This window comes from Lithobates pipiens, unplaced genomic scaffold (assembly GCF_037356315.1).
Source record: "Lithobates pipiens isolate NorthernLeopardFrog02 unplaced genomic scaffold, aLitPip1_a1.2 Scaffold_30, whole genome shotgun sequence".
Classification (NCBI taxonomy): domain Eukaryota; kingdom Metazoa; phylum Chordata; class Amphibia; order Anura; family Ranidae; genus Lithobates; species Lithobates pipiens.
The window spans coordinates 103444754-104021469 of NW_027507791.1; the positions used below are offsets into that span (position 1 = coordinate 103444754).

General features: G+C 43.6%; 3 protein-coding genes across 7 annotated transcripts; all 3 read right to left on the minus strand.

Moving 5' to 3' along the window:
* Positions 1 to 909: 909 nt before the first annotated feature.
* Positions 910 to 38267, minus strand: LOC143943144 (serine/arginine-rich splicing factor 5-like). 3 transcript variants are annotated; one of them, XM_077464717.1, is made up of 8 exons: positions 38128 to 38267; positions 25401 to 25531; positions 24492 to 24562; positions 24162 to 24281; positions 18252 to 18321; positions 14799 to 14872; positions 10366 to 10476; positions 910 to 1693 (listed from the first exon to the last, which is right to left on the minus strand). In XM_077464717.1, exons 2-8 carry the CDS (start codon positions 25524 to 25526, stop codon positions 1498 to 1500), a joined length of 768 nt encoding a protein of 255 aa, XP_077320843.1. In that variant the 5' UTR covers positions 25527 to 25531; positions 38128 to 38267; the 3' UTR covers positions 910 to 1497. The 3 variants fall into 3 exon arrangements, with proteins under 3 accessions (XP_077320843.1, XP_077320844.1, XP_077320842.1); XM_077464718.1 differs by having other exon boundaries at positions 38169 to 38199; XM_077464716.1 differs by lacking the exon at positions 38128 to 38267 and adding an exon at positions 25758 to 25890.
* A 29734-nt stretch (positions 38268 to 68001) lies between these two features.
* On the minus strand, positions 68002 to 288815 carry ACTN1 (actinin alpha 1). 3 transcript variants are annotated; one of them, XM_077464719.1, is made up of 22 exons: positions 288613 to 288815; positions 202105 to 202219; positions 193061 to 193180; positions 188555 to 188641; positions 186191 to 186278; positions 183140 to 183218; positions 182916 to 182997; positions 178644 to 178729; positions 150314 to 150406; positions 149908 to 150138; positions 149122 to 149269; positions 138494 to 138644; positions 129241 to 129349; positions 100775 to 100915; positions 95831 to 96013; positions 91624 to 91758; positions 90494 to 90673; positions 84664 to 84810; positions 80238 to 80318; positions 79795 to 79860; positions 71365 to 71523; positions 68002 to 68880 (listed from the first exon to the last, which is right to left on the minus strand). In XM_077464719.1, exons 1-22 carry the CDS (start codon positions 288730 to 288732, stop codon positions 68722 to 68724), a joined length of 2760 nt encoding a protein of 919 aa, XP_077320845.1. In that variant the 5' UTR covers positions 288733 to 288815; the 3' UTR covers positions 68002 to 68721. The 3 variants fall into 3 exon arrangements, with proteins under 3 accessions (XP_077320845.1, XP_077320847.1, XP_077320846.1); XM_077464721.1 differs by lacking the exon at positions 80238 to 80318 and having other exon boundaries at positions 288613 to 288814; XM_077464720.1 differs by lacking the exon at positions 79795 to 79860 and having other exon boundaries at positions 288613 to 288813.
* Positions 288816 to 417091: 128276 nt separating this feature from the next.
* On the minus strand, positions 417092 to 488641 carry DCAF5 (DDB1 and CUL4 associated factor 5). The gene is made up of 9 exons (XM_077464722.1): positions 488310 to 488641; positions 464674 to 464817; positions 463383 to 463419; positions 463155 to 463294; positions 455914 to 456043; positions 437965 to 438178; positions 426758 to 426824; positions 422812 to 422939; positions 417092 to 419255 (listed from the first exon to the last, which is right to left on the minus strand). Exons 1-9 carry the CDS (start codon positions 488569 to 488571, stop codon positions 417540 to 417542), a joined length of 2838 nt encoding a protein of 945 aa, XP_077320848.1. The 5' UTR covers positions 488572 to 488641; the 3' UTR covers positions 417092 to 417539.
* Between the last annotated feature and the right edge of the window lie 88075 nt (positions 488642 to 576716).

Here is a 576716-nt window from a genome sequence, read left to right on the forward strand (position 1 = left end):
ACTCTCCTGGAGTAACCTTTTAAGTAGCTGCCATATGAGGAGAGACGGGGAATACTAAAAAGAGAGTTGAATGGTAGACAGCGCTGAGTCTGCCGACATCACATTGAAGATGGCAGAAACCAGCAGCAGTCCCAGGGCTTTTGAAGGTCCACATAAGGGAGGCTTTTACAGGTAAAAAACCCACATAACACGTTAAATGCAAATATAATTATTATAGGAAGATTATTGTTCTAATTTGTCCAGCAATGTGGTTTCTTTAAAGTGCACCTCAAGCTTTTTAAAAAAAAAAAAAAAAAAAAAGTTATGAACTTCAGCGGCACTCTGCAATAGTGTACAGTGAGCCAAGGCCAACATGATGAAGCAACCCCAGGGGGTGTTAATGACCGCCCAAGCCCACAGGAAACAGTCAATGATGTTGTCCATCACTTAATCTAGAAGAGGACCAGTGCCGGACAAAAAGGTGAGTAAAGCACTGAAAAGATGAGGTTTTATTTTTAATCCTAATAGGCCGTTTATTTGTTTCTTTTCATTTAAACATGTTGTTCTGCTTAAACACTTGTTTACCTTTTTAAAAAATAGCAATATTTAAATAAATGAAGTCCATAGAGTGCAGGGAACATAAATATATTTGCACAAGCTTAGGTTTACCAGAATATTAAAAATAATCAAAAAAGCAGGAAGGGAAAAAATAAAAATAAAAAAATTGTCAAAAATCAGCAGAGGATCACTTGCTGAGGCTTTACTTTCCCTGATGCACACTTACTGGTACTCGGTACAAAAGCAAACAAAAAAAATGTACCCACAACATACAATGAACTAAACAATGAAGGCAGCCACTGCACATTGTTCAGCTGATTTACTGGGGGGGGGGTTCTAGGACAATTACAAATAGAGAAGACTCTGTAAGGATAAGGGTTCTGCATTCATTTAATTGAAGTATCATCCATCACACACAACACCTACTAAAGCCAGTATGACAGAACATACACACAACATAAGTTTTGGTATGAATATATGAACAGATGGATACTTGCTTTTAACTTACTTTAAGTAGTTTAATGTTTTTAAATTCTTGAATATGTTCATTGAAATAGAAAATCTTCTGGCATTTCAACACAGAAGAGAATTAGGGGCAGTATTCAATTTAAAAGAAAATATGACCAGCTTAGACTACACTAACTTATAAACAAAAAAAAAAAAAAAAAAAAGAATTAAATGAACAAGTATCCAAAACAGCTTCCTCTAATCTATGCAGTGAAAAGCAAAGTCATCTCAAATGGGTTCTACTTGCTGGATTAAGTAACTGCCTTCATATGCTCTAGGCAGAAGGGTTTGATCACATATTTACAAAAACAAAGCATCAGGCCACCACTTCGAGCCTTAATAAACAGGCGCTTTGGTTACATAAAATTGTGAACGCCACCTCTCACATCACCATTGTCTCCTAGGGCACAATCTTCATTCACCATTTACACACAATAGAAGATCAAAGATTTCTCAATCACGGCTTTCGGGGGAAGTGGAACGAGACTGCCGCTTAGGAGAGCTCTGGGATGGTTCTCCGCTTCCAGATTTTTGACTGTATTTCTTTTCAGGTGTGCGACTGGGAGATCTGGATCTGCTGGCGGAACGAGAAGAGCCACGAGATTTTGACTTGCTTCGGGATCTGGAGTAGCTTCTTGACCTGGACCTGCTGCTGGGTAAAAAACATTGGTCAGTAAATACTACATAAGAGGGCATCTAAGCCCCCACATTTAGAGATGACATCAACGTAGAGTAGTCTACTGGAATAACATGCAGGGGGGCGATTCTACATGTCATCACTTCTGCAGTTCTGACAAGTGACAAGCTTGGATACCAAGTATCTGAACATTTTTGTAACTCACCCTATTTGACTTATGCTATAAGATGGTACTAAGTGCAAGGGGCTAACTACAAACTGCCATACCTGTAGCAACCATCATGAGCCCCTCTGTACCGGTAAATCACGATTTGCTAATGTTGATTACTAGATCCTGCACAAATTATTGACCATATATAGCAAAATATGTATATGTATTTTTGTTTATTTATAATTTCTAACACACACACACACACACACCATTCTCTACTTAGCAACAGAAAGATGCCGGCTTATTGGTAATTTTTATACCCAAATAAGTATTTTTATATCTGCAAGTTCCTTGTGAATCCTTTGTTCATTAAGGCCTGGTTCACACTGGATGCAGTGCATGAAATGCATTGCGTACCTATTCAAATTAATTCTGTATGGCTCAAATCGCACCACGTCTAAACTGAAATCTTGGAGGACCCTTTTTGCAGTGTCAGAATTGGATTTTGCAAATTGCACTGCGTAACATACGCACCTACAATGGTTTGTATGAACAGGGCGTAATTTTGATGTGGTGTGGGAACAGAATTTGCTGTGAATTCTGCACTGCATCAGTGTGAACAGGGCCTAAAGCTCCCCCACCTTTTCCTTTGACTGACAGCAGCATGGGCCTATGGCACCCAATGCTTTTGGAGTCTCCCAAGACAAGGCAAAGGGAAGATTGGGGGTTTCAGACAGGACATCGCTGGCATGTGAGATAAGTGTATACGGAATGTATTAAAGTGGTTGTAAACCCTCACATGTACCCAGTGAAGTGACTAGCATTAGGCGTTACACAGATTTACAAATCCTTCTACATGTTGTAGCTGTGGATATGCAGCCATTTCTTTTGTAGATCATTCTGTGAAAGGATCTCTCTTTAGATCTAGGAGTAGGGGATGGGGATCTGAAGTCTCCACACAGCCAACAGCTCTGAGCCCTGATTGGAGGGAAGAGAAGGGAAGGGATACCCCCCTTCACACAGTATGGACAACAAGCACAGCTCTGAATACGAGTCTGACTCACTGCTGCAGCTCCTTCCCCATCACCATTTTAACGCTTGAGGTCTGAAGTGACTTATGCGGTTATCAGAGGGACCAGGCATCAGGGGAAATTACACTCAGAGCTTTGGAGAGAGACAAGTACACGGTATAGAAAGAGCTTTTTTCATATTTTATGTATGAGGTTTACAACCACTTAAGGACTGAGCCTCTGAGATTTCTTGTTTACAAAAAAACATTTTTTTTTTGCTAGAAAATTACTTGGAACCCCCAAACATAAAAATAAATAAAAATTCCAACACCCTAGAGCAGTGGTCATCAACCCTGTCTTCAGGGCCCACTACCAGGCCAGGCTTGCAAGATAACTGAAATACATCACAGGTGATATCATTTGCTGCTCAGTGATTGCAGTATTATAATCTGCATCTCACCAAGGGGTAATACATAAAACCTGGCCTATTAGAGGGCCCTGAGGACCCGATTGATGACCACTGCCCTAGAGAATAAAATAGCAGTCGTTGCAATACTTTGTCACACCGTATATGCGCAGCGGTCTTACGTGTGGTTTAAACACCATTTTCTTCTGCGCGCAAGCTTCGCGGGATGGACCGTGTTTAAGAAAAAAAAAAATGTTTTTTCTTATTTATTTTACACAGTTCTTTTTTGTCTTCCCTTGTAATAGAAAAAAAAAAAAAAAGCATGGGCCCCTTAAATATGAGATCTGGGGTCAAAAATAACTCAGACCTCATATTTACACTAAAGTACAAAAAAAAAAAAAAAAAAAAAAAAAAAGCCCTATAAGAGCTATGGGCAGAAGTGACGTTTTGACATCGCTTCCGCCCTGCAATGATTTGGAGACGGGTGGGGGCCATCTGCCTCTCACTCGTATCCACGTCAGGAAAGAGAAAGGATCAGATTGCCTCCGCCACTACCGATGGCTCCGGTAAGTGGCGGAGGGCACCTGAGTGCGGCGGGGACCTTCTCCCGCCGCCGAAAAAAAGTGATCTTACGGCAAATCCACCGTAGAGACCACTTTTATCTTGAAGCGGACCGCCCCCTGAAGAAAATACCGGGGTTATGGCAGCTAGCTGACAACGATATTACTCTTCAAAGAACCGACGTATCACGATAGTGGGCGGTCCGGAAGTGCTTAAGGTAAAATAAAAAAAAAAAACTGACTACAGAATAGAAGATTTCAGTTTGATTTGAATCTAGGCCTGCTTGGTCCTCATTATGTTTTTTTTATTGTGATGGACTGGAGTAGGCCCAGATGAAGTTACCATTTACTTTTGTAGGTCCAGGACAACATTTCAAAGTAAGGTAACATCAGTGCAAATACCCCATATACCTGCCATTACAACTTGAATCCCCAAAAATGAGATGCTCTGTAAGATTTACATAAAAACAGAATGCAATGATTTGCAAATATCAAACCCATATTTTATTTACAATAGAATACATATCAAAATGTTTAAACTGAGAAAATGTACCATTTAAAAAAAAAAAAAAAAAAAAAGGGTACATTTAAAATTGATGGCAGTAAAAGGTCTCAAAAACAGTTGGGACGGGGCAACAAAAAGCTGTCAAAGTAAGTGGTACTAACAAGGAAGAGCTGGAATAACATTTTGCAACTAATTAGGTTAATAGGCAACTGATCAGTAACATGACTGGGTATAAAAAGGTGAGTCTCAGAAGCTGGGCAGAGGTTCACTAGCCTGTGAAAAGCTAAAAATTGAACAATTTAAGAATAATGTTCCACATAAAATTCCAAAGACTTTAAACATATCATCTACAGCAGCCCTCAAATTTTCCACTTGCCTACTCGCATTTTGTGAGTGGAAAATGAGGGCTGGCAAGGAGCTGGGCTGCCTGTGGGGGGGCGAGCGCCGCCAGCAGGTGGGGGTTGATCGGGAGCTGTTCTCCCGGTGGAAGAGTACCATGGAGTTAGAGGAGAGCCGCGGGATCACCGAGTGGTAAAACATGCTGTAACAGCTTACATTGAGACTGTCTCTGCTCCCTCTCACACAGACCCGACTCCTCCTAACCCCACGTCTGTGATAGAGGGATGCATTCTCTCTATCACAGGTGCAGGGTTAGGAGGAGGCGGGGCTGTGTGAGAGTGAGCAGAGCGGAGACAGTTTCAATGTCAGCTGTTACAGCGTGTTTTACCGCTCTGCGATCCCGGCTCTCCTCTAACTCATCATGATCCGGAGGGCCTCTCACCTTCTCCGCCCCGGCAAGGATGTAATGGGGGCAGAGGTCACGCTGCAATGATGGGGCACAAGTCACGCTGCCTTGAGAGGCTGTGCTGAGGGGAACTGATAAAGTTGTTGTTAAATATAGGGAGATGGTCAATGCCAAACAGTCTAGGTTTTCAACCTCTAGAGAACCAATTGTACAAGAGTCGGGTTCCCTGCTCACCATGGTGCCTATGACCCGCGGAGTCTTGGAGCCAAAGCTCATTTAAAGTGAAATACGATTGTGTGGTCAGATGAAAATTTGACATTTTTGGCAATTATGGGAGCCGCATCCTTTGGACTAAAGGGGAGAGGGACCTTCTGCATTGTTATCAGCGTTCATCTCAAAAGCCTGCATCTGATGGTATAGGGGTGCATTAATGCTTATGGCATGGGCAAGCTTTCATATCTGGAAAGGCACCATCAATACTTATTGATCTACAGATATATTCAGGTTTTTGAGCAGCATATGCTCCCAACTGGCCTGCCTGCAGTCCAGACCTTTCATCAATTGAAAATATTTGGTGCATCTTGAAACGAAAAAAAAAAAAAATAGGATTTTTCTTGCCGTAAAATCCTTTTCTCCGAAGTTCATTGACAGACGCATCATCTTCATCTTGACCTTAGGGTTATATTGCCCCTTTAGGAGAGGACTAGGCAGAACATGTTAAAAACAGCAAAACTACACAGTACCGCCCAGGGGGTGGTCCTACTGGCTATAACCCCTCACACCGCATCCAGCAGCTCAGTTCGTCAAAAGCAGTACAAACAGAAATAGGAGGGGTGGGTGCTGTGTCCGTCAAACTTCCGAGAAAAGGATTTTACGGCAAGTACAAAAATCATATTTTCCCTTTCGTTCATTGATGGACACAGCATCTTTATCTTGACCTTAGGGATGTCCCCAAGCAGTGTCAAAAAAACGAGGTGTGGGAACAGCAAGAAAATAACCCCACCCATAACAACCAGAGCTCCTCAGAGGAGTTGCAAACTTAAACAGCCGCCTGCAAAAACTTGCGGCCCGAAGCAAGCATCCGAAGATGCGCTCACATCAACCTTGTAAAATTTAGTGAAAGTGTGAACAGACGACCAGGTCGCCGCCTTACACACCTAAGAAACAGATGCTTGATGTCGGAAATCCCAAGAGGCACCAATTGCCCTAATAGAATGTGCCACCCTCTTATGGCATAAGCCTGAACCACAATCTGTCTGATCCACTGAGAAATGGTGGCCAACAAAACTGCCAGGCCCTTCTTCCGACCAGCCACCGATACAAACAGTGGATCTGACCTCCTAAAAGGAGCCGTAGCAGACAGATACACCCGTAGAGCCCGGACCAAATCCAAGGAATGCAAAGCAACCTCTTTGGGTGTGACGGCCAAGGACATAAGGACAGAAGCACAATGTCTTCATTTAGATGAAAAGCTGAAACAACCTTCGGAAGAAACGAGGGCTGCGGGCGCAGCACTGCCTTATCCTTGTGGAGGACCAAGTAGGGAGACTTGCATGACAAGGCCGCCAACTCCGAAAACGCTCCTGGCAGATGTAATAGCCGCTAGAAAGACTACTTTCCGAGAGTGTCATTAAGGGGAATCTAACTTATGTTTTCAAGCGGTGGTTTCTGAAGCACCGAGAGAACCAGGATTCAAATCCCACGGAAGCAGTGGTGGTCAAACCGGAGGGGCCACATGTTGAACCCCCTGAACAAAATGTACTTACCAATGAGTCGCAAAGGGTTGCTGAGAAAAGACAGCCAAAGCTGATATCTGCCCCTTAAATGGTGCTTAAGGCAAGTTTCTGATTCACTCATCGCTGCAAAAACAGCAGGATTCTGGAAACTGAGTATGTGCACAGACGCCACCCCATCTCCTCACACATGGAGATGTAGGTCTTCCACGTACAATGATAAATCTTCCGTGAAGATGACTTCTGTGCCCTCAGCATAGTGGAGATTACTGAATCCAACAGACCTCAGTCCCTTAGCACCTGTCTTTCAACAGCCATGCCGTTAAAGCAGGATAAAGAATTGGGCCGTGCGACAGAAAGTCCTCTTGCATCAGCAGCCGCCACCATTTGTACTATGTCCGTGCACCACGGACGTGGGGCCAAACAATGGAATCTCCTCAGTCTCCAGTCTGCATAGCAGACGCGGTAGAAGTTTGGGGGGGGCGCATAAATAAGCCCATGGAGCTCCCAACACGGATGCCACTTCTGCCCAGGGATCTTTTGACCTGGCCACAAACCTCTGTACCTTACGATTGAGTCGAGAGGCCAGGAGATCCACATCTGGCGTACCCCACCTTAGGCAAAGGAGCTGAAATGCATCTGGATGCAGTGACCATTCCCCTTAATCCAGCATTGGATGACTTTGCCAGTCCGCTTGCCAGTTTTCTACGCCTGGAATGTACACTGGCCGACAGAGCCGGCATGCGCCGCTCTGCCCACTACAGGATGCGAGCGACTTCCAGTGCTGCAGCCGACCTCCTTGATGTGATGATTGACATACGCCACCGCCGTGGCTTTGTCCAACTGGATTCTGACCAGACACCCCTGCAGCCTCTGACCATGTGGAGAGGCACTGCCTGATTGCCCAAAGCTCCAGCACGTTGATCGGCAGGCGGCATTCTTCCTGCATCCAGCGACCCTGGGCTGACTGTATGCCCCAAACTCCCCCCCCCCCCCCCACCTGGTCAGGCTGACGTCCATTGTGATCAACGTCCAAAGAGGAAGGAAAGAGTTCCCGGTCCGAAGGGCCGGGGACCTCAGCCACCAGAGCAGGCAATCCCTGACTAGCTGGCTCACCCGAATTTGACAATCCAGGGACAACGGAGATTTGTCCCATTTGCCTCTCTTTTGAGAGTGTGGAATTGAGCATACAGTACCGCCTCAAAAGTGGCTACCATGTGACCCAGGACTCGCATGCAAAAATGCAGCAACGGCCACCTGCGGGACACCAACAACTTCACCGCAGCTTGTCCAAAGGGAGAAAGACTCTTGCCTCTGAGGAGTCCAGCAGGCCCAGGTACTCCAGGCGTTGAGTCGGCACCAACACAGACTTCTGAAGGTTCAGTACCCAACCAAACTCCCCAAACTCCCAAAGAGTTTGCATGATGATTAACACATCCTCCCTTAATTCTGAGATTAAAGATGCTCTCAGAAGGAGGTCATCCAGGTAACCCACGATTGCGATTCCTCGCTGCCTTAGCAAAGCCAGAATTGGGGCAAGCACCTTGGTGAAGACCCTCGGTGCAGATGCCAGGCCAAAAGGGGGAGCTAAATATTGGTAGTGCTTGTCCCTGACCGCAAATCGCAGAAACCTCTGATGCTTGATGCATATGGGGACATGCAAGTACGTGTCCTTGATGTCCAGGGACGCCAGAAAATCCCCCTGATGGAGCGCAGTGACCACTGAGTGAACTGATTCCATCCTGAACCTTTGTACTTTCACAAAGCTGTTGAGGGCCTTGAGATCCAGGACCAGACGGACCCCTTCCTTCTTTGGGACCACAAACAGATTGTGGTAGAATCCCTGAAACCTTTCCGTCGTCGTTACAGACACTATCACCCCGCACAGCAGCAGGTCCTGTACTGTATTCCCCCGAACAGGGCTTCCCGACGAGCCGGAAGATGAAGGTTGGAGGGGGAAAAAATAAAAAAAATCTGTTTGGCTGACAAGAAAGAAACCATCTTGTATCCTAATGAAACCAGTTTACAGATCCACTTGTCGGAAAGTAGGGAGGTCCACCGAGCTGCAAACTCTCGAAGGTGGTCATAAAATGGCCCTCTTGCCACAGAGGGACCCGAGTCTGAATCAGAGCTTTCCCCAGAAGACGGAGGGGAGGGGGCATTTAACCCCCCTTGCGCCCGCACGCCGCTTCCAACCTGGCAACAAAGGCCTCCAGAAAATGTCCGAAAGGAAAAAACTGACTGTGGCTACAGGAAAATGGCCACGGTCCGCGCGGTAGCCTCCCCACATAGTGTACACACACCGAAAGACCCCACCATGGCCCAGAAAGAGGAGGAGCGGACCCCCAACACCCAGCGCAGCTCCCTGCCAGGCATCCCCCCCCCCCGGAGGTCCCCCCATGTGCCCAGTCATACAGCGCTCCATAGCATGGGGAGGAGGGAAAAGACGGGGAGAGAAGCGAGAGACCCCCTAGTTGTCCTCCCAAGGGAATGCCCAGCTGCTCCATCCTACCTAAACAGGTGGAACCAATACTTACCCCTCCTGAGCAGTACGGGGTGGCTGTCGGCCATGGCACACTGACACGGACAGCAGTAGCCCAGTCGTGTGCCTCGGAGCATATAAGCTCACCAGCTGCCCCTGGATCAGACCGGGCATGTCATGGCCAACCCAGCGCGTAGCTAAGGTCTGCTCACGCTCGATGGCCAGGCTGGCGAGACTACCAGGATCTATATTAAACCAGCCTGTCACCCAGCCCGGCTGTTGATTGTAGATCACAGGAATCAAAAATGCAGAGCCAGTAGGATCAACCCCTGGGCGGTACTGTGCGGTTTTGCTGTCAACATGTTCTGCCTAGTCCTCTCCTAAAGGGGCGATATAACCCTAAGGTCAAGATGAAGATGCTGTGTCCGTCAATGAACAAAAGAGAAAAATATGACAAAGATGACTCTCGAGGAATCCTTAGGTAAGAATGGGACATTTCCCAGACTTTTACAGAGTGAGGTTAACCACCTCAATACAGTGCACTTAAACACATATGCATATGACGCCCTCCCAGAATGAGAGCCGCGCCGCCTGGGCGGCACGCAGTTAAAATAAGAGGGGATACTACACTGTGGTAAACATGGCCTATTCTTTTTTTTTGAGACGTTGCTGCCATCAATTATACTTACCTGCTGTGCAATTTTTGCAGAGCAGCCCTGATATTCCTTTTCTCAGGTCCCCTACCGGTGCCCCTGGCTGCCCCCAGAGCAAGCAGCTTGCAATGAGGGCTTCTGAGCCATGGGTCTGCGTGTCCATTCACTCACATTGGCTGTGATTGACAGCAGCGGGAGCCAATGGCTCCCGCTGTTATCTTAGCCTAAGAGGGAGGGTCCCGGGACAGCCGAGGCTCCCATGCACATCGCTGGAGGAAGATTGGGCTCAGATAAGTATTAGGAGGGCTACACGGAAGAATGCCTGAAGTTAAAAAAAAAACCTTTTAGCCTTTATAAACACTTTAACTGCCCCCATGGCTATTGAGAACACCAATCCTGAATATCCCCAACCACAAAAGAAAAGGAAGATTAAATTTACCTGTGTTTCTTGCGATCTTCAGTAAGCTTTATTTTACGACCACTGAGCTCCGTACCATCCAATTTGTCTATAGCATTCTTCATATCGTTATAGGATGCAAATTCCACAACCCTAACAATGGAAACATTTTGAGTCAACTGAACAATAAAGCAAAAGATCACAGCAAACCATAACTAAATCTTGCTTGTATGAAAAAATTAAAAAAGAGGAACACAAAACACAGAACTGGGGACTGGCTGCAGCTCAAAAAGCCACTTGAAGGAAATCATGTCCAAAGCTAACATCATATGAGGCCTGAACACACACCTGCTAAAATCTTAAAGTGATTGTAAAAGGTTTTTTTTTGGTTAACCACTTCCCGACCAGCGCACGACGATGTACGTCGACAGAATGGCACGGGCAGGCATATTGGCGTACATGTACGTCCAATATTCGTTGCCGCCGTGCCATCGGGAGCGCGCCGCCGGCGGCGCGCTCCCGCGCTGGTCGGGACCCCCGTGAGTCCGGTCGCGGGACCCGCGGACTCGATCGCCGCGGGCATCCCCGCGATCGTCTCACGGAGCGGCCGAATGGAGGAAATGCTGTATAAACAACATTTTCCCATTCTGCCTAGCAACTAGTGACGCTGATCTCTGCTCCATGTGATTGGAGCAGAGATCAGTGTACACTAAATGACAGCCCAACCCCCCCACAGTTAGTAACACACCCCTAGGAACACTTAACCCCTACACTGCCACCCACTGGTTAACCCTTTCACTGCCAGTGTCATTTACACAGGAATCACTGCATTTATATAGCAGTGATTACTGTATAAATGACAATGGTCCCAAAAATGTGTCAAAAATGTCCGATGGGTCCCCCACAATGTCGCAGTCACAATAAAAATCGCAGATCGCCGCCATTACTAGTTAAAAAAAAAAAAAAAAAAAAAAAAAAAAAAATTATTAATAAAAATGCTATAAAACTATCCCTATTTTGTAAACGCTATAACTTTTGCGCAAACCAATCAATAAATCGCTTATTGCGATTTTTTTTACCAAAAATATGTAGAAGAATACGTATCGGCCTAAACTGAGGGAAAAAATTTTTTTTTATATATATTTTTGGGGGATATTTATTATTACAAAAAGTAAAAAATAATGCGTTTTTTTCAAAATTATCGCTCTATTTTTGTTTATAGTGCAAAAAATAAAAACCGCAGGGGTGATCAAATAGCACCAAAAGAAAGCTCTATTTGTGGGAAAAAAAAGACGTTAATTTTGTTTGGGAGCCACGTCGCACGACCGCACAATTGTCAGTTAAAGCGACGCAGTGCCGAATCGCAAAAAGTGGTCTGGTCTTTGACCAGCAAATTGGTCCGGTCTGAAAGTGGTTAAACAACATGTTACACTTACATCCTCTCTGTGCAGGGGTTTTGCACAGAGCAGACCCAATTCTCCTCTTCTGGTGTCCCCCGGCTGCGCTCCTGCTTCGTACTGAGTGCCCCCACAGAGAGTCACTTTCCATAGGGGCACTCATGTGGGCATGTTCCCCAGTCCTGCTGCTGCATCCATTGACACAGACAGCAGGACTTGGGCTCCGCCCCTGGCTCCCATGTCACTGGATTTGATTGACATCAGCGGGAGCCAATGGCTCCTGATGCTATCAATCTATCCAATGAGGACCGGAGACAGCGGTTGGAGTAAAAGAGGGTCTCTGAGGGGCAGGTTTTTCACCTTAATGCATTAAGGTGAAAAACCGCAAGACTTTATAACTCCTTTAATTTCTACTACATGGTGCAGCTGTTGATGCTGGGAGGCGTTTTGACTGAGCTGGGAGCAAAACCGATCAGAGGAACTTGACAGCTCTGGATCTAAAATGCTGCCTGCCTTGCTTTCATTAAAGCGAGTCTGTTGGCGAGTGGCTTTCCAATTGTTGGTGAAGGTCTCTTCAACGGAACCTGTGTGAAGATCGTAGTTTTGGAATAAAAATAAAAAAAAAAAATGTATTGGGACTATTCATTGCTTACGCGTTTTAAACTAAACTGGATGTTATTGTCTCTCTTCTCCTAAAGTATGTAAGTGACATCTTAGATTGTGATTTATAGGTTATCATATGGCATTACTTCACTTCTATTTATCACATAGCGCTTCTTTTGATTTGGATATCACTGGATCGTTTATTTGAGAACAGAAGACGAGGTGGCAGTCTGGCAAAATTTGGGAAACCCTTTCTGAAAAGCCCAAGAAGTGCTCACAGATCATGTAGATTGCTCTTTGGATGATAGTTACTGACAGATAGTGAAATAAAATGCAATTTTCCTTTTATAAAAATCGATCAGAAATGACGGTCAGACTCTCTAATGGAGAGAGTGGCTGCAAATAGGCAAAATCATACACATACTACATCCAGAGAAAGGAGATGGACCTTCTAATGAACAACCAATACAGAGGGACTGAAAAATGGATGTCCACAGGTTTCGGTTTAAAGGCCGAAATTATTTTAAAAAGAGGAAAGTACTGGGCCTGTGTAGTTAGGAAACTGAACAGTCTCAGGAATGTAAAGACACGGGGCCACACAATGAGATTGAAGCAGTTGAACCTTAATCTGCGTAGGGTTTTTTTTTTTTGTTTTTTTTTTGTTTTTTTTACTGTCAGGGCAGTAAGAACTCTCTTCCACAATCAGTGGTGTCAACAGGAAGTATGTACAGTTTCAAAAGACTCTTGAACGTGCATCTTATCGAACACAATGTACAGGGATATGTGAAATTACCTATACAACCACACACACACACACACACACACACACACACACACACACACACACACACACACACACACACACACACCATAGGTGGAACTGGATGGACTATTGTCTTTAGTCAACCTTAACAACAACTATATGTAGCACCACCTTGTCCTCGTGTAAGCCCAGAACAGGATTTAAGTAGCCAGCTCAAACACTTGAGCCTTGCAGAGGTGATGGCAAGCAGAAAGTCAACCTTATGAGGGAAAGTTGAACATCCCTGGCCATATCAAATGTTGTGATGTAGAGGTCTGTAGTGAAAAAAAAAAGAGTCTGGTAACTCTAGGACTCTGAGCCTGGGAGCAGAGAGAAAGTTTCTCCGGGGCGAAAAAAATAAAAAAAAATAAAAAAGGAGCAAAAATAAAATAAACAAACACACAACTATGGCTTGAACTGTGCCTAGGATAAGGCTCAGATAATTCAAGTGATGACTCAGTTCCAGCACTGAGATTTTGGGCTCAGTGCTGAGCATCTGCAGTCTGGGCATTCCAGGCTATATTGCCTGTTCACGCAAATACCCAGGGTGCAAAAGAGGCTGAACAGCAGGGCCATAAACTGGAAGTGCTGGGGACACAGCAAAGCCCAAAAAAAAAAAAAAATAAATAAATAAAAAGGGAAGAGGACATGCAAGTATGTTTCCTCAATGTCCACAGACAAGAAAGTCTTGCTGTAATTCTGAAAGTCTTTAGTTCAAAGCAGGCATTGAACTCCAAATGCTCTTTATTTAAGGATCAACTGCCATATAGATCACATCTCTTCTAATTGCCTTCACCTTAGTCTGACAATCCTTGCTGACTAGGTTAAGACCAAAACAGGTTACAGTACAAGGCCTGCTAGTGAACAAAGTTCACAACCCATGGGGGACAGAAATATATTGGCCAGTGAAACTCTGCATGCCAACTAGGCATGCGCAGTCGCTGTCCCGAAAAGGCACAGCGTGCGCTGGACCCATCAATAGGGTAGTCAAAGCCATGCATGCCCAGTGTAGTGAGAGAACCCGAGAGGCCACCCCGGGAAGGTGTCCCGGAGAGAGAAAAGGCCATAAATTGGGAGGCCGAATGTATGGCCTTTCCTGGAGTAGACAAATGTAACATATGCTTACGTCTATGCGGTGGATGAGTTACGTTATTAAGGGATTTTGAGAATCCATACCGTTCATGCTTTTATTATTCTGTCTCATGATTTAATATGACCAAATTGATGTTGGGTTGAGTCCAGTATAAAACTTTTTCTTATACAAAATTTGGTGTCTGCTTCCTTGCTGCTCTTAGCGGAGATCTTAGCTCCTCCTCTTCTCCACGTGCCCCTGTAGCAAGCTGCCTGCTATGGGGGCACAAGTGTGCAAGGGTGGTTTGGTCAAATCCCCCCCCCCCACTTTCTCTTCACAGCATTTGATTGGCTCCTGCAGCTGGCTAAATCCCTGTGTAATGAGGACGAAAGAGATGCAGCCATGCACAGGGCTGGATCGAATAAGGACTCAGGTAAGTATTTAGGGATAACAGCAAGCTTTAAAACGTTCATCATAATGCAGAGAATGCACGAAGGGGGAAAAAAAAAAAAAAAAAAAAAAGTATTGACTTTAGAACCACCTTAATGCAAAATAAACATACACTTCAGAATAAGTCAGGTTACAGAACTCCGGTACATACCCTTCATTCCTGTTACCCCTGTGCGCATCAACATAAGTCACCTCTCCCGCTTTTCTCATAAAATCCTTTAGATCCTGTAACAATTGGAACACATTAGCCTAAATCAAGGTAATTATCTATCTTACATAATAGAAACAATATGAAAATATTGATAATGAAGTGACGGGAGCTTGTTTTAACTAAAAGATCCTAAAATAAATCAGTGTTAGTGTCATGTGGGAAAGAGCTACAATGTATATTATACTGATGCATTAAGTGTCTGCAGTGTAAGCTCAGCATAGCATGTTAAACATTCTGATAAAACAGACTTTACTAAGGTAATGTTACATGAGAAATACAAACATATGGAAATATAATAAACTGTAGCTCTTTTGTATAACAAGCTGATAGATACATATACTTAACTAGTGTCCGAATTTAAAATTTGGTATTATATTATTTCAAACCCAATTTACTTACCACAGCACACAATCAGTGGTCGGAGGTACCTTAAGCAAATGGTCGCTTGTCCATAACCTAGATGACCTTGTGAGCAACTCACTTACAATGAGAAGGGTGGAAGGCAGCAGGAGAGCACCAGAGTCTCAGTAAGTGAGTGGAGTTAACCCTGAAACCACTGGATGCCATTACTGGAAGTGGCTAGAGAACCTGAAGCTGACCTGAGCTAGCCACTCTTGCACAACCTGGGAAAACCAAGATCTAGACCGGCAAAGCGGAAGGGTGATAGGAACCAAAAGGAAACTTCAGAACAGGCCCAGCCCTAGAATTTCAGCCATTAGCAAACCAAAAAATTCTTGGGCTCTCCTCCACACAAGAGAAACGTGGCTTAACCCAAAGAAAGGCTGTTAAAAGAGGTTCAAAATGCACTTGGTTAGATATATGATTGTGGAAAAAAATATTTACTACAACATAGGATGGATCAATATCAATTTATTATATTTATTATGGGTATAAACAAAAAGGAAGATGTGTAACTTTATGAAAAACACTATTAAAAACGTGTTAATATCTTTGCGTGGTTTTGGAAACTGAGCCATCCTCAGAACAGAAATCATTTGTTAAGCACTTCAACATTTGTAAAACAGATTTTACAACTGACTGCCAAAAGAACTGGGAGATCTGAACTCCAATCCAAACAGAACAATTTAGCTCTTGGCAGAGAGTGGTTATGAAGCCAATTTGTTAAAATAGACCTATAGAAAAAGAAAAGAAAAAAAAACCACCACCAAATTTTCTTAATGTCAACGGTTTCACAGATTCAATTACTGGGGGTTTAAATATTAACTTTTTTTTTTCTTTTTAGGTATAGGTCCACTTTAAAGTGATTCTGAGAGGACAGATATATGGAAGTAGTCAATGATGACTTGCTTTTAAACAACAATTTCCAGGACTGTTATCTGTATTCTGACCTGGAACAAGGATGCAGTCATTGGAGTTTGAATTGCTCTGCTCCATACCTATTCCAGATCAGCAGTTGATCTATGATCAGTATAACAACCCCAGAGCTTGGATCAGAAATTGCAGCTACTGTACTTCTATGTGCACAGGTTACCTTTAAGTTACTTACCTACTCCATTGGGAATATCCACACGTACCCACTTTACTACTCCCACAAATGGAAGAGTTTGTTGGGAGTTTCCTTATTGAAGTCACTGCTAAGCTTTCCCAAACTAGCAGAGACCTCCACCTATTAAGCAATCCAATTTGCAACAGATGTGGCAATTCGCTGTGATGGCCAAATCTTACAGATTTAATTGGTACAGAATTGTGCTGAACTGTACAAAGTTTGGAGGACAACAGAAATAACTGACAGTGGCATAAATGTGCCATTGTAGATTTCATCCTTGTTGGCTGTCAAATATGCAAGGAGGTATCTCTTGGTTTTGCTAGTCAGGGCATTGCACATACTAGCAGATTATATGATGAGAAAGTTTAAAAATGACATCTTTCTACAGGCTCTGGAGTTTTCTTAAAGCAGAACTTGCAATAAAATGCAAGGTCCACTTATCTGAGTAACCTCTACTTGTACAAATTGCTATTATACGTGCAAAAGTGTACCTGTACCAAAAAAAAGCATTTACCATATCCCATCTTCAGCATTGTAGGTTGTGCCATCACCATTCTTCCCACAAGAGATTCCAGTGGAATGATAAGCACCCTAAATCTCAAAAAAACAAAAACAAAAAAACAATCCAGCCCAGTGCAAGAATGTCTTCTCACAAGATTTGGAATGCTCTTCATCCTCAGGATCTCGAAGGAAGAATCATGATCTCACCCTTATCTAGAAGCCATAAGCAGAAGGGGTAAAATAAAATAAAAAAGTATTTTCCTGTTCAGATACATTTCTGCCCTTCTAACATAGCGATTTATAAAGGGAGAGGGGGCCTAGATCTAAAAGGTGGACCTTGTATTTTACTGCAAGGTCACCTTTAATCACCTCTTTAGACCAAGGTTTAAAACAAAATGTGATCTTAATTAAGGGAAATATTTAAATCATGGTTTTATCTAATGTAAAAAGTAATTAGGTGTAATTTTAACAATGTTTGTCTTTTTATTCTGTTACAGAAGGGCAATTTTGTGTAAAGGAAGAGTCGTTATTACAGGGTCTAAAAAGAAGCTTGAACATGACCCATTTAACAACCGAGACTTATTCCCTTTAGAAGTTAAGGCTTGTACTAGGCATCAAAGAAGTGACAATGCCTCAACAGTGAGTACATGCACCTACTAGAAAATTATATATACAAAAACTACGATATGCTTTGTTGTCCAACATTACAGATTGCTTCCAAGAGTTAGGGAATTCAGTGTTTCTCAGAAGATTCTGTAAATGTATTAGCCAACATGATCGGTTTGCTAAACAGTGGCACCAAAATGTCTGCACTGATGTAAGAAAATACAACATAAAACAGGAAAAAGATTGTAATTACATGAAGGTAAATGCAGACAACACACATTCACAAAGAATAGGAGAAACAGATGTTTAATCACACAAGACATTTTTCACTTTGGTTGCAGCTAGGCCTAACACCGATGAATGGGACAATAGGTATAATGTTTTTTAAAGTGTTGCATTGAAAACTCAAGTTATGAATCTCTTATACGGGAAAGTATTATGGAGTCCACAGAAACTGTACATTATGATTAGCTGTAGAACCAGAGAAGTATTTTCAGTTGGAGAAAAACTGTATGGCGAAATGCATTTAAGCTAATAAAGTTAATTAAGCTAGTAGGCAAAAGGTAGTTAAGGGCTTAGAAATTATCATGCAATTGCGCAACTGTGCCAAAAAACATAACAGGCTAAGATACATGACCAGAAGGGAAATGCAATTTTCTTGAATAATAAAAAGGTGTTTCTCCATGCAATGTGAATATGTGCCTATTACATTAACCTTTAAAAGTATAACATTTCTTTCATGGACATTTCAGTTTTAAAAAGGTTAGAATTATGCTCACCTGCCAGCTGACACGGGAAGAAAGATTCTCTACAATTATCCTGTGCTCTGTACGAACTGGGGGTCCATACCTAAAGAATAATTATAAATAACGAAATGTTACACTGTAGATCTAATATTTTGTTACTAGAACATAAAGCAGCCATATTACCACTTGCTGTCCCGCCCACAGTATTTATACTGTGGGTTGACGTCAAAGCCAGGCACAATCACACATGTCAACTGTGGCGGCCAGGGTATCAAGTGATCGCTATGTGATCACATGACCACAACAAATACAACTGTTATGGATGGGTTTCATCCATAACAGCTGTGCTTAGTATTGTGATGCTGTGATTGGCCCACAGCTATCACATGGTATACAAGTGTAAAAAAACTAAATAAAATACACCTGCTTTGTATCTATCTGCAAGTACTGAAAAAGAAAGAAAAAAGAAAGTATCGGTATTCGTAAAATAAATGGTATTAGTGCAATATATATATATATATATATATATATATATATATATATATATATATATATATATACACATATATACATATATATATATATACACATATATATACATATATACATATATACATATACACACACACACACACACACATACATACATACACACAGCCTTGCGAAAGTATTCGGCCCCCTTGAACTTTTCAACCTTTTGCCACATTTCAGGCTTCAAAACATAAAGATATAAAAATGTTATTTTTTGTGAAGAATCACCAAGTGGGACACAATTGTGAAGTAGAACGAAATCTATTGGATTTTTGAAACTTTTTTTTAACTAATAAAAAAATGAAAAGTGGGGCGTGCAAAATTATTCGGCCCCCTTGCGTCAATACTTTGTAGAGCCACCTTTTGCTGCGATTACAGCTGCAAGTCGCTTGGGGTATGTCTCTATCAGTTTTGCACATCGAGAGACTGAAATTCTTGCCCATTCTTCCTTGCAAAACAGCTCGAGCTCAGTGAGGTTGGATGGAGAGCGTTTGTGAACAGCAGTTTTCAGCTCTTTCCACAGATTCTCGATTGGATTCATGTCTGGACTTTGACTTGGCCATTCTAACACCTGGATACGTTTATTTGTGAACCATTCCTTTGTAGATTTTGCTGTATGTTTGGGATCATTGTCTTGTTGGAAGATAAATCTCCGTCCCAGTTTCAGGTCTTTGGCTGCATCCATCTTCCGCTCAATTTTAACCATCTTCCCTGTCCCTGCTGAAGAAAAGCAGGCCCAAACCATGATGCTGCCACCACCATGTTTGACAGTGGGGATGGTGTGTTGAGGGTGATGAGCTGTGTTGCTTTTACGCCAAACATATCGTTTTGCATTGTGGGCAAAAAGTTCGATTTTGGTTTCATCTGACCAGAGCACCTTCTTCCACATGTTTGGTGTGTCTCCCAGGTGGCTTGTGGCAAACTTTAGACAAGACTTTTTATGGATATCTTTGAGAAATGGCTTTCTTCTTGCCACTCTTCCATAAAGGCCAGATTTGTGCAGTGTACAACTGATTGTTGTCCTATGGACAGACTCTCCCACCTCAGCTGTAGTTCTCTGCAGTTAATGCAGAGTGATCATGGGCCTCTTGGCTGCATCTCTGATCAATCTTCTCCTTGTCTGAGTTGAAAGTTTAGAGGGACGGCCAGGTCTTGGTAGATTTGCAGTGGTCTGATACTCCTTCCATTTCAAAATGATCGCTTGCACAGTGCTCCTTGGGATGTTTAAAGCTTGGCAAATCTTTTTGTATCCAAATCCGGCTTTAAACTTCTCCACAACAGTATTACGGACCTGCCTGGTGTGTTCCTTGGTCTTCATGATGCTCTCTGAGCTTTTCAACAGAACCCTGAGACTATCACAGAGCAGGTGCATTTATACAGAGACTTGATTACACACAGGTGGTTCTATTTATCACCATCAGTCATTTAGGACAACATGGGATCATTCAGAGATCCTCGCTGAACTTCTGGAGTGAGTTTGCTGCACTGAAAGTAAAAGGGGCCGAATAATTTTGCACACACCACTTTTCAGTTTTTTATTTGTTAAAAAAGTTTAAATTATCCAATAGATTTCGTTCCACTTCACAATTGTGTCCCACTTGTTGGTGATTCTTTACAAAAAATAAAAATTTTATATCTTTATGTTTGAAGCCTGAAATGTGGCAAAAGGTTGAAAAGTTCAAGGGGGCCGAATACTTATATATATATATATAAGTTTGTACACGTTCTAACTTTCACACAAACCAATTAATAAATATACACTCACTGGGGATTTTTTTTGTGTGGAAAAAAAAGGATATAAATTACATTTGCGTACAGTGTGGCCTGGTCATGAAGGAGATGCAGAGGGATCCATCCTGTTCTCCAAGACCCTTTTCACACTGGGGCCGGCAAAATGCTGCTCGTTTTAGTGTCGCTTTTAGGCCGCTAGCGGGGAGCTTTTAACCCCAGAGAAGGGGTTAAAACCTTCCTTGTTGCGGCGCGTCTGAAGTGCTGCCCATTCATTCCAATGGACAGGGTGTTTTGGGAGCGCTAAATACAGTGCTCCCAACAAGCCCCAAAGATACTGCTTGCAGGACTTTTCGGAAAATCCCGCAAGCATACCGCCCGAGTGTAAAAAGTCACACTATAATGAATGGGAGGCGATTTTCAGGCGCTTAGCAAAGGTTATTTCCCATGCTAAAGCGCCTGAAGCGTGAAAGAGGTCCAAGTGTTGCCACAGCCTCTAATGCGTCTCGCTTCTTTCACCAGCCGCCTAGCATTCCTCTATTCACACCTTGAGACTGGAATCATCGTCTAGAGCACCCGTTGATTACATCATTCCAGCTGAAAAAGGACACCTCACCCCTTCCTCTGTGCCAGCTTGAAACGCAGGAGCCCTGCCCCTTTCACCCAAGACCGGGAATTGCTGCTTTAGGCTTACTACCCACATGGCTAGCCACGCTGTCGGCGGGGATGCTTTAACCCCGGCTCCAGAATTTGTGGATCGGGGCCCTCGAGCTCCGCAGACGTTCCAATGGTTCTGGCCTTCCCCAGGCACAGAAAACAGGGGATCTAGCAGCCACCTCCAATCCTCCAGGCTGAGGTTTCGCTTCTGGACAGGTGGAGAAGGTCAGTACAGTGTACGTAGTCCCATAGGACAGACCATGAGACCCAGGGATTCAGGTTCCAGGAACATGTTAACATCCCTTTCCGGAGTAACCGCCAATACTGAAGGTGGGGCCTAGAGGACCGCATTTTATCTGGTGGGGTTAACGCGTTTCCTGTCTCGGTAGGAGGAGCCCTAGGTCTCATGAGCTGTCCTGAAAGATGAGGGAAAAAAAAAAAAAGAAAAAACCACACACACACACACCTGAGGTCCGAGCTGCTGTACTAACAGCGATCTCCTCTGCTGTGCCATTGTGCTCGGACCCCCCCCCCCCCCCCCCGCCAGAACACTCCAGTCAGTGCATTTAGCTACTGGCTGAGAGAGCGGATGGGTAGACCGTTTGCAGTCATGACTCTTCGACAGAAGCTGGTCAAATAGCCGGCTGCCATACACACAGGCTGAATGTTGCCCGTCATTGAGCCTGTGTGTACTAGGCTTTTTTCAATTTACCTTACCGCCAACTATAAAGTTCAAGAACCTGCCTGATGGTATGCAAATTGAAAGTGTTAAAGTTTGTCCTCATATTACATGGTTTTGGTAAATCTAAAATGGTATAAATGTATGGCCAGCCTAAAGCCTCATACACACGATCGGACTTTGTACAAACTTTCCCATGGATTTCTGTACAAAGGGCGCTGACTGTGAACTTGTTAAGCATACACACGATCTGACTTTTTCAGCCAACTTTCACCAAATCACATGGTTTTTCTGCTCTTTACTGCCACTTTTGGTCAACTTCTGTATTGTCGTCTTATCTTTTGCATTGGTTCTGAGGATGCGTGTTTGTAAAGTCAGATGATTTTCTGTACACACAATCGGACTTTGCTCCACTGGACTTATGTTGTCGAAAAGTTTGTCCGTTTGCACAGCCAACAAAAGTCTGATGAAAAGCGAAAAAGTTTGTCCGATGGAGGATCTTGCCTTAAAACAGCTAATTTGCATGTTTGTCAAAAAGTCAGATCGTGTGTACAGGCCTTAACAGCTACTGTAGCTTTGCCACACAAAGTAAAATTAGTATAAAAAAAAAAAAAAAAAAAAAAAAAAAAAAAGTGCTTAAAGTGGAATTCCAGGCTTTTTATCTTTATTAAAAGTCAGCAGCTACAAAAAGTGTAGTTGCTGACTTAATAAACAGACAATTACCTGTTCAACGGTCCAACGAGGCGGCCGAATGGATCGCCGCGCCTCTCCCCCTACTCGCAGCCGGTGCCCTCCATTGCCATTCTGGGCACCCGGCCGTGACAGCTTTCGGCTTCATGGCTGGGCATGCACGGCACATGCGCGAGTCGCACTGCGCTCCCGGAGTGGACAGGCGATCTCCTGGGACCTGTCACGTGTCCCAGGAGATTGGCTAGAGGGAGAGGCCGCCTAAGGTGAAAGGAGGAGTCGCCTTGGCGGTCCCTGGGCAGAAAGAGGGAGGTGGGACAGGAAGTCCGCCTCCTAACAAAGCCCCCACTCCCCCCCCCCCCCCCCCAAAAAAATGACATGTCAAATGTGGCATGTAAGGCAGCGAGGACTGCTTAAAGCGGAAGTTCCATTTTTGGGTGGAACTCCACTTTAAGACAATATATGCTGAAAATGTGTGAAAGCCAAGCTAGTGAATATAAAAAACTGAAAAAAAAAATACCATTTACCAAAAATGATACAACACTGCAGTACTAAAACCTCAGGTCTACAAATTCATTGGCCGCATTTCCACAGTAATAAAATGGTAAAATATATTAACCAGCGATTTGTTACTGTAGATTGGCAATTTATTACCAATAATGCCATTTGATTTTTATCTACTTTACAGGTACACCTAAATGTTGGTACTGACAAGTTAAATCTCTAGTTGGCCTTGTTTTCAGCAGTCAAGAGAATCCAGTGATGAGATTTAACTCCATTTGTCTGTGTATATTGCAGCTAAACATTTTATTCAACAATAGTGAGACTCCATAGGACCTTGGCATAATCAATTGGCTTTATAATTGAGGAACCTGACACAGAACTGGTAACTCTTATAGGGCTGAAACAACTAATCGATTAATCGACAACTAATCGATTATGAAATTAATCGATTACTATTTTCATAATCGATTAATCGGCCAGTAACAAAATGGGGTTAAAGTTAGAGTCTGTTGATATTTACCAGATTGACCCTTTAATAGTATATCTCTCCTCTAATAGTATATGCAGTATATATCCTCTAATAGTATATATACTATATATCCTCTAATGGTATATACACACACTCTCTCCTCTAATGGTACATACAGTATATCTCCTCTAATAGTATATACAGTATATCTCTCCTCTAATGGTATATACAGTACATCTTTCCTCTAATGGTATATACAGTACATCTCTCCTCTAATGGTATATGCAGTATATCCCCTGTAATATATACAGTATATCTCTTCTGTCTGTTATTCTCAGAGTGGATTAGATATTTTGCTCCCTAACCATATAGTTGGTTATTTATATTCACCACTGCATATAGAGATATTTAAGAATAAATTGCTTTTTTTTTTTAAACTTTACATATTAACTAAATTATACACCACACTTTTTTTTAAGGTTATTAACCGATTAATCGAAACAATAATCGGCCAACTAATCGATTATGAAAATAATCGTTAGTTGCAGCCCAAAACTCTTAACTAAAATCTTTGAGAGGTATAAGAAGCCACCATGTGATTTTTTTTTTTGGCAGACGGCTATAGAAAATGAAAATTAAAATATTAGCTTTTGGACGGAGTAAGTTTGAAGCTGAACAGCTATCTTACCTGGGTCCACCACTATTAGACTGACGATAGCCAAAGCGCATAGGGTACCGCCCTCCACCTCCACCACCACCCATCATGCCTCCTCTTCCTCTACGATTTCTGGCATGTTCAATTGTGACTCTTGAATGGTGGAAAAAAAACAAAAACAAAAAAAACTGCATAAAAATTCTCTTAGAATGCATAGTAATGAAGCAACGAAGCTAGTTAAGACAATGCTCAATCTGCACAGAGAATAGGACAACTGAGCCCATTTTGTCTGTGCAGGTTATGCGAAATCAAACTTGAAAATCTTTGATGCCTCTGCTGATTTAACAGCAAATCTGATTATACCTTTCACTGCACAGTTCTTTTCCATTCAGTTCGTACACAGCATCATCTGCATCTCTGTGATCTTCAAACTCCTACAATAAATAAAACGGCAGATATAGCATCACAATTTTTATTTTATTTTTATGTTAAACAGTCTTTCAGTGCAGACAAAAATACTGAGCAGAAGTGGTCCATAAGACCTCAGGTGTGTGAAACCCCGGCAACAGCTGTTGCAAAGCAACATCTCTCCATAAAGAGCATCATGGGAAAATAACATGCAAGCAGGGAAGCTGTGTTTAAAAATAGAAGGCGGCGAGTAATTTTTCTACAAGTGAAAAATTTAAGAAAATTAAATCTGCCTCCAATTTTGCCAATGCCAGTTTGTAGCGTTGTTCTTAAGTCCACCAAATACCATAAATTGGGAATATCGTCACTTGTTTCCTTATAAGAAATAAGGGGGGGGGGGGAGAATGTAACCTGGTAGGAGGGGCACAATTTTCCCCTGCTAATCTTTAAATTACAGATATTTTCCCTAGTGTCCCCTGAGGGTGTGGTCTGTTATCAGGGCAATTTCACAATTCTTATTTAGAGAGATTAAAGCAGAAGTATTTTCTTTAAGGCTCGGTTCACACCTATGCAGTTTGCTTTAGATATGTTTCCGCAGTGCTTTTAGGGGTGCGTTTTTGCACACACATTTTTTGATGTGTTTTGCATTTTTGGGCCAATTTGATAGTGAGCAAAAAAAAAAAAAAAACACATAAAAAAATGAATTTCTGCAGTTTCTCTTCAGACGTCTATTGAACCAAACAGTATAAACAGTAACAGTGTTTAAAAAAGTCACTGACCCTTTCCAAAACCATGCAGAATGAACTTTAGTGCATTTTTGCAAAAAGCACCAAGAAACGCATAAGTGTGTCAGGTAAAACTTACCACAAATCCAAATCCACTCTTCAGGTTTATCTCCCGGATACGTCCATATCCTTTGAAAAACTTCTCCACGTCTCTCTCACGGGCATGAGGACTAAGCCTCCCTATAAAAACTCTGCAGCCACTCATATTACCTAGAAAACAGGAGGGGGAAAAAAAAAAAAAACAGCTCGGTCAAGGACAGAATTTTTTTTTTTGTTTTGGTCAGTTTCTGCCTACCTTCTGGGATTTACCCAGCCCTGATTTAGTATAGAAGCCTAGATGATGAAAAATTTCCACTTTACAAAACAACCCAATTGTTCTGCAGATACTATAAGATGATGTGTTCTGTATTGCAGTATAAAATTCAATCTTTGTAACCTCGGAATCTAGCAGGAGTCCCACGCCAGGCAGAATAATACATGTTGCTTCCTTTCAGTAAAGACAAAGAATACTGCAGGTGTATAAAAATCTTTGCCACAATGGGGCTTGTCAAGGAAGGAGGAGACACCCAACTCCCTGTGGATTTGGTACGGTGTGCATCTTTTAAAGACAAGTTGGAAAAAAGAAGTAGATGTTAAACACTTTAATACCGGGCACTTTCACTCCCTTCCTGCCAGGGCCAATTTTCAGCGCTATTGCACTTTGAATTGGGCAGTCACACTGTACCCATATGAAATTTGTTTCTGTTATAAAATTTTGCAAAAAAAAGTCTATTTACAGGTGATCAGCTCACAGAACATGTTCGATGCATGTTGCAGGCTACTAGGATGATGTCCTCCCAGAACCCAGAACTGTTTACAGAGGTTAAACCCTGCCTGACTGTTACATGCCAAAAATAAAATTTTTATAATATATATATTTTTTTTTTTTATTATAAAAATGTAATTTATTAGATCGGCCGGTCTGGCAGTGATGTTTTCTCAACTTTAGAATATGCCGTCAGTGCTCTCCCAGAAGACTGGGGGTATCCTGGGAGTGCAGGGAGGCTTTATAATGAAAGGAGTCCGTGTGCTGTGCAAAGCTTTTTTTCCTGAAATTTCCCTCTTAAAGTTAGGGTGCGTGTTATACGGTATATCAACACTTCTTTCACAGGTGACCTATTGGCTAAAAGTGACCCTGTGCCAATAGTCACTTATATGGATAGAGATAGATTAGATTATAGATTATATATATATATATATATATATATATATATATATATATATATATATATATATATATATATATATATATATATATATATATATATATATATATATATATATATATATATATATAAAATCTATCTCTATAAAAAAGATTTTAGCAGACACCCTAGAGAATAAAATGGTGGCTGTTGTAATATTTTACGTCACACTGTATTTGCGCAGCGGTCTTTCAAATACAATTTTTTTACTTTAAATTAAAAAAAAACCTAGGGTATAATGTGAAAGATTTAACGTCGCGAGAATCGTCATCTTTTTATTCTAAGCGAGAAAAAAAAATTGAGATTCTCATTTTGGCCAGAATCGTGCAGCTCTACCTGAGACTGGACAGTGAAACAGTACGGCGTTAAGATTTCTCAATTATCGGACGTTTTTTCCTTTCGGCAAATTGCCGAAAAGGGCATTTTTGGCCGATATGTTTCAGCGGCCGAAATTTCGGTGCACCCCTAATGCATACATGTGGGTCTCCACCACACAGCACGCTCCCAGCACAGAGACCAAGCTCTCACCGACACCCCCAAGTGTGGTACTAACGATCAGGAACCAGGAGTCTGGATTCCCAATTTCCGAGATTAGCCTCCGATTGGCTATCACAGGAATCAGTCACTATACAGCCCACCCCATGTTCTTTCTCCTCTTGAATGAAGAAAATGATGCAGTGGGGGATATTTACTAAAACCGGTGTGCTCAGAATCTGGTGCAGCTAGCTGTTCATGGGTAGCTAATAAGCTTCTAATTTCAACTTTTTCAATTAAAGAGGAAGTAAACCCTGATGAGTTTACTTCCTCTTTCATTCCCTGCAAAGGCAAAGCATAATGGACTACTATGCATCGCATAGTAGTCCATTATGTGTCACTTACCTGACACAGGAGCCAGCGATGTCACCGCTGTCCCCTGTAGTCCGGCGCATCCATCTTTTCGGTGGGGTCTCGCAGCTCCGCCGCTGTCATTCAGCGGAACCGCGATTACGTCACTCCCGCGCATGCGCACGGGAGCCGACACGCGCGGCAGCTCCATTGTTGAAAATGCCGCGCTCAGTGCGCATGCCTGTCTTCGGGCAAATATCTCCTAAACCGTATAGGTTTAGGAGATATTTCTTGGACCTACAGGTAAGCCTTAATCTAGGCTTACCTGTAGGTCAAAAGTGGTTTGTAAGGGTTTACAACCACTTTAAGCTTTAGTAATAAAACCTGGTAGCTGATTGGTTTCTATGCAGAGCTACACCAGATTTTGACACTGCAATTTTTGTAAATACCCTTCATTGTATCTTTCTCTCCTTCCTAGAAGGGAAAACTATAAAGGCCTGGCTGGTTCACACTATTGTGGTTATGTGGTTTGTGTGCCCATTCATTTAAATAGGCTGCCATGCCTGCATTTCTCACATAAAAAAGTTCATGTAATTATGTTTTTTTTTGTGACAGTTTTCTTTTGACAATATTACAAAAATCAGGAGATATCCCTTACCATTTACCACAAAATGAAAGCTTAATCGGCCTTAAAAAAACAAAACACCCACCCCAAAATGTAGAATTCACCGGACACACTATGTAGTTGGGATGTTTTACCAACACGTCACAGTTGCAAAAAAGTTTTCAGACAATAAGGCCCCTTCCACACTTGTACGACTTGTCCTGCGACTTGGGACTGCAAAGTCACATGACAAGTTGTAACCCACAATTGCCAATGGGTACCGTTAATATCTGTGCAACTTCAAAGCAGTCCCTGCACTACCTTTGATGCGACTTCCATAGACCTCAAGATTAGACAGGCATTGCTTCAAGTCACGTCAAAGTTGGGCAAATTTGAGGTTGCAGAAGTGTGAAAGGGGCCTTAGATTTCTCTGTACAATGAGAAAGCCAAATACGTAGAGAAGCACATTATGGGGCCCTCTTGAGGTTTGAAATAGACATCTCGAATCCTGAACTAACCAAAGTGTAGCTGCAGGTGGCCCTGTTGGCACCACACAGCTCTACAAAAGTTGATTTTTTAATAGACTTGTCAAAGGAGCTGGATGGAAAATTGTTGGCCGAACAATGATCACATCCAGTCACTGTTCGGGTATTCAGAAAGACACAGGTTTTGCGGTTGCCTGAATACGATAGCCAGCAGAAAGATTCCTCCAGTCACAATGTTTAGCTTGGATGGAAGTATCTGTGTATAAAAGCCTTAAAGAAATGTTGGGTATAGAGAAACTGTAAAGACAACTAGTAGCTAAATGAAGGCATACGCAAGAACATTTGTATGTCTGCTATATGAAAACTCAAGCAAATTAAGAGATTTGTTTTGTGGACATGTACTAACTAGAGATGGAGTAGTCAGTGCAATGTGGAGAGCTGTACTCAAGAGAAGTATGGGGTTTGGCTTTTTTCTGAATTACAAACACTGATGATCACTCTTTTTTCAGGGCTCCTTGAGCAGAGAGCTGCAGGCTGTCAGTCACCGCTGTCTGCTCTGCCCCCACACGCTCACTGGAATGCTGGGGTGGAGCGGCCGGCTCAGGCTCTCAACCAGCCGGCCCAGGGATGCGAGTGGATCCCGACATCATCATGATCTTGCCCGAGTCTGGACCGAGAAAGGGCCCCCCCCCCCCCATCGTATCGTGTCCGCCCTGTACTGCGCAGGAGCAGCGCTTGTGCAGTACGGAGGACAAACGAGACACCGAAAGCGTCCAAAGATTACCAGCTGTTCATCAGCTCTGCAAGGCGCCTGCCCACTTAATACTACATTGTGCCACACGCTCCCGATGCTTATGGGGGTGGATTTGGGGGCCATGTTTACAGAACTGAAGAGTGGTTTTAGCAATGTTCATGGGCGGGTTGGTAGATTGTAACACTGAACTACCCGCCCTCATCACTGCCCCATCTTTGACCATTGTGTAGGCACACCGCCCCTTGCAGAGTTGTAGGAGCATCAAGCGCTTGACAGAATGTAGTATTAAGTGCGCAGGCGCTGTGTAGAGCTGATGAACACCCGATAATCTTCGTAGACTTTCAGCGTCTTGTTTGTCCTCCGTACTGCGCAATATAGTACAGGGCGGACACTATCGGATGGGGTAAATTTCTCCACAGAAACCACAGGGTGCAAGTGCAGTGGAGTATTTAACCAAACGCAAAAAGGGCAAATATTTGCAACAGCCAGAAAGAAACAAAGCGGCTATGTTTCAGCAAAAGGGGAGCTGGATAGTATAGAACCTGATCTTCTACAAGGCGTTCTTTTTAGTGCAATTTACCCTGTAGTGACACAATCACCTTAAAATGATACCACTGAGTGTTCTTTTGCTGCTTGAGCAACCCCTCCATCCCAACTACTACAACATAAGTTGTCCAATGCTGTACAGTTCATTTTCATTCTATAGCAGCCACAGTCTGACTAAAAATGTATATTTCCTGCCAGTGACTGCTGAGTGGGTGGGACCCTTGTTTTGTGGAAGAAGTGGTCTCGCTTCAGAGATCTGACACACCCCCTTGCTGAGTCATGCCAGAGCTCTCCAATAAACAAGGAGCATGAACCCCAGCAGAGCTACAGGCCCCCAGCAGGGGGTTTATCAGACCTTTACAGAGGGAGCACTGGTTTATCTACAGAAAAACAAGGGCACCACTCTGCAGCTGCTGGCAGGGGACAGGCTGTTTTCAGGTTGTGGCTGCTTTTGAAAGAAAATGAAGTGTACAACAATAAACATCCATTGTTTTGATGCCCCTGTAAGATATTTCGTCAATTTAGGGCCAGTTCACAGCACAATCCCCATGGTTAGTGTGCATTTCCATGCGCTTTTAACCACTTCAGCCCCGGAAGTATTTACCCCCTTAATAGGGACTTTATTTTTTTTATTGATTTTATTAATAATGGTGGGGATCAGCGATTTTTAGCGGGACTGACATTGTGGCAGAAAAATCTGACCCCAAGTGACACTTTTTGGTGACCAGTGACACAAAAATGCACTGATCACTGTATAAATGGGACGGGCAGAGAAGAGGTTAACACTAGGGGTGATCAAAGTGTTAAGTGTTCCCTAGGGCGAGCACCTGTGGTGGGCATGCCTGCTGTATCTAACAGGTACGTTGGTTCCCACAGCCGGGCCGACCTGCCGCAATATATGTGCGTGGGCAGTCCGGAAGTGATTAATGTGTTTCAGTGTGGTTTTCTTCCACTTGAATCTTCAAAGTGCTAAGGATTCCATTTATTGTTTATGAGTATTTGGTTGCAAAAAAAAAAAAAAAAAACACGCATGAGCACCTGGAACTGAATGCAGCAGAGTGAATTGGGTGATTGGAAAACATTGATTTTACTGTGCATGTGTCCAAGGTGTGTTTAACCTCTTCCAGTCCAAGCCTTTTCTGGCACTTTTGGTTTACATGTAACAATGAGTATTTTTTTTCTAGAAAAATTACTTAGAACCCACAAACGTATTTTTTTTAAAGCAGAGGCCCAAGATTTTTTGTCACATGGTATTTCACAGCAGTGTTTTAAAACGCAGTATTTTTTTTTTAATACACCATTTTGAATGTCAAATGCAAAAAAATATAATACATAATACAAATTTTTTATAAAATATAAAAGACGACGTTACACCGAGTAAACAGATACAATCATTTCACGCTTTAAAACTACGTACACCCATGCACTGACAACAAACTACATAAATGTTAATATCCATAGGTAATGCTTTAAAAGCCTTTACAGGTTACCACTTTAGATTTACAGAGGAGGTCTAGTGCTAGAATTAATGCCCATGATCTGACGTCCACGGCAATACCTCACATATGGGACAACCACAGCTTGCATGCTTCGCCTTTGTATGAGAGCCAGTGTTGATTTTGGCAACAAATTTTGATTATGGCATTTTAGTTTTAGTCCCATTTTAGTCTGCTGCAATTGTTTTAGTCGACTAAATCCAATTTTAGTCTGGACTTAATTAAATTGTAATGCATTAGTTAACCCTTCTCTACAAATTTCCAAACTCACTATATACTGCTGGAGTGAAAAATCTAATGTTATTTATGGTACTGAGGTATGAACACACACTACATTCAGACCAGTGTTCATTTTGAAGTCAAATTTCAATTTAGTCATAGTATTTTGACTAAAATGCCATTTTAGTGTTAGGCGTATTTTAGTCATCTCAATAGTTTTGTGAGCACAGTTGGACAGGGCAGGTTAATAATTAAAATTTTTACACTGTTGCTTTAAATGTTTGTGTTTTTTATCACTTTTATTGCTGTCACAAGGAAATGTAAACATCCTTGTGACAACAATAGGCACGTGGCAGGTACTCTTTATGGAGTGATCACCTCTGCTCTGTAAAGCATTCAAAACACAAAGATCAGCATTTTCAAATGTTTATTTTGTAAAAATGGCACTGTTGACATCCACGTAAATCGGAAGTGATGTCAGTTCATTGCTCGCGGGTTAGCTCGAGAAAACCGCGGGGGTGGGGGGGGTTAATGCCCCCCATCATATATGTGCAAATGTTTATTAAAACAAATTTTGCTGAAAACACATCAGAATCATTCTTGGCAGATACAAACAGCAAAATTTACAAAAAGTCATTCAACATAACAAAAGGTAAACCTGTGCTGAGTTAATAAATACTTATACATTTTAAATTGCGCCTTTTTGTGAAATGGTGAAAGTCAAAAATGCGCAAAACTGTGAATAAACAAACTTCTCTAAAAATATAGAGGTTTTTATTTTTCACCTACAGCTTTCACAGTTTGTAAAAGACCCCCTAATTTATACATTTTCTGACAGCAGATGACCTATAGAATATAAAGAAGGCAATACAAAATTTTAAGGCCCCGTGTTATTTGTGCAAACGCTGATCAAATTGCTATTTTTACTCAAAAAAAATCCTTATTTGCATAAACACAACATAACTTACAAAGGCCTCAAACACATGGGGTGTACTAAAGCAAACCCCCATGGAAGGCCATGTTTACCCATACGGGGATGTACGGGTGTTTTGTGCATTACGTGCAGGTCCATTCAGGTCAACTGGGATGCAGTGGGCTCCAGGACAGAACCTCTGTCCCAAACGCAGACAGTGTGAGTCCAGGGACATGCACCCACATGGATGCCAAGTTGGGAGCAGTGACTGTGCCAATTCAGACGCTGAGTCCCAAATGACATAATTGGGACTACCTGCACAGGAATGCATGGAACGCCTGTTCATTCCTGTACAGCTGCTGTGTCCCAATTGACATCAATAGGACTGCCTGCATGGAACGCCTGAGCAGTTAAACACGACCTTGCTGTAGTATTATGCTCTGGCTCGTTTAGACTTGCAGATGGGGAGTGGCGAAAACGCACTGTTGAGATTAGAGCTTCACGATTCTGCCTAAAATGAGAATCACAAATTTTTTGCTTATAATAAAAGATCACGATACCATCTTTCACATTATACAAAAAAAAAAAAAATTTTTTTTTTTTTTTTATTCATTCATCGAAGAGTATTTTTTCCCTAAAAATTGCCTTTGAAAGACCACTGCGCAAATACAGTGCGACATAAAATATTGCAACAAACCTGCCATTTTATTCTCTAGGGCAGTGATGGCAAACCTTGACACTCCAGATGTTTTGGAACTACATTTCCCATGATGCTCATGTACTTTGCAGTGTAGTTGAGCATCATGGGAAATGTAGCTCCAAAACATCTGGGGTGCCAAGGTTTGCCATCACCGCTCTAGGGTCTCTGCTAAAAAAAAAAAAAAATTTATATATATATATATATATATATATATATATATATATATACACACACACACACACACATATACATTTTTTTTTTTGAGAGTTCATAGTAATTTTTTTAGCAAAAAATACTGATTTTAACTTGTAAGCAACAAGTGTCAGAAAAAGGCTAAAGGCTCGTACATACTAGGAAAATCAGGCGAACATTTTCATATAGTGTGTACACAACTTTTGACAGCCGATTCCAAATTTTCATACGAGAACAGAATGAACGATTTTCATTTAATATGTACCATTTTTGTACAAGAAAAATCAGAAAAGACTGCGCATGTTTAGAAAAAACAAAAAGCCTTTGTCATACGAGAATTTTCATTCATCGGCTCCGATTTGCTGTAAAACAAGGAAAATTGGACGATCGTTCGCTCGATTTTCTTATCGTGTGTACCCCATTTTAGCTTTTCAGTGGTTAAACTGACCTCATTTGCAGACCAAAGTTCACCCCTTTGATCTAAAATAACCAAATGATACAATGGGGATTATTTAATAAAGGCAAATCCACTTTGCACTACAAGTGCACTTGAAAGTGGAATCTCTGTAGAGCCGAGGGGGACATGCAAGGGAAAAAAAAACTGCATTTCAACTTGCACATGATTGGATGATAAAATCAGCAGAGCTTCCCCTCATTTCAGATCTACAGCGACAGCACTTCCAAGTGCACTTTCAGTGCAAAGTGGATTCGCCTTTAGTGACTTAACCCCAGTGTGTCTTTTTATCTCAGCACTGAGCAATGTTGTGATCAAAAAACAAAAGAAGGGGGACAGACAACAAAATTTGACAGCCCTGAGCAGAGAACTGCTCTGCAGTGTTTATGTCTAGGCCCCTTTCACACTTGGGTGCTTTTCAGGCGCTTTTGGGATAAAAAAAAATAGCGCCTGTAAAGCACCTCCACCTGTATGAACCACTCCACCACTGCAATGAATGGGCAGTGCTGCCAAATCACCCGCAAATCGCTTCAGCGACAACGCTTTACGGGCACATCTAACCCTTTCTTTTGCCGCTAGCAGGGATTAAAAGCACCTCGCTAGTGACAGAAACGTGCAGCTAAAACAACGGTAAAGTGCCGCTAGCAGAGGGGGCTCTTAATGTACACAGGACATTTTACAACCTCTCCTGAATGATCTAACGTAACGACAGATGGAAACCGACATTTAAAAACGCAAGTTTTACTGCGTTTACAAGCATTTTTTTTTTTTCAAATAGTCAAAAATTAAAACTACCTGTAAATGAAACACGGCTAAATGTGAGTTACTGCAATTACAAGCTGTTACAAACACCTCTGAACATCTGTCCTGAACGCATTTTTTTGCTTTCCAAAAAATGCTTCTGAACTCAACTGCCTAGAAAGAACTGTAAACGAGCCGTGTACATGTACTGATAAGAAGAGTACCAGCAGCAGTGTACATGAAGCCTTACATGAATTGTGGAAATGCTGGATTAAGAGGGGGGTTGAATCGAGATTGCGATTTTTTTTTTTAACGATTAATCATGCAGCTCTAGTTGAGACGTTTTTGGTTTTTTTTGCTGCCCGCCAACTGCCCCCCTTAAAGAGGAAGTAAATCCTGATGAGTTTACTTCCTCTTTCATTCCCTGCAAAGGTAAAGCATAATGGACTACTATGCATCGCATAGTAGGCCATTATGTGTCACTTACCTGACACAGGAACCAGAGATGTCACTGCTGTCCCCTGTAGTCCGCCGCATCCAACTTCTCGGTGGGTCTCGCTGTTCCGCCGCTGTCATTCGGCGAAGCCGCGACTACGTCACTCCCGCGCAGGGAGCCGCCATGCGTGGCATATCGCTGTTGACGGCGGCGCGCTTAGTGCGCCGCTGTCTACGGCGCCGTAGACAGCGGTGCCTGTCTTTTGGCAAATATCTCCTAAACCGTATAGGTTTAGGAGATATTTCTTGGACCTACAGGTAAGCCTTAATCTAGGCTTACCTGTAGGTCAAAGTGTGTTGTAAGGGTTTACAACCACTTTAAGCTGCAATAGACAGTGTTTACATGCTGCGGCCGCGATGCTTCACTTTACATCCACAGCGAAATTGACAAGACTTGTAGTGATTGGTGGACCGCAAGCCAGCCGAACGCTCCACATTCAAGTGAATGCACACAGTTGTGCCACATTTGTTGGCAAAGATGAGATTACAACACCCAGCGAGGAGGAGTTGGATCGCTTCCTCACTGCCTGTCGGTAGCCTCTGGAGTGTAGATCAGGCTTTAGAGGCAAGGGAGATTTTTATACTTTTTTTTTTATATAAACAGGTACAATTTTATTTGTAATATTTTTCTTGCTGCGGGGGTGGGGGGGCTTAACATACCTCTGAGACAAAGAAAGGGACCGAAGATAGTCCCTTTTTCTTCAGCCTGAGCTGTACTGTGGATAAATGAATAGGAGCCTGTATAAGAAACTCCTACTCATTCACAAACTGAAGCATAGTAAACACTCCATGTTTCAGTGATGAACGATCGCTGACTGTATTTATTCAGGCAAGCAGTGGGGCTGGTAAACAATTTACCAGCCCCCATAGACCCCCCGCTCCTCCATCCTAACAGCAATCTCCTACCCCAGCCGGCAGGAGAAGAGAAAGCCAGCACCTGCAGGGAGGGGGCGTTGAGGGATCAGTGAGGGGATCATCTATTTAGACAGGTATATCCCTGTGACTGCCTTGCAGCACTCAAAGCCGTCGGGTGGGCAGAGGGAAGCTTCAGGGTAACCACAAGGGGATTGCAGTTTGCAGGAGGTTGGGGGGGGGGGTACAGGAGACGCAGGGCAGAGAAGCAACAAAAAGCATCCGAACAAATCACAACAGCTCAGCGGGGGGAGATTACTGTACTAACATCAGAAGGTTAGTACAGCAGCTTAGACCCGATTTGTATACTAGGCTTAACCACTTGCCGACCGCCGCATGTAGATTTACATCGGCAGAACGACATGGCTGGGCAAATGCCCAAATTAATTTGCTGCCATGTGATCACGTGCATGCGACCCTGCCGGGAGCTCCGGGAGTAGAATCGCGGGTCCTGTAGACTCAATGTCCGCAGGGATACCCGCGATCATCTCACGGAGCTGAAGAACGGGGAGATGCTAATGTAAACAAGCATTTCCCCATTCTGCCTAGTGACAGTGTCACGGATCACAGCTCCCTGTGATTGGGAGCAGAGATCAGTGATGTGTCACATACAGCCCCTCCCCCTAACAGTTAGAATCACTCCCTAGGACACACTTAACCTCTTTCTAACCAGCTAGTGGTTAACCCCTTCACTGCGAGAGACATTTTTACAGCAGTCAGTGCAATGTTATAGCACTGATCGCTGTAAAAACGACAATGGTCCCAAAAATGTGTCAAAATTGTCCGCCATAATGACGCAGTCCCGATAAAAATCGCAGATCACCATTACTAGTAAAAAAATAATAATAAAAATGTCATAAAACTAATACTTATTTTGTAGATGCTATAACTTTTGCGCAAACCAATCAATAAACGCTTATTGTGATTTTATTTTACCAAACATATGTAGAAGAATATGTATCAGCCTAAACTGAGGGGGGGGGGGGGGGAAACTTTTTTTATATATTTTTTGGGGATATTATAGCAAAAAGTAAAAAAGAATGCGTTTTTCAAAATTGTCGCTCTATTTTTGTTTAGAGCACAAAAAATGAAAAACTGCAGAGGTGATCAAATACCACCAAAAGAAAGCTCTATTTTTAGGTAAAAAAGGACGCCAATTTTGTTTAGGAGCCACATCGCACGACTGCGCAATTGTCAGTTAAAGCAAATCGCAAAATGTGCTCTGGTCTTTGGCCAGCAAAATGGCCTGGGGCTTAAGTGGTTAAGGGGATACTATATCTAGTGACACCTTGGGACTCTCACTGTGGAGGGATTTCTTCTCACCTCCTGTTTTGGCTGTGGGGCAGGAAGTGAAGAGAAAGCCCCCTTAATCAGTCAGAGATGACTAAAAAATTAAATATTGCGGGCGCAACGCTCCGCAGGCTCCTGTGGGACAAAATGCGTGTTTTTTAACTGCAAAAACATGTAGGATGTTACTTTTCCCCTATAAGTGAAGCACTTTTAGAGACATTTTCTGAAAATTCTCTGTGTGCAACTCCATAGGCCCTGCATAAGACATGCCAGCGCATCCCACCATTACACAGGCCACTGTGGGTGTAATGGGGGCTCACCAGAACAACCGCTGGGCCCCTCCATATTGCTGTTTGCAGGACACTTGTGTTGTGGCCCCCTCGCAGCCGCTGTAACTGCGCACGTGTGCGCTCTCTCCTGCTAGAACTGCGCTCAGCCTGATTGGCTGCACAATTGTAGCATCCAGCTGGTCAGAGGAAGGGGCTTGAGCCCTAAACACAGAGAAGGTGCCAGGCCCTCCTCCACATGGCAGGCCTTTCGCCAGGCCCGAGTCCTGCCATGTGCAGGGTGTGCCTAGGCTCAGGGGAAGAGCATGTGAGGGGGGTGGGTGGTGGGGGAGAGATGGGCACAGGACCCTGAGTAGGGGGGGACTATTCTATTATATAATATATACACAGTGTATACTGTACAGCACCGGGCCTACTGTCCTTTCCACAGCGTGCACCGACCACCCATGACCCATCATGTACCATTACACCGTACAGGGCCCATATAACAGCTGGGAGACCTCACCCAGCGCAATCCCGCCTTCCCATCACTCTCCTAAGGAGACCCCCGCAATGCTCCCTCTCCGTTTCCCAAGATTCTGCTCTCTGATCCTCCGGGGAAATGCCCCCCCCCCGTACCGATCCAGACAGACCGAGTCCTCCCGCTCACCTCTACCGCCACACCGAGCTCCGCTTCCTGTTTACACTCACCCCTCTCCTCCGCTTCTTCCCGACAATGAAATGGCGACCGCGACGCTCCGGATGTGACTCTGAACAAGATGGCGGACCAGGGGAGGGGGGTGTTGCTATGGAGACATGGCAGCCTGAGGGAGCTCAGCATGCCGAGTTCTCACCTTTTTTTTTTTGTCATGCAGGTCACTAAATTGGCTCAATTCATTCATGACCCCCTGGCCGAAAACCTCCCTAATAGCAATAGAAACCTGACAGGGGTTCTAATCCCCCTCCACTTTGTCCAAAACAAAAAAAAAGTTTTGCCCTTAGTGACACTTTATAGTAGAAAAAGAGGCATTTTTTTAAAAATTTTTGCTTTTCGTGGTGCTCTTAAAGTGGTTGTAAACCCTTACAACACACTTTGACCTACAGGTAAGCCTAGATTAAGGCTTACCTGTAGGTCCAAGAAATATCTCCTAAACCTATACGGTTTAGGAGATATTCGCCCGAAGACAGGCACCGCTGTCTACGGCGCATGCGCCGTAGACAGCGGCGCGCAGATGCACTGAGAGCGGCATTTCCAAGAACGGAGCTGCCGCGCGTGTCGGCTCCCGTGCGCATGCGCGGGAGTGACGTCATCGCGGCTTCGCCGAATGACAGCGGCGGAGCTGCGAGACCCCACCGACAACATGGATGCGCCGGACTACAGGGGACAGCGGCGACTTCGCTGGCTCCTGTGTCAGGTAAGTGACACATAATGGACTACTATGCGATGCATAGTAGTCCATTATGCTTTGCCTTTGCAGGGAATGAAAGAGGAAGTAAACTCATCAGGGTTTACTTCCTCTTTAACCACAAAGAAGAGGTTAGAAATGCCCCACCATCCAAGCGGACATTGGGTTGTGAAAATTAGAGGGCCCCCTCGCGGGCGAGCTTTGCTCGCCATGCTTCGGGCTCGGCCTCACTGCTCTCGGCTCTTTTTTTATTCCTACTCTATGTCCACTTGGAGGGTGGGGCTAGAACCTGGACTCACGGCGCAGGCGCCGTTCATCCTCGGCTATTTTCGGAATCTGTGTTGCTGTGTACTGCGCATGCGCAGTACACAGCGGACACTATCTGATGGGGGACCTTATATGATGGGACACAGGCAATACAGAAATGTTAAAAAAATGACGTGGGGGTCCACCCCAATCCATACCAGGCCATTCAGGTCTGATATGGATTTTAAGGGGAACCCCACTGCAAAATGTAAAAAGAAAACAAAAAAAACAGCTTTGGGCTCTCCAAAATACATTCCAGACTCTTATCTGAGCATTCAGCCTTGCAGGTCAGGAAAGGGGGGGGGGGGACAAGTGAGCGCCCCCACACCTGAACCATACAAGGCCCCCCACCCCAAAGCACTTTGTCCCTATGTTGATGGGGACAAGGGCCTCTTTTCGAACAACCCTGGCTGGTGGCTGTGGGGATCTGCAGGCGGGGGGCTTATTGGAATCTGGAAGCCTCCTTTAGGGGACCCTCAGATCCCACCCCCCCCCCCCCCATGTGAATGAGTATGGGGTACATTGTACCCCTACCCATTCACCCAAAAAAGTGTAAAAAATTAATAAAGACAGGCAGTTTTTGACAATTCCTTTATTAACCTCTTGCTGACCGCGCTATAGCCGAACGATGGCTGCAGCACAGTCGGATAACTCTGGGAGGCCGCTGATATCGACCGTTTACCATGTGATCGCTCCATCAAATGACGGAACGATCACTAGTAAACAAACCGGTGCCACGTCCGGTTCCTCTCTCCCCGTTACCTATTGGTACAGTGTGAGGGGAGAGGGCAGAGATCGGTGGCAGCAGCACTGTGGGCTGGATGGGTAGTGTCCACAGCGCTGATTTGTGCCCATTGCAGCCTCATCCAGCCATCCATGGCAGCATACTCATCCATACTCAGCATACTCATTCATCCATCCATGCTCAGCCATCCATACTCAGCATACTCATCCATCCATACTCAGCATACTCATCCATCCATGCTCAGCTATCCATACAATTCATACTCATCCATCCATCCATGCTCAGCCATCCATACTCAGCATACTCATCCATCCATCCTCATCCATACTCAGCATACTCATCCACCCATCCTCATCCATACTCAGAATACTGATCCATCCATCCATGCTCACCCATCCATACTCAGCATACTCATCCATCCATCCATGCTCAGCCATCCATACTAAGCATACTCATCCATACTCAGCATACTCATCCATCCATCCATGCTCAGCCATCCATACTCAGCATATTCATCCATCCATCCATGCTCTCAGCTTTCCATGCTCAGCATACTCATCCATCCATCCATACTCAGCATACTCAGCCATCCATACTCGGCATACCCATCCATACTCAGCATACTCATCCATACATCCATGCTCAGCCATCCAAACTCAGCATACTCATCTATCCATCCATGCTCAACCACCCAACCATCCTCAGCAATACTCATCCATCCTCAACCATTCCATCCAGCCCCACCTATAATTAGCCATACTCAGCCATACCCAGCCATACTCAGCCATACCATCTATACCCAGCCATATTCAGCCATACCCATCCATACTCAGCCGTACCCATCTGTACTCAGCCATACTCATTCATGCTCAGCCATCCCCATCCATGGCTCATCCATCCCCATTCCTGCTCATCCATGCCACATCAGTTATCATCCATGCCACTACAGTGCCTCACAAAAGTGTAATAGGTAGTCAAATTAGGATGAAAATAAAGCTTCTAGAACACCTGACAGTGCTCCCTGCATGTTGGTCCTCTGTATGTGGCCACGCTGTGGAAAAGGAGGAGTAGGAGAATCTATTTCGGGGTGTCATTTTTGCCATGTACATGCTATTGTGTTAGAAACATTGTGTAAATGGACAACGTTTTGTAAAAAAAAAAGAGTTTTCATTTTCTTTACACATTTTCCAAAAACTTGTAGGAAAAAATGACATGTTCAAAAGACTCATTATGCCTCATAGATTATACATTGGGTTGTTTTCTTTCCAAAATGGGGTAATTTTTTGGAGCATTTCCATTATCCTGGTGCTCCAGGGCCTTCAAAAGTGTAAGGCCGCGTACACACGCGCGGACTGTTCGCCCAACTTTGTCCGTCCAACAGTTTCGGCAAACAGTCCGCTCAAACTTAGCATGGACGGACATGGCCACACACGACGGACGAACAGTTTGCTGAAACCGTGCGCGATGACGTTTCGGCACGCACGACGGATCGAAAATTTCGACGTCCAATACACTGCAATGCAACCTTCCGACGTGGAAATCCTTTCTGAGCATGCGCGAGACTTAGTTGGCCGAACAAGCCTACACACGAGCGAACAGTCCGCTGAAACCTTGTTTCAGCGGACAGTTTTTCGGAATTTCCGTAAGACCTTGTTCGTCCAACTGTCCGCTGAAACTGTCCGCTGAAGCCCCACACACGAGCGGACTGTCCGCCCAAACACTGTTCAGCGGACAAGGTTGGGCGAACAGTCCGCCCGTGTGTACGCGGCCTAATGCCGCGTACACACAACCAGACTTTTTGACAGCAAAGGTCCGACGGAACAAGTCTGTCGGACAATTCGATCGTGTTCGGGCTCCATTGGACCTTTGCTTGTCAAATAAAAGGTGGACTTTAGAAATAGAACATGTTTTAAATTTTCCCGCCAGAACTCCGCCAGACCAAGAAATACATTCGTGTGTATGCTAATCCGACGGACAAAAACCATCGCTAGGGCAGCTATTTGCTACTGAACTTCCTTATTCTAGTTTGGTCGTACGTCATCACGTTCAAATCCATCGGACTTTGGTGTGATTGTGTGTGTCCAAGTCCGTTCATTCATAAAGTCCGCCGAAAGTCCATCGGGAAGACTGTCGGACCTAGTCCGTCGAAAAGTCCGGTCGTGTGTACACAGCATTAGAGGTAGTCAAGAAATTATATGTGTAATTTATGCTCCAATAACGCTTGATGGCGCTCCCTGCATGTTGAGCCTTTGTATGTGGGCACGCTGTGTAAAAGTCTCAAATAGTACAATGTGTTTTGGGGTGTAATTTGTGCTACGCATATGCTGTGTGTGAGAAATAACCTGCTAATATAATGAGAAATAACCCGCTAATATAACAATTTTATGAAAAATAATAAAAATCTCGATTTTTCAAAGAATTGTGGGATACCTTGGAATGTCTACTTTACAAAAAGGGGTCATTTGGGGGGATAGTTGAACTTTCCTGGCTTGTTAGAGCCGGTTCACACAGGGGCAACACGACTTCCAGCCTGACTTTTGGAGGCAACTTGAACACGACTTGAGTATGAATAACAGCGTGACTTGGGGCGACTGCAACACAACTTGGGGCGACAACATGACTTTAAGTCGCCCCCCGGCCAGGCAACATGGGGGAATTCCACACCAAATTTTAAATAAAAAAACGGCAGGGGTTCCCCTCCAAGAGCATAAAGGCCCTTAGGTCTGGTATGGATTTTAAGGGGAACTCCTAAGCCGAAAAAACAACGCAGGGGTCCCCGCAAAATCCATACCAGACAGTTATCCGAGCATGCAGCCCAGCTGGTCAGGAAAGGAGGTGGGGATGAGCGAGCGCCCCCTCCCTCCTGAACCATAGCACCCCCCCACCCCACCCCAAAGCACCTTGTCCCCATGTTGATGAGGACAAGGGCCTCTTCCCGACAACCCTGGCCATTGGTTGTCGAGGTCTGCGGGTGGGGGGCTTATCAGGATCTGGGAGCCCACTTTAATAAGGGGGCCCCCAGATCCCGGCCCCCTACCCTATGTGAATGAGTATGGGCTACATCGTACCCCTACCCATTCACCTAGGTAAAAAAAGTGTCAATAAAAAAACACACTACAGGTTTTTAAAGTAATTTATTAGTCAGCTCCTGGGTCCTCTTCCGACTCCACCGCTCTTTGTGGCCTCTTCTCCCGGTCTCCGGCCTCTTCTCCCGCTCTCCGGTTCTTCTGCCAGCTCCTCCGCTATCTTCTTCCAGCTCTTTTGCTAGTGGTGGCCCGGGCTTCTCCATCAGGAGTTCATGGGGGGGGGGGGCGCTCGTTTGACCCCTTTTCCTGACCAGCTGGGCTCTGTGCTCGGATAAGGGTCTGGTATGGATTTTGTGGGGACCCCACGCCATTTTTTCGGAATAGGGGGTTCCCCTTAAAATCCATACCAGACCTAAGGGCCTGGTTTGCCCTTGGAGGGGGAACCTATGCTGGTTTTTAATATTAGAGAGGCGACATTATCGCTTCAGTGCAGATGGAGATCTGACTTGGAGGCGACTTCCATTGAAATCAATGGGTACAAGTCGCCTAGAAGTTGGTTGGAAGTCATACAGGAACCTTTTTTGAAGTCAGAGCGACTGCTGTAGCGTACAATAAGATGGCTCCATTCACTACCATTGATTTTCTCAACCACGCGACTTGGGGCGACCTGCAGTCGGATCCCGGGTTGCCCCTATGTGAACCGGCTCTTAGGGTCTCAAGAAATGAGGCCATCAGTACTTCAGGTGTGATAAATTTTCAGACATTGGCACCATAGCTTGTGGACTCTATAACTTTCACAAAAACCAAATAATATACACAGATTTGGGTTATTTTTTATCAATGTTATGTAGCAGTATACATTTTGGCCAAAATATATGAAGAAAAATTACTAATTTGCAAAATTTTATAACAGAAACGAAGAAAAATTCATTTTTTTTTTCAGAATTTTCTGTCTTTTTTCTTTTATAGCACAAAAAATAAAACACAGATTAAATACCACCAAATGAAAGCACTATTTATGTGAAAAAGGACAAAAATTTCATATAGGTACAGTGTTACATGACTGAGTAATTTTCATTCAAAATATGAGAGCATCGAAAGCTGAAAATTGGTCGGGTTAGGAAGGGGGTTTAAGTGCCCAGTGGTCAAGTGGTTAAAAAAAAAAAAACAATGTCCCCCGATGTAGATCCACATCGGAGGACATTGTTTTTTTTAATCTTTCTTTTTATTAAATGAATTGTCAAAAGCTGTCTTCTGTCTTTATTTATTCATGACACTTTTTTTGGGTGACTGAGTAGGGGTACAATGTACCCCTCACTCATTCACATAGGAGGGGGCAGGATCTGGGGGCCAGCTTGTTAAAGGGGGCTTCCAGATTCTGATAAGACCCCTGCTCGCAGACCCCCATAGCCCAGGGTTGTTGGAAAGAGGTCCTTGTCCCCATCACCATTACTCAGATGTCACAGCTAATGGAGATGATGACTGGGTCATTGGATGTCTAGTCTGAGGTAGTCGAACTGAAGATGAAGATATCCCATATGACAAAAATGATGAACATGTTGGCTGCAAAACTTACTGATTTGTCCGGAGAGGGGGTTGAAAGGCCTAATGCACATCCGGCTCCATTTACAGCGCCTGGTAAGAGGTCAATGAATCCAGACGTCTGACTAAATTGTGGAGGTGTAGGTCAACACCAGCGAGAATGTCCTAGTCCGCTTAGGTGGACAGAAGACTGGCGTGAACCACAGAGAGGTGACTCAAGTATAGAGAGAAGGACTGGGCCTTCAAGAAGAACCATCACTGAATCTTCAAGGTCACACAAACCTGCTATTTCTAATGCTTCCATAAAACCTCCTGCCAAGTTAGTAGGCCCTTTGTCTGTAGTGCCTGTCTTGGTGGAAGGAATTTACACAAGAGCCCTTCTTGATTCAGGGGCTCAGGTTACTTTGTTGAGCAGAAACCTTTATGAGAGGCATTTATCGTACATAACCCTGCAAAAGTTGGAAGATATAGAGATCCAGGGTATTCAAATGGAAAGTTACCCTTACGATGGATATCTGCGGATCAAGTTGTCATGATCCATTGAGGGCTGGGAAGCCTCAGAACTTTGACAGACTGGCCATTGTGTGTCCTCGATTGTCAGGGTCCACAGGAAGTTTGTTAATTGTAGGGACCAACACACATCTGGTGAAGCGGCTGTTAGCCCTGGTTGTCCCCATATGTGATCCATTACCCTCCCTGCCAGCAGGAGGACCAGAAGTGTCTCTCTCTTCCACAGTGGATGAAGAAGGACCCAAAGCAAAAGTGAAAGAAACAGTCAAACAGGGAAAAGAGGCTAGTGAGCCTACCATGCCAGAGCCAGTAGAAGAGGGGAAACCAAGAGTCATTCTCCATTTCAAGAGACCGACATGTGGCATGTTGGGTGAGAGCTCTGGAAAAGTTGTCCTCACCTCTTAAGGGACTCTTGACATGCCTGAACTGTGCACTGACGATTTGGAGAAGAGCCACCCTGACTCATCCCCTGGCACAACTGGTATGGTCATCTCTATAAAAGGTGGCCTCTTAGTGGGACAACCTTCCTTCCTATGTTAATTGGTGGGAGGTTCCTCTGCCAGGTTCTTATGCAAATGAGAAGTGTTTGTTTTCCTGTGTACATTAACCTATTTCCTTCCAAATGTACTTTAAAAGCATGTACCAGGTCAAGGACTGTTACTTCCTTTGGAGGACCAAAGGTTCTTTGGTGGGGGGAGTGTATAACGGGTGCCATGCCAAGCTGACCAAGGCTCAGATCTCCCACAGCCATGCCAAGCTCAGAGAGGCTGTCACTGAAGGGAGAGCATGTCTGTCAGCCCCTACAGGGGATTTGTCCCCCCTCCCTCTTCTCACTGACCCTCTTCTCACTGACTTCTCACTGACACTGACTCACATGGCCTTGTATGGGAACAGGACTACACAGCCCAGGATTTACTGGCAAGGAAAGAATCAGGAACACCATCTTGTTTGCTTGAGGGGAGGCAGTCACCACGAGGCTGGAGAAGAGACTGGACCCACCATAGTCAATACACCATTTTCCAGGTATCCACAGCCGGTCGGGACATCCAGCCCGAGAGGGGGGATCCCAGGTGCATATCCAGGCGCACCTGCCGAAGGCATGAGGCATTCTAGTGTGAGGTGACCAGGGTTTGGTCACACTATATGGTTATATAGTGCTAAGCCCACTTACTGCGTCAAAGTACTCTGAATTAGTGGGTCCTACCCTAGTAATAGAATGAAAGATCCTGCGTCTCAACCATGGGAGCCAAACTCCTCTATGTGGGAGAACTGAAGGGATTCCTCCTATGCACTGGTGGCCACTAAATAAGAGGTAATGAAGAGGGGGAGGGGTGCTCCAGCCCAAAAAAAATGGTCAGGGTCTATTACAATATACAAAAAACATATTTGGGGGGCACACCCTAATGCGTTACAATTCAAGATGGTGTTGCTATAAAACCAACAAAGAGGGGGAGGGGTACCATGCAGGTACGTTCCAGGGGTTGTTCTGCCTCCCTCGCAGACTTTGAGTCATCCCTACACAGCCCCCACAGCTTCTCACAAGCCTTACTGTGCTCCAGCAATGGCTGGGATATGGAGTCACAGCTGTGATCCCTGCATGCATACATGCGCTCCTTGCCCACGAAAAATGACTTTGAACATTATGTCTCCCGCATTGAGAAGACTTACAGGTAGGAGATAACTGAACTCAAAAAAGATCTGGGTGTTTGCATGGAAGACATCAAGAACACTACTGATGACATTTGTAATACTTAACAGTCTCATAAGGAGACCCTGAACTCCCACACTGTTTTGCTGCAGCAGCTCATGTATCAGCAGGACAAGATCGAGAACAGTAAGAGACGGAACAATATTAGAATCCGTGGCATCCCTGAAACAGTGGAGCACAAGGACCTGGCAGGAGCAGTCACAGGTATTTTTAATCAGCTACTCCAGCAGCCTAAAGATGCTCGTATTGAATTGGACAGAGTTGACAGGACCTCGGGCCCGAGGAATCCTGAATCTTCCTTTGTCCGCAATACGCTATGCAGGGTCCACTTCTACAAGGTTAAGAAGGAAATAATGCGGGCCGCCAGCACACAAGATTCCATCTGACTGAATGATACCCCTGTCATGTTACTTCCAGATCTCTCACGCCAAACCCTAGCCATGAGATGCTCTCTCAAGCCACTCACTTTTCTCCTCCAGGAGAAACACATCAAACACCAGTGGAGGTTCCCATTCCAGCTGCGGGTCCACCATGAAGGCAAAACAGCCCTATATTGCACCTTCAGAGATTTGCCGCAGTTCCTGAGTACCCTGGAGCTGCCTCAGGTCTCCTTGCCGGACTGGCCCCTCTCTCCTATTACCCCAGGTCTCCCATTAATTCCACAATGGCAGAAATACAGCAAGAAGCGCCCCAGATCTTCCTCCCAGATGCTCCCGGATGATTGAACCCACACTAGTTCCTGTTATTTCTACACCTTTGTTTCGGAGCCGTCTTTGCTTGACTTTGTTATGGCCCAGGGCATGCACCCTACATCCGTGACCCATTAGGGTCCACTCCCTGGATTTTTTCTTGGACAGTCTGTGCATCAGTTACGTTTTTTTTTTTTGCTTTTTTTTGCACTATCTTTACTTTTTTTGTTTCCAGACGTCCAGAGGCCTTCTACCACAATGTATCTTGCCTGTATGATTATGACGATTTAAGTTACCTCACCTCCTACCACTGCTCACATTTTATCCCCCACAATGTCCCCCAGATTCCCCTATACCTAACCAATGACAATATGGAGGACTATATGTCTTATCATATGTTCCAGTTCCTTATAGACCCTATTAAAGAGGAAGTAAACCCTGATGAGTTTACTTCCTCTTTCATTCCCTGCAAAGGCAAAGCATAATGGACTACTATGCATCGCATAGTAGTCCATTATGTGTCACTTACCTGACACAGGAGCCAGCGATGTCACCGCTGTCCCCTGTAGTCCGGCGCATCCATCTTCTTGGTGGGGTCTCGCTGCTCCACCAGTGTCATTCGGCGAAGCCGCGATGACGTCACTCCGGCGCATGCGCACGGGAGCTGACACGCGCGGTATCTTTGTCGTTGACGGTGCCGCGCTCAGTGCGCCTGTCTATGGCGCATGCACCGTAGACAGCGGTGCCTGTCTTTCGCCAAATATCTCCTAAACCGTGTAGGTTTAGGAGATATTTCTTGGACCTACAGGTAAGCTTTAATCTAGGCTTACCTGTAGGTCAAAGTGTGTTGTAAGGGTTTACAACCACTTTAATTTATAATGCTTGGTATCTTTTGTTTAGCATATGTTTACTCTACCCCTGTGGGCCCCCGGGAAAGGGAGGCACTCTGTGTGCTTACCATGTCTACCCTCCTTAGGACCGACAGTGCATGTATATGCGCTGTACAATTTCTAGACAGTTATACATTTTAAAAATTATATTTTACTTATTGAATGGTTATTGCTGCCACCTAGTGGCCTGTTATTTTTAAGTCAATGGTGGATTCCTTCTTCTACTGTTCTAATTCTTATTTCCCTCAACTGGAGATGGATCCCGCCCACCCTCCTTACTCTTACCTCCTCACCCCTTTCTATTCTGCTCTCTCTGCCTCCCTCTCACCCCCCCCCCCTTAAATCTCTCCTGTTACTTTCTATTGAGCAAACCCTGTTACGAATCCAGTCCGGTGTTAGTTATTTTGTGGAAAATCAGTGTCCCCCTTTCTTTTTACTATTACCATGATGTCACATGCTCATATAACATTATCATCCTTTAACTGCAGGGGTTTCAATATTCTGGAGAAGAGAAGCCAGATATTATACCACTTCCACAAAGCCGGGACTCAAATTTTACTTTTGCAGGAGACCCACTTAAGGGGCACAGCCGTCCCACCCCTTAATAACTGTTACTATCATTAGTGGCATCATAGTACAAATCCGCATGCCAAATCAAAAGGTGTGCCTTTCATAAATCTTTCCACCTGGAGGTTCTAGACTCCCTCATTGATCCCTTCGGCTGTTTCCTTTTCCTCAATTTAAAATCAAACTCCTCTGTTTTTACAGTGGCTAATATGTATGGACCCAACCAAGACCAGGGGAGCTTCCTGTCCATGGTTCTGAACAAATTACTCTCCTTTGGCGGTCCCTGTTTCATTCTAGGTGGAGACCTCAATGTGACCCTTTCCCCGGCCTTGGACACTTCCTTGGGTAAGTCTTCCATCCCCCACTCCACTCTCACACATATCAAATCGCTCTTGCATTCCACTCAACTGGTGGATGTCTGGTGAGTGTAGCACCCATTTGAAAGAGATTACAACTGTTACTCAGTAGCCCACAACTCTTATAGTCGTATCGACTACTTCCTTATCTCCCAATCCTTGTTTGATATTCCACTTAAGACATCCCTGGGTAATATACTTTGGTCTGACCATGCCCCCATACACACCCCCCTAAGTCCCATAAGACATTTTCATGACGCTTGAACGACAATTTATTGAAAGACAGCCCATGTGTAGCAGCAATTGAACAGACTTTTGTGACTTTATCCAGGATCACCAGTCTGACGAAAGTACCCCCTTATTAAATGGGAAGCCTTAAAATGCATGCTTCGGGGGACATTCATTTAACACAGCTCCCACTTAAAGAAGGCCAGATACGCTGATATAGCCCGACTCCTGTCCACTATAGCTATACTCAAACTCGCACATAAACAGGACCCAGACCCTATAACATATGTAGACCTCTCTATGCCCATCGAGAATTGCTCCATATACTAGATTCCCACTCCCTCAAAGCTAGAGACAGGGGACGTAACTACCATTACACTTTAGCCAACAAATGTTGGCAACACCTAGCGAGGGTCTTCCACCCGCGCCCACCGCGTTGACCCATCCAACACATCTGCACCGCCAACCAGCAAAAGATTAGCAACACTCAGGTTATATTAGATGCCTTTTGACACTACTACTACTCTCTCTGTATAACTTGCCCTCGCAACCTAAAACCCATACAGGGGACGCACATCTCTCCAGTATGGAGGATTACATTTTAGAGACGGCCCTGCCACAGATAGATGCCAAGGAGTCTGCTGAGCTAGATAACCCTCTATCGGAAGGGGAGTTCCTAGGTGCCATCAAAGGCCTGAAATCTGGAAAGTACCCAGGCACAGACTGGTTTTCAATTAGGTTTTGCAAGTCATTTGCCCAGTCCCTCACCCCGCTGCTCTCAGCAGCATTCAATTCCATAGATGACTCCCACCTACCATCTAAAGACCTTTTAACCACTAACATCTCTGTCCTCCCCAAACCATGCAAGGAACCCTCTCAGTGTAGCAGTTATTGGCTGATTTCGCTCCTCAACTTAGACGTTAAACTTTTCGCAAAAGTTCTAGCGAACCGCTTATCACCCCTTTTACCCTCAGTCATTCATAAGGACCAGGTGGGTTTTGTCCCTGGACAGGAGGCCAGGGACAATACCACTAAAACCATTCACCTAATTTCTTATATCCAGAAACACAACTTAAAGGCATGCCTTCTATTCTTTGAAGGCACTTGACCAGGTCAACTAGCAGTTCCTGTGTCTCTCCGTGGAACAGATAGGCCTCAGTAACACCTTTGTATCCAAGGCTATGTCACTATACTCCCAGCCCTCAGCGTCTGCTATGGTTAATGGCTCCTTGTCCACCCCATTAATATTTCTAACGGTACCCACCAGGGATGCCCCCTTTACTCTTTGTTCTGGTAATAGAACACCTGGCTAGGGCAATTAGGCAAAACAATTCGATAGTGGGGATTCAGAAACCTTCCTCCAACCGCAAACTTTCACTTTATGCAGCTGACCTCCCGGTCTACATCCAGCAACCACATACGTCCCTGCCCTCCTTGATGGATGAATTCCACAGGTTTGGGGAATTTAGTAACTTCAAATTAAACATGTCTAAGACAGAAGCCCTTAACATTTCTTTATTGTCCACTACCCTCGCCCAAGAACGGGCTAACTTTCTGTTCCAATGGAGCTCCAGAGGCATCTCCTATTTAGGGATAACGATTCCCTCCAACTTATCGGACCTTTATGCCCTTAATTATCTTCCCTTACTGACCAGTCTTAGGAAAGAATTAGATACATGGAACTCGTCCTCACTACCTTGGTTTGGTCACAGCAATACACTCAAAATGGACACCCTCCCTAAGCTACTTTATTTCAGAAGATACCTATAACTGATACCTACAACTACCACCCCCCTTTGTCTTTGTGGTTCTCAATAGTCAATGACATCATGCGTATGGAAGAGATATTATCCCTATACAGTGACTCTTATGAAAAATGTAAGGTCCTATGGCTCATTTGGATTGACTTTTCTACCTCAGACTCTCTGAAAAATATGCTGGCGCCTCATGGCCAACATGGAAACACTTCCTTATTCCATCACACAGATTTGCTTCACCAAGGTTTGCTCAATTCCCCTCTGATTCTCTCTACTCTTGCTCTATATCTGAACTTTTCCCCCTTTCTTCTTTCTTTTTTCTCCCCCTTTCTCCCCTCTTTCTTCTTTCTATTGTTATGTCTCCTCACCCCAAATCTGAATGTTCTATTCCCCAACACTAATATGTTTTACGTCAAGATGTACTTTACTTAGGTTTATGTTTCAACACGCATTGGATAAGTGACTTACATTGTACAATTTTCTGTAATGAACAATTTGTATGGTATAAGTTATTGTATCACATATTGTGATTTATTGTTATTAGAGTATTCACCTCTGTTCTTGGGGTTATTCGCAGTTGCGGAATCCCCTGAAAGCAGCCTGATATAATGTATTGAGTTATATTGCTCTTGATCTCAGTTATTGCTCTCTAGTTAAATTACTTGAAAATATACTGTTAATGTCCGTTTCCCTTTTCCACAGAAATATTGCAGTAAAGACAATTTCTGTGTTTTATCATAATGTGTGTTTTTTTCATTGGTCCTTGTACTTACACTATTGCCAGGTGTGCCAGAGATGATGGGACTATTCCTGGGGTTGAGAGGCAGAGTATGGAGCCAAACATACTCAAGCGGCTCCTCTGGGGCTAGTGCTACACTCCCATTCTCCTGTAAATCTCCAAATTTTGTTCCATGTTATGAGTTGACTTTCTGTTACTTCATTCTCCAATCCTCCATGGTCGTAATGTATGTGAGAACGTAGCTACCCTCCCTTGCTTGCTCCAAGATGCACTATGGATTATGGGATGTGTAGTGTGCATAGAGCATAGAGTACATGATCACAGCTATTGTGCACTGCTCGGCCCAAACACATAGAAGTGAAGGGGAAAAGTCCCATTCACATCTCCATGTCTTGTGAATGTGTGTGTTTTCATATTACATCCATTTATTTGGCAGGGCTTCCCTATGTACCACAAACGCACCAAAGAAGCTACTGGACCTGCATGTTATTTTATCTCACGAAAATGCATGCCTGCTGGCTGCGTTTTGGGGGCCATTAACAATGAATGGAATTCAATCGTGATATGCTTTTTTTCCGCATGAACACAGATGAATATGTGCACTTTTACTCGCATTCACGGAGTGTGCAGATGTGAATGGAGCTAAAAGGAGAGGTTCGGGAGCTTAAGGGCTATGACATATGGGAGCAGTGTATATAGGCAATTGGCACAGGTTCTGATTAACCACTTGCCGACCACTTTATAACCAAAGGACAGCTATAGCGCAGTCGTCCACTTCTGCGTGGGGGTAAAGAGACGTCCTCCTAAAACAGTGATGGGCAACCTTTTTGGCGTGGTGTGTCAAAAATCGGCAAAAAATCGAGCATAACTCGCGTGGTGTGTCACTTCGACAAAAAAACATAATTTTGCGCAATTTATAGTTTAAACTACAAAAATGTATAATTGCAATATATAATTGTATTTAATAAACCAAAAACAAATTATTTAACATACCTGCTTAGTAACTTCTTTGTTCATCAGTCGATTTCGTATGTTGCCCTTGATATTATTGAACTTGTTTGGGGTGCCGTGAACCAGGGCTGTGGAGTTTAAGGATGGAGTTAGATTGGCTCTTATAAAGGTGTAGCTTCCTGGAAATGTATTCCCTCCTTTCATCCTCACTTTTTTCCAAGAGCTGGGAATGATTAGTTTCAAAATGTCTATTTATATTCCACGTTCTGCTTACTAACGTTTCAGTACATAGAACGCAAAATGATCTGCAATTTTTTTCTATAATGCCATACATCTCGCTCCATGTCTCTTGAAAGGGTCGGCCACTGCTACTACCACTCCCTTTACTTAACCTTTGTTTTTTATTTTTTGGGTGCTCCATCAGTGGGCCAGTGACAGCAGATAGAATTATAGATAGCTTGTTAGGCTAGTTAACCCCTAATTGGCTAACACAACCTCCCCCTCACTTGTCTCAGTTATTGTGGGCAATTACAAGTCCATGGCACCCCAATAGTTGCTGCTAATGGCGCTCACAGTTCCCGTTGGCACTCCGCTGTTCCCTGCTGTGGTGCGGTCGTAACCGACAGTCCCAGGAGTAGACTCTCTGTGCCAGCCTGACTGGAGAGAGGCGCGCACTGTTCCCGCGCTCCTCTCCTGCCGGTCCTCCCTCGCTGATGACGTGTGTGCGCACGGCACGCACGCCTTACCAGCAGCCCCTGCGCTCAGAAAGGGGCGGCGGCGATACAGTAAGTGAGTGTGGGTGGGGGAGATCACACGTCCCGCCCCCCCATTCCTCCAGCACAGATTCTTTCATCCTCGGCGGCCGTGCAGGAGCCGAGGATGAATCGCATGAAATCCTGTGCGTGTCACCCCAAATGGCTACGCGTGTCAGCACTGACACGCGTGTCATAGGTTCGCCATCACTGTCCTAAAACATGCCCCCTGCACACCTCTTGCAGCGCCCATTGGGCACGCTCTGTGACTTCGGACACAGTTGATCACAGATCGGGGTAAAGGGCCAATCACAGCGCCCCTTTACCATGTGATAATAAGGTTGTGCCAAAGAATTGTAGAGGGGGAGTTGCTGCCCAAATCCCTAATTTTATAAAGTACAAAAAAGATTCCTCTATGGGAATTTGAGAGGCAGAAATGCCTTAGTAATTACACAGTATTGAAAACATATTCATATTTTATTTGTAAAGTTAAAATCATGAAATATAACATGATAAAATTTAAATTGGATGCATATTCAGCTGCGGTGCAATAGCAAAACATTATACAAACAACCTCTGTCGGTATGTAGATGAGACAGAGAATGTCCAATGCGTTTCAAGTTTGTGACAATGAACCTCTTCTTCAGGGAATAGTGGTTTCAGTAAAAAACATAAGTTGTCTGTATTACACCCTATTTAAAAGCACAGGGAGGACGGGGGGGCTTTGCTGCCAAGTGTCGCCCCCGTTTGGCTGGGCGTGGGTGACACTTGTGTTCAGTTTTCCAGACAGATTCCATAGCAGCCTACATGTGGTAAATAACTAGCCAAACCTCACGGGCAGGTATGCTGTTCAAAAAGAACATTTTAATTTACCCATCACAAACAGGATAACAGATGATAAAGCAGGTTCTATTCAACAGTGAGACATGAATGTATGGAGGCCCACAAAGGCGCTTTACAGATGCTATCTGGAGCCACATGTCGGCCTGCTGCCCAAAAAGCCGCCATGCCTCTGGTGGAATGTGCCGTCACAGTCTCTGGAGGAGCCAAGTCCTTAGCCCTTTAAGCCTGCTGGATGGACTGGACACTCCAGGCCGTGATCGTTCTGGTCGAAAGCTTGCTTCCCCTTGTTATTCCTGGAGTGTAGGATAAACAGGTAGTCTTATCGTCTAAAGGAGGAAGTCATTTGTGGGTATTGCTTCAGTATTTCCCCTACATCCAGTGGGTGATCCTCCATGAACCCTGAGGCCCTGAAGGTAGGACAATTTCTTGGTTCTCATGGAACATTGACATAACTTTCGGGTTTGAGCTGAGCATAGGGATGAGGACCACCCGGACCGGAAAGAAAAACAGGAATGGTTCTTTATGACCTAAGGACCCGATCTCAGAAATTCTCATAACCGAAGTGATGGCCAGTAGGAAAGCGACTTTTGCAGAAAGGCCCTTAATACAGACCAGAATGATTCCTGTGGTACTGAGTCCAGCCAGTGAGTCGAGAACAAGGGGAAGATCCCACTTGGGGAATCTTGGCTTCCTTTGGGGCCGAGTCTTCCGCCCCTCGGAATAACTATCAGATTAAAGGGTGAACGGCCCATGAGGTTCCAGAGAAGGCCGGTGGAGACTTGGACCCTGAGGGAGCTGATGGACAGAGACAGATCTAGACCAGATTGTAGGAATTCCAGGTTGTCTTGGATACCCAGATCTCTGAACAATCTTCCTCTAGACTCTAGAGGGTGAGCATTCAATGAATTTGGCCCATTTTTTTCCATAGACCTTATTAGTGCTTGCCTTTCTCAAGCTCATGAGGGTGGGGATTACCCCTGACACACATCTGAGGGTTTCCAGCCTCTCCCTCTCAAGAACCAGACCATCAGTCTTAACAGTGCCGGGCAAGGGTGCAGAACTGCCCCTTGAAAAAGAAGGTCCAGCCTGAGGGGAAAAGGAACCGGGTCCTGGAAGCTGAGCTGGGTCAGGAGGGGAAACCATGGCCTGTTTGGCCAGTAAGGAGCTATCACCACCATTTTGACTGCTTCTGCTCGGGGTCTGTGCAGAAACCCGAGGATGACAGAGAAAAGGGGGAAGTCATATGCCCTGCTGAAGCTCCACTGATCTGTCAGAGCATCTACTCCGAAGGCCTGGCTGCAACGGCTCCAAGTGTAATACTTCCTGATCTTGAAGTTGCAGGGGGATACAAATAGTTCTACTTTTGGATCGACTCCCAGGGACAGGATCCACTTGAACGTCTCCACATGAAGGGACCATTCGTTGTCTAACTACGCGAGACAGGAAGTCCGCCTGGACATTCTGGACTCCAGGAACGAAGACTGCTGAGATATTGGCCAGGTTTTTCTGGGCCCATGACATGGTGGGCTCAACTTCTTGGAGCAAGGGGGAGCTCTGAATGCCCACATAGGAGACTGCTGTGGTGTCCATTTTTAATGACACTGATTCCTGTTTCAGGAGATAACTGAAGGCTTGAAGGGAACACCAGGCTGCCTGCAGTTCCAAGACATTCAAGTCCGGATTGTGGACACAAGCATCCCACCCGCCTTGTGCAAGCTCTGAACTGCAAAGGGCTCCTCTGGCATCGGTCATGACCGTGACCCATGAGACGGGGCAATGGAGTGGCACATGAGCAGATTCCTGCATTGAAGCCACCAGAAGAGGCTGTTCCTCATTACTGTTGTTATGTAAATGGATTGGTTGCTGTCTCCTAAGTTCCGTTGCTGGAGAAACCCTATCTGGAAAGGACATAGTCGCCACAGAGACCATTTGACCATGGAGGTCATAGAGACCATCGTGCTTATAATTTTCAGGCACTGTGAGGCCCTCAGACATGAGGAGGTTAGGGCTTGTGACACTCTCTCGAAAGTTTGGGATCTTCTTCACTGGCAGAGAGATGGTACATTCCACAGTGTCGAACTGGGCCCCAAGGTATACCAGGCGCTGTGCTGGATCCAGATGGCTATTCTCTAATTTTAGGAGCCAACCAAACTCGAGCAGTGTGGTGATAACCTGAGTTCTGTGGATCAGCAGCTGTTCTTTGTCTTGGGGCAGTAACAGGAGGTCGTCGAGATAGTAGTACAACCTTATCCCTTTTGTTCTGATGGGGGCCACCACGGTCCAGAGAACTTTCGAGAAAACTTGAGGTGAGGTTGTCAGTCGGAAGGAAAGGCAGGTCAACTGTAGATGTTTTTGCCTGACCATGAAACTGAGGTATTTGCAAAGATCTTCTGCTATAGGCACGTGGAAATAGGCATCCTTTAGGTCAATTGAAACTAGTCAATCACCTGGCTGCGTGGCTTGCTGAATGGTGGACAGAGTCTCCATTTTGAATCTTTTGTATTTTATAAACTTGTTTAAATAAGTTAGGTCTATCACAGGGCACCATGAACCATTTCTCTTCAGCACTAGGAAGAGAGGGGAATATACCCCTTGAAAATTTTCGTCCTTCGGGACAGGCACCATGGCTCCCTGTACCATGAGCAAATCAACATAGGACAGTAACACCCGCTTCTTTTCTTCTGACCGTGGTAGCAGGATAGAAACAAACCCGTGGGGGAGCAATGGTGAAGGACCATGTGTGGCCTATGGAGACTGTCCTGATGGTCCAGTAGTCTGAGATTGAGGCCACCCAGATGTGCCAGCTCGGGCTATAGCGCTATCCAGCCTGTTGCCAAACAATGAGGGCCCTTCAAAGGGGATCCTACACCAGGTTTGTTTAGATGCTGGATCAGTGAGCCAAGGGCATAACCATAAGGCCCGCTTAGCCATGACCGAGGACAGCATAGTCCAGGCCAGCAGGCAGATCAGGTTGGTGAAAAACAATAATACACACTTCCGCCCTCACACGTGTGTATCACCACTGCGCTTACACTAAAAAACAAAACAACAAAAAAAATATATCAAACAAAACAACAAAAACACTTGCTGCCACGCTAAATAAATAATAATGTGCAAAAATCCTACCAAGCAGTGTAGAATGAGCGGCGCTAAATACTAAGTGAATATGCGAATAATACACAATCTCAACTCAAATGTATCCAATAAAGTATACACATAACATAAATAACATTGATTGTTACCACTTTAAACTATAATAGCAACACCCTGTGAAGTGCATAGTTGCAATAGATTCTATGAATAAGTAAATAAATAAAGTGTCCAGTTTTAAAACACAAAGAGTCCAACGTTCATTAGCTAGTGACCAGTGAATCAATTCTAATTCTAATTCATAAAGACTTCCAGAAACACTCCTCCACCACACCGCCGTGACTTCAATCCCCTTATGTGCACACACTCACCGGCTGATTATGCCTCACACTGCTGTGTTTGGCTATAGACTCTTAAACCCTCTTTTCACAGGGATGAAGAGTGACAGATCTTGCACAGCTCCCAATTAATCCTCTTTAAACACTCCACATATAAATGAAAAAAACACAGCCTCCAGTGTAAAACCTTCACACACTTTAATCTCATAAAATTTCACTTGTTTGCATTCACATGTGGAATATCAAAGGCACACCATAAACAAATTGCACAGCACTCCAAGACCAATGTAGCTGGATAAAGGATGGCCACAGCAGACCCAGGGCTTACGAGATAGCAAGATAGCAGCTGTAAGGCTCACCACTCCTCATCCCAGCCCCCGTCAGTAGCCAATCAGTGTATGTTGGTCATCGTTCCATGACTACCTCAATGATCGCACTGTAGCCATACGCCCGACATGTTTCGTCATAGAATTTACTTAATCATGGGATTGATCAGGTTGATGGACGCTTTCCCCAGGAAGGTCGCTGCCAGCTTCAGTTCTTGGATGGCCGAGTCCCTGGCCAGTTCTTCTGAAATGCCCTTAAGCATGGAATCCACATCTTCTGTCCAGACTTCCATAGCCTTGGACATGGCCGTGAGGGCCAAGGCGGGTTTGCAAGCCATACTGGCTAACCTGTATATCCTCTTGAGGTCCTGATCTATTCTCCTCTCAAGCCCATCCTTGAAGGATACAGTATCCTCAAGAGGAAGAGTGACGTGCTTCGCCAGTCACATCAGTGCTGCGTCTACCAAAGGAGCGTTTTCCAGATGCTTCACTTCCTCTGCCTTGAAGGGGTAAAATCTGGATGTTTTACTTGACAAAGAGGTCTTCTTGTCTACTCTGCTCCACTCCTCATCAATAATATCTTTCAATTCTGAAAGGAGTGGAAAATTGGAGTGCACCCTTCCCCATGTGCTTAAAAAATTTCCTTTGCTGAGCCAGGGGAGTTGAAGGCCTCTTTGACCGCTTAAATCAGTGGTGAGACTAGGACGAATTCAAAGCCTCCAATAAATTCATCTCCCTCTACTTCGCTGTCTGAAGACCCGGGAGATGCATCATGAGGCTGGGATAGGCCAGGATCCTCTTGGGCCTTGTCAGCCAGGAAGCCTGACAGAGTGGTGGACTGGCTCCACGTGGGGGTCGTACCCCACTCCTTCAGGGATTGCTGCACCACACGCTTAACGAAAGACTCCATATTTTGGTTTTTAGTGTCTTTTTCCCCGACCGCCTGGGTATAGCATGAGTCGCATAAAGATTTGCCCTCTGGGAATCGTGTCCCACATATCCAGCATGCTCTGCTATCAGAGTGCCTGTTATGGTGGTGGGTGCAATGTCTGGAGGAGGAATGGAAACATCTCCTCTGTTGATGGGGCCTAGATGGAGAGTCACGTCTGGACCTGGAAGAAGAATGTTGATGTTGCGGTCTCTGTCGTCCCATACAAGTTGATGATCTGACCTAGAAGTCCTGAACAGAAGAAAGGGGGAGTAGGGAAAAACAGAGGCATGTCGTTAGGACACCTGTCCATTCACGAACAATCCTGTCCCCTCCTCCCTCATGTACCTTGAGCATGAGGGCTGGCCACATGAAGGCGGTGACCTGTCCATGGCACCTCAGAGGAAGACCAGGCTAATGTCCTACAGATTGTAGGGAGCACCGAACAGTCCTGGGACAGGGAGGAAGAGAGATAAATTGTGACCGAAAAAGGATGCTACTGTCTCTTTAAGAGCCACTGTTGTCCCATGAAGCACAGAACTGAGCTAGCGCTTACCTCTTGCTAGATGCCCAGGGCTTGAGGAAGCTGCCGCACACTGCCCGCAGGAAATCCCACAGAAGCAGTGACTGACAGGCTATTTAAATTCCCCGTCCAGCTGACGTCACCGATGTGTCCCTCACTCACGCCTGTGCAATAATGACTCGATGTCAGGCGCCTGAGCGGCTGCCAGGTCTTCTGCCGAGCTGTGCATGCGCGAACCAAGCCTTGGAATCACCTGAGGCTTTGTGAATAAGCTCGCTGTGGCCCAGAAGAAAGATGGTGCTTTGGAATGCAGAAGCGCTCCAGGAGCCATGAGAGCCCAGAACAGAGCCTGGGGAAGGAAAGGGGGAAGAGGGAGTTGTGGACGTATTAAACAAGCAAACACAAACACCGCTATGGAGATGTACTGCTCCTGACCTTGCCAGCCGTGCTGAACGTCTCCTCCTGGGCATACTATGCAGGCTGCCCCCCCACTGGGGCATACATGCCTGAAGCTGCTCACCCTCTCGTGGCTGGGCTTTGGGTTCTGCACACTGCTCTGTTGGTATGCCTGACATCCGCCCCAGGAACTGGGAGACTAGTCAGGATCGAGCTAAAGATTAAAGGAGCAATGTACAGAGACATCCTTAATGAAAACCTGCTCCAGTGTACTCTGGACCTCAGACTGGGGGGGAAGGTTCATCTTCCAACAGGACAATGATCCTAAGCACACAGCCAAGATAACAAAGGAATGGCTATAGGACAACTCTGTGAATGTCCTTGAGTGGCCCAGCCAAAGCAAAGACTTGAACATCTCTGGTGAGATTTGTAAATGGCTGTGCGCCGACGTTCCTTATCCAACCTGATGGTGCTTGAGAGGTCCTGCAAAGAATGGGGAAGCCCAAAAATAGGTGTGCCAAGCTTGTAGCCTCATACTCAAAAATTCTTGAAGCTGTAATTGGTGCCAAAGGTGCTTCAACAAAGTACTGAGCAAAGGCTGTGAATATTTATGTACATAGGATTTTTTTTTTTTTTTAAATACATTTGCGAAGATTTCAAACAAACTTCTTTCACTCTGTCATTATGGGGTATTGTTTGTAGAATTTTGAGGAAAATAATCAATTTAATCCATTTTGGAATAAGGCTGTAACATAACAAAATGTGGAAAAAGTGAAGTGCTGTGCATACTTTCCGGATGCACTGTATAAGAGGTTGCAGAGCAGGGAGGAGACTACAATGCAAAAATGAATTGAATGTATTAGGCCATGCTGAATTGAATGAAACAGAACTGAAGGTTTTAGATAAAGGTTTAAAATACGCACCATAAAAGAATATTAATAACATGTAACATATATAAAGATATATGCGGAAACTGAACATAAAAAAAACATTTTATCACAAATAAAGCATCTGGTATTGATACAAATAGACATTATATGAGTAATGGATTGGCTATCAAATCTATATTTAACCCCCAATTAAGTTCTTACCAACATCTTGAGGTTTTTTAATATATGGTAGAAAATGTTGCTATGGAAACAAAAAATTGTAAACAAAGTAAGGATATCACTTTGGGTAAGACATCTAGAGAGGAGAATAGATGAAGTAGTTAATCTGGCTGATTGTGTTAAATAAAAGTGATTAGGATAAAAAAAAAAAAAAAGAAACATCTTCTTATGCTGCGTACACACAATCGGAATTCTGGCCAGAAAAAGACAGATGAGAGCTTTTCATCTGAAAATGCGACCGTGTGTATGCTCCATCGGAATTTATCTGTCCGAATTTCCGCCAGCAAAAAATTCATAGCATGTTCTCAATTTTCCCGACGGAAAAACTTTTTATCGGTAATTCTGATCATGTGTATGCAATTCCGACATGCCAAAAATCACACATGCTCAGATTCAACTACGAGACAGAAGCTATTGGCTACTGGCTATCGAACATCCTTTTTCTAGTCCCGTCGTACATCACTGCATTATAAATGATCGGAATTTGATGTGACCGCATGTAGGCAAGACAGCTTGAGCTGAATTCCGACGGAATTACGTCGGGAAAACCATCAGAGCTTTTTCCGACAAGAATTCCGATCGTATGTACGCGGCATTAGGCTGACCATACATTATACAATTTTCCTTTGGCTTTACCAAAACCATATACCGTATATACTCGAGTATAGGTCGATCCGAATATAAGCCGAGGCCCCTAATTTACCACAAAAAAAATGGGAAAACTTATTGACTCGTGTATAAGCCGAGGGTGAGACATGCCTGTCCATCCCTGTGTCCATCCCTGTGTCCAGCCTACCTGTGTCCTGTGCCTCTTTGTCCTTCTGCAGCCTGTGTCCTTCTGCAGCGATCTGCATGTAAAAACATACGGCGGCCATGCCAGGATTGCCGCACCTCTTCTCCTCGTCTGTGACAGACGGCGGCCATTCCACTGTTCAAAAGCCACGCCTCCGTCTGTGATAGGCGGAACACTCAATTTCCCAGCAGTCAGTGTTCTGCCTATCACGGACATCCTCTCATCCTCGTCCGTAGTATGAGGATGAGCGGATGTCCGTGATAGGCGGACCACTGACTGCTGGGAAATTGAGTGTTGCGCCTATCACAGACAGGGAGGCGCGGCTTTTGAATAGTGGAATGGCCGCCGTCTGTCTGCACGACACGCTGATCGGGTAGGCAGACGGCGGTGACTCGAGTATAAGCCGAGGGGGGCACTTTCAGCCTAAAAAAAGGGGCTGAAAATCTCGGTTTATACTCGAGTATATACGGTAATATGAGGTCAAACATAAACATTTACAATTTGTATGCAGTCAGGCAGGCCCTTGCACTAAATAATTGAAGGTAAATTTAAAGGAAACTGAATAAGAAAATTATAATTGTATGGCCATCTTAAGAGATAGTAACATATAATTTGTTTTTATGGGAGACAAAACTAAAAGGCAACTTTGTACCCAGCGCTGCACTTGCTGTCAACTATACATAATTGTATACAATTAAATTGTGTGTGGAAGATACATTCAAATACAATGCGGATTGGTGCCTTTCTTTCCCCATCTTGGTTTTAAGGGAGATCCTACAATAACATTTAATAGGCGATTCAAATTATTGGTTAAAAGTGAACAGGGCATTAAAGGAAGCCAAGTATCTGGTACCTTCACATAAAGAAATTCCAGTGATTTACTATCTCCCCAACGTCCATAAGGATATTATTATTCCACCAGATAGCCCGAGTACATGGAGTGAAGCTGCTAATTACACAGTCGGGGGAATACGTTACAAAATTAGAAGTGTATCTTGGAGATATGAAGCATCCGTTACAAATTTGTGGAGAATGTTACACTTTTAGAGAATTGTAAATTAGCCACTGCCAATGTATCTTCTTTATATACAATATTTCAACTGGGCAAAGAAGCAGTGGGAGAGACACTAGCAAAGAAAACCCACATTTCTTGGGCACAAAAAGTTTATTTTGGAATGTCCAGAATGTCACATCATTATTTCTTGTGCGATGGTCAATTTGTTTTGCAAAAACTTGGAACAGGGATGGTAGCAAAGTTCTCACTGAGCTTCATTATTATTTTTATGGATAGTTAGGAAACAGAGTGTATAAATAAGGGCAAATGGCCTTAATTTTAAAATGACAGGTAGAAACTCTTATATTCTTTAGTTATCACCCCCCCTTGCTGACTGCCAATTATCCACAGGAGATAAATAATTAGGATCACACAGAATTGCAGGGAATTGATTACTTTTTTGAACAACCCAATATGTTGAAAGAAAGGTTTGTGAGTAAAGAATAAAATAAAGAATGACTGGATCAAGAGATACATAGAGAAAATGTTATGAAGCGAGAAGAGATGATTAAACATAGGGTTAAACAGGGAGAGGTAAATTATGGAGATTTTAATTTCATTAGTAGTTATAATGCTCATTGACCACTTGCCTGCTGGGAACTTTCAGCCCCTTCAACCCCCTTTCAGCACGGTCACACTTTGAATGACAACTTCACGGTCACACAACACTGTACCCATATAAATTTTTTATCATTTTTTTCACACAAATTAGAGCTTTCTTTTGGTGGTATTTAACCACTTCAGCCCTGGAAGGATTTACCCCCTTCCTGAGTGGGCTATTTTTTGCGATACAGCACTGCGTTGCTTTAACTGACAATTGCACAGTGTGTAGCACTGTATCCAAACAAAATTGATGTCCTTTTTTCACCCCACAAATAGAGCTTTCTTTTGGTGGTATTTGATCACCTCTGCATTTTAAATTTTTTGCGCTATAAACAAAAAAAGAGCAACAATTTTGAAAAAAAAACAAACAATTTTTTACTTTTTGCTATAATAAATATCCAGATTTTTTTTTAAATTGTGACATAATGCGTTTGAAGATGGAGGTACATTATGCACATCAGTTTCTCTGTGCTTTTTTATCTTGATCCAGTCTGATGGTGCATGAGTTCGGAGTCCAAATGGGAGCATAGTTCAAGCATCAACCTTGTTTTCTGGCAATTGTCCCTGTGCATATACAGTAGGTGGTGAAATCACAAGATATTTGATGTTAACACCAAGCGTGACACAACAAATGGCTAAATATTATCAACCTTAAATAAATCCTAACACGGGAGACTTTGTGATGAATGGATTGAATATGCATTGACATCACAGCACTTTGGAAAAACAATTTATTGGGGCTTTTTTTTAGGTCACATTATTTAAACACTTCAGCCCCAGAAGATTTGGCTGCTCAATGACCACAGGACTTTTTGCGATACGGCACTGCGTCTCTTTAACTGACAATTGCGCAGTCGTGCGACGCTGTACCCAAACAAAATTGACATCCTTTTTTTCCCACAAATAAAGCTTTCTTTTGGTGTTATTTTATAATCTCTGTGGTTTTTATTTTTTGCGCCACCTTCTGTTTGAGGATGCCCCACAGATGCTCAATAGGGTTTAGGTCTGGAGACATGCTTGGCCAGTCCATCACCTTTACCCTCAGCTTCTTTAGCAAGGCAGTGGTCATCTTGGAGGTGTGTTTGGGGTCGTTATGTTGGAATACTGCCCTGCAGCCCAGTCTCCAAAGGGAGGGGATCATGCTCGGCTTCAATATGTCACAGTACATGTTGGCATTCATGGTCCTCATAATGAATTGTAGCTCCCTAGTGCCGGAAGCACACATGCAGCCCCAGACCATGACACTACCACCACCATGCTTGACTGTAGGCAAGACACACTCGTCTTTGTACTCCTCACCTGGTTGCTGCCGACACATGCTTGACACCATCTGAACCAAATAAAGTTAATCTTGGTCTCATCAGACCACAGGACACGGTTCCAGTAATGTCTTTAGTCTGCTTGTCTTCAGCAATTTTATGGCTTTCTTGTGCATCATCTTTAGAAGAGGCCCTTTAACCTCTGCAGCAATGCTGGCAGTGCTCATATGTCTATTTCCCAAAGACAACCTCTGGATATGACGTTGAGCACGTGCACTCAACTTTTGGTCGACCACGGTGAGGCCTCTTCTGAGTGCAACCTGTCCTGTTAAAACACTGGTCTTGGTCACCATGCTCCAACTCACTTTCAGAGTCTTGGCAAGCTTCTTATAGCCTAGGCCAGTGATGGCGAACCTAGGCACCCCAGATGTTTTGGAACTACATTTCCCATGATGCTCATGCACTCTGCAGTGTAGTTGAGCATCATGGGAAATGTAGTTCTAAAACATCTGGGATGCCAAGGTACACCATCACTGGCCTAAGCCATCTTTATGTAGAGCAACAATTCTTTTTTTCAGATCCTCAGAGAGTTCTTTGCCATGAGGCGCCGTGTTGAACTTACAGTTACCAGTATGAGAGCGATAATACCAAATTGAACACACCTGCTCCCCATTCACACCTGGGACCTTGTAACACAGAGTCACATGACACCGGCGAGGGAAAATGGCTAATTGAGCCCAATTTGGACATTTTCACTTAGGGGTGTACTCACTTTTGTTGCCATCGGTTTAGATATTAATGGCTGTATGTCGAGTTATTTTGAGGGACAGCAAATTTACACTGTTAAAAGCTGTACACTCACTACTTTACATTGTAGCAAAGTGTAATTTCTTCAGTGTTGTCACATGAAGAGATATAATAAAATATTTACAAAAATGTGAGGGGTGTACTCTTGTGAGATACTGTACCGTATATTATATATATGATCTTGCTACATGTTTATTTTATAGTATGCTGTATCAAGTGGTTTGTATAGAACAGTAATACAGATGGTTAGACGGAGATCAGGCCCCGATTTCCTTTTCCACCATTAGGTAGTTTGATTTCTAGCTGTAACACAATATGAGAATGGGGGAGAGAATCCTGACTAGGCAGATTCTCCCCCATCTTCAAAATGTCAGAAATGGCAGCTACTATATTACTTTTCTGACAGGAGCTCTTTAAATCCCTTCCCGATGTAAATTTAATGTACTGTGGATCAGGAATACCAGTGTACTGTCTCCCATAGCAAACAAACCACCTCTCCCCCCCCCCGTGGGTTGTACAGATCTCCCTGTACAACCTCTCTGGTGTTGGCAGCGATGCAGAGATCACTCCAATGAGGATGGTGGTGGCTATTTCCTGGAAATCCTAGTAAATCATCCCCCGCTACCGGCCAATATAGTCGCTTCACTTCTTTGCCAATTGGGTCTCAGGACCCGCTTCCCGATTGCCCAGAAAGAGAAGCAGGAAGACGGTTGCAAATATTAATTCGCTATTGGCCCACAACTGGGTGGGTTCAGGGTGCAGTGCTCTGTGACCCAAGGCCACCCTTTTTTAAAGACAATTGGCTCCCCAGGCTCGGATTATGTGCTAAACCTCCCCCCCCCAAAAAAAAACACCCTATTGAAATCCATGCGACTAGCGCCCTGCATGAAGATTAGGGGGGCCGGGAACATGGGTTAGGGGGCAGCATCTGTGTCCCTAATGGACAGGCTGCCACTGGATACAGGGCTATTATTTTGATAGGCACTGCTATTTACTGACCATCTATAGGGAGCACATTAAAGCACTTCTATGCTGACAGCTATATGTACAATACAGTCTCTGCAGCCAAAATTGTCCAAATGCAATTTACAATGTGCGCTGTAGCATGCTTTATTTCTGTGTTTTATTATTTTGATGAAAAGTTGACATGTTTAGGGCAGTGTTTCTCAACACTAGTCCTCAAGGCACGCAAACAGTTCATGTTTTCAGGATGTCCTCAGATGAAATGGCTTTTGGTAATTACTAAGATAGTGAAACTGATCAAATCAAATGTGCAAAATAATAGAGCCTGAAAATGTGACCTGTTGGGGCACCTTGAGGACTGGAGTTGAGAAACATTGGTTTAGAGTATTTACCGTATGGTGGGGCTCATTAATATTATATTACATGGCCAAAGGTTTGTTGACACCTGACCATCACACCTATTATAAGCCTTGTGGCTATCCAGTTCCAAAATCATGGGCATTAATATAGAGCGTTACCCTTCATCTTTCATTGCCTATAAAAACCTCCACTATTCTGGGAAGGCTTTATTATATTCCGGGAGTGTCTGTTGAAATATGCATCCATTCAGCCAAAACAGATACTAATGTTGAATGAAAAGATCAGGCTTGCTATCAAGTGTTCCAGTTCATCCCAAAGGTGTTCAGTAGGACTTTGGTCAAACCTCTGTGCAGGTCACTTGGGTTCCTCTACACCAAACTTGTCAAACCATGTCTTTTTTGGAGCCGTCTGTGCACCTGAACTCAAACATTTGGAGGGTTGTCCATATACTTTAGTATATGGGTGGCACAGTGTAGTAGGTAACACTCTAGCAGGAAAAAGGGTCACTGGTTCGAATCCCAACCATGACACTACCTGCCTGGAGTTTGCATGTTCTCCCTGTGCCTGCATGGGCTTCCTCTGGGTACTCCGGTTTCCTCCCACACTCCAAAGACATGCTGGTAGGTTAATTGGCGTCTTTCTAAATTGCCCCTAATATACGAATGTGAGTTAAGGACCTTAGATTGTAAGCTCCTTGAGGGTAGGGACTGATGTGAATGTACAATGTATATGTAAAAGCGCTGCATAAATTGACGGCACTATTTAAGTACCATAAATAATAATAATAAATAATAATAATACAGTGCCCCATTTATATCCTGCAGTTTCTCTTGACCTATCCCAGGTCAGACTCCTCTGGGTAGCCTCAGACACAAATCTTTTACTGACAAAGATAAAAGAATTCCATGTACACACAACATATTGTTTAAACAGTATTATGAAATGTAATTTATTGGAAAGTAACCAATAACACAAAAAGATTAAAATTTAAACAGGAACTTCTTTAATAAGGTCTGTGACAAGCAGATATTGAGAACAAATGATTGAAGCTTCATATCTCAAAACAAACCATGGTAGCAACATTAAAAAGAAGTTGTTGAGCTGGTAAGAGAATGCTGCATTATATATCTTACATTAAATATTGAAAACATAGGGAATGTTTCTGCTTAAAAAAATATGGATAATTTCAATACGTTCCTTCTGCACCTTGAAATGGTTTACATTGCCGCAGTTTGAAAGAGATTGTATTTGGAGGATGAAAAAGAATGAATCATGCCTATTCATAACTAGTTAACAGTCACTGCTCCCTCAAGTGGTAGCAAAAAAGAAGACAGGCAAGGAGCTCAACATTACAACTATTGATGTCCAACAAACCACAAAAAGGTTATTTTCACTTTTGGCAGAAAAATACATTTCACCTTTTATTCCTCTCATAATAAAATAAGCTTTTTTTTTTTAAAGGTCTTTAGTAAAAATTTTATTTGTAAACTGTTACTGTAAGGACAAAAACAGATATTAACATGCCCTGCAATGCCAGAAAGACAAAAAGCTCTGAGCACCGCAGGAGCAAAATCGTGATTTTTTCGTTTTTTATTTTGTGAGCTATGGAGACAAAAAAAGGCGTGAAAGCTGAAACACCATTGCATACAGGAGCGGTGGACAATCAGCGCTGCAGTGACATCGAGGTGAGCAATGGTGGGTTAAAGGTCACTTTCACCATACAGCGCCGTTGAAAAAGACATATAGTCCAGAGCCCCTGGGACTGCATCATGCCCAATGTACGGTGCCATCCTAGCAATGCAATACTCTGCTTGATCTGGAGGAAGTTCACGGCGAAGTTCATCTGCAGTGATGTAATTCTGAAAAATAAAAAAATACATTATACAAACCTAGCTATTTTTGGTTACAGAGCCATTATGCCCCACACCTGTACCTGTGTGAGTGTGATGAGGTCAGATGAGAATATTATCTCAAGAAACATGGTGGGAGACAGAAGGTATATGTACCCAATGAGCTTGTTTAAAAGGCAGCAGTAAAAAATGCCACATGTTTTTATATCTATAAGGCATAGCCATGGGCTTTCCAAATATGCACTGCGTTCTACCAGCTTTGGAATTCTAAAGTCAGTGGAGCACAATGACAATTAATGGCCAGTCACAAAGCTTTTTCTGCTTTCATAAGCAGAGAAAATCTCTGGAGCTCCACCAGCATTTCATGACACGATACATGTAACCCTGCAATGTATAAATAGAGAGCCAATAGAAATATCTAATCTTGGTTATAAATAAGCACCTAGGATCCACGGATTTAAAGCGGTTCTGCACCTAAAAAAAAAAAAATATTAAAAGCCAGCAGCTACTAATATTGCAGCTGCTGACTTTTAATAAAATCACACTTACCTGTCCCAGGGTCCAGCAATGTCGGCGGCAGATGACGAGCGATCGCTCATCTCGCTGCTGCCACCGCCATCCTCTGTTAGGGAATTGGGAAGTGAAGCATCGCGGCTTCACTGCCCGGTTCCCTACTGCGCATGCGCGGGTCGCGCTGCGCGTCTCTTCTGGTCCCCCGCTGTGTCCTGGGAACTGTGTGTTTCCCAGAACACAACGGGGGGCGGGGCGTCTGCGGGGGTCTGCCCGGAAGTGGGTGCAGATACCTGGATAATCCAGGTAACTGCACCCCCCCTCCCCCCTGAAAGGTGCCGATTGTGGCACCGGAGGGGGGGAGGGATCAGATTAGCGGAACTTCCCCTTTAGGGTGAAGAACCGCTTTAAAGTCGTTGTGAAGGCTGAAGGTTTTTTACCTTCATTAATGTGTGCAGTTCTCCCGTAATATTTACCCAAGTCCAATCTCGATCCAGTGATGTGCACAAGATCTAAGGCTCTCCCGGGTCTCTCCCTCCTGATTGGCTGAGATGCAGGAGCCATTGGCACTCAAAAAAGGGAAGGGGCCCAGAGCGCCAGCGGGGGGACCCGAGAAGAGTTGGATCGGGCTGTTCAGTGCGAAACCACTGCACAGAGCAAGTATAATAGGTTTGTTATTATTTATTTTTTTTTATTTTTTTTAAATAAAACATTTTTATTTACAATCACTTTAAATTCAAATCAACCAATACAATTCAACCCTGGAAGTCGCATGGAAATACCAACAGTTCCATGTAGTGACATTCTGGGTAATTAAAAGGACATTAAAAGACAGATTAAAAAGGCACAGAACCGGATCCTCTACTTGGGATTCCCCCTCTGGCGCTCCTGGCCCCTCCCTCCTACCGTCTGCCCCCCATAGCAAGCAGCTTGCTCCCAAGCCACTGCTCCGTATGGCCATTCACACACAGTGCGACTCAACCCTACTCTCTCTTCATTGACTGTAATTGACATTAGCAGGAGCCAATGGCTCCCACTACTGTCTTAGCCAATGAGGAGAAAGAGACCCAGGAGAGCCACTGCTCTTGTGCACATCACTGGATCGGGCTCAGGTAAGTATAAAAGGAGAGGAGTAGGGAGGGAGGGGGGGTTGTAAAAAGGAAAAAAAAAAAAACAGTACAGTAGGAGTTCTAACACTAAAGAGAGACACAAACTGATATAATGTATGTAGATATAAAACCCTTTAACATACACTGAACACACTTCAAGTTCTTTAGAGATAAACTTTTTGCCTGCAAGCAAAAAGGGCAGACAATACTTTAAAAGTGTTTGTTAGGGTCAAAAATGTTCTTCTATAGTACCCTCTGGTATACAACACTAAGCTCCCCAGTGGATGTCATTTTTAAAAATATGCGGTATAATAGCTTCAGATCGCTGTTCGGCACTCGGCTGACTGCCCGCCAGTTTCCTGTCCCAATCTGATAGCTGCTGAGGGAGGTGCTGGGAAACCCCCACTGACGTCAGCCGAGATGAGGAGAGGATACCAATTGGCAGTCACGTGAGCGCCGAATGACGCTTGTAAGCTATTATACCGCATATTTTTCAAAATTACATCTACTTGGGAGCTTATTATATAATAGACAGCACTATAGAAGAAAAACACTTTTTTTTTTAGAGCGGGGGGGATTGGAGAGCTGACAAGATGGGAGGGGGGAAGGTCAAAAGAGGAGACACAGACACACAGAGCAGGGCTGTGGCTGACAGAAGCACATATGCGACAACGATGTCAGCAGCCCTGATTATCGTGGTCAGCATACAGAGGGTGGGGCAGAAACTGGCAGGATCAGCCAGGTGATACAAGGGAGCAATTTACACACCACAAGTACTGTGCTGTACAACATGCTTTAGGGAAACAAGATGAATACATTTTTTTGGGTTAACAAACACTAATATTTAATGCCATAAAAATGACCATACACATACCTTATCACCAGCCAGGACCTTAAAAGAAGACATAACTTGGTCTGCGGTGTCTGTGTCTGCAGTTTCCCGAGACATGAAGTCAATGAAGGCTTGAAATGTTACCACTCCTAGTCGGTTAGGATCCACAATACTCATAATGCGGGCAAATTCTGCTTCACCCTACAAAGGAAACATATTAGAATATTGGTATTCTAATGTGACAATACCTCTCCCTGCAGATAGTTTATGGAAATACACCCATGTGCTGCTTCTAGGACAGCTTTTGGACCACCTGACAGCTACCCATTACTTCATCTGTTGGCAACTACAATATATTAGAAAAACATAAAAAAACTGTGCAAATGAGAACTTGTTGCTCAGCCTAGGATTCCTTATAAACTCAACATCTTATCCAATATATATATTAGTTTTACCTTTTAATATCTCCTCGCTAACCCTGCCCAATGCAACAGCGAGGTTCCCAATTTTGACAGTAATCTGGCTAGTGTTCAATGGTGCTCATGATCACACAGGAACTTTCAATAGTTCATGCAATCACCTAGTATTCAGCTTCTTTATCTTTTGATCATTGCCTATTTTCCTTTTTATTTTGGTACATCACCATTGCACCAGGTTTCCCGTTTTATGGTGGCTCCCTTCTCTTGCAGCATCCTATGGAACCACCCCTGACCTGTGATGGACTACTGACTGCACTATCCATTGTCAACTGATTCCTGTGAAGACAAGAAGTTCAGGGTGGCAGAGAGCAGCACTGAAAGGTTGTAAACTGCAAGTGCTAGGGAAAGTTTTTTTTTATTGTGTTCAATGTATTAAGCTAATCATGTTGGGAATTTAATGCAACTTTAGCCTGTCACTCATGGACAACTCTCTCTGCACAGGGAATTTTCACTTTGATTAGCGAATGAGGCGAAGCTTTGGTGACTTCAATCATTCAATTGTGTTAAGCAAAAATCCTGTTTTTGCTTTTTTTTTTTTTTTTTTAAACTGCCTGCTGTCTGGGGAAATTTTTAATTTTTCACATACATGTTAAAATCATTTTTTTATTAGAAACCTAAACATCACATATTTTATAAACAGTATTTTTTTATATACTTTTTTTCCATTTTAACTTTATTACTAACACAAAGGGGCCAAACAAGCCTCCTTGTGATAGCTTTGGGCAACAACAGGTACTCTTTAGACGCCTTTCACACTGGTGCGGTTTTCAGACGCTGGAAATAGCCTCTGCTAAGTGCCTGAAAATCGCCTCCCATTCACTCTAGTGTGACTTTTCACACTCGGACAGTGCACTTGTGGGACTGTCTGAAAAATCCTGAGAGCAGCATCTTTGGGGCGGGTTGGGAGCAGTGTATTAAGTGCTCCCAAAACACCCTGCCCATTGGAATGAATGAGCAGCACTTTCAAAGCACTATAAAAGCATGACAAAACGGGAGTATTTAACCCTGAAAAGCGCCACTCAAACATTGCTAAAGCGCCGCTAAAACAACCACCGCTTTAGCGCGAAGGGGCAGCACTTTCAGTATGAAAGCAGCTTTATGGAGATATCAGGGGTCTATTAGACCCCTGATATCTTTCCTGCTCTATATTGCATTTGATCTTGTTTGATCAGATGCTCCCCTGGCTGTAATGGCCAGGGAAAGACAACACTGAATACTTGACAAAATCCTTGTTGTTTCCAAGTTCATTTGTCACAAAGGATATGGGGGGATGGATGTTTTTCCCTCACCAATGTGAGCAGCCGACCCAACTGCTTACGGTGGTACCAGGCTCGCTGGGGGGAACAGGAGAGTCTGGGAACAGTAGCAGGCAGGGTGAAGGGCTCTGCAGCACTGTAAAAGTGATTACCACCTGGATCGCCTTTTACATGAAAGCTGATCACCAGCGCAAAACAAACAAAAAACAAAGATACCAGGGTCATGGCTGCAGCTATAGTCCTGTTATGACCACGTGCTGTTCTGGCCGTTTATATGCATATGCTGGGCGACAAGAAGGTAATTTTCTTTCCACGTGTTTTATTTAGTGCCGCTTTACCGATGTTTTAGCGGCGCTATTCGGCCGCTAATGGGGTGGTTTTAACCCCCGCTAGCAGCTGATAAAGGGTTAAAATCGCCAGCAAATCGCCACTGCGTCAGCGCTTTGCCGGTGGGTTTGTGGCACTGCCCCATGGTTTTTAATAGGAAGGGCCGCTTTATAGCGCTGCAAAGATGCAGTTTGCAGGACTTTTTTGACCGTCCTGCAAGCGCATCGCTCCAGTGTGAAAGCCCTGTGTAATAGATTACTGTGTGTGTCTAAATTATTGTCCCCTAAAAACCTGGATGATTATTTCAACAAATACTTGGAATTGTACATTTTTTTTCCCCACATCATTAGACTTGCATTGAAGTTTAAATAAAATACCACGAATGGCTTGTCTAGCCTACTTTTGTAGATCAGTCCACCTAAAACAGATATGGGCTAAATCATCCACCAACTTTTTGTACCTCTAAACTGACAAGATCTCCCAATTTCCTACAGCTTGGTATCAGAAACAGTCATTTTTGTGTTATATAACAAGCCAGCGGGTGAATTAAATAAATTAAATTAAAATTATTTTCAAAACTGCACTGGCCTCTGGTCCAAGAAACATTAATAATGTACAAAATTAGCCAAAATAAAGTAGCAAAAGCAAAATGTATTCATTTTTTTTTTTTACTTTCTGATCTTTACATTTATTATGCAAAAACATTGATCAGATTCGTTTCATCAGTATTGTGGCTTTTTGAATTAGATTTGGACAATGAAAAAATACTCCTATAACCCATCAAAATGAATTACTTTAACAAAATCTTGAATTTCAATGGAAAAAACAGTAGTACATCGTTTAAATGGAATAACTGATGAAATAAATCAATATAGTAAATTAAAGCCTGACTCCAGCCAAAATGTTTTTCGTTTTTGTGGGAGTGGGTAAAAGTGAGAACCTTATTGCTGGTGTCATCATTGGGGCAATTTCCCTTCACTTCCTGTCCCGGTGACCCCAGGACAAAAATGAAAGGGATGAGCTAGAGACTAAACAAAAAGAACAGTACTGCTCAAATATCACAAATATTAATCCGGTTGATCCTACTCTCTGCTGGTGCCAGTTGCTACTAATGCTGGCTAGTCAAGCTCCATCCAGATTACAACACGGCAAATATACAATAAATAAGAAATGGCTTCAGCCCGGCTCTCCATCCCTTGGGCTCTTTCATAAGTGGAGAGCCGAGCTGAAGCCATTTCTCATTTATTAATGTATATCTTATTGGAGCAACGATAAATCACAAATAACCATACAATCATACTAGAGAAATATATACAAATCATTTATAATAGGGGAAAAAAATTGTTTTCAAAATTGGTGAAAAAAAAAAAAAAAAAGTCCAGTGTAGGAAAATGTGAATATCAATAGCAATATTGTACAGTCCTTCAAAAAAGTTGTGCATGCTTGACAGACAAATCCCAGAGTCAGTGTTCATACATTTGTGCAAACTCCGCCACCATGTGCAATGGCCGCTCACCTCAATTCCAAAGGTAATGCGCATCAAACGTCATATGCTATCATCCATCATTGACCATCGCACATGTAACAAGGAAATATAAAACAGTAGCTTTCGTAATATAAAACAGTAGCTTATTTAAAAATAAAACACAGATATGGGGTCACATATGAGAGAGACGCTGAAAAAGAAAAACGTTGGTTTCGGCCGTAAGCGGAAGTTACGTCACCCGGCTCCTCCCAACACGTTGCATCACTATCACATGGCTTTATCAAGGGACTTTATCTCTTGATAAAGTCCCTTGACAGTGATGCAATGCATCAGCAAAAGCCGGGTGATGTCACTTCTGGATACGGCCAAAACCGAAGTTCTCCTTTTCCAGCGTCTCGCTGATGTGTGACCCCATATCTGTGTGGCTACCGGCACATCTGTGATTTTAAATGCAAGTCTACCTTTGTTTTATTTTTAAATAAACTACTGTTAGGGCTCATGCCCGATTATTTGCTCTGACATCACTCAGTATAGCTTTCTGAATCTCCTAAGCATTGGAGCCAGAGCCTACCGGTTGAGAATTTTCTGCTACACTCCTTGGATGCACCTATGTATGCATTATGTAGATGCTTCAAATTTTTGTATTTTTTCAAAATTGAGATTTGTATAAAATATACACATTTGTATTTGTTAGAGAAAAATGTCCATGTGTTTTCCTGAGGAAGCTGCATGGCGAAACATGTTGAACTTGTATGGAAAACTGAACAGACATGTGGATACACCAGATAGAAAGGAACAGACGTCACTTATTCTATGTGACTATTGTCTTTGTCCTTTTTTCATGTTCTAATAAAATAATTTATTTTTTCATACTTTGTTGTTGCATACTAATTTTAATATAATAAGCACCCACAAAGTCCCATACTGCCCATTTGTTTTTTCTCTTGTTTTCTATAAAGGGATGATGGTGCCAAAATAACATATTGGAGTTTTTATCACTCTAATCCACAATTTTAAATAAACTACTGTTTTATAGTTCACCAAATGATTTCTCTTCCTTGCTGCATGTGCGCTGACCAATGACGGATAGCATATGAAGTTTGCTTCAGCAGTTTGACTTGCATTACCTTTGGAATTGAGTTGAGCGGCCATTGCACATGGTGGTGAAATTTGCTCTTTGTGGATTCAGCAGAAATGTATGAACGCTGACGCTGGGAGTTGTCTGACAAACATGCACAACGTTATTGAAAAAGGACTGTACACCGATATACACATTTTCCTACACTGGACTTTATTTTCACCAATCTCGAAAATATTATTTTTCCCCTATTGTACATGCTTTGTATATATTGCTCTATTGTATTATATTATTGTATACTTGCAGTGTATGAAGCTTTTCAGTGCAGATGGGCAACAAGAACACAAACAGCAATAGAAAACCCGACAGAGGTTTTAACTCAAAGTTGTGCATGGAGTCCTTGAGAGTGTGATGCACTCTTTCCATTAGTCTAATGGATTCCATGCGAAGGAGCACCTATGACCAAGGAACAGAAGAACATCGCCAATGTAGGGCAATGGCACTAAATGGCACTAAAGAGTGTATGTGCCAAATTTTGATGGGGGGAAGACACCTCTGGGAGCTTGGCAAATAAGATGCACATCTCATATGTCAAGGTCACAGGTACCCCTGTTATTTGAAGCACAAGTGAAGAGGTTCGCTGCCATAAGGGTTTCAGAATTGTACAGCTCCAGAACGTATGTAGGAGAGTGCCCCTGTCCCGACATCCCCTAAAACATGTGTCAGGAACTAGTGGGAGAGTCTGTACAGCCTGTAGGGGTATAATACCAACAGGTATGCAATTTAACTACGGTATCTTTAATAGCGATAGAGCGTGTCCTCTACCGAGATCTCCCGATCCACCTCCGCCTCCCATCCCAATATAGCTATAGATTTGGCTGTAGTATCATGATCCTTGAGGTATTTATATAGGATTGAGATAGTCCCCCTATCTCTGGATGCCTCATTGCAGAGGTTCTCGCATGGTGATTTGACTGAATTAGCATTCTGGGTAACCATACTAGAGAATAAAGTCGTATTTGTAGAATTCAGAGCGGTGAAGGGCATAATTGTGTTGTAGATGCTCAAATGTACAGAAGGAGGAACCGTGCAGCAGAGAGTCTAGAGTTACTAGGCCTTGTGAGGTCCAGCTGGCAAACTCTTGGTCTGTATTGAAGGCTGCGGGGAATTGAGGATCACCTAGGAAAGAGGCAAGGGTTGGAGAGCAATTTGAATTTCACCTTATAGAGAGACCAGAAATAAAGGCACTGACCTACAATACCATTTAGCTGTGCAACATCTTTAGGAGAAACAGAGCTTGACCAGAGGAGATCCGGAAGGTAGAACGGGACCACGGAGATCCTTTCAAACTGCAACCATCGGACGGAGGATGGGGGCTATGCCATTGTGCCAATTGTATTAGGCGTGAGGGTAAGTAATATTTTCATAGGTCTGGGCAGCCTAGTCTGCCTCTGGACTGCGCTCTATGTATCAACAGGCGGCTCATGAGAGGCTTCTTATTTTGCCAGACAAATTTAAGCAGTTCGGACTGCACCACCATTATCGTGGAGCAGGGGACATAAATCGGTAAAGATCTGAAGTAAAATAATAGTTTTGGTAGAATTGACATTTTTATTGAATAAATTTGACCCAAGAATGATATATGGTATGATGACCATTGGGTGAGTAATTGTTTTATATTAGAGAAGGCTTGTGGGTAATTATGCATGTATATCAGTTTGAGGGAAGGGGCTAGTCAGATCACAAAGTATTGTAGGGACCCAAGTATTGTAGGACGAAAGTTCTGGGGAAAGGTGTGATCCTTGCCTGGGTTTGGGATTAAGGACATATTCGCCAACAACATGTTATCCGGAAAAGATTCCCCTCTCAGTATAAGGTTATATAGTTTGGCCATCTTAGGGACTGGAATTCCAGCAAATTTATTATAATATGGTGCTGTGTAACCATCTGGGCCTGGGATTTTGGAGGATTTTAAAGACAAGATGATAGAGGCTATTTCTTCCTCCTTGCAAGGGGTGTTGAGAAGCTGTAAATGCTCCTCAGCGAGCTTAGGTAGCGAGAGAGAATCTAGCCTAGCCAGGTCTGAAAGGAGGGGCAGTTTGGGGATGAAGGGTCTAATAGAAGTGTTTGGTAGTAGGAGGAGAATATCGTTAGGATATCATTGGGGTAGGTTGTGAGGTTCCCGTTATTGCGTCATTTTTAAGATTGTGTTGGTTGTGTAGATGGTTTCAACTTTCAAACATAGCCAAGGTCAAATTGCTATCCAAGAGAAAGTGGGCCTTGGACCAGTGAAGAGATTTTTCAGTTTTAAAGTGTCCAGGGCGCTTCTCTTGCTATTGACTTGATTCAGCAATTTCTGAGAAGGGGACTGGCCATGTCTGTGGTATAGTTGTCAAAGGTCGTACGTAAGCGTGCGAATATCTTTACGTTTTTGGAGTTTCCTGGAACATGGTAATTTCTATGAGATGACCCCTTAACACAGCTTTATGGGCTGCCAATAGAGTTATGGGGGAGATCCCCTCAATGTCGTTGTGGTGAAAGTAGTCAGTTAAGCGATCAGATAATTGACTAACTATGCTAGGATCAGTGAGTAAGGAGTCATTAAGGCACCAGGCCCTAGTGGCATTGGAGAGTCCTATGCAGGAAAGGTTAGAGGATACTATGTGGTGGTCGGACCAGGGACATACGTGTATGTCTGCTGAAGTGGAATTCGCTACTAGGATAGAGGAGCAAAAAATGTAGTCAATTCGGGAGTAACTATCATGGGGGTGGGAATAAAATGTATATCCTCAAATACCCACATTGTGTGCCCTGATAGGTCTATCATTTGATGTGACCTAAGGGAGTATTAGAGAGATTTAGGGATTTAGAGAAGATCTGTAAAAAGGAGCGGACCAAAATCTCTCCTGGAGATGTGTGCAAGCCTGGTAACCAACTACAAGAAACGTCTTACCTCTGTGCTTGCCAACAATAGGTTTATTCACCAAGTACCAAGCCATGTTTTGCTTGGGGTTCAAATACTTATTTTACTCACTGAACTTTAACTCAATTCATAACATTTGTATCATGTGTTTTTTGGGATTTTTGGTCTGTCTATCTCATTTAAAATACACCTATGATAAAAATTATATACCTTAATTTCTTTGTACGTGGGCAAACTTACAAAATCAAATAATCATTTTACCCACTGTGTGTGTGTGTATATATATTTTATACATATATATATACACACACACACATAGTGTAAACAGTATATATTGTATATATCAAAAAAGGTTCTCCAATCAGGTGTTCATTCCTTACTACCCTACGTCAGCTGTTTTTGAGTTAGGTGACAGTTGTACCTTGACAACTTCTTCCATGATGCAACTATCAGGGCTCCTTCCTTCACAATCCTATCACAGGATATTGAAGTTGATGGTTAGTTTAGAAATGCATTTAGATAGCAGGAGGGGTTTCTATAGCTCACAGAGGTAACCTGTGAAGGCTGATAAGACTGCTTGAGATATTACTGCAGAATGTCCAGGAAGTTAGAAGTTCACTGGATTTCTGGCAGGATCAGCAGGTATTTTTTTTTGCACTTATTCAACAGACATAACAAAAAACGCTTTTGGTTGAATATTGAACAGACCAAAAAGGAGCAAAAAAAAGGGAATTTTAATTGTTAGAGTTTACATATATTTTAAGACTTATAACAGCCTGAACCAGTTTTGTGGGTCCCCCCCCCCCCCCCCCCCTCCGGACACACAAGAAATCAGGAGCCTTTATAAGAAAGTATGATTTTTGTGCTACAGAGTATTTGTGTTCTTACAACATCACACAATGCAAGCAGGCATTTTACATTACCATGTTGTAACCCATGGAGATAAGGCAGGCCCGGAAATCATCACTGTCCAGCATACCAATCTTCTTCTGCAGGAGGACCAGTGGTGGAGAGGAGAGAACAGAAACAGGCAGTAAAGAGAAGAAAGAGGACAGTAAGAAAAGTAAAGCAGCAGTAGGGGGTATATAAAGATGTGTTAGGAAAATTGTAAACACATAAGAAATATATGTTAGAGGTATAACAGAAGCAGAGGTTTGGAAGGTATTTAAAAGAAAGTGTAGAACAGATTAAAGAAGAAGAGAACAGGTAGACAAGAGAAGCAATCAACATCAAAGAAATAAGGAGAAAAATAAATTATTCCTTCTCAGTATGATGTACAAAAACGTTTGTTCACAATGCCTGGGAAACCAAGAGTCATGTTAAAATGAAATACCCGGCTCAACTTATCAACTCCAATTTTCAGTACCTGAGGGTCGTTGCCAATATCGTAACCCAAGCTGATGAGGCAGGCCTTAAATTCCTCTGGGCCAAGTGTGCCGTTGTGATCCTTGTGACAGCAAGTGAGAGTTCAGGTGTCCGGGACATGCCATGCCAGGGGTGGGTGATAGGGTGAGAGCAGAGAGGGTTGGTTTGTGAATAAAGGGTCATGCAGATGAAGCGGGAAAGGACATGCATAGGATGGAGGGAACAAAAAGAACATAGTTAGAATTAATAATTGTGACAAGGATGTATTTAACAGTGGATGATTTTGAGTTTGTGCACATAGAAGAACCTCACAACCCCATGTTCAGCATTCACTTTTCATTAAACAGAGTTATTCACCTACAACAGAATTGGTAATGTTCCTAGGATAACAGGCAGGCTCATGCTTGAGTGCCTTATATATGTACAAACGTGGACAAAATTTGTTGGTGCCCTTCCACAACCATGGAAGAACCCAAAACTTTTACTGAAATAGCTTGAATCTGCCCAAATCCAAAAGGCATCCATCAATGTTTATTAAATTTAACAAAAATTTGACTTTGCTTTTGATTTGTGATTTCCCGGGAATATTTTAAATAAAAATAAACTGAAATGGCATTGGCAAAAATGATGGGACCCGTAACCCGATATTTCAATGCATAAACATAAGGGGCTATCAGTGCAAACAAGCAATTTCTGTAGCTCTCAATGCACATGCCAACAGGTAATTCGGTCTACTTTTCTTGAGCAAACTGCTCCAACTGTCCCAAATTAGAAGGGTGCCTACACCAGACTGAAACTTTCAGCATGTTCCCTAGATATTTAATAGGATTTAAATCAGGACTCATAAGGCCACCTCAGAATAGTCAGATGTTTTGTTCTTGGATACTTTTAGCTGCGTGTGGGTCATTATTCATTTGGAGAACCCATGACATGCAACTGAAACAAAGCTTTCTGGACACTGGGCATTTTGTTTCGCTCCAGAATTCCTCGATAGTCTTGAGGCTTCGATGCACCATGCACGAATTCAAGGCACCATGTGCCAGACAGAGTCAAGCTGCCCTCAAACATTACCAAGCCTCCTCTATGTTTCTAAATAGGTGTTCATCTTTTTGTTTGTGACCATTTAGAGACGTGACTAGCCAAAATCTCCAGCACAGTCTTCCCCTGTGAAATGGACATTCTCCCAGAAGCATTGGGGTTTGTCAATATTCATTTCTGAAAATTCTGGTTTGGTCCTTTTTGTTTTTCTTCTTTGTTAGTTCTTCTAGGCCTTCTTCCTTTGAACTCACTGTCACTCAAAAAGGGACAGATTGTGTAATCGGACACTGATGTACCTTGACCCTGGCTTTCTGTCTACTACTGCACTACAATTCTGTTAAAGGTGTACATTTTTCTCTTGTGGCCACATCCAGGGAGGTTGGCAACACTCTCCATGGACCTTAAAAACTTATAATAAATATCTAAACAGTAGTTCCAGGAACAGAAAGTTGCATGGAGAAAGTATTGTTCAATAAGGTGCACCCAATGATACCAAAGAGAAAATTGACCACTTTTCCCTATTTAAATAGACTGACTGGCTGATTACAAGATCAAAGACATATAGGATACCAATCACAGAGTTTAAACTATCACTATGATACAATGTATTATAATGTTTTCAAGGGGTGCCAACAAATCTGGGCCATTTCAGAATATCTTTATATATTTGTACAGTAAGCAATTTGCCTCTTTTCACATTTCCTTTGCTTTACCCTATGACAATGGGAACTTCCCTTTTCAGGTGAAGTTACATTTTAAGAATTAAACAAATGATAGAAGAATATCTCTATTTGTCTCTTCTAAACTTGAGCGCCAACAGTGTGCTTATTTTCAGTGAGGACCTGCATAAACCTTCCATTCAAATTATATCCAATTGAAAGAACCCTAATGCTACACAGCTGTTTGCACATTTTTATTATTAACAATATCCTATTAATATTCAGTTACTAATAGCACAAGATTTTAAAGTGTATCTTAACTCAAAAACACTTATTATAGTGCAGCTTACCAATCCTTAGATGCGGTGGCTGCTTTAGTTTTCTGTTTACCACCTTTTGTTACTTTATTTTCGCCAGGTGGTCTGACCAGTAACACGCTTCCTCTTTTAGGGTGGCTCCTCCATCTATCTATGGAGGAGCAATGGAGACACCCTTGGACAGCAGCATTGTCTGGAGAGGGTAGTGTAATGCCGCATACACACGATCAAACTATCCGCCCGTGTGTGGGCTCCGGCGGACTTTTTTTTCCCCCCAAAGGTCCGGCGGACTTAGCCCTTGTACACACGGTCAGAGATTCCGACAACCAAATCCGTCGGATTTTGTCAGACACTGTTGCATACACACGGTCGGACAGAGTTTTCGGAAAATCCGACGTAATTATTTCGTTACGACGGGACTACATTCACGCTAGTAGCCAATAGCTTTGGTGTAGGAATTTGATCTAAGCATGCGTGGCACTTTGTCCGATCGGAATTCTCTACACATGATCGGAGTATGTCCGATCGGAGCATTTTGTCGGAAAAATTTACCAACAAGTTGGAAAACTTGGTCCGTCGGATACTCCGACGGAAACAGTCCGATGTAGACCACATACAGTCGGAATATCCGACAAAACGGTCCGATCGGACACATTCTGTCGGAATCTTCGACCGTGTGTACAAGGGCTAAGAAAGTAGTTTTGACTCAAAAATGATTGTCATTGACAATCCGGCCATGTGTGTGCTAGTCCGCCGGTCTTTTGAAATGAACGGACTTTCCCGCACACGTAGAAAAGTCAGTTCATTTTGAACGTGGCTCCAGGTAGACGGGACTAGCGCAGGAGGTCAATGTCGCCGCCTTTGGCGCGAGATTGACACGTTTTTGGCCCCGTCACCTGGAATGGACTTAAAGGGGAAGCCCTACGCCGCCCAAGGTCCATATCAGACCCTTGTCAGAGCACGCAGCCTGCTAGTCAGGAAAGGGGGTGGGGACGAGCGAGTGCCCCCCCCTCCTGAGCCCTCCAGAGGATGCCTCCGCTTCAAAGTGCGGCGGTTTGTCCGGCGGGCTAAGTCCGCCGGAGAGTCTGATCATGTGTACGCGGCATTAGACTGACTAGTAGATTTAGAGTGGCTTTAAATTTTGTTAATCGCTTATTTAAAGCCCAACTCCAGCTTACACCTGTTAAGCAGTTACAGATTTTTTTTTCTTCTTTTTGGGATAAAGGTTTTACATAAATGAATAAAAGCTAACTATTGTAAGCACCCCTGACAGTGTTAAATGCTTTGCTTCAACCCCCTAAATGCCACCTTTGCTAGACAGCTTGGTCTGGTAAAAAAAAAAAAAAAAAAAAAATGTTGAAAAATAACAGACTTAATAGCTGGATCAGCCCCTTAAAATAATAGGAAAAAAAGCCTAAACTAAAAAAACGAATGCAGCCACCACATTTAAGGATTGCTAAGCAGGAATATATATTTGGTTTTAGATATGCTTTTAATAGGTGTAAAAGTATTTCCGTATTCAGAAATATGATTCAATTGTATAAACACATAACAGCAGATGTAAGACTGGTGTAGTAGCAGAAGCAGAGCATAAAGACATGCATGTTTATTGCGTATAACCATTTATTTATCTTGGTTCATGCATAATTACTGTGATCTACATACTTGTATACCAGTGCTCTTTACATTAGTACATGCACGCTTCTCCCGCACAGTCACAGTCTAGTCAGTGCAAAGTTTATATTCAGACATAATAGGTCAATTCATCTACTTTATAATGGTGAGCGAGTTATGTTTCTTTTTATTCACTATCATAGTACATCTATACATACAGTCACATGATTCAGTGATATTTACTGACAAACTTTCTGTATGATGTGTTCTAAACTAAACTCAATTTAACATAAAAACAGGTATAATAAAAATGTGCTAACTGTGCATTTGTGTTCTTATCCTAGAGACTACAGTACTAATACCAGTGCTCTATATGAGACTATAGTGTGCTCACAACCATGAGCGTTTAGGTAGGAAAAACATGTTACCCCGCTAAGCGATAAAGGGACCATTTCCCCCAAAAGTGAAATCTCAAAGATAGAATTTGGTGGGCAGAGTCACCCACTTGGATCTGATATCTCTAGGGGACTTCAGCTGTGAAATTCCCTGGCTAGAATTCCTATTACAAATATGGATGTACCAATGTGTCCTATTGCACTTGCATATAAAATAAACAATCATCCAACTCTTCATAATAGCTGTAGCAGGTTTGCACATCCAGGAATCTCGCTACTGCAGTCCCTGAGGATATAGGCAATTAATGCTTCAGCATGTTTTAAAAGCTGAAATATTCATTGTGGGTGGCTCTAATCATAAGTCTATAGATACAAACACCGGAGTCCATGCACATAAAGCTTACCCTGTCAAAGTGGTTGAAGGAATTCCTGAACTCGTTCATTTGTTCCTGGCTGATGCCTTTGGCATCTCGGGTAAGGATCTGGTTTTCTACCTCATTGATAGTCCTGGCGATAGTGGTAAGGAGCTGCTCCCATCCCACACGGATGTGCTGTAATAATTGAAACAAGTTATACTGTAAAACACGTTCTGTATATTCATTCAATCTTGAATGTAATTTTTTTAACTTCGTTGTTTGTAAAAAAACAAAAACAAAAACTTAATGGCATATAATTATATATACACACACACACACACACACACACACACACACACACACACACACACACACACACACTCCATTTTTCAGAGAATATGAATAACACAAAAAAAATTATTTCACTCTTGGTTAGCATTTGGCTGAGGCCATTTATTATCAATCAACTGTGTTTACCCTTTACCCCTTAGCTGCGTTAGTCAAATGTCGCAGTATAGATCTCTTATATCTTCTGGGGGGCAGAATGGACACATGGAGTAGGAAGAATGCCGGGTCGTTGGGGATTGGTAGGTCAGTAAATTTTTGAGACACCTCGCGTACTGCAGTCCAGAAAGGTGTCAACTTAGGGCAGGACCAAAACATATGTAACATGGTCCCCCTTTCCTCATAGCATCGCCAGCAACGTTCTGACGTGTCCGGGAAAATGGCGTGTAGGCAACTAGGTGTAAGATACCACCGCGTCATGATTTTATAATTGGTCTCTTGAATTTTAGTGCATAGCGACGTTTTAAGAGAATGATCAATTATATTTTGTTTCTGGACTGCAGTAAAGGTGCATTGAAGCTCTGCCTCCCACTTGTCTATGCACGCTAGGCTCGGTGGGTGGGCGGGTGTATTTAGTATCAAATACATTTTAGAGAGGACCCGAGAAATTGGTTCCATGCCCTTGAGGAATTCCTCGTATGAGGTCAGCGGTCTTGCGCAAGACTGGGGATTTGGGATAGCTTGAAGAAAGTGGTGTACCTGTACTGCGTCCCAGAAAGAGAGCTGGAATGAGCCCGCGGGATCGGTTAGCTACGTTATCAAAGGCCATCTACCTTGCCGCACGAATCGTGCAGCCGTTACACAATCTGAGTCCCTCAGCGTCTGAAAGCGTGTAGGTGAATTCCCAGGGGGGAACCAGTGGTTACCTAGAATTAGGGTCAAGGATGATGTTTTGGTAGTCAGGGAGTTTTGAAGCGTCGCCTGAAGACATTGCGTTAGAGTGTTCCCTATCAAAGGATGCGATTTTATCTCAGGGGGGAGGGAGTCACTACACCATAGCACAGAGCGCAAGGGAATGTTTACCTGCCGTTGTTCTATTTGTGCCCATAGTTTAAATTCATGATGTCGCCCCCAGTCCATGACTCTACCTAAGTGTATTGCTTGGTAGTATCTCCTAACATCAGGGAGTGCCAGTCCCCCATAGTGTTTTGGCGCAGAGAGTTGGGCACATGGTATGCGCGGTTTCTTGTATGCCCAGACAAATTGGGTAAACAGAGTCTGCACCTGTTTAAAGTATGTGGGAGGTATGTGGGAGGTATCCTGATCGGGAGAGCCTGAAAGAGGTATAACAATTTGGGCAGCACACTCATTTTTAGTAGATTGCATCTCCCAAACCATGAGTGTAGTCCCTTATGCCATGTGTCTAGCAGTGTCCTGATCTTCATTAACAATGGGGGAAAGTTATAATCATAGATCCAAGACAGGTCAGTTGGGATTTTCATGCCCAGGTAGAGGACGTCCATCTAAATCGGAAGGTGGATTGTAACACCGAGAGGGCATGTGTCGGAATAGATATTCCCATTGCTTCAGATTTAATAAAGTTAATCCTAAGGTTAGAGCGTTTCCGTAGGTCTCAAATGCACTAAGGAGGTACGGTAGGGAAATAATCGGGTTAGTTATGGAGAAGAGCATATCATCTGCGTAGGCTGACAGCTTACATTGCAGTCGGCCAATTGCCACCCCTTGTATATCAGGGTTCAGTCTGATCTTGGCTAAAAACGGTTCCAAGGACAGAGCAAAAAGGAGGGGGGACAATGGGCAGCCCTGTCTCGTCCCATTGGTGATCTTAAAGAGTTCTGATAGTACACCGTTCGCCTTCACCTGGGCTGTAGGATTACTATATATACCAGCTATGCGGCTCAGCATTACCTCCCACAGTCCTATATGTCGAAGTACTGTGAACATAAAACGACCAGTTAACCTGGGCGAACGCCTTTTCGGCATCAGTATGTAAAAATAGACACGGGGGTCTTCTTCGATTTCACAATATGTAACAAATTCAGCACTTTGGTGGTACTGTCTCTAGCCTCCCTAGACGGGATAAAGCCCACTTGATCTAGGTGGATAAGTTGCTGGAGATGCGATGCCAGCCGAGTAGCCAGTATTTTGGTGAATAGTTTAAGATCCACATTAAGCAGTGATATAGGTCTATAACTGCCACAGGACGCCGGGTCTTTCCCCTCCTTAGGGATCACAGAGACATGGGCACCCAGGGTAGCGGCGGTGAATATCTCTCCTGACCCCATGGCATTAAAAACCTTAAGTAGTTGGGGGTCCAGTACTGGGAATAGGGTTCTGTAATATTGTAAGGTATAGCCATCAGGACCTGGCGCTTTCCCAGGTTTCAGCGACTTTATGGCAGTTTGGAGTTCTGACAAAGTTATGGGAGAGTCTAAGAGTCTTCGCGTTTCAGGCGAGAGATAGGGCATTTTAGAGGTCGCAACATATTCTTCCATTTCTGATTGGGACGCTGTCACCGGAGGCAAATTGTACAAAGTGGAGTAGAAAAAGTGAAACTGCTGTGTGATATGTGAGGGTAGGACTGCCCTGTCGCCCCCCGCCGTGTTAATGTGAGGGATGTATGTGGAAAGTTTTAAGTCTCTGACCATTCTTGCCAACAATTTCCCGCACTTGTCCCCTGATTCATACGTCGTTCTGCGGCAGATCTGTATATGTGCCCTAGCTCTGTAGTGGAGAAGATCATTGATCTGTTTCCGTAAGGTTGCCAAGTCAGACTCCGAGGACAGTGTGGGGATATGCTTATGTTTGGCCTCGGCAGCGGTAAGTTTCTGTAGTAGTAGGGTAAGTTGTTGGGTACGTTCCCGTTTGATTCGGGCCCCATGCTTAATAAGGATGTGTTTACCCTTTTTAATTCATAACAAACTAGCCAAATGACCTTGATCAAAATTTTACATACCCCAGTTAATACCATGTATTGCCCCCTTTAACATCAATGACAGCTTGAAGTCTTTGTGGATGAGGTTCTTTATTTTCTCAGATGGTAAAGCTGCTCGTTCCTCTTGGAAAAAAGCTTCCAGTTCCTGTAAATTCTCGGGCTGTCTTGCATGAACTGCATGTTTGAGATCTCCCCAGAGTGGCTCAATGATATTGAAGTCAGGAGACTGAGATAGTCACTCCAGAACCTTCATTTTATTCTGCTGTAGCCAATGACAGGTCGACTTGGCCTTGTGTTTTGGATTATTGTCAGGTTGGAATGTCCAAGTACGTCCCATCCGCAGCTTCCTGGCTGATGAATGCAAATGTTCCTCCAGTACTTTTTGATAATATACTGCATTACACTTGCCATCAATTTTGACCAAATTTCCTGTGCCTTTGTAGCTCACACATACCCAAAACATCAGCAAACCACCTTTCATCATAGGCCTTGTTGACTCCTCTCCAAATGTAGCATTTATAAATGTGGCTAAAAAGCAAAATTTTGGTCTCATCACTCCAAATGACCTTTGTGGCAGAAGGTTTGAGGCTTGTCTCTGTGCCGTTTGGCGTATTGCAAGCTGGATACTTTGTGGCATTTGCTTAGTAATGACTTTCTTCTGGCAATTCAACCATGCAGCCCATCTTTCTTCAAGTGCCTCCTTATTGTGCATCTTGAAACAGCCACACCACGTTTTCAGAGAGTTCTGTATTTTACCTGAAGTTATTTGTGGGATTTCTTTGCATCCTGAACAATTTTCCTGGCAGTTTGTAGCTGAAATTTTAGTTGGTCTACCAAACTGTGGTTTGGATTCAACAGAACCCCTCATTTTCCACTTCATTAGAGTTTGAACACTGCTGATTAGTATTCTCAATTCCTTTGATATCTTTTTATATTCCTTATCTGTTTTATACAGTTCAACTACCTTTTCCCACAGATCCTTTGAAAATTATTTTGCTTTCCCTATGACTCAGAATCCAGAAATGTCAGTGCAGCACTGGATGAAAGATGCAAGGGTCTGTCAGGAGTCCAGAAACGCATTGACTTTTTATACACACACACACACTAATTACAAACAGATTACAGGTGAGGATGGTTACCTTTAAGAGCCATTCAAACCCCTTTGTGTCAACATGTGTGCATGTAAGGCCCCTTTCACATGGGACGGATCTGTGATGATCCACCCGCTCAGCGGGGATCACTCCGTTTATCCCTGCTGAGCTGGCGGATGACAGGGCAGTCCCTGCACTCTGTGCAGGAACCGTCCTGTCAGATCTCCGCTCCCCTCTATGAGGGATCAGATGAACATGAACCGTCTTGTCTGTGTTCATCCGATCTGCTCTGCAGATGGATAGAAAAATAGGATTTTCCTCCATCTGCAGAATCAGACCATAGCGAAGACGGATGATATCGCGTATCAGCGGATGTTCATTCACCGACACCCGCTATCCCATAGGGATGCCTGTATGTCCATATTTCATCCGAAAATGGATGGATGAAATACTGACAGTCCGCATGTGTGAAAGGGACCTTATCAGGCCAAAATCACCAGGGTATGTAAACTTTTGATCAGGGTCACTTGGGTAATTTCTGTTGTCATTTTGTTTTAAAAAGAGTAAACACAGTTGATTGATAATAAATGGCTTCAGCCAAACACTAACCATGAGTGAAAGAAATGTTTTTGTGTTCTCATTCATATTCTCTGAAAAAAGGCCAATATAAATTCTGCCAGGGTATGTAAACTTATGAGCACAAATGTGTGTATATATATATATATATATAAAAAAAAAATTATACACATTATATATACACGCACACACACATATACATATACACACACACACACACACACACACACACATACATATACACATATATATATATATATATATATATATATATATATATATATATATATATATATATATATATATATATATATATATATATATATATATATATATATATATACACATATACACACACAGTTTTTGAATATGAGGGGGAAAAAAAGGAGGGAAAAAAATACCGTATTTATCTCTGTATAACACACACTTTTTTCGCCTGAAAATAGATGGAAAATCATGGGTGCATGTTATATGCCAACAGTGTACCTCAAAAGGGGGGCGCGCCGCTGGAATTCACCGAGCTGTCATCTCCGGCTTACTCAGCTCTCACGTCACACACACAGTCCCGCCACCGGCACTGGCCAGTGTTCTGTGTATCACAGGAGCTGGTCCAATGCCGATGGCGGAGGCAGAACTGCATATGCGACTGCAGACTGAGAGCCAAGTAAACAGGTGATGACGGCTCAGTGATTTCCTGCACTGCACTGATAAGAGATGATGAGGCTGCAGATGGGCATTAATCAGGCAGCTGCACTGATGGGAGATGGGCGGCAGATTGACGCAGATCAGGCTGCATTGAAGCTGCAGATGGGCACAGAACAGGCTGCATTGATGGGCACTGACCATTATTTTGCTTCAAAGTGGGTTATTTAAAAAAACTTCCCTCTAAATTTGAAGGTGCGTGTTATATGCCTGCACGTGTTATATGCAGATAAATACGGGTATTTGCTGTGACTAAAGTTACACTTACCTCCATTGTATAATTAGTGTGCTTGTTGTCAAATATAAGTGCTTCCTGAATTTGTTGGTGATCACCCTCTAGCTGGTCAATCTTTGGTTTGTAGTTCACAATGTTTTTCTCATATTGTCGCAAATGGCTCAGTTGGTCTTCTAGAGTTCCATTCATTTCTATAGAAATACGGCCAATCTCCTACAGAGAGCAGGTTGTAAAAGCACCATAAATGAGTCAAGGTTAAATATTATATTTATATGAGCCAACTTCTAGATTTCAGAAACTGCCAAGTAAAATCAAAGGCCCCCAGGATTTAGAATGAAAATAGTTAATACATACTTTACTGCAGCATTTATTTGAAGCTCTGAAAATCTTTACAGCCAGGTAGTCCTATACAAAATACTGTTTACGGATAAAGCTTGTACCATTATTCTCTAGTATGAGACTTTAAATATTAATTCTCCCTCTTCTAATCACATACAGTAACTCCCTCATTGGCCTACCTCGCTATCCCCCCCTTCCAGTCTATCGTGAATGCTGCCCCTCTTTGCCAATGCCTCCCCTGGCTTCCAATCATCCAAAAAATAAAATGCAAAATATTAACAGCAGCTTACAAAGTAATCCACAAACCTGCTCCCAGCTACATCACTAAACTCATCTCAAAATATGACAAAAACAGTCCTCTTCACTCCTCCCAAGGACCCCCTTGTTTTCTAGCTACCTGGTCCCCTCCTCCCATGCTTGAATTCAGGACGTCTCCAGAGCTTCTCCCGTCCTCTGGAACTCTCTACTCCAATCTCCTTTTCTGTTCACCTTTAGGCAATTCCTAAAATTCCATTTGGTTAGGGAAGAACTACCTGCAATTGTTGCTTGAAGCTCAAGATATATGGGCTGCATTGATTGCCTTATGAGTTATGCTACTTACATTGAAGCATATGTAATAACACAAGGCAAAGTTCAATGATGTTCAGTAACCCATGTCTACAGAATTGCACTTCTTTTTATACGTTTTTGTGTAAGTTCATGTCAAGGACCAGAATTGCACCTTTCATCATCTTAAAGCTGTTCCAGGACAAAGATGTATACATTGCTCTCAAGAGCACACTGCAACAATAAAGGCTACAATGTAGACAGAGGTTCCCTTATACCTGCATCTTTGTTTGTATCCATGGTCCAATGACATTGGCTTGTGCTCCAAATTGCTTTCTCAGTCTTTCATTTTGCTGCTGTCGTGCATGTTCCTCCATTAAAGCATGATCTCTGCGAGGCACCAGCTGTCTGACCTGTACAAAACACACCAGGTAACGGTTTAGCAAAATTGTATTCTTCACAATAACATCACTGTGTACCGCTGCCTTCAGTGCGGAATTTAAAATAGAAGGAGATGTGTAGTTAAAATGTTCCTAATTGTTCCAATCTTTGGCATAAAATCTTAGGAACCAAAAAAAAAAAAAAAACGGAGGAGAGATGGATTTGCTTTAAGAGCATATTAAATAAGGGCATTAGCCAATGCATCCCACTGGGTAATAAATTTTAAAGAGCGAACAAAAGTCCTGGATGGCTTAACTCCAATGTAAAAATGCATATAAAAGCAAAGGAGAAGGCCTTCAAAAAATACAAGGTTAAAAGGGATCATCATCAGTCAGCATTCAGACTTTATAAAGAATGCAACAAGAAATGTAAGGGTGCAATAACGATGGCGAAGATAGAACATGAAAGACATATAGTGGAGGAGAGCAAAAAAAATCCCAAGAAATTCTTTAAATATGTGAACAGTAAAAAAGAGGACAGACCATATTGGCCCCATAAAGAATGAGGAAGGACATCTGGTTACAAAGGATGGGGAGATGGCAAAGGTACTGAATTTATTATTCTCCTCAGTATTCATGAGGGAATCAGGGGGCTTCAGTAAATAAAACTGCAGTGTTTATCCTTATAACACATCACAGGAAGCACCTTTATGGTTAACAGAGGACAGAATTAAATTAGACTTGGGAAACTTAACATGAATAAATCAGCGGGACCAGATGGCTTGCACCCGAGGGTACTTGGGGGAACTCAGTCAAGTAATTGCCAGACCATTGTTCCTCATTTTTACTGACAGTCTACTGACTGGAATGGTACCAACTGATTGGAGAAAAGCCAATGTAGCACCAATATTTAAAAAGGGCACAAAATACATCCCTGGGAATTACAGACCATACATTAATAATATGTAAACTCTTGGGGATGAGAAGGAACTATATACAAGATTTTAGAGAATGGTATCATTAGCAGTAATGAGCATGAATTCATGAAGAATCGTTCTTGCCAAACCAATCTATTAACCTTCTATGAGGAGGTGAGTTGCCATCTAGATAAAGGAAGGCCCGTAGATGTGGTGCATCTGGATTTTGCAAAAGCATTTAAAAAAAGTTCCCCATAAACGTTTACTGTACAAAATAAGGTTCGTTAGCATGGACCATAGGGTGAGTACATGTATTGAAAACTGGCTACAAGGGCGAGTTCAGAGGGTGGCGATAAATGGGGAGTACTCGGAATGGTCAGGGGTGGGTAGTGGGGCCCCCCAGGGTTCTGTGCTGGGACAAATCCTATTTAATTCGTTTATAAACGACCTGGAGGATGGGGTAAACAGTTCAATCTCTGTATTTGCGGACAATACTAAGCAGGGCAATAACTTCTCTGCAGGATGTGGAAACCTTGCAAAAAGATCTGAACAAATTAATGGGATGAGCAACTACATGGCAAATGAGGTTCAATGTAGAAAAATGTAAAATAATGCATTTGGCTGGAAAAAATATGAATGCAATCTATACACTGGGGGGAGAACCTCTGGGGGAATCTAGAATGGAAAAGGACCTGGGGGTCCTAGTAGATGATAGGCTCAGCAATGGCATGTAATGCCAAGCTGCTGCTAACAAAGCAAGCAGAATATTGGCATGCATTAAAAAGGGGATTAATTCCAGAGATAAACCAATAATTCTCCTGCTTTACAAGACTCGGTTCTGGTCGCATCTAGAGTATACTGTCCAGTTCTGGGCACCAGTGCCCAGGAAGAAAATGGAGCGAGTACAAAGAAAGCTAATAAGGGGTCTGGAAGATATTAGTTATGAGGAAAGTTTTGAGAGGATTGAACTTATTCGCTAAGGAGAAGAGATGTTTGAGAGGGGATATGATTTCAATATACAAATACCATACTAGTGACCCCACAATAGGAATAAAACTTTTGCAGAGAAGGGAGTTTAACAAGACTCGTGGCCACTCATTAAAATTAGAAGAAAAGAGGTTTAACCTTAAACTACGTAAAGGGTTCTTTACTGTAAGAGCGCCAAGGATGTGGACTTCCTTTCCACAGGCGGTGGTCTCAGCAGGGGGGCACTGATAGTTTCAAGAAACTATTAGATAAGCACCTGAACGACCGCAACATACAAGGACATGCAATGTAGTCCTTTTAAAAAAAAAAAAAACTTAATTGGGCCTGATCAGACCTGGAGGTAGGTGGGTGTAAACAGACAAGTCCATTTATTGAAAAGAGTGTAAGTGAGCGCTTATATAAAAAAATAAAAATAAATAGCATCTAGCACAAAAAGGTGACAAGCCAACCTTATAAAACAGCAATAAAAAACCAAAACTATAGAGCAGCGCCTAAATAAAATGCATAGAGTGACACAATTGTATAAAAACAAAGACATAAAACAGTCTAAAACACAATAAATGCAGCAGCATTAACTTGCAAACACAACAAAGTAAGTGCTAAAATGCTCTGGAGATGCCAGTAAACATATGTGTTCAAATACAAAAAAAATAATATAAATATCACAAATTGTTATTATGAAAATAAATGTCCAGATGATCTTCTCCAAAATCACTGAACAATGTCCTCATGTGCAAAATAGAGAAACTTCACTATCACCAGAAAGTGTAAAGATCCTCTACCTATATTAAAGCTAGTCCTGTGTGTCCATACACTCCTCTGCACTCCAGCCTCAAGCCACAAGAGCGATCTCCTAGACCAGGGATATGCAATTAGCGGACCTCCAGCTGTTGCAAAACTACAAGTCCCATCATGCCTCTGCTTCTGGGTGTCATGCTTGTGGCTGTCAGGCTTGCTATGCCTCATGGGTAGTTTTGCAACAGCTGGAGGTCCACTAATTGCATATCCCTGTCCTAGACCAAAAAAGCTCACACCACGGAGCCCAGAGGTGAAGTATATAGTGCAGTATTCATAAAGCTGCCAGTACAAATACAAAAACATCCACGTGCTAAAACAAACAGTCCGGACTCAGAGATGGCCACTGATTCAAGCTCCAGAAACGGTGGCATCAGCACGCAAGTTCCCTCCCAATGCATTTCCTCAGGGGATATGCCTACCTACTAGGTAGGATACATAGGCATATCCCCTAAGGACATGCGTATGCATGAAACACATTGGGAGGGGCCTTGCGTGTGTACGTCACGCTGCTGTTTGAGGAACTTGGATCGGTGGCCAGCTCTGTTTGTTTTGCACGTGGATGTTTTTATATTTGTACTGGCAAATTTAATAAAATATTCCACTATATGCTTCATCTCTGGTCTCCGCAGTGTGAGCTTTTTTGGTCTACGAGATCACACTCGTGGCTTGAGGCTGGAGTACAGAGGAGAGAATATGGACACACAGGATTGGCTATTATACACGCCTTTTTATTTAAGCTGTCTGGTGAGTGTATAAAGATGGAGGATCTTTATAATTTCTGGTGATAGAGTGGAGTTGCTCTATTTTGCACATGGGCGCATTGTTCACCGATTTTTGAGAAGACCATCTGGACATTTATTTTCATAACACCACTTTATGATCCCTTTTCATTTTTTTGTATTTGGACATTTTTGTTTACTAGCATCTCCAGAGCACTGTAGCACAGTACAAAGCTTCTGTATTACCCAACATTAAATGCTGAATAATTATATTTTTTAAAGTATGAGTACAACAGGGAAGTATTACATAGTCAGTTTTTTGACCCCACAGGGGAGATTTTTATTTTGCTGTCTGTCACACCTGTAAGTAAGAAATTGGGGTGTGATTGACACTGGTTAAAAAGGGTAAAAATAGCACTAAACTTATTGTTGAACATTCCAATTGTTCCTCATAATACTTAAACATCTTTGTTTCTGTCTGCGTTTCCATTTGAGAGATTTGCCATAATTTTCCATCCTAACAGGAGACCCACTAGGTTCTCCTCTGTTAAAAAAAAAAGCCTGTCTGTTTTTTTTTTTACTGACTTTACTACCACTTTAACAAAGAATTGATAAAGGCACCAAAACACAATATTGTTTTTATTTCAATGCATTGTTTACACCTTGTCAATAGAATTAACTCACGTGGTCCCACTTATTGTTGATTTCTAGAGGCAAGATAGTGCTGTAGGGGTTGGTTCCAGCCATGTTGACATGGTAGGTCTGAGCAATTTTTGAGACCTCATTATGTATTCCGAGGATTGCTTGTCTCTCCTTGTCAGCCTCTGGCAATGTCGCTTTGAATTGTTCATGTGCTGTGCTCAGTCCCTAAAACAAGATGCATTCATTTATTTTACATTCTATAATAGTCCATCATTACCAGTTCAGAGGGTTCAAGATAGGAGCAAATTAATCTGAATCTTTAATATGAGATAACTGCATACCATAGAGCAGGGGTAGGCAACCTTCAGCACAGTGTGCCAAAAAATGTTTACAAAGAAATTGAGCGTGCCCATTTTAAAACAAAAAGATGTTAACTTCACACTCTTAATCACAAAAAGGATTTTTTTTATAAAGTAAATGCTGTAACTACTTGAGTCATAGTGGCTAACATCCTGCACTCTCATGCCTTAGATCAGCCCCAATCCCTGCACCTCCAATCCTCAGATCAGCCCCAATCCCTGCACCTCCAATCCTCAGATCAGCCCCAATCCCTGCACCTCCAATCCTCAGATCAGCCCCAATCCCTGCACCTCCAATCCTCAGATCAGCCCCAATCCCTGCACCTTCACACCTCTGATCACTGTACCCCTCCCCACCTGTCCCACCATTGTACCCCCCCCTGCTCACCTGTCCCACCACTGTACCTCTCTCCCCAACCACTGTATTCCCCTGCGCACTTCTGCCCAACCACTGTATTCCCCTGCGCACTTCTGCCCAACCACTGTATTCCCCTGCGCACTTCTGCCCAACCACTGTATTCCCCTGCGCACTTCTGCCCAACCACTGTAACCCCCCGCGCACTTCTGCCCAACCACTGTAACCCCCCGTGCACTTCTGCCCAACCACTGTAACCCCCCGCGCACTTCTGCCCAACCACTGTAACCCCCCGCGCACTTCTGCCCAACCACTGTAACCCCCCTGCACTTCTGCCCAACCACTGTAACCCCCCTGCACTTCTGCCCAACCACTGTAACCCCCCTGCACTTCTGCCCAACCACTGTAACCCCCCTGCACTTCTGCCCAACCACTGTAACCCCCCTGCACTTCTGCCCAACCACTGTAACCCCCCTGCACTTCTGCCCAACCACTGTAACCCCCCTGCACTTCTGCCCAACCACTGTAACCCCCCTGCACTTCTGCCCAACCACTGTAACCCCCCTGCACTTCTGCCCAACCACTGTACCCCCCTGCACTTCTGCCCAACCACTGTACCCCCCCTGCACTTCTGCCCAACCACTGTACCCCCCCTGCACTTCTGCCCAACCACTGTACCCCCCCTGCACTTCTGCCCAACCACTGTACCCCCCCTGCACTTCTGCCCAACCACTGTACCCCCCCTGCACTTCTGCCCAACCACTGTACCCCCCCTGCACTTCTGCCCAACCACTGTACCCCCCCTGCACTTCTGCCCAACCACTGTACCCCCCCCTGCACTTCTGCCCAACCACTGTACCCCCCCCTGCACTTCTGCCCAACCACTGTACCCCCCCTGCACTTCTGCCCAACCACTGTACCCCCCCTGCACTTCTGCCCAACCACTGTACACCGCCTGCACTTCTGCCCAACCACTGTACACCGCCTGCACTTCTGCCCAACCACTGTACACCGCCTGCACTTCTGCCCAACCACTGTAACCGCCTGCACTTCTGCCCAACCACTGTAACCGCCTGCACTTCTGCCCAACCACTGTAACCGCCTGCACTTCTGCCCAACCACTGTAACCGCCTGCACTTCTGCCCAACCACTGTAACCGCCTGCACTTTTGCCCACTCAACCACTGTACACCCCCGCTCTCCTGCCCCACCATTGTAACCCCCTGATCTTCTGCCCCCCACTGTACTGTGCTCTTCTGTCTCACAGCTGAACCCCCTCCTCATCTCTCCCACCACTGTACCTCCTTTCTCCTCTGCCCTGCCACGGTACCCCCCTGCAAAACTGCCCCACCTCTGTACCTCCACTCTCTTCTGCCCCAACACTGTAAGCCCTTGCTCTTCTGTCCAACCGCTGAACCCCCTTCTCGTCTCTTCCACCACTGTACCCTTTGCACATCTGCCCCACCATCATACCCTCCTGCTCTTCTGTTCCACCATTAAACCCCGCCTACTCATCTGCTCCACTGCTGTAACCTCTTCTGATCTATGACATGTACGATATGCAGAGTGGTGAGAGGAAGCAGAAATGAGACATCTACCTGTCCTGCCACACTCATCCCCACTGATCCACCTCTGGCATCCATCCCACGTGCTTGTATGATGCATGTGATGTATGTGATGTCACATACAAGCATCTGGAATAGATGTGCAATGATACGCTCAGGTCAGGGGCATTTTCTGAAAGCAGTGGACCTGTATGCAATATCGAGCCCCCGTAGCTGAGAAAGCGTGGTGCCAAGCTACGCAGCAAAACTGGGTGTGATTTTGATTGCGTTGAATACTGGCTGTGGCTTAAAGGGAAACAGAGTGCAGAGGTTCAGTAGTAAGTAACGCAAAGTTCAGGGGTCAGGTGTAAGTGATGCAGAGATCAGAGGTTGAGAGTAGGTGATGATGTAGAGCTGAGGGGTCAGTAGTAAGTGAGATATACACACAAACACACAATTGTGGTTTTCTAAATTACAGTGAAATCCCTTCTGAAATTAGTAGTGGCAACCAAGCAAGTCATCTTCCTCCAGAAGGTCGGTGGGGCTAGCAGGGCTGTGACTGGCTTTGGCAGTGACCAATTACAGTCGTCCTCCTCCAAACAGGGACTGCCCCTTCCCCCCCCAGTGCAGGTGCGGCATAGGGAATTGTGAGACTGGAATGCATTGGCATCTCACTGACACTTCCCTGCACTGCTCTGCTGTTGGGGGGAGGGAATCAGGTGCCGACAAAAGAGGCTTTGCGTGCCGCTTGTGGCACCAGTGCTGGGGGCTTATACTTACCTTCTCTGGCCAATGATAATGCACAGAAAAGCCTCTTCTCCTCTTCATCCGGACAGTCCCCCTCCAGTGCTGTCAGCGTCTCCCTCTTCTGGGTGCCTCCTAAGCAAGCCGGGTGTGAGGGAGGAAACCCGTGCACGCTCATTTCCTAGCTGAGCTGTGAACGTTCATAGACACACAAATAGGGATGAGCTCAGGCGTGTTTGCATGGTCCACGTGCAGAGCCTGCCAGGAAGTGGTGCAGCGCTGTGCTAATCACCGGCAGTGAGACATTGCCGATCTCTGCAGCCGCGCACTGGGGCAATGTCTCACTGCCTGTGATTAGCGCAGCACTGCGCTGACTTCCTGGCAGGCTCTGCACGTGGACCATGCGAACACGCCTGAGCTCATCCTTGCACACAAAGCCCTGGTAAGCCACACTACTGAGCCATTCTCACAAGAGATTTTGACAGAGCAGCAGGAAGCTATGGCTGAATGCCCCCTCAGCAAGCTGTGAGCTAAGGGGACACGTGTGGGCACATGTGCTAAGGGGGCACTGTGTGGTGCCGGCAAGCCACACCCCCCCCATACTTTCTCATAAGAGTTTGACAAACTGAACAGAGACTAACAGAAGTTTTTGGCTCCCACTGCCCTCAGAGTGTCCCCGGAGATCAGGAAGAGAGGAGAGCGGGGCTGCAGCCAGCATGACACCGGAGCGGTGAGAGGTTTCAGGTAAGGATTTAGGGTGGGGGGATCCATAAAATGCATAAAAGTAAAAAACCTTTAGGGCCAGCTCACACCACTATTTATGCATTCTGGGCATGTGCATTTTGCCACATTCCAGATGCGTTCCATATAGAAAAAAAAATACAGCATGTTCTACTTTTGTCCACTGCACTGGAACTCATGGCCCTGATGTAAACTAGGGCCATTGGAATACTTGCAAAACACTGTGCATGCATTTTTGATGCAGATTTAAAAGACATTGGACTGCAGCTAGTGTGAACCAGGCCTTAAACTTTAGTACCACTTTAATGGTCAGCCCTCTAAAACCATTCCATCTCCACTCTTGTATCATTTTCAAATTTCCAGTTACTGTAAAGTATCTTAAGAACTGTGCAAACATTTCTGCTTGGAGATGGCAGTGTGTCTTATAAAAAAAAACAGCTTCATATATGGCAAGCAGGCACATTCTAAATGTGTAAGATTGGCTGCATTAGATACAGGTTTACATACTAGACAACATATGTTGTTTAAGAGTGTAGCAACACTAGAGCATAGAATGCTAGGAAAATTCAGTTTTTAGCTCCTTCTGTAGTCAAGGGAGAAGTGATTTTTTTATTCTGGTCTGTTCAGGGTGTCACAGGCTGAGCTTGACTGCTCCCCCCTGCCTCTGGAAGATGTTCCTAGAATACCTGTATAGGGAGGGAGGTTCAATTGACCAGCCTGAAAATGTATTGTGACAGAGGTACTTTGGACTGAGACAGCTCTCCCCCATCCTCAGCAGGATTCTGGAGTGTGAGCCTAGAGAAAAGTGTCCGTTATTGTGCAAGCAATTTGGAGTGCCTCGTGCCCTAACCCCTATCCTGTTTCAAAGTTCTTCAAGCAAAAAATTTAAAAACGACATCCCTTAGAGACTGTTATTAGAGCCGGTGTGGATGGACTGGTGCTTGTGGTGGTGGGCAGCCTCTGTACTCTTAGGAAAGATCTAGCTATTACCAGTGGCCCCCTATGGGGGTAGCACTACAAGAGCTTGAGACCACATATCTAAAAACAGTTTTGGAAAATCACTCCATGAGGAAAGGTAAAGATCTCACCACTGAATTGCCTAAGCCCAGCATTGCCAATTTACAACCAAATGTCAGTTTTGGGTGGACTCAACCTTTAATGGCCACAAATTTTAGTGTTAGATTCTTTTTTCCCACATCTGCCTAATCCAGTACACTGGCTCAATCACATTTAAATTTGGATACCTGGATCTCTTCAATGGTATGAACTATGAAAGTGTCCTGCAGGTCTTCCATGGCGCCTTCCATCCAGTTGTTGAATGGTGCTGCTCTCTTCGCATATTCTAGATAAAGTTGATCAATTGTTTCCAGCAACTTTTCTGTTTTCTAAAATATCAACAAACAGCAAAACAGTTATATAACGAAATTATGCGAATTGCAGACATACAAGACCATTCCTACCAATCTTATGTTCCGGCCTCTTAGAAAATCAAAATGTAGCTCACGTTATCTGCAGGGAAACAAATTACTATGGTGAATTGTGTCTTCTCTATCCACTTATCCAAATGGAAGAAAATATTGAACCGATCATGTGGCGTGTAAACTAGAGTTGTTTATGGTTAGAAAATATCCTTAAAAATTTAGGCAAGTCTCCTCTGGTCCCACTTTTAAGCAACCCAGCTTTCACCCTGGGTCTCAACCCTCATACTTAGTGGACCAATAAGGGCTTTGCACAATCTTATATGAAGAAATGGGAACAAATTATAAAGTCTTCCTAAGATGGTGAATGGTAGCAGTGAGGATAGTGTCCTGTGTTTCGGGAGCTTCCTCACTGTTTCAGGGACTGTGGTTAAGAGGGTATGGTGCTCCATATATGATGGACATGCCCAAAAGTGAAGTTTTGAATCCACATGTATAATTTTATTTATTCCCTTACCCGGATGAACCTCATTAAAACTCCACAATAGGCACTTCTGATAAGACCGGCGGAGGGGAAACCGAGACATGTGAAATGATCAATAACTTACATTTTTACAACAGCCAGAATCTCAATTGCAAGATCCTGGAAGTCGCCCGTGATCCCATTTGATCTTTTGAGGGCCACGTTTACTTTGGTCATGACAAATGAACGCCTGTAGGCAATCCTACATGACAAACTGGCCCTCTTCAAGAAAACTTGGGATCCTTGGATCAAGTAATTTCAGATACCCCTTGAGATGAATGAATATTACTATAATCTGACCGCAGAGGGTGCATGTCTTTCCTCCTGCCTCTTACTCTAACCTTCCATTTCTTTCCTGACTTTTCTTTTTATGTATTATGTTACATTGTACATAGGCTGATATTTATTGGTTTCATTCTATTAGCTCTCTATAACAGAGTATTCCGGAGGCGGAAAAGATATTGGCTTGGGTTGTATTCTCCTGTAGGAGTTACTTATTGCAGATAACTGCATTGTATTACAGATGTTACATTGGATACCACAATGTTTACACTTGTTCACTATACCTTTGGATGCTAGAATGTATCAGGAGATGAATTTGTATTCCTCCCTTGCAACATGTTTTCACAATGGCTTTTGTAGTTATTTGAAATGCTTAACAATAATAAAAATCATTGGAAATGAAAAATTTAGGAAAGTGTGCTCTCTGAGGAAAGGCTGAGGAGACCCTGAACCTGACCGTGATCAACCATCAATGTTGTTCTTTATTATCATGAACATGGAAGACGTAATTGTGTGCGACTGCCATTACTGATCTCATGTTTATGGGAAAATTTAATGTAGAAGTTGTCACTTCCTCAATTGTTAAACCATTAGTGGTGTCAGAGAGGTTTTGACTAGCTTACCACTCAAATGATGTAGGGCTGAAACAACTAATCGATTAATGGACAACTAATCGATTATGATATTAATCGATTACTATTTTCATAATCGATTAATTGGCCAGTAACAAAATGGGGCTAAAGTTAATGAGTCTGATGATATTTACCAGATTGACCCTTTAATAGTATATATCTCCTCTAATAGTATATACAGTATATCGCTCCTCCAATGGTATATACAGTATATCTCTCCTCTAATGGTATATACAGTATATCTCTCCTCTAATGGTATATACAGTATATCTCTCCTCTAATGGTATATACAGTATATCTCTCCTCTAATGGTATATACAGTATATCTTCAATAGTATATACAGTATATATCCCCTCTAATATATACAGTATATCTCTTCTGTCTGTTATTCTCAGAGTGGATTAGATATTTTGCTCCCTAACCATATAGTTGGTTATTTATATTCACCGCTGCATATAGAGATATTTAAGAATAAACTGCCTTTTTTTTTAAACTTTACATATTAACTAAATTATACACCACACTTCTTTTTTTAAAGGTTATTAACCAAAACAATAAATCGGCCAACTAATCGATTATGAAAATTATCGTTAGTTGCAGCCCTAAAATGATGCATACAAAAAGCAACAGCCTACAAAATCTAAACATAACATACTAAAATGGAGGTCTCTGAGGAGCATGCACACTTATCCCTCTCCCTTCCTCTACACCTGTACATTCCCTGCTTTGATAAACTGTCCTGCCAAGAGCTAAAAGGGTAATCAGTCACTAGAATATAAATTTCATTACAAAACAAAGGCAGAAGCCATTTCAAAACGAAGCAAAGCTGAAATCAATTCACACTCGAACAATGGCAGCCCATGGATAGCCTGCAGAAATATTTAATATCCTCACAAAATACTGATTCAGCACCACTGAACCAATACAAAACTGATATAAAAGACAAAAGGCTGATCAAACACACCTATTTAAAGCAATCTCACTTGCAGGTGAGTCAGCTCCATTGTACACAGGGATTCCATTTTATCTAGGAATACATTTCCTTTTAGCACTGAAAACTCTTGGTTTGATAACGAAAAAAGAAACAGTACTTTATATGTAAGCTAGCATGATAAAGGATATAGGCATTAGAAGTCAGGGATGCACAAGAGTCTATAAATATCCACACCTGGAAGCAGGGGCGTCGCTAGGGGATGGCTATTTGGGCTATAGCCCCGAATCTCTGGCCCATAGCCCCGAGTCTCTTGCTGCAGGGTCCCTACCTAATCAGCGGGTTATGGCCATGGCGGGTGGGCTGGCTGCATGAGACAGGCGGAGGAGATGAGAGAAGTGAGTTGACGGACAAGCAGAAATGACATCTCTCCGCCCGCTCCACATCAGAGCTCTTCACAGCCGGGCCTCTTCAATGTGGGAGCAAGGTGCGGTGGGGAGCAGAGAGATGACATCTCTCACTGCCTGCCAAACATCAGCACTCTTCCGCCCTCATAGCATAGTGGAGTGGAGGTCACGTACTTCCTGTTATCGGTGGAGCTCTCAGAGGTGTCAGAGGTGCGGCGAGGAGCAGGGAGATTATATCATCTCTCACCGCCTGTCTTGCATCACCGCTCTCCTGCCCTCACTAAATGGACCAGTGGCTGCCGTCAATGCACATTTGGTGGCACTGGCTGGCATGGCAAGTGACAATCCACATCAGTTGGCAAGTGACAACCCACATCTGGTGGCCAGTGACGTGGCAATCTGAAAATGGTGGCAGGTGACGTGGCAAGTGACAATCCACATCTGCTGCTGGGTGAAAATGGCAAGTGACAATCCACATTTGGGTAGAAGGTGACGGTGGCAAGTAACATGCTGCATCTGGTGGCAGGGGATAGGGCAAGTGACACGCCCAGGGCTCCCACCAATTATGCATTATGGTGAGTTGAACCACTTCATTATATATTAGATTGTAATAATAGAAACAATGCGCTTCAATCATCCTGACACCATATCAACCATGGTGCCATGATGATTCAAACACCAACACCAGCCATTGCCCACAAAATATGGCTTACCGCAGGCAGTAGCGGACCCTCGAGGTCTACTTAATTTCTTTCTGGGCAAAATCTGAAAGATTGTTTAATACATCTCTGCAATATACGCACATTTGGTCTCGTTAATGCCTAAAGGGTAAAGTATAGGCTGTAGTACTTACCTTAGCCCAGGTCTGTTGCGCTCCTGTTCTGCCTGAAGCACTAATCTGTGGGTGAAGCCCTGACACCATGAAATACATGCATGAACATTATCCTTGTAATGTGCATATAGGCTGGGGTGTAGAGGTTAAGGCAGGCCATAGATTACTCAATTTTCTTTCCTTCTAATACAGGTGAATGGAAAGAAAATTACTTGATTTCCCCATCAACACTAAATGCCTCCTGCAGCACTATTGTATTCTGCCAGATGGGGGCACAGGAAGCCTTCCTGGCCAGCAGAATACAATGGTTAAGGCTAGTGGCCAGATCTGCTTGCAGTAATCATATGTAGAAAAATCTAACAGGCTGGCTGTACCCAAGTCGATCGATGGCTCAACTTGGGTACAATCAGCCTGCCCATACATGGAACAAAATATGTCTGGTGAACCAGCTGAATTTAGATCCATGTATGGCTGGCTTAATGGGAATGGTACCACTGGAGGAAGCCTGCTGGCACAAGAAATAAGGCAAGTATTTCAGCCTTATTTATGTGCACCTAGACATACAGTATTTGCCTTCCCTCCCCTCCTGCACTGCAAGGGTGAATTTATTTAAAGCGGAGGTCCACCCTAAAGTGGACCTTCCGCTCATTGGAATCCTCCCCCCCTCCGGCGCCACAATTGGCACCTTTCAGGGGGGTGCAGGTACCTGTACAGTACAGGTATCTGCACCCACTTCCGGCATAGCTATCTGCGGAAAGGGGCGTCGATTCTGCAGAATCTATGCCCCTTTCCGAAAGTCCCCCGCTGCCTGCTGGGAAACACATGGATCCCAGAGACAGCGGGACCATCCTTATTGCGCAGCGCGACTCGCGCATGCGCAGTAGGGAACCGGGAAATTAAGCCGAAAGGCTCCACTTCCCGATTCCCATACCCAAGATGGCGGCGGCAGCACCTGAGAGACGATCGAGAGATCGGCTTCGGGTGCCGACATCGCGGGCACGCTGGGCGGGTAAGTGCCCTTATTTTAAAAGTCAGCAGCTGCAGTATTTGTAGCTGCTGGCTTTAAAAAAAAAAAAAAAAAAAAAAAAAAAAAAAAAAAAAAAAAAACGGCGCAACTCCCGGCAGACTCCCGCTTTAAATTCCTGGAGTTCTGCCAGAAATCAGATGTGCTCTCAAATTCCCGTTTGAGCTGACACCACAGTACAGTATCTGTTGTACTGAACTCCCAAGTAGTATTGTCAGCTCTACCCAGTTATCCCCAGCTGGATTGCAGACCACCCCCCTCCCCTCACTCAACTCTGGATGAAACACCTAGGTCCATTATTTTACATTTAGAAACACTGAACTGCAGTTTCCACTGCTTTTATCAGTCTTCCAGCAATGCCAATCGCCATAAAATATGAGGAAATGTACATGTATTGCAAAGATGTACTGAATACAGTGAGGGAAAAAAAGTATTTGATCACCTGCAGATTTTGTATGTTTGCCCATTGACAAAGAAATGATCAGTCTATAATTCTAATGGTAGGATTATTTTAACAGTGAGAGACGGAACAAAAAAAATATCCAGAAATAGGATTTTTAAAACCGCTTACCTGTAAAAATCCTTTTCTTTGATGTACATCAGGGGACACAGAGTCATAGTAATAACTATGTGGGTTATATCAGCGTATCAGGTGCTGGACACTGGCACACCCCTTAATGTGTGAACTTTCCCCATATAACCCCTCCCATTACTGGGAGTCCTCAGTTTTGTAGCCAAGCAATCAAGATGTATAAGAAGAAGAAGGGAGGGACCTCTGTATCCCTTGATGCACATCAAAGAAAAATATTTTTACAGGTAAGCGGTTTTAAAAATCCTATTTTCTTTTCTTGCATCAGGGGACACAGACCCATAGTAGTAAACTATGTGGGATGTCTCATAGCAATGGCAACTGAAGGGGGGGGGGGGGGGGAGGCAGAATCAAGGAAATAGGAGGCCAGAGGACCCATACTGCAGCCTGCAGTGTACGCTGTGCCCAAAGCCAATATCCTTATGACCTCATGAAACGTCTGCACCGAAGACCAAGTTGCGGTCTTACAGATCTGAGCCATAGAGGCCTGATAATGCACCACCCAAGAGGCACCAATCGCCCTGGATGAGTGTGCTCTTAATATGAGAAGGAAGATTTTTCTTCTTTAAGCTGAAGCTTGATCAATCACTTGACAAACCCATTTGGAAAATAGTGGATCTTGACGCTGCCTGTCCATATCTTGTACCCTTTGGCAGTACAAACAAAACCTGTGTTTTGCGAACCTGAGCGGTCACCTTTAACCTCCCTGGCGGTATGATTATTTCGGATTTTAGGTGCTGAAAGCGGTACAATTATTTTGCATGAAAATTTGGCGTTTTATATTGTAGTCCTGTAATTCTTAGGATTAGCTCACTTAACCACTTGCCGACCGCCGCACGACGATATACGTCGGCAGAATGGCACGGGCAGGCATATGGGCGTATATATAAGTCCCTGCCTGCCCGCGGGTGGGGGGCCCGATCGGGCCCCCCCCCGGTGCCTGCGGCGGTCGGCATTCCTTCGAGAGCGATCCGGGATGAGGGGGCGGCCATTCATTCATGGCCACCCCCTCGCGATCGCTCTCGACGAATGGAAATCCCCGGTGACATCACTTCCTCTCCTGTAATGTAAACACAGGAGAGGAAGTGATGTATTCTCTCCTCCGTGTCGGTATTTTTCGTTCCGACACGGAGGAGAGCGGATCGGTGAGTTGCACCAACACTCTACACACACAGTAGAACATGCCAGGCACACTCACACCCCCCCTTTACCCCCCGATCACCCCCCCAATTACCCCTGCCCCCCAGTCACAGTGACACCAATGTCATTTTTTTTTTTTTTTTTGCATTGGTGTCATTTGTGACTGTAATAACTGTTAGGGCAGTTAGAGTTAGCCCCCTTTAGTTCTAATGTGCCCCCCTAACCCCCCCCAATAAAGGTTTAACCCCGTGATCACCCCCCGTCGCCAGTGTCACTAAGGCTGGGTTCACATTGCAGCGGTTTATGAGAACGAATGTGATTCGCACCGCACTGCAGTGCAAATCACATCCGATCTCTGTGCGATTCGAGTTCAGCCATTCGCCGCACCCGCCGCACCCGCCACACCCGCCGCACCCGCCGCAAATTCGCACGGGACCCTTTTTTTGGTCCGCAGCAGAATCGGATCGCATGGGTGTTCACACCATGCGATCCGAGTTTGCAGATCGCACTGCGATATGCGAACTGATCTGGGGGTGTCAGTAACATTTCACTGACACTCCCAGCAGTTCGCATAGGGCAGTGTGAACTGCCGCCGGGAGGCATGCGATGCGGGAACCCGCCGCGGATTCGCGGCGTTTCCGCATCGCTCCAGTGTGAACCCAGCCTAATAAGCGATCATTTTTCTGATCGCCGTATTAGTGTCACATGTGACGCTAGTTAGGCAGGTAGGTATTTAGGTTCGCCGCAGCTTTTTATAGCGCCAGGGACCCCCATATACTACCGCATAAAGCCCCCTGATTGCCCCCTAGTTAACCCTTTCACCTGTGATCACCATATAACTGTTACAGGTGACGCTGGTTGGTTAGTTATTTTTTTATAGTTTCAGGGCACCCGCCATTTATTACCTAATAAAGGTTTAACCCCCTGATCACCCGGCGGGTGTCATTTGTGACTAATAACTGTTAGGGCAGTTAGGGTTAGCCCCCTTTAGTTCTAAGGTACCCCCCTAACCCCCCCAATAAAGGTTTAACCCCGTGATCACCCCCCGTCGCCAGTGTCACTAAGGCTGGGTTCACATTGCAGCGGTTTAAGAACGGATGTGATTCGCACCGCACTGCAGTGCAAATCACATCCGATCTCTGTGCGATTCGAGTTCAGCCATTCGCCGCACCCGCCGCAAATTCGCACGGGACCCTTTTTTTGGCCCGCAGCAGAATCGGATCGCATGGGTGTTCACACCATGCGATCCGAGTTTGCAGATCGCACTGCGATATGCGAACTGATCTGGGGGTGTCAGTAACATTTCACTGACACTCCCAGCAGTTCGCATAGGGCAGTGTGAACTGCCGCCGGGAGGCATGCGATGCGGGAACCCGCCGCGCATTCGTGGCGTTCCCGCATCGCTCCAGTGTGAACCCAGCCTAATAAGCGATCGTTTTTCTGATCGCTGTATTAGTGTCACAGGTGACGCTAGTTAGGCAGGTAGGTATTTAGGTTCGCCGCAGCTTTTTATAGCGCCAGGGACCCCCATATACTACCGCATAAAGCCCCCTGATTGCCCCCTAGTTAACCCTTTCACCAGTGATCACCATATAACTGTTACAGGTGACGCTGGTTGGTTAGTTATTTTTTTATAGTTTCAGGGCACCCGCCATTTATTACCTAGTCTCACTAGTGTACCCCTAAATTTAGGGGTGTCTACTTTCCAAAATGGGGTCATTTGGGGGGGGTTTGTGCCATCTTGGCATTTTATGGCCTTCAAAACTGTAACGCCCTTAGAAAGCCTGAAGGCGGTGCTTGGTTTTCGGGGCCCCGTACGCGGCTAGGCTCCCAAAAAGTCCCACATATGTGGTATCCCCGTACTCAGGAGAAGCAGCAGAATTTATTTTGGGGTGTCATTTCACATATGCCCATGGCATGTGTGAGCAATATATCATTTAGTGACAACTTTGTGAAAAAAAAAAAAAAAAAAAAAAATTTGTAATTTTCCCGCAACTTGTGGCAAAATATAAAATATTCCATGAACTCAACATGCCTCTCAGCAAATAGCTTGGGGTGTCTACTTTCTAAAATGGGGTCATTTGTGGGGGTTTTGTGCCATCTTGGCATTTTATGGCCTTCAAAACTGTAATAGGTAGTGAGAAGTGAACTCAAAAATTTACGCCCTTAGAAAGCCTGAAGGCGGTGCTTGGTTTTCGGGGCCCCGTACGCGGCTAGGCTCCCAAAAAGTCCCACATATGTGGTATCCCCGTACTCAGGAGAAGCAGCAGAATTTATTTTGGGGTGTCATTTCACATACGCCCATAGCATGTGTGAGCAATATATCATTTAGTGACAACTTTGTGTAAAAAAAAAAAAAATTTTTTTTTTTGTCATTATTCAATCGCTTGAGGCAAAAAAATAAAATATTCAATGGGCTCAACATGCCTCTTATCAATTTCCTTAGGGGGTCTACTTTCCAAAATGGGGTCATTTGGGGGGGTTTTGTACTGCCCTGCCATTTTAGCACCTCAAGAAATGAGATAGGCAGTCGTAAACTAAAAGCTGCGTAAATTCCAGAAAACGTACCTTAGTTTGTAGATGTGACAACTTTTGCGCAAACCAATAAATATACAATTATTGACTTTTTTTTTACCAAAGACATGTGGCTGAATACATTTTGGCCTAAATGTATGACTAAAATTGAGTTTATTGGATTTTTCTAATAACAAAAAGTAGAAAATATCATTTTTTTTCAAAATTTGCGGTCTTTTTACGTTTATATCGCAAAAAATAAAAATCGCAGAGGCAATCAAATACCATCAAAAGAAAGCTCTATTTGTGGGAAGAAAAGGACGCAAATTTTGTTTGGGTACAACATTGCATGACCGCGCAATTACCAGTTAAAGCAGCGCAGTGCCAAAGTGTAAAAAGACCTCTGGTCATTTACCAGCAAAATGGTCCGGTCTGAAAGTGGTTAAAGAGGAGCTGCACAAAAAAAATAAAATATTAAAAGCCAGCAGCTACTAATATTGCAGCTGCTGACTTTTAATAATATCACACTTACCTGTCCCAGGTTCCAGCGATGTCGGCGGCAGATGACGAGCGATCGCTCGTCTCGCTGCAGCCACCGCCGCCATCCTCTGTCAGGGAATCGGGAAGTGAAGCAAGAGGGCTTCACTGCCCGGTTCCCTACTGCGCATGCGCGAGTCGTGCTGCGCTGGTTCCCCGCTGTGTCTCTGGGAACTGTGTGTTTCCCAGAACACAACGGGGGGGGGCGGAGCCATGCGGCGGTGGGCGGAGCCATGCGGCGGTCTGGCCGGAAGTGGGTGCAGTTACCTGGATTATCCAGGTAACTGCACCCCCCTCCCCCCCGAAAGGTGCCGATTGTGGCACCGGAGGGGGGGAGGGATAATACTAGCGGAACTTCCCCTTTAGGGTGAAGAACCGCTTTAAATCTGTCCAAACCAGAGTCTACCAGACATCCTGGGTATGATAAAGTTTGAAAAATTAAATCATAAATTATAATATAATAAATTACTATAAATAATTATACCAAATAATAATATAATAATAATAAAAAGGATTCAATAATGTAATAAAATCAAAAACACTGACATTTGCCCAGTTGCAGAATTGTCACTCATTACTTTTCAGTATTTGATGACGGATCTCCCCACAAATCGATATCGCTCAATTCTGCGAGTGATTCCAATTTATTATCGCTGTTTTCTAGCTGGTCTAAAACCTCTTGATGTAAAGGGACAGTTTTGGTTGCTATGGACAATCTCCAGTTTCCAGGCAGAAAGAACAGTTTTTATATTATAATATAAAACTGCATGCAGGGCACTGGGCAGACCACTAGGGACAAAGGGGATGTGAAACACATACAGCAATGTAATCTGTAAGATTACATTATACTGTATGTAATGTGTGTGTTTTACTTTTTGAATTTGGCGCCGTTCTCCGTCCCCGTGCATCGCAACACTCGCAGGGAACGGAGCCTGGCAGTGTGATACATTGAGCGGAGGACGTCTCGCTCGGACTGCGGGGGGGGGGGGGCATCACTGGATCCATGGGACAAGGTAAGTAAACTCATCCCGGATCCAGCGATGCGGTCCCGAGTCTGACTCGGGGTTACCGCTAATGCTGCTGAATTTTCATGCCGAGCCAGACTCGGGAATACCGCCAGGGGGGTTAAATAGGTTCGGATCACTCTTACTACATCAAGAGACTGTAGTGCTTTCTCTTCCCCAGATTATGGCTTCTGGGGAGAAAGAAGGAAGAACAATATCTTGGTTTAAATGAAAACCTGTTACCACTTTTGGTAAGCATTCAGGATGAGGACATCAAACCACCTCATCCTTATGCATGATGAAATATGGCTCTTACAAGACAGAGCCGTTAGTTCCGATATTCTTCTAGCAGAAGAAATGGCAAGCAAAAAAAGATTATCTTTCTTGTCAAAGAACCAAGAGAATTTCTTGTAAGGTTCAAACGGCTGATTCAGCAAAGCCGAAAAGACCAATTTTAAATCCTAAGGATTTAAAAGGTGCCTCGATAGGGGAGGGGGGGATAAACCGTGTTACCCCCTGAATAAGCTATGCACCAAGAGTGGGAAGAAAGAGGCCATAGGAAAAGACATCGACGCGGCCTGGATCCGGCTCTTGATAAAAGTCAAGGCCAGCTTCATTTCAGATCCCATATGCAGGAATCCTGCCTATTGACATACTTCCTGGGGTGCCGACCCCTGCATCCACACCAAGAAACCTATGCCTTCCAGATTCTATAGTAAGTGATTCTGGAAGCCTGCTTCCTGGCATTAGTCAAAGTAGACACTACTGAAGGAGATCACCCACAATCTTTTATAGAGTGGGATTCAACAGTCAAACCTGTTAAACTCCTTGTCCGTAAAGTAGGATGAAATACCGGACCTTGTGCAAGAAGGTCTGGCTATAATGGCAGAGTCCAAAGGACTCCTACTGCCCTCTATGATCTTGATAAATTAAGATCTTCTGGGACCTGGCTGGGGCCACCAGAATCACCTCCTTCTGTTCCTGCTTAATCCTGCGGAGAAGGCACGGAAGTAGCAGAGCTGGAGGAAATGCATACATCACTGAAATCTGATCCCCTGGGAAGACTAATGCGCCTGTTCTGCCTGCTAGCGGACCCCTTGTTTGACAAAGTTGTCGACCTTATTAATGAATCTGGATGCGAATAAGTCCATGTCTGGAGTACCCCAGCTGACATATTGCGAGGAAGATATCGGGGTGAAGAGATCATTCTCCCGGAAATTATTGTTGGCGTCTCAAGTAGTATGCCTGAAATATTAAAAATGCCCATAGGCAAGGAGTGTTGTGTTCTGTCAAAGCAAGAATATTATTCACCTCTTTTTTTGGGCTGCACGACTTCTCGTACCTCCCCTGGTGATCAATGTAAGCCACCGCCGTGGCTCTGTCAGACTGAATCCTGTCAGGACAGTCCCATAATCTGACCACCAAGATTCTATGGCCAGATGTACTGCCTGAAACTTTGAACAAAGTTGATAGGCAAGGTCCTCTAACCTGGACCATCTCCCCTGGACAGAATCTTCTTCCAGGGCTGCTCCCCAGCCTAGAAGGCTGGCATCTCTTGTTAAAACCTTGCAGGATAAAGATTTTCCCTCCTGCTGGATAACAACCACCAATTTAGGCTCTGACCTATGTTGGGAGCCAAGCGTATTGGAAACAGGCCCGAATCCTCTTTATTCCAGACCGACAGGATGGTGTCTTGAAGCAGTCTTTGAATAAAACTGCACGTAAGGGACGGCCCTGAAGGAGGCCACCATTTCCCCTAAAAATCTCCTGCAGCCCAATGAAGGAATGTTCCTTTATCCTGATAAGTTGAATTAGTCCTACAATGGAACGGATTCACAACTGGGATAAGAATACCTTCTTCTGTATGGTATCTATAACCAGCCTCCCCAAGTAACCTCCTTGATGGTTTTAAGGAGAATCTTCCTAGGCTGAGAATCCAACCTAGAGATTTCAGATATCTACAGCTGAGATCAGACTCTGTTTTTAGACCTGAGACTGAATGATCTATTAAAAGTAGATCATTTTAATCGGCTAGGAATGTTATGCCTTGAGCCCTTAACCTGGCTAAAGGAGGTGCCAGAATCTTTCAGTGCTGTGGCTAAGCCGAATGGCAGTGCCACGATTGAAAAAATAATTGTATATTTCAAACCGCTGAAATTTCTGGTAAGTGGGAAACTTTGGCACATGGAGATATGCAACTCCCCTCCTTGCAGGATAGACACAGCCGATCGAATTATGAAAGGATTGGATTTTCAAGTGCCGATTCAGATCTCCGAGATCTAGCATGGGTCTTACCTCTCTGACTCTGAGACCTTAAAAGGTTTGCGCAAAAAAAAAAAAACCCTGTTCCACTAAGGGGAATCTCTGATATCACCGACTGGGAAACAGCTGATCCAGAGGCCAGAAAGACTTTTCTTCTTTCCTTTTTTTTCTCTGGAACCTTAGGAGCATTCTTTGAGGACATGGACACTCTTGCATAAAGATTTCCCCATCAGCAGCCCCAAGGACCCCACAGGCAGCACCCAAACAGGACCCGAACCCTGAACCCTTAGATCGAAAAAGCCGACTGGGCCACCCGGGCTCCTGAAACTCTAGATATAACCTAGAGAAGAAAATCACAGAAATCCCTCTGCTCTTAACATTGTTCCTGACAGACTTTGAGAATCGCAGGACCTTCCCCCTCACCCAAACGAGTGGGGGTGCACCTTCATGAGAAGGTCTTAGCATTCTCCTTTATGGGCTTTCTGCCCCCAAGATCCTGATGCTGACCCTGGAAACGAAGGTATAGGAGAGGCTGCACGATTAAAGGAGAACTGTTTGAACCTCCTTTTACTGGTAAAGTGAGCTTTACCCCTTTTGAATGTACTTATCCATTCTAAATAGTCATACCCCAGGAAGGGGCACAGACTGGCTAAGGGTTTTCACCTGGTGCTTCGGCTGATTAATATTTTAGCCACAGACCTCTGCAAAAATGCACTAGTCCAAGTATAAGCCATAGGGCTTAAACAATCGAGTCCTTCATAGCATCTGTGAGACACAGTGCATCAAATACACCAGCCCCTTGCCGGGCCTGTTGATCAGGCAGAACTTTCAGGTATCTCACACCTGTTCCTTAACCCCTTAGAGTCCATATCGTGACTCAAAATGTGCTCCACCAAAATAGTGGAGCAGACCTTAAAGGGTTAATGGACTGAGCTACTCCAATTGCAGCCAGAACTGCAAAAGACATCTGGTCTTTAAAAGGAAAATCCAACCTTAACTATCTGGATCCTTTAACATCAGTGCATTATCCAATGGACATGTGAGACTCTGCTCACTGAGTGGATTGCAGCATTATTAGCTGGAACCCCCCCCATTTCTTTCATAGAAATGTTCCCATTCAGAATAGGAAAAACATCGCCAGGTGGGGGAGGTTCAAATGAACCCTATTAGAGGTAGATACTTCAAGAGCCTGTGCTGCAGGCAACAAAAGGGTTAAGTAAGGGAGTAGACAAACCCCTTGACTTGTGCGGCTAGTCCCTCCCTGTTAGGATCCTCAGAAGAGGAAAAATAAGTATCTTCCAATATTTGGGAAGATCTACCTGATCCCCAGCCTCCTGCACCTCAACAAAAGGGCCCAGAGGACTAGATGGGAATCTGCTATGTTTATTCCTACTATGGAGAGACATCGTAGCAATAATCTTTTAAATGGTAGAAGAAAAAACCTGTTTGTATGAAATACAAAGAAGTGTTCTACCCTTGATGGCTCATCTGACTGGCCGTATTTTTCTTTTTACCTCTCAGGGGAGGAAGGCATTCTTTTGGAAGGGTTTTTAGTTTGTTGTATACCATTAACCCCTTAGAACCCTTAGAGGAGTTCCCGGTCCCTTTGTCACTCATAGCTTACAGTACAAAGCAGAGGCAGTACCAGCAAAAGCTTCTATTAATCCTAGCTATACAGTACAATGTTGTCAAAAGGGAAATGCCTGTGTCACCAAACCTGACCAGCAACCACTCTGCTCTTTCCCTCCACCGCCAGGCAGCAACTTCTCTTGCAGAGCTCTAAACTACTTCATCCACGTCTGGCCAGCATCTGACACCATTTAGCCAGGCCCCCACGCAAAAACAGCCCCCCCTTCATCTTTCAACAGGGAAGAGTGTGAGCGCCGGCATCATGGCGGGCGGTGGCGGCCACGATCCGCCCAAAAAAAATTTTTTTTCTTTTTTATTTAAGAAAAAAGAGGCTGCTGGCTGGCATTCAAAGGATCAAAAACCGCCAATCTGGGGGCCCATTAAGTGATCAGAACCCCCCTTCATACCTGAGGGTCTGAGCTGGCTTGAACGGAGAGGAGAGTGGAGCTTCTGCCGTTTCCAGCGTCAGAATGGTGAGTGCTCAATACAGCCTCCAGTGGTGACACAGACATGACATGACATGACAACACAATACATGGAAGTAGAGATTCCTGAGAAAATCTCCCCTACCTTTCCTTGCAGCAGGGTTTATTAGAGATAAAAAAAAAAAAAAAAAAAAAACAATCTTTGCCCCTTCACGGTAGGCACCGAGACCTTGAAAGGAAACCTTCAGGAACAGGGGTACACTTAGGTAATCCCACAATCCTGGGCCTGCGAGAAGACGCTGCCAGTAAACTTTTATTGGCTTTACTACCAAAAAGTACTGGATCCCTGGGCCCAGCTTTAAAAGCATTCGCAAGCAAAACCTTGCGTCTTCGGATGACGAGGCCTGGGTACCATTCATTTAGTCCATTACTAACATCAGAATGAATCCGGTCAGGATGGCTGGCACTCAAAGGATTACTGCCCGTGGAGCTCAGTACACACATTCTTACACGTGCCCAACACCTTAGACACTGGGAAAAAACTGAGGACTCCCAGTAATGGGAGGGGTTATATGGGGGAAGTTCACGCCTTAAGAGGCGTGCCAGTGTCCAGCACCTGATACGCCAATATAACCCACATAGTTATTACTATGGCTCTGTGTCCCCTGATGTAAGAAAATAAATCACATTTCAAATAAGTTATAAATGTATTTGCATTTTAATGAGTGAATTAAGTATTTGATCCCCTATCAGTCAGCAAGATTTCTGTCTCCCAGGTATCTTCTATACAGGTAACAAACTGAGATTAGGAGCACTCTCAAAGGAAACAATCAGATTCCAAATCTCTCCGCCATTACGAAGACCAAAGAACTGTCCAAGGATGTCAGGGACAAGATTGTAGACCTACACAAGACTGGAATGGGCTACAAGACCATCGCTGAGCAGCTTGGTGAGAGGGTGACAACAGTTGGTGCGATTTTTAGCAAATGATAGAAAAAACACAAAATAACTAACTGTTAATCACCTTTGGTCTGGGGCTCCCTGCAAGATCACATCTCGTGGAGTTTCAATGATCATGAGAATGGTGAGGAAAAAGATCAGAACTACAAGGGAGAATCTTGTCAATGATCTCAAGGCAGCTGGGACCATAGTCATCAAAAAACAATTGGTAACACTATGCCTCGAAGAACTGAAATCATGCACCCGCAAGGTCCCCCCCTGCTTAAGAAATTACATACACAGGCCCGTTTGAAGGTTACTAATGAACATCTGAATGATACAGAGGAGAACTGGGTGAAAGTGTAGTGGTCACATGAGATAAAAATTGAGTTCTTTGGCATCAACTCAACTCGCTTAGTTTGGAGGAATGCTGTCTAAGAAACTAAGAACACCATCCCCACCGTCAAACATGAAGGTGGAAACATTATGCTTTGTGGGCGTTTTTCTGCTAAGGGGACAGGACAAGTTCACTGCATCAAAGGGACAATGGACGAGGCCATGTACCATCAAATCTTGCATGAGAACCTCCTTCCCTCAGCCAGGGCATTGAAAATGGGTCATGGATGGGTATTCCAGCAGGATAATGACCCAAAGCACATGGCCCAGGTAACAAAGGTGTGGCTCTAGAAGAAGCACATTAAGGTCCTGGTGTGGCCTAGCCAGTCTTCAGACCTTAATCCCATAGAAAATATGTGGCAGGAGCTGAAAGTTTGAGTTACCAAATGTCAGCCTCAAAACTTTTGATGACTTGGAGAGGAGCTTCATAGAGGAGTGGAACAAAATCCCTTCGGAGATGTGTGCAAACCTGGTGGCCAACTACAAGAAATGTCTGACCTCTGATTGCCAACAAGGGTTTTGCCAACAAGGGTTTTGCCCAATTAAAGTACCAAATCCTGTTTTGCAAAGGGGTTAAATACTTATTTCACTCATTAAAATGCAAATCAATTTATAACTTTTTTGAAATGTGTTTTTCTGGATATTTTTGTTATTCTGTCTCTCACTGTTAAAATAAACCTACAATTAAAATAGACAGATCCTTTCTTTGTCAGTGGGCAAACGTACAAAATCAGCACGGGATCAAATAGGATTTTTAGAACAGCTTACCTGTAAAAATCCTTTTCTCTGAAGTACATCACGGGACACAAAGCCATAGTAATTATGTGGGTTATAGGCCACCTTCAGGTGATGGACACTGGCACACCTCAAGACAGGAAGTCCACTCCCTATATAACCCCTCCCACTACTGGGAGCACCTCAGTTTTTGTAGCAAAGTAGGGCTTCTCAGAGGACTTATACTGCTGCCTGCAGCACACTGCGCCCGAAGGCGATATCCTCATGACTTTTTACATCCACCTGATAGAATTTGGTAAATGTATGGATTGAAGACCAAGTTGCAGCCTTGCAGATTTGAGCCATGGAGGCCTGGTGATGCACTGCCCACAAAGTACGAACGGCCCTTGTGGAGTGCGCTTTGATTTGAAAATTTGGAAGATTCTACTTTAAATCATAAGCTTGAATAATTACTTGTCAAATCCATTTAGAAACAGTAGATTTCGATGCTGCCTGTCCTCTTTTAGGACCTTCAGGCAATATAAACAAAACATCAGTTTTTCAAACCTGAGCAGTCGCCTTCAAGTAGACGTTGACTGTTCTTCACCACATCAAGAGAATGTAGTGACTTATCTTCCGTAGAACCGGGTTCTGGAAAAAATTAAAGGTAGAACAATATCCTGGTTGAAATGAAAACTTGACACTACCTTCGGTAGAAAGTTAGGATGAGGATGCAATACTACCTTATCCTTGTGAATAATTAAATATGGCTCTTTACAAGAAAGAGCAGCCAACTTCGATACCCTTCTTGCAGAAGATATGGCTACCAGAAAAACGAGTTTCCTTGTCAAAAGGACCAAGGGAATATGTTATATCGGCTCAAAGGGCTGTTTCTGTAACACTGACAGAACTAAATTCAAGTCCCACGGGTTCAGGGGTGACCTAAAACGGAGGATTAAGCCGCATTACCCCCTGAATAAAGCTACGAACCAAAGAATGCGAAGCAAGTGGTCACTGAAATAATACCAATAAGGCCGAGACCTGGCCTTTGAGTACTCAAGGCCAGCTTCATTTCTAACCCCATTTGCAGAAAGTCAACGATTCTAGCTATGACATACTTCCTGGGGTGCTAACCCCTGGATTCACACCAGGAGACATATGCCTTCCAGACTCTATAATATAATATATGATTCTGGAGGCCGATTTTCTTGCATTAACCAAGGTAGATACCACTGACCCTGACAGCCCACGCTTCTTCAGAATGTGGGTCTGAATAGCCAAACCATTAAATTTAACATTTGTAAGGTAGGATGGAATACTGGACCTTGTGAGAGAAGGTCTGGATGTGGTGGTAGGGTCCATGGATCCCTTACCGCCATCTTTATGATCTCTGCATACCAAGAGCTGCTGGGGCACAAGAATCACCGACTTCCCTTCCTGCTTGATCCTGCGAAGAAGTCGTGGAAGCAGCAGACCAGGAAAGAATGCATAAATTAGTGGAAACTGATTCCACGGGAGTACCAAGGCATCTGTTCCACAAGCTAGCGGATCTTTTGTCCCTGACACAAAGTTGTTGATCTTTTTGTTGAAACTGTATGTAAACAGATCTACGTCCGGAATCCCCCATCATTGACATAGTGTCAGGAAGATATCGGGGTGAAGAGCCCATTCTCCCAGGAACAATGGCTGGTGACTCAAGTAGACTGGCTGCCAATTCTCTATTCCTGGAATGAAGACTGCCGATAGGCAAGGTACATGGTTTTCTGCCCAAGTTAGGATATGATTCACCTCTCTCTGGGCCGCATGACTTCCCGTGCCCCCTTAGTGAATCATATAGGCTACTGCTGTGGCATTGTCGGATTGGATCCTGACAGGACAATTCCATAACCTGAACGTCCAGGACCTAAGGGCCAAGCGTGCTACCCGAATCTCTAGAATATTGATGGGCAAGGTCATTTTTGATCTGAACCATTTCCCTTGGACAGTCGCCTCTTCCAGGACTGCTCCCCAATCCGAAAAGGCTGACATCTTTTAACGACTTCCAGGTAACTGGTAGGAAGGATTTTTGGAAATTTGGGGAAATTTAGAGCTTGGTCCTTCTTATTCCAAGCCGATTGGATACCGTTTTGCAGCAACGATACTGTTTTGTCTCGAAAAAAAATGAGCATAAGGAACGGCCTCGAATAAAGCCACCATCTTTCCCAACAATGGAAGGCAAAGTCGAATAGGAGGATTCTTCTTTGCCTTGACTATCTGAATCAGCTCCCTTATGGCACCAATCTTCGCCTGGGGTAAGAATACCCTCTTCTGAGTTGTATCTATGATCAGATCCAAGTATTCCAATCTCCTCCATGGTTTTAAAAGAAAGATTTCTCTAGGTTGAGAACCCAACCTAGGTATTACAGGTAGATGACTGTGGTGACCATACTTTGGTCTAAGCAGGCTACCGACTGGTCTATCAAGAGCAGATCGTCTAGGTATGCTGTAATTGTTATACCTTGGGCCCTCAATCTGGCTAGAGGGGCCAGGATCTTTGGAAACAGGTGCAGTAGCTAGACCGAAAGTCAGGGCTACAAACTGAAAATGAAGATTTTCTACCTCGAATTGTAGATATTTCTGGTGAGCGGGGAAAATCGGCACATGGAGGTATGCATCCTTGATGTCGATTAACACCAGAAGTTCTCCTCCTTGTAGGATGGAGACTATTGATCTGATTGCCTCCATGCGAAAAGAACGGATATTCAAAAATGGTTTTGATCTTTGAGATCTAGAATGGGTCTGACATCTCCATTTGGTTTTGGTAGCATGAAAAGGTTTGAAATAAACCCCAATCCCCGCTCTTCCATGCGGACCACCGATATCACCTTTTGAGACAAACGATGGTCTAATGCTTGAAAGACTTTTCTCTGGATCCCTGTGAACGTTTGATCTGAGAAAACGAGGAGATGGGGTCTCTCTGAACTCTAGTTTGTACCCTAGATTTATTGAGGAAGCCACCCATTTGTCTTGACACTCTTCCTGCCAGACCATTGAGAACTGCAGAAGTCTCCCCCCCCCCCCACTCGAGTGAGCGGGGGCTCCCCTTCATAAGGAGGCTTTAGTATTTTGTTTTGTAGGTTTCCTTCCCCAGGACTTTTGTCCCTGGGGTTGACCCTGAGGTTTACCTCTTGAATTTGACGGTGAAGGTTGTCGTGACTGCCTGGAGGCTGATGCTCCTGGCACTAGAGAAGAGGCTCGCTTGAATGAAAGAAGCTTACGCCTTTTCCTTATTGGCAAAAGGGTACTTTTGCCATTAGAAATTCTTTGGATGTACTTATCCAGATCATCTCCAAATAGCTGTTAACCGCGAAAAGGAAAACTAGCCAGGAGCTTTTTGCATGGCTCTTCGGCTGACCAATTTTTCAACCATAGTATTCTACGCATATGCACCAGCCCAAGCGTAAGGCATGGGGCCTGGAGAATAGAATCTCTCAGAGCGCATATTGCAAAACATAACGCCCCTGGTAGCTTGGCCAAATCTTGGGCCTGCTAATCAGGAATAACCTTGAGCACCTGTTTAAACTGGTCTCTCAAGGATTGACATACACCAATTGTGAGTTACTGAACCTGCCAGAGAAAAAGTGTTCTTTAATAGGAATTCCAACTTTCTATCAGTTGGATCCCTAAGCATTTGAGAATGGTCTACCGGAGAAGTCAAACTTTTATTCACATAGGCTATAGCAGCGTCAATTGCTGGTATCTCCCATTTTTTAATAAACTTTTCATCCATAGGATAAAGTGTTGAAAACTTTTTAGGAGGATAAAAATGCTTATCTGGATGATCCCACTCAGATTACAGAATACAGCAATGAATAAATAGGAAAGGCATGCACAGCTTGAGGAGGCTTTAGCGAACCCAAAGAAGTAGGTTTACCAACCGACTCAGTTAAGGGTAGCATAAATGTGGAGTGGACCAATTCAGTAAGAGATTGTACCAACAATCGGATTGTGAAGCTGATCCTTCCAAATTTGACCCCTAAGAAGAAGAAGAGTCATCGGCCTCTTCCTGGTCCCCTGAGAAAAATTCATCATCTTCCGCCCCCGGTTCCTCAGTTTAAGGGTCCTGGGTAATGGAAGGGGACCCGCTTAGTCCCACTCTGCGATGTGAATAAAGCCACTAACCTCTGCTCCAATCCTAATATGGTTGACTTATCTTCATTAACAGGCAGGGGCTGCAGTGTTAGAAACCGTTGCAACACCTGATGGCCCTGATGGCTCACTCTGACCAGCCAACTCAGATCTCTCAGGGGAGGATGCCACTATAGAGATGAGTTTAGGCTTTGAGCTTGAAGGAGTCTCTCTTGAGCCTTTTTTTGGGGCGTTTCTACCCCCCCTTCTGACCATAGCAAGATGCATAAATGTAAAGGTACTACCAAAAGAAATTGCATCCACTGCTTGAGCAAATAGTCCAGCAACTGCCGCTGCTATTAGTGCTCAGCCTGGCGCTTTATTAAATGTACCAAAGGAATGCCTGCGTCACCAAACCTCTTAGATACCCCTTTTTGCTCGTATCCCTCCGACAGCTGCAGCCAGCAAAAATTGAGCTTTTAAAACATAATCCCGCGCTGGACGTTGCCGCACACAAACGTCGCGCTAAGCCCCACCCCCTCCATCCCATCGCACCCCCCTCTTTTCAAAAGAGCATCTTTCCCATGTGGGCGCGGGGCCCCGATCTGACGGGATTGGTGGGTGTGTGTGTGTGTGTGTGTGTGTGTGTGTGGAAATGATGAGGAGGAGACCTGATAACAAACCACCGTGGAGGGGCAGTGAAAAACGGAGCGGCATCGCCAATCGTTCTGGCTTCCCCCTATCCAGGGAGAGAAAGAGAGCTTGTCCAGGTGGTGGGGGTGTTTTTTTGCAAGAAAATCCCCCCCAATCTTACTGGAGGCCTGGGCTGCTAGGCAGAGGGAATCTGCAGCTTCTGCTGACACAGTGTGATCTTTGAAGAAAGCATGATAAACGTACGTGCTCTATACAGCCCCCAGTGGTGACTTTTAGGCTTGACAACATTTACTTTTTAAAGGAGACAATTCATAAGAAAGTTAAAAATTCCTTAGAATCTCCACATCTCTGTGGTAAATCCAACAGACTCAATCTTCACTCCTGACGGTGGGTGGGCTTGGTTTTAAAAACCTTCAGGAACCGGGCCCCTTTTTATTGGGGGATCCACACTCCTGGACCCATAAAAGACCCTGTCAAGAAGATCTATGGCTGAAAAAAAACAAAGCACTGGATCCCGGAGTCGAAGCCCTCTAAATAGAGAAGCGGTACGGGCTAAACCTCGTTTCTTCCAACACGAGGCCAGGGTACCATTCAATTCGGCCTGAAGACACTTTGAATGGATCCGGCTGCATAGCTAGCCCCAGCAAGGATTGCTCCAGTGGAGCTCACAACAGCACATCTTTACTCGTAACCAACACCTTAGACACTGCCGAAAGGCGCTCCCAGTAGTGGGAGGGGTTATATACAGAGTGGACTTTCTGTCTTAGGGTGTGCCAGTGTCCATTACCTGAAGGTGGCCTATAACCCATGTAGTAATTACTATGGCTCCGTGTCCCGTGATGTACAATTAAGAACCTTTTTTCCCTCACTGTATGTATTTTTGTTTTTAATTGTCCAGAGATGCACTTTATTCTCTCCCATCTATGAGAATGTATATGGAACATTTTACCTATGAACAGTTTACATACCTACATTACTTTCACATACACGTCAGCAGATTTTCCCCAGTCACTAGAATTTGATAGTGAAAGAAGACCGATATAAATGTTCTTCAGAAAATTCAGTTTTCCTCATGTGCTGCTGGCTTCATTGTGTCAAATTATACCTCTATGGAACAATCTCTCTAATACAGGCATGTCCAAAGTCCGGCCCGCGGGCCAATCGCGGCCCGCAGTCCGGTTTTGAACGGCCCGCCTGGTGTGCTGCGGGATCAGGGCTGTCAAATGAGCCGATCCCCGGCACTGTGTGAAGCTCCGTCGGCTTCAAAAGTGAAAGTAAAGTGCAGAGGAGTGTGCTGTGCTCTCTGCTTCCCCCTACAGTGCAGTACCCGGCTGAATGAGGAAATGGAATGGAAAGGTACTGTACTACAAGCTAGATTCGTTTCAAAAGGCTTTATTTATGTGTATGTGTGTGTGTGTGTGTGTGCGCATGTGTGTCTGTATGTATGTATGTGTGTACATGTGTGTCTGTATGTGTGCATGTGTGTCTGTATGTATATGTGTGCATGTCTGTCTGTATGTATGTGCATGTGTGTCTGTATGCATGTCTGTCTGTATGTGTGTGTGTGTGCATGTCTGTATGTATGTATGTGTGTGCATGTCTGTATGTATGTATGTATGTATGTATGTGTGTGCATGTCTGTCTGTATGCATGTGTGTGCATGTGTGTCTGTATGTATGTATGTATGTATGTATGTATGTATGTGTGTACGTGTGTCTGTATGTATGTGTGTCTGTATGTATGTGTGTCTGTATGTATGTGTGTCTGTATGTATGTGTGTCTGTATGTATGTGTGTCTGTATGTATGTGTGTCTGTATGTATGTGTGTCTGTATGTATGTGTGTCTGTATGTATGTGTGTCTGTATGTATGTGTGTCTGTATGTATGTGTGTCTGTATGTATGTGTGTCTGTATGTATGTGTGTCTGTATGTATGTGTGTCTGTATGTATGTGTGTCTGTATGTATGTGTGTCTGTATGTATGTGTGTCTGTATGTATGTGTGTCTGTATGTATGTGTGTGTGCATGTCTGTATGTATGTGTGTGCATGTGTGTCTATATGTGTGTGTGTGTGTGCATGTCTGTCTGTATGTATGTATGTATGTATGTATGTGTGTGTGTGTGTGTGTATGTGTGTCTGTATGTGCATGTGTGTGTGTGTCTGTGCATGTATGATTGCATGTGTGTGTGTGTCCATGTCTGTCTGTATGTATGTGCGTGTATGTCTGTCTGTATGTGTGTGCATGTATGTGTGTTTGTATGTGTGTGCAGCATGTGTGTCTGTATGTATCTGTGTGCATGTATGTGTGTGTGTGTGTGTGTGTGTGTGCATGTGTGTGCATGTGTGTGTGTGTGTGTGTGTGTGTGTGTGTGTGTGTGTGTGTGTGTGTGTGTGTGTGTGTGTGTGTGTGTGTGTATGTCTGTATGTGCGTGTATGTCTGTATGTATGTGTGTGTGTGTGTGTGTGTGCATGTGTCTGTATGTATGTAAGTATATGCATGTGTCTGTATGTGTATGCATGTGTCTGTATGTGTGTATGTCTGTGTGTATGTGTATGCATGTGTGTTACTTTTAATCCAGACCCCCCCCCCCCCCCATTCTTGTACCATCAGAACTGCTTTTGTGGTGCTTGTGTGTGTGATAGCAGCCAGGATTGCTGCTCCTCTGAAAAGCAATCCATATACAGATCGCTTTTCAGAGGCATTTGAAAGGTGGTAAAGAGGCATTATGTTGCCTCCTCACCACCTGTTTTAAGCCCGTAAATGTAGCATCACTATACCGCAACTGTGCAGTCTACACAGTTGCGGGGTAGTTGCAGTGCAGGCCCATTCACCCTGAGCATACCTCCAGCTGCAGCCACAGCATGTGTACACCCCCAGCTGCTCCCTCTGCAGCTAAAGGGGGAGAAGTTGGGGGTGGTAAAAACAGCTTAACCATGTAGTTTTACTGCCCCTCCAATAAGCCCTTGGTTCACATCTGCATGGCTGCATGCTGTGTGTAGGGCAGCCCATGCATTTCAATGGGCTTCCATACCCACAAAAATGCAGGGAAAGAAGTCCCAGAGCTTTTTTTTTTTTTTTTTAATTGCGCTGCACCAAAAGCACCCCATGTTTCCAATGTGTGGGGTACCATTAAGACTTAACAGTACCCCCAAATAACAGAGCATTCGTCTGTGTGTCAGGCAAACGAGCGCGACAAAGGCACGAGAATTTTTGTTGGGCCAGGTATGAGTGCTCGAATGACCGAATTTTAATGGTTCAAAGAATGTCAGGCAAAATGGTCGGCCCTCACACATGTTCACTTCATCGAATCTGGCCCTCTTTGAAAAAAGTTTGGACACCCCTGCTCTAATATATACAGCACCTGGATGTGAACATGTTATACAGAGCATCTAATAAAAGTATGAATGTACTGGGACCTGGAAAATGGCCAAACGCTTTCATCTAGGCCAGTGTGTATTTTAGCTTTACTTTCATATAAGCAAAACTAAGCAGGGATATTTACTAAACAGACTGAATTCTGAAATTCTTGCTTTACATTAGACAAATTCAAAAGACAGTTACTGAAAGAAAATACATATTTTATTATGTTATATTCATGTGTATTGTTACAGCTTTTGAAATACCTTGTTGGATAGTTTTATAGATTTATTCACCTTTTTCTTTTAGGTGTCTAGGCACGTGACAGCAAACTACTTCTGTCGGGGTTACATTTAGACCCCTTTCACACCGGGGCAGTTTTCAGGCGCTTTAGCGCTAAAAATAGCCCCTGTAAAACGCCTAAGATTTGCGAGTGCTTTCACACTGGGGTGGTGCGCTTGCAGGACGCTAGAAAAAGTCCTGCCAGCAGCATGTTTGGGGTGGTTTGCGAGAAGTGTATACACCGCTCCTCCAACCTCCTTGCCCATTGGAATGCATGGGCAGCGCTGCCAAAGCACCTGCAAAGTGCTTCGGCAGCGCTACACGGCACTTTTAACACTTTTTTACCCCTTCTAGGGGGTAAAAGCACCTTGCCAAAGTGCCGCTATAACAGCGGTAAAGCTCCGCTTTACCACTACTACCCCAGTGTGAACGAGCTCTAACGGGCACTTGTTGAAAGGGAAAATGTACCTAAATATTTTCAAATGTTCAAAAATAAAAAAGGCATGCAAATTCTTATAGTTCTTGCACTTTAGAAAGCCATTATGGCAAGTCCTCATCCAGCATACTACAGAGAAGGACCATTACTTTATGTGCGGAAGAAGCGGTCTCTTTGCAGAGGCCTGACATGCCTGCTGCTGAGTTAGCACTAGCGCTCTCTAATCAGCAGGGAGCAAAAGCTTTGCAGAGGTCTAACATGTCCCCAGATGAGTCTGACTTAAAGCACTGTGATCAACAATGCCAATGCTTCTCTCTATCAGAACGCAAACTGCAAGAAGCTGCGCCATTTTTGTCTTTATGCACCTGGAATGTATGTTTAATTTGATTTAAACTGAATGTTCATTTGGTCATTAAGAGTGTAATGGGATTTAACCCCTTCAGGACCAGGGTCAAAACAAACCTTAATGTCCAAACCCAGTTTTGCAACTTTGGCATGTGTTAGTATAACGGTTTATATCATTACAACTATTCAGTGTATCCAGGTTAATTATATCTTTTTTTTTTTTCCAGGACCAATTGGGCTTTCGTTTGGTGGTAAATGGTAATGGATATTTCCTGTTTTTTTTTTTTATTATTATTTATTTTTTAGTCTAAAAGGTGGCCCAAAATAGTAAAAAAAAAAAAAAAGTAGCTTTACATTTTTATGCCATTTCCATGACCCACCACCAAAATACCCCCAAAAAATACATTATCCTACCCCTGGCGATCAAAGTGATACCACATGTGTGCATTATTTGTTCTTTGTACCCGTAGTAGGGACAAGAAACAAGTGTGCAATTTAATTTTTTTTGTCCTACCTAAAAACTCCACACTAACACTTGCACTGAGCGTAAATATAAAATGTTTTTTTTTTCTTTCCTAAAACACAGTGACCATAACACTGACACTAATTGGGACTAGATGGCTTGCACCCGAGGGTACTTGGGGAAATCAGTCAAGTAATTGCCAGACCAAAGTTCCTAATTTTTACTGACAGTCTACTGACTGTAATGGTGCCAGCTAATTGGAGATAAGCCAATGTAGCACCAATATTTAAAACTGACCCAAAATAAATCCCTGGGAATTACAGACCAGTTAGCCTAACATCAATAGTATGCAAGCTCTTGGAGGGGATGATAAGGGACTATATACATGATTTTAGTAACGAGAACAGTATCATTAGCAGTAATCAGCATGGATTCATGAAGAATCGTTCTTGCCAAACCAATCTATTAACCTTCTATGAGGAGGTGAGTTGCCATCTAGATAAAGGAAGGCCCATAGACGTGGTGTATCTGGATTTTGCGAAAGCATTTGACACAGTTCTCCAATAACGTTTACTGTACAAAAGAATGTCTGTTGGCATGGACCATAGGGTGAGTACACTAATTGAAAACTGGCTACAAGGGCGAGTTCAGAGGGTGCTGATAGATGGGAGTACTTGGAATTGTCAGGGGTGGGTAGTGGGGTTCCCCAGGGTTCTGTGCTGGGACCAATCCAATTTAAATTTGTTCATAAATGACCTGGAGGATGAGGTAAACAGTTCAATCTCTGTATTTGCGGATATTAAGCTAAGCAGGGAAATAACTTCTCCGCAGGATGTGGAAACCTTGCAAAAAGATCTGAACAAATGAATAGGGTGGGCAACTACATGACAAATGAGGTTTAACCACTTGCCAACGAGCTGCCGTCATTATACTGTGGCAAGGCGGCATGATTGATGAATGAATGAATGAATGAAATACTTGTATAGCGCACAATGCGAACTGAATCGCCTCTAGGCGCTGATGATCCCGCAAACCGTTATAGCTGTACGTCAGCTCCTTTAAGAGGGATAGCAGCATACGCCCGCTGCATTGCTGGGGTGCCGATGCTCATGGCCGGCAGTCGCAATGACTGCTGGCCGCGTGCAATCATGGGCACGAGAGGAAGAACAGGGACGTGTGTGTAAACACACAAATCCTTGTTTTGTGAGGAGGAGAGGGGTAGATCGTGAGTTCCTAATAGCTAGGAACCATGATCTGTCATCTCCTATAGTCAGTCCCGTCCCCTCCCCCAGCGGTTAGAACACAGTTGCCCCCTAGTGTTAACCCCTTCCCTGCCAGTGATATTTACACAGCAATCAGTGCATTTTTATAGTATTGATCACTGTATAATTGTCAATGGTTTCAAAAATGTGTCAAAAGTGCTGGGAGTATGCAATAGAACACTGGAACGCATATATGGAGCCCACTTCCTAGATGGCATTAAATGGCTCTGCAGGGTTGGGGAAGCACCTTTCACCTATCTGGACACTGGACTGTTTTTGTTGATGTAGCTATGAGATTATTTTTAACCAAGTTTAGGCAAAGATGAAATCTGGAGTTTTACAATGTAATCAAGTCTGGCATACCCAACTGTTCATCTCAATTTAAAATTTATGAAACATGATAGTTTGATAGCTGGCTTCAATAAAACCTGATAGGGGCTCTATACTTTTAACATTTAATATATTACAATCTACAGTAAGGCTGGCTTCCCCTCATTAAGGACAATACTGCAATGAGAAAATTTACGATTATTAATAAAAAAATTAAAAGTGGTATAGTATTTCGCAGAAGTTAGCCCAACACGTATTAGTAGAGAAGTCATACCTCCAAAGCCTCTCTTCGTTTCTGGGTGAGAACGCCAAGATTATCCCACTGGTCACAGATTCTTTGGCACCTGGCATTCACGCTCGGAGAATCATAGTAATCCAGCTCACTACATGCAAACACAAATAGGCTGTTCAGTGAACACAGAGAAATTCAATAGCTTGTGACACATGTGACCTTAATTAGCCCCATGAGTACCATTACAAGCAAAATCGACAAGTAAAATAAATTGCTAGGATTGCTTATTGACTTTTCCATTCACACTCTTTTCTGTTACAAAAATAGTTTGAGGATTGAGCCAGACAGGGAACATAATCATCAGAAATAACCATCTGACAGTGATTTACAGAGTATACCTTGACCACCAGAGGTACATTTTTTAGCTCATTTTTACACAACCTGTATCATGCATTAGGATGAAAAGGGAAACATAACCTAAGAAAAGTGTTATAATACACTAGTGGACTGAATAGTTCTCCAGATCTACAATCCCAGCAGGGTAAACAGCTTAAAATGTTCTTAACCACTTCCCACCCGGCCAATGCATATATACGGCCGGGTGGGAGTCGTCTGCTTCTGATAGGACGTTCAGGAACGTCCTTCAGAAGGAGCGGGAATGCAGCGGCGCGATCCCGATGTGCTCGTGTCACCCGGACACGGCGCATCTCAGATCGGCAGGAGGGCTCTGTGATTGGCCCTCCTGATCACATGACGGCCGTGTCCAATCACGGCCGTCATGTGATGTAAACAACCGGTTGCTAGGCAATCGGCTCCTCCTCTCCTCACACAGAAGTCATCGCTGAGGAGAGGAGAGCAGATCGCTGCACCTGGCTGATGATCAGTGAGTATGAGCTGTTTTTTACAGCTTTTTACTCACTGATCACCAGTCTAGTGTAAACACACAACACACCACACAGTATAAACACAATGTCCCCACATGTCCCCAAAACACACATTTCCCCAAAACATACATGTCCCCAAATAATAAAAACACATGTCCCTAATAATAAAAACATGTCCCCCTAAAATCACACGTCCCAATGATTATCTGCACACATATCTACGTGATCACCTGCACACATATGTACATGACCATTTGCGTACATATGTCCGTGATCACACAAACAAATTATTATACACTTAACGGAATTTTTTTTACCAAAAACATGTAGCAGAATACATTTTATCTTAACCACTTCAGCTCCGGACCAATAAACACCTTAAGGACCAGAGGTCTTTTTGCAATTTCGCACTGCGCTGCTTTAACTGGTAATTGCGCGGTCATGCAATATTGCACCCAAACGAAATTTGCGTCCTTTTCTTCCCACAAATAGAGCTTTCTTTTGATGGTATTTGATTGCCTCTGCGATTTTTTTTTTTTGCGATAGAAATGGAAAAAGAGCGAAAATTTTGAAAAAAAAAGATATTTTCTTCTTTTTGTTATAAGAAAAATCGAATAAACTAAATTTTAGTCATACATTGAGGGCAAAATTTATTCAGCCACATGTCTTTAGTAAAAAAAAATGTCAATAAGCGTATATTTTTTGGTTTGCGCAAAAGTTATAGCGTCTACAAACTAGAGTACATTTTCTGGAATTTACACAGCTTTTAATTTATGACTGCCGATCTCATTTCTTGAGGTGCTAAAATGGCAGGGCAGTACAAATCCCCCCCAAATGACCCCATTTTGGAAAGTAGACACCCCAAGGAAATTGCTGATGGGTATGTTGAGCCCATTGAATATTTATTTTTTTTGTCCTAAGGGATTGAATAATGACAAAAAAAAAAAAAAAAAATTTTTTTTACAAAAAGTTGTCACTAAATGATATATTGCTCACACATGCCATGGTTATATGTGGAATTGCACCCCAAAATATATTCCGCTACTTCTCCCGAGTATGGCAATACCACGTGTGTGGGACTTTTTGGGAGTCTAGTCGCGCACGGCACCCCGAAAACCAATCACCACCTTCAGGATTTCTAAGGGTGCAAATTTTTGATTTAACTCCTCACTACCTATCACAGTTTCGAAGGCCATAAAATGCCAAAATAGCACAAAACCCCCCAAAATGACCCCATTTTGGAAAGTAGACACCCCAAGCTATTTACTGAGAGGCATGTTGAGTCCATGGAATATTTTATATTTTGCCACAAGTTGCGGGAATATTACAAACTTTTTTTTTTTTGCACCAAGTTGTCACTAAATGATATATTGCTCACACATGCTATGGGCATATGTGAAATGACACCCCAAAATACATTCTGCTGCTTCTCCCGAGTACGGGGATACCACATGTGTGGGACTTTTTGGGAGTCTAGTCGCGCACGGCACCCCGAAAACCAATCACCACCTTCAGGATTTCTAAGGGTGCAAATTTTTGATTTAACTCCTCACTACCTATCACAGTTTCGAAGGCCATAAAATGCCAAAATAGCACAAAACCCCCCCAAATGACCCCATTTTGGAAAGTAGACACCCCAAGCTATTTACTGAGAGGCATGTTGAGTCCATGGAATATTTTATATTTTGCCAAAAGTTGCGGGAATATTACAAACTTTTTTTTTTTTTTGCACAAAGTTGTCACTAAATGATATATTGCTCACACATGCTATGGGCAGAAGTCAAATTACACCCCAAAATAAATTCTGCTGCTTCTCCCGAGTACGGGGATACCACATGTGGGGGACTTTTTGGGAGCCTAGCCACGTACGGGACCCCGAAAACCAAGCACTGCCTTCCGGATTTGAATATAAAATGCTATAAAAAACAAACTAACCAGAGTCACCCGTAACACTTATACGGTGATCAGTGGTGAAAGGGTTAACTAGGGGCAATCAGGGGGTTCAAATTTTTATTAGGTAGTATATGGGGGTCCCTGGCGCTATATAAAAACCTGACGGGGAACCTAAATAACTAACTGGCTAACCAGCGTCACCAGTGACACTTATACTGTGATCGCTGGTGAAAGGGGGTGAAAGGGTTAACTAGCAGCAATCAGGGGGTTAAAACCATTATTGGGTAGTATATCGGGGTACCTAGCGCTATAAAAACCTGGCGGTGAACCTAAAAAAATAACTAGCTACCTAGCGACACTAGCGACACTGATGCAGCGTTCAGAAAAATTATCGCTTAGTGACACTGGCAAAAGGGGGTGAAAGGGTTAACTAGCGGAAATCAGGGGGTTAAAACCATTATTGGGTAGTATATCGGGGTACCTAGCGCTATAAAAACCTGGCGGTGAACCTAAAAAAATAACTAGCTACCTAGCGACTGTAGCGACACTAATGCAGCGATCAGAAAAACGATCGCTTAGTGACACTGGCAAAAGGGGGTGAAAGGGTTAACTAGCGGCAATCAGGGGGTTAAAACCATTATTGGGTAGTATATCGGGGTACCTAGCGATATAAAAACCTGGCGGTGAACCTAAAAAAATAACTAGCTACCTAGCGACACATGCAGCGATCAGAAAAATGATCGCTTAGTGACACTGGCAAAAGGGGGTGAAAGGGTTAACTAGCGGCAATCAGGGGGTTAAAAACATTATTGGGTAGTATATCGGGGTACCTAGCGCTATAAAAACCTGGCGGTGAACCTAAAAAAATAACTAGCTACCTAGCGACTGTAGCGACACTAATGCAGCGATCAGAAAAACGATCGCTTAGTGACACTGGCAAAAGGGGGTGAAAGGGTTAACTAGCGGCAATCAGGGGGTTAAAACCATTATTGGGTAGTATATCGGGGTACCTAGCGATATAAAAACCTGGCGGTGAACCTAAAAAAATAACTAGCTACCTAGCGACACATGCAGCGATCAGAAAAATGATCGCTTAGTGACACTGGCAAAAGGGGGTGAAAGGGTTAACTAGCGGCAATCAGGGGGTTAAAAACATTATTGGGTAGTATATCGGGGTACCTAGCGCTATAAAAACCTGGCGGTGAACCTAAAAAAATAACTAGCTACCTAGCGACTGTAGCGACACTAATGCAGCGATCAGAAAAACGATCGCTTAGTGACACTGGCAAAAGGGGGTGAAAGGGTTAACTAGCGGCAATCAGGGGGTTAAAAACATTATTGGGTAGTATATCGGGGTACCTAGCGATATAAAAACCTGGCGGTGAACCTAAAAAAATAACTAGCTACCTAGCGACTGTAGCGACACTAATGCAGCGATCAGAAAAACGATCGCTTAGTGACACTGGCAAAAGGGGGTGAAAGGGTTAACTAGCGGCAATCAGGGGGTTAAAAACATTATTGGGTAGTATATCGGGGTACCTAGCGATATAAAAACCTGGCGGTGAACCTAAAAAAATAACTAGCTACCTAGCGACACTAGCGACACATGCAGCGATCAGAAAAATGATCGCTTAGTGACACTGGCAAAAGGGGGTGAAAGGGTTAACTCTAGGGGCAATCAGGGGGTTAAATCTTTATTGGGGGGTGATAGGGGGCTACCCTGGACCTAACACTAACTGTCCTGACAGTTTTTACTGTCACAACTGACACTGAATGCATTGATCAGTAAAGAAATGATCAATGCAATCAGTGACACTGTGACTGGGGGGGGAGGGGGGGCGATCGGGGGGGGGATCGGGGGGGGGTTTGTGTGCCTGTGTGTACCTACATGTCAGTGTAGTGTTGGTGCACACTTACTTTTACTCTTCTCCTCGTAGTCCGGTCAAAAAGACCGCCCCGAGGAGAATGACATCACTTCCTCCTTCCTGTGTAAACAATACACAGGGGAGGAAGCTTCTCATTGGCCAGGAGCGATCCAGAGGGGGTGGCCGAAAACCAACGGCCATCCCCTCATTACGGAGCGCTCCTGGACCGAATCGGACCGCCGTAAACAGCGGGAGGGGGTCCGATCGGACCCCCCACCCGCTGGAAGGCAATCACGTAGATGTACGTGATTGTGCCTGCCTGTGCCATTGTGCTGACGTACAATGGCAATACGGCGGTCCTCAAGTGGTTAAATTTATGACAAAATTTGATTTTATTGGATTTCTTTTAAAAAAGAAAAAATAAAATATTGTTTTTTTTCCAAATTTCCGCTTTTTTGCGCTTATATCGCAAAAAATAAAAAACCGGAGTCGTGAATAAATACCACCAAAATAAAGCTCTATTTGTGCGAACAAAATGATAAAAATTTCATTTGGGTACAGTGTAGCATGACCGTGCAATTGTCACTGAAAGCGCTAGAGCGATGAAAGCTGAAAATTGGGCTGGGAAGGAAGGGGGCGAAAGTGCCCTGTATTGAAGTGGTTAAAAAGAATGCACCAGTCTTTAGATTTGTGTATGTGCAGTAGGGACCTGGCCGTGAAGCCGAAAAGGCTACACTGCCGGGTTCCCTTACCCACAATGGCGGCGGCAGCACCCGACCAATCTAGGTAAATATCAGCTGTGGTGCCAAAATCGCTGGACTCCAGGACAGGCAAGTGTCCCAATGTTAAAAGTCAGCAGCTACAGTATGTGTAGCTGCTGACTTAAAATTTTTGAGGGGCGGGTGGAACTCCGCTTTAAGTATGGGCGATACCAGGACATGCTATGTTACTATCAGAGTTTTCTAATATATGATGTTCGGGGGGAGAGAAGTGTTCTGTTCCATATTACTGCATTTTGTTATGAGTTGGATAATGTATTTGGGGATTATGTTAGGCTTTTAACACCGCTATGTTGCCATACACTATATTACCAAAAGTATTGGGACACCTGCCTTTACATGAACTTTAATGGCATTCCAGTCTTAGTCCATAGGGTACAATATTGAGTTGGCCTTCTCTTCAACATCAGTGCCTGACTTCACAAATGTGCTTCTTGAAGAATGGTCATATATTTCCATAGACACACTCCTAAACCTTGTGGACAGCCTTCCCAAAAGAGTTGAAGCTGTTATAGCGGCAAAGGGTGGGCCAACTCAATATAGAACCCTATGGACTATGACTGGGATGCCATTAAAGTTCATATGCGTGTAAAGGCATCAATACTTTTGGTAATATAATGCTTCTATTCTTTAGAACTTTTTGGCACCTTAAAAATTCAATCTAGGATTCCATCCAGGATTTTGGACACAGCAGAAGTGAGCATATCTACACTGGCATGTTGTGTGAAGCTTTAACATCAGGTGTATGAGAGGCTGGGAGTGAGAAATGTTCTGTGAACTCCTCCGACACTGGCTTTAGGTCTTCCTAATTTCCTTCAATGTCTGCAACCTCTAGGGGAAGCATTTCACTTTCTGGCTGTGGCAAAGACAGCTGAAGGAGCTTGGCACTGTTGTGACAGTAGTATAAACGCCATTAGTTGTTTGAAAAAGGGACATGCTGGCAGAAAAATCTGCTTTGGTCAGGTGTGTTGCTTGCTGCATGCATGAGATACTGCTAAAATTGGGTGCAGAAAATTGGTGTTAAAGAATATGTAAACCCAACGTTTCATATTCCTGATATGTGCCTGTTGTACCATATTCTTGTATTTTAATAGCATCTTGTTCTTTTTGTATTGCTTCCTTTGTGTAAAATACCTGGTAATTATGCCAGTCCCTCTGCTTTCCTATTAAAAACTAACCACACTATGCATGAGAACACAGTGTGCTCAGTTTTCTAGCCTGCTCTCCGCCAATGATCACACTTGTCCTGAAACGCTGCCCCCCCCTGCACAGCCATTCACTGGGAAGTTTAGCATTCTACTGTTTCTCCTCCCTTAACTCCTTTGCAGCTGAGAACTGAGGTTATGTGATCACTTCTAAACATTATAAATAAAAATTCCCTTCTATACACAAATGTTTTGCCTTTCATTCCCATTTTAAACTCAATGGATTGGTTTACAAGGTGAGGGTTTAAAACAGGGTTCGGCTTCGGTGCAAGGGAAGCATTGTCACTCTGAGCAGTTTGGGTGTTCTGTAGGCCTTTGGTAGAGCAAATGGTCACCTGAACCTTTGTCACGGTAACCATGCCTCTGGTTTCCACTATTACTATTGGTGAGGGTATTCAATACAGGGCACTCACAGAGTAGGGTGCCAAAATAAGGCAAGCATGTCCATAAAAACAATACACAGCATCTGTAGACCATCCTGTAGCAAAAGTCCTCATGGAAAAAGGGCGGTAGGATATAAAGGGCTCTAGGAGGAAGTGGTGGTAATAGTGCGACCTTGGTGTAACCAGGGCTGTTGCAAGGTTTTTCGACACCCTAGGTGAAACCTCATTTTGCCGCCCCCCCCCCCCCCTCTGGCTCTGCCTCTGACTCCATCCCCTTTGGCCTGCCCTTGTAACACATGTGACCTACCTGACCACTACACGGACCTACCTGACCCATACTGCCAGCACTCCTCACCCCCCCCCCCCCCCCAAAACACACAGCTCGATGTAGATTGGAGGATTCATCCTCCTCCTTACATCTCCATGGCCTCATCGTCTATTACATCTCTCCTGTGGGCTCTACCCAGCACTGGGTGGGCAGTATTGCTTAGGAGTCCCCACCAGTGCCATCCAGCTGCTCCACTGTGTCCCCTGCCAGGCGGGAGGTCAGCTCAACCAACAGCCGCTGCACCTCTATAATGTTCTCACGATCTCCACAGAGCCCCGCCCCCTCCGCTGTACTCACACAGGTCACACCAGAGGGACAGCTTGGAGCAAAGGAGTTCCGGGGCAGTGAGGAGATGTGACAGCGGGGCACGCAGCGGGACACATCTTGGGACTGGTGGCACAGCACCTGAAGCGGATGTGTTCCCAGGACAGCCGTCACTGAACAGGGGCGAGCGATCAGAAGAGGAGAGCCGAGCATACACAAGCCTGGAGCTTCACCACACTGGGACAGTGGCCATGGCTGCGCCCTAGGCAGCTGCCTAGTGGTGGCCCTAGGTGTAACACATAAGTCATCCACCTTAGACTATGCTCCGAGTTGTGGATTTTTACCACCAAGTTTGAAAAGTTTAACATTACACAACTGAATACATTTTAAAACACAGTTTCAGGTGTCCTTAAAGTTTTAACGTATAATGAAAAATGATTTTCAAACCTTTAAATTAAGCTACAGTACTGGTCCAGTATAGGGTAAACCTGTCCTAGATGTCTAAGTCGCTGGTCCCTTTTCAGGATCCAGGCTTCACCTGCCAAGGTGTGCATACCCCAGAGGGGGTCCATAGGGATGGACCATGGCTCTGGACCTGTGTAGCACCCTGCAGCTAACTACACATGTTGCACTAAGTGCCGAGGTGTGCATATCCCCAGACACAAACAGTTGAATCGTACAACTGTTTTTGTTTAGCATATTAGAAAACAGCAAGTGAGGAGTGCTGCAGAAACCTCTAGGACCGCATTATAAATGGGAATATGATAATGATTGGAAAGGTTTTCTTATTTTTCCCCCTCCCCATAATTTTCCATGTGCATTATTTGCTGGTGACCTCTAGGCCTATTCAGATGATCATTAGATGTTCTCCTAAGCTGTATGTTTGGCTGTCCTCTGTGATCAATTTTAGATGCAGGAGTGCTCTGAGGCTCGGTGGTTCTCAAGGCAAGACCATCCCCTAGCACTGGCGATAAATCCCTTCACAGAGCATAGTTGTTTTGCTAGTAGAAACATGAGAATCTTGACTCATGCACTCTCTAACCCCTTCATGACCAAGGTCAAAACAAAAAGTGTCATTAAAACCAAAAGCAAACCCTTATAATATTACAGTTTACCAATTGTTAGATGTGGCGGCTGTATTCATTTTATTTTTTAGGCTTTCTTTCTCTTATTTTCACTTGGTGATCCAGCCAGCATATCTGTTTTCACCAGAACAAGCTTTCTTGCAGATGTAGCAGCTACAGGGTTGAGACAGCTGTGAACAAGGCTACTCACTGAAACATGTAAGCATTTTATCTACCCCTGTGCAAGAAAAAGATGCATACGGATGTTGAAGTTGCCGGCTACTACTCTTGCTTTATGCTGAATTCTAAGGAGCCAGAGCACCTGTTTTGAATTCCATGCGCAATTTACGGATCTGTTCCTCATCTAAAGTAATTACCTACGTCTTCTGCACATTTTTCAGTGGCTTTACCTTATCTGTATGGCACACATTTCCATATTTGCACCAGTAATGGGTATGAGGAAGTGTAGGTTTTAACTGTAATTTCTTCCACTGGCACAAATGCAGCTCCAACTAAATGTTAGACAGCGCAGCTAATTTTTTAAATCTTTTGAATTCACGGTTCAGATTTTACTTTGAAAAGACATGCAGAGGACAAGCTTAAAGGAAGTGAACCATTAGTCAGACTTACTTGAGTTCCTGGGCAATGGCTGCAATCTGCTCTACCCGGTCCTGATGAGCTGCCAAATCACTTTCAAAGGCCTCGTGTTTCTTCAGCAAAGCCTTGATGTCTGACAGACTTGCCGTTTCATAGTCTTTCTTCTGCAGCATGTTTTCTTTTCCTGTTGGTGAACAGGAGTTTATCAGACTTATTTTTCATACTTTAGGATGACCGATTCACAACCAGGAGAGAGTTTAATTTAAATGTTGTGTGATTTTCTTTACCATCCTTACATACAAATCCTTAAAAGGTTACGCTTATACAAAAAAAAATAAAAAAAAAATAAAGAATTTATATACACTTCAAATTAAGCAACTTCTACTAATCAATCTGATTTTACACTCTGACGTGTGCCTTAGACTTAATTTTCACGAGGCGGATCCGCTGCCTCTGAGTCTGCCTCTGCCCGTCAGCTCAGCGGGAGATCTCTCCGTTGATCTCCACTGAGCCGGTGGATGACAGGTCCCTCTCTGCTCACTGAGTGGGGAGGGACTTAGCGAGCGCCGCTAGTTACTACGGAGAGATCGGACAAAAACGGACAGCATGTCCATTTTCATCAGATCTCACCCGATCCGATAGGGGCGGATGTCAACGTAGGGGCATCAGTCTGATTTTAGCAGATCGGACTGGGTTGGATGTCAGCGGACATGTCTCCGCTAACATCCGTCGCTCCATAGACTAGCATGGAGCGCCTGTTCAGGTCCACCATCAAAACTGACAGGCGGACCTGAATGGTCCGACAGTGTGAAAGGGGTCTTAAAGTGATTTAAAAAAACAAAACATAGTATACTTACCTGATCTGCGCAGTGGTTTTGCAGAGCAGTCCTGATCCTTCTCTTCTCGGGTCCCCCGCTGGCGCTCCTGGGCCCTTCCTTATTTCAAGTGCCCCAGAGCACGTGTCTATTCATACATATACCTGGCTTAGCCCTGACTTCTCTCTCCTCATGGCTGTGATTGAAAGCAGCGGGAGCCAATGGACTGCACAGAGAAGGTTTTTTTTTTTTTACCTTCATGCATAGAATGCATGAAGGTAAAAAATCTTGAGCCTTTAGAACCACTAAGTGATGTTTTAGTAAAAACACAAAATTGGACTTTTCAGGTGCTGAACATCATAAATAATAAACATTTATTGAACAAACAAAAACCAAAAGGAAAAAAAACTTTGTACTTGACAATTATTAATTGTGGCCACAACAGCAGCTAAAAAAAAAATAAAGAGGCTCAATAGGAGCACATGAATAGTCCAATTTTTGCTTGTTTACAGTTCATCTTGTGTAGGGATGGGATGCCACCAATATCCAGGTCAGAGATCCTATTTAGGATAATAATGGCCCTAGTCCACCCTCAAAAGTTCATACATAATGGCGTTCCTCCTCATATCCTGGCCACAAGTGTTGGCTAGAATGGATACGATCAAATTGACAGAACTAATTCACCATACCCTGTATGATACTATGCATCTATGACAGGAAATGGGAGCACTGGAATACCCCTTTTTTGATAAACCATTTCAGTTTAAATGTGTAAATTTACTAGATCTGCACTAGTTTCGCTGCCTGAACTTTTAGTTTCAAATTTGCTCTTTATTTACCCTACCTTTTTGTTTTTTCAGTGTATCGCATTATATCTTGCACAAGGTTATCAGATTCTTTATTCCACATTTCTATGTTTTGATGTTTCAAGTTTATGTACAAAATGTATTATTATAACCTGTATGTATCTTGATCTTCCAATAAAAAGGTTTGCAGTCAAAAAAGTTCATGCATAAAACAGTGGGTACAAATAGAGATCACTGGGTAGGCTTAAACTGGCAAGATCATAACTGAGCATGTGGCTCGATTGCCATTTTTGCAAAAATGTTGATTTTTACTACAGCTTACTTGTAAAATAATTTTCTTGGAGTACATCACGTGACACAGAGCAGTCATTACTACATGGGTTATATGCCACCTATAGGTGAATGGACACTGGCAACCAAACAAAAAGACAGGAAGTCCTCCCCTATATAACCCCTCCTACACAGGAAGTTCCTCAGTTTTGTAGCAAGCAATAAACTTTTCAAACAAGAGGGGAGGGATCTCTGTGTCCTGTGATGCACTCCAAGAAAAGGTTTTTACAGGCAAGCTGTAGTAAAAATCCAAAATTTCTTCATCGTACATCACGAGACACAGAGCAGTCATTACTACATGGGACGTCCCCAAGCAATGCCCCTGAGGGAAGGGAGACACCATCACAGAAACTGCCACTATTACTGTTTGTAATACACTGAGACCAAGGCAGTCTCCTCAATGTTCTTTACATCCGCCTGGGTAAAAACCCTGTGGATGTATAAACTTAAAGACCCAATAGCGGTGTTGCACACCTGGACCACCAACACCTGATGGCAGATGGCCCAAGATATTCCCACACACCTGGTAGAGAATCTCCCCCCAGAAAACAATGAGAATTTGCTCATTAAAATCATAGGCATCCTTGATAAACTGGCAGATCCACCGCTAAACATTCAACCTGGATGCCCTCTCCCCTTCCTAAGCTCCTCTGGCTGCACAAATCAGGATTCCTGACCTGTGCCGACAACTCAAATAGACCCTGAGCGTCTAATCTACCTCTAGAGTAGGTAGCGATCTTTCTCCTGCCAACTGTGGATTAGAAGAAAGATAAAAAAAAAGCAAGACACTCTTCTGATTCAAGTGAAAACTAGAAACCACTCTAGGCAATAGAGATGGATTAGGACACAACATCACCTTACGATGTGCGACCAAGAACGGCTCCTTGCGTGAAAGAGCTGCCAGCTCTGAGTATGTACTAGTGATAGTGACAGCACTTGTTATACTGTCTCAGACAGAATGTTGTTCACCTTCCTGAGCCGTATGACAACTGGCTTGTTCCAACATCCAGAGTAAGGCTTACTGCCCAACAAATCAAGATATCGATAGGCAATACTTTCTCCTGTGGAGACCAAGTTCCCTGAACTATAGTTGCCTTCCAACCAACTGGAGAAGCTGGCATCAGTGATTATCTTGCCCATCCCTTCTCGAGATCTCAAACAATCAACCAGAAATATAAGCTGTGCAATACCCCGCGAACAGAGCCCTCTGGCAATCCATTGATTGGAACGTCATGTTCCAGACAGAGAGAATAATCCTCTACCAAAGATCTGGATTAGGACTGTATGTAGGGAATATGCCTTGACCTAAAATAACTTCCTCCTGCAGAAATGTATCAAAAGGAAAAGCTGAACCAGACTGCTTCCTGAACAAAGATTAAGGTAAACTGAGATTGGCACGTCTGAAATTTCAGCAAGTCCAGTACTGGGCGCTTTGTGAACACTCGGCCAGCCCTGAAGAGCAGAGTCACAAAAATAAAAAAAACATTTTGCACTGCAATTTTCAAAAACCCTTAAGCCTGGAAAAAAATTACACATGAAGATATGCTTCATTGAGGACTATGGACCCCGAAATCTACCTGTCGCAGAGGTCAACACTAAATGGACAGATGGTAAATCAAAAAGTGTAGCGCAATGTGTACAGTGAAGTGAAATCGTACATCTATCTCGATGAAACAAGCAAATTGTGTATAAGCAACTCTAATACGGGTGTTGGAACACATTAAGTGCATACAATAATACAGGATAACAGTCCACACAAGCATGAAAGTGAAAAAGGACTCTTCTTGTTGAGGTGACACCAAACCAATGGGGACAGCAAAACAACTAGTAACTCTCAGCAGTACTTCAAACTTCAAATAAATACGCTTACCAACTGGAATGGACACGTCATACGACATTGAGTCAGAAAGGCTCAGAATCCTATGGGGTCTGAATCTGGTGCTGTCCCAAAGTTCCACAAAAAATATCCAAGGCAGGATGGTATCACCACAAACAGCTCCTCAGACTCCAAAAGAGCACGTGGACAAAAAAATAAAAAATAAAAAAAAGAGAGGGGAAAAATGGGCTCCAGTGCAGGTCAAACCAGGAGGTTTATTGAAGTATGTCATATATAACAAATGACAGGGTAAAAGTGATCACAAAAGATAAAAAATAGTATATAAAAGCAACGTGGGGTGCAGTAAATGCTAGCCCAACACCTTTCAACAGGGGCGGAGTCGGAACACACCCAAATACACCAAACAAAACACATGCTCAACTGTATAGACAGAGAAAGCTTTATGTATCCCGAAAATGATAACTGGAATTTGATTAAAACCAATTGGATTTCTTAAATTTGCACAATACAATATTATAATCAAATTTAAAAATGGAAACCGAGCGTCCTGGAGTGCACTCCAAGCCTCGGTTTGGAATTCCATCACAGAACGGATCCACTGGGCCATGTGACATGGATCACCAGAGGTCACATGGCAGCCGCAGCTTGCATAGTACGTACACACATTAACCACATTGTAAACAAAGTCATGCGACAGTGTCACATGACCACTTCAGCTTGTATTATACGAGCCTATAATCCCCGATCGGGATAGGGCATCGTCGCAGCCTCATCGTAAAGGTCAAAACTCTTCTACGATGGGAGATACTGCTTCTCAACCAGCGGCCGATGTGTCACATCAAAATATTAATAGTACATGATTAAGGAGTGACACCCGTCATGTCCCCATCTCCTGCTGTAAGACGCAAAGAAGTCTTTGCTAGTGGAGGGAGTCAGCGAGTCCATTATAACAGGGGGAAACCAACACATTCAAATAATAAAAAACTAAAAACTAAAAGATAAAAAACACCCAGAAATATATGGATGGAAATCACAATAAAAAGTACATATCTCATTATTAAATGTCCCAGACATTGAATACTCCATATATGTACCAAAGATAGAATATATATTCATAAAAAGATGTTCACGTGTCAATGATAGGAGACTAGTGTTACATATAATACTAAGGGAATCAATAGAGATATGAGTAGGTACAATAGTGCCTACCAAAACCCAAAAGGCATAAAGAAAAAGTTGTTCTATGAAAAGGATCTCAACTTACAGGTCAAATATGTAGATCAGTAAAGCAATAAAGAAAAATAAGAGAATAAATTAAGCCCGATTAATAAAGCAATTTATATCGCAGTCCACATTTATGCCATTGGGCGAGTAGCACTTGAGCTTGTATATCTAGAAAGTCTCAAGTCGCGACACGCCCCGTAGGCATGAGTCGCTCCTCCAATGTGGGACAAATCTAATCTGGAACTGGGTACCAGTTGGATCTTTCCATTGGTGTTCCAGATAATGGCGAGAGTTGGTATGTTTAGGGCATCCTTTTTTCATTTTGGCCAGATGTTCATTGACCCCGATGGAAAAGTTCCTAATAGTGCAGCCCATGTATTGTTTCTTACATGGGCACGTAATAAGGTACACTATGAAACTAGTTACACATGTAGCAAAATGTTTCATGGATACATATGCATAGTGGCTGTAGATGTAAAAATATAACATTTTACGTCTCCCTAAGGCTTTATGCAAACGTTTCATTTTTTACATGGGAAAAATACTCTACATTTTGGAAAGAACATAGTCTTTTTAAGAGGATCTATAGTATTAGGAGAAATGTCGCCCTGTATAGAGCGTGCGCCCCTGAAGATAATTCCTGCTCTTTCTGGAAGGAAAGTTCTCAAAGTTTTCTCAATAAGGAGAACCTTCCAGTGTTTGTTGAAGATCTTTTTGATCTCTTTGTGCTGGATGGAACCACTTAAATTTATCAACTCTAATAATTTTAGGTTTGTTTCCAGAAGAGTGGCTCTATCTATCATAAAGACCGCACCAATGTCCGCATCTAAATCAGAAGGCTTATAGCCCTTATCCACAAATCTGTCGAAGGACATGGGACTGTAAATAAAAGTCACTAACCTTTGTGCAGTTTCGCCTAAGGTGAAGAAATTGGCCTTGAGGGACTGATTGGAGCCACTGGTGGTAGTGGCAGCTGTCCACTGGAATAAAACCGTTCCTGTCTGTGGACTTAGAAAAGGTCTTAAGCTCCAAACGGTTATTAGTGGCTGGAATTTCCAATTCTAGGAAAAGTTATAGTGGTAGTGCTGGCCTCAAAACTCAAAATGATACCTCGATCGTTCCTATTTAAGACAGCCATAAACGCATCGAGAGAAGCTCTGTCTCTCCTCCATAGGAGGAGGATGTCGTCTATATACCTGGCCCACAGCACCAATTCAGTCCTGTTAAGGGCATAGACAACATCCTCCTCCCATCAGGCCATAAACAGGTTGGCCAAACTTGGGCTGTACTTAGCCCCCATAGCCACACCCTTAATCTATGAAAAGAAAGTACCCTGGAACCAGAAGTAGTTTTGTTTTGTGGTGAATCTTAAGAGTTTCGTAATAAAATTCCTATGTATGAGAGGAAGCGTTGAATTTTTGGTCAAACAGAACTCTACAGCTAAAAGGCCCAAACTATGTGGTATACTGGTGTATAGAGCGGACACATCCGCAGTTACCAGAATGAGATGTTCATGGTATTGAACCTTTTCTAATAATCTGATTGTATCACCAGCGTCTTTTAGATAAGACAGAATAAGCTTCACCAAAGGCTGGAGATGGTGATCTATGTATTCCCCAATCCTAGATGTGATGGAGTCAATCCCGCTTACAATCAGGCGACCCTGAGGGTTGAAAGGATCCTTGTGGATCTTGGCCAATTGATAGATGGGAATCTGTGGTGCTAATGGAATCAAGATTTTTTTCTTTTTTTGTTCAAAATATTAAGGGCGAAACCTTCATCTACAATCTCAATTAAGGCCTTCTTATACTTGGAGGTAGGATCTCCTGGTAGTGGGCTATATGTGGTGCGGTCCGCTAATAACTTATTAATTTCTCCAATATACATATCCTTGTCCAGCACAACTATCCCGCCCCCTTTGTCTGTAGGCCGGATGATGAGTTTTTTTCTCTCGCAAAGAGATTTTAAGCCCGGCTGAATTGACAAATCCTGATGAATTCTCTTATTATTATAATTCTCCAAATCATTGAGCATGAAGTTACGAAAAACATTAAATTGTGGGGGCTGTATTGCCAGGTGGATTGAAAAGGGAAGGGTTTGATAATCCAGAGTTTGTACCACTACTTGGATTGGCCCCATTGGAACTATTTGAAGGTAAAGATAAAAAGTGTCTTTGAATATTAAGTTTCCGAATATAATTCTGCATGTCTACAAACGTGGAAAATGTATTACGTTTTCTGGGTGGGACAAATTTAACGACTTCAGCCCCGGAAGAATTTACCCCCTTCCTGAACAGAGCACTTTTTGGGATTCGGCACTGCGTCGCTTTAACTGACAATTGCGCGGTCATGCGACGTGGCTCCCAAACAAAATGGATGCCCTTTTTTCCCCACAAAGAGTTTTCTTTTGGTGGTATTTGATCACCCCTGCGGTTTTTATTTTTGCTATAATAAATATCCCCCAAAAATATATATAAAAAACTTTTTCCTCAGTTTTCTTTTACATATTTAGAAAAAAAAAATCGCAATAAGCGATTATTGATTGGTTTGCGCAAAATTTATAGCGTTTACAAAATAGGGGAAAGTTTTATGGCATTTTTTTTTTAAATAGCGGCGATCAGCGATTTTTATTGTGACTGCAACATTATGGCGGACACACCGGACATTTTTGACACTTTTTGGGACCATCGTCCTTTATACAGCAATCAGTGCTATGCAAATGCACGGATTCCTGTGTAAATGACACTGGCAGTGTAGGTGTTAAGTGTGTCCTAGGGGCGTGTTGCTAACTGTGGGGGGGTGTGGCTGTGTTTTACAGATCACTGATCTCTGCTCGAATCACAAGGAGCAGATATCAGTGTCACTGTTGCTAGGCAGAACAGGGAGACAGGTTTACTTTAGCATCTCCCCGTTCTTCCTCTCCATGAGGCGATTGCGGGTATCCCCGTGGAGATAGAGTCCGCGGGACCCGCAACCCGACTCACGGAGCTTCCTGCTAGCGCACGCCCCTGCCGCCTCTAAAAGGGCCACGTACAAGTACATGATTTTGCCTGTACGTGCCCTTCTGCAGATGTCCATCAGTGTGAGGCGGTCGGGAAGCGGTTAAGACCTTTGTCCAAGGTGCGTTTTTCATCTGAAAGGGTTACTATGACCCGTATAAGTGGAGATCCTTTTCATAGAACAACTTTTTCTTTATGTCTTGAGTTTTAGTAGGCACTATTGTACCTACTCATATCTCTATTGATTGCCTTAGTATTATATGTAACACTTGTCTCCTATCATTGGCACGTGAACATCTTTTTATGAATATATAGTCTTTGGTACATTTATGGAGTAAGCAATGTCTGGGACATTTAATGAGATATGCACTTTTTAATTGTGATTTCCATCAGTATATTTCTGGGTGTTTTTTTATCTTTTACTTTTTATTATTATTTGAATGTATTAGTTTCCCCCTGTTATAATGGACTCGCTGACGCTCTCCACTGGCGAAGACTTCTTTGTGTCTTAAAGCGGGAGATGGGGTCATGATGGGTGTCACTCAAATCATGTACCACTAATATTTTAGCGACGAGGCCCTATCCCCGATCAGGGATTATAGGTTTGTATAATGCAAGCTGGGGCAGTCACGTGACAGACTGTCACATGACTGTTTACAATGTATTAAACGTGTGTATGCACTACGCAAGCTGTGGCTGCCATGTGACCTCCGGTAAGCCGTGTCACATGGCCCAATAGATCCGTTCTGTGTATGCAGAAGTGGTATCATGTGACATCGGACTTGGCCTTCACATGATCCTAACGTCAGGACGCACCTTGCATTGTATGCGTCAGTGGAAGTGATGAGGCCTTCGTATCACCCAGATGTTCTAATCGTGGCAATGCACTGCTCGGTTTTAAATGAGCATGCGCATGCATTACACACTACACTGGGTTTATAATGGCACTCACGTGCACACATCATGTTACTAATTACATTCTCTTCCTTTGGCCTCTATGCGTCACATGATGGAATTCCAAACCGAGGCTTGGAGTGCACTCCAGGACGCCCGGTTTCCATTTTTAATTTTGATTATAATATTGTATTGTGGAAATTTAAGAAATCAATTGGTTTTAATCAAATTCCAGTTATCCTTTGTCATTTTTGGAATACAAGCTTTCTCTGTCTATACAGCTGAGAATGTGTTTAGTTTGTCGGTGTATTTGGGTGAGTTCCGATTCCCCCCACCTTAAGGATGGACCACCCTGTTAGAAATGTATTTATTCAGTAGCAATGTGAGGGGACAGAGATTTGCCCCAGTTGAAGACCTTTTAGTGTTGAAACGCCTCGGGCTAGCATTTACTGCACCTCACATTGCTTTTATATTACGATTTTATCTTTTGTGATCACTTTTACCCTGTCATTTATTATATATGACATATTTCAATAAACCTCCTGGTTTGACCTGCGGTATCTGGAGCCCTTTTTTCCCCCTCTTTTTTTGTCCACATGCTCTTTTGGAGTCTATGAGGAGCCGAATATGGCAATACCATCCTGCCTTGGAAATTGTTTGTGGAGCCTTGGGACCAAGAGTCAGGGATCCCACACCGGATTGGATCGACCATCTCCTGGGCACAGCACCAGTTTCAGACCTCATAGGATCCTGGGCCTTTCTGACTCACTGTCGTACAACATTTGTGTCCATCCCAGTTGGTAAGAGTATTTATTTACTTACCTTTGAAGTACTGCTGAGAGTGCCTACAGACAAGTTGTTTTCCTGTCCCCATTGGTTTGGTGTCACCTTAACAAGAAGAGTCCTTTTCCACTTTCATACTTGTGTCGACTGTTATCCTGTATTATTTTATGCACTTAACATGCTTTTGTTGCATCAAGATAGATGTATGATTTCACTTCACTGTACACACTAGCGCTACACTTTTTGATTTACCATTCACTTTTATTTTGAGTTATTTGTGTTTTAGTGTAGTCTGTCCCCTGCACCTTTAACTAAATGGACAGAACCTGAAACAACAAGGATGTCCAGCAGCTTAAGATCTAAGCTAGACCTTATGTTCCCATTTGGTTTTGGGACCATTAACGGCAGACCAGTACGCTAAGAGGTGACATTAAAACAGAAGAGTGGGTGCCCAGCTTTTATGAAAAACTAGCTGCTTGCGTTGTTTTTATTAAAGACAGTTTGATTTTTGCTCTAATTAAAAAAGGTTTCACTTTAAAAAATGTGAATGAAGAGTATTATATGCCAGATGATTCAACCTACCAACATATACCCAAGGCTGGAAGGCATCATTTTTTGGGGATATCGGTCCTCTAAACAATGTCAAGATACAGTGATTCTTATGAAAGTTATTCTTAATTTAGCATTAGGGATAAGCAGAAAAGAACACATCAAAGGCAGATATAACAGAAAAAGGTAAAGAGAAAAAAAACAGCTCAACAGATGTGCAGAAATAATGAAAACTGTTCATTCTTATACATGTGTGTGATAAGGGGTTATCAGAACATAAAGAATATTTCTCTGCAGTGCTCTGCTTTCTTCTCCTTGCTCAGACCAGAACATGAAATAAACCAGAACACTGACAGTTTTGTTGACTTCAAACAGTTAGTGACAAGCAAGTCCCACAGTGAACAGTAAGTGAGTGATCGTGTTACCATCAGTCCAGGCTTCATGAATAGAAGCTTTCTGACGAAACTTTTCAGCCAAGTGGTCTAGTCTTTCCAACCTCCGGATCTCATTCAGCAGCCACTCTTCATAGCCCTTCTCTGCTTGTTCCAAACCTCCCCATGCATTGTTTATATCCTGAGTAAAGAAAAAAGGGACATGATAATCCATCATGTAGCTACACAACAATCAGAATGGACTAAAAAGCTTTGTCAGAGAGAAGCAAGAGTATACCCAAAATATGGAAATACCTCATCATCCATAGATCGATTGCTTGCCCTAATATAAAGATATGTGATCTTTTTAAAGAACACATCTAATCAGGTTAGTTAGCACCAGTTACCCCAAGAAATACAGGTATGAACGTTGCCTGTGATAGTGAAATAGGCAGTGAGTTTGATGCATTTACTATGACTAGAACACCACATTGCTGGCTGTTGAAGGTAACTGTTCACAGTACTATTGATCCAAACATATAGGTTATATAAAGAAGGAGAAGAACCCTGAAGCGAGTGGCAATAATCAAAAAATAGACTGAAAGCGATATGGAAACACTGGTAATGAACAGGTCCCTCTTGTCTTAGATTATATTCCCTAGAATTAAAAAAAAAAAAAAAAAAGTAGTGACATTTTGTTTTACTCTGTTTGCTATGATATTGGGAGCAAATATCAATCTATGGGTTTGTGTGCTGCTTACCCTTTAGCACTATGTTTTTGGTCGGTATGAGACCAGTGGGTTTTTATGCATCAGTATTCCTTCAAATGTCCATGCTTACCGAGACCATCTTCCCTTCAGACGGCATGAATGCTGGCCGGTTACTGAGTCTTAGTTTAGTCTGAAGGGTGTTGAAGTTGATCTCTAGCTGACACTTCTCCTGCACCTTAGGAGGTTTATGTAGACGCCTATAATCTCTGAAATCTTCCAGCTTCTGCTGCATGGCTTGCATGGTGTTTTCAGGAGCGCGGTCCTCCAACCATGGGATTGTTCGGCGGATCCATTCTAACAACTGACAGAGCAGAAAGTCAAGCATACAATAATACAAGACAGGACTAATGTTCCCACATGGCACATTTCTAAAATATTATATTTACATTTAATGGTTTCCTTTTGCTATTGCATTAAGCTACTCTCTCTAACACTACAGGTTAACCTTTTCTTCAGCCTTTTGTTGCAACACGTACATCACTTGCAAGTTTCTCATAGTCTTCCATGAGCTGCTCATTCTCCTGGTTGACGGCTAGGACTTTGCAGATCCGATTGGCTGCAGTTTCAGCCTATACAGAGAACAGAAAACAAAGCAGATTTAGGATTATTAGCAAAATCACAAAACAAGCCCTTTCCTTCACCTACCACAAACTGAACACATTTGAGCTTTTACATTAGTTGCAATTAGTAAATTTAAGTAAATTATAGTCCGATACAAACATGTTATCTCCCCTCCACATGTACTTATTCCCAAGTCTATCACCCTATCATTGGCCACTCTTTATTGATTACAATTTAGAGAATATGTTGAACATTAGTAATTTTCATGAAGGATCACCTAACTATATAAAGACATCCAACTGCAAGTCAGAAAGGAAGCAACTAATGTGAATAATTTAGCATTCTTCTATAGAGGGATGTTTCATCAATAAATGAAAGATTTAGCAAACTTCTCCCCTATGTCAACATAAACATGCATAGGGTGCACAGAATTTCCCCATGGAATGAACATAGTTGGCTTGTGAGAAAACCCAATACTTTATCCACCGTAAGGGAAGACTGTCTGGGGAGGAAGGAGGTTAACAATGGAAAACTTAAGGCGCTGAACAAATTCGGTCAATGTAGCACTTCTAGTCAATTTACATAGCTAATTATTTCTTCTAGGCAAAATATTTAAGAAACTTGACCACAACTTTTTAGACAAGGACTGCTGCAGACAGATACAATTATAAAGCTTTATAGGGTCCTACAGTATTAATGCATTGCTTGCAGTTTGGCTTTAATGTTCATCATGCAAGAAACAATATTGGCATAAGGTCTTAATTTGGACCCTTTTTAGATCATTAGTGCTTTTTGAAAATAGTGTAACATTAACCTGATAGTCACACTTTAGCTGGTCATAAATGACTTGAATTTTGCCCAATTCAGCACTGACCACCTCTCGACTAACTTTGATTGAAAAAAAAAAGAAATATATCAAAGGAACAAGGTGGACAGTTCTTAGCCACACAGTGACTGCAGCCAATCAGAAGCAGTCACTGTTCATGTATTGTGACAGCCAGGAGAACAGTGGCTGTCAGAATACAATAGGTAGCAGAGGAGATTATTCCATACACCCAGTTTTGTTTTCACGGGGCTGAAAACAAGAACTTTTAGCATGAATGGCTACCCTTAGACTGACTTTGGGCTACAAGATGCTAGCCCCACAATGATGTCTTGTTTCTATAGCTGGTTTTTCTGAATATGTGGCAACCTACTTATTATGTAGATAAAACGTTGTCCAAACCTGGGCACATAGATATATTTGAGTTAGACATTCACAAAGTGCTGAGCTGGCCTTTAAGAGACAGATATCTCCCAAGCGATTTGGCTGTTCTCTGTAAAGATTCACCTAATGGCCTAAATAAGCATATGCGTGATTAACCCCTCCCGTATTTCTCTACCCTAAGAAAAAGGGAAGTACCAGCCAAGTCTCACAGATATTTTGTAACAGTTGGAAAATCTCTATGCGTGATAATAAGCACTGCTGATGTTGGCAGTGCTCATTATGGTCTCCTGGGGATATCCCTAAATAACCTGATCCTCGCTTGAGCATTGCAAAAGGCTGTTTATGGTCAGTCTTATTCCAGATTGAAAGCTGCATAGCAAAACATCCATTCAAAAATTTAAATGTTGAAACATCCAACAATCATAGCACTCATACGTTGCCATTTTATTCATATCATATTCATCAGTTACTTCAAAACTTGTTATTTTTACAAAATGCCAACCAAAAAAACTCATGCAAATTTAGTTGGGATTATACATAAAATACCTTATATGTGGAAAATCCTATAAATTAATAGAAATTAGTATACACACACCTAAAAAACCTTTATATACCTTTACATCTCAGAAGGGAAAAGCACAGGGACAATGCAATCGCCACTAGAAAATGAACACATTTGATCAGAAAATAATTTCACCTCACTAAGGTAATTTTTCTCTCTTTCTACTATTGTATATCAGAAATGTTGCACTGCTGAATGTAAGAAAACATGACAATTAGCACCATTAGCTTTATTTTTGTTGTTTTTTATAAAGTGGAACTCCAACCTCACTTATTTCTGTTCCTACCGATTCTGCCTCAGGTGCTTTGTGCAAAATTGTGCCGCTGTTCAACCTTTTACCAGTTTCTTTAAGTTTCTTAGAAAACTTTTGCAGCAAGTAGGCTTCCTGTCTTGATGGTGAATAACTCTTGGGTTGTAACTCTTTGGGTTACAAGGGGTATCAATCACAGCTGCTGTGTCCTATGTGGTGCACACAGTTTTACCATAGTCAGTTTCTTTTGGGTGAAGAAGTGTTAGCTGCAGAGCCTGTCCCCTGTGCCCACCGAATCCCGGGACTCGGGAATTCTGATGCAGTTGACAGTGAATGTACATGTCTCTCTATGAATGAATGCTGTATTGTTTCTCAGTGAATACTACTGACTTGCTTTGTTCCTTAATGTACTGTGTGAAAATGTGTGCTGTATTATTCACTTATACATGAGCTGTAAGGATTGTGGAAGAGGCGCACAGACTAGCGTTATTCTAGGATTTCTGGCAGTTGAAGAGTGAATGGTTTTGGTTGAATTCGAGGCAATATCTAGATAAACAGATGAAATACATACAGTATATACAAAGTTGTTTTACCTTCCAAAACACCAAAAAAGTTTGCCCATCCATTCCTAAGATATACACAGCCCTGCCTAACAGCAGGTGACCTAGTTTTTCTCCCCCTTGCTAAAGTTCAGTAACATTTACAGTTCTCCTCTCCACCCCTGCCCTGTGACTGGACAGTGAAAAGAGAAGAAGCACGGTAAAGAGTTTCTCTCTTTGTCACTCCTATCAGCACACCTTTTGCACTGAAACATAACTGATCTGCTCTTGTGCCGCATATCCTGCTACCAATCTGACCTTTGCTGCACAATGGACTGCAGGTGGCTAATAATTCAAATGTGGGTACTTACACTGCTTGTATTTAAAAAATACATTTAAATTATACCTCATTGAACACAGGGCTGAATTAAAGTGTTTATAAAGCCACGCTTTTCTTTTTTTTTCTGCTCCGTTAGATAACAAAGTTCCCCGGTGTATGTGGTTTATAAAGATATGCTGCCTAATGGCCAATTTCCGAGCGCTGCTCAGCGCTCATGTGACTGCCTGCTGTTCTCCACTCCTGATGCGATAGCTGCAGGAGGAGGGGCCGAGTATCTCCCGTTATTTTTATAGCAGGAGGGGAAGATCGGGGAACTGACAGGCAGGCAGGGAGGGAGGGGGAGAGAGGAGAGACAGGAGAGCTGCGGCTGACAGAGGCACGTAAACGGACCGCGGTTTCATGGCTCAGCAGCTATGATAAACTGTGGTCAGTTTACAGGGGGGGGGGGGGGGGGGGGGGGGTAACAAACACTTTCATTTGTGCCCATTATATAAGCCCAGAGTTCAGCTTTAAAACTTCTTGTGGTTAAAGAGTCTTTAATTTTTTACCTGAAAACTTTTCTCTTAGCAACGGCTCTAGCACTTAACTAGTTTGCTAGTGACAACGAATATCTGCATGACAAGTTATGTCAATTTTGGATGATCATGCCCTATCCTTACAGATATATGCCTAGGTTCCATACAAAAAGTATGCCTTCACAGCACTGTTGGCTGTCCTGACAGTTAACTTTACAAAAAACTGACAGTACTCAATATTCAGATACTACCATATATACAGTTGTGCTCATAAGTTTACATACCCTGGCAGAATTTATGATTTCTTGGCCATTTTTCAGAGAATATGCATGATAACACAAAAACTTTTCTTTCACTCATGGTTAGTGTTTGCCTGAAGCCATTTATTATCAATCAACTGTGTCTACTATCATAATGGCAACAGAAACTACCCAAATGACCCTGATCAAAGATTTACATACCACAGTTCTTAATACCGTGTATTGCCCCCTTTAACATCAGTGACAGCTTGAAGTCTTTTGTGGTATTTGTGAATGAGGCTCTTTATCTTCTCAGATGGTAAAGCTGTCCATTCCGCTGCAAAAAGCCTCCACTTCCTGTAAATTCTGGGGTATGTAAACTTTTGATCAGGGTAATTTGGGTAGTTTCTGTTGTCATTAGGATTTAAAGATTGTAAACACAGTTGATTGATAATAAATGGCTTTAGCCAAACACTAACCACGAGTGAAAGAAAAGTTTTTGTGTTATTATTCATATTCCTCCTGTATTGATTTGTACTGTCTGCCCTCATATTGTAAAGCGCTGTGCAAACTGTTGGCGCTATATAAATCCTGAATAATAATAATAATAATAATAATATTCTCTTAAAAAAAGCCAAGAAATCAAAAAATTCTGCCATGGTATGTAAACTTATGAGCATGACTATATCTATCCATCTATATCTCTATCTTTAATACTGCCCCATAAACATAAAGCCCAAAACAGGCTACATCTGTGTTTACCGTTATGAGAGTTAAAAAAGATACTCTTACATACTATTTATCACAAAAAAAGAACAGTATTGTGTCAAAAGATTTTCAGGGCAATATTTGCAACTGTTATTAAGAAAAAAGGCTGCTCTTTAATATAAACTCTATATTACATGAACTGTCTGTGACAAGACTTGAGAGTTATGGTGTATGGCACCCTCAATGTACCTCCAGGTGGTATTTGCCCTGCTATGCAGTCTCTTGTTTTGTGCTGTAATAAAAAGATTTTGTACTTCTAGTGAATTTTTTTTTCTTGGAAGTCAAGAGACACAGGCAATCAGATACAGTTATACTACTGTCTTTAGGGGGTTTGGAGCCATGTCCACTCCAAAAAACAAACAGATTTTATGGTAAATACAAAAATCCAAATTTTTCTTATTTATTGGAGGGACACAGGAATTCAGATCAGGAACTTCCAAAAGCAATCCAACTGAAGGGTGGACAACAAGCCCACAAGAAGGGACTAGGGATTATCTGTGACTCAGAACTATTTTAGGGGACCAATCCCCAAATCTGAACCAAATCAGGTGAAGTCCCCTACCAGACAAAAGAAGCTGTTAACAAGAGATGGCCAAAGAACTTATCACGACCAGGGGCACTGTAACTGAAACAGCAAAAGGCTTTGAAACCAAAAACCCACCATAACAGGTGGAACAACAAAACTACATGTTTAGGGAAAAACAGACCACCGCCCAACATGATGAGGTCAAAACACTGAGACAAGCCCCCTGGAAAACAGGCCCCCAGAGTGAACCTTGAACAAGACTAGATCGGCAAGAAAAAAAACCCCAAAAAAACAGCTGATCTACAAGGGAAGACCTAAGGCCCCTTTCACACTGAGGGCATTTTGCAGGCGCTATAGCGTTAAAAATAGCGCCTGCAAAACGCCCAAAAACAGCTGCTCCATGCACTCCAGTGTGAAAGCCTGAGGGCTTTCACACTGGAGCGGTGTGCTGGCAGGGCTTCAGAAAAAGTCTTGCCAGCAGCTTCTTTGGAGCGGTGAAGGAGTGGTGAACTCACCGCTCCTCCACCGCTGCTACCCATTGAAACCAATGGGGCAGTGCTGCGATACCGGCGGCATTTTGCAAGCGGATTTAACCCCTTTTCGGCTGCTAGCGGGGAGTTTAAAACCACCCCGCCAGCAGCCAATTAGCACCGCTAAGATGACGGTAAAGCGGAGCTAAAAATGGCGCGGCTTTACCCCTTTACCCAACAGACATAATACTCTGTCTTCAGGAATGCATACCTTCATCAAGGACCCAGCACGTTTTATTTGCTGATATTCTGGGGGGTCATAGACAGTGCAGTTGAGAGTGTATTCCAATATTGTCCAACTGAGGCTGCAGAAATGACTCCAACACTTTTCCAAAGGTGAAGGCACTGTAGCCCTTAACCACTACAGATCCGCGCTATTGCCAAATGACGGCATCAGCGCGGACCTACATTTCCGGGACTACGTCTATTGACGTCGTCCCGGATACGAGCGGCCTGCGCGCCCCCTGAGGGGCGCGCGCGGCGCGCTCTGTGATCGGCGAGTCCGTGAGACTCGCCTGATCACCGATCCGTGCAAGGGGTCGATCCCGACCCCTTATCACGTGATCAGCTGTCAGCCAATGACAGCTGATCATGTGATAGAACGGAGCCGGTAATCGGCTATTATTCCTCCTCGCGCTGACAGCGCGAGGATAAAAAAAAAAGCCGATCACCGGTGGCCGTGATCGGGACATCAGTCCCGATCACGGCCATCAATACAAGGGACCACCTGCCACCTGCCAGTGCCCACCTGCCTCCCGCAGTGCCATCCTGAAGTAAAATAAAACGCAAAAGTAAGTGCCCCCCGTCAGTGCCCACAGTGCCACCCACAGTGCCACCCCACAGTGCCACCCAATCTGCCTCAAAGGTGCTGCACCCCAGTGCCGCCCATCAGTGCCCAGCAGTGCCGCCCATCAGTGCCCAGCAGTGCCGCCCATCAGTGCCACCTATCAGAGCCACCTATCAGTGCCCATCAGTCCCATCTATCTGTGGTACCTATCAGTGCCCATCCGTGCCACCCATCCGTGCCATCTTATGTGCCCATCTTTGCCCATCAGTGCCGCCTTATCTGTGCCCATCGGTGCCGCCTTATCTGTGCCTATTAGTGCCGCCTTAACTATGCCTATCAGTGCCCACCAGTGCAGCCCATCAGTGCCCACCAATGCAGCCCATCAGTGCCCACCAATGCAGCCCATCAGTGCCCACCAATGCAGCCCATCAGTGCCCACCAATGCAGCCATCAGTGCCGCCTAATCAGCGCACTTCAATGAAGGAGAAAAATGACCCGTTTGCAAAATTTTATAACAAACTATTAAAACGTGATTTTTTTTTTTGCATCTTTTTTTGTTTGTTTAGCAAAAAATAAAACTCCGAGCTGTAACTAAATACCACCAAAAGAAAGCTCTATTTGTGGGAAAAAAATGATAAAAATTTCATTTGGGTACAGTGTTGTATGCCCGCGCAATTGTCATTCAAAGTGCATCAGCGCTGAAAGCTGAAAATTGGTCTGGGACTGAGGGGGGTTTAAGTGCCCAGTAAGCAAGTGGTTAAAGTAATGTCCAACACCGTCCAACCCAAAAAGTCAATTTAAGACAGGGTCCTTTGACTAAGAGGGAAATGTGGAATCCTCTCAGGGCAGGGAGAACAGACCACCCTGCTTACCTAAAGAAACTAACCAGGGACTAGCACTGTTTGTACAATTTATACTGTCATTTTAAGGGTATACTTAGTTTTGTAATGCTTCAATTCTCTTGTTATATTGAAAAACTTTAATAAAATCTCAGTAAAATAAACAGACTAGGGACTACCTGGTGCAGAAACAAAACAATAGAGAGGGAGGCTGAGAAGGATAGGCAATCCTGAGAGGCAGTTTACCCAATTGTTCATGCAAGTACAACAGCACACAGGGTGTACACCTTTTTAGCCTTCAACTTAAAAGCTCATTTTTTTCAGAGGATATTGTCTGAGCATCTGAAGATGGGGATGCCAGAAAAGGACACCAGAGTAAATATGGGCCAGTGCTCCAAGAAGTTGCAGGCTCTTGCAAAGGGTTTTGAGAGGAAAGGTCCTTGTTTAGGCAGAGTATAGCAGAATATGGTTCTGGCTGACCTTGTAGATCAGGAAGTCCCTCTGGAGAGAAGTGATGCTGTGGGTCATCATGTGCCATGAGGGGTTTAAAGGAACGCAAGCACAGAGGGTTCTTTGGCGGAAGGGAATGAGTGTACCACATCAAAGTCCCCAATAAGACATGGTCAAGGGGTCCCAGGATATTAGCAACCCATGGAAACAGAGGGGGTTGCTTTGTCTTTTACAGTAGCACAGCACAGACAGTGAGGAGCAACTAAAGGAGGAGCCAAAGAGAAGTTAGCCTGTGTGGAAAACATGGCTTTCCATTTCACCCAAATTCCAGAGAAGCAAAGTACCCAAAGACTAATCCGGATGCACAATCAGCCCCCCACTTGTAGAAGTGCACATTCATGCAGAAAGCTTTTCAGAGGATTTAGCAAACATCTGGCTTTGAGCCCTGCAGACTGCATGGGAGTCAGACTCTGAAGTGAGTCGTGTACCTACTGCTGAAGTAGAAGGGTGGGAGAGTCTACTCACCTTTCCTCAGACTTCCTGCATTAAGGCAGGAACACACTATGACCACCTGTGAGGTTATTAATCAAGAGACAACATCTCTCCAAACAAGTTTGAAACTCTTTGGATGCAGTACCATTGTGCCAACAACACAGCCAGAGTGCTCTGCCAATCTGTACAGACATCAGTCCCATGAAAGACACAAAAGTTTAGTTGCTTGTAACAAGCCATCACAACTAAAGCAAAAGACTTCAGACATTCGCTTCATGCAATGAGGATCTACCCCTAGAAGGTAAGGATCCTTTTGATTTGAGAAAATTCACTCATTCTAACACAGTTTGACAGATTAGGGTCACCGCCAATGCAGGATGGAGGGCGAGACCAGGTCAGGCCAGTCAATTAAGGCTGGGATTTAAGCAGGGTTGCCAGTAAAATCATAAAAGTGAGCATGTCCTCAGTCTGGTGGTATTCCGGTTATGGTGAGTCACTAGTGTATCTACACTCCCAAGGACCCTTCAGTGGGCTTCCATTCTGCACATAGGAGTGTCCCAAATTGTAGGTAGAGTGAAAAGGTCTTTGCAGCTGTAGGGGCCTCACAAAAGAAACCAAAAGACAGCAGGCTGGTCTTTCTGATGTGTAGTAGAACGGCTGCATCAATAAGGTCTTAAACTACACCGTACTTCTGAAGCAATGGTAGTAACTACAGAGCCTCAAAAACAATCTCCCTAGAGATGGACCTTTGAGACTCTAAATCCAAGTGGGGGATGATGACAAGGACCAAAAGCTTGGCCTGATCTAAGGGTTTTAGGATGAGACATTGCGGTGGTTTGCACTGGAGTACACTTGGCGCCTCCAAGGGCAGGGGGCCACAATAACTGAGCACATACAGCCAGAGTGGCCATGGCTGTTCTTTTGACTTAGGGGAGGACTCCGCCTCACTTGATGAAGCAGAGGAAGACTCTACAATAGTAGGTCTTCGGTTTCCGATTACAGACACATATTACTTTTGGGGATACTAAACAGACCGCCTGGAATCCCCTAGGTAGGTATAAGGCATATGTTCTAGGGTTACCTGTGTACAAACATCACACATTCATGTCTGGAAAGCACCACAACACAAATTCCCAAGCCAGAAGGTCACTTTCCAAGCTAGCCCTACATGCCCAGTCAGCTCTAGATAACAGCTATACTAGCAAAATATGTTTTGCTAGGTAGTGGACAGGTATACTGAGGGCTAGCTTACATTTTTACCTATTTCCCTGTGTCCAAACCTCCTGTAGTTGGCAGCATAACCTGAAAGTATTTGAATTCCTATGTCTCTCAACAGATGTTTTATTGAGCTTTTTTGAAGTTTGTCTGGCCAGATGGTGTTGGCTGAGCCATTCATGGCTTTAATTTCAGCCAATTTACAGGAATCATCTGAAATTTGAGCTGTGCATAGTCAGCTTAAAGCTCCACTTTGGGGAAAAAAATTTTCCTCCATCTACCCTACTCTATTTAAATGCGCTTTTTTAACTTACCTTTACCGGCTGCCACATGATTCTGCAGACCTATGGCTTCTATTCTATTTTCTTCTTGGAAGAAATCCTTCTTTGAATATCCATGTCAGTGTCCCCATGATGTGGGCACTTTCTATTGGATGTTCAGTGGCAGGGTTCTCTCAGGATGCAAGAGAGGATGCATCATCAAGGGGAACGGCAACCTGAGGAGGGGCATTACAGCACTGGATCAGTGATCTGACCCAGAACCGGAGGCGATGAGGGACCTGTGGGGCGTACTTAGATGAGCATTCCAAGCTTCACAGGGTAAAGCTGAAAATAAATAATTAGGTACCACGGGTTAGAGGGGGTGGGAGGAAGGGATGTTAAACATTTTGTTGTACTCTGGAGTGGGGCTTTAATAGTTCCATCAAGTGCACAAGCCCAACCGCCATTTGCTAGTCGGCTTATGTTCTCAATTGAAAGTAGAACTGAGGTCGGAAAATAAAAAAAATAAAAAATAAAAAAATGGCTAGAAGAAACAGTATTTTTGGCAGAAAAAAATAAATAAAAAAAACTTGCAAAGTCAAAACATGTCTTCTTCCTCTGTTCCCTGAACCTGCTAGGATGACACTCTAGTACAGTGATGGAAAACCTTGACACCCCTGATGTTTTGGAGCTACATTTTCTATGATGCTCATGCACGCTGCAGTGTATTTGAGCATCATGGGAAATGTAGTTCCATAACATCTGGGGTGCCAAGGCGCGCCATCACTGCTCTAATAGGTAAATGTGTAATAATGTGCAAGTATGCTGTGCATAATTGGATGTTACAGTAAGAGCTCCTTCCACACAGATGGAATAACGTTCCACTCTTCAAAGAATGAGTCATCCTGAACCTCTGCATAATTGCTGCCAAAGACTATTTCTATCACTTTACAATGTAAATACATTAGCAGACAGTCAACGCGTTCTTTAACACTACCTGCCTTAGAACATTATACATCCTCTGGCAAAACAGTCCTGCTTCCTGGCAACAATACATATGGATTCAATATAAACACAATTACAACTAAATATAGCACAGATGCTTGCATGTTGCATAACACTGTCAAATATAAATGCGAAACACAGAATCCCGAACATAAAATTCTACACTTTACTCCAGCTATGTACAGTATTAATGCAAAAACATTATGCTCAAAATACTCAAATTATATTTTTGGACCAACTTCTTAATCACTTACACACTAGAAAGGATGAGAGAGAAATATTTGCCATAAGCAAATCAAAGCATGCAGACACTCTTGGCTGGGGCAAGTCTTTAGGTGCGCAACAGGAGTACAAGAGATTAGGGAGGATACCACAGTAGGGTAAAGGCTGGTTCAGTGAAGATGTTGGCAGCAGAGAAGAGACACAGGAAGATGCAGAGATGCAAATTCTCAACAGTCATTTTCTGGTATCGTTTTTTTAGTTGTTAACGGCAAGGTTTCAAGCTGTTCAATGGGAGAAATGAAAAACCTCCACAATTAGTACTCTGCACTACTGGGTAACTCAGGGAATTAGAGCTAATATTGGCTTTTTCTCAATTATTAGCACATTTTTAGGAATGTGAAGAAGAAATAATGTATGGTGTTTATTTTAGAACATACTTCTGTTTCCTTTATGTTCCTTCTTTGATATGCAGTCAGGAATCAAGCAAACTATTGTCAATGTCATCAAACTACAGCCAAACATGTCAAAAGACAGAGTCAGGTGTCAGAGTCGCAAAAACCTTTAAAATTCCACCCCTCTCCTTTAGCCTGCTTCTTCTCTTCCTTTTGCTTGGTTTAATATTTCCTTTTTAAAATGTCTTATCATATGTATTAGAACAGTGATGGCGAACCTTGGCACCCCAGATGTTTTGGAACTACATTTCCCATGATGCTCAAATGCACTGCAGAGTACATCATGGGAAATGTTGTTCCAAAACATCTGGGGTGCCAAGGTTCGCCATCACTGTATTAGAACTTTCTTACTCCATATAAGAACATATTCAAAAGCACCATTATTGTATTTTAATGTAATTGATTAATTTTCATAACTTTATCAGTAATACCAGTGGGATTATTGAAAATGTCCCCATTGTATGCGCTATGCCCACCAGGTTTACAAAGAACGCTATTTAATATTCATGTGACGCAACTATGGATGCCACTCAATAAGAGCAGGAGGTACTGACTGACGACTGACCCTGACAGCCAACCGACCTAGACAACTGACTCCAACCGACTTAAACGAAACCCGACTTACTTAATGTTTGTTTAAAAATGCATAACCTGGACAGCAAAGGGCTGGGTGTCTCTTATGTTAACAGGCCCCCAACAAAAATAAAGCACACATTTTTGGTAGAAAGGGGCTTAGATCCTCTTATTACTCCATTTTTCCGGTTCAGAAGATTTCCTGTTACTTTCAGTTCCTCTGAGACCTGTTCCTGTGACAGGATGCCAGGTACCAACATTAATCATCAAGTGTAAAATTAGTAATGATATGGCAACGGACAGTTAATCTGAAGCAGGGAATATGGTGGTTGCCAAGCTAGTCATCCTCAGAAGAGAAATCTACAGCAACTCCATGGTGACCAGTTTCCATTTTGTTACCGATAAGCCAATCTAAATGTTTGTTCATATATATATATATATATATATATATATATATATATATATATATATATATATATATATATATATATATATATATATATATATATATATATATATATATATAGACACACAATAACCTGATGGCACTGGACAATGGAGTTTTATGGAGCAGGTACTGAGCATTATGACGCTAAGCGGATATAAGCAGTGGAGCGTTTACAGTGCTATAAAGTACAGTAAACATTACAACCAGAGAGAGCATTTACCTTAAAAGGTTAGAATGGAACAGGCAAAAGTTCCATGTTCCATCCTGAATGAACTGTCAGTAGTTGCTATTATTACTTTAGCTGTAATATAAGCCAAACCAGTCATTAGTAACAAGTGTGGACCTCCCCACACTAGTACAACACTAGTGTCAACCAAACTGTGCAGCAGGCACATAAGCATTATTAGTGGATTGGAGGTTGTTTTCACAGCAAGGATGTAAACTATCTTGGGTCTGGTCATAAGACATTAATAACCATTTGCAGACATGACACAGAAGAATAAGTAAGTGACCCCAGAACTTAGATTAGTAGCATATCATGGGAGTGGATGTTGCTATTTAGGTTTAAGTCATTGCAAACCTCTACTTAGCACTAAGAAAGCACTAAGAACTTCTTAAAATTACACCTGTTAAGTGCTGAGGAGTTTAATCACCCATTCCTATCCTTGATCTCTTTTCCATTCCAGGGCCAGGAGCTTTCCAACTGAATCTGCAGGTCTGCCCATATACAGCAGCCACTGTAAGAAATCTTACAGTCTACGTTAATCTTTTTCTTCATTTTATGTTGTTTAGATGTAACAAGGAGTAAGATTCCTCAAACACAAAATTAGTGGATGTAGTGTAGACACAGCCAGGACCTATGGCAGGAAGATCTTACCTCTGGTGTGGCTAAAGAAAAAGGAAACCGATGGGTGATTTTTATTTAGCACTTAATAGAAGCTGAAACATTAGTTCTGGGAGGACCAACACTTTAACAGAAGGATACATCAACATAAAATGTCAGTGAGGCACAGACAGAACACTTCAATGGTAAGTGGATTGTAGGGCACAAATACACCATGCAACTAGAGATGGGTGATGCACTTCTGCATTTACTCAATGACACAAGACATAAGGCCTTTGCTGAGGTTGCAAGTTGTGCAGAGGAAACGCTTACGTGTTATATCTCACCTTCTGGGCACCTGAGAAGGCGTGGTAATAACATGACACATAAGTCATTAAAGCCTTCATATCCGGCCTTAGCGTCCCTATAATATCTGTACAGGAAAGGAAAAGAAAAGGTTTGAAAGGATAAAGAAGCATAGAGCAAGAACAGTCACATGGAATGAGGAGAGCAGGGATAAAGGAGAAGATGGCTCTTGACATGCACAGCAGGAATGAGCAGACAGATTCAAATCTTTAACTATAGAGCTAGACTTTGAAGATATGGTTTTAGAACGCTGAACTCTTCTTGCTTCTCTCTATCCATCTAACTGCATGGAAAGGAACCATATTACACAGAAAGAACATTCTGTTGTAGGGACCTCTATATATACCCAGGCAAGCCTAGGGAATGGGAATGTTGGCATCAACCATACAAAATGTTGGAGCTATTCCCTTTGCAACATATGTAATGAATTGACGCGCACACAACTAATCTCCCAGGGCTTGCTATTGCGCTAAACAACTTCAATTCCTTTTTGTAAGTGTTTCTGGCATTTGTATGTAACCTAAAATGGATAACATATTCTTCTGTTGAAAACATATTAAACATCCAAGTTCCTTGTATACCAAGTTTTCACACTTTTTAGAGTAGAGTAAAAAGTCACTCTAAAGTACCAGACTTATCAAGGACTGCAAAGACCAAAGGGTACACACTGTCATTCCAGCCATTAGGAGGTAAGATGTCCTTACTTTGGTCACATTTGCAAGTTGTAATAGAGCAGCATTTGGCCCCATCCATAGTACCGTGAAATGGGTAAAGGTAAGCAGGAAGGTGAAGGCACTTAATGATGCCTCTAGCCATGTGAATAGAATATGTACTGAGAAACGTTGCTTTCAACCTTCATTGATAAATCTTGCACTGTCATTGTTGACCCGTCCTTCTCAAAATGTTCATTGCTTGACCATTATGCTGATCCAGGGGCTTTAATTGCTTGCTCATCCAGGAGCTTCAATCCTTTGAGTCACTGTCCTTGACAAGTTTACAGATCAGGGGTCCTGACTGTACCTTGACTTTCACATGCCAATTCTAGGTCAAAGAACTCAGAACCCAACAAGGGCACAGACAGCCAAGCAACTAGTATACTAAACAAAACATTCACCAGTGGTAGCACCCACTTTTTTCAGGAGCAGGCTCTAGGGCAGGGATATGCAATTAGCGGACCTCCAGCTGTTGCAAAACTACAAGTCCCATCATGCCTCTGGGTGTCATGCTTGTGGCCTTCAGTGTCTCGCTATGCCTCATGGGACTTGTAGTTCTGCAACAGCTGGAGGTCCACTAATTGCATATTCCTGCTCTAGGGGTTACATTCATTTCTTTTTTGTGATGTAATGAGCCATTGATCCAGAACAAGCATGTGTTTCTGTGTATTTACTGGATATGTACATGCCTGCTCAAAGTAAAGGAGTATAGGAAGGAAAATTATGACACCACTGAGGAGATCACTTTTAAAAACAACTCATCAGTGGCAGTTTGAAATTTTCTAGCCTACTCCTTTTACTATGTGCCTCTATGTTGGAAGAGACCTGATGCAGTTAAAATCACTCCCCTAAATCTGTCTCAAAATGTTTAATAACCAGTAACAAGCAGAAGATCAGAATTCAGCAGCTCGATTGTATTAAAAATGCAAATAAAATTATAACTCTTGGTAATAATGACACATAGTTAGTAGTAGTTTGTATCATTCAATTGGACTTTTTCTGTAATGTGGAGGACAGTTCACCATTCACCCAAGGGATTTTCTCAGTTCAAATGACGGTCAGGATCTTAAAGTGACTATCAGTACAGGGTCACTTGTACCCAATAACATACCTGCTTAAAGATGAGGGAATATGTTTACTTCTATGGTGACCCATGCCATTAATTGCTATTGCATCTCTGCATACTTGCTGCTGTAAATGTATTCAACCAGTTGGATAGGTTAAATACCCGTTTCCCCTACTGCACACAGTGCTCCCCTCTGCTGGCTTGTAGGTTTAGTAGTAATGTATAATCAAAGGTAGAAGCCACAGCTTGCAGAGAGGGGGCGAGTATTCTATATACCCAGGAGTGTGGAATACTTGCTGTGGAGCGGTGAACCAAAAGGCATTTCACGACATGAGCCACCAGAAAGGTAAGAATATTCCCTCTTTTAGGTGGTGTGTTGTTGGATACAAGTTACCATTGACCCTGTCCTGACATGAGAAAGAGGAAGGGACATTTTTTCAAAGTCAGTAAAGTGCACATTTTGGATAGGGGGCAACTGGTTCACAACAGGCCATTTACATAGAACAGCCATCTTTAAAACAGGGTGGCGTGCCTTTGACACCAACTGCCGCCTATATTTGCCTCCACAATTTGCAACCTAAAAAGTTAACACATGCCCCAGACATTGTGGCAACAAAGTTCTTAGCTTATATAAAACAAACTTTTATGCCCACCATCTTGTTGTCTCTGGACAAATCAACATATGCCTTGGACACATTTCATGACAGCAAGGGGATTGGATTAACCACTTGTTGCCTTTAGAACGTACCCGTGTGTCCTCGGGTATGACTGGTATCTAGTTTTTAGAGCTAGTGATGCTCTTACCCATTTGCCTACTGGGAACTTTCACCCCCCTTCCTGCCTTGGCCAAATTTTCAGCTTTCAGTGCTGTCGCACTTTGACAATTGCATGGTCATGCAACACTGTACCCAAATTAAATTCAATTTTTATAATTTTTTTGAGACAGGTGTAGTTTTCTTTTGGGTGTATTTAATCACCACTGTTTTTGTTTTGTTTTTTGCTAAACAAACAAAAAGATTTCAAACATTTTGATAAAAAATAAAAATTTCTGTTATAAAATGTTGTAAGTAATTTTTCTCCTTCATTGATGTGCACCGATAGGTGACACTGGTGGGCACAGATTGGCAGCACTGGTAGGGCGGCACAGATAATTAGAACACTCATGGTCAGTGCCCCGATTGTCAGTGCAGATTTGCCGTTTTTTGGCTTTCCTCTCACGCGGTCAGCGTGAGGGGGGGGGGGGGTTGTCGATAACCGGCAAATCCTGTTTACATCCGTGATCAGCTGTGATTGGACACAACTGATAAAATGGTAAAGAGCTACTGTGATTGGCTTTTTACCTAGACTTAAATTTAAATGTTTTTTCACCTTAATGCATTCTATGCATTAAGGTGAAAAAACATCTGACAGTGCCTGCGCACCCATTCCCCCCCCGTTTTACTTACTTCACCCCTCGAAAGTCCCGCGCTCGTCCCCCGATGTCCTTTCCACCGTTCAGCCTGGCCGCTGATTGGCTGGAGTGGATGGATGGAAAGCAGCGCAGCCATTGGCTCGCGCTGCTGTCAATCACATCCACCGACGTGGAGCGCCGGGGGGCGGGGCCGTGTGATACAGCGAGCGGCTATAGCCGCCGGCTGTATCACGGGAGCACACCCGCAGATGCTTCTCACCATGCGAGGGAGCTTGCATGAACGCGAGAAGCAACTGCGGGAGGAAGCCGAGACAGCCGTCGAGGGACCCCAGAAGAGCAGGTTCAGGGCCACTCTGTGCAAGACGAGTTGCACAGATATTTTGATAGAGAGGTAGGTATGTAGCCCAAGTCCTACTCCACCACTGGTAAAATTTGGGGCTCCTACGACCTATAGTTCCAGGAGATATGGGGCTCCTTGCACGGCCTGTCAAACTAAATACAGAGCGGCCACTTTAAATAGAAGCTGACACTGTTGGCAGCAGAGGTTGAGCTCACTTTGCCTCTCCTCATTTCTTGTCAGAGGCACTGAGCTCATTAAACAGCTTGGAGTCTTGGACCAATAGTACAGTACCATTGATCCCAGCTGCCCGATAAAAATGCTGCAGTGGAGGCTGTCCTCTCACTGCAGTGTCGTAGAAGGGGGCATGTGTCTAAAAGACAAATATTTCCTTCCAGTCCAGCCCACAAAACATGTGTTTATGGGTATAAGATTTACCCACAATCCCATGTTTTTTTCCACACAGTTAAAACGGGAGAATGAGAATCTGCTGCCTGCTGAAAAGGTACTTTTATATTCAAGCTACCGTATATACTCGAGTATAAGCCGAGATTTTCAGCCCCTTTTTTTAGGCTGAAAGTGCCCCCCTCGGCTTATACTCGAGTCACGCAGATCAGGTAGGCAGACGGCGGCCATTCCACTATTCAAAAGCCGCGCCTCCTTGTCTGTGATAGGCGGAACACTCAATTTCCCAGCAGTCAGTGTTCCGCCTATCACGGACATCCGCTCATTCTCATACTACGGACGAGGATGAGAGGATGTCCGTGATAGGCGGAACACTGACTGCTGGGAAATTGAGTGTTCCGCCTATTACAGACAGAGAGGCGCGGCTTTTGAACAGTGGAATGGCCGCCGTCTGTCAGACGAGGAGGAGAGGCTGCAGAAGGCAAAGAGGCTGCAGATTGGCACAGGTAGGCTGCGATGGACAGAGGGATGGACGGGACACAGGGATGGACAGGGACACAGGGATGGACAGGGACACAGGGATGGACAGGGATGGACAGGGACACAGGGATGGACAGGGACACAGGGATGGACAGGGACACAGGGATGGACAGGGACACAGGGATGGACAGGGACACAGGGATGGACAGGGACACAGGGAGGTATGCAGCTGCAGATGGGCATTGTTGACCCTCTTTTCCACTCTTTTAAGCTGTAACAGTAGCTGCTGCATGTCTCACCCTCGGCTTATACACGAGTCAATAAGTTTTCCCAGTTTTTTTGTGGTAAATTAGGGGCCTCGGCTTATATTCGGATCGACCTATACTTGAGTATATACGGTAAATCATATATTATTATGCTATATGTTATAATATAATAGTTTATTGCTTATCCATTTACTGTGAAAATACGGTTTGGAAGTTATAACTTCAAAAACATTGGTAATTTGTCCGTTAAGCCACCTACTTGAGTAGATTTTGAAAATATAATAAAAAATGACCTTAAAAACAACATATAATAATTATTTGTATATTACTTATGATAATTAACCCCTTGCTACCCAGGCCAATTCTGACACCTCACTTCATGTACAAATCATAATTTTCTGCTATAAAAAATAAAAATAAAAATAAAAAAAATTACTCAGAACCCCCAAATATTATATATATTGTTTTAGCAGACACCATAGGGAATAGAATGGTGGCTGTTGCAACTTTTTATGTCACACAGTATTTGTGCAGCAATTTTTTTTAAAAACACAACACTAACGTTAGTACGATTTTTTTGTATAATGTGTATGTCACACTTTAAAATTGCGCACACTTGTGGAATTGCGCCAAACTTCAGTACTTGTACATCTTATAAGGAAACACTTTTAAAATGTTTGCAGGTTACATGTTTACAGTTACAGAGGAGGTCTAGTGCTAGAATTATTTCTCTCGCTCTAACGATCGTGGCATATGTAACCTGTGTATCTGGCTCTGATACTAGCCAGCGTCTCACCAGCCACTGACCTCATCGAATGTCCCTGGGACATATTCATATTAAAAGGTTAAACTACGACTAAGGATCTATACATGTAAGGTTAAAGCGGACCATAGATCACATTTCTACTGGTTCAGCAGGAACCAGCCCAATTTTGATCCATCTATGGCCATTCTTGCTAGAGACGTATTCCTATTAAAAGGTTAAGCCACGACTAAGGATCTATTCAGGGATCTACAGTGCACATCCGGAAAGTATTCACAGCACTTCGCTTTTTCCACATTTTGTAATGTTCCAGTCTTATTCCAAAATCGATTCAAATAATTATTTTGCTCAACATTCTACAAATACCCCATAACGACAATGTGAAAGAAGTTTGAAATCTTTGCAAATTTAAAAATAAAAACCAAAAAAAAAAAAAAAATAAATGTACAGAAGTATTCACAGTCTTTGTGCAATACTTTTTGAAGCACCTTTTTCAACAATTACAGCCTCAAGTCTTTTTGAGTATGATGCTACAAGCTTGGCATACCTATTTTTGGGCAGTTTTTCCCCATTCTTTTTTGCAGGACCTCTCAAGCTCCATAAGGCTGGATGGGAGCATCAGTGCACATATATTTTCAGATCTCTAGAGATGTCCGAGTCTGGGCCACTCAAGGACATTCACAGAGTTTTCCCGTAGCCACTCCTTTGTTATCTTGGTTGTGTGCTTAGGGTCGTTGTCCTGTTGGAAGATGAATCTTTGCCCCAGTCTGAGGTCCAAAGTACTCTGGGGCAGGTTTTCATCAAGGATGTCTATGTACATTGCTGCCTTCATATTTCCCTCAATCCTGACTAGTCTCCCAGCTCCCGATTCTGAAAAGCATCCCCACAGCTTGATGTCGCCACCACCATGCTTCACTGTAGGGATGGTATTGGCCAGGTGATGAGCGGTGTCTGGGTTCCTCCAGACATAACAATTGCCATTCAGGCCAAACAATTCAATCTTTGTTTCATCAGACCGGAGAATTTTGTTTCTCATGGTCAGAGTCCTTCAGATGCCTTTTGGCAAACTCCAGACAGGCTGTCATGTGCCTTTTTACTGAGTAGTAGCTTCCGTCTGGCCACTCTACCATGCAGGCCTGATTGGTGGAGTGCTGCAGAGATGATTGTACTTCTGGAAGGTTCCTCTCTTCACAGAGAATTGCTGGAGCTCTGTCAGAGTGCCCATCAGGTTCTTGGTCACTTCCCTATCTAAGGCCCTTCTCTCCCGATCGCTCAGTTGGTGGTTCCAAACTTCTTCCATTTATGGGTGATGGAGGCCACTGTGCTCATACAATCCTGTCCCAGAGGTCTACAGAATTCCTTGGACTTCATGGCTTGGTTTGTGCTTTGACATGCGCTGATAACTGTGGGACCTTATATAGACAGGTCCACAGGTGGACTCCAATCAAATTGTAGATGCATTTCAAGGATGATCAGTGGAAACAGGATGCACCTGAGCTAAATTTTGAAGTGTCATGGAAAAGGCTATGGATACTTATGTACATGTAATTTATTTTTTATTTTTAATAAATTACCAAAGATTTCAAACAAATGTCTTTTGCGTTGTCATTATGGGGTATGGTTTGTGGAATTTTGAGGAAAATAATGAATTTAATCCATTTTGGAATAAGGCTGTAACATAACAAAATGTGAAAAAAGTGAAGCGCTGTGAATACTTGCTGGATGCACTGTATATATGTATATAGGTAAACTATGACTAAAGCTGACAATAGATTGATCGAAATTCTGCTGGTCCAGCAGGGACCAGCAATCAGCTTTTCTTGAATGGGAATGTTGGAAAAATGTTACTTGATCAGCGCAAGCACCCAAAAAGGACAGAGTCAATGCTGTCAGAATCTGATCATTTTTTTTGATCAGCCAGCTGGCCGTTTAAAAAATAAAAAAAAGATTTCCATCTTTGGCCAGCTTATTTTTTCTTTTTACCATATAAAGTAAAAACACAAAAAATAATACCAAAATAAAACAAACACCATTATTCATATAAAAATGTGCATTCAAATTTGTATGAGAAATAATTCATTATGAAAGTACATGGTGAATGACACACAAAAAGATTCTTTGATTTTAAAAGATCTGAAGGGTAAAAGGGACAGTTTTTTTTTTAAAATTTATTATAATCATGGCTAAAAAAGTATTTTTTTCTGCTAAATGTAAAATATTGCATATGAATAGTTTGTATTCCGCATTTTCAAGAATTTCTTAGCATCGCTTTTGAAGAATCTGTTTACAGAACTCAGTAAAATTAACGCACAAGTGAAAAGGTTGTGCTTCAGAATGAGCAAAAGAATTGATTCATTTCTTTTTGGACGGAACCACCAATTTAATATACTGTGGCTTACTAGTCCATAAGTTGCTGTATACGTTTTTTTTCCTGGCATTTATTTGCTTTATTCTTATCTGGCAATCCTATAAAAACAAATCACACTTCCTGTCCCTCGGTGGCTATGCTTATTCCTCCAGTGTATCTATGGAAAGAGCCAAGGCTGAACTTCAAACAGGTCTGCCTTTGTTCATGTCTATTACATGACAGCTGATGGAATTAGTACTTTACATTACAAAAAGATACTATTGTTTTTTGTTTCCATTTCTGCTTACAGAAAAGGAAATTTTATTTCCGCCAGGATCAACAAGTAATTTTGTACTTACTAAAAAGAAGATTAAAACTAGCGCAGACACCACATCTAAGAACCGGTAAACTGAAATATATTACAATTATGTTCTTGAGTCTAGTTATACTTTAAAATCAGACAAACGGTTGTGCTGACTTCAGCTTTCCAGTGGCTCTCTGGGAATCCTTTCTTAAATTACATATACAGCTTGTACATACATAAAATTAAAAACAGAAAAAAATATATATAACACTAATGTATACTAGACTCTGCAGTCATGATCTAGCTACAAAAGTTTAAGTCAAATAGCCACACAGAAGTTGTACTTTTTTCAGATAGACCGGGGTGTCCATTCATTTGTGATGAGAGGGACTAATAATCACTGCATTAACGAGTACATCTGGTAATGAAAGGGGATCAATTTTAAAAGCCTTAATTATTTATAATATTGAAGGGGAAACTTTTCTACCTGCTTATGGGCCCTTCACACCGAGTGTGTATTGCAACACTCATAAAAGTGTATATATGGCCAAAACATTTTTTATAGTTTTGCATTTAGCCTTTGTAAGGGAATTGTGTTTTTTTTTTGTTTTATTTGTTTTTTGCATCCCTATGTTCTGCTGGGGATAATTCACTTCCCAGAGGTGTAACAGGAATTGAGAGGAAATCTTTAAAAAGATTCTGTTACCAGCGCAGGGGTATCCAGTGGAAGATTTCCTCTCCATTTCTGTTCCGAATGTAACTTAAAATGTTGGGTTTGCTCATCGCTTTTCCTTGCCAATGGTCACCTGGACATATAGAAGCAGTGAATCTACCTAGAAAGGACATGGACAGCAATGAAAACTAGATGGGGATTTTAATCCTGCCCTACTCCATTCAATGCTAAAAAGAAAAAAAGCTTAGGTTATACAGTATATACAATCCAAGCTAGAAAAGCTAATCACATTCCATGATATAAAAGATGACTGCTGAGGGAGCATTTACAAATCATATAATCAAAATTTGCACGACAAGCAAAATTCCCCCTAAAATGCCCACGGAAAATCATAATTAATATTAATTTAAAATAATACACTATAGTTTTTATTCAAACATAACCACAAGTCTTCTATAGGTATATAAATGAATATATAACACAATTTGTGGGGGTCAACACCTAAAGATCACAATAAGTCAATACACACAGATGCGCATTAAGTCCATAGACACAGATGCGAATTCCTGATAACTACCATCAAAACTAAATGCAAAAGGATTACGGCACAGAGAGCCTACTATTTTATTGCTCCTTCAATAGAGTAGAATACAGTAACAGTTTCAGGTATCCCTGCCCTTTGTTGAACTTTACAAAGGGCCAGGATGCTTGAAGCTGTATTCTGTACTACTGAATGACCATTAAAAATAAGGTATTCACGAAACTCCTTTAGCTTTTTATAAATAAATAGGAAAAAGAGGGGAAAAACTGCGCTACGGGAAAAAGAAGCAAATAGTGTTGAACGGAAGCTGCAATTCAAATATATACCAAAAATATATCAAACAAAAATAGAAAAAAGAAGAACTGCGCTAGCCACAAGATACCCAATGTGATTAGGGTATATGAAAGTATCAGACCCACACTGTGGGTCTTAGTATCTAGTGTGTTAATATTGTGAATTCCCCAAACTCAATATATGTGCATCAAACTCTGTGCATAAACCCCTAAACCATAAAGATAAGAATATAAAGAATATATATTTGCTATTAGGCATAAATGACCTATCGAAAAAATACTAAATCTGCGTTCAGAGACACTCTGTATAATGTCCATACAGTCACATATCAAAAAAATTTGAAAAATTAAATAAAAAATAAACATAAAAAATAAATGTCCATATAGTGAATGAACACCAGTGAAACAAAAATTTCAAATGAGGTACGGCAATAAAGAAAAGTTCCAAACGACTGAATTGCAAATGCACGGATTGAAAATCTTCTCCAAAGACGTGGTGTGCTTATCCCATCACCGAAATAAATGAATCAGCTCCTTACCAGATCCAGACGACCCCCCGTTACAGAGGGTCACCACAAGCAGTAGTAGTCAAAAGGGTGTCCGGATAGCGCCTCCTCCTCAGATGGTCACGAATCTTCCACACGATGGGGTTATGGCTGTTACTCACTCCCAACACGACGTGGTGTCACATAAGAGAAAACATAGGCTCCAGATAGTGTAAAACCAAATGACTTTAATTCAGGGGTATAGTTGTTGCTTAGGAAGGAGTGAGAAGAGAATGACAGGCAGTCATTCTCTTCTCACTCCTTCCTAAGCAACAACTATACCCCTGAATTAAAGTCATTTGGTTTTACACTATCTGGAGCCTATGTTTTCCCTTATGTGACACCACGTCGTGTTGGGAGTGAGTAACAGCCATAACCCCATCGTGTGGAAGATTCGTGACCATCTGAGGAGGAGGCGCTATCCGGACACCCTTTTGACTACTACTGCTTGTGGTGACCCTCTGTAACGGGGGGTCGTCTGGATCTGGTAAGGAGCTGATTCATTTATTTCGGTGATGGGATAAGCACACCACGTCTTTGGAGAAGATTTTCAATCCGTGCATTTGCAATTCAGTCGTTTGGAACTTTTCTTTATTGCCGTACCTCATTTGAAATTTTTGTTTCACTGGTGTTCATTCACTATATGGACATTTATTTTTTATGTTTATTTTTTATTTAATTTTTCAAATTTTTTTGATATGTGACTGTATGGACATTATACAGAGTGTCTCTGAACGCAGATTTAGTATTTTTTCGATAGGTCATTTATGCCTAATAGCAAATATATATTCTTTATATTCTTATCTTTATGGTTTAGGGGTTTATGCACAGAGTTTGATGCACATATATTGAGTTTGGGGAATTCACAATATTAACACACTAGATACTAAGACCCACAGTGTGGGTCTGATACTTTCATATACCCTAATCACATTGGGTATCTTGTGGCTAGCGCAGTTCTTCTTTTTTCTATTTTATAAATAAATATCTAGTTAATAATTGTAAAAAAAAAAAAAAAAAAAAAAAAAAAAATGATATTAATGCTTTTAGAGGAAACCTGTATGGAAATTAAAGGAGGCTGCTTCTGTAAATACCATTTCCCTGACTGCTATGTTGATCCATAGGCTTCACTACTATAATAGTGATTTAAAACAAATCTGGAATTCTGATTTTATACCAACTTTCCTGATCTGCATGATTGACCATGGTCAATGACTGACTTTATTGAGGCTGGAGACAGCCAGATCACACTTTTAAAGGTGGCCAGTGTAATAAACCTTTTGCCATCTGAGGGTAAGAAAGCAATGCAACGCAAGTTTCTACTGCACACACCTGTATCCTAATGGAGACCCGTTAAATTGAATTTGAGATATTTAGCCTTTGACTGTTCAACAAGTTTGTCTGTTTGCTCAAGTGTTGGATATAGGTCCGTCTGCCTCTAACTTCCAACTCTCCGTGCCTAGGATTTCTCTGTGAACGTTTTGGATTGCCTTTGTACTCAGCTTATACGGTTTTTATGTTTGTTATTATCCTATTACCTCCGCTATTGGCAGTCTGCACTTGTCTGGGCCTTACCTTGCTACCAGTTTGCTGACACTGCTACTGTCTGCTGCTCTGACCACCTGTCCTTGATGATTATTGCCCCTGGGGCTAGGGCTTACCAACTCTGACAGACAGCTATTGAAGGAGCCTCCATACATTTTAAAACCAATGTTACTCAGTTTTTTTTCCTTTTAATATAAATGCACAGACCAGCCATATTTATTCATTGCATATGCATGCTGTCCTACCTATTTATTCATGAAATGGAAAATAGTTTTTATTGTGTAACCAATTTTCCTGCAGCAATGATACAGATAACTGACAGATAAAGCCAATATAAATCTTGAAATTAAATAATTTTCAAATCAGCTTTCTAATAACCAATTGCTCATTGAAGATCCATGCAAAGAGTATTGTTCTAAAGAAGCCTCGAAGCTTCAGTACACATAATGTAAACCAATAGATGGACGATTCAATGGAAAACAAGGAATTTTGGACTTGTCTGTAAATACCATAAATTTAGAGTACAGTACAGGACAAAGCTGGATGTTTATAGACCCTGGGGGTGATTGGACACCAGCAAAGCTGGGACCTGCATAGCACCTTGCGGTTAACTACATGCAATGCACTAACTGCCAAGGTGAGTGCCCAAGCAGGATCCAGTGGCAAAAGCAAAAATTACCGGCTGTCCTCACGGGGTAGGGTTCAGATATGGTTCCCAAAGTTATACAGAGGTTGCACTGATCTGAATGCACTGCTTTTAATGTTTTATTAGAAGCCAGTGAGGAGATGACTAAAAGGGTTATTTGAAGAATCGGAAGTAAAATAATGAACTAGTTAAGCACAGTGTTTCGCTGTAAATGAGAAGAGATCCATCACTTCAGAACACCAGCAAAAAACTGAGCTCTCATGAAGTGGGGCAGGGTTATAGTGATATGCCTAGGGAGGCATATAGCAAATCTTTGCCAGTGTCCAATTACCTGAAAGTACCTGTGTCCTGTACTGTACACTTACAATATAAAAACAAACATACTGGTAGAGATAAGCACAACAACAATGTATAATGTATAATGTGATAGTTGGGGATTTTTTAGTGCCAAAAAAAATTAAAAAAATTATCTTTTCCCACACTGCCCCTCACAAGGGAATGTGGGGACTCCCTATTTATATATCTCAATTGCCATAGGGGATCATGGCAGTTATTGTTCCCCTCCCATCCAACCACACATTAGATGGACACTTTCTTTATGAAAATCCATGCATAAGGCTTTTCAAAATAAACACCATCACTATCAACCAGACTATAAAAGCTAAAAAATAAGCATTAATGTGAATTCTAACCAAACTAGCTGAACAAAATAAGAAACTTTGACAAAAATAGGGTGGGTGTCCTTTTACCTAAAGCCATTATGCAGCGACTGGGTTATCTGGGTAAAACCGTTTGAGTTTCACTGGTAAGGACACCTTTACAATCTCTTCACCTATACAGGAAGTGAAGTAAAATATCCCCACAGGACACAGATGACATTAACAAACCTGAAAGGCAAAAAAACCTTCTCTACTATGACCAAACCAAACAATAAGCTATGGCTGGAGTTGGCCTTTCAGGATTAGGACTGGATGTCTGGCTCTCGGCACTCTTCCACATTTCCTTAGGAATCTTTTACACTGGCGACACAGCGCCTAAGAAACACTTATGACAGATGTGAGAAAGCACACTAGATAGAGTTACTTCAAAGTTTTGGAGTAAGGTGAAGGGAAACAGTATGCCCAATGGAATGTTTTCCAGGCTGGGTTACTAACAGCTTTATAGGAGGATAGAACTACACATATGCATAGGAAATATAAATCAATTTTAAACATGGAGAACCTATTAAATTGCATGTGTTGTCAAAAAATCGAAATTCCAAATTAAGCAGAGGTTGCTCACACATGTACATTGTCCCCAATTACAGACTACCTGGTTATCATACTAGAAATATAGGCTGTATCCAACCTCCTTCCATGATATAACAATGCTGCATTGAAGTAAGCAATGCAGTCAGCCCTGCATGTAAAGTCTGCAGTTGGACAAGACATCAACATGCCAACTGTACCTACAATATCTCAGTACCCACTGCTTAGCCATAGAAAGTGTAGTTCTCAGACTGCCTGCACATAAAGGTGGCACAGAAATGCCTGTATAAACCACTGGCACACTCGGGCAAGAGAAGTGGTTGAAGGCACTTTGAACACTGATGAGGAATGTTGAAGGAAAGAATATAAAAATTGTTAAAGATGATTTACATCTACTATAAGGTTGGTGCTCAAGCATGGAATGCATGACTATCACCACCATCAAGAGGTACGCAAAAACAGTATGCTACAATGCTGTTGTCTCACTCATCCCACTGCTATGAATATTAAGAATGTAGAATCTGCACTCCTCCCTGTCTTCCAAGTGTAGAAGATAGAAACCGCGACCAGGAACACAAGTAACAAACTTTCCTGCCACCCGTTTGATCAGAAGTGTCCATGTTGCATACGTTTTTGGAAAATAAAAAGAAGCGGTTCCCAATATATGGTATAGCAAATCACTCAATATAAAGACGTTGGATTCAGGCTTTTAGGTGCTCAACAGAAAACCTATAGGGAAGTGAAGGCTACTATTCTACAACAATGACACTCTGCCAAGTTTATTGTCACTTCAGATTCACATTTGGTAAAGTAACCTATACCAACCAATCAGATAAAAATTTTAATGGCAGACCAATACGGGATAGATTCTGATGCATTCTGCTTGCTAAGGGGTTGTAAGAATACGACAAATGAAGTTTACAAAATGGTATACATAATTAAACTGAAGGGGATTACTTTTACAAAAGTGGACTTTACCCTTTAAGAGTACATTTATATTAAATATTGTGCCAAAATATTTGCCTATCTGCAGTCCCTAGAAATGAAAGTGCCTTTGCTGCTTAATGTTGTGTGGTGGACAAGGCAGTTTAGGATTGCTGGAAAATAGTACGAATGACACTCATTTAATTTTTTTAACACCTGTGAAAATAAAGTATGTAAATCCCCGTGCTAAAAACCAGAAAGAAGGAAGAGAGTCACACATTAGTGAAAGGAACAATGTGTTTAGTGAACACATCTTGGAACCCTGGGATACCTTCTGGGCTCCTGAAAAGGCGTGATAGAAGCTAGAAACGTAGGTCATGATGGCCTTCTCATCGGGGCGCGCAGTCCCAACAATGTCTGTCAAGAAAAGGTTTAAAGCACGTTGATATAATAAATGAAATGGAGACTGACTTAACACAGTATGAAATAGGTGATGTAAACAGCGATTATGAACAAACATTTAACCTACATCATTTAACATCAAGCAGACTCTTCGGCTAAGCTGAAAACATTTATACATGCTGAGACATTACAGAACATCAAAAGGTCTCCAATCCATTTTTATAAGGGTAAGTAAGCACTTCAAAAACTTGGCAAACATCCCAGTGAAATGGCAAAGTGGCAAGGTGGAAATGCGTGAAGGTTCCAAATTAAAAACAATGAAAATCATTTGTGGGAAAAATTTGTTAATTTCAACCACTTGGTAGGGGACAGAAAACTATTGCAGTGAGCACAGCTTGCTTTACAACAGATCAAAGTATGGGGCTTGCGTATGAAAAGAATGCTAATAAGAACATTTCTTCTTGTCCATAGCAACCAATTAGAACCCTATATAACTTTCAAATCTGCACTGCCAATATGACACTTGGAAGCTGATTGGTTGTTATAGGCCAACTAGAAGTTTTCTTGCTAGCCCACTTTTGCCTGAATAAGCCCTTTTGAGGACAGGGGTCAGCAGAATTTACAAGTAGCAATACAGTACATAGAGAGCAGCTACAAAACAGGCAATCTGCTGCCAATGTTCATCTACCAGGCTTTACTCACTTAAAAGAAAAAAAGTTTGTTCCTGCATACTCTTAGTGCCACAAGTTCACCCAGATCCTTAAAATTGTGGTTTATATCAGCCTCTCTCAGTCGGGGTTCTGTCTGTGCTCAACAGGGATGCCGCAGCATCCTGGTACAGAAAGGCTAGTTGGCGAAGAAGCTGAAGTGTGGAGTGGGAGCTGGCTCAGGGTAGCAATAGGCAGAGCCATGAACAGAGGCAGACTGCTTGCAGAATCCTGGCCTGCCCCGCCTTTCCCTACCATGCAGTACTATGTAATCAATTTAACTGGCGGTTCAGGAGCAGAATGTGAACACATCAGCCAGGAAAGTAAACAAAGTAAACAGTAAACTGAGATTTTTCAATAGGCTATATGTATGTGAGTGTAAGTACGTAGGAATTTTATGTATATATGTCTGTGTGTATGTATGCATGTAAGCGATAATGCACTCGGTGCATATAGAGTAAATTTAATAAGTGACACAAATGATCTGGGATGGACAGCAGCTCTGACAAAATGTACACCTCGTAACAAAAAATCTAAATCAAACGTGTAGCACTATCAAGACATAAGCTTAATAAAGTGCAAAAGTCCATTATATTACAATAAAGATGAAAAAAAAAAACAACAACAATTTAATAGTCCAAGTGTCCCAATTCAACATCCATAAAGTGAACTTGAAAAGTCTGTTGATCCAATATTCAATCTGTGAAGACACTTGGTTCTCCCCACAGGATAGATGGGGCAAATATATCTGATCAGATTTTAAGACCCTCCAAGGTCTATATTCGCATTAGTGAGCTTTCACCCGTTACTACGGGCTCAAACGCATCAGCTATCCAGCCTGCTTAATTGGATTAAGGGTGTATCCCTCACAGCCATCACCAATCAAGGAAAGTTCAGGAGTCTGTGAGTCACAATGATCATATGGAAGAGGAAGATAAACCCATTGCACAAAATTATTTAAAAGCACACAGGAGTTTATTAAAAGTTGTACTTAAACAAAAATAATAAAGATAGGCTCAAAATGGAAACATTTGTTTATCCAGCACCCTCCACGAGTGCTCAGACGTCACTGCTGCTCCGTGCCTAGCCTGACGTACATTTCGTCAAATAGGACTTCTTCTGTGAGGCAGTAACAGGGTGCTGGACAAACAAATATTTCCATTTTGAGACTATTTTTATTGTTTTTGCTGTAACTACAAAGAATGTTGCGCAAAAAGTTAATCTTTCTCTTCCATATGATCATTGTGTGTCCAGACTCTGAAGTTTCCTTGATTGGCGATAGCTGTTGGGGATACACCTGTGGAATCCAATTAAGCAGGCTGGATAACTGATGCGGTTGAGCCCGTAGTGAGGGGTGAAGGCTCACTAATGTGCATATAGACCCTGGAGGGTCTTAAAATCTGGTAAGCAGATATATTTGCCCTATCTATCCTGTGGGGAGCACCGGGTGTCTTCATAGATTGAATACTGGATCAACACACTTTTCGAGTTCACTTTATGGATGTTGAATTGGTACATTTGGATTACTACATTTTTTTCTCCCCTTTTTTTCCCCATTTTCATTGTTACCGTATTTTAATATAATAGATGGACATTTGCACTTCATTAAGGTTATGTTTTGACAGCGTTACATGTTTGATTTTGATGTATGTACTTTACTGTTAAGGGTACACCCATGCAATGGCCATGTTTGCTTGCACAAGGATGTACAAGTGTTCCATACAACCTCATCCACGCCAATTGAGACACAGGGGCTACAAGGACATAGCCACTGCACCCAAAGTGACACCCGTGTGGGTTTCCAAACACAATCAGTGTGCATTCAGGGACCCGTACCCACTCAGATATCAAATAAGCAGCAGCAGCTGTGACCGTGCAGCTACTGCGTCCCAACTGACGCGCACCCTCACACAAGTGTACGCTTAAGTACGCCCATGTGAATGAGGCCTTACTCCTGACCACTCTAAAATCAGAACTGCTTTCTAAGCTAGGGGGACTGCTTTTTTTTTTGGAAGAGGTGCCCCAGGGCTGAAAATACTTTTAAGTGTGCCGTGACTGAAAAAAAGTTGAGAAATGCCAGTCTATTTCACCGTGAATATAATGATAGGACCATCTGCCATCCTGGGTCTAGTTGGAATGCTAATTTTAACTGACAGACATGAATCGGGATGGTTATACTACACTTCTAAAAACAACTTCAGCTGCACCTTCACTCTAAATACACAACACCGAGACAAAAAAAAAAATGGAAAGCTTGAAAAGGAATCCCTAAAAAGTACAACCAGTTGTATGCAAGAGCTACCCAGTCAATAGATTAGATTGTGCGACTGTGCATATAAAATCACTTGTGATCACCTGCCTTGGAAAATATTTATTTTTTATAATTTGTCATTGGGGTCACATATAATAATTTGTTCCCCTAAATTTGCACAATACTGAGCACAAAATTATCTGGTGAATACTCCATCCTTAAAATGGGAGAACAATTGCAGAAACTCATCATGCACAATCACATGGCGGTCACATGATTTTTAGAAAAAAGAATAGCCGTCCATGTAGCTCTATACTTAAAGCAGTAATAAACCCAACAGCAAACATTTATTATATTGCAGCTTACCAGTTGTTAGATGTGGTGGCTGCATGAATGTTTTTTTTTAGGCTTTCTTTCCTTTATTTTCACTTGGTGATATGGCCAGTAAGTCAGTTTTTGAAAAGAACAGGCTCTCTTCCAGAGGTATCAATTTACAGGGATGAGGCTAACCATTCACCTCTGGCAGAAGTGCTTACATTGATCAGCTTTTATTTATGTAAAATCTTTACCCTAAAGGAAAAAAAACCACCATTTGCTATAACTTATTATAAAGTGTGACCAGAAGTTTGGCTTCAATTTGTCAGTGTATTTAAATATGCTAGTACATTTAACACTCCCTTCCCCCAGACTGATGATGCTGCTGTCTGCTCTGCCCTCTTATGCTTCTTCAGAGGAGGTGTGTTACTGACTAGATCACCAGGTGAAAACAGAGAAAAAAAGCCTAAAAATAAAATAAAACAAATGCAGCCACCACATCTGATTGGTAAGCTGCAATATATTAAATTTTTGGTTGTGGGTTTAATACCGCTTTAATGAAAGAGCCCAGATGACAATTTAACGGAAATGTTATATCCTATGCAAGGAAATTCTCATTACTTCCTGGTATGGGGGAGTAGGTGATTCATTCCCTTTCTGGTGATTGGCCACTCAGAAGGAAGGCTTGCTTTTGATATTGCTTGGTAAATCGTACTTCTGCTTTGCAGCCTGCTATACACTAAATATACATATATTTTTTTTTTTTTTTTTTTTTTTTTTTAACAACGCAGTCTCAGAAAAGATTACACTATAAAAACAACAGCCCTTAGAGAAGCCATTGAAAAAATAAATACAATAGCGCTACAAAAAACGGTAGTACTGAGGATTGTATAGTTCTGGAAAATTCAGTTTCCAAAACAGTAATTACCTTCAGCATCCAACATCTTGGGAATATCAAGGAACCTCTCAGCAACATCGAAGGCTGTGTTCAGATTTGTGTAGGGATCATCCTACAAATACCAAAATGCAACGCAAAAATACCACGTTAAATAAATAACACAGTATGCTGGAATTCCACTTTAATAAAAAGTCAAAATGTTTGTTACAGAAACAAATGAAAAGCATTTATAATAGCAAAAAAGACTCAACTACCTTCCGTAATTTGCCATAGTCAATGAGCTCTGGGCGGTGTCTATGAATAAGGGCACAGAATCCAAGACCATCTTTCCAGCTGTAAATAAAGTAGGACAAGTGACCATTTATTGTCATTAGTATGGTATAATGCCAACACATCCCTCAATTTGCACTTCTAGAATATAGTATGCACCCCTTTAATTACAAATATTGCTTATTATTTCAGATTGATCACTCTTATCAGTGTTGTGTTTGAGGAATCTCATACATTTATGCCGAGTCATTTTACTGCTATGTTGTAAATATCTTTTTTGTAAGCCTGACCTGCTGTGCAGCTGTATATACAACACACACAAAAGTTCAGAGGAGGAATCCCTCTGCCTTTAGTTCATTACATTCCTGCATGGATTATTAGCTGTCATGAGACAATCCAGCATTGCTGCACTTTCTTATTGTAAAGTCCAATAATAATCAGCAATTAAAGTGTTATGGAAGTGCTCTGTATCAAATGTTAAATTTTGAAATAAAGATTTGACATAAGTAATGTAAAATGATATAAAACATCTATATGAAAGCTTCAAAACAGTAAAAAAAAATAAAAATGTAACTGACCAAAACAGGCTTCAAAATAGGGTGGGCTCGGGTCGCAGAGCCCACCCAGGTGTATTACAACAGCGGATGAATATTCGCTGTTGTAACACTTATCCTCAATCCGGCCAATCAGAAGCAGGTGTGATACCCATTTTCCGATTGGCTGAAAAGAGGAGACTCCCGATTGCCCATTGAGGAGGAGGAGGAGGAGGAGGGAGGAAACGGAAGCTGCTGCGGTGGAGAGCAGAACAGGAGGCCGCCAAGCAGGGGGAAGCCATTACCACTGAGGAAAGCAGGAGAACGGGAGGCCACCGAGCAGGGGGAAGCTGACGCTGCCGAGAAGAGCAGGAAATTGAGGGGCCGCCAAGCAGGGGAAGCCACCGGTGATGGAGAGCAGGACGATGGGAGGCTGCCTGCCGCCACCCAGGGGGACATCGATGGTGATGGGGTAAGTGCTACCAACGGGGGGGGGTCATACAGTTTGCCGACCCCCCAAAAAAGATTTCCACCCCCCCAAAAGATTCTTGAGCCCCCTGCCCCCAAACACTGGGGTGGCGCCAATGTACAAAAAATTTATTGAGCTACACATGTTGCATATCGCTGCTTATGTGGGAATGGGAACAATAATTCTAGGTCCATTATTCATGGTTAACTCTAACTTGACCTGTAGGGGGCTTTTAAAGTTAGGGTGCTAAAGATGCTCTCCGTCTCATGGGCACACACAATTTTAAGGCTTGCCATTTTGGGTATCTGCCCGGTGCAATTTCATCTATTAGATGTTACCAAAATATTGGGTAATATATTGCATTAGTGTACCCTAAAATAACTTTTATCAAATTTTTTACAGAAATTCTGCACTTAAAACAGTTCTACTACAACCGTGTGACATACAAATGTCCAATACAAAATTGGAATTGCTACTATTGTATGCTCCAGAGTGTTTGCTTTAAACTAATATATAATGTTTTGGAAGTTTAAAAAGGTAAACTTCAGTCCTAAAAGAATTTTAAGACCTCATGTACACGGGATGTTCTTAGAGCCCTTTCACACTGCCGAGCCCATAGTGTCGGCGGTAAAATGCTGCTATTTTTAGTGGCGTTTTACCATCGGATTTGCAGCGCATTTCGGCCACTAGTGGGGCGCTTTTACCCCCCGCCAGTCGAGAAAGGGTTAAAACCGCCCGCAAACGCCGCAATAGCAGCGTTTTGCCGGTGGTAATGCAGCGTTGCCCCATTGATTTCAATGGGGAGCAGCGGTGGAGGAGTGGTAAACACACCTCTCCTTCACCACTCAAAAGCTGCTGGCAGAACTTTTCCTGACATCCTGCCACCGCGGGGCTTTCACACTGGAATGAATTGTGCAGCAGTTTGAGGGCGGATTGCAGGCGCTATTTCTAATGCTATAGTTCCTGCAAAACGCCCTCGGTGTGAAAGGGCTCTTACAGCCACGTCAAGCTTCGTCAATCTTTTTTTTTTTTTTTTGGACATGTCAAAGTTAATGGTTCCCTATGAGAGCCCATTGATTTGAATAGACGTCACACTACAAGTTGGATCATGATGATCTATCGGTTTTAAGGGGGACCCCACACCAAAAAAATTGTTGCGGGTATCCACCCAAATCTATACCAGACCTTATCCGAATACGCAGCCCTGCAGATCAGGAAAGGCGGATGGACGAGCAAGCATTCCCACAGCACCTTGTCCCCAAGTTGATGAGGACAAGGGCCTCTTCCTGACAACCCTGGCCATTGATTGCCAGGGTCTGCGGGCGGGGGGGCTTTAATTTTGCTGAGGGTTCCCCTTCAAGATCCTCAGTGCACAAACCGCACCGCAAGTTGGATCATCATGATTCAACTTCGATAAGCTCATAGGGAGCCATTGCCTTTGAGGCAGATAAACACTACTAAAAGCTAGCGCAGCTAAAACGTGCATTAACGCCAATGCAAAAAGCTACTAAAAGAACATTTTTACAGCTACTTTTTCCTGGCGTTGACAGTTGCTTTGTAGCTTGTTTTTTCTAATGCCCCATGTGCATGAGGCCTAATGTGTGCCAAAATGGCTCTGCCAGAAATAATGGTTTGGAAACTTTACGGGAGCAACATGCAGAGGATTGGTCTCCAACACATACAAATTCTGCCCCTAGTTTTGGATCCAACCGTTCTCTGATTGAACAAGGTGGAGATCATCATCTGCTCCTCCTCGTCACCTTTTTAAATCAGAAAACGCTTTATATTAAAAAATAAATAAATAAAAACACAAGCAGTTTTCTAACTCGTGGTGCTGAGTGACCACTCTCTGATTAGTGTGTAAAGGGGAAGCTGACGGAGCAGCACACAGAAGACCACAGCTATCATCACTATATGTAGCATGGCCAACTACAGTGATTTTCAGCAGCCCCATGGATATCTACTTAAAATTGAGCCAGACTGGACCAATGGTTGCTTGGAAAAAATATAATTCCTGGATTATCGCCACTCACCTGATGTGGAAGTTCTGTATATTTACATTCTTGTATGGAGCTGTCTTTCTTTGACACCACAACAGAAGTCCTTCTTTGGCAGAGGTTTCTGTAACAAACACAATATTTTAATTCTCAAAGAGACTCCCCGTCACTAACCCAAAAAACTGCAAGTAAGAACATACAAAACTAGTATCTTAAATGATTACAGTGTTTAGCCTTTTCATAAATTATTGTTTTCTTCACTTACAATGCGCCTTTGAAGTCTCAAGAAATGTTGACTATTCCAAGAGTCAATCACCTAGCTAAACCCTTATGTCATAGCCCTCTCCATTTCTGGGAGTGTCTAATTACTATCTGTGCTGGCCCAGCTTCTGCACTCTTCCTAAGAAGCTAAGAAAAAAAACTATAGAGTGTCATTTGAGTGACAGCTCGGAGTTTGCTAATAAGAGATGTTGCAACTAAAGCAAAAAAGTCACATCAGCACTAGATATTTCAAAGTGGACGTATCCTGCCATATAATCCAGACCATGATAGTATCCCCCCCCCCCCCCAATGCTAATCTTCAGGTATGCAAGCCCTTTTCCGACTGGGAAAATCTCTACGACAAACAACAAAAAAAAAAAAGTGCAAAACCATGTGCATTACCTTTAAAAACATTTATTAGAATATGAAGGTGTCAAAAACACTTACAAAAAAAAAAAAAAGAAGAAGAAAAATCAGTGAGGACATCAAGGCATAAGCTGAGCCCAACAGCTCACAATGAATACAAGGTACAAGTGCTTTGTTAGGCCCCGGACATCACTCAATAACAAGAGAACAAGCTGATGGGTTTCGAGGCAAAACCCTCTTCCTCAAACTCTGGTATTCTAATAAAATGTAATGCATGAGGTTTTGCAATTATATATGTTTTATTATATGTTGCTCTAACTCTATGCTAAACATTGTCCTTTGTTGAGCCCTCATCCTTGTCATAATTTATCCTAGACGTTCTGTAAAAGTACATTCATTTGTAAATTGTAGTCAGATAAATCCTCATTAGGTCTCTGCTGAACTGGGAAGATTGAAAAGCAACATCAACACATCATCCATTTGTTTTACAAAAGCTTTTAACAGCAGACTACAAAACAGATGTGGAACTTTATTCAACAGAAAGGGCACTTTGTATTCCCTATTAGATTAAGAAAACATTGAACAAGAGCTAAACAATCTGAAACAGACATATATATGTTGGGTGGGTGAATGATTTATTAATTTAGGAAATACTTGTGCCACAGAGCAATGGTTTGCCACTGTGCCAAAAATGGAATGATCCGATTAGCGGACTCTACTATCTACTACTAAAATCTGCAAAAATCCTAAATACTTTTGAGGTCAATGGTGCCAGAATCCCTGTATAAGGTCTATGATGTCATCATTGACCATGAAACATTATTTTTATGATAACTGGCGTCACCTAGGGATCCCCATTCTTTTTCGGAGTCAGAGAATGTTTGAAAATTAAAAATGACAGGACTTACTTACCTGACCGTTTTGAACTCCTGGTTTGCCATGTGTTCTATATTCCCCTTTTATTTTCCTTAATTGGGACCATTATCCTACTCTCTTACATTTTGATTCCTTTATCCCTTTACGTTTTTTCTTTATCTACGTAGCTATAGCCTATAAATTGCCTTGCTTCTCATTCGTTTGTTATTCATGTATGACGATGTACATAATCCGATCCCTCCCTTAGGTTCATTTGTATTTTCTATTTTTGCCTTTGATCATGCTTCCCTAACCCGGAGTTTCAGGCACGGTGTGTGTGGCCCCACTTTCTGTACCAAACCAAACCTTATCCCTTCTTACATTGGGGGGGGGGGGGGGGGGGCTGAAAACCTTACCCCCTTGAAAAATACTCTTCTTTCAATGGTGAAGAACAAGGGCCTCTTCCCCATGTGTGTCTCAAAAAGGAGGTGGGGGTAATAGTAATAAGGAGGTCGGGGATTATATTGAAATCTTCTACAAGAGGAATAAGTACAGGGGTAGAATAGTACCTCTTCTTACTAATTTCCACTGAAAGGTAAAAAAGAAAAAACAAAACACTGAAATAAAAATATACATATAGAACACTTTTTAAAGTGAAGTTTACAATGTCCCCAGAAGTAAATATAGCATTTATCACAGCGTCCAGAAATGTATCATCCTTCAAAGTTGTCTGAGGTACTCCATGTCAATCAAAATGACCTGACGCTCACCAGTCTGCGCATGCCCAATTCCCGCCGCTAAAAGGCGCATTCCAGACTGCAGTAATAACCCCAGGAATAGGATTACTACTTTTTTTATTTTTTTTGTAAAGACATAAATTGACCATGCAGAATATGATAGAAGAAAAAAAAAAATAACCTTCAACAGAAATGTCTTGAATAGCAAAGCGAAGGATGATAGTCCAGATCATTCCTAGGGTCATTTTAGCGTTGCCGTCCACAATTTCTGAAAATGAAAAAAAAAAAGGGACATTAAAATAAAAAAAAAACATTTGAGCGTTCACTAGTTTTTTTCTTCTTGATACAACATAACCGAAAGCATTTTGCATTTTCAAGCCAATATCCTTATTCGGCCATATGTCACAGAAAATAGTAAATCTTATAGTTAAAGATTTTATATATTATTCATATACACTAGATATGCTATACCATATATACACACACACACACACAATATAATATAATATATATACACACACACACACACACACACACACACACAATAAATGCACATGAACTTCACTTAAGTATAATGATTTTAGGTTTACTTGCTGTGAGAGCAAACATCATCATACTGTTAGGCAGAGCTAGAGGCCATGTAGTGCAAAACCAACCATCAGTTTACACATTCATGGAGGACAATGTGGCTCCTGTTATTGTTGTCATCCTAGGATAGGAAGTGCCTAAACAACTCCTACAGTGCCAACAACGGAGGGTAGGCTGCCAAATTGTTAGATATACTTTAAATTTTATAGCTGTAGTAGGAAGGTTTGCTCTGTAGTAGGAAGGTCTGCCAAGCAGTAATACTGTCTAACAAGTATATTCAATATAGCAGTGCAATAAATTATCAAATGCAAAATGTGGTAAGAGAGGGGCAAGAAATTAAGTTAACTCAGATTACTGCACTTTACGCACACTCATCCCCCACAACTTTTTATTACTAACAAAAATTTACTGACAAGGCACATATTTTTTACCGACAACCTGAAATATGACAAACACCATTACAAAGAAAATCTAAATTTAAACAATATGGAAACATTAACAATACTCATAACATATATTCTGCCTGGCTTTATATAAAAAAAATAAAAAATAAAAAAAAAAGTTCTGTAGAGTGCATAGTATGCCAAGGCAAATGGTGGTCATGGTTAGGTTTGGCCCAACAGTAGGAGGGACTTACGTTGGGTATACCCGTTGAACAAAAAACAGATTCCCCCATCCACAGAAACAATGGGAAGAGTCACGCGCGCTGTGCTATTGTAGTAAAAAAAAAAAAAAAAGTGCGACTCCTCCGCTGTTAAATTACACTGATCAGTGCTGCAGACAGTCCCTGCTGAACCAGACGCACTTCAATCCATGTCTACCCAGTTTAAAGAGAGATGGTTTAAAAAAAAAAATCTGAAGCTAGTTGCTATATACACTGCACACATGCCATGATCCTTGTACCTACAGACTAATACTAACTACGGTATTGTGCTCAACATGTAAACCTCAGGACAAAAAAAACAAAAACAAAAAAAACCCCCACACAATTTAAATTACATACATCTTTTTTACACTCAAAAATATGTCACTTTGTCCGAATGAGCATGGGAAGAACTTCATTATAACCAGCAACTTTTGAAATTTTCTACTAACAGAAAAGGAAATCGGGACAAGAGACACATTCTACGAACTGCAAGTTATGTTCTGAGTGCTGATTTTTCTGTTAATTTAAAGCGTTTGTTACCCCAACACTTCATATTCTTGACATGTGCCTGCTGTACCATGTACTTGTGTGAAAAAGTATCCTGTTCTCTTAGTATTGCTTCCTTTGTGTGAAATCTCTGGTGTTCATGCCAGTCCCCTTGCCTTCCTATTAAAAGCTGACCACATTAGGCAGTGAACTCTCCTCCAATGATCAGACTTGTCCTGCCACAGCCCCACTGCACAGCTATTCAATGGGAAGCTCAGTGTGCTGCTGCTTCTCCTTCCCCCAGCTCTTATGCAGCTGAGATCAGAGGACATGTGATCGCTTCTAAAATATAAAAAAAACATAAATACAGTTTTTTTTGTATCTATACAAAAATGTTTTGCCTTTCATTTCTATTTTAAACTGAATGGGTTGTTTTACAAGGTAATCGTTTACAATCACTATATGCTACGCTTAGGCTTTTTTAGATATGTTGTATAAATGGAAATTTAAATTTGACTGCAAAAGGTGTAAATATACTTTAACCACTTTCCACCCAGGCCAATTCTGACACTTTTCTCCTGCATGTAAAAATCATAATTTTTTTGCTCTAAAATTACATAGAACATTATATATGTTAATTTAGCAAAGAACCTAGAGCTTACAATGGCGGCCGTTGCAACTTTTTATTTTGCATGGTATTTGCAAGGCAATTTTTTGAATGCTTCTGTGGCTAGCTGTTCCCGGAAGTGGGTGCAGATACCTGGTTTATACAGGTATCTGCACCCTTCTCCCCCCTGAAAGGTGCCAATTGTGGCACTGGAGGGGGGAGGGTTCCGATGAGCGGAACTTCCACTTTAGGGTGGAGGTCCGCTTTAAAATCAACCCAGTCGTTACAGAAGTGATAAAGCTCAAAAGTCATACAATACAGTAAATATGTACCGTTGACAATACAAAAAATGAATTTTTAATTCATAAAAAAGTGCACAATAAGATTTAGTGCCATGCAATTAGTATAGAGAAAAGATCTCCCCCACCTTGTGTCTTTATGCCCCATGTTGGCATGGTGTCCACCATAGAATTTGCAGTGGCAGAGCAGTGTAGGACTGGCCATAAGAGGGATTACTTTGAGGCAGTTGGGCAGCTTAAACGTGTATTGCAATATGTGTGAACTAAAATCTGTTTTTCATTGCATAGTTTTCTGGAAAGGGTGTGTGTGTGCAGTGTGGAGGGTCCATCCAGAATTTGTAATGCAATTTGTATATACGCAAATCGGACAGTATATTAAATGGATTCATATGAAAATGCACAAATGACATAAAAGTGGCAAGTGCATCTAACAATCCCTAGCATCCAGTTAATAGTGATGAGGAAACAATTAAAAAGGCCATAATAAAGTGATGTTATTGCTTCAAATCTGTGCATTTCCAAAAAGACATGTGGTATGCCGGAGTTTCCACTCCTGCTCCCCGCTTAACTGCACTCACCAGAAAGGTCTTCCATCCCTGGGGGGTAAACAGCAGCCACAGCTCACAGTCGCTAGGATTAGACTCTCAAATTCGGGATTCAGTATCATATACTTCCCCTTCTATGTATATTTCTCTTAGCCAGAGGGCTCATACACGTATGCATGTGAGAATCAGGATGTCCGGGACATCCAGGATTTCCTGATCCCCGAATGCACTATTATGTAAGTAGATAACTCGTTTAAATAAATTACCATACAGAATTACACTATGGGGTTGGTTTCTTTTTAGTTACCATGTGTAGGAGACTGCTGGGTCTAAGACCACCTGGGCTCAGAAAGTGGGTTGAATGATGCTGGCCATCAGACTAACGGCAGGAGAAAAGTGCTGAGGGGGGACATCTCTGGATTGCAGGTGAAAATAACAGCAAATTGAAGATGTGTTGGTGACTTCTGATATGAGGTCATTCTTTCAGCCAACCCATTAACAGGTGTCATCCGGATCCAGCATCAGGGAACGCCTAGACCGACAGGTGTCCGCCTACATCGGGTTAACGGCCGATGTGGACGCTCTGAGGAATGATGAACCCCTGGACTACTGGGTGGGCAGGCTTGACCTCTGGCCAGAGCTTGCCCAATTTGCAATCGAACTGTTGGCTTGCCCCTCGTCCAGTGTCCTGTCCGAAAGGACGTTCAGCGCAACAGGGGGGGGGGGGGGGGGGGGGAATCGTCTAAGTGATCGTCTAAGCATACTCGCCTAGCTCACAACAGTGTTAACTACCTCACATTCAACACATGTGACCAGTAGACCATGTATATCTCTATAAACTATTTTTAATCGAGCACACAGACCTTCTTTCTACATTTGGCTCACTTCCTTGTACAAAAAAAGCACACCGTACTATATGCCCGTACCCTCCTGTTTGAAGAGGTTGAGCGGTGTCCTATTTTTGGGGCCCAGCAGCAAGTTGCTGGTATCAGTGCTGGTGTCAGTGCTCTATGTCACGGTGCTGGTGTCAGTGCTCTATGTCACGGTGCTGGTGTCAGATCACTATATCACGGTGCTGGTGTCAGATCACTATATCACGGTGCTGGTGATCATCTCCTGCACCCTCTTCTTAGCCTACCCTGACCTTCCCTCGCCTCCATGCGCTCCTGAGTCCTGAATTGTCAGAATTTCACATATAAAAAAAGAATGCTTGTAGTTGTCGATCTCAGATTCACCTCATACATGTGTTGTCAGTGGCCATGTGGTGGGACTATGTGTGCACAGCTAGTAATTATTTTGTGGCTGGAAATAGGACCTGTAGGTTTTTAAAGTTCGCCTGCCATTGAAGTCAATGGGGCCCGCCGCAAACTTTGCGGTTCGCGAACTTTCGCCCGCTTTCGCGTTTCGCATTCGCGAAACGTCCCATCGGAAGTTTGTCCATCGCTAGTGCCAGCCAATCCTCAGAGATGTGTTTCTGTGATAGTTTTAGGTTGTCCAAGTTTACAGGTCTTCTCACCTTCTGCACCAATGGAGACCAGTTTTACCCCTTTACCGGTAATAAAATTCAGAGCTTTGTTGACATTGGAGATTTTGTGCACCCGCATTTTTCCACGTTCAGGTTTGGCCAAGCGTTCGCCTGTTGGAAGAAAAAACATGTATTAAGCTTTTATATGTGCCTATACATTAAGTGCATACACGCAATATGCCCAATACACGCATCTCTTGTGATAATCTATGAGTGTAGTACAACACCGAAGTGCTAGCAAGCATGGGTAAGCAGTGCAAGAAATCAGGGATATAAGCTTTACTCGTGTAATAAAACAATATATTTCAGGTTAATTCAGGATTTACAGCATGTAATAAAATCTTTGAGGTTGATTCTGGATTGTTACATATAAAAGGAATGATATTTTAATTATTCTGATTATAATTGAATTACATTTTATGTGCATTATGAGGTCAATAAGCTGCATTGTCTTGAAACTCCTCAGGCGGTATATTACCCACCTGTTGTCATGTCTAGTTTATTACTTCTCAAGGCAGAAACAAAATATTCCAACCAGATTCTTTGCTAAAGTCAAACTGTTTTATATCCTTTCATACTGCATAGTTACATAGTCAGTCAGGTTGACAAAAAGTCAATCTTGTACAACCAATAAAAGAGGGGGGAAAAAAATAAAAAATAAATGGATAATCGTATATAAGCAACCCTTTACCCACAGGAAAAAAAAAAAAACTTCCTGATCTACTAAGAGGCAATCAAAGATTCTCTGGATCCACTTTACCTATAAATATTTGTACCCAGTTACATTATGTACATTTATGAAAGAATCCAGGCCTTTTTTAAAGCAATCTACTGAGCAGGCCAGAATCAGCTCTTGAAGGAGCCTAATCTACATTTTCACAGCTCTTACTGTAAAGAAGCCTTTCTGGATTTGGAGAGCAAATCTTTTCCTCCAGACGTAAAGAGTGCCCTCTTGTCCTCTGTGATGATATATGATGCATGCATATTCTTAGCTCCCAAGTGCATGACTTTACATTTATCAACATTATCACAAATACATGGAAATACATCACAAAGACACCAGAGAGGTCTTCAACATACCAGCTGTCATTTCAAATGGTAGGCAGAAACCCTGGATTTCTACAAATCACACCTATCTATAGACATCTTAGCTCTGAAGGAGATGGATGCAGGGATGAAGGCTGGCAAATTAGGACTACTGAAAAATAAAATGTCTGCACAATATCAACTAAAAGATGCTTTCTTCGTTATACTCTTGCCAAAACTAACCAAGCACTCTATCCATCACTGTGCAACAGGAACTTGTTAGTACTCCAGCCATGGCATGGTTGTAAGTATTGTGCTTTCTGTGTTAAAGGTGTACGTGTGTAATGTATATATGGAATATATATATGTATGTTACTTTGCTGTGCCAAATAGTTTTGAAAGAGTAGTTCCTGCACTACTTTTGGTGATTTTGGGTGCAACATAAATAGACATCTGTGCATGAAGCCACACAAATGTTTATCAAGACGCACAGACATAAGGCTTTGAAATCGTGTGATTTCAGGTGAAGTCACAAGATTTCAAAGCAACGGTCAATTCCCATAAGTCAGTCTATAGCAGTCCGGTCACCGACTCACCCCAAGGTGGGGTACCACAACAACTCGCAATAAATAACTGAAAACAGGAAGTCGCAGACCAACCACCCATCAAATAGTTGTAAATGATGACCAGCTGTGGTGTAACTGGTTAGAATGACTTTACTGAAATAAAACAAATGAACAAAAAAAATCTGCCAAAAGGCCATAAACCCTCCAAACATCAAGTTAAAAAATGATCGACAACATAGTCACCCAAAGAAAAACAAAACAAAAAACACACACACACACACACACACACACACACACACACACACACTGACCCAGATGCCAAGCTCATGCATACCACAACACACACACACACACACACTAACTCGAAGGTTAATAACTTTGCTATGCTATGAACACCCAAGGCAGTGAATCTCTGCTATCCTGTCCCAACAAGGCTAAGGAAGCACATCAGGCACTGATTTCAGTGTTAACCTGTTCAAATAAATCCACCGGAGAAGGGAGAAGGGGTGTACAGCAAAGAGTTGACAAACCACTAGATGAACTGCCTCCCTATGGAGAGGGGGACTAAGCTAATACCAATCAGTCACGGTGTCCCTCCATGGGAGCAGAGGGAGTAGCGTTGGTCACTCTCATATGGTGGTGAACTGACTGGAGCTGCCAGATTGGCATTGTGGATGGTTAAGCTTCACTGCTGCTAGAACTGTATTGTTAATTAAAAGAAACAAGTGTGCCAATCTATAAGAATATTTACAGTCCAAACATACACAACAAAAATATAAGGGCATAAAATCTACGCCTGCAAAAACAAGAGTATAAAAATAAAGAAATAATTGGATGAAATGACTCAAAGTGAAAAATATACGATTCAGCTCATAAAAGGTGCGTAAAAAAAAATGTGCATACAAAAGAGGTGCATAGAAAATGTCCAACTGGCAAACCCTTAGGTCCTTTTCACACTGTGGCAGGGTCGGCGGTAAAGAGCCGTTATTTTAGCGACGCTTTACCGTTGTATTTGCGGAGGTATTCAGCCGCTAGCGGGGCGCTTTTAACCCCTGCTAGCGGCCAAAAAAGGGTTAAAACCGGCGGTATAGCCGCGATGCCCCATTGATTTCAATGGGCAGGAGCAGTATACACACCGCTTCAAGCAGGACTTTTTTTTTACCGTCCTGCCAGCGCAGTGTGTAAGCCCTCAGGGCTTTCACATTGGAGTGAATGGAGCGGCTCTTTCAGGGCACTTTGCAGGCACTATTTTTAGCGCTGTAGCGCCTGCAAAGCGCCCCAGTGTGAAAGGGGTCTTCTACAAAAGGGAACTAAATGAATCAAGTATGTGAAAAACTTCTGTGCTCTTCAAGGGAATTGGGTGAACCAAATATAAGGCAACTTCAGTGCTCTTCAAAACACAAAGACTTTAACCGTTTGCTGACTAGCTGCCGGAGTTGTACTGCGGCAACGTGGCATGGCTGCACGCACTCGCCCCCAGAGCCACGATCACTCGTGACACGGCGATCCTGGTTCTCTGAGGGGAGAAGAGACTGATTGTGTGCAATCTATCTCTTCCCCTAGCAAGTTCCATCCCCCCTTCAGTTAGAACACTTAGCAGGGAACACAATTAACCCTTTCATAACCCCCTAGTGTTAACCCCCTCACTGCCAGTGACATTTTTACAGTAAATCAATGCATTTTTATAGCACTGATCGCTGTATCAATGCCAATGGTTCCAAGAATGCGTCAAAATTGTTCAATGTGTCCGTCATAATGTCGCAGTCACGATAAAAATCGCAGATCACCGCCATTACTAGTAAAAAAATAAAAATAAATAAAATGCTATAAATCTATCCCCCATTTTGTAGACGCTATAACTTTTGCTCAAACCAATATACGCTTATTGCGATTTTTATTACCAAAAATATGTAGAACCTAAAAAACTGAGAAAACATTTTTTTTTTTACTTTATTATAGCAAAAAGTGCAAAACGTGTTTTTTTCAAAATTGTCACTCTTTTTTGTTTATAGCGCAAAAAAATAAAAACCGCAGAGATGATCAAATACTACCAAAAGAAAGCTCTATTTGTGGTGTGGGTTGAAAGGACATCAATTTTGTTTGGGTACATCGTTGTACGACCGTGCAATTGTCATTTATAGTGACAGTGCCAAATCGCTAAAATTGGCCTGGTCATTCAGCAGCCAAATCTTCCCGGGGCTGAAATGGTTAACCACATAGATTCACTTCTTACCAGATAGTAAGCAGTAGTTTCAAGCATTGAATAATAATCCCACCATGCTCCAACAGACTGGGCTGTAAAAACAAACCAAATTGCAGATAACAGCAGTATCAGAAACTGCACAAGGCTCCAACACCTTTAAGCTGTAAAAGTGTACCCGGGTTTTTCAACGGATGCAGGAATCACAGCATCTTTGGAAAATCTGAAATCCAATCTGGCAGTTCAAGGATAAATCCCGGAGCATAAAAGGGAAGAAGAGGAAAACCTCGTAGTGCAATATGTTTCAAAGGGGTTCATTAAAACAGCACACTAAACTCACAGCAAGGCAACCAAACATCAGCAAAAATAAATGCACATAAAAAACAGAGTGGTGGTTTGCACCCGCCAGCTCAAACGGTCAGATGCTGGTGGAGCCCATTGTGAGATATACATACTTTGTTCCCTTTTTTTATAACGCCTCGTATACACAATCGGATTGTTGGCCAACAAAACCATGAACTTTTTTTCGAAGGGCGTTGGCCCAAACTTGTCTTGCATACAAACTGCAAGGAATTTTAAGCCAACAAATAGGAACATAGTGACGTACTACTTTTTTTCAGCTCTTTAGCGCCACTCTTTGGGCTCCTTCTGCTAATTTTGCGTTAGTAGAAGTTTGGCGATTGTTGATTCGTACTTTTCAATTAGTTTCTGAATGGCCGTTCAACCAGCCATGTTGCGGAATCGGAGGAGATAAACGTGTTATTTATTATTGGCCTTGGAGTTATTGCTTTGACATAATTTTTTTGGTTGAATAATGATTTAATTTGGTATATTTTCTATATTTTTGGATGCATAGAATGCACTTTTTGGTTAAGTTCTATTGGCAGATAGCATGTCTAATTTTTTTTTTTTTTTTTTGTGTATTAAAAAAAGAAATGTGTAGAATAATACTTGGTTATGTGTTTTACTTCAAATGACAGTTTGGGAGTAGGCATTTTTAAAAATATACAATGTAAAATTGACAAGGGACACCAACATAGTTGTATCTTTGATTTTAAAAAATACAGAATAATGGCATTGTAGTAACTTGCCCAAAAAAAGCATAATATTATTCTTGATATCACTAGAAAAAAAAAAAGCCTTTGAAAATGTGTTTGCAATAACTCCATCAGTATCACAAGCATAGCAGCTTCATTATTATCCCATTAAAGAAGAAGAGAATGTGCGCTGCATTTGGAAATTTCATAATTTGCCACGTCACGAATGTTAATTCTCCATTACGAGCACTAGTTTACAAGACGGACCGCTCCTGGCTTGTCCTTGCTTCTGAGCGTGCAGAAGATCCGACCACACACATTTGCCCCCGGAAAATTTTAAAACCTGCTATCCAACATTTGGCTTGCGGGAAAAATCCGATTTTCCGCCAACAGCCTGTCATCACACATTTCCCGTTGGAAAATCCGAACGCGTGTACGAGGCTTAAGGATTTGCCAGTTGGACATTTTATATGCACATCTTTGTATGTACATTTTTTTTTTAATGAACTGGATCGTATATTTTTCACTTTATGAGTCATTTCATCCAATTTTTTTATTTATTTTTATACACTTGTTTTTGCAGAAGTGGACTTACATTTGTCATGTGTATGTTTGCACTGTGAATATTGTTATAGATTAGCGCATCCGTTTCTTTGAAATTATAAATGCTTATGGTAGGGGTTCGAACCTTATGGGTTACAGCTTTTTTTAATCTATATATTTTCATTTATTTATGGGTTTGATTTCTCCATTTCAATAGTCACACTTCCCTTCACCAGGAGAGTAGGATAAGAGCAGGATTTTAACCCTTTTTGAACTGTATTGTTGCTAGCCAGCTTGTCGCCACTTCATCCTCTCTCTCTCTCTCTCTCTCTCGATAACTGCATGTTGCCAATGGACTCGGCTGTCTGTGATAATTTCTCTGAACCGTTGGCATCAGCATATGGCTATTCTTCACCAACTGCTTTCAAGCGGTACCATGCATGATTGATTAACTCTTAAATTCACATGAACAGTGCTTTGATACCAATATCACCCAATGCTGCAGGCCAAGCAGAATGAACTGTGCTTATTCTCCTATACTAGATGCTCAACCATTTTCATGGGCATCCACAACACCCATCCGGCAGCTCCTGTCACAGTTCATCACCATATGAGAGTGACCAACACTTCTCCCCCTGCTCCCATGGAGAGGCACAGTGACAGTATTTATAGGGAGGCAGTTAAGCTAGTGGTTTGTCAACCCCTTACTATACACCCCTTCTCCGGTTGATTCATTGGAACCAGTTAACACTGAAATCAGTGCCCAATGTCTTTCCTTAGCCCTGATGGGGAAGGATAGCAGAGATCCACCAGCTTGGGAGTTTATAGCATAACAAAGCATTTAACCTTAGGCCGGGTACACACGGGCGGACTGTTCGCCCAACCTTGTCCGCTGAACAGTGTTTGGGCGGACAGTCCGCTCGTGTGTGGGCTTTCAGCGGACAGTTTCAGCGGACAGTTGGACGGACAATGTCTTTCGGAAATTCCGAAAAACTGTCCGCTGAAACTGTGTTTGAGCGAACAGTCCGCCCGTGTGTGGGCTTGTCCGCTGTACTTTCGAAATGAGCGGACTGTTCCCGCTCGGAAAGTCCGCCCATTTCGAGCGCGTGTACAGGTAGGCGGGGCCCGCGAAGGAGACGTCGCGGGCTCCGCCGCCTGGAATGGGCTTAAAGGGGAACCCCAACGCCGAAAAAAATCGGCGTGGGGGTTCCCCCCAAGTCCACACCAGACCCTTGTCCGAGCACGCTACCCGGCCGGCCAGGAAAGGGGGGCGAGCGAGCGCGCCCCCCCTCCTGAGCCGTACCAGGCCGCGTGCCCTCAACATGGGGGGGTGCCTTGGGGAAGGGGGGGGCCGCGCGGCCCCCCCACCCCAAAGCACCTTGTCCCCATGTTGATGAGGACAAGGGCCTCTTCCCGACAACCCTGGCCGTTGGTTGTCGGGGTCTGCGGGCGGGGGGCTTATCGGAATCCGGGAGCCCCCTTTAAGAAGGGGGCCCCCGGATACCGGCCCCCCACCCTATGTGAATGAGTATGGGGTACAATGTACCCCTACCCATTCACCTGTGAAATAAAGTACAAATAAAAACACAACACAGGGGGAAAAAATATTTTATTGCACAGCCGGGGGTCTTCCGTCTTCGGGGGTCTTCTCGCCGGACTCCTCCGCTATGTGTGTGTAGCTCTTTTGCCAGCGGAGGAGTCCGGCTTTCTTCCTCCCCGCCGCCGGCCTCTTCTCCCGACTTCGGGGGTCTTGTCCCCCTCTTCGGTTCTTCTGCCGGGCCACCGCGCCTGGTCCGGTGGCCCGGTCTTCTGTCGCCGTCTTCCGTCGCCGCCTTCGGTTCTTCTGCCGGGCCACCGCGCCTTCTTGTAGCTCTTTTACAGGCGGTGGCCCGGTCTTCTGTCGCCGTCGCCGCCTTCCGTTCGTGTTCTTCTTCTTGTTCTTCTTGTTCTTCTCCAGGCGATGTTGACACGTCGCTCCCTCCGGCCGGAATGCCAGAGCCGCCCTGCGCTGTGACTTATATAGTGACAATGGGGCGGGGTCACATGTTATATGTCACATGGGTTGATGTCACATGGTGACCCCGCCCCCTTACGATGTCATAGTCCCCATGTGACATCAACCCATGTGACCAACCCATGTGACATATACCATGTGACCCCGCCCCATTGTCACTATATAAGTGACCGCACAGCGCGTCCCCGGCATTCCGGCCGGAGAGCTCGTCGAGTCAACATCTCCAGGAGAAGAACAAGAAGAAGAACACGAACGGAAGGCGGCGACGGCGACAGAAGACCGGGCCACCGCCTGTAAAAGAGCTACAAGAAGGCGCGGTGGCCCGGCAGAAGAACCGAAGGCGGCGACGGAAGACGGCGACAGAAGACCGGGCCACCGGACCAGGCGCGGTGGCCCGGCAGAAGAACCGAAGAGGGGGACAAGACCCCCGAAGTCGGGAGAAGAGGCCGGCGGCGGGGAGGAAGAAAGCCGGACTCCTCCGCTGGCAAAAGAGCTACACACACATAGCGGAGGAGTCCGGCGAGAAGACCCCCGAAGACGGAAGACCCCCGGCTGTGCAATAAAATATTTTTTCCCCCTGTGTTGTGTTTTTATTTGTACTTTATTTCACAGGTGAATGGGTAGGGGTACATTGTACCCCATACTCATTCACATAGGGTGGGGGGCCGGTATCCGGGGGCCCCCTTCTTAAAGGGGGCTCCCGGATTCCGATAAGCCCCCCGCCCGCAGACCCCGACAACCAACGGCCAGGGTTGTCGGGAAGAGGCCCTTGTCCTCATCAACATGGGGACAAGGTGCTTTGGGGTGGGGGGGCCGCGCGGCCCCCCCTTCCCCAAGGCACCCCCCATGTTGAGGGCACGCGGCCTGGTACGGCTCAGGAGGGGGGGCGCGCTCGCTCGCCCCCCTTTCCTGGCCGGCCGGGTAGCGTGCTCGGACAAGGGTCTGGTGTGGACTTGGGGGGAACCCCCACGCCGATTTTTTTCGGCGTTGGGGTTCCCCTTTAAGCCCATTCCAGGCGGCGGAGCCCGCGACGTCTCCTTCGCGGGCCCCGCCTACCTGTACACGCGCTCGAAATGGGCGGACTTGCCTCCGCCTTACGTGGGCGAGTCCGTTCATTTCAAAAGTTGAGCGAACTGTTTGCCCAACCTTGTTCGTCAAACAGTCCGCTCGTGTGTGGGCAAGTCCGCTCATGCAAATTTTGAGCGGACTGTTTGATGAAACTGTTTGCCGAACAAGGTTGGGCGAACAGTCCGCCCGTGTGTACGCGGCCTTAGAATTGCTGTATGTCTGCATGGTGGTATGCATGATCTTGACGTCTGGGCTCCTGTGTTTTTTTTTTTTTTTGGGTGACAATGTTGTCATTCCTTTTTTTAACTTGGTGTTTGGAGGGCTTATAGCCTTTTGGCTGTTTTTTTTTTTTAGTTCATTTGTATTTGTAGTGGCCTACTGTATATGTGGTCACTATAAAATAAATTTGGCACTAGTCTATATAGTTTACTGGTTACCAGAGAATATTCGAGTTATGTAATAGCGATGCAAGTTATGCATTGGTGGGCACATCACTCATACTGCAGATGGACACTGTTCTACAATGCATGCACACCGGATTTTAAGTACAGTTATTCGCTATTCACCATAATCTAACCCACCTGAAATGACTTCAAGTAGTAACATGAGTTTAAGGCCATCTCGGAAATCCTCATCTATGTTCTCAATCTGTGTCCCAGCTTTTCGGAGATGTGAGTTACACCAGGCTGTGAAGGTCTGTAAAGAAGTTCAATGGTCAATGGCAGGAAAACAAGTGTAAAAGCATAACAAAGTAACATACTATAATTCATTAAATAAAAGGCAAAACCACATATTGTTTGGTAATGGCAGAAAATGCATGCCAAGTACATCCCTTTGATGTAAAAGAACAGGTTTTTTTTTTTCCCATGCTCTTTACCCTTTTTCGTTTTCAGTCATTTCTTGTCGTATGCAAACACGAGTGAAAAGGCTAGAAAATGCAAAAAAGTTAAATATAAAGTACACCCGTTCTGCTCCGGGTATCAGAAAGTGAACAGTAAACCTCTTGCACATGTGCTGAAGACCACTTTCAATACAGGTTTGTACGGGGACTGCTTGTTATGGATTGGGACCAATTTATGGCATCTACAATAATTAAACACATTAAGAGGTTTGGAGGCAAAAAAAGAAGAAACAAAAAAGAAACAAAAAAACCCCCAAAAAATAAACCAAAACCCCCCCCCCCCAAAAAATAAAAAATAAATAAAAATTACTGCTTTATGCAGCCCAACCAGGATCAGCAAGAAAGGAAAAAAGTTTCAGCAGGTTGTGTTGAGAAATCAAAACCACCTAGCTATTACAAGATACAGAAAGGGTTGTTTAGACCAGAGTTCTTCTTTAATATGAAATTAGCTCAGCTAATCTAGGCCTGACATTGCTCCACCATTGCATTACAACAAGCCAACTAATTATCACCTTTATCCCTATCGTTTATGTTCAGATCACTAAAACATTGATCACTTTACAATTCCTCTACATCATATCATTAATCATCATCAGTTTGCTTGTGTTCTTTGTCATTATGGCATCCTGTTGCCAGCTATTGATCAAAGCATTAATCTTCTTTGCTGTATTCAAGTCTTGGTCTGGATTCCATCTATCTTTTTACAGGACACTGTTTATGCCTCATGGCACTTTTTCTGGTTTGAGTCGCACGTGATTGTTCTGCTCTGTGTCATTGCACGTTTTGCAGAAGAGGCCTTTTTTGGTGCTGACCGAGTAAAAAAAGACGAAAAAAAAAAAAAAAACCCACACGATTGTACAGCCTTTAAGGACAAAATTTACATTTTTTTTTTCCCCCCCTTCTGGCAAAAATGCTTTGACCACAGTATGTAGAGGGAAGCTTTAAAGGACCCGACATTTGTGTGCTACACCAGCTCACTAAATATAGAAATGTGTAAAACAAAAATGCCAAAATAACAGATATTTCTTCCAATGTTTCAGGAATAAGGAAATTGTTATTTTTAATTTTTTTTCGATTAGGCGATTACAACGTACACGGGTCAGACCAACCAACAATAAATTTGAAGACATTCAAGCACCAGGGTAGTCCATGGACCTATAATAGCTAATGTTTTGCTGCGTACACAAGACCGGACTTTCCAGCAGAAAAGGTCAGACGGAATCATTCCATCGGATATTACAATCATGTGTGAGCTTCATCTGACTTTTTTCTTAAAAAATTCAGACGGAGCTAGAAATAGAACATGTTTCAAATCTGTCCGAGCGAATCAATTTCTATGGGGAAAACCGTCCGTCTGTATGCTGGTCTGACGGACCAAATACGATGCAAGGGCAGCTATTGGCTACTGAACTTCCTTTTCTAGTCCCGTCGTACGTCATCATGTTCAAAACGAACGGACTTTGGTCCGCTCGTGTGTGGGCAAGTCCGTTCAGCCGGAAGTCCATCGGGTGTACACGGTCGTGTGTTGATTATTATACTTCAAAGAGGTAGACACTAGGCAGTAGGAGGAAAATCAATCAAATCAACAGCAATGGAAATTACATTTAGGCCGGGTTCACAGCGCTGCGATGCGGGAACGCCGCAAATCCACGGCGTTTTCCCGCATCGCACACCTCCCGCCGGCAGTTCACACTGCCCTATGCGGACGGCTGGGAGTGTCAATGTTATGTTAATGACACCCCCAGATCCGTCCGCATATCGCAGTGCGATCTGCCGACTCGCACAGGAATGGGATCGCATGGTGTGAACCCCCATGCGATCCGATTCTGTTGCGGACCAAAAAAAGGGTCCCGTGCGAGTTTGCTGCGGGAGCGCTGCGAATTCAGCCATACTATCTGTATGGCTGTACTCGCATCGCTACGGAGATCGGATGTGATTTGCGGTGCGAATCACATCCGGATCTCCCCCCGCAGCAGTGTGAACCCAGCCTTAAAGTGGTTCTAAAGGCTTAAGGTTTTTTACCTTCACGATATATTTTATACATGAAAGTTATAAAAAAAAAAAAAAAACACACACACACACTACTTCTGTGCAGCAGCCCCCTCCCCCCCCCCCAATACTTACATGAACCCGATCTTCCTCCAGTGCCGTGGGGCTCTCCCTCATTAGATGAGACAGCTGCTGGAGCCATTGGCTCCCGCTGCTGTCATTCACAGCCAGTGAGCCAATGAGGAGAGACAGGGGCGGGGCGGGAGTGAGCCTGCCTGGGTGCCCCCACAGCAAATTGCTTGCTCAGTGGGCACTTAGAAGGAGGGTCATACGTGTGTGCAGCCTATTGCATTGGGTGTGCACCCCAGAGCTCAAACACATGTGCCTGTGCATGAAAAACCACACATACTCTGATAAATAAAATGTAAACACACATTTTCAAATGCATCAAAACATGGACGTGTCACCAGGGCAGTGGACGGTGTCAGTCGTTTTTAATATTTATTAAAATATTTGTTACAATTTAAAAAAAATTTTTTTTTTTTTTTACAATACTGTTTTTTACAACTTTTTTAGGAGCCTCATTGGCGGCTTTGGTAAAATATCAGGGGTCTAAACAGACCCATGATCTCTCACTTTTATGACAGAGAAAGGGACTGAGGACAGAGATTTCCCAGTCCCTTTGTCTGCAGCCTCAGCTGCACTGGACAATGAATGAATGGCAAGTGCTCTGTGCTGAACGGCTTCCTGTTAATTCACAAATTGAAGCATACAAAACACTTTACTATGCTTCAGTTATAAAGGAACATGTTGAGTGATTGGTATTGAAAAAAAAAAAAAAAAAAAAAGAAGAGGAACAGGGACAGTAGGGGTGGTGGGGGTGGCATATACTGGTTCTGATCCACTGTATTTTCCTCCTCCTGACACGGAATGCCGGCGGGAGGGAAAAGAGGAGAAGCAGACTTTCAATGGCTGCAGAACTAATATACAGATCAGATCCAATTAACGCTGCCCCTCCTGCCCAGGTAGAATTATGGTTTACCCACCACCTGCCCATGATCGACAGGTAGATTGTGATCAACGGGTTGCTGACCCCTGGATTAGGGTGTGCCAAGGCATATCCGGCACACCCCCTGTGCACGCCTATGGTCTAGGATCGCTGGCACGGGACCTGAGAAAAGGAAGATTGGGGTTGCTCTGTGCAAAACCCACTACACAGACCAGGCAAGCATGACATGTTTATTATTTTAATGTAAAAATATCCAAAGCTTTAATATCAACTTAAAAGGGTAAGTTCACCTTTACAGAAAACTCTGTATAGGTGAACTTACACAGGTCCCCCTCCTTGCCCTCAAGCGGTTCTGCTGACCTGTACCACCGCAGTTCTAAGCCCTGGTATATCCGCCCAGGGCTTAGAAATCCTCTGAGGTGAATGTCCAAAACATACCCTGTCAGCAGGGCGCTTTGGAGCATTCTAATTGGTCAACGCCGACCAATCTACAGCCGCATAGCTCGTCCTGTCAGCTACGGAGCAGACACGAGACTGGAGAGAGGATGTCTAAGCCCTGGGCTCCTGGCGCAGATATACCGGGGCTTAGAACCGGCGATTGCGGCAGTACAGTTCTGTGGGATGGGGGGGCTGGGTAGAGAGAAGGGGGATCTGTGCGAGTTCACCTTACAGATTTTACTGTAAAAAGGTGAACTTACACTTTAACTCTTCCCAACTCTAACCAAAACTTTTGGTTGGCGTTCCACTTTAAAGTCCAACTCCTAAACCTAAAAACCCTCCCTGGCAGTGGGGCTGTACTGCACTGCATGGGCTAACGGCTTGTCTAGGTCTAGGAGAAGCAAAAGCAGTTTTACTTAACTGATCCTCTGCTCCCCTGGCAGATGGTGCTCCCCCATACTCTGGTGATGGACTGTTCATTAGCGTTCTCACATCCAGTTCTATGGTATGGTCCCTGCATCAGTCTCAATGACGTCAGAGGACCCAAGATGGCACTGCTCAGATCCTCTTAAAAACATCTTCCTTTCGAACACAAAAACCAGTGACCCCCACAGTGGGGGGAGAGACAAGGCTTGAAGCAAATACCATAGGAAAGAAGAGGCTGCGGGGACCCAAATGAAAGGAGGATTGGGTAAGAAACGGTTTTACGACATTGTGTGGGCTTCTGGTCTATATGCTATGTAGGCCTCTTTATCTTCTACTATTGTGCGATATTTCAAGCACATTTAAAATTTTGCTAGTCATTGTGCTTTATTCAAACCTCTTTTTTTATTTTTATATTTTAATTGTTTTTTCTTGCTAAATAAAAACAATTGGAAAATAAATGTATTTTACCATGTCCCCTATACATAAAGGAGCACTGCAAGGAGTGTTATTTAGGTTTCCCGTGTTCAGCTTTAGGCACTAAAAGTAACTGGGCTTTAGAAAAAGGTAATATAATCTAGCCATTGCATTACAACACTTTTATAATAAAAACATATGCAAGTTTGCCCTGCTTTTAGCATCTTCATAGCAATCCTACACAAAGACAAAAAAACTATTTGTGAAGAGGGGCTCTTTAAATCTTATGAGAGGATAATAAATTATTTCTATACTTTAACAATTTAAATTTTTTTTTTTGCCATGTGTCCCATTGGGGAGATTTCCCTTCACTTCCTGTACCATAACCAAACAGGAAGAGAGGGAGAATACTTGCAAAGTACAGGAATCCCAGGGGGAACCCCCAGGTTGTCTCAACTAGTGTCCTCATTGGAAGGTTTACTTTTCTGGGGACAGCCCAAAATTTGGGATTTTCATTTACGTTCACCTTCCATGATGCTGGTAGACAGAATAGAAAGGGTAAATCTCCCTAACGGAGACACAGATCACAATAAAAACGGACAGAGGTTCTAATACATTGCAAAACTAAAAAAAAATAGTTTGCCTTCGGATATACTTCAAGCTGAACTTTTAGCAGAAATGTTATCTATTTGGACAGGTAATTCCTTACTCTTAAAAGTAGAACTATAGACAATTTCATTTTTATTTTTTTCAAGCAAGGGAGGGTTATAACCGGTCTGATTTTTTTTCCCCAGCATCTGTGTCCCACTACGGAGATTTCCCTTCACTTCCTGTTCTATAGCCAAACAGGAAGTGGGAAGAAATCCCTGCAAATTAAGGGAGTTCCTTGGGGATCGTCAGGTCACCAGAACTAGCGTCCCCATTGGAAGATTTCCTCTCTATTACTTTTCAGAGGACAACCCAAAATGTGGGATTTTTTTCATACGTTCACATTCAATAATAATGGTAAGCAGGACAAATAGAGAGGATGAATCTCCTTAACTGGGAGCTTACAGCAATAACAACTGACAGGGGTTCCAATTCCAGTTCATCCACAAAAAAAAAAATAAGTTTTTCCTTTAGTTATACTTTAAGCAATATTTTCTCAACAAAACAAAAAAGATGAGGCAACGCCAATGAAATAGATACCAAATATGTCAAAATTCAAAACCACACGCTCCCGCAACATGGCAAAAAACATTGACACTCAAAACTGTCCATAGGCAATGCTTTAGAAACCTTCACATGTCGTCAACTTATCAACCTAGGGTTAACCATAAATAACGGCTCTAAAATGATTTCCTCATTTCGCAGTGTGAGGATTACGCAGCATGTGGCTTTGTGTGTGCTCATGTGAAATTAAAAAATATAGTACAAGAATAAAAAATTTAATTTCACATTTTTTTTTTTTTTTACGTAAAAGGCTAAACCGTACTTGCAAAAACATGTGCACTAATTTTTTAGGCTGGGGTCAAACTAGTGTGAATTGGATGTGGAGAAATCTGCATCTAATTCACATGACGGGAGATTGTGATCGTCTCTCAATGGAGCCGACTCGCACATCTCAGGGGTGGCTGCGGAGCGCATTGCGCAGGAGTCCTGGGCATCTTTGGCTCAGTTTCAGGTCCAAATTCAAGCAGAAATTTGGGCCCGATTTGTCCCTGAAATGGAGAACAGGGATGCACCAGACCCCCTGCTGTCATCCACATCCATCTTAGGCGTGAACTTGGCTTTAAACAAAAGTGAATTTTATTATAATTTAATGCTTTCACAAGGGGACGCTCCTAAATAATGGCACTTACATTACAGGCAACTCAGATCAAGGACACACTGTTCTCAATCGCTGCTTTCCCTGGTTCTCCTAGCCAGGAGCTAACAGCTCTGAACCCAGAAGTGCTCAGAGGTGAGCGCTTCCAGGTTCAAACTTCACAAGAATGATAGAACAACCTCTGTTTCCCGTCCCACTCAACATCATGTTTTTTTTCACCGTTTTACAGTCCTGGATTTCCAGGAATAGCAGGGGAGTCATCACTGTGCTGCTTTTAATACCCTCCTCAATCCCAGGCTGAGGGCAGGTTGGTGACCAAGCTGCATTGCTTACCTGCAGTAAAGAAAAGTGAGGTCAACCTACCTCAAATTACAATTGAAAACAAAATTACAAATCCTTTGAAAGATAAAACAGTTTAGTCATAGTTTTTTCAACTGTGCATGCGATAAATAAGTCGTGGTCCTGGCATGCGATGTTTAAGGAACCAGCAGTCACCATCATAACAACCATGACAGTTATTGGTTGTTAAGGAGAGGGCTGCCGCCAGCGTCCTTAAAGAGGAGTATCTATTAAAAAATAAGTCAGCAGCTACAAATACTGCAGCTGCTGACTTTTAATAATCAGACACTTGCCTGTTCCAGGGTCCAGAGATGCGGGGGGGGTTGAAGCTCCGCTCGGCCCCAGATCTGCTCGGTGGTGCTGGCATTGCAACTGTGGGCACCCGGCTGTGGCTTCACAGCCTGGCACCCACTGCGCATGCGCGAGTGGCGCCGCGTGCAGTGATTGGCCGCGCAGTCATCTGGGACCTGTCACGTGTCCCAGATGCCTTACAGGAGGGAGGGGGCGGAGCTGAACCCTTCCTGTGCCGAGAGGAAGGGACGTCAGGTGCCCGGGCACTGAAGGAGGCAGACTACGAGGGACCCCCTAGCAACAGGCATTTAGAGGAGAGTTCAATTTTTTTCCTTTTTTTTTTTATGAATTTTAAGCATTTTTATTTTTTTGGTGTGTGGAACACCACTTTAACAATCAGCTATTGACAGCTTGTGGTAAGGATGCCGGCTACCGCACACTTTCACTACTAAAAGACCGCATGACTTCATAAAATAACCCATGCAGTATTTTAGTATATTTTAGTGAATGTTTTAAAAACAGTTTTTGAAAAAATGCTGGGCGGTACCTTACACCCTACACAAATGTGGTAAAATGCAGCTTTGTGAATGGAGCCCACTGATTTGACAGGCTTTCTTGATTTATTGAAATAAATGATGCTTTGCTTGCTTTGGAGCACTGAAGGGAGTGAAACCTAAGGTCGCACCTCTGCGTTTTGTGCAGCTACTTTTGCACGGGCACAGCAGCCCATTCATTTGAATGGGCTGCTGTAGCTTCAGGAAATGCAGGGGAAAAAGTCCACAAGCCTTTTTATAAAATGCACCCACAGGGCAGCTGCACGCTGTGGCACCATGCGATTTCCCGCACCTGAAAATGCGCAGTCTGCTGGGCATAATCACACTGGTTCCCAACCTGCATGTGTGTGAATCTAGCCTAAGTACTAAACATATATTTCTAAAGAACATCACTGTGCTTTATAGGTTTTTAACTTGTGGTATGGCCATTGTAAGGACATACAGCCACTTTAAAAGATGGTCCCCTTAGTCCAGGGGTCTCCAAACTTTCTAAACAAAGGGTCAGTTTACTGAGCTTCAGACTTTAGGGGGGGGGGGGGGCAGAGTGTGGCCAGTGGAAGTAGAAAATGCCAAGGCATCAGTGGGAGCAATAGTGCCCCATCCTGGGTGGCAGTTGGGAGCAATAGTGCCCCATCCTGGGTGGCAGTTGGGAGCAATAGTGCCCCATCCTGGGTGGCAGTTGGGAGCAATAGTGCCCCATCCTGGGTGGCAATTGGGAGCAATAGTGCCTTATCCTTGATGTCAGTGCAGTAAGTATTGCTCCATCATTGGTGGCAGTGTTAGAAATGGGGCCCCAAGGGCCGGACAAAGTGTTGGATCCAAAACACATTATTCACATTTGAAGGCAAAATTTTTTATTTATTTTTTCCCCCCCCGCAAGTAAATGTTTTTTTTCTCTTTAATTTTCAACTCCTAACAGCACATTGCATTTAGCATTGTGTAGGAGAATCAGAAAACCCAAGTGTTTTTAGTAAAATGCTGAAATTGCAGTTTTTAGCCCATGCAGGTTTTGTTTTTACGGACAGACCATGCTACATAAACACGTCAACCCCTGAGGTAAACATAATAGTCTGTTATTATAGCATAGACTGTAAGGATCCATTTCTAACACCTATAGAAAAGGGCAGAACAATGGCTTTTCTGTGCCCAGGATTATGAGGTAATAACCAAGACATCGGGCCAAGCACTTTACAACAGTCACAGTCAGTGGTTTCTAACAGTCATAGCTCACCGCACTTCCTGGGTTTGTGAACACACAAGCGCCCTGACTAACTCTTTCCTGTTCTGAAGACACGAGGTTACCTGAGAATTTCTGAAAAGCTACAACACTAATATGAATATGTCAAAGAATGCACAAAACAACAGTTTATGATAACTGCATGATGACACAATACCAGGTTATGACAAAGTAGCAATTAGTTATGTTATAAATACAATGCTTCTGTACCAAAACAAAGGTTAACACCACAAATGGGCGTTCATGGTCTGGTGGCCAAGAATAGGAAATTCAGCTGAGCCTTGGAGATATGAGTAGGTAGTAATGCAGCATAATTCACTCTTTACAGCAGTTCATAAGGATATTAAAAAGTTAAAGTCTATAGGGAATAAAAAGGGACCCCTCCCTCCATACTTAAGGGTAACAGCTCATTTTGTACAAGGTAGTGGTGCACCAAAATGAAACTTCTGGTGCAGAAACCGGAAATTCAGGATGCACTTGGTCAAAACTGAAATTGACGTTTAAAAAAAATAAAAATAAATAAAAATGAAGTGTGTGTTTGTGAGATTTTTTTATATTATACACACATACATACATACACGTTATTGTATTATATTTGACTTTAAATTAACATCATAAATTTAAATGAATATCTATTTTCGGACATTATTGGCACCTTTTCAGCTGATGGGCTGCTTTCACGCCGAACAGTTTTCTAAAATGAAAAGCTCAAAAAAAAAAAAAAAAAAAAAATGCATCCATTTAAAAATGTTATGCATGTCTTCAGTGGTCCATTGAGCTTCTGTTGTGGTGTTAAAAAATTTTTTTTTTTTAATTTTTTGGTGCAATTGTGGTCAGTTAAAAAAAAACGTGCACCAAAAACGCATGTCCCGATTAAAATGCATTGAAAACACCGGAAGAATATATCAAAAACAGACCCGTGTTGCATTTTTGAGTTACATGACCTATGAAAAACACACGGTAAGCAAAATCACGTGTGGTTTTGGCAACCATTAAAGCTGCACCTTTTTTTTTTCTCAGCAAAAAGCTGAGAACCACATTTTCGCCCACTAATTTCCAGTGCATCCCTAGTATAAGATGATATACTTACCTTTTTCCTCGCTGCAACTCAGTTAGCATCCCCCTCTCCCTGGCCCTGAATTCCATAGGCAACAGCGGTGGTGCATATGGACATGTCAATTTATGTGATGTGTGTAAACATTTGCATGCGTGCTGCTAAAACAATAAAACAAAAACATATACAGATTTTTCTGGATTTGATACAGCTAAATGCTACAACCTAAACACTGCATGAATAGGCCCAGAGCCTACAGAGCATACAATACTGCTATCAGGAAAAGAAAAAAAAAAAAAAACTGTACACAGTACCGTTCTGATCAAAGTGCATTTTACTCTTGTGTGCAAGTGTAAAAGTAGTAGTAAAAAAATAAAAAAATAAAATAAAATAAAAAAGGCACACCTCTAGGTTTACAAATTATTCTTTTGCACATAACATCTTCATGAACCATTAACTAGGGGCATGGCAGGGGTGTATCCTTTTTATTAAAAGGTGTCCCTCTTTGCCATCAAGAAAGTTGGGAGGTATGAGTACAATACACTTTATTTCGTGTTTTTTTCACATTTCTATAATTTATTTAAGCCTAGGTTTAGTATATATATATATATATATATATATATATATATATATATATATATATATATATATATATAAAAAAAAAAAAAAAAGAAGAAGTACAGAGTACTTTTCATTGCTGGAAGTCATGGTAGTACAGCTTCTATGAATGAAACAGAAAGGACGGGCAGTCAGCAACCTTCAGGGTTGCTTATGACAGGTCCAGTGTTAACCCCCACAGCACTTGAAGTTTACTGAAAATGTCAATTTGTGCATCCCTTTTGTTAAAAGCACACTGACATGAGAGATTAATGGAGGCTGCCATTATTAAACTCTACTAGTTCCGCAAATGTCATTCTGATGCTTTGACTTCAATGCCATCTGACACGCTGACCCGGAACAAGTATAGAGATAAGTAGCTCTGATGCTTTTCGGACACTCATTTATTGCATGGTCGTTCCAGGACTGGGACCTAAACATATTGCAATGGCAGCCTCCATACATCTTGTTGACCATAGTTTATAGGATTTGTTATCATGCTATAATGTCTTTTTTCAAGATATACAGCGGGTAAAATAAGTATTTAACACATCACCATTTTTTAAAGGTGCTACTGACATTAAATTCACCACATTTCGGTAACAACCCATGCAATCCATACATACAAAGAAACCAAAACAAACAAAGTTCAAAAATTAAGTTATGTGTACTAAAATGGAATGACACGGGGAAACATTTTTTAACACATGAAGAAAGGGAGGTGTAAAAAGGCATGATACCAGCTGAAATCTATCAGTAATTAGAAAGCAATCATGCCCCTTGTCAGGGGAAATTAATATCAGCTGGTTCAGTCTCAATAGATGGCCTATAAAAAGGTGTCACACAGAAACATCTCATGATAGGTAAAAGCAAAGAGCTCTCTCAAGACCTTCACAAGCTTATTTGTTGCTAAAACATACTGATGGCATTGGTTACAGAAGGATTTCTAAACTTCTGAATGGTCCAGTGAGCACTGTTGGGGCCATAATCCAGAAACAGGAAGAACATAATTTTACCATAAACCAGCCACGCTCAGGTGTTCAAGATTTCTGACAGAGAAGTGAAAAGAATTATCAGAAGAGTTGCCCAAGAACCAAGGATCACTTATGGAGATCTCCAGAAAGACCTGGAAAGGGCAGGTACCATTTAGATGTTGCACTGCTGTTAGTGCTCAATAAAGATTTAGAAAAAGCAATCAAGTTGCCGGCGTTTCTTGCCAGCAGGTACAATTGTTTCAAAGAAAACAATAAGTAATGCACTCAACCGCCATGGTTTATATGCATGCTTACCATGACTCCATTGCTAAAGAAAAAGCATGCTGAAACTTGTTTAAAGTTTGCTGCAAAAAATTCAGACAAGCCTATGAAATACTGGGAGAATATAGTCTGGTCAGATGAAAAGATCAAAATTTAACTCTTTGGAGGCCATAATACACACCATGTTTGGAGGTCAAATGGCACGGCACATTACCCCAAAAACACCATACCAACAGTGAGGTTTGGAGGTGGGAACATCACGGTGTGGGGCTGTTTTTCAGCATACGGTACTTGCAAACATTCATATCATTGAAGGAAGGATAAATGGAAAAACTAAGACATTCTTGATAAAAATCTGCTGCCATCTACCAGGATGATGAAGATGAAATGAGGGTGAACATATCAGCAAGACGATCATCCCAAAAACAAAGCCAAGGAAACTCTCCGTTTCAAAGATAGAAAATAAAGCTGCCTAAATGGCCCAGCCAGGCACCTAATTTGAATCCAATAGAAAATCTATGGAAAGAACTAAAGATCAGAGTTCACGGAAGAGGCCCACGGAACTGTCAAGATTTGTGGAAGAATGGGCCAAAATCACACCTGGGCAATGCATGGGACTAGTTTCTCCATGCAGGAGGTGTCTTGAAGCTGTCATTACCAACAAAGGATATTGTATGAAGTATTAAATACATTTTAGTTACTATGTTCAATGATTTTTCCCTGTGTCAATCCATTTTTTCTTTTCTTTTTTTTTTTTTTAAGACATAACTTAAGAGACGTAAAGGATTTTTTTTTCTTCCACTCATACTTACCTAGGTGGATGCAGCATTGGCCCCCCGGCGCCTCCACAATAAGAACCAAGCGATTGAACACCGCTCATCACTCGGTTTTCAAAGCGCCGTGAGCACAGAGCTGTAGAGTAGACTGTCAGTCACAGCTCTCTGCTATTCTCTCCCCTCGCTCACTGGAGTGCTGACCTGTGGAGGGGGCAGAGCGACAGTCTCAGGATCTCAGTGGCTCGCTGAAAGCCTGAGCCAGGTGTCAGTCTTGGCACCTGGCAGATCCAGACCCTGTGGTTGGGATGACGCGGTGCCTGGATCGACATTGGTGACGTCAGCAGAGAGCGCACTTCAGCCAGCTCTCTGCTCAAAATGGGTCACAGGAGTGCAAAATGAATTGAACTCCTGTGATCCATAGGAGAAGTCCAGCCAAGCAAGCTTTGGCTGGACTTCTTTAATTTCTGAACTTATTCATGTTGGTTTCTTTGCATGTATGGTTTGCATGGGTTGTTACCGACACATGGTGAAAAATTAAAGCAGGAAAACCTGCAGGACAAAAGAAAATAAATTACAACCTGTAAGGCAAAGGCATATCGAGCTAGTAAGCAGTGCATACTAGCTCATTATGAAATACTTACCTTAGAAAAAGGCGTCAGTGTCTTACCCGGTCCACACCGAGGGAGCTGACCTTTTGCCCTCAGCGTGTCTTCTGGGTTCACGGCTCCGGCGCTGTGAGCGGTCGGAGCTGCGATAACGTCACTCCCGCGAATGTGCACAGGAGTTTTCTTCCCGGCAAGGTCTGGCAGCGTCTGCCGGATCTTTGGCCGGGCATTCACTGACATCAGCGGCTGCATGCAAAGTGAATATCTCCTAAACCGTACAGGTTTAGGAGATATTCATTTTACCTACAGGTTAACCTTTATTATAGGCTTACCTGTAGGTAAAAGTTAATAATTTGGGTATACAACCACTTTAATGTCAATAGCACCTTTAGAAATATATTTACCTATAAAAATGGTGATGTGTTCAATACTTATTTTACTCGCTGTATTTGAGCTTCCCAACCGTCTATGGAAAGTGTGTACAAGTTTATGTGAAATAATTTTTTATTGAAGCATCTAAAATACAGATAATAGTTAAATATTGCATAAAAATGGTTAGTTACAAAATGTTGCTCCTGTTAAAATCCAGCATTAGACATATGCAGACAGTTCATCTTGTGCTTGATACCAGCCCTGAAGGCATAGGGATTATGTCATGGAAACAGAATCTACTTCTACAAAAATAGAACGGTACCTAAATAGCATACAGGTGTTCAGAGCCTTTGCCTCCTGCGATTGGTATCTCCTGCTCTCATCGCTGTGCAAGCAATACACATGTCATTTAACAACTGCTAGATTTATTATGTATCATGGAGATGAGGCAACAATACTGAGTGATGCAAGCTACAGATCTCTGCTCAGGGAAGTGCACAATCAAAGGGTTGAATGAATGAATGAAATACTTATATAGCGCACAATGCGAACTGAATCGCCTGTAGGCGCTGGGTTGCATGATACAACAGGTCCTTATACAAGGTATTTGTTTTTTATTCAACAAAAATCACACAGTTCTTACTAGAAATTGCAGATTGGTCCAAATCATCCACAATTAGATCTATGGTTTGTACAATTGCCATGGGTAGCACCTGACAGTATACTTTGCACTAGTCTAAGGTGGTAGATTTTAGTGACTAGATCAAACAGATCTGTTCCAAATCAAACGTTAATTAGTATAGGGAGTAAATGTGGTCGATGATCACACCAGACTATCGTGTATTTTTAAATTTGACTAAAATTTAGCTATTTTTCACACTGAACTTTATGCCAAACTTTAGAATTTGGTTCCCCAAAGGGTAATGGCGCCCATACGCTAGAGCAGGGATCTCAAAACGACAGCCCTCCAGCTGTTGTGGAACTACACGTCCCATGAGGCATTGTAAAACTGACACTCACAGACACGACTGGCGAACGGACGATAAATTTAAAGATGAATGTGTTTCTCCCCCATTAAAAACTGAACTGTTGGTACTGCGCATATGTGACCCAGAAGCAAAAGAAACGAGAACCGGATTAATGTCCATTGAACAATTTATCGTTCACAATTCAGCCATTACATGATGGCAATATCGTTTGCTCTCACGACTGTGTACATTTTTCAAAAACACGTGAAATGATATCTGGTGGGGTGAGCCATCCAATGGCTTGTGCGCATTGGTGACTCCAGAAATTATATAGGGTCCCATAGTTCTGCCCTCCTGCAGCTGTGGGCGTTCCCACCCAATTTGATGCTTTAGGTGTGTCGCCCATCTTGAAACTAGTATTTTATCCTGTCAATCTTGGAGCCACAGTGGTGTCCTCCCACCTTAAAGTCATGGGAGTGTCTGCCCACCTTGGAGCTGTAGGGATGCCCAACATGGAGCCATAGAGGTTTTTGGAGTTGTAGAGGTTCCTCCCACCTTGGAACTGTTCGGGTTCCAAACCACCTTGGATTTGTAAGAATTCCTACCCAACTAGCATATGTAGGAATTTCCACCCACCTTGGAGCTGTAGGAATTTCCACCCACCTTGGAGCTGTAGGGATGCCCACCCACCAGGGAGCCATACAGCTTTCATCCACCTGGGAGCTCTAAGGGTACCCACCCGTCCACCTGGGAGCTCTAAGGGTACCCTCCCGTCCACCTGGGAGCTCTAAGGGTACCCTCCCGTCCACCTGGGAGCTCTAAGGGTACCCTCCCGTCCACCTGGGAGCTCTAAGGGTACCCTCCCGTCCACCTGGGAGCTCTAAGGGTACCCTCCCGTCCACCTGGGAGCTCTAAGGGTACCCACCCGTCCACCTGGGAGCTCTAAGGGTACCCACCCGTCCACCTGGGAGCTCTAAGGGTACCCACCCGTCCACCTGGGAGCTCTAAGGGTACCCACCCGTCCACCTGGGAGCTCTAAGGGTACCCACCCGTCCACCTGGGAGCTCTAAGGGTACCCACCCGTCCACCTGGGAGCTCTAAGGGTACCCACCCGTCCACCTGGGAGCTCTAAGGGTACCCACCCGTCCACCTGGGAGCTCTAAGGGTACCCACCCGTCCACCTGGGAGCTCTAAGGGTACCCACCCGTCCACCTGGGAGCTCTAAGGGTACCCACCCGTCCACCTGGGAGCTCTAAGGGTTTCCTGCCCACTCTGCAATTGTAGAGGTTCCACCTCACCTTGGAGCTGTAGTGGCTTCCCTCTCATCCCCTCTCCCATTTCATTCCACATAATACAGAATGCATTAAAAATCCAACAGGGTAGTAAAAGCAACATTCTCAAGAGATAAAATAAATTACCAGAAGTAAACGCAAGAGGACTATGCAGATTATCATTAAAAATATCCACAGTACATATAGGTCAGCATTTTCTTATAAAGAAAGGTTCAATGGCATTGTGAAAATTGATAAATTTTTTCATTTGTCAAACCTTGGCATTGGTTTTTAACTTTCAGTGCTTGTGTAAAAAAAAAAAAACACACACACATATGTATGTATGTATGTATGTATGTATGTATGTATGTATGTATGTATGTATGTATGTATGTATATATATATATATATATATATATATATATATATATATATATATATGTATATATGTATGTATGTATGTATGTATGTATGTATGTATGTATGTATGTATGTATGTATGTATGTATGTATGTATGTATGTATGTATGTATATATATATATATATATATATATATATATATATATATATATATATATATATATATATATATATATATATATATATACACACACATACATATATACACACACACACACACACACACACATGCCATATGATATAAAATGACTACAATGGGAAAGAAAGTCAGACTCTTGCTATACATTTAAAAGTGAACAACTTATGTGTTGTCAGGCAATGGTAGCTTACTAAGGTAGTTTTTTTTTCTCTCCCTTCCTATTTAAGGATGAGCTCAGATGTGTTTGCGACCTGCACGTGCAGAGCCCTCCAGGAAGTTGGCACTGCACATCGTTAATCACAGGCAGTGAGACATTTTTCCTGATCCACGGCTGCACAGATCTAGAAATGTCTCACTGCCTGTGTTTAGCGCTGTGCAGTGCCGACTTCCTGGAGGGCTCTGCACGTGCGGGTTGCAAACACGCCTGAGTTCATCCTTGTTCCTATTTTCCCCTTCTTCACTTTGTTTTTGTTGTTTTGGTAAAAAAGAAAATTGCTCTAGAAGCAGAGATATTAATATTTAACCACTTTCAGACCGGACCATTTTGCTGGTAAATGACCAGAGGTCTTTTTACACTTTGGCACTGCGCTGCTTTAACTGGTAATTGCGCGGTCATGCAATGTTGTACCCAAACAAAATTTGCGTCCTTTTCTTCCCACAAATAGAGCTTTCTTTTGATGGTATTTGATTGCCTCTGCGATTTTTATTTTTTGCGATATAAACGTAAAAAGACCGCAAATTTTGAAAAAAAATGATATTTTCTACTTTTTGTTATTAGAAAAATCCAATAAACTCAATTTTAGTCATACATTTAGGCCAAAATGTATTCAGCCACATGTCTTTGGTAAAAAAAAAGTCAATAATTGTATATTTATTGGTTTGCGCAAAAGTTGTCACATCTACAAACTAAGGTACGTTTTCTGGAATTTACGCAGCTTTTAGTTTACGACTGCCTATCTCATTTCTTGAGGTGCTAAAATGGCAGGGCAGTACAAAACCCCCCCAAATGACCCCATTTTGGAAAGTAGACCCCCTAAGGAAATTGATAAGAGGCATGTTGAGCCCATTGAATATTTTATTTTTTTGCCTCAAGCGATTGAATAATGACAAAAAAAAAATTTTATTTTTTTTTTTACACAAAGTTGTCACTAAATGATATATTGCTCACACATGCTATGGGCGTATGTGAAATGACACCCCAAAATAAATTCTGCTGCTTCTCCTGAGTACGGGGATACCACATATGTGGGACTTTTTGGGAGCCTAGCCGCGTACGGGGCCCCGAAAACCAAGCACCGCCTTCAGGCTTTCTAAGGGCGTAAATTTTTGAGTTCACTTCTCACTACCTATTACAGTTTTGAAGGCCATAAAATGCCAAGATGGCACAAAACCCCCACAAATGACCCCATTTTAGAAAGTAGACACCCCAAGCTATTTGCTGAGAGGCATGTTGAGTTCATGGAATATTTTATATTTTGCCACAAGTTGCGGGAAAATTACAAACTTTTTTTTTTTTTTTTTTTTTTCACAAAGTTGTCACTAAATGATATATTGCTCACACATGCCATGGGCATATGTGAAATGACACCCCAAAATAAATTCTGCTGCTTCTCCTGAGTACGGGGATACCACATATGTGGGACTTTTTGGGAGCCTAGCCGCGTACGGGGCCCCGAAAACCAAGCACCGCCTTCAGGCTTTCTAAGGGCGTAAATATTTGACTTCACTCCTCACTACCTATTACAGTTTTGAAGGCCATAAAATGCCAAGATGGCACAAAACCCCCACAAATGACCCCATTTTAGAAAGTAGACACCCCAAGCTATTTGCTGAGAGGCATGTTGAGTCCATGGAATATTTTATATTTTGCCACAAGTTGCGGGAAAATTACAAACTTTTTTTTTTTTTTTTTTTTTTTCACAAAGTTGTCACTAAATGATATATTGCTCACGCATGCCATGGGCATATGTGAAATGACACCCCAAAATAAATTCTGCTGCTTCTCCTGAGTACGGGGATACCACATATGTGGGACTTTTTGGGAGCCTAGCCGCGTACGGGGCCCCGAAAACCAAGCACCGCCTTCAGGCTTTCTAAGGGCGTTACAGTTTTGAAGGCCATAAAATGCCAAGATGGCACAAACCCCCCCCAAATGACCCCATTTTGGAAAGTAGACACCCCTAAATTTAGGGGTACACTAGTGAGACTAGGTAATAAATGGCGGGTGCCCTGAAACTATAAAAAAATAACTAACCAACCAGCGTCACCTGTAACAGTTATATGGTGATCACTGGTGAAAGGGTTAACTAGGGGGCAATCAGGGGGCTTTATGCGGTAGTATATGGGGGTCCCTGGCGCTATAAAAAGCTGCGGCGAACCTAAATACCTACTTGCCTAACTAGCGTCACCTGTGACACTAATACAGCGATCAGAAAAACGATCGCTTATTAGGCTGGGTTCACACTGGAGCGATGCGGGAACGCCACGAATGCGCGGCGGGTTCCCGCATCGCATGCCTCCCGGCGGCAGTTCACACTGCCCTATGCGAACTGCTGGGAGTGTCAGTGAAATGTTACTGACACCCCCAGATCAGTTCGCATATCGCAGTGCGATCTGCAAACTCGGATCGCATGGTGTGAACACCCATGCGATCCGATTCTGCTGCGGGCCAAAAAAAGGGTCCCGTGCGAATTTGCGGCGGGTGCGGCGGGTGTGGCGGGTGCGGCGAATGGCTGAACTCGAATCGCACAGAGATCGGATGTGATTTGCACTGCAGTGCGAATCACATCCGTTCTCAAACCGCTGCAATCTGAACCCAGCCTTAGTGACACTGGCGACGGGGGGTGATCACGGGGTTAAACCTTTATTGGGGGGGTTAGGGGGGTACCTTAGAACTAAAGGGGGCTAACCCTAACTGCCCTAACAGTTATTAGTCACAAATGACACCCGCCGGGTGATCAGGGGGTTAAACCTTTATTAGGTAATAAATGGCGGGTGCCCTGAAACTATAAAAAAATAACTAACCAACCAGCGTCACCTGTAACAGTTATATGGTGATCACTGGTGAAAGGGTTAACTAGGGGGCAATCAGGGGGCTTTATGCGGTAGTATATGGGGGTCCCTGGCGCTATAAAAAGCTGCGGCGAACCTAAATACCTACCTGCCTAACTAGCGTCACCTGGGACACTAATACGGCGATCAGAAAAATGATCGCTTATTAGGCTGGGTTCACACTGGAGCGATGCGGAAACGCCGCGAATCCGCGGCGGGTTCCCGCATCGCATGCCTCCCGGCGGCAGTTCACACTGCCCTATGCGAACTGCTGGGAGTGTCAGTGAAATGTTACTGACACCCCCAGATCAGTTCGCATATCGCAGTGCGATCTGCAAACTCGGATCGCATGGTGTGAACACCCATGCGATCCGATTCTGCTGCGGGCCAAAAAAAGGGTCCCGTGCGAATTTGCGGCGGGTGCGGCGGGTGTGGCGGGTGCGGCGAATGGCTGAACTCGAATCGCACAGAGATCGGATGTGATTTGCACTGCAGTGCGGTGCGAATCACATTCGTTCTCATAAACCGCTGCAATGTGAACCCAGCCTTAGTGACACTGGCGACGGGGGGTGATCACGGGGTTAAACCTTTATTGGGGGGGTTAGGGGGGTACGTTAGAACTAAAGGGGGCTAACTCTAACTGCCCTAACAGTTATTACAGTCACAAATGACACCAATGCAAAAAAAAAAAAAAAAAAAAAAAAAATGACATTGGTGTCACTGTGACTGGGGGGCAGGGGTAATTGGGGGGGTGATCGGGGGGTAAAGGGGGGGTGTGAGTGTGCCTGGCATGTTCTACTGTGTGTGGGATGTGTTGGTGCAACTCACTGATCCGCTCTCCTCCGTGTCGGAACGAAAAATACCGACACGGAGGAGAGAATACATCACTTCCTCTCCTGTGTTTACATTACAGGAGAGGAAGTGATGTCACCGGGGATTTCTATTCGTCGGGAGCGATCGCGAGGGGGTGGCCATGAATGAATGGCCGTCCCCTCGTCCGGGATCGCTCCCGAACGAAAACCGACCGCCGCAGGCACCGGGCGGGGGCCCGATCGGGCCCCCGACCCGCGGGAGGCAAATCACGTACATGTACGTGCTTATGCCTGCCCGTGCCATTCTGCCGACGTACATCGGCGTTAGGCGGTCGGCAAGTGGTTAAATAAACAACATTTGTTATTTGAATTGCTCCATTTTTTTCCCCCCCTAAAAAAAAAAAAAAAAAAAAAAAAAAAAAAAGTAGAAGAGAGGACTATATTGAGAAACTGCAGCTATAAAATTCACAATAAAATGCAGTTAATAATGCTGCTATATTAATATACATTTCATCTACAAACCACGTCAAGTCCAGGCCAATTTTCAGCTTTCAGTACTGTCACACTTTTAATGACAATTACTCAGCCATGCACCCAAATGACATTTTTATTACAGCTTTTTTTGGTGGTATTTTAGCACCACTGGAGTTTTAATTTTTTGCTATATAGATAAAAATCCCAACAATTTGGGGGGGGGGAGGAATCTTAGTTTCGGTTATAAAATGTTGCAAATAAATATTATTTCTTCATAAAAGTTTAGACAAAAATTTATTCTGCTACTTTTTTTGGTAAACATAACCAAAACAGTGTATAATATTTAGTCTGTGTGAAAAGTATAGAGTTCACAACTATGGTATATGTATTTGAAAATTGATCAGCCCAGATGTACTGATGGCCTATCTCATTTCTTGAGACTCTAAAATGCCAGGACAGTACAAATACCCCCCAAATGACCCCCTTTTGGAAAGTAGACAGTCCAAGGCATTTAGTAAGAGGCGTGGTCAGTTTTTTGAATTTGTAATTTGACAAAATTCTTTGGAAATTTATTAAAAAGGTACATAATGTGTTTTTCCACAAAGTTGTAAAATCACACACACACACACACACACACACACACACACACACACACACAGTATAGGTATATTTACAATTACACCCAAAAAACACACGCTGCTATGCCTTCCACATATGGGGATACCACATGTGTGAGACTTTTTCACAAGATAGATGGATAGAGGGGGTCCAAAATCCAAGGAGCACCTTCAGGCATTCCAAGGGGCATAAATTATGCATCTAACTTTCTGACTAGAGGTCGACCGATATATCGGCCGATATTTGGCGTTTTTTAATTAATCGGCATCGGCCGATTGTGCTGTTAAAAAAGGCTGATGATATATTCAGCGGGACTTGCAAATGCCTGGAGACTTGAGTGAAGCAACTTGTCTCCTCTCTGGGCAGTCTGCCAAGAAAAGATCAAAAAGATACAATGTTTACACTTGAATGAATGAACTCAACTCAGTGTGTAGAGTTCTCAGTTTAACCATTTAAAGACTAAATCTTTTTTGACACTTGATGCTTACAAATAAAAATCCTGTATTTTCTGCTAGAAATTCACTTAGAACCCCCAAAACTTATATATATATTTTTAGCAGAGATCCTAGGGAATAAAATAGCGGTTATTGCAATATTTTATGTCACACGGTATTTGCGCAGCGGTCTTTCAAACTCAATTCTTTTGGGAAAAAATACACAGATTAAAAAAACAAAAAAACAAAAAACAAACACAGTAAAGTTAGCCCATTTTTTTTCATCCAAAAGTTTTGATTACCTGTTTTTGTGTAATTTGAAATATATATATATATATTTCATTCTAAATTATACATACAAGTGAACTGTTTGGATGTTTGTTTTGCTTAATAAATGTAAGAAATTTTCTGTATCACTTAAGGCTGCTTTCACACTGGAGCGAGCAGGCGTTGATGGTAAAACGCTGCCAGTTTTAGCGGCGCTTTACCGTCATTTTAGCGGGGCACTTATAATTCAGCTAGCGGCCCAGGAAGGGGTTAAATGTGCTTGTGAAGCGCCGCTGCCAAATCGCATTGCAGGTGCTTCGGCAGCGGTGCCCATTAATTTCAATGGGCAGGAGTGGTGGAGGAGCGGTATATACTCAAAAGATGCTGCTTGCAGGACTTTTTTTTTTTTTTTTTAACGTCCTGCCAGCGCATCTCCTCAGTGTGAAAGCACTCGGGGCTTCCACACAGACTGCAGGGGAGCCGTTTTGCAGGCACTTTACAGGCGCTATTTTAAAGCGCCTGAAAAACGCCCCAGTGGGAAAGGTGTCTAACTGTTAGATTTTATGAGATGAAGGGGAAAAAATAAATAATCAGCCTAACATATCGGCCCAAAAAAAAATAAAATAAAAAATCGGCATCATATATCGGCCATCGGCCGTGGCGATTTCTAAATATCGGTATCGGCATCGGTCAGAGAAAAACCCATATCAGTAGACTTCTATTTCTGACTGCCTACAAAATTTTTGGAGGCCCTGGAGCACCAAGACATACAGTGGCCATAAAACATCACGTTATCTCTTCATGGACATATGTCAGTACACAATAAAATGTAAATTCAAGCCAAAGTTGACATTTTACTTTGGGTGAGCTTTAGTGCATAAAATCATATGACGACTTATCTATCCAGTGGTGAAATTTCTTGGCAGTAGCTTATGCCCCAATTCACCATTACAGCACCTTGATTCAGCACTCCTCCCAACAGCCCTCAAGCCTAATGCAAATAGTGGGCTGGCTCTTGGGAGGAGGTATGCAAATATGAAAATGCCTTGAGAGGTGGGCATTGATCTGCAGGAGTGGGAACTACTAGGCAGGCTGCATTTGTATGCAAATCATCCTATCTAATGCTCACACGTATTGCTAAGCCTTCATGATGAAAAACACTAAAATCTAAACAAATGAAAAAGGGTGGGCCAGGAACAGTCATTCCAAGGAAGAAAGAAATAGATGATGATGCTAGCTGTCCTCCAGCCATAAAATGAGGTGGGCTCTGTGACTTGCCACAGCTTCTAATGCACAACGAGACCCTCACACTGTGCAAACAAATCAGAGAGGAGCGTGCACAACTGTACGAGACTGAAGGAAAGTCTGGAGTTCTGTTTTAAGCCACAAAACCAATTGTGTACATGCAAATTAGGCCCCCTTCAGTTGCTTACGGAGGGCAATGTCTGTAGCAGAACATCTCATGAGCCCCAAAACCTAGTATAGCCGAGTACCCATCTTCCTAGTTCCCTGTGGCACACTTTACAATAGGCCAAGAAGCCCCGCAGTGCATTGTTGTTGGCTATGCTGGGAGTGTGTCAGCAAAAGTCAAAATATGCATAATGCAGGTGCCTGGGTTTTACCTAGAGGTGCCTATGGTACAAAGTTGGTATTTGTAGTTTAAGGGGTAACTCCACTTTTGTTAAAAATATTATTGTTGTGTGAGCGTTTGTGATTTAATAAGAACACTGAACCTTTGCAGATCAATCTGCAGGCAGTTATTACTCTCTGAAATGTAAACATGGTTGTAGACGGGTTCTGTTCTCTGTCTGTAAATAGAACTGACCCAGAAAAGTCATTTCCTGCTCTTGTAATTGGCTCAGCACTATTCTCAGCAGTTTTACGACTGATATTGTCATTCCAGCAGGAAGACCATCTCCCTTAATATACAGGAAGATACAAAGAGGAGCGCAGGAAGGAGGAAAGCAAGTGGAATTGTGTAAGCTTCAGTACAAATAGCAGCAATGAAGTCTGCAAAAAAAAAAAAAAACACATCCAACCAAAGAATTTTTTTTTTTTGGGCAAAAATAGACTAAATACTTGAAATCTAGTGGGGGTAATGATGAGCTACAGTCAAGCAAAGTATACATTACAGTGCAGGTCAACACCTAGAAATTGTTTGTGAATGTTACTAGCAGCCCTTCTGTAACTTTTTTTTACATTGATGTTAGGTTGCTGCCTGAAGTATAACCAATAATATGTAACTTCCAGTGAAGAGAGCAAAAATATATAATTTGTCACAAAGGTAGAGATATTCTTTAGACCAGTGGTCCCCAAACTGTGGGCTGGACAGGGGCCCCTTTGCTTGTCTTTAACTGACACTTGGGGAACGATTTCTCCTACTGACCAATTGATGGGGCACCATTTTTTCACTGACCCCAACAATGGGGCAATACTCCTCCCAATGGCACCATCGATGGGGCACTATTTCTTCCAATGACACCATCGATGGGGCACTATTCCTTTCAATGACATCCGTAACAGGGCATAGTTCCTCCAACTCAGTGTTTCTCAATTCCAGTCCTCATGGCCCACTAACAGGTCATGTTTTCAGGATTTCCCTCAGATGAAACAGCTGGGGTAATTACTAAGGCAGTGAAACTGATCAAATCACCTGTGCAAAATAATGGAAGGTCTGAAAACATGACCTGTTAGTGGGCCATGAGGACTGGAATTGAGAAACACTGCTCCAACTGAAATCAATGATGGGACAGTATTCCTCCAGCTAACACTACCGTTGGGGCAGTATTCCTTCCACTGACACCAAGGATGGGGCACTGAATTACAAATTAATGAAGTGCAATCTAAAATCAATAAATGTTGACTGCAGAGCCCTCACAGCTATATTCAGGGCAGGAATCTGGAAAGGACCAGTTTTGCAGATCAGTTTGCTAAATCACAAGAAACATCCAATCAGATTTCAAGTTAATGAAGTAAAAACATTGAAAAGTTTCATCTGATTGGGTGCCATCAGTTAGTTCACCATGTACATCACTGTGCAGGGTGCTTGCCAAGCATTTCTGCATAGGTTTAAAAAGATGAAAGCTGGTGTTTACAGGGGCATTTCTAAAAAGTATTGTTCTCTTTCATTAAATTCAGACTTTTGGGTAAATGCATTCATGCATAGATCGCTATGGTCAAATACGGCGTTAAAAGGGAATCTGAACTGTAATGTCTTTTTAGGTATTATCAAATGATTGTAGGCCAAACTTTAAAAAGCCTTCCTTCTACAAGTTATTTGTAATGATACATGTAGGTTAAATATACAGTATTTATGGACTTCATACGCTGGACTGGCTCCCTGCTTAGTAATGCTGCACATTGGTTGTGCTTGAGGCTGGGTTCACACATACTGCAGCTTACAGCAGGGGTCCGAATTGTCCCTGTTCACTGATTTAGGTGCAAATCAAGTCCACATTTTTGCCTGAATTTGCACCCGATTTGGAACCAGAGACACACAAAATGTGGACCGTAGCCGCCCCAGAGCTGTGTGAACAGGCTCTGTTGAGAGCCAGGCACACTCTGTCATGTGAGCTAGATGCAGAGAAACCCGCATCCAATTCACATATCGAGCCCAGCCTTACTGTTGCAAGTGTGTTGCTAAGGTTTTCATTTTTGAAGTAACCAAGGAGTCTGACTTACCCCTTGCATCATCCTCACCTAGGAGAGGATGGCGTATGCTGTACAGTATCTGCACTAATCTCAAATATTTGCAGATGCGTCACGGCTCTATAGAACCTGGAACAGTCTTATGGCATGTCTGTGTCAGCCTGAAATTGCACAAACACATTCGGCATCTGTTAGGTCCCATAGACTGGTACAGATCCGTGGCATGTCTGCATATGTGCAAAGGTTTAGCTCGATTTCATGCATACACAGGCTTGCCCTGGGCACTATAGGACCTGGCAGGCAATGGAACGTCTGCACATGCACAGGATATCAATCCAGGATGGCACAATAAGAGCAGAACCTCGAGGAAGAACTTTGGGCTGGAATGGCTCCATGAACTAGTAAGTATCTATCTTTCTCCCCCCACCCCCCATTTACATACAGGAACAGTTACCAAGGAATAAAAATTTTAGTTGTGAGATGTAGTTTTTGGCATAACTTAACCATATGTTTCATATACTGAAGGGAATGAAAAACTACAGTCCATAAGGCCCCTTTCACACATGCGGACCATTCATTTCATCAGTTCAGTCACGTCAAAATGGATGTAGTATTCCATCAGGTTTTTCTTTTTACAACTACTACCAATGCACAAAACGGATGAAAAACTGACCATTTACATCAGTTTGTTCGTCCAATCAGTTTTTTGTTGTTTTTTTTAACAAAAGAAAAAAATAGCTTTGATCAGTTTAAAAAAAAAAAAAAAAAAACGGATGATGACAGATGCGGATGAGAACTGATGATCATCCATTTACATCCATTTTTCCATAGAGATGCATTGATGTCGATTTTTCATCTGTCAACGGATGGATGAAAAACTGACAGCATGTGTGAAGGGGGACTAAAAAAAACAAAACACATTAATCTGTACATTTTTACAATTCCAGAATTGCTAAGTGGTTTCCAACATGCCCACAACTAAAACAAAAAGGTACATTATACAAGAGCAGGATCACAAAATGTAAGCATCGGGAATCGACATTGGACAAAGCCTCTACCAGAAACAGAAAAGGGTTCTGACATAACTTCTGCTGCCTACACACGTAGCGGACTATCCGGCGGACTTTCCGAACGGGCTACTTACCCACACACGGCACTTTTACAGCAGACTAATACGGCGTACTAAGTCCGCCGGACTATCCGCCGTACTTTTGAAATAAACGGACTCGCCCACACACGCGGAGGAAAGTCCGCTCATTTTGAGCGCGTCTCCAGGTAGGCGGGGCCCGTGAAGGAGAGGTCGCTGGCCCCGCCACCTGGTATGGACTTGAAGGGGAACCCCAACGCCGAAAAAAAAAAAAAAAAAAAAAAAAAAAAACGGCGTGGGGGCCCCCCCCAGGTCCACATCAGACCCTTGCACGCTACCCAGCCGGCCAGGAAAGGGGGGGGGACGAGCGAGTGCCCCCCCCTCCTGAGCCGTACCAGGCCATGTGCCCTCAACATGGGGGGTGCCTTGGGGACTGTGACATCATCCGGTGATGTCCCTATATAAGTTGCCGAGCGGCGCGTCGGTGCCATTGTGAGCGGAGGATGCGACGAGGCAACATCTGAAGAGAAGAACAGAAGGCGGCGACAGAAGACCGGGCCACCGCCTGTAAAAGAGCTAGGAGAAGGCGCAGGGGCCTGGCAGAAGAACCGAAGAGGGGGACAAGACCCACGAAGTCGGAAGAAGAGGGCGGCGGTGAGGAAGAAAGCCGGGCTCCTCCGCTAGTAAAAGAGCTAGAAGAAAATAGCGGAGGAGTCCGGCGAGAAGACCCCCGAAGACGGAAGACCCCCGGAGCTGTGCAATAAACTATTTTAACCCTTGTGGGTTTTTTTTTTTACAGGTGAATGGTTGGGGTACATTGTACCCCCATACTCATTCACATAGGGTGGGGGGCCGGTATCCGGGGGGGGCCCTTATTAAAGGCGGCTCCCGGATTCAGATAAGTCCCCCGCAGACCCCGACAACCAACGGCCAGGGTTGTCGGGAAGAGGCCCTTGTCCTCATCAACATGGGGACAAGGTGCTTTGGGGTGGGGGGGCTGCGCGGCACCCCCCCATGTTGAGGGCACGTGGCCTGGTATGGCTCACTCGCCCCCCCTTTCCTGGCTGGCCGGGTAGCGTGCTCAGACAAGGGTCTGATGTGGACTTGGGGGGACCCCCACGGCGATTTTTTCAGCGTTGGGGTTCCCCTTTAAGTCCATACCAGGTGGCGGGGCCAGCGACGCATCCTTCACAGGCCCCGCCTACCTGGAGACGTGCTCAAAATGAGCGGACTTTTCTCCGGGCGGGAAAGTGCAAAACTACTTTCTAAGTCCGTCGTACTTTCGTGTAAAAAAAATAGTCCGCCTGAGGCTTTCCCCCCGGGGGGGGGGGGGGGGGGGGGGCGGGGTTGTATTGTTCGGCGGACTTGAGTTTGCCGGACTTTTCCACCCGATTGTTTGATCGTGTGTACGCGCCATTAGAAAAACCTTTATAAAATTGGCCAAATCTACCTACAGTACACCTAAAGCAGCCAGGTAGATTGTACAGAAGTCAATCGCTCTTGCTCATCCATGAATCAAAGTTTGGCTGGTCCCTGCTGAAGTGGCCAAATTTCAACCTGTGTATGGCTTAGGCCCCTTTCATACAGACAGACCAATCAGGTCCACCTGTCAGTTTTTCAGGGGACCCGATCAGATCATTCATTGCCCTCAATGGAGCAGCGGATGTCAACAGATGTGTCCATTGATACCCGCCGACATTTGATTCTATCCGCTAAAAAACAGACAGATGGGGGATTCGTTCCCCATCCATCTGGGGAATCGGATGACAGTCAGATCTAAGCATTTACAGCCAACAACCCATAGAAGAAAGCAGACATGGACCTGTCATCCACCTGCTCAGCAGGGATCAGTGAAGAGATCCCCGCTGAGCAGGCGGATACGCTGGACGACTCCGGCAGTTGCAGTTTGAAAGGGGCCTAAAGTGTTCACTTTTGTACAATCCGGTATCAGCTGTTTTTTGTTTAATAACCCCTTCCAAGCCTTAGGATGTACCTGTACATCCTTAAGAGAAAGTGGTTATACCAAGATCATGCTTGCAGCTGTATCAATATTTACAGCTGGCCAGGGGCCTTCTGGTAGATGTGGTCTGAGCGGCTCTACAGCCACCAGAAGACTTTTACAGTGCCTGAAGGATTTACACAAAGGGATAAAAGCTGAAGGTCGGTCTTGCCAGTGGTAAATGCTTGTCTCAACACAATTGCCACTTTTGCTGGACAGCATGGTTTGTTAAAGGAAGTTGTAAAACAGACTTACTGGCCAGATCACCAGGTCAAAATAAGGGAAAAAAAAACCTTAAAACACTAATGCAGCCACCATATCTAAGGTAAGGTCTGGTAAGCTGCAATAACAATTCCATGGAACACTAAAAGTTCCTCAAGAGGTTGCTAGGGGTTACTTGAGCCTGGGTTCACACATGTGCGGTGCGAACTGAAGCTCAGGTTTCCCTGCGTAGAGAAAACTCAGTTGTTCAGCAGTTCATGTCAGTTTTTGATCAGTATCAGCTCAGGATTGCTTCAGTATTTTATCCTGTTCACAACGGAACACATCTGCGAATCAGCTGCGTGCCCATAGAAGATAATGGGCCTGAATTCGCACCTGAGCCGAACCGCACTGCCTAGAAAATGCACACGTTTTTTGTGCAATGCGGAATGCAGATATGTGAACCGGCCTCATTAAAAATCAATGTATTTTGAAATGTCCTGCGAATTGGATGCGGTGTAAGCCGCGTCTAATTCGCATAGGTGTGAACGGGGGCCTAAGCTATGGTGGCTTGTCCCCCTATTTAAATGGTGCCTACATTAGTTCGATGACTTGAAGAAAGGGGCTTTTGTTTGTGACCCTGAAACATGTTGACATCTCTTCTATAAAAATAAAAGCAGACCTTTTACCCCAACTTCAGTCTTTTTCTACAGGCCCACAGAAAACATGCTTTACAGAAGGTATTCATTGCTGTCTAAAACCACTGAGCAAATTCCCCATCCGCCACAAAATGGTGCGAAATTGCACCATGTTCTGTGTTGCAACCTAAGCATGGGTATAATTAGACTTTAAAAAAAGACTGCAAAAAATAAAATAAAAAATATCGAACAGAGGGACTAGCATTGAATTTTTTTGTCCAAAGCTAAAAAACTAAAGCTACTTTAATTAGCTATGCAATTGCACAACCCCCAAATGTGTTTAAGTCTGCTTGTAGGCTTGACACATCTTGCATGGTTTCTATTACACATAGTCTTGTGTCATCTGCAAACACTGAAGTCGTACTTTTAATTCCAAACCCTGCATCATTTAGAAATGAATTAAACAGCACTAGGATTTTTCATAGTGTTCTATCCACAGACATCTCAAATCTCCCGTAAGGTGCGGGAGTCTCCTGCATCTCTGCAGCGGCACCCGCAAGCGCCTCCCAATCTTCCGGGAATGATCAGTGCGGCGGGGAACAGCTGTGATCACCGATCTCCTTTGTATTGATTTTTAGCTGACAGTCGCTGACAGTCGCTGACAGTCGCTTCTCCTTCTCTCCCTCCCGTGGCTGTCAGCTAAAAAGCTATGTCCCTCCAGCCGCAACAATTACCCCCAGCTGCTCTGTGTGCTCCTCCATGTCCTTCTCCGCCCCCGTTCTCCTCTGGCCCCCTCCATGTCCTTCTCCACTCCCGTTCTCCGGGCCCCCTCCATGTCCTTCTGCGCACCCCCCCATTCTCCTCCGGCCCCCTTCGTCCCCCGCAGCCAGCTCCCCTCCTCCTCTTCTGCCGGCTGCAGGGGGAACTAGTTAATGGACACAGCAAGCAAGATTGCTCCGGTGTCCGGTGATAAATGAGCAGAGTAAACGGTTTACTCTGCTCAGTTTATAAATGGACAGGAGCCCCTGTCTCCCATTCATTCATCTTTAGTGCCCAGAAAAGGGATTGGGGAATGTGTGTCCTCCGTCCCTTTGTTTGTCTCAAAGGGGAGATGTCAGGGGTCTGTTTAGACCCCTTGACATCTCACCAAAGTCCCCTAAAAAAAATAAAAAGAAAATTGTAAAAAAATAAAATAAAAATAAATTATTAATAATAATAATAATAATAATAATAATAATAATATGAAAAAGTGTAAAACAAATTCAATAATAAAGCACCGTGTCTACACCCCCTCTCTAAGCTGTTTTACCATTATAGATGAATAATCAGCACTGCCCAACAGCACTGACAGGGCTGTGTGATATATCTGCAGGTGCTCTGGATCTTTAAAAGCAGCTTCTACTAGGGCACACAGCCCCGCAGCACTGAATGATCTTTTACATTGGTGAATGAAGTGGCAGCGCTGCCTGTTCATTCATAACAGTTCCAGTTCACTCAGGACTGAGGGGCTGTGTGATCTATCCAGGGCACCTCCAGATATAAAAATCACACAGCCCTGCAGTACTCAATGATATTTTACATATACAGCAAATGATGGATCACACAGCGCTACAGCACAGATCTTTCACAGTTAGTTAGTTAGGAGAGGCAATTGGTGGCTCTCCGTCAGAGAGGGGGTCTGTGCTGATAATCAGCACATTGATTATCAGCACAGCCCCCCCATCAACAGGTGCCCATCAGCTGCCAATCAGTGCCCAAAAAAGTGCCAGTGCCCCCATCAGTAATTTCTCATCAGGGCTGCCTATCCAGTGCTGCCTACCCGTGCCCATCAGTTTTTCTTTAAAATTTGCTGGTCTATTTTCCGTTTATAAATAAAAAAGTAAAAAACGCAGAGGTGATCAAATACCACCAAAAGAAAGCTCTATTTGTGGGAAGAAAATGATATAAAACACGTATTTTGGGTATGTTGCATGACCGCGCAAAAGGCATTTAAAATGCAACAGCACTGAAAGCTAAAATAGTTCTGGTCAGGAAGGGGGGAGGGGGGGTTATCAAAGTGGTTAAATACCCAAGGTAAGCCCAACTACAAGGTTGTAGAGCTGGAGCGAGAGAGTATGGAGGCTGTCGGGGCTTTTGAGGGAGCTCCCTAGCCTTGGGGGGGGGGGGGAATGGTGACCTTGGCCTGGAACACATGAAGGAGGTCCTGGAACTGAGGCACAAAAAAAGAGCAAGGAGAGGACAGCGCACTGCTAAGAGACTCCAGAGAGAGAGAGAGCACTGCTAAGAGACTGCAGGGAGGATAACTTGTCGCAGCCGGGGCTGGTGAGTGAGGCACAGTCAGGATGACTGGGGAGGCACGCCTGGGAGGACTGGGAACTTGCAGCCTGAGATGGGTGCAGAACCAGAAGTGTGGACTATGGTGGAAGGGGCCGTGGAGAGAGGCAGCTGCAGCCAGGAGGACTGAGAGGGCCTAAAGAAGGCCAATGAGGATCAGTAGCCATAGTTAAGGCAGCTAGCACAGGGACTTTTCTGTTACACCACCTGGGTCCGCGGCCCCAACCTGCAAAGGGCATATGCGGAGGCCTGGCTCAGTCAATGTCAGGTCTAACCAACAAATGGTTGAAAGCTTTTCATCTGAAAATGCGACCGAGTGTAAGCTCCATCGGAATTTAGCTGTCCGAATTTCCGCCAGCCAAAAATTGATAGCATGTTCTCAATTTAGTTGTCCCAAAACGAATCACTGTTCTATTAATTTACGCTGGGCATCCCATATTTCCCCATCCCCACCCAAGTTATACCCCTCAATAAAAAAAAAAAAAAAAAAAAAAAAAAAAAAAAAGCTCACTGACTGCTTTGTGTCCTGGAATAAACGAATGCAGGGCTGGGCAGGGCGACAGACAGACCACACTTCTTAGCAGCCCCTACGCGGGCACCGCTACATGCGCTTCAACTGTGTAGTCATCTTCTTGGCTGTTCATGCACACCATAGCCTCCTTTCACTTTAATGAAAAGCCCTTCTGTAAGCCTGTTGATCCTTCTGTGAAGAGATCTATGGCTATAACAGTAAGTGACATCAGCAAAGAAACAGGCCGATTCAGTGTCTGCATTAGATATGGTCACAATGCTATAAACTTCTGTGTAATGAAACATCCTGATGACACAACTCTTTCTTATCGCTAATCTTTGAACTGTAGGCTGCACAATCTTTAAGCAAGAGACAGAACTATTAAAGTACCTTATACAAAACCAGCTTAAAGAGGAACTGCAGACAAATCGCATCACTACCCAAAAGATTTAGATTTCTATACTTCCAGTCCTGAGATTTCAACAGTACAGCCCTGTCTGGGGCATACACAAATAGAAGTCTTTCAAGAGGAAGTAAACCCTAATGAGTTTACTTCCTCTTTGTTTCCCTGCAAAGGCAAAGTATAATGGGCTACTATGCATCGCATAGTAGCCCATTATGTGTCACTTACCTGTCACAGGAGCCAGCGATGTCCCCGATTTCCTCACTGGCTGGAAGTGTCCATCTTCCTTCTGGGGTCACAGACTCTGGATCTGTGACTGGCCGGAGTCGCGTTACGTCACTCCCGCGCTTGAGTCACGGCATGTCGTCGAATGAAAACGGCACGCTGTGACCCTTCTAAAGTGCGCATGCGCCGAGTACATCGGCGCATGCGCAGAAGGAATCCTCGTACGGGGAATTGTAAATATCTCCTAAACCATGTAGGTTTAGGATATATTTGCAGCACCTACAGGTAAGCCTTAATCTAGGTTTACCTGTAGGTTAAAGTGTGGTGCAAGTAGGGCTGAAACAGCTAATCGATTAATCGACAACTAATCAATTAATTTCATAATCTATTACTATTTTCATAATCGATTAATCGGCCAGTAACATAATGGGGTTAAAAAAAAAAAAAAAAAAAACAACTAAAAACTATGAGCCCTTTATAGCACAACAATATAATCACTACTGTAAATATTACTTTCACTGTTTTACAGTAAAAAAATGAACCCCTTACAGTAGTGATTATCTGCATTTTTGTACTATAAAGGACTAATTTTAGTCTTTTTAACCCCATTAGGTTACTAAACGTCTTAGGCCTGGTTCACATCTATAGGTTTATTGGTGATTTTTGCAGAAACGCACTACAGTTCATTTACATGGTTTCTTATGGGACACGTTCATATCTCTGCTTTTTTCAGCCACTGCATATTTGGAAAGGGTCAGGGACTTAACGCAAAATGGTGCTTTTTTGGTTCAATATACTTCCTTAACGCAAAATGGTGCTTTTTTGGTTCAATATACTTCAATGGAGAAGCTGCAGAAAAGAAAGAATGTAATGCGTTTTTGCAGCAATTTGTGTTTTTTAATCTGGCCAAAAAAAAAAAAAAAAAGCAAAAAAAAAAACGCAAATTGCAGTAAAATCACGTGCGCAAAAAGCAAAACGCAGAGCAAAAAGCACAGCAGAAACAGATCAAAAGCAAAAACTGCATAGGTGTGCACAGAGCCTTATGCTGGCCACACAGATCAATTTTCAGGTGAGAATATTCAGATGAAAAATCTTTGTACATTTGCTGAAAGAATTTTGTTTGAAATTTTCACTTAATTTCTAAACAAAAACCACATAAACTGTCTGAAAATTCCTTTGACCAAGAAGTTTTCTATTGTTTCCAAATTTTCCCGTCACCGTGGTTGAAAATGAACATCAATTTGACTCGCCTTTTTTTATTTTTTTTTTATTTTAAGGTTATTAAGCGATTAATCGAAACAATAATCGGCCAACTAATCGATTATGAAAATAATCGTTAGTTGCAGCCCTAGGTGTAAGGGTTTACAACCACTTTCATTCAGCCTGCCGGTGTTCTGCCTAATAGAGTCCGCCTATCAAATGCTGTCCGCTCCGTACTGCGCATGCGCAGTACGGAGCAGACGAAGCTTCGGAAAAACTCCGAAGCTGAACGGCGCCTGCGCCGTGAGTGGAGGAGGTAGCCCCACTATGCAAGCGGACATAGGGTTAAGAATTTTAGAGGGCCCCTCGCGGGCGAGCTTCGCTCGCCACGCTTCGGGCTCGGCCTCGCTCCGCTCGGCTCTTTTTTATTCTAACTCTATGTCCACTTGGATAGTGGGGATAGAACCTGGACTCACGGCGCAGGCGCCGTTCATCCTCGGCAATTTTCGGAATCTGTGTTCCTGTGTACTGCGCATGCGCAGTACGCAGGGGACACCATCTGATGGAGGACACTATTTTACAAGACACCGGCTAAACTAAATAAACAGATTCCTCTTTCCACAAAAATACTGTGGATAGATGAAGCCCCCCGTACTGCATTCCGACCATGTGTTCCAGCTGTCAGAATACCTGAACAGTGCCTGCAGCACTACATCCCTGTGCTGCCTTTCCCTCTTCCATTATAAGATCTGCTGTGCAGGGACTGCAAGATATACAGTAAAGTCCATAACTATTGGGACATTGACACAATTCTAATCTTATTGGCTATATACACCACCACAATGGATTTGAAATTAAACAAAACAAGATTTGCTTTAACTGCAGACTTTCAGCTTTAATTTGAGGGTATTTACATCCAAATCAGGTGAACGGTGTAGGAATTACAACAGTTTGTGCCTCCCACTTCCCCCTTAAGGGACCAAAAATAATGGGGAAATTGGCTGCTCAGCTGTTCCATGGCCAGGTGTGTGTTATTCACTCATTATCCCATTTACAAGGAGCAGATAAAAGGTCCAGAGTTCATTTCAAGTGTGCTATTTGCATTTGGAATCTGTCAACTCTCAATATGAGATCCAAAGAGCTGTCACCATCAGTGAAGCAAGCCATCATTAGGCTGAAAAAAACAAAACAAACTCATCAGAGAGATAGCAAAAACATTAGGTGTGGCAAAATCAACTGTTTGGAACATCCTTAAAAAGAAAGGACGCACCGGTGAGCTCAGTAACACCAAAAGACCCGGAAGACCACGGAAAACTGTGGTGGATGACCCAATAATTCTTTCCCTGGTGAAGAAAACACCCTTCACAACAGTTGGCCAATTAGAATTGTGTCGATGCCCCAATATTTATGGACCCGACTGTAGATCTCAACAAAAAAAGTTTTATGTGTAAAATACAAAAATTTTGAGATAGTATTTGGGCAGATTGGGGGTAACAGAAATCTTGATATTTATGTCAAAACTATTCTAAAAGGTTGTATTTTTTTTTTTTACTAACAAACATGCTATACTTACCCGCTCTATGCAATAGTTTTTGCACAGAGCAACCCCAATCGGTGGTCCAGGCTCCTTCTCCGTGCCTAGTGCCCCCATAGCAAGTCTCTTGCTATAGTGGCACTCGAGTAAGAACACTTCTGTCAATCGACATTGTCCATTTACACGCAGAGTGTGACTTGGCCCCACCCGGCTCTCTCCTCACTGGCTGTAACTGAGATTCTGCTGCTGTGTAAGCCAATGAGGGGAGGGAGACCCAGAAGAGCCGCTGCTCACCACATTGCTGGATCGAGATGGGGCAGAACTGTGAAGGTTTTTTACCTTCATGCATAATGGTAAAAAATCTCGCTTTAAAATCACTGTAAGGAGTATCTAAACCTGATAAAACAAAGTGAATATATTGCAGCTTGCCATTCCTTGGATGTGGTCGCTCCTGTTTTAGGCTGCCGTGCCTCTTCATTTACCTGGTGATCTAACAGCAATACACTTATTATAATAAAGGTGAAGATGCTCTCTCACTGCATTGTATCCATGAAGGAACAGCATGGTCATTCAGTCGTGAGCCAGCCCTTACAGAACCCCTGATCTCCATTACATAGTAGGGGTTCGTACTGCTGAAAAGCTAAACAACACTGTTTGAGATTTCAGTTCACCACATAGAAAAGGTATATGGATTCAAGATTTCTGGCAGGAAAAACAGGCAATTTTCAGTACTTACCTAAAATGTAATTGGCCTGAAAAAAAAGAAGAAGAAAAAAAAAAAAAAAAAAAAAAAAACAACACTAATGAAGCTACCACATCTAAAAGGCCGATAAACTGAAATATAGCAACATTTTTTGCTTTGGGGTTTAGATTTACTTTAATACCTGGAGGGTATTGGTAGATTTGAATTATATATCTCTAAAAAAATGCACGCTTTTTTTTTGAGCCTGTGAACGACTCTTGTGTAACTGAATAAACTGAAAACAGAGAAACTGAAAACCTAAGATGCAGAAAACAAAAAAACAAAAAAACAACCGTACTTCACCTTGTGACCTTTGCACCACTTTCAGAGACTGAATTTAGAAATAAAGGTTGATGTCATCTTTCACAATCTAATTAGTGGCTTAATCAATTGTGTACAAGGATAGTTACATCAAATACTCCATGGAGTCTGCCGAGCTTTTGCATTGTAAATCATCCACATGATTCGGAGGTTATCTCAGCCATTCTCAACAAAGGTTCCATAAAACCTTAGGGTTCCTCCCATCTGACAGTACCTGCATTGTCCTCCTATCTAACAGTACCTGCATAGTTCCAAAGCCAACACCACTTGGCAGGGCCAGCAGGGTGGCATCAATACTCTTTAGCTGACTGTAAGGCATGGCATTTTGACCAAACAAAATGACCCCCATGGAAAAATTTAGCAGGGGTCCGAGACCTGAAATAGCTCTGCACAGAAACCAATCAGCATCCACGGTTTCTTTTAACAAATCTTAATTGAACAAGCTGAAGTTAGAAGCTTATTGGCTACCATGTACAGCTGCACCAGATTTTTCACTCTCCAGTTTTAGTAAATGAACCCCCAGTGTGTTCCCTATAAAATCCCATCTATCCACCTGTGATTAGCAAGGCTTTCTTTCTGCAATGACCATATTGCTATAGATCATCACTACACAGCCAAGGGGAAGGGTGGCTGTCAGTGGACAATTAAATTACAGGCAGGATAAGCCCAATGAGATACTTTTAAAAGGATCTGGACATGTATGGTTAAATTATTTCTTGTATAAGTAAGCGCAAGATTACTGCTGGGATTGCATTTAGTTGGACAGACACTAATCAAACATCGCATTTGGACCGACAATGGTCAAACATCGTATTTCTATATACAATATATACTCTTCATTTTATGGTTAGACGATTTCTATTTTTTTTATTATACTCCACATAATAACACAAATTAAGGTACTTGTGTTGTCTTCTGCAACGCCACTTTTATTCAGCAAGGCAGGTCCGTCCTTATGGTAATGCAACTCACATAACGACTACAAATGCCGTGTTATTCTCCATTTTAGAGAGAAGTAAATGGAAAAATAATCAAGTCATTAACAGGATACATTTCCCTCTAAATACGCATATACCCCACTTTTCGCTGGCTCTTAAAACCTCTGTATCCTGTTTCTCGATTTACTTCAATCACATACAGAAAGTGACTTGTAAAACATTTACTCCGGATGACCCAGGTCCTTCCTTCTTGATATGTAAAATGCAGAACACATTTTGCAGCTGGGGTAAGTAAGGATTTGATTTTTACTTATAAGAGACAGTGAGCTGTATTGATGGGGAATGCTCCATCTCTTCTTACACATTTTTAGCAGACCATACAATCTACTGAACATCCCTGTAGCTTGTAATGTAAAAAGCAGACCTACAATAAAAACAGAAGTCTGGTCTTCCTTGGTTCTTAAGAAACAAAAACACAATTCCACTTTTAAGGTCTCAAATGGCCGAATAAAATTTGCAATATTTAAAAATAGAGTTTACAGTGTACCCATACTTATGCTATGTATATAATTTTGAGTTTTTAGCTCCTGTGTGTGGCTAATTTATATTAAAGATGAGCAGATCTGAAGATCTTCATTGATGCAATGGGAGTTTTCCTGCTTTGACCGTGCATGGGCAGTACAGTGCACAGTAGAGTGCCCCTCCATACTTACTGGCAACTTTTCACTATTTCTCACCTACTAGTTCTTGCTCTGTCCTTCCTGCCACTCCTCATCTGCTACCACTCTACCCTTCCTGCCACTCCTCACCTGCTACCACTCTACCCTTCCTGCCACTCCTCACCTGCTACCACTCTACCCTTCCTGCCACTCCTCACCTGCTACCACACTACCCTTCCCATCACTCCTCACCTGCTACCACACTACCCTTCCCATCACTCCTCACCTGCTACCACACTACCCTTCCCATCACTCCTCACCTGCTACCACACTACCCTTCCCATCACTCCTTACCTGCTACCACCCTGCCAGTACTTCTCACCTGCTACCACTATACCATTCCCATCACCCCTCACCTGCTATCACCTTGCCAATCGCACTACCATTCTCAATTTTTTTTCACTAGCCTTCAGCCAACTCAAGAATAAGTTGCTATGATTTTCTTCACAATCATCCACATATCCACCTGTTCCACCTATAGTATACTTGTGCATTCATTGACATATGCTCCACAAGCTAACCGTTTTACTCCTCCATTTACCTTCCATATTTATTCCAAGGAGCTAACAATCTCACAATTTTTTGGTTGTCCTAATTGTTTTCACACCTTTAAAAACCAGCAACGAGCAAATGAAAGGAAAAAAAAAAAAAAAAAAAAGTGAGCGATTGCTTTGCAGGTTATAATGCTAAATCTTATATTAGTTGATGCAAAACTGTTAGCCATTAGAAATAATAGAAAGGTTCTTCGTTAGGCTTTCATTTAAATTACAACATCGATCACAACTTACAAACAGTAGAATTGTTAATCAGTAAGACAGTAATACTTTTCTAAATGCTACCACGCCATACCCAAAATGAATCCCTTAAACAATACAAAAGGACCTGTTACTATAGAAACAAAAGACAACCTCCATAATATTCACTGCAGGCAGAGAAAAGCTCTTCTCTGCATATTTATATGCACACATGGCCTGCCTGGCAATTATTATTACGGAGAGCCTGTGAGTGGGAACAAGCAGACATTGAATGGTCACTTTGAAATACATTCATAATTGTTACACTTCAGATAAGCTATCATATGCAAAAAATGTGACTACAAGCTACATGCGCCAACTGAAAATGAGCTAAACAGATAATGAGAAAAAAAATAAAAGAAACACATAGAGCTTTAGTGTGGGACAACACAGAACTTTACACATTGTGAGGGAGCAGCACAGAGCTTAAAAACGGAACTTCAGTCATTTTTTTCAACTGTCCATCTATTAACCACTTGCCCGCTGGGCACTTAAACCCCCTTCCTAACCAGACAATTACTCAGTCATACAACACTGTACCCAAATGAATTTTTTGTCCTTTTTTCACACAAATAGAGCTTTCTTTTGGTGGTATTTAATCACAGCTGGGTTTTTCATTTTTTTGCGCTATCAAAAAAAGACAGAAAATTTGGTAAAAAACAAAAACAAAAAAACTAATTTGGTTTCTTTTAAAATGTATTGGCAAGTATTGCACAGTATGGGCAGAGTAATGCAGATTATTGGCACTGAGCAGTGCAGTGGGCACTTCACATCCAGCCCACAGCGCTGCTGCCATATCTCACCCTCACCCCTCTCACTGAACCGATCGGTACAGAGAGGGGAGGGAGGAACCAGCTTCAGGACGTGATGTCGGTTTGTTTACAAGTGATCGCTCCATCATTTGACGGAGCGATCACATGGTAAACGCCCGCTATTGGAGGTTCTAGTTTGCAAAACTTGGTCATTTTTGGGCATTTCCACTGTCTTACCACTCCAAGGCCTAAAGAAATGTGATAGGCCGTCAGGAAATCAGATAGCCCTTGAAAGCCCGAAGGTGCTTTTATTAAGCAAAAAAGTCTCACACATGTGGTATTTACATACACAGGAGGAGTAGAAGAATGCGTTTTGTGGTGTAATTGTAAATGCTCCTATGCCATGGTAAAGAAATAACAACATGTTAAAATGACAACAGTGTGAAATTAAAACACAAGAATTGTGGCAAAAAAAAAAAAAAAAACACTCACTATGTTCCTTACAAAATACCTTGGACTGTCTACTTTCCAAAAATGAAGCATTTTAGGAGCTCAAGAAATGAGATAGGCAGCCAGTACCTCGGGGTTGATACATTTTACATATACTGTATACATGTAGTTTGTAGGCTCGAACTACATAGAGATGGAGCAGAGTACATTTTAGTATTTATTTGCAGTTTTATAGCAGAAACTTAGGGAAACAGGTTTCCTTTAAAAAAAAAAAAAAAAAAAAAAAAAAAAATCTGTCTTTTTCCTTTAAAAATAGTTAAAAAAATAAAAAAAGAAGGACCACCAAATCAAACCTCCAACTTTTAAGCATTGCATGAAAAAATAACTGTCAAAGTATTCAGCGCTTACAACTGAAAAATGGCCTGGACTAGAAGCAACCCAGTGAATCTTATGGTTAAGCAATTCTGTCACTAGTACATTGAATTTTTTCTTCTTTTAATAGCTCATGGTGCACTCATTAAACTAGGTAATATGCAGAGATTTACCTGCAATCTCACTTAGGCTGGGTTCACATAGGAGCACACAGCGGCTCACAGCAGGAGTTTGATGTGTCCTCGTTCACCGTTAGAGAGCCCGTCACAATTTCCTGCTGTGTGAATTGGATGCGGGTTTCGCACTAGTGTGAACCCAGCCTTAGACCCCTTTCACACTGGGGTGCTTTGCAGGCGCTACAGTGCTACAAATAGCGCCTGCAAAGCGTCCTGAAAGAGCCTCTCCTCACACTGGAGCGGTGCCCTGGCTGGACAGTAAAAAAGAGTCCTGCTAGCAGCATGTTTGGAGCGGTGTGTATACCGCTCCTTCACCCCTCCTGCCCATTGAAATGGATGAGGCAGCGCGGCCCATTTTAACCCTGTCTCGGCTGCTAGCAAAGGGTAAAACTGCCCAGCTAGTGGCCGAATACCGCTGCTAAAACAACGGTAAATCGGTGCTAAAAATACCCCGCTCCACCCCAGTGTGAAAGGGGCCTAAATCTTGCAAGCCTGTATAAAGAGGGGTGTAATTTGTGGACATGTGTGATTTGTTTCATTACAAAATGTTTGTTATTCTGAGATTCAGATGTATCCAAATAACAATAGTAACAAATTTCAACGATTCCAAAATGAATTCAAACAACAACATATTAATTTGTATCTATTCCTTTCATTCAGACATTTTGAATGTTTGAAGCATCCGAATCATCATAACATAACAAATGATCCATTTTGTTTTTATGTTGCAGTAACATTTTTCATTATAAAAAAAAAAGGCAACACATGAAATAGATACATAACGAACAAAGTTGTCTGAAAATCCGATCGTTCGGCACGTGATGACGTTCGTTCATTATGACGGGACTTCCGTTCAGGCTGGTAGCCAATAGCTTTGGTCTCTTAATTTGATCTGAACATGCTTTGTCCGATTGTAATTCTCTACAAACTATTGGAAATAGTCCGATCGGATCATGTTGTCGGAAAATTTTATATCCAGCTCTCAAACTTTGTTGGTCGGACATTCTGACGGAAAAAGTCAGATGGAGCCCACACACGGTCGGATTATCCGACAACGCGGTCCGATCGGACATTTCTGTCGGAATGTCCAACAGTGTGTACAGGGGGGGGGGGGGGGGGAAATCAGATGAAAACGGATCGCCTGTCCATTTTCATCCGATCCGGCAGTCGGATGGAAAATAGGGTTTCCATCTGTCTGGATTTAGCGGAGCGGATCGAGACAGATCGGATATCAGCCGGCTTTGTCACCGCTGGCATCCATCGCTCCATAGAGATGTATGGAGCGTCCGTTCAGGTCCACCTCAAAAAACTGACAGGCGGATCTGAACGGTCCCCTAAGGTATAAAAGTGAAATAAGATAATTCCTTTTGTGTTTGGGTTGGATTGAGGTGAATCCATCAAAAATTATAAAAGATAATGATGGAATTCAAAATTAATTTCATCCCATTGGTTATTATGATTCAGGAGATTCTGATGGATTCACTCCCATCCAACCAAGCAGAGTAATCTCCCAAAATAATGAATTAAAGTGGTTGTAAACCCTCACACACCACTTTTACCTACAGGTAAGCCTATAATAAGGATTACCTGTAGGTACTTGAAATATCTCCTAAACCAGTTTCAAAATGAATATAGCCAAGCTTCCAAAATAACTTCTAAAATACGTATGGTATGGAATGCAGAACAATGATAATACAAACCAAATCAGAATATACTAAACAAATCCGATTGTATATAAAATTTATATCATAAACTAATATTGTCATTCTGCGGGGGGGCAGAACCAGGTAGGATCAGCCAGGTATTGTAGGCGATAGAAAAGGCCAAATTACCATATTTAATAAGTATATAACATGCATCTTCATTTTAGGAGGGAAGTTTCAGGAATTTTAAATAAAGAATTTTGAAGCAAAATAAGGGTCAGTGCCCATCAATGAAGCCTCACAATTGCCCATCTGCAGATTGATCAATGCCATCTGCAGCCTCACAATTGCCCATCAATGCAGCCTCAACTCAGATTACTGCTGCCTCGGAAGGGACAGGGAGGGGGGCAGGACGAGCGCCCTCAGAATACATACAGAGAGAATCTCCCATTTACTCGGTGTCCTCTTTAATACAAAGTCCAGTCCTCCTGGACCGGCTTCTATGATAGACAGAACACTGGTCCAATGCCGGCCCAGGAGACGGGATTTCCTATTACAGAGGCTGCTGAGTAAACAGGAGATTCTCACTGCATGTAATCTGATGGCGCTCACCCCCCCCCTCCTCCCCCAGACAGCCAAAATTGCAGTATTGGCGTATAACACACACACACACACAATTTGCACCCAATGTTCAGGGTGGAAAAGTGTGTGTTATATGCCAATAAATACAGTACACAGCACAAGCATGGTGCAGTTATTCGTGCTTTAAAGCAGGGGTCTCAAACTGATGGCCCTCCAGCTGTTGCGAAACTACAAGTCCCATTAGGCATGGCAAGACTGATAGTTACAAGCATGACTCCCAAGGCAGAGGTATGATGGGACTTGTAGTTTTGCAAAAGCTGGAGGGTCGCCAGTTTGAGACCCCTGCTTTAAAGCTACAGGGTCTTTTTATGCTTTAAGTGGATAATATATGCAAGACCTCAAAAGTATGGCAAATGTAACCAAACGTCTTCATGCATAATGCCTTATAATACAGGGTATGAATTCCTCACTGAGGTCCAGTAACCCTAAACTCACCTTCTCCATGTGCAACCCTTCACATTTTATACATAAGCTGTCTCATGTAAAAGGAAATTTTATTTGTAGTAGAACTCAAACACGAGGCTAAATCAAACCAACATCTACTGAATAAAACAGCCTGCATCAGCTCCAGTTGTTTATCTTAGGCACAATCTCTCCTTCGAGCAGTGTAAACTTACATGGGACATGTTTGAATTAAGTGTTCAACAGCTATAAATAATGCATTTCCAAATGGCACACCCAACCTATAAGTAGCTTTTAAATTTGCCATAAATGGAATGAATGTAAAAGTTTCCATTTTGCAGTTAGTAGAGCCAATCCATTTTAATACACTTTTGTTTCCTCAACTGCTGACAAGGTTTTCTCTTCTAGGTCACACAGAGTGTATAGTAGTACACAATTGATCTCAAAAACGAAGTGTCTGTGATATGTAAATGAAACATATTCAAGCTTTTATGCTAAACATGATCTAGAAATGTTACAGCACTATTATTGGTCCTTAGGGGGTAGCACTGGCCATACGCAATACATCATTTACATGCCTTGCAAAATCTTAAAGCATAACTCCAGGTTTGCCAAGTTTTGAATAGTTAATTCAGACCAAGCTGGCCCAAACATTCCATTTCCTTCTTTAATAGACGTGCCTGCTGGGAGGGCTGTACTGTATGTAGCATCAGCTACACTGGACTGAGACTTCTTGTTCGGTTCCTGGAACAAAATCAAAAATCAGGCTGAGCACTGCTCAACCATTCATAAGACAACTTCTATTCTGTGATGGAATACAAAGCTTCCTCTGAATAGATAGGTGGGCAGGCGACATCACAATTCCCACCTCAGCCAGAGGAAGCCTTGTATTCATTCATAAGATACAAAGCTTTCTGCGAATGGCTGAGCAGCACTCAGCCCAACTAATTTTGTCCTGGGAACAAGACTGAAAGTCCCCACAATGCTGCTGAAACACAGTGCGGTGTACTGTATATAGCCGATACTACATACAGTTAATACAGCACTCAGAGCAGGCACATCTAATAGTAAAGTAAATAGTTTATTTTGGGTCAGGTTGGTCCAAACTAACTATTTAACCACTACAATACAGGGCACTTTCACCCCCTTCCTTTCCAGCCCAATTTTCAGCTTTCATCGCTCTAGCGCTTTCAGTGACAATTGCGCGGTCATGCTACACTGTACCCAAATGAAATTGTTATCATTTTGTTCGCACAAATAGAGCTTTATTTTGGTGTTATTTATTCACGACTCCGTTTTTTTTTTGGCGATATAAGCGCAAAAATAGCGGAAATTTGGAAAAAAAACAATATTTTCTTTTTTCTATTTGAAAAGAAATCCAATAAAATCAAATTTTGTCATAAATTTAAGCCAAAATGTATTCTGCTACATGTTTTTGGTAAAAAAAATTCCGTTAAGTGTATAATAATTGGTTTGTGTGATCACGGACATATGTACGCAAATGATCATGTACATATGTGTGCAGGTGATCACGTACATATGTGTGCAGATAATCATTGGGACATGTGATTTTAGTGGGACATATGTGGGGGACATGTTTTTATTATTAGGGACATGTGTTTTTATTATTTGGGGACATGTATGTTTTGGGGACATGTGTGTTTTGGGGACATATGTGGGGACTGTGTTTGTATTGTGTGGTGTGTTGTGTGTTTACACTACACTGATGATCAGTGAGTAAAAAGCTGTAAAAAGCAGCCCATACTCACTGATCATCAGCTGGCTGCAGCGTTCTGCTCTCCTCTCCTCAGCGGTGACTTCCGTGTGAGGAGAGGAGAGCCTATTGCCTAGCAACCGGCTGTTTGTTTACATCACATGACGGCCGTGATTGGACACGGCCGTCATGTGATCAGGAGGGCCAATCACAGAGCCCTCCTGCCGATCTGAGATGTGCCGTGTCCGGGTGACACGAGCACATCGGGATCGCGCCGCTGCGCGGGCGCGCGCGATCCCGCTACTCCTGAAGGACGTTCCTGAACGTCCTATCAGGAGTAGACGGCTCCCACCCGGCCGTATATATGCATTGGCCGGGTGGGAAGTGGTTAAAGTCATAGCAAACCTGAAGTTTAGCTTTCAGGTAGCCATACATTTGTACATTTCTCTTGCTCTGCCCGTGGGCTAAACAAGAAAATCAGTCCGAAATAGCATGGATAGAGGAATTTCCACTGCTGGCTTTTGTATGAAGGCAGCTGCAGCATCCACAATTTTTTGATGATTTGTTGAGCCAGGCGATACCAATAGGGTCACTGAAAAACCATTTTTAGCTCACATTTCAGACAATGTCAATGGATTCAGCAAGCATAGGCTAATATCTGAGCCATGTGTGGTTAGCTTTAGGTTATAGGGTTTGGTGTAGCAGATCCCCAAAAGATATGGGACTCTATATAGCATTTTAAATGTTAAACGCTTGCTCTTAGCACCACTTCCAGGTTTCAGACCCGTGCAATGTCAGGGTGTTTCATTTTCTAATGGAAAAAAAATAAACTAACATTTTTGCAGATTTTGCTTTACGCCCCCGAGTCCGAGAGATGTAAAAGATATATATGCTAAATTTCAAGAAGATTGGATAATATTTAGAGGTTGCACACCTTTGATCTGTTTTGCAAAAGTAGGCAAAAAATATGATTTTTGAATGTTAAATTACTTTTATTGGGAAAACTAGAAATCAAACTTAAAATACTATTAAAACTATACACTAAGATTAATAGGTAATATGATAGGCAAAATGTGTTATATTAATAAACTTTGAACGATGCAATCCCTTGTATTCTGTCATGTCGTGGATCCCAAACAATTCAAAGAACGTCTTTGTTTTATTAGTAACGAAATGGCTCAGGTCTTTTCCTTCAAAAAAACATGTTTTTACCCTCTAATCGTTTCACTTCCTTTTTCATTGCAGGTTTGGTTTCTAAATTTTTAGTCATCTTTTCCTTAACAGCATGAATAATACGTTTGTTCAAAAAAGCCAATCCTACGTTTGTTTCTGACAGATACCAAAAGGTGTCTCTTAGCAACTGTGAGAGCACATTTCTTGACGTCTGCATCTGGGTAAGTGCTCAAAAGCTGTAGCATATCCAAATCATTCTTTGGAGCCCATCAACTTACAATTGCCTCATGCCAAAAGCTAACATTTATGAGGCTGACAAAATGTGCAACCCGTTCATTCCTTCCAATTGTCGTTGAGGAATATTTAACGGTTTAGTGAAGAGGACAATTTTAAGTGCATATATTGCCTTTGCCATCCACCTTGCTTGATGCAGTGCCCCTAGGATCCTGAAATTGAAGTCGTTTTTAGACCAACCTCCTAGGTACAGGAGTGAGAGTTGTAATAACTCTTTGTAGTCTTCTCTTGGAGGGCTTCCGTCTTTTAGAACATTTTGGATGTAGTTAACCATTTTCACTCGTTCTTCTAGAAAGCCTCGAACAGGACTTTGTTCATCCAGCATTGTTGTATATGACTTCTCATCAAGTGAAGCCCACAGACTTTGCGTTAAAAGTGATCAATGTGTGCAACCCCTAAATATTATCCAATCTTTTTGAAATTTGGCATATATATCTTTTACATCACTGAGACTCGGGGCGTAAGCAAAGTCATATGAAAATCACATCTTTGGAAAAATGTAACACCCTACCGTGCATGCACAATGCAATCTCCCTACCCTATAAGGAATGTAGAAGCATTTTTTGCTCCTGCAATTCTGTGAGTAAGTGCCTAGCGTTTCAAGGATCCCAGAACATGGGCAGGACATAGCTGATAGTTTCAGTGGGGTTTTTTTATGGCAGGCTTTGGGGATATCAGTGATGGCTTTCCAGTAAGGACACAATTTGTAAAATGAACAGCATTTTTTTTTTAACACACTGGGGCCCCTAGACAGCATATTGTATTTTAGTAAAAACGTGATTGCAGCCTTTAAAACACTTTAGTTCCATAAATATATCCAGGTAAATCTGACATTACATCACTTTACCTCTTTTTCTAGCCTTTGCCGTTATCTGGAAACCTCAGTGACCCTACCAGTTCTATATAAGCCAATAAACGTGTCTGTAGACATCTCCAAACACAGCCATATTTATATTGCATTTTTATTTGAAGCCTTCTGCATTGATGAGCAGCAATTATCAAGCACATAAAAATGTTTTCCAGGAATTCCCTGCAATTTGGGATGTTTGCCATGCCTCAGAATTTCGGTTTGATGAACTGCAGAGTGGCCAGCATTGTGTTTTTTTTCTTGGTAAGAACTGGAGGACAAAAAGTCCAAAAATTGCCAAGAATGCTTTGGCCAAGCATGGGTTACAATGAGAAATAAAAATCTATATAAAAAACCGCGCTAATCAGCACCAGGAGAGGCTTAAGCCAAATCAAAATAAAAATAAAAAGCTCTGTATGAATCTAAAGTACCTGCATGTAAAAACACTACATAGGCTGCTGCCCCCCGAACGAAAGGAAACCCCTTAGAAGGGTTCCTTTTAAAAGTGAAATTATAAGAATATTATCGGGTTAATTGGCGCTACCTAGAAAACAGGTCTCCATTACAAAAAGGGTCTTGTGGAGAATCAATGAATGGGGAGCCAGGGTACGGTCTTTGCAAAAAGCACAGTATTCCCTCTCACCCTACTTATAATGACACTGTATACTGCCAACCCCAGAATCACATAAAGAGCTAAGGACACCAAGAAAAGCCCCAGCTCCGCCCAAAGAAAGATTTGAATCAAACACTAAATGTAATAAATCTGTAGGCCATCATAGAAAAAAGGGGTCCCAAAACATTAATTACTAGTGACGGGAATTACCAATCAGACTCATTAAAATAATACTACAAAACAGTAGAAAATCAGGAACTAATGATGTTAGAACAGGCTAGGATCCTTCCCTAAAGAATATCTATTCAAACACACATTCTCAAGTATGTTAAAAATACAGGCCAAAAGATCATATGTGCCAAACTACATATGCAACCTGATGAAATTAAAAGTCAAATCGCCTGAGATGCGACAAATTACATTCAGTGGCAGGCCTATTAGCAACAATGAAGAACCCTTTATCAGTATAAGTGAAAAAAGATATATATGTATATTTAAAGTACCGTGCGCTAATGAGCAAACTGGGGCCACATAAGTGTACCCACCAGTGTGTAGTGCCGAAAGGTGACAGGCCTATTAGCAAACAGTAATGAAAAACCCTTTAACAGTATAAAGTGAAGAAGATATATATATATATATTTAAAATGCCGTGCACTAATGAACAAACTGGGGCCACATAGGTGTACCCACCAGTGTGTAATACCGAAAAGAATATATATATGTGTATATAACCTCAAACAGTATTAATATTAAATCTGTGTATAGTGAAAACCAAAAGGAAATTGAATATGTAAACAAATAACTGAAAATGTGAGCTTTTCACACCCCAGAACCCAAATGGTTAAAAAATATATGTGTGTGTATGTGTTAGTGCATACAAAAAATGAAAATGCAATAATGCAAAAATTTTTTTGGCGATAAAGGCTAAAAAACACATGTGCGAAGTGCAATATCACCTAAAATGGAAATAGTGAAATAGATGAAAAAAATGAAAAAATAAAAATAAAAATAAAAATAAAAATAAAAATAAAAATAAAAATAAAAAATAAAATCTGAGGATGAGTAACAAAAACTATATATAAAACATAAGCAAAATGGCAAATATATATATGTGAAAAATAAGTCCCAAAAAAAATGAAAGTTCAATGGTATTAGTCCAAGGGATCCTAGAAAAATCCTTATAGTGACTTTTGTGCTTCCTATTCAGTCTTCACTGTGACTTCTGTGCTCCCCCACCAGGAATCCTACTCACCAGAAGTAGATACCCCTACAGGGGTTAAGAGCCTTAAGAATCAATCTCCAGATATCCCGTTCTTGGTTTAGTGATAGATACCCGAGCCTGTGTCAGCTTGGATTCCTCAAGTCCTCATGGGGAAAAAAATGGAAGCCTCCATAGTGTAATCCGTAAAAAAGGTTTATTGGCACAATAAAAAATATGTATATAAGAGGCAAAAACAGCAAAAAATCAAAAATAAACAACCAAAAAAATATAAAAAATATACAAAATACCCACAATTCTCATAAAGTGGGCTATTGTATAGAACCACAGTTGATCAGGGGATTAAAATGAGAAACTCCCCCAAAAAATTCCAGATTAACCCCAGAAACTACCATGGGCCATATGTAATAGCATTAAGAACACAAGCGGAAAATGGAAACACTTGTTCATATACCAGGACAAACCTCCCTATAGAGGTGGTAGATCACGGCTGTGTTCCCCCTAGGATAGGGCCCTTTCCGTAGTGTTCAAAAGCGCAAACAAATCCTTCCTTCGGGGGCCGTGTGATAGATACGCGGTTTGCGTTCCACCTGCGTACCAGAACAACAACGGCAACCCGGAAGTGACGTAACGGCGTGGTTCCGTCGGACGCGTTTCGTCATAGACGTCTTCAGCGGCGCTGAAGACGTCTATGACGAAACGCGTCCGACGGAACCACGCCGTTACGTCACTTCCGGGTTGCCGTTGTTGTTCTGGTACGCAGGTGGAACGCAAACCGCGTATCTATCACACGGCCCCCGAAGGAAGGATTTGTTTGCGCTTTTGAACACTACGGAAAGGGCCCTATCCTAGGGGGAACACAGCCGTGATCTACCACCTCTATAGGGAGGTTTGTCCTGGTATATGAACAAGTGTTTCCATTTTCCGCTTGTGTTCTTAATGCTATTACATATGGCCCATGGTAGTTTCTGGGGTTAATCTGGAATTTTTTGGGGGAGTTTCTCATTTTAATCCCCTGATCAACTGTGGTTCTATACAATAGCCCACTTTATGAGAATTGTGGGTATTTTGTATATTTTTTATATTTTTTTGGTTGTTTATTTTTGATTTTTTGCTGTTTTTGCCTCTTATATACATATTTTTTATTGTGCCAATAAACCTTTTTTACGGATTACACTATGGAGGCTTCCATTTTTTTCCCCATGAGGACTTGAGGAATCCAAGCTGACACAGGCTCGGGTATCTATCACTAAACCAAGAACGGGATATCTGGAGATTGATTCTTAAGGCTCTTAACCCCTGTAGGGGTATCTACTTCTGGTGAGTAGGATTCCTGGTGGGGGAGCACAGAAGTCACAGTGAAGACTGAATAGGAAGCACAAAAGTCACTATAAGGATTTTTCTAGGATCCCTTGGACTAATACCATTGAACTTTCATTTTTTTTGGGACTTATTTTTCACATATATATATTTGCCATTTTGCTTATGTTTTATATATAGTTTTTGTTACTCATCCTCAGATTTTATTTTTTATTTTTATTTTTATTTTTATTTTTATTTTTATTTTTATTTTTATTTTTTCATTTTTTTCATCTATTTCACTATTTCCATTTTAGGTGATATTGCACTTCGCACATGTGTTTTTTAGCCTTTATCGCCAAAAAAATTTTTGCATTATTGCATTTTCATTTTTTGTATGCACTAACACATACACACACATATATTTTTTAACCATTTGGGTTCTGGGGTGTGAAAAGCTCACATTTTCAGTTATTTGTTTACATATTCAATTTCCTTTTGGTTTTCACTATACACAGATTTAATATTAATACTGTTTGAGGTTATATACACATATATATATTCTTTTCGGTATTACACACTGGTGGGTACACCTATGTGGCCCCAGTTTGTTCATTAGTGCACGGCATTTTAAATATATATATATATATCTTCTTCACTTTATACTGTTAAAGGGTTTTTCATTACTGTTTGCTAATAGGCCTGTCACCTTTCGGCACTACACACTGGTGGGTACACTTATGTGGCCCCAGTTTGCTCATTAGCGCACGGTACTTTAAATATACATATATATCTTTTTTCACTTATACTGATAAAGGGTTCTTCATTGTTGCTAATAGGCCTGCCACTGAATGTAATTTGTCGCATCTCAGGCGATTTGACTTTTAATTTCATCAGGTTGCATATGTAGTTTGGCACATATGATCTTTTGGCCTGTATTTTTAACATACTTGAGAATGTGTGTTTGAATAGATATTCTTTAGGGAAGGATCCTAGCCTGTTCTAACATCATTAGTTCCTGATTTTCTACTGTTTTGTAGTATTATTTTAATGAGTCTGATTGGTAATTCCCGTCACTAGTAATTAATGTTTTGGGACCCCTTTTTTCTATGATGGCCTACAGATTTATTACATTTAGTGTTTGATTCAAATCTTTCTTTGGGCGGAGCTGGGGCTTTTCTTGGTGTCCTTAGCTCTTTATGTGATTCTGGGGTTGGCAGTATACAGTGTCATTATAAGTAGGGTGAGAGGGAATACTGTGCTTTTTGCAAAGACCGTACCCTGGCTCCCCATTCATTGATTCTCCACAAGACCCTTTTTGTAATGGAGACCTGTTTTCTAGGTAGCGCCAATTAACCCGATAATATTCTTATAATTTCAAGCATGGGTTACGTTTGATTTTTCACAATAGAGCAGTTATTCTTCGAAGCAAAGCTCCAGTACACAAGGACATCATGACCTGGATGGTGGAGCTTTAACTTTATACTTTAAAAGCGGAACATCAGTAATTTTGTTTTCCATCTATTAAATCCTTCTGCCCTTGTTTTAACTTTGGAAAGTAAAACATTTTCTCGGCCATTAAAGACTTTATACAGCCCACTTCCTGTTTCTTGTCTAGTAAAAAGCCTAGGCTTATGACATCATGTATAGCTCTCTCACTCTCGTGAGTTTGCCAGGAAGGGAGGGGGATGAGTCATAAGACGGCCAATGAGAGCTGCAGAACTGAATGTGTGCCTCTGTGTGTTTGTGTAAATCCAGGAAGCAGTTTAGGCTACCCACAGTTAAAATGGTTGCAGCCAGACTCAGTGGAGGGAGATTTCTGCAGCATATTTGGCAAGTACAGAATCACAGTGTATATAAAATAATATGCAAAGTGGTTGGAGGGAAGCCTCAGAATGGCAAATATGTTTTTATTACAGAATATGTTAGCAGACTGTGGTTCCTTTTTAATATAGAGTGCAGATAAGTTAGCATTCACAGCCACTACAGGTTTCTTATTAATGATTGGACCTCCATAGTTTAACAACTGCTCTACAAGTATTATACTGCACTCTAAGCAGAAAGTCCATTTGAAGCTTGGCTATAGCCGAACATCAATGACATTCTCTTAGCTACATTCCTGTAAAGATGGCACAGTTTCAGCTTCAATTAGCATCAAAGATCTAGAAGGTTTAGAAAATATATAGAATGGAGATGCATTTTCTCTGTTCTTTTTCACAGTATGATTAATACAAATGAATAGTTCTTTTAAATCTGTGTAAATTTTCAATTTTATGAAAGAGTTAATGGACCAGATCCAAATCATTACACCAGACACACTTCTGGGTGGGCCCCGAGTATGATAGTCCTGTGATTTAAAACTGCGGAGGACAAAACCCTTATTGATTCATTTCAAAGTTCTTAATAATGCCAACAGCAACATTACATTTTAGCAGTACTGCATAGTAAATGTTGCCGTTATACGTGGAATTTTACCCTGGAGATGGTATTTAAAAGGGCTACTAAGCTTAAAATGAAAAGTCTATTATGTGAAAAGAAGCAACCAGTTAGGTTCACAACTTGTATGACTACTCATACATTTATAAAAACTGTTACAGACTCTACTGTTGCTGGCAAGAAGTGGCCCCAAGATGAACATTTCTAGTTATCTTGTAGAGCATCAGGGCAAATTCACAATAGGCAAGCCAGCAAATCACAGAGCAGCCAGAGCGATCACTGCTCCAGCCGCTCTGTATTGCCGGCTGCGCAAGGGGGGGGAAAGAGTATGGATGCGTGATTCAACTTTTTTTTTTTTGTACAAGCTTTATTTGAAGTATACAAAACGTTGTCTTCATTAAGGCCGGCCATACACGTTTCGACTCTCGAATTCCCTGCTGAACTGGCTGGAGTTCGACCCGTTGATGGGCATGCTAAATGTACCAAGTTAACGGACCAATCAACTTGGGTACAATCCGCCTGCTGGATTCTCTAGCGATTATCGTTAGCGGGCGCTATAGCCATTAGCGATAATTGTGAGAAGCCGTCCCCGTCGGGGAGAAGACAATTGTTGATTCTCCTGTCAACACTGGCTGTGTCGATGGAAGAATTGTGTGACTTTCTGCAACCCGTGGTTGCAAGAAAGACATTTGCCCAGTGTATGGCCAGCTCAACTGCAAGTTGCCAGAGTGCTGCCCTGCCTGACATTGCATTACAATTCGGATCAATGCAGTGCGATAAAATGCAGCATTTTAGTGCAACTCTAGGCTGCATTGCAGTGTGAACGTGACACATAGGAAACAATTGTTTACAGTGTGTCCCCGCAGTGACAGACATTTTACCATGCAGTAAAATGTCTCCTTACCGCACATAGTGTGAACCTTCCCTTACATGCAAATCATTTTCCTCCCTCCTTATTTGTTAGTAAAGTCACCCATCACACCACTTGTCCGAGAGAAATGTTTGGGAGTTATGCGCGTACACACAAGCGGAATGTCAGACGGGAGCTTTTCATCGTATATTCCAATCATGTGTATGCCCCATCTGACTTTTTACATCGAAAATTCTGAGGGACCTAGAAATGTTCTAAATATTTCCGATGGAACCAATTCCTATCGGGAAAAACGCTTGTCTGTATGCTGTTCCGATGGACCAAAAATAACACATGCTCTGAAGTACGGAAGCTATTGGCTACTGAACTTACTTTTTCTAGTCCCATAGTACGTGTTGTACGTCACTGTGTTCTTGACGGTTGGAATTTAGTGTGATAGTGTGTACGCAAGACAGTTTCAGCGAAATTTCGTCAGAAAAACCTTCAGAGTTTATTCCGATGGGAAAACCGGTCGTGTGTACAGGGCATAAGAAGGGGAAAGAGTCAGTCTCTATAAGTGCATATAAACTCAGCTGCCTTCATCCCCATACTAATAAGCATTTTGGCATATGGTATTCACAAACGGTTTAGTGTTTTTTTTTTTTAATATGTTCCTTTTTTTTTTACATATTTTGTTTAATATAGATGAATAGACATGAAAAAGATAATTTGTACAAAGAATTCTTCTACAATGAGACGTTCAAACGTTCAATCCCAAACCTGTGCATATCTTAGGGAATGCTAACAAAGGCCTCCTCTTCGATATTGGTGCATTTTCCAGTTCAACAAGTGAAGATACTAGGGATCGACTGATACAATTTTTTCAATGCCGATACGATACTGATATTTCGGCCACCTCCCCGCCGATATTTTTTGCACGATGTACATTTAAAAAAATAATAATAATTTACACTATCATTTCAAATGTTTTGCTTTTTTATCACTGTTATTGCTGTCACAAGGGATGTTTACATATAATAATATAAGTAATAGGCATGTGAGGGGTACCCTTTACAGAGAGAGATTGGGGGTCTATAAGACCCTAAACCCCTCTGCACTTCGAAGTATTCAAGATTTGCGTTTTTGAATATTGTATTTTAAACCGGCGCCTTTAAGATGCCAGTAATCCGGGAATGATGTCATGACATAGCTTCATTCGGGTCTTCGGCCAGCCAGCGGACGTGCCAGCTGGTTGCACAGGCCTCCCAGTGGGACAAGGAGAGCCTGGGTGAGTGGTGGAAGGCGGCGGGAGCGGGGGAACTTATCACAAGATGTTGCTTGTAATAACAGCTGAGCGACTGCTGAGCCGCATCGGTTGCCATTACAATAAAGCCGTTCATTCGCTCTAAAAGAACAGTATCAAGGTGATGCATGCAGCTGTGAAGTGAAGCTGAATGCATCACCCCAGTAAAACCCCTTGAAGCATTATCGGTAATATTGGTCAGTTTTTTGACCGATACTTCTAAAAAAGGGAACATCGGCCTCACAGATAAGCGATCGATCCCTAGAAGATACAACACCAACGTGCTACAATACAGCCCTGTGTTCTGCGTTTTGATGACTCTGTCCTGCTTTCTGTCATTCAAGTCAACTAAAATGAGATCCATAATGCAATGCGTGTTAATGCAACCCAGCCTTAAGGTTGGCCAGAAATGAGATGCAATGTGGCCTGGCTTTTGAATTTGCATGTGGGGGAGAGCAGCTACACACCAAACAACTTCCTGTCTAGTAATCTCATACCACAATAACTGCCAGCTGTCAAGGCTAAGACTCCTTGAATTTAAAATTACATCTAGCAGTGTGTGTGTGTGTGTGTGTGTGTGTAATATAGATTAAATACACACACCAAAAGCATTGTGCCTTTGCCCGCACATGAACTTCCCTTCTGCCTCACCAACACCACTGTCAGTGCGTTCTGACGGAATGTGCCGACAGTGGTGTTGGTGAGGCAGAAGGGACGGACGCCAAAGCAGTTTGATCGGGCGGCAGCCTATAGAGATTTGGTAGCAGTTTGAAGTCCGGATGCTGGTTTACCTTATGGGTTTCAGGAAGGCTTCCGCCGGACCTTTGCTGTCGAAAAGTCAGATTGTGCGTACACAGCATTAGGGATTTATATTTTTGGACCGTTTTAAGATACAACACATGCAGGAAATGTATGTTTTGCTCATTATGGTCTGTATAACCACTGAGTATATATCACCAGGTCTTCTGCATAAATCATTTTACAGTAAAAAAAAAAAAAAAATCCCCCCCCAATCTCAGACAGTTGTACAGGCAAGGAAACTTCCACATACGTATTTGTTAATGTTACTAATGGCTGTTGAATAAAAAAACTAAGATTATAGGCCAAAATGTATTTATTTTTTCAAAGCGGAAGTAAACTCTCTCAATCAACATTAAAGTGTTTGTATAAGCATCTTTTTAAAATAACAAACATGTTATACTTGCCTACTCTGTGCAATGGTTTGGCACAGAGCAACCACGATCCTCTTCTTCTGGGGTCCCCCGCCAGCAGTCTGGGCCCCTCCCCCTGCTGAGTGTCCCCATAGCAAGCAGCTTCTACTGGTTTTGTAACCCTGATGAAGGGGTTTGGCCCCTGAAACACATTGGCTCTTCTATTCTGCAATAAATTACTTTGGTCACTTGGATGTTTGACAGGTCCTCAGTGGCCACAGCTATTCACAGCTCTCTACACAGCCAGCACCTGAGGTGATCACTGCTAAACACACTTTGTGTGTGTCCAGCAGTGATCACTACAGGTAAATCGCTAAATCGCTGGCTGTGCGGACAGCTACGAATGCCTGCGCAATCCAAAAAACGATCCACTGCAAATCACTTTTCAGGACATGGGCTAGTGCGAACTTAGCCTAACAGCTTAGCTCTGTGTGAATACTAGAGCATAGGGGTACAAACTGCAGCTCGTGGGCTGAATGTGGCCCTTTGCTTGCGCCATGCCTCCTGACGACACCATTGATGGGACGCCATGCCTCCCGCCGACACCACTGATGGGGCGCCATGCCTCCCGCCGACACCACTGATGGGGCGCCATGCCTCCCGCCGACACCACTGATGGGGCGCCATAGGGCAATATTGCAATGATGTGATTTTTCTACTCCCATCAAGCCTACGCCATTGTTTACTCAAACCAATGTCAGAGCATTTTCTACTTCCAGTGTCCACAGTCCGGCCCCCACAAAGTTTGAAGAGCAATGAACTGGCCCTGTATTTCAAAAGGTTGGAGACCCCTGAACTAGAGGGCAGGCAACCTGCCAAAATTCTGTGCTCTTATTAAAAAAAAATTGAATGTTTCAATTAGGGCTGTTACTGATTAAAATTTTCATGCTCGATTAATCTATTTTTTTTTTAATTGATTAATTATAACGCATATACAGATCCAACTACTTTTAGCTGATCTCCTTGCATTGCAACTCTGCATTAGTCAGTGGTAAATGTGGTATACACTATATACAATCACCTGACACTAGTTAGTTTCCACAATCCATGACTTAACTTCACAGTTCCCACAAATACATTTTAAATTCAAACTGTAGCACTGACGCAAGTCATTTTTTTAATTAAACTTTAAGAAAAACGTAGAAAGTTAGAGGTGGGTAACGATCAAAAGAATTTTGATTTGATCAAAGAAATTAACAATTAATAGAGGATTAATCATGACATTTTCCCAGCCCTAGTTTCAATGTCTGCGTTGTTAAGTTTAAAAATGAATTTCTCCACAATGCTTATAAATTACAAAGATGAATGAGGGATTTTATTTTATTTTTTTGTATGTTCAAAATATTCACACACTTTAGTCTGCATGGATTTGGCAAAGGTTTACTTTAGGTCTACCTCACTATTTAATTTCCTTCTGGGACAGGAAGTAAGGATAGATCTTACCGATATTCAACTAACATAAAAGCACTATTTATTTAAAAAACAGACATCTGATTGCACCATCAACACATCATAGGCGTTTGCTTATAGGAGATGAAGCACACAATAACATACAGGGTGGGGTCTAACATACAATAAACATTTGTGGCGAATGAAAAGTTTTTTTTTTTTTTTTTTTTAATCAATTCATACAGCAACTTTTTTCACCAACAGTAGAACCCAGCCCCAGACTGTCAGGACATCCTGGGACTTGTAGTTGCACAAAAGTTCTAGGAGCTCCAGTGCCTGTCTGCTGTAAAGTAGGCCAGAATAAACAGAAACTAAAAACCACGGAACTATGTGCTAGAAACGCCACATATGGAGATTCCCAGTAGCACAGTAAGAAATGAATGAACAGTTTAATATTATGACTAACAGCACAGCTCCGAATTCCAGAGTGATCTAATGCAGGATTCCTTTGCCTTTGTAACTGAAAGAAAACTCCTCCTAAAATCCGCCCCCCTTAACTTTAATAGGAATAGAAAAAAAATGAACATTTCCATTTTTGGACATGAGCTGTTGCTGGAGTTCAGTCGGAGATCGCAAACTCAGACAGGGGCATAAACTGGAGCTGGATGTGATCAGCTGAGAGGAAATGATGGGAATAAAGTCTGCTCTGCAACAGTCATCACCGCTTAAAGAGGAATGGAGCCTTCAAAACTACACCTCTCAGGAGCTCATACCCAGCTGATCATTCAGACACTGGAAGTGTAGCATAAAGTATGTCAGATTTTATCAAGTATCAGAGGAAAGATTGTATTGGGCAACAAATCAGACACTTGGAAACGATCCAAAAGGCTAAAGATCCTTTTCCAGATATAGCCTGGAGTTCATTGATGGACACAGCTCTCCTAAACGTTGGCCGTTGGGTTTACAGGGCCACCTGCAGGAGTGGAACACTAGGCAGAAAAAGAACACATCACCACCCATGAGCAGTCATAGTTGTTAAAAAAAATAAAAAAGCCCTCTCTCGCCCATAGGCAGGTCAGTTAGTCACAAAGCAGTTCAAGAAATAAATAACCAAATAGAGGGAAGGGTGCTGTGTCCTTCAATGAACTCAGCAAAAGGGATTTTACAAGTAACAAAAATCAGTTTTTTTTTTTTCGAGCGCTTATTGAGTTTATACAGTTCTTCTTAATCTCAAACATAGGAACATCACAAAGCAGTGCCTCAATGTGGGAAACGTCCAAATGGAAAACCGGTAATGACCTACTTAGGGCAAAGAGGTGTTTTGGCACCGGTGGGAAACGACCATCTAAAATCTATGGATACATTTGGAGGATCTTCTGTAAGCAGTCACTATTTAATCACCATGTTAACATATAAAGGGAATTTTACCTAGATGACCAAACACAACTGCTACACCTGTGTATCAGACCTATAATTAGATGGTTTAATGGTGGGGAACAAATATCAGATGGCCAGATGACCAATGCCAGATATTTTGTGTATTTATTACAGGTACTTACAGAATGCTGCCAATTTACGCAAGGCTTTACATATATTTATCTGAAATTTTATCAGGATGAAGATTTAAAAAAAAAAAAAAAAAAAAAAATTCTATATAAATGTCTTGATCCCACCCTTAAACAATGTGACACGCATCTGAGGATTAGGCCATTTAAGGCTACCCAAGGGCAGATCAGGACGGCTTCAGGGGTGCTCACCGTCACCCTCAGATTTTCCAACATGGACAATTTCCATGTGATCCATCTCTCTTACGTGTTAACAGTGGGTGTGCCCTTGGACGAATCACAAGGGAAAAATGCAGGAAGTCAAAGGGCTACAAAAGATGGGACACATTTCTCTCTGCCCCTCAATCTCAGGGTGACATCTACCGTACCTGAATATGGACAGCTTAAGAGGCAATCTAGACCATATCAGTCAACTGCTATCAAAAACAAAAAGGCCAATGGTCAGGATGGAAGTTTTTAACTAAAATAAAGAAAATGTTCCTGCCGAGCAGGCCAGAAGAAAACTGCGTCAAGCACTCACATATTTTTAATGGACAGAGACTGCCCATACATATGGAGGTGGGACTGATCCTCTACTGTGCAATCCAGTATACAATCAATATTGACACAGATGCCCCTTCCAGATGTATGCCATCTGTGGAGGGACTCCCAATGATTGGCCATATCATGAACTAATATCCATACCAATATTGACATGTAAAACCTCCAATACTTCTCATTAGGCTTGTCCAATGTCTTCCCTGAAGCAAAAAAATAACACTTCCCCTGTCAATTTCTACAACTCCTTGGACTGCGGGCAAGGGGCATATAAAATGTAAAAGATCTTTCAGTTCACTACTGAAATCCTTCATAAAATTCACACAATCAACCATTTAATTCATCCACTGTAATTTCCAGAGATCTGTCTGTACAGTAGGCTGCCACACACTAGCTGAAACACAAAATTAGGCTTGTGGTACATGTGTCTCCTGTGTACACTGTTGGGTGGGAGGAGAGGCATCTTTAGTGGAGTTGGAGAAAACAAGGTTACTCTGGGTTAGGATATTTAGTAGTAGTTATTAAAGCAGGCAAGAGGTTGGTGCACAGTATTCTGCAGGTATTGTCACCCTCAGTGTACAATGCAGACATCCTGCATAGCATTGGCGGGTGGGTGGATAAGAGTGTGCGCATCTTGGAAAGTTAAACTATTCTTACCAATATACTTTGTTGAGTACTTCACATTTTGAATGAAGTCTTCATTCAGCTGTGTGAATGGAGTCATCTATTAAAGCTGAACTCCAGGACACCTAAAAACTGCTAGCCCAGTCCCTGCAGCGTCTTGTCCCCCATGCTCCGGCGATCTAAGGTCTTCTGACCTCATCACCAATGCAGAGCCGTTAGCTCTGCACGCCAGAAGACCGAGAGATAGTCCATTGCCATAGCATGGGGGAGCACTGTCTGCTGCGATAGCAGAGGCTCAGAAAAGTAAAAATGCTTTTACTGTCCAGCCATTTTAAACCAGGGTCCCATGGAATCCTAGGGTCCTCTCCAGTGGTTTCTAGGGTCCCTAATGGTTGCTAGTGATCCCGGGGTCCATTAAGAAATCTGCCTCATAGATAAAAGTTGAAGAAAGTGGCACATAGACAGCCCCCCCCCCCCCCCCGAAACACGCTGGATATATCTTGATCTGTACCCTTGACCTTTAATGAAATAAAGTTGTATCTGGACCCGTTAGCAGTGGTGTGGTGCCTAAATTTAAACATTTTAGATAAAAGTAACCACTGACAACAATGATCTTTTTAGCAATCTGGAAAGTGTGTTTATATGTTTTTTTTTTTAACCTCAGCTTATGTAGGAGGACTACATTGCACAAAAAATAAATAAATAAATAAATAAAAAAGGGGAAGATCTTTTCTGACTATACACAAAAACGGTTTAAAAAGTCTTGAGGAAGATGGACATGTGATAATTATGTTCATATGGCATATCTGTGGTTGTTCATTAAAAAAAAAAAAAAAATAATAATTACTGCACTTGTCCCAAATCAGCGATATAAATTGTGATACAATTAAAACAAATATGAAAGGAAGCAACAACTTCATGCAAGATACACAAATCGAACAATTTTCCAAAATCAAGTTGCGCTATAAATAGCGCAACTTGATTTTGGAAAATATCTGTGGTTGTGCTCCTATCAGATCTGTGGCACCTAGCTACCGTACAAATCTCCTGATCAAACTAATGACACAAGAAAAACATAGGACACATACAGCATTCATTGTTCCCCAAAGTAAACCTGTCACCAACCTGAGCAAATACAAAATAAGCATTTTATATAAAAAAAAAAAAAAAAAAAAAGAAAAGAAATTATATAATATAGGCAATGCTACATACATGGGAATAAAAAACTGTAGTACATATACTTAGTGGAACATTGTAAGGTGACCAGGGGAGCTCAATATTGGCATCTACATCTAAGCCCTTGTACACATGGTGGGGGATTCCGACAACCAAATCCGTCAGAGTAATTCCGACGGATTAATTCCGGAAGAGGTCTGGAAGTGATGTTGCATACACACAGTCGGACTAAGTTGTCGGAAAATCCGATTGTACATAACGTGATGACGTCATTTCGTTACGACGGGACTACGTACAGGCTAGTAGCCAATAGCTTTGGTATAGGAATTTGATCGGAGCATGCGTGGCACTTTGTCCGTCGGAGTAGGCTACACATGATCGGAGGAGTATGTCCGATCGGAGAATTTTGTCGGAAAATTTTACTGGCAAGTTGGAAAAGTTGGTCCGTCGGATATTCCAACGGAAACAGTCCAATGCAGACCACACACAGTTGGATTATCCGACAAAACGGTCCGATAGGAAACATTCCGTCGGAATCTACGACCGTGTGTACAAGGGCTTAGTGTTGCTATGCAGTATGCTAACAGGTGTTGTATTGTGTCAACTTGCATTGCATTCAGACAGCTCATTCATTTTGCATGAATTGCCATTGTACTGCAACACAGGCAAAAATGGACATGTCCACCATTGTACCAGTGTATTGACCTAGTCACTTTTTCAATTGGTTGCAAATGCATTAAATATGACATCTCTGCTATTGCACAAGTGCATTGACTGCACAGAGGTACGTGGGTTGGCATTGCACTGGAGTAACAAGCAGTAAACAAAAGAAGAAAAGAATCAGAACTTTTTATGGAGATATCTATCCGTCTATGAACTGCCTTTTACTGTCATGTCATGTTTGTGAAAAAGAGTGATTTCAAAAAGGTATTCTATTTTACAGAAGTCTTCCACTTACCAACTCGCAGAATAAATGATAAAAAATAATGATCTGAGATAACGCTGACCTTGCAGAAAACACTCTGATGTAAAATGTTGGCAGAAATACAGTACAACTTAGGGAGATTAAAAGTGGACCCTGTCCAAAATCCATGCGAGAACATGAATATGCTTCCTCATCAGCGATTTGGCATTGACACGGTTTTCACAAAATCCCTGCTTCGTTTTTTGTAACCCCCTACCTTTAGCATGTCCTTTGCAACTTCTCACATTATACTCCCAGGTCTGAGGGCTGGTTCACACAAGAGGTAGTACAGTGCATTTTTAAATTTTGCATCAAAAACTCATGCACAGGGTTTTGTATGTATTCCAATGGCCCTAGTTTACACCAGTGCAGTCAACAAAAGTAAGGCCTCATGTACACTGCTGCTGGTAAATGCAGTTGGGCATTTTTTTCAACTGCCTGATGAAGGAGCATGCATGCTCCGAACACGAGCGCTGTAGCTACACCCCCCGATCTCAATCGGCGGACGTTCTCCACCTGCTGCCATGCTCATTGTAGGACACAAACACCCCGGAGCGACGGACGCCACCGCAAGCGACCCGGGGTCTGATCCCCTACTACAGCCCAGCAAGACACACCGGATGATAGCGGAGGACGGTCACGGAGATCTATTATGCCTGTTTTTATTTACTCAAATGTGAGTGCACATCTTTTAAATTATAAATAAAGCCATGTTTTAATAGACATACTACTCTCAGAGCGGCGCTGCTCTACCTCTCTTTTCTCCTATATTAGGATCAGTGGCTAGCTGTCCCTTACAGCTTTCTTTTAAATAGGTTTCCCATATGGATGCAGTAACCCATGATGTTTCTAAGCAATACTTTATGGTCAGTACTGACTCTAAGTTTTCTAAAATGAGTAATCTCACTGCTGAATATATTACATGTGAATGTTCTTTACCTTCTTTTTCTTTTGGTTTGCTCATGAATTATTCCCTCAATCGCAGACACATCTTTACCGTGCTGTTCCCAATCAAATATCCCTGAAGAAGGAGTCTAACTCGAAACGTGTTGGATACTCTCTGTATATGTGTCTCATATGTCTAGCGGAGTTGAATGATTGTGAACCTTTCATACTGTATTGCATATTCTGTTATATTATGCATCCTGTACAATTTCTTTTATGTGTAACCATCGTGTACCTGTAGAATTGTGATACTTACATTTTCCCACTTCGTCTCAAATAAAAACACATACGCGTTACTATTCTAAAGTAGCTTTTTGTGACGAACTCTGGTCCTCTCACGCAATTTTCTACATCTTTGGAGCCTCAGCAAAAGCAACATCAGGAGCATTTCCTCACACGTGCTCATCATTGGATCCATATTAATCCAGCCAACAAAACAACAGCTAGCTACAAGCACACTGCTTTCTCTGCTGCTACTCACACTGTTCTCTCACAGAATGGCTGAAATAGTTAATACTTGTTTAGTGCTTTCTAATAATTCGGGAGGGTCTCCTGAGGTAATCTTTAGTAAGCGCTTCTGAACGCAAACGCGGCTTGTTAACGCTGCTAGACACCCGTTTTTAAACATGGATTACTAGCTGTGATGCCAGCATTGAGGAGAGGTTGAGAAATGTCCTGTGTACATGAAGCCTAAAACATACAGAAAACATGTAGTATGTGATGCATCTGGAATGCAGCAAAAATGTCCTGAAAGGAGATGAAGAAAAAAAATAAAAAATAAAAAAAGGGGGAGGAGGGAAAAATAAAAAAAATACACCAAAAGCTGCATCAAACAAGTGTAAACATGCATGCAAAAATGCAGCTAGAAAGCAGAAATTGTGTGAACCAGCCATGAAGACAGAACACCGAAGTCACAGCAGTACATTCCTTCATTGCTCTATCCAGCTTTCCCGACACACTCAACTGAGAGAAAGAAACCTTTCCACAGTACACTTCAAACACACACTAATGACTTTAAAGACTTTCTATTATAATACAATTAAAGGCCGTAGGACTGTCCCCAAAGGCTATCCCAAACCCAGTTACCATGTGATCCAAAAACTCTTTACCTTCCCTTGACTGAGCTAAAGCCTTTTCTATTCATGTCTCACATGCTCTCCCTTGCAGACACTGCAGCTCACAGTAACAGAAGCAGTGCTGTCAGTCCAGAAAGCAGTGGGCAGGACTAGGTATGGCCAGCAGCGGACTGACAAGATGCAGGGATAATACTGATAGTCATGCCGCCTACAATATCTTCGCTTCCCACTATAATTAAGAAGACAGCCTACATGAGAGCAGCAACTCTGCTCTGAATTCAGGAGCAGTGCAGCATAGTTGCCACCCCTACACAGGAAGCAGAATTAGGTGGACTTTACTAGCAGAGTTAACAGGTATTTGTGGGACTTTGCGGTCTAAAAAAAAAAAAATAATGTAGGTGCCCTTATAATTAAGTGCCGCAACATTTTTCAAATCAGCAGTTACAGTTCTGCTTTAAGTGAAACTGGTTAGGTGTAAAGGTAATGTCAGAAACAAGATGGAAGCATTAGAGGGCAAGATTAACAGATCTTTTTTTGCACCTTTCAAAGAGAATTAACAAAACACTTTCAAAAAGGAATATTAAAAACAGACCAAAGAGTAGCAAATAAGATTTAGTTAGGTTAGAATTAATAAAAACCTGGAGACCGCCCTTTTTAGTTTTCTTCTGAAAATTCTAGTTGCCTGGCTGTCCTCCTAATCTAATGTCTTCAGCTATTTCTTAAAAGGAGAAAAGCTCGTTTAGCTGTACTTCTCCTGCGGATAACAGAAGTGCACTTCGTTCTGCACTCCTATGACCCATTTTCAGCAGACAACGGGCTGAAGTCTGACATTACAGAGCTGGTCCAAAGAAAGATTGCAACCATATGGCTGGGATCCACCCACATACCTGGACTGGCAGCCAGCTCAGCCTCTCAGCGAGCTGCTGAAAGCCTGAACCAGCCACAGCCAATCCCAGAGCTCCAGTGAGCAGGGGGACAGGGCAGACAGCTGTGACCGACAGTCACCAGCTCTCTGCTCGGGGAGCACTGAGAACCGAGCAATCAATGGTCTTTTATCGCTCGGTTCTCAGTCGTAGAGCCAATGGGGGACAGATGCAGCATCATATCACACACAAATTCCTTCATCTACATATTCAAAGTGGGTGAAGCATTCCTCCCCACTGCGTTATTGTATTTGGACAGCAGGACTCCTCCACTTTTAGAATACACTGATCAGTGTTGCAGCCAATTGGCTGCATGCACTGAGCGAGTAGAAATTTTCCAACATTTCCTTACAAGGGAAATTGATCATTAAACCAACTTCTCTCTAGCAGGAAAGGCCAAAGATGAATCGAAATTTGGTCGGTTCAGCTGGGATCGGCCAAATTTCAAACCTCCTATGGTCCGCTTTGGTCACTCACTAGGAACAGGGGGTTCCAACTTGCTGCATGCATGTTGGTGGCTCAGAATGTGTTAAAGTTACAGCCAGGTAATCAGTATTTTTATGAGAAGGTCACCAATGGCAGGATTCTCTTACCACAGCTTTCCTTTGGGGCCCATTGAAAGGGCCAATTAATGCCAGCATGCCTTTTGATAATTTCCAGGATCATCTTGCTTCTTGCTGGTACATAAAATGTATAAACAAATAAATAGGTATTAATGCCACGTTATGAATGCAGCAGGTGAGTAAACCTTGGAAATCAAGTGCCGGGATTCAACCAGCTGACATTAACACATTGCCAAAACACCAGTTTTGAGTAGACTGAGCATTTAAAGCTGAATTTTATTGCTTTTCCTGGTTCATTTTTGTACTTGGTTTCAGCCGGTTAATAAAAGCGGATACATATGGGCAAGAAAAATGGGCGGTTCAACAGAAAACTGCCGACGTTCAGCCAGTCGGTACAGCAGCCTGTCCATTTTCTGTCGAACGGGCATGCTGGAAAACCAGCAACAAACCGGAGTGTTGTGGTGGGGTGGCAGTCCCCCTGTCAGAACACAATAGTTCACTGGGGGGAGATCGCTGTACTAACATTGCACAGTTAGTACAGCGAGCGCCTCAGTTTTTTCTTTTTGTTCCACACACTGTTGTGCAAAAAAAAAAAAAAAAAGGCTTAAGGATAGGGTCCACCTAGCTTCAGCCTAGGTAGACCAAGAAGTACCTTGCCCCGTCAAGAGACTTGGGCCCCAAGAGTTTCAGGGTTTGAGGCACTTCCTCTTCTGTGGTTTGGTAATTTCTATACCCTTTCTTTCTACACATTTTTTGAGTGTTGGAGATTTCATAATCATTTGTTCACAGGAGTCTTGGCAAGCTCTACAACAGGGGTGTCAAAATCAATTTCATGAGGGGCCGCATCAGCATTATGTTTGCCCTCAAGGGTCCAGTTGTATCTGTAGGACTAAAACGTATCTACGCTTTATCATATTAAATAATTGACTATGCATTTGATTAGAACTGGTTTTAGTAATAACTTAAGACTTAAGCTGGGACGGGCAGGTGCAGACTGGATAGAGCCCACTCACCCTCTTGTACCAGATGGGGCAAATCTGAAAAAAAAGACAGGTTGCACACTGCTGATATGATCCACAAGAACCTTTGAGACTCCTCAGATATAACATGGCTCTACCTGAGCAGTCCCCATGGGATGGAGAAGTTGCAGGATCTGCCAGAGGAGTTCTCTAGAGACGATGTAGGGGGGCGGAAACGAGGAGGGTGCCGCAGATGCAGAAGAGTTGCAAGGGCACATGAAATGGCCTCGAGGGCCTGGTCAGGCCCGAGGGCCTTAAGTTTGACACATGTGCTCTATACCATGGAGCTCCAAAAAAATAAAAATAAATCAGCACAGAACTCTACAAGACTGAAGATAAGGCTGGAGTTCAGGTTAAGAAATTGTGACATGTTCTAAATTGCTCTAAGCACAGGAACAAAGCACCACTTGGGGATTAATAGTTGATATCACTATTGTACTCGGTACACACCACACACGCAGCCTTGTTGAATTTAAGAGGGATTAAAGGCTCTAGGGTCTGCTCATGTGGTCACAAGCCATACTACAGCATTATCTTTCCAGGAGTGTCGCCAAACAATAAAAGCTCTATAGAAATGTCACAGTCCTAAGAAGGACAGCGTTACCTCCAGGGTCACTCACCAATTTTCCACCCCCTCCCTGCTTTGTATATTTAATAAGCAGCCGATCCAGCTTCCTCTTTTCTCTGGAAGAACAGAGGTGAGCTTTATACTTTAGGGTGGGGTGGGGGACATGTGTTGGCTGCAGTCTCCTATATTCTCCTTCTGAGCCTGCAGAATGTATGGCACTGATTTCAAGCCTGCCTCCTGCCACCAAATGAATGAATTTTCCAATGAACTGATCTGTGCACTTTACTGAATGGCTTCTGGGCACAATTATGAAGAACAGCCCTTGCAGATGGCTGCATTTAGACACATGATTGTATGTACTTCCTGATTAAACATCCTCAAAATTGTTTTTTTTCCTGCTATACATCACTAGATGGATCACCAGCAGTGGGAAGATGGTCTTGATTCCCCTAAATAGATCTTTAGTTATCACAAGCAGAAGGAAGGAGGTTCTGATTCCCCTTGATAGATCTTTAGTTATCACCAGCAGTAGGAAGGAGGTCCCGTTTCCCCTATATAGATCTTTAGTTATCACCAGCAGTAGGAAGGAGGTCCCTTTTCCCCTATATAGATCTTTAGTTATCACCAGCAGTAGAAAGGAGGTCCAGTTTCCCCTATATAGATCTTTAGTCATCACCAAAAGTAGGTCCTGATTCCCCTATATAGATCTTTAGTTATCCCCAGAAGTGGGAAGGAGGTCCCATTTCCCCTATATAGATCTTTAGTTATCACCAGCGGTAGGAAGGAGGTCCCATTTCCCCTATTTAGATCTTTAGTTATCACCAGGAGGTAGGAAGGAGGTCCCGTTTCCCCTATATAGATCTTTAGTTATCACCAGCGGTAGGAAGGAGGTCCCTTTTCCCCTATATAGATCTTTAGTTATCACCAGCAGTAGAAAGGAGGTCCCGTTTCCCCTATATAGATCTTTAGTTATCACCAGAGGTAGGAAGGAGGTCCTGATTCCCCTATATAGATCTTTAGTTATCACCAGCAGTAGAAAGGAGGTCCCGTTTCCCCTATATAGATCTTTAGTCATCACCAAAAGTAGGTCCTGATTCCCCTATATAGATCTTTAGTTATCCCCAGAAGTAGGAAGGAGGTCCCGATTCCCCTATATAGATCTTTAGTTATCACCAACAATAGGTCCTGAATCCCCTATATAGATCTTTAGTCATCACCAGCAGTAGGTCCAGATTCCCCTCAATAGATCTTTAGCTATTACCAGCCGTGGGAAGGAGGTCCTGATTCCCCTATATAGATCTGTAGTTATCAGTAAAGTGGTCACCAGCAGTAGGAAGGAGGTCCTGTATGCATGGTTGTTAAAGCCTACCCTTTTTCCGCTGCACGTGTGTTACGTTGGAGACAGAAGAAGTTGCACTAGCGTGTATGGTTATAAGGCTGATCTCCATGTTTTACTGAAGTTTCAATAGTTCCATTTACTAACACATGCAGCGCTGTGTACACCGTATAAACTGAAGGTAGCCTCAGCTATACGAGACACGGACTTCCTGTCCCACACCTGGAATAGAATTGAGTCGGGCTGAGAATTGCTCAACTATTCACAGGAGGCTTTGTATTCTGTGGAGTCAAAGATTATGACATCACCTGCTAACCTCTCCTTCCTGTAAATGTCTGAGCCTGACTTGATTTGGTTTTGGGAGCGGGACAGGAAGTAGCCATCCTGCTGCTGAGATTTACTTCCGTTAGTGAAGTAAATCGTTCCATTGGACCAGCTTGGGCCAAACAGAACAACTAAAAACACTAAGGCTCCATGCACACTGAAGCTCAAAAAAGCTTTTTCTGGACACCAGATTGCTGGCAGAAAACGCTGGTTGAAAAACGTGCTTTTAAACAGCATTTATTAGCGTTAGGTGGAGAGCGTGAGGTCGCTTTCAATAAAAATACAGAGGACACTCCAAAAATCCCACAATGCATGCCAAACTCCCAAAATGCATTGAAAAAATAGAATGCCGAACACTAATTAACACGTGTTTATGAGCGTTTATTGCCGTTTGTAATTTTTTGGAGGTGAAAACGGCACTTTGAATGCAAATTTCTGGCGTTCAAAAAAAAAAAAAAAAGCCCATAAACTCCACTGCTCATTAAAGCTAAAAAAACATCCATGTGTGCACAGACACATAGGCTAACAGAGTGGAGTTTATGGGCTTTAAAAAAAATAAAAAATAAAAAAAACACCCAAACTCCAATAAACTGCAGTTTATGAGCTCCAGTGTGCATGGAGCCTAAAACAGAGATCGGCTTGAAAGTGGTTGTGAAAGCTGAAGGTTTTTATTACCTTGAGGCAAAAAACGTTGTGTGCCTCTAACCCCCAGCAACCCCCCCTATACTTACCTGAGCCCCATCTCGATTCAGCGATATGCAGAGCAGTGGCTCTCTCCATCCCCATCGGCTCCCGCTGCGGTCAATCACAGGCAGCAAGGAGGGAGCAGAAGGCAGGTCCGAGCCACGCTGTGTGTGTGTGTGTGTGTGTGTGTGTGTGTGTGTGTGTGTGTGTGTGTGTGTGTGTGTGTGTGTGTGTGTGTGTGTGTGTGTGTGTGTGTGTGTGTGTGTGTGTGTGTGTGTGTGTGTGTGTCTTATAGGCACACATAGGCAGCTTGGGAGTGAGCAAGCATGAGTGCCCCCATAGCAAGCAGCTTTCTACGGGGGTACTCGGCAATGGGGAGGGGCCAGGAGCCTCCCACGTGTCTGTGCTAAAACACTGCACAGAGCAGACAAGTGTGACATGTTTATTTTTAAATAGGAGCCTTTAATATCACTTTAAGGTTTTGTTACTGCCGTCAATGAAAAGTCTGCCACAGCAATTCAGCAAAAGAGCTGCAAAATGCTGCAACAACTGACTTCATCCAGCAATTAGAAGCCGCAGAATCTCCAGCTTCTGTAGTTACTCATGTAAGCCCAACATAGCTGTGAAGATCATGTCACACCGGTGGTGAAACTATCTAGCTACCGATAATGAGAGCATTGTAGCTGTTACAAAGTTGCTGGAATGTCATGGCCCCATGATTACATATAAGTACCACCATCAGCTCGTTCCTGGTGAGGGTCCCGAGTGGAGAATATGTACATGGGATTGCAGGTTGGTGTGATGTGCATATTGTTTACACCCACGTACCCTCAGACAGACCAGCCCTTCTGTCAGACTGCCTGCCTGTACATGTACGATATGTCTTCTCACAAGAAATCATCACTAATGCTGAACTGAACAGTAATTCTGTTACAGCACAGCGATGGAATGCAATGAATTTCTGAAGACGTTCAACCTCACCTACTAGGAAGAAGCAGGAGGCACCAACAGGACTGTCACTAGTTTTATTTTCTATAGGAAGTCAGTCTTGGAGATGACCCCTCACTATAGTACCATATTTGTTTTAACTGCATTCTATTAAATTGCAACTACAGCTTCCCAAAATCAACTGTAAATCAGTTTAGAACAAGTTAAAAGAAATAAAAGCAACATCTGTGTCACTACACACAGTCTATCTGGTGCTGTTCCCAGTAGACTTAACACTCCAAAGTTCAGTGCTACCCATCTTCCAGGTGGAATGGAAAGCTGGGAATCATTGTAGTGGACATGGCTACTTCACACATCTCCACTGGTTTCCAGGTCCCACGCTGAGCAGCCAGCCTGATGCAGAAGGTTGACCACTCAGGAAGGGTGCCATTCAGAGAATGCTTTGCATTTTATGAATAAATGCAAAGTGTTCTCTGGTTGGACTTGGTGTCGGGGCACTGACCTCACTCTCTCCACCTTAAAATTAAAAGGTCACGTTGCATGCATGCAGAAAACACAACTTATTTTTTAAATGGCGCCCATGCCAAGCGGCCAATCTTCTGTATTCACAGTGTATCAGACTGGCAGCTTGGCACAGGACCCCGAAAAAAGAGGAGGTCACTAAAGTAGTGGTGTCCATGGCAGTGAGCTCCATCTTCCAAGGCATTGGCTAGCTGTGGTGGTACATAGCTCTATTGGTCCAAGCCAGGACCAGTGTAACTATGTAAAATATACCATACCTGGAATTCATCTTTAAAAAAGGTATGTATGCATGTATGTATGTATGTATGTATGTATGTATGTATGTATGTATGTATGTATGTATGTATGTATGTATGAGATATATATATATATATATATATTTTTTTTTTTTTTCTATATCCACTATGTATTTCAATACATTATTTCTAGCTTACTCCTATTAGGCCCCTTTTACATGGGGCAGAATCCATCCAAGCGGATCCGCATGCTCAACGGGGGATTTGATCCCCGATGAACAGGCAGATGACGATCTGTGTCTGCTTTGCTATGCAGAGCAGACACGGACACAGCCCGCTGCACTCTATGGGGCAGTCGGATAGAAACAGACTGCATATCTGTTTCAATTCGATGGATGGTGAACGTATTTCCAGACCTATCCCAAGCAGACCAAATCTGATCCCAGCAGGCAACAGTAGAGGAAAGTAGAGGAAAAGTTGCAAAGCATGCTGGGAATCCAGGAAGTTGTAGAAAGAGATGGCCAGCAGACAGGCACCACAAACATTAAAGGACATTATTCAAGTAAGCTTATATTGGATTGTCAAAGAATAACCATTGTTACTATTACTATGCCGATGTTCTAAAATGTATGCTGTAACTATAACTCTCCTTTAAATTGTCACTTGCTCACAAAATATCTATCCTCATTATCCTGTGCATACAAGGATCTACTATTTACAGCCCGTAAAGTGCCCCGGGGCACAGTGCATTACGTTTGTTCATCTCCACAGAGAATAAAGGATCTTTTACCTGGTTTATTTAGTCTCCTTTCACACTTGTGCAACTTGAGATCTGACTTGTGAGACCCCCAAGTCGCCAGACATGTGAAATTCAATTTATTTCTATGAGAGCCTGTGACTTCAGAAAAGGTTCCTGAACTACTTTGGCCCGACTTTTGTTGGGACTTTGGTCCAGAGAATGTAAAGTCAGATCAAAGTTGCATCAAAGTCGCACTGGAAATCATGCCACTTTGAAAGCAGGCTAATGTAAAAGCAGCCTAAGTGGCAAGTGCTCTTGACAGTCAATAAAATTAGCAACTGCACTGATATAAAATACAACTCAGCACAGATATAAAACATGACACCAAACCCTTTTAATGATGGCATACCATAAACGCTCAGTGACTTTTTGAGCCATGCAGACCCAGAAATATTAAATGATATAATATTATATATATTTTTTTATTTTATTTATTTTTTTAGTAACATGCATAACCTTTAAAACCCTTTAAGGCCCAGTTCACACCAGGAAACTCACAGGAATGCTCTGTACATTCCTGTGCGATTCACATGCAGTACTGTGCGGTGGAATTTTTAGCCCAAACTTACTGCAACCACATCACATGGTACTTTTGTACCATGTGATCCAATGCAGGCAAACGCCTGTGTTTACAACCTGCACTTGGAGTGTCATTAACTTAATATTGACACACAGATTATTTGAAGAAAGTGTCAGGGACCTTTACCAAGCACACTGCAAAGGACTTCAGACTTTTCTCTCAACGGCCAGATCTGCATACATCAAGGACTGAAGCCAATGGCTATACATATTGGCCAGGTAACTGGTATTTTCAGCCATGGAGGCCCATGCATTTCTTTTAGTACAGGTTACTTTCGGATTCCCAGAAACTGTTCCAGTTTTTGAAAAAAAGTCTTTGGTAGATTTATCATAATCCATCCCTTTTCTTGGCATGCCATATTCTATTCTTTGTATATCCTGGATATGGTTGGCTTCTCAAACTTTTGCAATCCAGTTTATTAAACTGAGTGGTGTCTTGCACACAAACACCTAAAAATGCCACGTTTTAGGCACTAGGGTGCTTTTTTTTTCTTTTTTTTTATCTAAATGCAGACTATTGTTTTTAATAGGCCTGTACACTCTGATGCATACATAGTGCTGCATATAGAAAAATGGAAAATATGTGTTGCTGCACAGTATTTTACCTGTGTTAACACGCAAATAATCATGTACGTGTGTACAACACAATACCAACCCCCCCACACCCCCTCCACCCCCCAAAGAATTAAGGACGACTATGTATTTATTATGCAGCCAAGGCTCACATTTTTTCATAGGAAAATACTGCCCCGGAATCTGATGTTCATACGTCAGTACCATGCGCAAGCGCTCTGTATGACAAGTCTATAATGTGTCTTCCAGTCCAATACACCAGTAACTGGCACAGAAAAGTGTCCCTGAGAAAACAGTGCAATGGCGGCTTTTTTATGAATGGAGAGTGTAGCTCTATAATGAAACTTTAGTACGCTGACCAACAGTGCATGATAAGCCAATGAGCAGGGGCCGATTAGGCCTGTCCTGGCGTAGGTGAGCAATGAATGGAAGGCCCCTATGTTTTTGAGCGGTAGTGGGAATAGACAGAGCAGGGTAAGCTGGATATGAAGCGGAAATTCTGCAGAGATGAAAAAGACGCAGAGGAGTAGGAGGTCACAGCAGGGTGGTGGGAAAGAAGGGGGGGATAGAGCAGAGCAAAGGTCAGACAGATACAGGGAGAATGAATTGCATGTTTACATATCATAAATGAATCAGAGCATTTCTGCATCTTACTATGACATCATTAACCCATTACACAAAACTAACTGTGTACTGAACGTCACCATGTATTACTAATGCAACACTTTTCATTAAATGACAGCTTTCCAATAACTTCAAAAGGCAATTAATTAAATTCAGTACAATGCTGGGATTATGCAAGACCTTCCTTACAACAGACTAAATTTATATCTGTCCATGTTCCCAAGGTGATGGTAGTTGTTAATAGATACTCTCATAAATAAATTAAAATTTTAAATATATATGTTTATATTTATTACATGCATTTTTTTTAAACTTATACTTACCTAGGTGGATGCAACATCGGTCCAATGCTGCATCTGCCCCCCACCACTGATCGCTCAGTTCTCAGAGCTCCGTGAGCAGAGAGCTGGTGACCGTCAGGCCTACTGAAGAAGCCCAATAGGAAGGTGTAACGCGTATGGGTGGGAGGAGTCATAGCTCATGAGTGAGGACACAATGTGACCTCACTGTCAGCATGGCGAGCTGATGATTATACGCCTGTTTTTTTTATATCCTTGTGAGAGATTATTATTCCTTTTGGGGTTTTTTTCTTTTCTTTTTTTTTAAATAAATGCTTAAAAAAAAAAAAAAAAAAAAAAAAGTAGCACTATGGTTTTTCCCTTTGGTTCATGTCATGTTACGCCGATGACTGAGGAACAAGGAGGGATTAGCAGTTGTTATACCCAGAGACAAGAGGAAGAGGAGCATTTGCTGCACCTCCTCTAGGAGGAATTTATCAGAGGCGCATATGACCTTGTAATGGGGTCTGGTATTTGAGGCGAGCAGGCATTTCATCTGAAGATGGTTGGTCACTAGAAGCACTGTGAAGACATATGAACTGTCACTATTCTACCACACAGTGGTTTCACACTTATAGCAGACTGTCACTTTTTTTATTTGCATGAAGATTTTCACTGTGTATGGGACAACATATGTTGAATTTAGATGAGAGTTTGAAGACCACTAGTCCTGCCAAGTGGGGTTTAATTGTGCCCCCTCACCCCTCAATGGAGTGCTGTAGAGGGGGCAGGAGTGGTGGGCTCAGGCTCTCATTGAGAGGCTGAGCCAGGTGCCGGTCCAGGACTGTGGGTGGATCCCGACCATATTGTTGCAATCTTTCCCCAGCCGAGACTGGTGTCTTGTCGAATACTGTCCCCCGTCGCATAGTGTCCGCCCTGTACTGCGCTTGCGCAGTACGGAGGACGCCGAAGGTCTCTGAAGATGAACGGCGCCTGCACACCGAGTCCAGGTTCAAGCCCCACCATCCAAGTGGACATAAAGTTAGAATAAAAAAAATTGCAGAGCAAAGCAAGGCTGTGCCCAAAGCATGGCGAGCAAAGCGAACCCACAAGGGGCCGTCTTACCTAGTGCTGTTTAACAGTATCTACCCTATGTCCACTTGCATGGTGGGGCTTGAACCTGGACTCAGGACACAAGGTATTATTAAGTGCGCAGTTCATCTTCGGAGACTTTCGCCGTCTCCTTGTCCTGCGTACTGAGCAAGCACTGCGCCTGCGCAGTACGGGGTGGACACTATCCGATGGGGGGGACAGTTCTCGGTAGAACACCAGCTCTGTTACATCAGCTGACAGCAGGCTTTGGCCCGCCGTCTGCTGAAAACAGGTCACAGGAGTGCAGAATGAACTGAACTGCACTCCTGTGACGCACAGGAGAAGTACAGCCAAACAAGCTTTGATTGTACCTTTTCAACTACTGACCCAAATTAAAGGGTAATTCTCCTTTAGAAATCTTGCACAGACACCCTGAGCCCGTGCAATTTAAATTCTGGTGTATTCCGTGCCTGGGAAGCCCAGGTGCTGCCTATAGACATAAATGGCTGCAGGCTGCTGTATAAACACTTGCATAGCATACAGGCATATTCCAAGTACAGCGACATGCAGCCATTTATGTCTATGGGTGGCTGTACACTGCACTTTCCGGGCAGAGAAACACGCCAGAGCTTATTATGCATAGGTCACCTGTGTGTAAAAGCCAGTATAATTAAAATGTGCAGCACAGTCAAAAGGCCATGGTGCAGTGTAAAGAAAACTAAGCTTCCTTGAAATTATGTATCTATCAGTTTCTGTAAAGCCTGGCTATAAAAAAGTCACAATCTGAGTGATAAGGCCCTTCCTGCACAAAAGCTAAGATGGATGGTACATTGAACACATACGATACATTCTAGCTTACACGTGGAACGGCAATGTTCATTCAGAATGCTCCATTTTTGGCCAGGCTTTGCATAATGTGTACGAGTATACATGAGATTTCTGTAGGTATGGCTGTGAAACAACAGCAGGAGGAGGTCACAGCCAGCTTCCCATTGGCGCTGGGGACTCAAAGACTGACAAGGATCCGGCTTGGGTATAGACAGCGCTTGATCCATGTCTTTATGGACCTTGCTTTGTGCATTGGTCCAAATCATTTGGTTGAAAGGGGGGGGGGGGGGGTTGTTTTTAGTTCCAGTGAAAAGAACTCTTAAGGCGTCAGCATACCAAGACATTTTGGACAATTTCATGCTCCCAACTTTGTGGGAACAGTTTGGGGATGACTGTGCACCAGAGCACAAAGCAAGGCCCATAAAGACATGGATCTAGCGCTGTCTATACCCAAGCCAGTTCCTTGTAAGTCTTTGAGTCCTCGGTGCAGATGGGAAGCTAGCTGTGACCTCCTGCTGTTTCACAGCCATACCTACAGAAATCTCATGTATACTCGTACTTGTATGAGCGAGTTTAGGGTAGAGGAACTAGCCTGCACAGAGTCCTGTCCTCAACCCAATAAAACACCTTTGGGATGAATCAGAGTGGAGACTGCGAGACAGGCCTTCTCGTACGACATCAGTGCTTGACCTCACAAATGTGCTTCTGAAAGAATGGCCAAACATTCACATAGACACAGCCTCGTGAAGATGTTATAGCTGCAAATGGAGGGCCATCTCAATATTGAACCCCAGGGACTAAGATTGGGATGTCATTAAAGTGCAGGTGTCCCAATACTTTTGGTAATATAGTGTATAAATGGTTCAATGTCCTTTGTAAACCTCTCCAACAAATGCAAAATTATTATGGTTGGTTTAACCAGCCTTCACACAAATATTATTTAACTTTACAAATTGTTTGAACTTTTAAGTGGACTTTCCAGTCCCTTTACAAGTCCTCATAAATAAATTCCTGACAAGTCAAAAATATACAGCAACAGTATCATTTACAAAAAAAAAAAAAAAAAAAAACCCTGTAGCTGTTTCAAGCCTTAAAACACAGTTCTTGTACTTCCGTCAAGTGCCTAGAACAGGGGTGTCCAAACTACGGCCCTCCAGTTGTTCAGGAACTACAATCCCCATCATGCCTAGTCATGTCTTTGAATGTCAGAGTTTTACAATGCCTCATGGGATGTGTAGTTCTGCAACAGCTGGAGGGCCGTAGTTTGGACACCCCTGGCCTAGAGTGAGATGAAGCAATCAGCCAGACCCCGGCAGGAGGAAGCATTTCCTCAGTCTCATATACTCCAGGGATCAGACTGCAACATTGTAACTTTGTAGCAAGTCACAAGGCGAGAGGCTGCAGCAGGTGCAGGATCTGTTTTAGGTAAAGTTCACACTGGTCCATTTTCTGTGTGCCACGTTTGCCTATTCATTTTAATGGGCTGCTGTACCTGCAAGACAACGCAGGGAAAAGGTCCCTGCACCTTTTCAAAATCGCAGCCACCCAGAAATCACATGCTACTTTTGCACCATGCGGTTTTTATACACCCAAAAATATGGTGTATTTTCCAATGTGTGGGAGGTGCCCACATGCAAGTGTGGTAATGAGTGCAATTTTACTTGCTGTCCTGCACCCGCAACAGTGTGAACCTAACCTTGGGCATTAGTGAACAGAACTGCACAGAGCCCAGATTTACTAAAACCAGTGCACACAGAATCAGGCACAGCTGTGCATAGGAACCAATCAGCTTCTAACGTCAGTTTGCTCAAAGTAACATTAAGACCCTTTTCATAGTGAGAGCGTTTTGCAGGCGCTATAGTGTTAGAAATAGTGCCTGCAATCCGCCCTCAAACTGCTGCACCATTGTCTCCAGTGTGAAAGCCCGAGGGCTTTCACACCGGAGCGGTGCGCTGTCAGGATGTCAGGAAAAGTCCTGCCAGAAGCTTCTTTGGAGCGGTGAAGGAGCGGTTTGTTTCCCACTCCTCGATCGCTGCTCCCCATTGAAATCAATGGGGCAGCGCTGCAATACCACCGGCAAAACACCGCTATTGCAGGCGGTTTTAACCCCTTTCTCTGCTGCTAGCGGGGGGGGGATAAAAGCGACCCGCTAGTGGCCGAAATGCGCTGCAAATCCAATGGTAAAACGCTGCTAAAAATATCTGCATTTTAACGCTGACGCTATGGGCACGGCAGTGTGAAAGGGGTCTATGCCCTGGTTCACACTGGTGCGATTTGACATGTCAAATCTGCAGCAATGGCAACGTCCTAATCAGCGCAGTGCCACGCAGATTTCAAAAAGTCATTTCTGTACTACTTTTTGCGATTTCGGCCTGCAATTTGCATGGATATCTGTGCAGAAACCAGCACACTGCCATTGGCTGAGAGTGCTGATCGGGAATTGGTAGGCTGCTGGTTTTCCCAGCATGCACACCCGACATACACACGGGCAGAATGGCAGAGGCTTTTTTCGTGTACCCGACATTCTGCCCGTGTGTACAGGGCTTAAGACCTCGTTCGCAAAGGGCGTATTAATCTGTGCCCTGTGTAATAGCTGTGTTTACCCCCACAGGTGTTTGTGCATTCCCCTGCAGACAATCCCATTGCTGTCAATTGGGAAACAGGGGCTGCACTGACACATGTGACATTTGTGCTCGGCCCTGATTGTACACTACCCGTGCAGCCCATGCATCCCAACTGACAGCAATGGGACTACCTGTGCATCCCTGTGCGGGTAAACATGGCTGTCAAACAGAGCACAGAGTCATAAGCCCCATGTGACCGAGGCCTAAGCTTCCCCAGGGGCAGCCAGTTTGCATCCAGGAATGGTGTTTTTGGCTGCCTGGGCCAGGAAGTAACTAAAAGAAAAAAAAAAAAAAGTTTATACCAAATAAATATACCTTCTAATCTATTTAATAATTCTAGCAGCATAAGAATTAAAAATAGTCGCTGTTGATTAAGGGTGAAGTTCTGCTTTATGGTCTTCCAATTCAAAGAGAGATATGTAAATGCTTGCGAGATAAAGGCTGTACAAGGTGACAGTTATACACAGCAATGGCAGATATATTTTATATACCTATAGCAGGTACTGACACTGCTGACAAGTAATGTACCACACCTTTTTTATTGTTGTACTATAGAAATATTCCAGCAACCTTCTGATTTTCCTGCTGCATATCTGGGGGTGGGACATGTAATTCACATTTCTAACATTAGATGAAAAGGACTGCTGCCTATCCTACTATCTATATATAGCCAATAAATAGTTATGTTATCTCTGCCGGAGACATTCACCCTTCTATTACTGCGTAGGCTACTATAGCTCCTCAAAAAAGGGGAAGGGGATAAAAGGGAAAGGACATGGACAGGTTAATAGTAGGGGTCCCTCCCAAAGTGAGGATGGCGTTCACCAATGAGGACCAATATGGGATTTAGAATGGGCAGAGGGTGAGGAATGATATCCTCAAAAAAAAAAAAAAAAGGGGGGGGTTCGTACCCTCAAGAAGAGAGGTGGGAACACACAGCGGAGTACTCCTAAAATAAGCTTTAGTGAAGATTAGCACACAATTTATAAACATTCACAAAAGATGGCAAAAAAAAAAAAAGTTTAAAAAGACAACGTTGTCCTTCTAAAAACACACTCCCGGGATACCAGCCATGCCACTTCTTCCTGTACATGGATTGGGATATGTAGCTCTTGTAGTATGTGAACCAAGATCAAAATCAGAGGTGTGATCAGCAATTCGTTCCATAACCCGCTGTATAATTTATATATCCATAGGATTCATCAGCACACGGTCACTTTGTATGCAAGTACAAGAGGCAATAATAGCATGGAAATACAGGTCAGTTTATAGCTGGAATTCCGACTTCAACCCTGTAACTGTGCAAGGAAACACTAGGGATGAGCTCAGGCGTGTTCGCATGGAACACGTGCAGAGCCCACCAGGAAGTTGGCGCAGCGCTGCGCAAATCACAGGCAATGAGACATTGCCCAATCTCTGCAGCCGCACATCGGGGCAATATCTCACTGCCTGTGATTAGCGCAGTGCTGCGCTCACTTCCTGGCGGGCTCTGCACGTGTTCCATGCGAACACGCCTGAGCTCATCCCTACCAAACACTAATGTGATATGAAAAGGTATCAATCTGTAAGAGAGAATTGACAGCTCTCAAAAACTGAGTTTCGATGGTTTGCTTTTCAGAGGCAGCTGACCAAATTAGTCAGGTGATTTGACACCTGCTGGATGCCTGTTGATTTTTTATTTATTTTTTAGGGGAAATCTTTCTGCACCTCACCTGCCTAAAGCGACATGCTGTCAAATATTGGCCATGCTGCAACTGCAAAGTGTAGCGCCAAGTCAACCGACAAATTTAACTTGCTGGGGGACAGTAAAAATGTGAATCAATTGTCCATTTCCACCAGCCTTCTGCTGCTGGTGTCAAGGAGGCCGAACGCTGATCCAGCTGCTTCAGTCATTTCTAAAGGCCCGTACACATGATCGGACTTTTTGACAACAAACATGCAAATTAGCTGTTTTGGAGGCCACATCCAACCATGTGTACGTTTCATCGGAAAAACTTTTTCGGTTTTCATTGGACTTTTGTTGGCTGTGCGAACGGACAAACTTTTTGACAACATAAGTACGATGAAGCAAAGTCCGATTGTGTGTACACAAAAACCATCTGACTTTTGTACAAAGTACAAACACGCATGCTCAGAACCAATGCAAAAGATCAGACAACAATACAGAAGTTGACCAAAGGTGGCCCTGGAGTAATTGAACGTCCTCTTTTGAAGCGTTGTCAGTACGTTGAAACGTCACTACGTTCATGTTTGTTGCCTAAAAAGTCAGATTGTGTGTGCGCAATACAAACTTACGGCCAACGCCCTTTGTACAAAAATCCAAGGGAAAATTTGTACAAAGTCCAATTGTGTGTATGGGGCTTTAGTCTGACTTGAAAAGTGAGGCCCCTTTCACAGGAAGGGTCCAATCAGGTCCACCTGTCAGTTTTTCAAGTGGACATGATTGGACCCTTCATTTACCGCTAAAGACTGGGGGGTGTAAATGGACCTTGTGGTGTCCCACCTACCTCCAATACAATCCAGTCTGCTAGAAAACAAAAAAAAAAACGTAAGGGGATCTGTCTCTCTTCCATTTTGGCAGATTGGAGGGTAGCCAGGTATAAACTGACTCAACTCAGCAGAGTCCGTTTACACCTGGCCACCCATAGAGCAGAGCGGGCTGTGTACAAAAACTGAGTGGACATGGACCTGTCATCCACCTGCCCTGCTCTGATCGGCAGGGGATCAACGGAAAAGTTCCCTGCTGAACTCAAAGGAGTCCATCCCATGTGAAAGGGGCCTTAGCCCCTGTACACACGGTCTGAGATTTTGCCAACCAAATCCGTCGGATTTTGCCCGTCGGATTTAGTCCGACGGATTGTGTCCGAAACTGTTGCATACATACGGTCGGGCCAAGTTGATGAAAAATCCGATCTTTCAGAACGTGATGACGTAATTTCGTTACGATGGGACTACATTCAGGCCAGTAGCCAATAGCTTTGATGTAGGAATTTGATCTGAGCATGCGTGGCACTTGGTCCGATGAAAATGCTCTACAGATGATCGGATTAGGTCCGTCCGGCCCAGTTGGTCAGGAAATATTTCCAACATGTTGAAAAATTGGGTCGGACGGAATCAGTCCGATGCATACCACACACAGTCGGATTATCTGACGACACGGTCCGATAAGACTCATTCCGACAGATTCTCCGACCGTGTGTACAAGGGCTTAGACAGACCAGGAGTTGTGGATTCATCGTGACTTTCAACTGAATGCTTGTCCCAGGACTGAATCTCGGAAGTACTGAAGCCCACCAACTAGAATTTTCAGCGGGAGGTTAGCAATTCCACTCTTTGAATTTCTATCAGTACAGTTTTCTTTTTATACCAATATGCAATAAAACCTACACCAATCAACCATAGCTTTATGACCACCTACTTAATATTGAGTAGCTCCCCTTTTGCTGTGAAAAAAAAGCCCTGACCCTTCATGGCATGGATATTACTAGACCTCTCTTATATATCTGTTGATATATGGCACCAAGCTATCAGTACAAGATAAATAGTGAGTTCAGGCCTCCTTGGATCAAACTTGTTTTTCCAGCACATCCCACAGATGCTCGATTAGATTGAGATATAGGGAATTTGAGGGCAAGGTCAACACCTCAAACTCATTGTTGTGTTCCTCAAACCATTCTTGAATCCTTTTTGCAGTGTGCATTATCTTGCTGAAAGCGGCCACTGCCATCAGGGAATAGGGGGTATACTCAGTCAGCAACAATGTTTAGGTAGGTTGTACATGTCAAGCAACCTGCACATGAATGGCAGGACCCATGGTTTCCCAGCAGAACATTGCCCATAGCATCACACTGCCTCCACCGGCTTGCCTTTTTCCCATACTGCATTCTGGTGCCATCTCTTTCCCGGGTAAGTGATGCGCACACACACCAGGCCACCATCGCTCCGTGATCCAGTTCTGACACTCACATGCCCACTGTAGGCACTTTTGGCTGCTGACACGGGTCGGCATGGGGCCCCTGACTGGTCAGCCTGCAGCTACGCAGTCCAATACACAACAAACTGCAAAGGCCATTTTTTATGCAACTTCAGGGACAACTTGTTAACTTGCTTATTCCACTGACTTTCAGATGCCACTGTAACGAGATTCACTTAAAACAGAAGTTCTGCTTATCCTCCTGCTTCTCCCTTCCTCTATCATAATTGGAAGTTTTTTTTTTTTTCTGGGCGTGCAGAGCCAGCAGGAAGTCAGTTGGCTTCCCACACTCAGAATGGCAGTGCTGGGGGCTGGAAGATGGCAAAGAACCGGCCCGAGTGATGACAGTGCTGGATCCCTGGGCTGGCGACTACCCGTTTATTAAGAGTCCGCAGCTAAAGTATTTGTTGCTCCTGACTTTTATTTTTTCCTACAAATGGCTGGAGTTCCTCTTTAACCTGTCAGTGGTCATATTATGGCTGATCCATGCATGTTCATCCCGGTACTATTCATCCAACATCTTCCAAATGATTGCAAAAGCCATCCCATGCCAATAAAATGCAGTCCCTGATCAGCGCTACAAAGTCCAGGAAAACCACTGCATGTTCAATCTTCAATGCAGCCACCCACATGACAATATATGACATTATCAATGCCCAGAGAGCCTCACATGAAAACATCCTGCAGCATCACAACTATTTAATAATGGATAAAGTCAGTGATCTCCATGGCAGGCAACCCGCAGACCAGCTGCTGTGTAGAACAGGCCTGCTGGATATCTGCAATTCTATAGGTGATCCTGCTAAGATGGGGCTGCAGTATTCTAGAGGCAGCTTGTAGTGTGGAGAAGTAATTGCAATCAATCATTCTTCCCCTTCTAAGAGCCGGCCCCGGGGACGACAATTTTCCTCATTTTCCAAAATCAGTCCAGACTGCCGCAATCACTAGCCGCTCATTAAAGAGCAACTATGACAATTGGCCAGCTCTCTGAATTCAGCCCTAATGATTAGATGTGACCTGAACTCAGTCTGATTAGCATTACTGCTCCAGGGAACTCCAGGCTACACTAGAGTCTATAACTGGGGGGTGTTTCAGCTAGGGAGGATAAATTGATTTACAGGATCTATGGATCTACCCAAGTTCCAGGTGGGAGGATACAATGACTTACAGGATCTATGGATCTACCCAAGTTCCAGGTGGGAGGATACATTGATTTACAGGATCTATGGATCTACACGAGTTCCAGGTGGGAGGATACAATGACTTACAGGATCTATGGATCTACCTGAGTTCCAGGTGGGAGGATACAATGACTTACAGGATCTATGGATCTACCCAAGTTCCAGGTGGGAGGATACAATGACTTACAGGATCTATGGATCTACCCAAGTTCCAGGTGGGAGGATACAATGACTTACAGGCTCTATGGATCTACCTGAGTTCCAGGTGGGAGGATACAATGACTTACAGGCTCTATGGATCTACCTGAGTTCCAGGTGAGAGGATACATTGACTTACAGGCTCTATGGATCTACAGGAGTTCCAGATGGGAGGATACAATGATTTACAGGATTTATGGATCTACCTGAGTTCCAGGTGGGAGGATACAATGACTTACAGGCTCTATGGATCTACAGGAGTTCCAGGTGGGAAGATACAATGACTTACAGGCTCTATGGATCTACAGGAGTTCCAGGTGGGAGGATACAATGACTTACAGGCTCTATGGATCTACAGGAGTTCCAGGTGGGAGGATACAATGACTTACAGGCTCTATGGATCTACAGGAGTTCCAGGTGAGAGGATACAAAGACTTACAGGTTTTACCTGAGTTCCATATGGGAGGATACAATGACTTACAGGATCTATGGATCTACCCGCATTCCAGGTGGGGGGATAGAATTAGTTACAGGATCTATGGAACTACCCAAGTTCCAGCTGGGAGGATACATTGATTTACAGGTTCTATGGATCTACCCGAGCTCCAGCTGGGCAGTTACAATGATTTATATGATCTATGGATCTACCTGGGTTCTAGCTAGGAGAATACATTGATTTACACGATCTATTGAGCTACCTGGGTTCTAGCTAGGATACATTGATTTACAGGATCTATGGAGCTACCTGGGTTCCAGCTGGCAGGATACATTGATTTACAGATCTACTTGAGCTCTAGCTGGGGGGATTAAATGATTTACAGGATCTAGGGATCTACCTGGGTTCTAGCACTGTGCTGCATAGCTCATGTCTAGCTGAGGCTTGGATTGCTGGTACAGTTTCCTTGCCCTCTACACGCAGCATGGAAACATTTGTTAACCCTTTTGTTGACTTCTACAGTAGAAAAATCACTGGATCTCTGCACGATTCCTCAAGTTAAATACAAGCAGGATCACGCCAATCAATTTATTCCCTAAAACCATGCATGCCTATATGCAATAATGAACAAGCAATGCTAGTGTGCAATGTGTTAGACCCTAGCATCCAACATCCACTTACAGTACTCAAAGCTGAACTCCAGGCAGATAGATGAACTACACATCAGGGAGTGGTTATACCTCCTAAAGAATCTCTATTCCTGTGCATCCAGTCCTGAGATTTACACAGCTCTGCCACACAGCACATCCCTGTCTGGCGGGGAAATCAGACCTGAGCATTTGACCTTTTAGCTGGCTGCACACTGTTCAAATTTTGATTGGTTCCCAATGAACCAGCAGAAATTCGCTCAGTGGGTGGCTCTGATATCCCTTAATCTAAATAAGCATAGCAGAAAACAATCAGCCGAACTGTGGCGGCATCCAATTAGATTGGAACATCCCATCAGAGTCATCAGATAAGATGCAGCCACTGTTCGGCTGCGGGTCAAAATGCACTAGCCATCAATCCAGCAAACTTCACATGTTTTGCCCCGCCCCCAGGCATGCGATTGGCCAGTGAAAGGAGAAGCAGCAGACTGCTGAGCTCATCTCTTTGCTCTCTCCTCCTCCCAGCCTGAGCCGTGCTGTCACATGGTGACCCGATAGAAGCCATAGTAATGATGTGTGCCTGGAGTCCCAAGCACAAGTCAGTGGGAGGGAGGAGGGGAGCGGTGTGTGTCAGGCCGGCCGGCTCACCTTCCTCTGCTGCTTCTCCCAGGCTGGATCGAGGAGCAGATCCCGGTCCCAGTCATCCTCCGGCTGCATGTAGTCTCCGGCTGCATTGGTGTGCTGCCCCTCATAGTGATCCATCATCATAGCGCTCCGATCTCTGATCTCTCCGCTCCCCCTACACGACCAACAGCCGATCCCGCAGCCACAGCTACAATGTAACCAAGTCACAGCTCAGCCCAGAGAGGAGAGCCCAGCCCCGCCCACACCATCTCTACCACATACACCATTGGTCGCTGCCCCTGCCTGGGGCTGGGAGAGCCGCTACTGGCGACAGCGGCCATCAATCACCTCCAGAGCTCCGCCCCCCTCCTCTCAGAAGGTCTGCATTGTTGGCATACTTGTGTCTGCGGTCCCTGTCATCCTCTATAGTGGGGGCTGCCAAGCTGGGCCTCCCTTGTGGGACTACAAGTCCCAACATGTCATGCCGATGCTGCAGGAGGCTCAGGCATGGACACGATCTGCCTCTGGAAATGTCAATGAATGCATCAGAGAGTCTTCTTTATTATTTATAAATTGTTTTCTACAAGAGTACAAAGTTTCCATCAATAAGACTATGTAAGAGTAACAGTAACAATACATTATATGAAAATAATGTAATAAGATAAAATGATACATAATAAGACATGATTAACGACTTGCCTACCAAGCCAGTTCAGACACTTCTTTCATATTTGTAAAAATCTGTGTTTTTTTGCTAGAAAATTACTTAGATCACCCAAACATTATATATATACATACATAATATATATATATATATATATATATATATATATATATATATACATACATACATACATTTCTATATTTATATATATATATATATATATATATATATATATATATATATATATATATATATATATATATATATATATATATATATATATATATATATATATATATATACACATACATACATACATTTCTATATATATATATATACATACATACACACACACACACACACACACACACACACACACACACACACACACACACACACACACACACATATATGCCAGTGATGGCGAACCTTGGCACCCCAGATATTTTGGAACTACATTTCCCATGATGCTTTACTATCACTGGGCTATAGTGTAGCGATGGCGAACCTTGTCACCCCAGATGTTTTACAACTACATTTCCCACGATGCTCTGGCACTCAGCAGTGTAGTGGAGCATGATGGAAAATGTAGTTCCAAAACATCTGAGATGCCAAGGTTCGCCATCACTGCTCGAGAATAGAATAGCGGTCGTTGCACATTTTTTATGTCACTGTATTTTTTGAAACACAATTTTTTGTGAAAAAATACACTTTAATGATTTAAAAACCAAATAAAACCCAATATATAACCTATTTCATATAAAATACAATATATTTTTTGTAAAATATGAAATATAATGTTACCCTGAGTAAATACAGTGAGGGGGAAAACGTATTTGATCCCCTGCTGATTTTGTACGTTTGCCCACTGACAAAGAACTGATCAGCCTATAATTTTAATGCTAGGTTTATTTTAGCAGTGATAGACAGAACAACAACAAAAATATCCAGAAAAACGCATTTCAAAAAGTTATAAATTGATTGGAATTTTAATGAGTGAGATAAGTATTTGACCGCTTTGCGAGATATGATTTAGTACTTGGTGGCAAAACCCTTGTTGGCAATCACAGAGGTCAGACATTTCTTGTAGTTGGCCACCAGGTTTGCACACATCTCAGGAGGGATTTTGTCTCACTCCTCTTTGCAGATTCTCTCCAAGTCATTAAAGGAGTTGTAAAGTTAGAAGGTTTTTCTTTTATCTTAATGCATTCTATGCGATAAGATAAAAAGCCTTCTATTTGCAGCAGCCCCCCTCAGCCCCCCCAATACTTACCTGAGCCCAGTGGTGGCCTGTCCATACAGGGCACCGCCCCCCTAATCCATGCACCTGGCCCCTAATCTACATGTGGGGTGCCAGAATGCATTGATTTAAATGTTTTTTTTGTTTTTTTTAAGCACATGATTACAGCCCAAGGCTCTAATTGGCTTAAAAAAAGGGTGGGCTCTGGGCACAGAGCACTGCGCCCTGAGCCCATCCAGTTATGTGACAATAGCAAATTAATATTCGCTAATGTCTTCCTGATTCAGCAAGCGGTTCCTGAGACCCCATTGGCCTGGGAGTCTTAGTACTCCCGGGCCAATGGGGTCTCAGGACCCCTTTCCTGTTTGGCCGGGAGGAGAAGCAATGGCACCGGAGCAAGGAGCAGCAGCCTTTCCCCCAGATCCTCCTCATCTGCCTCTCAAAGTGAGGAGGCTTCTGATTGCTGTCTTCCTGTCCGCCACCCATGGTGGAGGGGGTGATCACCACCTTCCTGTCCGTCTCCCGTGAGGGGGGCAATAGCCACCTCCCTGTCCCTCTCCCGCATGGAGGGGATTGACGCTTTCCTGTCCAACTCCCGCTTGGGTTGGCGGTTCGTTTACCGCCCCCTCCAAATATTGAGAACCAGCCGCCACTGCCCCAGCCTTATCTTTGTCCAGTGTGCCCACGTTTCCCGCAGACTTGATGTCCGCCGGCGACCCGCGATCGCCGTGAGGAGGTGCAGAAAGGGGAACTGCCTGTATGTAAACCAGGTGATTCCCCAGTTCTGCCTAGTGACATGTCAGAGATTGGCTGTTCCCAGTGATTGGGAATAGTAATCTCTGTCATGTCCCAGTAAGCCCATCCCCCCTACAGTTAGAACACACCTAGGGAACACACTTAACCCCTTTATCCCCCCAATGTTAACCTCTTCCCTGCCAGTGTATTTTTTCCATTGATCAGTGCATTTGTATAGCATTGATCAATGTAATAATGTCACTGGTCCCCAAAAAGTGTAATTTGGGGTTAGATTTGTCCGCTGCAATGTCGCAGTCTCACTAAAAATCGCAGACTGCCACCATTACCAGTAAAAACAATTAAAAAAAATAAAAGTCCCTAAATCCATCCCCCAGTTTGCAGATGCAATAACTTTTGTGCAAACCAATCAATATACGCCTGTTGCGATTTTCTTTTAACCAAAAATATGTAGAAGAATAAATCCTAAACTGATGAATAAATTCATTTTTTTATATTTTTTTGGGGATACGTATTATAGCAGAAAGTAAAAATATATTGTTGGTATTTTTTTGTTTATAGCGCATAAAAATAAAAACTGCATAGGTGATGAAATACCACTAAAAGAGAGCTCTATTTGCGGGTAAAAAAAAAATTTCAATTTTGTTTGGGTACAGCATCGCACAACCGCACAGTTGTCAATTAAAGCGATGCAGTGCCGTATTGCAAAAAATGGCCTGGTCATTAAGGGGTAAAATCCTTACGGGGCTGAAGTGGTTAAAATGCAAATCAATTTATAACTTTTTTGAAATGCGTTTTTCTGGATTTTTTTGTTGTTTTTCTGTCTCTCACTGTTAAAATAAACCTACCATAAAAATTATAGACCGATCATTTCTTTGTCAGTGGGCAAAATCAGCAGGGGATCAATTACCTTTTCCCTCACTGTAGATACACAAGATTGTCACCTTAAAGAATAAAGAGGATAAAAGGGTTGAAGTGTTACTCCTTGGAATCCGGCGAATCTTTAGCTAGCCTTAAAGTATTAGGATATGGTATGCCTTGATGATAGGGTATAGTGAATTTGGCTAATCTGTGGTGTATCTTTGTTTTACTTCTCACTCTTCCTATATGGCTGGTATATTATTATATCCAATGAGATTGCTGGTGATAAAGATGTAAACAGGATATAGATGTCTGCATATAGTGTTCATATGTGAACTAACTTCCAGTGGCACCACAAGTACCAAAAAGCTGGGTTGAATAAGGGATGTCTGTATGCAGTGTCATAAAGAATCTAAATGGGCAAATGCCTGTTCACCACACTGGTTACAGAAGCTTCTGGCAGCAATGCAGGTGATGATGAAGATTCTTTCGGGAACTACCTCTGAATCCTGGCTCTTGGAATGGTGTCTGACCACTTCACACCACACCACAGCCTACCTGTCCACTGTGGGTGAGATGCGAAGCTGTCCGCAGAGGTCCCTCTGGATGCGGCTGTACGACTTCCGCTGTGCAGGCCCACTCACAGCAGCTCACACTGACACAGAGCTACTGGAGGCAGATCCAAACCAGTGTCCCAAGAGAGCGATGTAGGCCTCAACCCGTTCTTTTATATCCTCTCCCAGCATTCTGTTCTCCTCTCCTGTTGCAATCTGGTAGTGGTAGTTCAGACCTGTCCTGGTGGAACTGAAGCCCCAGTATTCTGAACTACACATCCCACAGTGCTTTACTCTGCTCTAAGTTTTGCCGAAAGGAAATGACACATAGGGGGTTATTTACGAAAGGCAAATCGACTTTGCACTGTCAGTGCACTTGAAAGTAAAGTGCAGTCGATCTAAATCTAAGGGGTATATCTGAAATGAGGGGAAGCTCTGCTGATTTTATAATCCAATCATGGGCAAGCTAAAATGCTGTTTTTTTTCCTTGCATGTCTCCCACAGATATACAGCGACTTTGCTTCCTAGTGCACTTTCATGAGCAGGACTATGTGATTCCAGAGGAAAATCCATAACTGCAGACTAGGTGGTGGAAGATGGAGATCAGTCTTCTCAATGACCTCAGGGACAGGTGTTTGGCATTCCCTACTTCCAATCTCGTTGTAGGCATGGACAACAGCTGCAATATGATTTCCCTAGATTTCCCCAGTCCTGTTTCTTCTCTGTAGGCAGAGTCCCCAGCATATTCAGTAGAGTTCTGTTAAATCTCTCAGGTTGAGGATCCCCTTGCGGATCCGGTTAATCCATCAGCTGTGCACTTTGCTAGGCATAAAGAAGTCTCCGACCACTCCTTACCATCCGCATCTCGATTCCCTGCCCCAGATCGGTACTTAAAATTGTACTGGAATCCAGCAAGGGCAGCCAGCCACCTATGTCCTGTTGCATCCAATTTGGCAGAAGTCAGATAAGTTAAAGGATTATTATCCGTTTTCACCGCAAACACAGGCCCATACAGATAATCCTTCAGATTGTCTACTACGGCCCATTTTAGAGCCAGAAACTCCAGCTTGAGGATGGGATAATTTTTTTCTGATGGAGTGAGACTGGCTCACATAAGCCACTGGTCTGAGACCACTGTCTTGTTCTTGATAGAGAATTCCCCCCCCCCCCAGCCCATCTCTACTGGCATCTACATGAAGTTCATAAGGCTTGGCAGGGTCAGCATAAGCCAATAGCTGAGCTTCAATGAGACTCTTCTTCGGATACCAAAATGCCTCTTCACACTGGGAAGTCCATTGATCTTGTACCGATTCTCCCTTCTTGCGACAATCACACTTCTTTACTTTAGAATCATTCTCTCCTTCTCCCGTGGCCACTTGCAACAGCTCATTGAGAGGCCAAGCAATCCTGGCAAAGTTTTTTCCACAAACCTCCAATTATACGAGCAGAATGAAAGAGGATCTCACTGCTCCAGGAGCACACATCCAGACTGTGAACTGTTCTCTCGGCTTGGAAGCCGCAGGTGCTGGCGATTACCAATAACAACAGACGAAAGACGAACTCTGGACTGCCGCACTCTTCAGAAAAACTACCTTTCTTTATTGAAGGATCACATCACAGCCCATGAAGCACAGCGAACAAAGAAAATGCTGACGTTTCGCACTAGCTGTAGTGCTTAATCACAACAACTTCTTCAGGTTGCAACAATCTCTCCCTGGTTTCCAATTTCCACAGACGTCCTACTCCCTCAGCAGGGGTGCTCTGTTCCTTGGCTACATGTCGGCAGGCTTGAAGTAACTTAAGGTGAATCTTATTGGGAATGGAACCATCTTCTCCCAGCACAGACAACAACAGCCTCCTCACCAAATTGGTGTTTGTCCCAATCAGTATGGAATTCTGTCCAGCCCCAGGTGGCCTGGGGTACACAAGTGCTAGTGTATCAACCGCTTCTGCTATTCCAACAGCTGCCGGTCCAAACGCTATCTGAATGGGGATGTAACCATCATATGGGCATTTGGCAGTTCCAATCCCCCAGATCTCTAGTTCTTCAAGCTTGCGTAGAGGAATGTATCTCAGGTATTTGTCATAAAAATCTATTGACCTGTGCCCCAGTATCCAACAGGGCCCTAGTGTAGATGCTCTCTACCTGTATGGATACAATTGGGGATGGCCCCACTATTCTTTTTGGTAAGCTCTCTAAGTTGTTTCTAGTAAAGGTGGATCTGTGACCTCTCTTTGCCTTACTCTGAGAAGACTTAACAGTGGCCCTGGGTGGCGGTAAGACATTGACCTCCTGTGCCTGCGTCCCGACCTGGCGGCAGTGTTCGCAGCCTACCAGATTAAAATTTATTGACATGACAGCCAAAATTTACTGATACAGCCAAGTTTTTACAGACATTTTCAAGACTGAGCCGAGCAGCAATATTCACAGAAATATTTTTTACTGGCAACCTTTTCCTGTCACTGATATTTACTGGCAGGAGAAATGTGCCAGTTTTTACTGGCTATCAGTAAAAATACTGATGGTTGGCAACACTACCTGGTGGAGTCTTGAGCAGCACCTGTCATTTTTGTTCACTATATAGACCATTCATGTATTTATACATGGTGATCTTATCACCTCTTAGTCGCCTCTTTGTAAGTTGATTGTACTAGGATTATATGGTGACTCTTAAAGTGGGTGTAAACCCTTACAGACCACTTTTTGCTACAGGTAAGCCTATAATAAGGCTTACCTGTAGCTACCCAGGATATCTCCTAAACCTGCATGTTTTAGGAGCTATCCCCTGTATTGGCATGTGCCAATGTCATCAGCACATGGGCACTGACACAAACTGAAGCAATGGTTAAGAAAAGTGGTTAAATTATTTATTAAAAGAGACCAAAGCTGGTCATACACTAGTAGATTTTCAAATGAACGTTCATACAAAAATTCAAACAAACAGCTGCAAGAAAATTCTCAGTATATTTGAGGACCAATATCAAAGTACTTTAACATTTCATTTTCTTTTAACATTTCATTTTGGAATTTTGAAATTTGTAATTTCCTGAATGAAAACCAAAAAATACCCCTTCCAAAAAAATTGAGGCCCCCTACCCCCACATATACACACGCACAAATGTAAATGCACGGTGCAGGGCACCTATGCCTGAAATCCTCAATTGCGGTACACACGTTACATAATGCTGCACACACTCTAATCAGAGCAATGATTCTAGCACCAGACCTCCTTCATAACATTAAACTGATGACCTATAGGGGGCTTTCAAAGCATCAACTATGGAAAATATACGGTACTGACATGTTTAAGGTTTGACATGTTGGGTATCTACTTACTCGGTGCAACCTCAACTTTTATATTTTACCAAAAAATTGGGTAATTTATTACATTTTTGTGCCTCCTAAAATTAACTTTTTGTTGTGTTTCCTAGAGCTTTGCGGTAATATCGTGTGACATAAAAAATTGTAACTACCACTATTTTATTCTCTAGGGTGTCAGCTTTCAGGAAATATTTAATATTTTGGGTTTTATGTAATCTTCAGGCCTAAAATTATTTTTTAAACGTGTGCAAAAATGGCTCTGGATGTGAAAGGGTTAAAGGATAAGTTAACCTTCAGGAACATGTTACATGTTCCTAACTTTTTTAGCTGGCTCCTAGATTCAAATCAAATTTGTCAAGCACCGTTTTAAGATGTTATCTTAATTGAGAAATCAGGGGTCTTTTAAGCCACTGATGTGTCTCCTGCCTCACACTCAAGCTAATGAAGCACAGATTGCGCTTCATTCGCTTCTTCCCTGGCCGAAAGGGAAAGTGACACCAGAAACTGTTGTTTCACATGTCGCTTCCAGGTTCATTCTAGTGAGGGGAGATCAGAAAGCAAATATCCCATGGTCTCCCTCTCCTCCGCCCAGTGGCACCTGCCATGGGCCTACAGGCAGATGGGGGCGCGGTGGGGGGTTGCACAGCTCAGGACACATTTATTAGGTCACATAAAGTAGTTGGGTGGCTGTACAACTGCCTGATTGCTTTCTTTAGAAATCCAATAGTTGACTTGTGGAGTGTACACACACTCCAGCAATCCGCAGACACCTGCTATCGTCCGCCTCCGCTATTGTCCGATTCTGCAGACGGAGGAAAATCCTATTTTTCTATCCATCTGCAGAGCGGATCGGATGAACACGGACAGACGGTCCGTGTTCATCCGATCCCCCATAGAGGAGAGCGAAGAGCTGACAGGGTGGTCCCTGCACAGTGTGCAGGGACCGCCCTGTTATCCGCCGGCTCAGCGGGGACAACGGAGCGATCCCCGCTGAGCAAGCGGATCATCACGGGGCTGATCATTACTGATCCGTCCCGTGTGAAAGGGGCCTTATGGTTTGCATACACTTTAAATTGCATTGTAGCCCAGTGGTTAGCACTAAGGCTACATTCACACAGGGGCTGGATGCAGAAGGGAATCCTTTGCCTGGGTTTTACAGACTGCCTTTGGCCTAAGTTGTCAACACTTTCCCAGCAGCGATGGGCCCACCAGGGAGTGACTTGGATAACACAGCCTGTTCAACATGGTGCAACTGAGATCTTTCAGGACACCATTTATTACCTGAAAGATGAGGGCAAAGCTTTTTGAAGAGATTTTTTCAAATGTGCCAAGTGATATTTTTCTCTCTGTTGTTCAGCTTCAGGGAGCAAAGAAGCAAAAGCTATGTGTAAGTTTCAAGTTGCAATGTAATGTTTTGGACAATTATAAAGAGACTACTTATTTTAAGTTTAAGTTTTAAGTTCACCACTTTTTACTCCATTATTATGTATTCTCAGTTGATGGAGTTGTTTCTGCCATGTTATGCAAACTATTGCGAGCAATGTCAACGCAAAATCCCATATATGTTCGATTTTTTTTGTCATGTTATACAAACATGCATGCTAGTGTCTTAGTGCATACTATAGGAAAAGCAAACAGGAGGGTGCAAGGACTTCTGAAGACGTTAAGTGGTGTCAGGTCACCTGTGGGACCAAGTGACTAGGAGCACACCACTGAGGTTGTGGACCCAACGGCTGACTGCTGAGGGTCGATGGTAATGACAAGCAGCTGCATAGGATGCATAGGACGAGCATAGGATTCCCCAGGGTGCAGAGTCTAAGCCCACGTACATACGGTCGGAGATTTTGCCAACCAAATCCGTCGGATTTTGTCTGTCGGATTTAATCCGACGGATTGTGTCCGAAACTGTTGCATGCACAGTTGTCTGATTTAGCGGTTGCCAAGAACGCGGTGACGTAATTTCGTTACGATGGGACTACATTCAGGGTAGTAGCCAATAGCTTTGATGTAGGAATTTGAATCTGAGCATGCGTGGCACTTGGTCCGATCAAAATTCGCTACACATGATCGGATTAGGTCCGACCGGCCCAGTTGGTCGGGAAATATTTCCAACATGTTGGAAAATTGGGTCTGACGGAGATTCGGATGGAATCAGTCCGATGCATATCACACACAGTCGGATTATCTGACCACATGGTCCGATAAGACGCATTCCGACGGATTCTCCGACCGTGTGTACGCGGCATAAGAGCCAGCAGGTTTTCACCAGAGCCTCTGATGGTAAGGATGGACTTGGCTGCAGCTGACTCCAGGTCACGGCCCCCAGGGTCTCCCAGCTCATGCTCAGCACTGACTCTGGTGGATAGATAGGAAGTAGCAGTCCAGAGCAACAAGGAATAGTCGGAAGAAAGCCAAAGGTTGGGAAAACAAGCAGACAGGGATGGTCAGAAGAACACGCCTTAGGCCGGGGCAACAAGCAAACAGGGATGGTCAGGAGGTCAAGCCAAAGTCAGTACACTGGAATCAAACATAGAGCACACAGCAAGAATAACTCAGGAAAACCTTCAAACAATTGGCTGGCTTGTGTGGGGTTAAATAGTGTTTCTGTTAGAGGCTGGGGTGGAGCCATGCTGAGAGAAAATGACTTAAACACACAGGTGTGAGGGATAAGCTTATTCAGGTAAAATTCCTGCACAGAATCTACTACACTCCCCAGAAACTGCATTGTATTTTCCCAGACCGGGATCCCTTATGCCACAAGTGCAGGACACAGGTTGGAGCGCTCTTCCATATGTTCTGGGAATGCCCGATTATAACATTGTTTTGGTCAAAGGTCTTCAACAAAATAAATCTTTGGCTGCAGTTGTCCCTTCCAGTTACACCTGAATTGGCGCTATTTGTATTGGTATTGCTCTCCCACCCTTCTCTTTCCTCCTGGGAAGCTTTGATAGACACTGCCCTGCCCATGTACAGATTAACTTATATAAACAGGGGTTTGTCAATGGAAATATGACAAAGTGTGGGCCCCATGGACCAATACATAGAAGCTTTTGGAAGGAGGGGGGTTATGTACTATCTATGAAACCTGCTGCTGTTTGCCATTACTGTCTAGTATGTAATTAACTGCACTGACAAACTACGGTTGTGTTCTTTCTCTGCTTCCTGTATGAAACCCAAGCATTTTGTATTGTTTTGTCTGTATGCTTTGTCCTGCCCGTTTTGACAATAAAGCACCTTTGATTGTAATAAAAAAAAAACACACACCAAAGCTGATACACAGACCAGAGAGGTAAGCAGACAGTCAGGGCCTGAAACATTACTGCAGATTCATGACAGTACCCCCCTCTTACGAGGCCATCCTCTCCTCCGCTTGGGCCCGGGCTTGGAGGGGAACCTCAAATAAAACCTCCTCAAAAAGGCGAGGTGCAAAGAAATCCGGTGCAGGGATCCAAGACCTCTCCTAAGGACCAAAACCTTTCCAATGCATGAGGTACTAAATAATGCCTTTACAATGCTGGCAATCCAGAATTTGACTAACCTCATACTCCTGATTATCCTCAGAGACTTGAACCGAGGTAGGGAGAGGATGAGAGAACTTATTGAGGACTAAAGGCTTCAGGAGGGACACATGAAAGAGTTTGAGATCCTGAGGCTTTTAGGGATCTAAAGTTTAAAACAAACTGGATTAAATTTATAAATTATAGTGTATGGGCCAATAAATCTTTCAGAAGAACCCAGAGCTTGATGTTCCTGGTGGAAAGCCAGACTTTGACTCTCGGCTGTAGAGAAGTTGGCTTATGCCTGTGAGAGTCAGCAAAACCTTTGAATTTTTCAGCAGCTGCCTGGGGGGAATCATGTACATCACCCCAAATAGAATTGAATGATTCCTTGAACCGTAGCCAAAGCTGGAATGTCCGGAGAACAGGTCATAGAGGGAGCTGAGGGTGTCTTCCATAAATTGAGAGAAAGGGTGTCTTCTGAGAACTGATGTTAACATGATTATTGTGAGAGAATTCTGTCCACGGAAGTAGAGAGGACCAATCATTATAATGAACAGAGACTAAAGTGTGGAGAAAGACCTCTAACTCCTGATTAACCTTCTCAGTCTGTCCATTGGATTGAGGGTGATAAGAAGAGGAGAAAACCCAAGATAATGTTGAGAGATTTGCAAAAGGCTCTCCAAAAGCGAGATGTGAATTGAACACCCTTTTCAGAAACAATATGGGAAGGAACTCCATGGAAGCAGAAGATTTCTCGAACAAAAATGGGAGGAGCAGAAGGGAGACCAGGAAGACCAGGAAAATGAGTCATCTTGGAGCACCTATTGTTTACCACCCAAATGACCGTATTATTCTTAGACGGTGGAAGATTGATGATAAAGTTCATGGCAATGTGAGATCAGGGCTCCTAAGGAATGGGCAACTGTATGAGAAAACCAGCAGGAGCTTGCATGGAGGATTTGGATTGGGCACAGACATGACAAGCCTTAACGTAGTCTTTGACATCCGAACAGAGAGTAGGCCACCAGTAGTGGCGACTGATGAGAAGGAAGGATCAGAGGAGCACAGCATAACCTGCCACCTTGGAATCATGCCCCCAACAAAGGATCTTAGCTCTTAGCCCAGTGGGGACGAAGGTCTTGCCAGGAGGAATTTTTGACTTCAGGGTGGTAGAATGGACAATAATGCATGAGGTAGGAATGATCGGCTCAGGTTCAGAGGTGGGCTCCTCATTCAGAGTGTCAAATGACCTAGAGAGTGCATCAGCCCGACTGTTGCAGGGACCAGTTTTATACGTAATATTGAAATTAAAACATAAAAAGAAAAGGCTCTACCTGGGCTGTCTGGGATTCAGTCGTTTGGCATTCTGTAAGTACTGCAGATTTTTATAATCTGTGAAAATTGTTATGGAGTGAGGCGAACCCTCCAAGAGATGACCCCACTCATCTTACACCAATTTAATTTCAAGAAGTTTCCGATTGCCAACAGCGTAATTTTTCTCTGCCTGAGAACATTTTTCGGAGAAAAACCACACATGGTTGACATGTTTCCTAAAGGATTGAAGAAACACAGCTCCCACCCCAGTCGAAGAAGCATCTACTTCAGGGGTGTCCAAACTTTTTTCAAAGAGGGCCAGATTTGATGAACTGAACATGCTCGAGGGCCGACCATTTTGCCTGACATTCTTTGAACCATTAAAATTTGGTCTAAGTGTGTTCGGCCGAGCACTAATACACTACCCAACAAGAATTCTCATGCCTTTGTGGCTGTGTGTGGTGAAGAGATGAACTCAAGTGTATTATTTGGATACACCGTATTTTTTGGGGTATAACACGCACCTTCACTTTAAGAGGGAAGCTTCAGGAAAAAAAAAATGTAATTTTAAATAAAGAACTGAAGCAAAATAAGGGTCAGTGCCCATCTGCAGACCCACAATTGCCAGGAACGCAGCGCCCACCATTGCCAGGAACGCAGCGCCCACCATTGCCAGGAACGCAGTGCCCACCATTGCCAGGAATGCAGCGCCCACCATTGCCAGGAATGCAGCGCCCACCATTGCTAGAATTGCAGTGCCCACCATTGCCAGGAATGTACCCACCATTGCCACGAATGCAGCCCCACCATTGCTAGAAATTCACTCACTATTGCCAGGAATGCAGCCCCACCATTGCTAGGAATGCAGCGCCCACCATTGCTAGGAATGCAGCGCCCACCATTGCTAGGAATGCAGTGCCCACCATTGCTAGGAATGCAGTGCCCACCATTGCCAGGAATGTACCCACCATTGCCAGGAATGCAGCCCCATCATTGCTAGAAATTCACTCACCATTGCCAGGAATGCACCCACCACTGCTAGAAATTCACTCACCATTGCCAGGAAAGCAGCCCCACCATTGCCAGGAATGCAGCCCCACCATTGCACGGAATGCAGCCCCACCATTGCACGGAATGCAGCCCCACCATTGCACGGAATGCAGCCCCACCATTGCACGGAATGCAGCCCCACCATTGCCTGGAATGCAGCCCCACCATTGCCGGGAATGCAGCCCCACCATTGCCGGGAATGCACCCACTATTGCCAGGAATGCAGCCCCACCATTGCCGGGAATGCACCCACCATTGCCAGGAATGCAGCCCCACCATTGCCGGGAATGCACCCACCATTTCCGGGAATGCAGCCCCACCATTGCCAGGAATGCACCCACTATTGCCAGGAATGCAGCCCCACCATTCCTGGGAATGCACCCACTATTGCCAGGAATGCAGCCCCACCATTGCCGGGAATGCAGTGCCCACCATTGCTAGAATTGCAGTGCCCACCATTGCCAGGAATGTACCCACCATTACCACGAATGCAGCCCCACCATTGCTAGAAATTCACTCACTATTGCCAGGAATGCAGCCCCACCATTGCTAGGAATGCAGCGCCCACCATTGCTAGGAATGCAGCGCCCACCATTGCTAGGAATGCAGTGCCCACCATTGCTAGGAATGCAGTGCCCACCATTGCCAGGAATGTACCCACCATTGCCAGGAATGCAGCCCCACCATTGCTAGAAATTCACTCACCATTGCCAGGAATGCACCCACCACTGCTAGAAATTCACTCACCATTGCCAGGAAAGCAGCCCCACCATTGCCAGGAATGCAGCCCCACCATTGCACGTAATACAGCCCCACCATTGCACGGAATGCAGCCCCACCATTGCACGGAATGCAGCCCCACCATTGCACGGAATGCAGCCCCACCATTGCCCGGAATGCAGCCCCACCATTGCCGGGAATGCAGCCCCACCATTGCCGGGAATGCACCCACTATTGCCAGGAATGCAGCCCCACCATTGCCGGGAATGCACCCACCATTGCCAGGAATGCAGCCCCACCATTGCCGGGAATGCACCCACCATTGCCGGGAATGCAGCCCCACCATTGCCAGGAATGCACCTACTATTGCCAGGAATGCAGCCCCACCATTGCCGGGAATGCACCCACTATTGCCAGGAATGCAGCCCCACCATTGCCGGGAATGCACCCACTATTGCCGGGAATGCAGCCACCATTGCAGCCACCATTGCCAGGAATGCAGCCACCATTGCCAGGAATGCAGCCACCATTGCCAGGAATTCACCCCCAATTGCTAGGAATGCAGCCACCATTGCCAGGAATTCACCCACCATTGCCAGGAATGCAGCCACCATTGCCAGGAATTCACTCACCATTGCCAGGAATGCAGCCCCACAATTGCAATTGCCAGGAATGCAGCCACAATTACCATCAGTGCAGCCATGGAGGACAGGACGAGCGCCAAAGACATCCTACAGGAGAATTTCCTGTTTACACAACGGCCCCTTTAAGAGAAAGTCCCGCCTCCTCTGATGGACAGAACAGTCATCCAATGGCAGAGATGGGACTTCCTATTACAGCTGCCATGTACACAGGAAATTCTCAGCCTGTGTGCACGGCACTCGTCCTGCCTCCTCCCTCCAAGGCAGCTGTACTATATATCTTTTGTGACCCCGGCGCTGGGAGATCGCCGGGGGCCACAAAAGATGTATATGTTTAAATAACCAGGCGGGCCGTTCAAAACCGGACCGCGGGCCGTGATTGGCCCGCGGGCCGGACTTTGGACATGCCTGATCTACTTCAATAAAAAATGGATACACAGGATTAGGTCTCCTCAAAAGAGGTCCAGAAACAAAGTCCTATTTTAAATAATAAAGTGCAGAGACAGCTTCTGAAGGCCACTGCTTGACATTCGCACCCTTCTTGGTCAAGGCGATAATAGGCGCAGCAATGGAGGAGTAATTCCTAATAAACTGCCTGTAATAATTTGTGAACCCAAGAAATCGTCGTGCCACCTTGAGGCTGGCAGGGAGGGGCCAGTTAGTATTGGCTGAGACCTTTACAGGGTCCATACAAAGACCCAAACTAGAGACAAAACAGCCTAAAAACAGGATCTCAGATCATTCAAAAGAACACTTTTCCAACTTGGCATATAGATTATTCTCTCTAAGGCGCTGGAGTACAATCCGGACATGGCTTCTGTGAACAACCAGGTTTTCAGAAAAGATGAGAATGTCATCCAGATAGACAACAACAAATTGATATAACAGATCCCTGAAGATTTTGTTGACCATGTTTTGGAACACAGCTGGGGCATTACACAGACCAAAGGGTATAACCAAGTATTTGTAATGCCCAACTCTAGTGTTAAACGCAGTTTTCCATTCTTCGCCTTCCCATATCCGGATCAGATTGTATGCACCCCTAAAATCCAACTTAGTAAAAATGGGGGTCAATCTGTCGAACAGTTCAGATATTAAGGGTAAGTGGTATCGATTTTTGATTGTCACAGCGTTTAAACCTCGATAGTCAATGCAGGGTCCTAAAGTACCATGTTTCTTGGCAATCAAAAAGAACCCTGTTCCCGCAGGTGATGAGGACTTCCATATGAATCCTTTTTCTAGATTTTCAGCAACATACTCTGACATGGCCTGGGTCTCTGGGATGGGCAGAGGGTAGGTACAACTCCTGGGAAGAGTTTCTCTGGGAACAAGGTCAGTAGCACAGTCAAGACCTGTGAGGAGGAAGCGCCTCAGCTGATTTTTTTCAGAACACATCCTGGAAATTGCTATATGCAGCAGGAAGAGCAGAAGATACTGATGTGGTGGCAACAGGAAGTCTCTCCTTTGGGGCAACCTTGAGTAGGCAGGATAAGAAACAATAGGAATCCCAAGCCAGGATCTACCCAGAAGTCCAGTCAACGTGTGGAGAATGGAGCTGTAACCAAGGAAGGCCCAATACGATAAAGGTTGAGGCCTTAGGCAGGATAAGGAAGGATATCCACTCCTGGAGGAGTACCCCTACTGCCATCTTAACAGGGAGGGTCTGGAAGCAGATAGGGCCCCTCCTGGTAAAACAGTGCCATCAATCGCTGAAACCATCAGCAGAGTGGTGAGGGGGCAAAGGGAAAGTTTCATGGAAGATGCAGATCCCCTGTCCATAATTGCCAGCGGCTCCGGAATACAGATATGCCGAGACTGATTGAGAGGAAGCACCAACATGGAGGAACACAGAAAGAAGTACACAAGAAGGTGATATTTCTGGGCCCAATACTCCCCCTTCCAGATGTATTAGACCCAAGCATTTCCTGGACGGAGTGTGCTGGAGCCACGAAAATGACCTTTGCTCCCACAATAGAGACACAGGCCCAGAGTTCTGCACCTAGCATGTTCCATCGGAGAAAGCCTGGTTCGGCCAAGCCGCATAGGTTCCTCAGCTGGCAGGGGATGCTCCATGGGTCGAAGAGAGGGGAGCTCAGGCTGACTAGGGACCAAGGAGTGCTGGCGTCTTTTTTTCTAGGGTCCTCTTCTTAAAGCGAATATCGATCTGGTTACTCAAGGAGATGAAACCGTCCGTCCAGATCAGAGAGGATGGTTCTTTCCGCTAATTCATCCTTCACTCTGTCAGAGAGGAAAGGTAAAAAAGTTGCAAGTAAGGCCTCATTATTCCAGCTCAGCTCAGCAGTTAGTATACGAAAATGAAGAGCATATTGTCCCACAGAAGCAGACTCTTGGCGGAGACATAAAAAGGGTGCTGGCCGCTGAAGGGACATGACCCAGTTCCTCAAAGATATTCTGAAAGAGTTTCAAGCAGTTAGACAGGCTAGAAACCACTGAATCATTCTTCCCCCACGGAGGGGCAGCCCAGGCTAAAGCCTCGCTGGACAGGGGGAAAATAGTATAGGCTACCTTTGCCTGATCAGACAAGAAGTTTTGGGGATGGAGTTCAAAATGAATGATGCACTGGCTAAGGAACCCCCTGCCATCCTTGGGGTCCCCACAGTAATGGGGCAGAGCTGGTAAATCCAAAGAATGTGTGCCTGCAACTGTGACCGAAATAGGTAAGGCAGCAGATTGCGATTGAGGTTGTTGAACCGGGGGTCCTAAGGAGTCCGGAAGCTGTTCAAAGCAGGAGGCCAAATCCTGAAGGAATCACATCACCTGGGTTTGATTAGACTCCTGGGTCTCTTATCTGTGGACTATGCCCTGCAGCTGATCATCGGCAGGTAGAGGGGCATTAGCCCAACCGGGTCCATGGCCCAAGCAAACTGTCAGGTCCCCTGCAGCACCAAGTGACTAGGAGTGCACAGCAGAGGTTGTAGACCCAATGGCTGACTGCTGAGGGTTTGATGGTTCTGAGAAACAGCTACACAGGGTCACAACCACAGTCCTGGACAGGGAGCTAGAACATAAGATTCCCCAGGGTGCGAAGTCTAAGATCCAGCAGGTTTCCATCAGAGCCTCTGATGGTGAGGATGGACTTGGCTGTCGCTGACTCCAGGTCGCGGTCCCCATGGTCTCCCAGTTCATGCTCACGTCTGACTCTGGGGATGCAGAGGAAGCAGCAGTCCAGGGCAACAAGGAATAGTCAGTAGACAAGCCAAAGGTCGGGGCAACAAGCAGATAGGGATTGCCAGAAGAACAAGCCAAAGGTTGGGGCAACAAGCAGAAAAGGATGGTCAGGAGAACAAGCCAAAGTCAGTACAAGGGAATTAAACATAGAGCACACGGCAAGAAAACCTTCACACAATTTTTGCTCAGACAAGGCCGGCTTGCAGTGCGCGGGGTTAAATAGTGTTTCCTGTTAGAGGCTGAGGTGGAGCCATGCTGAAAGAAGATTACCTAAACACACAGAGGTGAGAGCATGGTTCCTAAAACTGATACACAGACCAGAGAGGTAACCAGACAGTCAGGGTATGAAACACTACTACAGATGCATGACACATGGTGACGAAACGAATCGGGTTGGAATGCACAGTGTGTAGACTCAGTTATAGCTGGAATGCATGCTGGAGTCTAGTGACCTGCGGCCTCTGCTGTCTAAAGGAATGCCCATGTTTTTAATTGTTGCATCATATTGCTGTACATAACCAGTTATGGACTATTTTTGATAATATTGGAAACATTTTATACGATGAGAGGCCCGTCCTTCTCTCTTTTTTCTCCATAATCAACTTTACTTGCCACAAGAGACCACTGCGAGAAAAGGATATTGGTGAATACCTGAGGATACCTCTGGTTGGTGAGTGACCACCAAAGTGATCTTTGACTCCTCATATGAAAGAGGGTCAACTGCATCTGGTGAGTGGGGACCCATATCATTCACATGGTGGCACTGGAGTGGAATATATTATTATATGAAGAAAAAGCACAAGGCACTTTATTATATGTGGAAGATTGCACAATTGCACATTTAGGCTCGGTTCACACTAATGCATTTTTTGATGCATTTAGAATTTTGAAGAAATGCAGGGAAATTTTTTTAACATGGGTTCCTATGGAACATATTCACATCAATGCATTTTTGTGCCTTTGCGTTTTTGGAAAGGGTTGGGGACTTTTTTCCCACAAAATGCAGGGTTTTGCATGTAATAGAATTCAATGGACCCGCATCCAAAATGCAAGTACCGTGTTTTTTTCCAGCGGCCCCCAGATCCCAGCCCCCCCATGTGAATGAGTATGGGGTACATTGTACCCCTACCCATTTGTTATGTCCCATCGACACAGGTTCTCTCAGGGTGTTGCTAGCAATGCTGCCAGTATCTGCTCAGCAAGTTGCCCACACTGGATGCACTTCTTAACCAGGGAAGGGTTTATTACTCACTCAGAAAGTGATGTACATTCTTACATGGAGGAGTCATATACAACAGATCTCCCTTTAAGTATCATGCTGCTGCTTCCAGTCCCACACACACTGTGACTGACTTCCTGGTACAGCCCCTCCCCCAGCATGCATCAGGAGAAAGGGGTTAAGGGTCAGAGTGATTTTGCATAAACATTACACCTCCTCTTTTTCTCCAAGAAAAAAAAAAAAAAAAAAAAAAAAAAAAAAAAAAAAAAAAAATATATATATATATATATATATATATATATATATATATATATATATATATATATATATATATATATATATATATATATAAAACAAGAGAACAAATGAGGAGTTTGATGTCTTTGGCGGGCAGACTTACGAAGTGGCCCGGCACTGGAAGGGATAGAGTCGGTGAAGAGTTCTGGAGATGTCAGTGGGTGTCCAACAGACCAATCAGTCTCTGCGACTCCAGGCACATGTGTAGACTCCTCAGGAATATGGTCACCAACCTTTTCATGGGTTGGTTGTAAACTTGTGGGACAAACTCGTGCCAGACAGCATGCCATATGTCACCAGTAGAGCCCTGAGTAGACTCTGATGGTTGGTTAGAAAGAGGGGTCGGGTTTGTCTCTAGTGGTCGGCAAATGTGCTTCCCATTTGCGAAACGTGTTGTTGAACAAGGTCCAGGCAAACAAGGTACATTCTTCTTCCAAGAGGTCCATCAATTATGCCAGGAAGCCAATGAGGCAAAAACTCTGTAATTCAGAAACCATACAAGATCACCGGCACGCAATCCAGGACGGCCTGGTGGAGGAGGTGTTGGTGACTGTTCCTGTGGACAGACTAAATCCAGTTTGGTGCAGAGATGCCTGCCAAACATAAGAAAAGCAGGGGACAGCCCAGTAGTAGCGTGTTTTGTGTTTTGGTACATGGTCAATAAGTCCAGCAGTTTCTCCTCTGACAGTCTGATCTGGTCCAGAGTGGACAGCAAGTGCTTCTTCAACGTCTGCACAAACTGTTCTGCCAGCCCATTTGAGGCTGGGTGATAAGGACCTGTTTTGTAGTGTTGGATGCTCAAGCCACTGAGGAAGGATTGAAACTCACGCGATGTAAATTGAGTTCCATTGTCCGAGACTATGGCTGTTGGCCATACTGAGCAAAGAGCTTCCTTAAGACTAGAATGGTAGCAGCTGAGGTAGTAAAAGGCATTTGAAATACCTCCAGCCATTTTGAATGTGCATCTACCACGATCAAATACATTTTACCCTGGATTGGGCCAACAAAATCAAGACGGAGTCTTGACCATGGGTCTGTCGGCCATGACCAAGGTAGCAGGGTTCCTTTCTTTTGGGGTCTCTGAGCTTGACAGCACCCAGGACATTGAGCCACATAATCTTCAATTGCTTTATCCATTTGTGGCCACCAAACATATCTCCGGGCTCGCTGCTTCATGCGCACCACACCAGGATGGCCCTCATGCAGTATCCTTAGCATGGTTGGCTGCAAATACTGAGGTATAATCACTCTATTGCCTAACTGTAGGCAACCAGCATTAGTCACAAGCTCACATTTTCTGGTAAAGTACGGACCAAATTCACCTGGGACTCTCTCTGGCCATCCAGCCTGAACATACAAGAATATTTGAGACAGGAAGGGATCTGTGGCTGTATGTCTAGCAATTAGGGAGGTGGTTATGCAGTACCGTGGCCTGTGTACTTCCACTATGCGTATGTCTCTAGGTGGGTGGTCTTCAATTGGCAATCTGAAAAATGCATCTGCATTGCCATGGGCCTCGTGGGAGCGGTATCTGATAGAATAAGTATAAGCTCCTAAGAATAAAGCGTACCTTTGTAAGCAAGATGCGGTTGTTGTAGAAATTCCTGTCTGAGGATTCAGTATGGACAACAGAGGTTTGTGATCAGTGATAAGTGTGAACTCCCATCCATGGATGTACGTGTGAAATTCTTTGTGGCCCATACAATGGCCAAAGCTTCCTTGTCTATCTGGAAGTAGTTTTGTTCTGCTGAGGTTAAAGAGGCGCTCCTTGCCATCTGGCAGGACATGGGAAAGCATGGCACCCAGTCCATACGGTGAGGCGTCACAAGCCAAGGTGACGTGTTTCTTTAAATTGTAGTGGACCAGAACCTGAGAGCACAGAATGAGCTCTTTAGAAAACCGAAAAGCTTCTTTACATTTGTCTGTCCATATCCATTTAGCTCTTGCATCCAGTAAGCGATGTAACGGGTAGAGCTGGTGTGCTAGGTTGGGCAAGAAACGGTGGTAGTAATTTAGGAGGCCAAGGTAGGACCTGAGCTGCGTGATATTCTGGGGAGTAGGGGCATGGTTAAGGGCTTTAACCTTTTCTTCAGTAGTGTGTAACCCATGTCGGTCCACAGTGTGGGCACAAAATTCCAGTCGAGACTTGAGAAATTTGCATTTTGAAAGATTGACATGTAAATACCGTTGGGAGACTCACAGCTTCAACACTCTTTCTGTGTTCTTCATCAGTGGGACCAGTAATGAGAATGCCATCTAGTAGACATTGCTTGAAAGGTATGCCTGCCAGGGCCTCATCCATGATCCGCTGCCAGATGGCTGGAGTTGGGGCTATGCCAAAAACCATGCGGTTGTATTGGAATAATCCTTTATGGGTATTAATGGTCAACAGATGGTGTGAATCTGGGTGTACTTGCAGTTGCAGGTAAGCTTGCTTTAAATCCCCCCCAGCCATTGAGCCAAATAGATCTTCAAGACTAGGCAAGGGGTATTGATCCACAAGAAGTTGGTTGTTCAGGGCAACCCTGAAATCCCCACAAAATTCTAATGTCTCCATTCTTTTTCTTGATTGGCACAATTGGCAATGCCCATTCACTTCTATCAACTTTAGTTATGATCTTTTCAGCCAACAGATGGTCCAGCTCTGCTTCCACTTTCTTCCGCAAGGCAAAGGGCACTCATCTTTCCTTACAAAAACGAGGTGTAGCACCAGGCTTTAAGATAAGGTGGGCCATTTTTACTTTTACTGAGCCCAAAGAGTCCTCAAAAACCTCCTTAAAGCGTGACTTCAGGGATTCCACCCAATGGTCTGTCAGAGGGGGCATGCCAAGGGCTTTGATCCAGTCCCTACCATACAGCGGAGGACCTCTTTTACTTACAATATAAAGGCGTAGAGTTTCACTGCGCTTGCCTAAGGTGACAATGGGTTTCAGATAACCTAAGGGTTGGAGCAGTTCCTTGCTGTAGGTTTGTAGTGTGAGATTTGTAGGTTGGAGCGGTAGGGACAGACCCAATGCCTTTTAATCAGTCCATGAAATGACGGATACAGTCGACCCCGTATCAACATCCATGGAGACATGACAGCCATTGAGTGTGAAATCCACTTTTATCGCAGGAGTGTTCCCAGCTACCCAAAACAGTCCAACATGCTGGACACAGGTCTCCTCATCAGAGCTGGAGCCGTTATTGTCAGTATCCACATGAAATGTCTGTTTACGTCTACCTTTTGTGGTAGTGTTCATGGAGTGTGAGCTGCAGCAAACACACCCAATATGACCAGTCTTTCCACAAAGAAAACAAATGACATCCTTGAACTTGCAAGCAGGTGCACTGTGAGAAGTGTTACCACAATGGTAGCAAGTTGGTATCCTAGAGACAGAAGAATTAGGGTGTCGAGGTTTAGGTTGATTTAGCCATGGCTGTCGTGGGTGTCGGGTGATAGAAGTGTGGAATATTTCCTTTCCCTGGCTTGCAGGAGGTTCAGGTGGCGCCTTCAGTAGGGTGGCGTCATGTGTAGCCAACTCCATGACCGTAGCAAGGTCCGTGGCTTTCGTCCGAGTCAAGTCGGGTTCTGTAAGTAAACGTTTCTGTATGGCTGGGTCGCAGAGTCTCATGACAAACATGTCATGGAGAGACGTCTGCAGGTAGTCTCCAAACTGACAAGTGGCAGCTAGGTTACGTAAAGCAATGATATAAGTCTTTATATCCTCCCCAGCATGCTGCCTCCTACTGTAGAATTTAAACCGCTGTGAGATTTCTAATGGCTTTGGGTTGTAGTGCTCATGTAGCCTCTGAATTAACTCAGGCAGTGGCTTAGAGGCCTGCTTGTCTGGAGAAATTAAGTCTCCTAGAGTGCCATATGCAGCTTGACCCGATGCTGTGAGAAAAACTGCAACTTTCTTTTCTACAGCCACACTACACTAATAAGTCTTTTATTAAAAATATCTTCTTCTTCTTCCTCCAGTCTTCCTCCATCTTCTCCAACAACTTCATCCTCCGGTCTTCTCCTTCTCCACCTGCTTATTCTTCCACTCTTCTTCTGTCTTCTTTGTCCGGTGTTCTTCTTCCTCTGACGCCACTTCTGCTGACAACCCTCCTCCGATGCTGCGTCCTGCTAATCTGTTGGCACCGATGTCTTGCATTTCCATTTCTTAAATAAAGATGGGGGGGGTGTGGCAATCGTATTATGCCATCCGTAGGCCACATCTCCTTGTGACGTCACAGACCCATCATGCCCCGGACGGTGAAGTCACAAGTGGGCATGGCCTCCAGGTGACATAATCCAAATGCCACGCCTCATCGTTAATGTACCCCATACTCATTCACATAGGGGGGCCGGGATCTGGGGGCCCCCTTGTTAAAGGGGGCTTCCAGATTCCGATAAGCCCCCTGCCCGCAGACCCCCACAACCAACGGTAAAGGGATGTCTAGAAGAGGCCCTTGTCCCCATCAACATGGGGGCAAGGTGCTTTGGGGTGGGGAGCACAGAACCCATCCTGCCCCAAGGTACCCATTCCCCCATGTTGAGGGCATGCAGCCTGGTATGGATCGGGGGGGGGGGGGCGCTTGCTCCCTTGCCTGACCTGCTGGGCTGCATGCTCAGATGAGGGTCTGGTATGGACTTTGGGGGAACCCCCCACTCCATTTTTTAAAAATTTTGGTGTATGGGGGTCCCCTCCGAATTCATACTAGACCCAAGGACCTGGTATGGACTGGGGGGGGGGGGGAGCCCACGCTGTTTTTTTTTCAAGATTTATTTTTTAGCCGGCATTTTTTTTTCTTTAGCAACCAGCTATATACAGTGTGAAAAACCGCAAATCGCGGTAAAATCGCTGTAAAAACGTGTGTCTCAAAAAACACCACAAAAAGCACTGTGTAAACGCTCAAAAGCAACATGCATAGATGGGAATAAAGTCTTAATTGGGACTGGGCACTTTAACCACTTCCCGACCGCCGCACGACGATGTACGTCGACAGAATGGCACGGGCAGGCATATGGGCGTACCTGTACGTCCCTGCCTTCCCGCGGGTCGGGGGCCCGATCGGGCCCCCGCCCGGTGCCTGCGGCGGTCGGTATTCGTTCGCGAGCGATCCGGGATGAGGGGGCGGCCATTCATTCATGGCCACCCCCTCGCGATCGCTCCTGACGAATAGAAATCCTTCGTGACATCACTTCCTCTCCTGTAATGTAAACACAGGAGAGGAAGTGATGTAATCTCTCCTCCGTGTCGGTATTTTTCGTTCCGACACCGAGGAGAGAGGATCGGTGAGTTGCACCAACACGACACTTCACAGTAGAACATGCCAGGTACACTCACACCCCCCCGATCACCCCCCCAATTACCCCTGCCCCCCAGTCACAGTGACACCAATGTCATTTTTTTTTTTTTTGCATTGGTGTCATTTGTGACTGTAATAACTGTTAGGGCAGTTAGGGTTAGCCCCCTTTAGTTCTAATGTACCCCCCTAACCCCCCCAATAAAGGTTTAACCCCGTGATCACCCCCCGTCGCCAGTGTCACTAAGGCTGGGTTCACATTGCAGCGGTTTATGAGAACGAATGTGATTCGCACCACACTGCAGTGCAAATCACATCCGATCTCTGTGCGATTCGAGTTCAGCCATACAGATAGTATGGCTGAATTCGCATCGCACCCGCCGCACCCGCCGCAAATTTGCACGGGTCCCTTTTTTTGGCCCGCAGCAGAATCGGATCGCATGGGTGTTCACACCATGCGATCCGAGTTTGCAGATCGCACTGCGATATGCGAACTGATCTGGGGGTGTCATTAACATTTCACTGACACTCCCAGCAGTTCGCATAGGGCAGTGTGAACTGCCGCTGGGAGGCATGCGATGCGGGAACCCGCCGCGGATTCGTGGTGTTCCCGCATCGCTCCAGTGTGAACCCAGCCTAATAAGCGATCATTTTTCTGATCGCTGTATTAGTGTCACAGGTGACGCTAGTTAGGCGGGTAGGTATTTAGGTTCGCCGCAGCTTTTTATAGCGCCAGGGACCCCCATATACTACCGCATAAAGCCCACTGATTGCCCCCTAGTTAACCCTTTCACCAGTGATCACCATATAACTGTTACAGGTGACGCTGGTTGGTTAGTTATTTTTTTATAGTTTCAGGGCACCCGCCATTTATTACCTAGTCTCACTAGTGTACCCCTAAATTTAGGGGTGTCTACTTTCCAAAATGGGGTCATTTGGGGGGGGTTTGTGCCATCTTGGCATTTTATGGCCTTCAAAACTGTAACGCCCTTAGAAAGCCTGAAGGCGGTGTTTGGTTTTCGGGGCCCCGTACGCGGCTAGGCTCCCAAAAAGTCCCACATATGTGGTATCCCCGTACTCAGGAGAAGCAGCAGAATTTATTTTGGGGTGTCATTTCACATATGCCCATGGCATGCGTGAGCAATATATCATTTAGTGACAACTTTGTGAAAAAAAAAAAAAAAGTTTGTAATTTTCCCGCAACTTGTGGCAAAATATAAAATATTCCATGGACTCAACATGCCTCTCAGCAAATAGCTTGGGGTGTCTACTTTCTAAAACGGGGTCATTTGTGGGGGTTTTGTGCCATCTTGGCATTTTATGGCCTTCAAAACTGTAATAGGTAGTGAGGAGTGAAGTCAAATATTTACGCCCTTAGAAAACCTGAAGGCGGTTCTTGGTTTTCGGGGCCCCGTACGCGGCTAGGCTCCCAAAAAATCCCACACATGTGGTATCCCCGTACTCAGGAGAAGCAGCAGAATTTATTTTGGGGTGTCATTTCACATATACCCATGGCATGCGTGAGCAATATATCATTTAGTGACAACTTTGTGAAAAAAAAAAAAAAAAGTTTGTAATTTTCCAGCAACTTGTGGCAAAATATAAAATATTCCATGGACTCAACATGCCTCTCAGCAAATAGCTTGAGGTGTCTACTTTCTAAAATGGGGTCATTTGTGGGGGTTTTGTGCCATCTTGGCATTTTATGGCCTTCAAAACTGTAATAGGTAGTGAGGAGTGAAATCAAAAATTTACGCCCTTAGAAAGCCTGAAGGCGGTGCTTGGTTTTCGGGGCCCCGTACGTGGCTAGGCTCCCAAAAAGTCCCACATATGTGGTATCCCCGTACTCAGGAGAAGCAGCAGAATTTATTTTGGGGTGTCATTTCACATATGCCCATAGCATGTGTGAGCAATATATCATTTAGTGAGGACTTTGTGTAAAAAAAAAAATTTTTTTTGTCATTATTCAATCGCTTGAGGCAAAAAAATAAAATATTCAATGGGCTCAACATGCCACTTATCAATTTCCTTAGGGGGTCTACTTTCCAAAATGGGGTCATTTGGGGGGGTTTTGTACTGCCCTGCCATTTTAGCACCTCAAGAAATGAGATAGGCAGTCGTAAACTAAAAGCTGCGTAAATTCCAGAAAACGTACCTTAGTTTGTAGATGTGACAACTTTTGCGCAAACCAATAAATATACAATTATTGACTTTTTTTTTTACCAAAGACATGTGGCTGAATACATTTTGGCCTAAATGTATGACTAAAATTGAGTTTATTGGATTTTTCTAATAACAAAAAGTAGAAAATATCATTTTTTTTCAAAATTTGCGGTCTTTTTACGTTTATATCGCAAAAAATAAAAATCGCAGAGGCAATCAAATACCATCAAAAGAAAGCTCTATTTGTGAGAAGAAAAGGACGCAAATTTTGTTTGGGTACAACATTGCATGACCGCGCAATTACCAGTTAAAGCAGCGCAGTGCCAAATTGTAAAAAGACCTCTGGTCATTTACCAGCAAAATGGTCCGGTCTGAAAGTGGTTAACTATATATTGCTTTAGATCTGTAGAGACCTTGGTTTATAATTCATTTGTAATCTCTGCACGTTTAATACTAATTGGTTTATATTGCACACATGAACTCACCTTGTGGTGATTTACACAGGTTCCTGGCTAATTGCAAGGTTATCCATATATTTTTATTTATATATACTGCAAGTGTTGTTTGCACACAGGGTTTACCTGTGAGGCTTTAGGACTGATTCACACCTGTGCAGGTTGCAGTTTACATATTCCAGGTGCATTTGGCGTTTTTCAATACACATTTTTGATCCATTGAAGTCTATGGAACTAAAAAACAAACAAATCCTTGGCTCTTTCCATAAAATGCATAGACAACAACCATAAGAAACCATGTTAAATGGACTGTAGTCTGTTGCAAAACTGAAAATGCATTAAAAAATGCATAGGTGTGAACCGGGCCTTATATAGGAGGGTGCAAACACTTAGAGCAATATCAAAAAACGTTTTATATTTAAAACAAACACAAGAGCCAAATTCATACTCACAAAAGAATGCAAGCATTGTATCACACCTAAACCAGATCCAGAGCTGGTTAAGTGTCGCCTGGTCCAATGCATCAATTGATTGGCAAGCTAATGTGTTTTGGTGAAGTACCCCCTTCCTCAGAGCTATGAGGAAGTGGGTGTGCCCCCTCTGAAATGAAATTTTATTTTGTTTTGGGGATGCACCCCCTTCTTCAGAGTTGTTTGGTGATACAAAGCTTGCATTCTTTCTCTTCTGTGAGTATGAATTTGGCTCACGGGTTTATTTTTTAATAAAAAAAAAAAATTTTGGTAATGTACTAGGCATATCTGAGAAGGGCTTCATGGGACAAGCGTTCCAGTGGAAGAAATACTATTGGTTCATATTGTCTATATACTATTGAGACCTTGTAAAGGTCCTCTGAGTTTGTTTGTTTTATTGTCAGTGCATACCCACCTATAGCTTCTTTCAGCTAAACAGCCAATTCTGCAGGTTCAAGATCCCTTCTCTTGCTACCACCCTCTCATTAGATCATACCCTTTTTCTAGGTACAGTGGAAGGGACCCTTGGCACTGCAGAAAGAGGTGCCATGTAATAACATGTCACTGCTCTTTGTAGCATTCTCCAGTACTGCCTCGGTCTGAAAGAAAGACACTCTGGGCATTACTCAAACCAGAATAGAAACAGCACTGGATCAAAGGGTTAGTGTGCAGTGAACAGCACCAGACATAGTTTGAATATAACCCTTGGAGCTGTTTTTCTTTTTTAGGCACCTTTCACACGAGAGGGCCGCTCAGTTTTTTAGGCAGACCTGAACAGATGTTCCATGCAGGTCTGTGGAGTGACAGATTTCAGCTGTGATATGTCCGCTGACATCCAATCCCCTGAATTCAGACAGATGGAAACTCTATTTTCTATCCGTCTGGTGGATTGGATCAGATGAAAATGGACAGGCAGTCTGTTTTCATCCGATCTCCCATAGAGGAGAGCGGAGCTCTGACAGGTCCGTCTCTCCACAGTGAGTAGAGACAGACCTATCATCCGCCTGCTCAACGGGGATCAACGGAGTGATCCCTGCTTAGCAAAGCGGAGTACGTACATGGACACTTACGATGGTATATTCACCTGACAAAAGGGAGCATTGATGTTTATTGTTCGAAATGTATGAAAATAGCACTGATGACCACTTCCTCAAACTGAATTTATCCAAATCCGGGTTTATAATATTTCCTCCTCAATGTGTCCCTTCACCTGACTTCTCTGTCAAGATTGATGGCACAATGATCAACCCGTCCCCATATGACAGGGTGCTAGGTGTAATCCTGGACTCTGAACTCTCCTTTCAGCTGCATATTGAATCATTGTTCAAATTTAGCCGCCTTAACCTATGCAACATCTCCAAAATACAAGCCTTTTCTAACCAATGACACCAGAAAACTTCTAATGATTTCCCTAATTATCTCTTGCCTTGACTACTGCAACTTCATCCTCATTGGACAATCTTTATGTAGGCTATCCCCCCTTGTCCATCATGAATGCTGCTGGCAGATTGATCCACCTTACCAACCATTCAATGTCTGCTATCCCTTTCTGCCAATCCCTCCACTGCCAGCAGCTCATCCAACAAATTCAATCCAAAATACTAACAACAACTTACAAAGCCATCCAGAACTCTGCCCTCACCTACATTACCACCCTTGTCTGAAAATACTAACCAAATCATTCTCCTCATTTTTCTCAAGACTTCCTGCCCTTTAGCTCCCTTGTCGTCTCCTCCCATGCTTGCCTCCAGGACTTCTCCCATCCTCTGGAACTATCTACCCCAATATGTCTGACTATATTCTACTCTGGCTACTCTTTGGCAAGCAATCCCTGAAAACCCCTCTCTTTAGAGAAGCCTATCCTGCCTCCACTAACAACAGTACTTTTATTTTCTCCATCAGCTCATCCCACACAGTTATTTATTTTGTATCACTTGACACTCCCTTTTAGATTGTCAGCTCCTTGGAGCAGGCCCCTCTGACTCCTCCTGCATTCAACTGTTTGTAATTGTACTGGCGGCCTTCATGTTGTCAAAACTTGTGCAAACTGTTGGTGCTATATATATCCTGTATAATAATAATAATGAGCCCTTATGAAATGATGAAATGTACTATAGGTGTTGTTATGTACAAATTGAAAAAAAAATGGTTAATCCAACCAATGACATGCTGGCTGATGAGCAGCACTGAACAGAAAACAGCATTGTTTTATAGGTAATCTTTAACTGTTTTCCGTATTCCCTCATTATTGTATGAGACAATGTACAGTACCTTAAAAAAGTATTCATACCTCTTGAAATGTTTCCATATTATGTCATGTTACAACCAAAAACATAAATGTATTTTATTGGGATTTTATGTGATAGACCAACACACAAGTGGCACACAATTGTGAAGTGAAAGCAAAATAATAAATGGTTTTCAATTTTTTTTACAGATAAATATGTGAAAAGTGTGGCGTGCCTTTGTATTCAGCCCCTGAGTCAATACTTTGTAGTACCACCTTTCGCTACAATTACAGCTGCAAGTCTTTTTGGGTATGTCTGTACCTGCTTTTCACATCTAGAGAGTGTAATTTTACCCATTCTCCTATGCAAAATAGCTTAAGCTCTGTCAGACTGAATGCAGAGCGTCTGTAGAAGCAATTTTCAAGTCTTGCCACAGATTCTCAATTGGATTTATGTCTGGACTTTGACTGGGCCATTCTAACACATGAATATGCTTTGATCCAACTATTCCATTATAGCTCTGGCTGTATGTTTAGGGTCGTTGTCCTGCTGGAAGGTGAACCTCCGCCCTAGTCTCAAGTCCTTTGCAGACTCTAAGCCCTTGTACACACAGTCGGACATTCTGACAACCAAATCCGTTGGATAAATTCCAACGAATTTAGTCTGGAAGTGGTCCGGAAGTGGTGTTGCATACACACGGTCGGACTAAGTTGTCGGAATTTCTGGTTGCCAAGAACACGGTGACGTAAGCCACATACGACGGGACTAGAAAAGGGGAGTTCAGCACCACGTCGGGCACCCTTTGGGCTCCTTCTTCTGATCTCTTGTTCATCGCGTGTTAGTAGAAGTTTGGTTACAGACGATTTTTGCACTTTTCAGATTTGTGCTTCAGATCGTTACTGCTCTTCAGTTTGTGCTTGTTGGTGCGTATCTGCTTATCAGTGCGTGTAGTCAGTTAGCATTTGTTGGTCATTGTGGACTATATCTTGGTATATAGTACGCTTTGAGTTTTATTTCTTATTGTCTGCTCGATTCTGGTTTTCAGTTCGTTCTTTCAGGCGTTGCTGTTTATCGGTACCTTCTGTTGTCCGTTCAGACCAGCCATGTTTCGTGTATGTACTCGTCGTAGAGTTCGTGCTTTGCAGGGGCTTGGTGTTGGGCTTTTAGCTTTGACACAAGCCCGGTCCATGAACAGGGCGAGGAGGAGTTTGTGGACCAAGAATTGGTTGCTCCAGCGTGACCAGTTCTCGCACATGCCTTTGCTTCGTGAGATCCGGGAGAATAATTCTGATGATTTCAGGAATTATCTCCGGATGACGGACCCTGTTTGTCACCATCTGCTGGCTTTGCTGTCCCCTTATATCAGCAGGTAGGATACCTGCATGCTGCAAGCCATCACTCCGGAGCAGAGGCTCATCGACAGGTTGCTACTTGGCGTCAGGGAGAAGTCTTCAGGACTTCAAGTTCTCGACAGGCATCTCCCCCCAGGCTCTGAGAATCATTATTCCAGAGACCTGTTCTGCCATCATTCAGGTCCTGCAGAAGGACTATATGAAGGAAAGTTTTCTCCTTTAACATCACATTCTATGTATATAATGTTTGCTAATGTGTTGTATTTCTCCTCATTCCCTAATTACCATGATTGCAATATGCTCCAATTGATATGCTGTGCCCCTTTGTCCTCATGCATGCTGGAAGCTTTTCAAGTTCCTTTTTTTTCCTTCATGCATATTTGCCTTCACTAACTTCCCCAGAAGATGCTCTTCTGGGGCCATAAACCTATAGCCTAGTCACTTAGCAATGTATTTTGTCAGCTCCATAGTATTGCTTTCCCCTAAAAAACCCCTAAAATGTGTGCTTAAATTCATGCAGAGTGCCAGATTTTTTTTTTGGTTGGGCCAAACTCATTAGGAACCCCCCTCCCCCAACTGCTAGGTCAGCTGATAGCAATACTGTATCTGCTGACTTTGCCAAACCCAATACACACTATACCTACCTTTTTTCTGGTCAGGTTTATGGATGAATTCACTAAGCATGTAGTGCAAGGGCCTGCCTCAATACTTTCAAATGCTACAGTTTAAAGTTTTTTTGCTCCTATTACTATCTCGATAGGTAATAGCAGAATGTCAAAATGTGCTTCCATTTGTTCCTTTTTTTTGTATTATCACATTTCTTACCTGTCCGGTGGGCTGCCAATAGTGTATGTAAGGAGGGGCTGGCCAAAGTATCACACATTATTTATGCATTCAGCTCTCAATGAAGTGGAGAGGGTTACCTGTCCAAAACATCTCCCCCTCATTTTTTGCAATAGGCCATCAGATGGGGGGGGGGGGTGAGTAATTGAGTAATGTGATAAGGGGACCTTATACCCTTATACTTTAGGCTTTAAATACTCATTTCCAAAAATGTTATACTGATATTGTCCAAAAATGTTTGTGTCTAATCTGCTTGCAATGTTGATGTGCAAAATTACTAATTTTTTTTCTTGTTTCACTCCACAGTTTCCTTCAATTCCTTCAATGCCACAGGAATGGCAGACTGTGGCCTCCCACTTTGCCAGCCGTTGGGACTTTCCCAATTTTGGAGGTGCAGTTGATGGGAAACACGTCCACATTGTCCCACCCCCCACTCGGGGTCCTACTATTATAATTACAAGGGGTATAATAGTATTGTGATGTTGGCGGTGTTGTCAGCGACATATGACTTCCTGTATGTGGACGTGGGGAAAAATGGGCGTATGACGGATGGTGGAGTGTTCGCGTGGACGGAATTCTACTGGCGTCTCCAGAGTGGCAGTCTGTGCTTGCCACCTCCTGAGCAGAATGTAGAAGATCTCCCGTTCGTTTTTGTCGCGGATGAGGCATTTGCTCTGGCAAACCACCTGATGCTGCCTTTCCTGATGAGGACCCTCACCCCGGATCAGAGGATCTTTAATTTGCGGCTGGCCAGAGCCAGAAGAGTCGTGGAGAACACTTTCGGGATAATGGCCAGCCGGTTCTGCCTATTTTTGACGCCAATACACATGGCGTAATATAAACTAAATCATATTGTGCTTGCCTGTTGTGTTCTGCACAATTTTTTTTTAAAAACATTCCATAAACTATGTGGCCTCAGTTGGCCCTGATGCAGACTTGACGGAAAATGTGAACCTTACGGCCCTTGAAGCTGCTCGTCCTGGCTTGCCCCCCCAAAGCGCCCGCGAGGTCAGAAACCAATACATGGAGTACTTTGTGGGTAGGGGGGCCATTGATATGCCAGACAATGTCTGAGAGGCATTTTTTAAATAAATTTTTCTTTGAAACTCCAATATCTTTGTTTTCATTTACTGCTTGGCTTTGTTTTAGGTGTCTCCTAGGTTTTTTTGCTGGGTTTTTTTGGGCCTTTTTATACAACAGTGCAAACCCAAGTTCAGAGCAAGATGAGGTGACAGTCTCTTCTTCAGATAATCTTATTATGTTGTGGGTCTGCTACACACACACACCTTGTCTTTGTTGATAATGTATGTAGTGCATTACTGACAAAAATATTGCTCATTTTCAGCACTATGGCAGAAATATGTGAGGTCATGAAAAAGGCGCGATTGGGGAAATTTAAACATCACTGTGGGTGTTATTTACTAACGGCAAATCCACTATGCACTACAAGTGCACTGCAAAAGTGGATTTGCCTTTAGTGAATAACCACCCATTGCCACAGAAAACAACAACTTTACTCCAAATACTGCTTTTGCACATTGATAAAGGAAGACACACATTGTTGATAATTTAACTTTTTACTCAAAGCACATTCACATGTGCGTTTAGAAAAGGGTTTTACAACAAACCAACATATTTGGTGTATAGAAAACATTATTTTGGGTAGCATTTTTATAACTTGGCATTTTTGTGTAAACAGGAATGTATCAAAGCATAACATACAGAACACAGGAACTTACAAAGTTCAACTTTGAAAAGTGAAGACAATATCAGACATGAGTATGTACAAACTGTGCTGATATTGCCTTCATCGGATGGGGTGTCACCCCTGGAAAAGCCAAATTTGGAAGATGCACACAAATTGAGAATCATAAAGTGGCCAGTTTCCTCCTGATCCCATGCCTAATATCAACATGTGCTATCTCCCATCATGGGGTATCAATGTACGTGTTTTGGGGGTGCAACCCCTTCATCTCAGCCACTTTAGTAGCAAGGAAGGGGTTGCACCCACAAAACACATACATTGATCCCCCATGATGGGAGATAGCACATGTTGAAATTTGGCTTTTCTAAAAATATAAAAGTGTTTTTGAAAATTTAAAAATGATGCTAGCTAGTTTGGGGTGTTTCAGACTCTCCCCAAAACATCAATGATGTTCTTCATTTTATGTTGAACATCATTGTTGTTTTTCTGTATATTCTCTAAATCTCGATTGCACCCCATTATCTCCCCAATGAGGATCTGGGCACTTTCACTGGTAAAATGCGAATCTTCTTCCACAACATCCACATCACCTAAAAAAAACAAATAAAAAACATGTATTATAAATATGCAGACATACATTGATTAGCTTACCTGAAGCTGTGGTCTCCGACACTCACCTGTTGTGGTGCCAATTTCGCCAATTTCAACAATCTCTCCTTCCTCCTCCTCCTCTGCTTCTGGTGTTGGCATTTCCCCTTCTTTGGGAGGTGTGGAGTCCCTGGTGTCCTCAGAAGTCCCGAGTCTTCTCTCCCCTATGAGAATGTAAAAAAGGAATACTTAGCATACAGAGGGCAGAAATAGGAATTTGAAACATTGCTTGGAAGTGTCGTACAATTGTGTTTTTTGGCAGAGTTCAAAGGTGAAAACATTATTTTTGACACTTTCTAAAGCAAGAATTCTTACCTGTTGTGTGAACAAATGTAGTCAAGTGCAATTTGGCAAAACATTGTTTTGGAGTGGGCTAACGAACAATGTTTATTACGAACGATTGAACCCATGAACATGAAAGTGGCCAGTTTAAACTGTACAACATTAAATCAAAGCACATGGAGCAGTATGCAAGCAATAATAATAATATGAACTCACGACAACTACTTACTTTTTTGAAGAACTTCCTTGATCCTTCTGTACTGATCGTGTGCCCTCAGTTTCAGGTCTGACCAGCGTTTTCTCAGTTGATCCTTGGATTGTCGTACCCCAAAATTCTTCTGAAGACTCTTCACAACTTTAGTCATGATCTTGGCCTTTCTGATATTTGGGTTTGGGTAAGGTCCATATTTCCCATCATAGTCGTTCCTCTTCAATATGTCCACCATCTCCAACATCTCTCGAAAAGACATATTTGAGGCCTTAAATCTTCTCCCCCGGAATCGTGATGTTTCTGGCCTCCTCGTTAGTGGAATTATCATGCCCCTGCTGTGTCTCCACCATGTGCTCTCCCCACTGTGCTGAAAGAGAAGGGGCGGGGAATGGTCTAGAAAGAACATTGGGGCGGAAGGAGTTTCACGCATGAGCACTATATATAAAAGGCAACGCGCGTGTGTCGTATGTACGATCTGTGAACAGATGGAGAAGTTGATGCGCCGATCATGCAAACGAAGGTACAATTTTTAACTTTGTACATCACTAGCCTATACTGCTTCTAGATTGAGGCCTGTATTGGGACAAGATTTAGTCGAGTTTAGCCTGACATTAGGGTTTGTCTTGTGTTGTGTCTTGCAGAGAATATGGATGGGTTTAATGACCATAGTTTCCTCCCTCTGTTCATCAATAAGTACAGGGAGCTGCCCTGTCTGTGGCAAGCTACGCATCCACACTACAGAAACAAATTAAAGAGGTAGGCAACGATGGAGAAACTGCTGGAGTTTGTGAAGCCGGTGGTCCCCAGGGCAGAAACCACCTATTTAAAAATGAAAATTGGTGGCCTCAGGAGTACATATCTGAGGGAGCGCAAGAAGGTGCTGAAGTCCATGCAAACTGGAGCTGCAGCAGATGATGTTTATGTCCCCAGGATGTGGTATTATGACAGGCTGCATTTTCTGTCAGACCAGGCTGATGTCAGGAAATCCCTCTCTATCCTTCCTTCCGCGTGTCCTTCTACGCTACATTCAACCCCTGCTGAGTCTTCCGACACCCAACCTAGGCCTTCCACTCAGGAAGAACTGGAGGAGCCCAGCTTGAGCCAGGTATAGTATTGTTCTACATATTTTGGGAGTAAAAATGAATGATGTTAATTTGATTTTTGCTTACTAATTGATGATTTTAGAAAGTGTTTCACATATCAATAGACAGTAGTGGCCAAAACCTTTGGGCCAAGAATGAAAAATGCTGGGCTCAGAATGATATTCTTTTCTATTTGTTAACAATTTGCAACAGTCTTGTGCTGAAAATTGTGTGTTTGATGAACCAAAAACTAAAACTATATCCCTTTTTCATACACAGGAAGATATCAGCCAGGAGGAGGGTGTGGAATGCAGCAGCCAGGAGGTGGTTGTGGAAAGTGGCAGCCAGGAGGAGGCAGGGGTAAGCGGCAGACAAGCGGTGGGCAGGCGTATGAGCCTGACTGAATCCCAAGTCCCTCCCCTCCGCCTTCCACACAAAAGGGCCGGAAAGGGGGGGAATGTGGAGGAGTCGGCTCTGAAGCTCATTGGGGAGGCTTCAGCAGCCCTCAAAGCCACCCCCACATATCAAGAGGCGTTTGCTGCCTTGGCTGCCTGCAAACTCCAGCAAATGGAGGAGGGGCAACACCTCTTGTGTGAGGAGCTCATCATACACACCCTCAACAAGGGGTTGTTTGTTGAGCCAAATCACACAAGCAACACACTTGTGTGATTTGGACCATGCTCTTCCTCCTCCTTCTGCCACACCTCCAGCACCACAGCCACAGCCTGGAAGGAAGCGTGGAAGGAAGACCAGAGAGTGCTAACCTGGGTTCAGTCTGGTCTGACAGAAGATGCAGCCTCTTGAAGGACCACAGCCTGGGAACATAGATGTCATCTGCCGCTGTTCCGGGTTTCTTGGACTTCGGGACCAGACTACTCTCCCTCAGATATGTACTCCTCTGCCCACCAATTTTTGCATTTAAATAGTTGATGTGTGCCCTGGGGGCCAAAGGCTTCGCTAAACTCGCCAGTTTCTCCAGAGCTGTCTTCCTCTTTATTTGTTACTGACACCTAAATAAAGTTTTTTTTGGTTGAAGAAATACTTGCCTATGTGTTTTACTTCAAAAAGGACAGTTTATTTGTGAGTAGGCAGGTACATTTAAAAAATACAAAGTCAAATTAATAACAAGGGGCACCAACACCAAACAACCTCCTCTAGATTAAAAAAGAAAACAATAAAATAAAAAGATAATAATGGTGTTGTTGACACACAAAACACACCAAAAAAATTGCGAAGATGAGCATGTTGATTGTTGATTAAAAAAAACAACCACCAAATAAAAAAAATTAAAAATAAAAAATGATTGAGGAGATGTGATGAATTAAAATATTGTATTCATGAAATGAGGAAAAAGAATAAAGAAATAAGTTTGGGAGAAGTGTGTGTGAATATGAGCAGCAAAACAACTTAAAGTGATTGTATACTCGAATTTTTAACTTTTACCTACAGGAAAGCCTATAATAAGGCTTACCTGTAGGTAAAAAAAATATCTCCTAAACCTGTACGGTTTAGGAGATATTCCCCTCGGTATGCGCCGCTGACTGCAGCGGCGCATGCGCACAAGGGGATTCTCGGCCTGAAAATCCGGCAGTGGCCGGCCGGCCGGAATGAAATCTCCCGCGCTCATGCGTGGGAGTGACGATATCGCGGCTCCGGCCACTCACAGCGCCGGAGCCGCGATACCCGGAAGAAACCTCGAGGGAGCATGTCAGCTCCCTCGGCGTGGATCGGGCCAGATGTCGGGGCCTCGTTCTAAGGTAAGTATTTCATAATGAACTAGTATGTGCTGCATACTAGCTCATTATGCCTTTTGCTTTGCAGGTTTAAAAAAAAAAAAAAAAAAACATTTGCGGGTTTACTACCGCTTTAATTCTTGTAGCATTGTAAAGAAAAAGAGAATGCGCTTCATTAAAGAATTTTTAACAGCAGTGTGATGAATGTGCTATATCAATTACGAGCAGTAGTTTTACCTGACCGAGCGCTTCCATCTCAGAATTTATTCTGAGCATGCGTGGCACCTTGTCTGTCGGACTAAGCTACACACGATCGGAACTGACGCGCATCAGATCATGTTGTCGGAAAATTTTATAGCCAAGCTCAAACTTGGTTCGTCGGATATTCCGACGGAAACAGTCCGATAGAGCCCACACACTGTCGGATTATCTGACAACGCGGTCCGTTCGGAAGTGTAGCGGCCATAACCCTTGGCAGGGCGGCTTTAACTTTTGTGCTTACCAGTTACCTCTGCTTGGCTTGTTCTTCCATGTCTAGGGGTTCCCAGAGTTAGTACTCAACAACCTTGGACACTGACACCAATAAAGTCCTTTTGAAAGGTTTTTATTTTCAGGGGCAACATCCAACAAACACAGTCTCGTATGGGAACAGAGGGCCAGGGTGAAAGAACTCGGTGTATGCAGCTATTCATCTAAATAGCTTTCACTAGGAGCAGCGCAGGAATAACCATTTACCATTATATTTAGACGATGTCCTCATTGTCTAGGCAACAACCAGGGCAAAAATCCTATCCTAATTTCAAAAACTATACAGTGCCTGAGTTTTTTTTTCATGGGTGTTGGGGAAGGGAAGGAAAGTAAAACATATTCAAACATTAACGTTTTCACAATAACACATTCAATGCTGTACATATACCACCCAGCTAACTGACTAAACCCACCCAATCTCCAATGAGCTTGACAGTCGATCTCTGTGCATCCTGAAAGAGAAACACAATACAAAAGACAAGACTGTACACTATACATTTCGTCTTGAAGATAAAATGTAAATTTCACCGTTAATTCAATGGAACTTCCTTCTTCAAAGACACATGAAATTTAGCTCTAAGCCCTTGTACACACGGTCAGACATTCCGACAACCAAATCCGTCGGATTTTGTCCAAAACTGTTGCATACACACAGTCGGACAAAGTTGTCAGAAAATCCGATCGTACTTAACGTGATGACGTTATTTCGTTAGGACGGGACTACGTTCAGGCTAGTAGCTAATAGCTTTGGTCTAGGAATTTGATCTGAGCATGCGTGGCACTTTGTCTGATCGGAATTCTCTACACATGATCGGAGAAAGTCCGATGGGATCATGTTGTCAGAAAATTTTATAGCCCAGCTGGAAAACTTGGTCCGTCGGATACTCTGATGCAAACAGTCTGATGGAGCCCACACACTGTCGGATTATCCGACAACACGGTCCAATCGGACATTGTCCATCGGAATGTCCGACCGTGTGTACAAGGGCGAACATTTTCTAACGGCTGTGAAAAGGAAGTTCTTGCCTATTACTGCTCTCTTTTTTTTTCTCACGCCACTTAGTGGTCAGAGCCGCTGTAACTACAAGTCTCTCAATAACCAGAGCGCTTTGGGCTAAAAGCCTGTAAAACTTGACGTGCATCTGTCAGAAACCATGAATCAGACCGAGACAGAAGTACAATTAAATCACACTTGTTTATTAAATAAAAAGGTAAATAGAAAAAGCATAGTCAAAGCATAGCCAGAGTCCAGTAACTAAATCGAGTAGTCAGCCAGGCCAGAGTTCAATAACCAGATCGGGTAATCAGCCAGGCCAGAAGTCAGGGATCCAAGTACAGCACCAGCAAGCAGGATAAGGAGCCAGAAGGGATGTCAGCAAGCCAGTTTTTCAACAGAACCGCATGAGATGGTTTCTTGTGATGTGACCAAGGCGAAGGCGGAGGTGAAGTGAGCTGGAGAGCTTTAAGTAGGCAGGTCAGATGAGCATGATCAGGAACAGCTGGTAACTGTTGAGAGAGATGAGAGCTGGCAATTAGACGACAGCTGAGCAGCCAGCCCAGAGAAGGAATGGCTAAGCCAGCCCTGACAGCATCTTCCTGTAGTAACCACCTACCTAACTACCCCAGAGTCATTGTAACTTGCAGAAAACACAGAGAAGGCCGAAGATACAGAGAAGTTCTTTTTGTCTTCTGCAAAATTTTCAAAGACTTCACTCCAGGAACAGTTCACCAATAAAACCTTGGATCTGGCAACGTTAGGTCTTTTCCTTGTGCATCATAGTAGTGATGAGGTATATGGCACTCTCTTTATCTGGTCTGCATATCACAACCTTGTCACAATAGATATGCCGACCATAGCTCCAATGCAACAAACAGCCCTGAAATCGGTCATAGAGCTCCGGGGAAAAGCCTTTTTCCGGAGCGGCTTTGGTACTTTTAGGTAACTCCAAACATCATCCTCGTACCAGGCCTCACGATTTTCCTCGATAACAGTCATAACATCCCTAGGGACATAGGGAAACTCCAACCCGTACTCAGTATCTACTCTTTTGTGAAGAAGCCTCTGTGACCTTGCAAATTTCGGCAATGCACGGGCACTTCCCTCACCAGGCGGTATGCAGGAGTTTGGGAACTGCTGCACCAACGTGGCAGAATCCCTCTTCAGTGTGGACAATTTCACAGGTTTAGGGGGAGTCACATTCACCGTGCTGGGATTTTCCGCATTCAGCGCTCCATCCCCGGAGGTTAGATCCAGCCAATCCGAAACATCTGCACAAGTGGCGGGCACATCATCTCCCCCAGCCCACAACAACTACTCCGACAATACCCCCAAAATGTCCTCATCTTCTAGATCCGACAGGGTCTCTGGCTCTGAATATCTGTATTCCTCTGCCAGTAAATAATTGGACAAGGATGTACTCACGGTCAGACTCTTTTCCAAAACAGCCCTCTTTCGCCGATTGGATCCAGCCGGACTCGGTGGCGGAACTTTGCGTGGCCTCCGTAAGGACTTTGTATGCTTCACTTTCTCTAGTGGAGGCATAGTGGTTTCCAAAATGGTAGTAGAAACAGTGTCCATCTGCTCCAGAGTGTAACAGACGTAGCAGCATCTCCCTCTGGGATGTCAGCAACAACAGGTGTCACCTCGGTGGAAGGCCTCACCAAAGGAGCGAAAATGGCCGACTCCTCGGTTATCATGCCCGTGGCCCAGTCAATGCGGCAAGCCTTTGGTGACATGACTGGCTGCTCCACTTTAAAGGTGTACTCTCCATACTTCCTGCATCTAGAAAATGGCCAAGGGTTGGCGACCAGACCGTTGCACTTCCCGCACAGCATACCCAGACCATCGATGTCTCCAGTAGTGTAGAGCATGAACCGCCCCTGCGGCAGCAAGCGCATGCCCGTGTCCGTGAACATGGAACCAAGTGGCTGTATTCCTGCGGGAACCCTTCCGAGGGGCACCCTGGGTCCTGGCGCAGGTTGCACACCTGGAACACGGTACATTGTGAAAAACGTTTTCTCCAACTCTGAGAAAAATGGACTCGCCTCTTCCTTCCGCACCACACTCTCACGTGGTGCCTCGTGCGTAGAAAAGATCAGCTTCCTACTGGGCGCTGGCTCCTGTGTAATTTTGCGGGCTTTCAGTACAGGCTGCTCCCATGCTTATGCACCTCAGTGAAAGTCTCTCAAAAATGGCGCTGATCTTTATGGCGCAGTTCAAAAAAACATTCTTCACCCTCTGTTCCAAGGCCCTGCGAGGTAACTGTAAATCCCGGACTGCGAGCCCCCACGTGTAGCGGCCATAACCCTTGGCAGGGCGGCCTTAACTTTTTGGCTTACCGGTTACCTCCCCTTGGCTTGTTCTTCCACATCTAGGGGTTCCCAGAGTTAGTACCCAAAAACCTTGGATGCTGACACTAAGAAAGTTCTATTGAAAGGTTTTTATTTTCAGGGGCAACATCCAACAAACACAGTCTCGTATGGGAACAGAGGGTAGGGGTGAAAGAACTCAGGCACCTTGAACTGCAAATATAACAAAGTCTCTAGTACCACCCAGAGAGTAGCCACTCGCAGCTGGGCACTTCAAGGCTGAACAAATCTCTAACCAGAGATTATGGCAATCAGCGCTTTGACTCAGAACTTGTGAAATCTCTGAACTTGAACAAGTTGTAACAAAGTGAACAGGAACCTTTTTCCTCAGTACCTGGAACGTTCTCTGTCTCCATGACAGTACTGGAAAAAGCGTGAATTCGTCGGTGTCCTTCACAACTCAGCAACCAGGCACTTCTCAGGATGCCAACTTGTTGGCCCTCTTCCGAAGAGTCCTCCCCCAGTCACTTACACGAGCTGCGGTGCCCCTCCAAGCGGAGAGCACACCCGGATGCCTTGAATCCTCCCTCAGTTACTGCGCCTTGGACCAGCCGGTTCTGAGACTCGGGAACAGACGGATCCTTACCCCAGACCAGGCAGGTCTTTTGGGGTTAACCAACCGAAGCATGTTGTGGAGCAACGAATGCTCCCGTGACCGGGACCCCTCGCAGGGCTACCCCGGTCCAGAATCAGGAACAGACCACTAGGGGCTCACGAACGAACCTGGAACACGTGACTTCAACATATTAAGTACCTTTCGCCAGACTCCTCAGCGGGGCCCGGAGTACCCACTAATTGGCTCCAGGGAAGCTGATACCCAAAACGTCCAACCAGGCCTGGTTCTGAGCCTGTCATGTGAACCTCACTGTACATATGACCAGGCAGAACTCTAACACAGCCCAGCCAAACTCATGTCAAAGTTAAACCTACACAATTAACCCTCAGAACCCCTTTACTGTTCTGAGGCAAAAACTAAATTTGTACATGACAGGCACTTTGTCCAAAGTGTCATCGCTACATAAGATTGCTCTGTATTTGTCTCCAGGGGCATTGCTAGGTCTACAAAAGATCTGGGGCTAGAGACCATAGTGGTGGGGCCTACCAGGGAGTCTGCCTGCCCACCTTCTCATCACCCCGATCCACAAGGGGGCCTCCCACCCGGTGTTCACATGGGGGGTGTTTTTGGCCACCCACCAGCTCCTCTCTCTTGTGCAGGTCTGACTCCATGGGGGGCCGCCGCCCCCGCTTCTCCCGGTGTTGCCACCAGAGGGTTTTTCGGCCTCCCGCCAGGTCCTCTCTTTTGTACGGATCTGGATCCACAAGAGGGCTGCCCGCCAGCTTCTCCTGGTGTTCCACCGGGGGAGGGGAGGATTTGGCCGCCCGCCAGCTTCTCTATTGCACAGTTCTGGCTCCATGGGGGGGTGATTCCATGGGAGACCGCCCGACCGCTTCTCCTGAAGATCTGGCTTTGTGTACATTCTGCCGGTCTCTGTGTGGGGGAGCGGGGCTTCCATGCTTGGTCTGCTCTGTGGCTGGGTCCTCCTGGCACGCTCCCTGTGTGTTTAGTAGCTCTCTGTCCTGGCCAGTGCATATGCATACATGTATGTACAGTTAAATAACCCTACCCGCTAAAGGTTGTGTACATAATTTAATTATCATCAGAGGGAGGGCCTCCCGCTCACTTCTCCCCATGCTCACGCTCGCTCCTCCCACTCGCCAGGCAGCATGGGGGAGCGTCCACCCGCCCTGCTCACTTCTCCCACTACTCACGCTAGGCATCAGAGAGGAGGGGGGTCAGCTGTTTGTCCTGGAATGGGTCGACGGGTGGGGGGCTGCTTGCAGCACAGCAGGGTATGGGCAGTGCTTACCTAAGATTCCACAATGTTAGAAGTCAAGTAAACAGGAATATCAGGTCTTTCTGTGGCATAACCCAACTCCTTGACTATGTTCACATGACGTTGTTTTGTTTCTGTTTTAGTGGTTCTGTCATAGCGTATTAGCAGTTCTGTCATCAGCTTGTTCCCTCAGTAGCGTGTTCCATCAGTAGCATGTTCTGTCACTAGCGTATTTGTCATAGTTTGTCATTGGCGTGTTCTGTCACAACAGCTCGGTCAAGTAGCGTGTTCTGTCTTGGCAGTTCTGTCATTAGCGTGTTCTAACGTAGCGGCTGTCATTGGTGCTTCTGTCATTTTGGGTTCCGTCAGTATTGTGTTCAGTCAGTAGCGTGTTCTGCCACTAGCGTGTTTGTCATAGTTTGTCATTGGCGTTTTTGTCCTAGTTGTCATTGGCGTGTTCTGTCATTAGTCTGTGTTCTGTCTTGGCAGTTCTGTCATTAGCATGTTCTGCTACACAGCTCGATCAGCAGCATGTTCTGTCATAGCAGTTCTGTCATTAGCATGTTCTGCTACACAGCTCGGTCAGCAGCGTGTTCGGTCATAGCGGTTCTAGAGCTAGAGCTCACATCTAGGATCTGTCACGTCTATAGATCCATACGAGCTGAGGTTTCGTTTCTATTGTTTGTCGTCCCGCAATCTTCTCACCCGTATACCATACGTCATACGATGCACGCTCATTTCATTACACTTGTACGTCTACCCACCATGGTCTGTGGGTACACTAGCCCTGAGGGTTTGTTTTGCTACCTGTCTCTGTTGTTCTGTCGTAGCATTTCATTCGTAGCATTTCTGTTATCTAGGGCTCACATCCAGGGTCTGTCATGTCTACGGATCCATATGGGCTGAGGGTACACTAGCCCTGAGGGTTTGTTTGGCTACCTGTCTGTTTTTCTGTCATAGCATTTTGTTCGTAGCTAGTGATGGACGAACTTCCGACGGGACGTTTTGTGAATGCGAACCGTGGACACGGCCAAAAGTTTGCGAACCGCAAAGTTCACGGCGGGCCCCATTGACTTTAATGGCAGGGAAACCTTAAAAACCTACAGGTCATATTTTCAGCCACAAAATACTTACTAGCTGTGCACACATAGAGCCACCACATGGACACTGACATAACAAAAGTATTAAGTGAATCTGGGATCGACAACGACAAGCATTCTTTTTTTATCTGTGAAATTTTGACAATTCAGGAGCGCATGAAGGCCATGGAGGAGAGGCAAAGTCAGGGCAGGCTATGAAGGGGGTGCAGGAAATGATCAGTGCCACAGTCATGGCAGCGCAGTCCTGTGCCAGGGTCCCAGTGTGCCAACCTGTTCTTGAGCCCCTCCCGATGCCCTGCCCTTACCCCCACCTATGCAGGGCTCCACTGCGGTGGTCCGGAGGTGCCAGTCCAGTGCTGATCCTCAGCCATGGTGCTGGCACTGCCTGTTGATTGGCTTCTCCGCTGCTATCTCCCTCACTGACACCAGCACTGAGATAGAGACTGAGCACTGACACCAGCACCAAGATAGAGAGCACTGACACCACACCAGAAAAGAAAGTATATTATATGTGTAGAACCCTATATACTGTACACCTATATCAGTCCGTAAAAGGACCTTTGTGGACCTAGTAGTTAGTGATTTGCAGACTGTCCCTCAGTCCCTACATTGATAAAAGGTAGCTGCAAAATCGGTCAGCAGTGCACTCAGCAATCAGCAGCACAGCAGTGCACCAGAACCCTATATACTGTACACCTATACCAGTCCTTAAAAGGACCTTTGTGGACCTAGTAGCTAGCGATTTGCAGACTGTCCCTCAGTCCCTACACTGATAAAAGACAGCTGCAGAATCGGTCAGCAGTGCACTCAGCAATCAGCAGCACAGCAGTGCACCAGAACCCTATATACTCTACACCTATACCAGTCCTTAAAAGGACCTTTGTGGACTTAGTAGCTAGTGATATGCAGACTGTCCCTCAGTCCCTACACTGATAAAAGACAGCTGCAGAATCAGTCAGCATTCAAGTATAATATTCTTTCTATATTTGAAAGAAAGTATATTATACGTGTACAACCCTATATACTGTACACCTATACCAGTCCTTAAAAGGACCTTTGTGGATCTAGTAGCTAGTGATTTGCAGACTGTCCCTCAGTCCCTACACTGATAAAAGACAGCTGCAGAATCAGTCAGCATTCAAGTATAATATTCTTTCTATATTTGAAAGAAAGTATATTATACATGTACAACCCTATATACTGTACACCTATACCAGTCCTTAAAAGGACCTTTGTGGACCTAATAGTAATAGCTAGTGATTAAACTGACTGTCCCTGTTCCACACAGCGTCCTGTCCCTACACTGACAAAAGACAGCTGCAGAATCGGTCAGCAGTGCACTCAGCAATCCCCAGCACAGCAGTCAGCAGCAGTGCACCAGAACCCTATATACTGTACACCTATACCAGTCCTTAAAAGGACTTTTGTGGACCTAATAGCTAGTGATTTGTGTCACTACAGTCTGTCCCTGCTCCACACAGCAACCTCTCCCTACACTGACATAAGACAGAATGTAAAATGGCCGCCAGATCAGGTCTATTTATAAGGTAGGGGGAATTGTCCATGTGCTGAAATGTCTCAATTGGCTGTCCTGTACCCCATGATGGATGTGTCATCATGGGTCAAAGTTCTTTCACAATATAAACGCATATGTCCACCGGGCGAACAGCGCCAGAAGTCCGCCGGTTTGGCGAATCGCGCACAAGCAAAATTTGCCGTGAAACGACCGCCGGGCGAACCACAAGGCCATCTTTATTCGTAGAATTCATGTCGTTGCATTTCGTTCGTAGCTTTTCTGTTAGCTAGGGCTCACATCCAGGGTCTGTCACGCCTATGGACCCATACAGCCTGAGGTTTCGTTTTTAATTGTTTGTCGTCCCACAATCTTCTCACCCGTATACCATACATCATACGATGTACGCTCATTTCATTACACTTGTACGTCTACCCACCACGGTCTGTGGGTACACTAGCCCTGAGGGTTTGTTTTGCTACCTGTCTCTGTTGTTCTGTCGTAGCATTTCATTCGTAGCATTTCTGTTAGCTAGGGCTCACATCCAGGGTCTGTCATGTCTACGGATCCACATGGGCTGAGGTTTAGTTTTGAATTGATTGTCGTCCCATAATCTTCTTGTCCGTATAACATACGTCATACGTGCATGTTCACCATTACACCTTTACTACTACCCACCATGGTCTGTGGGTACATAGGCCCTGAGTGTTCGTTTTTCATTGCCTGTCTTGGCACTGCAGGTTTCTCGGGCTCGGTCACTACATACACTAGGGTTGTGTCATCATTAGGTTCACATTCACGTGCTGTTGGTCTTGTCATTTCTGCAGCTACATCCTCATACTTGTTAGTTACGCAGGGTTGTGGTTGTTTTTAGTGTTGCTTGTCTGTTCTCTTTTCTCTAGTTTGTGTTTCCTTAGATCAGGGCATGTAGTGCATTTCAGAAGCGGCCAATTCACATTCATTCCTCCACTGGCACATAGGGGTTCAGTGCATGGTAGCACCCCATTATTAAGGGGTGGGACCATAAGAAACTCATAGCTGAGTTTTATCGCTGGTGTAACCCTTTACCGGCCTCAGCTGGGAGGGGGCTGTACTTTTAGGTGGTTATTCCCAACTTTGTCTCAACCTCTTCCATCCACCAGCGCAGTACATGTTTCCATGCATGATTCTTCAACCCAGATTCTTGTGGTACTTAATGCGCTCTTACGTCCATGCAACAATTGTTAGTCAGGATGGAGGGGATCATAGCCTGCTTGGCTTGTGCAGAGGTGTCAGCTGCAGCTCCTTCTCTTCTCAGCATGCCTGCAGGTGATGTTGGTATTTCTTTACAGTGTCATGTAGAACTGGGGGCAAGCTTGGTCACAGGTGATCGATCTGGCCAATGGTTCTTCATCCAGAGTATTCAGAGGGCTTCTACCAAGGATGGGAAGGTTTCATAGGTTCATGTCTCCGGCTTTTGCTGCATATTGCCTTGGCAATTTGACCTCATCTGCCAACACTCAAGTATCTATCAAGTGACCAGCAATTCAGGACCTACAAACTCCTGTCAACCTGTCCATTTTTTGCAGCTCACCCTCTAAGCCGTCAAGGGTATTCAGGGAAGTCAGGGATGTTCTCTTTGACATGGCTACCAGTTAACGGCCAGGTTTTCGTGGTGTTTCAGACTTCCTGTCTCTTACACTTGGCGCAGTTCCCAGTTAGTGCTCTAAGCAGTTCTCTCTTACCACGCTTACAACTTCCCCTTCATTAGTATAGATGGCTAAGCCAGGGGTTTGTGGTTTATTACTGTACCACAGTAACAGTGTCGGATTAAGTATTTGTCCTTCTCTGCTACATTCCTTGGGTCTGCTCTTTCTCCCTCTCCCGATGCATCCTCTCATTACAAACAGTTTGTTCTCATGTCTAGGTTACTTGCCAAACCAGGCTCGAATCCTAAACCCTTTTTCTGGATATTCATCTGGATTGGAGGCAACGTTCGCAGGTCCCGCACAGAGGGTCCCTTCTTTGTCATCAGGTTCATGGGGCACCGGAGATCCTCTGTTTTAGCAGCCACATACGTTAACCCCTTTTCTCTAGTCATCCGGGCATTTGCATTTTTGGGACTGATGGTTGTTGCCGGCACACCTCAGGTCTTGGTAGTTAGGTTTATCGTATTTCCAAGTGAAGTCTGTGACTACAAGCTGGAAGGCTGGCCACAGGCTAGCCTGAATTTGTAGGAGGAGTCTGAGGTCTTTATATCCCTCCTCCTCCTCCATCAGATCCTTCGTCGGCTCATTTCTGGGTTCCCAACCACCCATTCCCGCATACTTTCATCGTTTCATTTACATTTCATACATATTCATTCAGGGTATGCCCTCTTTTAGGCATACTGACCAGCCAGGCCAAGGAACACCTCAGGTCTTGGCAGTTAGGTTTATCGTATTTCCAAGTGAAGACTCTGACTACAAATGTATATAATATACGTGTGTGTGTGTGTGTGCAGTATATATAACATTATATATTATTGCATAAATGTCCCCAAAGCCCGCTCATTACACCGGAGTCACGAGAATGCTTGTGAAGTCACCTGCCACCAGATGTGGATTGTGTATACAGAGAGGCTAGGTATATACAGAGAGGCTGTGTATACAGAGAGCCTGGGTATATACAGAAATGCTGGGTATACAAAGAGACTGGGTATAGTATATACAGAAAGGCTAGGTATGTACAGAAGATAGGCTGGGTATATACAGAGAGGCTGGGTATATAGAGAAAGCCTGGTATATACAGAGAGGCTAGGTATATACAGAGAGGCTGGGTATATACAGATATGCTTGTATATACAGAGAGGCTGTTTATACAAAAGATAGGCTGGGTATATACAAAGGCTGGTATATACAGAGATGCTGGGTATATACAGAGAGGCTGGTATATATAGAGATGCTGGTATATACAGAGAGGCTGGGTATATACAGAGGGGCTGGGTATATACAGAGATGCTGGTATATACAGAGAGGCTTGGTATATACAGAGATGCTGATATATACAGATGTGCTGGTATATACAGAGAGGCTGGTATATATAGAGAGGCTGGTAAATACAGAAGATAGGCTGGGTATACAGAGTTTCCCCCCTCCCCTTTCCCCTCCATATGGTCTGCACTTACCAGCTCAGGAGAGATTCGTGTGAGAAAGTTCCTCCCGACTCTATGATATGGTTGGAACAAGGGAGGAGACTCACTCTCACACTTATCTCTGGGCTCTGACTGTGTCATTGAAGCACAGAGTGCAGACTCAGTGAGGGTGCCACGGCTGTGCAGGAAGTGCTGTGTCCGGTAGCCTGGCTGCGACTCTCTCACTGTAGGACCGACCCTGGACTCAGGGCTATATGTGCCAGATTCAGGGCTCCAGCCTCAATAGCCACCCTTTATCGATGCCACTGTTTGGTTCCATCCATCTTCCCATCAACTCAGACCGGCTTCCCTGTCCCTGCTGAAGAAGAGCGTCCCCACAACATGATGCTGCCACCGCCATGTTTCACAGTGGGGATGGTGTGTTCAGGGCTATGTGCAGTGTTAGTTTTCTGCCACACATAGCGTTTTGCTTTTAGGCCAAAAAGTTACATTTTGGTCTCATCTGATCAGAGCATGTTTGTTGTGTCCCCCACATGGCTTCTTGCAAACTGTAAATGGGACTTCTTATAGCTGTCTTTCAACAATGACTTTCCTCTTGACACTCGTCCATAAAGGCCAGATTTGTGGAGTGCATGACTAATAGTTGTCCTGTGGACAGATTCTCCCACCTGAGCTGTAGATCTCTACAACTCCTCCAGAGATACCATGGGCCTCTTGGCTGTGTCTCTGATTAATGCTCTTCTTGCCCAGCCTGTTCGTTTAAGTGGATGGCCATGTCTTGGTAGATTTGCAGTTGTGCTATACTCTTTTATACTCTTTACATTTTCAGATGGTGGATTAAAAAGTGCTCCGTGGGATGTTCAAAGCTTGGGATATTTTTCTATAACCTAATCCTGCTTCAAAAATTCTCCACAACTTTATCCCTGACCTGTCTGGTGTGTTCCTTGGCCTTCATAATGCTGTTTGTTCACTAAGGTTCTCTAACAAACCTCTGAGGGCTTCACAGAACAGCTGTATTTATTCTGAAATTAAATGACACACAGGTAGACTCTATTTACTAATTAGGTGACTTTTGAAGGCAATTGGTTCCACTAGATTTTAGATATTCTAGTGGTATAAATGTATTTTATTTATCTCAATAAAATACATTTACGTTTTTGGTTGTACCTTGACAAAATGTGGAAAATTTCAAGGGTTGAAGGGTGAATATTTTTTCAAGGCACTGTATTGGAGATAAACCAGAATGCAGTGAGGTGTGAATCTAGTAGCTCAGTATCTGCATAGGATATGTCTATTTATCGTGCAGCTTCTAAAAGGAACGCCATAAAGACAGCGACGATCGGCATGCAATCCGCCCCCATATGTCCCTCATTTCTAAAGCTAATTCTGAGAATTTTAGACTGTCATTTATCTAACTGTATATCTCCTCTCCCTATTTGTGGTTGTTTAGGTTAACTTTACAAGACCGCCACAGACATTAGAGCACAGCCAGATGTGCAGGCATAGTTCTAATACGTTCAAGCATTCATGCCAGTGGCCAAGTCCCTAAACAGAAATAGAAAAGAAATAGATTACAAACAGCAGATTTAAAATCCCTAAAAAAAAATTGGAAATTTCTCCCAACCTTTAAGAGAACCACAGAAAGAGATGTTTCCTTCTTTTACGCACGTTAAAGCTCTGATACACTGTATTACCAAAAGTATTGGGAAACCTGCCTTTACACTGTAGTATCCTTCCAATGTTACTTACCTTGTCCCTTCAATCCCCCGGTGTCCTCCGGCCGAGGAATCTGTATTCTGGGTTACTTTCCCTGCGAGCGCATCAACGCATGGGAGCGGAGCCTGGCAGGAAATTCAAAAAGTTCAAAGCATAACATGCACGCAATGCAATGTAATCTTTTAGGATTACATTACTGTATCAAACCATTTCACCTCAGTTTTCTCTCTAGTGCTTTGTCTAGTGCCCTGCCTGCCGTTCTTTCTGCCTGTAAACTTGAGAACATCCATGGCATCCTAAAAGCATCCCTTTAGGTCAAAAGCGGTTTTAGACCAGCTAGAAAACAGCAATAGTGAATTAGAATCACTTGCAGAATTGAGCGACAGTGATTAGTGGGGAAATTCATCATTAAGCACTGAAAGTGACAACAGCGACAATTCTGCGACTGAGCTCAGTAATGTGCGAACTTGGTGCTCTATTGACTGTGGTACGGATCAGGCAGCTCCCCCAAGATTCCCATTTACTGGAGCATCTGGTATTAAAGTAGACGTTGAACACAACAACCCCTTGGCATACTTACAATTATTTCTGACCGATGAGGTTATTTAAAAAATAGTTACTGAGACAAACCGGTACAAAGAACAAAAATTAGCTACTACGCATCGGAAGTTTGCAATAAGCAGAAAGTGGGAACCAGTGACCAAAGATGACATTTGGAAATTACTGGTCCTAATAATAATTCAGCAGAAGTGGTATTGAACTACTAATAAATTACTTGCCACTCCATTCTCTGGCACAGTCATGCCAGAGTATAGATTTCCCCTGATCATTAAATATTTATATTTCAAAAACAACAAAGAATTTGATTAAACTACTTATCTTGCACCAAAACTAAAGAAAATTTGGGAAGTATCTCAAATGATTCTAAAGAATTTCCAAAGGAGCTATGTGCCAGAAAGAGATATCAGCATAGATGAAAGTCTAATGGCCTACAAGGGGAGGCTGGGTACAATACATTGCATCAAAGAGAGCATGATTTGGCATAAAATCCTACATGCTATGCAAATCGTCAACTGGCTACATTTGGAGTTCAGTCATATACACCGGAAAAAGAACAAAATTCAATCCAAAATACAGCAACTATGGAATGGCAACATCTTCAGTTCCTTCACTCATTGAGCCATTGCTAAATCAGAGCTATTGCATAACAAACAACAACTTTTATATGTCTCCTGATCTTTATGAGTTTCTTCTGCAAAACAAAACAGATGCCTATGGAACCGTTAGGGCTAACTGGCACGACATCCCGCCAATGTTTGGCAATAAGAAGCTGAAGACAGGAGAAAAGGTTGCCTGTCAGAAAGGCAAAATGATGGCACTGCGATGGCGTGACAAGAAAGATGTGTGCCTAATGAGTACAGTCCATAATTCCTCCACTGTTATGGTACGCACGAAAGGTGGGAAAGACGTCATGAAGCCACAAGTAGTGATAAACTACAATAACACCATGGGAGGTGTCAACAGAGTCGACCAAGCAATGACATTCTACCCAGCAATGAGGAAACATTAAAATAAGTACTACAAGAACTTCATGTATCTTCTTGAGCAACGCTTGTAGAATGCCTACATTCTGCTCAAAAAAGAGACAAGACTGTGATTCATTCTGGCTTAATTTGGAAAGTTGCAGAAGGTATTTTTGTGAACCACCAAACACCATCAATGTCTGTGAATAGAGCTGGATGTCGTGCTGTTGGCGTTGTCAACCCAGACAGCCTGACTGGTTGTCACTTCATGGACTACATCCCACCAACCAAGAAAAAGTCAGCACCTACATGGTTTGTTGCTCAAAGCGAGATGACAGTGAAAAAAAAATTAGAAAGGAAACCAGGTTCCATTGTCCTGATTGTGCTGTCGGACTTTGTGCAGTCCCATGTTTCAACATTTTTACTACACCAATATGCAGTGTCTAGTAATACAGTGATTAGTAATATTGTACCTTTGATTGGCCAATTTCAGTGTTTTTGTTTTGATTACATTATTGAATAAACTTTTATTATTATTTTTTAAAATTATTTATTATATTATAATTTATGATTTTGTGTTTCAACTTTATTATACCCGGGATGTGTACTAGACTGTTGTTTGGACAGATTTAAAGTTGAGGTCCGCCAAAATTTTTATTTTTTTTTAAGAGTCAGCAGCTACAAGTAGTGCAGCTACTGAGTTTTAAAATATGGACACTTACCTATCCAGGGTGCCTGCGATGTCGGCACCCAAAGCCGATCTGTCGCTCGGATCTCGAGTGCTGCCGCCACCATCTTCGGTAAAGGAATCAGGAAATGAAGCCTTTCGGTTTCACTTCCCAATTCCCTACTGCACATGCGCGAGTTGCGCTGTGCAATCCAGATGGTCCCTGCTGTCTCTGGGATCCCCTCCCCCCCTGAAAGGTGCCAAATGTGACACCGGAGGGGAGGAGGGATCTGAAAAGCGAAGGTTCCATTTTTGTGTGAACCTACGCTTTAAGTGAGTTTTTCTTAAGAATTACAAGCCTACAATATAAAACAACAAATTTCCATGCAAATCAATGTACCACTTTGACATTCAAAAATACTCACATAATTAGACCGCCAGGGAGGTTAATGGCATCCCAGTCTTAGTCCGTAGGGTTCAATATTGAGTTGGCTCACCGTTTGCAGCTATAACAGCTTCACCTCTTCTGGGAAGGCTGTCCACAAGGTTTAGGAGTGTGTCTATGGGAATGTTTGACCATTCTTCAGAGAGGTGCATTTTTGAGGTCAGGCACTGATGTTAGACAAGAAGGTCTGGCTCGCAGTCTCCACTCTAGTTCATCCCAAAGGTGTTCTGTTGGGTTCAGGTTCTGGTGCAGGCCAGTCAAGTTCCTCCACCCCAAACTCGCTCATCCATGTCTTTATGGACCTTGCTTTGTGCACTGGTGCGCAGTCATGTTGGAACAGGAAGGGGCCATCCCCAAACTGTTCCCACAAAGTTGGGAGCCTGAAATTGTCCAAAATGTCTTGGTATGCTGATGACTTAAGAGTTCCCTGCCCAACCTCTGAAAAATCACCCCACACCCCCCCCCCCCCTCCACTAAATGATTTGGACCAGTGCACAAAACAAGGTCCATAAAGACATGGATGAGCGAGTTTGGGCTGACCTCAACTCAATAGAACACCTTTGGGATGAATTAGAACGGAGACTGTGAGCTAGGTCTTCTCGTCCTGCTAGCGCACTCCTCCAGTGTGAAAGCCCTCAGGACTTTCACACTGGAGACACAGCAGTGGCTGTTGAAGGGGGCTTTGCAGGTGCTATTTTTAGCTCTGTAGCGCCTGCAAAGCTCCCCAGTGTGAAAGGGGTCTTATGAGGAAAGCTGCTTCGAGTTTAAGTTTGTGGGAAAGAGTGCAGTAAATCTAAAATGTGTGAGCACTAGGGTATCATCCTGATATAGTAGCAAAAGGACAGAGTATTTTGGGACTTTAACTGTAACCCAGTGTGAACACTTACCATGCTAAAATAAAAATTATCTTATATCATACAGTTTGTATGAAAATCATTTTTTATTACATACAATATAAAATAAAAACACATATTGTTTCTGTGGAATACATTACAAAGATAAATGCATTAAATCTTCTGAGAAGGTCAACGCGTTTCGCGGATCATCTGCTTCATCAGGACCAACAGAATCGGGTGTATTTAAAATAAGTAATTCGTAATTCACAGACAGTTAAAACAAATCTACAATAAAGCAAAAAGGAAGAAGAATGAGCAACAGCAAAAATACAGCCTATTCATAAGTTGTTGGTACAAATCACATTTATCTCAGTATAATCTTACACAATTCAATACATTCCTCATGCAACAATGAATTATTATCTAAAATCCTATCAATCCATTAGGAAAAAAACATAAGTTACTTACTCAGTATGGATGCAATATAGTGTGCTCAATGCTTTATGGAAGGAAAAATTGGGGGTCTCAGAGACACATGGGAAGGCAACCCTCAAGCACATAAACATAGACCAGAGCAAACTGCAACAGCCATAGAAGGAACAATAAAATAAAATATCAACCCACAAAGGGCCCATCAATACACCCGCATAAACCAGATACATGTGCAATAACTGTTAATTGAATGTATACTTCTTAATGGTGGATATACCTGTTACAGTGGGAACCCTGTTGGAGTAATGTGTATTTACATTACATTATATAATCGTTGTTTATTGCAACTACTACGACACTTATGACTATTATTGTCTTGGAATATTTGTTATTACCTTATTGTTTGCTTATGAAAACTTTCAAAAACAACTTATTGATTAAAAAAAATAAAAAAATAAAATTAAACTTAAGGAAAAGGGTTTGGTACATATTTTTAGGGGGAGCCCCGTGCCCTTTTTTTTGTGGGGGTCCCCATTGACATCTATGTCAGACCCTTATCTATAGAGAAAGTGAATCCCCAGCTCAAACTGTCAATTTCCAGCAATTTAAACAGCATTTTCTTTTTTTTGTAAATGTCTGTTTTGCTGTAGTAGACATCTGTACATTGTACAGATTCACAGGCAGGTTAAAGTGATTGTAAATGATCACCTTCAAAAACAACCCATTGTTTTTAAATTAGAAATGAAAGGCAAAACATTTTTGTATAGATATAAAAATACATTATTAGTACCTTTTTCCATTTTTTATAAGTGATCACATTCCCTCTGTTCTCAGCTGCATAAGAGCTGGGGGGAGGAGAAGCAACAGCACACTGAGCTTCCAAGTGAATGGCTGTGCAGCAGGGGCGTGTCAGGACAAGTCTGATCATTGGAGGAGAGAACCCTGAGGTCCCCACATAGCTAGAGAACTGATCATGGTGTGTGTCCTCCTGCTTAGTTTGGTCAGTTTTGAATAGGAAAGCAAGGAGACTAGCAGAAACACCAAGGATTTCACATAAAGGAAGCAATACAAAGAGAACAGGATACTTTCTCATACAAGTATATGGCACGGCAGGCACATATCAGGAATATGAAATTTTGGGGTAACAAATGCTAAGGGCATCCCCCAAGCATGTTGTTTAAAGGAATGTTGCACTTTTAATGTTGCACTTAAAGCATTATTAACTAGTTGCCGCCCGCTCACCATCAAATGATGGCGGGACGGTGCAGCTCTCGATTTGGGGCGGCGTCATACGATTACAATATAGGGCCAATAGTGTCACCAATTAGTGCCCACCTTTGCCCACCAGTGGCAGCAATCAGTGCCCACTACTGCCTACAAATGCCACCAATCAGTGCCCATTAGCATTGGCAGTCAGTGCTGGCTATCAGTGCTGGCTATCAGTGCTGCCTATCAATGCCCATAACTGCTGTCGATCAATGCCCATCAGTGTCACCCATCAGTACCGCCTATCCGTGCCCACCAGTGCTGTGTATTAGTGACCATCAGTGCCACCTATCAGTGCTCATCAGTGCCACCTATCAGTGCTCATCAGTGCCACATATCAGTGCCACCTATCTGTGCCCATAATTGCGGCATATTAGTGTCTCCTCATCAGTGCCAACCTAATCAGTGCCCATAAGTGCTGCCTCATCATGCCCATAAGTGCCACCTCATCAATGCCCACAAGTTCAGCCTATCAGTGCCGCCCAGGCCTGGACTGGTCATAAATAAGGGTTCCCCTTTACATTAGAGTCCACAGAGCTCCCCCTTACAGTAAGGTGAAATTCTGCAGACTCTAAAGGGGGTCTGTGCAGACTCTGATGTAAGGGGGTCTGTGCGGACTCGGATTTAAGGGAAATCTGTGCGGACTCTGATGTAAGGAAAGTCTGTGCGGACTCTGATGTAAGGGAAGTCTGTACGGACTCTGATGTAAGGGAAGTCTGTATGGACTCTGATGTAATGGGGTCTGTGTGGAGTCTGATATAAGGAAGCAGAGTAAAAGGGGGGTCATAATTGCAGGGACACTGTAATATAAAGGTGACTTCACTGTAAAGGGACACTGTAATCATTACAGTGCAGTCCCCTTTATATTTATATCCAAGCGGCCCTGCACATTACAGCACAGAGGACTGAACCACCCCCCCCCCCCCCCAGGTCCCTGGGCTGCCCAGTCTAAAATGCCTGGCCTATTTTTGTCCCAGTCCGGGCCTGGTGCCGCCTCATCAGCACACATCAGTGAAGGAGAAAAAATACTTATTTTTTCTAAATTTCTCGTCTTTTTTTGTAAAAAATAAAAAACCCAGCAGTGATTAAATACCCCCAAAAGAAAGCTCTATTTGTGTGAAGAAAATGATAAAAAATTTGTCTGGGTACAGTGTAGCATGACCACACAATTGTCATTCAAAGTGCGACAGCTCTGAAAAATGGCCTGGGCAGGAAGGGGGTGTAAGTGCCCTGTAGGCAAGTGGTTAAAGCCGCTGTTCTTCACAAAACGGAATGTTTTAAAAATAATTTTTTACTTTGGTACATGTCCCAAAGGGCAGTGCCCAGCCCCCATATCATTTGTTTTACAATCCCCTTGTCTATTAGCCTAGAAAACTGCCATGACTGTTTTTTATCATTTGACTCCCCCTAACATCAGTGGGCTTTATATTCAGCACCCAATGTTCTCCCTAATGGGGCGCCAAACAGCAATAAATACCAGACAGTGGTTCTGACTAGGAATGCACGGATACCACTATTTTAGCAACGAGTACGAGTACCAATACTTTTTTAGGTACTCGCTGATACCAATTACCGATACCAATGTCCGGCATTTAGGGAGATCAAGATCAGGAGGAGCAGGGAGGGGGGTCTCCATAATCTATTAGTGTCCTGTGTCATATTACCCGTGGATGAGACCAAGTAATGGAGAAACACAGCACTCCCAACACTCAGCAATGTTGGCCCCACAACTATGAGGACCAACTGAGTCAGAAGGTATCAGTTTTATATATTGGGGCATTTTCATGAGTACCGATACTTGTGTAAATGCCTAGTATTGGCACCAATACCGATACCAGTATCGCTATCAGTGCAGACCTAGTTCTGACCCACAATCACCCTAGCAAAATCTAAAAAACGGTTTTGCCTTTAGATATGCTTTAATAGTTGGAGTAGAGGGCCCTATATGTCTGGTGCTGTTCACCGCAGACTCAGCCTTTGATGTTGCTTCTCCAAGGTGTGATTGCTCCGCCCCCATCCTGAACTCACTGGAGAATGCTACAAAAAGCATGACATGTCATTACATGGCACCTTTTTCTGCAGTGTCAAGGATCCCGCTGTCAAAGGAAGAAGAGGGCAAAGAGGACCTGTGATAACACTGGACCTGAAGATACCTAGAAAAAGGGTCTTATCTAATGAGAGGGGGGTGGCAAACGGGGAGGGATGGGATCTCGAATCTGTATAATTGGCTGTTTAGCTGAAAGAAGCTATGTGTTTACAGATCTCAAAAGCTCAGTCTCAAATTACCAAGCACACCCTTTCCCAAATGTAAATTTCTCTTCACTACAGGTTGTTTAATGACACAGCAAAGAAATGACTGGAAGGTGAGCATATTATAGGGGAGGAGAGGGGGGGATTTAAATTGTATTTAAAGCCAAAATGCTTTTTCTTTTATTTTGGATAAAAGGAGTAGAACTCCTCTCAGGTCTTTTTGCTGTCTATGTCCCCAATGGGAAAATATTCTCCCTCTGTTTGTTCTGTTGACCATTGTCACTGGGACTAAAAGTGAAGCATCAAAAAATGTTGGCTTTCACCAGAACAGAAATAAGGAGCATAGAGAGGAAATACCATAGGGACACCTTTGTTGATGACAGTTCTCTAAGAGAGGATTTTTCTCAAATAGGAGAGTTTCCTCTCACTTCCTGTGTTGTCTACAGGAGAGGAAATTAAGGAAAATGTCCCCAATGGGACACAGGTGGCAAAAGAAAAAAAAGGCAAGTACTATTTAGTACAACATTGGTGCTATTGCAATCTGGTAATTCAAGGCAAAGGTGATTTATCTATATGTACTAGAATTTAGAAAGGGGCACCAGGAACCATTCAGAAACTTTGTTTAACCTTCAGCCCTGCAATCTAGGAGTTACCTTTAAAGCTAATCTTGGGTTTGGGGTTGGGTTAGCTTTTGCTATGGACAACAAAACAGTTTCTTGTTAGTGTGCTTTTCATGCCTAGGCCCCAATGATGATTCAGTCTAGAATTAAGGCTCTTGGTGTAGAATGTTATGAGGAATTTTATATGCAAACATAGTTGTATTTTGAACTGGGCATTTATAAACCATTAGCTTAAAAAGACCATGCTTTTGGAAAGGGGAAACCATAACATAAAGTAAGTTAGTTGTTTTAGCAAGACAAAATTTACTCAATAGCAGTATCGGGAATATGAGTGAGCAGGAAGGAAGTCTGAGCTCACACTAAATAAAGCTTACAAGTAAAAGCCATGGAAAGGGAAGTTAAGAATGTATTTAGTTGCAAACTAACAAAGAGAGAGAGAAAATTAGGAAAGTGAAATATATTTTCCAATACTATTGCTTTTTGCAGTACGGAATTTTTGCAGTTCAATATAATATAAACTTCACTTGAAGAATAGAGGCTGAATTAAAGGTTTAGTTCACCTTTTCCAAAACAATGCCTATTCAGGTAAGTGGCACCAGTAGAGAAAACCCAACTGTGCAGCTTTCATAAAAGTAAAATTTTAGTGTCAGGAAGTTAGTTATTAGGTAATTTGGACAGGGTATAATCCCCAATCCTCATTAAATTTAATAGGTACTGTAGCAGAGCGTCCCAGAGAGAGCCAGGAAAAGTCCTGTTCGGGGTTTATACCTCTCCCAGGCTCCTCTCATACACATTCAGGAATCTGTGATCCAGTTCGGGTCTTGGTCCTCCTCCCCAGGCTAATTTAGGCTCACCTGAGCAGACAGCCTTTGCTCTCTGCCTGGGACATTCACACCAAGTTCGTCTGTGAAGAGAGTAAGGTTGGTAAAACCTGTTAAAACAGTTCTTTGTAGAGACTGAGAAGCGTTAGGCTTGTTCAGCCTGGTAGTGAGGGCCTGCAGACTGTATAGCTAGAGCCGTGACATGGCTAGGTTTTGTGTTTTGCTACTTTGCCCTTTATTTTGTTTTCTGGAGCACTGTACAGCACCTGTATATGGACTTGTATATACCACAAATAAACACAGCACTGTTGGTCACTTAATTTCTGGACTTGGTATCTGTGCCTGAGAAACTGCTCATCCCAGGGAGCTTTATACCTGCTACCTGTCCCCCAGGTTACAGTACGATGCCCGGCGGGTGTGGAGAAGCGACTCCTTGTACATCTGACGGCATGTATGTGTTCTTTTATCATCCAATCGAGGGTGAATACTGCTATGCAAAATGTAAGTGCATTGTTTCCCTGGAAGCCAAGGTTCTGAAACTGGGGAAGAAACTGTCAGCACTGAGAAGTCCCTCCATACCAAAGGAGAGCCAGGAACGTACACGGCAGGTGACAGCTGGGGCCAGCACAGAGGCGGGTGGAGACAAAGAGGTGCAGGCAAAGAGTAAATGGGTGACAGTCAGGAAGGGTAGAGGGGGAAGTGCCAGGGAGGCTGATCCAATGCTGGAGCATCCCAATAAGTACACTCCATTGAGTGACATTGGTGAAACCAGTCAGGCACCCGCACTGCTGGAGCTGAGGCACTCTCCTAGCTGCCGGAGGAAGAACTCCTCCAGTGAGAGTGGGGGGAAGTGAAAGGAAAGGAAAGACAGATTCTAGTGGTAGGGGAGTCAATTCTTAGAAGGACAGAGTGGCCCATCTGTAACAAAGACCTGAAACGTCAAACAGTATGTTGTCTACCGGGCGCTCGGGTTCGGCACATCACGGATCTCATGGTGCACCAATTATATAGTCAGAGGCAGATGGAGTGTACTAAAGAACAATTTTAGGGACTTAGGGGCTAAATTGAGGAAAAGGACGTCCAGGGTAGTATTCTCAGGAATACTACCGGTACATAGAGCCACACCAGAAAGGCAGAGGGAGATTAGGGAAGTAAACAAGTGGCTGAAGAGCTGGTGTAGTAAGGAGGGGTTTGGGTTCCTGGAGGACTGGGCCGACTTCTCAGTCGATAACCGGTACTATAAAAGGGACAGACTGCACCTAAATGAGGAGGATGCAGATCAGCTGGGAATGAAGATGGTCAAAAAGTTAGAGGGTTTTTTATGCTAGGCGAAGGGGGGGGGGGGGGGTCCAGAGGTAGAGATAGTCAGCGTGGAACATATTCCAGAGGGTAGAATTGGGGGCATTAGTGGTAGGTTGACCAAAGCACATAATCCCAAGGTAAGTATAGTAGCAAGTCTTAGTTGCAATCTCAGAACATCCAATAAGAGGATAATATGCGACCGGTCTAAACTATGTGGCATGTTCACCAATGCAAGGAGCCTGGAGCACAAGATGGTTGAACTAGAGATACTATTGTACGAGGAGGATTTGGATTTTGTGGGAATTTCAGAGACCTGGTTCAACAGCTCTCGTGATTGGCTGGCAAACATTCAAGGGTATACCCTTTATCGCAAGGATAGAGAGGGTAAAAAAGGGAAAGGGGTATGCCTATATATCAAGAATAATGTACAAGTGAATGTGAGAGATCACATCACTAAGGTAGCTAGGGAGGAGGTGGAATCCTTATGGGTAGAGCTCCAAAGGGATGAGGCTAAGGGGAAAGTAAGTCTGGGCGTATGCTATAGACCCACTAACCTGAGGGAGGAAGGATGGATTAGCAGCAAGGATGGCAAGGATGGCAAGTGTTATCATAATGGGGGATTTTAACTATCCAGACATAGACTGGGCGGAGGGAACCGCACATTCATCTAAGGCTCGTCAGTTCCTAAACGTCTTGCAGGACAATTTTATGGGTCAGATGGTAGACGCACCTACTAGAAATAAAGCGTTACTGGATCTACTGATTACCAACAATACAGACCTGATCACGGATTTTAAAATATTTAGGTAACAGTGATCAAGGGTCAATTGGCTTCAGTATTAATCACACAAATAGGAAACATAAGGGGAATACAAAGACACTGAATTTCAAAAGAGCCTAATTCCCTAAACTACGAGCCTTGCTAGAAGGCATAAATTGGGATAAAATCTTAGGAACAAAGAACACGGAGGAGAGATGGGTTTGCTTTAAGAGCATATTAAATAAGGGCTTTAGCCAATGCATCCCATTGGGCAATACAAAAGTCCTGGATGGCTTAACTCCAATGTAATAATGCATGTAAAAGCAAAAGAGAAGGCCTTGAAAAAATACAAGGTTGAGGGATCATCATCAGCATTCAGACTTTATAAAGAATGCAACAAGAAATGTAAGGGTGCAATAAGGACGGCTAAGATAGAACATGAAAGATACATTGCGGAGGAGAGCAAAAAAAAGCCCAAGAAATTCTTTAAGTATGTAAACAGTAAAAACTGGACAGAGGACAGAATTAAAATTAGACGTGGGGAACTTAACATTAACAAATCACCGGGACCAGATGGCTTGCACCCGAGGGTATTTAGGGAACTCAGTCAAGTAATTGCCATTGTCTACTGACTAGAATGGTATCAGCTCATTGGAGAAAAGCCAATGTAGCACCAATAATTAAAAATGGCCCAAAATAAACTCTGAAGGTTTTTCCGACAGAGTTCCAACGGAATTCCGCTCAAGCTGTCTTGTATACACACAATCACACCAAAGTCTGACACATCAAGAACGCGGTGACGTACAACACACACAACGGGACTATAAAACGCAAGTTCAATAGCCAGTAGCCAATAGCTTCTGTCTCGTACTTGCTTCAGAGCATGCGCGTTTTTGGTCCGTTGGAACAGCATACAGACGAATGGTTTTCCTGATAGGAATTGGTTCCCTCAGAAATATTTAGAACATGTTTTACTTCTAGGTCCGTCAGAATTTTCAACGTAAAAAGCTCCAGGCTGACTTTTCTGTCGGTCATTCCGTTCGTGTGTACACGGCATTAGCCTAACCTCAATAGTATGTAAACTCTTAGAGGGGATGATAAGGGACTATATACAAGATTTTAGTAATGAGAACAGTATCATTAGCAGTAATCAGCATGGATTCATGAAGAATCGTTCTTGCCAAACCAATATATTAACCTTCTATGAGGAGGTGAGTTGCCATCTAGATAAAGGAAGGCCCGTGGACGTGGTGTGTCTGGATTGTGCAAAAGCATTTGACACAGTTCCACATAAATGTTTACTGTACAAAATAAGGTCTGTTGGCATGGACCATAGGGTGAGTACATGGATTGAAAACTGGCTACAAGGGTGAGTTCAAAGGGTGGTGATAAATGGGGAGAACTCGGAATGGTCAGGGGTGGGTAGTGGAGTCCCCCATTGTTCTGTGTTGGGGCCAATCCTATTTAATTTGTTCATAAACGACCTGGAGGATGGGGTAAACAGTTCAATCTCTGTATTTGCAGATGATACTAAGTTAAGCAGGGCAATAACTTCTCTGCAGGATGTGGAAACCTTGCAAAAAGATCTGAACAAATGAATGGGGTGGGCAACTACGTGGGCAACTACGTGGCAAATGAGGTTCAATGTAGAAAAATTTAAAATAATGCATTTGGGTGGCAAAAATATGAATGCAATCTATACACTGGGGGGGAGAACCTCTGGGGGAATCTAAGATGGAAAAGGACCTGGGGGTCCTAGTAGATGATAGGCTCAGCTATGGCATGCAAGCTATTGAGTATGCTGTCCAGTTTTGGGCACCGGTACTCAGGAAGGATGTACTGGAAATGGAAAGAGTACAAAGAATGGCAACAAAGCTAATAAAGGGTCTGGAGGATATTAGTTATGAGGAAAAGTTGCAAGCACTGAACTTATTCTCTCTGGAGAAGAGACGCTTGCGAGGGGATATGATTTCAATATACAAATACCATACTGGTGACCCCACAATAGGGATAAAACTTTTTTGCAGAAGGGAATTTAACAAGACTCGTGGCCACTCATTAAAATTAGAAGAAAAGAGGTTTAACCTTAAACTACTGTAAGAGTGGCAAGGATGTGGAATTCCCCTCCACAGACGGTGGTCTCAGCGGGGAGCATTGATAGTTTCAAGAAACTATTAGATAAGCACCTGAATGACCACAACATACAGGAATATACAATGTAATACTGACATATAATCACACACATGGGTTGGACTTGATGGACTTGTGTCTTTTTTCAACCTCACCTACTATGTAACTATGTAAAATAATGTCTCTGCTATAGGTGTAGGCCATTTACGTACCTACTGGAGCCTATCTGAACAAAAAAACTCTCAGATATGGTGCCCCTACCTAGTTGCTAGGATGTTGCTAAGATGATCCTTGTCGTTGCTGCTCACTGCCACTATAACAGGAGCAAGTTCTCAACAAATCTAATTTCTACGCAAGTCATTTTCTCTAGTAATCATTGGTAAACAGCAGCCATGTGACCTAGAGTGCCTAGGCAAGGAGCTCAAAAATATTTTTTTTTATTCATGGCAAGAAATTAATACTTTAAACTCAAAATAATAATGTGATTTTTCCAATACTGATAAAACCCATACATAATAAGTCTCATGAACTCTTAAAACAAAACACCCATGCCCCATAAAAAATAAACAATACACATGCCTTAAATCCAGGAGTTTTCTGCCAGAGCACATAATGATTTGGGGGGTCCTTCCTCTTCTTAGCAGCCTCATCAGTAGGCGGTCCTTACACAGAATAGCTATATGTAGGGATGTGTGAGTTTGTTCTGTATGGCTGTACTTTAAGCCCAAGCTGGCATGATGACTGGCCCAATGGTTGGGGGGATGTTCTTGCAGTACTGGACTTAAAGGAAAATAGATCGAATGATGCTAGGCATCATTTATTCTAAAGTGTGAACAGCACTGGGCCATGGAGTGGTGACTTTGATAGCGACAGCTCTGAGAGGAGATGAGTATTGTAGCAAATACTTTATTTATTGGGAATGTGTTTAATAAGTCAAAGAAAAAAAATCTGAAGCCACACTGATGACAGCTGAATTGTCCAGTTCCTAATTTTGCCATTAGTGGGTTATAATATCTAGCACATTTCACAATAAATTTTTTGAGTCATCAGAGAACTCACCAAAAACATAATCATTCATCACTGCAGATAACATACTCACCTACTTCCATTCTTTTCTTTGCTTCCTCTGCATCTGGATGAGTTGATGGAAGCATTGAAATATGTAAGTTGCCAGTGAGGCAGTGACGTCTTGCTAATCCAGCCAAAGAGGAAGGGACATATGGTAGAAGGTGAGTATTTTACTTTCCTGTTTAGCTTAGATTCTTTTGCTGGCAAGTTCTCACCAATGACGATTTCGGCAATGTGACATTGGCCTTACTCCTGCACAGAGAAGCTCTTAAGTAAGGAGAGCGCAGCGCTATCCTGTGGGGCCAGGCAGTTCTCTGCTTACAGGAAGCAGGTTGAATAAAGCTCACCTTCATTTAACCCAAAAAGTGGCAACAGCAGGATGGAGCAACGTCTTTTTGGGGGGAGCTCTGGAGAGGAGGGGAGTATTGAAACAAAAGTTGCATTATTTTAACAATTTTGGCTTATCTATTTTTCTTTTCTTTTTTTACTGAAGTTGGGCTTTGAGGGGTCAGTCCTGCCAAAACTAAGATTTTTTGTTTTTGTCAAATAAAGATTGACGTACATGCTTCCATTAACTATATACAGTGTCTCACAAAAGCGAGTACACAACTCACATTTTTGTAAGTATTTTATTATATCTTTTCATGTGACAAGAAATTACTTTGCCAGTGGTTTAGACATTAATGGCTGTTGTGTGGAGTTATTTTGAGGGGACAGCAAATTTACACTATTATACAATCTGTACACTCACTACTTTACATTGTAGCAAAGTGTAATTTCTTCAGTGTTGTCACATGAAAAGATAGAATAAAATATTTACAAAAATGTGAGGGGTGTACTCAGTTTTGTGAGATACTGTACCTGCTTTGGCCATTACAAATGGCTCCCACTATCCTCAAGTCTACATACCTGCCATGTTCATTACAAATGGCTCCCACTATCCTCAAGTCTACATACCTGCTATGGCCATTAGAAATGGCTCCCACTATCCTCAAGTCTACATACCTGTTATGTGCGTTACAAATGGCTCCCACTCCCCCGCTTGTTTTCAATTTCTGTTATTGACAATACAAAGTGGCATTAGAACACCCCAAGATGGATATGAGCAGACAACACTCCAATTTGAGTAGAAATAAAATCAGAAGGAGATATAGAATGCAAGAGGTTAATCATTTCACTGTACTCAATATATAAGGCCGCTTTCACACTGAGGCACTTTACAGGCGCTATAGCGCTAAAAATACTGCCTGTAAAGAGCCTCTCCTATCACTCCAGTGTGAAAGCCTGAGTGCTTTCACACTGGGGTGGTACGCTTGCAGGACGGTAAAAAAAGTCCTGCAAGCAGCATCTTTGCAACGTTGTAGGAGTAGTGAATACACCACCCCTAAAGCTCCCCTGTCAATTGAAATCAATGGGCAGCGCTGCCGAACCGCTGGCAAAGCGTCGGCAAAGGGCGTTTTAACCCTTTTTCAGCTGCTAGCAGGGGCTGAAAGTGCCCCGCTAGCGGCCAAATAGTACCGCTAAAACGACAGTAAAGCGCCACTAAAAATAGCGACACTTTACCGCCGACACCCCCAGTGCCTCACTGTGAAAGCAGCCTAACAGTGATATTCCATTGTTGGGTAAAATGACTCTTTAACCACTTTCAATATGGGCCTTTTTGACACTTTTTGTTAACATGAAAAATCTGTATATCTGTATATTTAGAACCCCTAAACATTATAATTTTTGTTTAAAGCAGAGGCCGTAGAGAATAAATTGCGGGGATTTGCAATTTTTTATGTCACACCGCATTTGTGCAGCAGTTTTTCAAACACAATATTTTAGGAAAAAAATACACTTTTTTTAATTTTACTGTTTTTTTCCGTATATACAAATTTCAGATTTTTATTGAATTTCCGAAAATTTCCAATTTTTTTTTAATTTACGTTTTTTTCCAATTTCCAAATATTCGATTTTTTTCCAAATTTCATTTTTTTTTCCAAATTTACGTTGTTTTCAATTTTTTCCATTTTTTTTTTTTTAGAATTTCCCATTTTTTACATTTTTTTTGAATTTCAGTTTTTTTTAATGAATTTAAGAATTGCGATCATAACAAATTACCTGAAAAATGAAAAAAATAAAAATAAAAACAAATAAAACGAAAAGGAACAAATTTTTCAGCAGTGCACACGTCTAATCGCTTCTGGGTTACTTTAGCTGCTAGGATTGCTTTTAAAAGGGAGCCAACTGCCCGCTCTAAAGAATAGTACCAGGCATCACCCTGGTATAACCACCGAAGTCCAGCGATGTATGGGTACATCTCAAGGCACAAACACAGCAATTTAAAGTTTATGTCAGGGCAAAAAAGAAAGGTACATCTCTGCAATAAATGCTTCCATTTGTGTGACATGATAAAGTCTGATTAATCAAATGCATCAGCTGAAGTTTAGTCATGTAAACATATATCTGAGAAACATCACGGGAGCTAGCAAGAAATGTGATGTATGCTTAGGGTTGCCACCTTTTTCTTCAAGCCAAACCCGAACACTTTAGTGGCCTGGGACACCTTTGGGTGTCCCCAAGGAGAGTAGTGATGCGGTGCGCATAGTGTGCCGCAGCAAACAGTGGGTGTGGCTAACTTGCTCTTGCTGGCATCATTGGCCTAGCCCCCAGTGATGCCAAACCTGCCCCCAAACAGCTGCCTACAGTCCTCAGATGGCAACAGATTTGTGTGTGACTATCTTGGTTACTTGGAGAGCTTGTCTGCCTGAAACCTGGACACATGATTCAAAACCCGGACTGTCCGGGTGAATCCCGGATGGTTGGCAACCCTATGTATGCTGAGATTATAAACTGTTTTGTACAGTGCTAGCACACACACACTAGAATCATGTGAGTGCGAATGGTTAGTAGTTGATGCCTTTAAAACTTTTATCAAATCTATGGAGTTATAATATTAGCATTTTAAGTTTTTATTTTAATTGGAATTGGGTTTTGGTTTCCACCAGAAACTCAGGTTTTTAGTTTTTGTTTGATACAGGAAAGTTTAAACCCTCTGTGGATTTTTTGCTTTGTTTGTATTCTTTATAATTTTTTCAAAACATATCGGAAAGAAAATAAGGGAAATCAGATGAAAAAAATGGTCAACAGAACAAAGTCATACAGAAGAGACAATCTGGAACTTGACATAAACTGCTTAAATAAACAAGGAGGCCTCAAAAAGCAGTAGAAATTAGACCATTAAATAAGGAAGTATATGAGGCCGGACAGAAGTTCAGGTGAATTACTTAATCCAATTGATAATAATAAACAATACAATCGAGGGGAGGGGGAGAGGGCTAGGGGTTTGTCTCAGTTAGGAGGAACCCCAGGTACCTGTTGTGGGTCTTGTTTTTCAGATGTCAGGGCGACCCCTCCACCTCCAAATATCAATTAGAAGAAATAAGTACGTACAAAAGGCCACACTAGAAGGAGTTAGGCAGAGAAAGAGATAAAAAAGTGGAGGAGGGGAAGTAGAAGGGGTAAGTTGCAATCGGCAGGAGGCCACACTGGTTATGCCACATGAAGGGCCCTCAGCAGTAGTCACAGCATGCATATTGCAGAGACATTCAAGAACCCTCTGAGGATTTCTTATGCCACCCTTTCATTTTTTTATGTCTACATACCTGCTATGATCATTACAACTGACCCTCACTACCCCTCCTTGTTTTGTATTTCTATTATTGATAATATAAAAGGGGAATTAGAACATCCAATGGTGTATGTGAGCAGCCAGCAATAACTCCAGAAAGAGATATGGAAAGCCAGGTGGGTAATCATTTCACCAGGCTCTGTGGTGGGGAGTACTGATTGGCAAACGGTTTGGGCCGAGCAAGAGTTCGGCCTGAACATCGCCTGTTCACCCATTCGGCGAACACCCAAATTTGCCTAGAATGAACTGTGCAGCCTGAAGTGCATTGTGGGGCGCTCGGTGGGTGAACATCCTGCTTAGTGCACCACAATGTACTGCACGCTGCACAGTGCATTCTAGGCAAATTTGGGTGTTCGCCGAATGGGTGAACAGGCGATGTTCAGGCCGAACTAGGGGCCTAATTGGATGAAGCCTTGCACCTGACTGCTGGTCAGGTGCAAGGTTTTAGTGTGTCAGTGTGTGTCAGTATAGTGTGTTGTGAGTATATTGTTTCAGTATAGTGTATAGTGTATTGTGAGTATAGTGTGTCAGTATAATGTTTCAGTATAGTGTACTGTGAGTATAGTGTGTCAGTATAACGTTTCAGTATAGTGTATTGTGAGTATAATGTGTCAGTATAACGTTTCAGTATAGTGTATTGTGAGTATAGTGTGTAAGTATAGTGTATTGTTAGTATAGTGTGTCAGTATAGCAGACATCCCAAGTCTCCCGCGAGGTGCAGGATCCTCCTGCATTTTGGGGGCGGCAAGTGTGTCCAGCCGAAAACCTCTACAAAATCAACGGTAAAGCTGTGCTAAAAATAGCGGCGCTTTACCGCCGACGATCCAGTGTAAAAGCAGCCTAATGCCGCGTACACACGACTGGACTTTCTGGCAGAAAAGGTCAGACGGAATAATTTCATCGCATATTCCGATTGTGTGTGGGCTTTAGCTGACTTTTTTTTTTCAAAAATTCTGATGGACCTAGAAATAGAACATTTTAAATCTTTCCGATGGAATCAATTCCTATCGGGAAAACCGTTCGTCTGTATGCTATTCCAACGGACCAAAAACGACGCAAGGGCAGCTATTGGCTACTGGATATTGAACTTCCTTTTCTAGTCCCGTCGTACGCCATTACATTCTAAACAAATGGACTTTGGTATGATTGTGTGTAGGTAAGTCCATTTCAGTGGAACTCCTTCGAAAAGACCGTCATAGTGTATTGTGATGGAAAGTCCTGTTGTGTGTATGCGGCATAAGGCTGCTCATACACTAGTTGAATTTTATTTAAAAAAAAATAGTTTTTTTCAATTTTTTTCAATTTTCTAAGACTCCTTTCACACTGGGGTGGTTTTCAGGTGCCTTAGAGCTGGAAATAGCCTCTGCTAAGTGCCTGAAAAGTCCGAAAATTCCTGCAGGCAGCATCTTTGGGGCAAAACGCCCTGTCCATTGGAATGAATAGGCAGGGCTTTCCACAGCACCTAAAAAGCAGGTAAAAAGCAATTCTTTGGGGTTAAAAGCGCCTTGCTAGCGGCTGAAAAGGCTTAAACAGAGCTAAAGTGGCACTTTAGCGCTAATGCGGCTCAGTGTGAAAGGGGTCTAATGGTTAGGGGGGTCAAATGGACATTTATTTTCAACTGTAGCAAGTAGAAAATTATAAGGAGCAGGATTTAAATATTTTCTTTAACACACAAACAGCATGTGTTTCTTAGTAGGTAAGGTTGAATAAAGAAAATAATCCATCCAGTTCAACCTGTGTAGGTGCACGTGTGTCAGTGTCTATAATTATTTCCCATATTCCTGTATGTTTGTTCTTTAAAGCCCCGTACACACGAGAGGGATTAAGTCTGACAGACCTCCAAAGGAGTTCCGCCGGAGTTCAGACGGAGTTCCGACGGAGTTCTGGCGGACTTTTCGACCGAACGGACTTGACCACACACCATCACACCAAACTCCGACGGAGTCGAACGTGATGACGTACGACTGGATTCGACGTAGGAAGTTCATAGACAGTAGCCAATAGCTGCCCTAGCGTCGGTTTTAGTCCGTCGGAGTAGCACACACACGAGCGAATTTTTCGAAGGGGACCGGGTCCGGCGGAGTTCCGTCGGGAAAATTTGAAGCATGCTTCATTTCTAAAGTCCGTCAGACTTTTGCGAAGCTAAAGTCCGTTGCAGCCCACACACGATCGGATAGTCTGACGGACTCAGTCCGTCGGAGTTTGGATGTCGAAAAGTCCGCTCGTGTGTACGGGGCTTAAGATCAAGATTCTCTTAAAAATATCCATACTCCCTGCAGTTACCACCAATTGTGAAAGAGAGTTCAACATCCTTATTGCTCTGACAGTAAAAAACTCCCTGCCCAATTTAAAGCGGTAGTAAACCCGCTATTTTTTTTTTAACACCTGCAAAGCAAAAGGCATAATGAGCTAGTATGCACCGCATACTAGCCTATTATGATATACTTACCTTAGAACGAGGCCCCGACATCTGCCACGATCCACGCCGAGGGAGCTGACATGCTCCCTCGGCATTTCTTCCGGGTATCGCGGCTCCGGCGCTGTGAGTGGCCGGAGCCGCGATATCGTCACTCCCGCGCATGCGCGCGGGAGATTTCTTTCCGGCCGCCGGCCACTGCCGGATTTTCAGGCCGAGAATCCCCTCGTGCGCATGCGCCGCTGCAGTCAGCGGCGCATACCGAGGGGAATATCTCCTAAACCGTACAGGTTTAGGAGATATTTTTTTACCTACAGGTAAGCCTTATTATAGGCTTTCCTGTAGGTAAAAGTTACAAAAAAGAGTATACAACCACTTTAAGGTTAAACCACTTCTCCTCCAATCTCATTGTGTGGTGCCGTGACTTCTAATGCCGCATACACACGATCAAACTATCCGATGGAAAAGTCCGGTGGACAATCCGCCCGTGTGTGGGCTCTGGCGGACTTTTTTTACCCAAAAGTCCGGCGGACTTAGAAAGTAGTTTTGATTCAAAATTTGTCTGCCGGACTCACAGTCTGGCGGACAATACAGCCGTGTGTGTGCTAGTCCACCGTACTTTTGAAATGAACGGACTTTTCCCACACAGAGAAAAGTCCAGGTAGCCGGGACACAGCGAAGGAAGTCACCACCTTCGGCAGCGAGATTGACACATCGCTGGCCCCGACACCTGGTATGGACTTAAAGGGGAAGCCCTATGCCTAAAAAAACGGCGTGGGGGTCCCCCCCAGGTCCATATCAGACCCTTATCCAAGCACGCAATCCGGCCGGCCAGGAAAGGGGGTGGGGACAAGCGAGCGCCCCCCCTCCTGAGCCTTACCAGGCCGCATGCCCTTAACATGGGGGGTGCTTTGGGGAAGGGGGGCCGTGCGGCCTGCCCACCCCAAAGCACCTTGTCCCCATGTTGATGAGGACAAGGGCCTCTTCCCGACAACCCTGGCCGTTGGTTGTCAGGGTCTGCGCGCGGGGGGCTTATCGGAATCCGGTAACCCCCTTTAATACCGGCACCCCACCCTATGTGAATGAGTATGGGGTACAATGTACCCCTACCCATTCACCTGTGAAAAAAATGTAAATAAAACACAACACACAAGGGTTAAAAATAATTTATTGCACAGCTCCGGGGGTCTACTTCCGTCTTGGGGGTCTTCTCACTGGACTCCTCCGCTATCTTCTGCTCTTTTGCTAGCTCTTTTACTAGCAGAGGAGCCCGCCTTTCTTCTTTGTCGGCGGCAGCGACAAAGAAGAAAGCCGGGCTCCTCTGCTAGTAAAAGAGCTAGCAAAAGAGCAGAAGATAGCGGAGGAGTCCGGCGAGAAGACCCCCCAAGATGGAAGAAGACTCCCGGAGCTGTGCAATAAATTATTTTTTGTGTTTTATTTACATTTTTTCACAGGTCAATGGGTAGTGGTACATTGTACCCCATACTCATTCACATAGGGTGGGAGGCCGATAAGCTCCCTGCCCGCAGACCCCAACAACCAACGGCCAGGGTTGTCGGGAAGAGGCCCTTGTCCTCATCAACATGGGGACAAGGTGCTTTGGGGTGGGGGGGCCGCATGGCCCCCCTTCCCCAAAGCACCCCCCATGTTGAGGGCATGCGGCCTGGTACGGCTCAGGAGGGGGGGGGGGGCGCTCGCTCGTCCCCACCCCCTTTTCTGACCGGCCAGGTTGCGTGCTCGGATAAGGGTCTGATATGGACCTGGGGGGGGGGGGGCCCACGCTGTTTTTTCAGCGTAGGGCTTCCCCTTTAAGTCCATACCCTGTGGCGGGGCTAGTGACGCTAGTCCCGGCTACCTGGTATGGACTTAAAGGGGAAGCCCTACGCTGAAAAAACTACCTGGAGCCGTGTTCAAAATGAACGGACTTTCCTCCGTGTGTGGGCAAGTTCGTTCATTTCAAAAGTACGGCGCATAGTCCGGCGGACCTAGTCTGCCGAAAAAGTCCCGTGTGTGGGCAGGTCCGCTTGTTCGGACAGTCCGGCGGACATTACGGCGGTTTGTCCGGCGGAAGTCCGCCAGACTAAGTCCGCCGGATAGTCTGATCGTGTGTACGTAGCATTACACTCCTTGAGACTGAATCGTTTTTTTCCTATGCTTGCCTCACCATTGAGGTATTTGTAAATTGCTATCATGGCCCCTTCTCAAACATTGTTTCTCCAGCGAGAATACATTTTACGTTTGCAATTGTTCCTCGTAATTGAGGTCCTCCAATCCCCTTAGTTTTGTTGCCCCTCTTTGGACTCTCTACAATTCCAGCACATCCCTTCTGAGGACTGGTGACCAGAACTGGACAGAATATTGCAGATGTGGCCTAACCAGAGTTTTATAAAGTGGTATTGGCAATGGAGCCTTCTGACATGCTGTTCGGGATGCAATCCAGGTGATGCTCCTAGTCAAATCTAATGTTAAATATGATAGTGATTGTATTGATTGAAGCCCATACCTTACTGGCATGGAGCCCACATGGCTGCTGAACATATAGTTGATTATATATTTACACACGCACTGTAGATATATATGTGGTGTACTCTTGATTCTAATAAATACTGTGTTTATTAGATCTGACTGGGAACATCACCTGGATCACAGCCTGATCAGCATGTCAACAGAAAAGGTTACACAGCATTACTGCTGCTAGGTGACCAGCTGGGGGCTCAGCTCTCTACAACCAATAGTGCCAGCCTTCCCCTGCATGCACCACCAATGTCACCAGCACTAGATTCTAGTAGACTGCCGCCGCTGTCAAGGAGACAGACGCCAGACCAGCACTGTTAGCAGGGGCAGGACAGCAAGAAAAGGCTGGGGAATCCCACAGTGGGAGAAAGCAAGGGCCCGGTTGCAAGTGCTACCTTTGCAACCCTGGTAGTTTTTCCACTGCTTTGGACCCTTATATTTTCCTGGTGTGCTGGTGACATATCTCTTGATTTCTGCCACCCCAATTCAGTAAGAAGGGGGCTCACTCCAGCACATGTGAAAGGGTCCCATTGCGGGATCATAATAAAGAGCCCTGGAACAGAAGTAAAGGGACCCAGGATATATATATATATAATTGCGTTTTATAGTTGGCCCCCTATTTTTGTCCCTGTCCTCCCATGTGCCCCCCCTAAATCTGAAAGCTGGAGACGCCACTGAGCCTCACAGATCATGGTATATAGCACAGCCTCACAGATCATGGTATATAGCGCAGCCTCGCAGATCATTGTATATAGCACAGCCTCATGGTATACACCACAGCCTCACAGATCATGGTATATAAAGCAGCCTCGCTGATCATGGTATATAGCACAGCCTCACAGATCATGGTATATAGCACAGCCTTACAGCTCATGGTATATAGCTCAGCCTCGCAGATCATGGTATATAGCTCAGCCTCGCAGATCATGGTATATTGCACAGCCGCACAGATCATGGTATATAGCACAGCCTCACAGATCATGGTATATAGCACAGCCTCACAGATCATAGTATATAGCACAGCCTTACAGATCATGGTATATAGCAGAGCCTCACAGATCATGGTATATAGCACAGCCTCACAGATCATGGTATGTAGTACAACCTCACAGATCATGGTATATAGCACAGCCTCACAGATCATGGTATATAGCACAGCCTTACAGATTATGGTATATAGCACAGCCTCATAGTAATCACCACAGCCTTACAGATCATGGTATATAGTGCAGCCTTGCAGATCATAGTATATAGCACAGCCTTACAGATCATGGTATATAGCGCAGCCTCATGGTAATCACCACAGCCTTACAGATCATGGTATATAGTGCAGCCTCGCAGATCATGATATATAGCACAGCCTCACAGATCATGATATACAGCACAGCCTCACAGATCATGGTATATAGCACAGCCTTACAGATCATGGTATACAGCGCAGCCTCGCAGATCATGGTATATAGCACAGCCTCACAGATCATGGTATATAGCGCAGCCTCGCAGATCATGGTATATAGCGCAGCCTTGCAGATCATGGTATATAGCACAGCCTCACAGATCATGGTATATAGCGCAGCCTCACAGATCATGGTATATAGCGCAGCCTCGCAGATCATGGTATATAGCACAGCCTCACAGATCAGCGCAAACAAACAGAAAAATTACACTGTTAGTAATGAAGGACTCTAAATGGTGATTATGTGTCATTACTGCTAGATAAAATATAGAAAATATTACTGTTTAAGTCAATTTTATCCTGCACACTGTAAATTGCACATGTCTACATTCTACACACTGTAAATCACACGTCTGCATTCTGCACACTGTAAATCGCACATATCTACATTTCCACATTCTGCACACTGTAAATCGCACATGTCTGCCTTCTGCACACTGTAAATCGCACATGTCTGCATTCTGCACATTGGACATAGCACATGTCTGCATTCTGCACACTGTAAATCGCACATGTCTGCATTCTGCACACTGTAAATTGCACATGTCTGCATTCTGCATATTGTAAATAGCACATGTTTGCATTCTGTACACTGTAAATAGCTTGACCGATGCCAGGAACCATGACGTCACAGTCTAAATAAACAGCCGGGAAATTAAGCATTACAGGAGCATGGGCCAGAGGATTGCCAGAACTGACACCGATTCAGGGCAGGATGTAGAGCATCACAAGTCCCAGAAAGACATGCCACAAAGACTTGCCTCAAAATTTGTCATTTCTTTTTTACATAGTTACATAGTTTATCAGGTTGAAAAAAGACACAAATCCATCCAGTCCAACCATAATCTCATAAATATCATTACACCATTTGTGAATATTTCTTAGAGGATAGTGTTGTGATGATGATTTGTTCAAGCAGAACAAGTGACTTTTCCTACAAACCTCACATTTAGTTATTACTGTTAGGTATTGCATTCAGAGTTCAATCCACTATTGTTGTTCTTCTTTCTTTCCTCTTTACTATTTCCAGGGCAGGGGCTGCTAATCCAATTCCAATCAGATTATACTTACCTCAGCTCCACTCAGGTCGTGCGTTCTGCGGAGCTGTGACATCACTTCCGGTTTATCCCTGGCACAGACCGGAAGTGACCTTGTAACTAGGATGGAAAGCACCGCCCATGTCCTAAGGCAGTGCCATTGTCTATCAAAGCAACCCGCCATAATGATATACTACGGGCGCCGGGCGGTTTTCTGGCGCAATGGACTGCGCCACAAAGCAGCTCCTGAAAATTAATCTCCTTGTCTGCAATCTCGTGATTGCAATGATGTGTTGCTTCCCATAGTGCTCTGTGTCCATCGCCTGAACCCAGTGCACTTAAGGAACTTTTTTAAATTTATTTTTATATTTTTAAAGGGCCATTTTAGGCAGTTTATGGATATTGTTTATTATTAACTAAAGGAGCCACAAGTATTAAAGGATCCCACACCCTGCACAGGCACACCGCATCTTCCTAGCACACTTGAGTCAGAAGAACAGGCCAGTGCTTATTTTTTTTGTATTTTTTTGAGGGGAATAAACTTGGATAAGGATAGGGGTATTATGGGATGCCCACTTGACTTTTCAGCAAAATAACTCCTAAGGGACACGACTATATACAGTCCATATATATATATATATATATATATATATATATATACACTCCTCCTCTGCCTCCTGCACAGTTCTTGCTTGCACCACTACAACTCCTAGGACCAGCTGACACTGTTGGACTGGTAGCAAATGCCCTTTACGGGCAGGAACTGCAGGCCCTTTGTGTAGCAAAGTCCTAGTGCCCAGCTGTTTTCCTGTGGCTACTGATCCCAGCAATACCTCTTCAGGTACTGCCAGCCCACCTGGCTGCAGCTGCCCCTTTCACTAGCCCTCCTCGCTACTCTTCCACAGTCCTCCCAAAATGACTCTCCATCCTGGAGGGTAAGACTGTTCTCAACCGGTCCTCTCAGGATACCTTTCAGTCCCCCAGACTGTCTCTCTCACCAGCCAGCCAGCTGTCTTCCTCTCTGGAGATTTGCAGCAGTGTTCTCTTGCTGTCCTTCTCCTGCTCCTGTGCCACCAGACAGTCACACCCCCCGCCAGATGAGGGGGTTACCCTCCAGGGTCTCCGACAGCCTTCTAACACTCCCCTCTCCAGCTTCCACCAGAACTCCACTGCCCCAGCAGGGCTGACCCTGAGTATTTGATGGGGGCCTGTCCCCTGCCAACCCATCTGTTGTGGATTGGTCAGGGCCCTCGGAATACTCCAGACAGCTCCCCCTCACCTCCACTCCCATTCTTCGAGAAGTTTCCAGCAAGTTCCAGAAGTGCTGCCTGTGAGTCATCCAGCCCTCCTGTGAGTCACTCACCCTGACCTAGAAAAAAAAAATATGCTTGGCTGCCAGCCAAACCTAAACAATTTTCCTACACTAACAAAAACTAGATGGTGCTGCAACTGTAGTTCTAAATTGTTCACTTTGGATTTTATGATTTAAGGATCATAAGGTTTTAATACGTTTGTGTCACGTACTTTGTAGAAGGATTACTATTGCAGATTATTTAACATGACAGGAATAGGAGCGCTATAAAGTGCTCATTGATTTATTTATTAGCTAATCACGTTAACCATGAAGATTTCGTGTAGCAGATGGGGAGTGTTTTAAAGTATGAGGAAGGAATAACAATATCTGCAAAATTACCAGAAAAATACCTTGTTGATCCTGCCAGAAATCCAGTGTGCTCCCAATTTCTTTGCTGGAGCTGAAATACCTATGCTGCAATGAAATCCCAAGTAGTGATATTGGCCCTGCCCAGTTCTCCTCTGATGGACTAGAGAACACCTTCCCTTTATGATATGGAGAAGTGGAGAAAGTAGTCCAGTAGGGAAGAATTAGGCAGGGCTGACAAGGCTTGGATTTCAGTGTTGCAAAGACACTGTGTTGTCACCTCAAGCCAGAAGTTCAGAGCACACACATTTCTAGCTGATCAGCAAAGTATTTTTCTGTACTTGCGGCACTCTTAAAGGGATAAACCATGGAGAAATGTGCATGTATTGCAGATGTACTACATATGTTTTTTTGCCCATTCAGACACAGTAACCAGTGATTTTTTTTTTCTTGTATATTTTTTTATTTTTCCCAAAAAGCACATACATCCTTCACGAATTCCTCTGTATATACATAGAACAGCTGGATTCTGCAATGACCACTCAAAATTCCACTGCGCAGCTCATAGACTGGGAATGTTGGTTATTTTATGTCAGTCACCCTGTCCTCACATCCTCCAAGCTACTGCTCAGTAGGACACCGAAGGCATATCAAAAGCGTAGTGTAATAATAATGGCACTGACAGAAGAACCATACAGACTAGGGGCAACTGATCACGTGTCAGCCATGCACATTTTGTATCAACCTCATCACTCATTTCCTTGTCATAGAAAAACGTTTGAGAGGTGTGAAGGGGGTTATGAAGCAGCCAATGTTAAACAGTTCTGTATTCTCTATAAACCCAGCAGACTTGTGGCTGAACCAAAGAGACCTGAATTTATAAGCAATGGAAAGCAAGGGTTTTCAGCAGAAAGGTCAAATGGTGATGCAAAGTGAAGTCAATATTTTTATAACCATGTATATTACATTTCTTTGGAATTTGTCTTCTGTAGTCCATGAATCCTATGTTGTATAGATGGCATGAAATACATGAAGATTGTACAGAAAATACATTTACTTGTCCAGCTTACGTACCTTTGCCCAGGAATGGATCACTATTCTGCCCCCTTGAACTGAGGCCTTTCAAGAGATACTCAGCATAAAGCAAAGGTTATAGAACACACAGATGTAATAAAAATAGACTATGAAACAAAATAACAAAAAAATAAATAAAACAAATTGCAGTCAGCCTGTTTTGAATCTCCCCAAACATGTCAACATCCATAGGGCTCACCGCTCTGTTCTTATTAAAGCAGGCAGGAATGGTAGGCAAACCAAAGAAAAAATGGGTCACATCTGTGGTGTCTTCAGTCATGACCACATGATTAGGGATATATGCAGTGTTGGTGAAAATGTATGCAGAGTGTAAACTTCATATCTAATTTTGGATAGAATGAGAAAGGTCTACACAATCAGTGACTCTACATCTGTCACGTACCTAGTGGTGAGCCCGGAATGCAGAAGAAGACCTCTCTTGCGTCCCCGACTCACGGCCCCTGATGGTGGTGACAGGAGGCACGGGAGTTGAAGGTGCCTGGCAGGATCAAGAGCCGAAGGATGGATCAGGCAGTCTTTAGGAACTGTAGCTGGACAAGCAGGCCTCAGCAGGAGCGGACAGGAACCAGCAGACAGCAGGGAACCAACAGGAACAGGTAGATCACTCAGGAGCAGGCACACAGAAGAGTCAGGCAAGCCGAGTTAAACCAGACGGTCAGTACAGGAACAGATGTAGCAGACAGAGACAGGAACGTGGAACAGGCCTGGTCGGTAACGGATGAGCACGGATGGACCAGAAGATAAGGCAGGTGCAGAGTTGTAGACAAGCTGGGGGTCAGAGGCAGGCAGAAGGCAAGGAAGGTCACAGGTCAGGCCAGGTCAACACACGATTAGTTTAGATTCAGGCAATAAACTCTGGAACACTATAGATCAACCAGCAAGATCTGAAGGGAGAACTGGCTTAAATAACCCACCTTGTGCCGGTAACCGTGCGTGCCGACCCGCATGCTCCCAGGCGCGCACAGACAAGCGACGGACCACTGTCCCAAGCCAGCCTTTCCTGACAACATCAGTACATCAGCCATCAGGAACTCCCAGTGCACTGGTAATCTACTAATTAAGTACATGGCATTCAGTTCCCACTTTAAGATCTATGTAAAATAAGTGAGGTTGGGGCTAGGCCCACGGGTGGCCAACTGTAGATCCCCATTTTTTTCAAATTTGGCAGAGGTGTCCTCTAAACCTAAGAAAGCCATGTATACTCAGGGTCTGGGAGAAGCATTCTCTTCACTTTACAAAGTCATCTACCTGACACACCATAGTAGAGAGTTCCCCTGTCAGTATCTTCTGTAAGATGGCTCCATGAAATTATTTGTGCTTAGGTTCTTTCCTGGTTGCCACTATGCAGTAAAACATGTTTTCGGAAAGTGGCTAAGGTCTTGAGCACCTCTTCCCTCTCCTCCTTGCCAGAGGAGTACCGTGGATTTAGCAGTGTCTTTGACAATTGACCTTCAACCTGGTGCTATGCCTCCCCATGGCCGGGTTTACCCTTTGTCTGTCTCGAAGGATAAAGCTATGGAGGACTATGTTGCTGACACACTTTCTCAAGGGTTCATCCGCAAATCCTCGTCTCCTGCTGGTGCTGGCTTCTTCTCTGTGAAGAAGAAGAGTGGTGAACTGAGATTTTCAATCGATTATAGGTGTCTCAATCACATCACTATTAAGAACGCCTACCTGATTCCATTGATTACAGAAATATTTAACCGCTTCAAGGGAGCAACGGTTTTCACAAAGATCGATCGGAGAGGGGCATACAATCTTGTGAGGATCAAGGAGGGTGACGAATGGAAAACTGCTTTTAACACCAGAACATTACGAATAACTCGTAATGCCGTTTGGTCTTTGCCCGGATCCTGGAGTTTTTTTTAGGAGTTCAACGATTTCCTTAGAGATATGTTGCAGTAATGTGTGGTGGGTTATCTCAATGATATTCCCACATATTCTAAATCCCTAGAGAGCCACTACAGATGTCTCCCGTGTGCTACAGAGACTGAGAGATAATAACCTGTATTGTAAAAGTACGAGTTCCATTGTGAACAGGTTACATTTCTGGGTTATGACATTTCTACTGCCGGTTTTTCAATGGACCCAGAAAAATTATCTGCAGCTCTACAGTGGCCTCGAACCATAGGTCTACGTCCTTTACAATGTTTTCTTGGCTTTGCCAATTATTATCCAAAATGTATTCAGAACTTCTCTTCTCTAGTCAAACCCCTGACTGATATGACCTGAAATTACAGTAATCCACAGAATTGGTCTCCAGATTCCATTAAAGCCTTTGAGTCTCTTAAGGCTGTCTTTGTTTCAGCTCCTGTGCTGGCACATCCTGATCCTATGCTACCCTTCATTCTTAAGGTTGATGCATCTGTGACTGGAGTGGGCGCCCTTCTGTCTCAACGTCATACTTCTGTGAGTGCTATGTATCCTTGTGGCTACTTTTCTAAGAAATTGTCTCCTGCTGAATGCGATTACGAGATTGGGGACAGAGAATTGTTAGTGATCATTTTAGCTCTTCAAGAATGGAGGCATCTCCTCAAAGGTACCACTGTGCCAGTCCTCATTTTGACTGACCATAAAAATCTGGCTAAACGCTTATCTCTCAAAAGAGCACGGTTGACTCTTTTTCTGTCAAGCTTAAATTAAGTCTCATTCTTACCCGGTACTAAGAATGTAAGGGCTGACGAATTGTCGCAACAATTTTCCTCTGCTTCCATGATTGAGTCTGTGCCTGTCCCTTTAATACCTCCCGATCGCATTTTGGCTACTGTACGCACCAGTCTCACCTCACCTTTGGGTGACAGAATTCTTGCTGCTCAGATCCAGTCTCTCCCAAGAAACCTGGTGACCACTGCTTTGTCCCTGAGAATCTACACACTGCTTTGCTCCAGACTTATAATTCTCCCAAGGCAGCTGGCCCCCCAGGTAAGAATCAACACATTTGGGCTATTTCCCAACAATTCTGGTGGCCCAGTCTCTGCGCTGATGTAACCATCTTTGTATCCCCTTGTTCCATGTGTGCACAGAGTAAGACACCGTGACACCTTCCAGTGGGCCTCCTACAACCCACACCCAAAGGAGAGATGCCTTGGACCCATCTGTCTATGGATTTTATTGTGGAGTTACCCAACTCCCAGGGGCAACACTGTTATTCTTATGGTTCCACGAGTCCTTGCAACATGCCAGTGAGAGGTACAGACTCAGGACAGGGGAGAGGGTCTGGCTGCCATCTCGTAAACCTCAGATTCCATGTTTCCACACTGAAACTGGCACCACGATTTATTGGGCCTTTCCATAACCTCTGTAGGATCAACCCAGTGGCTTACGCATTAGACCTTATGTCAGGTCAGCTGAGCCCAGGTGACAGATGCACCCTGTTGGGGTCTGGAGTGCACCACAAGGTAGTGTACCCTATGACTGGCTGCTGTGGATGGAGCTCTAGGTGATACAGGAGAGCAGGTACTCTGTAGTACCAACACAGATGACACTGGGAGCTAGAACATGAGATTTCCCATGGCGTGGAATCTAAGAGCCAGCGTGTGTCCACCTGAGGTCCCTAGTGGTGGGGATGGATTTAGCTGCAGTCTGTCTCCAGGTCGTGACCCCTAGGGCCTCCCAGCTCACGGTAGACTACAGGGAGCTAGAGAGGAAGCAGACTGCGACAACAAAGCATAGTGAGGAGCCAAAGGTTGGGGTAATAAGATAGTAAGCATAGTCAAGCCAAGATCGGTAACTGGAATCAGACATAGAACACAGAGGAAGTAGCACACGGAAGCCAAAAACACAATATTCAATATATTGTATATAGCAGGGCTATCTTGCAGGACTATCCTGCAGTGCATGGGTTAATATAGAGTTCCCTGATAGGGGCTGGGGTAGAGCCATGCTTTGAGGAGAGACTGCTTAAGCAGCCGGGTGAGAGTGGCTGGCCTCTTAAGCTGAACACATTGAGAGGTAGGCTGACAGACAAACATTACCGCATATCCATGACACCTTCCTTCTAACATGCATATTTCAAATGTTTTTCATGTCTCCTTATTAAAACCTTTGGTGTGCAACTGCTTCACCACCTCTGTACCACGTTCTCACCTGGTGCAGGTCGAGAACCATGAGGAGTATGAGATACAATCGATCATTGACTCCCATAGGTTCCGTAGGTACATACAGTACCTGGTTCATTGGAAAGGGTACAGTCTTGGGTTCCATCTTTGGATGTACATAGATGTTTTACCCTCAAACCCGGTGGTCCTTTGGGGGGGGGGGGGGCATGAGGAGGGAGTACTGTCAGGGCTGGGTACTCAGCTCTCCCTTCTCTGTGCTCAGGTTACTCAGCTGTCGGCTAATTGCCAGTACTCATCGTTCCTGTTGATCATCTCCTGCCCGTCAATCAAGCCCACAGCCGGTCCCTGCTGGCTTTTTAAACTGCCTGGTTAATTTCTTCAATGCCTTCACCTTGGTCAACATATCTAGAGACTCTCTGCTGTGTACCTGTTAAAGACTTGCCTGGCTGATGTCCCTTCTGGTTCCTTATCCTCTCTGCTGCCTTTGACTATGCTGATCTCTGGCTTCCTGATTTCCTGGCTTGTTCTGGCTACCTGATTAGGCTACCAAACCCTGGCTTGTTTTGACTATGTTTACCAGTTGTACCATTTTATTAAAAGGTGTGATTTCTACTGCATTTTCTGTCTCTTCTGTTCCAAACTGTGCTACAGGAAAGGGAGAGGCCCAGAGCTGCAGGCAAACAGGAATAAACTGCAAGGCCTGTTCCATGTTCCCTTGTGCTGGTAGCTGATGGCTGTTATGACCAGATGGTAGAGAGCCTTGCTGTGAGTGATATTATTGTTTCAGTATTCCTGCTGTTCCAGTGTTGTCCTGCCATGCAGTGCTAAGAGATTTCTGTATTAGGACTCCAGAACTACTGGGAGGAGGCTACAGTGTTTGTCCATCACCAGCTTGAGAAGGGAGCCCCTTGTGCCTCCCTGCTGACCTACAAGGGACTGCTGAGAGCAAAGAATAACTTACGTAGTGAAAAGCCTCTTGGCCACTTGAGTTCATTTTACTATAACTGAATGCTCCAACTCCAATGAAAGGAAAGGACCACCACACCAGCAGGACTGAGTTAACAACCCACTGGCCAAAGGCTAGTCAGGACACTCTCACAGCCATTAGGTTGCATTAGGGTTACTACTGTTAACTATTCCTTAAATTAGAGTTGTTCTATGGTGTCAGAGCCCTTATCTACTCCTGCGTAGTATGTTTGGCCTCTCTATTTCACAGGCTGCTGGAAGGAAATAAGCTTTGTTCATTTAACCATTTTAAACTTTTTGCTGTGAGTTTATATGAACTTGATCTTATCTATGTATTGCTACTGTAGCAATTATTCCCCTACAGGGCTTTTGTCTTCTTTATTACGGCCCTTTAAAAATATTTCCAAGTATGTTGGTGGTTACTTCGGTACAGGTGCAGGGCAGAGGGACCAAACAATGCAGTGGCTCCTCCAAGGATATTGCTACACGACTACATAATGTGATGTCCTAATTTAGCAATTTCTTCAGTTTGTATCAGATTGGGCAAACTCTGTTTTTCAAAAAAATGGTGTTTACAAAAGTTGTATCTGCAATGATGAAAGGAAGGCTCAAAATACTTAGCTATCTCTATCCCTGTATCATTGAATTCCACTCCATTGAGAAATCCACTGCTTAAAGTGGTTGTATACTCATTTTATTAACTTTTACCTACAGGAAAGCCTATAATAAGGCTTACCTGTAGGTAAAAAAAAATATCTCCTAAACCTGTACGGTTTAGGAGATATTCCCCTCGGTATGCGCCGCTGACTGCAGCGGCGCATGCGCACAAGGGGATTCTCGGCTGAAAGTCCGGTAGTGGCCGGACTCGGCCGGCATGAAATCTCCCGCGCGCATGCGTGGGAGTGACGATATCGCGGCTCCGGCCACTCACAGCGCCGGAGCCGCGATACCCAGAAGAAACGCAGAGGGAGCATGTCAGCTCCCTCGGCGTGGATCGGGCCAGATGTCGGGGGCCTCGTCCTAAGGTAAGTATTTCATAATGAGCTAGTATGCAGTGCATACTAGCTTATTATGCCTTTTGCTTTGCAGGTGGTAAAAAAAAAAAAAAATTTGCGGGTTTACTACCGCTTTAAGTCTGTTCAGAAACTAACACTTCTGGAATATTGCTCTTCGGTGTTCCCCCCGCTGTGGTCAGTGGTTCCTCCCACTGACTGTGTCCTGTAGTGATGTAGGGGATGATTGGAGGAACCACCAGCAGGGGACACAGAAGATTGACACACCCAGATCCATATGAAATTCATAATTATCTCCATCTCAGGGGAAGGAATCACTACTATGCATAGTTTCCGTCCAGGCATCCACCCTGCTAAATTTCCCACCCAAAGATTTATAAATTCATAATCATTACCACAAACCCTAGCAACGTAATCCTTACAAGTTTTGCCATGGTTAGGGGGAGGCGGAGCCTCTTTACCATGTTCTTAACCCATGTTACTGTGAACGAGAGGCTGTCTTACCTTCTTCCACACAACAAATCTTATACTTCTATGCGACAGAAAGACAAAGCAAAAAGAGGTTTGGGTCACAGTGGTGATTACCTCATTAATTCTTTTTTTCCTTCCCAAAAGGAGTTACAGTACTGTTTAGTCTAATATTAGTGAATCCTCTCTCTGGGACTCAGGTCTCCCAAAGACCTTTAAGTCGTGGACCGTCTCTTTTCTATATAAATTTTAAGCTTTATCAGACCCGAGGCAAGAAAAATAATTTGTCAAATAAGACAAAAGGTTACTTACCACGGATGATTCCTTTATCCGGGATGAGCCCCCATTTGAAAGGAATTATACACCTTGACGACCGCCCAAGTTTATGCAGCAGACCACTGGTACCCTCGGATCCATGAGAGATCAAATGAGACACGGGAAACAGGCTTTGAGGAGACACGGGAAACAGGCTTGGAGTGTGTTAATAATATCTCTGTCTTTACTGAGTACAACAGTAGTTTATATACCATGTAAAAATACACGTTTGAAGGTTATACAAAACTTAAACTCGACTTTCTTATCAAGAGTCTGCTGACTAGATAACAAGAAATAGCTGATGACTTGCTGACACAGGATGCTACTCCAAGATTTGGCTTAACCACAGTATAGGGTGTGGTTCTATGCAAACTGCTAGTCATGCTGACCATTGCAAAACTCACACACACAAAAAGTTCACTTCTACTTTCATACTGGTCACTGGAAGTTGAAGATGGCACCTCATGGCAAAGAACGGCAAATGGCAAATAAAGATGGCCTAGGCTAGAAGAAATTTTACAAAAATGTGAGGGGTGTACTTACTTTTATGAGATACTGTCAGTGTTAATTTTGTCGACTAAAGCGACTAAAACATTTTAGTCGACTAAAATACGACTAAAACTAAAACAATTGAGAGGACTAAAATACAACAAAAACTAAAATGGCATTTTAGTCAAAAGACTAAAATGGGACTAAAACTAAAATGGCATTTTAGTCAAAAGACTAAGACTAAAACTAAATTGAAATTTGACTTCAAAATTAACACTGGTCTGCAGTGCATGTTCATACCTCAATACCATAGCTTGTGGGTGCAATTACACAGCACTGTGTTCTTTTCATCTTCAATTTGCTGTATGATACTTGGTATCTTTTTATTGACTTGAGTGGAAGAAAGGATATAATGCTACGTTTTGTAACTAAGTAAGTAACTATAACACTATTAATCTATTTTTAAAGGTATTTCTAACTTCTATAAGTCAATTATGGCCTGAATGCTTGCAATCTAATCATTAAAGCCCATATAATAAAAATAAAAATAATAAAATTCCCTTGGAGGCCCTTTTTTTCTTCTTGCCCCTATTTTTAATTAAATTTTTTATTTGGTTCAAATTTAGAATTTATTGACCTGTAAGGAAATTGGTATATAGTTTATTTATTTTTTGTTTTTTTTACTGTCCAGACTGGCCCCCGTCTATGTCCTCCTTGCTGCATGTCCGGCTATTAGATATGGTGCTTTTGCACTTTTCTTTTTATAACATCCCGATGGTCCTTTCCTGCAGGAAGTAATAGTTGTGGAGTAAGGGTAAGCGCCCCTCTCTATTTAAAGTGGAAGTAAACTCCCCTATCGTTTTCAGCCAAGGAAGCTGCCATCTTTGCCTCTGTTTAATCTTCAACTGCTATGGTGCTGCACATGTGATTCGTTATGACACCATTGGGTGGTTTGATAATTTGGCTGAGAGCACAGCCAATGTGCAGTTAGCATTCCCGGCATGCCTTTTTTTTTTAACTGTTTAAATTGATGGGTTTACTTCCACTTTAAAGCTTTGGGCATACTGATCTACATTGATATTATTATTCTTTTGTTTCTTGGTTTGTTTTCTTATTTGAATGTATTTTGTTCATTAACTAATTTGTTTTAATGTCATTCATTTGCTAGCTTGTATATCACCTGAGGAAGCTGTTGCGAAACATGTCGGGATAAGTGGTTACAAGCACTTTAACTGAACTATTATGTGGACCCATTGTTATATGTAACATTTTTGTATATTCAGCAATGCTGGCTTCTTTTATTGAATTGTTAAAATAAACATACTTTTTATACCTTTGTAACAACATTTTTCTCCTTTTTGTTAAACCAAAAATATTGCACTGTTAATGTCCCATTTCCCTCCTTATTTGGGTTCTCTCCCAAAAAATATTTGAATACGACTAAAATATAATTGCAGAAGACTAAAATGGGACTAAAACTAAAATGCCATTTTAGTCCTAAGACTAAAATTAAATTTAAATTTGCTGCCAAAATGAACACAGGACACTGTATGTATGTATGTATATATATATATATATATATATATATATATATATATATATATATATATATATATATATACAGTATATATATATATATACACACACAGTTAGGTCCATATATATTTGGAAACAGGCACAATTTTCATACTTTTTTCATACTTTTGGCTCTGTATGCCACCAGAATAAAATTTAAATGAAACAATCTGAATATATTTGAAGTGCAAACTTTCAGCTTTAATTCAAGGGGTTGAACAAAAAATATCAAGTACAAATTTTAGGAACGGCAACCTTTTTATACATTTTTATTTTTATTTTCAGGGGCTCAAATATAATTGGACAAATGAATATAATCATAAATAAAATGTTCATTTTTAATATTTTGTTGAGAATCCTTTACTTGCCATTACCAAAGACTGGGTTTCCTTCTTTCTGATGCTTTACCAGGCTCTAACTGCAAATGTCTTATTTGTTTGTGGGTCTTTCTGCCTTTAGTTTTGCCTTCAGCAAGTGAAATGCATGCTCAATTGGGTCGAGATCAGATGGCTGACTCGGCCATTGCAGAATATTCCACTTCCTATCCTTCAAAAGCTCCTGGGTTGCTTTTGCAGTGTGTTTTGGATCATTGTCCATGTGTACTGTGAAGCGCCGTCCAATCAACTTTGCTGCATTTGGCTAAATCTGGGCTGACAGTATATCTCTAAACACTGCATAATTAATCCAGCTGCTTCTGTCTTCTGTCACATCATCAATAAACACCAATGACCCAGTGCCACTCGAAGCCATGCATGCCCATGCCATCACACTGCCTCCACCATGTTTTACAGATGACCTTGTGTGTTTTGGATCATGAGCTGTTCTAGCTCTTCCACACTTTTTTCTTCCTGTCATTCTGGGTACAGTAATCTTAGTTTCATCTATCCAAAGAATGCTTTTGCAGAACTGGTCTGGCTTTTTTAGATGTTTTTTGGCAAAGTCTAACCTGGCTTTTCTATTTTCAGGCTTATGAATGGTTTGCACCTTGTAGTGAACCCTCTGTATTTGCTCTTGTGAAGTCTTCTCTTGATTGTAGACTTTGACAATAATACGCAGACCTCTTGAAGAGTGTCCTTCACTTGCCTGGATGTTGTTATTTTCTTTACCATAGAGAGGATCCTACGATCATCCACCACTGTTGTCTTCCATGGACTTCCAGGCCTTTTTATCTTGCTGAGTTCACCAGTGCATTCTTCTTTCTTCAGAATATATCAAACTGTTAATCTGGCCACTCCCAATGTTGCTGCCATCTCTCTGATGGATTTGTTTCATTTTTGAAGCCTTACAATGGCCTATTTCACTTGCATTGACATCGCCTTTGAACGCATGATGTAGGTTCACAGAAATAGATTGCAAATGCAAATACCACACTTAGTATCAACTCCAGACCTTTCACCTGCTTAATTGATGAATAAATAACAAAGGAGTAGCCCACCCCTGGCCATGAAATGGTCTTTGATTCAATTATCCAATTACTTTTAGTCCCTTGTAAAAGGGGGAATGGCCATTCTTAAGAGCTGTAATTTCTAAACCTTTCCTCTGATTTGGATGTACATACCCTCAGAGCCCTTTCATACTGACAGCGCGGCCATTAGTGGTAAAACTCTGCTAGTTTTAGCGGCACTTTACCGTCACTTTAGAGGCGCTTTTCAGCCACTAGCAGGGTACTTTTAGCCCCCGCTAGTGGACAAATAAAGGGTTAAAAGCGCCCACAAAGCGCCGCTGCTGAGGCACTTCAGCGACGTTGCCCATTTCAGTGCCCCAAACATGCTGCTTGCAGGACTTTTTTTAACACCCTGCCAGCGCAGCACCCCAGTGTGAATGCACTTGGGCTTTCACACTGGGACTGCAGACAAGGCATTTTTCAGGCGCTTTACAGGTGCTATTTTTAGTGCTAAAGTGCCTGAATAGCACCTCCAGTGTAAAAGGGGTTTCACTGAGAGTGTGCACTTTCAGCCCATATCCATTATGTAACTATAGCTTAAATATGTTTTCATAAATACCTGAAAAAAACTAAAATTGTGCCTGTGTCCAAATATATGTGGACCTAACTGTATATATTTAAACTTTACAATTGGCTCAACCATAGACATGCAAAGCACCCTTTAAATAGGCACCACATGCCCAAATAGAGAGTATAATAAAATTGGAGAGTGCATAGGGATTTTAACCATGCTAATTATAAAGAAACAATGTACAGTATAAAATTATAAAAAAAAAAATCAAAACATGATTAAAATTCAAAGACAGTGAAATTGTACAATTGTGGTTTGACTAATCAGGATAGTCGATGGAATAAAGATGGATTGTAGCACATTATCCCGACATGTTTCGCAGATATGCTTCCTCAGGGGATGTGCGCATTGGTTAGTCGATAAGAAACTATAATTTTGAAATACACAAAATTAATTAACAGCACATTATAAATTAGAAAAAAGGTACATTGAAGGAAGAGCACCACTTAGAAGATGAACACTGCTCACCGGACCAAGTAAACCACTCCAAACCACCGCCAGATAGTAATTTTACAGTGAAACAATATTTACTTTATTTTTTTAGCTGGATCTTTTGCCCTCTATGGTTTTTGGTGTCTATAGACTTGTGGAGTACCAGTGATCATTTACTATCTGGTGGTGGTTTGGAGTGGTTTACTTGGTTCAGTAGTGTTCATCTTCTAAGTGGTGCTCCTCCTTCAATGTACCTTTTTCTAATTTATAATTTGCTGTTAATAATTTTGTGTATTTGTGTATTTCAAAATTATAGTTTCTTATCGACTAACCAATACGCACATCCCCTGAGGAAGCATATCTGTGGAACATGTCGGGATAATGTGCTACAATCCATCTTTATTCCATCGACTATCCTGATTAGTCAAACCACAATTGTACAGTTTCACCGTCTTTGAATTTTAATCATGTTTTGAATAAAAATTGTATAATTTTATACTGTACATTGTTCAATTCTCTTTATAATTAGCACCGTTAAAATCCCTATGCACTCTCCAATTTTATTATACACTGTATATATTTAAAGCAAAGGCCCTAGAGAATAAAATGGGTGTTGCAAATTTTTATGTCACACGGGATTTGCGCAGTGGTTTTTCAAACGCAATTTATGGGGAAAAAATACACTTTAATTAATTTTAATGTAACAAACTATATTGTGTCCTGCTATCTCAAATAAACCAATTATCAATATGTATACAAGTAAAACAAATTGTGAAATATCAGTATCCGGTGCTCATCAATCACCATGTGATCCAATTATGTGATCGAACTAAAAATAATTGTGTAAAAAACTTCAAAAGCAAGACTAAACAGAAATAGTTCTTCAAACAGTGACTTGCAATATTTCTTATGTGTATCCCATATTAGCCCTTGTACACACGGTCGGAGATTCCGACAACCAAATCCGTCATATTTTGGCCTTCGGATTTTGTCCGAAACTGTTGTATAGACACGATCGGGCAAAGTTGTCGGAAAATCCGACGTGATGACGTTACTTCATTACGACGGGACTACGTTCACGCTAGTAGCCAATAGCTTTGGTGTAGGAATTTGATCTGAGCATGTGTGGCACTTTGTCCGATCGGAATTCTCTACACATGATCGGAGTATGTCCGATCGGAGCATTTTGTCGGAAAATATTTCTGGCAAGTTGGAAAAGTTGGTCCGACAGATATTCCGACGGAAACAGTCCGATGCAGACCACACACAGTCGGAATATCCGACAAAACGCTCCGATTGGACATATTCCGACGGAATCTCCGACCGTGTGTACAAGGGTTTAGTGTTGTTATGCAAATCACTTGTGCTCCCCCACCTTCAGGTGTGCTCTCACCTGATAGCGTGTGACCCCACACTAAGTTAGGTCAAAAAATTGCTATTAGTCCTTCCAGGACTTATAGATGTACTCTCAGGCCCTCCTTCTTCCTCCTTAGTGCCTCTGTGTAGATTCCTTCACAGCATGTCAATGCCAGCCATAGCCATAATAGAAAGGTAAAGAGTTGCCACAATTGTGCTTACAAAGTTTTAAAATAAAAGCCACTTTATTAAAACTTCATACAAATTACTCACATTTGTAGGGTACTTGCAGCGCACCATAATATTACCACAGTATTTAAAATTTGCCTGTGTTCTTGACACAAAAACACAATACCAGCTTGGCCATATAAGTCAATAAGCTCTCCTTCAGGTTCCCAGTGTCGTGACATCAGCATACTGACGTCACAATGATGGGAATCCGAAGGAGAGCATATATAGCCGAGCTGGTTCGCGTTCGCTTTACGTGTGGACATGGAGTGACAGGTGTGCTTCAATGTTTTAAAAATGTAAATTTTTATTTTTTTACACTGTACCTTTAATTTTTTATCGCTTATGTAAACATCCCTTGTGATAGCAATAGGCACTGACAGGTCCTCCTTACTGAGACATCTGGGGTCTACCAGACCCCAAATCTCTCAATTGCCCTTAAAAGCTTTGGATCATACCAAAATTGGTATGATCCAATGCTTTTTTTAAACCAGTGATGGTTGGTTTACAACAAGGGAAACTGGAAGTGATAAAATACTTGTTGCTACCGGTTTCTTAGATCATAGAGATGATCAGGGTCGCTTCGGTCTCCGATCAGCTCTATGGTCAGCCAGCAGAACCTTTGACTGCTAGAGATCCCCGGAAGGTGTCAGCAAGAGGGGAACTTGTAAAAGAAATTCAGTGTTTAGGATTGCATTTACAAAAAAGTGCTTTGCTGTCTCTAAAAAAAAAAAAAAAAAAAAAAAAAAACAATACTGGAATGATGCCTGCAGGCATCATCCCAGTATAGCCCCTGAAACTGAAAGTCCCCCCGATGTATCCGCACGTTGCATTGTAGGAAGTGGTTAAAATATTTTACTGCTTGTTCAGAATATGTAAATAGTTTAGTGTGCATAGTCTGGGTGCAGGTTCACTGTAAAATACAGCTGTCTTCAGGGTGGAGAGGTTTCACTGAGGCTTCTATTGTAAAGAGCAGAGAAAAGAGGTGATAATAAAATATCATTCCATATGATAAAAAATATTTATGAGAAATAAAGCTTTTAGTAGTTGTCTATCAGCTGAGCCTAATACTTGTTATACAAATGTTTTATTAAAAATGTCATAAAAAAAAAAAAAAAAAAAGGCGCTGTCATATACAAAGTAAAGCGTATACATACATAGTAAACTATACAAAGTAGTAGCCTGTTAACATAAGGGTCATAAAATAGAACAAAGAGCTTTTGCATTGAGTTGGTTAGAATAGTATGGGGTCCTCTTGCACAGTGATATGGTTAATACACCAAACACTTCTATTGACAAAATTATAGAAATTCAAGAAAGTCAGTACTAAATATTATTATTATTTTTTTTTAAAGGTTAGTGCATGGCCTATAGAAATTGTACATCGCCTTCATTGCGTTCACATAATTGTCAGCGATAGTCATGGTGCGCACATGTAGCATGTACAGATATTTCTGTTAGCTGTCTCTTCCCATGCTAGAAGGCAGGATAACGTGACATAGTACATCCTATGAAGCAATGCCTTAAGAAATTAGCCGCCCTATGACAGCCTATTACAGTTTCCTGATGTTATGTGAAAAAAGGCACCCCTGCATCCCTTCAGGTGTGCACACCTCATCCTCTCCCTGGTGGCTCACTGTTGTAGGTTGTATTCATTGATATCACATGAAAACATAAACTGGGTTATACTGATGTCTTCCCCCTAAAGGTAGCAGTAGAACCCAACTATCTGATTTACATCTGGATGTGTGCCCCTTAAAGTCCAGTCAAATACTAATTATACAAATACTTCTAAGCCCCATTCTAATCAGCCTGTAAAGGGTAAGATGTCTATACTTACCTATTCTGGCCCGGGCACATGATCTCCTCAGCGGCCCACTTCAGTGAAGAGGAGAGATCGCTGTCAATGACTGCAGAGCCTGGAAAGTGACATCACCCCTAGGCAGTGGCGGCTGGTGTTTTTTGGGGGGGGCGGGGCAACAAACAACCACCCCCCACCTGCCGCTGTTTGCAGGTCAATCTGGCACTTACCTCATCGGTGGCGGCGGGTGGCAGATGGCATAGTGCAGCGACTCTGTGACCTCTCCTTCATGGCAGCTTCCAGCTCCTCCCCTCCTCCTCCTAGTCATCCAATAGGCTTACCTGCCCTTTCAGCCAATTGGGTGACCGGTGTCAAAATTGGCTTCCTGATTGGCCGAGAGGAGGATCAGTGTTATAATATTCATTTACTGTTGTAAGACACCTGGGTGGGATCGGAGCGCACTCTCTGTGACCCAAGCTGACCCTATATTGAGGCCTATTAGAGCCTCTGGCTCTAATTGGTGCTTCAAATAAATCACCCCCCCGCATTAGAATCCATGCGCCGGGGTCCTAAAAGGAGCTGGACGCATTGATGGGGGGGGCGATCGATGGACAGGGGAGGGGGGGTGAGCCCGTGCACCCTTAACCCCTTGCTTGCTGGGCATTTAAACCCCCCTCCTGCCCAGACCAATTTTCAGCTTTCAACGATGACGCACTTTCAATGGCAATTGCGCGGTCATACAACACTGTACCCAAATGACATTTTTATCATTGTTTTCCACAAATAGAGCTTTCTTTTGGTGCTATTTAATCACACCTGGGATCAAATTTTTTGCAAAACAAACAAAAAAAATTAATGTTTCATAGTTTGTTATAAAATTTTGCAAACGAGTAATTTTTCTCCTTCATTGATATGCGCTGATGAGGTGGCACTGGTGGGCACCGATAGGCGGCACTGACAGGCAAAGTTAAGGCAGCACTGATAGGCACAGATAAGGCAGCACTGATGGGCCCTGATGGGTGGCACTGATAGGTACCACTGATAGGTGGCACTGGTAGGTGACACTGATGGGCACTGATAGGTGGCACTGATGTGCAGCACTGTTGATGAAGCACTGATTGTGGGCACTGATAGGTGACACTGTGGGCACTGATGGGTGACACTGTCGGCACTGATGGGTGACCCTGGTGGGCAATGGTAGGCAGCACTGTTGTGTACTGTTGGTGGCACTGGAAGGTGGCACAGGTGGGACCTGAGGAGCTGGCGGCAGCTCTCCGTGATCGGGACCAATGTCTCTCACAGCCGCCGGCAATCTGAGTTTTTGCTTTTTTTACCGGATATGTTTACATCACATGATCATCTGTCATTGGCTGACAGCTGATTTATTTAGAAGTTGAATTAACAACTGTCTCGTTGGCATACCATTGCCAGAAAGTCTAATGCCCCATACACACGGTCGGAAATTCTGATGGAAAAAGTCAGATCGGATTATGTTGTCGGAAAATCCGATCGTGTGTGGGCTATAGTAGCTCTGTAGAGAATTCCGACGCACAAAGTGCCACGCATGCTCAGAAATAATTTGGAGATGAACGCTATTGGCTACTGGCCTCTACGTAGTCCCGTCGTACGTGTATAACGTCACCTTGTTCTGAACGATCGGATTTTCCCACAACTTTGTGCGACTGTGTGTATGCAAAACAAGTTTTGGTCAAAATCTGATGGATTTTGTGGTCAGAATGTCCGACCGTGTGTATGGGGCATAAAATTCATGTCTTTGGTATAGAAGATGGAATAGGTTAGTAATAAACATTATGAGGAGCATCTTCCATCTGTTCTTAGTTTTTACATGGTTCAGAATAGGGGTATAATGTTAGCTAATAAGGGAGAAAGAATGGGGAAGGTGCCCTAAGGCTGGGTTCACATATATTATATTACCATAAGTAGTGGGACACCTGCCTTTACACACACATGAACATTAATGGCAGCCCAGTCTTAGTCCGTAGGGTTCAATATTGAGTTGGCCTACCCTTTGCAGCTATAACAGCTTCAACTCTTCTGGGAAGGCTGTCCACAAGGATTAGGAGTGTGTCTATGGGAATGTTTGATCATTCTTCCAGAAGTGCTTTTGTGAGGTCAGGCACTGATGTGGATGAGGAGGCCTGGCTCACAGTCTCCACTTTATTTCATCCCAAAGGTGTTCTGTTGGGTTGAAGTCAGGACTCTGTGCAGGCCAGTCAAGTTCCTCTACCCAAAACTTGTTCATCCATGTCTTTATGGGCCTTGCTTTGTGCACTGGTGCGCAGTCTTGTTGGAACAGGAAGGGGCCATCCCCAAACTGTTCCCACAAAGTTTGGAGCGTGAAATTGTCCAAAATGTCTTGGTATGCTGACGCCTTAAAAGTTCCCTTCACTGGAACTAAGGGGCCAAGCCCAACCCTGAAAAACAAACCAACACCATAATCGCCCCTCCACCAAGTGATTTTTACCATTGCACAAACATGGTCCATAAAGACATGGCTGAGTGAGGCTGGGTTCACACTGGTGCGAATTTCCCTGCATCCAATTCACACAGCTGGAGATTGTGACCGGCTCTCTATGGAGCCAGTTCACACATCTCTGCAGCGGCTCCGGTGCGATTTGCACAGGAGCCCTGTACATCTTTAGGTCTGTTTCAGGTTCGAATTTAGACAAAAATTCGGGCTGAAATTGGACCTGAAACAGTAAACGAGGATGCACCGGACTCCTGCTGTGAGCCGCTGCGTGCTCATATGTGAACCCAGCCTCAGTTTGGGGTGGAGGAACTTGACTGGCCTGCACAATGTCCTGACCTCAACCCAATAGAACTTTGGGACGAATTAGAGCTCAGATTGTGAGACAGACCTTCTCATCCACATCAGTGCCTGACCTCACAAATGCACTTTTGGAAGAATGGTCAAACATTCCCATAGACACACTAAACATTGTGGACAGTCTTCCCAGAACATCCAATTCAATCCAATCAAATCCAAGAATATACAAATTGCACATATGTGAACCCAGCCCTAGTGGTAGATGCTTCGGAGAGGTTTTAATCGAGGAAAAAAAAAAGGGGGAGGGGGTGTAGAATATCCTTAAACTTCTCACACTCCCGGGCTGACTCTGGGTAGTGTACACCCGCCTGGAGAGTATTTGATCACCTGGAGTGATAACTTTGTTTGTTAAAATTGTATATAATTTTAACATGTTGATGTTATTAACCACCTGCCCACCAGCTCCTGTAGATATACATCAGCAGAATGGCACGGCTGGTCAAAGTAACGTACCTGTAGGTTACTTTGAATTTCCCACCGCGCACCTGCCGCGCGCTCCGTGACCATGCCCGCGGACTCGATGTCCGCCGGGTGCCCGCGATCGTGTCACAGAGCTGAAGAATGGGGAGATGTTGATGTAAACACAGCATCTCCTTGTTCTGCCTAATGACAGGACACTGATCGCCTGCTCCCTGTCATCGGGAGCAGCGATCAGCATCTTGTCACTGCTAGCCCATCCCCCCCACAGTTAGAATCACTCCCCAGGACACACTTAACACCTCCCCCGCCCCCTGCCGGTGACATTTTTACAGTAATCAATGCAATTTTATAGCAGTGATCACTGTATTAATGCCAATGGTCCCAAAAATGTGTCAAAATTGTCCGATGTGTCTGCCATAATGTCGCAGTCATGATAAAAATCACTGATCGCCGTCATTACTACTGGTAAAAAAAAAAAAATATTAATAAAAATGTCATAAAACTATCCCCTATTTTGTAAACGCTAAGACTTTTGCGCAAACCAATCAATAAACGCTTATTGCGATTTTTTTACCAAAAATATGTAGAAGAATACGTATTGGTCTAAACTGAGGAAAAAACCTTTTTTTATATATTTTTTGGGGATATTTATTATAGCAAAAAGTAAAAAATAATACGTTTTTTCAGAATTGTCGCTCTTTTTTTGTTTATAGCACAAAAAATAAAAACCGCAGGGGTGATCAAATACCACCAAAAGAAAGCTCTATTTGTGGGAAAAAAGAACATCAATATTGTTTGGGAGCCACGTCGCACGACCGCGCAATTGTCAGTTAAATGGACGCAGTGCCGAATCAGAAAAGGTGCTCTGGTCTTTGTCCAGCAAAATGGTCCGGGGCTTAAGTGGTTAATAGCGTTTTTAGTTTGTAGCTTTTATTACAGTAATACCTGTTGATCCTGCCATGAGAGTCCTTGTTTAGGCACATCTTGTTATAATGTGACAAAACTCCGTCATTGTCTCCCAATTGCTCTCCTGTGTTGTCACCCTGTCACTTCCAGTGGACACTATAAGTGTCTCACCAATAGGAAACAGGTTTCCTTTAACACAGTGTAACAAGCAATGGATTGGCAGAATAAGACCTAGAAATCAGCACCTGCGCATCAGCACCCCAGACAATGCCTGGAAAGAGCAAAGTTCATCCTCAGTTAAAGGGATGCTGGGATGCCCCATTTGCTCTAAGCTGAGGTATCACTGTTCTAGCTATGCAGAAGGGAGGAGATTGGGAAGCCTGCTGGGAGCTTCCCATCCATGTAAGGTAAGGTAATGTAGCCAAGCTCAGCTTCTCCTAATATGGACATGCTCTCTCCCCTCCATTGGATTGGCCAAGCCCCGGTGATGTCACTGCGTTTGCAAGGAGCAGACTGTAGCAGCACTGTGCTGATAGATAGGGATCAATGTAACAGAATGGAATAATCCATTGAGAGACGCCTAATGTTGTATTATGTAAAGTAACCGTGCACGCGTCCTGCTAAAGCACGGAAAGTGGGATAAAAAGAAGTTTACACAATCTTGTGAATGAAATCCCTGTAACTCCCACTGAGAAATATTTTGAAATACAGAGATTAGAGCCATGGCACAGTGGGATAAAATCCTAGACGATGATTACTTCATTAATGCTACTAGTATTACGGGCAGAACTATACACTCTGGAGAACTACAAATCCCAGAGGGGACAGTTTGGAATCGTTCACATCATGTCCATTGAGCTGCCCTGATCGGCATCGATCATCGCAAAGGCACATAGAAAACAATTGTTTGCTTGTTCGCTGATGTTTAGTGAAAATTTTTAATACAAGAATGAAAGAAAAGAGGTGCATCTGGAAACAGCTGTACATACAAAAAGTCATAGCATGGACGATTGTAAATGCAAGGTCTGAAAAAGTCACTGTAGCGCCGGCTCCTGAAGCGCACGCGCTATGCGTTTTTTTTCTAAAATTAAAGTTGCCTAAACTGTAGTTTGGTTTGGGTTTACTGTATATACTCGAGTATAAGCCGAGATTTTCAGCCTCTTTTTTGAGGCTGAAAGTGCCCCCCTCGGCTTATACTCGAGTCATCGCTGTCTGCCCGCTCGATCAGCGTGTCGAGCAGACAGACAGCGGCCATTCTATTCAAAAGCCGCGCCTCCGGCTCCGCCTTCGCCTGTGATAGGCGGAACACTGAATTTCCCAGCAGCCTGTGTTCCGCCTATCACGGACGTCGTATCATCCTCGTACTACGGACGAGGATGATACGACGTCTGTGATAGGCGGAACACAGGCTGCTGGGAAATTCAGTGTTCCGCCTATCACAGGCGAAGGCGGCGGCGCAGCTTTTGAACTTTACAATGGCCGCCGACGAAGAGGGCACGGGACGGCACGGCACGGGACGGGACGGGACGGGGGCAAGGCAAGGCACGACACGGGACGGATGCAAGGAGGCAAGGCACGGCACGGGACGGAGGCAAGGAGGCAAGGCACGGGACGGAGGCTCGGGACAAAGGTAGGCTGGACACACACACACACACACACACACACACACACACACACACACACACACATGGATGGAGACACACACAGGGATGGATGGATGGATGGATGGAGACACACACACACAGGGATGGATGGATGGATGGATGGATGGAGACACACACACACAGGGATGGATGGATGGATGGACACACACACACAGGGATGGATGGACGGACACACAGGGATGGACGGACACACAGGGATGGACGGACACACAGGGATGGACGGACACACAGGGATGGACGGACACACACACAGGGATGGACAGGCATGTCTCACCCTCGGCTTATACACGAGTCAATAAGTTTGCCAGTTTTTTTGGGGGTAAATTGGGGGCCTCGGCTTATATTCGGGTCGGCCTATACTCGAGTATATACGGTAGTTGTCTAAATTTGACTTCTGTATCAGTCTAACTGGACTGTGAGATGTTCAGCCTGGCCAAAGGGGGCACTGTCTCTTGTGGCAGGTGTAGAACTATGGTCTGGTTAGGTGCTTAAGTTACTCTCTTTCGGAGCCAGGTCAGTGGGAGTGGCCCTCTCGCTGTGCCCTCTGGGAGAGGGTATTTAAGATGCGGACGTCACGTGGGTTTGGGGTCCAGTATGAAGTGCTGATTACATGGTCCTGGTCCTCCTGACCAGCCCCCTGGAAGGCTATGGCCTGGGGTGCGGATCCACCCGATTTTAATGTCTTGGAGCTGGCTAGCCCAAGGCAAGGTAACTAAAGGAGGATTCCGAGGTGGTTGGGTGCCGTCTCCGGTTTGGAAGAGACCCAGTGTACTTCAAGCATTCCAGGGGAAGATTCTTTAGAAGGACAAAACGTACGGGTTGGTTTTCTTAACAAGAGCCTGGAAGTAACCAAGAGACTCACTGAGGTGCGTAAGCGTGGGAGGAGCCCTTGCCGAAAAGCCTGCGAAGTTGCACAACCCAGGCATCCCGAGGCACGAGGCACCGTGTGAGAGTGTGCTGCAGAGGAAGGAAAGACCGGTTGATACTTTCTCAGAGTTTGGAGAAAAGTTTTCTTAGAGGATGTACCATGCTCCAGGTATGCAGCCTGCGCCAGGACCCAGGATGCCTCTCGGAAGGGGTCCCGCAGGAATACAGTTGCTTGGTACTGTGCTCACGAACACGGTGCATTCGCCTGCTGCCGCAGGGGTGGTTCATACTTTACACTACTGGAGACACTACGAGGGCCTGGGTATGCTGCGCGGAAAGTGCGACGGCCTGTTCGCCAACCCTCGGCCATTCTCTAGATGTAAGAGGTGTGGAGAATATACTTTTAAAGTCGAGCAGCCCACCGAATTGCCTCTGGCCTACCCCTTTCGCTGGGTCATGGGTATGGCAACCAAGGAGGCGATCATCTACGCTCCAGCATCATCCGTTGGAGCTTGTATTGCAAGAGAGGATGCTGCGCTCTCTGAAGACCAGACGACTACCCTGGAGGTTGTGGACCCCCGCCATGAGTTTTGCCACAGAGAAGTTCGGTTGCAAGGGAGGGAAACAACCCAGCGTCTCATGTGGCCGTGAGAGCAGATCGTCCCTATGCCATCACGGGACAAACATTTGGAAAAAGATACCAGTGGACAAGTACTGGAAAGCTGCGGGTATTGCTACCGGGAACTGCCAGCCCGCAGGGGAGTTGTCGCAGAGCTCGGGTAACAGTTCTGGCTCTGATGAATGAGATGACTGCCACTTTGAACCCAAATTGCCGTGAGTAATTTTTGAACTTCCCTTTAACGGCTTGTAGTAGTTAAGCCATTTAAAAAAAAAAAAACTGTCCGATCAGACGAGGCCAATCTGGGTCTCCGAGACTTTTAGAATAAGCGGGTGGCAACAGAGTATGGGGTTTGGAGTTCCCCTATGTTTTAAGGGATATTATGACTGTCATTGAAAGGAACTGTGAAGCCTGGTATGAGGACAAAGTTGTGATCTGCAGACCGGATAAAGACAGTAACGTGTACGTTATTACTACTGTGGATGCACAGGGGAAAGATTTAACTTTACCTGATGCCCGTTTCTACTGGTGAACTGTTCCGGAGTCAAGTCTTTGAATTTGCAAGGAGAGCTTCTCTGGGTCTTCATCTCTTTGCATTTTCTTTTGAAGCTACTGAACTATGGGGTAGTCAGACAGAGCCAGTCACACAGAGAAAGGATCATCCACATATCAAGAACATTTAATCTGTTTTAAGTTAGAGACTGCACTTCAGCGATGCATACCACTAGGTGGCATGAGTTGGTGCAATTAGCATTGTTTTACAGAGGAAAAAAAAAAAGAAACTAGAGTTTAGAGGAGAGGAACCCTTGGAGATTGGTGGAATCCTGCCTTCTAATAGTTTAGGTGAAAAATATTGTATATATGTTCTTTTTTTTTTCAAGATTCACCGGAGAGCATCTATCAAACCGCCGAAGAATGGGTGGGTTAGACAGGCTTGGGTGGTAACTTTAATGTGAGATAATTCTGTGTTTGATACTATATGGAAATTTTACTATTGTTTTCCCCCCCTCTTTTCCCCTTGCCACACTAACATTCAGGTACTCTAATGTTTTTTTTGGTAGGACTAGTTGTTAGCTCTGGGTTTCTTTTTTACTGTCTTTCCCAGACGATGGGGACATCGTCTAAATAAGCAGGGGGAGTGTGTAGCGGCGGCTCCTGAAGAGCATGCGCTATGCGTTGTTTTCTATAATTAAAGTCACATTAACTGCAGTTTGGTTTGGGTTTATTTGTCTAAATTTGACTTCTTTATCAGTCTGACTGGACTGTAAGATGTTCAGCCTGGCCACCGGGGGCACTGTCTCTCGTGGCAGGAATAGAACTATGGTCTGGTTAGGTGCTTAAGTTACTCTCTTTCTGAGCCAGGTCAGTGGGAGTGGCCCTCTCGCTGTGACCTCTGGGAGAGGGTATTTAAGATGAGCTGGTCATGTGGTTCGGGGGGTTCCGGTCCAGTATGAAGTGCTGATTACATGGTCCTGGTCCTCCTGACCAGCCCCCAGGAAGGCTATGGCCTGGGGTGTAGATCCCCCCAACTTTAATGTCTTGGAGCTGGTTAGCCCAAGGCAAGGAAACTAAAGGAGGATTCTGAGGTGGTTGGGTGCCGTCTCCGGTTCAGTGAGTGTGTATAGTTTTTGGGTTTCTCTGCTTAACAGGGAGACAGCTAGGCAAATTTATGTGATGTTTGCTTAACAGAGAGCTGAGATTGTTTGATAGAGTCTGCTCAGTGTGCTCTGGTGCTGCTCATGCTGTCTTGGAGGTTTCACACTGGCCCAACAGTAATAAGACAAGAATGAACTCCGACGTGTTCGCACACCCCACATGCAGAGCCCTCCAGGAAGACGGCACTGCCCTGTGCTAATCACAGGCAGTGAGACATTTCCCAATCTCTCCCGCCGCACCTCGGGACAATGTCTCATTGCCTGTGATTAGCGCAGCGCACTGCTGACTTCCTGGCGGGCTCTACACGTGGGGTGTGCGAACACGGCAGAGCTCATCCTTAATGAGACATATCGGGCAGCGGTTGGAAACCTAGCAGGTGAGAGCATGGATATATATACAGCCCTGACCAGTTAGAAGAGGATGTGCCCCAAGGAATGCTGGGTACTTGTATTTAAAACTGAAGCGCACATGGGCTCAAGGCCCAGCCTTCCTCTGAGAGAGGTGGGGGGGGGGGGGGCTGCTGCTGCCTCTCTCCAGGACAGTCAGGTGGTGGACCTGTGTGCCTGAAACCTTGAAGCTACATAATTGGGTGGCCCTGCCCTCTGTTATATAAGAACTGTCACAAGAAGAGAAGCGTCACACAGCGGGAGCCTCCCATTGCGCGGAGGGGCCTGAGAACAAAGAAGACCAGAAGAAAGAAGATGAAAGCAGAAGTCTTTAATAAAGGAATTGTCAAAAACTGTCTCTTGTCATTTTTAACACTTTTGTCACAGAGAAGGCCGCCATGGAAGAGGAAAGCATAAGTGGAGTCCGATTCATGAAGCCAGGTTTCAGTAACAGCAAGTACCGCATTTATCGGCGTATAACGCGCACTTTTTTCCTCTTAAAATCAGGGGGAAATCATGGGTGCGTATTATACGCTGATCCCCCGGCGATTGTGAGGTTTTCTGTGGCTTTCGGCTATTTTCGGCCGCACTCAGCCATTCTCGGTGGCTTTCGGCCGTTCTCGGCAGCTTTTGGAAAGACGAAAGGCGTCGAGAACGTCCGAGTGCAGCCGAAAATAACCGAAAGCCGCAGAGAAAGGCCGAGAGCTACCGAGTGCCACTGAGATACACAGGACATCCGCTCTGTATTTCGGCTGCGCCATTTTTAAACAGCAAGCCTGCAACAACACTGACAAGGCTGAAAATGACTGACAAGGCTGCAATGCAAGGCTGCAAATGACACGGACAAGGCTGCATTGTTGGGCATTTAAATGTAAGTTTTTTTCCTTAAAGTCCCTCCTAAAAGTTTTTTTCCTTAAAATTCCCTCCTAGACTTGGGGTGCGTGTTATACGCTGATAAATACGGTAGATTAAATTAATTACTGATAAAAAGGTTATGGACAGAAGTTAGCTTACTATAGACAGAGCGAGCATTCCAAAGGGCACATGAGAAGGGGATGCTGATTTTGGGAAGAGTAATAGTAAAATTGTGGTATGGAGAGTATGTTGACCACAGTTAAATGAAGGTGGCCCAGGGTTTGGGGATATATTTTCAGATGTTAGGCGAAGCAGAAGGATGAGGGAGGTAATATGGGAGTGGGATTTATATGAAGGGACATGCACCATTGTTCTTGGGGTTTTATTAGTATGTCAGTAAGGATTAGCAGGAGTTGATGAGTGCAGTAATAAGCAGGACAGAAATGAAGGTTTTTTTAATATTATATATATATATATATATATATATATATATATATATATATATATATATACATACATACACAAAAATTAAACAACCGTGAGAAGGGACGGTAGGGAGGGCATGTTAGAGGCTGTGGGGATTAAGAAGAAGACTGGGTGAGAGACAAAAGAGCATAAATGGGGAAACAAGGTCACCTGCAGTTTGGTGTTTTGTAATGTTTTTTGCTGGGAAATTTTGTTTCATGCAATTGCTGAAGTGCAGATTGGAATTGGCCACTTTAGCAAAGAAACCTACTTCAGCAAAAGAAACCCAGCCTATTCCAACCCATCCATGCTCTTCCCCCATAAAGGTGGTCTAGCTTTAAACTCTGATGGGTGCAATTGTCAGTTGATCAATCAAACTTTCACACCACATCAAACTACAAGAGGAGCAAGAGGAAGGGGTTGTAAAGGTTAAGATTTGCCTATAATTTAGGTAAGAATAAAAAAACAAAATACTGTAAGCATCACAATAATGTGGACAGGGGTACAGATGGTGAAAGTAACAGCATAGAATAGTTTACCATAGACACAATGACTATCAACTTCAGACACTGACAAAAATGTATGCTCTCTCTGGAAGGCGGGATTATATAGGGGATGGCTTCTTGGCTTTATTTGTCAGTGTCCATTCACCTATTGGTGGCACATAACCCAGGTAGTTATGTGTATTAAGCCTGGTCTGTGTCCCTGGTCTGTGTACAAAAAAGATGTCATGGTTATGCAGTAATCTTCCTGTTTGCTTACCTCCCCTCATGTGTTCAGGCTAAGAGGCCAGCCACTTCCACCTGATGGTTTTTATAACCTCTCCTCTAAGCATGGCTCCACCCGAGGCCCTATCAGGGAACCTTATATTAACCTGTGCACTGCATGCCAGCCTGTTTGCCTGTGATCCTGACCTTTTGGCATGTCCCTGACTATTCCTGTCTGCTTGTGGCCCGACCTTGGCTTTGTCCCTCACCATCCCTATCTTCCAGTTGCCTACTGTGGGTGTGAGCTGGGGGACCCTGGGGGTCGCGACCTGGGGCCAGTTGCAGCCAAGTCCATCCTCACCACTGGAGGCTCTGGTGAACACCTGTTGGCTCTTAGACTCCGCGCCCCAGGGAATCTTACGCTCTAACCCCGGTGGGACCAGTCTCCCGTCCGCAGCAGTCAGCCGTAGGGTCCACAACCTTGCAGTGCACTCCTGATCCCTACGGTGTGCATCTGTCACCTCGCCTCAAGGTGACCCGACAGTTTGATCAACCATGGACCCAGCTGACGTGCCACTTCCTGCAGATGATCCAATGCAGAGCTTAGTTCGCAGACTTGAGACCCAAGAATCGCATCAGACCCAGGTGGTGCGATTCCTTCAGGATTTGGCATCCCGTGTTGAACAGGTTCAGGCCTCATTAGGACCCCCGGTTCAACAACCTCAACCGCTATCTGCCGCTGCACCTATCGCATCAGTTGCAGCCACACATTCATTACAACTACCAGTTTCGGACCGTTTCTCTGGGGACTCCAAGGCTTGCAGGGGGTTCCTTAGCCAGTGCACAATTCATTTTGAACTTCAGCCCCAAAACTTCCTGTCCAATCAGGCAAAAGTTGCATATATCATATCCCTCCTGTCCAGCGAGGCGTTAGCTTGGGCTGCCCCTCTGTGGGAACTGAATGATCCAGTGGTTTTTAGCCTGTCTGATTTCTTGAAACTTTTTCGGAATATCTTCGAGGAACCGGGTCGTGTCTCCTCAGTGGCTAGCGCTCTTTTACGTCTCCGTCAACAGTCCGCTTCTGTGGGACAGTATGCTCTTCAGTTCCATATCCTCACAGCTGAATTGAGCTGGAATAATGAGGCCCTAGTTGCAAAATTTTTACATGGCCTCTCTGATAGAGTGAAGGATGAATTAGCAGGAAGATCCCTTCCTGCTGATCTGGACAGTGTCATCACCTTGTGTAACCAGATCGCTATTCGCTTTCAGGAGAGGGCTCTGGAAAAAAGACGCCAGCACTCCCCGTTCTTTAGGCAGCCTGAGCCCCCAGTCCCTTCTCTTCGATCCCAGGAGCACCCCCTGCCTACCGAGGAACTATGCAGTTGGGCTGAACTAAGTTATCTCCCGAAGAACGTGCTAGGCGCAGAACTCTGGGCCTATGTCTCTATTGTGGGGCCAAAGGTAATTTCCGTGACACTTGTTCTCTTTGTCCGGAAAAACGCTCAGGGCTAATACATCTGGAAGGTGGAGTTTTAGTCCCTGAAATATCACCTTCACCTTTTCGTCTTCTCCTTTCTGCGTTGCTTCATGTCGGTGCTTCCTCTCGTTCGGTCTCAGCACATCTGGATTCCAGAGCCGCTGCCAATTTCATGGATTGGGAAACTGCATCCTCCATGAGACTTACCCTTTTGCCCCTTACAACACCATTGGTGGTCTTGGCGATTGATGGCACGGTTCTCCCAGGGGGCCCTATCTGCTTTCAGACTCTTCCTGTTAAGATGTCAGTAAGGACACTCCACCAGGAGTGGATATCCTTCCTTGTCTTACCTAAGGCTTCATCTCCTATCATATTAGGTCTTCCTTGGTTACGGCTCCATTCTCCACACATTGACTGGTCTGCTGGACAGATCCTGGCTTGGGGTTCCTCCTGTTCCTCTTCCTGCCTACTCAAGGGTACCCCAAAGGAGAAACTTCCGGTTACCACCATCCCAGTATCTTCTGCTCTTCCCGCTGTATATAGCGATCTCTGGGATGCATCCTGCAATAGTCGGACTGATGCACTCTCTAGGTCATGTGGTACTCTGGATGAGGGGCCCACCTATGAACCTGAGTCGATCATTCACTCCAGTTCGCATAACCATTTACCTTTGCCTGTCCCTAATCTCTCTTGGACGCACAGCCAGGCTAACTTGTCTGCAAGTTCCACAGTTGCTATGCCCTGTGATGCGATTGAGATGGTCGCTACACCTGACAATACTATTCAGTCAACCTCTGCTCTAGTTATGCCAGTCCAGCCCATGCTAATGAGCTTCCTGCTTCTTGTTCAGCACCTTCGGTGACCTGGCCTCACCCTACTGCTACTATGTCTGTTCAAACCCGTTTAAGAGGCTCAATCCATCCTTTGGATAGAATACCCCATTCGGCCAGGAGGGGTTTTCAATCTTTTTCTCAGGGTTCTCTGCATTCTGTTTGTGTTGCAGCTATCCAGCTTGACTCTTGTGACATGTCACCTTCTAACCAATCTGCCCAGTCTGGTGGTCCTGTTATGGATGCTCAGCTCATCTTTAAGGGTGTGGGGGACCCTGCTCAGACTCCTGATCTTCTCATGCCCTTACCCATTCCTAAAAAGCCTTTAGTCCTCAAGTCCTCTTGTCCTCTCCCTACCTTGGTTTCGGTCTCTGAGGATAATCTAAAATACGAGGTTAGTCAAGTTTTGGATTCCTGGCTCCGTAAAGGCATTCTTCAATACCTCGTACTTTAGAAAGGGTTGGGCCCTGAGGAGAGGTCTTGGATCACTGCATCTGAGGTCTTTGCTCCTCGTCTGTTGAAGAGGTTCCATCTGGAGTTTCCTTTTAAGCCTGGACCCAGGCGGGGGAGGGGGAGGCCTAGTAAGAGGGAGGGTACTGTCATGGTTATGCAGTGATCTTCCTGTTTGCTTACCTCCCCTCATGTGTTTAGGCTAAGAGGCCAGCCACTTCCACCTGGTGGTTTTTATAACCTCTCCTCTAAGCATGGCTCCACCCCAGGCCCTATCAGGGAACCTTATATTAACCTGTGCACTGCAAGCCAACAGTGCTGATCAACCATTGTGTATTCCTTGGCGTGTTTAGCTTCCTGTTACCTCTCGTGTACTCTTCTGTTCTTCCGTTACCGACTTTGGCCTGTCTTTGACTATCCCTGTTTGCCTGTGATCCTGACCTTTGGGCGTGTCCCTGACTATTCCTGTCTGCTTGTGGCCCGACCTTGGCTTTGTCCCTCACCATCCCTATCTTCCAGTTGCCTACTGTGGGTGTGAGCTGGGGGATCCTGGGGGTCGCGACCTGGAGCCAGTTGCAGCCAAGTCTATCCTCACCACTCGAGGCTCTGGTGAACACCTGCTGGCTCTTAGACTCCGCTCCCCAGGGAATCTTACGCTCTAACCCCGGTGAGACCTGTCTCCCGTCCGCAGCAGTCAGCCGTAGGGTCCACAACCTTGCGGTGCACTCCTGATCCCTACGGTGTGCATCTGTCACCTCGCCTCAAGGTGACCTGACAAAAGAAAAGCAATACCACAATCTAGTAAAACTTCTGAGCTGCTACAAAATAATTGTGATGTGCTACACCCTCAGCTGCCAGTACCTCCCCGCACTCTCATATAAGTGTGCCATCTTACAATTATATCCCCACAGGTACAGCGCTATCCCCTACTGTGTATAAAACATTAACAGTACACACTTTTTCCTAATTATACCACGTGTTCCATAAAAAAGATAAATAATCTCTGCTCCTCTCCCGCTTTATTCATCTATGTAACAAAAGATACTTTTGTTACATAGATGAATCCAGCGGGAGAAGAGCAGAGATTGGAAATTGCAGGAGCAAGTGATTTGGTTTCGTTTAAAGGAGAAATACACCCTGTGACCATTAATAAAGACTTTCTGACCATTTAACTGCTTAGCAACCAGGCGCCATCATTATATTGCAGCAAGATGGCTCATTCCCGCAAATCGCTGTAGCTGTACGTCGGCACGGGAACTCTCTTTTTTGGTGTGTGCGTGTTCCCATCGGCCAGCAGGGGAGCCAATCAGTGGGTCCAGCGGATTTGATGTCCGCCGGCTACCCACGATCATTCCTTGCAGTGAGAACAGGAATCTGCCTGTGTGAACAAGGCAGATCTCCGTTCTGATGGGAGATCACAGTGGCAGTCCCATATACAGTTACAACACATAGTGGGGGTCACATATTTAACCTCTTAATTGCCCCTGATATTAACCCCTTCCCTGCCAGTGTCATTAGCACAATAACCGTGCATATTTTTAGCACTAATTACTGTAATAATGTCACTGGTTCAGAAAAAAAAAAAATGTCAGTTAGGTGTCTGATCTGTCTGCCTCAATGTCGCAGTCCCGCTAAAAATCACTGATCGCTGCCATTACTAGTAAAAAAAAAAAAATAATAATAATAATGTTTAATAAAAAAAAAAAAAACAACTATCCCCTATTTTGTAGACAGGATAATTTTGTGCAAACCAATTAATATTCACTTATTGCGTTTTTTTCCCCTACCAAAAACATGTAGCAGAATACACATTGGCCTAAACTGATGAATACATTTTTTTTTTTTTTACATTTTTTTTTTTTGGAAATGTTTTATTTTATAGCAGAGCAAGTAATAAAAAAAAAAGTTATTTTTAAATTGTCACTTTTTCTGTTTATAGGGAAAAAACGACAGAGGTGATCACCAGAAAAGAAAGCTCTATTTGTGGGGGGGAAAAAAAAAGGACATCAATTTTGTTTAGGTAAAGTGACGCAGTGTCGTATCGCAAAAAATGAAATGGTCAGGAAGTGGGCCAATCCTTCCGGGGCTGGTGGTTAAACCAGGTGAGAACACATCCGAAAAGGGTGCAGCTGCACAGGTGTTGGTGGAAATATAAAAAACATAAGTCACAGTATAAGTTCATCTTTGTTTCTGATTGCCTGTAAATGTTTAATGAATGTAGTGTAGTAGTGGTATATGGCATTGCTTCATAAAATCATTATTTGTATGCTATCGAGTGGAGGAGTGGAGAGGAAGGCATCTTAAAGGGGAAGTACTACCCATTGAAATTGAGGCTCAGTCCAATGGAGGTCCCAAAAACTCAAGGAACTTGGAAGTCCATTATCTGTCCTAGAGGACGCAAGCTTATTTAACTGTACATGTATACTGCAGGTAAAGGTGGAACACGTAATTAGGAAAACGAATGTACTGTTAATATTTTAAACACAGTAGAGGGTAGCACTGTACCTGTGGTGATCAGTGGCGGCTGGTGAAGTTTTAAGATGGGGGGGGGGCAGACCCCGCCCTTCCATTTTGGCCCATCCCACTTGGTGAAAAGGGCGTGGTCTGAGCGAAATAGTGGGCGTGGCTCTAAGGTGGTGTGGTTAGCATCTGAGATGAACGAAGGATGGAGGGAGAGGGGCGAGAGGAATGAAGGGACAGCAGGCCCAGATCCTACACAACAATAGAAAATCAGCAGATAAAGATACTCCAAACACCTGGTGTTAGCACTTCAATCATCCCGGCACCATGGTTGTTGTGGTGTCAGGATGATTGAAGCGCATTATTTATATTATTACATTGTAATATAAAATTAAATCATTCATCATTCATTAAATGCAGCCTCTGCCCCCCCATGAAGCCTGTGCTCCCCCCCCCCAATGCAGCCTGCCTGTGTCCCATTAAATGCAGCCTCTGCCTCCCCCAAATATGCAGCCTGCCTGTGTCCCATTAACTGCAGCCTCTGGCCCCCGACCCATATGCAGCCTGTGTCCCCCCCAAAATGCAGCCTGCCTATGTCCCATTAAATGCAGCCTGTGCCCACCCTCCCCCCCAATGCAGCCTGCCTGTGTCCCATTAAATGCAGCCTGTGTACTTACCTTGCTGTTGTCCTCTCCAGTGGCGTCTCCTTCCACTGGCAGCGCTGATGGAGCGGCATACTTCCTGGTTCCTCTCCCGGGTGCAATGGGAGAGAGAGACAGGAAGTGACATCTGAAGCGCCGAAGTAGCTTCCGCCCGGCACCTGTAGTATAGATTACTATGGCTGGGCGGATGCTACTCAACGCTTTAGAAAACGCTGCAAGGCGGGCTAAACGCCTGCAAAAATCTTGTGATTGCATAGACGTGGTGCTTCCCATAAGGGCACTGTGTTCGGGCGCCGGACACTTAAGGAACATTTTTTGTATTTTTTTTTAAAGGGCCAGTAATAAAAATTATTATTTTTTTTTTTTTAACGGGCTGCCACTGGTGGTGATACGAATCATAGTCTTTTTAATAATTTCAAAATGTCATTATATTTGTTTTTTATGCAGGTTACCTATTTTCTATTACTGTTAGTCTACTACTATGTGGTAGTACACTGAGCAAGTGAACCCTTATGTGCACAAAGCTGAGTGCTTTCTGGTTTAGCCCAGGCAAAGGAGATTAATGAATAGGATTTCACAGACCTTCAACCACACATCATCCTGAACTGGTGTGCATGCAGTTGTCCTGGGCCACAGAGTCCTCAAATAAGGGCCAAAATCATGAGTTGCAAAGCCAGCAGCCGATTTATGACTATGCTGTATAGTATGTCCTGGACCGTCAAAAGGTTAAAGTATATGTCAACCAAATTAAAATGTCATATACAGTATGCTTTGTCATGTTAATCTGAGAAATGCCATGCAGCCATTGCTGCATTGTACATGCATGTAGGCAGGAAATGGCTGCAGGAGATTAGTAGTACTAAGATGCAACAGAGGATGAACAAAGGTGACAAAAAAGTAATGAAAAAAAGGACAGTTGTTCATAATAATAAACTATATCAAAAACAAAATGAAGCATCAAATTCTGATCAGCGTTTGGCCATCCTCGCTCAACAGAACTTAATCACTTGATTGTTTTCTGTCAATTGGACATATTGGAAAGTTTTTCTCGATCAGCATCTGCAGCCACTGATCCATATATCCAGCCAGTCCCCCGACGATGTCTTCTCCGACGAAATGCGTTGGGCGTGGATACATCACCACGTACACTGGCTGACCGGCCGATGAGTCCAGTGTGACCACACAGCCTGCTGCAAATGGTAGAGCAATTTGCTGTATTTTATTGCCATAGGCAAGTTTTAAGCTTTTTTGCACTGGGACTTGCTGTGTCTAATTCTGATATTGCTTACAAGTCCTACTTGTTATCTGATCCTTTTTAATAATATTTTTAAGGATTATATTATGGGCGTATATGCTCTTTATTTTTATTTTTCATCATATTGATCAACCAACTCTGTCCGGATACATTACTGGCGTCCTGAAGTTCCCTGCATAAGGAGACGACTTAATATGCCCATTTGACCATACTATACAATGGTCCACACGATACGGTAAGAGGCTTAAGCACTTGTCACCTGGTGGTGGAAGCATTGTAAATCCATGGATGTGGAGACACTAGTGAATGAAGTAACTTGTGGATAATCTGTCCTCCCCCTTCTTTTGAACTTTTTGTGGTGCACAGTATCTTCTTATTTAGCAGTTTTATGGGCTTTAATGGACTTTTGGTTTATTTAGTGATGTTTTTTTCACTTCATAAGTTTGATATTATTATGTCTATTGAGTTATGTTCAATTTTGATCTATGTTTTCACAAGACTGATTTTCACTTATTAGCGCCACCTTTTACATATATTATACTTTTACATTTTGTATCACAGACAGCTCAGCCAGCTGCTCACTTGTATTACACATGTTGTAGCATGGATAGTATATAAGCTTTTCTGATCCATGTATTCTGCAAGGGGCAGGTCCCCCTGTCAGACAATGTCCCGGCCCAGGAAGGGTGTTACCTTCATCCACCTTGTTTATGTTGATGGAGGAATCCTTTTTTTTTCTTTTTTAGCTCACTGGGGTTGAAACTAACCATCAGTTGCCAGCTTTAGGGTCTGGTTGATGTCCAGGGGGGCCAGATACAACTTTTATGCTCCCGCCCTAAACCAGGGAAAAAGCACAATTGGTCAAAGCTATCCATCTGCCCGTCATTACATAAGTGAATATGCACTGGTAAGGTAGTTGGTGTCTGATGGGAGAGGCAATGCCAGACAATGCAAACTAAACAGCTACTCTGTATTAATTGCAATCCTTATCAATACCAGTTGAAAGGATGTACAGGGCCAATGCAGTTTGCCTTGCCTAGGACTCCATTCTGCTTTAGTTCATCTCTGGCTGCAGGGTGTAGATACTAATCTAGTGCTTGGATTTCTTTGGTTCAGTATACCCTTATTCCTGTGAAGGCACGGTGCAATTGCTGGGCATCACAAAACATGCACTTGTGTGCCCTTGTTTTTTAACCCCTGCATGACCAAGCAAAATCCACCACCAAAAGAACATAACTCAAACAAACTGGCCCTTCCTTTTTGACCTACTAGCTAAAACATCTGATGTACATGTGCATGACAGCAGACACATTGATTTGTACAACAGGCCACATCTGTTGGAAAATCTACTTGAAAGATTTCAGGAAGAAATTGCAGACAAGTGTCTTGAAAGAAGATTGTATTTTTACCATAACCAGCCCAGCTGTAGCCATGGCGGGGGAGTCATGTAAGTGATGTTGTTAAACAGGAATTGTTTTTACTCACTGATTGGCTGGTTAGGCTAAGCTTTCTTCCTAAAAACTTTTCCGGGATAGTGACAACACTAATCAATATGATTTTTAGTATGTAGTGTAAGGATTGATTTATGTAGGGATTGGTTTGGTGCACATTATTAGAACACTTTAAACTTAAAGGAGTGCTGTATATTAAAGGAGGACAGAATTAGGATATCCAAGGTAGATGATTTACAGCAGCCAGGAATCTATTTGTGAAAACTACAGATTTCAGTAAAATGTATAGTTTGTGAGGATAATATATCTACAGCTATGGAAGTATTTGAATTAATTAAAAATAGGGTAGTGGATATGGAAGGGGCATTTTAAAATAAAACTGATAAGCATGGGGGCTTAGACAACAATTTTAAGCAAATAAATCACCAGCAAGTGCACATTTGGAGGGACATAGCCTCCTTGGAAAAATGTTTATTACACCTGGTAGAATAAGGTTGTCCCTTCAAATGACAAACAGCTTATGTAGGAATGGTTCCAATGCTTAAAGCCTGTACACACGATATGAAAACCGGAAGCAACGTTTTGACAAACAATCTGCTGATTTTCTGATCGTTAGTACAGTGCTTCCGACAGCCAATTCCAGTTTTTCACCAAACAAAAGCTGGATGTGCAGACTATAAAATTTTTGTCCTATGTGAACTCTATGTCCGATTTTCGTTTAACTAGTATGGTTTTCTTACGAAAAAAAAAATCGTAAGAGCAACACTACACATGCTCAGAAATGAAACAATACATACAAAACTATTCAACACATTAAATGACTTCTAAAGTTGTATTCGGTCGTATGAGAATTTTCACAAGGCGAGTAACCTCTTGACTTTTGACATGAGACTAGCATGCAACAAAAAATGGACGAATGATCGTCCGAAAATCTTGTCGTCATGTACGACACTAAAAAGAAATGTGCGGACAAACTTCTAGAAGTGGTAATACAAAGGATGAAAAAAAACTAAAAAGGATGGAAATAAACACCATCTCAGAACACAATGAAAATAAGGAACAACCAAAACCACTCCAGAATTCCTTATAAAATTTGATATGGAGGAAAAAAAAGAAAAAAATATATTGAAGGGTTGCCAACAGTTTGAGTAGTGCTTTACAACATGGATTAAAAAAGTTTAAAGCACTGTAGAAATGAACTAATCACGGCACGTGATACAGTATTTCTTATCATGATGTATTTGTATGTGTGAAACCTATCATATTGGATATTAATTTGTTTAGTATGCAATTATTGTTTATGTACTGTATGGCTTGATTTATGTAGAGATTGGCACATTATTAGGGCACTTAAAACCTAGAAGAAGAATATTGAAGAAGTGTGATATAGATAGATGTCTTGTGAGCTACCAATGAAGTGTGTCCAAATAATAAATGTAAGAGAACCAATCCACAGCTACTAAGCATATTCACTCCCATAATCCATGTATAAAATATTATTAATAAACAAATGTAGCGCTATGTGATACATCACTCACTCAGGTGGTCAGTTTTGCCTTGCAAGGGAAAAACATTTGAGCTGACCCAAAAAGAAGGATCCATTTTCTACATCAAAACTGTTCAAATTTTTTCAGCATCAAAGTTGTTACATTACATATATAAATATAATACACTTCTTTATATATATATATATAATTTCCATGGGCAATGCGCGAGTGAACCTTGGAGCAACTTGAATTCCCAAAGAATATAAATTGTAAAAAATACACAAATAAAATAATTGTTGTCAAGCAAGTGTACAGTAAAAGAAATAAAAGAAAATGAAGTAAATGTCAAAATGTAAAAAATTACACAAAAAAAATACAATATATAAATAAAATATAATATAATATAATGTCCCATAAAGTGACTCTGTGATGATGATCCAAATAATATTCGCACCCCCCCTCACGTGACTGCGCTCACCTCCAATTGTGTATTCGATTTGTGCCACAACAGCAGCTGAACCACCTCTGGGCTCTAAGTAGCAGGATTTACAGGCTCCCCCAGGTGTAACACAAAGATGGTATCCTCAATTTAAAATACAAAGAGAGGCCAGATAGTGCATTATCGTTTAAATATAGAAATTTATTGTAGGTAAACATCAGGACACTCGCACTTTATGGGTGCTTGCGGCACACCAGGCTATAGAAAACATATAATGTTAAAATTCAGATCCCCCCCCCCGAGGAAGACACTGGATCGCCCTGTGTTGTCATGCGTAGGGGAGGGGTCAGGATGGCGGAGGAGACAGTCACTTGCTCTTTGAGCTAGCTGCTGATTCACACAAGCCTGCAAACCATTTGGAGAGGATTTTAACATTGTTTTCTATAGAATGGTACGTTGTAAGTAGGGGTGCAACGGATCAAATAACTCACAGATTGGATCGTTCCTCGGATCAGAGTCACGGATCGGATCATTTTTCGGATCAGCAAATAATAATTGAATTTGCAAAAACCTGTGAAAATGCCACCACCATATAGTCCCCACTGCAATATACATCTCTCCCACTGTAATATCCATGTCATCTCCCCCAATGTAATATTGGCTGACCATGGATGAGTATGGCTGGGTATTGGCAGGGTATTGCAGAATATTGGCAGGATAAGTATTGGCAGGGTATTGCAGATTATTGGCAGGGCATTGGCAGGGTAAGTATTGGCAGAGTAAGTATTTCAGAGTAAGTATTGGCAGGGTAAGTATTGCAGAGTAAGTATTGGCAGGGTATTGCAGAGTAAGTATTGCAGAGTATTGGCAGGGTAAGTATTGCAGAGTATTGGCAGGGTATGTATTGCAGAGTATTGGCAGGGTTTGTATTGCAGAGTATTGGCAGGGTAAGTTTTGCAGAGTATTGGCAGGGTAAGTATTGCAGAGTATTGCTGGGATGGCTGTGACTGCACTCCACGGAACGCGGCGTGTGCCGATCCGAGCAGGGTGACCCGTTCGGATCGGTGCCGATCCGTTGCACCCCTAGTTGTAAGCACCCATAAAGTGTGAGTGCCCTGATGTTAACCTACAATAAAGTTCTGTATTTAAACAATAATGCATGATCTGGCCTCTTTTGTATTTTAAATTGAGGATACCATATTTGGATTACACCTGGGGGAGCCTGTAAATCCTGCTACTTAGAGCCCAGAGGTGGTTCAGCTGCTGTTGTGGATCAAACATAATTGTGCGGTCACACAATTGGAGGCGAGTGCTGTAACACAGGGGGGAGCACGTGTGTGAAGCCCCGGTTAAAATTATTTGGATCATCATCACAGTCACTTTATGGGACATTATATACGTTATATATATATATATATATATATATATTTTTTTTTTTTTTAATCAGTGTGGACTTGCTGAAATTAAGAATATTTGATATTTTGAAGCTTACTTTATATATTTTTTTACCATTTATATTCTTTGTTTGGGAATTCAAGTTGCTCCAACATTCACTTGTGCATTGCCCATGGCAATTATATATATATATGTATATAGATAGATAGATAGATAGATAGATAGATAGATAGATAGATAGATAGAAGTGTATTATATTTATATATGTAACAACAACTGATGCTGAAAAAATTTGAACCGTTTTGATGTAAAAAATTGATCCTTCTTTTTGGGTCAGCTCAAATGTTTTTCCCTTGCAAGGCAAAACTGACCAGATTCCTGGGGGGTTGTCTTCTCCTGTGACAAAACTGCTGGGTTTTGTAAAAACAAAACAAAAAAAAAACTGATTTTAATGGGATTTTGTGTCTTTTTTTCCATCTTTAAAGTAGACCCTGTAAATATAGAAGGAAGGATTTCTGGTCATCGTCATGCTCAAAAGATGTGCTTCTTCTAATTGGAATGATATGATAAAGTTCTTTTCTTTTTTTTTTTCACAGATGGCCTAGTTGCATTAAACTGCTCTCATGCATTCCTGTAAGACAAGAAAACTTAGATTTTAAGAGTAGGCCCGCTTTAACTATGATAGATGGTGGAGAGGTAAATTACTTTAGTTTCTTGTATTCCTCAGGTACTACTGGCATGAGGTTTTTGCATTGGAGTTCCCAGCTTGGTTCACCTCCTGTGAAAAGTACAGTGGGATCCCAGTCGAAGACGAAGGCACAAGTCACAGGGCCAAGTCTCACAAACAGTAAAGATTTTCAATCTTTCATTCCATAATCTATCTTCATCAGAAATCTCTATATTGCAATGAGGCCTCAATTTCACTCCATCCTCGCTACATAATTCATTCACATTATTTAAGGACCAGAACAGTTTTATACACAACCTCACCTTAAAACAGTACTACCACATTAAATCTTTTAAAGACACAGTATGATCCCATCACCACCCTAGAAGCCCCCGACTCTGCAGATCTGAGCATACTAGAAAAATTGTACAATAATGACGATGAGAAGTTATGAAGTTACAAATTATCCGAAATAACGGATGCTGCATCTAAACAAAATGGAACAGAACTACTAATAATAAATAATAATAATAATACAAATGTATTATTATTAATGTGTTTTGTTCCATTTGTTTAGATACAGCATTCCTTATTTTGGATAATTGGTATTCGTTACGTTCACTAACAGCCAAATTTAAAAGGAAATTCCAATACCTAAAATGTAATAGTTAGTCATCATTAAGTTATTATTTCAGATCTTTGAATTTCCAAATATTCAGAAAATGTTTATAACCGGTTAATTTGAATTAAAAAACAAATTTGGAACTAAACAAACTAATCTTGAGAATTTCCTGCTGAATTAAACATAATTCCATCCGTAAATGGTCTTCCCAGCATAACAAACTGAAGCTCAAAGGAGCCAGGTGGAAAATTGGCAGAATAATAGCTGAAGTCACCGTTTTAAGGATTCTGACCGCCATGGGTGTTGGCCGTCAGAATACAATAAATGGCAGGAGAGATTCAGCCATAGGCATGGTTTAGTGTGGCTGGGGAAATCTATCAGATTCGTTTTGTTAATCCAACAGAATGAATGAAAGAAATCTGTGTGTATAGGCAGCTTTTCAATGAAGGCATCCAATGAAGTCCCACAGGCTGTGCCCAGCGTTTAGTTAATCCAAGTTGGTAAATATATCTGTAAATCATTCATCTCTCCAGCTCCCTCTGACATGTCTTTCTATGCTGAGCTGTGTTGTGCTGTCAGCAACCTAGTTTGGGGGGCTGTCAGACTTGTATATTAGCTGGTTACCCACTACAAGAAAAAAATTTGTTAGCTGTATTTAACGTATATACTGTACATTTCACATCATTAGACACAATTCTCCCTTATAATGAAATAGACATTTTACAATCTTTAGAAAAATATTAATCTCATTATTTGGGCTGTTTTTATCTGGTGAGGCTCAACAAATCTTTGAAGTCTAAATGCTTTTCTTTTTGATATTACGTAAACATCTTGATAATAGGTTTCCAGCTAAACTGTCTATAATGGTCATAAAATACTAATAAAAATGACTTCACATGACAGCTTCACGCTCAGACGGGGGTCTGGCGTTCCCTGACCTCGTTAAGTATTATCAGGCGGCTCAGCTCCGTGCAGTTGCCCCCTGGTTTACCCAGAGATCGTATAACCGATGGACGGAAATCGAAAAGCTTTGACTGGCTCCGATCCACCCCAACAGTATGCTCTGGAGTGCGGCGACATTGATTCCCCAGGCCCGCCTATTGGGAACTATGTCCCAGCTGCAATGTCTCTGGCGTAAGCTCACTAAGCGGTATGACCTCTCCTCGGATAAGTCGCTCCTGACGTCTTTTATATGTAATCCCAAGGTGCCGGATAGCTTAACCTACCCCATGTCACACCCCTGGTCTTCTCGGGAACCTTTTCCACCTGGGGACCCTGGTGGACCCCAGATCGCAGAGATTGCTGCCCTACGCCGATCTCCAGTCCAAATTCGACCTCCCTCGTCAGGGATTTTACAGTTACTTGCAAATATGGCACTTTGCCCAGACCATATCCTCCGACCTACGCTTCTCTCCGCCATCCTCATTTGAAAACGTAATTTTAGCGGGTACGGCCCAAAGGGGAATGATCTCGGATATCTATAAAATAATTAACGCACTCCCTGTGGCCTCTCAAGGCAAACATGCCTACATGCTCAAATGGGAAGAAGCACTGGGTGCAGAAATTACGGAGGAACAGTGGCGGGTGATATGGTCGCAGGCCTCCAAAAGTTCTGTATGCACGCTTTACAGAGAGAATGCGTATAAAATATTATTTTTTGGTATATGACCCTGGACGTTCTCCACGCCATCTACCCCTCTACATCTGACAGATGTTGGCGGTGCCTAGAGCACAAGGGCACCCTCTTCCACATTTTTTGGCAATGCCCCCGTATAGTCCCTTTTTGGACAGAGGTTCAGCGACTTTTGACTGGCATACTAGACCAACCGGTGGCTCTTACCCCCAAAACCTTTTTTGCTGGGTATTCCTTTTCCTAAACTGATGAAATCCCAAAAGAAACTATCTCGACACATCCTGGCGGCCGCGCGATGTCTTGTGGCCCTCCATTGGAAGCAGACACAGCCCCCTACCCCTGGTGCTCTTCACGCTAGGATCAGGGACGTGGAGCTAATGGAAAAGATGACCGCCAGGATACAGGACCGGTTGGAAGCGCATGATGTGGTGTGGGGTCCCTGGAATCTCTGGGAAAGTCGCCCATGATCGGGCGCATGGAACACTTGAGGCGACTATCAATCCTTACCTTTTCCCCCTATCCCCCTCTAGTCCCCTCTTTTCTCTCTCCTGGCTTCTCCCTCTTTTCTCTGGTTTCCTTTTTCCCTTTCTTTCTTTTCTCTTCTTGTTTTTTGTTCTCTCTCCTGAGAGTAATTTGTTAAAGGTTAACACGGGCAGATAGTACCATAAGATGATACCTCCTACTTCCGCATGGGCTCTTACGATGGTAGTAGAGACCTGAGGATATATAGGCTGAATATCAGTGAGGGCCCTAATGACCGCGGTGGAGCCCCCTCGGACTGGTCCATACCTACTCCAGGGGGTCATACTCAATAGGTCGACATGCATGGACTAATTGCCACTTTTCTTTTTTGTGTTACTCTAAATGCTGCAGTGTACAGTATGACGTGTATCGCATTGTATTAAACGAATAAAGAAAAAAGTTATTTGAAAAAAAAAAAATGGACTTCACATTCTCTAGTTGAAAAAAGAAGGGCAAATTACAGAATTTTTTTCGGATGTAAAATGTATTGGATGTGCGTTTCCTTTTAGGTGCTGGCAAGCCAAAAGTTTTTTTCTTAGGTTTTAGATGGAATGGAGGAAGGTTTTGTATTGCTATCTAGGGCTCAGTTGAAGAGATTTCTCCTTTTCTTTATTGTACATCATGGGACACAGATCAACCTTATTCCTTACTCGCAGGGATGTCCCAAAGCAATGCCCATGAAAGGAGGGAGACACAGTAACCTCCGACAGGTAAAAAAAAAAAAAAAAAAAACTTCACACAGCAGTTTTCAAAGCACTGCAAGCAAAGGTCACGTTTCCAGGGTCTCGAACACCCACCTTGTAAAGTCTTAGAAAAGTGTGAATTGAAGATCAGGTTGTGGTCTTGCAGACCTGAGCCGCTGAAGAATGATCACAGATCGCCCAGGAAGCACCTACACTCCTGGTAGAATAAGTCACCACCTGGAAAGGAGGACCCTTTCCTTTCAAACCATAAGCTTGAACAGAGAGCCTGATTGCCTGACTGTGGCTGTCAAAGTCAGATGTATCCTGATAGCTCGAACCACATTTAATGTGTGGAGAGCCTTGTCCACTGGCAACTGAGGCTTAGTAAAAAAATAAGGCAATACAATATCCTGGTTGAGATGGAAAACCAAAACCACCGGCTGAGGCCGAAGGACCAACTGTCATGGTAAAGGATCAGGAATAGCTCCTTGCAGGAAAGAATCCACCAGTTGATATACTTTTTGTGCCAACATAATGACAACCAGGACACCACCTTCCATGTCAAAAAGAAATCAGGGAAGGTCCGCAATAGGCTGAAATGGAGGTCACTGTAGAACAGAAAGAACCAAACTTGCACAAAGGCATGCACCAAAAAATGAGAAGCAATCTGCCTCTGAAAAAGACTGCCAAAACTGAAATCTGGCCCTTGATTGTATTAAGGCCAGACACATACTAACCGTTTACAGAAAAGCCAAAACATATCTCACAACGTACTTGCAAGGATGAAATTTCTTAGCCTTATACCAGGCCACATAAAATTTCCAGGTCCTGTAGTAAATCTTCCTTGAAGTTGCCTTTCTGGCTCGCATACGCATGGGACTAACCACATCAGCTTTCCCCCTGTCCTTCAGAACTCTGGCCTCAATAGCCACGCTGTTAAAGCTAGCAACTGTAAAGGATGGTAGACACACAGTAGAAATTACAACAAAGAATGAATATATCAGTGAGAACTGAAGCCATGGTGCCACCAGAGCATCCACTTCAAACATCTGAGAATTCCTGGTCCTGGAAATGAACTTGTTGAAATGAACCAGTTTCGCATTGAACCTGGATGCCAACAGATCCACATCCGGTGCACCCCATTGTACTGAACAATTCTGGGAGGACAAGCCCATAACCCTGGGGATAACTTATCGGCTGAGGAAAACCGCCTGCCAATTTTTTACTCCCAGAATATGCATTGCAGATAGAGTGGGCTCTGCCCAAGAAAAAATTAGGTCCACTTCCTCCTGGGCTGTTCGAATCCAGGTGCCCCTCTGATGATTTATACATGCTGTGGCTTTGTCTGACTGAACCTTTACCAGGACACCCTGCAGCTCTACTGACCAATGCAGGAGAACTAGGTGGATTGCCTAGTTCTTCCTCTCAATTGGAGACCACATTCTCTGCACCGTAAAGTGATCCATCACCCCTCTTTGTAAAGCTGGCGTATGTCATCAGCCCTTTCTAAGACAGATTGGGAAAGATCTTTCCCTGAAAAGAAGACCGAGTCTTATATTAATTTTGGCTACAAAAAGCACACTAGGACTTTTTTAGGGGGATGTGTTATTTTTTATTTACGGTATGTACAATAATCTATATTTATTCAAATAGTCGTGTCATCTTTTCTGGGAAAAAAAAAATATCCTGAACCTTTAAAACAGGATAAACAGCACAGTGCTTGTATCATTTACCTCTGGAATAAAACAATAAAATGTTTTAAAAAGTTTCTCTGTCCCGCCTTCTCTCCCTCCGGTCAACTCAAGAGTCAGCATTATGACATTCTGTAATCCAAAAAGTAAACCTTGGTTAAAGTCCTTGTAAAATGATTATATAATATGCAGTGTGCAACTTTATTGTGGAAAATACCTTAGTTACAGCGCCGCTGGGCGTTCATGTGACCCGCTGGTGCTCTTCTTCCCCATTCAGAATACTGCAGAGGGAGGGGCCGAGACCCCCACTGACATCAGCCCCACTCTGAGCACTCTAGAGGGAGGCGTGGCTGATATCAACTGGGAGGACAGGAGAAGATCTCTGGCGGGTCACGTGAGGGATAAGCGGCACTATAAATAAGGTATTTTCCACAATAAAGTTACAAAAGAAGAAACACTGCACATTATATAATCTTTTTACAAAACAGATTACTTACAACTTCAACTAAGGCTTATTTTCAGAGTAGGGCTTACATTGCAGCCATCCCCAAAAATAATACTATGTCTTATTTTAAGGGAAAGAGGGAATCACCAAACTTTTGAGCAGGCAACCACCAGACTGTTGAGTGCCTGAAAGTGAGGACTTTAGAGATTCCAATGACTGTGTGCCACACCATAAGAATGTTCTGCTGCAGCAATCTGGAAAGAAATTTTGCAAAAGGGTATTGCACATGTGCTCATGCACAGAAAAATCAAGGGATAACCCAGCGACCTGACAGACGCCACCTGATCTGTAAGAGCAAGACATTTCCCTGAAGGGAGAATCACCTTCATTTGGACAGTGTCTAGGATCATGCCCTGATTTTCCAAGCACCAATGCAGATTTGTGGAGATCCTTCCAGAGCAGTCCTATCCTCACCCATCATGGCAAGCTGTGCCTCAGAGGGCCTTAATCCCCCAACTGGGGCCCGCTGCCCTGGGCCTCTATAGCACCCTACTGGAAGACACCTTTGCCTTCCACTGTGCAGGGTCAACATTACAAGCACTCCTGCGTCACGTCCATTCTTCATCTGGTGTGGGATCTGGGTACCTTTCTGTTGAGCGACGATAGTCATAGGAATAGATCCCGATACCAGGTAAGGAATAATATGGCTGCTTTGTGTCCAATTTTTTTTTTTTTTTTACGTAAAGAAAGGCTAGAACTCTAGTCAGACCAGTCATATTTTTATTTCTACCATACAGGAAGATAAATATTGGTCTTAGTAAACCATATGCCTAATAGTTAGCACAAAAAAACTAAAAAATTTAATAAAAGAAGTGAGCTGATGTCCAACAAACACCAGCAGCTTAAAGTATAAGTTCCCATTTGCATGTTCCAATGTGTGAAAAACAGCGCTGCTGTGCTGGACTCCGCCCCCACACGGTCGCGTCATTCAGACACACAGCTCTGTGTGTCTGAACGAACTACAAGCCCTGACATGCTTAGCGGAAGTCCGCTTGTAGCTCTAAATGAACCACCATGGAGCTGTGGAGCACTGCAGTAGTTCATTGAGTGTTCCTGTCAGGGAGTATCTGCTTACCTGTACGGGATGTACGAGTAAACCAATACACACACAGTGTGCAGGAGACCTGCATGGCACCAGGCATTTGCTGATCTCTGGTGCAATACTTTCCAGGCTCCTGCAACAAAAAAATAATAAATGCACATTTTTTTTACCTGCAAGTGAACTTATTCTTTAAGGAGAAGTAAAACGTCTACATGAGTCTTACATTAGGGGAAATCTGTCAAATGGATTCCTGGATAGCAGTAAAAACCCAACAGGATTTCAAATCTTACCCTGTCATATCCAAAACTAGTAAAAAGGTTTTTGGCTTGGTAGACACTTTGTATCTTTTTGAAATAATACTAGAACTATTATTTTTAAGATTACATTGGCTATAAACTGCAAATCTGGTATAAAATAAGTGCGCTGGTGAATTGCCAAAGAAGGCGGCTGTATACTTTTTTTTTTTTGAGACAGTATTTGTCACAATAAAGAAATCCACACTGAGTTAAGTGCTAGTGCATTAACTGATCAAAACAAGATATTTATTTTTTTAACTATCTGTTGAGTTGCCCAAATCATAAGCTGTAGGGTCTGTGTATAACCCTGAACAAACAGCTAAAGCATTCGAAATGCATAAAGAGCAGTTTCACCTTATTTGGAATTTGTATTTCTTTCCATCCATTCCCGAAATTTTCAGTCCTGCCAGACAGCACAACCAGGATGGTGACCTGACTATTCTCTGATGCAGTTAAACAACACAGCTAGGGCACCACCTTGTTCCCAAGTTGTGATAGAACACCGCAGGAGCAGCAACAAACTTTTTTTCAGTAATTTATTTATTGGTACATGTGCATGCAGCATCGCTCACTGGCTCCATCTCCCAGTCTAAGTGCTACCGTACAGGAGGCTAAAATCAAGTCAATCTCCGCTTCAATAAATAATATATATATATATATATATATATATATATATTTTTTTTTAATAAATGATTACTTTTTGTTAATATCTGTCCGGAGTTCAGCCTTAAGAATACCCACTAAGAACATTTGTTGCAGAAAGATTATACTGAATTAAGAGAAATGAATAACGCTAAGAACTTTTTAAACCAATTTTTTTTTCATTAGGTACAATTAGCCTTTTCTGCATTACCATGCGTGGTCTCTCATCTACCAGTTAGCACAGGCATGTTGAATAGCCTTACTGGCTATCAGCCATGTGATTTACTAAGTCACTGGTACAAATGCATCCACTTCCATGAATGCGTTAATAATGTTCACCATTATTCGCCATTAAAGCAAACAACTGTATTAGGAAACCTAGGCCTAGAGATGATTGCACACCAAGATGCCAGGAACACAAGTCCCTCTGTTATACAAATACCCACTTAATCTTCTGAAGATGAATTCATGTCTAGATCTTCAGTGCTTTGCCATATGTCCATAACTACGGTGGTTTCCCTGTTGAGCGTTTCATGGTAGTGGGAAACTGGTATCTTCTTAAAGCTTTTAGGTTATGGGGCTTCTGAAATGCTCTGTATATAATCTAAATATGTGAACATATCTTTAGCCACTTCAGCCCCTGAAGGTTTTACCCCCTTAATGGCTAGGCCATCTTTTGCGATACGACACTGCATTACTTTAACTGACAATTGCGCGGTTGTTAGACGCTGTACACACATAAAATTGATGTCATTTTTTCTCCACAAATATAGCTTTCTTTTGGTGGTACTTGGTTAACTCTGAGGTTTTTATTTTTTGCGCTATAAACAAAAAAAAAAGTGTCAATTTGGGAAAAAAAAAAGCAAACAATTTTTTACTTTCTGCTATAAGACATATCCAACAAAAAATTGTAAAAAAATCGAATTTCTTCATGAATTTCAGCCAATATATATTCTGCTACACGATTTTGGTAAAAAAAATCCTAATAAGCCTATATTGATTGGTTTACGCAAAAGTTACAGCGTCTAAAAACTATGGGATAGATTTAGGGGCTGTTTCTTTTTTTCTTTTAGAATTTTACTAGTAATGGTGGCGATCAGCGTTTTTTAGCGGGACTTCAACATTGCGCCGGACAAATCTGACACTTTTTGGTAACCAGTTACACCAATACAGTGATCAGTGCTAAACAAATGCACCGTCACTGTATAAATTACACTGGCAGGGAATGGGTTAAAATCAGGGGCGATCAACGAGTTAAGTGTGCTCCTGATTAGCAGGAACACAAGATCACTCTCTTCCTCTGACAAAACGGCTGTCTGCCTTGTTTACATAGGCAGACCGCTGTTCTGCCTCTCCAGTGAACGATCAGCACGCCCCATAGCTGACAACAGCAATCACAGCACAGGTACGTGATTTTGCATTTAAGGGCCTCCATGCAGCACTACATGTACTGATGTCCTTTACTTATGTAGCGCCGGCTCCTGAAGAGCACGCACTATGTGTTTTTGAAATGTAATGTTTAATATAAACTGCAGTTTGGTTTGGGTTTAATTACTCCAAATTTTGACCTCAGCATCATTCTGACTAGACTACAAGATATTCTTGCCTGACCATGGGGGCACTGTCACTTCTGGCAGGCATGGTAACACAGTCTGGTTGGGTGCTTTAAGGTTGCATTCTCTCTGAGTCATCCCAGTGGGAGTGTCACTCTTGCTGTGCCTTCTGTGAAGGGGTACTTAAGATGCGGACTTCACATGTTTCGGGGTTCCGGTCTTAAAGTATGTTCTGACTACATGGTCCTGGTCCTCCTGACCAGCCCCCAGGACGCCTATGGCCTGGGGTGCGGATCCACCCGACTTTACGTCTCAGGGCTGGCTAGCCCGAGGCCAGGAAACTAAAGGAAGGATTAGGAGGTGGTCCGGTGCCGTCTCAGGTTGTGGAGAGGCCCAGCAACTTCAAAGTTGTCCAGGGGAGGACTCTCCGCGAGAAGGCCATGCAAGGGTTGGCTTCTCAAGAGCCTGGCAAAGCTGAAGGACCTTAGCAAATCCAATCTCGTATGGTATCGCCCGACCGGCTGGAAGATACTGGTACCACACGAGCGTTCTCCAAGTTTTAAAGTTTCCTTACACGTGTTCTATCATAAAGTCTGTGGCAGAGACTTGTTCCTGACTCAAGCACCCTGTTGGCTGCTAGGCCTGGTGAGAGAAGGACTATCCAATTAGGGTGAAGATACAGCTGTAAATGTCTATTCTCTGGATTTATTCAAAGTAAGTGAGTTCTCCTACACTGTCTTTGATATCAAGAGTACCTGGACTTTTCACCTAAACCCTTTGATCCTATACTAAGAGACCGTTTGTCAACTACGTTTTTGCAAATAAAAATCCCTTTAAGCGGATCTGTCGTCAGTCTCTATAGTTCTTGGGCCATCTACCACGGGAAACCCCTAGACGCAAATCGAGGTGAAGAAGGTAATGGTAATCCCATAAAACCAGCCGCCCCTTCGGGGGTAAGTGCTACACTTACTCTTCCTTTTAAGCAGTTTCTTAAATGTTAGATGCCCAGGTAATCTCAATGTAACCCCATGGTGGTGAGGCAACTGTCAAATTGGTTCTCCGTTAGCAGTTATAGGGGTGAATAGAAGTAAAATATGATAATGTCTAGGTTCTTAAGAAAGGAATGTATAAATCAGTTTAACTGACCCGGATGCTTCTTATGAACTATTCTGTGTCTTTGCTGTAGCATAGAATACCTTGCATCATATTTCAACAGCAAAAGGGATGGACATTCAGATAGAGGCAACCAAATAGCTGCTGTGCCTGAACATTATATTTCCAATTGGCACATACCATGAGACCAAGGCTTTAGCATGGCTCATATAGACCTCACCAAATGGAAGAAGAATTTTAAGGATTTGTATAGTACAAACTTATGTTTACAGTCCCAGATAAACCCCCCCAAAAAGGTCACCCAAGCCACTACCCTTGCACAAAGGCTGTCATAAGTTCTTTTCTTCTCCTGTCGCAGCTCTCTCACTAATAGGAAGGTGTGAAAAGTCTGTAAAAATCAACTTTGCCTTCAGAAGTCCGAATTAAAAAAGCTCACTATGCACAGATACGGTTAGACAGAAAGAAAGAAAAGGCATGTGTCAATTTAATATTCATAATATATGTCCTAAACAACAGGGCTTACCAATTAATTGATAACTCCCAAATATAAAGAATAGTCCACTAAAATCACCCCCAGAATTAATTGGAAAGAAATACACATGTGAAAAAAATTTGTTTTCTTTAATTTGATGGGTAATTCCTAAAGTTATTGTCACAAATATTCATATCCAATTAATAAAGTGTTTGCTTTGGCAATGTACAGAAAAAAATAAAAAAATATTCAAAGACTGTTACATTTCGGATTATTTGCCAATGCGCTGCATTACTTCCACACGAACAGGTGGTGATACGCACCAATATTTTATCTATAGCCACAGAAGTGAGTCACGCTGGCAGAAGCCAGCTCTCTCAAGTAAATGTAAAGGGAGGGAAACCAAATTATAAAAACGGATTAAAGAAAACACGGATTCCTTTAGTGCAAACTAAATGTTGGCTATGCCCCATAAAGCCAAACAGTGGCTTAAGCAATCAAATACACATAGCCCAGATTTCAGAACCAGATTGTACACACATTTTAATGTCTCTTCAATGACATGAAGAGAGGTGAACTTAGAATTTCATTTTCTTTTCAGGAGAAGAACTTTCAGATTCTTCTTGCCATTGTCTCTTTAGTCCACTTGGAGATTGCTGCAAACCCCCAGAGTTTGTATGACATGTGATGTTGTTATCTTTGGTACCCCTATTAGAGCCCACTTCAGGTAAACACATGCCTTTGTGCACTGATGCCTGAGCAGAGTTGTTAGTCTCCATGTTGGAGCAACTATGACAGCACCTTCCTGACTGTTCCCCATAACTTTGCCCAGTGCTATTACAGTCTGTGCAATGAGGGGGCAAATGACCATTACTCTGATGATTAGTACAAGGAATATCTGCCCCCTCATCCTCTATTTCACCCCCCTGGTTTCTTAAGTTATTGTCTGTGCTTTTATTCTCAGGACAAGGAGATTGCTGGTTTATTGTGAGCTGATGTGACTCTGTGCCAGTTTGTACCACACTAGTCTCAAGCTGATCACAGGAATCATCTGAGCATGACGTGTGGACAGCAGTTCCATTCACCTTTTTAGTTTCTGATGGGCATTCTATAGACCCTGTGTCTTGAGAAGAATTCTCTAATTCCTCCAACCAGGAGTGAGGTTCATTTTGATGCTTCTTACGGAGGTTAAGGCTTTCTAATAAGAAGTCTTTGCGCATAAGCTGTTCATTGTCACTGGGATGGTTTTTGCATTCAAGCGGACCAAACGTATGGTCTGCTTCATTTATGGGTGGTAACACACTATTCCTTCCACTGGTTCCAGGTCTTACATCCTCACTGTCACCATCACCTGTGGAAGTATCTCCATCTTTACCTTTAGAATAAGATATATAAGAATACTGAAGCCATTTGTAGGCTTTGTAGATTTTTCTTTCTACAGAGTCTATGCTGGTACACAGTGAAGATTTTCGGTCTACTTCCCTAGGACCTCTTCGGTCAGGTGAGGATTCGGCAGACGTTGAAACATCATCTACTGCGATTTGAGGATAATCATATACATCCTCACCGATTAGGGCGGCTGCACTTTCTGCATTAACTTTAGTCTTTTCCTCCTTATTTATTTTCTTTTGTTGCCTTAATGCGTTTCTTTGTCTCATTAAGGCCCTCCTATCATTAAGGTTGTCTTCTTCATCACTGCTACTACTGCTGCTGCTGCTGCTAGATCTTTCTTCCTCAGGACTTGGGGAACGAGGGCGAGGGAAGGGTTCACCCTCTGCTTCCGTTTCACAAGCATTGTCCTCTGAGTCAGAGTTGTTGGACATGGCTGACAGTCGTTTGTCTTGATACTTTCTCAAGGCCAGTAGTCGCAACTTTTGGGATGTAGGTCCTGGTCTTGTTGAAGGTGATTCTGATGATCTTTGTGACTCTCCTGCATGGACAGCATCATCAGATTCCCCTGGAATTTGTGCTGGAGAAGAAGGTAATGAGGTTGATGACTCGGAATCACTGTAAGCAGATCGTTCACTGACCCCAGGATGGAGCTGTAAAATTGTGCTGTCGCTGTCAGAGTCAGAGCTCCAACCTTCAATCTCCCTCCTCACCAGCGAGTCAAAGAAGGCCATCATTCGGGGGTCTTCCTGGACAGACTGGTTGGCATAATCATGGGACAAACCACTTCCACTGTTGAGTACAAGTCCAATGTATTCCTCATGGGTGTACAGACTACGAGAGTCATCCTCTATTTCACCATCAAGGTCCCCAGTACAGTTTGGTTGCTTGTAAGGACTCCAAACCTCAAAGAAAAAAAAAAAAAAAAATGTAATTACAAAAAACAAAATACATGCAATGCAGATGTACACCACAGACAAGTATACTTTATAGGTAATCCTAGGTACAGTAATTTGCTATAAACATTCTTAGCATAGTCTAGGTTGCATATCCCTCACAAAATAAACTCTTTTGCTGGACTTACTAGTGAAGTTAAAGTCCAACACCATCTTAAAGTGGTTCTAATGCCTAAACATCATTTATCTTAATGCATTCCTTGCATTAAAGTAAAAAAATGTTTAGGCATCAGTTTCCCCGCTCACCCCTTCTTTTACATACCTGAGCCCTCATTCGATCCAGCGCTGTGCACATCTGCAGCATTTCTCCCCCCGGCTTTGCAGGGGCACCAGAAGCCATTGGCTCCCGTTGCTGTCAATCAAAGCCAGTGACGAGGGAGTGGGGGGAGGTTCCGAGTCCAGCTGTGTTTTTTGAGCTGCGGAGGAGTTCCAGAGCTAGTATTATTGCTCCCGCTCTACCAATTGCGGTGATACCTCATGTGTGGTTTGAACGCAGTTTTCATATGCGGGTACTACTCAAGTATGCATTTGCTTCTGCCCGTGAGCTTGTCGGGATGGGGTGCGTTTAAAAAAAAAAACATTTTTTCTTATTTATTTCACCTTTTATTTTTAGATAGTTAAAAAAAAAAAAAAAAGTTTTATTTCTATTACAAGGAATGTAAACATCCCCTGTAATAGAAAAAAGCATGACAGGACCTCTTAAATATTAGATCTGGGGTCAAAAATACCTCAGATCTCATATTTACACTAAAATGTAAAATAAATAAATAAATAAATTAAAAAAAAAAAGGCACTTTAAGAGCTGTGGGTGGAAGTGACGTTTTGACGTTGCTTCCGCCCAGTGTCATGGAGATGGGTGGGGGCCATCTTCCCCTCACTTGCCTCCATGCACAGCAAATGACAAGATGGCTCCGGTAATCGGTGGAGGGCACCGGATTGCGGCGGGGGGCCCCTCTCCCATCCCACCGATAAAAGTGATCTCGCCGCAAATCCGCCGCAGAGATCACTTTTATTTTGTAGAGGACCGCCCGCTGAAAAGGAGGATATCGGGGTTACGGCAGATAGCTGCTGCCATAACAACGGTATCCTCCTTCAAACAGCCAACGTAAAACTGCGGCGGGCGGTCCATAAGTGGTTAAATAAAAGGCAGTTTTTTGGCATGATCAGTCATATTTTCAATATTTAATGGCAAAATTTCACAATTTCTGCCAGGGTGTGCAAACTTTTGAGCACAACTGTATGCGTGTATAAATGTATATATATTTATTATATACATACACACACACTATCACAAAAGTGAATAAACCCCTCACATTGGTGTAAATATTATTGTACCGTTTCATGTGACACTGAAGAAATGACACGTTGCTACAATGTAAAGTAGAGAGTGTACAGCTTGTATAACAGTGTAAATTTGCTGTCCCCTCAAAATAACTCAACATACAGTCATTAATGTCTAAACCACTGGCAAAAAAAGTGAGTACACCCCTAAGTGAAAATTTTCAAATTGGGCCCAAAGTGTCAATATTTTGTGTGGCCACCATTATTTTCCAGCACTGCCTAAAATCTCTTGGGCATGGAGTTCACCAGAGCTTCACAGGTTGTCACTGGAGTCCTCTTCCACTCCTCCATGATGACATCAAGGAGCTAGTGGATGTTAGAGACCTTGCACTCCTCCACCTTCTGTTTAAGGATGCCCCACAGGTGCTCAATAGGGTTTAGGTCTGGAGACATGCTTGGCCAGTCCATCACCTTTACTCAGCTTCTTTAGCAAGGCAGTGGTCGTCTTGGAGGTGTTTGGGGTCGCTATGTTGGAATACTGCCCTGCAGCACAGTCTACAAAGGGAGGGGATCATGCTCTGCTTCAGTATGTCACAGTACATGTTGGCATTCATGGTTCCCTCAATGAACTGTAGCACCCCAGTCCCAGCAGCACTCATGCAGCTCCAGACTATGACACTCCCATCACCATGCTAGACTGTAGGCAAGACACACTTGTGTGGGACGACAGCTATGCAGACCAATTTGATGCAGTGTGTGGCGTATGGTCGGAGCACTGACCGGCTGACTCCCCACCCCTTCAACCTCTGAAGCAATGCTGGCAGCACTCATATGTCTATTTCTCAAAGACAACCTCTGGATAGGACGCTGAGCACGTGCACTCAACTTCTTTGGTTGACCATGGCAAGGCCTGTTCCGAGTAAAACCTGTCCTGTTAAACCGCTGTATGGTCTTGGCCACCATGCTGCAGCTCAGTTTCAGGGTCTTGGCAATCTTCTTTTAACCTAGGCCATCTTTATGTAGAGCAACAATTCTTTTTTTCAGATCCTCAGAGAATTCTTTGCCATGAGGTGCCATGTTGAACTTTCAGTGACCAGTATGAGAGAGCAATAAACACCAAATTTAACACACCTGCTCCACATTCACATCTGAGACTTTGTAACACTAATGAGTCACATGACACTGGGGAGGCAAAATGGCCAATTGGGCCCAACTTGGAGATTTTCATTTAGGGGTATACTCCCCTTTGTTGCCAGCGGTTTAGACATTAATGGCTGTGTGTGGATTTATTTTGAGGGGACAGAAAATTTACACTGTTCTACAAGCTGTACACTCACTACTTTACACTGTAGCAAAGTATCATTTCTTCAGTGTTGTCACATGAAAATATATAATAAAATTTTACACACACACACACACACACTTTTTTTTACCAGAGCATGCAAATAACAAAACAGTTCAGTTCATGTACATGTATATTACAAAGTGTCCCTGTCCTCAGTAAGCCATAGTGCTTTTTATACTATTGTAAAACTGGCCATACATGGCTAAGACCGCTTTCACACTGGGGCGCTTTGCAGGCGCTACAGTGCTAAGTGCCTTGAAAGAGCTGCTGCTGTCTCTTACTGGAGCGGTGCGCTGGCAGGACAGTAAAAAAAAAGTCCTGCTAGCAGCATCTTTGGAGCGGTGTATACACCGCTCCTTCCCATTGAAATCAATGGGGCAGCGCAGCTATACTGCCGGCAAAGTGTAGCTGCTGCAGCACTTTTCAGTGGTTTTAACCCTTTCTTGGGGTAAAACCACCCCGCTAGCGACCGAATACTGCCGCTAAAACGACGGAAAAGCGGCGCTAAAAATAGCGCCATTTTAGCGCCAACCCCGCCGTCCAGTGTGAAAGGGGCATTTTGTTTAGCGAAAGCGGACTAAATGGAAAAAAAACTGAACCGATTTCCCCTTGGCTACAGTGCTGATTGAATGAAAGATTTCCAGCAAGCCTACACATGGGCAGTAGATCGACCGCTTTTGAACAGGATTGGCTACAGATGGATTGAAATTTTGGCCAGTCCCTGCTCAAACTGTCAAATTTCAATCCATCTATGGCCAGCTTACATTTCAACAGCCAAACCACTAACCTTTAATTAGTGTCTGTACAATGCACAGCTGAAATGTGATGCCTACAGTTTACGCATGAACATCTTAGTTCTAAACACTGATCTATACTTACCTTTATAATCTTTTCAACACCCGAAGAACAGATCATGTAGGAGTCTGGGTTGAATCGAACTTGATTCACAATTGAACGATGTCCCTTCAGTACCATAAAAGCACCATTTACAACTCTGCCTGGTCCACCTACAAGAAGATATTAACACGGATTTGACATGATATTAAGGAAATAAAGACACAACATGCTGTAATGCTTTAACAAATTGTAACCTGCATATACCCATTCCAGCTGCTGAATACCTCCGAGACACATGAACAATGCTAGAGAAATTCATGTAAGGTCCTAAGTGTGTTTCATGGTGATTGATAGCTCTGAGTTAGTTCCAAGTCATTTATAACTCAATAGTGATGCAATAATCTACTTTGCTTGAATAGAAATGAGCCTATTTGGGCTTGCAGACCTGCTATTGAGGGAGGGGGGGGGGGGGGGGATTCCACTTGTTCAGCTAGTCAATCAGCTTCTAACTTCAGCTTGTTTAATTAAGCTTTGACAATAAAACCTAGAAGCTGATTGGGTTACTATGTACAGCTGCACCAGATTCTGTGTGCACCAGTTTTCCTGTGTTCACCCCCCCCTCCCCCTCCCGTTTTTTACATTTCTTGCGGATATAATCTGCCTAGATTGTCAAAAGTCATAGGACACAGGAGGAGAAACTAAGCTTGCTTTGTGTAAAACACAAACTATTGCGGATGATGAACATTTTATGCTTGTGTTAAAGTGGAAATTTGGGCTAAGCCTATCTAACTTATTCCCACACCCATTCTGACTACCCTGTAGAGGAAAGATGCCTAGACTTACCTATTCACAGTGCTCTCCGGTCTGGTCACGTTATTGGCTCCCAGAGCTAGCTTCAGGGAAGAGGAGGGACAGCCGAGAACAGATACCCCAAAGTAAGTTTATGGGTGATGTCATAGCTCAGGCATTGCAGCCGTTGTCGCTGAGCTCTCCTCTCCTCTGAAGGCGGCCGCTTGGGAGATCACGTGACAGGGAACTCCAGTCCAGTCAGGTAAGTATAAGCATCTTCCCACTACAGGTTAGTTAGTATAGAGCAGTGATGGCGAACCTTGGCACCCCAGATGTTTTGGAACTACATTTCCCATGATGCTCAAGCACTCTGCAGTATAGTGCAGCATCATGGGAAATGTAGTTCCAAAACATCTGGGGTGCCAAGGTTCGCCATCACTGGTATAGAGGTTAGAAGGGGGGTTGGAGCAGATGTAAGAATAGACAGGTTTTGCACAATCTTCAACTTTAGGCTCTGAAGGCTACACATGACTACAGAAAATACTGGAACACAATACTTGATAGATGTGCAGTACAATAATTCCTCCAAAAAGCATATTGTATATAAAATGTACAGTATGATAGTGCTTTAAAATAGCATAGGGTATCTAAATGTATTCAGGAAAAGCATACCTCTAGCTGCTGGCACAAGCTACCAGTACTACCAATTGTATGTACAGATCTTTTATCTCAATGATTAGAGAGTGTCTATAAAAGTACCAACACTGATGCAATGATTGGATGAAAAAAAAAAAGTAAAGTTTGACTAGTTACTATAATTCCACGTACACACAACCGGACTTTCGGAACTGACTTGGCCACACACGAACGGACAAAGTCTGTTCGTTTTGAACATGATGACGTAAGACAGAACTAAAAAAGGAAGTTCAATAGCCAATAGCTTCCTTTGCGTCGTATTTGGTCCGTCGGACCAGCATACAAACGGTTTTCCCCGATAGGAATTGAATCCGCCGGACAGATTTGAAACATGTTCTATTTCTAAGTCCGTCTGATTTTTTTCAAGAATTAGCCAACACACGGATTGGATTGTCTGAAGGACTGATTCCGTCGGACCTAGTCTGCCGGAAAGTCCGGTCGTGTGCACGCGGCATTACACCTCACTAAGGACATACTGAAAGATGTTACTAGATCCTAATTAATGACCAATGCAGGTGTCATATGAAATACCTGTACCATTTATAGTATACTGAAACTAAAAAGGTACACATGGACAAAATACTGTTCAGGAAAACAATTTTAACAAAATTAGTCAGTGCAAACAAGCGTGGCAAGGAACTCCAGCTTTTCCAGCGGTAAGGAGTGACAACACCAGACCTTAGGTGAGGGTTGGGGGAAATAAATTAGCGCAATTTAGAATTTTCATGGAAGGTCCCCTTTACATACAAGGATTGAGCTATTCCAAAAGCACAGTTAAAAAAGTGTATTAAATAAGGCAATGCAAATATACAAAAAAAAAAAAAAAACAACATGTTGTAACAAAGAGCTAATAGATCTCAGCATGTCATAGTCAGATGAATGAAAACCCATTCCGATTTGTTGCTATAGGCTACTACATTTTGTCTTAGGATGTGGGTCCATATGTGTCAAAAGTAAATGTATACGCAGGCTAAATTTATCATGGGCCAGAGTAGGCTTCTGGCCAGAGACAGCTTTTTTTCTGTAGTTATTGACAGCAAAATTCTTTCTCTTCATCAGTAATACAGATTATCTCTTATAAGTTCATTAGAACACACAGGGCCCTCTGATTCCTCCTGCATTGAATTGTATTGTAACTGTACTGTCTTCCCTCATGTTATAAGGCTCTGTGCAAACTTTTGGCACTATATAAATCCTGTATAATAAAAATATTTTTTGCCATCTTTGTTTTACCATCATATGCTGTTCTCATCTTCATCTTTTTATTAAATGAACAGTGATCTTAATCCTACTACACTATAAGCTGTGTTTACCCCTACTATTCTCCTGAATAATATGAGGGACCCTGGGAACGTCTGGCGCAAGTTTGGAGCACAAGAAGTGAGCATGTAGTGGCTGTGTCCCTACATGTTGAGCTTGTTTGGAACCTATGAGAACCATGGGTCACATGGTAAGAATCCATCTGCAGGAGGGAGACATCTGGAGGCGCCAAAGATATTTGCATTGCGCCCGATTTGACCCATATACATAAGGGTCTGAATATCTGGTGCGAGTTTATTCACACTGGGGGCACAGAAACAAAGGGAAGATATAAGATTTGAAGAAGGATTCACATGTTGTGGGACTATGCGTTTTGATTTTTTTACATTTAAGCGTTTTACTATAAGCCCAGGTTCACACTGAGCTGCGGGAATGAAGCCGTGTGAGTTCAGCTGAACTCGCACGATTTCACTCCCACATGTCAGTCCCAATTTCGGCTGCGATTTCAGAGACATCTGCAAAGGTTTCTGCACAGATGTCAATGTAAATCGCAGCCTGAAATCACAAAAAGTTTACAGAAACTACCTTTTAAAATCGGTATGGCGCCGCAAATGCAGCGTTGCACCGATTAGGACGGTGCCCTTGCCAGCAAATGCCGCCGATTTGACATGTCAAATCTTACGAATGTGGACCAGGGCTCAGATGGATTATATTGGAGAAAATAGTTATATTATATATGAGCTTCATGAATAGAGTGCTGGTTTCTGATGCACCCGGTTATACTTACCCAGGGGTAGATAAGATACTTCCAGCCGCTGGGATAAGAAAATTTGGGGGCCGAACCTGGAGCACTGAATAATTGAGAATTCTAAAAAGTAAACGTATACCCAGGGCCGAATCTACCATTGGACACAGTAGGCTTCTGTAGAGACAGCTTTTGACAACAAATGTGTTTCATCAGTTGTAATACATATTATCTCTTATAAACTCAATAGCACATTTTCACAATATAGTAAGTCTGGTTAAAACAAAATAATATTAAGTGTAAAAGGAGTGTTTCAGCAAAGGACTGCTGCATTTGGCACCAAAGGTTGTGTGTGTCTACAAGTTCCGGTGATGGAAATTCAATAACACTATACAAAGAGAGGTAATCAGGTTTCTATGACAGTTCAGAGTACACACAGTATAGGTAAATGTGGCCTATAAACTCCAAGCACATGCTGGCACAATTACATTTACACACCTGCTTCTGGGCTGGATGGGATTTTCCACATGTACAGGTTGAAGTCATCAGACCCAGAGAGAATGTACTGAAACAAAAGAATGAAAATGTTATTTTATTAACCATAAGTTACCAAACAGGACCAGTATTTGCCAAAACTATCTATAAAAGGTGGAGGAAAGAAAAAGTGAAGCAACCAAATCAGACGGCATCTGTTCATGTAGGTTTAAAAATGAAAGCTAGAACTTGACTAGTTATGGGCAACCATCCCACTTTCCTTTGCTCATCTACAACATCCCTGTTCATATTTCATTAAGAATAAGATACATAAAACAGATATAACACTATACCAGCTAAGATTTGGAGAAGGTATCTTGTAGCTACGGTATGATGGAAGGTGAAGTGAAAAACAATGTACTCATTCCCACAGGCTGTAATGAGATATAGTTTGGTAATTAGATGTTACACTGACTTGCATATTAAGATGCAGCTCTTTTACATAACACAGACAAGCTACAGTTCACTTTGCATTTACAATAAGCCTCTTTGGCTGCAGAACCAGGAATAAAAATGATATCATCCAGACAATCAGCCAAATTGCCCAATGGATTTGATGCTTCTTCATCCAAGTTTTGGGGGTCTGCAGATTTAATCAAGGGAGTGGGAACTAGAGCAACTCCAGGCACACAATTAATACACACATTTTGGAAGTGTAGAAACTAATTCATCTGACACAATTAAAAGGGTTGACCCATCCAATAGTAAGCTTTAAGTAGATGACGTCAATTTGAGTCACCTGCCGACTTCAGTTCCTCTTTTGTTTTGTGCTTTTGCGTCCCTTTGCGTGCTGAGACCACTACAGGGGCCTTTTGATCCCCTTTTCAGTTTTCTTTTAATATATAGGAATTGTTACAGCTGCAGGAGTGAGATATGGGAGCACACCTAGGAACTATGGCAGGGGGAACTCACTTATGCAGATCATGAGAGACGTTAGAAGCCAGTAGATGATTTTACTCAGTAACATCTTCCATCAGGTTTGTCTGTATTGACCGATAATACAATTCTTGGTTCAAGTAAGTTCCATTTAAGCTTATGCACTTAACAGGCATTTGATCAACAGTAGTAGTGTAAAGACTGGGGTCAAAGTAGATACAGGGACAGTATAGACAACTATCCACCATTGTAAAGCTGGGTACACACTGTCCGAAAATCATCTGGTTTATCAGGAACTAGATGACTTTTGGTCAGAGTGTACAGCAGCCCATCGAAGGGGCATGCTGGAAAACCAGCATCCCAATCAGCCATTGCAGCTAATGTCAAAATACAAAAGCACCGTCTGGAGATCACAGTACCGAATTCGCTTGTGTTGCTATGGCTTTTTTTGATGCAACCCAAAATAAACTTGCAGCGTGGACCGGGCTTAACGCTAATATCATCCTTCTGGTGTTGGCTTTCTCCTGTTATGTACAGTACATACCTGGTCAGTGCCATAGTTTTCTAGATCTCAGCAGCTGTTCACAAACTGTACAGATTTGCTACACATGCTACAATTGTGTATGTGGTTGAGTTAAAGTTGGTAAGAACTGGCGGCTTTGGGCTAAAGGCAGTGCTCAAAGCAACCAATTGGATAACACATTTGATCTAATAAACAGGATGACCCCTGTCTTACCTGACGTCACTGATCCCTATTTAGGGTCCAGGCTTTACCTATCATGGTGTGCATACCCCAGAAGGGGTCGTCAGATTCTGGGATGGACCACGGCACTGAACCTGTATAGCATCGTGTGGCTAACTGCACACATTGCACCAAGTGTCAAGGTGAATGCCCTAGCAGCATCCAGTGCCCAAAGCAACATTACAGGCCATTGCCACAGTGTGGGGCCTCGATCCTGCTCCCAAGGTTTTACTTACATAGTTACATAGTTAGTCAGGTTGAAAAAAGACACAAGTCCATCCAGTTCAACCACAAAAAAAATAAAAATAAAAATATATAATAAATATACCAGCCCATATACCCAATTCTATACCCACAGTTGATCCAGAGGAAGGCAAAAAACCCCAGCAGAGTATGATCCAATTTGCTAAAGCAGGGGAAAAAATTCCTTCCTGATCCCCCGAGAGGCAATCAGATTTTCCCCGGATCAACTTTACCTATAAATGTTAGTACCCAGTTATATTCTGTACACTTAGGAAATAATCCAGGCCTTTCTTAAAGAAATCCACTGAGCTGGCCAGAACCACCTCTGCAGGGAGTCTATTCCACATTTTCACAGCTCTTACTGTGAAGAAACCTTTCCGTATTTGGAGATGAAATCTCTCTAGACGTAAAGTGTGCCCCCTTGTCCTCTTTGTTGACTGTAAAGTGAATAACTCGACACCAAGTTCCCTATATGGACCCCTTATATATTTGTACATGTTGATCATATCCCCCCTTAATCTCCTCTTATCAAGAGTGAATAAATTCAGTTCCTCTAATCTTTCCTCATAGCCGAGCTCCTCCATGCCTCTTATCAGTTTGGTTGCTCTTCTCTGCACTTTCTCCAGTTCACCGATATCCCTTTTGAGAACTGGTGTCCATACCTCTCTTAATACAGGAAAGGACTTTGCTCGCTTTGGAAACCGCAGCTTGGCATTGCATGCCATTATTGAGCTCATCTACCAAAACCCCCAGATCCTGCTCCACTATGGATTCCCCCAGTTGTACTCCCCCTAGCATGTATGATGCATGCATATTCTTAGCCCCCAAGTGCATAACTTTACATTTCTCAACATTAAACCTCATCTGCCACATAGTCCCCAATTAGACAGAGCATTGAGGTCGGCTTGTAAATTGGAGACATCCTGTAAGGACGTTATTGCACCGCATAGCGTGGTGTCATCTGCAAAGACTTTTGATCCCAGACCCAATATCATTTATAAAGATATTAAAAAGTAAGGGTCCCAGCACCTAACCTTGGGGTACACCACTGATAACCTCAGACCAGAGTAAGAATCATTAACTACTACTCTCTGAATTCTGTCTTTTAGCCAGTTTTCTATCCATTTACAAACTGATATTTCCAAACTTGTAGACTTTACCTTACACATGAGCCGTGTGTGCGGAACTGTATCGAAAGCTTTTGCAAAATCCAAATATATCACGTCCACCACCACCCCTCTGTCCAAGGTTTTACTTACCACCTCATATAAAGAAATCAGGTTTGTCTGACAACTTCTGTCTTTCATGAATCCATGCTGTCTGTTGCTCAAAATATTTTTTTCCTGCAAGACCTCGTCTATGTGGTCTTTTATTAATCCCTCCAGTATCTTCCCAACTATAGAAGTTAAACTAACGGGTTTATAATTACTTGGTAAAGACTTTGTTCCCTTTTTAAATATAGGCACCACATTGGCCCTGCGCCAATCCAGTGGTACTATTCCTGTCATTAATGAGTCCCTAAAAATTAGATACAATGGAATTGCGAGTAAAAGATTCGGATGCACAGCTTATATTGCTGTGGTTGAAAGAGTTTTCCACTATGGACAATACCCTTTTAAAAATAAATCACTAATTTGTCTACCTAGTACCCTAACTATCCAAAATGCATACACAGTTATGATAAACTGTTACCTTTGTTCCCCACAGCAACAGAAAGGTGCCAATGTCACGCTATGACTTGAGCAGGCGCTCCAACAGCTGTATTAATTATATGCTACACCAAGTGTTATTTTTTTTTTTGTGTAGTTTAAAAGATTTAAGCACTCTGCATCTGTCTAAAGAGACCCTAAGGCTATGCATTCCAGCAATTGAGAAACCATATTTTGTAACTTTTGACTCCAGGAGGTGGCACCCCCCCGCCTATTTTTTTTTTTTTTTACAGAGGTGTTTGTATGCTTTCTTACAAAAAATTGACAGACACAAGAAAGTCATGAGTAAACAGAAATGACTAGAAACATTCATAAGTATCAGTGGTTGTGAACCTTTTTGAGACCAGGGTGCGGTAAATTCTTCTAAAACCTTCCATGTTCCAACACTAAAGAAGTATGGGAAAGCAAAGCATTTATTATAATGTGGGAAGGCTCAAGATGTGGCTTAGGAAACTCCGCAGCAGACTTGGGTCACCCTGTAGGGGATACAATTTCTGGAGGGGGTTGTGGAGCAATACCTGAGGTTTGGGAGACTTTATGGGACACTGTTGGGGGGACTAAGGGTGGCTGGAGGAGCATTGTGGGAGGCTAGACAGCATTGAAGGAGGTTGGAGGACTCTGTAGAGGCTGAGGGCTCTCAGGAACCTGGGGCCACTATAGGAGGTTGGGTGAGCACTTTGGGATATGGGAGGTACAGTGAGAGGTTAAAGTATCTGTAGCCAGCTGAATACCCGGGGGGGGGGGGGGGGGGGGGACCGGGGACCATGGCCCGGTGGGTCGAGAATCACTGCTTTAGAGACAGTCAGAGGCACTTATTATCCTTCTCTGTCAAGATCAATGGTACAACCATCAACCCGTCCCCGCATGCCAGGGTGCTAGGTTTTATCCTGGACTCTGAACTCTTCTTTCGCCCCATATCCAATCACTTTCCAAAGCAAAGCGTGACACCTCAACCTCCTCAACATCCTAAAAATACACACCTTCCTAACCAATGAAACCGCAAAGCTCCTAATTAACTTCCTGGCTATATCTCGCCTAAACTACTGTAACTCCTTCCTCATTGGCTTACTTTTAAATAGGCCATCACATATTCAGTCCATCATGAATGCTACTGCCACACTCATCCACCTTACAAACCACTCAGCGTCTGCTACCCCTCTCTGCCAATCCCCCCATTGGCTGCCACTCATCTCAGAAATTTAATTCAACATACTAATAACTTACAAAGCCATCCACAACTCTGCCCCCAGCTACATCCCTAACCTACCCTGTTTCCCTGATAAGAAGACCTAGCGTGATTGTCATTGATGGCTGCAATATAAGCCCTACCCTGAAAATAAGACCTACAAGGACTTTAACTAGGGCTTATTTGGGGGGTAGAGCTTGTATTGCAGCCATCACCGACAATCGTGCTAGGTCTTATTTTTGAGGAAACAGGGTAGTCTCTAAATACCAACCACTTTTAGACAATGCCTGAAAACTTTTCTTGTCAGAAAAGCCTATCCTGCCTCCATCTAACAACTGTACTTTCATTTTTATCAACTCAACCCCCACAGCTATTACCCTTTGCATCACTTGCCCTCCCTTTTAGATTGTAAGTTTGAATGAGCAGGGCCCTCTGATTCCTCCTGTATTGAATAGTATTTTAATTGTACTGTTTGCCCTAATGTTGTAAAGTGCTGTGCAAACTTTTGGTGCTATATAAATCCTGCATAATAATAAAATTACAGGGAGAACTTCCAAAACGGAGGTGTCCTCATCTTTTCCTCTTCCATAGAGAAGAGTACAGGGTATGAATAACCTGTTTGGTGGTGGGTCCCAGCCCCTGAATGAGGAATGTGAGCACAGGCAGAGATTTCCTGGTCTTACCTCTCGAGAAGAGCTCTATTGCGTGTGTAAGAATACGCTGAAAACACTTTACATTGGATGGCAGTATTCAATATCTAATCTGACCATGGAAAACCATAGGGCCTGATGCATCTATACCTCACATCTAATAATAACTGTTATGCTTTGAAGAGTAAAATATTTGTATGTAGATCCAGCCATCCTGATTTCATTATAAACTGTGAGCAGTAAGGAAGGGATTGAGCCATCAGCTGAGCACATTGTGTATACAAGCCCTGCACATTCCATGGGCGGTACAGATGCCCAAGGATAACAAATCCTTTTACCTTCTGCCTTTCAAGCCCCAGGGGCAGGCGGGTGCTGACAGACTGTTTGATATGAACTGTGAGCATGTTCTGCTACAAGGAGATGTCTGCAAGGAATGTTAACAGAAGCCATGAAAACCAGAGTCCTGCTATCATTTCACAAGGGCCACATTGCTTTACTGGAAGCAATTAGGAGGGGTGGGGAAGCCTCCAGGCACCGGTAGGCAGAAGGCTACCTTACATGGAAGCAAATCCCAAAATGGGATTAGGGCTATGAAGGTGAACACTATAGTGTAAATCACTGGGGCCCGCTAGGAGAGGACACCATGAAAAATACTGGCCTTCTACATGGAATGTGACACGGAAGAGAACATATCAGCAAGCTGACTGCTCTCATCTTTGCCTTGCACGTTCCTATCCAGATTGACAGAAATGATAAATGAGCATGATATCTAGGCCAAAGTTCCATGAGCTGTAATCCATAAGCATGCTAAGTATGGGATTGTGTTGCTGGAGATATTCATTGTCGGTGCAGCGATGAGGAATTCGTCTCATACAAGGAGTTAAGCATCTTTCCACATCTGCCTGTTTACAGTAAGACTGTCAAGCTGGCTTTGTGCATGCAGCATTTGTCCTGAAGGTAAAAAGGTGCATTCTTTATTCACTTCTACTGAAATATAAGAAGAACAGAAGAAGACAGGAGTGAAGGAACAGCACAGATCACTGTTGTGGTTACACAGTCTGAGCCCAGCATTATTGAAGTATGCCACTAGAACAGCAGCAAACAGACCTAAGAATTCATAGGAACATGTCTAACATAGGTTACAAAGTCTCTTTTACCACAATGTCTTCTGGTCCAGGAGGAGACAAGCATTTCATTTATTACAGGGGTACTTGTATAGTGCTGTCAATTTTATGCAGCGTTTTACATATACACTCACCGGCCACTTAATTAGGTACACCTGTTCAAATTGCTTGGTAACACAAATTGCTAATCAGCCAATCACACGGCAGCAACTCAATGCATTTAAGCATCTAGACGTGGTGAAGATGACTTGCTGAAGTTCAAACCGAACATCAGAATGGGGAAGAAAAGGGATTTAAAGCGGGGTTCCACCCTAAAGTGAAACTTCCACTCATCAGAACCCTCCCCTCCTCCGGTGTCAGAGTTGGCACCTTTCAGGGGGGAGGGGGTGCAGATACCCGTCTAAGACAGGTATTTGCACCCACTTCCAGGCATAGACTCCCACGGGAGTCTATGCCTCTTCCTGTCCCGGCGCGCTGTATGCTGGGACACACATGGGTCCCAGAGACAGCGCGGACCATTCCTATTGCGCTGGGCGACTCGCTCATGCGCAGTAGGGAACCGGGAAGTGAACCCGCAACGCTTCACTTCCCGATTCACTCACCTAGAATGGTGGCGGCAGCAGCCGAGAGATCGATCGGGCTCGGCTGTCGACATCGCTGGATCCTGGGACAGGTGAGTGTCCATTTATTAAAAGTCAGCAGCTGCAGTATTTGTAGCTGCTGGCTTTTAATATTTTTTTTTTACAGTGAAATCCCTCTTTAAGGTGTTGTATAGCCAGAAGGTAACTAAAAAAAAAAAAAAAAGAAGAAAAAAAAAAAAAAAAGGAAAGAGAAAGAAAAGAAGTTTAAGGCAAAGGCATAATAAAGCTAGTATGCACTGCGTACTTCTGAAACACCTTAGAACGAAACCCCCACAACATCTCCCAGTCACCGCCGAGGGAGCTGACATTTTGCCTCAGGGATTCTTTCGGGTTCATGGCCAGAGCCACGATGACATCACTTGCGTCTTCTTTGTGGCAAGGAGCTCTGATTTTCCAGCAGCATCCGCCGGACAGCCAGCGGCTGCATGCAAGGTGAATAGCTCCTAAACCATACAGCTTTAGGATAAGCCTTATTATAGGTGTACCTGTAGGTAAAAATGTGCTAGAGGGGTATACCACCACTTTAAGTGGCTTTTAACGTGGCATGGTTGTTGGTGCCAGGCGGGCTGGTCTTAGTATTTCAAAAACTGCTGATCTATTGGGATATTCACGCACAACCATCTCCGAGGTTTACAGAGAATGGTCCGAAAAAGGGAAAATATCCAGTGAGCGGCAGTTGTGTTGATGAAAATGCCTTGCAGATGTCAGAGGAGAATAGGCAGACTAGTGTGAGATGATATAAAGGCAATAGTGACTCAAATAACCATTTGTTACAATCAGGGTAAGCAGAATAGCATCTATAAATGCAAAACACATCGAACCTTGAAGCAGATGAGCTAAAGCAGCAGAAGACCACACCGGGTGCCACTCCTGCCAGCTAAGAACAGGAAACTGAGGCTACAATTTGCACAGGCTCACCGCAATTGGACAATAGAAGACTAAATTTTTTTTACCTGTTCTGAGGAGTCTCGATTTCAGCTGCGTCATTCAGATGGCAGGGTCAGAATTTGGCTAAAACATAAAAAAGCATGGATCCATCCTGCCTTATATCAACAGTTCAGGCTGGTGGTGTAATGTGTGGGGGATATTCTCTTGGGGCCCTTTAGTACCAACTGAGCATCGTTTAAATGTGACATCCAACCTGAGTATTGTTGTTGACCATGTTCATCCCTTTATTACTACAGTGTACCCATCTTCTGATGGCCACTTCCAGCAGGATAATGCACCATGTCACAAAGCTCAAATCATCTCAAACTGGTTTCTTGAACATGACAATGAGGTCACTGTACTCCAATGGCCTCCACAGTCACCAGATCTCAATCCAATAGAGCACCTTTGGGATGTGGCAGGACGGGAGATTCACATCATGTATGGGCAGCCGACAAATCTGCAGCAACTGTGTGATGCTATCATGTCAATATGCACCAAAATCTGCGAGGAATGTTTCAGACACATTGTTGAATCTATGCCACAAGAATTAAGGCAGTTCTGAGGACAAAAGGGGGTCCAACCTTGTACTAGCAAGGTGTACCTAATAAAGTGGCTGGTGAGTGTATATTATATATTTACATCAGTCCCTGCTCTCAAGGAGCTTACAATCCAAGGTCCCCAACTCATATTAATACATACACATACTAGGGTGGATTTGGACAGGAGCTAATTAACCTACAAGCATGTCTTTGGAGTGTGGGAGGAAACTGGAGTACCCTGAGAAAACCCACGCAGGCACAGGGAGAACATGCAAACTCCAGGCAGGTAGTGTCATGGTTGAGATTCAAACCAGCGATCCTAGTGCTACTAGGTGGAAATGCTAACCACTTAGCCACTGCCACTCCTGCCCACCACTTTAATAATCAGCCCTGTAAAATCATCCCATCTCCACTCTTGTATCACACGCTTCCAAATATTTGTACATGCAGAGAAACATACCTACAATAAGAGCACGCTGTTGTGCTATACGGCTGCATTACGTAAGGGAAGCAGTAATAACCATCAAAGACTGCAATTCTGCAGACAGGGGTGGAACCATTAGGAATTGATGGGGCAAATAATCTATGAACGCTAGAACTGAACAGATGGGATACAATTACAATACATAAATGGCACTTCTTCTGCAAGTGGCTGTGAGGGCAAACCGTTCTATTCTCAGCTGAAAGATGGAATTTTTCTCTGCTGCAAAAATGTGTTCAGATCATTTTCTAATCCAGGCACTCTTGTCAGACAAACCTGCCTGGAACTGACCTCAATTTTCTCTATTGTGGTTTAAAACTATACTCAGGCAAATAGCTACATTTACAACTGAAATACATATAGGAGGGCTCTTCTGCCTGTTAAAAGGTTTGTATTTCTGTGTAGATTTACACAGCCCTGCCAGACAGCACAGCCAGGATCATGACTTACAGAAAAACAGGTAGGTCAGCTCCCTGCCCCCGGCCTGTAATAGGGAGTGAAGGAGCAACAAAAGATTCACAAGTTCATTACTCTGCAGACTCATTCTTGGAAGTTTATCTGTAAGCAGCACACTTGCCTATAAAAACATAACTTCATTAATTAGGCCCCTTTCACTCTGGGCGGGAGCGGCATTGGCGGTAAAGCGGCGCTAAAAATAGCGTAGTTTTAGCGGCGCTATTCAGCCGCTAGCGGGGCAGTTTTAACCCCCGCTAGCGGCCGAAAAAGGGTTAAAACCGCCCGCAAAATGCCGCACTCCTGCATTGATTTCAATGGGTAGGAGCGGTTTAGGAGCGGTGAGAATACACCGCTCCTTCACCCCGAGGGCTTTCACACTGGAGTGAAAGGGGCCGGTTTTATTCAGGCACTATACAGGCACTATTTTTAGTGCTGTAGCGCCTGAAAACCGCCTCAGTGTGAAAGGGGCCTTAGTGTTGGTTGCATGTCTGTCTGGAGTTTGGTTTTAGGCCTCATTCACACTGGCATTTCTGTATTTAGGGTTTCTAAATGCAGAAGTTATCTGAGAAGAATAAACAACTTGTATGCCTCCCAGATCACCTTTTTCCTGTATTTAGGTGTTCCCTGCTTCTAGCAGATTCTAATCATATCCTAGACGTACAAAATTATATTTTCTCTAAACAAAGACTGCACCTTAAAGTGGTTTTAAACCCCAACAAAGTTGTTTTAAACCTCAACAAATACCCAGTGAAGCGACTGGCCTCGGATGATACACAGAGATGGAATAAATAATCCTACATAAGTTGTACCTGTTTATCTGCTGCCATTTCTACTCTACAGCCATTCAAAGTGCTGAAGTTTAAAGCTTGTCAGAGTTTAGGAAAAAAAAAAAAAAAAAAAAAAGAAGAGGGAGGAGAGCTGAGGTTACACTCTGCAGAGCTCGGTGAGGACAGCTTTGAGAGCTGATTGGAGGGAAAGGACACATTCCCATTCACATAGCACAAAGGAACAGAGCTAAAGCTGTCAAACAGATGGAGCCCCCACCGCTGTCACCATTTTTCTCTTGGTGTCAGGAAAAATTATCAGAAGATTCATACTGATAGCAGAGGAAGGAAGCAGCAGACAAAAGTGACACTTAGTGCTCTTAATAGACACTATCGGGGGATATGCTTTGTTCATATTTCACGTCTGAGGTTTACAACCACTTTAATACAGGTGGTAATGGCACCATTGAAAAATCATCACCTGCAGTTATATGTGATTAGAAATGTTCTCTAAACTCATATAAATGCGGGTTTGATGGTGCCGGTGTGAATGAGGCCTTATTCAAGGACCACCCCACCCTGTTATTAGATAGGAAAGAAGCACAAACGCACACCAATATAGTCAATGATGTGCGCTCCCCTCCTATCAGCCAGCTCTGTAAGGTACAATATGGCACAGACCGATTGGGTTGCAATGCCCCTTCCTCTAAAGACATAATGAGAATTCTTTTAAAAATTTATTTTTAAATTGCTTTTAATACTGTGTAAAATGAAGGTTTTTGTCATCTATGCTGCCTAATACGGTATCATTCAGCACTATTATTCTTTACCTGATCTTTGTCACCAGCAAAGCAGCAGCTTTTCATAGTACAAGAGTTGAAGTAACCCTGGTTGTCAAACTGAAATACGGGCAGCCGTGAGTGAATGTCATACAAGACGGGAGGCAATCGGCGGCGCAGGGCGAGCAGCTGTGTGCCATTGCTGTTGAATCTCACGCTCATTGCACTCTGCAGGGAGAGATTTCCACCATAGCGTAGCAGGGAACTGAAATAGAGAATATACATGTAGACATTAGATCATTTGTATTCATAAATATAGTTTTCATAACCAAATCCCTATAATTAGCAGACCCCATGGTTTTTATTATTACTGTGCCCACACAGTCCCAACACATTCAAGATCGATCAATATCCGAGGCTGGGTTTTCCAAAAAAATAAATAATTTTGAAAATACTACTGTGCACCAGTTCGTGTGTGAATGGCCTATAGCAGTTCAGAGGTAAAAGAGTATTTAATAATTATCTATATCAAACACTAATAAGAAAAGGTTTGCAAGTCCTTAAGTAGCCCATTCATAGAGAATCTGCCATTTAACAGTTCTATGGACACACCCATATACTTGTAGTACCACAGCAGCTGCAGAGCCTTAGGTTACCCATTGCTGATATAAAGGATGATGACAGTGGTATGGATGTGTTATTAGGACATCCATCAGCTAAACTGTATGCATCTTCAGGACTAGTTGTCCTAGTTCATCATCCTCTATTCTTGGATGTCCTAACTTGTACTGTTCCACCTCTGCCTAAAGGACACTAAACTCTCACCGGAAACTAGTCAGCACTCTGCCTCATACGCTCACAAAATCTTGACTCAATGCTATTTTACATCCTCACCCATGAATCTATTTAAAACATGAAGTGACTTGCATTTCACGATCTTGTAGTATTAATTATCCCTTCCAATTTTGGTCAGATCAGCTACCAGTTCCAGCTGCTGTCCAGAACATTGGTTGCAACCTGCAAAGAGCCTCTAGCTAGCTTAAATAAGCAAAGTTTAACATCTCGTCTGTCTCCTTTAGCTGGCCATACACTAGAACTTTGTTTTAAAACTTTTAAAAGGAGAGTTTGATTTTCAAATTGTTAGTGGGATTAAATTGACGTTTGTTTTCCACAGCAACAACGAGAAAATTCAAAAGGTCCAGGATGGAAAGTTTTCGCAAATTAATTTCGAACAGTGGATGGGGGTTTGGGTTCACAAAAATACATTCATTTCAAAATCACATGTTAAACCAAACATAATTTTGAAGTACTTTTAAGTAACATCCGTCAGTCATCATATGTACTGATGAGAATTTTCATACAAACGTCAATTCAAAAATCTATTAGTGTGTGGCCAGATTTAGGCCGCCTGCACACCTTTATGCACCATTGCAGCTCCCAATACTTAGAATAGCTGTTGAAAACATTATTACAGCAGGCAGAAAAGGCTCCCGTGCATTATGGTGCATTGCGTTATGCAGAGACATTTTTTTTCTTCTGTTGACAGAAATTAGCTGCTCATTCCAAATAAATGGGCTGCCTTAGGGCAATACGTGAAACATAGCACATTAACAAGCTTGCAGTAATGCACTGCAATAGAAATGAAAAAGTATAAAAGGGCCCTTATTTCTCTACCCACAAAGCTGTAGCCTGCCAAGTTAGTAAAATTGTACACATCTCTTTAGATTTACTGACAGCAATGTATTGTGAGGGTTTACTTACACAATCATTTTATATTCCATCAAGTATTCTCTTGAACTATAAAGTAATTGGGAAATCTGAAGACGAATGTGCAGTATACATTTTGTAAAATTATAATAGGGCCAAACAAGCAGATGTCCAGACCAAAAAGGACAGCTCTTATAGTCAGATTATGTACGCTTATGTCCGAAAAGTATGTTACATGCCATGAAGCTGTACTAGCTTAGTGCTGATGCTTTGAATTGTTTGGTTTGTGTGGCATGCTATTCAGGATATAATTGTAATTTCGTACTTATTGTTAAAAGCAATAAAAAAAAAAAAATTAATGCAGTCCCAACAGGCTCATTTGGTTTGAGGTGACTTGTGATGTCACTTCCTACGATGATGAAGGCCAACTTGTCTTCAGTATATAAGTAGGAAGAAAGGGTTAAATACCACGCTAAAAACTGGATAGTGAATTCAATCCTAAAAATATATAGCTGCAGCTCAAATTTGTAAGATATATACAAACACCGTGACCATAAACATAGAAAAAAGTTGCGCATAAAATTTAATTAAAATAATACAGTGTCAAAAATAAGTGAATTGCACCAATTGATCATCATAATGAACATTAAATCATAACGATAAACATATATATACGCGATGACTAACCAATTCTCAAATGAGGAGGAGGGTAAGAAAAAAATATATATACCGTATTTATCGGCGTATAACACGCGCACCCCAAGTATAGGAGGAAAAAACCTTACATTTTGAATGCCCATCAATGTAGCCTTCCACTGTCCCCCTGCAGCCCTACACTGTTCTCCTGCAGCCTTTCCCAAAATTGCAGCATGGTTCGTTTTAAATTTACAGCCGCCGCGATCTTCGGCTCCTCCCGTCGCTGCCGTCGAGATCTTCGGCTCCTCCCGCCGCCGAGATCTTCGGCTCCTCCCGCCGCCGACATAGACCGAGCCGAGGGTACTCGGCTACTGGGCTCTGCTTGCAGTAATGCCCCCGTCCCGCCCCTTGTCCTGGCTCCTGTGATGGACACAACACCGGGCCAATGGCGGGACGTAAAGGCTAGGAGGCGGGACTGGGCGTGACTGAGAGCGGAGCCGAGTACACAATACTCGGCTCAGCTCGGTAAATGTCGGCACTCCACAGACAGCGCAGTTCGGCAGATCGACGGGGGGATCGGCGTATAACACGCACCCATTATTTTCCTCTGATTTTAAGGGAAAAAAGTGTGTGTTATACGCCGATAAATACGGTAACTAAATATAAAAGTCCAGTGAATTAAGTGAAAGCGATGACATTAAAATCAAATCCTTCTGTGCAGGTAAAATACCCTTGCTATGTGAGCCTCCACCACACAACCTATGGGCTTACCGGAAGGCAAGTGATATAGAGCCTGTAGTATTAGATCAGCATCCAGACATCAGATCGAAAATGGCAGGAATCAGCTGTGACTACACTCAGGGCAAGCCAGGTGATCCAAACTTAAAAAGGCAGACCGGCAAGCAACGATCACGGTCTCAGAAAAAGAAACTCACCATAGTGTAAATCCACAGAAACAGTTTATTTTAAAACCAAAAATGATTGCACTTACATTTCAAAAAATGGTATAAGCTCATAAAAAGGATGCCCACAGACGCCCATTCTAGACAGCGATGATGTCAGCATGCCACCCTCCCGACGTACGTTTCGTCAAAGAGTGACTTAGTCACGGGGAACGTTTCATTGTTTATTTTTATCACTGTATTATTTTAGTTTAATTTTATGTGCAGCTTTTTTCTAAGTATATGCCAGGCAGCCAGATCAGCATTTCCTCCTGTACTCTCTGTACAAGGATGAGGTTTAAAAAAAAAAAATGGAGGTACAGCACTACACTACCATCAGTTAACAGGACTGCCATTTCCCAGCCTCTTGAACCCACAGCAGGGTTTCATTGGCTGTCGAGCTGCAACAAAAACTGATAACAACCTTACTGAAACTGCCTTAATATTGCTCACAGGCATGAGAAGATTGCGAATGCATTTGATTCTGGTCAGAGTAGATACCGTAATGATTTTGGGCTCTGTGTTTGGTGCCTACACCTTGTGACTGAAGAACTGATAATCTCGGATGGTGTTAATCACTACTATCCTCTGGATTAAGGCCAGCTCCCAGGAGTGTCTGGTCGAAGCATATAGTCACCATCTCATGATATGGTACCTTTATGCAGGTTTTCTAAGCTAAGAATGGAAGGTAATGACATTATACAGACCATGATACTCCACCAACATCTACTGTAAGTAAATGAACAGGATGCTGGCACTGGTAGACAAGTCAGCACAAGCCTCATCTCATACACTAATCTTCAGATTAGAGAAACAATTAAAGAGCGGTTACATTTATTGTGTCCTAAGGAAGGAATGAATATAAAATAAAAAATAACCTGTGTTTATAGCTCACGCTTGTCAGTATCATGATCGTAATTACTACACACTAATCTAAAATGATTTAAAGAGTTCGCCTCCTGTGTATTACATTTGGAAATCTGCAACCACTCCAAAATACGGAACATTTTTCACAGTAACACAGAACACACAGAACACATCCCTTTGCTAATTAACATACAAAATAGCTTTTGGCACATGCTGGTTTTTAATTTATGGGTAAACTACTGGGAAATGTTTATTATATATGAAAAAATATATTTACAACACAATATGCCCCAGAAAAAGTAAAATACATATAAAACAGAAAGTTAATAAGTGTTTTGTAATTAAAAAAACTGACAAAGGTTATCACTGTAAACAGCAGTTCATCCAGTGTGTCTAAACTTTCTGGAATTTCACATGTGTATGAGTATCAATGTAAGCATTTTTTTCTTATGAACATCTAAGCCCAGTAAGTTTTGATAATCACCAGTCTGCAATGTGGGGACTTCCATGGCCTGTTTATTTTGCAGCCATAAATATATACTGAATTGGATCATTTTTTGTGGGCAGGGAATATTATTGCAGATATTTTCTTTTCTGTAAGAGTCCATTCACACAGGGGCAACTTTGGATCAGACTTGAAGTTGCCCCAAGTCGCGCAGCATGATAAAATCAATGTAAGTGAACGAGAGCCATCTTAATGTACACTACTGAACTCGTTCCGACTTCAGAAAAGGTTCCTGTACTACTTCAATCCAACTTCTAGGCGACTTGTGCCCATAGAATTCAATGGAAGTTGCCTCCAAGTCAGATCCCCTGTCTTAACTGAAGCAATTTTCCAGGAAATAAAAATAGGTTTCTAGGCAAACCCCTCCCTCCCACAGAGCTGATTATTACGCGATTGGCCACTGGTAAAGTCCCCTGTCCTGGAGGCAACTTCAAGTTGCGTTGTAAGTTGCCCCAAGTCGCGCTGTGATTCATACTCAAGTCGTGTCCAAGTTGCCTCCCAAAGTCGCACTGGAAGTCTTGTTGCCCCTGTGTGAATGGACTCGAAGGCTGTATATTTGTAGATTGCGCGCAAATGTTTGGGATGACATTTCAGCAGTGACGTACCCAGACCATTTCTTTTTTTCCCACACATTTTTATTGTTATCAACAATAGAGCATTACCCAGGCCATTTTTAAGGTGCCACAAGTCTCTGTGGCGTTGCATTTCCCAACATATATTGGGTAAATGAGGTTTTATCACATTGAAAGCTAAACTCCAGGCAACTATAAAAAAAACTAAGACAAAAACAAATAAACTCACATTAATCTAGTTATTATTCACTAAACAAACACAATTGAGGCCATTTAAAGAAAAGGGATATCAGACAGGGCTATCCACAGGAAACTATAGTGTTTATCCCATACAATTTCTGAATTTTACAAATGCAGAGTTGATAGAACATTGATAGGATTCTGTACAGCAGCACTTTTTTTTTTTTAAAGGGTAGGTTTTATTACGTTTTGGCATATTACAAAAAAGAACACACCTGTTCCATAAACTATAGCCATGAGGATATTTAATAAGATAGCAAGACCTGTACCAGAACATGTTCAAAACACGAGAAAGGTGGGCAACTGGCCTGAAGTTTGACCAATTACGTCATCATTTAGGCAGCCATGTATGCACATTCTTGTTCAACACATTTCTTGCGACCCTGTTGACTATTTGCAACAAAATGTTTGATGGTTCTGTGATCACGCCCCAATATCTTAGCAATTTCAAGAGTGCTGCATCCCTCTGAAAGACTTTTTTTTTTTGGCTTTTCAAAGTCAGTTGAATTTTTTTTGGCCCATTTTGCCTGAGGAAAAGAAGCTGCCTAATAATTATGCACACCTTGATATAGGGTGTTGCTCTCCTTAGGCCACACACTCCTTCATTACCTCACATCACCTGATATGCTTACATCCAATGAGCATTTAAGTTTATACAGCTTGGAGTTGGACAATATGCATGAAAATTAGGATTTGGTCAAAACACTCACTTGCCTAATAATTGTGCACACAGTGTAGTTTTACACTTGAATATCTGCTTGCCATTATTTTTCATAGACTTATACTTTCACAGCTATTTGTTCCTTAAAGAAATAGGGCCAAAGCTCTTTCGATTCCGACTTCTTCTGTGGGTCACTGAAGTGCACTTCATTCTGCACTCCTATGACCCATATTCAGCCAACAGCGGGCTAAAGTCCGTTGTCGGCTGATGTCACTCAGCCAGTCCAGGCTCTGGAGGGCTCTCAACTAATGTCAGGATCCACCCAGATGCTGAACCGATGTTGGGCATCCACCTAGGTGAGTATGTGTATTCGGTTTTTTAAAACCCATAATAATTGAATGCAGAGGCAATTATCTACTATGATAAAGAGTAGATACATTTATATAGTCTTACAGATACAACCGGCACTTTGTGGGCAACTATAATGCTGATGCAGCCTGTGATGAAATGGAGTTTGACACTGGATCAGAAACAATCAAAGTTTTGGTTACTTGGGCTTAATGCTGGTTAACTCTGAGGGGGGGGGGGACACACAGAAAACTGTAGGTCACTTGTGAGGTAGTAGTTTTGGTTCTGAGATATGTGCAGAAATGTGTGGAATATGTTGAAGTTATTGTGTTGTTGAGATTACCGTGTACATCCCATGTGTTTTACAGTGAGATGTAATGCTAGCAACATAAGATGCCAAATCTTCAATAAAAAACTTTGTTGGATTAAAAAAAAAAAAACGAAGTTTTAGAGCTGTTGGACTCTTCTAGTGCAATGCCAGTGACTTTCTGGCATAGAAAAAAAAGGAGACAGAGAAGTGTTTTTGGTGCTACATTTATTGCTTTCCCAGACTAAGAAATAAATAAATACAGACTGATCATTTCTATGTCAAGGGGCAAACATCCAAAATCGGCAGGGGATCAAATACTTTTTCCCCTCACTGTATAAATGCTGACATTGAAATGCTTTCTATGGAAGGAGGGAGTATGTCCAGATTGTCCTGCACAGAACAAAAATATTAGGTTTTGGCTCTCTTTTGCTAGACTATATAAGCCATTCTAATTAGCAATAGGACACAAATAACTGAAGCATTTGTCTGATTTGATTCCGATCTTGTAGTTGTAGACAGTGGGAACAGCTTACTTTGGAGCATGCTGCAATTTATTGTATGTCTAACCAAAGTGTGAAAACACAGACATACTTAGCACTAGATTTCACAAGTTACTCTTCCTTATAAGATCAACTGTTTTAAAGATGGCTTTCGCTAACTAAATGCCTGACTCTCAGAACTGCTACAGCTGTATTCCCAGCCTGAGGCTCAGTGTAAATAGTGTGTCATGTTTGAAGAGCCCTGCTTTCCAATCAAGGCTAGAAATCTTAAGAATGTGACTCCCTGTGAAGTCTGGAAGTGTTCTTGTTAGGACCTGCCAGGGATGTGCTTTGGTTTTGTACAGGACTGTAGACATGAGACAAACCTGCTCACAGAACAGACACGCATCACCCTCTACTGGTTACAATGTGGAATTGCACATCTGCTTTTACTATCTTTGCCATTAAATGAATAATCAGAATAGAGAATATAACTTTGCTAACTCAATAATAACCAGGACTGTTTTGTAAAGATCATGTATTTAAATATAGATATTTTGGTTTAATTTAATTTTTTTTTTATAAAGGTGAAATTCGTTTTTAACCTCCCTGGCGGTATGATTAGTTCTGGTTTTAGGTGCTGAAAGCGGTACAATTATTTTGCATGGAAATTTGGCGTTTTATATTGTAGTCCTGTAATTCTTAGGAATAACGCTCTTAAATCTGTTCAAACCAGAGTCTAGCAGACATCCCGGGTATGATAAAGTTTATAATATAATAAAGAATAATAAAAATTATTCAATAATGTAATCAAATCCTAAAACACTGAAAAAGGGACACTTTTTGGTTGCTGGACAAATTTGGACAATCTCCAAATTCCAGGCAGAAAAAAACAGTATTTATAATATAAAAGTGCATGCAGGGCACTGCACAGACCACTAGGGACAAAGGGGGTGTGTAATTTTTTTTAATACAGTACTGTAATCTGTAAGATTACAGTACTGTGTGTGTTTTGTGTCTTTTAACTTTTTTGAATTTGGCGCCGATCTCCGCTCCCGTGCGCCGTAACGTCGCAGGGAATGGAGCTCAGCGGCATTCGGGCACTGTGAATCGAGCGGAGGACAGCTCGATCACACAGCACGGAGGACATCGCTGGATCCAGGGGACAAGGTAAGTAACTTCTCCCTGTGTCCAGCGATGCGATCCCGAGTCTGGCTCAGGGTTTCACATGAGTTGGATTCCGCTGCGATCAGCAGGGGATCTGTGCGCTGATCCCCCGATTATTGGAGTGGAGCAGAGTGGGGGTGGGTGACACATGCGTGTTTGCTCAGTTTCAGCAGAGTGGACACAGACAGAGCTCTATGGAGTAAACGGACTCCACTACCTCTTACCTGCCTAAACGGAAGAGGACAGATCCCCTTCTGTTTTTCTTTCAGTGGGCCCGATTGGACCGGAGGTATGTGGGGGTAAACAGAGAAAAGTCAGTTTACACCTGCCTGTCCTTCTGATCAGGTCCATCTAAAAAATTGACAAGCGGACCTGATCATCATGCCTGTGTGAAAGGGGCCTTAGTTAATTTTATCTTTATATACACACACACACACACACACACACACACACACACACACACACACCGGTATTTAGGGTGTAACATGAACCACGATCACAGTCTCCAGACCCCCATCCGATGAAATTTGAGGGTTCTTCTCCCCACATGCTCCTGTTATTTGAATTCAGTGCAGTTGTGCATGGCTTTGCCCACACTGCCACATCGTTCATTCACAGTAATCTGTTAGTGAAAGAGTCCCATCTGCCACTATGGTTGAGGAACTTGTAGTTCTCAATAGAGCAAAGTGCGATGAGGTTACCCCATCTGTAATCTGTACTTCCTAAAGCCCTGTTATCGAGGATCTGTACCTCGTTACCGACCTGCAGTTGACAGAATAGTCTGCAGGAGCCAGAGCATTGCATGCACGATCCACTGCAGTTGCAGTGCTTTGTTGACTTCACTACAAAAAACGAATAAATGTACTTTTTTTTATCAATATGGGTGCATTTATTATTTTTAGGCAAAAGTTAGAATAAGCCTTTACTTTAAGCAATTGAAGATGTAAAAGTATGCATGAAGCTTTGCTGCATGGCAGTAAATGTCAATTTCACTTAGGTACAACTTGAACTTTTGGCTTTATATAAAACATCCATTCTTACATTTAAAAGCTAAAAAACATTTTGCTGCACAATATACAATTAACAATCCCTGCAATTCAAAGCAGTCTTACAGGATTGAGCCTTGAGCAACCCACACATTTTACTGCAGTCACATGTGTAGGAGTGAAATGTTGAGAAGTGATTGATATTAAGGCAATCAAAAGGTAAGCACTATTCTCTTTATTAGTAAACAAATTAATGCTTATAAAAGCTGGCATGTCATATTAGTGTTATTTGGACAAAGTGTGTCCCTCTTGCGCCCTTAGTGGTTTAAAGTGGACACTGCAGTAAAATGTTTTAAGGTCTACTTTAGGAGAGTTTAAATAGAACCAGCAACCAGCTGTAGTTCAGTTAATAAGATCGTTATATTATGAAGTCCTTTCTCTGGGATAAAATGCTGTAAGCTGCAGTTGTAATGTTGAGGTATAAATTCATGTATCTAAAAACTGTGTGTAGGCCCTCGCCCACCCTCCTATTTATTATTGGTATTTATTTAACACCCACACGTTACACCATGCTGTATATAAAATGTATACAGTATATTTATTGTACATTCACATCAGTACTTGCCCTAAAGAAGCTTACAATCTAAGGTCCCCAACTCACATTCATACATACACATACTAGGGCCAATTTAGACAGGAGACAATTAACCTACCAGTATGTCCATGTTGAGTGCAATAGGAAACTGGAGTACCTGGAGGAAACCCAGGCAAGCACAGAGAGAACATGCAAATTTCAGGCAGGTAGTGTTGTGGTTGGGATTCAAACCAGTGTACCCGGTGCTGCCATTGCCAACTACTACACCACTGTGGTGTCCCAATATTAAAGTATATGTCAGGACAAAATAAGAATAAAAAAAAAAAAAAAAAACAAACATACACGTATGCAGTACATTTCTAACATACATGCACATTTCCCATATTTTATCCCTTCAGACCCTAAAATACATACCATTTTTGTAGATATAGTGGTGGCAGCCCTGCCCAGTTTTCTGGTGGAAATACTCTAACCCTCCTAATCTCCTTATCTGTACAAAATAGAGACAAATCATTCCCTAAATAACTAAGAGGGCTAATTAGACTCCTTGAGATAACACGAGAAGTGTGCAGATAGCTCTAAAGCCTGGTACACATGAGCTGAATATAAGCTGCTATTGGCCGGTTCAACAGGAAGTGGCTGGCATTTGGCCCATCTGTACATCAGCCTGGCCAGCTTCTGTCAAATGGGCATGCTGGAAAACCAGCATCTGATATGCGCTCACAGCCAATGGATGGGAGTGCTGACCAGTGCATCCTGATGGAGGGGTAGTGCCCGTCAGCACACAAAAGCTCAGGAAGGTTTAACATCTGTTTATGCACAGGAATGACTACAGGTGCCATAGAAATGAGAGCACTCTCCCGTTCATCAGTACAGAACCCATTTGTTATGGCTGTGCAATACAGATCAATCAGTGTAAACAATGCCTGCCAAGATGGAGTGGAGGGCTGGGCAGTGGGGGAACAGGTTTATCTTACATCCTAGGTCTGGGTGGAAACATAGACTGGAGGGCGTGTGGGGAAACCGATACAGGGTTTTTAGTTAAACATTGTATAAGTACCTCCATACTTCCTCAGTACAGGGCTTTAATGGGCCTACAGAAAACCATTAGAGAAATATGGAGGCAATGACTGCTGACCCCTGCTTTTATTTTATATATATATATATATATATATATATATATATATATATATATATATATATATATATATATATATATATATAATTATATATGCTACTTGTCTGGCACTCGTGCTGCTTTTTTTTAATACCTAGAGGCACAGACCTGGAACAAGTTTACAGATAAGGATGTCTGACTTTTTTCTGATCTGCATATTTGTTCTGGGCCTCCGATTCAAAGTACATAATCCAGAGTTGAAATGAAAGCCAGGCAATTAGCATTTTCAGGGAGAAGTGCTATGAAAGCCAGTCAATTAATCAAAAGTTGTCTTTAGCAGCCCCCAAACTTTCTCATCATAGGTTATTTTAAGTGATCTCCACTCAAAACTGCTACTTGCTTTGTATTAGAGATATTGGAGATATCGCAAAATGAGTTTAGGACATGTATTGCAGTGTGTGGCACCACATCCAATCTATGTATACATGAACAGAAATTAAAAAGGGGAAAAAGGACTTTAAAAGGTTGCCACTAAGATACCAAATAGGAAAGAAAAAATGGTCTCAGGTTATTATAAAAATGTATGTCACATAAAAACAAAACACACCATACAAGAAAAACATGAACATATTCAAAAAAGTACACTGGCTCATGAAAAAGAACAAATTGTGAAGCTGTAACAAAGAAATCGCATGTATGGCCAAAATATTGTTTACAAGGTAGTCCTAGAAGATCCCTTCTGGCTAGAGGCCATTTAAAGGAAATTACAATGTCAGCGCCAATGGATCACTATGCGTTTCGCCTTTGGCTTCTTCAGGAGTTCCTATTGGTACTAAAAAGATGTATTGTAATCGCTATTGAGTTCATGGGTGAATATCATACTGAACTGATGTACATCATTGAAAAAATGTTTACAAAAAACATATATGCGTAGTATTCTTAGACGTAACGAAAAAAATTCATAGTAAGGGGGAGAAAGGAAGACACATATATTTGCCGATATTCTCTGGATAATAGCCCAGAACCTCAATATACACACCATGACAAAAGAAGAAAGAGCATCCATCAAACACATTGGGCCCAATCCATATAGCGATGCACCATCATAGAGAAACAAATAAAAAATAAAAATAAAATAAAGGTCGCAAAAACAGCCTATATTTGGGGAGCCTGAATCTGTTTCAATGGCAGCCTGCCAAATAAAATGAGAATGGAAATAGGTATACATATTAGCTGTACTCATGATGAATTCACTTTGCTACCAGTATTATTTATAGAGATTACATCTGTATTTTTATTTATAAAATATTTATTTAGATCATTCTCTATTATTATTATTATTGTTATTTAATCAATTATATTCCATTTGGATTATCCTATTGTTTAGAGATTTTGATTAATGAGCGCAAACAGCTTAAGCAATCTATATTTTAATTACACATCAAATAGAATATAAAATTTAAATTAGTATTAAATCGGATTAAATCAATTTAAATTTGATTAAAGTGGGAGTCCGCCGGGACTCCGCGTTTTTTTTTTTTTTTAAAAGCCAGCAGCTACAAATACTGCAGCTGCTGACTTTTAAAATAGTGACACTTACCTGTCCAGCGCGCCCGCGATGTCGGCACCCGAAGCCGATCTGTAGATCGTTTTTCGGGTGCTGCCGCCGCCATCTTGGGTATGGGAATCAGGAAATGGAGCCTTTCGGCTTCATTTCCCGGTTCCCTACTGCGCATGCGCGAGCCACGCTGCGCAATAAGGACGATCCCCGCTGCCTCTGGGATCTGTGTGTTTTCCCAGCAGGCAGCGGGGCACTTGCGGAAAGGGGAGTAATATACGCCCCTTTCCGCAGAGAGCTATCCCGGAAGTGGGTGCAGATACCTGTACTGTACAGGTATCTGCACCCCCCACCCCCCTCCCCCCTGAAAGGTGCCAATTGTGGCGCCGGAGGGGGGGGAGGGTTCCAATGAGCGGAAGGTCCACTTTAGGGTGGACCTCCGCTTTAAGATACATAATAGAATAATCAATTCAAAAATGTTATATTCGATCAAACAGAATCTATTCAAATCGAGCTAAATTAAATAACACCTAATAAAATAAAATTAAATTAAATTTGAATTGTATTGCAACAGGTTCAATCCAAAATAGATCGGATTTGCATAATTCGGTTGAGAAATATAAGCAGTGGGTAATAGAGACTTAAGCTGTTTGCTCTCAATCTAAATCTCTAAACAATAGGATAATCTAAATGGAATAGGATTGATTAAATAACAATAATAATAGAGAACATGATCTTAATAAATATTATATAAAAATACAGATAATCTCTATAATACTGGCAGCAAAGTGAATTCATCATGAGTACTGCCAATATGTATACAGTACACATCTTCTGTAGATTTTTTCTATATTAATTTCTATTTCCATTCTCATTTTATTTGACAGGCTGCCATTTAAACGGCTTCAGGCTCCCCAAATATAGGCTGTTTTTACTACCTTTGCTGTTCTTTTTTCTATGATGGTGCATCATATATGGATTGGACCCTCATGGTGTGTATATTAAAGTTCTGGGCTATTATCCAGAGAATATCAGCAAATATACGTGTCCTGCTTTCTCCCCCTACTATGAATTTGTTAAGTCTAAGAATACTACGCATATATTTTTTTTGTATCTTTATATGATATAATACATTGCTGACAGTTTGTATATTTACTTTTTGAATGATGGTCTCTAAACATTTTTTGAATGATGTACATCAATTCAATATGATATTTATACATGAACTCAGTAGTGATTACAATAAATCTTTTTAGTACCAACAGGATCTCCTGAAAAAGCCAAAGGCAAAACGCGTAGCGATCCATTGGCACTGAAATTGTAATTTTGTTTAAATGGCCTCTAGCCAGAAGGGATCTTCTAGGACTACCTTGTAAACAATCTTTTGGCCATCCATGCGATTTCTTTGTTACAGCTCCACAATTTGTTCCCTTTCATGAGACAGTGTACCTTTTTGAATATGTTCATGTTTTTCTTGTTGTATCATGTGTGTTTTTATGCGGCTTAAATAAATTATACATTTTTATCATGAGACCATTTTTTCTTTCCTATTTGAGATCTTAGTGGTAAACCTTTAAAGTCCTTTTTCCTCCTTTTCTTGTTTCTGTTCTTTGTATTTGAGATGACACGTTGAATTTCAGTTGTGGCCTGGACAAGGTGCTATCTCAATCACCCAAATAGCATGCAGAGAATCAACGATAATTTGAAAAGTACCAACCAAGTATCAGGTATGATAGTCATTTTATCAGTACATACTTCCTTTCAGGAAACGGAGGGCAAACGTCTACTGTAAATGAAACCGATGTTGCTATACACAGCGTTATGCATTTGTAAAGGTCACAAAAAACTGATGTACATACAGTACCATCTGAATATCTTTAAAGGAAAACTATTGTAGGTTTTGAGTGAGGGGCTCACAGGAGCTGATCCAGGCTGGCCATACATTGCACAAAATGTATACTGTACAAATTTTAGGAACCAGACAAAATTCACTCAGAAGGTGGCCCCGTTGTCCGCCTCCTGCCACCAATCTCTCGATTGAAAAAAATAAAAAAAGCCAGACGGAAAACTGTTGGTTGAAAAGTAGCTGCATCCAATAAGGGTAATTGTACAATACACACAGTGGGAGAATCATCCATCCACGCTGTATGAACATGAAAGTGAAGATTCCCTTTGGCAAGTAAACTGCCTCTATTCCTTTGAAAAAAAAAAAAAAAAAAAACTTAATGTGTATTATTACAGTAACCTTAACTTGTACTGCCTGATTGGATTTTCTCATTTGCATGCTAGTCTCCATATAGAAAACGAATAGGTTACTAAAGTACGAAAATTCTCATAAAACAGATTAAAAATTTGGATGCCATGTGTTGTAGTGTATTTCTATTGTATTTTCGGACGAAAACTGTATAGATTAAACGTAAATCGTACGATCTGGTATCATACGAGAACATTTTTTATGTTTGTCCTTTTGGAAAATTTTGGAGGACAGCCATGTACTAACGATCAGTTTATCGCACGATTGCTTCGAAAGCTGTATTTTTTGTACGATATTTTGCTTGTGTGTACAGGGCTATACATAAATGGCATCTTAAAACAAGCCTGTGCCACATTTTTTAACCACCCCCCTTTCCCAGTAGGATATTCTTACCACAAGAATATATGTATATGTGTCACTTCTGGGGAGGGAGGGACAAGTGACTCATTCCATGTAATAGTGCTGGGCCAATCAGAGCTGTAACACAAGTCGTCCATAGCCCTAGCTTACACTCCAGCAACCTGGAGTTTACACAGATCTTTTACTCCTCCATAAGTCTTGGTTCACACCAGTGGGATGCAGGACCCACAGCGATTCCTGTGCAGGTTCCAGCATCACATCTGAATCGCAGGCAGTTCACAATCTGTGCGAACCGCTGCGGGCGTCAATACAAAGTTAATGACATCTTCAATTCTGTTTGCAGAATGCAGTGCAAACTATGGAATTGGATCACATGGGTTTGTACACCCATGCGATCCAATTCCAGTGCAAATCAAAAAAAAAGTGTCCTGCACCATTTTGGTGCTAATGCAATGTGATTTCAGTCATACAAATTGTATGGCAGAATTTGCATTGCACAGACATCGCATGTGATCTGCACAGCAATGTGGTATGAATCAAATCCGATGTCTGGCATTGCACCAGTGTGAACCCAGCCTAAAGGAGTAATGGAGATATGGGACTACAATGATTTTTACTTTATGAAAGTCATAAATGATGGACATCATTATTAATGAATTTGTGTATGCCCAAGAAGCACTAGTTGGACATTAAGTTCTTTGAATAAGCAATTTACCATTTGTTTTGTCACCATTAAACACCACTGGAAGGGTTTCTGAAGAGGTTATGCAAGTCAGGCCACCAGGCTGATGTAAAGACGTAAGCCCTGGACTCATTGTCATTTCTAACACCTCCTAGGAAGTATTTTAAAAGATCTTCCCGCAGGAATTGAATTAAAAGAATGTAAGTTCAGACAAACTTGATTGTCATAAACGGCAGCTGATGACCTACAGCTGACCAGTGTCTTGAGATCTTGTCACAGTCCAACAGCACCACCCATTGAATGGAAATGGCAAAATCTTAAGATTGCTGAAATATTTGGAAGTGTGCGTCTACCTGGATTGGAGTAAGTGGGGGCACTTTACAAGTGTATATAACATCAGAACACAGACCCCGGTCTCTCTCACTCTGACTGCACAATGGAACAGAAGGATGTCTGTGTAATGCAACTCCATCATCACTTTTTCTGTAACTTTCTTTTTCTGTAATTGTCTCTGCTTTTTAAAGTTTTACCAGCCACTTTATATTTTGTTATATTTGATTAACAACAAACTAATTCCTGTTTTGAATAAATTTGTTTTGTTTTTTTAACGCTGGTTATTATTTAATAATCTTATTGTAAGGGATACAGGAAAGCTAGACTCCAGTATAGGCAAAAGGTGGTATTCACTTATTAGATTTGTCATCAGGCAAATAAATTAGGTAATATATTTGTCACAACTAGTGGCAGGGGAAATAAAAGGAAAGTACCGTATTTATCGGCATATAACACGCACCCCAAGTTTAGGAGGGAAGTTTAAGGAAAAAAAAAAACTTACATTAAAATGCCCATCAATGCAGCCTTATCAGTGTCCATCTGCAGACTTGTCCATCATTATAGCCTTGCCCAGTACCTTTGCAGACTTGACAGTCTCTTTGCAGCATTTGCCTGATTTAAATTTGGCGCCGATTTCCGCTGACTGTATGCGGACAGCGGACCTGAGCGAGCGGAGCCGAGATACAGAAAGCCGAGTGTACTTCAGCTAGACTTGGCTCTGCTCACAGTCAGGGGCGGGACTCTGAGAGGAGCCGAGACTAGCTGAAGTACATTAGGCTTTCTGTATGTCAGAGGCACTCGCTCCTCTCACCATCAGTGGAGGTGGGTGGGACTGCGAGAGGAGCCGAGTAAAGCCGAGTGTACTTCGGCTTTGTGTATCTAAGCTCCACTCGTCCGTTTCCTTAAAATTGGCGTATAACACGCACCCACGATTTTCCCCTGAATTTAAGGGGAAAAAAGTGCGCATTATAAGTCGATAAATACGGCATGTATAAAAGGTTGGGGAGGTCCGCACTAACGTTAACCCCTTGGCTTTGCCCTGCTCTTCATACAAATATCACTTACAAGGATCACAGTCGCAGTATGGAGAGGGTGTATGAGGATTACAAAAATCACTACTGACAATATTGGAGACAAAACAGTTCCCTTTATTGGAAAGCCTAATGTGTGTCACATGAACACTACTCTATATTTAAACTCCTTGCAGTAAATCAACAATCTACCTGCAATACTGCATGAAAGTTGCATTTTAGGCTTGGTTCATACTACAGTGCAAATCACATGCGATGTCTGTGCAATGCAATTTCAGCCATACAGATACTACGGCTGAATTTGCATTGCATTTGGGCCAAACTCGCACAGGACCCTTTTTTTGGTCCACACCAGAATCGGATCGCATGGGTGTGAACGCCCATGCGATCCGATTCCTGTCTGAACGGTCAGTTCGCACTGCGATATGCTAACTGAAATGGGGGTGTCATTAACACTGTATTGACACTTCCAGCAGTTGGCATATGGCAGTATGAACTGCCTTGCGGGTCAGGTGCGATGCGGGAATCAGCGGTGGATTCACAGTGTTCCTGTATCACACCTATGTGAACCAGAACTAGAAGTGCTGTGGGCAAAAATTGGTATATGAAACATTTGTGAACAATCACTTTGAATGTAAACCAGTATCTCACCTGTGTGGCTTCCTGATGTCCCAAAGTCCAACTCCCTCTTTAGAGTTGGCCGTGGCCAACAGCCTGGGCTCTACAGGGTTAAACATGACACTGTGGAAGGCCGATGGGTAATGCGCCAAGCAGAAAGGATCTAATGACCGAAAGAAGACAATTAGGAATCGTGCCTTTCCCAGAACACAAGTCACAATTTTAAAGGGTCAATCCACCCTAATGCTGTATTTCAGTAAATCAAATTATAATGACACAGATCACTTCCTTGGACAGAACAGACTAACCCTTTATAGCCCAACTCTTCATTTCTCACATTTCTATACATCAACTATCTTGCTTCCTAATCTATAAAGGTGGAACCTGAAGCATCCCATGTGCACAACTACGCAATTAATTCTGCCTGCTGCCAAAGAGAACTGTGGCACAAAATGCAGGTTGTATCTACCAAAATGCTTTTCCATTACAAATGCAAGTATGTCTCTTAGGCCCTGTTCACACTTGTGACAAAGTCGCATGACAGGTCGCAGCCCATAGATTTCTATAAAGTATATAAGGTGGCAGTGACTTTGAAAGGGTTTCTGCACTACTTTGATGCAACTTGAGTGCCGGTGTAAAGTCAAAGTCGTGCTCCAAAGTTGCACGTGTGTAGGATTGTGTTGAGCACATTTAAAAGACGTTTGTATAAATATAGTATCATCAAATCTAAGCCAAAAAAACTTATGAACACTTTTCTTGGGTATCTTCAATAGCAAGGTCCACCTATTCAAAAGGTACCCTAAAACACAGATTTTATGTGTAGAAAAAACACCAGGGGGGTGGGAGATGACATACAGACCTTTCCCCTCCTTCCTCCTGCAGCACCTGGCAAGGGTCAGGTCATCCTGATTCTGCTGAGATCTCATAGAAACTTGAGTAGCCCAAATCTCACCAAAGATGATCCACTACTGTGCTGCAGCATCTTCTCTCGAGATTTGGGCTATTCATTCTTAGGAATCTTGGTGGCAGGATAATAACCAGTTTTTCCCCCACCATTCTTGAGATTCTCCGTGCTGGCGCTGACCAATCAGAATTACATCCCGGAATCAGATCTGTCCCAGAAGCTCTGCAGAAAGAAGGGGAAAGTAGAGCAGGGATTTCAAATCCATGGACTGTGCAGGCATTGACAGCTCATCACACACAGGTAATTACAGCAGGGACAAGGGAGGGCGTAAGTTCACCTTTTCCATGAAAAAAACATAAAAGGTGAATTTACACCTTAAGGAAGTGGGAGGAATGCCACACTGAATAAGAGGACCTTGCCTGAACTGCAAGGTTTGCTTTAGGCATTTTCCCAAAGCCCCATCTCTAAGGTCTAAAACAGGACTTTTGGACTCACTGCAAAATCCCTTTCTTGCAGTCCATTGAGGGACAAATGAAGTCTTTCACCTTCGAGTTAGACTACCACAGAAAGAATGGACACTGGTAAACAAAAAGGTGTAGGCCAGCACAAGATAACCCCTCCTGCCACCAGCCTGCCTTGGTTTTGTAGCAGTACTGACAGCATGATCATAATCGTATAGGGGTGGGCACTGTGTTCCTAAATTGATTCCAAGAGATTGATTTAGTGAGTAAAAAAAAAAAATCCCATTTTCTTTCTCATCTATTGAGGGACGCAGACAATCTCTCACCCTCAGGATGCCCAAAAGCAGTCTAACTGAAGGATAACACAGCAAACAATCAGGCCCAATATTAACAATACAAAAACTGTGGACTGCCTGCAGCTGAAGAGCTGTCTAGAGAACCACATGCCCGAAGATGGCAACAGATGTGACTGCAATCTCTACCTGGATGGTCAAGAGACACTCACATAACCGGTAAAGTGTATATTGAGAAGGAAAGGTGAGAACCAAACCAAAAATATCATACAATTGGATGCTATTCTACCCGATTCATTCATAAAGGTAAAACAAAAACCACCACAGCCTGATCCGTAGTCAACAAGGAAGAGAAGTTCTTGGAGAGCAGGGGACAGAGAGGGAAAACAAAGTCCTGGTTGAAGGAAGATCAGGGCTGCCCTAGGTTAGAAAAGGGTGATATGCCTCAACTCTCCTGATCCTATTATAGGCTCAAAGGTCATGGGGATTCATGCATGGAAAGACTGTTAGGTCAGACAGGCATCCCTCTCTCAGAGGCAATTATTACCAGGACAAAACAGGGTAAGGTATATAGGAACGCCCCATATAAGGATAAGGAAAAAGAAACAGCAAAGTGTGCACCTGAGGTGAACCCCCGAGATAAACCTTGCTGAAGAAATACCAGAATGCTGTTGGGTATGAATAGGATGGATGTTAGCCTGTTTTTGAAATAACGCTCTGAAGTATAGCAATTAATGATTTTTTGTTGAAAATCTTCTACTGTTGTATCAGTGGGACTGCAATGGTTAATATTTTGTGCTGTTTGTTTAAATCCCCTGTTTTTGTGTGCGTTTGTCTGGCCATCTCCACCTGTAACCAATTAATGGGTTAATTTTTTTAATTAAGTGATTTATGCCCTTCATCCTTCACAAGGGCTGCTTCCCTTATATATACTTGTTTTTAATGTCATATTTTTATGCTTTTGATGAAGGCATAAGGCCGAAACGCGGCAGTATTTTTGGATGATGTTATTGCTGTAATGCACAAATAAATATTTTCTATGGAGAAGCTGTTGAGTTGCAGGCCTGTACTTTCTATGGATCTTTTGTGAGCTTAATTAGCCAGAGCACCGACTACCCTACACATCAACTATACTATATAGCAGTAGAGCTTGGGTGAGTTTCTCTTGAAACCTCGCTGAAGTATTCTACCATAACCTTGAGCATAGAAAGTGTTACAGATTTAGAGATACTTCTGGCTCCCCAAATTCAACACTGAGTCCACAGAGCAACAGTCTGGAGGCTTATTAGGTCAGCAAAGGACATTTGCCTGGGTCAATTCAGAGCAGGTAAGATTACCATAAAGACCTCCCTCTCAAGTCGGCCAAGCAGACAAAGAAGTATAAAAACTGAGAAAGGGCCTAGATTTGGTCATATAGATCAGATTGGGTCTGATCTATATGCTCAGTCCTTTGTCTCCAGGTGTAGGATTCCTATACCTAGAGATTAACCTGTTCAGCATGCAGTTGAACCAGGAAATCAGAGAACACACCTTATATTCACTACCTGCCATGCACTTGGGTGTATGGGCTACTCCCCTGTGTCCAGTTGTAACCAGTTGGGCAAGTCTAACCGCCACCTAATAATCTTATAGATACCAATACCATGCAAAACATTGGACTTACAAGCCCCACGAGGCAGGCGTTACTCTGGAAGAGAGAACAGTGACCAGACTGGAAGACAACTCTTGAGAATGAACGGACACAAGACTGAGGAAAATTTGTACATCTTGATCCAAGTCAAAGAGTGAGCTGGAGGCGAATGTTCAGTTTGTATCCCTGGATCAAAACTCTGCTCCTAGGTACCAAAAAGGGAAACTATCCAGGGGGTCCACAAATATTACCAAACACTGCCCCACTTTGGAAAGGAGGCATACGCCTTAATGTTAAGGAAGGCTTTTCTGAGGGTTTAGCAGGCTTCTTTCCCCAGATTTTGTGGGTGGTCAGAGAATCAAGTTTGGGGGAGGGGGGCTAGTATAATCTAGGATTAAAGCAATGAAAGGGAGAAAACTCAATAGGCCTTTCACCAGGCTTACACCGGGGCAGGTGGGGTGATCTTGCTTCCGTTAAAACCTCTAATAATAATGTCCCCCAAAGAGCATGCAGGTCAGGTGCTCCTTAGACCTTTACAAATGGAAATAAGTCTAGTAAGTGTTTGGAGGGTCTCAGACTCATTGGGGCATTTCCAGTCCCCATACAGGAAGACCTCAGAGAGGGAAGGCCTTTGCAGTTGCAGAGGTTATGAAAGACTTAAGACTGGAGAAAGCAAGCTGATCCTCCAGTTACAGAGTAATGTGCATCAAAACAATAGGAGCCAAAACATTTTTTAAATTCTGTAGTAATAGCAGAAGACTGCAACTCCCCAAGGATAATCTTGTCAGGTAAAGGTTGGAGAGACACTGAATCAGATTCAGAAACAGTCTTTGCTCCCAATTGCTCAGACATCACTAGGGCTCTGGGCAGATCAGCTATAGAATTTACAGGAAAGGTGCAGGAGCGCACTGAAAACCTTTGCAGTCAGCACCAGCCAAATGCTGGGTGAACTGGGCCATCAAGTATTACATGAATCCAGCAGAGACCCTGGCCAACAAGACGGGGACTCGCCCCACCTAGCTAAGACAGATGCTATAATCATCGGCAATCAGGATTTCAGGTTGAAAAAAAATCAGTACGTTCAGAAGGCACAGAACACACGTCACCAGAACCATTTGTGGAATATGAGCTGGGGTCACTCAATGCAGCCAGGACTCTCCCCTCTGTGCCTAGAAACAGACATGTTACGACCGCACGGAAGTGAAGCAACTTGGGCTGAGGCAAAGCCTCAAGTACTTACAGAACGCAGACAGCTAGTAGCAGGAAAAAGTCAAATAGCCGGAGGAGACCAAAGTAACTGAAGGCAGGCAGTAGAAACAGGATGAAGATGGACGAGCCAAGGGGTTCTTTGCAATGCAGTAAAAGCAGCAGGGAGATACTTCCTCTGTGCTTAATGGAGGGAGACGGCCTAAAGCATGCATGCAACTCCACCCAGCAAATTACATCAATGTCCATGTGATTATCCCATTCTTTACTGCGAAATCAAATAAATCAAGGCATCCTCCACCAGTGTAATAAACCGTCACCAAAAATGTATGTATGGAGGCTTGGATAGAAGCTCCCTGGCACAATGTAGGACACACAACTTTATGCAGATCAGATGCAAAACCACCCAAAGAGGTCAGATTGTTCTCACATTAAGGGTAAAGAGGACCCCCAGGGTCAGTTGACAGAATTTCCTCTGATGTCAAACTCTCTTGCACTTGTCACTCAAAAAAGCATAAAAGCAGACCCATACTCCACATAGTGTGAACCAGAGAACACAATTTTATTAAAAACTAGAAACTGCACTTACACAGAAAAAAAGGCAGATACAGCGCTCTACAATCACATTAACATGAAAGACACATTTAGATTGCGATGATGTCATGTGCATGGCCATGCCCTTACTGGTTTTGTCAAATATGATATTCTCAAAAGACCTCAAAGGACAAGAAGAGTCCTTTGAGAATGTCATATTTGACAGACTGGTCAGGGTGGGGCCACGCACATGACGTCATCGCGATCTGGATGTGTCCATGTTGATGGGATTATACAGCGCTGTATCTGCCTTTTTTTCTGTGTAGGTGCAGTTTCTAGTTTTTAATAAAATGATGGTATGTAGTTCACATTATGTGGAGCATGGATCTCATTTGATGCTTTTTTTGAGTTGTAAGTGCAAGAGAGTTTGGCATTAGATGAAGTCCTGTCAACCAGACCTAGGGGGTTGACTTTAGCCTTAATGTGAGAACAATCTGATATTAGAGCTGCAGGATTCTGGCCAAAATGAGAATCACGATTTTTTTGGTTAGAATAAAAAGATTACGATTCTCGCAACATAATTTTTTTTTTTCAAGGAGAAAGAGGGTATTTTGGAGCTACTATCAGGACCTGATAGAAGGAGTAATGGAGTGATCTCCATAGAGCTGTCAGTGGCCATGTGGGGGTATGGAGCCGCCAGTGACAGAGGCCCTGTACATACACCATAGCAGACAAAGGTTGTGTATAATATGTGCACAGAGGAGGCCCAGCTCCTCTAGGCCTGCTCCTCCCCCTGTGCTCCTCGGGCACTCGGCTGTCTCTGCCCTCTGTAATTCGGTTCCGTTTTAATGGGTGCCAGAGTTTACTGCAGTCTGCATTCCGCCACTTCATTCTCCCGACGTCCTCCTCCTCCCGCCGCCACCCGAGGCCTTCCCCATCCTACGAGACAGCGCTCACACCAGGGGCTGTCCACCCGGAAAGCATTTCCGCACACGTTGTGACCGACAGTCTGGGGGGCCAATCCAGGGTCGGCTCACATTATGTGGCAAAGAGGTTAGCCAACCCACTTCAAGGGCAAGCTGCCAATAATGACGCAGGGAGTTCTCCCTGAGCTTTGGTGGCCTTGGAAAGAAAAGCTGAGTGACGTCAGACATTTCATGGTGGCTCTGACGGCTTCTCCTCCCCTCCGCAACAGGGAAACAGGAAACATCCCGGGGACACCATTGATCAGTGCACTGTGCGCGCTTTTAACATAAGCACATTACAGCAAATTGCTTGATGGGTCAGAATCTGCAAAATCCGGTGTTGCGATCGTGGTGGGCGGAGAATCGTGATAACGATTCTCCGTGATTAATCGTGCAGCTCTATCTGATATCTTTTTTTTCATCTGATCTACTATGAAGTGGTGTGGCCTACAGTGTGCCAGGAAGCTTCTAGCCATGCAAAAAAGCCGCCATACATTTATTTTTGGTGATAGTTTATTACACTGGTGGAGGATGCACTGATTTATTTGATTTCTCAGTGAAAAATTGCATAAATCACATGGACTTTGAGATACAAGTGGACATTTTTTCCACTTATGTTTTGTATTTTTTTTTTAAATGTTAAATAGCTTCTTTGGTATTTCACCAATCTTTACACTATAATTACTTTTTTTAGTATAGCACAGTGAGTGCTATTTACTAAAGCTGGAGAGTGCAAAATCTGGTGCAACTTTGCATAGAATCAATCAGCTTTGAGGTTTTATTGCCAAAGCCTAATTGAACAAGCTGAAATTAGAAGCCGATTGGCTACCATGCACAGCTGCACCAGATTCTGAGTGCTGTACATCTGCGCGATTTGCACTGCCGATTTCATTGCGGCTTACGACTTCAATTACCAGATGCCTATGCAAGTTACAATGAAATCAGTAAAAAGTAGCGCAGGAACCTTTCTCATAATTGCTGCGACATGAGTCTTGGTGATATGATCGGTTCCATTGCCCGCAATGGGGTGTGACTTGTCATGTGATTTGGAACTGTCAACTGACGAGTGTGACTGCAGCTGGTTTTCACAACTATATTTCTTTGCTTTATTTGACCACTTGCGTGGACTAAAATCTCTGTGGGTTTTTTTTTTTTTTTTATGACATCAATGCTTAGCCCCTCAAAGCTCCTTTGACTGTACTTTTCCTGTGGGTTACAGCCAACAACTTATGTTGGGTGGAATTTTATTTTTAGCCAAATTCATGAAGTGAAACTTCTCACCTGATTGGGGAGACTCCCGAATGTCCCATATCAATACTCTGCCATCATCCGATGAACTAGCAAACACGTTATCATTCACAGGACTGACAGACAGACCGTATACTGCCTCTTCATGAGCGAACACATCCAATGTCTCACCACTACAGGGAGATAAGAAAATATTGTAGATCAAAATAAAGTGTTGTATATAAATTCAGGATCACAGATACTGACATTATTAGTACATACGTTTCAACGTCATGGAGGATCACTTGTTCATCATTCCCTATAAGGCAAGTAAAGACGGCTTAAACCAGGCTGCAAGTAAATTACCTATCCATAAATAGTGGTCAACAATTTCTAATTATTATCCAAGTATCTGAAGAACACTCTCCTCATCTTGAACGGCTCTCCTCCCTTGTCAATCCCAGGAAACAAAACCCTCCTAAAGTGGTAGTAAAGTTTGTTCAAAAAAGTTCAGCCTACAAGGCAAGGTCATAATGTGCTAGTATGCATTGTATACAAGTGCATTACTAGAGACTGGACTTAAAATGAAGCCATCCAGCAGCACACTGTCAGCACTGACAGGGCTTCAATCTTCACATGGTCTTCCTTCGGGTTCATGGACTCCAGTTGTCTGACTGGCTGAGCCACGATGATGTCACTCCTGCACGCGAGTCACGGCTTACGGCACAGATCTCTGAAGGAATGGCACGGTGTGTCATTTAGTACAGAGTGCATGCGCCGGTGAGGTCACCGGCTTCTGCTTCGTGGAATATCTCCTAAACGGTGCACGTTTAGGAAATATTCATTTTACCTATAGCTAAACTTTATTATAAGCTTACCTGTTGGTAAAAGTACCACAAATGACTTTACTACCACTTTAAGCATGATACACGTGCTAGTAAAAACAACTCTTTAAAAATGCCCAAATATGCTTTATAATAGTTGTCCGATTTATAACCTGGCCCCCCTACACCAACAGAAATCTTCAACTACAGCACTTTGCTGCTGTAAGGACCTCTGCTATATATGTGTGAGAGCAGAGGGTTTTCTGCAGCTGTCTGACAAGCACCACTACAGAGTCAGGCCAGCTCTCCAATCAGCAGGGAGTGTGGGCATTGCTAATTGGACAGCTTTAGCTCTGATAAAGTGAGGGGTAAATCAAACTGCTGCAGAGGGACCGCTGCTCTAATATAGACAGCAGCAGTCCTTCTCTGCAGCATAATATGCTTGTATTCGAGAGGTTCTGCCGCTGTGAGCTAACTGTAAGACATTACAATATCAGAGCTTTATCTAACCTCAGTTTTAATACATGCTTTTTGATTAAACTGCAATTCGGTTTTCATTTTCCCTGACAGCATAATTTGTGTGAAGCTATAAAACTGCACCTACAGGCCAATGAAAATAAAATAAATCTGAAGCAATATATTTGATGCTATTTCTTTATATACAACTTGTCTTTTATGGAAGCAGATAAGCTAAAGGAATGTGACCTGGCTGTACCGTACCAGTTTTTAGAAAGGGTTTTGGTACTTACCTCCAGAGAACACTCTGGTATTGCCACTGTTGAAAGCAAGGCAGAAGATATTTGAATGGTGCTCTCCTTTCAGCTGTATGGGCTTGGCTGTAGAGTGAATGGCTTTCTCCATATGCCATAGTAAGACTCGACGGTCATCTCCTCCTGTAACAGGGCAAAAAAAAAAAATATTTTTATAACATTACCATAGGAGTTTAAAAATAAGCTTGAAGAGAAAATAGGGGGTTCCTGTAGTAGTAGGATGTTTACGTTATATAGAAAAGCTGAACTCCAGGCAGATAAATAAGATACAAATGCTACTTTGAATTGATTAATACAGGGGTCTCCAAACTTTCTAAGCAAAGGGCCGGATTACTGTCCTTCAGACACTGGGGGGGGGGGGGGGGGGCGGACTGTGGCCATTGGGAGTAGAAAATGCCCCAGCCTCAGTGGGGGAAAATAATGCCCCATCGTTTGATGCAGTGGGAGTAATTGTGCCCCATTATTGGTGTCAGTGGGTAGAACTGTAGCCCATCATTGATGTTATTAGGCTCCATTGCAGGCGTCGTTGGGAGGACTTGTGCCCCATCATTGGTGTCATCGGGAAGAATTATACCCATTCATAGGTATTAGTTGGGGGGAATTAAGCCCCACTGTTGGTATCAGTGGATAAAATAGTGCCTCAAAGGCCGGATAAAAGCATGCAAAGGGCCACATCTGGCCCCCGGGCCGCAGTTTGGGGACCACTGCATTAATACATCCTCAAGCATGTTTTTTTTTGTTTTCTTTTTACTGCAAGCAATACCTGAATTTGCCTTGGTATCAACTTTTTGCAGTCTCAATACAGCAGAGCTCAGACTGGGAAAGGGAGAAGCAGATGAGCCAATCAGTTGTGCTGCAGTGCAAGAAGCACAGTGACAGAGAGATTGTCAGTGTGTTACTTCTCCCTTTACTGTCCAGGTCACATGATGGGGGTGATGAGGAGACCTATGTTACCTAATTGCAGCAGGAAAAAATAAATAAAAATCAGGTGTTCTGCTCTGCCAAATAGGGCTGTGTGGAGTTCACCTTTAAACCATGCAGCCACTCATTATTTTTTTAGACCGTCAGTTAGGCTGGGTTCACACTTAAGCGAATTCGATGCAAGTTATCCCGCATCCAATTCGCATGACAGAGTGTGGTCGGCTCTCAGTGGACCGGGTTCAAAAATTCGGACCTAAAAACGGTGAACGGGGGCGCACCGGACCCCCTGCTGTGCCCCGCATCGCACACAGAGTGTGAACCCAGCCTGAAAGAATTAGATAAGTTTGGTTTTTAGTAAACTAATGGGCTACACCTTATTAAACTATCTCAAACAATAGATAGCAGAAAAACTTTAAAGGAACAGGCGATTAATTAACCACTTGCTTACTGGGCACTTAAACCCCCCTCCTGCCCAGACCAATTTTCAGCTTTCAGCGCTGATGCACTTTGAATGACAATTGCGCGGGCATACAACACTGTACCCAAATGACATTTTTAGCATTTTTTTCCCCACAAATAGAGCTTTCTTATGGTGGTATTTAATTACAGCTCGGAGTTTTATTTTTTGCTAAACAAACAAAAAAAGATGCAAAAAAAAAAAATATCATGTTTAATAGTTTGTTATAAAATTTTGCAAACAGGTAATTTTTCTCCTTCATTGAAGTGCGCTGATGAGGCGGCACTGGTGGGCACTGATAGGCTGCACTGGTGGGCACTGATAGGCATAGTTAAGGTGGCACTAATAGGCACAGATAAGGTGGCACCGATAGGCACAGATAAGGCGGCACTGATGGGCAAAGATAAGGTGGCACGGATGGGTAGCACTAAGGGGCACTGATAGGTACCACTGAGAGATGGGACTGATGGGCACTGATAGGTGGCACTGATGGGCACTGGTAGATGACACTGATGGGCACGGATATGTGCCACTGGGGTGCAGCACCGTTGTTGAGGCAGATTGTGGGCACTGATGGGTGGCACTGTGGGCACTGATGGGGGGCACTTTTTTATTTTATTTCTGAGGTGGCACTGGCAGGGGGCAGGTGGGCACTGGTAAGCTGCCCGTGATCGGGACTGATGTCCCGATCCTACGGCCGCCGGTGATCAGCGCGAGGAGGAAAAATAGCCGATTACCGGCTCTGTTGTATCACATGATCAGCTGTCATTGGCTGACAGCTGATCACGTGGTAAGGGGTCGGGATCGACTCCTTGCTCTGATCCATGATCAGGCGAGTCTCATAGACTCGCTGATCACAGAGTGCGCCACGCGCGCCCCTCTATTGACGTCGTCCCGGCAAAGGAGGTCCGTGCTGTAGCCGTCATTTGGCTATAGCGCGGATCCCTAGTGGTTAATTTACCTGTTTTTGTATACACTTTATAAAATATGATATTGCTAGTAGTATTTCATATCTCTTTTAAAACTGCCCATAGAGTCTGGAGGACAGTTGGACTGATCGGACCAACCTCTGGGTAACCCATTACCTTGCAAACTTGGCTGATCTGGCCATAGATGGATAGAAATTCAGCTGGTTCAGAAGGGACTGGTCAAATTTGGATGGCCATTCCTGTTTGAGAGGAGTCGACTTAGTCGACTTAGTGATCAACTTCTCTCAAAAGGGACTGTTGGAAGATGAGCGCCAATCCTATTGTCAGAAAACAATAGAGCAGCAGGGAGAATTCCTTCATCCACCTTGGGTGTGTGGCTGGGGGGAGAATACGTTTTTTTTTCATCAGCCCAAATCAATTTTGGCTGACTCAAGTTTAACCTGGCTGAAGTTTGTACCGGGAAAAAAAAAAAGTAGGGTTGTCCTGTCTACTTTTTTAAGACCGAGTAAAAGTACCAATACTTTTTTTCAAGTACTCGCTGATGACAATTACCAATACTTTTTTTTATGTCATGTGACAGTTTGACTAATGGGCACTAATAGATGGCACTAACTGATGGGCACTTGTAGATGGCACTGATAGGTAGCACTGACAAGTGGCTGGCACTGATAGGTGGCACTTCTGGACACTGATAGATGGGCACTGATAAATGACACTGATAGATGGCACTGACTGATAGATGTCACTGATAGGCACTGAAATGCAGCACTGATTGTCAATTGCATAATAATTGACATGAATGATGAGAGGAAGGATTTTGCAATGCTATGTGGCATATAGCATTGCAAAATTCTTCCTTGCCTCTCATCATTCATGTCATTTAACAGCTAGTAAGTATGCTGCGATGCCCATATTGGTACACCCTGCACTTGGCTGTAGTAAGCCAGCAGCGGACATCTTGTTACACCTAGCCTGAACTATATTGGCTGGGTGTAACTGCTGGCTTACTGCAGCTGAGTGCAGGGTGTACCAAGATGGGCGTCGTGATGTTTACCCTCCAATGGGGGCATTGAACATCACTTCCTGTACCGAATGCGACGGCTCCGGTCACCGCTTTGGATGGAATATGCGGCGGTGCCTGGCACCCCTGCCCCAGCCAGCATACCCCCTCTTCCACTGCTGCCAGACCGATCTCTGACCGCTGACTTGCGGTTCCAAGTATCGGATCTGGCATCGGGAGCATTTGTGCGAGTACAAGTACTCGCACAAATGCTCGGTATCAGTCCCGATAACAATACTAGTATCGGTACGACCCTAAAAAAAATTGTCAGCCGAACAGTAATTGCGTCCTATAAGATGCAGTCACTGTTTGGGTATTTAGACTTCTGCAGGTATTACAGCTCCTCGAATATAACAGTTGGCAGTATAAATTCCTCTATTAGATTTCACTCGATCAGCCTTTTGGCTGAACAAGAGGAATCTATGCATGTACGGCTAGCTAAAGATGGTTTCAATGGAGCATCAAGGAACACCAAATAGCGGTCCACCAACACAAGCTGTCAGAGTTGGACAGCAGTGATACGGAGAATGAGGTTTGAAGTTTTTTATATGTTTATAGAATTCCAATACATCTTCCAAGATTCCTTTTTTAATCCGTGAATAAATATATCTTTAGTGCTCTGTGGAATTTCAGTATTGCCAATTCAAAAACAAAGTAAATTTTAGTTTATGAAAGAAACATTGGGGTTGATTTACTAAACGCAAAGAGACTGTGCACTTTGCAAAGTGCAGTTGCTCCAGAGATTAGTAAATAAGGTGAAGCCTCTCTTTGTAAAGAATACCCAATTACGTGCAAGGAAAAAAAAAAACATAATTTTAGCTTGCATGTGATTGGATGATGGAAGTCGGCAGAGCTTCTGCTCATTTACTAAGCTCTGAAGCAACTGCACTTTGTAAAGTGTACAGTCTATTTGCCTTTAGAAAATCAACCCCATTGTCACACACTAGTAGATTTTTGAATGAACGTTTGTATGAACATTCATGTGAAAATTCTCAGTAAATTCAGTGACTTGGTGAATGTTATTCAAAAGTACTTAAAAAATAATAGTTTGCCTTTATTATTTGATTATGAAAGTAAGAGTCCATTCACACAGGGGCAACTTTGGATCCGTCTTGAAGTCGCCCAACATGATAAAATCAATGTAAGTGAATGAGAGCCATCTTAATGTACACTACTGAAGTCGCTCCGACTTCAGAAAAGGTTCCTGTACTACTTCCATCCGACTTCTAGGCAACTTGATTTCAATGGAAGTTGCCTCCAAGTCCCGTCTTAAAGAGGAAGTAAACCCTTACAAACCACTTTGACCTACAGGTAAGCCTAGATTAAGGCTTACCTGTAGGTCCAAGAAATATCTCCTAAACCTATACGGTTTAGGAGATATTTGCCCGAAAACAGGCACCGCTGTCTATGGCGCATGCGCCGTAGACAGCGGCGCGCAGGCGCACTAAACGCGGCAGTTCCAAGAATGGAGCTGCCGCATTTGTCGACTCCCGTGCGCATGCGCGGGAGTGACGTCATCGCGGCTTTGCCGAATGACAGCGGCGGAGCTGCGAGACGCCACTCCCGTGCGCATGCGCGGGAGTGACGTCATCGCGGCTTCGCCGCTGTCATTCGGCGGAGCTGCGAGACGCCACAAGCAAGATGGATGCGGCGGACTACAGGGGACAGCGGCGACTTCGCTGGCTCCTGTGTCAGGTAAGTGACACATAATGGGCTACTATGCGATGCATAGTAGTCCATTATGCTTTACCTTTGCAGGGAAAAAAAGAGGAAGTAAACTCATCAGGGTTTACTTCCTCTTTAACTGAAGCAACTTTCCAGGAAGTAAAAATAGTTTTCTAGGCAAACCCCTCCCCCCCACAGTTGCCCCATGTCGCGCTGTGATTCATACTCAAGTCGTGTCCAAGTTGCCTCCCAAAGTCTCGCTGGAAGTCGTGTTGCCCCCCTGTGTGAATGGACTCTTAAGGACTTTACTGAGAGAAAACCATATGCACTGTTATAAATATTTGTTCAAGAAAGAGTTTCCATCCTGCTCCTTCAAATTTGCTCGTCACTCATCAAAAAAAAAAAAAAATGAACACTGATTAGACCTCACTAATTGTTAGACATTTATCATATGTTCCTAAAACAAAGAATTTGAAATGAAATGCTATTCTGTATGGCCAGGCTTACCTACACTTCCTTGTAGCCTGTGACACCCCCTGGCACTTCCCGGTATGGAGGAGCATGTGACCTGCCCCCCTGTAATGGAGCCTGGTCCTAGCAGCCATTCACTATGCCTGAGCACTATCATGTGACTGAATGAGTGATGTCAGTGCTCCCCTGAGTCCCTAACACAGCTAACCACAACACCGGATGCAGAGTAAAAGGAGCTATGAAGGATAGTAGGTAAGTATCGTATATGAGGATGCTCATCTTATCCTGTATGGGCCAGGTGACAGCGAGTGTCTTTTCCGTTTTTTCTGCACCAATACTGTCATTTTCGGTCAGTTTCCACACCAGAAACTGACTGCATGGTTTGAACTAGAGCCATTGGAATACATGGAAAACCCTGTGCCTGCATTTTTAGCCCAGAAAAATAGGGAACGAAACTGAACGGAACTGCGTCTGGCGTGAACTGGCCCTAAATGTTTTTGTTTCTATATTCCTATACATAAGGTATACCTATACAAAAAAAAAAAATTCTAATTGTGTTTTGGTTTGTAGTTACAATATACTGTGTGCATACTGTAGGACACAGGTGTTCAACCTGTGGCCCTCCAGCTGTTGTGGAACTACAATTCCCATCATGCCTCTGTGAGTCATGCTTGTAACTGCCAGCCTCATTGGACTTGTAGTTCTGTAACAACTGGAGGGCCATAGGTTGAGCACCCATGCTGTAAGAGATAAGCAGAGTTGTTTATTTTTAGTGGAAGAGAAGATCTAAAAGGAGGTCCAGAGAAAAGACGAAAGGGGAAGACTTACATGTTCCTGCCTACTTTTACTTCCCAGACTCAGACTGACATGACGACTGTAGCTAAAATGGACACAGTATAGTTTAGATTTGCTTCCTCTTTTTCCACCTTAGTGACACCACTAACCCAAATAAGCCATATGAGTAAATAGAAGAGTGGCCTCATACTGAATGTACTACTGTACCCAGAGATAGAAGGCTCGAGATAACGTTAGAACAACATTTGTCAGCAAACAGTATAGTGGGGAATGGACCTACATTATCCATTCATGACACAATCCATCAGACAGACTCAAGATACATAGAAAGAAATGTGAAAAACTGCGCTAAGGTAAAAGAAAAAGTGTAAATTATATGTATTCTAAGGTGATACCTGTGGGAATGATCGTTTAGCTGCGGCTTTACTGTGTCACATAAATACAGAAAAAAATGAAAGAGATATACTACTAAGCCGCGCTTAACTTATGCAGACAACTGATTGTGCACAAAAATAAAAATTGAAAACACAATATAATAACCAGATATAAATTAGTGAACATGTGTGCATAGTGTAAAGCACATATAGAAAACTTGAAACATAAAAATTTACCCTTACAATATAAATTTCCGTTATGTGGGCCTCCATCGGCATAAAAGAAAATAAGACAAAAACACCCAGTATTTAAAAAGTGAGTCCGTATGCATGAACCACAAAAACAATTATTATAAAGTGTGAAGATGAAGTCTTTCCAAAACTAAACCGCAATATTCATGGAAAAACAGCCACTTAGTCCAATGAAAAGGTAAGTGTTCAGTCCGCCACCAACATGTGATAAAATATGCCGCTTACCAGAAAAACATGACCCCCCCACTACAGAGGGTCACACGAGACTTGTAGGAATGACTTCCGGCCAAAGGGGGGATCCTCAATTTCTTCCTAGTTCCACTACTCCTGTGGGGTTTGGGAAGAAGGCCTGTTCCCAAGCGTATTCCTCAAAGGCCCAAAGAAGGACTCAAAAGAAGGGACATCGGAACCATAAAGGGAAGATAAAGCTCCAAATAGTGTAAAACCCTTTATTTCTCAAAATAAAAAAAAGTAAAAATGCACTTACAAATGTATAGAAGAAAATAAGCCTTAAGTCCGTTGCGCCGGCCGGACGCACACAGACAGACCCGTTCTCCTGGGAACCGTCACAAACACGAGGCGATGTATAGCGTACCACTCAGCCCTACGCGTTTCGCAACAAAATTGCGTCATCCAGGGGCACGAGAGACTCAAGATACATAGCTGTTGGTAAGATTTGTTGACCTGACAAAGTGACACCACCCATAAAGCGTCACTTTGACCATTCTGGGTATCATTAAAACCCACCCCAATGTACACTTAGCTTGATTTAAAGTGCAAGTTCACATTTTCACTAAAAATAAAAAGATAAACCCTACACCAGGGCTCAAAATTTCAAGTCCTGAGCTACTGGCCAGCCCTTAAGAATTACTTTCCACCAGTTGCCCATCAATGCTACTTTACCTGTGCCAACAATGCAGCCTCACCTGTGCAAGGGAAGAGAGAGAGAGCGAGAGCGAGAGCAAGAGCGAGAGCGAGCGAGAGAGAGAGAGAGAGAGCGAGCGAGCGAGCGAGCGAGAGAGCGAGAGAGCGCGCTGTATGTGACTGCACGTGGGTGGAACACTCGGCAATTCAAATGAAAGCTGTTACAGCGATGTTCCCCGCTCTGTGGTGATCCGGCCCGGCTCTCTCTTCCCCTTGGCAATCGCTGGGAGAATGGCTTCCATTCCACCCCACCTGCCGACAGTGCTTGCCCCCCCCCCCCTTCCGAGGCAGCCTGACTTTCGCCAGCAATCATTTTCCATTCGCACTCAAATTTTGAGGGCTGTTCTACACCCTCCCCCTGATTCCCCCCCCCCCCCCTTCCCTGCTGCACGTACCTCTATAGATCATTAGCTGTCAGCCAGTACAGTGGTTCACGGATTGGAAAGTCATAGTTTTTTCTGTGATGGATCACTTCTGATTGGTCAGGTGTTGGCGTGTGGCTGCTCTGACCAATCAGAATTGCTCTCATTTGTATCAGTATCTCCAGCAACAGAAGGGGGAAGATCAGCGTAGCTTTTAAATCCATGGACTGCTGCACCAGCTGCGTGAGTAGTCATGGGGGTAAGTGCAACAGGGACCGAGGAGGAGTGGTGGTGAGGGTGCAGCGTGTTGGTTTACTTTTACATTTTTTTTGGAAGGGGTAAACTTATGCTTTAAAGCTTAAGCATATAAATATATTTGAGATCCTAGAAGTGGCCAAAGATTCCCTTTAAAAACCCTATTGCTTACATTGTTCTTTTGAAATCCAAATTCCCACAGGTAACCTGTTCACTCCAGTGCAATTTGTTGTGTGACACCTGCCTTTACACGCCCATGAACTTTAATGGCATCCCAGTCTTAGTCCATAGGGATCAATATTGAGTTGGTCCACCCTTTGCAGCTATAACAGCTTCAACTCATCTGGGAAGGCTGTCCACAAGGTTTAGAAGTGTGTCTATGGGAATGTTTGACTATACTTTTAGAAGCGCATTTGTGAGGTCAGGCACTGATGTTGGACAAGAAGGCCTGGCTTGCAGTCTCAGCACTAATTTATCCCAAAGGTGTTCTATTGCTTTGATGTTGGTGTTCTGTGCAGGCCAGTCAAGTTCATCCACCCCAAACTCACTCATTCATGTCTTTATGGACATTGCTTTGGGCACTGGTCCAAATCATTTGGTGGAAGGGGATTATGGAGCAGGGTTTTTTTTTCAGGGGGCTTGGCCCCTTAATTCCAGTGAAGGGAACTCAGCATAACAAAACATTTTGAACAATTTCATGCTCCCAACTTTGTGGGAACAGTTTGGGGATGGCCCCTTCCTGTTCCAACATGACTGTGCACCAGTGCACAAACAAGGTCCATAAAGACATGGATGAGCGAGTTTGGGGTGGAGGAACTTGACTGGCCTGCACAACCCAATAGAACACCTTTGGGATGATTTAGTGCAGAGACTTTGAGCCAAACCTTCTCGTCCACATCAGTGTCTAACCTCAAAAAATGCGCTTCTGGAAGAATGGTCAAACATTCCTATAGACACACTCCTAAACCTTGTGAACAGCCTTCTCAGAAGAGTTGAAGCTGATAGAGCTGCAAAGGGTGGGCCAACACAATATTGAACCCTACGGACTAAGACTGGGATGCCATTAATGTGCATGTAAAGGCAGGAGTTCCAATACATTTGGTAATATAGTGTACATAATGCTATAGTGCTTGGCCACCATGCCAGGGCAGGCGCAAACTGAGCAAAGCGAACAGATGCTTGCGGTTGATAGACAAGCAGAATGGTGCAATGACAGTCCAGGTACAAGGCAGGCAAGGTTAAGAATAGTCGGGGTCAATCCATAGTCAAAAGGCAGGAAGAGTTCAGAGAATAGTCTGATATCCAACCCAAGGTCGTCAATGAGGGAATGCAATCTAGCAAAGCGGGGCAGAGAAACAGGGAGTGCAGAAAATGCCAAGGTTTCAAGTGACTTGTGCCTAAAGTCGCCTAAATTGCTACATAGGCACGACTCACTTGAAACCTTGCCATTTTCTGCACTACCAAAGACTGAACTTAAAATCTACTATCAACCAGTAATATAAATTTATATAGATATATATATATATACACATATATATACACACACACACACACACACACACACATATACATATATATATACACATATACACACACACACCTTTTTCATGGAAAGACTCCTTTCAATAGAATGTGTTAATGCACTTATTCACGCGGACGGACCGTTCAGATCCACCTGTCAGTTTTTAATTAGGACCTGAATGGACGCTCCATGCGTTTTAAGCACAGAGTGAGAACACCAGTTATGATATTTATTTTATTTGAGATTAACCACACCATCTAACTCTCACTTCTTATTCTTAAAAGAGTCATTCACTGTGGAGGATTACCCTTCAGGTGACGGTAGTGTCTTTTTACCTATTTGCTGCACATTTCACCTGGGAAGAGTGACCCATTGCGGAGGAGCACTCTTCAGGTGACGGGCAGCGCCACCCACCCCTATATTCATATAATTTAGACAATACAAAAAGGTATTTAGTAAGAGGCATGGTGAGTTTTTTTAAGTTGTAATTTTTTTCCCACAATTCTTTGCAAAATTAAGGATTTGTTTTTTCACAAAATCGTCAGAACAACAAATTATTTCTCACACACAGCATATGCATACTTGCAACTACACCCCAAAATACATTCTGCTACTTCTCCTATGTATAGCGATACAACGTGAGAGACTTTTACACAGCGTGGCCACATACAGAGGCCCAACATGCAGGGAGCACCATCAGGTGTTCTAGGGACATACATTTCAAATCTAATTTGACTACCTATTACACTTTTGTGAGACACTGTAGTGACACTGATGGGCACTGTTGTGGCATGGATGAGCACTGTAGTGGCATGGATGTGGCACGGATGAGCCATGGAAGAGTATGAATAAGGATGAATGGATGAGCCATGGATGGGCACAGATCAGCACTGTGGGAACTTCAGATCCAGCCCACAAATGCCGCAGCACCACCTACCTTCTCTCCTCACAGTGCAAGGCGAGGAGCTAAACCGGGCATGCTCTGGTTTGTTGACAACTGATCGCGCCATCATTGGACGGAATGATCATTGGATGGAGTGATCATGGGCCCTTTACCCTGATCCATGACACGTCGGGTCTGCGAGACCCGCTGGTCACAGACATTCCCCAGGTACGCCCGGAGCACTACACAACAGTAGTACGCCTTTCATCCTACTTTGCGACATCAGTCCGACATTGGTCCTACATCCATCCAACTTTCATGAACAGGATACTTTGATCCGACTTTTCAGATAGTATGACTTGTCCTTTGACCAATCAAAACGAATACACAATGAGAGGGGCTACAGCAGGGGGCAAGAAATAACACAATGTCGGATGCCAAAGTCGATGGTTAGGACAAGGCTCTGACTTTGATCCTACTTCAATGATAGTCAATGGGCTGAAGTAGGATCAAAGTGGGACCAAAGTAGCAGTGAGCATTTTCAAAGTCGGACCGACTGTAAGACGGCTCCCATAGGGAAACATTGATTTTCACACGTCATGCGACATGAGCTCCCAATGTTGGAGCATTAGTTGTACCAGTGTGAACCTGGCCTAAATGAACAACTTGAACTTAGAAGCTGATTGGCTAGCATGCACAGCTGCACCAGATTCTGAGTGCTCCAGTTTTAGTAAATCTCCCCCCCAATGTTCAATTCTCCCCACATTACACAATTCAAGTGATGTTTATGGATAAGCTAAGGATTCTTCCTTGCCAAATAAACAACACTAGTTTGCCAAGTCAATTGTTCAAAGTTCAAATAGTATTATAAATATAAAACAGTATGACAGTGTAAAGTGAAAAAAAGGTATGTGAACAAGCATGCACATTTCCCTGGGTATCTATTATCACCAATAGAAAGTAAAAAGAAAACAAGACCATATAGTGCTTTCTTTTGGTGATATTAAATCACCGCTGTTTTTTATTTTTTGAGCTATAAATGAAAAAAGACCGAAAATTTTCTAAATAATATCAAATATCATCCCAAACAATTCATCAAATTGCATCATTCCCGAGGCTCAGTGCACACTAGATGCAAATTCCCATTGCATCTAAATCGCAAACACGTTCATGCAAACTAATTGTGGAGTGTACGTTAAAGACACCCCACAATCAGTTTGCAAAAGGCAGCACGATTTGCAGAATCGTATCGCATAGGTGTGAACACCCATGCAATTTGATTCTGGTGTGGACCAAAAAAAGGGGTCCTGCACGAGTTTGGTTCGTATGCGATGCAAAGTCAGCCATACAGTTTGCTGTGCAGATCACATGCAATGTCTGTGCAATGCGGTGCGAATCACATGCAATGTCTGTGCAATGCGTGCGAATCACATGCAATGTCTGTGCAATGCGGTGCGAATCACATGCAATGTCTGTGCAATGCGGTGCGAATCACATGCAATGTCTGCGCAATGCGGTGCGAATCACATGCAATGTCTGGCATCACACTAGTGTGAACCGGCCCTGAGGACTGAAAAACAGCAACTTCGGAATTGTAAATTGACATTAGGTACAATTTAAAGATCAGATTGGCGCTTCAGAAATTGTCAATTTCTAGCACAGCTCCCTCCCTCTTGTACATCATAGACATCTTCTCCTATGGGAGTGTATGTACTGCCTGTGCTAACCCAGCTCCTCTCCTCCCTATATAACCTTTTATGTAGCTGCCTAGGGAGGTCACTTGTGTGGCAGCTCTGAGTCCGCTGGGGCCACAAACATAAGGTCCAAGGTGGTGGCACCCCGCAGCAATCTCAGGGCTTTTTTAGGCTGTGTTCATACTGCAGACGGATGCGTCTGACAGCAGCGGTCCGGTGTGTCCCTGTTCTCTGTTTCAGGGACGAATCAGGCCTGAATTTGGACCTGAAATGGATCCAAAGATGCAAAGGACCTCTGTGCAATTCGCCCCGCAACCACTTCTGAGATGTGTGAACCGGCTGCCGGTCGCAATCTCCTGTCATGCAAATTGGATGCGGGCAAACCCACATCCAATTCGCACTAGTGTGAACCCAGTCTTAATGTCTAAAAAAAAGGGAGGCTTTTACAGGTAAATAACATGTATAAAATATGTTAAATATACATACAGTGGTGCTCAAGTTTGCATTCCCTTTGAGAACTGGTAATACAAAGTACAGTATCTCACGAAAGTGAGTACACCCTTCACATTTTTGTAAATATTTTATATATTTTCATGTGACAACACTGAAAAAAAATGACATTTTGCTACAATGTAAAGTAGTGAGTGTACACCCCTAAGTGAAAATGTCCAAATTGGGCCCAAAGTGTCAATATTTTGTGTGCCCACCATTATTTTCCAGCACCGCCTTAACTCTCCTGAGCATGGAGTTCACAGGTTGCCACTGGAGTCCTCTTCCACTCCTCCTCCATGACGACATCACGGAGGTGGTAGACTTTAGAGACCTTGCGCTCCTCCACCTTCTGTTTTGAGAATGCCCCACAAATGCTCAATAGGGTTTAGGTCTGTAGACCTGCTTGGCCAGTCCTTCACCTTTACCCTCAGCTTCTTTAGCAAGGCAGTGGTCATCTTGGTGGTGTGTTTGGGGTCGCTATGTTGGAATACTGTCCTGCGGCCCAATCTCTGAAAAAAGGGGATCATGCTCTGCTTCTGTATGTCACAGTACATGTTGCCATTCATGGTTCCCTCAATGAAATGTAGCTCCCTAGTGCCGGCAGCACTCATGCAGCCCCAGACCATGACATTCCCACCAACATGCCTCACTGTAGGCAAGACAAACTTGTCTTTGTCCTCCTCAACTGGTTGCCGCCAAACACACCTGACACCATCTGAACCAAATAAGTTTATCTTGGTCTCATCAGACCACAGGACATGGTTCCAGTAATCCATGTCCTTAGTCTTCAGCAAACTGTTTGCGGGCTTTCTTGTGCATCATCTTTAGAAGAGGCTTCCTTTTGGGACAACAGCCATGCAGACCAATTTGATGCAGTGTGTGGCGTATGGTCTGTGCACTGACAGGCTGACCCCCCACCCCTTCAATGCAGCAATGGTGGCTGCACTCATACATCTATTTCCCAAAGACAACCTCTGGATATGAGGCTGAGCATGTGCACTCAACTTCTTTAGTCGACCATGGTAAGGCCTGTTCTGAGTGGAACCCGTCCTGTTAAATCACTGTATGGTCTTGGACACTGTGCTGCAGCTCAGTTTCAGGATCTTGGCAATCTTCTTATAGCCTAGGCCATCTTTATGTAGAGCAACAATTCTTTTTTTCAGATCCTCAGAGAGTTCTTTGCCATGAGGTGCCATGCTGAACTTCCAGAGACCAGTATGAGAGAGTGAGAGCGATAACACCAAATTTAACAAACCTGCCACCTTGTAACACTAACAAGTCACATGACACCAGGGAGAAAAAAATGGCTAATTGGGCCCAATTTGGACATTTTCACTTAGGGGTGTACTCACTTTTGTTGCCAGCGGTTTAGACATTAGTGGCTGTGTGTTGAGTTCTTTTGAAGGAACAGCAAATTTACACTGTTATACAAGCTGTACACTCATTTACATTGTAGCAACGTGTAATTTCTTCAGTGTCACATGAAAAGATATAGTAATATTTACCAAAATGTGAGGGGTGTACCAAGAAAACAGGAGTGAGCAAGAAAAAAACATTTCTTTTATTTCTTATGGGATTCATATTCAGCTGTAGGTCATAAAAGACTGGCACAATCATACAAAACATGGCAACAAATGAACCAATGAAATGTCCCCTTCAAAAGTCTGCATACCCTTAGTTCTTAACCACTTGAAGACCAAGCCTTTTCTGACACTTTTTGTTTACAAGTTTAATTCAATATTTTTTTGCTAAAATATTACTTATAACCCCAAACATCATAATATATATATATATATATATATATATATATATCAGAGACCCTAGGAAATAAAATGGTGACTGTTGCAATTTTTTATGTCACACGGTTTTTGTGCAGCGTTTTTTTTAACCGCTTCAGCTCCAGAAAATGTTACCCCGTTCCTGACCAGAGCACTTTTTGCGATTCGGCACTGTGTTGCTTTAACTGACACCTGCGTGGTCATGCGACGTGGCTCCCAAACAAAATTGACGTCCTTTTTTTCCCCACAAATAGAGATTTTTTTTGGTGGTATTTGATCACCCCTGCGGTTTTTATTTTTTGTGCTATAAACAAAAAAAAGAGTGACAATTTTGAAAAAAAACGCATAATTTTTTACATTTTGCTAGAATACATATCCCCCGGAAATATATATATAAAAACATTTTTTTTATTCAGTTTCAGATTCAGCCAGTTTATTCAGGCCAATACATATTCTACTACATATTTTTAGTAAAAAAATATAAATAAATCGCAATTAGTGTTTATTGATTGGTTTGCGCAAAAGTTATAGCGTTTACAAAATAGGGGATAGTTTTATGGCATTTTTATTATATATTTTTTTTACTAGTAATGGCGGAAATCAGCTATTTTTATCGTGACTGCAACATTATGGCAGACACATTGGACATTTTTGACACATTTTTGGGACCATTGTCATTTATACAGCAATCAGTGCTATACAAATGCCCCGATTCCTGTGTAAATGAAACTGGCAGTGAAGGGGTTAACCACTAGGGGGCAGGGTAAGGGTTAAGTGTGTGTCCTGGGGAGTGTTTCTGTGTTTTGTGGGGGGGGGGGGGCATGCCTATGTGTGACACGTCACTGATCTCTGCTCCCGATCACAGGGAGCAGAGATCAGTGACACTGTTACTAGGCAGAACGGGGAGATGCTTGTTTACATTAGCATCTCCCTGTTCTTGCTCCCTGTGAGATGATCGCGGGTATCCCTGCGGTGATCGAGTCTGCGGGATCCGCGACCCCACTCACGGAGGTCCCAGCCGGCGTGTACGCGATGACACAGCAGCAAATTTAAAGGGACGTACAATTATGCCCATTTGCCCAGCTGTGCCATTCTCCCGACATACATCGGCGTATGGCGGTCGGGAACCGGTTAAACGTAATTTATTTTTTCTAAAACATACATTTTAATCAAGAAAAAAAAGCCACAATATAAACCCCAATTTTTTGTATAACATGAAAGATGATGCAGAGTAAACATATACACCCAACATGTCACGCTTTAAAATTGTGCACGCTCGTGGAATGGCGAGAAACTACGGCACTTAATCTCCATAGGCAACATTTTAAAAGCCTTTACAGGTTACCTGTTTAGAGTTAGAGAAGGTCTAGTGCTATAATTATTGCGCTCGTTCTAACATTCATGGCGATACCTGTATGGTGCAATCAAATTTATTTTACTTTTTATTTTTACTCTGTCCCTTTCATTTTTTTCTAAATTACTTTTATTCCTATTACAAGGAATGTAAACATCCATTGTAATAGAAATAAGGATAACAGGTCCTCTTTATGGAGAGATCTGGGGTCAAAAAGAACCCAAATCTCTCCTTTACCTTTAAAAGAAAAAGATCGAAAAAAAAAAAAATATTTTTGATCTTTTGCTTTAAAAAAAATAAAACAATAAAAAATATTTACTTCAAGCCTGGATCGGAAGTAACGTAATGACGTCGCTCAGATCCTCCAAGGCCATAGAGGCAGTCAAAGAGCATCTACTCCTTGATCGTCTTTGAGAGGGGGCAGCCGCAGTCAGATCGTTTCTCAGGCAAACTGGCAGAAACTGTAAGCCCGAGGAACCCTGGCAAGCGGCGGGCGACATCCAACATCAATTCTGTTGTGTGGAAATAGATACCAAACATGTCATGTCTTAAAGCGGAGTTCCACTCAATTTTGAGAGGTGGTCTTAAACGAAAGACCACCTCCCCACCCCTTGTTTTTGGATATTTAAAATTATTCTTTTACTTTCTCTCGTACCTTTTTAGAAGTACTAAGACTGCTTTCACACCACACCGCTGATAGCGGCGGCGGTAAAACGCCGCTATGTTTAGCGGCGTTTTACCGCCGGATTTGCGGCGCATTTCGGCCGCTAGCGGGGCGCTTTTACCCCCTGCTAGCGGCCGCGAAAGGGTTAAAACCGCCGGCAATACGCCGCAATAGCGGCGTTTTGCCGGCGGCATTACAGCGCTGCCCCATTGATTTCAATGGGCAGCAGCGGTGGAGGAGCGGTAAACACACCGCTCCTTCCCCGCTCCAAAGAAGCTGCTGGCAGGACTTTTTTCTGACGTCCTGCCAGCGCACCGCTGTAGTGTGAAACCCCTCAGGGCTTTCACACTACAGACAATGGTGCAGCTTCTTTAGGGCGTTTTTCAGGCGCTATTTCTAACGCTATAGCGCCTGAAAAACGCCCTGGTGTGAAAGGGGTCTAAGAGTACTGCCGAGCCGCGGCTGAGGACGTCACATCCTCTTCTGCGGTGACCCCCCCCCCATTCTGGCCATTCATAAAGCGTTGCGCGACTCGTGCTTGAATAGTCGGAAACTGACAGTGAAGCCAGTTTACCTCAGTTGGAATGGCGGTGTCTGCACCCAATCTGATGGAGGATCAGCCGAGGGGTGGGGGGGGGCTACATCGTGGGCTCCCTGGACAGGAAAGTGTTCTTATTAAAAGTCAGCAGCTACTATAGTTTTTGCAGCTGCTGACTTTAAAAAAAAAAAAAAAAAAAAGATTTTGGCTGGAACACGGCTTTAAATTTGCGCATGTATGTGGAATCCAGTGGCGGCTGGTGCTCAATTTTGGGGGGGGGGGGGGGGGGGGCGCAAACGAACTGAAACAAAAAAAATCAAATGTAGCCTCACTGTGCCCCATCACATGCAGCCAACTGTGCCCCATCACATGCAGCCAACTGTGCCCCATCACATGCAGCCAACTGTGCCCCATCACATGCAGCCAACTGTGCCCCATCACATGCAGCCAACTGTGCCCCATCATACACAGCCAACTGTGACAACCGCTCGCCCGCCTTCTGCCCGGCACTTACCCCATCTTGGTGGCGGGTCAGGCAGTGGCAACAGTGGTAAGCTGTGGGACAGGTAGCGCAGGTCAGGTGGTGGCCCCTGTTTCCTCCATGTCTCTTTTCTTGCCTTCTGCTAGGTGGCCAATGGGATCACTTGTGCGTTCAGCCAATCAGGTGGTGGTTCAGTGTTAGAAAAGTGAATATACATTCACTTTTCTAACACATCTTTTTTGAAGCCTATTGGTGCCTATGGCTCTAAGCAGGTGCTTCAAAAAAACACCCCGTCCACTGTAATTCAGGCACCTGGCGTCCAAAAAGGGGCCAGACACCTGAATAGGGGGTGGCAGTGGCAGGTATGGATAGATTCATGCTATACATGAATCTATCTATGATACATAGAGGGGGTGGCTGGAGAGAGAGGGCGGTGCCCGTGCACCCCTAATGGATGCACTGCCACTGGTGGAATCGCAAAAACAATGGTACCCAAAATTCTCTTAAGCGACACTTTAAAAGCCTTTACAGGTTTACAGGTTAGCGTTAACCATGAACTATGGTCCAAGGATTACTGCTCTCACGTTAACATTCACAGTGATACCTCACACGTGTGGCACAACTGCTGTTTACATATACATGCTTTCCCTAAGCTTCACTTTATGCGGGGTGTGTATGGGGGGTGCTTTTTTATAATTATTGTTGTTTATCGTATACAATTCTTTTAACATTTTTTTGCATTTATTTCTTACTTTATTGCCATCACAAGGGGGCTAATAAGCCCCTATGTGTGATAGCATGGGCAGGTGACAGATACACATTATGGGGATTTGGGGGCTCTATTAGACATTTGTAATGATACTGCACACTTATGGGGCATTGATGTGGGATTGATACATGCTTGCCCCACGCTTCACTTTTTTATGTGGGAGTACGTATGGTGGTGCTTTAATATTTTTCTTTAATTAGTATTTTTATTGTGTACAATTCTTTTAACACTTTTTTGATTATTTTTTTATTTTATTTCTATGACAGTAAAAGTGATTGGAAGGCCGCTAGGTCACTTTTCTTTTCAAACCCTTCACTGGCTCTTTACCACTTCACCTTCACCCTCTTCCTGCCCAGGTCAACTTTCAATTCCGAATGATTATATTTCCTATGTATGCCACACTGTACCCATATGAAATAATAAAAAAAAAAAAAATTTGAAAACAGAGAACTTTCTTTTGGTGGTATTTTTTAAAAAAAAGACTTTGTGGTATTTAATCACCACTGCGGTTTTTTTTTTTGCTAAACAAATGAAAAAAGAGAAAATATTTTGAAAGGCTGCACCAGGCAGTCTCTGAGTTAGAAACATCCGACATACTTACAGAGGGGGACAAAAAGTGAGAGGAAATCTTCCCCTAGGAAGGGAAATTCTCTCCTGTAAGAGTTATCATGGGAAAAAGGTGTCTCCACTGAAGCTTTGTCACCAGTCCTTGTTTCCACGACAACCCAAAGTTTTCAAAATCCAATTGTCATTGGAACAAAAACTGAAGTGAACAGGGGCGCAGACAACACAAAACAAACCTTACAGGTGTGTTAACCCTTCCTAATGCTATCCGAAACCTAAAAACTATTTTTTGGCCTGGAGTTACTCTTTAATAAAAATGTACCTGTTCCAACTTACATACAAACCTTCAGACCCTATTGTGTTTATAACCCGGGTAATGCCTGGTTCAGAGTAAGGAGTGTTTTGAGAGCCTTGCTGGTTATCGGCTCTCCTTTCCACACATGGACAAAACACGAGGAAAGGAATGCCGATAACCAGCAAGTCTGTTTACATGTCATCAGCTGTGATTGGACACAGCTGATCACATGCTAATGGGCTACTGTGATTGGCCCTTTACCCTTACCCTGATCAGGTGTGTCCAAAGGACACAGTGGTCACAGAGCGTGCTCGATGCGCACCCCAGGGGATGGGACATCCTCCCAGAACTGGACAAGCAAACTGTATCTTTTGGCTATAGCGCAGTGAGCAAGTGGTTAAAGGCAAAGCTCACCTTTACCAAAACATCTGTAGGTAAAAACTGTGCAGCTTTGACCAAAACTAAATAATGCCCTTGCTATAGGTGTAGGTCAGTTACGTACTTCCTGAAGCCTGACTGGAAAACTCCCGGGATGTTGCTGTTCACCTCCTCCATCACTGGAGTGAGCTCCCAAACGCTGAGCTACTGCATCAGGGGAGAGAAAACACATTTGGGAGGTTGGATTTAGAGAACGCTTGCCCTCCGTTATGGTGGGGATGAGTAGTAATGATTAGGCCTCACACAGCAATGTCCCGGGAGTTTTCCAATCAGCCTTCATGAGGTACACCGGAGCCCCACACTTTATTTTTATTTGCAGATGCTCCTGTTCTCCATAGGCAGTTTCTTGGTAAAGGTGAACCAACCCTGTAAAGCCGGTACCAACCTGGCAGCTGCTTTAGGCACTTGTCTCCCATGATGTTTATGAACATACATTGGCAGACAAGTAGAAAAAAGAAAAAAAAGAGTCATGGACGTTCCTAGTCCCCCGAGGACACAGACCAAACCATGTATATAGTTTCTGTTCTTGGGGTACTGGGAACATCCAGGACTATTTTCTAGATCAGTGGTCTCCAAACTGCGGCCATTTGCTTGCTTTTATCTGGTCCTTGAGGCATTATTTCTTGAACTGACACCAACAATGGGGCACTATTTCTTCCACTGACACCAACAATGGGGCATTATTTCTTCCACTCACACCATCAATGGGGCATTATTTCTTCCACTGGCACCAACAATGGGGCATTATTTCCTCCTCTGACACCAACAATGGGGTAGAGCTGCACAATTCTGGCTAAATTGAGAGTCGCAATTTTTTTTTGCTTAGAAGATAGATCACGATTCTCTCAGCGTATCATCTTTCACCTTAAAACCAAAAAAATTGTGCTAACTTTACGGTTTCTTTTTTTTTTTTTTTTTTTTTTTTTATTCATTGAAGTGAATTTTTTCCCAAAAAACTGTGTTTGAAGGACCGCTGGGCAAATACAGTGTGACGTAAAATATTGCAGCAATTGCCATTTTATTCCCTAGGGTCTCTGATATATATATATAATGTTTTGGGGTTCCAAGTCATTTTCTAGCAAAAAACATTGATTTTACCTTAAAGTGGTTCTGCACCTAAAAAAAAAATATATATATATTAAAAGCCAGCAGCTACTAATATTGCAGTTGCTGACTTTTAATAAAATCACACTTACCTGTCCCAGGGTCCAGCGATGTCGGTGGCAGATGATGAGCGATCGCTCGTCTTGCTGCTGCTACCGCCGCCATCCTCTGTCAGGGAATCGGGAAGTGAAGCGTGACGGCTTCACTGCCCGGTTCCCTACTGCGCATGCGCGAGTCGCGCTGCGCGTCTCTTCAGATCCCCCGCTGTGTCCTGGGAACTGTGTGTTTCCCAGAACACAACGGGGGGGGGGGGGGGCGTCTGCCTGGAAGTGGGTGCAGATACCTGGATTATCCAGGTAACTGCACCCCCCTGAAAGGTGACGATTGTGGCACCGAAGGGGGGGGGGGGGGGGATCAGATTAGCGGAACTTCCCCTTTAGGGTGAAGAACCGCTTTAAGAAAGAAGTGTCAGAAAAAGATTTAGACTTTAAGTGGTTAAACTTCCTGCATTTACACCTTGTTTAAAAACTTGGCAGACTGCCTGGATTTTTTTATTCACACAGAAGTTTCCCTTTGATCTAAGAATGAAGCTTAGTTACAATGTTTCATTTTAAAAACTTGGCAGACTGCCCAGATGTTTTCTTTTGACAGCTGAGTGAACAGATAAGTCTCTCCACTTGTTATATGAAAGAATCAGGGGTAGAATTGAGATCACTATTTTTAATGATTAATTGTGCAGCTCTACAGTGGGGCAGTATTTCTTGAACTGACACCAACAATGGGGCATTATTTCTTGAACTGACGCCAACAATGGGGCACTATTTCTTCCTCTGACGCCAACAATGGGGCACTATTTTTTCCTCTGACGCCAACAATGGGGCACTATTTCTTCCTCTGACGCCAACAATGGGGCACTATTTCTTCCTCTGACGCCAACAATGGGGCACTATTTCTTCCTCTGACGCCAACAATGGGGCAGTATTTCTTCAACTGACGCCAACGATGGGGCACTATTTCTTCCTCTGACACCAACAATTGGACACTATTTCTTCCACTGACACCAATGGGGCACTATTTCTTCCACTGACACCAACAATGGGACACAATAGCTTTCACTGACACCAATGGGGCACTATTTCTTGAACCGACGCCAACAATGGGGCACTATTTCTTCCTCTGACATCAAGAAAAAAAGAGTCATGGTCGTTCCTAGTCCCCCGAGGACACAGACCAAACCATGTATATAGTTTCTGTTCTTGGGGTACTGGGAACATCCAGGACTATTTTATAGATCTGTGGTCTCCAAACTGCGGCCATTTGCTTGCTTTTATCTGGCCCTTGAGGCATTATTTCTTGAACTGACACCAACAATGGGGCACTATTTCTTGAACTGACGCCAACAATGGGGCACTATTTCTTCAACTGACATCAACAATGGGGCACTATTTCTTCAACTGACGCCAAGAATGGGGCACTATTTCTTCCACTGACACCAACAATGGGACACAATATCTTCCACTGACACCAATGGGGCACTATTTCTTGAACTGACGCCAACAATGGGGCACTATTTCTTCCCTCTGACATCAACAATGGGGCACTATTTCTTCCTCTGACATCAACAATGGGGCACTATTTCTTCCTCTGACATCAACAATGGGGCACTATTTCTTCCTCTGACATCAACAATGGGGCACTATTTCTTCCACTGACATCAACAATGGGGCACTATTTCTTCCACTGACAACAACAATGGGGCACTATTTCTTCCACTAACAACAACAATGGGGCACTATTTCTTCCACTGACATCAACAATGGGGCACTATTTTTTCCACTGACACCAACAATGGGATACGATTTCTTCTCTGACACAAACAACGGGGCACTATTTCTTCCTCTGACATCAACAATTGGACACGATTTCTTCCACTGACACCAACAATGGGACACAATATCTTCCTCTGACACCAATGGGGCACTATTTCTTGAACTGACACCAACAACATGGCAGTATTTCTTGCTCTGACAAAGATGGGACATTGTCTCCTCCCCATGGTCACAGTCAGCCCCCCCTAAAGTCTTAATGACAGTAAACTTTGTTTAGAAAGGTTGGAGCCCCCTGATCAATATCATTGTAGGAGGAAGTGGAACCCTATTTAACCAGCAGCACTGTATATCTATATAGATTTGGTAGACAAGTGGTTAATGTCTGTAAGGGTGTGGGGAAAGCTTCCAATGGGGACACCTGTTGTGGTGACACCGCTCTGAGAAGAAGAAAGGGATATTCCTCTCACTTCCTGTTTCTTCTCCTGGACAGGAAGTGAAGGGAGGTGTCCCCAGTGATGTGATGGGGGGTGTCATATGATAACAAGGAAGTGTGACCTCCCCATAGGCTCCCCTCACACATTGTACTACTGAGGAAATCTCTGCCTGACAGCCGAGTCCAGCCTGAGAGGCCAGTGTCTGCCATGACTGCTGACCCGGTGACGGGGATTGGTGGGCTCGCTGTAAGCCCCGCCCCTCCCCCGGGCAGAGGGTAATAAGATTGGATTGGGGGGTTGGGGTGACTCGCCTGACACCAGTAGATGTCCCCCGTGGTTGGAGAACTCGATGGCGTTGACACATCCGAAGTGGCCGAGGAGGTCCTTCTTGTAGAGGTTCCTGCAGGCCTGCAGCCTCCTCCTCTGGAAGTCCTCCTTCAGGACCGGGTCTCCGTGCAGGCCTCTCCGGGACAGGAAGCCGCCGACCACTGACCTCATGCCGCATCCCTTGTCCCTCCTCATGGTGGCGGCTGAGGGCCCGGCCTGTCCTCCGCTCCGTCCGCCTCTCGTCATCCAGACATGGCAGCGCCGAGCTCTTCGGAGTCAAGTTGCGGGGCCGCTGTGAGCTCCGCCCCCTCCCCTCAGCTGATCCTCCGCTTCCTCCCCCCTCCCTCTCCAGTCCCCGCCGTACTGCGCTGTCACCTAGGGCAGCGCTATCACAGCACCACCTTCACAACATACACTATACAATCACATTGTACGATCTCCTATGTAGTGCCTGACCTGATTCATGAAAGGACAGAGCGTGGGGAGGCACAGAGCCACATACACACCATGACAACATCCAATGAATGATCGGGGATTCGTTTTATTTTTTGCATGCCTGTCTTATATGGAAAACCAATAGGTATTAAAGAGGAGTTCCAACTATGACAATTTTTTTAGGCTGAATATTTTGACCACTGGGCACTTAAACACCCTTAATAACCGAACAATTTTCAGCTTTTGGTGCTCTCACATTTTGAATGACAATTACTCAGTTATGCAACACTGGACCCATATGACATTTTTGTCACACAAATAGAGCTTTCTTTTGGTGGTATTTAACCACTTGCAGCCCGCCCTATAGCAGATACACGGCGGCATAGTGGTTTCAAAATCCTGACCGGACGTCACATGACGTGATCAGGATTTTGAGCCGCTGCGCACCCCCGGGGGCGCGCATCGTGGCGATCGCTGTTGCGGGGTGTCAGTCTGACACCCCGCAAATACATTCTCGGTAAAGAATCTCCGACGGAGACTCTTTACCACGTGATCAGCCGTGTCCAATCACAGTGTAAATAGGAAAAGCCGGTGATCAGCTTTTCCTCACTCGCGTCTGTCAGACGCGAGTAGAGGAGAGCCGATCGGCTGCTCATTTGACGGGGGGGGGCTGTGCTAATTGATTATCAGCGCAGCCCCCCCGAGGATGCCCACACTGGACCGCCAGGGATGCCGCCAGACCACCAGGGATGCCAGTCAGTGTCCACAATGGGCATCACTGATTGGCATGCATTATTGTTTGGCACTGATTGGCATCCATTAGTACAGTATAATGTAATACAATGCCGCCTATCAGTGCCCACCGGTGCCGCCTATCAGTGCCCATCCGTGCCACCTATTAGTGCCCATCCATGCCCATCTGTGCCGCCTATCCATGCCCATCTGTGCTGCCTATCCATACCCATCTGTGCCACCTATCCATGCCCATCTGTACCACCTATCCATACCCATCCATGCCGCCCATCCATGCCAATCCGTGCCAGCTATCAGTGCCAATTTGTGCCACCTATTAGTGCCCATCCGTGTCGCCCATCAGTGCCACCAATCAGTGCCGCCTATCAGTGCCCATCAGTGCCACATATCAGTGTCATTCAATGCCACCTCATCAGTGCCACCTCATTGGTGCCCATCAGTGAAGGAGAAAACTTACTTATTTATAAAGTTTTGAAACTGAAACAAAAAAAAACATTTTCGGTATTTTTTTATTTGTTTAGCAAAAAATAAAAACCGTAGAGGTGATCAAATACCACCAAAAGAAAGCTCTATTTGTTGGAAAAAAATGATAAAAAATTCATTTGGGTACAGTGTAGCATGACCGCGCAACTGTCATTCAAAGTGCGACAGCGCTGAAAGCTCAAAATTGGTCTGGGCAGGAAGGTGTTTAAGTGCCAGGTTAATCGCCGCTGGGTTTTTTATTTTTTGTGCTATAAAAGAAAAAAGACCAAAAATTCTGTAAAAAAAATATGACTTTTTCTTTGTTTCTGTTATAAAATTTTGCAGATTAGTAGTTTTTTTTCATAAATTTTGGCCAAAATTTATACTACTACATATCTTTGGTAAAAATGAGTACAAATTGGTGGATATTATTTGGTCTTTGTGAAAGTTATAGAGTTCACAAGCTATGGTGCCAATATCTGAAAATTGATCACACCTGAAGTACTGACGGCCTATTTCAATTCTTGAGACCCTAACATGCCAGAAAAGTACAAATACCCCCAAATGACCCCTTTTTGGAAAGAAGACATTCCAAGGTATTTAGTAAGAGGCATGGTCAGTTTTTTGAAGTTGTCATTTTTTCCCACAATTCTTTGCAAAATCAATTTTTTTTTGCACAATTTCTCTCCTACATGTAAAAATCATCATTTGCTAGAAAATTACATAGAACCCCAAAACATTATATATGTTTTTTTTAGCAAATATCCTAGAAAATACAATGGTGGTCGCAACTTTTTATCGTGCACGGGATTTGCGCAGCAATTTTTCAAAGGCGTTTAAAAAAAAAAAACATTTTTGTGCTTTTAAAAAAAAAAAAAACAGTAAAGTTAGCCCAATCTTTTTGCATAATGTGAAAGATGAAGTTACACCGAGTAAATAGATACCCAACATGTCACCCTTCAAAATTGCACACACTCGTGGAATGGCGCCAAACTTCACTACTTAAAAATCCCCACAGGCGATGCTTTAAAATTTTTTACTGGTTGCATGTTTTAAGTTACAGAGGAGGTATAGGGCCAAAATTATTGCTCTCGCTCTAACATTCACAGCGATACCTCACATATGTGCTTTGAACACCGTTTTCATATGTGGGCGGGACTTAGGTATGCGTTCGCTTTTGAATGCGAGCACATGGGGACAGGGGCACTTTAAAAAAAAGAAAATGTTATTGTTCATTTTACTTTATTTTAGTTTGACACTTTTTTCACCAAAAATAAATTTTTTGATCACTTTTATTCCTATTACCGTACAAGGAATGTAAACATCCCTTGTAATAGGAATATGGGATGACAGGTCTTCTTTACAGTGAGATATGGGGTCAATAAGATCCCACATCTCACCTCTAGGCTAGGAAGCCTGAAATAAAAAAAATGTTTCTGGCTTCGATCGTAGCGGTGAGTCAGTAGAAACCCTGGAGGGTGGCGGGGTGTCCTCTCTCATCTCCCGCAAGAACGATCAAGCAGTGGAACAGCTGCTATAATCATTCTTTTGGTGTAGGGAATCGCCGGCTGAAAAAGCTGATATCTGAATGATGCCTGTAGCTACAGGCATCATTCAGATATCCCCGCACAAAGCCAAGGATGTCATATGACGGCCGGTAAGCGGCAAGTGGTTAAAATGCTTCTTTTTTTTTTTTTTAACACAAAGTTGTCCATTTTATACAATATTTCTAACACAGAGGCATGTACATACCAAAAATGACACCCCAAAATAGATTCTCCTACTCCTCCTGAGTACGTCGATACCACATGTGTGAGACTTCCACAGCCTGGCCACATACAAAGGCTGAGCATGGCCGGGTATCACCGAGCATGGCCGGGTATCGCAGAGCATGGATGGGTATTGCAGGGTATCACCGAGTATGGCTAGGTATTGCAGGGTATCACCGAGTATGGCTGGCTATTGCAGGGTATCACAAGTATGGCTGGGTATCGCAGGGTACGGCTGGGTATTGCAGAGTATGGCTGGGTATTGCAGTGCATGGCTGGGTATTGCAGGGTATCACCGAGTATGGCTGGGTATTGTAGGGTATCACCGAGTATGGCTGGGTATTGCAGGGTATCACCGAGTAGGGCTGGGTATTGCAGAATATGGCTGGGTATGGCAGGGTATGGTTGGGTATCGCAGGGTATGGCTGGGTATTGCAGGGTATCACCGAGTATGGAGGGATATCGCAGGGTATGGCTGGGTATTGCAGGGTATCACTGAGTATGGCAGGGTATGGCTGGGTATTGCAGAGTATGGCTGGGTAGTGCAGGGTATCACCGAGTATGGCTGGGTATCGCAGGGTATGGCTGGGTATCGCAGAGTATGGCTGGGTATTGCAGGGTATCACCAAGTATGGCTGGGTATTGCAGAGTATCACGAGTATGGCTGGGTATTACAGGGTATGGCTGGGTATCTCAGAGTATGGCTGGGTATTGCAGGGTATCACGAGTATGGCAGGGTATGGCTGGGTATCACAAGGTATGGCTGTGTATAGCAGAGTATGGCTGGGTATTGCAGGGTATCACAGAGTATTGGCAGGGTATTGCTGGTTATTGGCAGGGCATTGCAGAGTATTTCAGAGTATTGCTGGGTATCGCAGAGTATGGATGCAGGTTATCACCGAGTATGGCTGGGTATTGCAGAGTATTGCTAGGTATTGGAAGGGCATTGCAGAGTATTGGCAGGGCATTTCTGGGTATTCCAGAGTATTGCAGTGTATTGGCAGGGCATTGCAGAGTTAATTGTCAGTGAGCAGCGCTGTGAGCACTACAGATCTAGCCCACAGCACTGCTACCACCGATCGCTCCCCTTCACTGTACCGTATAATGTGAAAGATGAAGTTACGCCGAGTAAATGGATACCCAACATTTCACCCTTCAAAATTGCACACACTCGTGGAATGGCGCCAAACTTCGCTACTTAAAAATCCCCACAGGCGATGCTTTAAAAATTTTTACTGGTTGCATGTTTTAAGTTACAGAGGAGGTCTAGGGCCAAAATTATTGCTCTCGCTCTAACATTCACAGCGATACCTCACATATGTGCTTTGAACACCGTTTTCATATGTGGGCGGGACTTAGGTATGCGTTCGCTTTTGAATGTGAGCACACGGGGACAGGGGCACTTTAAAAAAAAGAAAATTTTATTGTTCATTTTACTTTATTTTAGTTTGACACTTTTTTCACCAAAAATAAATGTTTTGATCACTTTTATTCCCATTACAAGGAATGTAAACATCCCTTGTAATAGGAATATGGGATGACAGGTCTTCTTTACAGTGAGATATGGGGTCAATAAGACCCCACATCTCACCTCTAGGCTAGAAAGCCTGAAATAAAAAAAATGTTTCTGGCTTCGATCGTAGTGGTGAGTCAGTAGAAACACTGGAGGGTGGCGGGGTGTCCCCTCTCGCCTCCCGCAAGAACGATCAAGCAGTGGAACAGCTGCTATAATCATTCTTATGGTGTAGGGAATCGCTGGCTGAAAAAGCTGATATCTGAATGATGCCTGTAGCTACAGGCATCATTCAGATATCCCCGCACAAAGTCAAGGATGTCATATGACGGCCGGTAAGCGGGAAGTGGTTAAAATGCTTTTTTTTTTTTTTTTACACAAAGTTGTCCATTTTATACAATATTTCTAACACATAGCATGTACATACCAAAAATGACACCCCAAAATAGATTCTCCTACTCCTCCTGAGTACGTCGATACCACATTTGTGAGACTTCCACAGCCTGGCCACATACAGAGGCTGAGCATGGCCGAGTATCACCAAGCATGGCCGGGTATTGCAGAGTATGGCTGGGTATCGCAGAGCATGGCTGGGTATTGCAGGGTATCACCGAGTATGGCTGGGTATCGCAGGGTATGGCTGGGTATTGCAGGGTATCACCGAGTATGGCTGGGTATCGCAGGGTATGGCTGGATATTGCAGGGTATCACCGAGTATGGCTGGGTATTGCAGGGTATCACGAGTATGGCTGGGTATCGCAGGGTATGGCTGGGTATTGCAGGGTATCACCAAGTATGGCTGGGTATCGCAGAGTACGGCTGGGTATCGCAGAGTACGGCTGGGTATCGCAGGGTACGGCTGGGTATTGCAGAGTATGGCTGGGTATTGCAGTGCATGGCTGGGTATTGCAGGGTATCACCGAGTATGGCTGGGTTTTGTAGGGTATCACCAAGTATGGCTGGGTATTGCAGGGTATCACCGAGTAGGGCTGGGTATTACAGAATATGGCAGGGTATGGCTGGGTATCCCAGGGTTTGGCTGGGTATTGCAGGGTATCACCGAGTATGGAGGGGTATCGCAGGGTATGGCTGGGTATTGCAGAGTATGGCTGGGTATTGCAGGGTATCACCGAGTATGGAGGGGTATTGCAGGGTATGGCTGGGTATTGCAGAGTATGGCTGGTTAGTGCAGGGTATCACCGAGTATGGCTGGGTATTGCAGGGTATGGCTGGGTATCGCAGGGTATGGCTGGGTGATTGCAGAGTATGGCTGGGTATTGCAGGGTATCACCTAGTATGGCTGGGTATTGCAGGGTATCAAGAGTATGGCTGGGTATCGCAGGGTATGGCTGGGTATCGCAGGGTATGGCTGGGTATCGCAGAGTATGGCTGGGTATTGCAGGGTATCACCGAGTATGGCTGGGTATGGCAGGGTATGGCTGGGTATCGCAGGGTATGGCTGGGTATCGCAGAGTATAGCTGGGTATTGCAGGGTATCACAGAGTATTTCAGAGTATTGCTGGGTATTGGCAGGGTATTGCAGAGTATTGCTGGGTACTGCAGAGTATGGCTGGGTTCTGCAGGGTATCAGCGAGTATGGCTGGGTATTGGCAGGGTATTGCTAGGTATTGGCAGGGCATTGCAGAGTATTGGCAGGGCATTGCTGGGTATTCCAGAGTATTGCAGTGTATTGGCAGGGCATTGCAGGGTTAATTGTCAGTGAGCAGTGCTATGGGCACTACAGATCTAGCCCACAGCACTGCTGCCACCGATCACTCCCCTCCACTGTACCGATCGGTACAGATAGGGGAGGGAGGAACCGTCGTCATAACATGACGCCAGTTTGTTTACAAGTGATCGCTCCGTCATTTGAGCTGCTGTTTACCATGATCTGTGATGCGCCGGGTCCTGTGGACCTGGCTGTAACGGATGTTCTTGAGTGTGCGCCATTCTAAGAGGACGTCGCTGTACGCCCTCCCAGAGTTAAGCAACCGCCCTGTAGCTGTCATTCGGCTATGGACCGGTTGTTAACTGGTTAATATTTATAAAGTTGTTACTAGCACTCACGTGTCTGTTTAAACAGTGCTTGGTTGCCAATTTAATTGAGAAAGATCTCTTATATTCATTGTTCTCGTCTATTACCATCTTGCTACCGGGCATGTGAAGCCCACAGGCACTATCTTCTGGGTATGTGAAGCCCACAAACACTATCTTCCAGGCATCTGAAGCCCACAGGCACTATCTTCTGGGCATGTGAAGCCCAGAGGCACTATCTTCCGGGCATGTGAAGCCCACAAACACTATCTTCCGGGCATGTGAAGCCCACAAACACTATCTTTTGCGGGCATGTGAAGCCCACAAACACTATCCTTTCCGGGCATGTGAAGCCCACAGGCACTATCTTCCGTGCATGTGAAGCCCACAAGCACTATCTTCCGGGCATGTGAACCAGCATGCACCGCCCGTTCTCGCGCATGCGCTGCACACTTCTGACCTTGCCATCACAACGGGCAGTGTTGTTGGAAGTGCTCGTCCCCATTGTGATGGCAACAAAGCCCTTGGCGCTGCCCAGTGATTCCTGGGAAACAATGACAGACATCTCTAAGGAGCACTAGCGAGCATGGGCGCCGAAGGGAAATGACGTCAGGCACCACGGAGAGGAAGAGGCAGATTACGAGGGACCCCCTAGGAACAGACCTGAAAAGGTGAGTAAAAAAAATAAAAAATTCCAAATGTCAGTTGTATTGAATGCAGCTGAATAATGCAAAATGTATTTTATGAGTGGAACTCCACTTTAAGTTACAAAAATTCTCGTAAGACTTCTGGACCAGCGGTTGTACCCGTACGGCCCTGGACTTCAGGTGGTTATACCGGGATGATGATTGGCCGGTACTGTTTCTTACAACCAGTGTTCTATCGATTTGTGCCCTCCGTCCTATAGTGCCTGCGTATACACAGAATGGAAGGGCACTCCAGCTGATCGGGGAAATCGATTTGTGCCATCCGTTGAAAAGTGCCCGCACAGAATGGTACGCCACTCCAGCTGATTTCCCGATCAGCTGGCGTGACGTCACCATAGCGCATGCGCACATCGTAGGAGGCTTTTTTTCAATGGGAGATACCATTTCACGCCCACCATTAAAAGCTACGCAAAGAGCAGAGGAACACCATAGTTGTTAGAATGAGCCTCGCTGTTGTGGGGCGGGTTGTGGATGTGTTGAAGGGCAGATTTTGTGTTGCAACCCACCATTACAGACAGGAAAAACCCGCCATTACACACAGGCTAAACCCGCCGTTCAACACACCAAACCTGCCCTGCAACACAGACAAAGCCCGACCTTGAGCACACTGTAAACCCGCCCCGCAACAGCGAGGCACAACATGGCAAATACTGTGGCCCTCTGCTGTTTGCATAGCTTTCAATTGTCAAATGGTATCTCCCGTCTAATAATGCTTCCTACGATGTGCACATGCACTATGGTGATGTCACACCAGCTGATCGGGAAATCAGTGGCATATCAGTGGCATACCATTCTGTGCTGGCACTTTTCAACGGAAGGCACAAATTGACAGAACCCAGGCAGTTGACTCTCTTGTAAAAGCAATCTAGTGGCTAATTAGCCGCTGGACTGCTTTTACAAGTAGCGGGAGGAGACACACCCCCCCCCCCCCCACCTTCCGAGGCTTGCTCGGGCTCTTCCGTCCCCCCTGGGGACCCAAGTGACCAGCTGGCACGCAGGAAAACCAAACAAAGCCAGGATCAGCCTTGATCCACTCTCAGTTATGTTAACCCAGAAGCAATGACCCGACATCATTTCTGGTTTACCCGGATGTCAAGAGCATCATTTAAAAAAAAAATCTAAAGCATTCAAAAACATAGATCTTGATGTTTTGAATGCTTTTAAGAGCAAAGGAGGGATTTTGAGTCTTATAAGCCTCAGATCTCTTCTTTAAAGAAGTTGGAAACCCTAAAAAAAAAAAAAAAAAACCTGGAAGACAAAGGCATAATGAGCTATACTGCATCGCATACAAGCTCATTATGAAATACTTACCTTGGAACTAAGCTGTTGCAGCGACGCCTGAGATGGCTGACATTTTCCCCAGAGTTTCATCCAGGTTCGTGGGCTCCAGCACTGTGATTGGCCGGAGCCACGAGGACGTCATTCCCGTGCATACGTGCGGGTGCCCCCTGGTCATGGCACAGAGCCAAGAAGAAATTACACGATTGGCCGTTCCTTCGGTGCGCATGTGCAGCGGGTGGCGGCAGTGTATATAGTAAATATCTCCTAAACGGTGCAAGTTTAGGAGATATTTACAGTACCTACAGGTAAGTCTTATTATAGGCTTACCTGTAGGTACAATTAAGATATTCAAAATTACAAAAAACACTGCGCTATCTCTAGCAAACCAGCCGCTGACATACTAAAAGTGGAAATCTTAGTAAGATCAATTGTAAAAGAAAGTGCCGCGCTAAATAAAATATAATAATAAATGTGCAAACAAAGACCTCTACACAAAATTTACAAACTAGTATACAAATATGGGGTGACCCCTATATCGGTTAAATATGTGTATATACGTTATACGTGCAAAAACAATACAAAAAATAAATTTGACAGAGTCCTGATAAGGATTAGTGCAATGTCTATACAATGGATGAACAGCAGTCCCCCACTTTCACGTGAAAAGTAAATGCCGAAAGTCTTTCAGAAAGTCCAAACAGTGCACAATACACCCTTGTGTGAATGCCACCACCTAGAACAAATTCAAGGCTTACCAGATGCCTTTGACCCAAACGGACATATGCCGGAAGGATCAAAACAGCTTTGATATAAATCGATTAGATGCCTGGTCTTCGAGGAACCGTGAGGTATGGAACTAGTTGGTATAGAAACTCCTCCACAGCCAAACTCGATGCAAAATATCCTCCAATTAGAGAAAGAGATAGTACTCTACCAAAGCGATCATACAGAAAAGAAGAATGGGACCGACATAGCGTAATTCCGTAAAATTTAAAGTTTATTAAAACAGTATTACACTTACATTTCTGTAGTTGACATAGCGCTTTTTCAAAATAGTCACAGCAGTGAGGTGCTCCCGACGCGTTTTGTCTCCTCGGACGTCGTCACCTGTAGGTACAATTAAACAGGAAGACTTTACTTCCTCTTTAAGGAGTACCTGTCACGTGCCTATTGCTGTCACATGGATGTTTACATTCCTTGTGACAGCAATAAAAGGGATAAAAAAAAAGTAAAGCAACAGTGTAAAAATAAACTAATATGGGAAAAAAAATAAAGTGCCCCCGTGCTCACATGCAAAGGCTAAGGCACACATCGGTTCCGCACACACACAGAAATCACCCCACACATGTGAGGTATCACCGCAAACATCAGTACATGGGCAGTAATGCTAACAGTATACCTCCTCTGTAAATATAAAGTGGTAACCTGTAAAGGCTTTTGAATGTGATTGTAAAGTCTTGTTTAAGAAAAATAAAAATAAAAACATTTTATACTTACCTGCTCTATGCAGTGGATTTGCAGAGAGCTGTCTGGATCCTCCTCTTCTCAGGTCCCTCTTTTGTGCTCTGGTCCCTTTCTCCTGTTCAGTGCCCCCACAGAAAGCAGCTTGCTATGGGGCACCCAAGCCCAGTCACAGCTCCCTGTGTCTATTCAGACAAGAAGCTGCTGTTTGGCCCCACCCTCTCTCTCCCTTGATTGGCTAACTGACTTTGACAGCTGCAGGAGTCAATGGTGCCACTGCTGTGTCTCAGCCAATCAGGAGAGAGAGTCATGGACGTACGAGGGGTTCGTAGACATACCTGGACAGAGAGGGGGCTCAGGTAAGAATTAGGGGGGGGGGGGCTGAAGGGCGGCTGCTACACCCAGAAGGCTTTTTATCCTAATGCATAGAATGCATTAAGATAAAAACAATTCTGCCTTTACAACCCCTTTAGGCTGAGTTTACACTAGAGAACACAGCGGCTCACAGCTCCTCCATGCGTTTTTTTTCTGTCCGATGTTCTCATCATGTGTACAGGCCTTTAGGCCCCCAGGCACACTCATGCCGCATACACACGATCAAACTATCCGGCGGAAAAGTCCGGTGGACCAGAGTCCGCCGGACAATCCACCCGTGTGTGGTTGCTGCTTCTTTGGGGCATTTGTCACATGTAGGACAGATAATTCAAGTGAACGGGCTGATCTATGAGCGACGAGTGTAAACATTCCAAAGCACATGCAAAAAAAGAAAATGTGAGTTCCTGCTACACTGAGGTTTGAGCCCATACTAACAGACCACTTACCTATCATGCCATGATTACCCATATCTATGGAGTTGGGCCAGAAATGCATCACAAACAAAAAAACAATTCTTTCCAGAGTCCAAGATCCTTCTTTGTTCATATCACTCCTAACAGCAGGATAGAAAAAGACATCTAATCTGTTTTGGAGGCCAATAATCCTCCTTATCCACTTTCCGTCCAGCATACATACTTGGTATAAGTGTATATACATCCCGGACAAGAAGTGGGTAAACCAGGATCTTGGCTGCAGCTGCACAGAATACACAGATCAGTGATGATCGTTCGAGAAAACACTGACAGGGTGGTTGACTTCTACTGGTCTACTGATTGACTTCTGTACAACCAGCCTGCCTATACAGGGATCAAAACGTCAAAATTTCGATCCATGTATGGCTGCCTTTAGTCACTTCCGGTTTTGGTTTTTTACCCAGCCAAGGAGGCAGCCAATCAAACCAATCTTAGTTTAATTGGTTCCCTTGGAGAGCAGAGGAGGAATCAGGGGTCTTATAGAACCCCAATCTTTAAATAAATAGTATCTGTCACACCCAAGCTATCACAAGAGATGTTGTTTATCCTGTGTGATTGTAATAAAGTTGAATCAAAAAATTTTGTAAAAAAAGTTACGCAAAATTTGAATACAATTTTAAACCTTAACTTGTTTAGCATCTATTTATTCAGCGCAACATCATATTTTACATTTTAAAAATTAGTATTCTATTAGGTTTCTGTGCGTTAAAATAAATTTTTTCCTGTATCCTTATGCCTGATCCTGTGACAGTTGTATCCACGGCACAGCTGATCACTGATCCAAGTGCAAAGCGGCAGTGCTCCACCCTGGTACTATGTGATCACTGTGACCAATCACAGTGATCACATGACCAGTAGTAAACATGGCTGCCATTCATACATCCATTAAGAGCGATTGTTCACAGTGACCACATGGTGCAGGGCCAAGTACAGCCTCCTTGTACCATGCAATAGCTGTAGCCAATCACAGTATTTCTCAATTGATGCAGGAATGTGCATGAGAACTGTCAGAAATAATGATATACAGCCAAAACACCAAAATTCCTAGTTCAGGAAGTGCCTAAAATATGACTTGCATCTTTCACTGTATCTGAAATTACATTTCTGGGGGCTTTATGCCTCCAAGTTGCCATATAGCATTGCATTTTTCAGAAAATTGCAGTGGCTGCACAGTGAAAAGCAAAGGTAATTTTTGTAACCTTAAATCACAACATGGCTTGTGTAGCAGTTGTATATTCTATCTTTAATTTGTTAATTTCCTTCCCCACAGGAGTGGAGCTAACCTTTAATAACTGTTCTCATTGTTACTAGTCTCTACAATGTATGATTTGTGTTTTTATAAAACAAACAAACAGCATGCGACGTTCACGTGGAGACTCCGCCAACATGTCACGTTTACTACAAGACTACCAAAATGTTACGTTCACATGAAGACTCCATCAGCATGTGAAATTCACATTGAGACATCACCAGCATGTGACGTTCACATGGAGACTACACCAGCATGTGGTGTTTACATTGCAACCTCACCAGAATGTGACGTTCACAACGAGACTCTACCAAAATGCGACATTCACATGGAGACTTCACCAACACATGGTATTCACATTGAAACCCCACCAGAATATGAATTTCATGGTGAGACTCCACCAAAATTCCCGGGGAGCCATGAGAACATCTCCTTCAGTGAAAAGGGGGGCAGGGTTACAGAAAAGGATAGGCAGATACTGGTAGTAGGGACAGGAACAGAGAGGGCAATTTGTCACAAAGACCGTTATCACCAGTATCAGTAACAGTATCTTGTTTACTGGTTTGGGACATTGCAGATCGGATGGACAGATTTGGGTGAAGCTGGGGAGAACCCGGTTATCATGGTACATATTAGTACCAATGACAAAGTTAGAGGAAAATGGAGTGCCCTACAAAGTGATTTCAGGAACTTTGGGGCTATATTGAAGAAAATGTCCACCAAGGCAGTATTTTCAAAAATATTGCCTGTACCTCAAGCAACACCAGAGAAGTATCAGGAGCTTAGTTAGTGAGCTTAACAATTGACTGAGAAACTGGTGCAGGGAGGAGGGGTTTGGCTTCATGGTGAACTGGTCTACCTTTTCGGTCGGTTACCATCTCTATAGCAGGGATGGACTGTACTTAAATGGGAGGGGTACAGCTTTTCTGGGAGTAAAGATGGCCAAAAAGTTGTAAGAAATGTTAAACTAAGTGATAAGGGGGAGGATCAGAGGATGATTTGCTAGTGAATATGAGGGAGAGGGTTTCTGTATCAAGCCATCCTGACTGGAGCATCCTCTATGCCAGTATTTCTCATTTCGAGGCACACTTTAAAATTATAGACAACCTCAAAGCACCCTTTAAAATTATGGACAGCGCCATTCAAGAATGTAAAAAAACGATTCTAATAGCTTTATATAGTGCAGCAACATCCACACATAGGACATCCAATTTTAGAGGTGCTTTATTCTTCCAAAGCAAATACACTTTTGCACACTGGTACTGACTAGTATTCCAGTGTTTCTCTTCTCTCTCAGTTTCTCTCCATCAGTCAGCTAATGTCACCCCAGTGCTGAGAGAAAGGGGCACAGGAGGGTCAAACAAGGATGCTGTGGAGGCAACAGACATCCTCCTTATTACCAGATAATGTCATTGGTTGTTAGGATGCCAGTGTCTAGATCATAATGGTGCATATTGAAAACCAGTGGCTTTGTGTAAATAAAAGATAGGGTTGATTCATCTGCTGGCTTGTATCCAATTTTTTTAAATCAATTTTTAGGCATTTAGCCAAGGCACCCCTGAAAAAACCTCAAGGGTTGAAAAAGGCTGCTCTACATCATTACTTTCTTGAAAGATTCTCATCAGCACCTATCTCCAAGAAAGCATTACCACCAGCTCTCTTCACCAACAGGGTTGCCACAGTATATTTTCTGCTGGCATATGTGGAGAGGTTGGAGGTCGCACACAGGTTACATAGTTACTCATGTCCAACTTATGCATGTGATTTTATGTCAGTATTACATTGTATATCCCTGTAAGTGTATGTTGTGGTTGTTCAGGTGCTTATCTAATAGTTTTTTTAAATTATCAATGCTCCCTGCTGAAACCACTGCCTGTGGAAAAGAATTCCACATCCTAACCGCTCTTACAGTAAGGAACTCGCTACGCAGTTTAAGGTTAAACTGCTTTTTTCAAATTTTAGTGAATGGCTGCGTGTCTTATTAAATTCCCTTTTGCAGAAATGTTTTATCCCTATTGTGGGGGTCACAGTACAATATTTCTACATTGAAATCATATCCCCTCTCAAGCATCTCTTCTCCAGAGAGAATAAGTTCAGTGCTTGTAACCTTTCCTCATAACTAATGTCCTCCTGTCCCTTTATTAGTTTTGTTGCCCTTCTCTGAACTTTCTCCAGTTCCAGCACATCATTCCTGAGGACTTGTGCCCAGAACTGGACGGCCTGTGGGGGGGGGGGGGGGGGGGGGGGAGGCACAGAATTAAGGTGGAACTGGCGTGGAGACCTCTGTGCAATCTTCCCTAGACCCACCCCATAATTTAATAAAAAAAAATTTTGGTTCACAAGGGTAAAAGAATTGGGTTAGGGTAGATGGGAAGTGTAAAGAGAGAGAAAGAAAGCGGGTATAGTCAGATTTAGATAAGGAGGGAGGGGTGGGCAGGGGTGCATGGAACTAGGGTGGGACTGGGTCAGTCACCTCTGTGAAATCTAGATCCACCCCATAATTTTATTTAACTATTATGGTTCACAGGAAAATTGGGTAGGGGTTTTCTTTTTCCCTCATCCCCTCTCAAAAATTTGAATATATGGAAGGGGGAACCTTAGAATATTATGTCTACCTATGGGAGATGGCAATAATACTGACTTACATACCTTAGGAATGTTATGTATTATGAGCATTGTGATATGTTAATATGTTGTATTTTTTGTATGTTGAGTCTTTTTAGAACGTTATGTAATAGGTTTGTTTTATCTCTGGAGTTAATCCCCTTTTTAATGCTAGCCAATATTCGGTTTGCTTTGCTTGCAGCAGCTTGGCATTTCATGCCATTGCTGAGCCTGCCATCTACTAGGATCCCCAGGTCATTTTCCATCCTAGATTCCCCCAGGGGTTCTCCCCCCAGTGAGTAGATTGCATTCATATTTTTTCCACCCAAATGCATTATTTTAAATGTTTCTACATTAATCCTCATTTACCATGTAGTTGCCCACACCATTCATTTGTTCAGATCTTCTTGCAAGGTTTCCACATCAGTTATTGCCCTGCTTAGCTTAGTATCTTCCGCAAATACAGAGATTGAGCTGTGTATCCCATCCTCCGTTTACATACCTTACTTTATCTAGATGGCAGCTCACCTCCTCATAGAAGGTTAATAGATAGGTTTGGCAAGAACAATTCTTCATGTATCAATTCTTAATGAATCTTAATGAATCATGAATCATGAAATTCTTTGTAAATTTTGTTAATCACAACATACAAGGCCATCCAACATCGCCCCCAGCTACATCACTAACCTCATCTCTAGCTCCCTTGTTACCTCCTCCCATGTTCGCCTTCAGGACTTCACCAAAGCCTCTCCCATCCTCTGGAACTCCCTGCCCTGATATGTCCAATCAGCCCCTAACCTGTCCACCTTTAAGAGATCCCTGAAAACTCACTTATTCAGGGAAGCCTATCCCATACCCAGCAACTGTCCCTGAGCAGCCACCATCAAATCATTCCCCGCATCTATTACCTTTTGAACCACCACCCCCTCCCTTTAGAAAGTAAGCTCTATGAGCGGGGCCCTCCTGTCCCTTCTGTATGGAACTGTACTGTAATTGTGCTGTCTCCCTCTAAATTGTAAAGCGCTGCGTAAACTGTTGGCGCTATCTAAATCGTGTATAATAATAATAATAATGAATCCATGCTGATTACTGCTAATGATACCATTGTCATTACTAAACTCTTGTATATAATCCCTTAACATCCTGAGCTTGCATACAATTGATGTTAGGCTAACTGGTCTGTAATTCCCAGGGGTGTATCTTGGCCCTTTTTTTAAATATTGGTGCTACATTGGCTTTTCTCCAATCAGCTGGTACCATTCCAGTCAGTAGACTGTTCATACAAATTAGGAACAATTTTCTGGCAACTACTAGACTGAATTCCTTAAGGACCCTCGGGTGAAAGCCATCTGGCCCCGGTGACTTATTAATGTCTATTTCTAATTCAATCCTCTGTTGGCCATGAGGATGCTTCCTGTGACATGTCATGAGGATAAACATTGCAGTTTTGGTTACTGAAGCCCCCCGATTCACTTGTGAAGACTGAGGAGAAGAATAAATTCAATACCTTTGCCATCTCTCCATCCTTAGTAACCAGATTCCCTTCATCATTCTTTATGGGACCAATATGATCTGACCTCTCTTTCTTACAATTTATGTACTTAAAGAATTTCTTTTACTCTCCTCCGCTATGTGCCTTTCAAGTTCTATCTTAGCCCTGATTGGGCCTTACATTTCTTGTTGCATTCTTTGTAAAGTTGTAATGCTGATGATGATCCCTTGTATTTTTTGAAGGCCTTCTCCTTTGCTTTTATATGCATTCTTACGTTGGAGTTAAGCCACCCAGGACATTTATTAGCTCTTTTAAATTAAATTCCCATTGGGATGCACTGGCTAATACCCTATCTTGTGCATCGGATTGGCTATGAAGGGAGGCTGGAGGCCAGTAGTCCTTTTTTTCTTGCAGGTGTGCATCAGACCAGTTTTGATAGAGGTTGAAGGCTGGTAATCCTTTTTTCCCGCAGGTGTTCGTTGGACCGGCTATAAGGGGAGTTTGGAAGCCGGTAGTCCTTTATTCCCGCAGGTATGTGTCGGACTGGCTATGAGGGGAGGTTGGAGGCTGGTAGTCCTTTTTTCCTGCAGATACGCATCACACCAGCTATGAGGGGAGGTTGGAGGTTGGTAGTCCTTTTTTTCCTTACAGGTGTGCATCACATTGGCTATGAGGGGAAGTTAGAAGTAGGTAGTCCTCTTTTCCCACAGGTGTGCGTCAAATTGGCTATGAAGGGAGGTTGGAGGCATGTATGCGTTGGACCGGTTATGGGGGAGATTGGAGGCTGGAAATCCTTTTTTCTTGCAGGTGTGCGTTGGAACGGCCATTAGGGGAAGTTGGAGGCTGGTAGTCTTTTTTTCTCGCAGGTGTCAGACTGGCTATGAGGGGAGGTTGGAGGCCAATGGTCCTTATTCCCGCAGGTGTGCGTCGGACCGGATATGAGGGGAAGTTGGAGCTGGTAGTCCTTTTTTTTTTCTTGCTATGCTATGAAGGTATTGGTAGGTAGTCCTTTTTTCTTGCAGGTGTGCTTTATTTTTTATTTTTTGCTTTGTATTTTCACATCTGCACTGTTTGATAATATTTGCGAGCGCCACGTTTCCATAATTTTAAGACTTGAAAATTGTTGTTTACAGACACTCTCCATCCAGTCTGACAGAGCTTGAGCTATTTTGCAAAGAAGAATGGGCAAAAATGTCACTCTCTAGTTGTTTAAAGCGGTTAGAGACATACTCAAAAAGACTTGCAGCTGTGTAATTGCAGTGAAAGGGGGTTCTACAAAGTATTAACTCAGGGAGGGCTGAATACAAATGCACGCCACACTTTTCACATATTCATTTGTAAAAAAAATTATTTGAAAACCATTTATCATTTTCCTTCCACTCCACAATTATGTGCCAATTTGTATTGGTTTATCACATAAAATCCCAATAAAATACATTTACGGTTTTGGTTGTAACATGACAAAATGTGGAAATTTTCAAGGGGAATGAATACTTTTTCAAGGCACTGTAGGTAGTCCTTTTTTCAATAGGTGTGCGTTGGATCGGCTATGAGGGGAGCTTGGAGGTAGACCATTTTTTCCTACAGCTGTGCATCATATCAGCTGTGAGCGAAAGTTATTGGTAAATAGTCCTTTTTTCCTGCAGCAGTGCGTCAGACTGGCTATGAGAGGAAGTTTAGAGGTAGGAAGTGTTTTTTCCCACTGGTGTATGTCGGATCGGCTATGATGTGAAGTTGGAGACTGATAGTCTTTTTTTACCCACAGGTGTGTGTCAGACTGGCTATGAGGGGAGGTTAGAGGTAGGTAGTGCTTTTTTCCCCACAGGTGTGCATCCGACCAGCTATGAGGGGAGGTTGGATTCTGGTAGTCCTTTTTTTCCAGCAGGTGTACGCTGGACTGGCTATGAGGGGAGGTTGGAGGCAGGTAGTCCTTTTTTCCCACAGGGGTGCATCAGAACGGCTATGAGGGAAAATTAGAAGTAGGTAGTCCTTCTTTGCATATATGTACGTTGGACCGCCTATAAGGGTATGTTGGAGGCCGGTAGTAATTTTTTCCTGCAGATGTGCAGCAGATCGGCTATGAGGGAAGGTTATTGGTAGGTAGTCCTTTTTTCCTGCAGGTGTTAATCTGACTGGCTATGAGGGGCGGTATTAGGCCAGTGTTCCTTTTTTTCTTGCAGGTGTACATCGAACCATCTATGGGGAAAGGTTGAAGACTGGTATGAGGAGACCTTATAGGCAGGTAGTCCTTTTTATCCACAGGTGTGCGTCGGACCATGTATGAGAGAAGGTTGGATAGTGACCGCAAACAGCGGAGACAGAGGGCGCCCTTGCCTGGTACCTCTTCTAAGTTGTATAGATGGGAATAGGAGACCATTGAATAAAAGGTTAGACATGGTATCCCTATAAAGTATTATTACCCATTGTTGCAATTTAGTGCCAAAGCCAAATGAGCACCACGCAGCCATAATAAAGGGCCATTCTATTGAGTCGAAGGCTTTCAAGGTGTCTAGCGAAGCCAGTGCACAAGACTCAGGCAGAAACGTTTGAAGTTGAGCTATTAGTTGCATCCTACGTATGATGATGGAGGTAGACGTTCCTGGCATAAAACCAGTTTGGTCTGGATGAATTATATTCACTGAATTATATTAAGAATGACTGTATTGAGACATTTGGCTAGGATCTTTGCTAGTATTTTATAGACAATATTCAATAACGAAATTGGCTATGATGCACAGTCAGCCGAGTTCTTCTCGGGTTTAGGAATAAGGACCACCGTGGCAGAGTACATAGGCTTAGGGCGGTGCGGGGGGGGGGGGGTTGCAAAAAAAACGTCACTGCACGAAAAAAGCCCCCCTGCCCTGCTTCCGAGTCAGCCCATTCACTGGGTTGCTGGCTTCAGCATTCTGAGAGCGTCTCTCTCAAAGAGCGTGTGGAGACCGTTCCCCCTCCCCTCCACACAGATGAGAGAGGAGACAGCTGGTCAGTTTCTCTTCCCGTGTTGTGATCCAAGGTGCACATGGAGCCGTCTGTTTGTGGTTTCAGCAGTGGACCCAGCTACTGTACATTCTGTATATCTGACTTGGAAGGGGTGAGAGTAAGATACTGATCCTCACGGTCTCTCCTTGCAAACCTCATGCCACTGCTTATCTGTGCACCTTTCCCTCTTAGTTTCTCCTGTCTCCCTGTTATTTGAAATACTATAATTAATCCTCTGTGTCCATGGGCATCCGCAAATAGGGGGAAGGGGTGTAAATTGCCTCCCCCCCCCCGGAACCATCAGGTTGGCTTGCAGTTGCACAGTGTCTGTGTGTTGGGTTGAAATGTCCGCCGTGGCTACTACGCGGCTCTCTGCTCTGTCCTGACACTGTCCTGTGTCCTCCGCTCAGCAGCTCGGCCTTTCTGTGCTCCTCCTCACTGATTTGCTGCCTGAGTAGTGTGTAGGTGTGTTGTTGTAGATGGATCCACCCACTCAAGTGCGAGCCACCGAGTCGAGTCATGTGCTGGCAGTCTGCCACTATGTAGGTCCAGGCCGACACTGCCACCGCCCACTCAACTGCGAGCCGCCCAGTGATATGCTACCTGTGCCTAGGCAACATAAGAACCATGAGGAACCACAGGTAACAGCAGTTAGTAGCAGCCAGGACTCCCAGGGGGAAGAGAATTTTGATTTATTTATTGCTACTTTGCTGGAAAGATATGTCTCTTTAGTGTATTATGTTGTTATTATCATGACTAAAATACAGAGAAATTCATGTCTTCTTCACTTTGTATTAGAAGTTACTACTCAGGCAAGGCGTACCAGACCAGTCCATGACCATATAATTTATATAGCCTGAGAATACAATGTACATCTTTTTGTATTGCTATACATCTGTTGTGGCCATATTTTGATCTTGATGAAAACAGCTATACAGACTATATAGCTGTTTTCATGAAGATCAAAAAATGGCAGAACACAATGGCGGCCCGTGCGCCGCCCCCTCTCTCCTGCCATCCCTTTATCACCTATAGATAGATTCATGCATTGCATGAATCTATCTATGGCCACCGCTGTTCAGGCACCCGGACCATTTTTGGGCACAGGGTGCCTGAATTACAGTGCAGCGGGGTGTTTTTGAAGCTTTTTTGAAGTTTTGAAGCGGATTACTATTGCGACAACACATCATCAGTAGGGTAAAACTAACCTGTCTCACAACGGTCTAAGCCCAGCTCACATTCAATCCAACTCTTGGTGAATTCTGCTTCACAATGATAGGAAGAGAGGACATCGAAGGATCAAAAAACGATGCCGCTATGAACGCTTGGCCGCCACAAGCCAGTTATCCCTGTAGCAACTTTATCTTTATCTGTCAAATACGTCGCTTCAGCGGTTTGGTACTTTTTTGCTAGATCTTCCTCGTCTTGTCAGGAAGAACATTTAATACATTTTATAGTGGACTTAAGAGCCCTTCTCAAATATGCCTTTAAGGCGTTGCAAAACATTAAACTACATTCAGAGCTGTGGGCTTCCAGCAAAGCCGCTAGTTGATCTGCTATCCCATCATTGGACCCAATCAGGGACAGCCAAAAGGGCTGAACTCGCCAGGGTCTGTGGATTGCAGTGGCCGCAGTATCAATCTACAGTGACAAAGACGAATGGTCCGACACTCCCCATGGCAGATATTTGATAGAGGACAATTTGGTGAGAAACTTATCATTACCCAATGCCAAATCAATTCTTGAGAGATGGCCTCTGCTGGGGATGGACCATGAATATGCCCTGGTATTGGGATTGGACACCCGCCATAAGTCACTGCAACCAAACTCAGAGACCAAGGAACCGAAAGCAGACAATATCTGGTACAGCATGGACGGAGGGTCACCATGTCCATCCATGACTGAGTCCAAGAGCAGGTTGATATCACCTAAATATAAAACATAGACTTCTGGATACATTGCAGCAAAAAACATTGCCTCTTTAACCACCTGTAGGTTAGCAGGAGGGGGGTTGTAAATACTCTCTACTGTATAATCACAAATGGAAGTGCATGTAGCTGTGCCCAGGATAAAGACATACCTCCCATGGGGGTCTGCCTGAACCTTCACACACTCCCATGAGACCGAATGGTGCACCAATACTGATACCCCCTAGCATAAAAGGAATGACAGGAATTGCCCATCCACTGCAGCCAAGGCTTCTTGAGGTGATCAATGTGTCCAGGAGTCAAAGGCACCTCCTGAAGACATATCAGTTGAGCATTGGATTTAAGTATCGTGGTCAGGGCTTTTTTTCAGCAGGAACGAGGGGGAACGCAGTTCCGGCACCTCCAGCTCTGAATGTATGTAATGGCAAGGGGTGCTGGGGTGTACTGGAGGGTCTATTGATGTTGGCTGCTGGGGGATCTATTCTTGCTGGAAGGGATCTATTTTTACAGGGGGACAGTCTGTTGTTGCTGGGGAAGTCAGTTGTCGCTGGTGGGGGATCTATTGTTGCTGGGGTACTCTTATTCTACTGGGAGACAATCGTTTCTGGGAGACATCTACTGTTGAGGGAGAGGTCTATTGTTGCTAGCTGTTCAGAGTCTATTGTCGCTGGGGGTGTCCATTATTTCTGGCTACAGGGGATCTACTTTACTTCCTATCATTACAAATTACATACAAATTACTTAGAACCACAAATTGATACATGATTCTGTATCCATTACTGAGAGGTGGGTAGGGAGTGGAACCAAGGAGTGCTGCTCAGAGGTGGGTAAGGGGTGGAACCAAGGAATGGTGCTTGGAGGTGGGTAGGAGGTGGAACCAAGGAATGGTGCTCGGAGGTGGGTAGGGAGTGGAACAAGGAATTGTTCTAAGAGGTGGGTATGGGGTGGAACCAAGGAATGGCGCTCGGAGGTGGGTAGGGGTTGGACGCAAGCGGTGACTCGGAGGGAGTTGCAGCACCTATTCTCTGAGGAAAAAAAGCCCTGAACGTGGTAAACACTTGTGAACGCTTGGGGGGGGGGGGGGGGTACCTAGACCCCTCACATTCCATGACAAAAAGGTACTGAGATTAGCCATCAAACAATCGAAAAATTATGTTCAGCATATCAGGAAATAACCAAGGAGATAGCATGTAATGAGATAAAATGCATGACAGTAAAACTTTATATGTAGCAATGAACAAAATGGAAGTGGTGTATCAATTGCGGGCAAAAGCCAAACCATAAATAACTGATGTAGCTAGTGACTGTTGACTGATTATGTAGATAAGAAGTATCAACGAGCATTACCTGCACATTGCAACAGCATATGTGAAGGTAATTTGTGCTAGTATTCATCCCCTTAAACCCTCACAATATAAAAAAAAGGGGTACATTCTACATTGTTACTGTTAAATGAAATAAACAGTGTCAGACTGAACAGTGTCAAATGCACATAATACCCGTATTCAGGGCTGCCAACTGCCTGCAAATTTACTAACAGTTTGTAAAAATCTGTGATTTTTTTTTTTTACACGTGCCAGTAAATATCAGGGGCTGATAATTTCATGCTGTGTTGACTTTTTAAGTGTAAATCAAGCAAATTACTTTGTTATAGGTATTGTCAGTGTTTCCATATCAAGTTTATACTGTTCAAATATTCACTGTGTTAGTTTTTAATAGGAGTTCTGTAATTTCTCAGGTTGCCAGTAAAAATTGTGCTTTGCCAGTAAATGTTCCATGTTTTGCCAGTAAAAAATGCTGTGGGAGGTTGGCAACCCTGCTCGTATTGCAGTGTGTGTAAGCCCTTGTACACACGATCGGAGATTCCGACAACCAAATCCGTCGGATTTTGTCCGTCGGATTTTGTCAGACGGATTTTGTCCGAAACTGTTGTATACACACGGTCGGACGAAGTTGTTGGAAAATCCGATCGTTCAGAACGTGATGACGTTATTTCGTTACGACGGGACTATGTTCAGGCTAGTAGCCAATAGCTTTGATGTAGGAATTTGATCTGAGCATGCGTAGCACTTTGTCCGATCGGAATTCTCTACACATGATCGGAGTATGTCCGATCGGAGCATTTTGTCGGAAAATATTTCCGGCAAGTTGGAAAATTTGGTCCGACGGATATTCCGACGGAAACAGTCCGATGCATACCACACACAGTCGGAATATCCGACAAAACGCTCCGATCGGACACATTCCGTCGGAATCTCCGATCGTGTGTACAAGGGCTTATACTACCAAAATGCAGAACCTTCACCCTCAGTGGTTAATAGGTAGACAACAGAAGCCATTTGGATAATGAGTTCTAGGGTCATCCAGAAGAGGGCAGCAACACACCAGGTATGACTAGAATAAGTCTGAAACTCAGAAAACCTACTGAGAAAAAGGCAATGCGGAAAAACAAAAAAATTGGTGAAAAAAATAAGAAACCAGTGTTAAATTGAAAAGGTAGTCTGTGTAGTTTAGTATTACATTGCTCCAAACAGTGGAAAAAGGAAATAGAAAAACTGCAGACATTCGCTGCCAGTGCAGAAAAGGCATTTACTTGAAAACAAAAGAAAAAAACAAAAAAGGGAGCTTGCATGTAATAGGATTACTATCAAGCATTTGTTGCAGGAAAAATGTAGGTCTAGGGCAGGTAAGGTAAATGAATCTCTTCAACAACAATGCTATTCCAGAATAATCAGGTCGGATGCCGTTTTGCATTCAACCACTCTTGAGCTGCATCAGGGGTAGTGAAGAAGAGCACATGACCACCATCCATAACTCTCAACCAAGCAGGGAAAGCCATAGAGTAGATGATCCCACCTTCCCTCATCTTCTGTTTAACCTCTGTGAATGTGGCTCTTTGCTTCTGGAATTTGATAGAGAAATCTAGAAAGATGGAGATCTGCACTTTTTCAAAGTTGATCATGCCTTTCTGTCAGGCCTTACAAAGCACCAGATCACGATCTTTGCAGTTGAGCATTCTGGCCAGCAGTAGCCTGGGAGCTGCACCAGGGATAGGTGGTTTTGCTGGGACTCTGTGAACCCTCTCAACAGCAAAGGCAGCAGAAAACTTGGCATCAGGAAAGGTAGTTTTGAGTCACGTTTCCACAAAGACCCCTGGGTTCTGCCCCTCAGCCTTTTCAGGGAGCCCCACTATCCTGAAGTTGTTGCGTCTAAGACGATTTTCAAGATCATCAGTATTTTGGGACCAGAAAGTGATTTGTTTCTCAGCAGCTATCACCCGACCAGGGAAAGGGGAGAAATCCTCTTCCAAGGTGGAAATTCTTCTCTCAGTTTCTACCACCTTCTCCCTAACATGCTGCCAGTCATGTCTCATGAGGCCTAAGTCCACTTTGATCTCCTCCATCTTGCCTGTCAGGGAGGTGCTACTGGAGGCGATCGCCTCAAGAAGCTGGGCATGTACTTGCTCCAGGGTTAGCTTACCCATCTTCCCGGCCGCTGATGTGCCGACTTTTGGGATAGCTCCGGTAGCCGCCACCACGCTACTCCTTGTGTGAGAAGGCCCACTGACACCATCGTGTCTCTCCATGTGGGAAAATTCTTTAAGATGATCCGCTGGTGTAGAGAGGGTAGCTTTGCTCATAATATAAGCCTGCGGTGCTTGTATAATGTCTGGGCACCTCAAGGAAGAAATTTGTGGAGTAGGAGCTGCTAGTAATATGAAGGATTGATGCGGATTCTATGGGTAGCTGGCAGAGCTCTCCTCACATCCGACCATGTTGATGGTAGCCACGCCCCCCATATTTATTATTTTTAATGCATTTATTTATTTATTTTTCGTTCATTTTTTTTTTTTTTTGGAGAAAGCACATCCAACCTAGTGCAGGATGGAACAACCTCAAAACAACTGTCCTAAGGGAGAAACGACAGTCAAGAAAACGTGAGTGGGTGAATTTTGTGCCACTGGAGTCAATGAGTGGTTGGATCGTGTACAACAGGAGATCTGCTTGAAACGATTGCAAGAAAGTAGCCTCATCAGGGAGGCAAAAACAAGGACAAATCATGCCGAATCAGGTCAGAGTTATGTAGCTGCAGTATGTGTATGAGTAAGTGTGACCATATGAATGATTGGTCTGAGTAACGACTGGTTACTTGTGGCAGGAGCCTCACGAGAGAGACCGAGCTGCAGGAAGCTTGTGATGTGTGTGACAACTGGAAATTACTTATGTCGTGCTGAGGATGCAAAACACTATGTAGCCGATGTGACCGGGATATCTGGTCTGGGCCTTGGATGGTTTGTTTTGGAACCTCCACTGCACACAAATAGGGGTCTACAGGGGTCCTTCGGCCCTCTCAGCTGGCTCTGGCATGTTTGACACCTCCGACAGCACCTTCACATCTTCCTGAGCATCTCCTCACTCCCATTCTCCTTCCGAGCTGCTATGCAATGACCATTCTTCCCAATCTGCATCCATGGGCCCGAATTCTGCCTGAAACCGGGCTTTTCCATACAACAAATAATTGCAAGCTGAACACCTAAAAGGAGCAAATCACAACACCTCAAAAAATAGCAAGAAATATATAAACCCACCACTGATGAAGTCCGTATAGGACGTAATGTGCGTACGGGGGAGGAGCTACATTGCGGACGTCACCCACTGTCTTACTGTTTAAATATTTTTACTCTGTGGTTTTTTACCACCATTTATACTGAACTTTCGGCTTTATGCCTATATGTTTTGCATACATATCCTTTGGCTGCTATTCCTGCAATTGGCCAGGAATTTTTATATACGGTAATAAATGATCTATTAAGTCTACACTTAGATTGCTTTTTCTTTGTTTATGCTGGTGGTTTGCTACTGTTGGAGTGAGTTACCTGTGCACATCTCGTCTGTATTACTGGATTGGTGCTGCTGGATTTATACATCAGTCTCACCCCATGTGCAGTACAAGCCTATCTGACCTTCAGAATATTCAGTGGTTCACCAGATTTTATGGTTTTGTGCCATTGGAGGGATTTATCTGAATATATCCTGTCTTTGCTGGCAGATTGGTGCTGCTGGATCCATTCATCGGTCTCACCCCATATGTAGTAATAAGCCTATCTGACCATCTGATTACTCAGTGGTCCATCAGATACGGTAAAGCCGCATACACACGATCAAACAATTCGGTGGAAATGTCCGGCGCAAACTCAAGTCCGCCGGACAATCCACCTGTGTGTGGGCTCCGGCTGACTTTTTTTACTCAAAAGTCCGGCGCACTAAGAAAGTAGTTTTGCACCTAAATATGTCTGCTGGACTCGCATTTCGGCGGACGGCCGTGTGTGTGCTAGTCCGGCGGACAATACGGCCGTGTATGTGCTAGTCCGCCGTACTTTGGAAATGAATGGACTTTTCCCGCCCGGAGAAAAGTCCGCTCATTCTGAGCGTGGTTCCAGGAAGCCCTACGCCGAAAAAACGGCATGGGGGCCCCCCTCTAGGTCCATATCAGACCCTTATCCGAGCACGCTACCCGGCAGGTCAGGAAAGGGGGTGGGGACGAGCGAGCACCCCCCTCCTGAGCCGTACCAGTCCACGTGCCCTCAACATGGGGGGGTGCTTTGAGGAAGGGGGGCTGCGTGGCCCCCCACCCCAAAGCACCTTGTCCCCACGTTGATGAGGACAAGGGCCTCTTCCCGAAAACCCTGGCCGTTGATTATCGGGGTCTGCGGGCGGGGGGCTTATCGGAATTCGTGAGACCCTTTAATAAGGGGACCCCGGATCCTGGCCCCCCACCCTATGTGAATAAGTATAGGGTACACTGTACCCCTACCCATTCACTTGTGAAAAAAATGTATAAAAAACACAACACACAAGGGTTAAAATAGTTTATTGCACAGCTCCGGGGGTCTTCCGTCTTCGGGGGTCTTCTCGCCGGACTCCTCCGCTATCTTCTGCTAGCTCTTTTACTAGCGGAGGCCCGGCTTTCTTCTTTGCCGCCACCCTCTTCTTCTGACTTCGGGGGTCTTGTCCCCCTCTTCGGTTCTTCTTGCCGTGCCACCGCGCCTTCTTCTAGCTCTTTTACAAGCGGTGGCCCGGTCTTCTGTCGCTGCCTTCTATTCTTCTCTTCTTCTCTTCTTGAGCTGTTGCCTTGTCGCTGTCTCTGGCCACAATGACAGGCACGCGGCGTGCGGCGACTTATATAGGGACATCGTCGGATGATGTCCCGCCCATTATGATGTCACAGTCCCAGCTTCCTTGGCCTTCATGATGCTGTTTGTTTACTAAGGTCCTCTAAAAAAAAACTCTGAGGGCTTCACAGAACAGCTGTATTTATACCATGATTAAATTACACACAGGTGGACTCTATTTACTAATTAGGTGACTTCTGAGGACAGTTGTTTAGACTAGATTTTAGTTAGAAATGCACGCCACACTTTTCAGATATTTATTTGTAAACAATTTTGAAAAACATTTATCATTTTCCTTCCACTTCACAATTTTGTGCCACTTTGTGTTGGTCTATCACATAAAATCCCAATAAAATACATTTATGTTTTTGGTTGTAACATGACAAAATGTGGAAAATTTCAAGAGGTATGAATACTTTTTCAAGGTACTGTAATACCCACTGCCATACACTCCTCTCCTGCCCATAATACCCACCGCCATACACTCTGCACTCCTCTCCTGCACATAATACCCACTGCCATACACTCTACACTCCTCTCCTGCACATAATACCCACTGCCATACACTCCGCACTCCTCTCCTGCACATAATACCCAACGCCATACACGCCGCACTCCTCTCCTGCGCATAATACCCAACGCCATACACGCCGCACTCCTCTCCTGCGCATAATACCCACCACCATACATTCCACACCCCTCTCCTGAACATAATAGGGAAGGGAGGAGTAGAGGGGGATGTTAAAAGAGGGAGAAGGGGGAGGGGGAAAAGCAAGGTCCAGGGAGGATAAGAGGGAAAGGAAGTGAACAAGGAGAAAAGAAAAGGGAAAATAAGGGATTGGAAATTGATATTATTAAAAAAACATTATTATTAAGACAGAGGAAAACTTCCAGCATAGGGATGTAAGAAACATTACAAATCATAACAAAATTGTGTTTGGTCCAATGGCCAGGAGACACCCAAAGTATTATTGGCACCACATCCCAGAAAAAAGCATTTTATAATACAAAGAGGAAATTAGGGATTTTCACTGTGCCATCAGAAATACAATGGTAACTTATTTAGTTATCATACAAAGACAATGTCATAGATAAAAAATAAACATTTTATTAAGATACAAAATATAAAAACAATTTGATAAGCTTGCTTAATGGCAGTCGGGTCCAAAGAAGCCAACAGGGTCTATACACACTTATCCCGACATGTTTCACCAGGTGGCTCCTTCAGGGGGTGTGCAAGCTAATAAAATATAAAAAAAATATATATATGTATATATAATGAATACAATATCAGACATTATCAAAAAATATCAATTTCAAACATAAATATGGCACTGAGGAAACCAGCTTAGAGTGTAATAACACTTAAAGTGGTTATAAACCCTTACAACACACTTTGACCTACAGGTAAGCCTAGATTAAGGCTTACCTGTAGGTCCAAGAAATATCTCCTAAACATACATGGTTTAGGAGATATTTGCCGAAAGACAGGCACTGCTGTCTACGGAGCATGCGCCGTAGACAGCGGCGCGCAGACGGACTGAGCGCGCCGCCGTCAACGGCGACATGCCGCGCGTCTCGGCTCCCGTGCGCATGCGCAGGAGTGACGTCATCGCGGCTTCACAGCAGCGGAGCAGCGAGACCCACCGAGAAGATGGATGCGCTGGACTACAGGGGACAGCGGTGACTTCGCTGGCTCCTGTGTCAGGTAAGTGACACATAATGGACTACTATGCGATGCATAGTAGTCCATTATGCTTTACCTTTGCAGGGAATGAAAGAGGAAGTAAACTCATCAGGGTTTACTTCCTCTTTAAAGTGGTTCTGCACCTTTAAAAAAAATATTAAAAGCCAGCAGCTGCAATATTTGTCTTTTAATAAATTCACACTTACCTGTCCCAGGGTCCAGCGTTGTCGGCGGCAGATGGCAAGGAATCGCTCGTCTCTCTGCTGCCCCCGCCGCCATCCTCTGTCTGTTGCGGCTTCACTGCCCGGTTCCCTACTGCGCATGCGCAAGTCGCGCTGCGCGTCTCTGCTGGTCCCCGCTGTGTCCTGGGAACTGTGTGTTTCCCAGAACACAACGGGCGGGGCATCTGCGGCGGTCTGCGGGCGTCTTGTCCTGGAAGTGGGTGCAGATACCTGGATTATCCAGGTAACTGCACCCCCCTCCCCCTTGAAAGGTGCTGATTGTGGCACCGGAGGTGGGGAGGGATCAGATGAGTGGAAATTCCACTTCAGGGTGGAGAACCGCTTTAAATAGTGTTATCCTATGTGCCCAGGCACACTACTTTAGCATTTTTTGAGCTTCATTGTCTAGGAGCAGAATTTATTTTTTGTTGTGTAGAGTTTTTTTGGAGCATTTTTTCCAGCAGAAAAAACGCTGAATGCTCATAACTGCTTCTAAATGCTACTAAAATACGCCTTTTTTTTCTGTTTAATGTATTAAAAAAAATGCTAGTATAATGCTAATGTTCCTAAAAGCTTCTAAAAGCTACCATAATGCTACTAGAAGCTGGAAAAAAAATGGAGCATGGAGCCTTAAAGGGGTTGTAAACCCTCAAGATTTTTCACCTTAATGCATGCTGCTGTCTTGGGTCCTCATTAGATGGATAGCATTCAGAGCCATTGACTCCCGCTGCTGTCAATCAAATCCAGTGACACCTTAGCCGGGGGGGGGGGGGGGGAGTCCTGCTGTGTGTCAATGGACATAGCAGCAGGACTCGGGAGTGCGCCTGCACGAGTGCCCCTATTGAATGCGGTTCTCCGTGGAGGCACGCAAGAAGAGGAGGAGCCTGGAGCACCTCTGGGGGACCCCAGAAGAAGAGGATTGGGGCCACTCTGTGCAAAACCCTTGCACAGAAGAGGGAAGTATAGCATGTTTGTTTTAAAAAAAAAAAACTTTACAACCCCTTTCAATTTCAGCATCCAGTGATATATAACCAATATGAAGAGTATGTTTTAGCCCACACTAAAAAGGACCTTTGTTGCTGATCATTTGACAAAATAATATCAAATTTTAGCACAGCCATAACTTTTTTAGTGAATGTACTTCTTCATTTATCCTAATGGTTTTATATCGGTATGTTAAGCTGTCTATGATTCTTCATCATCTTAATATAATGGCTGACTATATGGAAAAATATGGTAAAGCTAATAACGAGACTATCATAATAGCTTAATTTCTTTTGCAGAGTAACATTTGGTTTTCTAATGTCTAACAAACCCAAAGAAATTCCAAGCTCAACTTACTGACCAGTCAGTCTGCAACCAACCCAATTAGCCTGTCTAACAGTATGTGTTAAAAACAGGGATTTCGTTGGCACACATTTGCAAATACATGCGTAAGCTACAGAGCCCAGTCAAGACACCCCAGTATTTTCTGTAATCCTAACTAAATTTTGAGAGCCTCTACAGTGGGAGCACATGCATTATAATGGATAGGTAAAGGGCAGATGAGCCTGGAGAAAGCACACTCCTCTTTAAAGGCGCAGGGGCTTACTGGACAACCAGCACCTAGCACAATGGCAGCAAAAGTGTCCAGTACACCCCCTCACCAATTTTTCAACAGTACAAACAAATGCCCACTGTCCCTTGCAGCAAGCAGCACATTGAAGGGCAAATTTTTTTAGTGACTGACAAATCATGGTGACATAACGGGGGAAGGGTGGGACTGTATGAGAAAATCAACCGTGCACCATCAGCCTTACTGACCAGGAGGGCGATTGCCTGCAATGAAATAAAGAGGAAGAATCTGCTTTCTGTATATGTAACACAATAATCGAAATACAGCATATTAGGCATATACACTTGACCCACTGATGAAGTCCATGCCCAGGGAGTAATGCGTATAGGGAGAGGAGCCAGACCCTTGATGTTATCCCGTGGCCACCCTAAGATACATTGAAGCAAGCTTAGATTGTTACATGAGCCTATTCTACTAGCACGGTTGAGTACCATCTTTATGAGTGTGTATTACCTTTTTCTCTTTACTGGAATAAAACATTTTAGACAGAGAGCACTAGATGTCTTATATTTTTTTCACATATATCGCCAATGTGTATCTGCACCTGTGATGTGAGGGGCCGAGTAAGGAAAGTGGAACATAGACCTGATTATATAGAAGACATTACTGGATGAAGCAGCAGAGATGATGTTCCGTGGTGTCTGGTTGATCAAGATCCCCAGATAAGAACTGGATTCCGTGGATGACCTTCTCTGACCGTAGTGAGTTCCAGAGACAAGGTGGACCATTTGACCCTGCAGAGGGCTATATCTGCAAGCGTTTGTGACCTCACTAGCGATACGAGGTTCACATTACCTGGAAAGAGTCCCCATTTACAGAGTGATTATCACATTAAGAGTTGCCTGTTTTTCTTGGCGGTGGAACTTCTTGAATCACAATATCCAGTTGGATTTTTCATTTTGGGAACTTTCTTGTACCTTCTAGAATTTTATCTTCATTCTTTTCATATTTTTTTCACATATATACTTTTTCAATACCAATGCTTTGTTTTTTCAATATGATAATTATAATAATTATTATTGATCAAGCGCAACAATTTTGTCTTTGGATTATAGGGAACTGCTGGCTATGACCCACTGATACAACAGAGGTAAGGTGAGCAGCCAATATTACACTGGTGGAGGATTGCACAAGCATTTATGTATAATACTGTGTCTTTTCAACACGGAGGTGGAAGATCCATGAATTAATAAATATTTTTTGTGCACAATAACTTTTTTGTCTTTGAACCTTTTTGTTTCTAAATATATATTGTATGGACACTAAATATTGTTCATTATTGAATAATATTATGGACACTTCGTAATATGAAGTTTTGCACATGTATTTTATATAGATTTCAGTTGCAATTCACTAGAATTTAATTTATTGATATTGAAGAGTGAAGTTGAAACACTTGAGTGTGAGAGGCAACTGGTGTATTCATTTTATGTGAGATATATATTTAATTTGGTGAGGGAGGGGTTGCAGTGATTATTGGAGGTTTTGAATATATACTTACAAACTTATACAAACTTACAAAATACATGACACTTACAGTAAAAATGAAGGTAAACGTAGCAATATTTAAAATATGTGCTCACTGAAAATACATTACAGCATTTAGTTATTTTACCAGAAGGTGGCACTGCGTCCCTTAATTTCACTGTCATGTATCTGGTGTAAATTAAAAGCAAGACTTGAACAAATGTAACATGGGACAATTTACCAATAAAACACATTGTAAAGGTTGTTATTCGTTGTCTTATTTGTACACCCAGTTACTGAGCCATAACTAACTACAGTATCTCACAAAAGTGAGTACACGCCTCACATTTTTGTAAATATTTTATTCTATCTTTCCATGTCACATCACTGAAGAAATAACACTTTGCTACAATGTAAAGTAGTGAGTGTACAGCTTGTATAACAGTGTACATTTTCTGTCCCCTCAAAACTCAACACACGGCCATTAATGTCTAAACCACTGGCAACAAAAGTGAGTACACCCCTAAGAAAATGTCCAAATTGAGCCCAAAGTGTCAATATTTGTGTGGCCACCATTATTTTCCAGCACTGCCGTAACCCTCTTGGGCATGGAGTTCACCAGAGATTCACAAGTTGCAACTGAAGTCCTCTTCCACTCATCCATGATGACATCACGGAGCTGGTGTATGTTAGAGACTTTGTTCTCCTATACCTTACGTTTGAGGATGCCCCACAGATGCTCAATAGGGTTTAGATCTGGAGACATGCTTGGCCAGTCCATCACCTTTACCCTCAGCTTTTTTAGCAAAGTAGTGGTTGTCTTGGAGTTGTGTTTGGGGTCGTTATCATGTTGGAATACTGCTCTACGGCCCTGTCTCCGAAAAAAGGGAATCATGCTCTGCTTCAGCATGTTACAGTACATGTTGGCATTCATGGTTCCCTAAATGAACTGTAGCTCCTCAGTGCCAACAGCACTCATGCAGCCCCAGATCATGACACTCCCACCACCATGCTTGACTGTAGGCAAGACACACTTGTCTTTGTACTCCTCACCTGGATGTCGCCACACACGCTTGACACCATATGAACCAAAAACATTTATCTTGGTACCATCAGACCACAGGACATGGTTTCAGTAATCCACATCCTTAGTCTGCTTGTTTTAGGCAAACTGTTTGTGGGCTTTCTTGTACATTAGCGTTAGAAGAGGCTTCCTTCTGGGACAACAGCCATGCAGACCAATTTGATGCAGTGTACGGCGTATGGTCTGAGCACTGGCAGGCTGACACCCCTCACTTCACCCACTGCAGCAATGCTGGCCGAACTCATACATCTATTTCCCAAAGACTACCTCTGGATATGAGGCTGAGCACATGCAACTTTTTTGGTCGACCATGGAGAGGCCTGTTCTGAGTGTAACCTGTTGTGTTAAACTGCTGTATGATCTTGGACACCATACTCCAGCTCAGTTTCAGGGTCTTGGCAATCTTCTTATAGCCTAGGCCATCTTTATGTAGAACAACAATTCTTTTTTTCAGATCCTCAGAGTTCTTTGTCATGGGGTGCCATATTGAACTTCCAGTGACCAGTATGAGAGAGTGAGAGCGATAACCCCAAATTTAACATACCTGCTCCCCATTCACACCTGAGACCTTTTAACTCTAATGAGTCTCATTACACTGGGGAGGGAAAATCTCTAATTGCGCCCAATTTGGACATTTTAACTTAGGGTGTACTCACTTTTGTTGCTGGTGGCTTAGACATTAATGGCTGTGTGTTGAGTTATTTTGAGGGGACAGAAAATTGACACTTATACAAGCTGTACACTCACTGCTTTACATTGTAGCAAAGTGTAATTTTTTCAGTGTTGTCACATGAAAAGATATAATAAAATATTTACAATTATGTAAGGGTTGTACTCACTTTTGTGAGATACTGTATGTGTGGATTGTTTTCAATTCTTTTGCAGTTGTAATGTGAAATATAATTACATGTTTCTAATACCATTAAAGTGTATACTCAGTCTGAATCCCAATACCTAAACCTTAAAGCAGGGATGCCTAACCTTCTGAAGAATGAGGGCCATTTTAGAGAATTGGTCACGGGCCACAATGAGCGGAGCAGGCGGGTGACAGGTCCATGTCTGCTCTGCATATGCAGAGCAGACATGGGCACAGCCCGCTCTACTCCATGGGCCCTCCGATCTGCCCAGATGAAAAGGGCCGGATCCCCTTCTGTTTTGTTAAGTGAATCGGATTGGAGATAGGCAGGTGTAAAAGGACACAAGTCAGTTTACATCTGCTGCTCTATAGAAGTGAATGGGGGGTCCAATTGAGTCTGCCTGAAAAACAGACAGGCGAACCTGATCAGACTGATCATGTGGAGGTTGCCTAAGACTGCTTTCACACTGATGCACTGCAGATTACCTGCACCTCAATTGACCTCAATCGTCACTTCTTCCTCAGGATTCTTGCAAGTATCACTGGCTGCTGCTGTCCCCCAGCCAGGTATGGCTGGTGGCTGCTGCTGGCTGTCCTCCAGGGCTGGTACTCCAGGCAGATACTGCTGGCGGGCATTGCTGGCTGGTACTGCTGGTGGGTAATGCTGGCTGGCATTGCTGGCTGGTACTGCTGGCTGGTACTACTGGTGGGTACTGCTGGCAGATACTGCTTTCAGGTACTGTTGGTGGGTACTACTGGCTGGTACTGCTGGTGGGTATGCTGGCTGGTACTATTAGTGGGTACTGCTGGCTGGTACTGCTGGTGGGTACTACTGGTGGGTATGCTGGCAGGTACTGTTGGTGGGTACTGCTGGCTGGTACTGCTGGTGGGTACGCTGACTGGTACTGCTGGTTAGTTCTGCTGGCGGGTACACTAGCTGGTACTGTTGGTGAGTACTGCTGGCTGGTACTGCTGGATGGGAATTGCTGGCGGATATTTCTGGCATGTACTGTTGGTGGGTACTGCTGACTGGTACTGCTGGTGGGTACGCTGGCTGGTACTGTTGGTGGGCACTGCTGACTGGTACTGCTGGTGGGTACACTGGCTGGTACTGCTGGTGGGTACTGCTGGCTGTTACTACTGGCGGGTAATTCTGGTGGGTATTGCTGGTGGGTACTGCTGGCAGGTATTGTTGGTGGGTACTGCTGGCAGGTATTGTTGGTGAGTACTGTCAGTAGGTATTGCTGGTGGGTACTGTTGGTGGGTATTGCTGGCTGGTTCCTGACCCGCCATCCCCGAGCATTAGTGTGACAGGAGCCAGGGCCGTCTTTAATATTGATTGGACCCTGGGCAAATTATATCGTCACCATTGTAAGGGACCGTAAAGACCGCCCGATGGCTCCCACAGGAATATTCTGTAGGTAAAGAGTGACTTGCACACAAGATGAGATTAACCTATACTCCCTTTAATATGGTCCATTGACAGTGGTTTTATAAGAAATAAAAGTAGGATGGGTTACATACATCCAAAGCTTGATTACAGAAGAGCAAAAAATATAATCTCGAATAATATATGGGTTTTTCCACACAATATGCAATGTCATCATATTTTCAGTGAGATGGGCATATGTATAGATGTCATGTGAGTGTTCCCAAATGTTCCTATACAATAGAAGTTAACCGCCATTCTTATCTTATTAGTCCAAACATATTTTAGCATGAACACACATTTTTAAGTCAATCTCAGTAAATAGGAATATTACAGAAATAACATAGAAACTTACAAAACAGACATTTAGAAACACTGTTAACCCTTCAGGTCACGGTGACCAAAATGTAGATCTCCATCCAGGAGTCCCGTCCTCTCTGCCCAGCAATGCAGGATATCTAAAGTAAGGGCTCTCCCAGGCATTTGTCCACCCTCCTTACCTCATGACAAGGAGTCTAACCAGGCTGAGTAGTCACCGTGACCAAATATGAATCCCTGACCAAGATCCCATTCTCTCCACCCGGCAATGCAGGATACCACAGATGAGAACTCTCATTGGGCAGGGTGAACCAGGGAAAAGGAACATGCTCCTCATAGTGTAAAAAGTCTTGGTTTATTTAAACAATAACAATTAAATAAACCAAGACTTTTTACACTATGAGGAGCATAACAACCCATACAAGCCACATGATAACACTGGAAACCTGGAAGCGTCAGACCCATCAGCAGACAAGGGCATAACCTTCTTAACAGAGTTCGGCAGGCAAGGAATCAGCAAAGTCCTATTGGGCATCGGGCAGCGTACCATCAGAGGCAGACTGGGCATCAGGCAGTGAATTATCAGAGGCAGACTGGACATGGGTGCAGACTAAGCCAGATCAGAAGGTATGGAGGTGAACTATAAGCACAAAAGAACAAGTGAGGATACACTAGCCTTCTGCATTAAAGTATAACTAAAGGCAAAACCTTTTTTTTGGGGGTAGAGTGGAGAGGGTTTAGAATCCCTGTCAGTTTTTATTGCTGTCTGTGACCCTGTTAAGGAGATTCATCCTCTCTATTTGTCCTGTGTACCATTATCATTGAAAGTGAAAGTAAAAGAAAACCCCCAATTTTGGGTTGCCCCTAGAAAAGTAATAGAGGGGACATCTTCCAATGGGGACACTAGTTCTGGTGACCTGGGTGTTCCCAAGGAATTCCCTTAATTTGTAGGGATTTCCTGTCACTTCCTGCTTGGCTATGGGACAGAGAGTGAAGGTAAATGTCTGCAATGGGACACAGATGGCAAAAAAATTAATCTGACGGATTATAACCCTCCCTTACTCTAAAATAAAATAAAAAGGTTTTGCCTATAGTTCTACTTGTTTTTTTTTTTTTTTTTGGAGAATTGTTTTTATTGTAATTTTTCAAGGTGAAATACAATACAATCCTCCATAGAGTCTGCGTTGGTGGACGAGAATTCCGTCCAGACGTTCCACAGTTTGTGGAATTTTTTGGCACAGCCGCGAAAAGATAAGTAGCCTTGTATGATGGCAGAGCAAAATTCACTAACATCTTCCAAAAATTAGAGGGTGCGGACGAAGCCTTCTATTGAAGTACGATAGATTTACAAGCATAATAAAGTAATAGTCCCAGCAGGGTTCTGACTGCCCAGCGAGGAGCCAGTGGATCTAAAAGTCCCAACAGGCACACCTCCACTGACAGTGGAACCTGAGTGGTAGTTACAGTCAAAATACATATGGTGACCTGAGCCCAAAAGATTTGAATCTGCGGACAGCTCCAAAAAATATGGATGAAATCCGCTGAGGGCGAATCGTACCTCAAGCAAGAAGCTGGAATAGATGGATATATTTTGTGTAAATGCATGGATGTGTAATACACTCTATGTAGTATTTTAAATTGCACTAATCTGTCTCTAGCAGATACTAGTTGTGAGAAAGAGCACTCCCACATTTCCTCCCAGTCTTCTGTATCCGTAGTGTAGGGAAATTGGCTACCCACTTAGCCTTAAGTGATTCTAGGCCCATATGAACATTATGAAGTAATGCTTTATATATGGTGAAAACAGGGGTGAACAGCTGCACTAGATATGGTGATAACATAAAATTATATAGCAACTGGAATATAGGTATACATAAAATGTGTATGAGTAAGTACACATAATATTAACCACTTAACGACCGCCGCACGCCATTGTACATCATCACAATGGCATGTACAGGCACAAGCACGTACATGTACGATCGGACCCCCTCCCGCTGGATGCTTCAGGAGCGATCTGGGATGAGGGGATGGCCGTTGGCCATCCCCTCTCGATCGCTCCTGGCGAATGAGAAGCTTCCTCCCACTGTGTATTGTATACACAGGCAGGGAGGAAGTGATGTCATTCTCCTCCGGGCGGTCTTATTGACCGGGCTACGAGGAGAGGACACAGTAAGTCTGCACCAAACACTACACTGACACTAACTAACACACAGGCACACAAACCCCCCCCCCCCCCGATTTTCTGATCGCTGCATTGTCGCTAGTGTCACTAGTGTCGCTAGGTAGCTAGTTATTTTTTTAGGTTCACCGCCAGGTTTTTATAGCGCTAGGTACCCCCATATACTACCCAATAATGGTTTTAACCCCCTGATTGCCCCTAGTTAACCCTTTCACCAGCGATCACTGTATAAGTGTCACTGGTGATGCTGGTTAGCCAGTTAGTTATTTAGGTTCCCCGTCAGGTTTTTATATAGCGCTAGGGACCCCCATATACTACCTAATAAAAATTTGAACCCCCTGATTGCCCCTAGTTAACCCTTTCACCAGTGATCACCGTATAAGTGTTACGGGTGACTCTGGTTAGTTAGTTTGCTTTTTATAGCATCAGGGCACCCACCATTTATTACCCAATAAAGGTTTAACCCCCTGATCACCCGGCGGGTGATATCAATTAGGTTTTAGGGTCAGGGTCTGCGTCGCCCCAGGCAGCTCTAGGTTAGTTCCAGTACCGCTAACACCCACGCGCAAAGCATACACCTCCCGTAGGGGTATAGAATCTGAATCAGATCTATACTAGCTTCCCCAGCAGTTTAGGGTTCCAAAAAAACGCATTGTTAGCGGGATCAGCCCAGATACCTGCTAGCACCTGCGTTTTGCCCCTCCACCCAGCCAACCCAAGTGCAGTATCGATCGATCACTGTCACTTACAAAACACTAAACACATAACTACAGCGATCGCAGAGTCAGGCCTGATCCCTGCGATCGCTAACAGTTTTTTTTGGTAGCGTTTTGTATTTAAATCCGGAAGGCAGTGCTTGGTTTTCGGGGTCCAGTACGTGGCTAGGCTCCCAAAAAGTCCCCCACAAGTGCTATCCCCGTACTCGGGAGAAGCAGCAGTATTTATTTTGGGATGTAATTTGACTTATGCCCATAGCATGTGTGAGCAATATATCATTTAGTGACAACTTTGTGCAAAAAATTTTTTTTTTAAATATTCCTGCAACTTGTGGCAAAATATAAAATATTTCATGGACTCAACATGCCTCTCCGTAAATAGGTTGGGGTGTCTACTTTCCAAAATGGGGTCATTTGGGGGGGTTTTGTGTTATTTTGGCATTTTATGGCCTTCGAAACTGTGATAGGTAGTGAGGAGCGAAATCAAAAATTTGCACCCTTAGAAACCCTGAAGGCAGTGATTGGTTTTCGGGGTGCCGTACGCGGCTAGACTCCCAAAAAGTCCCACATATGTGCTATCCCCGTACTCAGGAGAATCAGCAGAATATATTTTGGGGTGCAATTCCACATATAACTATGGCATGTGTGAGAAATATATCATTTAGTGACAACTTTTTGTAAACTTTTTTTTTTTTGTGTCATTATTCAATCACTTGGGACAAAAAAAAATATTCAATGGGCTCAACATGCCTCTCAGAAATTTTCTTGGGGTGTCTACTTTCCAAAATGGGGTCATTTGAGGGGGGTTTGTGTTATTTTGGCATTTTATGGCCTTCGAAACTGTGATAGGTAGTGAGGAGTGAAATCAAAAATTTGCACCCTTAGAAACCCTGAAGGCAGTGATTGGTTTTCGGGGTGCCGTACGCGGCTAGACTCCCAAAAAGTCCCACATATGTGCTATCCCCGTACTCAGGAGAAGCAGCAGAATATATTTTGGGGTGCAATTCCACATATAACTATGGCATGTGTGAGAAATATATCATTTAGTGACAACTTTTTGTAAACTTTTTTTTTTTTTTGTGTCATTATTCAATCACTTGGGACAAAAAAAAAATATTCAATGGGCTCAACATGCCTCTCAGAAATTTTCTTGGGGTGTCTACTTTCCAAAATGGGGTCATTTGAGGGGGGTTTGTGTTATTTTGGCATTTTATGGCCTTCGAAACTGTGATAGGTAGTGAGGAGTGAAATCAAAAATTTGCACCCTTAGAAACCCTGAAGGCAGTGATTGTTTTTCGGGGTGCCGTACGCGGCTAGACTCCCAAAATGTCCCACATATGTGCTATCCCCGTACTCAGGAGAAGCAGCAGAATATATTTTGGGGTGCAATTCCACATATAACTATGGCATGTGTGAGCAATATATCATTTAGTGACAACTTTTTGTAAACTTTTCTTTTTTTTGTGTCATTATTCAATCACTTGGGACAAAAAAAAAATATTCAATGGGCTAAACATGCCTCTCAGAAATTTTCTTGGGGTGTCTACTTTCCAAAATGGGGTCATTTGGCGGGGGGGGGGGGGGGGGGGGTTTGTACTGCCCTGCCATTTTACTACCTCAAGAAATGAGATAGGCAGTCGTAAATTAAAAGCTGTGTAAATTCCAGAAAATGTACTCTAGTTTGTAGACGCTATAACTTTTGCGCAAACCAGAAAATATTATTATTATTGACATTTTTTTTACTAAAGACATGTGGCTGAATACATTTTGCCCTAAATGTATGACTAAAATTGAGTTTATTTGATTTTTCTTATAACAAAAAGTAGAAAATATCTTTTTTTTCTCCAAATTTTCAGTCTTTTTCCATTTATATCGCAAAAAATAAAAATCGCAGAGGCAATCAAATACCACCAAAAGAAAGCTCTATTTGTGGGAAGAAAAGTACGCAAATTTCGTTTGGGTACAACATTGCATGACCGCGCAATTACCAGTTAAAGCAGTGCAGTGTGAAATTGTAAAAAGACCTTTGGTCCTTAGGCTGTTAATTGGTCCGGGGCTGAAGTGGTTAAAACATTTGTTAAAACATAATGTCCATAAATGAGATCTTGTATGATTAGCACCAGGAGGCAGCTCCCTCAGAGTGAAGCGATGGGCTCTGTAGAAATGGGAACAGAGGGGCGCCAGACTGAGCGCAGTATAAATCATATATTTTATAAAAACAAGTAGTACGGTAACTCACAGGTTAAATTAGATGAGTTCAGTATGTGGTGAAAATCGCCAGTCCTGGAGTCACATAAATGTCCTATTTGGCGTACGGTTTTCCCTTTGCATCCTGGGGCACTGGCACAGAGGAGGCTGGGAACCAGGAAGCAAGAAACGAAAAGCAGCTGGTCGTGACATCACAGGAACATGAAATGTAATTATTCACAGCAGCAAGGAATGGTAATGCATTTCAAAGCTACAGCTTCTTCATCAGACCATGATTGGCTGGCAAAACATCTTGCTGACATCTTGCTAACACTTGAAGTGCCACATGGCTAAAGGATAAGGAAATTTACTCAAAGGGACACTGAATACAGACACCGTTGTTCTTTCACCTTGCTGAGAAAGATCCTGCCTTCTTCACTTGATAATCTGAGCCAGTTGAAGTGCACCAACGAAAGTGGCTAGCTGAACACTGAAGTTCTTATCTTTTCTTCAAATGGACTGAAGCTACTAGTGCCATACAGACCCGCACACACATATTCAGGGCTCTGTATATGCAGTGGGTGTGTGTGGGACAGTTTATATAGGAAGTTAAGTTATTACATGTTGATTTGAATAAAGTGTTTAATCACTTCATTCTTCTGACTGGACTTTGGCATCGTGTTTTATGTGCCGGTTAGTTCTCAGGGTCCTAACAACACAACCTCCCACCCTTTTTTACCTATATGTCACTCATGCAGCAATTGTTGAAATACATGGACAACAAATGGGGATTCACGACAATACATAACAATTATACAATTGTCACTATACACAGTCAAATGGGAGAGATTAGGGCTCATGATATTGTGCTTTGGCCCCTTGAAGTCTCACCATGGACTGGTCGGGTATGAGGAGGGGTTTTGAGTGCAGATCTCAGTAGTAAGTAATTCAGAATCCAGTAGCATGCAATGCACAGTGCTGGGGCAGGAGTAAGTAAGGCATAGTTCAGAGGTCAATACTATGTAATGTAGAGTTCAGGGATCGGTAGTAATGAAGTGACCAGGGATCAGTAGTAACACAGAAGTCAGGGATCAATAGTAACACAGAGTTCAGGGATCAGTATTAAGAAAGGCAAAGGTCAGAAGTAAGTAACACAGAATGCATAGGATTGTAAAAAGTAAGACAAAGGTCAGGAGTAAGTGAGGCAGAGGTCAGGAGCAAGTAAGGCAGGCTGTGTGTAGCCACAGGCAGTTCCTAGGCACAGCACTCTTGTCCATCCTGCCCCCTTTTCCCTTGGTCCCTCAGTCATATACAAGCAACTCCTAGGCTCAGCTCTCTGCCCATCCTTCACCCCTGTCCTCCCTCATTTAGGTCCTGCTTACTTACTGGCACACTAACATGCAAACCAGCAGCTTATCTAACTTCTCACCTTCCGCTCACCTTGTCAGTGAGGTCAGAGGTCAGTAGTAAGTAAAGCAAAGAGGACAGAAGTCAGGTAGAGTGCTTAGTTCAGGCATAAGTAAGAGTGCAGAGGTTTGTAAAAAGTAAGGCAGAATGCTGAGGTCAGTAGAAACAAAGAGTACAGAGATCAGTAGTATATAGTGCAGAGGTCACTAGTAAGTAAAGCAGAGTTCAGGGATCAGTAGTATGAAAAGAAGAGGCCAAGAGTAAGTAAGGCAGCGTGCAAGGAGTTATTGGCTTGCATACAACTCACCTGTCCATCCTGACCCCCCTTTAATTTGTACAGTGATACAAAAGCAGCCCCTAGGCTCACTGATTTCTATTGACACACACAGAGTGGCTCACCCTTTCTCTCTGTTCATGCTTATTGACAGCAGCAGGAGCCAATGGCTCCTGCTGCTGCCAAGCCTCCTGTGAGAAGATAAGATAAGATATTTATAACACATAGCATGTACATAGCAAAAATTACACCCCAAAATACATTCTGCAAATCCTCCTGAGTATGGAGTGTGAGACTTTTCCACAGCCTGGCCACATACAGAGGCCCATCATTCAAGTAGCACTGTCACACTTTTGAAGGTTCCTGAGCCTCTTTGTTAGGATTCTGTCCTCCTCAGTTTCCATTTCTGAGCCACTGCTTTCTACTGGCTCATACTCGATATCCGAGTCTGGCAAAGAGAGTTCCCCACTACTCTCTTTTCCGAAATACTCTGGAGAATATGGAAAGCCTCCTCTGCTAAATATTTTTTTAGCCATGTTGACAGATCACATACAGATGTGTGCAGATGTGCACTGGGACATGTGGCAAATGATCAAGGACAGATGTGTGCAGATGTGCTTTGGGATAGATGTGGCAGATGATCATGGACATATGTGGCAGATGATCACGGACAAACGTCCGCAGATGTTCACTGGGACAGATGTGGCAGATGTTCACTGGGACAGATGTGGCAGATGCTTATGGACAGATGTGTGCAGATGATCACGGACAGATGTGGCAGATGATCGTGGACAGATGTGCACAGAGGCTCACAGATAGATGTGCGCAGATAAACACGGACAGATGTGAGCAGATTAACACGGACAGATGTGAGCAGATTAACACGGACAGATGTGGCAGATGATCACAGACAGATGTGGCAGATGATCATGGACAGATGCACGCCATATGTGTGCAGATGATCACTGACAAATGTGGCAGATGATCATGGACAGATTTGCACAGAGGCTCACAGATAGATGTGCGCAGATCAACACGGACAGATGTGAGCAGATTAACACGGACAGATGTGGCAGATGATCACAGACAGATGTGGCAGATGATCATGGACAGATGCGTGCCATGTGTGTGCAGATGATCACTGACAAATGTGGCAGATGATCATGGACAGGTGTGCGCAGATGTTCACTGGGACAGATAATTTTACTGGGACAGATAATTTTACTGGGACAGATGTGGGGCAAATGTGTGACAGTTTTTTTTTTTACTGTGTGGAGACACTGTGACAGGACACTGGGCAGGACACTGTGTTGGGGACACTAGCTGGGTGATCGGTGTGTAAAAAGCTGTAAAAAACAGCTCATACACACTGATGCCCAGCTCGCAGCGTAGATCAGGTCCTCTTCTCCTCAATGACAGACTCTGTGTGAGGAGAAGGAGAGCCAATTTCCTATCAATAGCTCTTGGCTTACATTACATGATGGCTGTGATTGGACCCAGCCATCATGTGATCAGGAGGGCCAATCACAGAGCCCTCCTACCAATTGGAGATGCGCTGTGTCAGGGGGATCCACAAGCGCATCGAGATTGTGTGGCTGTGCGGGCACGCAGCCGCGCAATCCCATTCCTTTTGAGGGACGTTCAGGAACGTCCACTCAGGGGGAGGAAGCACCCACCTGGCCGTTAATATACAGTGGCCGGGTGGGAAGAAGGTAAAAATGTTTTACTGCATTTTAAAATGTTTATTTACATCTATCTACAAGGGTGTACTATATATATATATATATATATATATATATATATATATATATATATATATGTATATATATATATGTATATATATATATATATATTTTGTGACATTATGAAAGGCGAGGTGATTGATGGACATTAAGTTTCACCTCGCATGCATTCATTTTCTGAGAACTAAGGTGGAATCTGGCCCGAGTTTTACCAGCCACCTTGGCAGGGTTGGTTCCAGGCCAGATTTTGCGGTCCACTTGTGTCCACCAACAGGTGGTATAAATAGAGCAAAGAGTTGCTGGCCTGGAACTTAGGAAGCCAAAAACCTGAGAAAGCTGGTTATGCGAAGTTTGCTTTTGTGAGAGAAAAGGTTTGCATTATCTTTGTTTTGTGGGCAACTAGGAGAAGCCCATCACCGGTCAGTTAGAAACCTGCAAATGTTTAGTTAGTGCCTAGATGGCAAGGATTTATTTTCTGTTTTTGTTTGTTTTATTATCATGCAACCTTTTAAAATAAAACTTGCCGTTTGGACTGCCTTTTTCCCAGGGAAGGTGATCCCCTTGAGCTAACCCCTGACAATATACATATATACAGAACTGTGCAGGTGTTAAGTAATGCTGTAACATGAGATTGCTTTAAAAATATATATATTTTAATTGTTTATTTTTATCAATTTACAAAATGCAAAGTGAGTGAAAAGAAGAAAAATCTAAATCAAATCAATATTTGGTGTGACTACCCCTTTGGCTTCAAACCAGCATCAATTCTTACACTTGCACCCTTTGTAAACTTGCACAAAGTCAGAGATTTTGTAGGATTAGGGCAAGGTGTATGATTAACCAATTATACCAAGCAGGTGCTAATGATCATAAATTTCATATGTAGGTTGAAACACAGTCATTAACTAAAACAGAAACAGCTGTGCAGGAGGCTTATAACTGTAAAACAAAAAGAAGCACCTCTAGGTCAGGATCAGTCATCTATGCTTGAGAAAGGTGCACGCCTGTTGTATACAGTGTGCATGTGCCGAAACGTCGTCGCATTGGTAGTGACATCACCGTGATGGATGTCTGTGGTCCACAGCTGACTAGAGCCAAGCCTCGTTTTCAGCTCCAATAGACTGAATTAAAACACTCCGCTGGACAGGACTCTATTTGCTAATGGACAGATGTATTACACAGAGTGACCACGCTGGGCAGACGCCACTAACTGAGGATCTATGCTGAATTCATTTTAATTACATGTAAGTGGACAAATACATTTGTGTATCAAATAAATCTGACTGATCCTGACCTAGAGGCACTTCTTTTTGTTTGTTTTTACATGTTTCTGGAGCTTGCTTCTTGCTTCCCCCTGAAGGCTTGCCCAGGAGCACAGACTGTCAGCCTGTATACACAAAGTGTTTTGCACATTTGCCTTTCTACTACCACTCCTAACTTGATTTACTATTATTTGACTAACTTTAAGTCAACATTTTTTGTATTCATCTCAATCCAGCAACAGTGCTACTAACCATTGTTCGGGAGGCTTATAAGTGAGTGAGGAATAGCCAAACTCGGCCACTAAGGTGAGGGTGCGGAAGACAGTTCATCAAGTCACAGGTCATACACCATGGAAAGACTGAGCACAGTAACAAGACAATTTTTTGCTCCATAAGACACACCTAGGTTTTAGAGGAGGAAAACAAAAAAAAATATTCTGAACCAAATGATGTACTAAAATATTAAAATATACATTAGCCAGTGGTCAGTACTTTAGCCGGTGGTCAGTACATTAGGCCTCCAAAGCACCCTGCCACACCTCCAAAGTACCCACCCTTCCCTCAACCCAGGTCAACCAGAAAGAGAAAATTTTTAAATAATAAACCTTGATGTACAGATTACAGTGATGAGTTTGCTCTGCAGGGGTTCTGATTCCTCGTGTGATGCAGTGAAGTCAGTGCAGCTCACATGCACAGCAGCACGGCTGCCCGCACTCGCTCCTCCCACAGTGTGACATGCACCCTGCAGCTGGGCCATGCTCATTCATTAAAAGGCTGGCCTGGTGCTTCTGCACCGCTGACTCAGACTCCTCCTCTCTTCTGCTACATTGGAGCCGAGTGGCCAGCGTGGTATTCCAAGACAGCAGCGGTTTGGGGGAAAGGCCTGGTCCATATTTGTTCCAAAAGGATGCACATACAATTCCCCCCATTTTTCGGGGGGGGGGGGGGGGAGTGCATCTTATGGAGTGAAAAATACGGTATTGGAATTGGAAAACATCAGGTGGTGATCAAGTCAGGGACCCAACCAGTGGAGGTGAAACTTGTAGAGAAGCCTTGTGTGTCAAGCCAGGGATTGAGCAAATCAGCAGAGGTGAAGCTTGAGAAGTATCTGGAGTACCAATCTAGGGACCCAGCAGGGAAGCGTGGGTGACGCTTGAGGGAGATACCACTGCACAGATTGGAGGAGCTCAAGGGATTCAGAGTCAGTGAATCAGAGGGTCTAGTGAAAGACTGGGAGCTCAGTGTTAAAGAACTACAAGAGGCAGTTGTAGTGAAGCTGAAGGAACTGTTACGTTTGAGTTAGGACCTGTTAAAGACTGTTACCATAGGAGACCGCATTCCTTCATGTAAAGATGTGGCGCATTGATGGGGCATTTCCCTGCATGGTTGTCCTCCTATTGAAGTCTCAGAGTCTGGCAAATTAATCTACAACCCCCAAAAATACAAAAAGGATGGTTAAAAGAAATAAAACCTCTTTTACATCCAAGAAGTGTCTGGCGCCCAATGACTTTCATCATCTTTGCACCCACTATGCCTCACAACCAGGGCCAGATTAAGAACATCATGGGCCTGGTGCTGAGGATTTTGGTGGGGCCTTTTATAAACAATTAATAAAAATGCAAACTATTTTTTGTTTTAACAAATTAAATTAGAGAGAGGGAGGATGAGAGAGAGAAAGAGAGAGAGAGAGAAAGGGGATGAAAGAGGTGTGAGGGGCAAGGGAGGGAGGATGAGAGAGAGAGGATGCACATGAGCATGTGTGGGAATGACATAAACGCAGCCTGGCCAAGGAAAGTGACCGAAGGCACAGAACCCAGAAGGAAGACCGGGTGAAGATGGAAGAGCACAGCACTGGAGGGCTCAGTCTGACAGGTAAGTGTACCCTAATGTGCTAATATGCTGTGCATACTTGTACATTATGGCATACTCAAACAAAAAAAGGGAGGAGGAGAATCTCTTCACCTTAACTCTATATGGGTATTAATCTAATTACCTAGTATCACCTCTCCTTATATAAAGGCCACTGCCGTAGCCAAAACACAATGCATACAAAACTATATCTCCCTTGGGGGGAACACAAGAAAGGTTCACCTCCAAAGAAAACAAGGGAGAAAAATAGATAGCTACTTTGGGCTGCAGTAATAAAGTATAAATAAATAAATAAAAAAAAAAGTTCATTTATTTAAAGAGGAAGTAAACCCTGATAAGTTTACTTCCTCTTTTTTTCCCTGCAAAGGTAAAGCATAATGGACTACTATGCATCGCATAGTAGCCCATTATGTGTCACTTACCTGACACAGGAGCCAGCGAAGTCGCCGCTGTCTCCTGTAGTCCGCCGCATCCATCTTGCTGGTGGCGTCTCGCAGCTCCGCTACTGTCATTCGGCGAAGCCGCGATGACGTCACTCCCGCGCATGCGCACGGGAGTCGACAAATGCGGCAGCTCCATTCTTGGAACTGCCGCGCTCAGTGCGCCTGCGCGCCGCTGTCTACGGCGCATGCGCCGTAAACAGCGGTGCCCGTTTTCGGGCAAATATCTCCTAAACCATATAGGTTTAGGAGATATTGCTTGGACCTACAGGTAAGCCTTAATCTAGGCTTACCTGTAGGTCAAAGTGGTTTGTAAGGGTTTACAACCACTTTAATTAGCGAAAAATACCATAGTTGCCGAAAAATTCAAAGCCCCCGTACACACGGTCGGACATTCTGCCAACCAAATCCGTTGGATTTTGTCCGATGGATTTTGTCCGACGGATTGTGTCCGAAACTGTTGCATACACACGGACCAAGTTGTCGAAAAATCCGATCATTCAGAACGTGATGACGTTATTTCGTTACGATGGGACTACGTTCAGGCTAGTAGCCAATAGCTTTGGTGTAGGAATTTGATCTGAGCATGCATGGCACTTTGTCCGATCGGAATTCTCTACACATGATCGGAGTATGTCCGATCGGACCAGTTTGTCGGAAAATATTTCCAACAAGTTGGAAAATTGGGTCCGACGGATATTCCGACTGAATCAGTCCGATGCATACCACACACAGTCGGATTATCCGACAACAAGGTCCGATAGGACACATTCTGACGGATTCTCTGACCGTGTCTACAAGGGCATAAAGTACAATGACTAGTTCATAAATAATCCTAAAAGTGTTAGATATACATTATTGACTTCACACCACCTATGTGACTATTAAATTTCCATAAACCTGCAACTAATATAAAAACAACACATACACAACAATAAACCAACATAAAACATACACAAACGGAGGTACCTCACACACCAACCATGTCCAGAGATTCCAAAAGGGACACTAGTCCCTTTATATATAATCAAATAATAAATAATTCTAAATAGTTGGAATCTCAGCACATGGATTTCCCAGGAATAGAGAACGTCTGGACTAGGGATGAGCCGAACACCCCCTGGTTCGGTTCGCATCAGAACTTTCGAACTGACCCCAAATTCGTACGAACGTTAGAACCCCATTGAAGTCTATGGGACTCGAATGTTCGAAATTAAAAGTGCTAATTATAATGGCTAATATGCAAGATACTGTCCTAAAAAGGGGTTGGGGACCTGGCTCCTGCCCCAGGGGACATGGGTCAATGCAAAAAAACTTTTAAAAACGGCCATTTGGCGGGAGCACTGATTTTAATGACAAAAAAAAGTGAAATATTCCTTTAAATATCGTGCCTGGGGGGTGTCTGTAGTATGCCTGTGAAGTGCCACGTGTTTCCCGTGTTTAGAACAGTCCCTGCACAAAATGACATTTAACGGAAATAACGTCATTTAAAACTGCTTGCGGTTTTAATGTTATATCTGGTTCCTGCAATATGGTTGATCATTGAGAAAAATGGCATGGGTAGCCCTCCCTGCCCATTACCAGCCCCTTTGGGTCTTGTACGCATATTAAGGGGAACCCCGTACCCATATTAAAAAAAGGAAATACGTGTGGCCCCCAGGCCCTATATACTCAGAACAGCAGTATACAGGCGGTGCAAACAAGACAGGGACTGTGTAGGTTTGTTGTGTTAAGTTGAATCTGTTTGTAATTTTCAACTGGTAAATTTTTAAAGTGTAGCTCCAGTCAAAAAAACTATTTTTAAGCTTTTTGGAAAACATAGGGAAGGGTTATCACCCCTGTATAATTTGTTTTGCCGTCCGTCTTTTTCAGAGCACGCAGACAGCACGCACAATCTCCTACCGCTGACTGCAAGCTCTATTTAAAACAAGCAAGATAGTTAGATATATAGGTGGATATAGCGGTGTATACTGCGTTCAGAGCACGCAGACAGCACGCACAATCTCCTAACACTGACTGAAAGCTCTATTTAAAACGAGCAAGATAGTTAGCTATATAGGTAGATATAGCGGTGTATACTGCATTCAGAGCACGCAGACAGCACGCACAATCTCCTAACACTGACTGAAAGCTCTATTTAAAACGAGCAAGATATTTAGCTATATAGGTGGATATAGCGGTGTATACTGCGTTCCGAGCACGCAGACAGCACGCACAATCTCCTAACACTGACTGAAAGCTGTATTTAAAATGAGCAAGATAGTTAGCTATATAGGTGGATATAGCGGTGTATACTGCATTCAGAGCACGCAGACAGCACGCACAATCTCCTAACACTGACTGAAAGCTCTATTTAAAATGAGCAAGATATTTAGCTATATAGGTGGATATAGCGGTGTATACTGCGTTCAGAGCACGCAGAGAGCACGCACAATCTCCTAACACTGACTGAAAGCTCTATTTAAAACGAGCAAGATATTTAGCTATATAGGTGGATATAGCGGTGTATACTGCGTTCAGAGCACGCAGACAGCACGCACAATCTCCTAACACTGACTGACAGCTCTATTTAAAACGAGCAAGATAGTTAGCTATATAGGTGGATATAACGGTGTATACTGGGTTCACAGCACGCACAATCTCCTAACACTGACTGACAGCTCTATTTAAAACGAGCAAGATAGTTAGCTATATAGGTGGATATAGCGGTGTATACTGGGTTCAGAGCACGCAGACAGCACGCACAATCTCCTAACACTGACTGCAAGCTCTATTATAAAAGATAGATATATCGCTAGCTATATAGGTGAATATAGCGGTGTATACTGCGGTCAGGGCACGCAGACAACAACCACTACAGAAGAGCAAGAACGAAAAATCGGCCGATAATGATCGCTGTATACTGTGTTGAAGGTACACAGAACACCTACTAACTGCTACAGATGCCAACACACTACACAAGGCTGCCGCGCTGGCGGCCTTATATAGTGTGGGGCGTGTACTACACAGCCTGAGCTATGATTGGCCACAGGCATCCTGCCTGTGGCCAATCATGGCTCTCCTCGCTGCCGGCGCTGGGATTGGCCAAGCATGCGGGGTCACAGTGCATGCTTGGCCAATCATGAGCCAGCAATGCACTGCACCATCGCAGTGCATTGTGGGCCGTGAGCGCCACACGAATTTGGCGCGAACGGCCCATAACGTTCGGAATTCGCCGAACGGGCGAACAGCCGATGTTCGAGTCGAACGTATGTCCCTAGTCTGGACTTATAACTTCCCTGAGTAAAGTGATCTATTTCTTCAAATGGGAAGATTTCTATACTATTAAACGCTAATTTTGGATATTTTAAATTTAGATACTTTTCAGGTGTCAGTTGGTTTCCGACTTTTCAGGACGTTGAGTGTACTTTAAAGAAATCCTCACTTTAGCCAGAGTCCATTGCTCAAAACTAGTGCCTGTCTTCCATTGCACAGTTAAACAGTCAATCAATATTATCCTTGGTTATCTAGATAGCAGACTGTGGTGCTTCTGAGAGGCATATAACACAATGTTTCATTTTGCATACCGTGCACAACTGCATTTATCAATATCCATCAATTTTTTATATACTTAGCTTTCAGATGGTTTTCAAAGAACTGCTAGCAAATTTTACTGATATCCAGGCTCCTCTCATGCCATTTCACCTCGATGATGTAAATCAATCAGTGGTTTCCCGATAAACCAACTTTTCTCGTGTACGATAACAGTTGTAGTCCACAGCCATACACGGATCCACTTGTCAGCCAATTCAAAACAATGCCCCGCTCTTTGAACAAGCGGTATGTTAGGCTGGCTCATAATCCGGGTGGAAATGTCCATTAACGGGATCAAAATAGCCTATTACCAGGCCATATTATTCCGCAATCAGTCAGCCACTGTTGTTCAAGTAGGAGGTTTATTATGGCATAACCTACCCCAGGGCCTCTAAAAAGTAGTAATGTTAGAAAAGTTTACTACTGCTTTAATATCACAGGAGCCTCTCGTGGGGCCCCCTACTGACCCTGTGGCCCTTGGACAGTGCCTAAGTGCATAGTTGTCAATATTTCAAAAATATTTTCAGGGACGCTTTTTTTACAAGTGCTATATTTAGAGTAGCTGACATCCCCTATGTTCCTCTATACATCACAATAGTAATTACAAAATTAAAGAAGTACTAATAATGGGGAAGAATAAATATGAGGACTGTGAGATTTCCTTTAGTTGAACTGCCAAAAGTGTGCCCATTCTAGAGCTGGTAACATTGAGGATATTCAGTATAATTTTAAACAGGAAAAGACAGGCGCCTCTGAGTATATATCAATAAACAATTTATTAAGAACAAAATATCCACTCACATGAAGGATTGCAGTGAAGCATTCAGGAAGAAGAACTACTAGTCCCAGCCAGACTCTTGTATAGTAAAAGGCTTTGTCTCCAATCCTGGATGAAAGCAGCTGCTGGGTAGTAAGGAAAAACTTCTGCATATGAATGGGGGATCGTGAACGAGGCTTGGAACGCACCGCGGCGCAAGGTTGATGATGTCAGAGATTATGCGACGTGTTTCCGAGTATACGAGCCTCGCTCACGATCCCTCATTCATGGCCACTACACATCTGTCTACAGAGTCTGAATGAGTGCTGCTTGGACTGCATGGAAGTGTTTCACCCACAAGGATGAGCGTCAGCCCCTCTCTCTGAACCCGCAGCCGGTTATATACATCTTACTGTATGACAGTATGACAGTGAGCAATATGTACAGGAGTGAGGAGGGTATGACAGTGGGCACTATGTACAGAAGAGAAGTGTGGAGAGTAGGACAGTAAGCAGTAATTACAGGATAGGAGTGTGGAGGGAGGGTATGACGGTGGGCACTATGTATAGGAGAGGAGTATGGAGGGTATGACAGTGAGTAGTATGTACAGGAGAGGAGTGTGGATGGTATGACAGTGGGGACTATGTATAGGAGAGAAGTGTTGGAGGTATGACAGTGGGCACTATGTAAAGGAGAGGAGTATGTAGGGTATGGCAGTGAGTAGTATGTACAGCAGAGAAGTGTAGAGGGTATGACAGTGGGCACTATGTATAGGAGAGGAGTGTGGAGGGTATGACAGGAGAGGAGTGTGGAGGGTATGATGGTGGGCACTATGTATAGGAGAGGAGTGTGGAGGGTACGACAGTGGGCACTATGTACAGGAGAGAAGTGTATGACAGCGGGCACTATGTACAAGAGAGGAGTGTGTAGGATATGACAGCAGGCATTATGTATAGGAGAGAAGTGTGGAGGGTATGACAGTGAGCAGTATGTACAGGAGAGAAGTGTGGAGAGTATGACAGTGGGCACTATGTATAGGAGAGAAGTGTGGAGAGTATGACAGTGGGCACTATGTATAGGAGAGGAGGATGAAGTAATCTGGGAAGGAAAAATGTAAAGGTTTGTGGAAGGATGTTTAGGGACTAATTAGTGGTTAAGCGGGCCATACATGGATTGAAATTACACCAATTAAGCAGAGACCAGCCATAGTCGATCTATGTATGGGCTAGCTGGTTTTACACAAGTGAACCTATTAACCGACTTGAGTACAACCAGCCTATGTGGTTTTCCTCAAAACAATCAGTGCTGCCAGCTATAGTTAGTAGACATGTGCAGAGTAAAATATTTCGTTTCGGAATTTTGTTTTCGTCCGAAAAATGTATTTATTTAGTTACTACCGAAATTCGTTTTTATTTATTTCGTTTTACCGTTCAAAAATTGCATTCGTCCGAAAATCCACATGAATTAAGGTCAAATCTGTCTTTGAAGGCTTATGGTGTCTGTCAAATGTATAAAGAAGATTTGACGGAGCTAGTATATAGCATACTTCGTGTGAACTTTAGAACCCTATAAAGTCTATGGCACTCCGACGCTCAAAATCGAAAGTACTCATTTTAAAGGCTAATATGCAAGTTACTGTCCTAAAAAGTGTTTGGGGACCCGGGTCCTGCCCCAGGGGACATGTATCAATGCAAAAAAGTTTTAAAAACTGAAGTTTTTTTCGGGAGCAGTGATTTTAATAATGATTAAAGTGAAACAATAAAAGTATAATATTCCTTTAAATTTCGTAGGGGGGGGGGGGGGGGTGTCTATAGTATGCCTGTGAAGGGGTGCATGTTTCTGGTGCTTAGAACTGACCCTGCACAAAGTGTCATTTATGCAGGAAAAAAAGTCCTTTAAAATCACTCGCAGCTATTATGAATTGTCGGCTCCGTAATACAGAGAACACTCATTGAAAGTCATTGATAAAAAATAAATAAAAAAATAAATAAATAAAAAAGCGAGGGGGTCCCCCAAATTCAATTACCAGGCCCTTCAGGTTTGGTATGGATATTAAGGGGAACTACGCGTCAAATTAAAAAAAAATTGACGGGGGGGTCCCCCTAAAAATCCCTTTATCCGAGCACGCAATCTGGCAGGCCGCAGGAAAAGAGGGGGGGACAAGAGAGCGGCCCCCCCTCCCTCCTGAACCGTACCAGGCCACATGCCCTCAACATTGGGAGGATGCTTTGGGGGTCTGTGACCCCTCAAAGCACCTTGTCCCCATGTTGATGTGGAGAAGGGCCTCATCCCCACAACCGTGGCCGGTGGTTGTGGGGGTCTGCGGGCGGGGGGCTTATCAGAATCTGGAAGCCCCCTTTAACAAGGGGACCCCCAGATCCTGCCCCCCCTGTTTGAAATGGTAAGGGGGTACAAAAGTACCCCTACCATTTCACAAAGAAAGTGTAAAAAATTGTTAAATAAGACAAACACACTTTTGAAAAATTCCTTTATTAAAAATAAAAAAAAATAAAAAAAAAGATTCCAGCGGTGGTAATCCATACTTGCTATCCAGCAACGGACGATCAAACCTGCCTGTGTTACATCAGAGGGGTGCGGGGTCACCCATACGTCACGGGGAAACCCGGGTTTCCCCTTGCATCAGAGGGGGGTGTGGTCAGGTGACGGGTGGCCCCGCCCTCCGTATATAACAAACGTCAGGCCGCCGGAATCCCCGCAGTGTCACCTCCGTGGAGACAGAAGATGGATGGATTCGCTGCGCTGGATCAGATCATCCGTCGCTGGATAGCAAGAGTGGATTAGCACCGCTGGAATCTTTTTTTACATTTTTTTTATTTCTAATAAAGGAATTTTTCAAAAGTGTGTTTGTCTTATTTAACTATTTTTTACACTTACTTTGTGAAATGGTAGGGGTACTTTTGTACCCCCTTACCATTTCAAACAGGGGGGGGCCGGGGGCTTCCAGATTCTGATAAGCCCCCCACCCACAGACCCCCACAACCACCGGCCACGGTTGTGGGGATGAGGCCCTTGTCCTCATCAACATGGGGACAAGGTGCTTTGAGGGGTCACAGACCCCCAAAGCATCCTCCCAATGTTGAGGGCATGTGGCCTGGTAGGGTTCAGGAGGGAGGGGGGGCCGCTCTCTCACCCCCCCCTCTTTTCCTGCGGCCTGCCAGGTTGCGTGCTTGGATAAAGGGTCTGGTATGGATTTTTAGGGGGACCCCCACGTCAATTTTTTTTTAAATTTGACACGGGGTTCCCCTTAATATCCATACCAGACCTGAAGGGCCTGGTAATTGAATTTGGGGGACTCCCACGCTTATTTTTTTTTTTTTTTTTTATCAATGCCTTTCAATGAGTGTTCTCTGTATTACGGAGCCGACAATTCATAATAGCTGCGAGTGATTTTAAAGGACTTTTTTTCCTGCATAAATGACACTTTGTGCAGGGTCAGTTCTAAGCACCAGAACATGCGCCCCTTCACAGGCATACTATAGACACCCCCCCCCTACGAAATTTAAAGGAATATTACACTTTTATTGTTTCACTTTAATCATTATTAACCACTTCCCGACCAGCGCACGACGATGCACGTCGACAGAATGGCACGGGCAGGCATATTGGCGTACATGTACGTCCAATATTCGTTGCCGCCGTGCCATCGGGCGCGCTCCCGCGCTGGTCGGGACCCCCGTGAGTCCGGTTGCGGGACCCGCGGACTCGATCGCCGCGGGCATCCCCGCGATCGTCTCACGGAGCGGCCGAATGGAGGAAATGCTGTATAAACAACATTTTTCCATTCTGCCTAGCAACTAGTGACGCTGATCTCTGCTCCATGTGATTGGAGCAGAGATCAGTGTACACTAAATGAAAGCCCAACCCCCCCACAGTTAGTAACACACCCCTAGGAACACTTAACCCCTACACTGCCACCCACTGGTTAACCCTTTCACTGCCAGTGTCATTTACACAGGAATCACTGCATTTATATAGCAGTGATTACTGTATAAATGACAATGGTCCCAAAAATGTGTCAAAAATGTCCGATGGGTCCCCCACAATGTCGCAGTCACAATAAAAATCGCAGATCGCCGCCATTACTAGTAAAAAAAAAAATAATAAAAAATTATTAATAAAAATGCTATAAAACTATCCCTATTTTGTAAACGCTATAACTTTTGCGCAAACCAATCAATAATCGCTTATTGCGATTTTTTTTTACCAAAAATATGTAGAAGAATACGTATCGGCCTAAACTGAGGGAAAAAAATGTTTTTTTATATATTTTTGGGGGATATTTATTATTACAAAAAGTAAAAAATAATGCGTTTTTTTCAAAATTATCGCTCTATTTTTGTTTATAGCGCAAAAAATAAAAACCGCAGGGGTGATCAAATACCACCAAAAGAAAGCTCTATTTGTGGGAAAAAAAGGACGTTAATTTTGTTTGGGAGCCACGTCGCACGACCGCGCAATTGTCAGTTAAAGCGACGCAGTGCCGAATCGCAAAAAGTGGTCTGGTCTTTGACCAGCAAATTGGTCCGGTCTGAAAGTGGTTAAAATCACTGCTCCCGAAAAAACTGCAGTTTTTAAAACTTTTTTTTTGCATTGATCCATTTCCCCTGGGGCAGGACCCGGGTCCCCAAACACTATTTAGGACAGTAACTTGCAGAATCTTTTCTCTCTGTCAAATCTTTTTTTCTCTGTCGAATATTTTCTCCATATAATCTTGGACTAATAGAGGTAAGGTTAGGCACATTCGACCACAGGTTCTATAGACACAGATTGTTATTGTCGGAGTCACGTCGAATCTCCTATTGTATATCGAACTGTTGTAGCAACTAAAACGAAAATAAAGCATTTATTTATGTCGGATCTTTCGTTTTTAGGATTCTGTGCTTTCGTTATCGTTTGTCAAAATGAAAACGAAAATAGCTGAAATTCGGATGAAAATGCATTCGGACGAAAATGAATGCACATGTCTAATAGTTAGCAACACTAATCATTGTATTCACTGGCAGAACACAATAACACTGCAGGAGTGATTGCCCCATTCACAGGTCAGCAGGTGAGATGGTGTGTGGGGACAGGCTGGGGAGAGATACTAGTCAGTCCCTGGGTAGGCACTGGTTAGTATCAGAGCCAGATACACGCAGGTTACATACACCACGATCGTTAGAGCGAGAGCAAAAATTCTAGCACTAGACCTCCTCTGTAACTCTAAACATGTAACCTGTAAAAAAAATGTAAAGCATCGCTTAGTACACAACAATATTTTTTTTTAATGAATGAAACAGTTTCTTTCCAAAAAAAAGTTTGAAAAATTGCTGCGCAAATATCGTGTAACATAAAAATTGCAAAGATCACCATTTTATTCCATAGGGTGTCTGCTAAAACAATATATAATGCTTGAGGGTTCTGAGTAATTTTCTAGCATAAAAAAAATTATTAAGTCTCAGAATGGGCCTGGGTGGCAAGGGGTTAATTATCATAAGTAATATACATATAATTATTATAATTATTATAAGCACTGTGAGTTCATCCTCTCAGTCTGCTGCAGAGTGTTCCAGCTTATATTTAAACTGGCTGCTCTGTATGTAGCTTCTGACAGGCTGCGCAAGGAGCCCCATATCTCCGGAACCATAGATGATAGCAGCCCCATATTTTAACCAGCGCTGGAGTGGGTCTTTAGCTACAAACACCCCAAATGTAGGGTCTCTGTGACTCCTGATCGCCGAGCTACAATCCTCGAAGTCTATCTTTTTTTTCATTTTTTAATTTTTTTGGGCAAATGGGCCTATCTTGAGAAAGGGGCCTTGAGCTGCCGCTCCAATAGCCCCTATGTTAATCCGGCCCTGCTCACAATTCACTACATATGGAAGGATGTCAGCTCTCTTTGGCCTTAGAGGTCAGCATTAGACTGGAAGAGGCTAAAGACTTTGCTACACTTACATGACAGGTTCCTTCAAAAACTGTGTGCAAGTGTACCTAGAAGAATTTATACTGTTTTGAAGGCAAAGGGTGGTCACGCCAAATATTGATTTGATTTGGATTTCTGTTCTGTTCATTTTACACTCTGTGGCCACGCCCTCCACGACGCTCCCGGAAGTGAGGTGTGCGTTCCACCGCTAACCAAAGACAAGGAAGTCATTCACAGTGCACACAGCTGAACACAGGTGGACGGCTCTGAAATCTGGAAACCGGTGAAACACACACATTTTGAATGCTTGTGATGTTTTTAATAATGATTTTATTTGTTTTGAGCAACTTCTTTTTTAAAAAATAAAATGGTATTACGCTATGTGCATACTTTGTTTTGTTTTATGACAAACTTGGAGTATTGCTGGAAACGGGACCCCTGAGGGAAGACGTAGGATTTTGTGGCACACCTAAAAGAGTGTCTACTCCCTAAGGCTGGTTTTATCAACGGTGTCTGGTGAGTTTTACCCCCTGTGGGGGATGCATCGCATGTGGTGAAGCACTTTTTCGGTGGAAGAAATGTCAGCAGCACTTTGATCACCTCACAACGTTGATTAAAACACTACAATCACCCTATCTGCACACTAAGGACTCTCCTCCTTTTTATTAGAGCTCATACACAATTATTTGTGAAAACTCTGTGAACTCTATATAGAGCGCTGTTTTAATATGGATATTCTCAGACTTTTATTGATGAATTGTTTGTATTACTGGTTTATATATATATATATATATATATATATATATATATATATATATATATATATATATATATAATATCTCCACCCACATCAAAGAACAAGGCAGACCTCTCCTTCTTCCTCATCAGCTGGGATCTCCAACCCCACTATACCTCCAGTCATCTCAGAAACCTGAGAGGAATAAAGGTATAGAATTAGGTGTCCCAAGTACTTGAAGCCAATCTGCTAGCGGTACACCAACATTGGATTGTAGCAGGCATATTTCCCTACCGCAGTTGCTAAACCGTCGAAAGAAATTCGGTCCCAGCCATCCACATGCTCAGCTTCTGAATGCTAGCTTTGCCAAATTGCGAGCACTGCAACTGCTGCCTTTTCAGCTGGTAGACTGCCCCCTTTTGTGAATTTGTGGAATGTGCGGTACCTCAGTGGCAAGTTCCCAAACGCCATTTCTTTTCACAGAAGGTCATTCCGGTTCTCTACCAGCATGTGGAAGGTAATGTCTTGGCCTCGTTGTACAGGGTGGTCAGCAGTAAGGTGCATATTACCGCTGACTCATGGACAGGGACGTTACCTTTCTTTTGCGGCGCACTGGGTAACTCACTATTGCTATTAGACTTCTTATGGTGTACACAATACTGTGCCCTCCTAGAGCTGTTGCTACTACTTTTCTGGTGGTGTACACAATACACAATACATACAGTGCACCCATAGTTGCTATTAGACATCTGGTGGTGTACACAATACCGTTCACCCCTAGTGCAGTTTCTACTACTTCATGGTATCAAGGAGAGGGATCATTACTGGCTGACATCCCTTTTTGATCCACGTTACAAGGGTAGGGTTGCAGAACTTCGCAGAGGAAGCAGAGGATGAAACATCTTCGGGAGGCCTTGCAGAAAGGTTTGTGCAATGCGTTTCCAGAGCCTGGGAGGTTACAATTTCCTGGTGCTGGACAACGTGTTGTTGAGGCTTCGTTCAGTTACAGAAAGAGCAGTGGAGAAGGTGGCCAGCTGACGATGCCTGCAGACAATTCTTCAGTCCTCAGCGCCAAGGTCTGATTGGTTCCAGCAACCATCGCCAGCGTCTGAATTACATGGTGCAGGAATATCTAGGGGCATCAGGCAAGATCAGACTTGGAGACCTTTCCAACAGAACATCCACTGGGTTACTGGGTCTTGAGGATGGACCACTGGCCAGAGCTTGCTCAATATGCAATTGAGCTACTGGCCTGTCCTGCATCCACCGTTCTTTCTGAACACACATTCAGTGCTGCTGGAAGGTTTGTAATTGATCACAGAGTGTGCCTGTCCACAGACTCTGTTGATCGGCTCACATTCATAAAAATGAATCAGTCTTGGATCACCAACTACCAAGCACCTGATGCTGATGTAACCAATTGATTTTTCTATGGATGTGGGATCCCTTGAAGACTGCATATGCTGAGTGACTATTCTATTCCTCCTCAATCTTCATGATGATAGCTTCTAAGAATATTTTTGGTTCAGGGTACCACCACCACTGCCTAAGGCCCAATTTTTCTGCCCCTGTTTAACAGGGGTGTGTAATTACAATTTTTTTATTGAATATTTAACAAGAGTATTTGTGAGGGGTTGCAGTGTTGTGGCACCACCACCACTGCCTAAGGCCCAATATTTCTGCCCCTATTTAACAGGGGCGCTAATTAAAATTTTTGATCAAATATTTAACAGCGGGGCTCATTCCTGCACTCAATAAGAGTATCTGTGAGGCTTTACAGTGTTGTGCCACCACCACTGCCTAAGGCCCAATTTTTCTGCCCCTGTTTAACAAGGGCATGTAATTACAATTTGTGCTCTAATATTTCACACTAGGGCCTGTTCCTACACTCAACAAAAGTATCTGTGAGGCTTTACAGTGTTGTGCCACCACCACCACCACCGCCTAAGGCCCAATTTTTATGCCCCTGTTTAACAGGGGCATGTAATTACAATTCTTGATATAATATTTCGACCATGTCCGACCATCTGTTCGTGTACTCAAGCTGAAACGAACTTGGGTTCTGCAGCAGGACAATGATCCTAAACACACCAGCAAGTCCACCACCGAATGGCTGAAGAAAAACAAAATGAAGACTTTGGAGTAGCCTAGCCAAAGTCCTGACCTGAATCCTATTGAGATGTTGTGGTATGACCTTAAAAAGGCCGTTCATGCTCGAAAACCCTCTAATGTAACTGAATTAGGACAATTCTGCAAAGATGAGTGGGCCAAAATTCCTCCAGGACGCTGTAAAAGCCTCATTGCACGTTATCGCAAACGCTTGGTTGCAGTTGTTGCTGCTAAGGGTGGCCCAACCAGTTATTTTTCACACAGGGCCATGATGGTTTGGATTTTTTTTCACCTTTAATAATAAACACCTTCATTTACAAATTGCATTTTGTGTTTACTTGTGTTGTCCTTGACTATTGTTTAAATTGGTTTGATGTTCCAAAACACTTAAGTGTGACAAACATGCAAAGGAACAGGAAATGAGGAAGGGGGCAAACACTTTTTCACACCACTGTATATACAGGCAGTCCCCTGTTTTCAAACATCTGACTTACAAACGACTCCTACATACAAATGGAGGGAGACAACAGGAAGTGAGAGGAAATCTACCCCTAGGAAGGGAAAATTTTCTCCTTTAAGAGTTAATATGGGAAAAAGGTGTCTCCACTGATGCTTTATCACCAATCCTAGTTTCCCTAATAACCCAAAATTTTCAAAATCCAATTGTCATTGGGACAGAAAGTGAGGTGAAATCTTCTGAACAGGGGCACCCTTCCCCATGTTATCCAAAAAACTTAAAAATAGATTTTTTGGCTGGAGCTACACTTTAAAAATTTACCTCTTCCAAATTACAAACAGATTCAACTTAAGAACAAACCTACAGTCCCATCTTGTTTGTAACCTGGGGACCGCCTGTATACTGCTGTTCAGAGTATATGGGGCCTGGGGGCCCCACGCCTTTTTGTAATTTGGGTGCGGGGTTCCCCTTAATATCCATACAAGACCCAAAGGGCCTGGTAATGGGCTGGGGGGTTACCCATGCCATTTTTCCCAATAATTTTCATCTATATTGCCGGGAGCCAACATTACATTACAGTCGCAAGCAGTTTTAAATTACTTTTATTCCTTTAGAAAGGTCATTTTGTGCAGGGACTGTTCTAAACACAGGAAAAATGCACCACTTTACAGGCATACTATAGTCACCCCCCAGGCAGGATATTTAAAGGAATATTTCACTTTTATTGTTTTATTTTAAGCATTATTAAAATCACTGCTCCCTAAAAAACGTCAGTTTTTTAAAACTTTTTTTGCATTGATACATGTCCCCTGGGGCAGGGCCCGGGTCCTCTAACATTCGAGTTCCATAGACATTAACGGTGTTCGTGTGTTCGCACAAATTTTTTGCCTGTTTGCATGTTCTGCCGCAAACCAAACCTGGGAGTGTTCGGCTCATCCCTACTTGCTACAGTAAAGTAAGATATTCATGTAAAATACTCAAGTCTCTGCAACTCTCAGTTCAAAGTAGGAGTAGCTCTGATTCAGAGATGTTTCCTTTATAGCATGATAAGCTTCTTAATAAGGTTGCCTGGAGAGCAATACTGTTCTGTTAAGTGCATTTATTCATAGCATCCTGCCAGATTTCAGTTTACTGTAGAAAAGGTCAGTGAAAGGTTAATGAGTAATCAGTAAATAATAAGAAAACCAGATAATGTTTTAGAGTGAATGCATTGCTATGTGGGTCTTTTCAGTAGTCTTGCAAATATATACATAATATGGCTCATTAAAACACATTAAGGCCCTTTTCACACTGGGGCCTCGGCACCCTCGGCGGTAAAGCTTTTGCAGGGGTTTTCGGCCGCTAGCCCCCGCTAGTGACTGAAAAGGTTTAAAACAACCCGCAAAGCACCGCCCGTATACACCGCTCCTTCACCGCTCCAAAGATGCTGCTTGCAGGATTTTTTTTAACATCCTGCCAGAGCATCGCCTCAGTGTGAAAGCCCTCCGGCTTTCACATTGAGACTGCAGGGGAGCCGTTTTTCAGGTGCTTTACAGGCACTATTAGCCAAAAAGCACCTGAAAAACATCTCAGTGTGAAAGGGGTCTAATAGTTTCAAATAAATTACAGCTGCACAAAAAATGTAACATCTTTTGGATACCAGAATTCACCAACTGGCTGATACTGGTCACATTTATAGATTTGGAATCACATCTGTTGGAATCTACTGTAGGACCCTCCTAGATAGGTTCTAGGTTAGGTAAATTTAGTTACTGACGGGGGGGGCGTGTCCAAGATGACCACATGAACAGCTGCATATTTTGAAGCTCTGCTTGCTAAACTTGATTTTATCCTACTCCTGGGCGTTATTACACCCTGCTACTAAAGACTCTTTGTCCAGAAGCAAAGCCGTTCATCTGGAGTGACCCCCGGCAGAGCAAAGAAGCTCCGGTTCCTGCCAAGCGAGGAGGTACAGACCCCCTCCCTTCCCGCCAGCGTGGAGTCCCACACCACGTGGAGGGTCATCATGGCGTTGCAGACAGAGCCACTGGAGTCGAATGCTTCTTCCCAGCCGAGCTTTGTTGCTGACATAATGTCAGCGATTGCTACATGCCAGGCCATGCCCACTGCAAAGATCGAGGCTCGATATGTGTTTAATGTGGCAGGACATTGACAAGCTCTGGTCCCAAGTGTCAGAGATAGAGCAGCGTGTAGGCCTAACTCAGGAAACCAAACATAATGCCTTGGAATATAAGGCGGACGATGCCGAGAACCGCAACAAGAAAACAATCTGTGTATTGTTGGGTTACATAGTAGGTGAGGTTCTCCCACTACAATGGGTTGAGGAGTTTTGATATCTGGGAGTGCAGGCAACTAAGCAAACATCTGAATTCTTTGACCATAATCTTCATCCACTATTGACTTAGCTCAAAACGTGCCTGGCCTCCCACTGAATCTGTTAGGATGATTACATTTGGTAAAAATTTTCATTCTCCAGCATTTTAACTATATATTTTGCAATTGTCCAGTTTGGGTTCCTATCTCCTTTTTCAAGGAAATAGATAGCTGTCTGGGCTCCTTTATTTGGAATTGGACTAACTTTCAAGTTTATTTTTGGCCAGCTCTATTGGGGATGATGAGCAGCGTTCCCACCATTCCAAGCTTATCTTATCGTATGTTCTTTATTATGGCCAACATTTTTTTTTGATGAAATGGTGCTCATTTTTTCAACCTGATGTGTCCTCCTGGGAAGCTCTGGTAAATGCAGCTCTCCCCCTATATAAAATGACGCATTGAAATAGGGGATGCCCCTGGAAATGTGAAAAAGTGTGGTCCCCTTGGACCTTGACCTGAGTGTTCTTAGTAGGTACCTGTATGCTGTCTGGTTTGTGGTACTGGATGGGATTGCAGATCTCCCTTTTGCCATTCCCTTTTCCCCTCCTGTTGTCCTTTCATGTTTGTTTCTATTTTCTCTCCCCCACACCCTCACTTCTACTTTTTCCCTTCCCTCGCCTCTCCCAGCCCCTTCTAGTATATCCATTTTGTGGGGTTTCCAGGCACCGGTGCATCCTCTGCAGGTGGCTGCGGGGCACGATTTACCTTTTTTTCTGCTGCTGGCTGTGTTATTGAGCCAGAACATACAGAAGAGTTGGTGGAGTGGATAACAAAGCGATCCTCATCCTCCTCATCCTCTGGCATCCAGGCTCAGAGTAGTTTGCCTTCCAACGCAGCTGCCAAAGTGGCCTATTCCACCCGCTCCTTGTCCACAGTCACTCCTTCCGTATCCCCACCATCATGCACGGAGTCCCCAGAATTATTCGACCACAGTGTTGGGTACATGCTGCTGGAGGATGTGCAGCGATTTGAAGGCTTTGATATTAGTTCCCAGGTTAAGGAAGGGAGCAACGTGAGCCTAGAGAGAGAGGGTCCCCAAGAAGGACAAGCAACTTGCAGTCATGTTCCCCCAGCTGCAGCATACTAACAAGTTTGCTCCAGTGATGAGGAGGGAGGGGATTATGAGGTCACTGATTGTACTTGGGTGCCTGAGAGAAGAGAGGAGGAGGAGGCACAACTCCAACGAGGCAGGATGTCCTCTAGGGGGCAGCTTAAGGTCAGCCATCCTATTGCATCACACCGCTTTTAAAAGTTCCTTGGTGTGGGCCTTTTTTGACACGTGTGCAGCAGATCGCACTGTTTCTATTTGCAACTTATGTCTGAAGCAGATCAAGCATGGCCAGAACAGCAGCCACTTGGGCATCACATGCTTGACCAGACATATGACGACCTGCCATGCAGTCCGTTAGCAACAGCACTTGAAAGACCCACATCAAAGAAAAAGGCAGACTTCTCCTTGCTCCTCATCTGGGATCTCCAAACTTACTATACCTCCAGTCCTCTCAAAAACCTGCACTGCACTGCGAGGAATGAAGATGAATAGGTGTACCAAGTACTTGCAGCCAATCTGCTAGCAGTACACCACCACCTGATTTTAGCAGGCAAATTTCCCTACCCCAATTGCTGAACCGTAAAAAGAAATTTGGTCCCAACCATCCACATGCTCAGCATATAAATGCTAGCTTGGCCACATTTATGGTAGACTCTGCCTCCTTTTGTGAATTTGTGGAATGTGCTGTACCATTTCTTTTGACGGAAGGCCATTCCGGCTCTCTACCGGCATGTGCAGGAACATTATCTTTCCTTCACGGCGCATTGGGGAATTCTGCTGGCAGCTGGGAAGGATGCAGGACAGGGTTAAGTGTTGTTGGAGCTTGTTCCACCACCACGCCTCCAAAATGCTAGTGGTGATTCTACGACATCTCTCTTCTCCACTCCCTCCTCTTCTTCTTCCTCTATGGCCTCTTCTGCAGATTTTTCCTCTGAACCAGCGGTGCTTCGTAAGCGTTCAAGGGGCTACACAAGCAGTCAGGCTAAAATGCGGTGCTTGAGTTGGTCTGCCTAGGGGGCCGGAGCCACACTGGGGCAGAGATTTTGTCAGCTCTGCAGGGGCAGGCTCAGAGGTGGTTGACGCCATGCCAGCTTCAGCCCGGAATGGTTGTATGCGACAATGGCACCAACATTCTCTCCTCCCTCCAACAGGGACACTTGACCCATGTTCCATGTTTGACACATGTCCTGAACTTGGTGGTGCAGCATTTTTTGAGCAGGTACCCAGACTTATAGGATTTCCTGAGGCAGGCCAGAAAAGTCTGTGGTCATTTCCACTGGTCATACAATGCCAGGGCTTGGCTGGCTGACATTCAACACCTGCTGTCAGGGCTGACTTAGCCCTTCCTTCTCTGGGCTGGCCACTCAGCTGTCGGCTAATTGCCAGCTCTCTTCTCTCTCCACAGTTACCAGCTGTTCCTGATGATGCTCATCTGACCTGCCTACTTAAAGCCTTCCAGCTCACTTCACCTCTGCCTTCGCCTTGGTCACATCACTAGAAACCATCTCCTGTGGTTTGTTTATAGACTGGCTTGCTGACATCCCTTCTGGCTCCTTATCCTGCTTGCTGTTGCTCTACTTGGATCCCTGACTTCTGGCCTGGCTGACTACCCGATCTGGTTACTGGACTCTGGCTATGCTTGACTACGCTTTTTGTAATTACCTTTTTATTTTTATTAATAAACAAGTGTGATTTAATTGTACTTCTGTCTCAGTCTGATTCATGGTTTCTGACAGTAGGCGAAGGCCATGAATTCAGAAGATACGGTCAATCCACTTGTTGGTAATATTTTTCCAGATTGGATGAGCAAGATCACCACATGGATCAGTTTGCCATAGTGTTACAAATGCTCCTGAGTCGCACGGCTCACCTGGAATCCCCCATGGTGGCTGCTTCGGTACAACCTGAGTCGCAGGCCGTCCCTGCTGCTGCACCAGTCTCTGTGCAGGCACCCGCCTCGAATATTACCTCGATAAGAGGTATGTCTGGTTCTGCTCCGCTTCCCCAGCGATTTGGGGGCGATCCAGTTCAATGCAGAGGGTTTCTCAATTAGGTCGAGATACACTTGGAGATGCTACCCCAGGCGTTTCCCACGGTCAGGAGCAAAGTAGGTTTCATGATATCTTTGCTTTCCGAGAGAGCCTTGGCCTGGGCTAACCCTCTATGGGAGACGCAAAAACCTGTTGTCTTGAGTTACCCTCAGTTTGTGGCCTCCTTTAAAAGGGTATTTGACATTCCCGCACGCTCCGCTTCTGCTGCCAAGTGCCTCATGTCCATCAAACAGAGTACAAGAACTGTTGCCGACTACGCCATTGAATTCAGTACTCAGCAGAGGTTGCTTGGAACAATGAGGCCCTCGTGGCTGCTTTTTCTCATGGTCTCTCAGAGTCCATCAAGGATGAGATAGCAGCCCGAGATATACCCACTGAGCTGGAGAGCTTGATCTCGTTTGCCAACCTAATTGACTCCAGACTCAGAGAAAGACTTTCTCTTAAGGAGCGCTTGCGGAAGCCTCCTGTACATTTGCCTCCAAGCTTTGTAGTCTCACCCATGCCTCCCTCACCTCCCATGCCTCCTGTTACCGAGTTGGTCAGTGAAGGTGAACCCATGCACCTGGGCTTCACGCGTCTCTCTGCGGATGAGAGAGCCTTTAGGAGGAGGGAGAGATTGTGCCTTTATTGTGGCCAGGCAGGTCACTTTTTGAAGTCTTGTCCTACCCATCCAGGGAACGCCCGAACCTTGAGGTCCTGTCATGGACAGACCTTAGATGGCATGGTTTCGTCCCCAGTTATCCAGAAGGATAAGCCCCTGGTTTTGGTCACTCTTTCTTGGGCTGAGTCGTCCATCGAGTTACAGTCTCTAATCGACTCTGGGGCTAAAGGCCTGTTCATTGATGCTGCTTTTGTTTCGCAGCACTCAATTCCGCTGCAGCTGCGTGACACTCCACTTGCCATTGAGGCTCTTGACGGGAGACCTTTACAGCCTGCCCATGTGACTCATGAGACAGTTCCATTGTCCATGGCCGTAGGGGCTCTTCACCATGAGATAATCCAATTCCAAGTTATTTCCTCACCCAGGTTTCCGCTGGTTATTGGTTATCCCTGGTTACAGAGGCACAAACCCTCTTTTGATTGGCTCCATGCTGAGGTTCTCTCCTGGTCACCACAATGCAGTGAGACATGCTTCCTGAAGGTATCCAAGGTCCTGTGCACCTATTCACTCCCCTCCCTGCCGGAGGAGTACCGTGATTTTAGCGATGTCTTTGATAAAGGTCAAGCCAGTAGTTTGCCTCCACACCGGTCTTATGATTGCGCAATTGACCTTCAACCTGGTGCCATACCTCCTCGTGGCCTGGTTTACCCTTTATCGGTCTTGGAGCATAAGGCCATGGAAGAGTATGTTGCTGATGCACTTTCTCGAGGTTTCATCCGCAAATCCTCATCTCCTGCTGGTGCTGGTTTCTTCTTTGTGAAAAAGAAGAGCAGTGAACTGAGATCTTGTATAGATTATAGGGGTCTCAATCATGTCACGATTAAGAATGCCTACCCGATTCCATTGATTACAGAGTTATTTGACCGCCTCAAGGGAGGAGCGGTTTTCACAACGTCGAGTCGAGTGGAAAACTGCGTTTAATACCAGAACAGGCCATTATGAATACCTGGTAATGTCTTTTGGCCTTTGTAACGCCCGTCAGTTTTCCAGGAATTTATTAACGATGCCCTTCGAGATTTGTTGCAGTTGTGTGTGGTGGTTTATGTCGATGATATCCTCATATTTTCCAAGTCCCTGGAGAGCCACCACACAGATGTCTGTCGTGTGCTTCAGAAACTAAGAGAACAATCTCTATTGTAAACTGGAGAAGTGCGAGTTCCATCGTGAATCGGTTACATTCCTGGGCTATGCAATTTCCCCTGCTGGTTTTTCGATGGACCCAGAGAAACTTTCGGCAGTCCTACAGTGGCCTCGACCCGTGGGTTTGCGTCATCTGCAGCATTTCCTGGGCTTTGCCAACTATTATCGGAAGTTTATTCGTAACTTCTCGTCTCTGGTCAAGCCCCTGACTGATATGACCAGAAACCCACAGAGTTGGTCTCCGGAATCCATTAAGGCCTTTGAAACTCTCAAGGCTGCCTTTGTTTCTGCTCCTGTGTTGGCACATCCTGATCCTACGTTGCCCTTTATCCTAGAAGTTGATGCTTCTGAGACTGGAGTTGGCGCCCTTCTGTCTCAACGTTTTAACTCTGAGAGCGCTATGCATCCTTCTGGCTACTTTTCCAAGAAATTGTCACCTGCTGAATGCAATTATGAGATTGGTGACAGAGAGCTGTTGGCAATCATTTTAGCCCCGGAAAGAATGGAGACATCTCCTTGAAGCTACCACTGTGCCTGTTCTTATTCTTACTGACCATAAGAATCTTACATTCTTGTCTGAGGCTAAGTGACTCTCTCCCAGAAGGGCGCAATGGGCTCTTTTCTTGTCGAGCTTTAATTACATTGTCTCATTGTTACCCGGTACTAAGAATGTAAGGGCTGATGCCTTATCACGACAATTTTCTTCCACTTCCAAGTCGGAGTCGGTTCCGGTCCCTATGATTCCTCCTGATCGTATCTTGGCTATGTTTTGCTGCTCAGGTCCATGCCCCTCCTGATAAGTCTTGTGACCGCTGCTTTGTCCCAGAGAGTCTCCGTACTGCAGTGCTCCAGACTTACCCTTCTCCCAAGGCAGCTGGCCATCCTGGGAAGAGTCAACTCATTTGGGCCATTTCCCAACAATTCTGGTGGCCTAGTCTATGGGCTGATGTTACTGCCTTCGTAGCTGCCTGTCCCGTGTGTGCAGACTCCACAACACCTTCCAGTGGGCCTGCTACAACCCATACCCAATGGAGAGAGGCCCTGGACTCACCTGTCTATGGATTTCATTGTGGAGTTGCCCAACTCCCAAGGTAACACTGTTATCCTTATGGTGGTTGACCGGTTCTCAAAGGTGTGTCATTGTATGCCACTTAAGGAGTTTCCCACCTCTAAGGAACTGGCTTCCATTTTTGCTCGGGAGATCTTTTGCTTACATGGGCTACCCAAGGTGATTGTCTCGGACAGGGGCAGTCAGTTTGTCTCCTGGTTCTGGCGAGCTTTTTGCGCACAGTTGGGAATCCAGCTTGCGTTCTCTTCTGCGTATCACCCACAGTCTAATGGGGCCGCGGAACGAGCCAATCATTTCTTGGAGCAATTCCTACGTTGCTATATTTCTGATCACCATAACAACTGGTCAGACCTATTACCATAGGCAGAGTTTGCTCACAAACTTGGGCATATGACTGGGAGTTAATTATACAGAGCACAGAGCAGAGCAGATGTGCTGACAGAGGCTCCATCCCTCCACCCCTAGCTCCAGCGACAGGTCTCCCCGCAGCTCTCTCCGCTCTCCCTGGGACTGCTGGCAGCCTTTCCGGGACACAGCGGCACACAGCGAGGATAGTGGAACGGGGGTCCAGGAAGCAAGCCCCCCTAGCCACCCGATCCACCGCGGGTCCCTCGTCCCTCGGTCCTCCGCCGCGGCCTGAATGCCAGCCACTCTGGGCAGGCGCTCAGGCAACACAGCGGCCTGGCCTAGTTCCAGCCATCAATGACCATGCTCCGCTGGGCAGCTCGCCCGTACCCATCCTGAGCCGCGGCTGACCTGGGCACCACGCCGATTGACCCCCCTGGATCCCGACCCTCATTAGGACCTGGCGCCGGGTCTTTGGGATTAGGTTAGCCCGGGGCTCCGGCCTAGCCCGGCGGCCATCTTGGTCCACCCAACCTCTGTGTTTGTAATACTTACTTACTTTAGTTACTTTAATTTACTTACCCCCCCGGAGCAGATGCCAAGGAACCCAGTGCCCCTTATCATCGGTCTTAAGGTGGGCAACACCGCAGCCACCTTGATCGATAATGTTCTAATTATTTAGACAAGGTAGACTGGTGGCTGCGGCTGAGTCCAGCCCACACAACTCACCTCTCTGCTATCCCACCTCCATCCTCCTACCCTGTTTCCCCTAAAATAAGACCTAGCGTGATTGTCGACGATGGCTGCAATATAAGCCCTACCCCCCAAATAAGCCCTAGTTAAAGTCCTTCTATGTCTTATTCTCAGGGTAGGGCTTATTTTTGGGGAAAGAGGGTGGGGTTTATTTGGGGGGTAGGGCTTATATTGCAGCCATCACTGACACTCATGCTAGGTCTTATTTTAGGGGAAACAGGGTAGCAGGCCGAAGGGCCCCTCCATACCAAGGACTCCGGTGCATGTAGCAACCGGACCGCTCCCCAGAAGCGCCGGGTGTTACATGAAGCCAGGACCACCACAACCGGACCACCTCACAGCTAACCGGGGCGGTCGCAACCAGGTAAGCTCGCACCCCCCTACCGATTTGATCCAGGGGCTGTGCCCGACTGCCGCCGGGGGTCAGGAAGGATTTTTTCCCCCACTGGTGCGATTGGCCGACACTGCCAGGTTTTTTTTTGCCTTCCTCTGGATCAACGGGAGGGCCGTAGGTTTAGCATACCCCTACCACCCCCTCCGTGTTCACTTCACACCATCTTTAGGACTACCATTCCGCCTCACCAACAGGTCCTATTCTGGGCAGGGACCTTTGCCTCAAGCAAACGTAGCTGGAATAGCCAGCAACTCACCCAAATACAAAAACCCCCTCCGCACAGGCGTCCCAAGATTAACTTGCACGCCTACTAATAGCCATAGCATGGCGACAAGTCTGATACCTAGCCCGTCTTCAGGTCATAACCCTGATCAGGATCATCATCTTAGGCCCCCTAGTATTATCAACCTCACCACAGACTAAGGAATACTAACACAACATTGCCATCTTCCATACAAAAAATCCTTCAAAAAGAACAACTACTAAACAACCATCAAACACAGGAAGATATCTACTCAACCACAACAATTAGCATGCGACTTGATTAACGCCAGGTCCGCAGTCAAACACAGACTGGAAGTACACAACTTCATCACCGAGAACAACTTAGATTGCCTCTTCATCACCGAAAGCTGGCTAACCCCTGACTGCAACACCATCCTCCCCGAATTGGTGCCGAAGAACTACAGGATCCTAACTGAACACCGGATAGGGAAAAAATAAGGAGGCCTAGCAGTGATCTTTAAATCTCACCTGGTGCTCACCAAACCATCTTCACAGAACCCAGTGCCTTTTATGGAGACCTTGATGCTACATCTTCAATCAACACCCCATGACATCACTCAAATTCTACTATGCTACAGACCGCCGGGACCTAAGTCCAATCTTCTTTCATCCATCACGGAGTTCATTGCAATACACACCCTAAAATTCAAAAATTTCTTGGCACTTGGAGATTTTAACCTCTGGGAAAACGAGCCCCAAGACCCTATCGTGACCGCCTGCATCAATCAACTGGAAAAATTGGGTCTCGAGCAACTGATAAAGACTCCCACACATGGGTCAGGACACACCCTGGACCTCATCTTTAAACAAAACATTGACATCAACATACTCAACAACATGACATCGCCATGGATGGACCACCACGCCAAATTCAAAATCTCCTCCAACATCACCCACGAAAAACAGAAACCTGCAACAACAACGCATTGGACCAGATCGCAGAAAAAAATGTACTCCGAATCCTTCAAAATCACTTTATCCAATAAGATAACTACAATGAACTTTAGCCACTCTGTGGAGCAAACACTCAACTCCCTGAACAAGGCATTACTACAATCGGCAGACTCAGTAGCCCCAAAACGCAGGACTCTCATCAGGAAATAAAAAATTTGGGATGGTTTAATGGCTCCCCCTCTCTACTAAAGCAAGAACGCAGAAGAGCTGAAAGAACTTAGAGAAGAAATCCCACCGAGGAAAACCACTCAAACTACAAAGGACTCACGGAGAATTATCACAAAGCAATCTTTAAAGCTAAAAAGGATAATTTCTCATATACGATTTCAACGGCCTTAAACCGCCCTCGGGAACTGTTTAAAATAGTCACTCAATCAATGAACCTGGTATGCCTAGAGCCCCCAACAAACGAAACCCAGGATTACTGCAACAAACTGTCAGATTTTTTCATCGATAAAGTCAAAACCATCAGGAAAACAATTTTTCAAAAGAGGACAGCAAACCTCAGCTATCAAAAACAAAAAAATGATGTCTACACCAACATCCCACAACCGCCGAAGTTTCTACTGAACCCAATTACCGTGGACACCACTAAAAACATCATCAATAAACTTCGTGATAGTACATCACCAATTGACATCATCCCCACAAAACTACTGAAAGAATGTTCTGACATCGTGGCTCCCACTATAACGCACCTCATAAACCGATCATTCCAAGAAGGGATCGTTCCTGGCACCTTCAAACAAGGCATCATCAAACCCCTGCTAAAGAAACCTAACCTCGACCATCAGGACCCAAACAACCGTAGGCCAATTACAAGCCTTAACACCACTTCCAAGAGCATGGAGAAAGCTGTAGTACAACAGTTACAACTCCACCTGGATACACACAAACTCCTGGACTCGCTGCAATCAGGATTCCGCCCGGGCCATGGAACATTAAACAGCCCTCCTCAAGATATGGGAAGACGTTCTCAAAGCAGCGGATGACGGAGAGTCATGTCTCCTGGTACTGTTAGACCTCAGCGCAGCATTTGATACAGTAGACCACACTACTCTACTCGTCCGCCTTTCAGAAGTAGCAGGAGTCACAGGCTCAGATCTCCAATGGTTCATGTTCTTCCTAGGAAATCGTTCAGACAGTGAAACTATTAGAATTCTTCTCTGAACCCCGGGCAGTCGCTTGCGGAGTCCCTCAAGGATCACCCTTGTCACCAGTCCTCTTCAACATTTACATCCGCCCACTCCTCCAAATTATCAGATGTTCAGACCTCTGCTTTCACTCGTACGCTGACGACACGCAACTTTATTTCCGTATCACTGGACAAAGAGATCACCACCACCAACTAGAAAATTGCCTTAATCTAATAGAAGACTGGATGACCACCAACTCCCTCAAACTCAACGAATCAAAGACAGAGCTTCTTATCCTACACCCAAACCATAATTCCTTAACCAAAACCTTCTGGACACCACCCGCCATCTTTGGGCAGACCATCTCCCCAAAGACCAAGGCCAAGAGTCTCGGGGTCATTTTGGACTCACAAATGTCAATGGATGCACAAATAGGAGCAGTGGTCAGCGGTTCTCACCATCTCCTACGCCTGCTATGCAGACTCATCGCTTTTATCCCAAAGAATGACAAAGCAGTGGTAGTTGGAACAGTCATTAATTCACGACTGGACTACGCAAACTCGCTTTACATAGGATTACCACAATATCAACTTGCGCGCTTACAACTTATCCAAAACACGGCGGCAAGGCTGATAACAGGGAAAAAACCCTGGGAATCAATCTCTCCTTCCCTGAGGAGCCTACATTGGCTAACCGTAAAGAATCGGATCACATTCAAGACCCTCTGCCTCAACCACAAATGCATGCATGGAGACGCTCCTCAATACCTAATTGAGAAAATAAATCATTACACACCAAGCCACAGTCTTCGATCAGCTAACAAAAACCTCCTCCTTGTGCCCAAATCTCAGTACAAATCGAAGGAGGATCGGAGATTCGCTCTCCAAGAACCTCGGTTACGCTCTACCAACCAACATCCGCCTGGAAGGAAACCACCTGATCTTCCTCTTCTAGATGTTGGACAACCAAGCTCTTCACAGAGCCTTGAGGCGATTCAGTTCGCGTTGTGCGCTATACAAATACTTCATTCATTCATTCACAACAGTGCCTTGAATTCTGCCTCTTGATTGTCTCCATTTATGGCGAATTATGGTTTCCAACCTTCCATGTTGCCTGACTCGTTTGTTCCACAGAGTATTCCTGCTTTAGAGGAGCATCTCCGTGGACTTCGTTCCACTTGGGTACAAGTCCAGGAGGCTTTGCATCATGCTAATGATAGGTACAGACTCCATGCTGACCGCAGAGGCCTGCCTGCGCCTTAATACCAGGTTGGGGACAGGGTCTGGCTGTCATCTTGCAACCTCCAGCTTCGTGTTCCCTCATTGAAGTTTGCACCTCGGTTTATTGGGCCTTTCCGTATCCTTTGCAGGATTAACCCAGTGGCTTACGCGTTGGATCTTCCTCCTAGTATGCGCATCTCAAATGTGTTTCATGTCTCCTTATTGAAACCATTGGTCTGTAACCGATTTACCACCTCGGTGCCATGTCCTCACCCTATTCAGGTTGAGAACCATGAGGAGTATGAGGTACAATCCATTGTTGACTCCTGTAGGTTCCTTGGACGCATACAGTACCTGGTGCATTGGAAGGGTTACGGTCCGGAGGAACGCTCCTGGGTTTCATCCTCTGACGTACATGCCCCTGTCCTCCTCCGCAAGTTCCATAGACTGTTTCCCCTCAAGCCCGGTGGCCCTCCGAGGGAGAGGGGTCATTGAGGAGGGGGTACTGTCAGGGCTGGCTTAGCCCTTCCTTCTCTGGGCTGGCGGCTCAGCTGTCGGCTAATTGCCAGCTCTCTTCTCTCTCCACAGTTACCAGCTGTTCCTGATGATGCTCGTCTGATCTGCCTACTTAAAGCCTTCCAGCTCACTTCACCTCTGGCTCCATATCCTGCTTGCTGTTGCTCTACTTGGATCCCTGACTTCTGGCCTGGCTGACTACCCAATCTGGTTACTGGACTCTGGCTATGCTTGACTACGCTTTTTCTATATACCTTTTTATTTTTATTAATAAACAAGTGTGATTTAATTGTACTTCTGTCTCAGTCTGATTCATGGTTTCTGCCACCTGCCACCAACCGCCTCCTTTGTGACATGCCCACCAGGTGGAACTCAAAGTTGGCAATGCTGCAGCGGCTGCACACACAACAGAGAGCCATCAATGAATACATGTGTGCGTATGGCACCAGGACAGGGTCAGGGGAGCTTGGCTTCTTTTCCCCACGCCAGTGGCTACTGATCAAGTGCACTGTTTTGCCACCATTTGAGGAGGCTTCAAGGATGAGTAGCAGCGACAATGCATGCATCAATGACACTGTCTCTCTAGTCTTCCCGTTGGAGCATATGCTTTGTGAAATCATGGACAGGGCACTTGAAGCAGAACAGCGGGAGGAAGAGGAGGACTTCCTTACCTCTCAAGGCCTCCTTTATGCAAATAACATTCCTGTGGGCTCGCAAACACACAGGAAGAAGAAGAAGAGGAGGAGAAGGAAGAGGATTGTGTCAGCATGGATGTAGAGGATAACACTCAGCAGCAGTCTTCAATGGATTGTTTTCAGTCCCCAGAAACCCAAGGAGTTGTATGTGGCTGGGACGAGGTAGTTACAGATCATGTGATCCTTAGTAACCCAGAGGACTCAGAATCGATTGCTTCTGCAAACGTACACTGCATGGCCTCCCTGAATCTGCAAAGCCTGCAAAAAGTCCCTAGGATTTGTGGTATCATGGAGAGGGATCATTGCTGGCTGGCAACCCGTCTTCTTCTTCTTGATCCACGTTACAAGGGTAAGGTTGCAGAACTCATCCTGCCTTTGCAGAGGAAGCAGAGGATGAAACATCTTCAGGAAGCCTTGAAGTAAGGTTTGTGCAAAGAATTTACAGACCCTGGGAAGTTACAATTTCCTGGTGCTGGACAACGTGTTGCTGAGCCTTCGTTCAGTCAGCATAAGAGTGGTGGACAAGGTGCCTGGCTGACAGATGCCTTTAAACAATTTTTCAGTCCTCAATGCCAAGGTCTGATTGGTTCAAGTAACCATCGCCAGCGTCTGAATTACATGGTGCAGGAATATCTAGGGGCAAGAGCAGACTTGGAGACCTTTCCAACAGAGCATCCACTGGGTTGCTGGGTCTTGAGGATGGACCACTGGCCAGAACTAGCTCAATATGAAATTGAGCTACTGGCCTGTCCTGCATCCAGCGTGCTTTCTGAACACACATTCAGTGCTGCTGGAGGGTTTGTAACGGATCAAAGCGTGCACCTGTCCACACACTCCATTGATAGGATCACATTCATAAAAATTATTCAGTCTTGGATCAGCAGCTATCAAGCACCCGATGCTGATGTAACTGATGGAATTTGCTATTGATGTTGGATCCCTTGAATACTGCCTATGCCAGGGATTTTCAGCTGCTGTTTAACAGGGGCATGTAATTACAAGTTTTGGTATAATATTTCACAGCAGGGCCCGTTCCTGCGCCCAACAAGAGTATCTGTGAGGTGGTACAGTGTTGTGGCACCACCGCTGCCTAAGGTCCAATTTTTCTGCCCCTGTTTAACAGGGGCATGTAATGACAATGCTTGATATAATATTTCACAGCAGGGCCTGTTTCTGCACCCACCAAGAGTAACTGTGAGGGCTTACAGTGTTCTGGTACCACCACCACCACCAAAGGCCCAATCTTTCTGCCCCAGTTTAACAGGGGCATGTAATTACGATTTTTGATATAGTATTTCACAGCACGGCCCATTCCTGCACCCACCAAGAGTAACTGTGAAGGCTTACAGTGTTCTGGTACCACCAACACCTAAGGTCCAATTTTCTGCAGAGTATATAGGGCAGGCCATATAGTATATATACTGCTGTTCAGAGTATATAGTGTCGGGGGCCCCCACACCATTTTTTTTTTATTTGAGTGTGGGGTTGCCCTTAATATCCATACCAGACCCAAAGGGCCTGGTAATAGACTGGGGGGACCCATGCTGTTTTTTTCAATGATTTTCATCTATATTGCTGGGACCGACAATACATTACAGCCACAAGAAGTTTTAAATAACGTTTTTTCTTTTAAAATTGTCATTTTGCTGTGGTATTGTCCTAAACACAGTACACCCCCAGGCACAATATTTAAAGGAATATTTAATTTTTATTGTTTCACTTTAAGCATTATTAAAATCACTGCTCCTGAAAAACGGCCGTTTTTTAAAACATGTTCCATAGGGGAGGACCCGGGTCCCCAAACACTTTTTATGGCAATAACATGCATATAAGACTTTAAAATTAGCACTTTTGATTTTTCACGTTCCTGTCCCATAGACTTTGACTTAGACAGTGTTCGAACACATTTTTTGCCTGTTCGCATGTTCTGCTGCGAACCGAAGTGGGGGGGTGTTTGGCTCATCCCTACTCACTATTGACTTCCTGATCCTGGATCGTCTAATTACCTGCTCTGGGATCCCAACCCTGGCTTTTGTTTTTGACTACGTTCCTAAACTGTGTTCTTTTTGCTATTTCATTAAAGGTGTGATTTTAAACTGCATTTTCTGTCTCCTCCTGGCTTATGGTTCCTGACACAAGGTTGAAACTAGGCTAGTTGGGGAGCCTAATCTGCTAAAAGTTGCTGGAGTTAACTGAGGGACTTTTGTCTTGTGATTTAGTCTGACATCATGAGAGAGGTGTCTGAGAGATATTGGAAGGGGACGTCCAAATATCCAAAGACATTGGTAAGTAGAGATTGGAGTGAGAGATCCTTGAGACTGTGTGCAGCATATCTACCTATGGACATCTTTTAGATCTGAATAGCTGACTCCATCGTGCCCCAGGTGAACCAGGGAAGCGCAGGTGACTGCTTTTATTTGCTGGCAAATTATTTTATCCTATGCGTGTTAAAATTGTATTCATTGTAAGTAGCCATCTGGCTTTCCTCTCAATAAAATTACCTTAATAGTATTACACTATTGGAAATTTTCCTTTATATGGTTCATTTCTTGTTCCTGGATGATTTGGATGTCCCGCTGTGAGGGGAGATTACATTGAAGGACCCATCTACCATCAGTAGCTTGGTTTCTGCTACCCTGCAGAGGTTATTCTGCCTGCTTGTTTGACCATCCTAGCGATAGGTGGTCCCGGCTATCTAGTAAGAGTCCCTGAACACTGTGTGTGGTGTGCCACAGAAGACTCTGCACCGCGCTACTTGGTGGTGGAACATCAGTTCAGTTTTTTTTCTTGGACTTTTTACATCATTTATAAGGATTCACTTTATACACAGACTTTAAAGTGTTTTTACTATTATAATTTTTTTGCACTTTGCACCTTATGATGTTTCACAGCACATTAAGCTTTAATTGTTAATAATCCCAGACTAGCAAGATTTTATTTTGTTCATTTATATTTGAACTCCATACAGGAGGATTAATTGGTACCCCTGTATTACCCAAATTGCAGTTTAGGTTATTATAAAACATGATAGAGTTTATTTTTAAACTTTAGCTCCCAACTGTCCCTCATTTGGAGGGACTGGCCCTTTTTGGGTCACCTCAAATGTCCACCTTTCATCAGAATATTGTACTTATTTGATTTCAAACTTTAGTACAAAGGATGTGTAATGATAAAAATAGACATAATTGGTTTTAACTGGTCATATTTGCTATTTTTTTCTTCATGGCCTGCAAATCCAGGTGTGAAAGAGGCATGGCATTTGACTGAATATTTTGTGCCTAAAAGGTGTTCCTTTTTCCTATGTGTAATAATTGGGAGGTATGTTAAACTTTTTAAAATTCTGTATCATGTGTACAGATCTTATCATACGCTTTCACTGGCCAGTAGGAGTAGCTCATCTATCAAAATACAGTATGTCACAGTCTTCTGATGGCTTGCATCCCACAGGCTTCATATCTTTGTCAATCTCCTTTAATAGCTAATAAATGATATTCAAAAGGTTGTCCTGTGGGTTGGGTTTGAACAGACACCAAAGGCCCAACCCCATCACAGTGACTGACCACTTACTAGGCAATCTGAGGCACTACAAAAATGAGCACAAGGCTTTAAATACTGGTAGTAAAGGGCATTCTTAGAGAAAAAAATACTCTCTATGAACACTAAAGGACCAAAACAATCAAGAACAAAAATAAAAAAACAGCATAAGATTTCAGTATGAACATTTGTAATATGACTAAAGTGACTCTAAATTGCATTACAACATCTTATTGTATTTGAGTAATTTAACCACTTAGCGCAAATTGCCGTCATTGTACGTCGATACTTTGACTGTAAATACCATTGTTATTTTCAACAACGGCAAGCGGCTGGCTTTCAGATAAAAGTGGTCTCTGCAGCAGATTCTCCTGTAAGCTCACTTTTATCGGGGCGGGAGAGGGCCCCCTCCCACTGCGTTCCGGTCATCTCCACCACTTACCGGAGCTGTTGGTAGAGGTGGAGACGATCGTGTTCTTTCTCCTCTGAGACATGGAGCCGAGTGAGGGAACGGTAGCCCCCGTCTCGGCTCCATAACATTGAATGGCGGAAGCAAAATCAAAATGTCAGTTCTGCCCAAAGGTCTTAAAGGGGAATTTTTTTTTTTTCAAATACTTTTTTTTTATTTTTTTTATTGCATTTTAGTGTATATGCTAGATCTGAGGTCTTTTTGTACCTGCACAATTAGACATTCTATAGCAATAATTTCAGAGCAGAGCACAAGCACATCCCTTTTAAGCCATCTTTCCCTACACCTCATTCCACCACAGATTTAGAGCACAAAATGGATTAACCTGGAACTTTAAAGGCAGGTTGTAGGTAAATAGAAAATGTCATAAAGTAGGAAAAAGTATATATATATATAGCAGAAGAAGTAGAAAAAGTGTCAGACTGCCACCACATCAGCATCAACAAGGATCGCCATCAAGTGAACAGCCAGTTTGGCCTGACAAGACCCCTATCTGGGAGCAAACTAGATATAGTATGAAGGCAGGAAAAGAGGGAGGAAGGGAAAGAGGAAGGAGGGAAGAAGGCAGGGAAGAAAAGAATAAAAAGCAAAGTGCAACTAGGGGCTTAGGTAAGGGGTTTGTCCAGGGAACAGGTTATTCCTGGGATCCCTTATAGAGCTTATGCAGGTAATAAACAAATATGGCAAAAGGACATATATGTCAGGGTAAATCAAGTGTGGAAGAAAACCAGTATAACCCATAGACAAAGACTGCATAGCATTAGAGCCTAAAGTGCACTTCCTTCACGTGATAGAGAGCTCAGCCAGGTATCTGTTGTGGATGGAGGGATAGCCACCACGAGGCCAATAGTAGACCCCACCTGTAATATATATGAGTGCTGAATAAAGCCCTGCTGCCAAAGCTAAGAAGGGGCAAGAAGGGGTGAAAGAGATGGGTAGAGAGGGAGGCATGGTCTGGTGGCACATGTACATCACAGACGCCTGTGTACCCGTACGTCCTTGGCGACGTACGGGTACACAGGCATTTTATGGCCACTTTCCTGTGTAGACGCAGCACTACGCTTCTATCACCTCATCAGGAGACCCACAGCTCAGGGCATAGGCATAACTAGAACCTTCAGGACCTCAGAGCAAAAACCATGAAGAGCCCCCCCCCCCCGGGCCCCCACCTGGGGCTCCCCCCACGGTGGCGGAAAGCTAGGGCCCATTCGCAAGTGCGATCTTTGTGATCCTAGTAGTTCTGACACTGCACTCAGTATTTTTTTAATATCATTATTATTATTTTTTTCTACCATCTTATTTATTTTTCATTTTATATATTTTTATTATTTTTTACAATTTATAGAGCCCCATTGTGGCTTTGGTGAGATATCAATATCAGTGAGAGTCTAAACAGACCTCTGATGTTTCACCTTTGAAACAGAAAGGAGATTGAGGACACAGTTTACTATGCCTCAGTTATGAATCAACAGAGTCACTGATTGATACCAATCACTGACTTTATTTATTAAGACAAGGAATTAAGGAACTGAGGCTGCCCTCCTACTTCTCCACGCTAAGGTATCAAGGTACTGAGGATGCCCTCCTACCCCTCCACCCAAATGTATTGAGCAACTGAGGATGCCCTCCTACCTCTCCACTCAAAGTATTGAGGCACTGAGGATGCCCTCCTACCTCTGCACCTCAAGATATGGAGGCACTGAGGAAACCCTCCTACCCCTCCACCCCAACGTATTGAGGCACTGAGGATAAACTCCTAATTCTCCACTTCAAGCTATTAAGGAAATGAGGATGTCCTCCTACCTCTCCACCCCAAGGTATGGAGGCACTGAGGAAGCCCTCCTACTCCTCCACCTCGATATATCATGGCACTGAGGATGCCATCCTACTCCTCCACCCCAAAGGACTGGGGCACTGATGATACCCTCCTAACTCTCCACCCCAAGGTATTAAAAAACTGAGGCTGCCCACCTACCTCTGCATCTCAAGCTATCGAGGCACTGAGGAAGCCTTCCTACCCCTCCACCCAAAAGTATTGGGGCACTGAGGATGCCCTCATAACTCTCCATCCCAAGGTATCGAGGCACTGATGATGTCCCCCTACCCCTCCACCCCAAAGTATTGAGGCACTGAGAATGCCCTCCTAACTCTGCACCCCAAGGTTTTCAGGCACTGAGGAAGCCCTCTTACTCCTCCACCCCAAAGTATTGAGGCACTGAGGATGCCCTCCTAACTCTCCACCCCAAGTTATTAAGGAACTGAGGATGCCATCCTACCTCTCCACCCCAATGTGTCAAGGCACTAAGGATGTTCTCCTACCCTTCCAAACCAACGTATTGAGGCACTGAGAATGCCCTCCTAACTCTCCACCCAAAGTAATAAGGCACTGAGGATGCCCTTCTACTCATCCACCCCAAAGTATTGAGGCACTGAAGATGCCCTCCGAACTCTACACCCCAAGGTATTAAGAAACTGAGGATGTCCTCCTTCCTCTCCACTCCAAGCTATTAAGGAAATGAGGATGCCCTCCTACCTCTCCACCCCAAAGTAATAAGGCACTGAGGATGCCTTCCTACCCCTCCATCCCAAAGTATTGAGGCACTGAGGATGCCCTTCTAACTCTCCACCGCCAGGTATTGAGGTACTGAGGATGCCCTCCTAACTTTCCACCCCAAGGTATTAAGGACAGAGGATGTCCTCCTACCTCTCCATCCCAAGGTATCAAGGCACTGAGGAAGCCCTCCTACTCCTCCACCTCGAAGTATCAGCGCACTGAGGATGCCACCCTACTCCTCCAACCCAAAGTACTGAGGCACTGATGATACCCTCCTAACTCTCCACCCCAAGGTATTAAAAAACTGAGGATGAACACCTACCTCTGCACCTCAAGGTATTGAGGTAATGAGGAAGCCCTCCTACCACTCCACCCAAAAGTATTGAGGCACTGAGGATACCCTCCTAAATCCCCCCCCCCCCCCAAGGTATTAAGGAACTGAGGATGCCCTCCTACCTCTGCACCTCAAGATATCGAGTCACTGAGGAAGCCCTCCTACCCCTCCACCCCAAATTATTGAGGCACTAAGGATGACCTCCTAACTCTCCACTCCAAGCTATTAAGGAAATAAGGATGTCCTCCTACCTCTCCACCCCAAAGTAATAAGGCACTGAGGATGCCCTCTTACCCCTCCACCTCAAAGTATTGAGGCACAGAGGATGCCCTTCTAACTCTCCACCTCCAGGTATTGAGGCACTGAGGATGCCCTCCTAACACTCCACCCAAAGGTATTAATGAACTGAGGATGTCCTCCTACCTCTCTACCCCAAGGTATCGAGGCACTGAGGAAGCCCTCCTACTCCTCCACCTCGATGTATCAGGGCACTGAGGATGCCCTTTTAACTCTGCACCCCAAGGTATCGAGGCACTGAGGAAGCCCTCCTACTCCTCCACCCCAAAGTATTGAGGCACTGAGGATGCCCTCCTAACTCTCCACCCCCAGGTATTATGGAACTGAGGATGTCCTCCTACCTCTCCACCCCAAAATATCATAGCACTGAGGAAGCCCTCCTTCTCCTTCACCTTCACCTCAAAGTATCAGGGCACTGAGTATGCTCTCCTACCCCTCCATCTCAAAGTATTGAGGCACTGAGGTTACCTTCCTAACTCTCCGCCCCAAGATATTAAGGAACTGAGGATGCCCTCCTACCTCTGCACCTCAAGATATGGAGGCACTGAGGAAGCCCTCCTACCCCTCCACCTCAAAGCATTGAGGCACTGAGGATGACCTCCTAACTCTCCACTCCAAGCTATTAAGGAAATAAGGATGCCCTCCTACCTCTGCACCTCAAGATATGTAGGCACTGAGGAAGCCCTCCTACCCCTCCACCTCAAAGTATTGAGGCACTGAGGATGACCTCCTAACTCTCCACCCCAAGGTATTAAAAAATTGAGGATGCCCACCTACCTCTGCACCTCAAGGTATCAAGGCACTGAGGAAGCCCTCCTACCCCTCCACCCCAAAGTATTGAGGCACTGAGGATGCCCTTCTAACTCTCCACCCCCAGGTATTGAGGCACTGAGGATGCCCACCTACCTCTGCACCCCAAGGTATTGAGGCACTGAGGAAGCCCTCCTACCCCTCCACCCCAAAGTATTGAGGCACTGAGGATGCCCTCCTAACTCTGCACCCCAAATTATTGAGGCACTGAGGAATGCCCCCTACCCCTCCACCCCAAAGTATTAAGGCACTGAGGATGCCCTTCTAACTATCCACCCCCAGGTATTGAGGCACTGAGGATGCCCTACTAACTCTCCACCCCCAGGTATTAAGGAACTGAGGATGTCCTCCTACCTCTCCACCCAAAAATATCAGAGCACTGAGGAAGCCCTCCTTCTCCTTCACCTCAAAGTATCAGGGCACTGAGGATGCTCTCCTACCCCTCCATCTCAAAGTATTGGGGCACTGAGGATACCCTCCTAACTCTCCACCCCAAGATATTAAGGAACTGAGTATGCCCTCCTACCTCTGCACCTCAAGATATGGAGGCACTGAGGATGCCCTTCTAACTCTCCACCCCAAGGTATTAAGGAACTGAGGATGTCCTCCTACCTCTCCCCCCAAGGTTTCGAGGCACTGAGGAAGCCCTCCTACTCCTCCACCACAAAGTATCAGGGCACTGAGGATGCCATCCTACTCCTCCAAACCAAAATACTGAGACACTGATGATACCCTCCTAACTCTCCACCTCAAGGTATTAAAAAACTGAGGATGCCCACCTACCACTGCACCTCAAGGTATCGAGGCACTGAGGAAGCCCTCCTATCACTCCACCCAAAAGTATTGAGGCACTGAGGATACCCTCCTAAATCTCCCCCCAAGGTGTTAAGGAACTGAGGATGCCCTCCTACCTCTGCACCTCAAGATATCGAGGCACTGAGGGTGACCTCCTACCCCTTCACCCCAAAGTATTGAGGCACTGAGGATGACCTCCTAACTCACCACTCCAAGCTATTAAGGAAATAAGGATGTCCTCCTACCTCTTCACCCCAAAGTAATAAGGCACTGAGGATGCCCTCTTACCCCTCCACCCCAAAGTATTGAGGCACTGAGGATGCCCTTCTAACTCTCCACCTCCAGGTATTGAGGCACTGAGGATGGCCTCCTAACTCTCCACCCAAAGGTATTAATGAACTGAGGATGTCCTCCTACCTCTCCACCCCAAGGTATCGAGGCACTGAGGAAGCCCTCCTAAATCTCCACCCCCAGGTATTAAGGAACTGAGGATGTCCTCCTACCTCTCCACCCCAAAATACCATAGCACTGAGGAAGCCCTCCTTCTCCTTCACCTCAAAGTATCAGGGCACTGAGGATGCTCTCCTACCCCTCCATCTCAAAGTATTGAGGCACTGAGGTTACCTTCCTAACTCTCCGCCCCAAGATATTAAGGAACTGAGGATGCCCTCCTACCTCTGCACCTCAAGATATGGAGGCACTGAGGAAGCCCTCCTACCCCTCCAGCTCAAAGTACTGAGGCACTGAGGATGACCTCCTAACTCTCCACTCCAAGCTATTAAGGAAATGAGGATGTCCTCCTACCTCTGCACCTCAAGATATGGAGGCACTGAGGAAGCCCTCCTACCCCTCCACCTCAAAGTATTGAGGCACTGAGGATGACCTCCTAACTCTCCACCCCAAGGTATTAAAAAACTGAGGATGCCCACCTACCTCTGCACCTCAAGGTATCGAGGCACTGAGGAAGCCCTCCTACCCCTCCACCCCAAAGTATTGAGGCACTGAGGATGCCCTCCTAACTCTGCACCCCAAGGTATCGAGGCACTGAGGAAGCCCTCCTACCCCTCCACCCCAAAGTATTGAGGCACTGAGGATGCCCTTCTAACTCTCCACCCCCAGGTATTGAGGCACTGAGGATGCCCACCTACCTCTGCACCCTAAGGTATTGAGGCACTGAGGAAGCCCTCCTACCCCTCCACCCCAAAGTATTGAGGCACTGAGGATGCCCTACTAACTCTGCACCCCAAAGTATCGAGGCACTGAGGATGCCCTACTAACTCTGCACCCCAAAGTATCGAGGCACTGAGGAAGCCCTCCTATCACTCCACCCAAAAGTATTGAGGCACTGAGGATACCCTCCTAAATCTCCCCCCAAGGTGTTGAGGAACTGAAGATGCCTTCCTACCTCTGCACCTCAAGATATGGAGGCACTGAGGAAGCCCTCCTACCCCTCCACCCCAAAGTATTGAGGCACTCCACTCCAAGCTATTAAGGAAATACGGATGTCCTCCTACCTCTCCACCCCAAAGTAATAAGACACTGAGGATGTTCTCCTACCCCTTCATCCCAAAGTATTAAGGCACTGAGGATGCCCTCCTAACTCTCCACCCAAAATAATAAGGCACTGAAGATGCCCTTCTACCCCTCCACCCCAATCCGTCCATCACAAAATTTTGTTTTTCAGCACTGGACATGTAATTCTGCCCCCTAGTGCACATAAATCCACCCACAACGTGTATAAATCTGTCCACCATGGACATGAACTAGCCACGGGAGCGTGGGGCGTGATCTGACAGAAAAAAAAATTCTGTCGGCTACTGTGCACCTGCGCCGTCTCGCCAACAGATGGTGGTAAAATCAGCTGTTGTAATCTTGCTTATAGCACATGCGTTGCGCATGCGCACTTCAGCCAGGGCACTTTTCGATGGGGGGCATTTCTCAACAGAACATCCCCACCTCGTCATCTGGCTGCAGAGATGCATCGCTGGCAGTGTGGGGGATGTCTATGATAGAGCCGGCCGGGTACTTCATGTTAGTAGAAGGGAGATGCATGGGCAGGATGGTGGAGCTTGTAAAAGTGAAGGGTGAGAACATTTCTCAGAGCTGAGGAGGGGGATCATGTGAATGAGAATACAGTGGAAAGGAGGGAGTGGTGGAAGAGAACTGAACCCTGCACGCTGTATGTAGTGCACCCTGAACCCTGCACTCTGTATGTAGTGCACCCTGAACCCTGCACTCTGTATGTAGTGCACTCTGAACCCTGCACTCTGTATGTAGTGCACCCTGCAGACTGTTCCAGGTTAGGGGTGCGCATGTTTTGTCTTCCTGTTGATCCACGCTGACACTGGCTACAGCGGGATTTTGTGAGCAGGTCCCGGCCAATGACTGAGACCTGCTGATCGGCTGTAGCCAATAAAAGCATATAGTTCTGTGTTTACAAACACACAGGGCTCTGTACACAGGTTAGCGATCTGGCTTGTTCTTGTGTAGTGTGCACGCCCTGCATGCTGTATATAATGTGCACGACCTGCATGCTGTATGTAGTGTGCACATCATGGATGCTGTATGTAGTGTGCACGTCATGCATGCTGTATGTAATGTGCATGTCCTAAATGCTGTATGTAGTGTGCATGTCCTGTGCTGTATGTAGTGTGCACGTCCTGCGCTGTATGTAGTGTGCACATCCTGTGCTGTATGTAGTGTGCATGTCCTGCACTCTATGGAGTGTGCACGCCCTGAATATAGCGTGTATGCCCTGCACTCCCTTCCCCACTCTCCATCTTGACAGATCTCCCGCAGCGTGTGGAGGTAGATGGAAGGGGGAAATGGCTAGTGCTGCAGGAAGGGGGCTCGGGGAGTACATAGGAGCCCGGGGCAGTGGGAGGTAGATAGGAGGGGCAAAAGAGCCCCATGCTCCAGGGGGCTCATTCAGCCCCATGTACATCTAGATAGGAGGG

Bases quoted from the DNA above. Each gene is read 5' to 3' on its own strand.
- LOC143943144 (XM_077464716.1), bottom strand. From the start codon at position 25,800: ATGTATTATTCTGCCTGGCGTGGGACTCCTGCTAGATTCCGAG. The intron at 10,477-14,798 runs GTATGTACCGGA...TTCCATTGTTAG, and splicing joins AGGGGTAACAGGAATGAAGG to GGTTGTGGAATTTGCATCCT. The intron at 1,694-10,365 runs GTAAATTTAATC...TTTACCCAGCAG, and splicing joins GAAGATCGCAAGAAACACAG to CAGGTCCAGGTCAAGAAGCT.
- ACTN1 (XM_077464719.1), bottom strand. From the start codon at position 288,732: ATGATGATGGATCACTATGAGGGGCAGCACACCAATGCAGCCGGAGAC. The intron at 182,998-183,139 runs GTAGTTGAGTCT...TGGTATTTGTAG, and splicing joins ACTATGGCAAATTACGGAAG to GATGATCCCTACACAAATCT. The intron at 79,861-80,237 runs GTACTGAAAATT...GTCCTCCTGCAG, and splicing joins ATATTGGCAACGACCCTCAG to AAGAAGATTGGTATGCTGGA.
- DCAF5 (XM_077464722.1), bottom strand. From the start codon at position 488,571: ATGACGAGAGGCGGACGGAGCGGAGGACAGGCCGGGCCCTCAGCCGCC. The intron at 464,818-488,309 runs GCGAGTCACCCC...GCCCTGTTACAG, and splicing joins GGGACATCTACTGGTGTCAG to GAGGAGATGACCGTCGAGTC. The intron at 456,044-463,154 runs GTGAGAAGTTTC...TTCGGTCATTAG, and splicing joins TCGGGAGTCTCCCCAATCAG to ATCCTTTCTGCTTGGCGCAT.